Here is a 576,716-nt window from a genome sequence, read left to right on the forward strand (position 1 = left end):
TGGTTTGCCTTTACTGATGCATATCAACTCTTTTGTGTCAAAGGTCATGGCTGACGCTCAGAGGAGTGCTTATTCATGACGTTTATCCTTTTTACTGTCAGTTAGGATCATACGTGCACAATGCCATGATAGGTTCCCCATACTGTTAATGGAAGACACAGAGACGACAGACAACAAAGACGAGGCAGTCTGAATGGTGAGATTGCAATGTGTTTACGGAGAGGAGAAGGGGGGGGGATCATGAAATGACAGCAAGAGAATTGAAGCTCAGCGCTGGGATTTGTCTTACATTTCCCTGGCGCTGTCCCCAAGCGCTCCGCCTTATCATCCTCACAGGGAAGAATTTATTTTCTATTTATTTCACTTTTATTTGGGTCTCTGGCTGAATATTTATATCTTCATTTGTGCCGGCATTGGTGTCTGAGAGGGGAGCCGTGAAGTGCATCACATTAACTGTATTGACATAAACAGCTCGCCGGGCGTATTGCCTCAGCCTTTGATGAGGGTTTAAGTAGGAAGCCATTGAGAGACTTATGGAGAAATGTTCCCATGGGATCAATAGATTAGAGCTCCAACTAATCTTAGGGAGCTAGATAGCAGCTCTCATAAGGCAAAATGACAGTCATATCAGTAACATATGGTGCGCCATCACTCCTCTCTGCCCTGAAACTGTAATTATTCTTCCCTCTAATATGGGTCATGAACTAGTGAGTACAAGTAAGAGCGTCTTTTGTTTTCCGTGTGCTTTGTTAGCACACTGGGACAGCGTGATGATGTGGGTACTTTGCATGCGTACTTTTTTCTCATTGCCTTTTATACCTTTGTCCTAATTTTGACGTCTTGCTGGGTGTCTTTTTAAAATGTGTAGCTATAATAAACTTCACTAGTCAGGGTACAGTTTTTAGTTTTGGACACATTTTAATAAAAAAGACTATCAAAACAGTCATGCAATATATATCAGTGCAATATGAATGTAAGAGCAACATTTTTTTAAATACCTTATAACTAGTTACATTTTTTCCTTGTAAAAAAAAAGCCACCCTCACAGCAAGAAGATCCTGGGTCCAAACCCATCATGAGTCACAGTCTACAGACATGCTGTTACTGGGTTAGGTTACTTGGTGGTTTTAAATTGTCCATAGGTGTGGATGTGAGTCAGAATGGTTGTGTCTGTCTCTGTGTTAGGCCTGCAACAGAGTGGTGAATTGTCCAGGGTGTACCCCAGCTCTCACCTTATTGCAGCTGGGATAGGCTCCACCCCCCACGACCCTGAATTGGAAAAGTGAATGAAAATAAACAAAGCTGGGGCATAGAAGCAGAACCGAGTCGTATGTGTGGAGGGACAGTAACTGTGTGTGTATATGTAAGCATTTAAACACTGCAGAGAGTAAAATTAACAGTAACAGTATTGTAGAAATTCATTTCACCGAAACAATAACGTGGCGCACAGTGTGACATCAAAAAAGGCGCACACCTTTGACGCTGCGTTTTCTCCGTTTTTCTCGTCTACACGTAAATGCAAAAACTGAGTTTTAGAAAATATCCACCCTGGCCAGAGTTTTTAGAAATCTCCGTTTTCAGTGACCGAAAACGCCGTTTACGTGTGGACGAAAGGTGCAAACGCATAGAAAAATCTGTGTTTTCAAAAATACCCGGGTACGTGTGGACATAGCCCCAGTCTACATGTACTTTGTGGACAGAAGGCAATCAACTGTGTTCCTAGGAGTGTCCTGTGGGAGGTGCTTCAGGAGTATGTGGTGTCTGGCCCATTGCTACAGGCCATTCAATCTTTATACAGCCGTTGCAAAAGCTTGGTCGGCATAGCCAGCAATAAGTCAGACTCGTTTCCCATAGGTGATGGACTCCGCCAGGGCTGCCCTTTGTCACCAATTCTGTTTGTAATTTTTATGGACAGAATTTCTAGGTGTAGGCAAGTAGAGGAAGGCAGAATCTCATCTCTCCTTTCGCAGATGATGGGGCTCTGTTGGCTTCATCAGGTGACGGCCTTCAGGTTGCACAGGAATGTTTCACAGCCGAGTGCGGTGGTAATGAGAATCAGCACCTCCAAATCTGAGGCCGTAGTCCTCAGCCGAAAAAGGGTGGAGTCCAATCAGACCCATGACGTTCTCGATTTACTGATTAGTCTACGTCCCTACCCTCAATAATGGACACAAGCTTTGGTAGTGATCGAAAGATTGCGGATACAAGCCTCCTGGGTGCCTACTGGGAAAGGTTTCCCAGGCATGTCCGACCAGGAGGAGGCCCTGGGGCAGACCCAGGACACGCTGGAGAGATTACCAGGAATGACAATGATATTCTTCTCTCCTTCTGGGAGAAAAGAGAAGATATTTCGGTTGTGTCATGAAGGAAATCCAATTTAGAAATCTACAACTTGTGAAAAAGGAAGGAACACCTAGATGTTTCCCCAGACAAGCTAGAGGAAGTGGAAGAAGATGGATAGATGGATGGATGGATGGATGGATATCTGCAGACGATTCTTTGCCAGACATTTATGTAATTTCAGTATATGTGGTATGAAAGACTACATATATCTGTCCTTGCAGCATCTGAGCTGAATCAGTCTGTTAAAGATGGTGCTCCGCTGCCTGTCTAATAAGTGGTGCAGAAGAGAGTCAAGATTAGCATGATGGATGCTGTTACCTCAGTAGACCACACTCAGACTAGTACACACTGCAAAGTTTACACTATGTATACACTATGCTTGTGTTTTTGGTTACAATTAGGAAAGAAAAGGCTGTGAAGTCAGTTTAATTTTAAAAAGATAAACGGTGACAACAGCTTTGCTAAATATTGCAAAATACACTGTACCTGATTGGACAATCACTCCCTAACTTTGTCTTCTCAAGAGAGAAACATTCATTCTAGCACAAGTTATGTCTAACATTAATTACATAGACCTCTGAAAGGCCAACTGGCAGAAAGCAAATATGCATTTATGTAATGTCATGATCCACACGAATGCAACAACATGCATCCAAAGTATCCAACTAAGTGAAGGTTCCTCTTGCTTTTCTTAGGGTAAGTCAAAAAGTAATAGCAAAACCCGTTTGCTCTGCAGCGGCCACATATTACACTACCTGCTTCCTGAGAGAGAGGTGGCCAGCATGTGACAGATCCAAGGTGGGGTGCTGAGGACAGAGTCACAATTAGACCTCTCTGTAGGGAGTGAACCTCAGCGCCATTCATCACATCATTTCAATTAAAGCCATCTAAAAAATGATTAAATAATCAGCTGCAGGCTAATGGAGCCATATATCCTTGTTACGGGAGGACATTGGTCATTGACTTGGGAATGTCTGGCCAGCGCCAGATGTCACACAGCAATGGTAAAGGAGTAAGACGGATGACAGAAAGGAGGGTAATTAGAAACAAAGAAAAAGAAATGCTCATTAGTCTGATGGGGGAGGAGTGCTGGGGATGTAAACATGAATCACAGGGGAAAAAAAAGAAAAACAAAGTTCTCGACATGTGAGTTTGGTCACATCATGGAACGCTCGCGTTTTAATGTCTCTCACATGTGCAGTCGGGGTTGGTGCTGCAGACTGAGGCAAAATGATGAGGGCAAAAGCAGAACATGCATCAGTGGTTTAGCAAGCGACACAGAAAATGTCATGATTGTTCCCTGACAGCGTGCTAGCTGCAGAACACAGCTTCAGTCGTTGAGCAATGAAGAGCTGCAAGAAATAGCCTGTTGTGGGTGACGGCGAACAGATTAACATTATTTACTTCTTTCCTCACATGCAGTCATTTTAAAATATCACAAAAGCGTATCAAATATCAGCACGTCAAATATAAAAAAAGTATATTTAATATAATACACTATGATTTAAATGTAGTATAATTCATATAAAGCTGCATTAGTCTCTCTTTAGTCTCTCCCTCACACACATATATTAAGGCCAGTTAGGTTAAATAGCTGTCATTATCAGGCCGCGTGGCTTTAGAATGGAGGTGACCCTGGACAGCTCTCCATCATCCAGCTCTGGGGCTGCACATTAATAGTTAATTGATGTCACAGGGGACTGCTGATCAAAAGCTTTCTAAGCAGCCCCCCCAACACCCCTTTTTCAAGCATGCACCACTGCCGTTCTATTAGCAAGGCAGGCATGTCAAACTGAGGCGCGTTGCGTGCGGGGCGGCGATGGTGGGACATCGGTTTGTTGTCCCAGTCCTTCCCTTCTCACTCAGATACTTGAAAAACAGATACCTCCCCCCACACACCCACGCCCCACCCTGGCCTCTGTTCCTTTTTTGTAATAATTAGTCACTGCCACGCACAAACCGAAGCATGTGAGTACACCACACAAATAAATGACACACACCCAGAGGTTGCTGCCGTATCCGCAGCTTAAAGCGTCAGTTGCTCTGACAGCCATCAGCAGAAACGGGGTTTTCAATTTTTTCCCACTTTATTTTCACCCCCCTGCCCCCCAACTTCCATATTCATGCCACTTTTTATGATTTCTTTCCGAAATGATTGTGTCTTCACTCAGATGGCTTTATGCTGTAGTAAGGGAGTGGGGGCAATCGGGATTTCTCACCATTTGTCATCAATCAAAAGCAGCAAAGTCTTTATAATTGTGTCAAATATTAAGTTGATGTCATGTGCTAAACATCAAAATTGAGTCACATTTTAGGTTTCAATATTTTGGCTCATGTGTTTTGGAATTCTGTTCCATCCAACTTTTAGTTTTACAAGACAGAAGGCAGCTGGTCTGAACGTACATCTCGGAGTAATCTTTGTGCTCACGTGGACATTGTCCCATGCAGACTGAGCAAGAAAAATATCTAAAAAAAATTGCAAGAAAAACAAAAAAACTAGCACAAAAAATGCATCCGAACATCTGTATTTGTACACCTGGAACTCGGGGCGGACTTTCCTATTGGACATTTGAGCCTGAAAACAGATTGTGTGCCACACCATCTAATAGAGAGAACACATGCACTAAGATGGCTTTGTGAAGCTGTAATATTGTAAATTTGGCGGGCAGCCTGGAATAATTAGTGTTGCCCTGGGTCTGAGTTACTGTTTGCTGGGCTCACAGAACATTCCCTCTCAGGCTCTTTGGCTGCCAATTAACTCACACACGCACAAATGGTCTTGCAATGCGCCCTGAGCTGTAATCTCATTACAGATTGCAATGTACGAGCCTCATTTCTGCACATCTTCTAATGGTCCGCCCTCTCATTTCCACAGCATTTCACAAACACAGATCTGACTGTGATTGTAGGGAGCTGTCACATCACACCTGAGGCGGCTTATGCTGACAGCATTCATTAAGTGAGGGGGAAGCTTGTAACACATGTGCAAAGAAATATATTCGTCCTGAAGATGAATAAAGAAAAGAGTCAAAGTCGTTTGCTTAAACTAAACATAAAAAAAAAAACTCCTGCAGCATGTCAAGTGAATAAAGTATCTAATGTTTGGTGTTGTTGAGCTTCTGGTTTGAAAGCATACGGTGCGCTGCGAGAGTGAGGCCAGCAGAGTCAGTTATGCATCACAAAGGAAGCTAGATAAACGCATCATCCTCATCGCTCTCGCGCAGCGATTTCCCAGTAGTAGGTCTACTTGATGAAGTGCCAGATCCCCTCCCTGTTATTCTCTGCGCGCCAGCCAAGTGTCCACATGCATGAGCGTATTCATCAGTCAGGTGGCACTAGCTGGGCTCTTTTTCTGCCTCCTATTCTTCTTTCTCGCTGTGCCCAGGTGTGAATGAGATTGGGCTGATTTGTCTCTTATGTGCAGCTTATCAGTGAATTGTAGTGATAACAAAATGAAGTCAGGTAACACAGAAAACACACACACACACTGATTAATATGTTGTTAGCATACAATTATGTTCTGCATTAAACAAATATAATACTCAGTCTGCAAATACTTACATGATTAAGTCACCCAGGAAATCTTGGCCTGTAATCGACTAATGTGATAACCAAGTGTGTGTGTGTGTGTGTGTGTGTTGGGGGGGGGCACACATGGTAAATTACAAGAGGATAAAAAATAATTGCAGTAATCAAAACAAAGCCCGAAGCCACTGACACATTAGCTTGACATTTCTCTCTCTAACACATGCATAAACCTTGTTGTTGCTTTGTTTCCTTTGTTTGAGGGCCAAATGGCAACAGAGTCAGGTCTTTGCATGCTCATGCCACGGTGAAGTTTGTGTTCGCTCTTTTGGTTTTTATCTGTCACATCTAAATTGGTGCAACACACCTGTAATTACACTAAATCCCCCAAATGTGCAGGCTTAGACACGGAGGAGCAAGGTTAGAAAACATCTGATCTGGCCTCCGCCCTGCCATTACAGCAAACTAAACCTTGCGTAACCTCAGATCAGCAACAGGTAGACTAATTTCGCTGTCCACATCAAATGTGAAGTCAAAACAAGTTCTCACAAATATTTTTTACATAGTGCACTCCGCCACCCCTACCCCCATCCCTACCCTCTGTTTTTCCCTCCGGGGGTTCGGCCATCAAGAGCTGAGCTAATTAAAAGGCCTTGGCTCTCTGATGAGCAACCTTGGAGTTTCACTCAGAGTACTTCAAAGAAGGATTTAACAGAATTAGGTGGTCCATCTGACATTTGTAGCTGAGCATCCTTTGGAGTAACATTCACTGACACAGTGAATCGTTGAGTAACTTTGGGGCTTTTTAAAAAAAGAAATGAATCGTGCATGCTAAACGTGAAATACTGTATAAGGAACACATTACACTGTAGAGAGCAGACAGGGCAGCACAGGGTTTGGATATGACATTAAGCGAAGCAGTCTGGCCAAATGAATTCTCCCACTCTCACGAAATCACGATGCAGTGAGACTGGTGCAAAAACTCTGGGTCATGAAGTTGGTTTGTGGCAAAATGGATGTACACAGAAACACTTTAATGTGATGCTGCTGTCAGATTGTTACAGTTCAATCACTCTTGGGGTGGCTGTAGCTCAGGAGGTAGAGCAGGTCACCTACTGATCGGAAGGTTGGTGGTTCGATCCTTGGCTCCTCCAGTTTGCATGTCAAATATCCTTGGGCAAGATACTAATCCCAAGTTGCTCTCCGATGTGTCTATCGGAGTATGAATGTGTGTGAATGTAGTTAGATAGCACTAAGTATAGATAAAGTGCTTGTGAGAATGGGTGTGATTGGGTGAATGTGGCATGTTGTATAGAGTGCATTGTGTACTCCGGGAGAGTAGAAAAGCGCTATATAAGAATCAGTCCATTTACCACTCTTGAATGTGCAACTTTTAATATGGGTGCAGTAGGCCTGTTGTTTTTTGTTTGTTGCCCAGTAAATCAAAATTATCTGGCAAGCCCTTCTCCTGTTTAAAACTTGCTGGTAATCACTCTTAGTTCCTATGGAAGCAGTAAGGATGTAAGCCTACTTTCATTTCCACCCAGTTTAGTTTTTGTTGAATATGTCCTGTTTTGTTGTTCATATGAGATGTTTAACTGCTAAGGACCAGATGATTTTTATTACGTCTTGATATATATGTATGTGTGTTCTATCTTCAGGCAACACGTTTCTCATCCTCCCTATGCCAGAGTACTGGACAGGAGAATGCATCTATTATTTGAACCTCAGATCCCGGAGGAACAATGCAGTTTTTGTCATGATTGCGGAGCACTGGACTAACTCTTCATCCTCTCAAAGATACTAAAGGGTGAGCAGGAGTTTGCCCAACTAACCTATGTACATGTGCTTTGTGGATCTGACAAAGCCATTCAAATGAGTTCTTCAAGACATCCTGTTGTCCTGAAGGGGTGCTTCGGGAGTACAAGGTATTAGGATTTTTGTTGCGATTCTTCTGGTCCCTGAACAGTCATTGCCAGAGCTCAATAATAAGTCAAACACGTTCTCAGTGAGCACTGGACTCAGTGAGGGCTGCTCTCTGTCATCGATTTGGTTGATAATTTTTATAGACAGAATTTCTAGGTGCAGTGAAGGTGTGGTTGCATGGTTCAGTGGCATCGGGATTTCGTCTCTACTTTTTGCAAATGGTGTCATTCAGTTGGCTTTAAACTAAAAAAGATTGCACTTTCTTTTAACCATCACTGCAAGGTTCTTATAAAGATTTATTTCATGGATAGCTTAGAATCAAAAGGCATATTTTTGAAAGATTACTTTTTTGGGGATCTTTAGACATTTAGTAAAACAGGAAATATGAAGACCAGGGAATAGGAATCGTGAAATATTCTCTAACCCCTTGGCATTAGAGTACAAATTTAATTTAAGAGTTTATTTTTTATAATTCATGATAAAACCTCGCCTGTCTGTTTTTTCTTCTTTCATACCACAAGAAAAACACACCAGTGTACACTTGGAATCTGTCCCACGGCTCTTTTTAAGACGTCTTGGTCCAGTTGTTTAGTCCAGAAAGGAGATTGCTTAATATCTTCCAAATGTATTTAAAAAATAAAAAAATGCACCACATTTCCTTAGAATCTATCCAAAAAGTTTAGTTGAAAAAAGAAAAAAAAAGTAGTTAAGAAATTGCTGTGAGCAGCTGTTTCTCAGTAAAAGAAATGACTTTGGGCAGTTCCACAACTGCATGTTTTGTTTTGGTCTGTTGGTTTCTTTCCATTCCTTTAAAGGTCAGCATTGTCCGGATGATTTGTAATTGGTCATGGGATAAAGTCTTATATCAATGTATCAATGTGACTGTTGAATCACAACCCACCCCTAAAAAGAAGGCCGCATTGTTGCTGAAATTAACTGGAAGCCAAATGCGTTGACTTTCAGCTTGTATATTTCAGTATCATTCATCTTCATCGAGCATTTGGCTCAAGGTACACTTTCCTCACAACAGAGCTACACAAAGAAAAACAGGCCGACTCAACAGGAACTTGGAGCCTTTGAGTCTCATCTTCAGATTTCTGCATTCCATCATGATCATCTGTAACCTTGCACTCCCCATTAGTGTTCAGGGTCTGTTGATCTGTTGCATCACTTATGTACATTAAGTCAAGAGTAGCTCGTTTAGAGAATGAATAAATCATGGAGTGGGTACAGTGTGAATACGAAGAAGAAGAATATTAGAGGAGAGAATGTACATTAAGCAGTATGGAGCCATACTGCCAACCCTTGTACTGTTACATCTGCCTTTTGAGAGGTTTAATTAGACATGATATCTTAATTTGCACACAGATGTACCACAAAGTAATTATACAGTATTTTCCAAAGACTAAGCAGAACACAGTGAAATCCCCCAACTGCCTGTTGACTAGTAGAGTAAAAATAGCTCATTTAAAGACAGTAGAAGGCTGTCTTCTTTGAGTAAGACTTCTAGTCTGGCCTCTTGGGATGAGACTCGCTGCAGTTTATCACAGCCACTAATTATTCGTGTTATAAGCCACACTCCCTTGCAAAGAGAAGAAGGGGGGAAAAAAGACACATGCAACAATGAAATCAGCGATCGCATGACTGCTGACACAAGAGCAGAGCAATGAAAGCCCCATATGTCTGGATTGTGTTCTGGTTGCTGATTATAAGGCATGTGTTTCCTCCAGAGGGAAGTGAGGACTTGTGCTATTTCAGTGGAGTGTCTGCTTCCAAGTCTTGTTTATTCAGAAAAGGAAATATATCTCACTGTGTGATCAATGACATCTTGTTGCCAACACCATACAAATACGTTTCCATTATAACTTTGTTTCAACGACCTATTGAGTGTGATTATTAAACTCTTGAATGTGGACCAACAGAGAAAGAAAGAAAATTATATCAAATAAAAACACGATGTTATCTTTTTTCTCTCTTTCTGCTATATGCAAAGAAAAAAAGCAAAAACATCCTACTTTAAATTCACTGCGTTGGAAGTCTTTGAATGTGTTTTTCAGCTTCATTATGTTGCAGCAGATTCCCATTATTCTAGGTCAATGGCTCCATTGAAGACCTATCTTGCAGAGAGATCAACACACGAGCTAATTACGCTAATAGGCTGTGGCAAAATGTTTGATGCCAAACTGCTAGCTATAATCTAAAAGCTGATAGGAGACAACAAGCAGCCATTCACATACTTCTTTCATTCACTTTCATCTCTAAAAAACAGTTCTTTTTCTTCATCTAAACATAAAAAACATACTGCGCCACAGACTGAGAGACCCTTAATTTTAAGCATGGGTAGCACTTTGGAGGGATACTTTTAAGAAAAAGGAAGCAACACTGACACATGACCTTACTACAGGGTCAGGTGGTGTGCAAATGCTGAAACTTAATTAATGAAATCTATGACAAATTATTTTCAGTGCAGCATCTTCCTGCTGTCACATCACAGCAACAGCAAAGCTTTGAAAATCTGAATCCCAGTCAAATGTGTTTTTTTAACGTCACAGTTTATCTACTACAGTAATAGCATTTTGAACACTGACAATTTCAAAAACAGTCTATCTTTTATAACTTGGCTCACAGAGAGAAGAAACAGGTTCAATTTCAGTGGCGTTATGTCAAAGTGAATCACATTATGGTTAATAGGAGCTGGAAGAAAAGACTTCTGGACTCAATCGACCTCAAAACCAGAATTGAATAAGCTGTGGTAATGATTTTGCATCAGAAACATGGCGGTTAGCACTGTTGCCCCACAGCAAGAAGGTTATGGGTTTGAAACCACCATCTAGGTTGGCGCCATCCTGTGTGGAGACTTGCATGTCCTCTTGGTGGTTCTCCCACACAAGGTTATTATCGTTAATGAAAACTAACAAAATAACGAAAACTAGAAGTGAAAAAACATTTTCGTTAACGGAAATAAAAATAAAAACAAAAAAAGGAAAACTAACTAAAACTGGAATGAGTGTTCACAAAACTAAGTAAAATTAACTGAATTTATAGCAAAAATGTGTTTAGTTTTCATTGATGTGTGCGTGTCATACAATAGTCAAGGGTGAAAATGGAGTTTAGTTTCCAGATTTTTTTCTTGCTGTCTCATTATGCCAGCAGGTGGCAAGTTGCTGCTCCGTCCACGCGCAGAATCATGTCAGGAAAAGTCGGAAGAAAGCGCCAGAGTCCAATTTGGGATTACTTTGAATATGACTGTGTTTTGGATAAAGCAAGTGTCTTGTAGTGGAAAGAGACAAATTATGAGGGACGTTTCTAAAGGGAAAAAAATCCCACAAACCTTTAAGTGAACTTGAAAAGCTCACACAAGAAGGCTAACCTAGCTTACCTTGAGAAGGTAAGGGAGCACACTCAAACCTCATCCCCAGAAAACAGAAGCTAACCCCAGGCAAGGCAGCGTGATGCATCCTGAGACAACAGGACGGGGATATCTACACAACTGTGTGAGTCAATTACCTTCAAAAGGTTTATCAATTCACTTGAACCAAAATTACGAACACCCGGTGCTGCGAGAGTTAATAGTCTCATTGGGGCCAAGATATACATTTTATAGTTGCCTGGTATCAATGGTTGTTCATCTGCCCTAATTTATTTATTTAAAGAACCCATAGGTGGGAATGTGAGTTGTCTGTCTCTGCGTGTTAGCCCTGCGACAGACAGGCGACCTGTCCAGGGTGCAGTATGGTAGCTGGAATAGCAACATACCCAAGGATGAGCAGAAGAGAATGACTGATATGATGAAACTGGCATTTTGTTACACTTCATTATTGCAAACACAACTAAAACTATAACTGAAACTAATCAAAACTAAACTGAAACTAAGGATTTTCAAAAAAAATAAAAACTAAACTAAACTAGCAAACAATTGGTAAAAACTAATTAAAACTGATATAAAATTGAAAATCTGAAGTCAAAACTAAATAAAAATAAAAACGAATGAAAATTGCAAAACTATTAAAACCGTGCTCCCACAGTCCAAAGACATGCAGTTAGTGGGTTTAGGTTAACTGGTGATTCTTACTATAGATGGTAATGTAAAGGAAAATTGTTGTCTCTTCCTCTGTGTTAACCACGCAACCTGTGCCAGCTGGGATGGGCTCCAGACCCACCTGTGTTGGATAAGCAGAGGAAAATGGATAAATAGGATGAATTTACAAACTTTGAGAATATGTAGGTAGCACTGAACATTTGTGCTTGTCAAGCATTTACAAAGGTTGCCAGTGTGCCAGCATTGTTAGTGTAAGTCTGAGTTAGTGTCAGTGTCATATTGCTCCTAACAGGAATAGGGGAAACAAACAAAGTGTTTTACCCAGTGGATTGGACTGCAGTGAACAGGTTCATCCTCTGAGCGAAAACATTATTACTTTAGGTTTTACTGTGTGCATATGTTGTTAATCACCATAAAATAAGAGCCTTAGGTTTTGTGAGCATTATGAATGTATAAAAACAATGCCTTAAGTTATCACTATATATGTTTTTTTAATATTATGATTAAGGTGAGGAATAGAATTCTTGTACCTTTCTGTCAAACACCTTAAAGTGTGAAATCTATCTCTTTGTAAATTCAGCTTCTTTTAAACAGATTATGTCCATTTGTTATTATAAGAAAAAGATTGCCTCTCTCTACACAGCACACTGCAAGAGCTCACAGTCCTAACATTAAATGAGATGTATTCCAATAATAGCACCTAATGCATGTGAATTTTCTCAAGAGATCTATACAGAGTGGTATAAAGTGGCACAGTGGTTAAAGGTTGCTTACTCTATCCATTGAAATGCCTACCTGGAGGGGAACTACATTTAGCAAGATGCCTTTCACGCTGTGATATCATATCACCTGTAAAAGCACAGCTGTGAAAGGAACCTTCACTCACTGGAGCAGGTACTGAAATGGCAAGAAGATGTTACCCATTACTTTTACCATTTCAGACTTGAGCAGGCCAAAATGCATTGCTCTTTCACTTCCACTTTTCCAGGTGTGAGTGAAAGCAATAAAGTCTTTTATTTACAAAACATATTAATAAAAGTGATAAAAATCTAAAAGCTGAGTGGCTGTCGGCCTTTGGTTTTTAGTGCTCTTACTAATAAGACATTCTATATAGAAAGAGATAAGTGAATGTGGGAAAATAACACTCGTGCTTTGAATAAACAGAGCGAGGAGGATAAAGGTTTCAGAGCATACCACAGAAACAGCTGCAGTGTTGCACACGGACATGAATTAAATGAGTTTGTTACTGAAGAACGTGAGGCGAGCACCACTTTTTCTCACAAGCGTGAATGTGATCTGTGAATGTGATGCAGACTAAACAATGACACAGCTTGTTAGCATGGGTACTAATGATGTTTCACACACTGTAGCTATCAGAGGTTCTGCTGGGGACAATACTGCACATATGAACACGGGTTGTTGTAAGATCATTACCTGACAACATACAGCAACTGGTTGTTACTGAATTGAACATAGGATGAGTTTTATGAACATACTGACACAGATTAGTGTATTAACTTTTACTACACGATGATTCATTTTGTTTGGGAAGCAGCATGGAGCTGGAGAGCTGGCAGGAGTCGGGGTATACTTTAAAAGAAAAAGTCAATTTTACAAAGAAAAATGTAACAAATTAACAATAAACTGATTATTTGGTGGATTTTAAATTAAAATGTTTTTTTAAAATGAGAATTATGAACTTGATATAATTAATTATTATTCATGTATTGCATGCAGCTGTACATTTATAATCTGATTATGATTACAAAGAAAATATACAGCCAAAAATGACACAGTTAACATAATACTTAGGCTACGTCCACACGTACCCGGGTATTTTTGAAAACGCAGATTTTTCTATGCGTTTGCACCTTTCGTCCACACGTAAACGGCGTTTTCGGTCACTGAAAATGGAGAGGGTGGCCAGGGTGGATATTTTCTAAAACTCCGTTTTTGCATTTACGTGTGGACGAGAAAAACGGAGAAAACGCAGCGTCAAAGGTGTGCGCCTTTTTTGACGTCACACTGTGCACCACGTTATTGTTTCGGTGAAATGAATTTCTACAATACTGTTACTGTTAATTGTTCTCTCTGCAGTGTTTAAATGCTTACACACACACACAGTTACTGTCCCTCCACACTCGGTTCTGCTTCTATGCCCCAGCTTTGTTTACTTTTTCCCGCCGAGGCTTCTAGACTTCTGATTGGCCAACATTTCTACACGGTTAGGAATATATCGCCACCTGCTGCTTTGGCATGTTCCTAGCAGTGTTTTCCTTCATTTCTGCCTTTACGTGTGGACGGGATTATTTTTTAAAACGAAAACGGAAAATCTCCGTTTTCAAAAATACCCGTGTACGTGTGGACGTAGCCTTAACCATGTTCTATAACACATTAAATAATTTCCCCTAGGGATCAATAAAGTATTCTGATTCTTATTCTGATTTAAAACAATACGCAGAGTTATTGCATGTTTGTACAAAGCACTTCCTGTCTGCCCAACAGTCAATAAATGACTGCCACAGCACGTAGAGAAATGCTTTATCTATCCCCTCTGTGCTTCATATGTGCCTGTCCATCTGTTCTAGGGTTGCCAACTCCCTGAGAAATAAATAAGGGACACCTCGTGGCCAGGGCCGGGCGACCCAGTTGTCTTCACCCTTCCCAGTGTGGTGAATTTTTTAGCTCTTTTTTTGTGTGTGAAATTATTTTTTTAACCATTTGACTTGAATTTGATTTAAGTAGATGCGTATTCTTTGTGATATCAACACATGGGAAACAAAAATCATTTAGCCATTTATTTTTAGCTCGAAATGACAACATTAACACAATAAAACAGGTCTCTTTCTTAAACAGAAGCCTGTCATGCTTAACTTAAAATTATATAAATTAATAGAAAACAATAGAAAGAAAAATATTCTTGTAACAGTGCACATTTAGTGCATTTAGTGCAATTGGCTTCAGTAGAGGCATTATTTCAGCTTTTGCTCCCGTTTGTAAACCCACTTGTTCCCATGATTAGGCATCATAACTCATCATCATTATTCATCTATGTATTACTTTTATGTATTACTCATCTATTTGATGTAATCATCTATCCTTGCAGTTGTTTATTACACAAAATAAATTATATTATCACACTTCTGGCCACATAGCGCTGATATTCACTGCACGTGCCCATTTTAACCTTATAACCAGAGGGTTTAAAAACAAACAAACCAGTGTTTACATACCATATCTGCTTCTGCCGTGGCCTGGTGGACAAAAATTGGTTAAGGGTTCCCCGAGCATGTTCTTCATGTGCCCACCATTAGAAGCATGCCTATGGAAAAAGTGCGTCGGCACACAGTGCAGTACGTGCGCTTTATAGGTGTTATTGTGCACTTTTCCAGCCAGGTGTTTTCCTTTTCCCATTCTTCCCTGTACTTTTGAAGCCTTTTTTCCCTTTCTCTGAGAGGAACAAACATTGCTGGTCTAATGCTGGGCTACACTGTGCGATTTTGGGCCCATTTTGAGCCGATTTTTGAGTCGTGCAACCAATTTGGTGATCGGCCCGATTTTGGCCTTCATCGTGCATCGTGTAGTATACGTGGGGTAACGAGAAGCGATTAACACCTCATGACCAGCTCCCGATCATCAATCGCTCGTGAGGGTGTCACCGCGGCCGCTCACACTGCCCACGCGCAAACACGTAAACGTCGGTGAAAAAGACGGAGCAGCACGGCTGTGCAGCGTGTGATCTGGACACAAGCGACGGAGGCACAACTTGTAGAACTTTGGAAAGCTCATCCGAGCCTTTTCGATGTGGCATCACCAAATTATCACGACCACAACAACCGTGAAAATAGTTGGGTTTACATTGCTGCTCAATCACAGCTGCCTGATCAGTGTTTTTCATTAGCAATTTAGCAAAGTTGATGGCGGTGTGTGTCTGTGTGAGTGAAAGACAGAGAGGGAGAGCGAGCGACAGATTTTCTGTTATAACCTTCATTTTATGGAGGCACAGTGTAACTCAGGTCGCATCAGAGCATCGGGCGGTATAGTGTGAGACCTGCATCGTGACCTACGAACTTACAACCCATGCGAGCCAATCGTGCAGTTTGAAAATCGCACAGTGTTTGCCCAGCTTCAGGTGTACTGTCGTGTGAGACTTGCACCGCAGTGTCGGCGTTTGTTTCCCTCTTGGCCATGCTTTTTGTTGTGGTCATCTGTTGTCTTCCGATATTTTCTCCGCAAGCGACCTTTCCTCAACCAATGAGATGAGCGGTAATCTGAATCGTCATACTCGAATTGTCATAAGTGTGCTGTCAGCTCATTGGTCACAAAGCAGGAGCGGGGCTGGGAATTATGTTTTCAAACAAAGCGTTAATTCCATTAAAACTTATAGACTACTTTTGATTCTCACTGTATTACGGGACAAAGTGCGTCCCTTTTCAGCTCAATACGGGACGTGTACTTTTGTTTCTAAATACGGGACGATTCCGTTTTTTAAGGGACGGTTGGCAACCCTAATCTGTTCACTTCAATAGCAGACATGATCGATGCAGCGCTCAGATTATTGTACACAGTGGCAGAGGAACTGGGTTTCCAGCTTATCTCCCCGTTAGCCATTCACGTCGCCTACTATCCTGCCTCACACCCAAGGAAATGATTAACCAGGAGAGGCCCAGTGATTACCACTAAGCTTCGAGCCAAACTTTAAAACTCACAAACCTGTGTCCGTTTTCATTTTCTCCACAAGCTATGTGTGATCGCGGCCCCGAATTAAAATTCAGCAGTATCAACAATATTTATTCACTGAGCTTCACAATAAGCAAACAATGAGAAAGTGGGATGAATGCGCTTGATATTGCAGATATTCAATTATGATGGACTGAATGACGGCTTAGTGCGCATAATGCGCTCACTCTTCCCTTTTGGGTTGTTTATTTTTGGCTTATTGTTTGCTGCCAAGCCAGTAAATTGTTAAAGTGGTCTAATAAGCAAGAAGCCATTCTTCTCCGAGCTTCAAAAACAGTCCCACAGTATGTCTTCATACAGCTGAAGTAATTCCAAGTGAGCCAATGGATTATGGACTAAATCCCTTTACACACACCCAGTATTAATCACCTCCCTTTTTCTTTGCAATGGACCACTTGACCTGAAAAACAAACAGCTCAAAGCTCTCCACACCTGGGATCCTCCATGTCTTTAGCCTCCATGTACTGGTATGCAAAATGTGGATTTAGAAGTTAAAAAAAAACAGTCCATCAAGAAAGCATGAAGGGTAGAAAGATGCTGGCTAAATGGAAGAAAGACGTGAGGGATCGCAGAATGAAATTGCCTGGTAATGACCTCTCTCTCCCAGCTGTGAGGGCTGCAGATGTCTGGGGTTGCTGAGACAAATAGAGGTGGCTCACATGGGGAACACGGCATCTAGACAACAGCTCACATTTTTCCCTTCAACACTATTTGTCCACAACAAATTAATTTCGGACCGCTTGGGAAGGAGCGGGATCCAGCTGGGCGTTGGCTAACAAACATGCGATGTATTTCCAGTGTGCCGAGGTTGCTCCATCACGCAGCTGCGTGATTGAAAAGTTGGGGTGAGGTGAAGATATATTTACTCCAGTTATAAGTGATTCACCAGAATGTGACCTAGATATTATATATCTGGAAGGAGGAACGGAGGAAGCGTGTGGATGACGGGAATGAAAATGAAAACGATATATTTGTGTTGAATGAAGAAGTAATCTGCAACCATCATTAACAGAATCACAGCAATGAAAAAAGCCTGGATTGGCTTGACACTGGCATTCGGTGATCTACAGTGAAAGACCACAGCAGAGGATCATGATAAAACCCACTTGGCACAGTGACAGCAGAGAATTAAAGCATCTGCTTTGTCTTACTGCTATGCAGCAAGAAACAGTTCTTATTTGGTCTTATTTGGTTTGCATCAGTAAAGAGCAACATATTACTTGCAGTCGTCCTCATTGCCTCCAACCACCAAACTGCTACGGGAATAAATTGAATCACCAAATCACGGTGAGTATCTGAAGATCATCCTGAACCACTCCTCATCGTCACAGATGTAGTACAGATGTAACACCCCACTTCATCATTCTCACTGTATACATTCTATTCTATAATTATGCACAAACTAATTCATCTCTTTCTCTTATTCCTCCTATTTCTCCTTAATCCAATTATTATTTATATTGGTGGTATTATTATTAGGATTGTTACTGTCATCTGTCTGTCTGTGTATTTATCTATATCTCCTCTCAATAAGACCACTTTCTGTACTAAATAAAGCCTTACACATCAACGCTTTTAATGTGATGAAATATGCTAATGTGTGTGTTTTTTGTTGTTTTGTTGTTTTTTAACTTTTCAGTTTCTGTCATTGCTTTGTCTCCATGTTTCATCCTGTTGTATGTTTGGTGTCATGTTAATATTCTACAAAAAAAAGAGGATGGAGAAGAAGAAAGAAAGAAAGAAAGAAGGGAAGAAAGAAGGAAGGAAGGAAAGAAAGAAAGAAGGGAAGAAAGAAGGAAAGAAAGAAAGAAGGAAGGAAAGAAAGAAAGAAAGAAGGAAAGAAAGAAAGAAAGAAGGAAAGAGAGAAAGAAAGAAGGAACAATTGAGTACGAGCAGATGATCTTGACTCAAAAGAGGAGAAACAAAATTGAGTCGTAATACATGTGTGGGTTCTCAGTCATCCAGGTCATGATAGTCTGGACTTAAACAAGTTCAGCTGCCTTCTTTTTCAAAGCTCCTATGACTACTGAGTCACATCCTTTTTCTTATTGTTTTTGCCTTTTCATCACCTGCCCAAACAAATCTAATTATGCCCACACCACAGAAACTATGTGTATGTGTATGCTGTACGCAAAAACAATCATGAATGTACAGATTCCCCACGGAGGTCATAAATATTTTGCTATTGAGTTGCCACTGCATGCTGACTCCCATCTGAACTTAGTCTCAATTACATTGTTTTCTGTTTGTTTCCAGGCGTCAAAAATATCTTTTTTTTTTCACTGTCCATGACCTAAATAAATCATGGTTCCTCTCGTTTGGAAGCAGTCACTGGTTTATGACGGCCTTTGAACTATTCCTCCCAGACCGAAGAACTGGTTATTAATTCATCCATTCTTTTGAAAAGAGCGCCTCATTATCATCCCAATATCAACCCGTCCCGTGAGAAGTTGCAAAGCCAGGCAGTCAAGATTTTGCACTCCAGCTTCACAGGCTTGTCAAATTAAAAGGGTCTGCCAGTGACACTTTGAGGATGGCTCTCCCGAAACAGAGGAGAAAAAAGATGAATTATGTAAGATCTCTTTGAATATTGCATTGCAGAGGAGTACATCCCATATGCCCGCCTTTTCCAGTCGCCGACAAAGCATGAACTGGAATGATCTCACAGCGGCTAAATGCAGCACCCCTTAAATTCACCTAGTCTCTTTCGATCCCCTGTTATCACTGCGAGCGGTGCAGAATGGGCTCCTGTGGGCTTTCTAAGAGAAAAGCTTTGGGAGATAAAGAGGAAGGAGACGATCGCAGGGTGATTGAATGAGATCTGCATTTGGAGAGTGATAACATCAGAGGTTCTTAGAAGACGACCTGGGTTCTGGGAAGTGTAAAGAAAAAAAGAAAAAAAAAACAACTTCTACTCTTCATCCAGCTTCCTTCTGACATGGCAGAAAATGTGAGGTTTGCAGTGTTGGGAAGGTTACTTTTAAAATGTATTCCATTACAGAATACAGAATACATGCCCCGAAATGTATTCTGTAACGTATTCCGTTACGTTAGTCAATGAGAGTAACGTATTCTGAATACTTTGGATTATTTATCATGCTGTTTACAACTACGTGAATGTACTATTGCTGTGATTTATTACTGTTACTGAAGGTCCGCGGCTCCGAACCGTAGTAAAGGGACCTCTGACTAATACGGCGGGTTCTGTGTCGGGCTCGTAGCTGAAAACTAGCTTTACTTTGTTGTCTGGGTCAACTTTGCTAGCGAGAGACAGAGAGAGGCGTTGAAAGGCTGCTCCAACGGAACTTATTGTTTTTGGAGGAAAACACGAACACGGTGTACAGTCGATTCTTAATAGCTTACTTACAACTGGGCTCGTCAGGCTCTCTTCTTGGCTGCAGTGGTTATTATTATATTTACATGCTTCCAGCTCCCGTTTTTGCTCGATGACAGCTCGTACTTTTCCTTTTTCTCCCTCCCTCGCTCACAGACACATAACGGGTATGGCAGTCCATTCTCCCTGCAGCACGGACTACACTGCCTATGATGCTACATTCTTTAGAGCTATACCTGTAGCATTCTGCCTATTAGCTTAGCACAACAACAACAAAAAGGCCTCTCTCACCCAGGAAACACGCAGAGAGAGAGCGTCGCCCTGTAACCATGGCAACCGTGACGCTGCCACCTGGAACAACAGAACGTAGCTGTCAAACAAAACCCAAACAGTCCTGACAATATAAAACAGGGAAGTACCGCCGTGTAATCCATTTATTTCAACAAAGTAACTGTATTCTAAATACCACCTTTTTAAACGGTAACTGTAACGGAATACAGTTACTCATATTTTGTATTTTAAATATGTAACGGCGGTACATGTATTCCGTTACTCCCCAACACTGGAGGCTTGTTCCCATTATGGAAAAGAAGCAACACAGGCAATGCAATTTGAGGATAAATTTTCAATGCAGAACTCAAAGAAAGAAGGGGATACGTACAGTGCAGGCATGTGATGTGGAACATCGCAGCAGGGAAATCGCACTTCCGCATTAAGAAATTGATACATTTGTTTCTAAAAGACACTCGTAAAGAAATACCCTAAAAACTCCCATTTCAAACTCAAACAAAACAACTAAAATGCCTCCCTTAGTACAATTTTCCACAATCTATTAGTTTTACTGCTAATCACTTTTCTCTTTCACGCTGTTGCTTTTATTGACCTTTTATCTGTACCAGCAGTCTCCTGCTATTTCACTGTGTGTTGCATTTCCATCTACTCCCCTCATTCCCTGCAGCAAAACAAAGAGATAATTGAATTGCACCCAACAGCCCACCTGATAAGTCAATCTAATATTCAGAATTTTGGATGAATTCTCCCCGTATGGCCCGCATCCTTATTTTCTGTACACTTTCTGTACACTAAGCCCAAGCCAGTATCACAATTACCCGTATAGTAGCGATTGTTTTGCAGAGGACTGCGAGGAATGGAGGGTATCTGGTTTAAGACCACTGAATTTAACTTTCAAACAACTCAGTGGTAAATAGGCTTACTAATAGAGCCTTTATCTCCAGAGTGGAACTGATTACGAACTGTGAAGTCTAGTGTTTAAATTCACTTGATTTCCTAATTATTGCCACCAGTTATACAAAAAAGTGTCTAAAAGTAATGTTCATAATCACAATAAAGTCATGAAAAAGTGACACACAGGCAGTTGCAAGTTAAAAACAACCCAAAAGCAGCAGGTAAATACAGATAAAGGAAAGTCATATGGGGATTCTTGGACATTTGAATAAATGTGGCAAAGATGTTATGTTAGTTATTCATCTCTGGCTCTCTTCCGCATGGTGTCTTTTATCTTGTTTTCCTCCCCTCACCTCCACTCAGTCGTAGGAGATGGCTGCGCCTCCTTGAGCCTGGTTCTGCCACAGTTCTCTTCCTGTTCAAAGGGAGCTTTTTCTTCCCGCTGTCGCCAAGTTCTTGCTCATCAGGGGGTCATCTAATTGAAAAACCTGACCTATTACTGTCGGGTTTTTTCCTTACAATATAAATTGCCTTGAGTCGACTGTTGTTGTGATTTGGCAGTACATCAGTTGAAGTGAATTCCTAGCACCCTTTGCCAAGAATTCAAGGGTTAGAAAACACTCATCTTCATGCCTGTCCTGGACTGTCTCTTTTATGATTGTACACGACAAAATTTTTACAAAATGCTCCATTTTAATTTTGTTGTTTTCACACTCAAGGTCAACAATCATCGAGATGTGCACCATGAATTTGTACCCTGGTGTGAGGCTGTTAACGCGGAGCTCTGTTGTAGCATCCAGAGGCAGCTGAATAAGAACGTTGAATGGAAACGTCCTGAGTTGTGCATGCTGGCACACATGGCATTGAAAATGAGTTTTTTGGCTACATGGACTCAGCCACTGATTGCCAGTTGGCTGCAAAATTTTACACTTTTGCAAAATGATAAAAGCATCTAAAAATAGCAGTTGCATAGAAAGCGAACATGATGTGTACAAGAAGAGGGAAAAAAGTCAAGTCTCATCAGAAATACACACAGTATATAGATCAGACTTTGGAGTCTTAAACCTCTTGATCACTCCTGTCCAAATATGGAAAAACACACACAGACAGACACACACACAGGCACACACTTCCAGGCTCATTGTTGGGGCTGGTAACAGGAGGTGTCGGTGTGAAGGGGGGATTAGATTAAACATATCCTGACTGACTGTTTACTGTTCAAATATATGGGGCTATAATCCTATAAGGGGTATGAAGTCTTATAAAAGATAAAAGCAAACTGATTGATTTGGAAATATGGCGAAGACAACGGCCAGTTATTTAGAGTCACGCCTCTTCTTGAGTAAAGAGCTTAAGTTAAGCTTTTGTGGTGATAAAAAAAAAAAATGCAAACTTAAATCTGAAAACAGGCTTTGTAGACAGGGAGTCACCAAGAAGGCGGCTGGCCTGATCCCTCTGAAGAAGAAGAAGATGGTCATTTTATTTTTTCCTCTTAATTAGATGAGTCTCGCCTATGTTTTACACAATGGGAGTTACAGCCCTCTTTCATTTAATAACCGCTGAACTCATGACAACAGGGAGTCATCACTTCTAAAAAGCGATTTGTGCATTTGTGCAAGCGTTGTTGTTCTGCAAACCAGAGCATATTCTGAGCCACACTTGTCCCACATGTCCACCATCTGTTGGATCCCTATAAGGCTCATTTAGATAGCACATGACAGTTCCAGATACATGCATGGCAGCGAGCCTCTGCTGAGTGGTCATCGGCTCCTATTGAGCCCCTGTGGAAGCGCTCGTGCTCTGGCGTTTTCGTAATTTCTCATCGTCCCTTCTGCGTCAGCGGCATGCTGGCCCATCTTAAATGCAGCTCTGACGAGGCGAGGCGAGGAGGCAGGAGGAGCGCTCTCTGAAGCAGACTGCGTGGCACACTGTGGATGTAGGGATGCACTCCTTATCAATAACAACAAACGCTGCAAATGATTCGCAGTGTGGAAACTGACCCAATACTGTTGCTGACAAATTGAAACTGTATTTCAAGTCCTGCTAGTAACTGCTTTGCACTGTTGAGATTTGTGCATGTGCCAACACGACTACAATGATACAGCAACACTTCACACTGGCATGCAAACATTAAAAATTTACCGTGCACTGGGAACGCCTAGATTAGCCTCAGTGAGCAATTTAAACCAGTGTCTCTTAATTAGATTATTAGAGTTATGGCTTAGCTATGGCTTAGTTACAGTCACAGGGAGGAGAATGGATACAAATGTCCAATCTCAGAATTTTGAAACACGAGTGTTGATCTTCTGTGTTAGAGTCTGAGAACAGAACTAATGATGTCCATGAAGCTGGATAAAGCCTGTAAGATGATAGCAGTGTCTTAAGGTCTTCTTTTTCTTTGGAGCAGCGCCACAGGCAGACACTTTTGTTGGAAAGGCTAATCATAACTCCTGTTTTTGTGCAAATTGACCTTCAGGAAGATTTGCAGACTATAAAGTAGTGCTCCACTGCTCTACAGTACAGTGACATCTGGACAAATCTGACCCTCACAGAACTGTCAACAGAATTTTTCTGATCCAGCTTCGGATGTTTTCTAATAGGAGTACAGTAGCCTGACACCCAGCATTGGTGAAAAGCTGAGGAAGAAAAAAGAGACTACTGCTACTACACCATCCAGACTATGATTCTACAAACACCTCAAAATCACAGTATTGTTCCTCACAGGGCAAAAATTGAAGGTTTCGATTTGGCCCTTAGAGTCTGAATCTAAACTGATGGGGGGAAAAAATCAGTGAATAAATCTCACAGCAGCGCAAGCAGGAGGGCCCCAAACTCTGAAATAACTTTTGTTGAAAGAGGAAGGGAAAAGAAAAACAATAGTTTGCTGGTTGAAGTATCAGTAAGCTGTGACACTTACATTACTTCAGGCCCTTTTCCTTAAAAAAAAAAACTTTACATGCTGTAAAACATTCAAAGTTTATATATTTTGTCTAAAATAAACTAATAAGTAAATAACTGAGTGTAATGTGTGTAAAAATAAGCTATCAGTTTAAAATTGTTGGTTTTGGTTTTGACCTTCTTTATGCCGTACTCCCCAGATGCTGCAAACCAGAGATTCACGCAACATGACTCACATTTTCCAGAATTTTTCTATATCATGGGAAACTTTTGTAAATTATAAATTCAGGGTGTTTTGTGTTAAAACTAGAGATGGACCGATCCGATATTACGTATCGGTATCGGTCCGATACTGACCCAAAATACTGGATCGGATATCGGAGAGAAATAAAAAATGTAATCCGATCCATTAAATATTAAAAAAGCACCTCACAAAACTTGCGACACAGCGTAACCAGTGTTGCCAACTTAGCGACTTTGTTGCTATATTTAGCGAGTTTTCAGACCCCCTTAGCGACTTTTTTTCTAAAAAGCGACTAGCGACAAATCTGGCGACTTTTTCTGGTGTTATTGGAGACTTATTTATGACGTCTTTTTGACGTGAAGCGCGTATCGCTTTTACTCTCAACAAGCAGCGGGTGCTGCCGTGGGCACCTCGCCCGTGCCAAAGCGCTCACAGGCGGAGGATAGTCGTCCCCCAGCTGCTATCAGGGCAGGAAACGTTCACACCTGTGCGTCCAAACTGCAAATGAATCGCGCATGAGCGAAGCCGCTGCTCCCGCACTGGCTGTAACGCAGTCAGTACTTCTTTTACTGTTATGCTGTTTTGTGGATCAGGTTTAAAACTACTTATAAACACACACACAGAGTAACTCCACCAGAGTGCCTATTTCGGGTCACTTTTTCCGGTCCAAGCCCGGATAAATGAGCAGGGTTGGAATTGTGACATTACAAAAAACAATAATTGCTAAAATAAATTTAATTCGTAGTTCTAAATAAACTCTAAATGCATTTAGGACGTTTTTTACTCACTTTATGTCTCGTCCACGATATTATTTCTCTCTCCAACAAGTAGGTTACAATTACATTAGCATGATCAATTATGCAAATTTGGCGATGACGTCATTTAGCGACTTTTAGGACAGCCAATAGCGATTTTCCTTACTGAGGAGTTGGCAACACTGGGCGTAACTCGGCTCATAACCGTAGCACGTCGGAGCAGTGTGGTCACGTGGTAGCGCAGTGTGTATTTGTAGCCTGCTAGCAAACACTTCATCTCCGAGGAAGTTATCTCAGAGAGAAGTAAAGCAAGTGTGTAAGTTCATCTCTGAATGTTTGTAAAGCATTCCCGCGTTAAGCTTAACAACCGATATATGGAGCGACTGCCTCTCTCTCTCCCTCTCCTGCTCCTACTTCAATCATGAAACTGCTTAAAGATCAGCTGATCGGTTTTTCTGTTGCGAGTCCGTCTCTCTTCTTGGTTTTTGGCCCACTTTGCACCAGAAAGAGGAAACAACAGCAGCACTATTAAGCTTGATAAGCTGTTGTTAGAATTTATTTAATATTACTTTCTACACCAGGATCTTTTTCTACGCAGCTGACGGCTGGTAACTGTGCAGGGGCGGATCTAGCAAAGTTTAGCCAGGGGGGCCGATGGGGCATGAACAGGGAAAAGGGGGCACAAAGACATACTTTTCTTTCTTATTCTCATTTAAAATATCTAGCTTTTAATTATTTAATAATTATCTGAATCTTACACCCAAAGTTTTAATCTGATGTAAAATGTATAGAAGTCCATTACTGTATATAGTAACTGTTAAGTCTAATATACCCTAGTAAGCTATAGTACTTTTTCCTTTGGGAAAGTACCATCTGTGAATTCTGCAATTCTGTTGAAGAAAGATGTTGAATCTATTTAATTATTCTTGAAAAATAATTTATTTCTGTGAATTTTTTTCACCCTGCATCAAATTAAAGTTGATTACATTGATTAAGCATCATGAGGAAGAGGGTGGTTCCCTATTTTCTTTTGCTGGGAGTTTGCAACCCTATTAGTTAGGTTGCTTAATATTTCTGCTAAGTACTCTTTAAAATACCAGAATAGGGAGGATGGAGCAGGTTTAACTTTATTAGATTGATCAGTGTTGCTGATCTATGAAATATTTTGGGTGCAGTGTGTTTTTTTTACATACAGGTATAACAGAATAGCTTTAGTGTTGTTGTTGTTTTTTAACTTGAGTATGAACTTATACAAAAAGCAGCAAGATATTAAAAAAACTGTTTTATTGATTAAAAAACACACTATATCGGATTCATATTGGTATCGGCAAGATATCCAAATTTATGATATCGGTATCGGACATAAAAAAGTGGTATCGTGCCATCTCTAGTTAAAACGTGCTTGAAAGTTTGTGTACAGTGACTGTACATAAAAGATGGACTTAAGCCACCATTACATTCATTTATGGACTACAAGTCTCAAGTTTTGCATCTTGATTTATTTTTAAAACAGAAGTAGTCATGTTTAGATCATAAAGTAGTCCTGGGGACTTAAATAAGCTAATTCACTGTGTAAATGAGATGGTAAGTTCGATTAGCTAAAATTGGGGCTAAAATCAAAAAATATTTGCATAAGGGGTTACATCCATATTGCATGTGTAGATGGTATAACATTCAGGCTATGGCTTTTTACCAGTAGGCTTTTTACTTGTTTGCTAGGGTTCCAAACAATACCACTGAAAGGTTTTGGAGTACTGCATCAAAGAACAATTTCCCCACGAGTAATTTGAGTTGAATTATTGTTTATTTAGTGAATTTTAGAATTACTGATCATAAAACGACAGAAGGGGAACATTAGTAAAAGATTGGGCAGAGAGTTTCAGTAATACATTTTTTTTCTCCCCTGATGTAACCACGCAATCTTACTTTGACTTTGAATTATAAATTAATTCTGGTTGATCCGACTGTTTCATGTTTCCACTGGGCTTGGATCACACTGTCAAGGATCTTAGTTCACAATGGTTTCATCTGATGCCACAGAAACTGTAGCCTACGCTAAGAAAAGTGTAATTTAAAGATGCTGTAGATCAAAACATTGCGACTAATTAAAAAAAACTCGTACCTTGACTTGCATGTCATCTCTGTAAGCCAATATTGACTAACAGAATTTGCATATACATAATCAGGGCAGTGTCTTATTAGGATTATATGCCAAACTGTCACACTGTTGCATACTGAGTCATGGCTTTGGCTGTGTTGTATTTAATAGGGATCTAGACCTCTTTCGTATTTTGTCAGTAGCCTTGCCCACAAGGAAATCAGCGGCGTAGCAAATCAGAGCTTACAGCATTAACACATTAAAGTCACAGTCAAAAAATTAAAGGTTTCAAAACAGATGGTCTCATTTTATGCAAATGTTATTATGCAAAACTAAGCCTGGAGGCTTGGCTATTTTTTTTTTCAGCCTTTTAATTGGCAGAGAAGAGAGAGAGGTGCCAGACGTTGCAGGTGGCAAGGTAGCCCCACTTTCTTTTGTCACATCCTAAGAGAGAATTTTCAGAGAATGTTATTTAGTGTTATTTCCACCAGGGCCCCGTCACAGCCATCTGTACACTGAGAGGGGAGCCCATTGAGCTCTGTGTGATGCTGCAGCTTCTCAAAGCCTGGTGAACTGATAATGCTGCGCGCTTTTGCTCGCAGCACGGGTCCTGCTCACCAAGGCAACGACGGCTGAGAATAAACCTTTGGTTAAGGAGGTGAGCATTATCCAGCATGCTTCTTTTCCCTCCTCTTTCATGCCCCCGAACACTCTCGACTTCTGATTAGCACCAAGTAGTCTGAAGTATGTCAGGATAATTAGGAAATATGATCTGAATAGACCTTGCCTGGAAAGGTCTGTTCAACTCCTCATTGTACAAATCGAGTAATAAACATTTAGCTTCCGACATTGACAGGCCTCTGAAACGAAACATTTCAAGTCAATTTGATTCAAAATTTATTTTCCCGTAAAGAAAATGCCTCACAGACATGGTTTACAATAAAAACGCAATAAAAAAAAAAAACACATGACATTAAAAGGACTTTTTCCACAACACATAACCAGCATCAAGACGATACATCTTGTCAAGGAGCAAATGAAGTTATCTAATTTAAGAAACCAGCTTCAGTTGTGGCTTCACTTGTTTTCATTTTCAAGCCTGCAAAAGAATGCAGAGACAATCAGCACCGACTCCACTGATGAGGGAAGCTATTGAGAAGGGCTGAACCAAGCAGCTCTGGCAAAATGATCTCTGATCAAATCCAGTTTTTTGGATGCTGATCAGATAGACACAGTTAGAAGACATATATATACATATATATATATATATCCCCTCCTTCCTAATATATCATGAAAGCCTTTTGATCTTGACTGCTCTTCCTAAGATCAATCTTTCTGAAAATGTGCTCTTCATCAGTGAGGCTGAGGATATTTGCATTGTTTTCCTTCTTTTTATTCTCTGCTGTTTGGGCATCAGTCATGTGCACATCAGGGGACTGGAGTTACAGGAAATGGGCGGATTAACTGCGGGCACGCACTGTACACATAAAGAGCATATGTGAACCGGCTGTATCACTAAATGTGATAGCACTATACTTGGCAACACAAATATGGTTTGAGCTCATGTAGATCCATTTTAGAATCTGTCTCCCCAACCAATGGTTATAATTATGACTTTCCACTGTCATTGCCCAAACCAACCCCCTTAACTAATTTAAATGTTATCCATGCGCATGCTGATAGTACCTTTTTTTGTATGATTAAAACAACAAGCTGCTAATATGGTTCTGCTTCTCAGCACTTGTACAGAGTAACAAAGCACACACACAAGGTGACGCAAGATGCAGTGATGTTACTGTAACCTGACCTCTGGGGCAGCGCAAACAGCTCGGCAACACCTCTGACTCTATAAATATGTAAAATCCCTGGCATGTTCCACAGCTCTTGTTCAGCTCTTGGTCTCTGAATCATTCAGCCACCCCTCCTTCCTGCAGTGGTGCCCCTCTGGCCTCTTTGGGGAACAGCCAGAGTAAACAATGTAAATAAGTCATGATGACTAGGACTTGTTGGCACACACTAACACAACTTGCAACAGTGCTCTCTTCTCCTTTAGTGAATGTTAGCATTTTAGAGTTGCCTGATAACAAATGCTGCGATTTAGACATTTCTTGCCAACACAACAGTTACTTTAATGACCTTATTTTGTTTGTTTAAGAATATAAAGGACACCGAAAGGGACTGCCAACCTGTCCAGTTTGTATCCTGCCTCTTGGTCTGTCAGCTGGGATAGCCTCCGGAGAATTAATGGCTCTATCATTGTGTATGTGTCTGTGGACCGACAAGTCAGTTCAATTCAAGTAAGTTTTATTTATCGATCTTCAAATCACAACAACAGTTTCCTCAAAGCGCTTTTAATTGTAAAGTAAATACACTACAATAATAGAGAGAGCCCCCTATAAGAGCAAGCACTTGGTGAAAGTGGGAAGGAAAAACTCCCTTTTAACAGGATGAAACAGAATCAGGATCAGACCGGGATGGCAGCTATCTGATGGAGGTGATGGGAGGGAGACAGGACAGAAGACACACTGTGGAAGAGAGCCAGAGATTAATAATAAGCAATAATTAAATCACAGTGGTGTAAAATCATGTGAAGTTCAAGAAGCCTAGACCGATCGCAGTGTAACTAAAGGAGGACTCAGGGTCTCCTTGTCCGGGCCAGGTCAAAAAAACTTCTCATTCTACTTTTACATATCCTAGGAACCACAAGTGATCCAACAGTCTGAGAGCGAAGTGCTCTATTGGGGTGATATGGTTTTATGAGGTCTTTAAGATAAGATGGGGCCTTGTGTGTGAGGAGAAGAATTTTAAATTTGATTGTGGATTTAACAGGGAGCCAGTGAAGAGAAGCAAAAAATGCAGCTTTTTGGATCAGCATACAGACAGACTGTCTTACTTTTTACAGAGCTTAACACTTTAAAGCCAATTTCAGCTCAAAATATTTGGACATTTATCACCGAAGCTTTTCCAAACAAGTTGAAAATGTGCAAATATTAACCAGAGCCCATGTTCAACATGACTGTAGTGCTCATGGAAGTAATTTCTCGTGCTGGATATGTGTATCCAATATGTTTCATTTTCCAATCACATTCCAGAGAACGAGTTGATATATTTCCTCTGGGTTAGTTTATACAGCAAGGCTGGATGCTTGCCAATTATGAAGCTGCCACTCAAGTGCCGCCAGATTGTGCTTTGCTAAATAACACAGATTAATAAGAAACGTATCTGATTAAATATCTTGCATTTAACGGCTTAAACCAACCCATTCTCTCACACTTTTGCAAACGCACTGACCATTTTCCAATGGCGCGGTTTTGTTTTTATGTTCAGCACATACTCTAGTCATCCGTATCCAGTGTTGGGGAGTAACGGAATACATGTACCGCCGTTACGTATTTAAAATACAAAATATGAGTAACTGTATTCCGTTACAGTTACCGTTTAAAAAGGTGGTATTTAGAATACAGTTACTTTGTTGAAATAAATGGATTACACGGCGGTACTTTCCTGTTTCATATTGTGGCGGGTCAGGACTGTTTGGTTTTGTTTGACAGCTACGTTCTGTTGTTCCAGGCGGCAGCGTTACGGTTGCCATGGTTACAGGGTTACGCTCTCTCTGCGTGTTTCCTGGGTGAGGGAGCGCTTTTTGTTGTTGTTGTGCTAAGCTAATAGGCAGAATGCTACCGGTATAGCTCTAAAGAATGTAGCATCATGGGCAGTGTAGTCCGTGCTGCAGGGAGAATGGACTGCCATACACGTTATGTGTCTGTGAGCGAGGGAGGGAGAAAAAGGAAAAGTACGAGCTGTCATCGAGCAAAAACGGGAGCTGGAAGCATGTAAATATAATAATAACCACTGCAGCCAAGAAGAGTGCCTGACCAGCCCAGTTGTAAGACTCGACTGTACACCGTGTTCGTGTTTTCCTCCAAAAACAATAAGTTCAGTTGGAGCAGCTTTTCAACGCCTCTCTCTGTCTCTCGCTAGCAAAGTTGACCCAGACAACAAAGTAAAGCTAGTTTTCGGCTAAGAGCCTGACACGGAACCCGACATATTAGCCAGAGGTCCCTTTACTACAGTTCGGAGCCGCAGACCTTCAGTAACAGTAATAAATCGCAGCAATAGTACATTCACGTAGTTGTAAACAGCATGATAATATATTAAGTAATCCAAAGTATTCAGAATACGTTACTCTCATTGAGTAATGTAACAGAATACGTTACAGAATACATTTTGGGACATGTATTCTGTAATCTGTAATGGAATACATTTTAAAAGTAACCTTCCCAACACTGTCCTTATCACTGCTACATCTGCGCGTGCTGACTGTGGTTGGTTTCGGGGTTAAGGAAACTGTGGGTTCTTGTCTAATAGGACATCATTCGTAGAGGCACTGGGCGGTTGGGATCTGATGTCATGTCTGATCTATAGATCTGCCTCGACACATTATGATTGCTCACATCTACAATGCCAGTCTAAATTTGATTAGACTGGATGCACAGTAAATCAGTACATTTAATCCCGATGACTCCACATGTTCACATTTGGAAGAAGGCACAAATAGCTCTAGCTAAAACCTCTTTAACCAATTAGGCAGTGTCATTATTAGTGTGTCTCAGTCTCCCCTCCTTTTTTATGTAAATGTTTTAGTGATTTGTGTAAAGCCCGACTTCACATTCACCGCTAATTCTTCTGGTTTGCTTTAAAGCGCACGGTGTAATAACATGCCTATGAAGATGTATATAATTGGACTCAGTGAAACAAGCTGATTCAGTGCCAACATTTGGCCAGACCATTGATTTCTCCCATTTTCATGAAAAACCCTCATCCAAATCTAATTGCGTCTGTTCTTCAAAATGAAATAATTATATCAAGGCGAGCATCAGAGCTTGGCCACAGAGCCATTTTGTGCCATGTTGGTGCTTAATTGATGATGGACTCGGTGTATTCAAGGCATTCACCGTCAGGGCAAAGATACATTTGCCAATAATCCCTTATTACGAGGATGGAGGAAGGAGAATTACTAGAATGGTAGTAGCGGCGGGTTGGGGTTCTTTTTTTTTTTCTGGTTGAGACGAACGGCGCCTCACTGAAATAGAAAGGAGACACAGTGGACATGTGAGAGAGATGATTAATAGTGAACTCCATTATTGAAAGGCCTCACTCATAAGATGTTCTCATCTCCCTGGGGTGCCCGCACAAGACTGCAGGCTAGGTTCACACTGCGGTTGTTGTTGTTGTTTTTTTTCATTACTAGAATTTTCCTCATAACACCGTTGCAGAGAAAACAACCCTCCTGGGGGCTCAGACACCCGAGAACGGATGTTTTAAAACAACTAGGAGGCCTTCGAATTAATCCTGAGAGCGTGCTACTGACTCAGTTCTCGGTCTCGCTATAAAAGGTTGTTCGTGCTAAAAGTGCGTCGCTGTGAAAGACAATGGAAGCTGGATTTACAGCCACGCTCTTTTAGTTATTACACATCAGATCAGGCATAACAATGTGCTACACGTCTAGAAGCATTTTTTTTTGCTTTTGAGGTGAGCACATTGATACTATTGTTCAAGATTTCAGCACAGAAGCCCTTGTGAATTAACATGCCGTTATTGTTTTTTCTTATATAATTTAATCTGAATTCACAATTTAAATGGCTCCTTTTTTGAGAGGGACCATTGGCATGCTCATGAATAAGCTATTGGTTAAGTAGAATGAGTGCTCAAAAGACATTTTAAAAGCTTTTTGGAGCCAATAATGGACTGGGATGAATGTGGAGTGGACCTGAACGTAGCTCATTAAACACTGGGGTGAAAAACTCTCGGCAGGCTCTCGAACGCATGGCTGAGCAATGCCAATCACCTCTGGTGAACCGCTGGGTAGAAGCCGTGGTTAAGGGAACTACTCAAGTCAAAGGTGCTTTGTTTTGTTATTGTATGGAAGCTCTGTGGAACAGCTGTGGACATGTCTAGTGGCAAATCACTCTTTTGACGGATTGAAGAATGGGATTTTTGTCTTGATGTGAATGCAGCAGACTGGTTTTCTTTTCCTTTGTTTTGCTGTGGCACAGTGAGGTAGAGCAGGTCATCTACTGACAGAAAGGTTGGTGGTTCAATCTCTGTCTGCTCCACTCCGATAATAAACCTGATTTTTTTTCCCCAATATGCTCCTAATATGTTTCCCAATGTTTATCAGAGTGTGAATTCTGATGAACTTCTGTGGAACCAGCTTCCAGTTTGGATTCGGGAGACAGACACTATCTCTACTTTTAGGATTAGGCTTAAAACTTGCTGCAATAGACGTAGGCTGCCGGGGGGATTCCCATGATGCATTGAGTTTTTCCTTTCCAGTCACCTTTTTCACTCACTATGTGTTAATAGACCTCTCTGTATTGAATCATATCTGTTATTAATCTCTGTCTCTCTTCCACAGCATGTCTTTATCCTGTCTTCCTTCTCTCACCCCAACCGGTCGCAGCAGATGGCCGCCCCTCCCTGAGCCTGGTTCTGCCGAAGGTTTCTTCCTGTTAAAAGGGAGTTTTTCCTTCCCACTGTCGCCAAAGTGCTTGCTCATAGGGGGTCATATGATTGTTGGGTTTTTCTCTGTATCTATGAAGCGCCTTGAGGCGACTTTTGTTGTGATTTGGCGCTATATAAATAAAATTGAATTGAATTGAAATTGAATGCTAGATGGAAACCATTTAGATAGAAAATGAATATGTGTATGAATGGGTGGATCAGATATTTTGTAAAGCTGGGCAGATCGATCCAAATATCGATAGTATCGATACTGATGCTGGTACTGATATTAAATTGATACCAGCATGATATGATCAATACTTAGTTTCTATCATCTAAGTTCAGTATGTAGTCCAAATAACTGTATTCAATTAAATATTGTTTTCTGGAAATTACAAGATTTATCTCAAACATGGACTGTGAAGAAGGTCTGAAGCTTTTTGTGTTGACTGTCACGTCTATTTTATTCATAGCCTATAGCAGAGTTTAACAACAGACCCAAAGTCATAAAATGTGTTCATATTGATACAAACTGATGATGATACTGCTCTTCCCTACATAAGCTGCCTTTAGAGTTTAAAAGTATCAGTAATGCTATCACTGCGTTTACTTGGTATCAGACTGATACCAGGATTTGCAGAATGTCACAGCACAAACATGCTGTATAAACTGCTTTGACTGCTCAAGAGTAGAAAAGCACTTTTTAAGAATCAGTCCATTTACCATCGTTTTCACACCTGGAGACTTGATCATAGCCACATCTTATACATGTTAAATACCTGAAAATATACAATCTAGCTGCCCCAAAGGAGCGATTATTTTGTTCTTTATTGCTAGAATAACAGCCTTAGCTCTAGGTAGTTCCTGTGTGTGTGAGCTCCAGTACCAAGACAAAAAGACAGCTGGTTTTTATTTCAGTAACCTTTATGCCTCCCAGTTGGTCTTATTAACCACATACTTTACTGGTTCCCACATGACTTGTTATCAGGGTTTACATTAAAAATGAATTTGCAGGTTATACTTGCTGATAATTCGTCATTAGGCTGTTGTAAGCCCTGCTTTATCGCCTGTTTAATTCCTTATGCAGATTGCAAGGTCAGTGACCTTACAGGATGTGTCTGGCTGTGGTGAGCAAAAGTGACAGTGTTAGTTATTATGCTGTAAAGGGGCCAAGGTCAATTAGAGAGGAAATGCTCTCAGCGCAATTAAATTAATGTTAATACATATTCGTTGCTACCTCAATTAAGTGCCTCAGCTGTCAGATTATTCTGTTAGGAAGGGTTGAGAGTGGCCACAGACAAGCTGTTTTCACCTTTACGGAGCTAATGAACACCGCAGCACATTCAGTCACTTAGCATTTCCTCTTAATTGCTCAAAAGAAAAACACTTTATTTCTAACATCAACTAGCATTGTCTTTTTCTGCTCTGTTTCCATTTTTGTTAACAGAAAGAGAAAGAAAGAAAAAAGATCAAATTTGACCTAGATTGAGAGCCAATAAGTGATATGTCCTAATGGGAAGCAGGAAACCGGGAGAACTAAAGAAGACCATCAGTCAGCCACAGACAGATAAGTAAGGAGCAGGTAATGGGAGGAAGCCAGCAGTGGCTGGCGTTGGTGGTGATATCTCTATGGAGCAGACGTGATGCTTGAGAGGATTTGGGAGACGGTGCTAGCTGGAAGGAAGCCTCCACACTGCAGGGCACATACTGTAGCTGCCTCAGCTGCTAACAGATGTCTACTGTAAGCAATTTTTAAGTGTTTGTAAGTGAAGCGGCTTCGGTATTTTGGGGAATTTCTTTTGATTTTTGTATTCTCAGAATCTGCTCTTCTACCTAGCAACTGCTGCTCAAGTTGCTTTTTTTAGCAGTATTTAATGTCTAAATTTTAAAAAGCCAAAACAAGTAAGCTGCCTTCCTTTAACAGTGACTGCAATTGCCCTTTGCCTTACAGTGTGTCACACAAAAGTCATTCCAAGACCCAGACAGAAGGAGGAAGAGCCGTCAGTGTATCCCTTATCATCCGCTGCAGCATTGTGGGTGTCAGGACTCCCGCTCTTTTCATTTCTTCCACCCCTTTCTTCCTCTCTCTTCCCTCCCACCTTTGCCGCTATCCCCCGGTATTCAAGCGGTTTGAGCAACGCATATAATCTTCAACCACCCAGCCAGCCCTAAGCCTCAAAGAGTCACCCAGATATGGGCAGATGGAGGTGAGCTATCAGCTAACCTGTAACCATGGGCCTAAGGCGATAATCATTTCAAAACTGCGGGGGGAAATGGTTTTAATAGCCCTGTAAAGGTAACGTTTGTCAGCCTTATCACACCTGGCAGATGCATCGCAGAGAGGGAGGAGGTAAAGGAAAACGGGGGCAGGAGGGGGGAAAGAATCAGCTGATAACAGTCCCTCCCCAGGGAAAGATGAGTCGGGAATTAAAAAAGTGCTTCCTTCAGGAAAAAGTTTAACGGATTAAAGGTTAGTTGGTTTTTTCCTCTGCTCCACCAGCGCCTCACCCCCACCTTACTTCATCGTTGCTCCGTCTCCAGCCACATGTTGACCTCTGGAATGAGCTTTTATGGACTCTGCAATAGATTTTATTGACGCCTTGTATTTTTGGCCTTCAGTTAGAACTCCAGCTTTCTTTGTCATTATGACTACCATGGTGTTGTTCTTCCGTTACTTCTCGACCTTCGTGTTACACTGAATATTGGCAACGCTTCAGAACGTGACAGCCTGTCGACCTTTTCCATCCAAAACCCCTTTCCCTGATTTAAAGCTTCAGTTTGAAACACCAGCCCCACGGTTTCAAAGGCCCATCTCTGCTAGTTTATATTTGACCTATTGGGTAAGCCTTGGGTGATTCGGAAAGCTTCAACTTATGTTTTACGAGAAGCAAGGCCCTTGCGTGCAGTTACAGTACAGCAAACCTGTACTGTTTCACTGTAGAGAGGCCAGGACTTCATCTCCTGGCATTTGAAGGTATTTCTCTTGGGTAACGTTTCACTCGCTTACCTCAGCCTCATGCACAAATCCTTCATTTGTTCTCCAATGCAAAAGTTTTATGGAGTGATTATGGAAAAGTTTACTGGTTTGTTTATTATTCCCACAACAAGAGTGGACAAGCACAGGATTGAATGCAGATTTGATGTCGATACAGGAATTTAGTATTTGATCTTACTTGAGGTGTTCAATGTGATCGGGTGACATTTTTACATAAATTTTTATGTCCTCGTTGCAGTTAAGAATCCCAACGGGGTTAGCTGTAATGATGGCTATCGAAACGTTGGTGGACAAAGTGACAAAACCTTTACGACATAAATTGATCCAAATTTTAGTTTCCATCCGTCTCTGACCTCAACAAATAAAGAAAAATCAACAACTTCTGCTGATCTTGTTACAGGGAGGAAGCATAAGAAACCACTGATGAGGAAGGAAGAAAGGAAGTAGCACACTGAATACTTAGATTTAAAAACTATTAAAAAAAATATAAAGAACAAACCAATCAATATTATTTAAATAATAGCCATGCTGTTCATGTTAACAAGACACTAAGCTAAATTTTAAATGTATGACTTTCACTTTAAATGCTTTTTGTGTGTGTGTGTGTGTGGGGGGGGGGGGGGGGGGGGTTGTTTGTTATCTAAAATTGTGGCACATTAAACTTTTTAGGTTAAATGATGTAAATAATTAAATTGTACCTCGTCGTGTTTTCTAAGTCAAATGCAGAAGAAAAACCACGTTTATCAGAATATTACTTGTTTAAATGTTATTAAAGTTTTCATATTTCTTCACGCTTACTTTCCTGGGGTACAATTGTTTAATAACCCAAATATCTCATCAGCCAATCACACGGCATCACTTCAGTATATTTAGGCATGTGGGCGTGGTCAGAACAACCCGCTGACGTTCAAAGAGGATCAAACGTGCAAGAAAAGTGACTGGTTTTTGGAGCCAGACAAGCAGAAACTGCTGATCTACTGGGATTTTTCCCCCACACGACCATCTCTGCAGTTAACAGAGAATGATCGAAAAATAGAAACTATCCGATTAGCGGTGATTCCCTGGGTGAAAATGCCTTGTTGATGCCAGAGGTCAACTGCTCCAAAATGATAGGAAGATTCTAACTGTAGATTATTAAAGGAAACAGGGGGATCATATTTAAAACCTTTTTTTTCCCCTTATTCTGTTCACGCTCTGTCGACAGACATATATTGCGCGAGCAAACACTGTGTCACGTACTGGCACTGATACCCTAAACTGCTCTGTATAAGCCTTTATAGCATACTTATGTGAAGAGAGTGAAGGCTGTCACACGCCAGACCTTGGCACTGGTCCGAATGATTGGCTAATATCCTTTATTTAATGAACAGAAAACTCATATGTTGGTCTAACCTCAAACCATAAACTTTCTTTGGAATCACCTTGAGTCCATTCGGGCCCTATGAGCGCCGTCCCCGTGATGACTGATTGTCAGCGGCCATGTACGGCTGACAGTGATTACTCTTTAATGGCTGATTGAGCATGTCACCAGTCGCAGTATAACCTGCAGTTTGATATGCTGCAGGCTGAGCCGTTTGACAGCCGTGACAGCTACTGTCACCCTCAGTCAAAGCAATAACGTCCCAGCAATCAGCTGGAGATGAAAGAGCGATGGCTTCCTGTTTACTTGCGCGTCAGTCTGGGAAAAAGGGGGGAAAAAATAATTCAAACTCTGCAACAGTCACTAAGTTGGAACTAAAAGAAATAAAGACGGGGAGAGAGCACAGGTGATCTGTAACCCTGCTCACATCCAGACTTAAAGTAGAGGTCGTTCCACTGAGCGCCTCTCCCTGTACCGAATCGCACTTTGAAGTGTTTAGCTGTGTTTAACACTCCCATTATGCTGCAGGGTAGAGATAACTTTCAACACACCGATCTCTCTTTTTTTCCCTCTTTCTTCTTCTCTGCCTGTTTTTCCCCTCTCTCTCACTCTCATAGGCATTGAAACCGTTGCTATCTGCACCTTTAATGCTGTAATTAATTCCCTGACACCCTTTTCATCTCACTAGTGTAAATTATTCTACTGCATGCCTCTAGGTATTAGCTAACACTCTTGATTTAGTGAAGAGGCGAGGTGAAAATTAAAGTTCTTTTAGCAAGACAAGCTAGTTTGCGTGAAAAGAATGTTGCGTGTGACAGCTCAAGTCGGTTGCTAACCTTTGATATTCAAATGTCTTCAGATTTCCTGAACTTTCTGACAGACAACACGCGCGCTGCATTCAGAGCTCGCTCGCAAGGAGTGCCTCAAACGTAACCGGGACGAGAGGAGATGTTCGCTAGACGGGCTGCAGCTGAGGAAGCAGTCTTTGTAGCTTTGTTTGGACTTTGAAAAATTATCCACTTTCTAGGGCAGGTATTGTGGTGATTCCCAAACAAACAACAACAAAAAAAAAACATGGTCATGGATCATTTGTTAGCTGCACTTGGTTGAATTATGGAAAACATTTGTTTTGACAGCAGCCACTGAGGAAGCAGGGCATGTGCTTAATATTAAAATGAATCAAATCCTGCATGTTTGAAGAGCCCTCATCGCCATTTGCTATGCCAGACGAAAGAATGGGTCAGTGTTCCGCATCGTGCTGCCCTGACACTAATACCCAAAGGTTGACAGCTGTGTCTGGGAAATAGGCAAATCTTTTGTTAAGTCCAAGAGGGCTGTGAGTTTGGAACGAGATGTAAAGATAAAAGTGTACCAGTTTTGTTTAGTTTCTGGGGTTTTTTTGTTCGCTTTTTGTATAAGCTCAAAAACATATTCCCTTAATTCTGGTTTGTTTATATGAGAAATCAACCCAGAATGTGCTCAGTAAGCAGATATGATGATACAATCACAGGTTCAATTATTTTCTCTTTGCAGTAATCATAAACGCTCCACATGAGATGGAGCTCAAATGAATGAGAGCTGCATGCTCTTGATGCAGACTTTAATAGAATCACAAATGAAACTGAAAGACACTGAAGTCTCTTTGCAAGACATTAATTCAGAAGATATCAGCAGTTTTTTTTTTCAAGTACATTTAAAGTCTAAGGAAATAACACGCCTCCTCTGGCTTAGTGATTTTAATAGTGATTTAAACCAGGAGCATAGGAGAAAAGGGGACATGACACTAAAATTAATGGTAATTTTAGTTATATTGCATGCTGTTATTGTAGTAAAACTGCAGGGAATGACACTAATTGCTTTTTTCTTTTTGTACCTATGACATGGATTAGCATGCCATTGGTTAGAGTGCACTGTCGGACTGAGCAGAGACTGATTGTGTCAGTACTCAGTTGCCCCCATGACCCGAACCAAGCAGCTGAAAATGGATGAACAGATGATCGATGATGATATACCTGCAGTGTTGGGAAGGTTACTTTTAAAATGTATTCCATTACAGATTACAGAATACATGCCCCAAAATGTATTCTGTAACGTATTCCGTTACGTTACTCAATGAGAGTAACGTATTCTGAATCCTTTGGATTACTTAATATATTATCATGCTGTTTACAACTACATGAATGTACTATTGCTGTGATTTATTACTGTTACTGAAGGTCCGCGGCTCCGAACCGTAGTAAAGGGACCTCTGGCTAATACGGTGGGTTCTGTGTCGGCTCGTAGCCGAAAAATAGCTTTACTTTGTTGTCTGGGTCAACTTTGCTAGCGAGAGACAGAGAGAGGCGTTGAAAGGCTGCTCCAACGGAACTTATTGTTTTTGGAGGAAAACACGAACACGGTGTACAGTCGAGTCTTAATAGCTTACTTACAACTGGGCTCGTCAGGCACTCTTCTTGGCTGCAGTGGTTATTATTATATTTACATGCTTCCAGCTCCCGTTTTTGCTCAATGACAGCTCGTACTTTTCCTTTTTCTCCCTCCCTCGCTCACAGACACATAACGTGTATGGCAGTCCATTCTCCCTGCAGCACGGACTACACTGCCTATGATGCTACATTCTTTAGAGCTATACCGGTAGCATTCTGCCTATTAGCTTAGCACAACAACAACAAAAAGGCGCTCTCTCACCCAGGAAACACGCAGAGAGAGAGCGTCACCCTGTAACCATGGTAACCATAACGCTGCCACCTGGAACAACAGAACGTAGCTGTCAAACAAAACACAAACAGTCCTGACCCGCCACAAAATGAAACAGGGAAGTACCACCGTGTAATCCATTTATTTCAACAAAGTAACTGTATTCTAAATACCACCTTTTTAAACGGTAACTGTAACGGAATACAGTTACTCATATTTTGTATTTTAAATACGTAACGGCGGTACATGTATTCCGTTACTCCCCAACACTGTCTACCTGCAATCTCTATGTCCAGGTGGTCACGGAAATTAGAGTTTTGGCCCTCTACTCATTTATTTGAATAGGGCTTCGACATAACTGCCCAAATTAATGTTGTAGAGGAACTTGGGGTAAAGTAAGTAAGCGCAGTATTGTCAACTTTACAATACATGTGCATTATTCAGCATCTTTTCAAATACTTATTAAAATAACAATGACATATCTTCTATTGCTAATTTAATAAGTAGAGGCTTTGACATGATTTAAAAATATTAAGGCATATTGTGCATAGTGGGAGATTACTTCTGGATCTTTCTCACTGAGGCATACTGGGCATCAGCTGGAGCAGCACTCGGGTTTTGCTGCCCACTATCCAGTGGAAGACAGCTTTCAGGCATTGCTAAATCTCGGTTGCCTCGATAAGCCTTACTGCTCACTGTTTTCCCTTAATTTTCACCATTTGGCTACTCTCAGCCAGCATCCAAATCCATCCTCCTAATCCTGCCTCGCTCCCCATTGCTGCCACCTCTCTGTCTCCCACTCCACTCTCTTTTTTTTCTGTGCAGCTGTCTTTTTGCTCTTACACAGTTCAACAGCGGTGGAAGCTTAGCAACAGCAGCAACTAGCCTTAAGCTCTCCACATGACTCCTAGTCTGGACGAAGTGGTGTGCAGCATCACTTGTGGAGGAGTTTCATCAGCTCTGGTGTCTCCCACGATCAGCCTCAGCCAGTCTCATGCTCACGGGATTATAAGTATGATGGACTGAGCTGCATTCTTGCTTTAATTTACATTTTCTGCAGAAATAGCTGAAACTAAACATCAGTAAAGACACCTCTGTTACTTTCCCTATTGCTTGAGTAGGATTTCCAAACTATGTAACCCAGTATCTGCTAGCCCACAGATGTCTTCTTAACTAATAAAACCTTGTTTTAGGGTTATTTCATTCCATTGGCAACTACACAACAGACCTATTTGACATTTAACCAGTGCTGATGCACTTATTGGCTGCCATAAGAGTGTCACCTGTGCATACAAACTCAAGTGGAGGAGTTAAAGTTTGACAGTTAAACTGCCCCAGACACATAGTTATACACTTCCTGGAAATTCTCCTTTCCCTTCTATCTGTCCCACCAGCTGGTATTCCATCACTGACCTGTAATAGAGTCGACACAGCCAACCGAACTGTGTCCAAAGGCGTAAGTATATCCAGTTATGCCAGCTCCTTCCTGCTGTCTCCCATAATTTCCTGAGTGTGATGTCACTGTTTTTTTGCTCGAGGTGCTACACATTCAATAGCTGTCCTGGCAAGCTAATGGGCCAACTAAAATTATTTTTAGTGACTAAACTGATAAATGTATATTAGCCTTTTTAGTAGGTAAAACTATTGCCAGCTCTTCCTTGGAATAAGCATAAGTATGTTTTATTAGCCACACTAGCACACCAAGCATGGGAATAACAATGTCTACCTGACAATCATTTCCAGACTAAAATATCTCAGAAACTATTGCTGTGAAATTGTGAGGCAGAAAGTTAGAGTCATGAATTGATTCATCTTTTTGAATAGCTTGCATTAAAAACATTTCGTTTTTTTTCTTCCTGCATGCTTACACTACTATTAGCTTTCAGTTTGTGTGCAGAAGGTGAAAAATGGTGGCACGGTGCACAGCAGAGATAAGGACATTACTTTTATTGTTATTGCATCAAAGGACAAGGGTGCAATGGTGAAATGAAAGCTACCTCCAGGACAGAAAAAACTGTATTATACAGCTAGCACAACTTCAGCTCTTTGCAAACATCTGTACGACATGCTAACACATCTTTGCTTTGGGTTGTCGGCTTTATGTACATAAACTCTAAAAAAAAAAAGATTGTAGATCATGAGTCCTTTTGAGGAGAGCCTCAGGTTTATATTGTTAAATGGTAATTGTGAGCAGTGTTGGGGAGTAACGGAATACATGTACCGCCGTTACGTATTTAAAATACAAAATATGAGTAACTGTATTCCGTTACAGTTACCGTTTAAAAAGGTGGTATTTAGAATACAGTTACTTTGTTGAAATAAATGGATTACACGGCGGTACTTCCCTGTTTCATATTGTGGCGGGTCAGGCCTGTTTGGGTTTTGTTTGACAGCTACGTTCTGTTGTTCCAGGTGGCAGCGTTACGGTTGCCATGGTTACAGGGTGACGCTCTCTCTCTGCATGTTTCCTGGGTGAGAGAGGCCTTTTTGTTGTTGTTGTGCTAAGCTAATAGGCAGAATGCTACAGGTATAGCTCTAAAGAATGTAGCATCATGGGCAGTGTAGTCGGTGCTGCAGGGAGAATGGACTGCCATACACGTTATGTGTCTGTGAGCGAGGGAGGGAGAAAAAGGAAAAGTACGAGCTGTCATCGAGCAAAAACGGGAGCTGGAAGCATGTAAATATAATAATAACCACTGCAGCCAAGAAGAGTGCCTGACGAGCCCAGCTGTAAGTAAGCTATTAAGACTCGACTGTACACCGTGTTCGTGTTTTCCTCCAAAAACAATAAGTTCCGTTGGAGCAGCCTTTCAACGCCTCTCTCTGTCTCTCGCTAGCAAAGTTGACCCAGACAACAAAGTAAAGCTAGTTTTCGGCTACGAGCCCGACACAGAACCCACCGTATTAGCCAGAGGTCCCTTTACTACGGTTCGGAGCCGCGGACCTTCAGTAACAGTAATAAATCACAGCAATAGTACATTCATGTAGTTGTAAACAGCATGATAATATGTTAAGTAATCCAAAGTATTCAGAATACGTTACTCTCATTGAGTAACGTAACGGAATGCGTTACAGAATACATTTTGGGGCATGTATTCTGTAATCTGTAATGGAATACATTTTAAAAGTAACCTTCCCATCACTGATTGTGAGACAATGTGTTCTAGGTCATTTACAGAGCAACAGGATAGTAATGTAATAATTAAGTTACCGACAGCATTACTTTTAAGAAAAGTAGTGAGTAATGTGTAATACATTACTTTCTTTGAGTAACAACCCCAGCATTGGTCACTTGGACCTCTTTCTGTTAAGGCAAAACAATATGTTAGTGAGTTTCTGTTCAGTGTTTGGATCATTGTTTAGTGGACGCTGGTAGTCTGACATAAGCATTGCATCACTACACGGCTTCACGCTAACTAGCTGACTAGCATGTCTATTTCTCTTGTTATTCTAAGTGTGCCTTCTCCTAACATTCTTGATCTAGAAGTTATATAACAATTACATGGAAACTGTTTTTCTCATTATAGCTTTATTAAGGCTCGAGGTTTAAAGTCTTACATTTGTGGGATTTCTGTCTTGGCTCACTCATGAACATTACAAGATTAGGCAGTTGCCACATACTTATCCTGTTTTAGCTCCTGCAGGTTACACCCCGCTGTCAAAACCTGGATTGTGTGACTTGAGAAGCTAAAAAAAATCTGACAGCACACAGTAAATCAGCTGTAATAGGGATATCTTGCAGTTGATTCTATAGGCCTCTTATTTAATTAATACTGTATATAGCATACATATTAAACACCCATTGGCTACTCTGTGTCCTTACCGGTTCTCTGACATAAACTGTGCCCCTGACACAAATATTTGTTTACTCACCCAAAACTCTAACCTTGTGTTGATGTGTGCGTTTGTTTTTTCCTAGTATAATCTCATTATCTGGAGCAGGAATCACAATTCAGGCGCAGTTTATCTGTGCTTGGATAAAAACGTAAAATATGGCCAGCACGCTGGCTGTGATAAATAGTGACAGCGATATCACAATGAGTTCTGGAGACTTTACATTTTTTTTTGCTTGGATATGTTTTTCTGCGACGTAGCATCTGTTTGACAGCAGATGGAAATATGGCTGTGCTGTGTCTTATCTGTGTCACTGTCACATTGTGTTTCTCTCCCACCTTCTTTCTCTCTGCTCTTATACCGCAGTAAATCTCGCAGTCATGACAGCCTGAGGAGTCTGCGGTATCTTCAGGGAAAACAATTACTTCCCGTCCTTTCTATCGCTGTATGCTAAACTCAAAATCCTAGAGCGAAATGAAAGCAGCCTCCCACCTGTTTCCATACAAATCCTCGCCTTCATATGTCTATGCAAATGTTTCTGTATACAGTACACACACTTGCTTGTCTGTGTCTGTCCATCTTTCTCTCTCTGATGCGTTCAGCAGACTGTAATGGAGAATAGCAGGTGGATTTGCGGCCCACGCTTCTCGCTCTATGTTTAACCTGCGAGATTCGACACCCCCTGAGGTGGTGTGACACGTCTCTCCCAATGGGTGCCTGCGTGAGTATAATTAAACTTTGGTGGAAAAAAAAAATAAACTTGTGTCAGTAACTGCCGCCATCAGCGATGTGACTGAAGTCAGCTCTTCTGTTCTTTTGTTACTCTCTTAACATTGGGGCATAACATTTACTTAGATTTTGTTGTCTTTTGTTTTGTTTTTACTTGGCTACAAAACTTATAAACTATAGCAGGGGCCTATAGTGCTTTTCATAAAAACATAAAAGGAATTTCATAATGCTGCATAAAAAGTATCAGAATTCATTTTAAGTGGATAAAAAGATATTTGCGTCACTGATGAGAGAAATGTTGCAATTGAAATGAATTTGATTTTGCACAAAATTGAGTGCACATGAACTCAATATTATTGTTAGTGGGTCAACAGTTGTTTGTCTGACATGGAATAAAAACTATTTAAATTTGAATCTGTCCAGCTATAGACACAGGTAAAAAATAATTTGCCTTTAGCGATACCTGTTGAGTATGTGTGTGTGTTTGCATGAGCATTTTTAAGTGTGATTTACCAATGTTTTATGCATATAACTACAGGGATTGTGTACAGGCCCTGAGGGTTTGTAAACTTACAACTTTTCAGCTTCTACACTGTGCCTGAGCACTACCCGAGCAGGCCCAGACGGAGAGCTGAAGGTGTGATTGCAGCTCTTAACGCGCTGCTCAAGCTGCACTTTCTCTGCACACAAAGCTTCTTTTTAATAATGTGCAGAATGAACAATTTTTTTTAGACTTTTTCAGTAACTGTAATCAAATTTCTGTTAACTTTTTTAAAATTCTTATGTCTGTTATTTCTGATGCAACACATCGCTTTCACTTTTCGCCTATGCTTGCGAGACCAATTAACTGTTACGTGTGTTATTCATAGAAAAGATTAAGCTAATTTATTCAGTTCGATTCAATTTTATTTAAATGGCAGTTGTCTCAGTGTGCTTTTTTATTGTAAGCATAAGACCCTACAATAATACAGAGAAGGCCCCACCAATCACATGACCCCTTATGAGCAAGCACTTGGCGACAGTGGGAAGGAAAAACTCCCTTTTAACAGGAAGAAACCTCTGGTAGAACCAGGCTTGGGGAGGGACAGCCATATGCTGTGACTGGCTGGGTGAGGGGAGGAACAGAAAGACACCGGATCATTCTGACTTCCAGATAGAGAAAAAACACTCAGATCAAAGCAATGCGAGACACAGAGCATGCATGCAGCCATTTCCTTCCACCTCAGTGCGGTTCCTTATGTCTGCTTGAGTTATGTCATTGGAGAGATTCCAAGGATGTCATCTGCATTCTCTTCACAAGACACAATTCAAAACACTCTGCAGGCTCTGTTGCGCCTACATTCACTGCTGCGCTTATGCAGCAGCCCAGCCAGGCTGGATCTTGAGCAACATGTCTGGGAATCTGTGTCTACAGATGCATAAACATTCTCAGAGGATTTATTTTAACTATAAGTCCTGTGTGAAAACAGCAAACCAGAAAGATCTGGCCGAGCCTCTCGTAGTATGACAGTTCTAATCTTCTAAATTAATATTCCTTTGGTTATCAATTATAAAACCCTCCCTTCCTTAAAAGCAAGTATGCAGTAATGTCTGAAGACTCTGTATTCCAAACACTGATCTCATTTAATTTGCTGGAGCGACATAGTGTGTGGCCACGCAGCTGTGAAAACAGAGAGATTCAGCTGCTGAAATTAAAGGCAGCTATTCTCATAAAATAACCTTGACATGTAGGTTTCATGGAATATTGCTATACTTAAAACTAAATTATCACATGTAAGGCGGTAAATGTCTTATTCATCTGGGGCTACAAAACTTGGATTGGCCTCATTACTCTTGGCTTTCAAGTGATATGACAACTACCCAGAAAGTCATTTCAAATATGTCTGTGAAGGTTCTCAGTCATCCAGGTCATTGTAGTCAAAGGAGCTTGCAAAGAAAAGCGTCTGGACTTCTTTAAGTTGCTTGAAGACGTTTCACCTCTCATCCGAGAAGCTTCTTCAGTTTTAAGGTCAAATGGTGGAGAGTCCCAGATATAAACCTAGTGGGACCCAGACCCAGCAACATGCTCAGACAAAAACTGGTTCACCCAAAAGACAAAACTCCAAAACACAGACTTAACAATGTGGAGTATGCCGTACAGTGCAGCGAGGAATGCCCAGACCTCTACATCGGAGAGACCAAACAGCCACTTCACAAGCGCATGGCACAACACAGAAGAGCCACCTCCACAGGACAAGACTCAGCTGTCCATCTGCATCTTAAGGATAAAGGACACTCTTTCGAGGATGCCAATGTTCACATTTTGGACAGAGAGGACAGATGATTTGAAAGAGGAGTGAAAGAAGCCATCTATGTCCACTGTGAGCGACCATCTTTGAACAGAGGCGGTGGTTTACGACACCAACTCTCTGCCATCTATAATCCAGTTTTGAGTTCCCTCCCCAGACGCCTTAACGCCCACTCACATCCTGGGCCATCTGACCTCAGGAGTTCGCATGATAAAGTGGGGCCAGGTTTCACAATGAACTCACCCGAAACTCTGGCTGATTGGGACCCACACCCAGTTTCACACCTTGGCTTAGGCGATTAGAGGATCATCAGGGGGTCATTTTGTCCCTCTTTGGGGGGAAACTCCCACTAGGTTTATATCTGGGACTCTCCACCATTTGACCTTAGAACTGAAGAAGCTTCTCGGATGAGAGGTGAAACGTCTTCAAGTAACTTAAAGAAGTCCAGACGCTTTTCTTTGCAAGCTCCTTTGACTCATTTCAAATATCTTTCTTTTTCTAAACACTGCTCAGAACCAACCGAAGAAAATAAAAGATAAAATAAAAAGACGAGCAATTAAAAAAGCTCTCTTTCATAAGCTGTACCCTCTAAACCACATTTCCACAGCAAGCACTCATCCTCATTGCTTCTGTTTCTATTTCACTATCCATCTCATCTCCATTTCCTCTGGTCATTCCTAATGTTCCAGTCCGTGTCCTCGCTGAATAATTACGAGAGGCCCATCTTCACCTGTAAGAACGGTCAGGACCTTTGCTGAAAGCATGACAGTCATCTTTCCCCCTCACTCCTCTGCTTCCATTAGCATTACCGGTCGTTGTGACTGCAGGGCCATTCCAGGGTCAGGGCCCTTCACTATGGGCTGTAATTGCAGTGGTTTGTGCACTTGAGCGCTGCTGCACCCACTTAATGAATTGTCACCCAGTTTAATATGAAATTACATCAGGGTGAATCATAATAGATTAACAGGGTCTGCAGGGTTGCTCCCAAAGGATAATCCATTGCGAATGGCTGATTACCTGTTTAAAATTATTACAAGGAACATATGAAGTGGATTACTCTGCCAAAAGTGATACAATCTGATCTCCCTTCCATGTGACTGGATTACTCTGAGAAAAGATGGGGACAGATGCCCATCCTCATCTCGCTTTAATGGCTCAGAGCTCGCACTGAAAGCAGCAGCAGGACACTGGAACTTTTTAATCACTGTACTGCAAATGTATAATTATTCTAATAATTCTAGCCTTAAGATAACTTGTACATTTAATTTATTTAAGTATCTCATCAGGAGTGACTAACTTACTAATGCCTTGCCCACAGCCATGATTAGGGTCTGCCTTTATTTTAAGATCATTCACTAATGAAACCTTCCGACTTTCAATTAAAGGATAATTCTGGTTTATTCCATCTTGGGTCCTTTTGGTAGCATAAGGCACGTTGATTGTGATGAACAATAGGAGGAGATAGTCAGTGTACAGATACAGAAGGAGAAAAACGCTAATTGTCCTCATTCTTTAAAGGGTTTTAGCCATTATGGCTAGCCTTGGTCTTGAAGTGGCTAGAGAGGACAATTGAGCTTTTAATCATGTTGACATTGGTTAAAACATTTCTCCTGCTATAAATTATGTAAGTATTTCATTAAAAACTGACTCACTACTGTCTGCCCACAGCCATAAGGACAATCTGCTTATATTTTCAGATGCTAGTCAAGTAAGACAACCTTCCCTCTTTCAGTAGTTTATTTGAGCGTGTACCACAGTACACACCGAAGCAGAGAGGCCAGGTTATATAAGCATTTTTAGATATACAGTCAGATTGTTGTTTAACATTGATTTTAGTGAGTTGTTTGCCTCCCTCCAGCGTTTGGATGCGTGTGTCAAAGGTTAACCAAACAGTTACTAAAGTGTAAGAACAGTGGTTAGCTCAGTCAGGCAGGTCATCTAAACAAGATATGATGCAGGACTATGTTTCATTTAGTAGATATACATTTGACTTGAAGGTATGTTTTGGAGGAACTAGATATGAAAGGTTGTGTAGGCAACAAAGAAAATCAGTGTGATACAAAAAACAGGCAAGTATAGCATTGAAGATACAAGAGGTAGAAGTACTGAAGACGGATGAAATACGTTGGATCAACCATCCAAAGTGTCATGGTCTCCGTGCGTGCTCGGCCGGCCCAAAAGGTTACAGGTGTTATTTGGTTTTCTCTCTCTCTCCCTCTCTGCCTGGGCGGAGCTCACTGTGGGCTCCCGCCCTTGGCCCACATACCTGACAACAATCAGCTGTCATCACCTAGGAGCACTATTTGAGGCTGGAACACAGATCCTCTCATCTCTGGATGATTGTACTACAGACGTTAGTGATTCTCCCAGCTCCTGTGAAGCTGTGATTTGTGATTTGTGAGTGACTTCCCTTTCTTTTTTTTTTTGCCTGTCCTATTTGGTTCTTTAGCCGTCAGAATTGTTGTCTGAAGACCAACAAGGATACCCAATGGATTTATTTTGCCAAATGGATCATCATGGCATTGCCGTATTGGTCCATTTGATCGACCTTTGTTTGGATTATTTATTTTATTTTATTTTCAGTTGTTTCAGTTGGACAGACATGAATGAGGGATAGGAAATGGAGAAAGAAAGAGGAAGGAAAAGAAAAACAGAAGGGGAGAGGGACAGTGAGAAAGGGGGGAAAGAATATCTCCTGGATCACCTGTTGAGAGAAAAAGAATAGAAAACAAGCAAAAAAAAAAACAAAAGCAACATACTAAACACAACACCATCGCATTAATCTAGCTAAGTGTAAACTGCAGTAAATACTAAATATTGAATGTTGTTGTGCAGCACGCAGGACAGACAGCGCACAATGTGCTTTGAAGTAGCAGCCAAGAAAGGTGTGATTTAAGTCTACGAACAGTGAACACCCGTGTGCACACCTGTGTGGATCGGCGCGCTTGTATTCAAATGGTTTCCCCATGTAATGGTCTGCAAGAGGATGTAGAGAGCCATAGCCCCGTCCCCCAGGGCATGAAGCAGGCATGGAGGAGATCCAGGCCCCAGACATCCAGAGGCCCCAGAGTGCAAGAGCCCAAGGAGGACCACCGGAGGGGCATCCGTGCCTTCCCTTTCTTCTGCTACAGAGACTTTCCTCCCCGGACCTGTGACCTCCCTGCCGTGTGAACGTGTGTGAGTTTGGGCAAGAAGACGTGAGCGAGTGTGAGAGAGCTTCCCCGTGATTCCCCGGAGTTTGGATTTCCCTTCACTGTATATATCGTGCACTAGTGCTGTAAATAAACTGTTTTTGGAGACGTCTAACCGCTCTGCGCTTGAGTTCCTACTACCAGATTGTGACACAAAGCAATGGACTTTCTACAAGAAAGCGTGTGGAAATGAGTATCAGGAGTGATTTGCGACAGAAGGATAGCAGGAAGAGAGCAAGGGAAGGTTTACAAAATGATAGCGAGATCTGCTGTTGATGTGTGGTTAGGAGATGGTGCCACTAACAAAAACAGGAGGCAGAGCTGGAGGTGTGAAGGTTGGGAGTGAGCAGGATGGGCGGGATTAGAAACGAGCTCAGGTTCAGCAGCTTGGAGATAAAGTTAAAGAGTTAAGGTTGAGATAGTTTGGACACATAAGGAGGAGGGATAGCGGATATGCTGGATGAAAGATGTTGAAGATGCAGATGCCAGGCAGGAGGAAAACAGGTCGACTGCAGGTAAGATTAATGGATGTAGTGAAGGAGGATGTGCAGAGGGTCGGTGTGACTCTAAGGGAAATACCTGAAAGAAGAAGATTGGCATTAAGTTGAGTATTCTAGAAGCTGCCTAGAATACAAAGAATGCCTTGCCTACCTTTCTGCTATTAGGGAGGGGGATGACTTAGTCCCCTGCCAGTTGCTACGCAGAATCTGACCCCTACAGATGCAAAATGGTTTCAGTAAGTTGTAACTTTGATTCTACCTGAAGTGAGGTAGACCTAACTTACCCTCCTCCCAGAGAAGAAATGTCAGATCGGTCTCAGTGTTTTCCGTTGGGGTGCTAACCCTCCTAGGAATATTTTCAACCATATCTACATTTTTTTTCCACATTGCCATAACTGAAGTGATCGCTCGTATGTGGAGCAATTAGCTGAGTTACCGGTCATTAGAATTGAGGAGTCACATTTCTCTGTCACACAGCTGACACGAATCATTTAAAATGCAAAAAAATGAGTTACAATGGCCGATTCGCTCCCGCCATAAATAATTCTGAGGCTTGTGTTTTGCCCCCTCACATCTGAATCAGTTGATGCATTTTTTATTGACCGGGACCTCCATTAGACATGCTGATAGATGTCCCTGACACTTGAGGAGCAAATTTTCATACATCCACACGGGGATGATTATTAACAGAGATAAGCAGAGTGAAAAGACACACAATTACGTCCTCCCCCGAAACCCCTCCTCTCGCGTCGCTTCTTTGATGGCAATCATCTAGCATTTCACACCTCGAAAACCAAGCAGACAAGCCAGCGCTGTCAGGAGAGCTGACCTAAAATCAGAGATACATTTCCGATATGAATAATAGCAGTCTTAGTCAGGCAACGTAACCCTTAATCATTATTTGTACCCTCGCCCAGTAAATATAAGAAGGGAGCGGCACTTGTAATTGTGGCAGCAGCTCAGTTTGTTTACTTCTAATTCATCAAACAGTGGGCTCTAAAAGGCAGTCACTATCGACTACCTTAGAGCAAAAAAAATTGTCTTTTGGGAGGCAACGAAAACAACTAACAGAAGGAAAATTACAGATGTTATTGAGTTTTCAGTTATCTCTATCATTCTTCGTGATTCTCTGCCATTCGGTAAACACAGGATGTGAAAGCTCAGAGTTTCTGCGCTTTGTTGTTCTCAGAGGAACCTATTCACCCTCAAGTGTCATCAATCAGTCAGTCTGAAGCATTACGGTGGAAAACTGCAAGATGCCTGTATTTTTTTTATTATTATTATCATTGCGTTCACACCCTTGTGCTTTTGAGAAATACTTAAAATAATTCAAGGTAACTTTTAATAGATTTATCGGTGCTCTCATTCGGAAGTTTAATTCACATCTATTCAGACGACAGTTTGAAATCTTTCAGACTTACGTGCATCTGCAACGCACCCAGTCTGCTTGAATAACGGCCCTGTTCAATAAGTGCAGAAGGAATAGACTGAGAGTTCATCATCATTACGGTTCGCACAAAGCAACAATCATCACATCTTCCACCTTGCTCTCTGTCCTCTGATGTTTACAGAAATGCATGAATGAACTCCACTTTAAAAGCTATTCCGAATAAATGCTTTCATTGATCTGTTGTTTTGCCACATAATTATCTGAGAGGGTGAATCTGTTTCAATAGTTTTAATGGACCTTGGCCAAGTGGGCAGGCTCGTATGTACACATGACAACACGGCCGTGTAATTATTCCAGTAAAATAAATTGGACGCAAAACCCGGCTCGTGCGGTTGCCAAGGTGCGACATTCTCAAACGCATTTCCAGTCGCTCGTCTGTTTTATCTACAGTGTAACATTGTTTAAAAGTCCTGAATTGGGCTTTTTCTCAGTTGCTCAGAACAACACGGTGTAGATGCCAATCAAACGGTCCCTACTGGCTTTCAATCTCCCAGCCTTCCTGCCCCAGGCTCTGGAGATGGAGAAAGGCCATCCTGGGGTCACGGCACTCCATGTTCTCATTCAGAGAAGCCCCACTGCCGTTCCGTTCTCATTACCCACGAGCCCCATGTCTGCGCAAAGCCCCTTTACAACAGCATGCCTCAGCTCCGGGTCAGAGGTCAGGAATTATTGAAGTTGTTTTTATTTATTTATCAATCCTCAACACTTGCTGTCTCTGTGACCATGAAAAATGCAGTTCGGAGGGGCGAGTTGAAATAGGGTTTAGTTGGGGGCGCAGTGGGGAGATGCTCCGGGAAAAACCTTCAGGAGATCATGCATTTTGGATTTGATGGAACATCTTGTATGAAACTGGAGACTGTTAACCAAACAGTTACTGCCTGTGTGACTGCCTGAAACAAAAGTATTATTTATTCAGGAAGCTGAAATTTGTGCAGTAGGAGGGATTAATAGCAACAAGCACAGAGAGGGAATGAATAGCCTTTTGTCAGGCCCTCAGTCCTCCTTAACATCTGCAGGAAAGTTAAATAGTTCCTCCCATATTCCAGTGATGGAAATAAAAGCTTGTATTTATGAAGAACGAGGCTTTTTCCTTGATCCTTTTTTCTTTTCTTTCACATTAGAAATCTGTGGCAAAATTATGACATTTATGCAACACTTTACAGTCAGTGTTTGCATCGCTGTTTATACGTGTGCTACTGATAAGGAAGAGTCTCCTAAGGAGATGAATCTGATGTGCTGTATTTGGTTAATTTAGTAGTACAGTCTTGTTTATGCATATACTATTTCATCCTGGCACATCAGCACTTTACGATTTCTTTCTGTACACCTATGCATCACTTTTTGTTGTGGCTGCTATTTATGTATTAATCCCTGTGCCAAAATGGTCATCCTTAAATTTGAGTGTCATTTTAGAGAAGTGGATGAAGCTGTAGGAAGGTAAATCTGGCAAACAGGGCAGGCGGTAAATGATAACTGTGTTTGTGTGGTTGAAAGCTTATGAAGCTGATGAATTTTTAGCATATTATGTGCCAGGATGCAATAGCACAGCAGCATGTGTTACAATTCAGTCATCTCCTCTGGAAGTGCTGAGTAGTCTTCCTCAGCATTCTAACTTCAGCGCAGTAGCTCATGGTGTACAACCCATGATGTAAATGATGAAAAGAAAGAGGATGGCAATTCTCCTTCGCAGTATTCATCTGCCACGCAGGATTCTGGTCAGTGACAATGATTGAAAAACTGTGTATTGTGGTGGCAAACCCAGAGTGACACTGGAGAGAGGCAAAATAAACAAGAACAATTCTTTTATGGCAGAAACAAGTACTAAGAAGAATATCAAAAAGTCCAAATAGGGCCAAACAAAACAAGCATTAAAAAGATTAGAGGAAAAACTACATAGAGCTCTAACAAAGGGAAAGTCGGGACTGTCTGCACTGATCAGGTGTACGATTATGAGCACTGACAGCCAAAGTGAATAACACTGATTATCTCTTCATCATGAGTTAGAAGCAGGAAAAATGGTAACGCATAAGGACTTGAGTTCTTTTGACAAAGATCAAAATGTCGTTGCTAGACAACTGGGTCAGAGCATCTCTAAACCTAAGGTTCTCTGTTCCCAATCTGCATTGGTCAGTATCTATCAAAAGTGGTCAAGTTTGTAATAGTTTGTTGCATGTGGGGCATCATACCTGTGACCAGTCAGGCTGTCCATGATGACCCCACCCCTGTCCACTGCCTATGGGCAGGTTAGCATCAAAACTGGACCACAGATGGAAGAAGGTGTCCTGGTCTGATGAATCATGTTTTCTTTTACATCATGTGGATTACCTGGTGGATGTTCGTCACTGGCAACTGGATGCACTATGGGAAGAAATCAAGAGAGCAGAGAGCAATGTGATGCTTTGGGCAATGGGAAACCTTGGGCCCTGCATTCAATGTGGATGTTACTTTGAGACATACAACCTATTACTATTATTATTACTGCAGGATAATGCGCCCTGTTTCAAATCAAAAATGGTTCATGAATGGTTTATGAGCACAACAACAAGTTTGAGGTGTTGACTTGGCCTCCAAATTCCCAATATCTCAATCCAGTCAAGCATGTGTGGGATGTGCAAAGATACAGAATTCAACCACGATCATGACACCTGCACTTGCTACTAACATTCAAAGGATCAGGAAACTTGGCGAGGTTCACAGCAATCCACTGAACTTTTTCACAAGTAGAAACTTGATAGCTCAGTGCTGGCGGTGCAGGTTTGCCACATGTAAATAATCAACATTTCGATAATGTTACATTGATTTTACAATTACTCAGGTCTAAAGGGACCAGTAAGAACTGGGTGAACAATTAGCCAACAGTATGCGTTCTGCTGGAAAACCTTTTGTCCAGGCATCTCTGGGGATATGTCTTTGAGATGTACTTAAATATTTTTCCAGAATATACAGCCCCCTCCCCTTCGCCATAAGCCCTTAGCAGGATATTGTGCCCTGCAAGGAGGTGGACTCAAGGACAAAGAACTCATGAGGTTGACCCGGATTTTGAAGTCAAGATGCCCAAAGAAAAGCAGGATAACAAGGAAGAGGTGAAATCAACTGAGTAATCACAAAGGTGGGAAGAGAACAAGGACAGGAAGTAAATAATAAAGCTGCACAATGAAAGGTAATAACCAGAATAAAGCAGGAAGTAACCAATCTGAACACAAACAAGACTCAACCAGCATCTAATAGGTTGTTTTAATATCGCGACTCAACTTTGATTATAGTTCAAGTTCTTTTACTATTTGCATGTCTGCAGAGGTGAGGTTAACAAAGTGTGGTCCCAAAACGCCAAATGCAGTACATTTATGTAAAAGAAGGAAGTCAGATTTAACCTGTACCTGTGAAACAAACTGACATCCCTGAAATTAAGGTTGGTCCGCACTGTGAGGCAACAAAGCTAAAGTAGTATTGTGCAGTATTATTGTTTGATGGACAATAAGGAATATCTATTGGTTTGCATTCCACGCTCATCCTACTATTCTCCAGTGAATACACAATGATTTAATAGGGGAAGTGTGAGGTGGACCAGCCTCGGGCGACAGGCCCCCCTCGCAGCAGCTGTTGGCGCAGATGTAAGGTGACAGTAATCAATACTGATTATTAAAGTGGGAACACCATCTCTAGTGTGTGATTAATCTTCATTCCCCCATGTTTACAGAGCCTCTTCTGGCCCGTTCACCTCAGAGGGGGGTGCCCCCCCCCCCCCCCCCCCCCCCATTATCTCTCCCCAGAGACAGGAAAAACAAAACACCGTCACCATTAAAGATACTCACTGTCAGTGCAGAAGAAAGCAGGCACAGGTCGGCACTGCGATGGAGTCCACATGCGCTGTAGAAATGCACAGGGCAGTGCACGCCGGCCGCATCTGAAGGATATATGTTCTAAACGGCAATGTCTGAAGGCATTTACCCCTGCTAGGCTAGAAATTATGTTTACATCTACAACTCGTAATAAACAAACCCATAAACTATGGCAATAAAACCATCTGACAAACCAATCCCCTCATCCGGTCATAGACGTAGACCCTGAGGTTGTGATCTCTGCCATCAGGATGTTGGCAGTGGATCCTATGGGTCCTTCAGGGCAAGGTTTGGGCTCTTTGCCTTGTTCATGGAGCTGTTCCTGGCCCTTTAAGCGTACACATAAAGGGCAGGACCTATGATTTTTCTCAGCAGAACATGTATTGGTGTGATATGAACAGCAGTGGTTCATATCATGTGGTTTATTGGTGTATGACAAAAAAAACCCATTTTATTAGGAGTCTCCTTTGTGAGCTGCGAACACCAATGATTTGCCCCCATCACCACTCGCACAGAGCACAGGCTTTTCCACATGAACATGGAGCAATGGTGCCCTTGGCTAAATACTGAAAAGTATTAGGAGATGAAATGGTTGCTTCCACTATTACAAACAACTGCCTTCCTCCAGCCATCAGTGATGCCATCAAAGTTCTGCTCTAAGAGCTTAAACATCTATTTTTTATCCATATTAGAGGATACAAAATTGCAGGTACGATATATTTATTTCCCCCCTCCTGCTTCTATTAATCATTACTTTATAATTATCTCCATATGAGCAATGCTTTTAATGCTTTGATTTTTTTTCCATTGCACAAACCCTACTCCTAACTAACAACATGTCTCTGTACAGCATGCGGGACTAGCTTGTTCTCTTCAAAAGTTAAGTTCTGTAACCTTGTCGTATGGCAGTTATTATGAAACAAACAATTCATCATCCTCGCTCCGATGCATCCACAATCAAATTCAGATTAATGTTTAAAACAGAAACAAAACAAAAATCAAATTAGAGTCACTTAGAGTATAGATTGTTTGGTTTGGGGGCATTCATGCTACCGGGTCAATTAAAGGTAGGATCAATAATACAATAATGAAACAACAATGAAGCTTTGGCATTACATGGAGGGGAGACCGAAACTGCCTTGAGTGATGATGCTAATCAGTGAAGTACAGCAAACATCCGGCCATGTATGTGCAGTCAGAAGGCGAATGCAGCGTCTCGTGCAGATGTGCGTTTGATATGCATACACGGCGCGCCCATTAACATTTTTGGACCGGGTTGAAGGCTCTCCGTGCCTCCCGTCTCCATCGCCTGTGACTGCAACAGATGGTCACCTTCTTTCTTGCAGGGCTCCCCTCCCTAAATACTCCCCCACAGGTGTCAGGCTCCCACCACCACCCCCTTTCCTCCATCATTAAATAATCTGTGGCCCCACCTCTCCTCTCCCTCCTGCTGCCTGTCAAAAAAGAGGGAAGCTTTCCTCTGTTTAATCCACCATTCTTTCTTTCCTCGCCTCTCACTTCCTCTCGAGGACCCCCACCTTCCCATGGTCCCATCACTCAGCACCTGTGAGGATCCCACCGAGAGGAGAGAGGAGATAAGGCCTTCGTTCACCTCCCTCTCGCTTTCTCTCTGCGAGAGGGGTTGGGAGATGGGAGGGGGTCAGGTAGAACAAAGGGAGAGAAAGCGCACTGAGACATTGGGAATTCTTGACAGCTGTTTCATTTGGAAGGCAATCTCCTCTCCCGGGTGCCATATTTGAAAAAGATAGGGGAGAAGAAGGAAAAAAAAACACAGACTGCCTGCATTCTTAGAAGAAAAACGGAAATAGACGAAGATCTTTAGGAAAGTTCAGAGGATTAATTTGACACAAGGCCGAGAGGATGATAGAAGGCGAGGAGGAGAAAGAAGAAAAAGAAGAAGAAGGGGGAAAAAATGTTTTCTTTGTCGGAGTAATTGCTCTCAGCCAGTCTAGTGTGCAAACTGGGGAGAGATTATAGGATTTATTCCCATGTAGATTTTCAACTGAGACGCTTTGCTGGTGCCACCTCACCTCCTCCATCCACCCAGCAGAACATGCAGCCTGGGATGCTCTGTATAAATCCATAAATCCATAAATATTGAGCAATACCGGAGCGTCGTGTCTTTTATTACCCAGGATAGTGAAGGCAGAGCGAGTACACATAGATCAAGTGCGCGTGTGTCAAAAATGACAACGCGGCGTAGGTTCGCTGTACGGGACGCACAACAGCTCACTCGATGTTTTGCAGCTGGAAAGCAAACCTTTTGTTCGGTGTCAGAGGGCACACGCCGCTTCGCAGAACTGTAATCACCGCCGCAGTTAAAGGTGGGGCGAAGCAGAAGGCAGCAGGAGGGATGGAAACGCTAATTATAAATGCTATTGCACAAGTAGATGCTCCGTAGAATAATTCACTTATTTGATGTTGAAAAGACTGAAACAACCCGAATTTGGGAGGAGAGATTATTATCAAACCCGGCGACTACATATTTGCATATGTTGTGCTGCTTTGTTTACCAGAAGACTTCAAACAATGCATTACCATTTCAAAGCCGGTCAAGTACGTGTAATTCCTTGTCCACGCATGAAAACAAGATGAAATTACATTTGTCGATTTTATTCATTCTCACATTTGTTTTCCCAGCTTAGCTCGCCGTTGAACTCCCGCTGACTCTCTCACGGCTTCCATAAAGCAATCTGGGGTAAACGGTGTTGCTGCATGAGAAGATGCCTCACGAAGGACAGATGCCTCAAAGACACTTTGTGAAGAATCAAAGGCTCCCCATGCTAGGAAAAAGAAACTTGTGCCATTCCCAACACATGTCGCCAATCAAACAGCCTCACAGAACACCTTCTGTTTCCAATCCAGCTTGAAAAGCAAAGGGTCCTGAATGTTCTGTTCAGTGTGTGTGTGAGAGTGAGTGAGTGAAATATGGCAGGCCCATTACCTTCCACGGAGCCCATCAGGGAATAGCCCACAGTTACCCAGGAGCTCCTGACAGCCTGTCTGTCTCTTCGCGGCAAACCAACAGTGTGTCATACAAGCAGGAACAAACAGCAGCAGCAGTTTTACAGGCCAAAGTCACACCGGAGTGAAGCAGCTATCACGTGAGCAGTTCTGAGGCTTCAGAAGAGTTGCAGTTAAATAAAACATTAGTCTGTGTAATCAAGTCGGATCGTAAGCTAAACCAAAGAGTGTTTCGTGTACTTGCAGGTTCCACGGTGACCTCAGATCCCACAACAGCGCAAATAAAAACCTTCAAGCAAAACATCAAGCTCGAGCTTTCGCAGGGTGCTGACTCACGCGCATGTGTAGACTTGTTATTTTTGATTGTTTCTCCTTTTGTGGGGAAGTCCTCTTCTCCCATCGCCTGTAGGGCTGTAGCTGTTTACAGGCAGCGTGTTACGCTCAGTGGGTGGTATGGGATTCGAAAGGGCCTCAGGTTAAATTGGCAAAGAAAAAGGGGGAACTGTCAGGGGACTGCTGTTGTCTGGTTGGGCCCTGTTTTGGCCCAGGGAGACCTAATTTTATGGAGTGCACAGGGATAATTGATAGTGTGTTGGTTAAGCTATGACCTTCCATTTGTTGATGAATATGTGCTGGCCAATGATGTTTTCTCTTGGGTGGGCTGTTAATCTGCAGAATTGCTGGTGTTAAAACTAAAATTAAAGACAGGGTACACAAAAAAATATGATAACTACTTAAAACCTCATCTGAAAATCAAAAAACAACAAACAAACATAAAAAATCAAGAACAAATTTCTATAATCACTCTGAATTTATTCGAAATAAGAAATTACAATATTCAATATTCACACCATTACATCACAGAAGGTAATAGTAATAGGTAATAGACCTTCTGTGATGTAATGGTGTATCACTGCACAGGCCGCTTGGGTTTTCTCTTACAGTCCAATAGAAATTTAAGAAAAAAAATACTTAATTTTTTTTTTTTTTAGTTAAGTGTAACTGTCCAAATTAACAGAGATGTATTAAACGTTTTGTATTTTACAAGATGAGGTATACATAATTTACAGGCTTTGCTGTGGGTTCCTGAAAACAAACCAATTTAGCTTAATTACTTGGCAACTTTTAGCTTGTGTATATATATTGATTTTTTTTTTAAAGAGCAAAAAAAAACAACAAAAAAAAAACAACAGCAAAATCATAATGGGCCAATTTTTTTTATGATCAGTCAGTTGTTGTTGCATTTGTGATCATTTAATATCAACATCAGAAAACATTACATAAGAGGTATAAGGAACATTTCCTGTACTGAAGCAATTTTCTTGAAAAAAGAAAGAAAAACTTTCTTGATTATACTTAAACATAACCTTTAATAACACTTTAAATGTATCACACTTTCTGAACATTCAGTGCATATGGCTGGTGTATTAGTGTCATTTCTAGTTTATAATACAATGATGTAGCATCAGTTTAATATTATAAATTCACCTATCTGTACTGTACATATTCATATAACCCATTAAACTAAAACTATCTTTTAAAAATCCCAAAGACACAAATGTCTGTAGAGTTGCTTCTGTTTTACAATTAGTCTCATTTTTTAAATGAACAACACAAGCCAAGACATGTTTCTCTGTAACATAACTGTGGATCTAATTTGAAAAATAAGAAGTAATTCTGACATAATTGTTCTTAATACATGAGTTAATCCTCTAAAGTAGTCTGATGACTGTCTATTAAGAAATAAGTATTATTAAAATGTGTGAAAGATTGGTAGAAGGACAACCGCATCTTGCTTAAAGCCTTTCAGATCTATGTTAGGAGTTCAATAGCATCCGTGTTAGCTGCTTTTAAAATTCTACAAGTTGAGCCTGCAGGCCTCAAAGATTCTCCACCAGTTTCACATAATATCTGGCAGCACAAATGGATGCATGGATTCCGGTTGAGACCATAATTTCTCCCACCAAGCGGGAGGCAAGGCCTGTTCTGGTAAACACGATATCTGTTCTGTTTCTCTGTTATTCATTTGGTCATCTTTTCAGTAAGCTTGCTCTTAGGTTGAGTCTTCCTCTGTCTCGGCCCCACACACAAACGTTAGCATTCCCCCCTCCTCTGCCTCCATTACAGACACTATCCGCTCATCAGAAACATGCAATCGCCAGATGTTGCCCAAACCTTTAGGGAAGAACCTCTTGGTACATGTGTGCATGTGTGCATTTGTGTCAACCCCCCACAACTGCTTTTTCTTGCGCATCTGCTGAGATTTATGGCCGTGGGTTTTCCTGCTACAGAGTGGGCTTCCGCTTTTGAAATCCCAGCGGTGCAGCAGATCGTGGCTCGAATGGAGAAGCAGGTTCTTCAACCCAAAACAGGTGACTCTGCCTCCACTATCACCAGGCTGAAAAGACACCTACCCTTCCAGTCGCTTGACACAAGCATTTTTATCTACTGGCAGTTCACACGAACCCCATCTGCTTCTCATATCAACACGCTCGCACTTGCCAGCACAGGGGTCTACTGGTCTGGCCTGCAGGGGTCACGAGGACAAAGTGGAGTAATGAAATCAAACTGGCCGAATGACAGCGTCTGTTGTTGATCACTGGAAATCGCTGAAGGTTTTCATTATGGGGTAATCTGATGGGGGAGATGCAAAAGGGGTGATATTAAAGACTCAGCCGAGCTTTTTCAGCGTGAGTAATGATCAGGCAGACGAGAGCCAAGGACAGCTTTACTGTTCCCCCAGGCTTCAAAGTGTTAAGAGTGCAAGCTGATACAGCAAAGTAGGTTATATGCTGCGTTTTGTATCACACTGGGATGAAACAGATTGTCTTTTGATGGCTTTAGATTACCTTTATGGATGTGTCAACTGGATTTATATCTGGAATGTTGTAGCGATGAAATTTTTGTCTGCCATACTGTCCTCAAGTGCTTGCACACACAGAAACATTTGATTGTTGGACAAAAATAGAGCACGTATATGATTTTTTAGGAATATTTCTTCAGGCATCTTGAAGAACATCCAAAGCTCTTCTTTGGCGATTTCTGCCTTTTGCTTCATTCTCAAAATTCTTCAAAATGATCGCACACTGCTTTAATAATGTTCATGTCCAGGCTCTGGGGAGGCCAATGCATGACCAATAGTTTTCCAATGCATGTTTTTTTCTTTTATCTGGGTCTGCTTTTACTTCATTGGCAGTGTTTGGTAATATTGTCATGCTAAAAACAAAGCTTTTGGCAATCAGATGCTTTCCAGATGGTATTTCACGGTGAATCAAAATCTGTTGGTACTTTTCAGCGTTCATAATTCCATCAATTTTGACAAGATCCCCAACAGCACTGGCTGAAATGCAGCTCTAAATCACGACAGAGCTTCCATTGTGTTTTACAGATGGCTTTAGACACGCACTTCTTTCATGGTCTTCTCTGCGCATGTTAAACCAAAAATCCAAAAGATCTCATAAGACTGTTGCCACTGAGTTTTAGACCAGGTCTTGTGTAATTTGCCTTTTCTCCCCGTTTCCCTTTCTTAAGAATGACTTCTTAACAACTCCCATTAAGACCATTTCTGATGCTGCTTAGGCTCATTTGTTCAGTAGATCAGCGGTCCCCAACCTTTTTTGCGCCACGGACCGGTTTATGCCCGACAATATTTTCACGGACCGGCCTTTAAGGTGTCGCGGATAAATACAACAAAATAAAACTAGTACCGGTACCGAAAAAAAGAAAATTTATTCATAACACACATGAAAAGACCCAGGAAAACCGAGTAAACGATAAAAACGATAACAAAATAACGCTGACCAAACGACTCACGGACCGGTCCGAGACCCGGGGGTTGGGGACCGCTGCAGTAGATGGATCAACTGAATGAAGTCATCTCTCAGGTCCTGTTTCAGATCTTTCCTCATATTTAAAAAGAATAAATTAATTAAAAACAAATGAATGATGAATGAACAGATAATGTTCACCTGCTGTAGATACTTTTTAGTCCTGCCACTCCTTCACTTGTTGAGTTTCCTCAGATTTTTTAAAGCGTGTGGCTCAAACAAAACAGTCTGAAAATGGTCAAGTAAAAGGTCAGGACTGAAAATGAGTGAAAAAAAAACCTAATGTCTAAAGAAAAAGGCTCCTTGGACATGAAATATTTTAAAAAAATTAGATGTGGCTCAAGATTTAGGATAGCACTGTAAACACATCACTACTAAATACAACTGAATATCAACAAAGTTAGACTTTACATGATCTTAAACTAGACTTACTCAGCTGTACTCAGATATGAAGGAAATGTTTTAGACTGGCCCCAAAATTGTTAAAGAAAAAAAGCGTGTCTTGTGATACTCTACAAAAGCATTGATATGTATTTCTATTAAAGCTCTTTGAATTGTGGGCAAGGTGAAAGCTGAAACAGTGCTGGAACATGACCAAATGCAGGCTCTTTCCTCCCCATTTGCTCTATTGACCCTCAATCAAAGGCAATATAAAAAGCAACGGACTGTGGCTCAGCAGGGATGTTCAGAGAAGAGTTACTTCAGAGGTGCTTTTAAATTTCCCCTCGAGGTATTATTCAGGGTTAAAGTCCCCCTCTCTCACAGGCTGGACAAATTTACTCCACTCACTCTTCACCTTAATTTTACCGCTGCACCCCAAGGCGCTATACGGACTAGTGGATGTCTCTACCCCTGGTTCATGTGCTTTCTACTATGTTTCCTCTCTGAGCAGACGGATTCTATCAAAAGCCTTTCCCTTCCTCAGGATGAGGCAGATTTGGCAGGAGTTCTGTAATGCAGGGCCAGAACCTGCACTTTCTAAAACCTTCCTTTTCCCCGGAGTTCAACATCATAAACTTAACTATTGTCTTTATCACCATCAGCGTCATCACAGGATGTTGTTAGAAGGAAAGCCAGCTCTAGGCTGGAGTGTAAAGAGCTGAAAAACAAAGAGAATGTGCGAGTGTGGTGTTTTTTTGTACCTTTGGATTTGTTGCCACTTTAACAAATGTGGGAACCACATTTTCAGCTAGCGCCAGTTTATAGCTGCAGTTAGACCATAAACGTTACACTTGTTTCAGCATTCAAAAAGCGATAAGAGCAACTGTTTAGACAGTTCAGCCTTTACTCAGGTCTCTCTTGCCTTCATGTCGAAAGAGTGAGAAATGATATGGCAACCAGATGACGAGTAAAGTGAACGTTCCTAGTTCAAATGCACGTGCGTACCTCTGAAAGAGAACAGCCAATTTTACATTCATAACCGATAATTATCATAAGTTCAACAATGTTTCATTTTGAATTCTTGAATCGTGAATACATATCCGGTATGGCAGCAGCAAGAATAAGTTATTCATTACTTCCCTTAGCTGGCGTTATCAAGAAGAGGAACAATTTGTGAATGTTAAAGCAAAGCAATCAAGGGAAATTACTGTTACAAGGACTGAAACTACCCTCAATTTATTCGCTGAAAAAATGGTTCATATTGTATGTACAGAGAACAGCAGAAACATTTCTTAATGACACACTGTTGTATAAAGGAAAATTGCACAGTGCTTACATATTAATAATTTTTTTTCCTTTTTTCTTTCACTACCATAGTACCATGTTGTGGATAATAAAACACAATAAAGGAAGGCTGTAAAAACACAATGAAAATATGGCAATATCTTTCTCATTTATCCCGGGACTTAAAGAAAAATCTCCCGAAATAATAGCTTTATGGGGAAAAAAATATCCATATGTCACAGAGATGGAGAACAAACATTAATTACACAACACAAATAATAAATGTGCATTATGGGATATCATCTAATTTGCATAGGAGGGGGAATAAAATCATTAGATATCACGGGCGCCTCTACAGTTCATGAGACACGAAACATGGACACGTTGGTTAAAACAGCTGCTGTGTCAAAGTTCCTTTACATAAACACATGCACGCCCATGCAAACACACACACGCCACCACCACCACCAACAACAGCAACCACCACTTTCATCTACACAACCAGATCCAACAATTCTGCCCAGGCAAAAAAAAAAGATGCAAACTGACAGACAGAAGGAGGAGATAAATGTGGAGAAGAAGAAGAAGAGACAGCAAAAGTGAGCGCCGCCTCGTCAGTAACCTCTCGTTTGTAGTGCGGACTCAGAGGAATAGTTGTGATTACTCCATTGACTGAATCATCTGTAAGGTCAGGCCTCCCATCTTCTCTCCCTCCTACTCCTCTGCTCTTCTCCCACTCGGCAGCAGAGTGGTTCATATGGCTGCCAAGACATATTCAGAGACATATTGGAGCATCTATTTACTGGCAGCATTCACAGACACTTAACCACATGGCCACCTACGTACGAGCACGATGCAAAAATTGGTAGCGAAACAAGCTTACTCATGCTCTCCTTTCAATATCCTTGCGTGTGTGAGGATTTTTTTTTTTTTTTTTTTTGCTGCTTGTGAGGACCGTAATCTATAATCTCACCAGCGACTGCAAAACTGTAGCCTGGAGTTTTATTGTAATCCTAATTCTAGTCTTATGCTGTTATATTTTCAGCGTACTTAAGTAGGCCAGGGTGGAGAGATCTGCTGTATGTGCTGCCAGCGCACTGCAGTGTCCTCAGAGGGAACTCTGTACGGACCAGAAAGCAGCGTTATAGGAAGAACAAGGCCTCGGTGGTGGCCGCAGCTGTCCGTGTGTGTGTTCCCAAAGAAGTATAATCCCAGACTCGGCGCTTAACCCGGGGCTCAGGAAATAACAGAGGTTTAGCGAAGCAAATTCATTTGAATGATCACAAAGGGGACAAAAGAGAAAAGTGCAATTCATTCTGTGAGAACTCCAGTCAGTGTATTATATCGAATGCTTTTTTTTTTTAAGCACCTAAGCAACAAAGCTTTGGTCTGCTGTCTGTGGTAGGCTGATTTGTCTATGGCTGGAACATGGAATTAGAGAGACCTGATTTGTCAAGCTAGCTTTTAACAGACTTCTTGGTCATGCAGATGTCTCGCTGGGTTTCTTATTACATGTGCCTGACCTCAGAGTTGAGAATCAGGGAGTTCGCTTGTTAGATACATCCTTGGTGTTCAAAATAAATCCACCCAAGCGTGACTGAAGTTGACACAAAGAAACCACCAGAGATCTACATGTGTCATATGACAATGCTGGAGATCTGCTTGTTGAGCACATTCACCATGAAATAGCATATTGTAATACCACAACAGTTACAAAAGACCGTTGTGTAACGTAGCAAAGGAGAAGTCTGATCACCAGCCTGATCACATTTACACCTCAGTTTCAGGTTGAAAGCATAACCTGTTTTTTTAGTGCATATAAACATATATGCAAGTCATTGTTCCGAACCTGATCTAAATCTAAACTGTAACTCAAATGTAATCTGCACTTTTCTCCTTAAGAAAAAGAAATTGCAACATAGCAAATCAGGTCCTCTACTCCAGAAGAGTGAATTCTTGTTTGGAAATAATGGAAATAATCATGAAGATAAACAAAATCAGCTCCATTGTATCTGCCCCGTGGATAAGCAGCACTACACCAAGGCCACCCACAGCAGAGCTGATGCAGTTTCCCATGTAACTGGCCTGATGAAATATTCAGCGAAGAACAGCTCAGACACCTAAAGGCCAGCGGGCTTCGGTTACGGCCAAATCAGTCCAGGCGAGGCCAGGGGCCAAGCGGCACGCCGCCAAGGTTGCCGTTTTTTATCTCCTCGCCGTACGTGAGAACAAACACAAACGAAGGTGTGCATTTATTTTTAATGACGTACATTAATTAATAACCCAGACCTGACCCCATTTGTACTGCTGGATTCCCTGAGTGGGTGGAGCGGAGCAGAAATAAAGAAGATCTAAAGCCGTTTTCCTCCACTGAGAGTGCTGTATATTGATGGCGACAATGTGAGAGAGAGGGGGAGGGGGGCTGATAAAGCAGCCAGCAGAAGGGAAGAGAGAATTTAGGATTATCATACTGAATACAAGAGGGGGTTGGAAAGAGGATACAGACTTTGAGTAAGTCCTGTATCTGAAACCGAAAGGGACATTTCCCTGAAGTGAGGGGGATGGGTGCTCATGCCCAAAACCCAAGCTCTGACTCCACAGTTCACACAAGCTTTTTAACCTCCACACTCTCCCACTACATGTCAGCTCCTGCCAGCACTCTGTCACCCTCTCTCTCTCAAACACACACACACAGTTAAAGTCGCCATGAACATCAAAAAAAGCCTCATTCACACAAGCGTGGTATCGACTGAGGTCCCTGCTAGCAGATGCGTGGTAGAAAAAGCATGTCTGGACTGAGACTTGCCCATTAGGTTACAACTGTTTAGGTGCAGCGCTGCCGAGATCCCCTCAAACAGTCCTCTGTTGTGATGGCAGTTTTTTCCAGGTGTGTTAGATGGGTCAAAACAGCAGATGACGAGTCAAAAACACCAAACAATCAAATGACTTTAAAGGCACTTAAAGGATAAACATACAAGGTATGAATGATCACAATGCTGGACTATAAAACAGCTTAAAAAGGATCACGGTTCTTAATTAAAAAAAATCTTTCTTTAAATATAAACATTTTTTACAGCAGTCCTATAAAAATCTTTATATCTCATATTTTTATTTTTAAAAAATCCCACAAATTTTGTTTTTGTTTTTTTTCCCTGTAAATGCTTGTTAGGATCAGTCCTCATCTCCTCAAAGACATCCATATTCTTCCTTTTCACCCTCTCAGGAATAAAACAGCCTTCCCTTCACTGAACTCTGATGCCTGCTGAGCTTGGCGATTTGGGACGGTGACGGGGGCACGTCCTGTCTGTAGGGCCCCTTGGGTTTTGAGAGGGCCCGAGCTATGGCAGAGCCAGTGGCTTGAGTGCTGTCTCTGTTCTGGTCAAAGGTGATGCCGCTGGGGATTTCCTGTGCAGGAGGCGGCCTGGTTTTGCTGGCCTCCTGCTCTCGACGCCTTTCCTCCTGCCTCAGCAACTCCTGGGTCTCGAGGAAGACGCGGGCGTTAATACTGGGTGTTCCCAGGTAGCCGTTACGTGACCCCTGGCCCCCGGAGTAGCGAGGATTTTCCTTGGATGGCTGAAATCCCTCTGCTGGCACGTACATCTTGTCCCACGAGTCCTGGGACGCCGCACTGTTGTTCTTGCGAGGTTGTCTAAACACACAGAAATAGGTAGGAGGGTCAATTGCACTGTTTTCTCAGTCACCTTAAGCAGCAATTAAATCTAAAGCGAACAGAGGTGGATTTTATTTGATTCTGTTTTAAAAAAAAGCCCCCTGGGTGAGCAGTATTCAAGGGGAATTCAAAAGGAACTGCACTTCAGCGGAGAACGGGATCATTTTCACATTTGTGTGAGAGTTAAAAGCAGGATGTGGCATTCACTTAAAATACTGAAAGCAACATCAATGGTGCAGAGGGGTCTGTTTTAGGCTCCTGCGTGATTAGACTGAATCCTGTAACATGAAAGAAAAAGAAACGAGACGTGAAAGAGGCAGGAAATAAATATCGGAAGCATGAAACGCGTGCAGGACTATTATTTCCACATTGTAAACAAACATAAATGTTAAAACCTCGCTGAGAAAATGCCGGCTTTCATCCATTTAACTTGGTATTGGGGATGCAGATTGGTGCACTTACAGACCAGACAGAATAATGGTAGGCCTCAGAGAGTTATCTGGCTCCTACTCATCTTCGACTTGCCTGTCAGCCCATGCGCTGACAGGCCGGCCAAAGATTTATGGACGTATCTTTTGTTAGAAACACAAAATTTAAACAAAAGAGCTATCATCCATGCATGCTTCCCACCACACGTGCTCCACTTTCACCTGGACAGCTGTCATTGAAATCTGCAGGGTCTTTGGCTAAAGTGTTAAATCTTCTCCTCCATTATTAGAATCCATTAGAGCAGACATGGGATGGAATATCTGTGACAGTGTCTTTTGCATCAGGGGTGCTAAGAGAGATCCCATTCACACCTCACTGACCCGTTGTGTGCTTTAAAAGGCTTTTGAGTACAAAGCACAAGACTGCAGAGGGAGGCAGGGGCCCGGTATGCTTTTAGGCCAGAACACCTGCATTCCAGGGAGGCTGTGAGGAACAGGCAGAAGACACAACTGTGTGGTTTTACAATTGAGGGAAGTGGGACTCATTCCTCAATTTGTACAAACTGAAAAAACAAAACAAAACCCATCAACCATGGTTTTTAATTGCACAATCAACTAGATGAAACGGATAAATTTTACTCCATTCAAAAATATACCCATTTAAAGTTTTTGATGGAAGTGGTGACACATGTCCAGCCAAGTCAGTCCAGCATTTGGTAAGAAAGCACTTTTGAATATAAGCATGGTAAATATATATAGGCAGATATATTGGCAGTGCAATATGTACGATGGCCCTGAGTGTTCAAACACAGTGGAACTGAGGCTACGTCCACACTAGCCCGGATAGATTTGAAAATGGCGTCCACACTAGCGTTTTCAGTCATTTTCACAGAGTTGCGCGTCCACATTGAAACAGCCCAAAACGCTTACGTTACAGTCCGGCGCATGCGCAAAAGCGAGTGAGAATTAAAGAATTTGAAGAAAAGCTATCTGGAGCATGTACAAACTGATATTAATCATTTTTAGGGCTGTCAAAATTGAGAGCAATCAAAACAACTGCTGTATAATGCCCTCCGCTATCATGTGTTTAATTGGTCATGACTGCATCACATGACTAATAGGGGTGGGGGAAAAAATCGATACTGTGTAGTATGGTGATATTTTGTTTGCTAATAATGTATCGATACAGGGACAGCAAAAATTGATATTTTGTTACAAAAAGGTTTTTGTGCTCTGACTTCAGAGCATGTTGATCCTTTTTCTGAGCAAGAATCCTGACATTCCTTCACTGTCCAAATGTGTTTCACTTTTTTTTTGGCAGCAATAAACATGACAGTTTACTTATTTTAATTTAAGACATGTTTTATTTTAATTAAGTTTAAAACTTTTTTATTTAATGTAAAATTATATTTTGTTTTAATTTACTTTCAAATTCTTCAGTTGCTGAAGGGGCTGCATAGTTTTCATAAACTGCATAGTTCAGAATAGCTATAATTGTACCAGATGGTTGATTCAGTTAAGTTGGACTAGACTGTAATACAAACCGTTCAGTTTGTCAACAATAAAACTGAAATGAGAGAAAGACTGAGTGTGAGACTTTGTTATTAGATAAAATGAATATTGATAAAGTTTACCTTTATGTACAGAATCTGAATATCGCAAAATATTTTAAAAAATTGCAATAATATCGTATCGTGCGTTGTATGGTGATTCCCACCTCTAATGACTAACATGCGTCATCGTTTTAGAAAGTCTGCGTTTTCGAGTGTCCACACTGCGACGGGGCAGCTCTGTTTTGAAATGTCTGCGTTTTCGAGAGCGTTTTCAAAATGCTGCGTTTTTCCTCGAGGAAAACGCCGTCTCAGTGTGGGCGGGAGGCCAAAACGGAGAGAAAACGATGCAAACGAAAACACATTAGTGTGGACGTAGCCTTAGAAAAACACCAGCAATTAGAAAAATGCTGAGAAAGAAAAGTTTACCTCCAACAAGGTCATCAAGATTCAAAATTGTCAGAGAGGTTTAGTCGATGTACCTATGGTATCAATTTGATCGTAGGTGACTTCCTTCTTGGGTTAATGCATTCACCAGCTTGGGTGCCCTGCATGCCCGACTCAAGGAGTGACAGCAATAAAAAAAACTACAAAGGAAGTAAAATAAAATACAAAGGAAAACTTCAGCAAAAACTCCCCAAAAAAACAAACCAAAACACACACACACAGAAAACACAACTAAAGTGTTTTTGGTGAGCTATTAACGTGATAGAACAGCTACAGAACTGACAAGCTAACAGTAAACGTATTACATGAATCATGTGATATTTTTCTCTCTCATAGCACTGCTGAATCCTTTTAAGCATGTCTCGGTGCAATCCTTCACATGTTTTTGTCACTTGTGCATTAATGTCTCACCAGAAACACTACAGTTGTGTTTGTGAGAGTTGGTTTTTTTTTTCTACTTCTGTTCTATTTTATTCAACTTCCTTTGTGGGTTTTTTGACCTTCTGTTGTGCTTTTTTTCTTTTTCTTCTTTCTTTTATTGAAATACCATTCTGTTTCATTCAACTTCAATGATGTTATTATGTTTCTATTTCCATTCTGTTTTATTCAACTTCTACTGTGTGCTTTTGCAGAGTTTTTCCAATTTTCGGATGTTTTCTTGCAGTGCATTTGATCTCTCAGAGCCACTGTAGAAATACGTAATAAACATTTTAAAAATAAGTGTTGAAGTGGGGATTTCAATAAGGGAATTCCACTGCAAGTAGAAACACTATTCAGTTTGTTCCTATACCAGGGCTGCCAGCATGGGCACACAGATTTAAAGCAAATGCTACAAAACACACCGCCTCTTTCTTAATAACTTTCCATTGCTAGAAATATTTTCTTTCTATCATCATCACAGTGAGACTGTTATGAGAATCCCAAAATTTCAGCATGTCTAATGAAAGCCCTTGCGGTTCACAATGACTAAAGGGAGGGGAAGGGCTAAAGCACACGGCCCTGTAAACGTGGGGTATGTGGGCTCTTGTGAGCTTGTGTGTTTTTTTGTGCATGCATTTCTGTTACGAACATGTGCAACACAAACACATCCTCTTGTTCCGCCATTTGGTTGCTTGTGTGCACAAGTACAGGGGCAGATGTAGGGACAGACTGCAGAGAGCCTCACCACATGCTCCATACATGGACTTCACTGTCTGGGCGAGCCGCCACGCACTTACACCCCGGCTTGGCTCACAGAGCAGCCAGCACCGCTCATGAGGGAGTCGCTTGTTTAGAAGCGCAGGAACGCCTGTTGCACGAGGAAGCAACCTGCGCTTCCAGAATGACCTTTTAGGTTTTAAAAGCACACAAATTTGGGGGAAGTCAGAGGCGGAGAGATGAGAGCAGAGCGATTGCGTTGCGCCACAGGAATGTAATAGTGATTGATGCGTCGAGGGATCTACTTCTCTTATCACCTCTACTCCTTTGCCAAAATATGTCACAAAGTAGATTAGTTACATGTACAGCGGGAGGCGATGGGAAAATACATCATGCCAAAGAGTGGGGTAAATTTAGAATGACAGAAAATAACAAACAAACCCAGGAAGTTGGCTCGCAGGAACATTTGCGGCCGCTGTGTGTTTCTTTAAAACAGCTGGGAAGAATCAGAGTTTATGAGAAGTAGGAGAAAGCTTCCACACATGCACGCACGCACACCCAAAAGCATCTAATGTGTAATGCAACAATCGTTTTCTATATTGTATAAATAAATTGTCTACAAACCTGGAATAATGTTTTCTTTCTAACTTGGAACAATATTCTTTTGGCTGGGAATGCAATAGTTGCACGGCGAGATGAAAGAGCTACTGGCAGTTCACTCAGCCCGCAGTTAAGAACTTTATCTCGACATTCACTGCATTCATGCGTGTGCTTGTGTGTGTGTGTACATCTCTTTCGGGCTAATCAGTGGTCTCTCCTTCCTACTAAAACACTCGTTCCTCTCCCAGTCACTCTCGACCTCCGCTGCCTGTCACTGCTAATCCTGCTCCAACAACAAGCCTTCATTAGTGCTCTTCCAATCCTCACATCCCAGACAGCGAGCTAAGCCTGGCCGTCATCAGATAACCAGCTACCATGGTTTCCTCTGGAAGCTTCTGGGGTGTTTTTTGGTGAGGGAATGTTCCCTTTTCTGCTGAATGGCTGACTACTCAGACTTCCTGCTTTGGAAGAGGAAAAGATGAAGAGGTTCCACTAAGAGAGGTGGCTGACATTAGAAGGCATTGTGATTATTAATCTGGGGATGTAAGATTAGCTCTTTAATGAGAAGCCACGCCGACACACCAAGCCCCGAAAAGCCTCAGCCAGGGTCAAGCATCAAGCCTGAGCTCATGTGGCTCTTAGCCCGAAGCCACTATGAGATTATGAAAGGAATGCATATCAAAGGCCATCCTCGCTCGGCTGCTTGGCCGGAGACATGAACTTTCCCAAGAGAAGCAACTCACTGGGAGAGAAGGTCCCAGCTCAACTGTCACACCACATGAGATGCAAGCAGATAACACATATGAGGGGAATGCATAGATCAGTCTGCCTTATATAGACCAAATTGATTATGTGTCCGTGTGGACCGCAAATCCATATCCACAGACACGAACACGTTTTCATCGACCCAACTGTGTTTTGAGGCAAGATAACACAAAAGGGGATGAATATGAAGAAGTGATTGGTGCTTACAGCACAGACGACAACTGTGGCAAAGAAAATGAAAAGACCAAGCGCACACACACACACACACACACACACATATTAAGGGCTCTGTCTTTGTTTAAATCTGCAAGCTGCAAAAGTGAAATAAATCTCGACTTTGCTCTTAGCAGTTTTGAACATATAATACATTTCACAATGCAAAAAAACCCTCACAATGGATTGTTTTCAGTGTGGAAATATTCAACAATAATGTGTCAGTCAGTCAAATGACAGAATTATTGCCTTGGGGAGCTTTTCTTCCAGGATATTAAGCTTCATATGCGACTTTCTTTCCCCTAGCAGCAGTGGTTAACTTTGTAATTTGCACCTGGCAGACAAAAAGCGCTGGCAGAAATGGCAAATATTGATATTAAACCACCCCCTCCCACAAAAAAGGCTTAAGATGTAAGATATGGTAAGCTTTATTGGCATCTCTTTGACAAATATGCAGAAAAGAATCGAAACAAGGAGATGGAGAAGATGAAGAGCAGTGCTTGTAGTTTCTAATGGCAAACTGTGCGAGGCAAGAGATTGCAGAGGGAAAAAATACCCTTTTAAAGAAAATAATGTGATATTGGAGCTGTTATTGGAGAGGGGGGCTTGGGACAAAGTCACCGCTTTCTTGGGGTCAGCGTTGACTTAATGAAGTTGAATATCAGTCGAATAATTCTAAGCGATCACATTAAATGATTTCATTCAAAGAGTTTGCTAAGAATCGTTCAAATGTCTGGAGATTAGTTGAAAGTGGCTTTGTGGTGATTGACTTTGAGGGAAGCCAAAGAGATAAGTGAGGGAGGGGGAGGTGGGGGGGAGGCAAAAATGTGAGGAAAAGAAATTGATGGAAATCAAAAAAAAAGTCAAATGAAGGGGTTGAGAAAGGGCGGGGAGGACGTGATAAGTCAAAGGGGTGGACGCAGCCGCATGGATGCACGGACAGTTTGAAGAAAGAAAGAAAAGGAAGGAAGGATGTCTCACCGTGGCAGGGAATTGTACTGTCTCTGTGCTTGTGGGAAATCATCTCTGCCCTCTTGCTGCTGTTTCTGGACCTGAGTCTCAACCGTTACAGAATGGCGTCCACTTGATGTCTCCGTCCTATTGCTGGCCTGTTAAACCCACAAATACAGTCAGCACAGATGCAGTGAATACACAGTAACAAAGAGAGGACCAAAGGCAAGCATTTAAGCTAGGGATGCAACGATACCAATTTTTTCAAACCGATACGATACCGATACTTGGATCTGAGTACTTGCCGATACTTCTACCACACACACACACACTGCCCGTGGATTTTCTCTTGACATTTTTCATCGCTTTTCCAAAACCTGAGTTAAAGTTGGCTGTTCCGGTCCACACTGCTGACATTTTGTTTAGCCTAGCTACAGCAGCCTCCAGTTTCTCTTTTTCATCTGGAGCTGCCAGTCTCACTCGCCTAACCCTGTGCCTGTTTAGCGTGGGATGTCCCCCTAGTGGCCAATCTAAAAACTACAACAGAAATGACATGCCACCCTCTGATTAATGAAATAAGTTTGTATCGGTTCATGGTATCGGTTAACTTTTACGAGTATGAGTACACACACATTTTACAGTATCGGCCCCGATACCCGATACCAGTATCGGTATCGGTGCATCCCTAATTTAAGCCTTTCAGTGCATGTTGTACTAACCCCATGTTGCTCTCCAATGCATCCATCTGACTATAGCATGTATATAGTGTGTGGATGTTAGTTAGCACTCAGAAACAGTAGAAAAAAAGTGTTGTGTAAAGCACTTTGAGTGCTCAGGATAGAGTAAAAAGCACATTATAAGAACCAGTCCATATAAGAGAAAAGAAAATGATTGTTCACACGAGTTCTTATTCATGGGAAAGTGGCACATGCTGGTTGTTTGCAGCTTCAGCGATTCTTGGCTAGTGATTTATTTTATATTGTAGTCTTAAAAGGTAGTAGAGCCCTAAGTGTGTTTAGCTAGTCCATTTAACCCTAGGTACCTTTTGAATGGCTTGTTTAAGGTATCTGTGTTGCCTGGTACACCGATAATAAAGTACTAAATGAACCGTGGTCCATATCAACCACAAATTAAGAAAGGAGAACTGCTTTTAAAGAATGCTGTGATTAAAACAAACAAACAAACACTGCACTGGCCACATGGTTGATCTGACTTTTCTCTTTAGTATGCATTAAACATTTGTGTCAGCTGTAGGTCTTGATAGCTACAGTTTGGATCAGTTTAGCCCACCACTAGTGTGCTGAAGAGATAAATTATAGACGAGCATTTCCAGCTATGGCTTCATTCCGCTCATATGCATATGACAACACACTGCTAACCTGTACCAGTGTGCATGTGTGTTTGCCGTCTGATCATCTGTGAGGTTGACATGGAGATATCATCTCCCTCGGCACCAGCATGCTGCTAACGAGCTGGCTTATGAAAGAACGAGACAAGCCAATTAAACAGAAGCAAGCTGAGGAGGTGTTGCAGGCGTGGCTTGACCACTTGTCAGCCTTCATAAGGCTCAGGCTTTATTGTGGAAGGCAGGTAGTGGTGGATGGCTTGTGTGAATAAATTAACCAGTTAATAACTCACAATTTACCCAAATTTAATTTCTAAACCTGAGCAGCTTCTTCACAGTCTTTGGATTTGTATTCATGGAGCTGGCAGAATGTAGCTAAACTCACAGTTTAATGCACTTTGTCCTCTGATTTGCAGTAAACACAGGATGTCAAATACTGCCATTCAATCAGATGGTGGTGTTGCAAAGGTACATGCAATACAAGGTGCCTTTTGGTGTCCATGCTTCTGACACACCAGCTACAGTAATGTGCATTTAATGTGAAATCTGCATTTAATGGTTGAAAGGGTGTCTGTGGATGCAGACAGCCAGATGTGGATGTAAATGGTAAATGGACTGGTTCTTATATAGCGCTTTTCTACTCTTCTGAGCACTCAAAGCGCTTTATACAACTTGTGCATTCACCCATTCACACCCATTTGCACAAGCACATTGTTCTAAGTGCTTTCTAAGTAACATTCACACACATTCATACTCCGATGGATGCATCGGAGAGCAATTTGGGGTTAATATCTTGCCCAAGGATATTTGGCATGCAGACTAGGGGAAGCCAGGAACTGAACCACCAACCTTCCGATCAGTAGATGACCTGAGCTACAGCCACCCCTAAAATGTGACATTTGTCAGCCAGAACACTGCGGTAAGGCTCCCATTTGGGATTTTTCATTATTAAAACTATTCACTGAATAATTTTGTTTGCACTTGCGTTTTACGTACTTTTCGCTGTGTGGTTAGGCTGAAGAAAAGATTGTGGGTTTGAGTTTAAAATTCCCCAATTTACAACATTAACCCTATTTGCCACAAAATGATACCTTCCCATTGTTATCTCCACCAAGGAGGTTATGCTTTTGGTAGCATTTACGTGCATGCTTGCAATTCTGCCACAAAAAGTCTCAAATGAATTCTGATCAAACTTGGTCAGGGTGTAGAGTGCGGTCATGTTAACAATCCATTAACATTTGGCTTACATTAACCAAGGTCTTCCAGGTGAACTGAAGGATTTACTGATCAAAAGATCACCAAAACCTTGAAACTATCAAACATAATATCAACATATATTAAGTACTGTATAAAGGTTTAAAATATCATATCACATATAACCTTTGACCTCTATTTCAAGTTCGAGGTATCTGAAGGTTAAACTGTTAATAGTAGTATAATCAGCTCTTCTTACTGCCTTTGTTTGTATTGACAGCATGTAGACATATAGAGAATGATATATGGGTATTATAAATATGTACATTACAGTAACAAGCAAGTGTCTAAACATGCTAAATAGGGGGTATTAAGGTGCCCTTTGCCAAACACTTCTGATAATACAGCAATATCTGACCGACGAGAACAATTCTGGAATTAATCGATGGGGTAAAGGTGCGCTGGTGGAATGAAAAGCTGTCAGCGAAAACGTCTTCTTGGAAACGTCTTCTGTTCCTGAAATGACTGCTTTTCTCCTCACTTGGACAGCTGCAATAACAGTGCAATTACATTTCACTCAGCGTCAACAGCAAGTCTTTTTCTCAAGCCCTCCGAGTCTTAAAAACATAATAGTATTCCACGTGGGCGAAGTGAATTGGACTCATATGTTTCAGGTTTCGCTGCAACAACATGTTTCCCGGGCTCGGAAACTGTAGAGCACATAAACCAATATCAGATGAACTGAGAGGTGGAAAAGAAAAATAATTTTACTGGAGTCGAATGTGGTAGTGAGAAAATAATTAGTCACGCACTCTGAAAGTTATTAATGTGATTTGAAAGGAAGTGAGGAGGAATCCTACGGTGCTACACTCTTCAGTCTCAAACCGAAGGGTTGACGTGGATGACGCCATGCCAAGAGAAATGCATGAGAAATAGCCAGGAGAGAAAATCAGTCAGCCTAATGCCATTATCCAGGGAGGGAGAATCAGATTATTTCATGTTAGACCTGGAATATAATGCCATATAAAACATGACATTTGTTGAAATCAAATCAAAGAGATGTCCATGTTTGTTTTTATCCAATAATGTGAAAAATGATGTCAATACGGCACGTTTTTATCTTTCCCCTGCTTCCTTGGTGGTGTCACAGACAAAGCAGGAGGAAACAAAAATTCTCCACCTGTTAAAACATGAGAGCCGTCGGGATGTAATTATGAAAATTATTTGCAGCTATCAAAAAAAAAAAAAAACTAGGACAAGGAAAGCAGCTGGGTGGGAGTCGAGCGAGACAGCCGAGGTGTAATATTTCTTGGTTCAGAGCTGGTCACAAACCTTTGAGATATCAAAGTAGGTTGCGATGATGGGTCAGCACTAACATATGGCTTTACCGCCCATGCTTCTCTTGATAGTATGCTTGGAGGCCACCACATAGGGAACCGTTTTAAGAGAACAGTCGAGCTGTACACAAACAGACATGTGGAAGACATTAAGGTTGCTAATGGGCAAATACAACAAGAAGAAAGTGAGAGAATGGTAGTGAAACACCACATCCTGACAAAAGCCCAGTTGGATAATGAGTCTCTCTTAAAGTCACTGCACCGACCCAATTCCGCCAATTTATTATAAGCAAGCTCAGTCCATTTGCGGTTACCAGGGTGTGTAGCTCCGGGCGGCGTAACCATCTGGATCAAGCAGTGTGGTCTGCCATTTCCCGGCCTCTGGTCCAAGGAACCACAGTGAACAGGAGGTTGGTGTGGCTATCGCTATATCATTTAGGGACTTTGTAGCATGCACATAAGGCAGCACAAAAGTCTTTTTTTTTCTGTATCTTTAAGTGAAACTGACCAATCACGTTGTTTTGCAATGTGGGGAAAAAAGAAAAACATGCCTTTATTTATATCAAACTCTTCTGCAACCGGTAGCAGCTTTCAAGTGTTTTCTTTATTAATTCATGGAATATAATAAAAAATATTGTCAATTTAGGTTTGCAGTTAGCTAAATTTATGCTACTAATGTATTAGTATTAGCTAGCTTCTTGGCTAATGCTAACTGAATGCTCAGATAACATCTTTGGTAGGTGCGACGTTGATCTTGGACTTTACTGTGATATGGGAACAACACCAACGTGACAATATCAGATCACGCATCAATCTATTCCACATTAACAACCAAGCCACATAACTTTAAGGTTGGTATTGTTCAAATTAGAGCTGGGCGATATAAGATTTTTTTCATATCACGATATGTTTTTTTCATTTCAGGCGATAACGATATATATCACGATATAAGCCAAATAACTATATTTGTAAGATTTAAATGTGCCGTTGCTCACAAGTAAATGTGAAATAATCAGCAGCTTGTTTTTATTTTATATATTTATTTCCCATAATAAGTTCAACAGGGTAAATGTACTTAAGGAACATGAGACTTTTTCCGATAAATAAAGGGTATTCGCAATACATATCGTTATCGTTCTATCGCCCAGCTCTAGTTCAAATACAATGGCAAATCCCATTGCTTATGGTATTTACTTTAACCATGTTGCCACTAAACCTTGCTTCACTACTTGCACAACATTACACAGCACTAATCCCTTCAAAGTCATGCAGTAGCATGACTAAGAAGCCCTAAAAGGCTACAATCAATCAATGTCAGAGATCTGGTTGAAAGAAACACATCTCAGCACGGGTTTGCAATGCTGGTTTTAGGCTTTTCCTTATTTTTTCACAGCATGATATGGCCTTCCTGTAACGTGTTAACTCCTCGCTGGGTGTGAGATTGTTCTGGGCTATCTTAAATTCTAAATAGGGGGGTTGTGTAGGGCCAGAGAGATACCAAGGGTGTTAGTGTGCCAACTGCCGAGTCTCGGACACACAAACACGACTGCCAGAGCTCGGGTGAAACGTTAGACCGCAAACCTGCTTGACAATATCCAGGAAGCTTGTTTTCTGGGTTACTCATCTGTTAATCAGAAGGCTGGTGGTTCAATCCCTGGCTGTTTAGCTCTGAGGAAGTCAAGTGACTAGTTAAACAGGACTTACTCTTCAAGTAATCACATAGTAATAGAGTTAACTGTGCGGCACACAACACTAATCAACATGAAAGTACAACATTTAAGGAAACTAGTAGTTGCATAAGCAGAGCTAATATGTGCACACACATGAACCCTGGTAGCAGAATTCAAAGTAATAATAAAATCAAAAGAATTCACATAAATGTGGGCTTTAAAAGTTGCTGTTGATGTGTGTGATCCAAGTTACCAGCGTGGTGCTCATACTCCTCTGTGTGGTCATGCTTACTGGTGCTCTAGCCTAACAGCACAAATTGTTTTTATTGAGAAAGAGTGTGTGTATTTGAGGCTGGAGGGGGGTGGGCTCTAGGAAAAACATTGCTTAACAGTTCTTTATGATGAACATCTGGAAATTCCCTCTTATAGACAAGCAGGGCGGGCAGGAGAAAAAACATACCAGCTCTAATTACGTGTGCTGGGCTAAGTGGATTGACTGATTTTTTTTTTTTTTGTATCTTGATCATTATTCCATTATGTTGGAGCTTAGGTTCAGCGATGGACCTGATCATTACAGCTGTTAGCAGCAGGCAGACCTGAGTGAAAAGCTGAGGTTAAACCCATGGAGACCAAGCCCCACACCTAATACTGATGCATGTACCCTTATCTTACCCGAACCCTATTATTATCATTTTACACATTTTTCTAAAGTTCCGAAAGCAAAACATTTACATTGGCTTTAGTTTTAGCAGAGAATATTTTGTGTTTTGTAGTGCAGATTATAGTCACAGTTTGAATGGATTACAGTTCAAATGTAGTCATGCAGAGTACATCTGCTAATGACGATCAGGCTATAAAATTGAAAGCAGCTACTTAACAGGCCTTAACGTGAGAATGTTTCATAAACAGCTTTTTCCAAATTAAAAATGAATTTTAAAGCTAAACCATTAAGCCAACATGGAAGAGCAGGGTCTTAAGTCCTCACGGCTCTGTTTATCCATCACATGTGGTGAAACCACTGATGAAGATCATGTGTTGTGACCCAGAACAGCCACTAACTGCACCCTAAAATAACCTAAAAGCCTTATATCTGGATAAATGATTGCAGAAATCTGAACTGCTGCTGTTCTTGAGTAACACTTTGAGATGCTAGCAGTTCCTGTTTGTACAGTATATTTGCGTGGAGGCTATCACAAAGGAGCCTCGCATGCTCAGGGGAAACGGGCATCAAAGTGCAGTTCTGCAGACTTTGATGTGGTAGGCATTTAACTGCCTGCCGGAGCATCTTGCTTTTCATGGTTACATTCCCTGAACGATTTGATTTATAAAAGTAGAGGTCAGAAAGGTTTCACTTTCATCATTGTGAACAATCTTCAGCAATGAAACTGAGTGAAACATGCTGTTAAAAAAGGACATATCAGTTTCAGTGCAGAAAAAAATAGCTCCGATAGCTTTGAACAGAACTCAGCTATGACTTTACATTTTTCAGTGTGGGTCAAAACACTGAAAATAAATAAATAAATGTTTTTGTCATCACTACCTCCACCCACAGTTTTTAAACCCACACCAGAAGTTCACTTTCTGAAAGTTGTGACAAATCTTCCTCCGCTGAGGCAGCTCGCTCTGAGCAGTATTTGCTTTTATATTTTGTATGTAACATTACGTAGGAGCAGGTAGTGGATAATAGCTACTGATTTGTAAATAACAGGGCATGAATAGCCTCACCTAACACATTTTGGGGTTGGCTTCAAAGAAAGGCAGATGTGAAATTTAAAAGTGAGGTCAGAGGTCCGATGTGGGATAATATTTCAATTCCCCATACAAAAGTATCATTCCCTAAATGTTTTCAATATAAACAAACACAGTAGAATTTTAGATTTTACGAAGGTTTAACCTTATTTGACCTTGAAGAAGAGGTCAGAGGTCCAAAGTACAGATGGACCGATCCGATATTACGTATCGGTATCGGTCTGATACTGACCTAAATTACTGGATCGGATAGTGGAGAGAAATAAAAAATGTAATCCGATCCAATAAATATTAAAAAAGCACCTCACAAAACTTGCGACATGGCGTAACTCGGCTCATAACCGTAGCACGTCGGAGCAGTATGCGTCACGTGATAGAGCAGCTGTGGCGTGGGAGACCTGTCGGCGGTCTAGTTGAGTATTTGTAGCCTCGCTACCAAACCGGCATTTCATCTCCGAGAAAGTTATCCCAGAGAGAAGTAAAGCAAGTGTGTAAGTTCATCTCTGAATGTTTGTAAAGCATTCCAGCGTTAAGCTTAACAACCGATATATGGAGCGACTGCCTCTCTCCCTCCCTCTCCTGCTGCTACTTCAATCGTGAAACTGATCAATGATCAGCTGATCGGCTTTTCTGTTGCGAGTCCGTCTCTCTTGTTTGTTTTTGCCCCACTTTGCACCAGAAAGAGGAAACCAGCGGCTGAACAACAGCAGCACGTTTAAGCTTGATAAGCTGTTGTTAGAATTTATTTAATATTACTTTCTAGACCAGGATCCTTTTCTACGCAGCTGACGGCTGTAATTGTGCAGGGGCGGATCTAGCAAAGTTTAGCCAGGGGGGCCGATAAGGCATGAACAGTGAAAAGGGGGCACAAAGACATACTTTTCTTTCTTATTCTCATTTAAAATGTCGAGCTTTTAATAAATAATTATCTGAATCTTACACCCAAAGTTTTAATCTGATGTAAAATGTATAGAAGTCCATTACTGTATATAGTAACTATTAAGTCTAATATACCCTAGTAAGCTATAGTACTTTTTCCTTTGGGAAGATACCATCTGTGCAGTCTGAAATTCTGTTGAAGAAAGATGTTGAATCTATTTAATTATTCTTGAAAAATAATTGATTTCTGTGCATTTTTTTCACACTGCATCAAATTAAAGTTGATTACGTCGACTAAGCATCATAAGGTGGGGGGTGGTTCCCTAGTTTGTTTGTTTTTTTGCTGGGAGTTTGGAACCTAATTATTTAGGTTGCTTACTCTTTAAAATACCAGAATAGGGAGGATGGAGTAGGTTTAAGTTTATTAGATTGATCAGTATTGCTGAACTATGAAATATTTTGGGTGCAGTGTGTTTTTTGCATACAGGTATAACAGAATAGCTTTAGTGTTTTATTTATTTTTTTTAATTTGAGTTTGAACTTGTACAAAATGCAGCAAGATATTAAAAAACAGTTTTATTTATTTAGAAAACACACTATATCGGATTCATATCTGTATCGGCCGATATCCAAATTTATGATATTGGTATCGGACATAAAAAAGTGGTATCGTGCCATCTCAAGTCCAAAGCAACGTTATATCTAGAATTCCCATATATCATTCCCTATACATAGTTTTCTAAGTTACAAGGCTTTTTGTCAATTTTTTACCTGTAAGTCACTAAGTTGACCATGAAGATCTTGGGGGATGTAAGGAAATTTTTAACGGACTGTTAACCCTATAATGCCCTGTATCATATTTGATACATAAGTATCAAAATGTTATGGACAAAACAATTTTTTTTGTCTAATATTAACATTGTTGTTAACAAAAAGTTGCCAAAAATGTCCAATGTATCAAATGCGATACAAAAAATATATAATAAATATATAATAAAAAATATATCATACACAACTTGATATAGCAAAAAAATGTGGATTTTGTTATAAGGATTAATAAACATCTCAGTTCCCCCCATAAATCTGAATTTTCTGGCTATTTTTTTGATGGATTTGGTCTTACAAGGTTGACATATTGAACCTCTACACCCCGACCAATTTGATCAAAATTAATCCAAATTTTTTGAGGTATTGTGTTTACAGAAAGAAAGAATGTCACGGACGCACACTATGCCAAAACCTAACCTCCTTGCAGAGGTAAATATACAGTAAAGATGCTAACACAGCATGTCTTTATCCTGTCTTCCTTCTCTCACCCCAACCGGTCGCAGCAGATGGCCCCGCCCCTCCCTGAGCCTGGTTCTGCCGGAGGTTTCTTCCTGTTAAAAGGGAGTTTTTCTTTCCCACTGTCGCCAAAGTGCTTGCTCATAGGGGGTCATATGATTGTTGGGTTTTTCTCTGTATCTATGAAGCGCCTTGAGGCGACTTTTGTTGTGATTTGGCGCTATATAAATAAAATTGAATTGAATTGAATTGAATTAACTATCCATTCCTGTCAGCATAGTCAATGTAGGTATGTCACTTCACATTTTTGTACTCGTCTCATCTTTCTGGAATATCTTTGGTTTTCAAAGCAAAATCCTTACCCTGTTCACTTTAAATAGAGCCATATCAATCCTGCTTCTAGACGACGCTAAGACGGGATTTCCCTCGAGTTCTGCTAATCAGTGTCAGCGCATAACACGGGTGCACGTCTGCCTTTCCTAATAAGCTCTGCCATCGTGAATTCTTGTTCACATGACTAAAATAACATGAAAGAGGACTAATAAAACAGACTTCAATACTCAAGGGCTGGCCCTATATCTTATTACCAGTGGAGCAGCAGTGGTGTGCCCAACAGTGTCGACAATCAGACGCAATTAAGAGCTCAGCGGCTCAGAGAGAAAGACTGAGACCTCTTGGTGGTGAGCAAACAGTTCACATCTAATGGCGGATGGGAAAAGAGAGATTAAGAAAACAGAGATAGACGTCCACTCTGTGTTTTTTTTTTTTTTTCAAACATCAGTTTGACAAATACCGAAGAAAATCCAGAGCAAATACAGCCTGCCTTCATCTGTGTAGGAACACGGTGGGAATGCTGCAGCATGCTGCTGTGTTTTACCCAAACTCAATTGGACAGCGGAAATAACAGCAGATGATCCTGGCCACTCCAAACCAATTTAACTGACAAACCAACACTGATAATTCTCCAGAAAATTGCATGCAAAATGTTTTAACTTTCAAGGTCTGACTTTCTGGCCCATCATTTTCTAAATAGCTCTGCTAGGAGCAACAATTAGCCGCATTCTTTTCTCCGAGGTCAAAAACTTACAGAGTAAAAAAAGAAACCAAAAAAACTGAAGTCACTGTAAGTTATTTTTGATAAATAACATGGAGGTATTTGACATCCCACATGTCCCGCGACTTGGTTATCTGTGGGGGTTTTTTTGTTATGGTTTTTAACACCAGTTAAGTAAAAAGCGGGACAACAGTTTAGATTATTGTTGACCTGACAGAGAGTTTGGAAAAAGGATATGATTCCTTACTTAAAGTTCCTGAACTTTTAATGCACAGCAGGGATGGATATGAGATCAAGTGTGAATGAATTAACAAAAGAATTAACTTGATTACATTTTTCCAATTATGAAGAATAAATCCCATTGTTGTTACAGATCAATCGGTGGAGAGTAGAACGGCTTAAAGCAACTATTCTCAAATTTTAATTTAAATTTGTTTTAATTTAAAAATCCCTTTAATCAAGTCTAATGAAAATTAGAATGAACAGTGCGGGTAGGTGTCTTTAGTTTCTCTTCCCTAACATCGCCTTCCTTCCATAAGTGTGTCATATTTCCAAGAGTGAAAAGGCACATGCAGTGACTGCAGATAAGCAATTATGTCTAGGTCAAAGGTTGGATCCAGAAATTAAGAATTAGTCTACGAAATGTAGCTTTGGGTAATAGAGAAAACTAATGTTTTTGCAGTTTGGCAGTTTCGCTGTCTAAAAGGTTGATGGCATCACACGACAGCACCAGTGACAGTTTCATGCTGTGTTATAACAAACTAGTAATATTGTTGTTTTTGCTCTTTGCTTCATGCCACATCATTTGGAATTAATAAAAATTACTTTAATATTTTTAATCTACTTTAATTAAATGACCATCTTTTCCTTAACATGTGGGCCAATCATTACACATTCAGCAATTATTAACATCTATGTGTCTTTTTAAAAAAGAAAAAAAGATTATAAAACCCACTTTTTTGGATTTTCCTATATAATAATATGTTCATTTCATCATCCCCACATGAACCCGATGCTACATTCTCCAGTTGTGTTTGTTTCACGTGTCGTGTTCAATGCACGTTGCCTCAGCAACGATATATCGATAATGATATTTTGCCCGACTCACCACTAAATACAGAATAAATACAGACTGGTGATTAAGGCACAAAAAGTATGAAAAAATGAGGTTGTTTGTAAAAATGACTGAAAAACAAAGATTTATTAGTGAGTGGCAGAAACAAATTACAACAATGCGTTCAAGACCTCATTTTTGCTTTCCACGTGTTTAAAGCACTGTAGGTTTTAATCATTAGAAATTCATTTTAAACTCTGGCTCCTGGTTTCTTTTGTCCTGCCTCCCTCCTCTCACGCCCAATCAGTCCCTGCAGATGGCCGCCCCTCCCTGAACCTGGTTCTGTCAGAGGTTTCTACCTGTTAAAAGGGAGTTTACCTTATATATAAAGTGCCTTAATTTGACGCTATATAAATACATTCAAGTTAACTGAATAGAAGTGTTAGTAAGCAATAAAAAATACGTGTAGGCCTAAGAAACCATTCAGCTAGTAACTCTGGATAGATCCCGAAGAATTTTTTGGGTATGTACACTCTCCTGGAATACAGCTCCGACTCGATACTCACCCAGGACTGGTTGAAGCTGTAGGTGTGCTGATGGTCCTCTACGTCGTCCTCCTGCTTGGCCTGCTGGAACTCATTCCTCAGTCTCTGTATCCGGTCGTGGTTACTAGGCGCCATCTGACTGCTAGGAAAGAAAAAAAAGAATGGAAATTAGATATTTAGACTCATTAACGCTTTGGTACGCATTGGTTTTGCTAGCATGCTGTTACAGGTAATTCTGCGTTGCAGCAATTTACCTGACTGCATGAATGGTGCCAAGGATTTTTAAATCCAACAGTTGCAATTAGGGATGCACCGATACCGATACTGGTATCGGGGCCGATACTGTAAAATGTGTGTGTACTCATACTCGTAAAAGTTAACCGATACCATGAACCGATACTAACTTATTTCATTAATCAGAGGGTGGCTTGTCATTTCTGTTGTAGTTTTTATATTGGCCACTAGGGGGACATCCCGCGCTAAACAGGCACAGGGTTAGGCAAGTCAGACTGGCGGCTCAAACTGGAGGCTGCTGTAGCTAGGCTAAACAAAATGTCAGCAGTGTGGACCAGAACAGCCAACTTTAACTCAGGTTTTGGAAAAGCGATGAAAAATGTCAAAAGAAAATCCACTGGCAGTTAAAATAACAGAGGCTCTGACTCATTTTATTTCTCTGGATGACCAGCCAATGCCGGCCGTGGAAAACATAGGATTGCACCGTCTTCTCAGCATACTCGAGTTGCGATATGAAATTCCCAACTGCCCACACATCAGGGAGATTATGGTGCCAAAACTTTCTGAAGAGGTAAAGACAAGCAGTGTGTGCGCGATGTCAGTCCCTGATTTAACGGCACAGTGGACTGATGATCCATGGGCAGATGAGGAGTTCGTCAATGCCAAACACTTTCGTTATTTTGTTTGTTTTTTTACAATATAGACACTCTGCAATAATTTAAAAGTTTATTTTATACTCAAACCTAATTTGTATTTATTTCATTCCAAACAGAAGTGTTTATTTATTATTCTGAAAGCTCGAGACAGTGCCAATAGTTCAGTGATATTTTGTTAAATTATAATGTGGAGACTCTGCAATAATTTAACAGAAGTGCTTATTTTTCACTTCAAAATTTTTTGTGGTCATTTTTATTAAGATTTTATTTTTTATCGGCAGCGAATAAAATAAAACCTGTCCTCCAATTCATTGCATTTGTGTGTGTGTGTGTGTGGTAGAAGTATCGGTTTTTGTACTCTGTATCAGCAAGTACTCAGATCCAAGTATCGGTATCATATCGGTTTGAAAAAATTGCTATCGTTGCATCCCTAGTTGCAATTTCTGTTCCAACACTCTCGTGTTTTTCTCTCACCCTTTTATCGCCTGTGAACATCACTATAACTGAAAGTGTCCCTCGTGCACCATTGTCAGTGATGCATGTCTCTTTCAGACTGCAGAAGAATGTTGGCCTTTTATGGTACGCAGTCATTAAACGCTGTGGAAAACCCTCATTTACATCTCCTTCATTAAAGGCCTTTGAGGAGCCTGTCAATAGGAATCAATAGCTTTCCTTCAGCTTAATCAGGCTCTCCTTTTATCACCAGCTACAGAGGCAGCACATGACAAAATGCATAATTATGATGCGACAACCGGCTTGATAATAGGCCTGCATTTATGCATACCGCGGGGATGAAAGTGACCGAAGGTTAGGAATTTGAGCTGGGAGGGGATGCGAGAGGAGTGGGACGGATGGGGTGAGGAAAGGAGAGGGAGATAAAGGAAGGAGGACGAGTGTGGGGATGGCACCGTGTGGGAAAAAAGGGAAAGGTTAATCAAGAGCATGTGAGAAAAGGAAAAGAAACAAAGTCAACCCCAGACAAAATTTCCAGTGAAACTTAAAGCAGGGAAGCACGGCGCGAGAAATAAGGAGCAGAGGGAGACAAAAAGCCAAAGACAAAAAAAAAAGGACCCTTGATATGAAGACCTGTCAGCCTGTCAGGGTGTCCTCCTGAGCAGCACTTACAGGTGGCACAGCAGCAGTGGAAGTGATTGCTTATTTGGACCCAGAGGATTCTGAGCACAATTATGGTGATAATTGCAGATTAGAATGAGCACATCCTTCTGATGATAATGGGCACTAGGACATGCTGCCAATCAAGCTTCATTAAAAGCACAATAAATAGCGGCTCATAAAGGATGCACGGCTCTCGGAGCGTGCCCCTTAGTAGCACTTGGCAAGACACAGTTATCGTGTTATTCGTACTTCCCGATCAAAATCAATTGTATTAGTTATACTCCATTTGATTCCTATAGCTTTATATGTGTGGGAGCGCAGGGAGCGTGCATTAGGCCTTTTTATGTGGATGTGGGCAATTAAGTGGCTCACTGGGGTGTGAGGTAGCTTATGCTTTTAGGGTGTGGAGTAATGGCGAAGTCCCTTTATTACTGTTCATTACAAAATCAATGTTCCCTCTCTATTTACTTGAGGTTGCTTAAATAGCAAATGCAATTTTAAATAAATTAAATTACTTAATTCTAGTCAATAGAACCACACATGTGCACTCCTCTAAATGTTCTTCCTGTTATACAAGTTTTCATTACTTTAACTACAGAAGCATTGAGGCTTCAACTTCAGAATTGTGTGATTACCAGTGCAATCGTTTGACTACATTTGCAGAGATTTTATTGAAGATATTTTGAGCAAAAAAAAAAAACACATCTGCAACTGTGGGTTTATGTTCTTCATCATCCCTGCTTGTTGAGAAAAAAAAGGTTTCACAACAGTGTAATAGATCTGTGAACTCCAAATGAGCTTAACTGCCGCTCAAAGAGAAGAGTGAGCTAAGTCCAAATAAAAGGCTCCGAATTTTTTTTCTGTGTGACCTTCCACGGAGGGTCAGCGCTACCATGAGTATCTTGAACATGTACCACTGGGCGAGAGGAACCAACTGGTGATCCAGAAAGCACAGGTTATAAACAAGACGACTTGAGTCCATGTACACTCACTGCATAAAAAGCCCCTCTGCCCTTCTCTCACTCACGAAAGTATCAATGTGACAGTGAAGATCTGCTCCACAGTGTGCTAGACGATGCTGTGGGGTGTGGAGTAGGAAAACATGAGCGAAGACAAGGTCTCCGGCAATTTAAAGAACTAGCAGTTCTTTAGTACACTTTTTTTAAAGCACTACAATAAATAGAAATTGCATCGAGTGTGACGGCTTGATTTACCAAGGGGTAAATTTGTCGTAGGTGTTCAAAGGAGGCCTTTGCCATATCTAGATTAGATCTGGAGGGCCTTATATTTTTTTGTCTTTCACCGTGATGGGATTCTTGGGAGTACTCTCAGGGTCTGTAAATATATTCATATGTTAATAAACGGAGCTCAAAATCGGGGAAGAGCACGAATCAAGCCCAAACAGCCAGCCGAAACTGTCCCCTGTCAGCGTAACAGCCAGCAGCAGGCCTGTCTGCATGCATAAAGAAGATGGATTCAGTTGCCTTTGCTAAGAGCCCCACATCGCTCAGGCACCTTGGTGGGTAATTAGTCAGCATGATTGTTGCCGCTGCATCAGGTCACCACTTATAAATGCACCTCCAAATACATCAATGTCTGTAATTGGCCTGTAGAACATGCGCCACAAGGAAAGACCAGGCCAACGGAATATGGTACGAATGAGCGCTGCTCATCAGTTTGCTGTAAGCAGTGTGTTTGTGCATAAAAAGGAAAAGGTCACAGGTGGCATAAGTGTCCTCAGGGGTGCAGGCGAGCTGTCTGCATCACCGCCGCGCAGGATTGCAGCTAAAATATGCATCAGTGGGAAACGAGATAGTGTGTGTAAAGTTATTAAAAAACATGGGGGGAGATAAAGTGTCCATATGCCACAGCATTTTCACAGGCAGCATCTTTATTCTGTCCGGTATAATGAGATTTGCTCCAAATTCATCTGTGACTTTGCGGGCTGAAATGTCAGCACTTGGCCTCCTGGGTTGGCTGTGTCTCTCCCAGGCGCATGCAAACATCACCGCGCGACACAGTCGGCAACACAAAGATGGAGGAAGAGACAAAAGAGCCAACATGTCTCGACTATTATGGACGCCTGTATCCAATAAAGACACACCGATGCTGAATTTACTGAGTAAAAGCTTTTTTCTGAGGACTTATCAAGAGTAGTGAACCTACGAATTCCTGGCCTGCAAAGTCGGATCACAACAACAATTCAGAAAGAACCTAGAGCTTCTCGAACTTGTGAAGAACTAGCAATGAGCCAACATCAGCCTATACAGAAACAGCTTTTCCACTCTTTAGCAGCAAACTGTGAGGCACCGGTAGTGTGCATGTGTCTGTGTGTACCCCCACACCCATCCACACCTGTGCTTTCACATGGACATGTTGACAGGGGTCATGAACACTCTAAAGCTGCATTTGGGGGTATGTGGATGTCTGTCTGTGTAATAGTCATCCTTTGATCCGGGAGGATTTAGCAGATGCCTCGCACACCACAAGGCTTAGGCCCAGGATGTAAACTATGCAGCAGCCCTCATATTTGCTTCTGTTGGTGGATCAAAGCTGCGCTGAGTCTCTACATGCCCCGTAAACACCGCCACCGGCCAATAAATGAGTAATCCAATCACCAAGAGTGTAATACGGGTCATATGAGCATACCTAAGTTCAGGGGTATTCGAATGAGAGCAGCAGAGTGTTATAATCCTCGGAATAAGATTTCAGAGATGAAGTTTGACTGGAGTTCAGGCTGTTGCTACAGAAATGTTCATTTCCAACTAAAAGCGGAAAAGGGTTGAACTGCCGGAGCTTCCGTGCGACTTTAAAATCATACATTTTGTTATTTCTTATCTGATCGCTGTTGATTGAAATTCTATCAGATTATCTGGTTTCTTACTGGCCGTAGTATCTCTGTGCAGCAGATGAGGGGGGGCAGACTTCTTAAGTTTGGGCCCTTTGGCAATCTCGCATCAAGTCAAAGGCTTAGCTCATCTTTATTCCACCGCCCTGTGGACTTTCATTTATTTCAAAGACAGAAAGATGAGGCATTTGGGGGGAAATGGACAGCCTTTGGGACCTACCACGATGATAGAAAGAGATTAGATCTGCATTACTGCTGGTCATTTTTGAAGGGGAGAGGGACAAAGATAAAACATTTTTTTTAGCGTCTTCAGAAGGAAATCAGCATATATCGGCTCTTCTGCTATGATTTTTGCCAGCAATCAAATGGAAGCATTTGAAGCGTACATCACTTTCCACTTTCTTTTCCATGTTCATAAAAAAGTTCTTCCAGTTTTCTCTCGCCTCATCTCTTCTTCATTTCTTTCTTCTTCTTCTTCCCATATGTTTTATTTCTGAATGCCTCAGTGCTCCTCTGTGGCTAGAGGGATAGGTCATGAATTCCCTTCTGTCCCCCTCGTCCTCTCCCCACTAGCCTGGTAAGTGACAGCTGCAGGCTGGACAAAGGCCTGATAATACCCTGGATTTGTCAGGCTCTGACTTCACCCATGTCCTCTTGTGACTGATGCACCGACAGTGGCGCCTTGCCAGCTAAAATCCCCACCCTAATGTGGTGCTGTGACTGTGTGCGCATGAATCTGTATCCATGGTTCCTTTCAGACTCAAAAGCACCACATATAGGGTCCTTAGGGGTCCTAAGGAGGCCATCGTGTGGGATCCCTGCCTGGGATGTGGTAGTGGCGTGACTCGGGAGCACGGAGCTCTGATTAACCCTCCAACAGGCTGTCCGGTACGAAAGGAGCGGCAGAAGGCTCTCCTCTACGAAAAGCATGACTCCAAAGAAATGAAGAAAAGGCAATGATCTCTGGCTTTATCTTTGTTCCTTTTAAATACCTGTAGTCATGTGTACTTTAAAAACACCCTTTTTTTTATTGTAAAGACATCAACTCTTCTAGTCATTACCATTTTTCTGTCTTCTCTGTTCAGTTTGCAGGATTTCTAAACACAGATCAAAGAGGAATTTCCCCTTTCTCTTTTCTATCCTATCTTTCTACTAGCAACTTTTAAACCTTTGGTTGCTTAAACATTATAATGGAACTAGTCAAAGAAACCTTTATTTCTGCATGATGTGCTGTATATTATGAAGGTACAGGGACTAAGCTAAGATTTGTGTAGATGATAGGCTCCCTGAAAGCTTTACTTGTCCTCATTTCTGGCAGCTTCTCTTTAAATTGTTTTCTAGGAAGAACAAAGCACGGCTGCATTCTCCAAAGAGATTAACTTTGAAGTTAAGACCCATAATCCAAATCTATTGATTCAGAGAAGGGTGCTCACTCAGAGAGAGAGGGAGCATGGTCAAGACTGCACAATCTAATAAATACACTCTTATGTGCATACATGAACGTGCCATTGTGTAATGAGACAAAGATGTGTTGCATGCTAATGATTTAAAACTCATCACATGATCGAAACTTGTTACTGCACAAGAAATGACTTGGCTGCATCGTGCTACACGCAGTAAATCTTTTATTTTCAAAGCAGCATATATATAGAGTTGAAACATATGCACAGTGCTGCAGCTGTTTATGTTGCACACAGGGTAAGAAGAATGAAGTGTCAGCCTCATTAGCCTTAAATAAGGTGTGAAGGCCATGGGCTACAGTATCCATCTAAACAGGTTTAGTCGGCTTTTACGAGCCTATCGGATCTTTACAGACAACTTTTATGAGATATGAGCTTGCTTGACACTAAGAGGCCAGTGGAGAAGCTATATGACTTTGGCTTCCAGTATCCCGACTATGGCGCTAAAATATTTTGTCTAAGTATAGGTTGGCGCCATGGAATATGAAATGTGTTGCTGTATTTTGCATTAGGGGACCTCAAATATAAATTCCCAGGGAGACTGGTGCATTGCAGCAACAAGTCACCTTTGCAGGTTTCTCTGTGGAGGGACACTCTGAGTGGGAGCTGCAGAGCTTGGCAGAAGCACTGACTAGACGATCGTCAGCACTTAGACAAGAAGGAGCCGAGTTGATCTTGAGACAAATTTGGTCAGCCAGAAGTTCTTTGTATAAAATAACATCTGATGTTGAACAAGCTGCAAAATTAAAGTTATTTCATGAAAATTTTAAACAACAAGTTTTGGAACAGTGGACCAGGAAAAACAAAAAAGGGGAGGGGCATGCTTTTGTTCTCCATTGTTTTGACACAGCTATACTCCCCGGAAACTAGGGCTGCGCGATTAATCGTTAGAAAATCGCGATCTCATCTCATTTCCAAATGACAACGATTAAAAAAAAAAAAAAAAAGACAACAACGATTGTACCGCATTTTGATCCAGGACGTAATCTGCATGAAAACAAGCGCTCACTCTTCCTGCTCAACAAATGACAAGGGCGGAGCCTTATACCACGTGATACAGAAGCTGTGCCGTGTGATGCTAAAATTAGCAGGGAAAAAACAACGGAGAGCACGTCAGGGATGACGAGAAAGTGACTGGAGAAAATCCGTCCCGGTCAACCACCCAAACATCAATAACGGGAACCTTATACAGCGCTTCCCTATACCCGTCGAACTCCCGCAGGCACAAAGAATTACGGAGGCTATTACTTATCACCTGACCAAAGATATGGCTCCATCAACACTGTGCAAAACGGGGGATTTAGGAAAATGATCAACACCCTAGACAAACGCTACACAGTGCCATCCCGCAACTATTTTTCTATTGTTGCACTACTTGCTCTATACACGCAGTGTCGAGCAACGGTGGAGACGGAATTTCAAGCAGTACAACATTTTGCGGCAACGACAAAATCTGAGACATTTGTTGTTTTTATGTTTATTTATTGTTTTTATGTTCAGTCTCAACTGTTACGAAGTTGATTTGCAGTTAATAAGCGCAATAAATATTCATATTGGAAAAGAAAATCGTGAGAGAATCGTGATCTCAATTCTAAGCAAAAAAATCGTGATTCTCATTTTATGCAAAATCGTGCAGCCCTACCGGAAACATTCTTACAAAGATTGCTGACCTGCTAGGGCAGGTCCAACTGCGCTCTTCACAGAGCTGTGTGAACCCAAAACCCAGTGCCAAGCTTTGCCTTTCCCACTTGCATTCTCAAACTGCCTCATCCTTCAGATGCTATCGTATGCTGGAATGCACACGGGCAGCTTATTAGAGAGGCCCAAGTTTTCCAATCCACTGTATGAAAACAGACAGCGGAGGGAGGCAATTAAAAAAAAACAGATTTCAGTGAGTTTTAAAAAGAGAAGGCGAATGAAGAATAATCAAATGAGATATTTGGGAATGTCACTTCAAATATTGAATGCCATTCAGTGTACCTTTTTTTTAAAATGTCTCAAATTTCCTTTGATGTTAAATTGATTTTCAGTGAGCTTTTACTTCAGATAGATTCATGTCCCTTCCTGAGATTAGCCAAAACTTTAACACAATAACGTTTTGCATTTTGTAACTTGGGAAACTTTGGTGTTCACTTATTGTGAAATTGCTTGGAGACACTTTAAATTACAGAGAAATCATTAAGGACTTTTTTTATCCACACCAACACCTTTAAAATCAAGCGCATTTTTACCACAAGGTCTCTGTAAACATGACAGCAGCAACATCGCTGCGTACTTTGAAATATAGTCGCTTGTGTGCCGAAAAGAATCAGTTGGATTAAAAGACAGCCACGGTCCTTTAATACAAATATATGCAAACCTATCCCCATGTGAAGGAGCAGATGATTCCACTCCAGAAGCAGATATTCACATGCAGCTGAACCCCTCTAACTCGTTTGCTATTCTAGCACGTTGCCAAAGTGACACGCTCTCACTGGCTACCTATAATGAAAGGCTAATATTAGATTTCAAATGGGCCCAAGCAGCAGCAGTGGTGCACCAGCCATACATTACACATGCATTCAGAAGTGTATCATTTGACATCTGGTGCATCATTTTCACAGGGACCTGGTTGGTTTGGAGGGTTTACTTCACCACTGTTGCATTTCTCTTTACATGTACACCCACTTTTAAAATCCCCTTTTTTTTAAACTGACTAACAAGCAGAGCAGATATCCTGTCTTTTATTAGGTCTCCCGGGTTAATTCGAGAAGCCTTACACCTGTAAAGAATCTCATTTACTTCAGCAAGACGCCACACTGTGCTGAATGCAGACAATCGCTCCCTTTGCAAATGTCAGTGCCTGACGCTCAGCAGGTGAACCACGAGCCAGTGGTAAATAATTCACAGCAGACCGGTGTAGCTTTCCTCGCCATCCCATACACAACCAGCATCCCCCCCACCACCACCTAAGTCTTTTCTGCTACGACCCCCTGTGCCGCCACTACTTCCTCTATACATAATTAACGAGAGAGGCACGGTGGGATGCCCGTCAGTCAGAGCCAGGGCCACTTTAAACAATAACAATATTGATAGTGGGTGTAATAAAGCGGAATTAAAAAGATGGATTCTAAAGATTTTTTTTGTGCTCCTGGCGCAGCTGCTCCCAGCTTTAAGTGGTGAGGAGAGGGAAAGGGGTTTGCAGGGGGGCTTCATGGGAATGGATAGAAGTGCAAACTAAAAAAGGAGGAGGGAGGCACATGTGCCCTTTTACCCTCCCCCTCCTTGTCAGCCCCTGGTGTCCTGTACTAACTCCTTTGCTGCTGCGTCCATTACTGGATTAAGTCTCGGAGTCTCGGAAAGAGGGAAGACGGAGGAGGTCAGGGGTCTTAACCTTTAGTAATGGTTAGGCAGACAGATGAGCAAAGAAAGAAAGAGAAAAACAAGACTGGCAGGATAATTTCAATTTAGGCTATCAATATTGTGTAATGATCAATGTGAAGGTCAAGAGGTTGGCAGATAATGACAGATGGGCAGATGAGGAAAAAGAAGAAAGAAGGAAAATGAACTGAAGATAAAAGAAAAAAAAGGCCAATCGGTGTTGGAATATCAAACATTTGCTGATGATTTTGTCACCTGCCAGAGGGTCAAAAATAGAAGAAACTTGACAAAACTGAAATGCGCTAGAAAGGTATTTGTAGGACTCCAAAAAACTAAAAAACACACTCAAAGCAGTGAAGAAATCCTGCCATTACTGCTATCTCCCATCAACCTGCGGGAGCCTTACATATGTTAATGCCCCTTCAACCTGTGACCCTCACATTCATGGCATCATTATCAACCCAGCCAGACATAATGTTGGCCTGTCACCGCCATGATCTATGGCCACAGTGGCTCTCTGCCTTAATGAAGCTGTAACGCTGCCTTAAACCACCGAAGCCGCGACGAACCTGGGTACGACCGTCTATCGGCTTAATGCGAGTGTGCATCCATCATCATGCATCAGCCATCCATCAATCAAAGCCCGTGTGACAGCTGGGACCCCCGAACCTAACCCCCACCACACCACACACACACACACGTATGCGCAAACACACACAAACTCATTGGTTGCGATTACGATCTCAATTATCGTCATGACCGCGGGCCGCCGCTTCTCCTGTGACCGACATGCTAATAAGAAGCACTGGCAGTCAATAATCAAGCCATGGAAAAGGGCACCGGGTGAAGATTTGGTCAAGTTTAACTGTATCACTTAAAGTTCATTGGTTTAAATTAATAATCTTGGAACCCTATTACAAAATGACATGGTTTGGAGAAAGGCAAAGTCAACTCAGAGCAATAAACAGGAAGTGACTTCATGTCTCTTTTAAGGACCAACCAGGTATTCCACACGCGCACCTGCTCACACCATGAGAAACTCAAAGGTGACCTTAAGGTGTGTTAACCCTTTAAGACCTACCATAGAACCAAGTTATATTATATTATATTATATTATATTATATTATATTTTTACATGTTGTAGAGCCATTTTTGGGAGCATTTCAAGTTGCTATACATCAATACAACCATTACAGCCTAAATTTTAATAATATGTATGCATTAAGTGCATAGTAATTACATAAATTGTAAAAAAGTGCAATAAACTACAGAAAAATTGAAAATCGTTTTTGTTTTTTAACATATATTTCTACTTAGAGAAATTTAAGAAGCTTATCCCCCAAAACTGTAAATACAAAAAAGTTGCACAAAATAGTTTCCCACCACAGGAAATTTATTTTGAGTGTCTTCATAGTTTTATTTTTGAAATACACCAATTTTTATATAGTGCAGGAAAAAATGAAAATAAATATTATAGTGCAAATTTGCAAAAAAAAAAACAGCATATGCATCAAAATAAACTATTTCCAGCAGTGCAATATGAGTCCTAAGCATCCCAGAAACGACACAGAAAGTCATAAAGTCAAACATAACTTTTAAAAACACCAGTATAGGCTCATGAGGCCTTGATGGTAAAAAACTACATTTCTGCGAAAATGACGTCACTTCCGGTTTCGGGCAGGTCATGGCGGACATGTGATAGTTCGTGCTGATGGATGTAGGAAGTGTTATGAACAGCTGATCGGATCGGCAAAGCGTGTTTCTGGAATATTATGTTTTTGTTGCTGCAAGTGCTTTTTATGCAGTTTTTGCAAAGCTATATGTGGAAGGAAACTGTGACCTGGAACAAGCTGATGGCATAAGATGTAAGTACAACTCCTCCGGTTTCATATGCAAAAAAAATTATTGCACTAGCTCACGTGGTTGCAGTGCTACTGGGATTTAAAAATAGTTACGCAAAACAGAGCGTGCCCGCTCTGACCGGTTTTAAAGGGTTAAAGGGTCCGTGTTCCATGCAAGAGAGAATCTTGAATTAGCTGTTACGAGTCTACAAGACAGCAGTTGTGGCATCGTCGCAAGACTGCAAACATTCCTGTGCATGAAAGCTTTTCACCTGCTGAGTGGGACTGAGCGTACCTGAAGCAGGTCTCACAGGTTATTTCTTTAAGCTAACATCGCTGCCGCCCTGTTGTTTCTTCTCAGCCACGGGGCTTTCAACCAGTGTAACTTAAGACGGGCTTTAGACTTCAGTGAGCACACAGATATCTGATAATGTTTGTCCAAGCCTTTCAACAGATAGCTAATAAGGATCACATTCTGTCACGTGGCGCGAGTGTTAGCATTTCACACAAATGTGTTGGGAGTTTTGTCTGTTTCCGTTTCTTTTTCTCCGCAGGTGTATTCGCAGAGTAATCTTTGCTTTCTAATCCCCACACTAACACACTTCTGAGTCAGAAAAGGAAAAAAAAAACAAATACAGAGCTGTGATGAGATTTCATGAGAGTTTGTGTCCTCAATAATAGAAATGTATCTATTTAACTTCTTCCACTGAGCGAGTCCCTGTCTGCCAATACAACAGTCATGATAGGAAACCGCAGCTTGTTGAGAAAACTTCTCCTAACAGTGTTCCTATTTTTGGCAAGGCTGTGTTCAGGGACAAAAAAAACCCTCTATAAGTGGCCACATTTTAAATGTGACACAGCAAAGTACTCAGCCAAACTCCGAAAGTGGTGTCCGAAAGAATTATTCAGGCCTGGTTAGGAGGGGTGAGAGCTCACTTCGGTGGCAAGGATTTAGACTGCATTTTAAGAGGGAGCCAGGAGACACTGATGACAAAACACTGTCACCTTCAGGTGGTTAAAGGAATGGGTGTCAGGGAACACACAGGAGATGGTAGTCCCACATTTCAGGACAAGCCACGGGGGATTTAGCCCAAGTGCTGACAGAAAAGACCAAGCGGTCACTGGCTCGCCCACAGATGGCAAATGTGGTAGCTGATGTGTGAATGGATGCACCAGTGAATCAAAACTAAATTAAGATACTGTCACTACATCTGCCTGTTCACACACACACACAAGCATGCACACATATGTGCATCCACATCCACATAAAATGCTCATTATCCTCAACCCCCAGTGTGGGGGTGGAGGGTGAGGGGGCATGGGAACAAAAAAGCATTAAGCAGGAGTGAGCCCTTTAATTACAGGCCAGTGTTTAGAGAACTCTCAATGGTGCTGAGAACAATGGAGGGCTCTGGTAATACTCAACCTGCTGAGTTAACACATATCCTCAAGGTATGACATCACACACACACACACACACAGGCAGAAAGTCAGCGGTCATGTCACGGACATGAGGCAATAAGTGCAGAGCTGTTTGCCGAGAACAGCTCGACTGGTGGAAGGAGATTTAAAGCACACTTAATTAGATTTCTCCTCCACACAAAGCAAAAGCTAATTTCTCATTATTTGGTATTATTTCCTGTTTAAAGCTGCACCTTGCCAACTTATTTTTGTTATTTTCGATGAGAAAATAAAACAAGATCAACAGTTCGTTGATTGTGCGTCTTTTTGTCTCTTCCATGTGTCTCCGAGTGAGTTTCTATAAGTTGTTTAAGATCAAAACCACCTCACAAAAAGAAGCTCTGCTAAAGCAGAATTGCAACCAGCTGTATGCTCTGTAGTAAAATGCAGTTAGAGGGCTGAAGGATGATAAAGATGAAATACTTTAAATAAACTGGCTCACATATGATTCCCTCAGTGGGTTGAGGTGTCTCATTATATCTGGGTGCTTATAGTAGTGAATGTGTGACGTATGAGACCTATAAATAACTCGAGCGGTGATTGTGACCATATGACCGTAAGAAAAGTGACAGCTTTCCCAGTCGGTGCATTTGACAGGCTTAAGGATAACTCCACATGCCTGGCAAATTGGATTGGCGCTCTGTTGCCTCTGCAAAGGAAGGAAAACAGACAAATCCTTGGCCGTCTCCCTCCTAATAATTTCCTTTTCATGTTTTAAAGTCCGCGATAAGCGAAGGGAGGCCAGGAAGGGACAGATAAATCATCATCGGTGCACATTAAAGACCATTATCGTTTTTAAATAGTCCCACGCACTCCCCGTTTTCCAACAAAGCAATGGCAAGGTGATCTCCTGACAAAGACGGGGAAAAGAACAAGACAGCTTTTGAAAGTTCTGACAGCACGACAGGTTCTGAAGGACGTGAATGGGTCAAATGGGAAAGACAACTTTTAAATCCAACATCCTCAAAAAGAAAAGAGACAAAGCCCGACCCTGCCCATGTTTCACCAACACCACCCAACATCCCCAGGAACTGTCAGCCATCTCCACACCCAAATTCAGCTTCACCAACCATCGCTAGGACTTAAAAAAAAATGGAATTAACTCAACAAGTGCTATCTGTGCTTTTGTGAGGTTGATTAAAACCAAGGCATTCCCAAAAATAGCTTTAACAGGCCTCAAAGGCCAGCTAATATAGCAAAGCTTAACTTGTGCCATAACTCTGGGATCTTGCAAAGATTAATGAGAGGGGAGAAAAAGGAGAGCGAGATATTGGTGTGTAAACGGGAGGCAGAAACTTCAATGAGCAAAAGCAGCTGGTTGCAGTAAATAGTGGCTGCCAATTGGCTGCTGTTCACAGAACGCCAATCTCCAAAACAGGGAGTGGTGGTAGTGCCAAAAATGGAACAAGAGAGGGAATAAAAATAAAAAAAACATTGATTAAGCTCTCAACAGTTGCCTTAACTTTGGTAACAAGGTGGACTGGGCAATGTTTTCTACTTTCAGATCTCAAATTAGAAGATTTTACAGGAACAGAAAGAACTGGCAGCTCCACGTCTAGGAATCCACTGGCTTTACCTTTGAGTATAAAAAGAAAGCCCAATTAAATAAAACCACAGGCACACGTCACTGGAAGATGTGTGCTGTGAAATGGTCAAAAGTCAAGGAATCAACTGGAAAATCCTTCAAAATCCAATCACATCCAATAAAAAGAAACCATAAAAACCGCTGCATGGATTTGCTTCGTTCCTCTTTTGCAGGTTCAGTATGTGCATGTTGATGTACTTATCGGTGTGTGTGGCCCACCATGAATTTGTCTTATGAGAGACTGATGAAGTTTTTCCATACTTCTATGACTGCTATGCTTATTTTATTTTTCTTCAGGCTGTTTAAGAACTCAAACCTTGTGCTTTCACTAGTGGTGTCTTATGGTAGCTTTCCCTGCATAAATCCACATTTTCACAAGGCCATTACAATATTCCCCAAATGGGCGATTTCCAAACTTATGTAGCATGAATTGGCCGTTGCTCCAGTAAGTCCAATATTCTCCGTCACCCGAGTTATTTCAGTAATGGCAGCTTTGCACGACAAGTGTTAATGGCTTGAAATGGTGATTTCTCTACAGGCACTTTTGGATTAATTTCCTGTGTTGAAAGGGAATAGATACACACGGCAAGGCCCACTCTAGACAAGTCAGGTCCCTGCGTCTGTGATGTAAGTGGGCAAAGATTATGCGACGGCGGTGAGAGTAATGAGAGATCGACATGTTCTTTGGTCGCTGTGCCCCTTCAAGAGGAAAATCTCTGATAATGAACTCTAGACCTTTACGTTGCTCCTCAGCAGCCCAGACAGGGCGAAAGAGGGAGGGAGGGAGAGAGCGGCAAGCCCATCAACAGAATTATCATTACATATAGTCACGCTGGCTCTCATATCTCATGTCACCGTAACACGCTCACTTCACATCTGCAAAGATTTAATTAAAAACAAACAAAAAAGCATTTTTGACAAGCCCACAAAACCACAGTCTCCAAATAAGGACACTTGAAACCACGTAAACCTCCAGTGAGTCATCTGAATATTTAACATTAACAATGTTAATGACATTGTGCACAACAGTGTTCACAACAACACTCTAGCTGGCTCCTTGAAACTATTATCTATGCTACTTTGAAACCCTGAGAAATGCTCACCCACCGCAGAACAAAAACACACGTTTTACACTCCAAGGCAGACTCACAGCTACCCGAGAGCTACCAGCATCTGATTTCACATGGTCACCTCATTGATCACGGCCTATAATAGCTGAGATGGACAGCAGCTGTCCCTGCTATTACAATGTCATCTCATCCATTTACTTAGAGATCAATGGGACAGTTGCTGAAATAGGCCTGCCATGCACTCCTCTCTTGCTTACCTGAGCTTTGTCATAGCAGAGGCTTAGCTGTTTGTTTGTGAGACGGGTGAGACCGCGGCCTGTACCAGAGAGCCAGAAACAAAGTTGCTTTATAAAAAAGTAATGAATCTTTCTGCGAAGCTTCCATTTTAATTCAATTAAGTCACTTTCTTCTTTTACAGAGTGTTGAAAAAAAAGAAAAAAGAAAGACCCCACCTTCCTCAGTGAGACATAAAAGTGAGCTACAATTGCACTCCAGTAGGGGATTAACAGCTCAACATTAAAAATGACGATTCTCACTCAGGCTCCATCTTAAAGTCACCACACAGGGGAAGGGGATACTTGGGAACTCAAAGTGAAAGAAAAGCACGCGGGAGGGGTTGTTCAAAGGAGCCTCGGAGGACATTGCTTTTCTATAGCCCTTTTCTCATGCCTGTGCACATGCATACAGACCCATGCACGCAAACCAATACACACACACACACAGAGGCATTCTTTTCAGGATGGACTGACCACTGAAAGCCCTCCAAAGAGGAGGAATCAAATAAAGCCGTCAGTGGATGGAGATTAAAAGGAGTGCTACACAGTAAAAATCTGATTTATGAAGCTCAGGCTGAGTTGCTACAGGGTCTTTGGTGCCATGGTAACCCAATGAACAGTAAGGTCGAAGGGGCGGTTGAATAAAGAGCAGCAGAATGGCGAGGAAAGAAAAGGAAACTTTTAACCTCTCAATGTTCACATCTTTTCTTATAACCCTGAACCTTTACCAGACTAACGCATGAAGCTTGAGTTTCAATAGAGGGGGTCAAAGTCCTCTTCATAAATTACAAAAAGCCTTTCTCACAGTTTCCAGGACAGGGGCACAACTGTTTGCGCCCTGAATAGGACACGGATTTAATGATGACAAGTTCATGATTTTAACTTAGCTGAAATGGTTCTTTTCTAACTCGAGCTTTATTATTTCTTGGTGGTTGTTCTCTCTTCTCCTTCTTCTTTCCTCTACCATCGGTGCAGTGAGACGTTCAGCCCACCCAGCCTTGCATGGCACTTCCGAGAGCCGCCGTAGCTGCTGCTGCATCAGTGTGTTGTTGTGTTTTGTCTGTGGGAGCTGTCCTGTGCCATGCTGCTGTGTCCAGGGCCAAGGCCCTTTTCCTATTGTCTGCTGCCATATGGAAGCCAGCACCAACACTGAGATAAGCCTGTCCTCATGCTGTTCCCTGACCTTCTCAGGCACCCAGCTGGCACTAAATGCAGAAATAATTATTATCCAAATTACCCAGGCCAACTCTGTCTCCTCTTTGTGCAGTGAGGGCGAATTGAGAGGGGGTGGGAGGGTCCTATGAAGTGCTAGGGGAGATGCTGCGGTGGGAGATCTCACACAAAAGAAGAGCCGTCAGTGGTCGGCCTCACGCTGCCTCAAATACTGTATATTAGCTTGTCTGTTTCCCTAAGGAGCTGATAGATGTCTCATTAATCATTTGTGATGATTCCATATTTTGTTACTGACTTACAAGAGCGTGGTGCTTAATGCCATGTCGGAACACAAACGTAAAGCACATTTATTCAGACGATGTGGCTTCAAACATTAAACATTTCAAACCCATCATTACATAATTCTGCTTGAATTACGCTGTACTTTTTAAGAAGTTGATCATAACACATTTTAAAGATGGATACACACCCCAAAAAACCCCACTTGATAATGATGACTCAATAAATTTGCATTTAAATGACATAATTAAATATTTTAAAAGGTATAAAATCTTCAATCGGGTAATTCTACTCCATTATTCAGTCTTAAATGACTCACTAAAGAATGATTAAACACATTTTTCAATAAAGTGCTCAGATGGTTTACAATGGGATTATGAGCACATTATTAAAATACAGTAAAAGTACAAATTTGAGCACTTTTGAGAACAAAATCACAAATTTAGTCTGTAGGACCTGCGCAGCACACAGCACATCTCAGACTACGGATCTGGATAAGAAGAAACGACTTCCTAGTCTCGCATGGCTTTCTTGTGACATCACATTATTATAGGAATGTCTAACCGGAGGGCAAAAGCAGGCTTTGCTCTCAGAGTTGTTGAAGTGGATGCAATAAAGAGCCACTGCTAGCGAAACATGGACATGGAGAACAGAATCCCATGTTTTTTTTTTCTGTCTCATACAGTTATCCCAATCCGTTTCTTCACATTGAACAAGGTTTTAAATGGTGCGTCAAATAAACTGGCGCTCATTACAACCCCAACTCCAAAACAGTTGCTGTGTAAGATGTACATAAAAACACATTGCAATGTTTGGCAATATTTACAAACTCATATTTTATTCACAATAGAACTTAATGTGTTTAAACTTGTTGTTTAGACAGTTTTTCATGTCATGAAAAATACTAGGTCACGTTGATGGCATCTGATGACAGCAGCACATCTCAAAAACTGTTGGGATGAGGTCAACAAAAGGCTGTAATACTAAAAACTATTTGCCCCAAGTCTGGTTCATTGGCAACAGCTCAGTGACATGACAGGGTGTTAAAAGAGCAGCTTAGAGAAAAAGACTTTCTCAAAAATCAAGATAATGTTCATTCATCTGAAAAAAAAAACTGTCACTGTCTGCAAACTCTGAAACATTTTCACCATAATGCTTCCCGGTGTAAAAATTGTGAAGAACAGCACATAACATCAAAGTTCAGAGAATCTGGAGAAATCTCTGTACGCAATCTGTACGCAAGGGACCGGGATAAAAATCGATATTGGATTTATGTGATCTTCAGGCCTTCAGCCAACACTGCATTAAAAACAGGCGCGGGAGTCTGTCATGGAAATCACTGCGCGGGCTCAGGAATGCTTCAGGGAGCACAGCTCAGCAGACCAAAGTGCATTTAAAATGGACCGAGGCGGTGTTTCACATCACTTAGTTCTTTCTAATTTTGCAACAGGAAACCTTAACCTAAAATGACATAATTAAACATTGTGTCCAATTTTATGCCAAAGAGTTTACTTGTGAATAATCAGCGCTAACAGATACCGAGTCTGATTACAAATAAAACAAAGAATCTGCTCATAACTGCTCATTTGCACCTGGAGCACCGAAGATGAGGACGTTAGGCTCAAAGGTTACTGAAGTTCCATGTGTTTTGCTTTATTTTCCACTCCTTTACATAATAATTCATTTTTAGTTGCACAACATTTGAGTGAACCAGGTGAAACTGTGAAAGAAAGGGGATGTCCATAAATTAAATTAAAAAAAAAAAAAAAAAACACTGTTCAAAGGAAAATCCCAAAATTGCTATGGTGACACAGGTTTCATAAAGTTAGCGCCAGCCGTTAAGAGCTGAAACTTTCACCTTTCCACCTTCCTCTAATTAGTTCCTGATGTGCAGTGGAGCTTGGGACAGCTGGATTTGAACAGGAACGTCCCACAGATGTTTCATGACACAGTGAAAGATGGATGGCGAGACAACACAACAAAAAACTTCAAGTGGGAAGAAAAGGAGTTAATGGATGTCTTTACTGCATGTGGAAAAAGCCCCATCAGAGAGACGTGTTTGCACTCAAGTCGTCCCCTTACACAAGTGGAAGCTCCTCCAAGACGGAGAGTAAGGCGGAAAAGTCTTCATCATCAAAGCAGTATCTTTTTCATTCGTGAAGACGAATCATCATCTGTGCTCAATGCATGTTGGAAAAATATAAATCATATTTGCAAAAAAAACCCAAAACGTCATAAACAGAGTGAATGTATTACTTACTAATGATCACATATAAGTAAATAATGAAGAAAACCTCTGTGATTGCAGGAAAAGTGAGGGCAGATTATTGTATCGCTCAGAACCGGTGAACACACCGCGTCTTTATCGACTTTGTCCCGGCAGAGGAAGCCTTGTGTTTGAAGCATAAAGGAAAGTCACATTCCATAAAACGGCAGCCTTTCATGAAGAAAAGAGAAAAACACTTTTTGACTTGTTACATAAACAGAATGACCTGAACGAAAAGAAAACAACGCGCACCTTAATAAAAGCGGCGGAGGGTGGAATTGAAGAGATTAGCCCGCTCACATTTAAATGCCTCTATCTGGCCTTGCTTTACTCCATCGCATAGAAAATGTGGAGAGACAAAGAAGGGAACAGTGGGGTTGATTAGAGTGGAGTTGGGGATTAGGTCTGAGCGAAGGAGCTTTGAGTTATTTAAATCTGGCCCCTTCGTCAAGGTACAAAGGCACCGCTGGGAAGGCGCATCATCACTTATTCCAATAGAGTGAATAAAAAGGTAGAGAGAAAGAAAAGGAGCAGATAAATGAAGTGCCTCCCCGCTACTCGGCAGTGTTCATTAGCTTAACGTTGCTCGGGTAATGGCATAGGAACAAGCGGCGATGAACAGGATTGTCCTGTGTTGGCAGATGAGGAGTTGAAGCGGGTGATCCTTTCCAGCTGGGAAAGCTGACAGGGTCCACTTTTAATTAATGACATGTCTGTACGAGGTCACTCTAATGAAGCGGTGCAAGGTGGAGAGGATTTGTGATAACTATGGTTCAAGGTCAGACTGAACAAAAGAAGTTAAATTGAACTACTATACCGCGTTCAAATTTTAGAGGAATAACTAGACGCACACAAAGTGCGTATTTGCTATTTCCTACGACGCCTGTTGATATCCGTGTACTTCCACCCTTGGTTAGTGTTCACTGGGGTTTTCTTACATCTCTCTTGCTTAGCCAGGACTGTCATTGTTTCCCTGTCTGTGTGTGTCTGCATGTTTGTGTTGGTGCCAGTGAAAGACAGACTAGCAATGGTGCAGGAGATGATGGGAACACTGACCTTCCCTTTGCCATTACAACCCCCACAAAAGATTGAAAATGTCTCCTGCGTTCAAAGATAGCCACATGTGCAATTGCACTGCATCACTATATCTGGGAAGAATAGACAGCAAAAGAAGATGACTTGGTGTCTCAGCAGGGGAGGCAGAGCCATCAAAGAGAATCCCAAAACCACTCATCTCCCTTTGCTGACGAGACGGCGCGCTCACGTGCGCTAACACTCGGTGTGTGGATATACGTGTAGACGTGGGTCTGCACAGGACGCCTTCATTCTAAAAGCCGTGGCACAAAAATTACTTTCCAAGATTCCGACCTCCATCTGTCGGGAGTTGCTGCTGCCATATTTGTTTTCGTTTCAACTGCTAAGAATCAAATACTGTTATTTTTGCCCGAAATAGGCGTCGTCGCACGCCATCTTGCAAGAGGAAATGTGCAAAGATGAATTTCTGTCTGTGTGAGAGAGAGTGGGTGTGTTTTTGACACAAGAAGAACATCCATGACCTGACTTGAACCCGCCAGCTGGCTGTCCTACTTTCTGTCTGCTCATACACAAGAATATTAAGTCATTCTTGTCTTTGTATCTCTGATAGAATTCTCCACAGACAGTGCCCCAGTCTGTCTACAGTACATGAATACTCTGCTCTGAGTGTATCCCCAGTATCTGTATGCCAGGGATCTGCCTTTAGGGCACGTATATAGTTGAGATGGAGCTCGTATGGCCCTATCTTCCTGATTGTGTCTACCAGATTGTCTACCCCGGAGAGGCAGCGCGCATCAACACTCGCCAACAGCACATTTTGATCTCACCACAAAAACCTTCAAAGACAATGGCTGAACAGCTATGAAGTAGAGACAGAAGTGGTGTTTGTAGAGTTATAGCAGATACAGACAACATAGTATGATCGTGACAATGACTCAAGCCAGTGCATGTGAATATCAGGAATAAAAGTCTGATTTTAAGTGGTAATATAGCCAATCCCATGGCACAGCTGCTGTTATTAACCTCTATTTTTATCAGAAAAATAATAAAGATATGTGAATGTGAACTATACTGAGATTTTAGCTACATTAACAGAGCGCTTATGCAATAACAAAGAGCTCAGCGATCACCTCACCCCCTCATATCAAATAAATAAAGAAATAAAGAAAAATAAAGAAAATAAATAAGAGCTAATTTCAATCATAAAACTGAGAGTTTAGCATCAAGTCAGTCAAACTTCTGGAATATTGATCTGGTCAGTTAAGTAGCAGAAGGAGTTGCTAATCAGTTTCAGCTGCTTTGGTGTTGCAATGAAATTAAGAACAGATGCACTAGAACGGCAACAATCGGAAGGTTTGCTGTGTCTCCCAGCACAATCTCAAAAGCAGGGAGGAGAGTCCAGGAGACAGTTACTCTAGGAGAGCTGGTTGGGGCTGTAGAAGGTCCTTAGCAGGAATGTGGAGAGGAACAGGATGAGCTCTGCCAGAGCTACAAAATGACCCGGCAATCAGAAACAGACTTCATGAGGGTGGCCTGAGGGTCCGATGTCCTCTAGTGAGTCCTGGGCTGTATCCCAATTCAGGGTCTGCAGCCTTAAAGTACGCAGCCTCAACGATCCTCAAGGGCCGCGTACTCAAAGACCGCTAAGGCCGGAAGTGCGAGGCTTGTGAAATGGGACGGTCTAGCCTCCGTTGCGCTGCCCAGGTTGCCTAGCAACCATGATACTAACAGATGGAAACGTTTCATACAGCTTTGTTTGACAGAAATGAAGGAGAAAATCTTTTGTTCATTTGTTTGTTTGTTTGTTTCTACATGAGCTCTGATCATTCTCTGTAAGATTAAGCTCAGCTATTGAACGGCGTATATTTTAAAGTAAAGGCTGTAAAACCAAGTTAGTACAAACGTCACTAATGTCACATAACTTTGCCGACATGTGGCCAACAGTAGTGTTTTAATGTTGTTCGTTATTAAACATTTGCACATAAATAAGTGACATGATATTCAGTACTTACTTAAAGTTTACTCTTCGGGTGCCCCTCATCCGCCGTTTTTTTCGGCAAAATTATCCACACCCACCGCTGCGCTATGCATTCTGGGATATGTTGGGCCACGAATTCTACACCGCCACGTCCTTAAAATTCAGGTAAATGAAGGACGCATTTGAGGGATGCATTTCGAGCAGCCTTCAAATTGGGACAGCCTTCGTCGCGTCGCGGTGACGTAATCGGCCTTAAAATGCGGCCTTTAAGGCTGCAGACCCTGAATTGGGATACAGCCCTGTTCTCACTCCCGGGCACTGTGGAGCCTGATTGGCTTTTGCCATAGAATAAAAGAATTAGCAGCTCCACCAATGGCGCCCTGTGCTTCTCACAGATGGGAGCAGGTTCGCCCTGAGCACATGTGACAGATGTGACATGTCTGGAGGAGCTGTAGAGAGGTAGGTTTGGTGGTGGGTCTGGGGAGGCATATCCATGGAGGGATGCACAGACCTCTACACGCTAGGCAACGGCACCCTGACTGCCATTAGGTATCAGGATCAAGTTTTTGGACCCACTGTCAGATGCTACGCTGGTGCAGTGAGCACAGATGTCCTCCTGGGGTATGACAATCTCTGGCCTCATGGGGCGAGAGTATGCAGCTTGGAGGATGAAGGAATTGATACATTGACCGGCCGCCACACTCTGGTCCCCCATTATGTTTCTGTCTATCTAATGCCACCAGGTTGCACAGTGAGATCCCCAAGACACCTTCTGTCATCTCATTAGAAGCATGCCCGAATCAAGACTTTCAGTTGCTGCAATGAAATTTCAGCACAATGGACAAACCTGCGACATCATTTTTTTTCACTTTGACTTTCAAGGTGTCTTTGAATTGAGCCCTGTACAACCTGATCATTTTTATTTCCACCCTTTAGTTCCTAACAGATTTCCCACTCTATCTCAGTGTAGATATCCAGCATGAGTTTACATATAAATATCTCAATTATCAATCAAAAGGCTTTAGATAGCATTTGTGTGTGGTGCTACTCAAACCACTCACTAATCATTCGAATCATTTTGGGTCATTTATACCAAGACCTATAGGCTGCTGAGAGCAGAGGCATGGTTTATGTGACCTTTTCCACTTCTGTGTGACAGTTATGGCAGTGGATGAGCTAGAATTTGAAGGGCTCGGTTAGGTGGAATACTTGAACTACGATTCAAAGCAATCTGGCTCTGCCGTCTGCCAAAAATGTCAAATGACAAGCCCTAACACACAAATGCATACACACACATCATCAGAGCACAAACACTGCATGACATTTCACCGGTCTTGACAGGGCTGGAGAGCGAAGAGATTAGTGTGCTAGCCTTAAAGCACCAAGCCTGGGCAAACAGATGATTCTGATATGATTTCCTTGCCAAGTCATATTTAGAATGTTAGCTTGATGGCTTAAGAGAGCAACATTAGACCTTACTGCAGCTGTTTGAGGGTCTGCAGAGCCAACATTGAAGTGTGCAGTCATATCAAGTTTGGATGGCTTCGCATGAGTCAAGGGCATATTTCAACATAATTAAAAAAAGCCAATTTCTATGTGTTCACCAAGACAAAACACCAAAACTAAATCCACCTGTCATTCCATACATGGATACCCACATTAGGTGACAAGAATGAAAGAAAAAGCACTTCTTCTTTCATGCACCAGTTCTGTTTGAGAATATTTAGCTGATTGCTTTGATTGATCTCACAGGGGGGTTAGGGATTTGGTCGCAGTACAGCCCGCCATTGACTCCTACACATGGGAAGGACTGCGCGGCATTAGCGGGAATAAATCATGTGTTAAAATGATATTCTGATGCGGGGCCTTGAGTGCATATTGATTCGTAATTATTTGTACTAACAGTGGCGAGGGAGGGACAATGCCATCCATTACTGTGTGAAAATAGGCAGGGGGGATCAATGCGAGTGGAATAAGGATTGCGGTGAAAAGCACGGCGGCCGTTCCTCTGTCAAAGGCGATCATTAGCCCAGAGCAGAAGAGAGAGCTCCCTCCACCATGACCAAGACTTGCCTTTACAAAGCTGACGGTAAATTACATTCCATTCACAGAGGAAAAATTGACCTCACTGCTCTTGTGGTGGCACAGACTGCTATGTAATAACAGTGTCTCTGGGCTGAGGGCAATCATCCATCGCTTTCTGCCCTTTTCTCTTTTGTCTGCTTTTTCTGTGCCACTGATATCTTGTCACTCACGGTGTGATGTCAACTAAAAGGGAAGGCCTTGAAGATGCCACAAAATTAAGCGCTAACTACGAGCACACATAAGAATGAGGTGACGTAAAGCGAGTGGGCATCAAGGTTGCAATGTCAAGGCAAGAATTAGAGAGAAGTCAGGAAACAGAGCCACAGCAGCCAGATACAAAGGATACTGTTAATGGTCTGCACCGTGTGATGTCATAAGAAATATATTCACTTTAAATATCCGCTCAGGCTTCTTTGCAGGCAAAAATGATGATCTCACCCCTGTTTGATATGTGTCTTACATTTCCCATTACACGGACCAGACAAATGGACTGCACAACAACTAGACAGACAAAAAATGTCCAGGTATCAGTCTGAGAACATACCAGTGTGAGCAAAATCTGAGGATGCAGTACAAGCAGTGTTGGGGAGTAACGGAATACATGTACCGCCGTTACGTATTTAAAATACAAAATATGAGTAACTGTATTCCGTTACAGTTACCGTTTAAAAAGGTGGTATTTAGAATACAGTTACTTTGTTGAAATAAATGGATTACACGGCGGTACTTCCCTGTTTCATATTGTGGCGGGTCAGGACTGTTTGGGTTTTGTTTGACAGCTACGTTCTGTTGTTCCAGGCAGCAGCGTTACGGTTGCCATGGTTACAGGGTGACGCTCTCTCTCTGCGTGTTTCCTGGGTGAGAGAGGCCTTTTTGTTGTTGTTGTGCTAAGCTAATAGGCAGAATGCTACAGGTATAGCTCTAAAGAATGTAGCATCATAGGCAGTGTAGTCCGTGCTGCAGGGAGAATGGACTGCCATACACATTATGTGTCTGTGAGCGAGGGAGGGAGAAAAAGGAAAAGTAGGAGTTATCATCGAGCAAAAACGGGAGCTGGAAGCATGTAAATATAATAATAACCACTGCAGCCAAGAAGAGTGCCTGACGAGCCCAGTTGTAAGTAAGCTATTAAGACTCGACTGTACACCGTGTTCGTGTTTTCCTCCAAAAACAATAAGTTCCGTTGGAGCAGCCTTTCAACGCCTCTCTCTGTCTCTTGCTAGCAAAGTTGACCCAGACAACAAAGTAAAGCTAGTTTTCGGCTACGAGCCCGACACAGAACCCACCGTATTAGCCAGAGGTCCCTTTACTACGGTTCGGAGCCGCGGACCTTCAGTAACAGTAATAAATCACAGCAATAGTACATTCATGTAGTTGTAAACAGCATAATAATATATTAAGTAATCCAAAGTATTCAGAATACGTTACTCTCATTGAGTAACGTAACAGAATACGTTACAGAATACATTTCGGGGCATGTATTCTGTATTCTGTAATGGAATACATTTTAAAAGTAACCTTCCCAACACTGAGTACAAGACAATTACAGACAAAACCTAACCTAGAGATGCATTCAGAGAAAAACCAACAGCTAACTATTGAGCCGTTTCTCACTTTTAATAATTAAAACAAAGAGCTCTGAAATAAATTCTCAGTAAGATAATAGGAGAACAAATATGAGCTATAACAACACTTTAACCCAAGGCTACAGCCCCGGAGAATACAAACCTGCTTAGCTACTCACCGTGTACACATTCAAGCACACATACACACACTCGTGCACCAAGGAAAGAAAGGCAATCTCATCCTCCCATTATGATTTGATAGCTCAAATTGTAGCAATGATTCAAGTGTAGTCCTGTGGGTTTTGTGGATGAGCCCAGAGCCTGTTATTTTACCAGTGGGCACCAAGGGATGGGGAAGGATGCTATTGCGGCCGACAAAATGACCATTAAATCACAGGCTATGAAGCCACTCCGGACGGTGAAAGAGCGCGCGCCTACTGCTTGATGTGTCAGGTGTGTGAATGCGTGTTTATCTAGTGCATCCCTGGCAAATGTGCATTGTTGCTTGTGTGCAAAGAAGTGGAAATTTGTCCAGATAAAAACCGTATAGATGCCCGCCTACGTCGCAGAGGCGAGGGTTGTGCAATTTGTGTGGCAATATATAACCCAGTGAAGCGCAAATTGTATGTGTACAAACATGTCAAACAGATGTGCGTGACGCATAAATGCAAGTTTTTGTTTATCTCCTCGCCGGATGGTAGAGGTAATGACAGTAAGCACAACACACCTGCCTCTAATACTTCCATCAAATATAGTGTGTATACATGCTGTGTAATATGCTTCCAGTCAGGTCAATGGATGTATGATGAAATGCTTATGCTTGCAGTGTAGCGGCAGCAATCAGTTATACAATGTATGCACCCTACTGGGCACCAAAATGCAGAAGTCTCTGCAAATTCAACAGTTTGCATCTACTGAAATTACTTTTACTTGGATGTGCAACTGCAAAACATGACAAATCTTATGGTTTTGTTTTGTTTTTTTGAAAATTAGAGCTAAATTAGGGATTAGTTTTACTGATGTGGAGTATCTCCTTTTGAACATGCATACTCTCTACATCCTCTTGCAGACCATTACATGGGGAAACCATTTGAATACAAGCGCGCCGATCCACACAGGTGTGCACACAGGTGTTCACTGTTTGTAGACTTAAATCACACCTTTCTTGGCTGCTACTTCAAAGCACATTGTGCGCTGTCTGTCCTGCGTGCTGCACAACAACATTCAATATTTAGTATTTACTGCTGTTTACACTTAGGTAGATTAATGCGATGGTGTTGTGTATAGTATGTTGCTTTGTTTTGTTTTGGTTTTTTTGCTTGTTTTCTATTCTTTTTCTCTCAATAGGTGATCCCGGAGATATTTTTTTTTTCCCCCCTTTCTCACTGTCCCTCTCCCCTTCTGTTTTTCTTTTCCTTCCTCTTTCTTTCTCCCTTTCCTATCCCTCACTCATGTCTGTCCCGTCTGTAACAACTGAAAATAAAATAAAATAAATAATAAAAAAAAAAGAAAAAAAAAAAAGAAAAAAAAAAAAGAACATGCATACTACAGGTGAACAGTGAGCACATTTAGCAAACGTTTGAAAAACTCCTAAAATGTTACAGATATTTTACAAGGCAACGCCACCATTCCCTTAGTATTCCATGTTGTTGAGAACAACCCTGGTGAAAGTCGATGTAGCTCCTACGATGATCTGCTAAGTATTCCACAGCAGGGAGATGCTCCTGTGCAAAGGCCATCCCTCCTGCTACTTCACCCCCAGTCAGGAGCCTGACACCCTGGTGGTAAGCTGGAGGGAAGCTTTTAGGGGTTGGAGCATGCTGGTTGGTTGCCTTCCCACTATTATGCTTAGCGGGTTCAGCTGAACAGAACTACCAGAGGACATTCTCCATGTGTAATGCAAACTTTTAATTCTACTTGATTTATTTGGTGCCAGAATGAGACAACCACTTATGAGGAAGCAGTTGGCGACAGTAGGAAGGAAAAACTCCTTTTTAACAAGAAGAAACCCCCAACAGAAGCAGGATCAGAGGCAATCATTTGTTGCAAACTGTCAGTTGGGTATGAGAGGAGGGGGATGTGTAGGACAAAACTCTTATGAAATGAAAGCTAATGACCTAATAAAGAACAAACAGACATTTAGAAACCAGTTGTACTTAACTTCAGCAAACGCAAAAAAATAGTTTTTAGGAACCAATTTAACATCCAACAAACAACCAACTTGAGAAGTAGCTGATGGATGCAATATAACCATCACTTGTCCCTACCAGAGGCCATTACTTCACTTAGAAGACAAAAATACCTCGATCAGTTAGCAAGCACTAGGTTTCCGTTGAAACAACGTGTTAGAGGTGAATACAACAGCTTGCATTTTTGAAGTACACATGTTTTTTTCCCTCTCATTCTGTGAGATATTTGGGTGGGTGGCTGTAGCTCAGGTGGCAGAGCAGGTCAGCCACTAATCCAGTGGTTCTTAACCTTGTTGGAGGTACCAAACCCCACCAGTTTCATATGCGCATTCACTGAACCCCTCTTTAGTGAAAAATAAAATGTGATTTTTTTCAAATTCAAGACATAGATATGTTTTTTACTGGTGCACAAAATGAGCCATGCATGTCGGAGGCTCTGCTGAACCCCTAAAATCCAACTCACTGAACCCCTAGGGTTCGATCGAACCCAGGTTAAGAACCACTGCACTAATCAGAAGATCGGTGGTTCGATCCCACGCTGCCTCCTGGCTGCATGCCAAATATCCTTGGGCAAGATACTAACCCCATGTTTGCCTACTGGTGGTAATCAGAGGGCCCGGTGGCGCCAGTGTCTGGCAGCCTCGCCTCTGTCAGTGCGCCCCAGGGCAGCTGTGGCTACAACGTACAGTGGGGCAAAAAAGTATTTAGTCAGCCACCGATTGTGCAAGTTCCCCCACTTAAAATGATGACAGAGGTCAGTAATTTGCACCAGAGGTACACTTCAACTGTGAGAGACAGAATGTGAAAAAAAAATCCATGAATTCACATGGTAGGATTTGTAAAGAATTTATTCGTAAATCAGGGTGGAAAATAAGTATTTGGTCACCTCAAACAAGGAAAATCCCTGGCTCTCACAGACCTGTAACGTCTTCTGTAAGAAGCTTTTCTGTCCCCCACTCGTTACCTGTATGAATGGCACCTGTTTGACCTCATCATCTGTATAAAAGACACCTGTCCACAGCCTCAACCAGTCAGACTCCAAACTCCGCCATGGCCAAGACCAAAGAGCTTTCGAAGGACACCAGGAAAAGAATTGTAGACCTGCACCAGACTGGGAAGAGTGAATCTACAATAGGCAAGCAGCTTGGTGTGAAAAAATCAACTGTGGGAGCAATCATCAGAAAATGGAAGACATACAAGACCACTGATAATCTCCCTCGATCTGGGGCTCCACGCAAGATCTCATCCTCTCATGGGGTCAAAATGATCATGAGAACGGTGAGCAAAGATCCCAGAACCACACGGGGGGACCTGGTGAATGACCTGCAGAGAGCTGGGACCAAAGTAACAAAGGTCACCATCAGTAACACACTACAACGGCAGGGAATCAAATCCCGCAGTGCCAGACGTGTTCCGCTGCTGAAGCCAGTGCATGTCCAGGCCCGTCTGAAGTTTGCCAGAGAGCACATGGATGATACAGCAGAGGATTGGGAGAATGTCATGTGGTCAGATGAAACCAAAGTAGAACTTTTTGGTATAAACTCAACTCGTCGTGTTTGGAGGAAGAAGAATACTGAGTTGCATCCCAAGAACACCATACCTACTGTGAAGCATGGGGGTGGAAACATCATGCTATGGGGCTGTTTTTCTGCCAAGGGGACAGGACGACTGATCCGTGTTAAGGACAGAATGAATGGGGCCAAGTATCGTGAGATTTTGAGCCAAAACCTCCTTCCATCAGTGAGAACTTTGAAGATAAAACGAGGCTGGGTCTTCCAACATGACAATGATCCAAAACACACCGCCCGGGCAACAAAGGAGTGGCTCCGTAAGAAGCATTTAAAAGTCCTGCAGTGGCCTAGCCAGTCTCCAGACCTCAACCCCATAGAAAATCTGTGGCGGGAGTTGAAAGTCCGTGTTGCTCGGCGACAGCCCCAAAACATCACTGCTCTTGAGAAGATCTGCATGGAGGAATGGGCCAAAATACCAGCTACTGTGTGTGCAAACCTGGTAAAGACCTACAGTAAACGTTTGACCTCTGTTATTGCCAACAAAGGTTATGTTACAAAGTATTGAGTTGTATTTTTGTTATTGACCAAATACTTATTTTCCACCCTGATTTACGAATAAATTCTTTACAAATCCTACCATGTGAATTCATGGATTTTTTTTTTCACATTCTGTCTCTCACAGTTGAAGTGTACCTCTGGTGCAAATTACTGACCTCTGTCATCATTTTAAGTGGGGGAACTTGCACAATCAGTGGCTGACTAAATACTTTTTTGCCCCACTGTAGCTTGCCATTGCCAGTGTGTGAATGTGTGTGTGAATGGGTGAATGACTGAATGTAGTGTGAAGCGCTTTGGGGTCCTTAGGGACTGAGTAAAGCGCTATACAAACACAGGCCATTACCATATTTCTGTCTATTTCTGCCTAACAGTGATTGAATCTTTATAACATGTTAAAACATTTATGGAGTATTATAAGATACTGTCATTAAACCATTCAGAACAGGTTCAATAGTCACAGCTATCTTCTACAATTCTATAAGACCCATAACTGCTTCAAGGTTATTAGAGCCACATCACATTGTGCTGTGACTGATAGATCACCCTACTCTTTCTTTATGAGGTGACACAACGTGGACTTACAATAGGACATCTGAACTGTGGATATCGCAACACCTTCCATGCCTCGGCTTGCTGTAAAGGAAAATGTGGAGAGAATAAATCGAGAAAAAGGGAGAGAGAGGGAGAGAGAGAAAAAAGAAAGGTGTGGGCTTAGCCTTATCTCCTCCATGCCTGCCTACCTCCAGAGGTATGAGCTTGGAAGGTTTTAAAGTGACAGGGTTTGGCTCTTGATGCTACATCACTGTGCTTTGAATAGACCTGTAAGGCAAGGCCATGGCACAGGGTTTGTCTGAACCTAGATGTGTCAGAGACTTTAAAGCAAGTCTGTAAAAGGGTTCATTTGTTTATCGGACAGAAAAATGTGCATGTGCAGCATTGTAGTCGAGAGTCCAAGAGTGGTCCCATTTCATTTAAATCTGAGGGCTAAAATCACAGCAAAAGGACACGCTTGATGCACGACAAACTGAAATCCTGACGTTTGACAACTCCTAACCTGTATCGCACAATTCTTCAACAATTTTCCAAATAAAAGGAGAAAAGCAGATCCTCAAACCATTCATTGCAAGTGCAGAAATGTAAACATTCAGTCACAGACAGGAACTAAAAAAAATCACGAACACACTGAGAGACGCGTTGATTAAATGTAGAGCAACCCAGACAGTCGCATGGATACAAACCAGAGCTGCCATAACCTTTCCCTTCACTTCCCTCCCCTTGAGTCGCTGGAGAGGTTTCAGTTCTCCCTCAATCTCTTAAACCCCTGAGTGTTTGCTCAGGAGAAAGAGGGTCTGTCTTTTAAAGTCCAGCTTTAAATGGCATGTGTGTAAACAAAAAGATTTCTGTCTTTTCTCCAACATGAGACGTGATGCCATAATTTCTCCTGACAAGCTGGGCTCCCAATTGGTATTTATCGTGAACAGGCAGAGGAAAAGTGCAGCAGTGAAAGTGACACATGTTAAAACTCAGCATAACAAAAGGCAGCAGAGCTTCGGGGGTGGGTGACAAGTCAAAGGTCTCCCCCTCTGAGAGTTGTCATGGTGAGGATTAAAAAAAAGAAGAAGAAAATTGCATTTATTAAGTCATTATAGGGTGTTTGGTGTGTGACTTTTGACTTTTATAAAGGGAGGGGGTGAATTAGGGGCCCATATTTGGAAATGTCCATGTGTGAGATTCTCAGGAGAGAAGTATGCTACAGGTGGGAGTCATTCAGCTCGTTCAAATGGTTTTTGTCATTTTCTGGGATCAAATGCAGAATGAAAGGGAGTCATTTTTCCAGGAAGGATTGAAGCCAAACCCAAGCTTACAACAAAATGCAACTTGGATCGAGAAGTCAAGGCAAACAGAAACAAACATAAATTCAAGAAACTTTCTCTCCTGTCGTTCTCCTCGAATAAAGTAAGGCACCTGATTCGCAATCGCCCCTCATCCGTCCGTGCGAAATACATAACTCAGATGTCAGCTAGTGTTTCCGTCACAGTCACCCGTGCACATGCGAATTAATTCCCATAAATACGAGCAGCCCTCCTCTAGTTGAAATAAATTTTCATTACACAGATGAGGTGGGAAATAATAATCTTTGACTCCCAGTTAGAGCAAATGAAAGATGGTATCTCCCGGTGCCTGTGTTTTTCTTCACAGTTATTAAAATGAAAATTAAAGCCCGAGTGCTTGTGAATATAAAAACAGAAGTATTTACTGCAGAGTGCGTTTGTGCTGCTAAAAAGCATTTGCCTTCAAAGAGGCCCCATTAGACACAACAATACGGAAAAAATAGCAACTGGAATCTCTTTCTGACATGAGTGAGCTGATCGCAGATTGTTCTTTGCTGGAAGTCTGCTTCGTTTTAACTTTCTGATGTAGTGAACTACTACAGAGTATATATGTGTGTGTGTGTATGAGCATGCATCCATGTCTTTGTGGGGACCAAAAATTGGAAGTTTACTATATTTGTCGGGACCAACAGTCCTTATAGGGACCAAAATACTGGTCCTCACAAGTCAATTAGATGTCCCCACAAGTTATGAATACGTGCGTGTGTGTGTGTGTGTGTGTGTGTGTGTGTGTGTGTGTGTGTGTGTGAATGCCCCCGGGGTGCTTGCTTCTCCTGCGTTCCCCAGGGATCCAACCACAGCTGCATAAACCTGTCGGCTTTCATGATCGGCAAAGAGACGCACAGACACGCTTGGTGACAAGGCCCACCTAAATTTATTAGAGCTCCTCAGGACCAGCTCCACTGCAGGCTGGTGTCACTGCTGGTTACTCTGACACATGCATAAACACCCGCACATGCGCACAGACGCATGCACGCACAGACGCATGCACGCACAGACGCATGCACGCACAGACGCATGCACGCACACAATAACTGCAGCAAAGCAAATTCTCCAGGTTGGGGGAAAACATGGAAGAAGACCTAAATCGATCTTGATGCACGGCGAGTTCACCGAGCAGTCAATACCAGACAGTCCATGTCGAACAGATATTGTGTTTGGCTTCTGCAAGTTGGCTGCAGTTGATGCGGTGAGGACTGCTGCAGTTCAACAAAACAACATTCTAAAGCACCAGCGAATAAAAAGCTGAAACTAGTTTCTTTGGGCAAAATTCATTCAATCCAAAATTTTGAAAATGTTGGCCGATAGAATGACTGATGCGAGCTGTGTGCGATGGTAGGGTGATGCTAAAAGTGTGAAGACAGAAAAGAAAAAAGGATCTCTTCGCAGATGAGTGTGGGTTTGTGTGTCTCTGTGTGCATCCTGGTGCCAGGGCTGAGGCAGTAAGGACCCCAGAGCTGGCAGACATGCTAACCCCCCACCGCCCCTCCCGACTCTGTCTGCTCTGATTAGATGGGGCTTCTTACTACGATGTGCCAGGAGCTCTGCCAGAGATAAAGACAGACTAACAGATGTTCCCCTTATCTCAGGACCAACCTCAAGCCCATCAACCCCTTAACACACACGCACACACACACACAAACACATGCACAATCCCTGAAACAAAAACACTTATATTGTGAGACTGTCCGTCTTTGTTAGAGTCTCATTCTGGATTGCAACTCAGACAGAAGTACTTTTTACTTTTATTAACAAACCCTAACTCATGGGAAATGCATGCACACGCGTCCATGACAACGGAGCTGAATAACACGAACATTTACAGGTCCTGGCAGCTTCCTTCGGCACTGAGAGAGAGGAAACCTTTTCAGCCGCCCCACGCCTTTGCCTTCCTCCAGCCGCATGCAGTTAGGGCTGAAGTGGAATGTTAAGGTGGCTTTGAAGAGGCGTCTGCTTCTTGTCAGCGCAGACACGACACACTTATTGTTCTCACCGTGCACAGCTGATTATATTATCTCTTTCTTCCACATACCACACAAGTAGACAGAGTTTGAGAGATGGAGGTGAGATGTGGGTGGAAAAGAGGGGCAGCGTGAGGGGGGGGGGGAGAAAAATGGAGACAGAAAAAGCAACGAAGGGAAGAAAGAGGAAAAAAAGAGTAGAGGATGTGCTAAATCAGGAGACAGAGAGATCATGGCACAAAGACGAAAAACAGAACTCCGGGGCCCCCGGGGGTTTGGGGGTCTATGTGTAGGCATAATGAGCGGAGCCAAACATATCCAGCCTCATTAATTTCAACTATCAAAGCCACTTTTCTGGGTGCACCACGCTGCCTGCTTCTTCTCCTGTCTGCAAAAGCCCTCACTTGTCACCTAAGATCAAAAACAAGCAAGAAGGAGCGCCAGGCAAGAGGAACTGGGAGCTGGAAAAGATACTTTTTTTTCCCTTTATAGGAGCAGAGAGGGAACATCTTGCTATCTGCAGCATAACCAGCCAGTCTGGATTTAGATCCTTGTGTGTTGAGTGTTCTCCAAAAGGTGACGATGCGTTTTAATGCACATCAATATTTATGAAGGGCATTTCCTTGGAATGTTAACAAGGAGACTGTGGTAAAAAAAAAAAAGAGACTGAAGGTCTTAAAAGAAAAGCTACAACCATTTACAATAAAACGCCAGCGTCTTCCATGAAGGGAAGAGATAATGCGCTCCGTAATGAAAGCAAAACCATTCAAACTGTCAGCGATGCAATATACGGCGAGGAAGAATCAGATGCCGAATGAATGTGAATTCGCTGACAATTAAACTGGAAACAATAATAAAAAAAAAGCGCTTTGGCTTTGAAACCAGCCCCATCAGCACGAGGCAGTTGCTAAGGGTTTCGTAGCTCCTTTCACCCGTTTGCGTCAGTGTTTTTTCCTCCTCTTTTCTACAAGTAAACACGTCTCATTACGAAACATTTCTCCGCCGAACATGAACATCAGCTGCATCTAGTTCTATAAAGCACCAGCATCTCATAAACTAGTTTGCTCCGCAGCGTTTTTTAGCTCCTATTTGTGGCTTTTTGTAAAAACAAGCCTCGGGGCATCTGGAGCTCAAACCACTGGCTACACTTCCCACAGTGTCCAGACAAGGTGGTCATTGTGAGATTATCTTCACTGTGTGCTGAGGACAGGCCCGAGGAGATATATAACCACCAAAACCAGACCTTGGCATTTGATGGTCTTCCTTCTTTGTGTCGGCCTAACAAAGCTACCCTTGATTAGAAAAAGAGTAAAAAAAACAGGATGGCATACGCTGATGTTTCACATGTCGGGCACAGTCAGATGTTTAGTAAGGTCTCGAGCACAGAGGCAGCTTTTGTGGTTCGCAATTAAACAAATATAATAAAGAGAATTTTCCAAAGCATGGCTAAGACAGCTAATCTTTGTGTAGCAGTCAGCTGTGAAACACTGCGGATTCTGTTCGTCTGACTACATAAAGTGCATCGCGCACACAGTAACCTCGCCCATTAGGAGATAACGCTGGAACATCATTTGTTCATGTATGGAAAAGAGAAGGTGTTACGTGAGAAGCGGGAGCACTATCAGGGAGTCTTACATTCCTGATCTTATCACTTGGTCTTGATTCAGGTTCTGCTGTTGCAAAAAAAAAAGCCTCAGTGGAGAACGGAGCGTATCTCCAAAAGAAAAAACAAAAACACATTCACACAGCGCGGGGGTGAAAAGTGGAAAGGCTGTCAAGGGGCGGCCAACTTTGTGTCATGTCCTATCTCGCTCGGCATGGCATTTTATCAACGTATCACCTCCCTCTCTGCCTCTCAGACTGAGGAAAGTGTGTGGTAAACAACACTCTTCTTTCAGTCTAAGAAATGGCCACAATCTCACCATCTCAAGTTTACAGAATCTTTTCCTACATCTGGATGCTCACCTGCAATTTTCTTTTCAAATGCCCATGCATGTCCCGCTTTTGAGCACACAAAGTCACAGAGATGTTGAATGAATAAGAAATAATGCACCCAAACACACGCATTTTTTTTTTCATGTGTAATATATATACATATCTATGTAAAAAACTTTCCTACTGCAAAAGTTGTCGACCGTCAACTGACTGATGAATTTTCAAGTAAGGCAAAGAGAGAAAAGAAAAAAGCAATATATAAAAATGTAGGTCAAAGCTAAAAGTGATTTTGCCTGTAATCTGACACTACTGATGGCAATACAGGTATGAATATAAAAATCAAAAAGAAACAAAGAGGCCTCATTCTCTTTGGTCTCAGTCTGGCAGACTTTTGCTTTTATAAAAGGCAGAGCGCAGCGTTCTGCAGACGTAAAGTTTTTCAAACACTGGAGGCATGAAACGCGGAATTCGCGATGGGGGCTGCCAGATATGAGAATGCCTCTGAGTGGGCGGTGAGGTAACTGGGGAAACTTGCTGTACTGCACTTTTATCAGGGTTTTATAATCAATCAAATGTGACAGGACCCTACAAAGACAATAAACCAGCTTTCCTTTTTTTTCTTGCTGGGGCTATACAAAGGGACCTGGGGTGACAGAGGGGGGCATTTTGGCTCTTTTTCTAAATAACAGTTAGTTATTTTAACATAACAAGCAAAGCAGTACCTACAGCAGTGTCAATTTTCTCTGAATTGTTTTCTAAGCGCATTAATATTTTACTAACCACCAAGTAAATGTGTGTATACTGGTTTAAAATTGAAGGAACCTGAGAGGTAATAAACTGCTTTGAAGCCGTAGGACCCGGTGACCTTGCAGCCATTAAGTTGACTATGAACTCCTCTGTATATCAAAGTATTCTAGAGTCAAATGTTTGGCCATTTGTAAAGCTTGGCCGAATTAATGTCACCCAACAGGACAATGATCCTGTACTACACTCAGTGTTGGGGAGTAACGGAATACATGTACCACCGTTACGTATTTAAAATACAAAATATGAGTAACTGTATTCCGTTACAGTTACCGTTTAAAAAGGTGGTATTTAGAATACAGTTACTTTGTTGAAATAAATGGATTACACGGCGGTACTTTCCTGTTTCATATTGTCGCGGGTCAGGCCTGTTTGGGTTTTGTTTGACAGCTACGTTCTGTTGTTCCAGGCGGCAGCGTTACGGTTGTCATGGTTACAGGGTGACGCTCTCTCTCTGCGTGTTTCCTGGGTGAGAGAGGCCTTTTTGTTGTTGTTGTGCTAAGCTAATAGGCAGAATGCTACAGGTATAGCTCTAAAGAATGTAGCATCATAGGCAGTGTAGTCCGTGCTGCAGGGAGAATGGACTGCCATACACGTTATGTGTCTGTGAGCGAGGGAGGGAGAAAAAGGAAAAGTACGAGCTGTCATCGAGCAAAAACGGGAGCTGTTGGAGTCTGTTGGAGCAGCCTTTCAACGCCCCTCTCTGTCTCTCGCTAGCAAAGTTGACCCAGACAACAAAGTAAAGCTATTTTTCGGCTACGAGCCTGACACAGAACCCACCATATTAGCCAGAGGTCCCTTTACTACGGTTCAGAGCCGCGGACCTTCAGTAACAGTAATAAATCACAGCAATAGTACATTCATGTAGTTGTAAACAGCATGATAATATATTAAGTAATGCAAAGTATTCAGAATACGTTACTCTCATTGAGTAACGTAACGGAATACGTTACAGAATACATTTTGGGGCATGTATTCTGTAATCTGTAATGGATTACATTTTAAAAGTAACCTTCCCAACACTGACTACACTATACCACGCTATGCTCAACTCACCTTCATTTATATAGCATTAAATCACAACAGCAGTCACCTCAAAGAACTATATTGCAAGGTAAAGACCCTACAACAATAGAGAAAATCCCCCTATGAGCAAGCCTTCAGTGAAAGTGGGAAGGAAAAACTCCCTTTTACCAGGAAGAAACCAGGCTCAGGGAGGGGCAGTCATCTCTTGCAACCAGTTGGGTGTGAGAGGTCTAAGTTGTGCTTTAAATAATTTGAGTAGCACATTGTAATAACTTATGCCTCTAGCTAGCATGTTAGCAAGCTAACTAGCAAGATAGTGATGCAGAAGCAGGTTTGTAAACTGGTGTTTAAAATCACTGATGTAAAGGTGGTTAGGCTAGTGAAGATGTGTTCATATCCCAGTAAGTGAAAATAAAAAGCAAAATGTATTCACATTAAGGAATTTGTCCCTTTATGTCCCCGTAAAACTACAACTGACTAATTGTATCCTTATCAGTGAAGCACTGTGTGTGCACTATCTAAGTGTTTTCAGCAGCCCAAAGGGTCAATCCAGTAGCTCTCACAAACATATCAGTCATCAAGGCTTTAAGCTGAGGGGGCCATCTCATCACGTTCACTTTCATTGAGCTGTGGCCCCTCAAAGCAGCCGTCACAGTGTGGCTACTGACAGAAAACATCAGCAAGCCACTAATCTCTGCTTGGGCCTGCAAAAACAAAGACCTCTCACTCCCTCCCATTCACTCTTGTTATCCTTCTCTATGCCAGTCCCTCTCCCCCTACACCCACTGAGCCAGTCACTCAGCCTGCCCGCCTCTCTGCTGCTTAGCAGCTTTCACACGCACTCACACTTAGGACCATATGGGGAGACCTAGTCGTTGCTATTGTCTCCCAAGTTATCTCCTCTCTCAGCACCTGGTAGGGGAGGAAGGATTATCCTACCTCCTAACCGGTTTAAGAATGCTCTCTACTTTTCCGAGTCTCTCCTGCCACACTTCCTGTTTTGTTCTCCTCCCATCGTGGTCAAGCACCACATGCCAGACTGAATGAGGCTTATCCACGAGGGGCAGACTTTACATGCAGCGCTGTTTAGCTCGATGCTGGCATGAACTGAGGAGGGGGCAAAGATGAATGAGACTTTGGTTAAGCCACTTGACATTCTCACACACGGCAGGCCAAATGGTACACAGTCAATCTAACCCCACTGCTTGCAACGGTGCCAACAGTGGCATGCTCAGCCATAGTGTGGCCAAATAAGCCTACTTTTCATGCAAGGAAATAACATCATGACTTGTATGCTTATTTCTGACATTTTCTAATGTCATAAAATAGCTATACACAGGAGATCACTATATATTATATTTATAAACACTTTTGATAGCTCAGATAAGTTAGAACATACATTATTATCGCTTTGTGTTACAATTACTGTCTTTGTGCAATTAGCACAAAAGCTGGCTTGCTTGTCTGGTACGTAAATGTGAAGCAAGTCAGTGCTTTTTCTGTATTAAGCAGGAAAAAATCTGTGTTTGCTACAGGTTATGTATATTTTGCGAGTAGACCTGCACCAAGGATGATATTTAATACATGCACAGATGCTGTTTGTGATTCATTGACTTTCTGATAAGATCGACTGGTAAACAAACACAGAAGCCTTTGTGTTAGTGAGGTGAAGCCATCAAGGTCTGCAGATAACCTTGTTTACTGCTCTGTATGTATGTCCCATATAATAGGAAACTGCTGCCTTTATAGTCGTGTGGAGCTCAGAACTGAAAATAAACAGTACTCTAAAGTTACCGACGTCCTTCAGTAAACGCTTTTACTCATTCGCTCATTCTGGTTACTCATCTAATCTATCCAGAAATCAGGGCCCTTTTCCATTTTACACAGTGCTATCTGGGCCGTGAATAGCGTGGAGGTGAAACAAAAATCAATAATTAGTTTAATTGTGTTAGGCTAATGCACAGGAAAGCCCATCTCTGCTCACATCAGCCAGCCTGACCAGCATGCAGGCGGCGAGACAGATAACAGAAGATGGCTCTGTTACACCTACGGGCTAATTACATGCGATTCATCAGACAGATGCTGCAATGACAGTTAATTGATTTGTGAATTAATAACCAGGAGTGAAATAATTTCGCTGCCAATGCGACTCCGCTGTCGCGGTAGCTTGCCAACGATGAGACACTCCACACGCTTCGGGGTGGTTCTACTGATCAGATTGATCCCCTCAAAAACAAACCCGTTCAAAAGATGAGACGCTTTATCTTACAATTTAATATATTATCACTTTGTCAAGTTTGCTCGCTTACGGAGATGGTGTTATGTGGGTCTTACTCAGCATTTCTCTTGACTTGATCTCAAAGAGCTCAATTTTGGTTTCAGCTGACCACAACGCTTTCTTCCAAGTCTTCACTGAATCATTTAGATATTCACTGGCAAGCTTAAGGCGGATCTGTACGTGTGCCTTCTTTAGCAGGGGGTACGTGCAGGTGCTGTAAGGTTTCTGCGTTACCAATGGTAAACACGGTGACTGTGGTCCCAGGTGCCTTTAGATCATTAGCAAGCTCCTTCTGTGCAGTCTTTGGCTGATCTACCATCTTTCTCATGACTATCCTCACCCCAAGTGAGCATAAAGATAAAGTTTCCCAATTGGCATCCGTTGGAAGAAAGAATGCCGAGTTGCTTATTGGCTGAGCTTTTGATATCTAAAAAGCATCAAGTCAGTCTCTTTTCTTTAATCTGACAATTAAAGGGAGGAAGCAGTGGGCACAATTTGGAGTGCATTATGGGAAAACACATCTCCAAGGCCACTTGTGAAACACTTTTCTTGTGCCTAGCCCTTCAGGGATCTTCTGAGGGGGAACTGAATGTTTTAATCCAGGGAATAAAACAAGCAAAGAAAGAAAGGTGCTAGAAGCATGCCACTAAGAAAAAGGGCTGCAACAAGTAAACATGGTTATAACAGTATGGGTTGTTTGAGTATTGTTACAGCCAGAAATGGGTGGGTGGGTTGGGGACTGGGGGGTTGAAGTTTTTAGTTGTAGAGAGTGCAAGAAGGTTAGGAGGTCACGAGGGACTGAAAATAATGAAGAGGAAAGCCTCATTCACTTCCTTGGTTTAGCCTTTGGCCCATAATGAGGGCTCTTGACACCGGGGAGCACACTGATACGACACATTTGGCAGTCAGGCAAATTGACCTGGGAGCCTGACGGGTGATTGACAGCTACTCCTCAGGGCGCCTAAGCTGCCCGGCATGTGCGCGTGTTCGCATGTGAAGGAGGAGTCCGCCTTACGGAGAAGGAAAGAGACAGCGAGGTGGAGCGAAAGAGAGAGAGAGTGGATGATGTGGCAAGGGGGCTGACAGCGATGAAGAGGGAAAAAGTACTAAAGCAGCCCTGAAAAGGTAATTGTGGGTAATTTAATGCAGAACCAAATTAGAATTTTAGGTTCAAACGACAAAGTGGTCTGGAAAGAAAGTGTTTACCAGACAGGATAATTCGATATTGGTGCGGGCGCTGAGGCATATGTGCGTGTGTTCATGTGTGCACACTTGTGTTGCTGTTCATGTGTCGAGCTGTCTCGCTACATTATTGGACATTAAATATGCTCTGCCTGCTTGTTGATAGCCGTCCTCTGAAAATGCTCGAGTGCATTTGTGTCCTCAGAAATTTCTAGTGGTTGTGTTCCCAGAAGGAGGGGTGCAGGTTATTAAGAAATGAACAAGTAAAAATGATTTTTAATTTTACATGTATACATTTAAATCTGTGTTCCATCTATTCAGTACTTTTAAACACTTTTTACTTTGTTTTTTTTTTTAACTTTAGATTAAGGTCAGTCACAGAATTTCACACCCTTGAAGTCAAGCGAATGATATAATTTAGTATCCTTCTTCTTCCAGCTGCTCCCTTTAGGGTCATATTTGCGGGTTATCTCCGTTTCCCTATCCCTAGCAACCTCCTCTATATACCAGCCCTCTGCATGTCGTCTGTCAAACATCCCCCTTGACACCCATATCCCCCCACTCCACCCTGTCTCCACTCTCTTCTTCACCTCTCATGCCCGTTACTTTGGATGGTTGACCACAGATATTTAAATCTGTCCACCTTCACTATCTCTACTCACTGCTACACCTATCGCCTTCTTATTCACACACATATTCAGTCTTGCTTCGACTGACTTTCATTCCTCTTCTCTCCAGGGCATACCTCCACCTCTCCAGATTCTCTTCCACCTGCATCATAGTCTATGGAGACTCCTACCTGACCTCTTCTGTTAGCCTGTCCATCACCATCGCAAAGAACAAGCGGTTCACAGCCAATGCCCAAAGTAATTCTAAACCCACCTTGAACCCATCACCTGCCACACCTAATGCACACTTCACCACCCTGACAAACGTCTCTGTTACTGCTGACTCCCTCATGCGGTACAACGGCTCCTCTTCTGGCACTCTGTCATATGTTTTCTCTAGATCCACAATGACGCAGTGCAACTCCAACTTCCAACCTTCTCTATACTTCTCCATGAACACTCTCCTCCCATCTGTAGTGTTCTTTCTCAGCACCAAGCCAACTTCTTCTATCTTAAACAACTCTTTCCCATAAAGCTTCATGGCACGGTTCATCAGCTTTGTGCTTTTGTAGTTATTACAGCTCTGCACATTCCCCTTGTTCTCGATCATTTATTTGTTATATTGTATCAAAAACTCTTCAGTTTACATATAGACATGACTCCCCAGCACGTTCTCATTCCCAGGACACAGAGCTGGTTCAGTGTCTCGCAGATATATACATATGGATGCTTGTAATGGGCTGCTCAGCGTGACATTTGAAAGGAATAGGTACATTTTTCACTGTGCAGGGTTAATGCAGTCCCTAAACCTAACCATTTATTTTAGTGCTTAAAGCCAACCAAGCAGGCAAGTGGAAGCAAAATTAAAAAGGAAGCGACTGAAAATGAAGCAAAACAAAGTTTAAAGCACACCTTAACGCAAAAAACCTCTGATTTGTCCTGCCACCACCCCCTCAATCTTCTAAATATGGACTTCATCGCTTTTGCTATGCTTCCTTTGTGCGATGCACCAAAGCGCCAGTGCTAAAGGGCACCTTTGCATATCCCAGCGACGCCATCAGCATCTGACAAAACAGCAGCATTTGAAGATGCAGCTGACTCCCCCCCCTAATTTATGGAAGAGCTATCATTTAATGAAGTTAAGGTGGAATGGGCTTCCTATTCCCCCTTAAGAGCTAATAAAAAAGTTACAAAACTTTGCTGTTTTCCACCAGGAAAAAATAGATTATGGGATTTAATTGTTTTTCAGTTCTTTTTTTTTTTGCACATGACATAAGGTGATTTCTATCTATTTGACTTTAGTATATTGTTTTACCTTTATATTCTGGTCTTTTCAGGACGACAAACCTGTGACTAATGACTTTTTTCAGATATGTGTTATTAGCAAAGCCTTTAGGTATCGTCTCAATGCATTTGGCTTCATTATGTTACAGTGTGCTCTAAGAACTTCAGCTTTACTCGTCTCGTTGAAACACGATGCATATGAGCCAAGTTTATTTTATGCAGTCAGTTTAAGCTACAGCCTTAAGTTAGCCTGCCAATAAATCGTCTCTCTTCTTGTGCACACTGTACCGATCAGACCTGCAGCCCATAACTCTCATCATGTCTGTGGTCTGTTGGGCTGTGGCGTTTGACTGCCAGACAAAGATAGGGGAATGAGATTTTTATGTCTGTCTTAAACAGGAGGAGATATATCACTCCGACCCAGGTGTAAACACTGACTAACAGTCTATTTATCTCACAATCCAGAGAGACCCTGACCTCGCTGCTTCCCAGCTCATAAAACAGACTCCCAAACCCAGAGGGGGGGGGACGTGTACCTGATGTGTAGGGCTTAGATACTGTCACGACACAGGACACTGAATAGAACAAGAACAACTCTGAGCTAAAATAAATAATCCTGTCTGGTACAAAGACTGGCACTGCAACAGAAGAAAGAACTGCTGACAGCTCAGACACCTGCACATCCAACTTATTTATTGACTGACTTTAAAATTTTCATAATTGGTGTCTTTTCTCTTTTGCTCTCTTGACTTTCTAAAAAAGGAATTTCCTTGGATAATTGGTAATTCTAAAGACAGACTCTCAGCCTTGATTCTGAAGTCCTAACCAAAATTCCCGTTGATAGGAATCAAAAGCGACAGAATTATAACTGCACTGCAATGTCGTCAGCATTGTTACAATTATCCAGAAGAGTCACAATACAAAACCCGTCATCATCAAGCAAACATTTTCACACAAGTGAAGGCAACATTAGCATTAATTGTTTAAGGCGCAGTATCTGAGCTGATATTTTACCGAAGTGAGAACTGTGCTCCGTGTGTAAATGGGAGCAATTAAGTGCTGTGTTACTTTTGTTCAATCAAGAAGAATGGCCCTCATTTACCTACAGTGTGTTAATCTGTGTGCAAATTGCACATATTCAAGGTAGCTACATATTTGTTGTATAAGAGAACAGAATCAACAGTGTCACTGTTTTATGAATGTGTATTTACAGATTTACATGACAATGACTGTTTAGCAAAATGTATGAACAAACAAGAATGTAAAGGTAATGTACAGGATACAACAACATACATGTTGTATGATGTAGCGTAGATGCAATGTTGCCATTATTTTTGAGATCAGCTAACAAACTTAGTAGAATCTGGATTTTTCCTGGGGCTGAAAGATCAGCTGTTCTCGTAGCCTGCTAGTCTTTATCAACTTTGACTCAAAAAGCTTTTTTTAAAAAAAACAACAAAAAAAACTCAAGAATCTCAGGGGAATCGATATTCAACATCCCCCTTATTTTAGCCTGTGTGCCATTTAGATGTGTTTCTCTCTTTCTCTTAGATAAATAAATTCCTTTGTCGCCCCAGAGGTCTTTATCCTTCGAGCTCGGGTCCTCTACCAGAGCCGTGGGAGCCTGAAGGACCTGCGCTGTCTTTGCTGTGTTCTAGGACTGCGCTCTTCTGGACAGAGATCTCAGATGTTGTTCCTGGGTTTTCCTGGAGCCACTCCCATAACTTTGGGGTCACCGCACTGAGTTCTCCAGTTACAACTGGGACCACTGTTACATTCACATCTTCTCAAGCTCTTCTCCGAGTCCTCGGTGCTTGAAGCTTCATATGGTCCTTCTTTCTGATGTTGCTATCACTATGGCCATCTTCTCTTCAAGAGTTTCTGCTGCCTGAGGCACTAACCACATGGTCACTTGTGGCCAGGTTATTAGACGGCAGTTGGATGGGATTCTGGGAATCCTTGGAATCAGGACTGTCCAGCCTTAAGTTAGCCTCTCATCGAGCAGCTGGTTCATTTGTGCTGCAAAATGCTCATGGAGTGTTGTCATCTTCTTCAGCCAGTAGGTGTGAAACATGGAAGCACGTGGAAAACACTATGGAAAGATGCCCCTTTTACTGTCTTCCCCCTCGACACTACTATTTAAATTTCCACACGGGCATTTGTAAATGAGGACAAATGTTTCTACTCTTGTAATTTTGCACCTGTATCTCTGTCAGGTAAATGTCCTAAACCCGTAATGTGGCAAATATAGGAAGAGTCAAACTGTATTCTTCCTGACTCGTCAGCCAATTAAAATTCAATTGAGAGCCCCTTTAAAAAAAGTCGTATCTGTTATTACATCATTTCCTCTGTTTCTGTTAGTTCTTTTTGTGTTGTTTAAGAATCACCAGCAAGCCAAATAAACAAGCAAGTGTGGCATTTTCTCTCTTCTCAGTAAAGATATTGGGAAAAAAAAGAAACAATTCTATTAAAAATATATGTTTTGAATGTTTTAAAAATGTCATTTGGAATCTAACAAAGGTAAATTCATTAACCTTCACTCCTCAGGCGTGTTAACAGGTATAATAAGATGCTTATCTATTAAAACTAATAACACAAACGCTAATTATCTGTTTATCAGTCAGTGATGTAACGCTGGAAACGCTGTTCCAGTAAACCTCCAGAAAACAACGTTGACACATGAAGGCTTTGCCATTGTGTTTACTTGCTGTCAACACACTGCAGGCGCACAGCCACCTAATTAACATCTATGTCCTGTAACTGTGCCAATGTGTGCGTGTTTTATTCTCATTCCGATAGTGGGGGAAACAAAGCAAACTAACAACAAAAGGAAAGTATTTTGGCCAGAGGCATCAATCGTTCTGCCATGATACAAAAAAGACAAAAAAGGAAGTATTCTCAGCATCTGAGGCCAAAGCTGGTTAAAAACAAATAAGTAAACAAAAAAAGAGGGATGGTCTCACATGAATGTGAGCAATAATGACACACTGACAGCTCCAATTTATATGGCTAATAACCGTGTCACAGCATCATGGAGCCTGCCTGGTGAATTATAGCCCCTGTAGACTCTATCGCTGCCATTTTTCCTAAAGCCTCCCCGAGGAGCATCCTCGTCGGCTGCATTCTTCTCCCCAAGGCCAGCGCGGAAGACGAGGAGGAGGAGGAGGCTCGCAGATATGTGGAGAGTTACAGCAGAGGGTTGCGGACTGCTTGCCTTTTATGTCTGTAACGGTTGTTTTAAAGACAGACCGATGGGTGCGATGAGAGCTGGGGAGGAGGAGACGTGGAGGGAGGCGGTGTTTAGCGAACACCTCTCTGGAGAAAAGCGGTTGAGTTATGGAGCGTGGTGGGGACTGGATACAGCTTGCACCTCTCCACGATGGCCGGATGAATGATGGGATGGAAATACAACTGCGGCCTCGACGGCGAGGCGTGGGAGGTCAAAACGCTCTTCTATACCACGATCTTTTTCTCTCTCCAGGAGCTGGGACTCATTGGTGATCTATCTGTCTTTGAATTTTGTCTTCTACCTCTCTTTGTCTTTGCTTTTTTTCCACCACCCGGTGATGTAACCACTTACTCATCCTCCAACAAAGGTTAAAATTTGATTTCAAGAAACAGCAGAAATCAAATCATAACGGATCATTAGTTACTTTCCACTTCAGCATCCCGTGCTCACAATTTAACCGCTCTCACTCTTTCTTTCCACACTTCGCCTTCTTTCTAGCCACCTCTGCCTGTGTTTTGGGAGCAACGATGACGCAGCACGCCATTCTGATTACAAGGTTAAAAGACACAGGCGGGGGAGTCGAGCAAACAGTTGCGCCACTGAAATCATCCTCGCTAAAATAGAAATGGCATCTGTCAGACGTCGGCTGTAATCGTGTTAATGTTTGAATGTGCACCCTGACAAAGAAACTGCACACACACACACAGGAAAAGATGAGAAAGACGTGCTGTAAAGCGCCCCATTAAAGATGAAATTGTGCCGGCTGTCTGCATTGGTCAAAAAGATTAAAAAACAATAAACAAAACAAGACATGGGTGGTTGTTTAGACAGGGGTTTCATTCTGTCACTCTGCACCCCCTGATAACATGGTCCACCCTGTCTGTGTGTGTGTGGGCTGCTTGCTTTCACCAACGGCCCACCTACCCAATCAAGCCACAAAAAAACATTACTTTCTCTTCTCCTGTCATCCTCTTTTTTCATCATCTCCTTCCTTTTAACTAAGCTGATTAAAAGGCAACTCCCTCTCTCTATTTACTCAAACACCGCCCCCCCACCCCTCCACACACTCACCCACCCAGCTGCCACCTAACCCACAGCCCAACGGCAGCGTGGGACGGCAAGGAGCCCTAACCACTTTCTGCATGAATATTAAGTGCGGGATTTGTGTCGCGGGTTTGAAATTGGAAATCACAAGTTTGACTAATCAGCTTTGGAGGTTCCACATTGTGGGGTTTGTGTGTGAGTGAGTGTGCGTGCGTGCGTATGCGTCTCTTCTCTCGTCTCCAGTGGAAACAGAGAGCCCCTACACACACAAACACACACACAACCCAACCACCGCTACCACTGATCCTGCTGCGAGTCAGAGTGCTTATTCAGTGCCTCAGCAGGGCCAAGCACCCCCTCCCCACACACACACACTTGCACAAATGCTCCCCTCCACCCTTGGTTCACTGTATTCACTCCCACCCACCTCCCATTTAAAAAGGGGACCAGAAATAGCCCAAGAGGCTATTAGGAAAAATAGAGCCAGAGGAGGAGGAGGAAGCAGTAGGGGTTTACAGTCCAAAGCCATTCAAGGATACACTCCAGAGTCTCTCTCTCCCCCTTGTCATCCATCCTCCTCCTTCGCTCTCTCTGCCTCTCTTTGTTCTGATGAATCAGTGCTTTAGTGAACATGCTCATTACAGCTTGATAGCTGGGGCTTGTGCACTATCCCTGGCATTGGTTTAAAATGGGGGCGAAAGACAGATAAAGACAGACGGAGTGTGTGTGTGGGGAGGGGGGGGAGACTGTAGTGTAGGGAGTGGAAGCGTGCATCAGGAAAGTGGGAGAAAAAGAATAAGAATGAATGAAGGTTGGAAAAAAGGAACATTAACGAAGCAGAAAGGACTCCGCAATGATGGAGCGCAGGTGAAATGAAGGGGAAGGAAAATTTGTTATAATTCAAATTTTCTGCCCTTTTCCCTTTCGCCACACTTAAAAAATAAAATAAAAATCACGATCATATTTAGAACATCTTTGTCTTGCTCCGTGTACGAAATGTTATTTTCAAGAGACAAGAGACATTCGCTCGCTTTAAATCACTTAAATAAACCACTTTAGCTTCAGGGTTGGACATTTCGCTATCAATTTATGTTGCTCCATCTCCTTGTGGAAATGCATCAAGTCTTCTACAAAATGAAAATTACAGATAACATTCAAAGTTATTGCTGATAATAGCAACACTATACATTCTTGTTCGTTCTGAAAATGTCATGTAGAAAGATTTTTCTTATTCTTTACGAAGAAAACTTGCAAAAGAGATGAAAAAACTCCTGACTAACCTGAATCTGTCTCCTGATAGTAATGTAAAAGAGCTAGAAATACGCGACCATGACCGATGACACACGTCTAACCTCTTTGTCTCACAGTTTATGATCTCAGTGGATGCCAGGATGATTCCATGGTTCAGATGACAGGTTAACACGATTCTGCTGTGAAACAGATGTCAGCTGAGATATAATGTGATTATGTAGATACACAGTGAGACAAATAACATAACCATAGTGTAAATGTGATCCTACAACAGATGCATGTTTTTTAAATTGTGGATCAAACTGGTCTGTTTGTGCACCTCTGAATAGCATAATTTAGGAACTGTTTTTTATTCATCGCATGAATGTAAAATTTCCCTCAAAATAGCAAAACTGTGAAATTATTGCGATAAAGACTTTTAAAACCCTGTATGCAAACGCATTTTACACTGTGGGCCGCAAACAACTAGCTTTGATCCAAAGTGGGCCGGATCAGAGGATCTTTTTGTTGGTGTAAAGAAGTTTAACTGCACGTCTAATACAGGAGATATTTTAACATAAAGGAAACAACTGAAATTTCAGCAACACGTCTCAGTTTTTCAGTATTTTCAACATGAAGAAATGCTACAAGAAATAAATGTGTAAAATGACAGAAAAGGTTCTGTTAGCTCGTTGAGCAGACAGTCCAATCTATAGTAGACAGTGAAAAAATAGCAACCTTCTCTAATTTTATTGTCTATCTATTACTTACTCATGGCGTAGGACTGAAAATACAGAAACAAGGTTAAAATTTGTGCCTTCCTTCACATTTGCCATAGCCAACCAGTGGCGGGCCAATTCTGGCCCCTGTGCCTTATGTTTGACACCCGTAGTGTGTCCCGTAGAGGCTGAATATCCATCCATTCACTTCCGCTTCTCCTTTTCAGGGTCGCGGGGGGCGCTGGAGCCTATCCCAGCTGTCATAGGGCGAGAGGCGGGGTACACCCTGGACAGGTCGCCAGTCTGTCGCAGGGCCAACACACAGGGACAGACAACCATTCGCACTCACATTCACTCGCACATTCACACCTAGTGGCAATTTGGATTTTCCAATTAACCTATCCCCACAAGCTGCATGTCTTTGGACGGTGGGAGGAAGCCAGAGTACCCGGAGAGAACCCACGCAAACACGGGGAGAACATGCAAACGCCATACAGAAAGACCCCGGCCTGATGGTGGAATTGAACTCAGGACCTTCTTGCTGTGCGGCAACAGTGCTAACCACCGTGCCACTAGGGGTGGGGGAAAAATCAATACTGTGTAGTATCGTGATATTTTGTTTGCTAATAATGTATCGATACAGGGACAGCAGAAATCGATATTTTGTTACAAACAATTTTTTCGTGGACTAGAACATGCTCTGACTTCAGAGCATGTTGATCCTTTTTCTGAGCAAGAATCCTGACATTCCTTCACTGTCCAAATGTGTTTAACTTTTTTTTTTTTGGCAGCAATAAACATGACAGTTTACTTATTTTAATTTAAGACATGTTTTATTTTAATTAAGTTTAAAACTTTTTTATTTAATGTAAAATTATATTTTGTTTTAATTTACTTTCAAATTCTTCAGTTGCTGAAGGGGCTGCATAGTTTTCATAAACTGCATAGTTCAGAATAGCTATAATTGTACCAGATGGTTGATTCAGTTAAGTTGGACTAGACTGTAATACAAACCGTTCAGTTTGTCAACAATAAAACTGAAATGAGAGAAAGACTGAGTGTGAGACTTTGATATTAGATAAAATGAATATTGATAAAGTTTACCTTTATGTACAGAATCTGAATATCGCAAAATATTTTTAAAAAATTGCAATAATATCGTATCGTGCGTTAAGTATTGTGATAATATCGTATCGTGAGTTGTATGGTGATTCCCACCTCTACTTGCCACCGTGCTGCCCCTGCATGTCTTTGGACGGTGGGAGGAAGCCGGAGTACCCAGAGAGATCCCACGCAAATTAGTTCCTTTCAAAACAAGTCCCTCCTTCTTACATGTGATGTGTCAGCTTGCCCTTCCACTAGAATCAAGGATTGTTTGTCTGCTCAAGCATTATTGGTTTGGACTTCTCGCACTACAAGCAATCTACAAATGAAAAAGGAAAGTCCTGGTACAGAGCAGACAGAAATAATAAATCTAAATATTAATACACAGACATCTGTTTATAGCAATGATTATGAGAGTAACATTATACAGAAACATTACAGAAAACTATAAAGTAGTTAGGTAGTCAACCTTCGCTGAGATGCAAGAGATAAATCACAACTTCCTACAAAAGGTCATAAAAAAAAGCTGTGGATTTTAATCGACGTCCCTGACTACCACTAAAACACGGCCATTATCCGTGGTGAAACTAACTGCAGGTCGGCCTGGCGGTGAGCCTTTAATGATAGCCATATAACTGCAGGATGGGGATTATTCTTTATGTTTAACCATGGCAGAGAAGACAAGTGTTTCTAGGATGACATCTCACTGGGACGCTTACAGACCATCAGCCATAAAAGCTGTAAAGCTAAAAGATAGTGGAGCGATGAGAGGCCACAGTTGCACATGTTTTTAAGTGGTAATGGGCAACAATAACACCACGATATCAAACTCTAAGACAGAGACGGGAGAGCGAAAATGCCCATTGTGACAGAATTGAAATTTTAAAGCAAAAATATTTGTCTGTTTCCTAAAAAAGCTAGATGTTAGTGGTACTCAATGAGTGAAATCAAAGTCTCCTTGTATTTTTACTCTTACTTTGACTGTGTAGTTCCAGACAAGAGGACAATGGAGAGGAATAACAGAGCTTATTGCTTGGGACCGACATGGCATTTGGTTCAATCAGTGAACCAATTCAATAAGTCTGACTAGGTTAAAATGCCTTTGCTTATTAACTTCCCAAGTAATCTCTTTTGGCACAAACAAACCCCACCCCACCACAGTTGCTACAGTGGAAACGGAGGGATGCTAATGCGATTCCCTTGAAACAGCCCGCTTTTCTTTGAAAACAAGCCAGGCTCTAAGACCTTTAGGTCTGCGATGATCCGCAATGACATCATGAGCCCATTACCGCGGTCCGACAAGGCTGTGTGCTGCCATTACTCTGTTGAATGGGACTAAGAGCATTTTTACAGGCACGCTGATGGCATTAGAAATGTGTGGTGGCCTCCACGGGGCTTTATCGGGTCCCACGGTGAGCTCAAACATGTCCAGCTCAGGTAATGAAGCACTTGTCCCTTTTTGCTAAAGGGGTCCTAAAGTCCAGTCCGGGCCCTATCACTGCCCTGTAACATATACAGAGAAGCCTCTGGGCTTTCCCTAGTAAATTCTTCCTTTTTTTATTTATTTTTTTCTCAAATTCTGCACATATGGGACCACAGAGTAACAGTCAGGAAATGAGTCCCATGTTCACTCGATAACCACAAGATATACACTCTGCTAACACACGAAAACCTGATACCTACGTTAGAAAAGATGGTGTAAGCTATCCAACAAGTGTTATCAAAACAAAGCAAATAATTGATTTTATAAGACAACATTTAAGTTGTCTGTCCAACATTTTCATATTATTACTTAAACACACAAACGCTCTTAATTAAAATGATGCACCATTCACAATTAGTTACAAAGACTGAATGTGAAGGCCCACACTGTGTCCAAAACGTTCACAGAACTTAACCGAATGTTCATACAGACATTAAAAAGAAGAAGAAGAATGGTCCTGTGCACTATTTCAGTACCTCCTCATGAGTCAATCTCAAATATTGGAAGAAGGCTTAAGACAGATGGAATGTGTCGCTGGCTGGTCTTGTGGATTTGGGACGTACTCACCCATTCAGCTCCCTGTAATTACAAAGGGTTTTGCTGAGATCCGATTTGCCACTGGAAGCTTGTTCAAGGCACGGGGATTGGAATGACAATGCCGTAGTATGATAAAGGAATATGGATACCGCTCTTAAAATAGAGGGAACTTATGCTGCTCTGTGCTGAGAGCACTTGCTCCCTGCCTCAGATGTGTTAAGGTAAATTTAATTACGTGCCCCTGTACACACTGACCGGCTTTTGATTAGAACGGACTGACTTCTTGGCACAGCTGCAACACCGGAACCACTTGGAAAACAGCATGTAGGTCACAGTCTGGCTTTTGATGTAGGAGACAACTAAACGTATGTTTTTTCTCATGTTCATGTAGTCGTCTCTTTATAATGTCACGCATTACAAAGAGACGACGAGGTAAAGGTAAGCTTCGACATTAAGATTTTACAGAGGACACAGTGTTGGGACTATGGATTTAATCTCATAGATTACCAACATGGTAACAATACACACCACACTTATTAGTCAGTATTTAAGTTGCAGCTGTTATTCGAATGGATTTTGATGAACACACAGCAGCAAAAGAAAGCTATTAACTACCGTATTTCCCGGACTACAAAGCGCACCTGAATATTCGCCGCACAAGCTAAAATCAGGGGAAAATCCAGTTTTGTACATACATTAGCCGCACCTGACTAAAAGCCGCAGGTGTTTCAATGTTGACTTATCATATGTAAGAGAATATGCACAAAGGGAATTGTCAGTAAAGAGACGGCTGTTTGGAGACACACCCCTTTTATTAATATTTTGAAAAACAAGTTAGGGGTACATATTTGCATAACTTTTTAGGTATATGTACAAGTAGCGGTAATTACAAGTACAAAACATGTACTGTGCTTCATAAACGAGTAACAAATGTAGTACATAACAATAACCTACAGCACACCAGAAAAATAGATTCGGACTACCTTTTAGGCTCAGGCGCAGTGACACAGTTTTAACAAGAAGAAAAGTCAGTCATTCACCACCATCTTTCTCTTCTTCCTGCGCACTAAAACCTAAACTAAAGTCCTCTTCTCCGGTGTCAGATACGAACAGGCTCAGGATGGCTTCGTCATCCACTCTCCGCTTCTCTCCTTCGTTGTCACTTTCAAAACCAAACAAATCCTCGTTGTCAGTGTCAGAGTCGAACACCCTCTGAAGGGCCGTGGCGGTGTCCTCCTCTCCTCCATCATGCAGCAGTCCAGCCCTTCGAAATCCGTTGGTGATCATGGATGTTTTCACACTTTTCCACGCTGTCAGATTCCACCGGTGGAGTTGAGCATATCTTGCTTTTCGCAAGTTTATTGCCGCTCATCATCCACACCTCCCGCTGAACGCGTAGGCTACTTTGAAGTTTGTTTTTCGCGCTACTTGTACGGCACTACGTTGCCTGGCGGATGGACATGTGACCAACTTACCACTCTTGAACCCCGATACTTTGTGTCTGATCACATACCCTTCCGCCAGGCAACGTAGTGCCGTACAACAGCGGAACAAATAAAACAAATCCTCTTACGATATGACAAAAATCATGGACAATCCATAGAAAAGCCGCACCTGACTAAAAGCCGCAGGGTTCAAAGCTTGTGCAAAAAGTAGCGGCTTATAGCCCGACAATTACGGTACTTGTTTCCACAACCGGGCAGTTTTGCTTCCCTTTCTTTCACGAGTTATATTTACAGTAAGAGTTCAAGCCTTAAGCAACCTGGAACAACTTCAATGTCTTGCCTTGGCTGACACTGTGGTCACTTCTGTGTGCATCTATTTGAATGCAATTCTTGTAGTGACAGGCAGAGATGGAAATAAGGCTGAAGGAGGATGAAGAGCCACCTGCTTGCTGACACGGTCCACAGTGCAAACCCGCGCTCGGCAGTCACCTGCCTCTCCGTCACATTCCTCACCTGATCTATTTCTGGAGTGCATGTTAGTGGAGAGGACCCACGATCAGTTTGCAAAATTGTGTTATCTATCACATGAAAAGCAGAATTTCTCACGGAGATCTCCATAACAGGCACACACAGCGATGCGTGTTATTTAATCAACATGGATTTCTAAGTGATTGAATTCCAGGAGAAATATATTCCACGTTTGCTAACAGCGTGTTCTCTCGGAGCTTTCTCCCAATTAGTCGCTGTGACATTTTCAAAACAAATCATCACCTTCATACCAAACTGTAGAGGGAAACTTGCCAGGCCTGACAAATGCCCGTCTAGTTTGTGAATATCTCCTCTGTGCCGTACAGTCGGTTGCGGTGTCGGGAATTAGATGTCTTCAAGGGAGTTTGGAGCGATGGATTAAATCTCTATTTAGAGCTGGTGATTGCCAGAAATGGAAGGTCCTCTAGAACTGATCAACAAACAAGGCTTCAGCATCCTCCGGCCATATACAAGCCCCCCCTCTAAGCCTTTCCCTTCCATATTCTCTGCTGTCTGCCCTGTATGCCTCACACTCCCCTCTTTTCCTTTCATCTTCTTGTGAAAATTCATTAGGTACTGTACGCATGTCTTCCAGGCTTCGAAGGACGTTGATAAAACACTGCATGCGCAACCTTAATCAGCTTGATCCACTTGATGTAGAGCTGAAGTGAGGTGGGTCTATATCTCTCTCACGCTCGCGTCTTCCTTCTTTCTCTCTCTCTCGATATGCTTTCAGGCTGTTTGCTTTCTTAAATGAATGTAATGGTACAAACGGAGGATAAATTGCCTTTCTGTGCGCTCCATCTCATCACATCCATCCCACAGGGCCCTTTCCAAAGTGGTAGGTTAAAAACAAAAGAGAGAAAAAAAAAAGAAGAAGAAGAAGAAAAAAAAAAAGAATGAAAACAGACCAGGAAAATAATTCACTTGCCTTGCCTGGGAGATACTCATTGCTATCTGTGTGGAAACCCCTGCGATAAGGCTGATGTGCATTTGGTGCATTAGGCCTCCTGCACTATCGCCGCTGCACAGAGCGGGCTGGGAGAAAAGGGCAAAAGTCTGTGCGCAAATGTGTGTCTTTGTGTTGGAGCTGTCCCCTCATTTTGTAACCTATCTACAGATATTACGTGGGGCTTTTCCGAAGCCGTACAGGGACTGAAACGTCTAAAAAGCTGTGTGCACAGATTGTCCTGTGGGTACAGCTAGCTGAGCGCCTTGAGGATTCACCCGAGGACTCATCCATTTCACCCTCAGTGCTCTTAACAATACCTAACATTCCAGATTAAGGAACAGGGAATACGCCTTACAATTACTGAGGCACTAATATCAAAGCTACACACAGACACTCAGGGAAAAGAATGGAAAACTCACAAGGATTTTTTCTCAGAGACTAAATGCTTCCAAGGCTCTGAGACTCAAACTGGACTGACAAAAAGAAACCAAACACCGTTATGTGACTAACTGCTTTAACAGCAAGTCAGTAAAGCGTAATTCGTCACAGCTAATGTATGTGTCTCATTAAAGCAAAACTGTTCCTTGATGCTAGACATATCAATCCGACTCCCTCGGGGACACGAAGAAAATGTTATTAGCGGCTCACGAGACGTTATTAAAGCCTTAACGCCGTTACAAGGGTCGTAAAAGATTCATTTGTTTACCAGTGAATTATTGAGAGGTAGGATTTAATCAAAGCTACAGATGTTGCAGTCAGAAAGTGTTGTTAATCTCGCTTTGATTGCGTCTAAATGAAAATATAGACTATAAAAATCACAGAGACTGATTGCAGATTGTAGAGTTAATTACAGTCGCCAAAATAAGAGAGCAAACAATAAAAAAGTGATTACTTCAGACTGATTCAGCGATCATCGTGGGGTGGGGGGGCTTTGCCGTTCAATAAGAACTTACTCTTCATCTGCGTTACTCTAATAGAGTCATCCAGCGGTCCATTCAGACACTACAGCACGTAACACAACTGAAGATGGTGCATCTGTGTTGGATTGTGACTCATCTGAAGACAATGACATAACAGCTTCACTGCCCTGTGGTTATGAACCAACTTGGCGCTGGGGTCTCAACGTTTCCCACATTAAAAGTCAACATCTTTGAGCAGAATCACGAGGCAATGATGGGAGGGGATGCTCAGAAAATGTTCCTTTGAGATGAAAAGCCTGACCTTTTTATCAGCAGCAGAAAATGCATTAGCAGCCTCATAATTCAATTTCGCGACCACGCAAAGTGGAGGATTTGACTGAGTTTCAGTGCGGCGAGAGCGAGGAGGAAAACACGGCGCTGAGTGTTTCTTTGGGTTGTTTTCCTCTCTTTGCTGCTTGCTTGCCAAACTCTTCAGAGCTGCTGAGTTGCAGAGGACTTCAAGGGCTTTGCACAGCTAAGCGCTGTATCGTTTCTCCACCCGCCGTCGCCGCCACCGCCACCACCTCTTCTTCTGTGTCTCCCTGACTCTATCTTGCCCGTGCTCTAAGAGGCTTTAGAAAGTCAACTGGGTAATGGGAGCAGCAGTCAATCAAATTGCACTCTCAAAGGTGATGCTTTGTTTCACGCCCGCTTCCCAAAAACCCCGTGGAGCCTGGCACCTGTCAGGTTGTCGTTCTGAAACGCAGCATCCAGTTCCAGTCACCCAAACCACCCGGTCCCTTGGCAGATGGAAGGGTTGACTTGTCAACCGCCTGTCGAGAAATGAGGTCATTCCATTTTGCTAGGTCTTACCTTTTTTTTTTTTTTTTTTTAATAAGGTGAAACGAAACAAACTTAAAAGGAAACGCTGTTCGGGTGTTTACGTCTGCCTCACTCTCACGTAAGCTGAGCAATTTACTCTGTGTGCAGTGTGACAAATGATATTTACCTTTACTTTATATAAGGCGTTAACAAAACTGAACATAAATAAATCCCAGCTGTCTATTGGTGCCCTTCAGTTTTACTAAGTCTGACAGCATTGTCAAAACAGCACTGGAGCTGCCAGGTCTAATAACATGGAGGTAAGTAATAAATTGTCAAATGAGCTCTTGTTGTACCGTGATCTCACGGAGGAACAGTAAAACTTGATACGACAGCACGGGCGGGATCTCTGGACGCCCACACCGACCAGGGGTCCTCGTATCTCTAAGGGTTTTATAGGCTCAGGTCTGACTCATTCCAGCTTTACAGTCACAGTGACCTTCCTATTAGAGCTCCATTACCAAAGGTCTATTAGAGAGAGGGGAGCATACCCAGGCTATTTTTCCAGCTGTGGCCTCGTCTTATGAACTGTAGTAGATAAACAAGTATGCAGCTTTGTTAGCTGCGCAGAGTCACGGGTGAATTAAGGCATTAAATGAAAGCACTTGTATGTAAAAACAAGAAGTAAAAGTGAGTCATAGACGCAAAACCAAAATCTACAGAAAACAGGATCTGCAAGCAGCTGGACACCAACTCCTCTGAAAAGGACCACCACCCAAAACCAAACCAAAGGGCCACTAAGCAGCTCTGCTTAGTTTACTGAAGCTAAAGAAAGATTTTCCATCTAATTAAACCTATTTTGCTGTAATGAGTGTTTCTTCTAGATTCAACTCTTTTGAATCTTCGTGTATTTATACACCCCTTTTCCTCGTCTCCCTCCGCTCACCTCCAACAGATTGCAGTGGATAGCCGCCCCTCCCTGAACCTGGTTCTGCTGAAGGTTTCTTTCTGTTAAAAGGGAGTTCTTCGTTCCCTTTGTCACCGAGTGCTTGCTCTTGGGCATGTGCTCTCAGATTGTTGGGGTTTTCTCTGTATTACTGTAGGGTCTTTACATTGCAGCCTTGAGGCCTGCTGTTTCGATTGTGTGCTATATGAATAAAACTGAATGGAACTGAATTTGATTAAAGTTCTGAGACGATGTTAAACAGACAAGTGGGAACTTAGACTCCTGGACGCATGAGGATTGTTTCAAAGCTACGCAAATGAGTGAAGGAAGAAAGAAAACTAATCGGCTAAGTGTCTGTGAAGGTTCTCAGTCATCCAGGTCATCGTAGTCAAAGGAGCTTGCAAAGAAAAGCGTCTGGACTTCTTTAAGTTACTTGAAGACGTTTCACCTCTCATCCGAGAGGCTTCTTCAGTTCTAAGGTCAAATGGTGGAGAGTCCCAGATATAAACCTAGTGGGAGTATCCCCCCACAGAGGGACAAAAGGACCCCCTGATGATCCTCTAATCGCCTGAGCCAAGGTGTGGAACTGGGTGTGGGTCCCAATCAGCCAGAGTTTCGGGTGAGTTCATTGTGAAACCTGGCCCCACCTTATCATGCGAATTCCTGAGGTCAGATGGCCCAGGGTGTGACTCTCCACCATTTGACCTTAGAACTGAAGAAGCTTCTCGGATGAGAGGTGAAATGTCTTCAAGTAACTTAAAGAAGTCCAGACGCTTTTCTTTGCAAGCTCCTTTGACTAATCGGCTAAGGCAGGTTCATATATAAGTTCTGTCTCTGTTGAGTATTTAATATGTTTTGTTTTGTAGGCTTTATTTTGATTGGTACATATGGTCTTAGCTAATAATAACCAAATTCTCTTTTCTTGGTTCCTGACAAGATTTATGCAACCGTGCCTTGCTTCTAGTGATCATATGAAAATCAGGAGTTCTGACATCGTATTAATCACATATAGTATTATTTACTTGCCGGTATTTATTTGCTGGTCACAAATAAACTGCTTGTTTTAAAATGTTCTTATGCAACATGCCTTTTGGCATGACATGCAATAAATGTGTTTATCTTTTTAGACAGTGTATACTGTTCCACACTACAGATGCTTTTTGTTATGAAGTGCACAGGGTCATGTGGTAGAAATTGATCAGGTTAAAAGGCAATGATGCGTTTTTTTTATATAGCAGTTCTAACCGCAGACCTCAACTCTGTCAGAGTATCACTCAAACAACCGCGTAAAACAGGATCCTTAATCTGCCGCTTTGATCACAGTGTGTTTCTCCTGGGCCTCCTCAGAAGGAAGTAACAGTATCCAGGTCAGGGTTAAATGCTGCTCATTCTTCTCTTTCATACTGAAAACTGACATCCACGAATGAGCCGAGCTCAATGAACAATATTCAACTTTTCTTTCCTTTTTTTTTTCTTCGCCTCATACACGAACTTCATGTCATCGCTGCCGATGCTCCAAAATAAGAGGTGTGTCAGAAGTGTCAGGATTAAAAAGTGAAGAAAGAAAGTGTAAGTCATATAACTGCAAGGTAAATCAAAAGTTCTCACTCCAATCTCGCTGCCTCGATACATGGATTAGTCAGAAATGATTGTAAATTATGTTGTGCCTGCGCCCTATTCTTGACAATGAAAGTTCCATTAAGTTTAATTTAGAAATGCAAATTACTGTTTATGTTTGTTATGATAGACAAGTGACAGGAGTCTTGAAATGCAGATGTGTTGCTAGCTCTCTTTTTTTTCTTTCAAATTGCAAATAGAAAGCGTCTGAGCGAAATAAGAACCAGAGAATATTATTATTCTCAAAGGCAGAAAGGCAAATATTACATGCATTCAAGCTTTGGCTGGAATACACAAGATATGCAAAGCAGCAAGAGGTGCAAAACACAAATGCACTGTTGAACATGGAGTGCACATTTCCAATCAATTCACAACATTTGCGACGCCTAATCCCATCCCTACATAGAAGAAAATCCATACTGTGCTATCAGTACTCAAGGCTCAGACCCCAAACTTACTGTAAGCTTGGATTTATGATTAACATGCACCTGTCAGGGTCCCTGTGCCTACCCGGTCGGCTCAGTATGGCTACATATGTTTTTATATTCTTTTTTGTTCCTGCTCTCTCCCTTCCCCTCTTTCCCTCCTCCCTCTGCCTGGGCGGAGCTCACCTGTGGGCTCCTGCCCTTGGCCCACGCACCTGGTCGCAATCACGCACCTGTGGCTCATCACGAGTGTTCCAGCTCCTTTATAAGATGGCAGCTCTGTGTTTCTCGTCGCTGGACCGTTGCCGACCCTCGTCAGTGTAACCCCAGCTCAGTTAACTCTAGAGTGTTTTCACAGCGATCTTCCTTTGGAATCCCTTCGTGTCTCTGTGTACAGATTCCCTGGACCAACCCCTGTGTTACCTGAGTGATTGGAGTGTGAAGAGGAGCGTGAGGAGTAGACGGAGTGTGTGTGTGTGTGACTTTCGGCGTCTTTCCCGTTCGTGTGTGGACCCCCGGAGCCCGGCTTTCCCCTCACTTTTGTAAATAATCCCCTGGTGTATCATAATAAAGACTCTTGTGCTTTCACGACCTAGAGCCTGCGCGTGAGTCCGTTCAGTGCCGTTGTGACAGCACCACTATGAAGGCATTAGATGCTGAGATAAACATGTAAAGATGTGTCCAAAACACCGCTATAACAAGAGAAAGGAGGAAGAAAAGACAGAAGAGTTGACAATCAGACCCATCATACAGGGAAACAGTTGCTTTCTCAGAGATGATCAATAAGCAGATTGATGGTTAAATGTCCTTTTCTGGCAGTTAAGTCGTTCACATGGTTGTCTCACACTGAGGCTTTCACACTGTATCCCTGCACGGAGCGTCTCGAGTGCATCACTGACCAGCATGTTGTGATCTGACTACACACAGCTGCTGAAAACCAATCAAACATTCTTTATTCACCATCAGTTCCTCCATAAGAAGTTTGCAGTTGCTATGACTACAAAAACACTACCTGTAGAAACGTGCAGACATAACCTTGACTTTAAAAATATGAATCAGTGGCTTTTATCCATACCTATGGATGTTTTGGTAAATGGATTAAATCAGCGATCACAGGAAACAGACAACTTCCTCATCTCTACTGACAGAGATTCCTCCTCCTTAAACAAATAGACACACACAGGGAGTATGTCTGTAAAGGTTCTCGGTCATCCAGGTCATCGTAGTCAAAGGAGCTTGCAAAGAAAAGCGTCTGGACTTCTTTAAGTTACTTGAAGACGTTTCGCCTCTCATCCGAGAAGCTTCTTCAGTTCTACGGTCAAATGGTGGAGAGTCCCAGATATAACCCTAGTGGGAGTTTCCCCCCACAGAGGGACAAAAGGACCCCCTGATGATCCTCTAATCACCTGAGCCAAGGTATGAAACTGGGTGTGGGTCCCAATCAGCCAGAGTTTCGGGTGAGTTCATTGTGAAACCTGAGTGAAAGGAGTGAAAGAAGCCATCTATGTCCACTGTGAACGACCATCTTTGAACAGAGGCGGTGGTTTACGACACCAACTCTCTGCCATCTATAATCCAGTTTTGAGTTCCCTCCCCAGACGCCTTAACGCCCACTCACATCCTGGGCCATCTGACCTCAGGAATTCGCATGATAAGGTGGGGCCAGGTTTCACAACGAACTCACCCGAAACTCTGGCTGATTGGGACCCACACCCAGTTTCACACCTTGGCTCAGGTGATTAGAGGATCATCAGGGGGTCCTTTTGTCCCTCTGTGGGGGGGATACTCCCACTAGGTTTATATCTGGGACTCCCCACCATTTGCCCTTAGAACTGAAGAAGCTTTTCAGATGAGAGGTGAAACGTCTTCAAGCAACTTAAAGAAGTCCAGACGCTTTTCTTTGCAAGCTCCTTTGACACACACAGGGAGTTGGTTCAGCCTCCTCCGACACTAAAAGCCGATTTAGCTGATCTACAGCGACACTTGGTTGAGCCTATGACGTAACCTAGGCGAGCAACGATGCTTGTGCTTTGTGCTTTCTTGTTAACTACCTTGTGGTCGTGTCCCAGTGTTTTATATGCAGTGCTAGCCACGAGAGGATCAAATAAAATGCTGGGATTTCTGTTTTTTTTCCCCCTCCTGAGTTGCCACCCTTTGTTGCAGTCAGACTTTCTTCAGTTTTTTTTTTTACTTCTGTGTACATTCCTTCACATCTATTCTGAAACTATCCACTTGTGAGCTACGACAATTCTCTCTAATAATTGATCCCATTGATCCATTCAAAAAAAACGCAGTGCAAAAGTAGCCTGAAACACACAGGAGGAATGTAACATACTCACAGTAGTTGCAGGATGTGTTAAGGCTACGTGTAGTTACATTTCCATGATATGCCATAGTGATTTGTGATTACGTTGGATCCCCTGTTAACACATACGTGCCTAGAAGTGAAAGGTCACGTGCCCCCAAGTGACAGCTGCCAATCACAGGATGTGGGAATTATCCAGCGCCCTAAGGTTACGGGAGACCATGAGAATAGCAGGCTCCTAATGTGACCGCACTGACTGGTGAGAACTCTCGATTGCTAAACACACAATACAACTGAGCTGAAAAACTAGCATTTTTTTGAGCTGGCAAACAATATTTAACCACTTTTATTTACAATGATTTTCACAGGGGGATTTACTGCGTGCTTTGTCCCACAAGGCCTTCTCTTCTTTAAATTTAAAAAATAAACAGAAAAGAAAGAAAGAAAAGAACTCTACTTTTGAATCACAGCAACAAATTAAAACACACACACACGATGGCTTCACACTGGATTTTTGGCACCTATTAAAAGAGTAATATCAAACATGGCATTGTCTTCACATCAAATATTTATATTAAAGCAGACTTCCCTCCTTTGTCTAGAAAGCCGGTATAATGTGCATGTCTGGAAAGGGATGTGAGAAGTCATGGAGTATTACCTGTGATCCCAGAGTAATGGAAAGAAAAAAAAGTGCAACTGCTTGATGTGGAATTGTAACACATGGAGAATTACTGATAATCTGCTGTTGTTCCTTCACCTCGGTGCTTGCACGGAGGAATGTCTTGTGGGACGGAGCGTGCAGTGAAACCTCGTGTGAAATCCATTGTTTTTCTGCAAAGTACGAGTCACCCACGACAAGTACAAGCGAACAAATACAATCACATTACTGTGTGTAAATTATAGATGAGGTGTAAAGCAACTACACTGATGCAAAGGCGCAATGCTAGTTAGTGTCGTTTGAATGAACAAGAAAGATATGGAGTTTAAAAAAAAAGCACTGCTTTTTGGGGCATCCTTTACCTGTCTGGAGCTGTGGGGCGTCCATTGCGAGGCTTGTTGACCTGGGCGTACAGCGCCTCCAGGGGAGGACCGTTGTCTTGAAGGTTCAGGGAAGGAGGATGCGGGCTCAGAGGACTCTGGGGGAGATGGTAGGGGTGGCTGTAGGGGTCTATGGTGCTGCTGTCTATTGACGAGCACAGCGATCCGATGCCGGCGTACGTGTGGTCCTCGTCTGAGCTGAACGTGCGGCTGACGACATCTTGGATCTCTGCGTACTCTCTCTCTTTTGCCTGCTTCTCACGGAGTTCCCGCGTCTTGGCCTGTATTCTGTCGGGAACACAATGAAGGGAAAATTTCAGGCAGGAGTTCTGAATTAGTGTGCAAAAACGCAACAAAATATTTTAAGGATTTAGTAGTTTTGAGTTATAAAGGTTATTTCAAGATATGCAAATAATGATTCATTCTGCTTCTGAAGCTGAAATGTATCATACATATATAATAAGGAAGTAATGAGATAAAGCAACGCAGCTTACAGCAAACTTTCACATATTGATGATATATAAGGAGGAGATTCTCAGAGGTAATCCTCTAAAGTGGCTTTCTTCTCTCGGCCCTCTAACAAAATAAGGTAGGAGGGAAACAGTTAGGCCTCATCTACGTCCTTCCTGCCCCTTCCTTCCTCTCCATGCGGCTGCTCTCCGCAGGATCACTTCCACAGAGCAGCCCCTTTCACGGGGCTTTCCTGTGTCAGAGAGGGGTTCCATGTGAATGCCCGTCTGTCTGCAACTAACAAGGCTCGGTCAGGGTGCTGCACGGGAGGGAGGAGAGCTTGCTTTGTGGGAGAAGAGGGTTGTACAGTGAGGCGAAGAGAGGAAAAGGGGTGAGGACAGCAGGAGGAGGAGGAAGGAGGGAGGGCACCTCCCACTGTGGTGACCCTGGCAGCAGCCACTGCACTGCTCACTGGTTCCAGATGTTGTATGTGCTGCGGGGTAACTCGCTCATCCACACACGCACAAGCACGCTGCCTCCCACCCGTGCTACGTCTCCCTCTTACCTCAGGTCATAACCGACCTCTGATCCCCAACTGCGGCTCCTCGCAGATGATTGGCAGGTTTCGAAAGGAACTAGAACCCCCACACCCCCCACAGAAGTCTCCATCTCATGTGTGTGTATTTTAATAACAGTAATCACATTTCAAACAATCACCATTTTTCAGTGCTGGATTAACCCAATTCCCTCTTCCAACCCGTAGAACGCCTTGTTTATTTTTAGCTGTCCAAAATCCCATTTTCTCAGCATTATCTGCAGAATGAGATTTTGATGGAGTCCTGATGCAATGTTGCATGATGTGCAGTCATCTATAAAGCCCCGAAGCTAGTTTGGTGTATTTTTGCATGGCTCTGTACGAGGTAAAAAATGGAAATGATCGGCTTAGCTGTGTGTAGTTGTCAGAAAGTCCAACAAGGGAGGGAAGAAAAAAAAGACACTAAATCCCAGAAGCCTTTTCACCTGCCATCTGGCTAAAGTGATGTCAGATCTCTGCCAGGAAGGACCAGACAATGATGTTACCACAGGTTCACGGAAGTCCACTGGGATCTCAAGACCCTCTGGCATTTTATGGACTAATCAGATTCATAAAAACGGCAATATTGACATTTGGGATGAGATAATGGCCGGGGCTAGACTGGCGACATCAAGCTAAAAGAGAGAGACTTCTCCTCCAGGCCTCAGGAGTCCAGCATGGATAAGGCTAATAGGTGCATTTCAATAAGACGATCTTAACAAGCAAAACCAGCAAAATTATGAGTCATGCTGCTGCTGCCACTGGCTTTATTACATCTGCATCCCTTCTGTGTTGTAACTTTGTTGCTTTTATGTAATAAAAATGTGTTCCAAAAAAAAAAAAGGCTTTCATTTCAGCATATCTAATGCTTAATTTTTCATGGGCAAAGCCACGGCTCGTCTGGTTGTAGGAAAGATTTGTTTGCGTGTTTTAGGAGAAAACATATCAGCAATCCAAACCTGTTGCTCTGCTGTCAAAGCAAGACTAATCTTTTGGATGTCGGACAGAAAAAGGCTGGGTTGTGACGCGGCGTTGAGTTTTCATCTGTGGCCAGGTGGCAGCGGCTTTTCTCTGTGCCAAGCTGAGATTTGAAACGTGACTACTGGAAATGTAGCAGATGTAAAGTGTGCGTTAATGTACATTTTGCATTATGAACTTTAAACACACTGATGTGTCTCCAGTTTCTGCTACTGCGGTGTCGTCCGGCACTGCAAAAACACTCAAATACCTCAACAACTACTTGATGGAATAACATCAAAATATGTTGGGAAATATTTGCAAAACCAGGAGAATGAACTGGAACAAGACACTGACAGGCGTGTGTGTGTGTTTGAAATTTGAAGCTTCGAGTGAAATGTCTTACACGAACCTCTTTTACCATAGAGACATCCCACAACACAATATTATCACAATACTTCACCCACGATGTGACGTTACAGCGACATTTTGTGATATGCTGAGTATTGTGCTAACATATATTGTGATTTATTGCTTTTTTTTCCAACAGCAAATTATGTCCTCGAGATTAAACTTTGTCAGTATGTGTTTGATCTAATAAAAGAAAATTATCTCACTGCAGTTTTATTTTTTTGCTAAAAAATGAGATTGTCAAGCACATTTACAGTTCTATAGGAATATCACTAAAAACAACGAGCTGACAGCCGGTGCTCGTATATATGTCGGGATGTATGTATGCATGTGTGGAAGAGCATGTCCTCTTTTAGGATTTTCTGATTTGGATGTTTGTCAGCGAACATTTTCTCAGGGTGGTGGATGAGATGAGCCCTTTTGTTTGTAACATTCCCAGATATTATTATTTTAATGTATTTAGTAAAGTATCCATATATATGGCGTCTGTATCAATAGATGCATGGCCCAATCCTGGTCTTTGTCTCCTTAATGATACCTCTGAAATCTCCTTGAAACAAATACAATGCAAGACTAAGACGTAAGACTATTACGAAGCAATGGTTCAGTCCTGACATTTGTATGGAATCATTCTGGAGACGATGTCTTGTCCGTGTTATTGGTTTTGAACATACCGCAGCAAAATTAAATAAAGCTCGACCCACGACTGTTGAAGCTCGGGAAATCTTCTCATCCAGAGTTATCTCCTGGAAGAGGCAATCATTGGTTTTAACTTCGTGTTTTTGTGTTTTTTCTTTGCTGTCCCTATGCTTTGTGACCAATGTTTGCTTTGCTACTGAAGTTTACAGTTGTGCTGTATACGTCTGTACCCCCCCAACCCCGTTTTAAATCAATAAAATGTTGATCACAAAAAAAATAGATGCATGGCGATATTTTATCGATATCCTTGTATCGATAAAATATCGCAAAATACAATATTTTCCCCCAACGCTATTCCAGCGGAGCGATTTTGACATGATATATTAGATCTACACAGCTGTTACTAATCACACTAATTGAGGCTCTGTACTAAACAAAACAGAACCTCCTGCAATGAGGAACACCTGTGTTTATTTATATTTCATGCAAAATGGCTGAAAACACAATTCCCAATCTACAGTCGCAAAAACCTTTAACTTTCCAGGCAAAACCATCACAGACGCATCAGAGCACTTCCATTGGTACTCAAAACCGAACAAGTCTCAAATAATTCGACCCATTGGTACAAAAATAAGCATTCGTCACACAGTAGGTGAAAAAGTTGAATTTCTACAAAAACTCCGAAATATGGAGTAGAAACAAGAACGAAGAACACAACTCCTGTGCTGTAGTTGTTATCTGTAAACTCTTCTTGTAAATTATCATTCCATGTACAAGAACGTGGTGTACAATGCTGCAGCTGCTCAAATGTCATCTATAAATACTCTTCTAGATTGTTCTCTTCTCTCCTGTGTTTCTCAAATTGCTTCCATTTATTGTTGGTATCAAACCTGAACAAGTGTGAACAACTCTGAGCTGCTGTGTTCATGAAATTGCGCTAATCTACGCTTAGTTGCGTTAAACGTCTGCCGACTGCAGAAGCGCAAAAACTGCCTTTTTGTAACTCGTGACATAGAGAATATTTGCTCAGAGTATAGCTGGTAGTACTTCAGCAATTCAAAAAATAACTGCAATAACAGAGTTCACATAAAGGTCAGGGAGCCATCGTGGTGCAAGTCGAACGCTGAACAAGTCTCGATATAACCACAACCACAGGAAACTGTGAAGCCGTTTTTCTGCTCTCTAATATGCTCATTAGCCCCGAAACCTCACACACCTGCTAACTGCATTCTTTGTGGGCAACCTGTGACTGCTGCTCCGCTTCCAGGTCCTCTCATTCCCCCTGCCTTCTCCTCAGAGGCCACCCCTGCACTGCACCGTATATACTCCATTAGCCAATTAATGGCCCGGCATGTTAACACTGAGGAAAGTGCTGCCCACACTAAACACATTATTACTATCACATTATTACAGCCCCAATTACCAGGCCTTCTCCTCTCCTCTTTCCACATACTCCATTTTTATAGTTGGCGCGCCAAGGACACGATTCAAGCTCTACTTCTCCGGCTGGATTTTTATTCCAAGCGTACTGTTGAAACTAAAGAAGAAGCGACAATTTGCCCATCCCAGGAGGGCCTCTGTATTTTTGTACCTCTTAAATAAAACGCGATGCCTGCTTACTTCATAACGGTGGAGTGGAAAGGCATTTCCTGCTGGTGAACAGACAGTCTAGACAGTCTAATGCGGGGAGGCTTTCAGGGCAGTTAAAGTTCAGCCCCTAATCCACTGACTGACCGTGTCTTCAGCAAAATTATGTGTCAGCCAGATGACGCCGCTCTCCCTTTAACATTTCAGCTTTCTCTCTGTTATTCTCCTTGTCAGACCGCGTGCTCGCGCCAACTAAAGCTGGATTTGTAATGACGCCGTTACTATTAGCTGAACAGCGAGAAAAGAGGGCCGCGTGAAGCAATTACTTGAACTCTTCGTGTCGCTGGAGGAGAGTCCTGGTGTGAACTGGTGGCAACATGTCAGCTCGAGTCCTTTCTCTCCCGAGCTGAGTGAATCTCATTGTTAATCCAGCGCTTGCTGTTGTTTGGACCAACAAAGCGAGCAGACTCCTTCTCCATATGTTTGTCAATCTTTAATCTACCCCAAAGGACACAAGGAGGAGATGGGAAGAGGCGGCGGCGGCGTTGGTGCTGGCGGTGGGGGGGCGTCTTTACTCTCCTACATTCATTTTGAAGTCAGCACGCTTGGAAGTTTCGAAACCATGCCTCTTCAATATGCATTGTTACCACGGCGGATGAAACAGAATGTATTTGCTATCTTACTTTCTCATCCAGCCGCCTTGAATGGATTTTTTTTTCAATACTCCCTCATCAAAAACGTGTTCTATTATTCTGAAGTGCAGACGGAGTGCAGCATACATCTGAATCTAATCAAAGCGCGGTAAGTGACTCTGCTCGCAGCTGCCTGCGAGAAGCGCGAAGCTCTGATAGCGCAGCTTTTCTGTTGACACTTGGCCCGCGACATAGTAGCGCAATCACAGAGATAATTGTTCGAGTTCCGCGGTCCTGATTCGCAGCGCTAATAATCGGATTAACTTGCTGTAGGTATCAATATAATTACAAAAGTAATCACCCATCCCAATCAACCCGGTTGGAGCTTCCTTTGAACTCGCTATGCAAATGAGACTCGAATAGGATACTGAAATAATTAGGTGGTTCGACAAAATGGAACGATATCGCTGGTACTGTGATCACCGGGAAGGAAAAGAAGAACTTTAAAGTCTCGGATCTTCATTTAGTGGGACAAAGTATCTTTAAGCTGAGCAAAATTATAAAAAAGACTTTTCATTTGTTAAATAAAAGACTTGGATTTGCCGTTTGCTGTCAGAAGTGAATTGTGCTGACTACTTCAGAAGCGCGGGTCAGGTTTTTGTTTGGTGAGACTCAGCAGGAAGTGTAACAACAAACAACAGGAAGCAGGTCATTGTCCAGGAAAGAAAAAAAAGAAGAAGAGGAAAGAAAAAAGTGAGATAGTCTCTGCTGTGTTGTGGGGAGCGGGAACAAGGAGAGTGGCGCTGGAGTGCTGGCTGCTGATTAGAAGCCATGCGGAGCCAAGCAGATAAGAGAGAATGGACATCATAATCAGCAGCTGCAGAGAAAGACAGACGACAATGGAGTTGAGTCCAAGAGAAAAATGAAGGAAGACCATTGTCAGGTTGGCTTTGTGCACTTCCCACACTTTGGCCAGGGAAACATCGTTTCGGGGCGAACACGTGCCGCGATAACACAGAGACTGATAGAAGCTCCATCAGCGCCACCGCAACCATGCTTCTTTCTCTGTCACGCCTCGCTCCCCCACAGCTGTCTCCATGAATGAGAACCACAGACGCCCGGGATCCAATCAGAGTGCTGGGTATTTTCACGGTCCTCTCCATAGGAGCCAATCAGATAGAGCTGTCTTAGGCGCTGTCCAGTGGCTCAAAAAAACAAAGCAAAAAAGAATAATGGCCGCCTCTGCTGAGCTGAACATGGATTTATATCAGCCGGACCACAGGTTATAATGATGGGACATGAAGCAGCCAATCGCACGAGCTGCATCCAATCTGCCAGATTTTTTTTTGCAAAACAAATCCCGCTCTTCATCAAGTGGGTCCGGCGCACTGTGCTCTAGTAATGGAGTCTAAATTTTATGTACTCTCTTCTCCATCATTTTCAGTCTATAAGTGGCTGACAAGATATCAATGGAGGAGAACGGCTTTATGCAAAGTAAATGGATTGTATCAGCGAGGAAGCACGGGCCAAGAATACACTGCATGAATCACATCAAGGTCAGAGTTTTAAATATATGACCATGGCTACCTTATTGCAGGGTAAAAAGGGGACAGGCTTTATGAATTAATCTGTTTCACCTCTCCGATGACTCCTATTTTGAATCGCTAAAAGCCCCTGTCACAACTGTCTGCTCCAATTAATGACAGCGAATGTCAGCTGAGCTGGGAGTCTGGCCGCGGCCCATCCCGGGTCGCGGTGACGTGCTGTGCCGGTTGACGATTGCCAGCTTGGGAAGCCCGGTGAGTTTTGATCCATAATTTCATAAAAGCCCTTTGGAACGCCGCGTCTCGGTGTCAGCGGAGCAATCAATCACAGCACGAGCTGTGCACGTTAGAGCTACGACAATCAAATGTAGCACCTCAGGAGTGTAATACAGTAGCGCTACCAGAAAATACAAGAAGTAATGGATTTCTGAGCCGTCGCCCTGCTGAACCCCGGTGCTTTGAATATTGACTTGGCTCCGTGGCAGGTTGGTTTATTATTGCCCACCACAATTTCCCTCAGGATCCCCTTTCCATTAACTGAGGGACAATCCTGGTCTGGCTGAGTGATGGGATTTGGGAACAGGTACAAAAGGAAAGAATTAGGCTGCTCTCCTGCAGAGGAAGCAGGGCTGGGAGCGCGCACATGCAGAACGGACACAAACAAGATGGGGAATGAGGATGTACGGCGAGACAAAGCGGCGGAGAAAGAACGTCAGCTGTGAAAGACGAGATTTAAATAACGTGGACGCGTTTGGATGGAGGTGCGGGAGGGCATGTGCTCCACATATCTCGTGCCCGCCGTGTCTGTGTCGATTCTGCTGCTTAGCATGACAGCTCTCTGGGAGCTGCTCAAAGAAGAAAGATCTGGATGGACCACCAGAGCCATGGAAATGTGTTGGGCCACCAGCCAGAGGGGGGTCATACCCTCAATGGAGAGAGGACCTTCGTTGCAACTTATAGGTGAATACCAGCAAGAAATGCATTACAGCCTTTTGAGCAAGGCCTCCAGATGTTCCTTTCAGCTGAGAAGAGGGCCCTTTGTGACATTTGTATGTGTTTGTGTGTGTGTGTGTGTGCGCTTGCAGTTGTTTGTGTTTTCGACAGCCATCCGTCCTTCTCTTCCTTCGCTGCTACAGCGAGCGCTATCAAGTCCTATTGTTTCTATTCAATTAGCTGCCATTACCAACGGCAGTTTGATTACTGAGTTCATTTGGCTGGCGGGGAACAATGGAGGCAGCAAGCTGTCTTTTTCTTCACCAATACTGTCTAGCCCCAGAAGAGAATGAAACGGGGCTCGTCTGTGAGGGATGAGGCGCAAAACCGACGGCTCGCCTCGGTTCGTTTGGACGTCCCGGCGTCCACGGTGCCAGAGGACAAGAGGACAGAGGGCCAAAAGAGGAGGATGAAAAGGAACCGTGTATTCTTGAGCGATTAACAACCTGGGCGTGCTGCAGGGGAAGACAAATGGTGCGCTACATCGATTTCGCTATTACAATGAGCACTATTCAATCATGCTAAATCCACAGGGGCCTAAGAGCACCATTAGGAGGTCAGCGCCTCCGAATGGCACAGGCAACAACAATCTATAAATGATCTATTTAATGTACTGATATAAAAGAAAGGAGGGCATTTCACAAATTGACATCAGAGTGCTTTCCCAGAATTTCCCAACTGTGCCTCTGCCATTTTGTTAATTAGGTAGTTTGCTAATTTTCCAGTAATCACAGTGGGGTTTTTTTTTTTTTCTTCCCCACTTTGTTCAGTTTAGACTGAAATCATTACAGTGCTGAAACTCTCTTTGAGTACTCACCTCTCTTGTTCCAGTCTCATCTGCTGGGTCTCCTCTTCTGATGCCTGCATGTCCTCTGCTTTGGATTTAGTGGAGCTCCTCCTCTCCATCTTGTCATCCAGCCGCTCGTCCTTCCGGTTCTTTCCAAACCTGGAAAAGAGAAAAGCGTGGTGTAGATTTTCCTTTGTCTAAGACGCTCAGGTAAAACACTCAGTAGGAAATTTAAGTGTCAAATTGTGAGGTTTGGATTTATAATAATAATAATGAATTGGATTTATATAGCGCTTTTCAAGGCACCCAAAGCGCTTTACAATGCCACTATTCATTCACTCTCACATTCACACACTGGTGGAGGCAGCTACGGTTGTAGCCACAGCTGCCCTGGGGCAGACTGACAGAAGCGAGGCTGCCATATCACGCCATCGGCCCCTCTGGCCAACACCAGTAGGCGGTAGGTAAAGTGTCTTGCCCAAGGACACAACGACCAGGACAGAGAGCCCGGGAATCGAACCGGCGACCTTCCGGTTACAGATACGCTTCCCAACCCCCTGAGCCATGGTCGCCCCCATTTATATTTGGGAAGCAGCTCAAAGGGAGTGTCCTTGGGAAGCCATCCATTATTGGAAGAATAACTTTAATATGAATGTAATCAGAGTGCAATAAGACATATCAAATGATAAGACGACACAGTGAATTCCCACCCTACCAACTGTCCACACAACACAGCAGAAAAGATTCAGCTATGGTATAAAAAGTAACTCTGCTCCCACTTTCTTCCTCTGTAGTTGATTACATTGTGGACCACGTATGGCCCACTGTGATCAAAAGTGTGCCAGACCAGTGAAAGCTCCCGTTTCACTCAGTGTAAAGAACTTCAACTACACATTTAGAGCCTTCTGTTTGACACCTGTGGTTTAGATGTTTGAAAGCTGTGCAACCAGGACAACTGGAAAGCTGGCTGATATTTCTAACACTCTGGCCAATGCAAACTTTTCCAATTTAATGACAGGAGTGAGACACTGGTCTGGACATATATGAGGCAAGGTGAGGGACAAGCTGAGAGCATGATTCTCGTCAGACATGCTATGCACTTGGCAAGTAAAATGAGCGGAGAGCGTCTGAAGACGGAGCGTGAGAAAATGATGAGGAGAGGATACAGATCGCAGGCTTACAGCTGACGGGGGAGTACGGGGACATCTACAGGACCACACGGTCTCAAACAGCTTCGCTATCTGATTCCATCGTCTGACTTCATCACTGCGCAGGATTACAAGATAAAAGAGCAACTTCACGATGAGACTGGAACAGCGAATGCAGTTTTTATGGGAGCACGATGTCATATCCTGCTCCGTGGTGCAGCAAGCCGTGGAGGAAGTGAAAAACATATACACAATGGAAGGATGAAAGGTACCAAGGAAGTGCACATCTGTACACCACACAGCAGCTCTGTGCATGCCACACTGTCTGCTCTGGCATGACATCATGTTGCTGTGATGGTGATTTGGACAGTTTTTTTGTCATTTCTCAGTACAGACTTTTGCAATAGCTACAAAACAAATGAATCCAATCGTCAGTCAATCATCTTTCACAAAGCTCAGTGGAGTTTAAAAGTGTGACGTGAGAAGAAATGTAACAAAAAAAGGACTGGAATTTATTGATCCATCGGAACAAAACTCGGCGTTCTTGCATTACAAACACCAACATCGCTTCTGATGTCCCCTCTGGGCTTTTGTTTTTTTGACCACTCCCCTCTAACTTCAGACAGAGAAGACATCAAGCTCTGTGTGCTCCAAGCCCCACGATGGTGGGGATGGTATGGTGCCAAGTTCATTATACTTTTTTTTTTTTCCATTGCTGTTCTTTATTTGACAGTTTGAGAACTTTCTCTAAAAGCTGAAAAAAGATTACATCAGACGTGGTTCACTTAGGGCCAGTAAAAGGAAATATATTCATGAAATGGGAGACTGGTTCCCTCAAGGATGTTTATTATTCTACTTTACATTAAAAGCAACCTGGACCTTTGTGCAAATGGCTTCTCTTTTGGTAGCACCTGTTTTGGAATTGTAATCTTTCGAATGTGCTACAGGAGACCCGAGTTTGTGGCTTCGTAAAGAGCCCAGAGGCAAAGGGAGTGATATGTGGGCTCTTTTGTAGCACAGATAGCATACATTACCTGATTAATTAATCAACAAATGGCTCTAGTGAAGGCATAAAACTCTGTGCTAGAGCTGGGAATGATAATAATAATGAACCTGCTATCTATCATCAGGGCAGGTGACAGCTTCCCTGGCTTCCCTTCAAGGACTTTCATTAACTTCCTGAAAGAAGTTGACCTTTCTGTTTTCAACACATAAATATGCTAAAAAGCACGATCACTGGAAAAAGCTTGTGTTGTCTGTGAACAGTGACCCAAATGTATTTGTCTGCAACTAAAAGAAGGTGATTTGTGTGCAGGAGTTCCCAAACTTTCCATTGGGGCTACAAAGTTTTAGAGGTCAATCTCTGATCCACCATCAATCTTTATTAGTTTATAAGTGGATACCGGGGTGCGCAGCTGGAGAGAACAAGTCACGCTGCAGGTGTGTCCACATCTGTTTCAGATCACATCGACAAATTTTCTGCAGCATCAGTAAAGTGCAAAGTTATTTGCATGATTAGTGGGCTTCTCAACACTGTGGTGGAGCTGTGTGCCAACCAAAGTTAACCTCGTGTCTCGTCAAGCTGGTTGATTGGTTGGTTGGACGCCCAGAGCTCAAACTTTTCCTGAGCTTCAGCCTATGCACCAGGTAACTGGTAGGGGTGGGGGAAAAAATTGATACTGTGTAGTATCGTGATATTTTGTTGGCTAAATAATGTATCGATACAGGGACAGCAGAAATCGATATTTTGTTACAAAAAGGTTTTTGTGCGCTGACTTCAGAGCATGTTGATCCTTTTTCTGAGCAAGAATCCTGACATTCCTTCACTGTCCAAATGTGTTTAACTTTTTTTTTGGCAGCAATAAACATGACAGTTTACTTATTTTAATTTAAGACATGTTTTATTTTAATTAAGTTTAAAACTTTTTTATTTAATGTAAAATTATATTTTGTTTTAATTTACTTTCAAATTCTTCAGTTGCTGAAGGGGCTGCATAGTTTTCATAAACTGCATAGTTCAGAATAGCTATAATTGTACCAGATGGTTGATTCAGTTAAGTTGGACTAGACTGTAATACAAACCGTTCAGTTTGTCAACAATAAAACTGAAATGAGAGAAAGACTGAGTGTGAGACTTTGATATTAGATAAAATGAATATTGATAAAGTTTACCTTTATGTACAGAATCTGAATATCGCAAAATATTTTTAAAAAATTGCAATAATATCGTATTGTGCGTTAAGTATTGTGATAATATCGTATTGTGGGATGTATGGTGATTCCCACCTCTAGTAACTGGGATGGTTACTACACTCTATTCTGACTTGGCTAAAGTTAAGAGTCATGTAGACATTTGCGTCAGTAATATGCTGGTGATTTTTTTTCCTGTTGCTCACGTATAATTTAAAGCGGCACAGTAAGGTGATACTTGTGTGGAAAACTGTGCTCGGCTGACTCTGACTTAGCTTTCCTGGGGAGTAAGAAGCAGCTTAGTCGTCTTCAATTATTTGTTTGTTCACTTCTGGTAAAGAAGAGCATGCTTCACTTATTAGCTACTTTTCAGAATCCAGTAATAGACTGTGCTCACACTACGGTCACATGAGCTGTAGTTTTAAAATGCTGAATGCTGCCATCAATGACTCAGACAGCAGCAGTGAAATATCCAAAATTATTCACAAGAGAGCTACTGACTGAATCCTTTTTTCTCCATTTTATCTTTGTAGTTGGATCTGTTCAGAAAGGTCTCAGTAACCCGTGTGTAGAGTGCAATTGTTACGTTGTTATTCCCACTATGAACATTGACAAATAAACCTGTGCACTACTTAAGCTGTAGTAAAATACTATTGCCCCATAGTGTATATAAAAAATACCTCTTTTAATTCTAAAATGTGACCTATGAAAGTGAACTAGTTTGAGTCAACTTGTAGCGTTTATGAAGAGTGAAGTGTTTATCTCTCTCTCCTTTTGTTCTTGCTCAATCTCTTCCACTCATCCACTAAAAACATAAAGTAACCTTAAGGGACACAAACCTCGGCCCTCAACTTTTTTCCCCTTCATCTGGATCGACATCTGTACAGTGAGCAGAGTCTTACAGTAAAACATACTGCAGATTAAGGCGAGCAGGACTCTGAACACGCAGCAACTCCCACATGAGAAACTATTTTCCCATCGCTGGTGGCCAGAGGAGGAAGGATGCAGAGGTGAAGCACAGGTGAAGTAAAGGTTCTGCACTGCCTGAGCTATTAGAAGGCTACTGGGACACTTGCTGGCTTACAGCGTGGCTCTGTCCTTTATATGAACAGTCTGGGTCCCTCCAGTGGGAACCGCAGGAGAGCAGAGGACTACACTAATGCCGGTATTATATTTAACACTAGCTATTTTCCCCAAAGGAAAATATGAAGCTCCTTGGCATCAGCAGTTGTGTGTACTGTGTAATGGCAAAACATATTGACTTTCATACCTGTCTCTGAAAGATAAGTGTCACATTTGAGACCTGAAAGGAATCTAACAAAAAACTGTAACGATTTGGAGTTAATCAGCATCAGCTGGCACGGGGAAACTCGAGAATTTCTCCGTAAAACTCTCAAACTGGTATTGGCACCTTGGCATTAATCGGCACAGGCAGCAGAGCAGTCATATTGACAGCGAGGCCGATGAGGCTTGATAATAAGATATTGACTGGCAGCTGCAAGTCGGGAGTAGAATGACGATGGTGTAACTGTAGCATACATAGAACTGATTTCACCCTAAAGGTCTGGCCAGCTTCCTAAAGTCTGGACTGCACTACGGTGTATTCGGAATCTGGAAATTGCCATAAGATTTTAAGAGCAGAAACTTTTGAACTGGAGGATAGGAATTCTTGACCTTCGGAACAACTTGATACTTACAGATCCAACTTCTGATTCCTTTACGGATAGGGATGGGTATCGTTTAGGTTTTATCCGATACCGGTGCCAAACTGGTACTTTTGAAACGGTGCCGGTGCTTAAACGGTGCTCAAACCGGTGCTTAAAGAATGGAGAACACAAAATTGGTCCAAAAACCTCTCATGTTCAGCTGTTTTTTTGTAAAAAGATAACAATGTTAGCCTTTTCTGCAGCTATGGGGCATATATGGCATCACTCTTGGCTGGAAGCAGTGCTTAAACAATGGGAAAAAAATCAAACTTTGTCCAAAAACCTCTCATGTTTAACTGTTTTCCTTTTGCTGTGAAGTACAGCCAGAGTTTTGACCGCTTTGCCTTGGACATTTTTAATCTGTTGCTCTGCTCTAAAAGAACGTACGTACCTGGACCCGCCTACTATCCTCGGAAACGTAAAATGATCGGCTAGAATCCAAAGTGTATCACAGCTCAGGAAAAAAAAGCATCGAAATGTGCGCTGCTTTTCGGTCTGGTTACTACCGTTTATGTCAGAACCGATACCGGTACCCATCCCTATTTACGGATTCTGGATCAGTTCTCTGTGTTGCCTGAACAGTGCAGATTAGGAAAAGGCTATGCTGTCATGAGCCTAACATCACTATGCTGCAGTGCACAGAAGAGAACAACTATTGATCAAAGAGAACTGTAATATTTGTAGGGGTATGATGCCAGCGTATCCTTCAACATCAACGCCAACCTTCATTTTATTACCTCTGCCGAGAAGGTTATGTTTGTGGCAGCACTGGCACATGTTTCTGATAAAACCTTGTAGGGGTGTAGAGTGGAGTCATGTTAACAATCCATTAAAATTTTTCTCACACACACCAAGACCTTCAAGGTCGACTTAATGATTTATTGGTCGAAAATTGACAAAAAGGCCTAGAACTTAAAAACTATGATTCTAAAAAGGAAATGTTGCAACTTACATCATCATAAAGCGCCGATGTGTTTTTTTTCTACCCAGTATCAGTCCACCAGACCGAAGCAGTGTTTAATGATTCACTGTCAGCCACCTACCTCACTGTGGCGAGCAGCAGGTAAGAGTGATGAATACACAAATACACACAGAGGAAGACGCAGATTGCACAACTATCATGTGTGCAGAGACGTCCCGTAGATGCGATCAGCACTGTAGTCACATGCAAACAGAATCTGGACAAATTCAGAGAATATTCACGACTCATGGGACGCATTCATTCAAAGCCTGAGCTACTCTGGTCCTGATAATGACTGATTGGCTATCAAAGCTCATTTGGATGACACGTAATCTAACATGCATCAGTCAAATATGCTTTATTAATGTTATAATGGCCGCAGATTTGATCAAACATAGAAAGCAAAATTGAAGCATTCAATCCACGTGTCCTGACTTTGACATCTGCAGACAGCGACTGATCAAATAAAATGTTTTCAAAATGCTGTCACACATTAGGCGTATTACTGAGCAGCAGCCTTCCCTGGATTTGTCTGCTTCCATTAGAAAAGGAGTCAGTAAATAGGTACTCCATTCAGCGTGATACATCATCATACATCACAGAAAGCAGAAGGGTTTATACCACTGGCTGTGGATGCCTCATACATCATCTTCATCGATTTACAGGGTGATAATTCTTCAAGGCTGCGATGCAACAGAGGAGTAAAAAGTCAAAGACAGAATTTCAAAAGATATGAGGGAGGAGAGAGTAAATTATGCAAAGCCTTGAAGCCAGTTTGATTGTTACAATCATTTAATCTGGGGAGTGGATTAGAAGGCAGCTAATCTGTTTTGACATCTTCTGTGGGGAATTTCGCAGTTTGTTGCTGACTTAGGAAGAAAAGACAGGGGGAAAAAATGGCTGTCTATTCCTCCTTTGAAAATTTGTGGGATTTTTAAAAGTGAACCCGAGGGTATGACGGACCACGCGGCTTACCCCGGAGACGATGCGCTCATCATATGAGGTGTTACATCTTCTGGCATTATTCAAACCTGCAAATGGAACTAGGTGAGCGAGAAAGGAGGGGAGAAAAATAAAAATGACTGCATCTATCAATTTGAGTAAGTGATGAGAAGATAATTTCAAGGGCAGACAGAGAGAATCATTATGGTTTCTGCTCAGCCAACCTGAAAGTTAATCCAAATCTCCCAGGGCGAAGTCCCCGGCAGATATCTGATGTGGTGTCTGAGCCCCCCCCCCATCCCCTCCGACTGTATTTGTGGCAGTCAGGAAGAAAATAAATTTTTATGCCTCCACCCCTGCATTTCATGGTGATAATCTATAAAGCACCATTAAAAATACTCCTTTCTCTCAGAGAAAAATCAAGACTTGTGATTATCGTCATATTGACCAAAGGGGGGGGAGTAAGGAGGACAAAGTTAAGACAAGTACACACACACATATACACACAAGCAGAGATATAGTATGCTCTCTCTAACTTCAGTTATTCCTCTCCAATGCAACCAAATAAGGAGCAGTACACGATTTCCAAACACGGCACCCGGGGCAAGATACTGACAGTGGCATGTCATTTTAATAGCGCCTTGTTAGGAAGGCCAGACTTTTATACATTTGTCTTCGCTGGATAAGTGTTGTTACAGCTTTGGTGAGTAAACACTCTCCACCTGAGGTGAGACACATAGTTGTCTCATAAAAACAATAAGATAGAAAAAATCTCTTCCCTGGGAATCACACTGTGACCCAGCGATGGTTAACGGGCATTAAAGGCGCATTCGTTATCGTAGAGTGGCCTCAGAGTAACGCTGCCACCGCTGGTTTCCTGGGACACCAACCCCACAGTGGTATGGGATGATGCCTCCAACAGCCGCTGGCTGATTATCTCCCTCCCCGTGGAACTCATTATCTGCAACCTGTAATGTCAGTCAGTTCCTTCCCTGCTCAAACAGACCTCTTGAACTAGAATGTGTAGAATGTGGAATTCCTTAGGAAAGCTTTTTCCTTAATATCTTAAGGAGCAAGACTGCAACCCTCCGTGTGTCAGATCTTTGAGTTCATAGTGTCTTGGGGTTGGTGGTGGTATAGCATGCACCTTCAGAATATCACAGCCTTTAATACTTCTGCACATCCCCTTGCCTTTTATAGAGACTGCTTCCTACAGGTCACAGCTTTCGCCTCATTGGATAAGCCCATGTGTACACTAAACCAATCAATTTCCTTCAGAGAAGCTGTGGACAGCTGTTGTTGATTGGCTGCAGCTCTGGAGGGAAGTCGGGCCTAATTCTTCCAGTGATGGTGTGAAAAAAGCAAGAGCGGGGGCGTAGGAGGAGGGAGGATGGGAGTCAGAATGGTTCATCCCAAGCGAGACAGTGATGGGTTCTGCACCGTGGAGGCATGACATGCATTTATTCATGACATCAGTGCACCACACCCCAGTAGGGGGACAATGCCACAGGAAAAATAATATTTTCTCCGGAAAGTTTTACACCTCTTAGGTCTTTCAGCTGAACAGCAAAGACAGCTGTCACGTCGGGGATCGATCAGTTTCAGTAATGCTTTGTGTGTTTTTAGCTGTTTTTTTTCTCCCCACACTAAAATAATGACAAAGAAAAACATTTTACAACCATACGCAATCTGGGATCATTTTGCTTAAACGTTCTTTTTCTCAACCAATATCACTGTCTCGACACATTTACCATAAAGAGCTTATTGAATGGAAATGAATTCCCTGACAGGTGCATTGAAATCGGTGCCATAACACCCTGTAGAAAATTGGTTTGGCCTTAAAATGCACCCCTTTTCCTGCCATCTCAGACTGTTCTCTGTCAGTCAAGCTTCCTGTTTATTCCCCCCTCTCTTCACTATTGTTTTACAGACTTTATCCAACATCCTTAACTCAGTTTTTCTTTTAGATTTTCAAATTCCAGCATGTGAGAATCTGATTTTAACTGAAAAATGTTCTTTTTGGTCGGAGAGACCATAGAAAACACACGGATACGATGCTCCCTCGTCTGTTTAGTCCGGGAGATGAGGCGTTCATGTTTCCCAATAAGAATTTCAAATTTAAATCCATCTGATCGCAGAGCCGTTTCCACTTGCCTCGGCCCATTTTAAATGAAAGAGCTTGGATCTGCATTTGTGGATGGTACAGTGATCTGAATCCCGTGCAGCGATTTCCATCACAGAATCGTTTTTAATACATTGAAGCCAAAAGATTGACTATCAAAGACCATTCTCTGACCCTTTTGATATTATGATCTATGATATTCTATGTTGTAGATTACACATTAAAAGTCTTGCACGGTATATTATCATTCTCAAACTGCTCCATAATTTGTAGATGCAGTTCTTTTGCAGATTGGTGAACCTCTGCCTCTCTAAGATGCTCTTTGTATACCCAGTCATGTTAGTGATGTGCTGCCAATGAACCTAATTAGTCGTAAAATATTCCTCCAGCTGCTCCCTTTTAGCAGCACTTACTTTTTTTTAGCCTCTTATTGACCCAATGTTGCCATCATCAAATCCAAAATGAGCTAATATTCTTCACGGAACAGTAAAATGTCTCCGTTTACAACACTTGATGTTTTTTGTGTTTTATTGTGAATAAAATCTGGGTTATGAGATTTTTTTGGGATTGTTGCGTTTGGTTTTTATTTAAATATTTTTTATACATGTTTTTATTGAGGCTGTACATCTCAGTGAATGGCTGAGGCTTGTTTCTCTGCCTCCAAACTACCAACTATGAGATTTAAAGCAACTGCTGAACTAAAAACACGCGCATGTCTGTGTGGGAGAGTCTGCATATCTATATACAATCAAAAGGTTTCCCTGTGTGGGTTGTATGTTTACAAGAAAGAAAAAAAGAAAAGAAAACCCACAATCCATTTATTAATTCTGCACTAATTCTTCATATTTAAGAAGAACAGGATACACACAAACACCCGTGCATGTGTGTGTGTTTATGGTCTTTATGTTTATGCGTGTGCCTGTATATCAGGGAACAGCTTGGCTTTTCCATATTTCAAGCAGCCTGTGCAATACAAAGGACAAGGCCCAGCCCAACATGATTGCCTTTAATGTTTCGCATAAATCACTGAGTTGTGCGTGCGTGTATGTTCGGAGGGGAGGGGAGTTTCCGTGCACACTCGGAGGAACAATTCAAACCCATGACACCCCTGATTAAAGCCTCTCATTACAACACAAATAAACAGTCTAAACACATTCATACACCCATTTGTTAAAGTGTATGAGCGCAGCGAGGAGGGAGTTTCTGAAGGACAATTTACACAGAGGCACTTGAGCAGCTTGGAGGGAAGTTCAGGTATTGAATTGAGGCTTTGAATGCGTGTAGTTGTGTGTAGCTTCTGATCATATTTCCCTGTGATGATGTTTTGTTTTGATTTATTATTTTCATTGCTCATCTTGTTTCTTTCTCTTGTGGTGCACAAAAAAAGAAACATATAATTACTAAGAGCCTTAAATTGTAGATGAGAGACAAAAAGTTCACATGCAATCACATTTGATTTTCAATGTGTAGCCCACCTGACCCCTGAGGGTGTGCTGTGAGCGGTGAGGTGGGGCCTCCTTTCATCAGACTTGTTTGTCCAGCATGTCGGACGGATGCGTGATTGGATTGAGATCTGGGGAATTTGGAGGCAGAGCCAACACCTCAAACTCTTTGTTGTGCTCCTCAAACCATTCCTGAACCACTTTTGCTTTGAAGCAGGTTGGTATGTGGCAAAGTAACATCTACATGGATGGTAGGACCCAGGTTTTCCCAGCAGGACCTTAACCAAAACATCACACTGTCTCCATCGACTTGCTTTCTTCCCGTAGTGCATCCTGACGCCAGGTGCTCCCCAGGTAAGCGACACACATGCACCCTGACCCAAACCTCTAGCCATCACAGTGTAAATTGCAAATGGTTCTTATATAGCACTTTTCTACTCTATCTGAGCACTCAAAGCACTTTATACAACTAATTCATTCACCCAGTCACGCCCATTCACACAAGCACGTTTTTTCTAAGTTGTTAAGTGCTTACTAACTAACATTCATACACATTCACACTCCGATGGGGTTAGTATCTTGCCCATGCAGACTGGAGGAGCCTGGGATCGAACCACCAACCTTCCAGTTAGTAGCTGATGTGCTCTACCACCTGTAGCTACAGCCACCCCTGTAGCTCAGGTGGCTTTGAGGAAAAAAATGTTCACTTGCTCCCTAAAATATCCCACCCACTAACAGGTGCCCTGATGAACAGATAATCTGTGTTATTTGCTTCCCCTCACAGTGCTCATGATGCTGTGCCTGACCGCAGTATGCTGTCCACACACCCTCACCCAGGGATGCAGTGATAGAGGAGGAGAGGGTTTTATCAGCAGAGGAGCTACAGTAGGTGGCTCAGGCTGTGACCTAGATACAGTACAGCCTGCTGCATTCCTAATGGGCCATTTTGATCACTGCCACTGTCTGCGTCCTCAGCCAGGCTTGTGCTGCACGCCTCCAACACAAACCCTCGACATTAGGCAAACACAACACCCAAAGTCTGCTCAGCTCTTTAAATGACAGAAACTTCAACCGCAGATGTCAGGACTGAATTTTTTGGAATAGCGCTGCAAACTAGCGCAGATGTGCACAAACTAATGAGAACCGGAGATTTCTGCTGATTGTTGGTTTGGCGACTGGAGTTACAGCTGCTTTCACCTCCTATGACTTACACCGATTAGAACGTGTAGGTGACGGGGGAAAAACAGCTTACGATTATTGTCATGATAGAAGATTATCTCAAATTAATTGTATTCATCAGGCCTTTTGTCTTCCCTGCTTCGATTATCCCCGCTTCTCGCAATTGTTTGCCAACTCATTTACATGCCGACGAGTCTGCAGACAGATGTATTCGGTGACGCTCAAATGTCTGATTTGCGAGACCCTCGCCTGAAGGACGGGCAAAGGAGAGAAGCGAGACAGGTTGTCTGCCTTGTAAACGTTAGACTTTGAAATGCATGCACGGCGGCTCAAGCGCTGCATTTTCAGCCAGTTGGGGGAAGGAGACAGCAAAAACCGCTGATCCGTGATATACATCGCTCCCAGCATTCAGAGGGAGACGGGAGAGGTCTTTCTGTCAATGCCACAATGAATCTCCAGGGCAGGTTGAAGGAGGAGGGAAGAAGGGAGGGATGTGTGAGGATACACAGAATTTATTTTTAAAAAAGAGTGAGGGAGTGACAGTAATGGTAAATAAAGTGAGGATAAGCAAGCGAGGAATCCTGAGGAATCTCAGGGATAGTGACTGCACATCACGAGCAAGGTTAGACAAATAACCCTGGACGCTCCTCTTCTACAGCTGAATGAGGCTGACGGTAAAAACACTGCAAAGGACAGAACCGTGACCCTTACAAAAAAGCTGCATGTCGCATTTTTGAAGTGAGAAATCGTTATGAAAACAAATAAATTAGACATGCTTAATAGGATCAGATATGCCTGTACTGCCCACGTACTGTGTGTGTTTTAAGTTGTCAAAGTTTGCCAAAACTCTAATCCAGTTTTCAAACTACATTCACAAAACTTCAGTGTAGTTTTACCTGTGCTCACAACCAGTTTATAAAATGCTACTGAACATTCATTACACAGTACATCAAGAAAAGGCCAGTGCACATTGTTCAGAACATGTAGTTTTCATGAGTAAACAGTATGACAAATGCACTCTCAGACTCTTTGTTTTTTCTACGTTTCATATGGTCTGCGGTTACATGGAATAACACAGGACTCTATGCAGGTCTCCTCCGCTGCCTCTCACATTACATCTGTTTATTGCTGCCCCATTCCTGACTGGCTGTGCACTCTGGTTTTATAATGGTTAATTACATCACTGGCAACAAGTAGAGCAGGGCGATATGACCAAAAATATTTATCACAATATACATTTGAAAATTTGTGATAACGATATAATTGACACTCAACAAAATGCTTTACAACTCCACAACTTAAACAAGCAGCTGTTTTTTATGTGCATTAAAGTTATATAAAAATGTAACAGTGCAAATTCCTTGCTGACAGTTTAACCAAAAGGCATTTCCAGAGGAAACTGGCCGACATATCCTCAGCATAACCATGTAGAATATCCACAAAACTTAAAAGAGGTTATACACACACAACACGGTAATATTATGTTGAAGCACAGTACGTATCACTCCGCGAGGCTCCTGCCTACGATAGCCGTAATGCTCTGACAATCCATCAAGCGATGCGGGTTCGTAGCTTAGCAAAGTCGTACTGAAACATTTGACAGATTTTCGAGCGCCGTGTACCACAGAAAATCGTTTCGAGGTCAGTAAACACAACCAGAATTCATACATAAGGCACACGGGATTATAAGGGGCACTGTCGATTTTCAGAAAAATCAAAGGATTGATTTGTATTTGTATTTTACAAAAAACACTGTAATAACGACGTCCTGCTAGCATGCTCTACCAAAAATAGTGTTTCTTTGTGTATCTGATGGACGAAAGCTAAACCAGTTCCACACCACTGCAGTTGCAGCATTTTTACAAACCAATTCTGGTTCATCCGTTTCATTCAACGATCCGCTTTCGCTCTTCTCATTCTGCGTCACCGCCATGTGCGTATGTAAACATAGGCACTGCATTTTACCCATATTCTATCGTGATATTTCATTTTCCTATCGTTGCCCAAAATTACACCGGTATTACCGTGAACGGTATGATATAGCCCAGCCCTAGCAACAAGTATGACCAATTAAAAGCTTTAGAAATGACATTGTTGGGATTAAATAATTTGCAGTGCCTCAATAATGCTATGCTTTTTATTAATAATAAGTGTTATTAAGTTGAGTGGACACAGCCCTAAAAAAATAAAGGCATGAGACCATGTGTCCTTGGGGAGTAGAAAGCTGTAGACTCTTGCTCACGCTTGGCTGGGAAAATGTAGATGTAGCTGAACTTTAGACTTTGGAAAAACGTCTTATTCAGCCACAGATATAACGTTGCTTGTCCTCAATTAGCTCTGAAGGGCCTTGAACCTGACACGATGTGGATCTGCAGGTGGAAATATTACCTGGCCTTTATCTGCTGCTGTGGATCGTTTCATCCATCATCACATACTCTCCACATCCTCCCTCTCTCTCTCCAACTCACATACATCGCTTTGCTCTCTCCACCTCCCCCACTCACAAAGCAATGGTTGGCGTGTGGGGCGGGTTGATGGGGCGCTCACATATGTTTATATGGCAGTGAGAGTCCAATTAAGATTCCTTCATGAAAAACACAGGGAGGAATGAAATCCATCAATCCAGCTATGAAAGGAATCTGCATCTCCCCGACATGCTTGCTGAAGAATTTAAGAAAAAAATGATCAGAGAAAAAGAGAAAAAAATAACAGACAATTTCACTCTACATGCTGAACGCATGTAGAGACGCTGCCAGAACAAGAGGAATATGGTTCCTGGCTTTAACTGGCTGCCTTTGATGGAAATCAGAAGTGTAATCCAGCATCGATTGATTTTACCTTTGTAATTCAAAAGCTATTTTCCCAGCTCTTCTATTTTTTTCTCCGTTGTCTTCACTGTGATCGTCCTGTCCCCACTACCCATCTTCTCACTCACATGTTAAGGTGTGAGCGCAAATCAGCAGGTGGAAACTCAGTGAATGGGAAAGGTCATTTCAGCCGAAGGCCTCAGTTTCATTACATGCTAAGCCTGGTGGATGGGTGAGGAGACTAGCAATGAATGCAACTGTAGCAGGCAGCCCACTTAATTTGCATAGGACACGGGAGGGGAGACCTCTGTCTCCATAATATCAAGCATGCCTTGCATTTCTAATTCAACGTATGCTTTATCTTTTTCCCTTCTCCTATAGACCAGAGACATATATTAATATGGTTTATTAAAGGAGACATTAGCGATTCATTTGTACTATTTAGAAAAACACAAAATGGGATTGTGCCTTTCTCAGATCCACATTCATGTTCTTAACGCTTTCTCATTATTTTTAAATCTGCCTGTCCTCTGAGATTCCAGTTGCATTGAACAGCCTTTCTCTGATTGATCAAAGGAGGAGAAAAAAAATAACATCAAAGTGTCTCAAAGTGTGAAAAACAAGAAAATCAAGAGTGAGACGCAGAGAGAGAGAGAGGGAGGAAGTTAAGAAACATGAAGCAGGTTCTTTGAGAACATCAGAGAGCTGAGCGGTAGGGAGGAGAGGAGGGGAGGGGAGGGGAGGGGAGGGGAGGGGAGAGGAGAGGAGAGGAGAGAAGAGAAGAGGAGTCTCGCATGTCCATTGGTGCATCTGGTTGAGATTCCGCTGGGGTTGGATCATTAGTAGTCATAGGCCTGGTAGAATATGGAGGGGTGCGCTGCTACACTTAATTTGAGCTCTTTAATAACACACTTTATGAATTCAGTCATGTTTGCAGCCCTCTGCAGGAGACACAGTGTGAGAGACATCGGTGGATCTCATTTCAGGCCGACAAGATTTCAGATTCAATTAACTCCATCATGCAACACCACCTCCCACACACACACAGACACACACACAGACGAGCCTCACCACTACTCCCCATTCTTCAAGGTCTATCTTGCAGCACTGCATGATCATTCTAAACCTAATTACTTCAGGGCTGTCTGATGGAGGTCTAGCGCTGCCCGATCACATTTGCATCGAGTGGCCAATAGCAGAGGAAGTGCAACCGGACAACCGCTGTCCCCCCCACCACTCCCACCCCCGCTGGTTATTAAAGTTCACCACTCCTCCCTCCATCCTTATTCCCATCCTCCACATTTCTAAATGTTTCAACCCTCCAGAAAAAAAACAGAGGCATTCAGGGTTTGATACAAGATGCAAAGCAACGTTCACCCTTAACCCCTGTGTTGTCCTCGGGTCAGAAATGACCCCTAGGTGTATGGGAAACAAGTGTATGGGAATCTCGAGGACAACACGAGGGTTTTAAACTGTCAGGCACAAGAGTTTTGTTTTTTCACCCTTTCCTTCTCTTGTCAGTGCAGTGTGTGACAGTGGTGCTAATGTTCAGTGGGAGACTGTTTGGTCTCCTGCTGGGCCTCTTTGGTAACATGACTGGCAGGAGAGTAATGGGATGTCACACTCAGAGTGCATATTATATCTATCTATCTATCTATCTATATATATATATATATACATAGATGTATATTTAAATATATATATATATATACACCTTTAAAGTTAGGGCATCACGTACTGACTCGTGAAGGGAGGGAGTTTTGTAAAAAGGTGTTCTCCCCCTGAGAAGTTGAAAAGGCCGACCTGCTCTCTCTGTAGCGCCCTCAGTGACATGATATTTCTTTTAGCCGAGCAACCATTTGAAGGTGATATTGAGGCATGACTTTGCACTTGGCAAAGCTGACAAGTTCAGCATTAAGTCCCCTCTGAAATATTTATCCATGACAGGAGAAATTTGTAGTTCCTTCCCTATCCTTCCCTTCCACTCCGAGGTAATATCCGGAAAGAAAAACACCCCCAAAAAGACAAAACACTGGCCACTCATCACTATTCGCAATCCAAGATAAGTTGCTTTTAACACAATTAGTTTTTCCCGCGTTAATATTTGTCACGTGGCTTCAGGTGTCGCCGTTCTCGTGCTTAACGCTGCACCCCATCCTTCCCTTTAGCGGCTCAGCGTCGACATTATGATGAGTTAGGCAGAGCAAAAGAAGAACAATTATCATTTTCTCTCAGATTACATTCAGCAGATGTCAAGGCCCACATGTGGAGGCGGCTAATTGCTGTCTCCAAATCAACTGTGGCATAATACTACAAGCATATGCGAGCGTGTGTGTGTGTCTGTGTGGGGAAAGCGAAGGTGCTGAGGGGTGTGTTAGCTTGAGAAAGTGTGTGTTCTTGTCTGTGTTGCTCCATTAGCTCTGTGTGTGTGTGTGTAAAAAAGAAGAAAAAAAAAAAAGTTAATGTGTATATCATGTCAGCGTACTAATGATCAAACTGGCTCACCCGCCATCAGCCATTCACACCCACATGAGCTGAAAGGATCACACGGCATAAAGACACGAAGCTGCATGGCAACACAGACTACCCACTCTCATGCTTCACAGAAGGCAATCATGGTCATACAGCATGGCATCCATATTCTCGGCATATTCACAAATGCAAACACACGGGCACCGCCCCCACGCGCCGAGAGTGTGCTCCCGTGCGCTCCCATGTTACCTAAGAATAATAAAGATTGAGGGATGGAAAGCAACCCTCCGTTCCAGCTCCCAGTTCTCCCTCATCTCTGTCTGTGTCGCCTCGAGTTGGATTGCATTTATGGGGCGGAGCAGGCAGATGAGCTCCCTGGGGTGAGAACGGAAAGGGGTGGAGGGTGCATGGCTGTCATACGGAGCTCCAGTGTGGGATGGCTTAGCGAGACGCATGCCACTGATCAGATTGGTGGATGGGTGTGGAGGATGGGTGGAGGGAAAAGAAAGAAGAAAAAAAAGAGTAAGTGTGCATGGCTGAGGGAGCTCTGGGGAGGAAGGGTGAGCGGCGATGCCACATCCCATTAACAGAGTCTTTTCATCTAACGTGCACAAGGCAAACGCACATTACACACATGCAAACGTGCAAATCTTACATGCACCTTGAAGAAGCTTGAGCATGCACGCGTGCGCACGTGCACGAGCGCAGGCACGCATCGCCAAAGATCCCCAGTCTCCCCCCCCCAGGCGGACAGTAGCATGATGCCGTGACTGTCGCTCTGAAGTGCTCCCTTCTTCCCTCATTCTGCCTCTCCCGTTTCCTTTTCATCCGTCTTTCCCACTCTTCTTTGGTGCCCCAGTTCACTCCAGTGCACACGCTCCTTCTCTCGTTCCACACTAACCCACCCCCACCTTTCTCTGCTCCCCCATTTCCCTTTTTTTTGCAACCCTCACCCCAGTGATAATGCTAGCCTACTTTTTTAAAGAGTCTGTTGCATTTCAAAACAACAAAAAACTGTTAACTGAATTGCAATAAGAGAGGGTTGAATACACAGAAATACATTTTCACAGGCACACCCACACGCTAATAATGCCTACTGTCTAAATTAATATATATACATATACAATGTAAAAAAATATTATTTATTTTTCCTCCTTTCCACCACAGTAATGGAGATGGGGCTTTGATGGAGGCGGTGAGTCAGTCACACGGCAGATAAACAGCACCTCATTAGGTACATCGAGGGGAATCTCCCAGGCTGGCCCAGACATCATTGTCTGCTAGCATGCTAACAGAGCCCTGGGCAACGCTTCCAACATCTAAACAAAACTGATAGGAGTGGAAAGTAATGATCACATGTTATCCACTAGAAAGGACATGAATAATCACATACAATGGTTTTGGGGGGTGGATGATGCGTTCCCCTGTGCTCTTCCCTATATGATGCATCAGTGGACAAGCTATGCATGCGTCCAGCAGACATTCAAGAAATAACAGCGATGTCAAACTGCCTGGGGCTTGTTTTTTGTTCTGTGGAAGCATGCATAGATGCGCACTGCTATCCATTCATGAGATCATGGGCTATCCATTACTGGATGTTACAAGACTGTATACCAGGAAGCCTCCCAGCCTACAGTCTGTACAGTATGAAGGGCTTGGAAGCCAAGGCTGTGCACTGCAGTGTTTTTTTTTTCCTGCTTTGAGCTTTAGGCAGTCAATTTTCTTTCCATCACCCTCTTGCACACGTTCAGCCATTCTTGCACTCGCTGTATTTATCTCCCACTCTTCCCCCTCCCCTCCCACCCTATATTAGGCCATCTTCCTTCCCCCTGGCTCCGATGTTAATGCACTACCAATCAGGCTGTCCATTAAGTGGACGTGCGCTACACGTTCATCAGGCCGTCCAAAGTCCTGCATGCAAATGAGCTCAAATTGCATCGCACTGCAAACTCCTTGAAATCTCCTTAGAGGGGGTGTTATAGCATGCATCTGTGAGAAATGCAGGAAAAAGTGGCAGCCTGGCTATCCATTTTATGCAGATGAAAACCGCCGAGACAAGCAGCACAAAGGATTAACCCAACGAGGATGTCTCCACGATGCAGCGATTTAATGGCGAGACACTCGCACGTGAAGCTCGCTAATATAAATTCTATCTGTGGCATGCAAGCCCGGGTGTTCGAGTAACTGTCAGCCAAACCTTTTGTCATGCAAAGTTAAACTTTTCACTCGGAAATCAGGGAAAACTTTTGGAACTGCTAAAAGTGAGACACACAACAGTTAGATCTTTTTCGCTTTCTTTCCCTCTCCTCCCTTTTGACTGCTAGGCATTTCACATCGCTCCAGACTGTTCTTTATAGAAAGAGTTTGCTGTTGTATCCAGTGGGACTCGTTCATTCTCACCTCAACTGTTTGCCATTTCTAACTTTCTGAAACGACGATGTTTTCGAACGAGGAAGAACAGGGAGGGGATAGAGGAGGACATTGTTGATGTGCAGGTCTGAGAGCTTTAAATAGAAAATGCAGGTTCGAGGTAGAGAAGTAGCAAATAGACGACGAGGTTTCCGAGTCATGGAGTCGCGGTTTTAATATTCAGGAGGCACGGGGGCTGGCGTTAAATGCACAGAGCATGGGGGGAGTGTCAGCGAGGCCTGCCACGTGCCAACTCTTAAGTGGCTGTGGCACTCAAAGATAATGAAGAACGATGATGAGGGCATGCCAAGGGCCCACATGCACTTCAAAAAAAAAAATCACCCAGAAGACACCTATCAAGCCAAGCACACAGCCACTCATAAAGGTTTGCCAACGGTGCTGATTGCATGTCATGGTGTCAAACCCGAGGCTCAAATTTCACCTGTCAATTTGGATTGCAGTTCGCTTTTTTCTCTGTCCTCCCACGAACACTTACACGTCCACGACACTGGGACGCACGAGCTTTTGTGCGTTTCACACCACATTACACAATAAGAGGCGGGTAAGTAAATAAATCAGAAAAGTAAAAATAATGGGAGATAAGACAGCTTCCTACATTCCTCAATCATGACCTCAACGCACACTTGTCATCTTTATTGTTCATTACCGAGGCGTGCGCCGTGATATGCTAACTAATCCCATTAAAGCAATCCACGTGAAAACGACTCACGGCCCGCACCGCCTCCGCCGTTAATTTATGCCATATTTAAATGTGCGTGGAGTTGAAATAATTAACGTGACTCCTAATTTTGCTTGTGGCAGACAGACGTGCTTGGTAGAAACCACCCCGGGATGTTTATTTTCCATCAACTTCCCTTTGCGTGTTTCTCCTCACACTGCCCAACTGCATTGTCCACAGTTCAAAGTGACTGTCTTCTCAGGATGAAGAACTGGGAGAGGAACCTCACAGCCCACAACATCTCCCAGCATCTAAGTTATTAGGCAGCCTGATGTGGTAATGACAACACTGAAGGACCTACAGGAGTTGTGATGAGTGCTAATTAAATTACTTTTGCTTCAAATAGTTTTGGTTTTTTTTACACCGATGAATATCTGTAGATGTTAAGAACAAAATCAAGCCACCAGCTATCGGTCACCCCAGACAGCCTGCTCCTGAAATCTCGCTCCCGCATGATGAGGCGGCCGCTGAGAACACCAGCCACGGGCAACAACTAACTCCGACCTGCAGTCGATTTTATCGTCTTTTATTCTCAAAGCCAAATCCCCCCCGTTAGCCCCGGCATGAGCACAGAACATTTTCTTCTGGTTCACAAATGAGTGTGTTTGGATAGGAGGCACACGTGCACGGGATTATGAATAAAACATGGCGCCCTTATTAAAAATAATCTGGCTCAAAAGTGCCAGAGGCCCTTGAGGTCGATAACTCTCCTCCCCTTGCAGGGTTCAAGGAGAGGGGTCCCTGATTAGCGCCGGCAACATCCACAGAATGCATTCAAATTCCGTATGATCCAGTGGCGGATGTGGTGAGTGGAATTAAATAAAGCAGGTAGTGATTAATGCTCGTGGCGGTGGACGGTGGAGCTGTTTAGGGGTTGTGCTGAGCGTCTGGTTCCTACCTGAACAAGCCCTTCAGCACGCCTTTCTTGGATTTATTCTTGTCCTTGTCTTTGTCTTTCTCCCTTTCTGGCTTCTTCTTCTCCTTCACCCCAGACTTCTCCTGATCTTTCTGTCTGTCGTCTCTGCCGTTCAGCCCGGGGCCCAAAGTGAGGTCACCGCTGGTGGACATGGACTCTTGACCCGATCGGGAGCTTGTGTCATCATCCACTGGAGTGAAAAGATAAAAGCAACAAGGAGCGGGAGTTAAATGCCGGAAACATTCATGCAAACACAGAAAGAGAAAGACAAATAAAAAGTTATTAAACTTTGATTTGATTCCCCACAGATCACCGGCGTCATAATTGAAATAAGTACTCAACAACACTGCTTTTTCTTTTATTGTGAAAAAGCATCACTTTGGGTTTTTTTTCCTCTTAGTAACATCAGAGGAACTATAAAAAAACTAAAACTGTGTCCCATAAGGTATAACAGCTTTGAATAAAACACACTGAATACATTTGCCTCATTAGAGCAGAATATATTTACATTGTAGACTAGTTGGGACTAGTGTTGGGGCTGAACACATTTTTACTTTAGCTGAAAGCCTCGAGTTATTTCGTCTGTGTACATTTCTCAAAGATCACAAGAGAACTTCATTTTGCCAACCCCCACACACAAAAAAAACACTTCTGAAAACAGAGCGCGCTGCGATGTCTCATGAATCTGCTTCTTAATTACATTTGAACTCATTTCAGCCCAGACATCAAACTGAAACCACACTCCTTAGGTGATGCAAGGTTGATTAAACTCAAAGTTTCCATCACACCTAATCAGAGCCGATGTGCAAAAATGTAATTAATCTGTCAGTAATTATACATTTAAATCATCTCGAAAAAGGCTCCCGGGGATCTTAATTGCAAATACGGTGTGCTCCGCGGTCGGCGTCGCTCCTGTCAGCGCTCCATCTCTGGCTCGGAGACATGAGGTAGATGTCCTTCAGATTACAACTTATTACAGTCTTGCGCGTCGTTGTCCAACTTCTTCCTTTGATGGAGGAGCGAAAAGCGCTTATCGCAGGGAGAGAAGGGGAAGGGGGTGGAGGAGGGGGTGCGTGATGGATTTTTGGAATACGGGATGAGGCACACTGAGGAGAAGGAGGAGCGGCTGGATTCACATTTCAAGGATGAACAGTGGGGTTTGTTTTCTCTTGCGATCTGAGGAGCTATCAGCTATTTCTTTCAGCTGTCATCTCGGAGGAAATTACTGAAATGGAATCTGAGCGCGAGCCACTGTGTATAGCCGAAACAAGAGAACGAAGCGGGGCAGATTAAACCTGCACACTCTTACAATTCATCTCTGCACGGAGCCCCTCCCCTCCCCAAATTCGGTCGCGGGCTCTGGATGGGCGCCGATTCAATCTGGTGGCCCGCTTATCATCCACTTAAGAGTGAATAGCAGCTGTGAGCTGTATCTGGCTATTTAAATGACAGAGATTAGCAGTGGTGCTAATGCTGCTACTGCTTAGTGATGCCAAGCTGCAGATAACACCCAAAACAATGTAATCCAGAGCCTCCCAGAGAGCAGTTACAGCCATGAGTGCTTACGCATGTGTGCAAAGGCATCCATGTGTGAATGTAGATATATCTGCATGCTTTTGCACCAAGGTTAATTTGTCTTATTGACTTAGCAGAAAGACTCATTTAAAGGGAAAGTGAAGGCTGATTTAAAAAGAAAAGAAGGCAATCAATTTTAAATATTACAAAGTTGAGAGAAAGAAGCGAAAAAATACACAAAAGCCTTTAATACCGGTTATCAAAAGGTGAGGCCGTCTGCAGCAATTTAATAGAGCTCAGAAGCAAAAGGCTGACGTCAGAGGTTCTGATGAAAGCGTCGGGACAGCGAAAGATCATTTCACAGAGACAGACGAGCAAGAAACATTTCGTCACCTTCATGAAAGTCTACAAGTGAACTTTCTCGCTTTAATAATCAAGGACGTCTAAGCCGGTCTGTCAGCAAAGGTTATGACAGACGTAAGTAAAATTGCCAGTCTTATTCTGAAAAAAAAAAATGAAAGAAGGGATTTTTGCACAGCACAGATGATTTTTTTTTTCCGTTTTCTCTTTTTTTTTTTCTTTGCTCGAACCACGTAACACAAAGTAGCACAAGGGAAAGTGCATTTTTGCCCAGCGGGATATCTTGTGGGGACACATTTTCTTTAGGTGATGCCACATTCTTATTTTATGTAAATAAAAGTCTGGGAGCAGGGGAAGGCAGAGGCTTATCTGTCAACTTTGACTATTAACCTCGGTGACGAGCACAGACTGGCTGCTTTTATCTAAATTGAAAAACAGAGTTATTTGAATATCATGGGGAGAATGCAATATACAGCGGCAGGGGAAATCGGTTGCTTTCCCCATTTTTCTTTGCCGAGATAAGACTGTATTTAGTGGCTTGCCGACAGAGCTTATGAGAACAAAGCATTTCAGGCAAATAATTCCTTCTTTTTTCAAATGTCCCCCCAGCTCATTTAATGGAATCCTTTAATGGTGAATGGAAATTTATATCGAGTGATTACTCTTGTGGTGTTGTGGTGTTATTACCTGTCGGAAAACGTAAGACGGCTGTCTCTCCGTATGCGCTGCATGTCTTTTTGTTATCAAACACTAAGTAGTGAAGGATACATGCCTTGAAAGAGAAGGTAGGGCGTCTTTCTAGTTCTTCTTTTTCTCTCTTCATATTTGAAATGAATTAAAGTAATTGTGGTTTTTAGGCCCTGTCAGGTACACAAGTAAACAAACACATGGAAGTAATACCGGACAAAGTTCTGTCGTATATGTGCCATAACCAAGAGGAGCAGACACATACATATAACCAGGGGTGAACATAAGGGGTCCACAGGTGCGCATTCGCTGTCAAAATAAAAGACGTGCACCAGATAAGAAGTTACAACGTTTGCGTGCATAAGATTTTCTGGAGGAGGACAGACATTTGTTTAGAACTCTTGAAGATTTCGAAGAAGCTCCTTTAAGCAATGACTTTGCTGTTCCTCCACCTCCAAAGAAATGTCAGGCGGAGTCCGAACCGCAAAAGAAGCGCGTATTCTCAGAAAACTGGTTGCAGGAGGTGAGCTGGCTTCAAACAAATGATGAACGCACAGATGTGGTGCAGAATATGCCGTGAAAATCCCACTCTTGCAGACAAAAACAGTGCCTTTTATATGTACGCAAACGTGCATTGCAACTTCTTATCTGGTGCGCGTCTTATTTTGACAGCGAATGCACACATGCGGACCACTTATGTGCACCCCTGCATATAACATTATGACCACCTGCCTAATATTGTTGTTGGTCCCCCTTTTGCTGTTAATACAGCCATGACCCATCGAGGCATAGACTCCACTAGACCCCTAAAGGTGTGCTGTGGTGTCTGCACCAAGCTGTGAGTTGTGAGGTGGGGCCTCTGTGGTTTGGACTTGTTTGTCCAGCACATCCCACAGATGCTTGATTGGATTGAGATCTGGAGAATTTGGAGGCCAAGTCAACACCTCAAACTCATTGTTGTGCTCCTCAAACCATTCCTGAATCTTTTATGCTTTGAGGCAGAGTGCATTATCCTGTATTTCCAAACTGTATTTCCATGAAAGGGTTACATGTTTAGGTAGGCGGCACGTGTCAAAGTAACACCCACATAGATGGCAGGATCCAAGGTTTCCCAGCAGAACATTGCCCAAAGTATCATACTGTTTCTTCGCACAGTGCATGATAAGCGATGCACACACACGGCTATCTGATGTAAAAGAAAATTTGACTCATCAGACCAGGGCATCCTCTTCTATTTCTATGTGGTCCAGATCTGATATGCATATGTCCCTGTTGTTGGCGCTTTCTTTGGCAGACAGGTATCAGCATGGGCACCCTCACTGGTCTGCACCTATGCAGCCCCATACGCAATAAACTGTGATGCACTGTCTATCCTGACACCTTTCTATCAGAACCAACATGTTGGAACAGTCCAAAGCAATTCCACACTGTGTGAATAATCATAAATCCATAACCTAGACACCTATTGCTGATGTTGTCATGGTCCCCGTGCCTGCCCGACTGGCCTTGTGTGGCTACATGTGTGTTGCTTTTGTCTCTCTCCTCTCTCTCTCCTCTTGCTGCCTGGGCGGAGCTCATTGTGGGCTCCTGGCCTTTACCATCAAGCAATCACCTGTGGCTCCTCACCTTGTTTGCTCTCGCTACTTAAGGCAGTGACTGAGAGCACCTCGCCGCTGGACTATTGAGTAACGCTCGTCAGTGCTGCTTTAGCCTAAGCCAGTTTTGAGCTCTCATCGTGAAAGTTTTCCGTGTTAATTCCTGATCTCTGTATACAGATTCTTCATGCTCGGTTTGGCAGTTTGGACACCGAAGCCTGTGCGTGAGTGCCGCAGTGAGAGTGGCGTGTGTGAGGAAAGGACCTTTCCAAGTGCATTCTTCTGTTCGTGTGGAGCGGAGCAAGACAGGACACTTTTCCTGATTCTTCCCTGTACCCCTGGGAACCTTGGCCCCCTTCTCCTTCACCTGTATATAGTGCACCGGGAGTGTGTAAATAAAATTCAGTTTTCTGTGATTTCTGTCTGCGCCGAGTCCTCCCTGTTCCCTCGTGACAGATGTGCTTTGTGCAGTGGATCTGTGAAAGTATCACTAAACTGGCCTACATTTATGTGTGAATCTGAACTGCTTTGTAATAACCTACTGATATCTTATCAGTGTTGGGGAGTAACGGAATACATGTACCGCCGTTACGTATTTAAAATACAAAATATGAGTAACTGTATTCCGTTACAGTTACCGTTTAAAAAGGTGGTATTTAGAATACAGTTACTTTGTTGAAATAAATGGATTACACGGCGGTACTTCCCTGTTTCATATTGTGGCGGGTCAGGACTGTTTGGGTTTTGTTTGACAGCTACGTTCTGTTGTTCCAGGTGGCAGCGTTACAGTTGCCATGGTTACAGGGTGACGCTCTCTCTCTGCGTGTTTCCTGGGTGAGAGAGCGCCTGTTGTTATTGTGCTAAGCTAATAGGCAGAATGCTACAGGCATAGCTCTAAAGAATGTAGCATCATAGGCAGTGTAGTCCGTGCTGCAGGGAGAATGGACTGCCATACACGTTATGTGTCTGTGAGCAAGGGAGGGAGAAAAAGGAAAAGTACGAGCTGTCATCGAGCAAAAACGGGAGCTGGAAGCATGTAAATATAATAATAACCACTGCAGCCAAGAAGAGTGCCTGACGAGCCCAGTTGTAAGTAAGCTATTAAGACTCGACTGTACACCGTGTTCGTGTTTTACTCCAAAAACAATAAGTTCTGTTGGAGCAGCCTTTCAATGCCTCTCTCTGTCTCTCGCTAGCAAACTTGACCCAGACAACAAAGTAAAGCTAGTTTTCGGCTACGAGCCCGACACAGAACCCACCGTATTAGCCAGAGGTCCCTTTACTACGGTTCAGAGCCGCGGACCTTCAGTAACAGTAATAAATCACAGCAATAGTACATTCATGTAGTTGTAAACAGCATGATAATATATTAAGTAATCCAAAGTATTCAGAATACGTTACTCTCATTGAGTAACGTAACGGAATACGTTACAGAATACATTTTGGGGCATGTATTCTGTATTCTGTAATGGAATACATTTTAAAAGTAACCTTCCCAACACTGTATCTTATATAGTTCATTATTTTAGCACCACAAACTTGGGCACAGAATTCTGCATCAACACGTAAACTCTACCTAAACGGCGTTTCAAACACTCACATGTGTCCACGCTGTTCTCGTCTTCTGGCGCAGTAACAGCAGTCTTCTCGTACGATTTGTCAATCGCAGCGCGGAAACTCTCATTGCAGCCTCGGCTCCTGACGATCCTCGAGCGCGACCTGCGAACATTGATCTCGCCATTCTGCACTGTCCCAGCAACGGCTGTCTGGAGGCTTTCCAAGGAGCTGGATTTCTTCAGGCCCAGTGAAGGCCCGACCTGCTGTTCTGCAGAACCTATGAAAAGATTAAATAAAGTCACTTAGACATCGCATATGATTAGAACTCCTCTGAAACAGAAAAAAAAGCTAAAAGCTGTCATTATGGTGAGTTACGAGAAGGTGCGAGTCTAGCAATTAACATGAAAAACAAATGATGCCATTGCTCGGCCAATGAAGTGTGTGAAATGAGAACAGAGTATTATATCTCCAGCGAGACATTTTCCTGTTGGGAATTATAATTCACCCTTTGTCTTTGTGTCTGCACAGTTAAATTAAGAGGCTGGAACATAATGCATATAAATGGGCCCGCTATCAAAGACACAAATGTAGCACAGCAGCGGAGTGATTATAGAGTAATGTTAAAATATAAGAAATTTCTAATACAGCATATTCACAAATTGCTGAGATGAACTGTATCTCTGAAAAAAAAGAAAAGATTTTCCATCAGCGGTTCTCACTTAATTTTCTTTTTTAACTCAATTTCTCCAAGAGAGATTAGATAAAACAAGGTGGGGGAGAAAAGACGAGGACATGTAGGCTGAACAGATTTTACATCCATTAATCTTCAGTGCAGGTCGTATTGCAGTGTTCAGAAGCCCAAACAACATCGCACAACTGTAGCACTTGGCTTCATTTCTAAGGCTTTCTGTGCAGTGACGGAGAGTAATATCATAAAGGGTACATAAGTTTAACAAGAGACACTCAGAGAGCGCAGACCTCCGCCAAGGGAGCTCACTCTCTGGGCGGTTATTTACTTTTAAAAGGATAGTACTGGATTTTCTATACATTCATTTTCTCTTCTTCTCTTGAAGTTTTATTTTAAGAAGTTTATAGCGCAGTTCACAAGTGCCTTAAGCCCAACTGGTGACAATGGAAAGACTGTCACTGTAGGTATGGGAAGTAGCTGCTAGGGGTGGGTTTTTATAATCGATTTATCGATTAAAATCGATTCTGGCTTGGATAACGTAAAATCGATTCATTAAAATCCTGAATCGATTTTTTAATATAAATTTATTTTGCCCGAAATGCCAGAATCTCTGGTGAAATCTCAAAAAATTTCAACAACCACCAAACAGCTAAGACAGTAAATGAGAGCAGGTACACGGATTCTGCACAAAGACTTAAACACACAGCGCGACCCGCGGATCAGAATCAGTGAGATGTTGCCTTTCTCACAGTCGGGCCTGAAAGCCGACAGCTCGCTGATTCTGATCTGTCGGCGGGTCCGCGCTTTGTGTTCACGCCCTTTATGCGCTGATTCTAAAGCTGTTAGTTTGATGTCTCTCCAAACAAGATTGACTGAGTGCTGTCGGCCGACGTTTTTTTTTTCCGTTTTACATACTTCCGAAAAGAAAACCTAATTTCTGCCGTTCAATTCTGAACAAATTTAAACTTTTTAAAATTATGCAAAATGCAAAACGCTTAGCCGTGTCTCTAATAAAACCGCTATAGCGTCAGAGGTAATGTTCATAAGTTGATTAACGGTTTTCTTTCGTTTTTGATGTACTGCAGAATATTTTTATAAAATCCCAGGCCAGGGAAATCACCTTCATGTTTTTCTGTGTTTTACCTTCAGCTACTTTGACACAAAGGCATCTGCTGTGATGCTCACACCTTTGATAAAGTCTTGCGTGTGTCAGCTTCCTTTTTATAGATACAAAAATATGTAAATGTACTGATCTGAATTATAATTTTTCTGAGTGTCAAAATTTCCCAGATACAAATCGAATTGAATCGAATCGAATTAAATCGAATCGTGGATCGAATCCATTCGAGACCTTGTGAATCGGAATTGAATCGATTCTAGAAATCAGTGACGATACCCAGCCCTAGTAGCTGCCCAAGCACTTAAATACCTTTAACTATACGGTAATGTCTAACTGTGACATCATCAACAAAATCAGATAAGAGAAGTATGATGGATGTTTGGTTTGATCAGACAAACACTATGCAGCAGGAGGTCATGTATAATTTGTAAATAACTTGACATGAATAACAGTATATTTCTAAATAACCAGGCACGTATCTCCACGATACTCTCTGGAGCTGATTGATCCTGCGTGGTAAGCAGAGCAAATGTTAAACAGCCACCCTCTCTGATATTTGAGCCAGGCCCACACATCTGTAATTATTTTTCCAATGCTTGCCGGGGGTTTGTTTAGGGTATGTAAGTGGAGCGCGACTCAGGTATTGGTATTTCATTTTGCTGGGGAGCGTCCGTCAGGTCCCTGGAGCTCTTACCTCACCCACCAGTTGGTAAACAAGCAACCCGGTTGACTTTTCCCGTCCCCTTTGTTGTGCTTTGATTCAGTAAACAGCAAGACGCTGTCAAACTTAACAAGATGGATTTCTGACTATGTGCCAGTGAAGCCTTGTTGTGAGGCTATGCAGAGGAAGCGATCAGTAATAAGGATTAAGCTGTTAATTCAATTATTTTATTAGCCCCAAAGGCTCTCTGAGGGTGTAGCAAATGTCTGTGGACTCGGGGACAGAGTGGCTTTGTGTCTTTATGACTCCCCGTAGACCACACATGTCACAAATAGTGTTTCCTCTGTGGCTTCAAGTGGTGTAAATAAATGTCAGCTCTTCCTGTTGGTTTTCAACAGCACATGTTGTTCTGTCGTCTGCCCCACTGAACAGAACACCCTGAGTTTATTTGCATGTGTGGGCACCATGCAGGGACTCCCTAACAAGCACAGAAACAAAATTCACCAACTCGCACGTCTATACAATCAAGGACTTTCGACGTGTTTAAAGTGGCCTAAATGAGGCATATCCCACTGCTGCTGGGTGATCCCAGTGGATCTTTAGGCAAAGAAAATAAATCCCTCTAACACTTCCCCCCATGCAACCTCCAGACAGGATGAGTGTGTTAATGCACAAAAGTTGCAGAAGAACAAATAAGAGCTTAGGAAAAAGGGAACACTTTCCCTGCAGTGCAAAAATGCACACCCTGCAGCTACTTACAATCATTGTACCAATCATATTACAAACCTACAATAACTATCAACTACTATTACTAGCAGTGTTGGTCAAGTTACTTGAAAAAAGTAATCAGTAACTAATTACTGATTACTTTCCCCAAAAAGTAATCCTGTCACTTTACTGATTACTTATTTTCAAAAGTAATTAATTACTTAGTTACTTAGTTACTTTTTAAAAACACGATTTACAACCTGAATAGGTGATAAAGCGATAGATCTTTCAGCCCAATTCTACTTTTTCTACATAATCCATCATACAAAATGTAATCAAATGGAAAGGTCCCTTTTTAAAACTTGTTTTATTAGTTTTAATCTTTTAACTTTATGCATCAAGCAAAAATTTAATTATATGCACCATTCTCTGACTGGAAGAAATTTGTTTAATATTTAAACCTATTTTCTGCACATTCCAGCACATCAAATATTTTTTGTGTGTGTTTACACTCACTCTTTCAAACAGATGCAAGTACAACACAGCAGAAAATAAAGTCAAAGACTAGCGGTCCTGTTGCTCTATTTTCACCTGTAAAGCAGGAGCGGCGTAGGCGGAGGATTACCCTGGTGCAGGTGTGCCGCAGCGGTCAGTGGAAGAATCCGTGAGTTTCTTTGTGAATTTCCCATTACGTCGTAGCGCACTCGGTGTTTGCTTGGAAGTTTAGGGTTTTTTTTCGCTGTATAAAGAAGTTTTCTTCCCACGCACAACGGACACTAATGTTTTTGTCACTTTTTATGGAATCAAACTCAAAGTAAGGTCAGTACTTCCACGCTTTAAACGCTGCACGCTCATACTCTCTCCCGCATTCGATGGATAATATCATTATCCATTGTTGCTCTGTACACAGCTGTTTTCACCAACGTCACACTCGCTTACGTCACTGTCATGAGACATTCTCACAAAAAAAATCACGGTTTTAGTAACGCAGTAACGCAGCGTTCCTACGGGAAAGTAACAGTAATCTAATTACCGTTTTTGCAATAGTAATCCCTTACTATACTCGTTACTTGAAAAAAGTAATCGGATTACAGTAACGCATTACTGCCCATCTCTGATTACTAGTACATACCATTTAAGCTAAACAACTAAAGAAGATATTGCCAAAAGAATTCACTCACCCATCCAAATCATTGAATTCAGGTGTTCCAGTCACTTCCACTGGCACAGGTATATAAAAACAAGCACCTACGCATGCAGACTGCTTCTACAAACATTCGGGAAATAATAAGGTGTGTTCAGTGAATTCCAGTACTGTGATAGGATGTGATAGGTACTGTGAAGTCCAGTTGTGAAATTTCCTCACTACTAAATATTCTGTTAGTGGTATCATAACAAAGTGGAAGCAACTGGGAATGACAACAACTCAGCTTTGCTCAAGACAGACAACAGTGTGTAGAGAGTTTCATGGAATGGGTTTCCATGGCCATGCAGCTGCATCCGAGCCTTATATCACCAAGTGCAATGCAAAGTGTTGGATGCAGGACTCCAGTGGGGAAGAGTGGAGACGTATTCTCTGCAGTGAAGAATCACGCTTCCCTGCCTGGCAATCCGATGGATGAGTCCGGCTTTGGAGGTTGCCATGAGAAAAGTGTGAAGTTAAGTGTGGGGTTGTTTAAAGATGAAAGGAACTATTAATGCTTCAGCATACCAAGACATTTTAGACAATTTCATGGTCACAATTTTGGGGGAACAGTTTGGGGATGGCCCCTTCATGTTCCAGCATGACTGTGCACCAGTGCACAAAGAAAGTTCCATAAAGACATGGATGAGCGAGCCTGGTGTGGAAGAACTTGACTGGGCTGGACAGACTCCTGATCTCAACAAGGTAGAACACCTTTGAGAAGCATTTGAGCGGAGACTCTGAGCCGGGCCTTTGAATCCAACATTATTACAGACCTCAAAAATGTCCTTCTGGAAGAGTGGTCAAAAATTCCCATAAACACTCCAAAACCTTTTGGAGGTTGTTCCCAGAAGACTTGAGGCTGTTATAGCTGTAAAGGGTGGGTCAACATTACATTAAACCCTATGGATTAATAATGGGAGGTCACTGAAGTTCATATCCATGCGAAGGCAGACAAGTGAATACTTTTGTTAGTATAGCGTACTAGTTGCATGGGACTTGTTTTAAAAGGAGTAAGTTATGTTACATGTAGTATCTTTCGAGTCAAAGGGTCATCCCTGTTTCTGCTGCATTTGCTACCAATGAACCCTTAGTGAGAGCATGAGTGCTTCCCCCTCATCCGTAGCAGCTATAGATCTAAAGTCAGACAAGACACACAGGCTAAAAGCTCATCTGTTTGCCAATGGTGGGTTCCAAACCAGTGACCATACCATTTCTCCTCTCTCCTTGCCAAATTTAATGAAAGTGCTCAGTCCCATGAGAGCCTACACTCACTCAAGCATCAATCATATCATTTTGCATCCTACTTAGTGAGGAGATCTCATATGCCTGTCTTTTATGCTGCATAGGACAGTAAAATGAAACTTTACTGCGCGCTACAAATGTCTAGGAGGTCAAAAGTTCTCTGGTAGCAGCAGCCAAAGATTCATTTTACTTTTGAGTTTCTCAGTGGAGGTGGGTCCATTTTATTAGCATGACAAATATCAATGCCAGGAAAGCATAAACAGACTTACAAGACCAACTGAATGCAAGTAAAAAAAAAAAAAATCATCTAATTCGTTTGAAGAAGCAATTTCATCCTGCAAAGGACAAGAGAGGACGGCCTGAAGTAAAAAATTCATTATAAGAAAGCATAGGCACAGAAACAGCATGACAGAAAAATGATGGAGTGTTTCATCCTTTGAGGATAAAACTCAATCAATCCGGTACAAATGCCATGTAAAGTTGGATTTTTTTCTTTTTTTGAGGCTTAAGCATTAAAGCCTGCCAACGACGGACACACAGATGCCAGGGTGCATGGCTGACACAATGGGATTGCAAGTTAGACCTGCACGGGATGCAACAGTTCAAGGGAACAAAAATGACATCTGCTGTACTCGGAAACAGGGAATTATCCTCCTGCTTGGTATTCCGCGCCGCAGTCCTGCTCGCCATTGTTTCTCGTCGGCGCGGCGGTTAACTGAGAAAAGCGCGGAGACAAAGAGAACGGGAGAGCGAGGCAAAGAGACGGTTTTTGCCCACCGACCCAACTGCCTCAAACCTGCCTTTGTTTTCATCAGAAGCAGCCCCGGCTCTCTCCTGGGAGGGTTTGACGGACAGCTCTCTGTGTGCCAATCTATTATGTGATTCCTATCACACAACAGAAACCTCGGTGCTCTGCTCCTCATCTCCTTCTTATTCAGAGGAATGAAAATACATATTTCCCCAACTGCATACAGACACGAGTTTGCCACTCCCTGCACGTCTGGAGGAGAAATGAAAATCATCAAAATGAAATACACAAAGAGAAAGACAATCAGACTAAATGGGGTGAAAGTGCACCTGGTTGCAAACAAACCTGGCCCGCGTGCTGCGTACTTTAGCCAGATTAAGGGCAAGGACAGTTAATTGGAGAAGATCCATTGCCATTAAACGTTAAAGGGGCATTGTGGCAAACTTCATGAATAAATCAGTGGTGGTTATTACAGGGACACAAGCCCATGCTATAATTAGAGCAGCTAAAAACTATGCTTTGCAGCAATTATTCACCACGGACCCTTGCATGTAAAGATCTGTGTACAGACAGGGGCTCCATTACACATAATTTATTCAAAGTGTCGGGGCTTTAAGGAGGGTGGTAAAAGGGTAATTATGTTGAAAATAACCTCCAAGATGGTTGGAGGAAGGCCACATCCAGGTATCCCAGTGGAAGTGAGGCGTCGCTGGGTCAGCTGCGCTATTATGTCTCTGCCAGTTGTGGACCATTAGCCCGACAGAGGACGTCCTCCACACGCTCAGCATATGTCACAGGAAATCATTATAAGCCGGACTTGGTTAACATCTCAATTAAGGATGCTGGATATATTGCTGCACACTTTTCAGGCTTCAAAGAAATCCAGTGAATTTTGTTTTGGGTTTGTTTATCATCGTTCAGTGTAGAGTACTTTTCCTACATGAAAAGAAGCTGACAACTCTATTGGCAAGAGTGGAAATTCACTGGATTAGTGGTAGACTTGGCTGGAACAGACATTCACAATTACAGTAAGCATAAAAACATCTGCCAGGTTCTCATTTACTACCACTGGCCTATCTGTGACTGGATCGTCTGCCAGCTTTCTACAAGGAAAGTCTCCACTCATGTGTTTGGTAGTCTATGAGATGTGGCTTATCGAGAGCGCTTTGCTCTCAGACTGCTGGTTTAATTGTGGTTGCTCTGGTATTTAAAAGTAGAATGGGAGGCTGAGACCTTCAGCTTTCAGGCTCCTCTACGGAAGCAGCTCCAAATTAGGATTCAGGAGACAGACAGACACCTTCTCTCCTTTAAAGATTCGATTTAAAGTGTTTCCTTTCTGATAAAGTTTATAGTTAGGGCTGGATCAGGTGAGCCTGAATCCTCCCTTAGTTCCACCCGCTGCTCGGGGATTCCCATGTTTCTCCTTCACTCAATGTTTTTTAGTCTCTGTATGTTTATACACAACTCTGCATTTAATAATCAATTATGATTAATCTCTGGCTCTCTTCCACAGTGTGTCTTCTGTCATGTCTCCCTCCCCTCACCTCCAACAACTCACAGCAGATGGCTGCCCCTCCATAAGCCTGGTTCTGCTAGATGTTTCTTTCTATTAAAAGGGAGTTTTTCCTTCCCACTGTCACCAAAATGCTTCCTCAAGGGTGGTTCTCTGATTGTTGGGGTTTTCTCTGTATTATTGTAGGGTCTTTACCTTACAACATAAAGCACACTGAAGTAACTATTGTTGTAATTTGTGCTAATGCATAAAAATAAAACTGAATTACTGAATTTAATTTGAAATACACTGAAATACCCAGTTTAGGCACACATTAGATTCTTGTTTTGTTCAAAAACTCCCTAAAAACAACAGCTATGCTAATTAGTGGTCAAGATTCAGTCATCATTTCATCCTGTGTCAGTTTAACGGAGTGATTGCACTCTGTTTTATTCAGCCTCATTCAAACCAACCTGGCTGTGATGGATCAATTGCAGAAGCTGAAGAGGCCAACCTGCCAATGAACATCTTTCTATTGCAAATGCTACTGCATTGCCAGGCTCCATGCAGCCCTTCACATCTCATGGAGTAATGAGTGTTTTCTTCAGTCATTTGCACTGCAGAACGAGCACAATGGCACAGGTTCCCAAATTAGTTACCAAGCCTCTATTCACTGCCATTCAACTGCCTTTCAGCACCAAAAAAAACCCTCTTTTGATCACACTGAAATTAGCTCAAACAGCACTCTCGGTTATATGCATCTGAAGGGGGCTGAGATCACAAATCCAATAATGGCTGGTTATGAGCTAGTTATGGAATAAGAGTGGGACTGCTCTTCCGATCTCTATTACTGACCCGTGGATGGAACCGAACATCATATCGGTTGCCCTCATTAGCGGCGGCAGGGCACAGAGCTTATTTCTGCTCAAGTTCTTGTCGCACTGTGCTACTCTTAAAAGGACCAAACAAACATTAGTGCAGTCTACACGACGTCATGAAACGCACACAAAGAAATAAGAAAGTGAAGCGCAGACACAAAGCAAGAGGAGCAGGTCTTACACTTCATGAAGGAGCCGTCCATCACGAGGTAAAGTGTCCGGCATGTGCTAACGTCTCACTGCCAGCGCCGACACCTCACGTCGCTTTCTTCCCTTTTCTTCTCTCACTCAATTTTATTCCCCATTTAAATGGGATTGAACTGCAGGGTGTCCGACCCGTTTAGCATATTTCAACAATGATGGGTTTCAAAGTCATGAAATCCATCTGCTGATGAGATTTGGGAGCAGCTGGAACATGATTAAAAGGAGGGACAAAATACCTAGTGACCGAATAAAATGTAAGTCAGTAGGGAATAGCTTTCTTGAGCGTGTTAACTACTTTTTCTTTTATTCCTCTGAGTAATTTGAAAGCAGAGAGCAGCTTTATTAGCGCGCTATTGGGAAAGCAGAGCGGTATTCTTACACCTGCTAGCTGAGCTAACTTCTAATGTCCAGCTGTGTGGCGAAGGCACGGCTTAAGGGAGAGCGCTGGCACTACTTTCTTTGGCTCACTTCATTTTCAGATCTACTCGCACAATACCCAGAGGTCGTTTTTGCATTGGGCGGCTTTCATGTAATTATTTCAGAAAAAGAATAAGCATGATAGCATAGCAGTGAATAAGCATGATAGCATAGCAGCGTCTTCCACTGAGATAAATGGAAGTGCGGTGACTGGGCACATGCCAAATCACAAACCATGTGTATTTCATTTCGAACGTTAAGTCTAGCGCTTGTGTTTCATCTATTGACTGAAATAGGACTGAATTTTTCTTGTGGGGAAACCATGTCAGCTACAAGAGTTATTATGACTGGAATAAGTTTGTTATTTCCCTGAACCATCTGAACACTGTGATATTCTCATTGATGGATTATGATTTTGTGTTGGCGAGGATTTCTGTCAGCTGGATATTTCACAAACTCAATTGGGCCCAGTGAAAGGGGAAGGGGATGATTTTTTTTTTGGGTGGAGGGGTTGTTTTTTTGAATTTTATGTAATAAAAACCACAGGCACGCCCGCGCACAGACACAGAGGGATCTTGATAAAGAAATAATACAGCAGTAACAGAGATTTGTAAAAGATCAATTACACTGGTTATCTCGAATGTGTGAGGCGCCGTCTTATGAGTACATTAATCAGGATCTTTGTTAAAAAAAAGAAAGAAAGAAAGAAAAGCTGTAGTTTACAGCTAATCCAATGCACAAACAAACACGCAAAGACTCCACTTCGAAACAATTAAGAAGCTTTTTTGATTAAACGCATTGATAACATGTGCATTTGCAATGATGAGAACACCATCAAAGCCTTATCTCAGCATCCCTTCCGTTCTACTCACTTCCTGTCCTCAGTAATATCCAATTATATTTTAAACACTGAGAACTTAATGGAAACCATTTCAGGCCAACTAATAGGGGTGGGGGAAAAATCGATACTGTGTAGTATCGTGATATTTTGTTTGCTAATAATGTATCGATACAGGGACAGCAGAAATCGATATTTTGTTACAAAAAAAGTTTTTGTGGACTGGAACATTCCTTCACTGTCCAAATGTGTTTAACTTTTTTTTGGCAGCAATAAACATGACAGTTTACTTATTTTAATTTAAGACATGTTTTATTTTAATTAAGTTTAAAACTTTTTTTTATTTAATGTAAAATTATATTTTGTTTCAATTTACTTTCAAATTCTTCAGTTGCTGAAGGGGCTGCATAGTTTTCATAAACTGCATAGTTCAGAATAGCTATAATTGTACCAGATGGTTGCGTTCAGTTAAGTTGGACTAGACTGTAATACAAACCGTTCAGTTTGTCAACAATCAAACTGAAATGAGAGAAAGACTGAGTGTGAGACTTTGATATTAGATAAAATGAATATTGATAAAGTTTACCTTTATGTACAGAATCTGAATATTGCAAAATATTTTTAAAAAATTGCAATAATATCGTATCGTGGGATGTATGGTGATTCCCACCTCTACCAACTAACTGCTGAAAAAAACCCATCCGATGGCTGACGGTTTTCTTCTCCCAAACTTTGCGTTTGTAGAAAAGTTTCAATGGTGGACAGAAGGTATTACAAAGGATCTAGACCCCACAGAGCTCGGTGCAGTGGCCCAGACCTGCACCAGTCTGTGGGCGAGTCAAAGATTTCTACAGGTCTCTGGGCTCCATGTGGAAAAGAGTTGGCTGTTATCTGTTGTGATTAGTCAGTGATCCGAGAGAAGGCAGCGTCTGCTTCAGTCTCAGCGGGAGAAGCTTGGAGTTCACACCATCTTCTTCCCTGGATACAGTTTGTCTGTTTGAGAGTGTGCTTGCCCAGTGCACGTTTGTGTAGGCCTGCATCTGACTGGCTCTCCCATCACTAAGCATTGTGCACTTGCACTTGTGTTTTTATCCTTGGTCCACTGGACAAAGGGCCATGGGGAATGGAGGCCAAAAGAGGAGAGGTGGTGGCTGGACAGGACTGAAGTGACTGTGTGTGTGTGTATTACTGCTTTTGAAAGTGCATTTACTGAGGTAAGCAGGATTAGGTGAGCAGCAAGTGTTTGAGGTGTCCAGCAGGTGAAAGGAGCACTGAGTGACAATGAACAATCTGGAGGTTTGTTTACTGCAAACAAACCTCCAGATTAGCCGCGCTGAGTGGAAAAAAAATTGAAAGGAGACACGCAGTCATCACAAGGTAGAGGATTGTTTTCTTTGTACGGCCAAGCTTAGGATGCCAAACCAGAAAAACACTTCTTGCTCAAAAGAAAAAAGTAGTACATGAGGTGAATTTACTTTTGTGTAATATCAGTAATCTGCCTGAAATTAGGCTTAGAAAAAAATCCATTAACTTGTTGCAGAGACAAGATTGAACGTATGATCATATCTGCACACTAACTATTAAGCTACCAGTATTTTCTGGCATATACTGACATTAGTGATGCACCGATACCGATACTGGTATCGGGTATCGGCCTCAATACCACATTTTCTAAAGTACTCGTACTCGTTAAAAGTCCCCGATACCGGGGACCGATACCACGGTCTGAGACCTGTCTATGTTTGAGCAGCATGTAAGGGATTAATCACAGGCGCCGAGTGCCCGCCCCCAGGCCCCGGCTGCAGCTCAGAGCTGAGTAAAGGTGAGGTGAGACAAGTCAGCCGTGTGGAACTATTTCAAAGTGAACGAAGATGCGAAAACAAAGGCGGACTGCAAATTGTGGTCAGCGAAATTGTCCAGAGGAGGCTCAAAAGGTAGCGCATTTAACACAAGTAATTTAATCAAGCACCAAAATCCCAACACGACAACGAGTACAAAGAGTTTACCCACGCTTATTTACCCATGGTTATTAGCACAGAGGAGCATAGCTGATGCTATAGCAGTGGGACGGAAAATAGTTGGGCATTTTAAACATTCCGCCTTAGCCTACTCCCGCCTCGAGGACATTCAGGGACAGCTCAACCAGCCAATAAAGAGACTGCAGCAGGACGTACAGACGCGCTGGAACAGCACGTATTACATGCTCCAGTCCCTCAATGAGCAAAAGCGAGGGCTGGGCGTATATGTGTCCGAGCACGAACTCCCTGACTATCTCACCGCTCACCAATGGGCTCTTATGGAGACGACTGTTGCCATCCTCGCCCCCTTTGAGGAACTAACTAAAAAAGTGAGCAGCTGCGACGCACTAGCCTCTGATGTCATCCCAGCTGTGACTGTGCTTGTGAGACTTCTAAACAGAGAAACAGACGAACAAATTTAAAATTAAATTTTGTTTTTTTATAATTATTTATTCTGTAATATGTTGCATACAACATGCTTTTCATTTTAAATAAATGTTCTTAATTCCAAACTAGTCCCTTGTTTGTTTGTTTTTTGTTAAATTATAGGACTAAAGCTGTTACCTGCAAATTTAAATCATGTTTTTATTAAGTAATCGGTATCGGCGAGTACTGAAATGCAAGTACTCGTACTCGTTTCCAAAAAAGTGGTATTGGTGCATCCCTAACTGATATCCATGCTGTTGGACTAATTCATGCAAAAGAAAGGGAAATAATATTTTGTCATTTAGCAGGACACTGACAGGTAACCGCCACAGGCTCAGGAAAATACAGGTTTCTGGTGATGGACAAATCGGCCCTCTGTACATGAACACAGCAGTCCTGCTTTCTCCTGTCCTTTTGCCAAAGAGTCCATGGGCAAGACAATAAATTTGAAACATGATCCAAGTCAGCTCTGCTGGCCCTGGTGTGTGTGTGAGAGAGAGAAGATGTGCAAAAAGGGAAACTGCTAATACAGTAAGTGTAGTCCATTCCCCAAGTTGTCAAACTTTTCCCTGTAGATGTGTGTTTGTGTGATGGTTCGGGCTTAGCACTTGCCTAAATCCATGCTCTTGGACTTGCGAGACTTGATGATCTCCAGCTGTGCAGGATTCTCGTACTGCTTCGTGCGCTTTTCCGACATACTCTGGCGACCATACCCCTCCCTCTGGAATGAAGTGCCAGGGTCTGCGTCCGGACTGAGCGAACTACAGTTTGATAGGAAAAAAAGACAGAGGGACAAAAAGAGGTAGAAGTATTAGATACTGGCAAGTGTAGAGTCACTCTTTTCATTCATATTGAAGACATATTTTTTCAGTCATCTACAGAGTGCATTAAGTTGCACTGACATGGCCAGGAGACATCCTGATGATAACACTGAGAAATAAAATCGCCCTATTAATATTCACACAACCCCAGACCTCAGCCTAAAATACCCCTTTGCTATCAGATAATGACCATCGACATTCAATATGCACACACACACACACACACACACACACACCTTTCATTTCAAAGCCTTTCCTCATCAAGGACACCTACACATATGCTTAGTGGGTTCAGGACAAACCACAAGTGGGAGGCAGGGCCTTGGCCTAGATGCGTATAATACCCCAGGTAAGGTGAGGGTTCTCTGGGGTCACGGCCACTCAAATAACGCCCTCCTCCAGTACGTCTGGAGCAGCAGCAAGGCCCATCCCACTGCAGCACACTCCGTTTGAGATCCTCTATCTTTGTCTGGATCTTAATTGAAAATCGGATGGGAGCAGGGAAAGGAGGTCGAGAGAGGCGGACACTGGCATTTGCATGCGGGGACGTGCATTTACAATTAGGTGAGAAGCGCTTTGCAATTTCAGGGCAGATGGAAGGTAGGGATGCAGCATCAGTGAAATCGAATAAATGCTACATGCAGCCATTTCTTTTCTTCACATGGTGCTCGTACGCGAACGTTTAAATAACAGCAGAATTTTCATCAAATAATCACATTTCTTTGGATTTGTGGAGCTTTTATGCAAAGTTGAAAGCCGTAACTGCAACTATGTAACTTCAGGAGTAGTGAGGAAGTGGATATTTGTAAACGTATCGTCTTGGAGCAGATGCTACTTTAAGCAGTCCTCGGTATTTGGAATATCAGCTAACCGCAGGCGTGCCGGCACTCGTTTCCATGTAAACAATTCTTATTTAGGTCGTCAACCCCACTTAACAAGAGAGCTGCATCAATGTGTCGCAGAGGGGGCTGGCGTCAATGTGTTGCTTTACCATCAACCGTACCTGACAATCCCAACTAAGATCAGACTGTCTCGCAGGACCATCTCCAGATGACACAGGAAGAGAGGGAGGTGGAGCAGGAACAGAAGAATGACAGCACAGATGTATTATTCATTTATACATCATCCCTCGCTTTTTCCTCCTCTCATCATTCTGAGCCCCGCAAAAAAAAAAAAAAAGAAAAAAAAAAGGGCGAGCATGGCCTGTATTTTTCTGTCTCTGCAAATGTCATGTGTCGGAGCGTGACTGAAGCTGCGCAGACGGGAAAGGATGCATTTTCAGCCTGAATTTAGATTTCATTTACTCTCACTGGTGTTGTGTTATGGAGCTGAGTTGCAAATGTAGGCAACATAGGTGAAAGTGAGAAACCAGCAGGTGGGAATCACACAGGGGTCGTCGCTCGGGTACAGAGAGCTGACGACCACACTAAGATTTGTGAGAGTAATTAAAGAAACTAGCAGCTGGGACAAAAAGGGCACGCAGCTTTTTTGGAGCAAAAATAGTGAGAAATCTGCGCAAAGAAAGAGCGAAGTTGAGAGGGAGCAGCTGAGCGGGTGGTGTAAATTCACTTAGCTGGAGGCCAGAGCTGTTGGTTTAAGCTGCTGCCCATTTTAGCACCATCTCTGATTTACTTTGGCACATACGGAGCAGTGACTAAATGCCTAGCATGTGGATCTAGGGTAACCTGAAGAGAAGTGGCAACTGTGCTGCTCTGAACTGCTTTTTAAGCTAAGGGTACCTGCTGTTGGAACCTGCACCTCAGGTCTCAGAAGCCATAACTATTTAAAGAGGTGGCGATGACCAGCAGCTAAGCAGTTCCTGAGTTTGAATCTTCATCACAGGTTTAAACTATCTTGGCCTGAAGGCGCGTGTAGACTTCACATCTTTTTATATATACTCTATTCAGAGCCAATTAAAGCATCTAAAACCTCACGCGTCATTCTCGCCAGAACATGTTTTTTTTTTTCACTGTAAACTAACACAAAGGTTTACAGCTGCTAATGAAAGTATAAAGATGGGGACAAAATTATTAGCTGCCCCTTATGAAATTTTATTTTTTCAAAATGATCCCAAATGGGGTTTTTGTTTAAACAGAGCACGGATTTTCAACATAGCATTTCAAGATTCAAGATCCTTTATTTGTCACGTGCGTAGTTATACGAGTACAACACGCAGTGAAATGTGTCCTAATACACTCCTCGACTGTGCAAAAAGAGAGAGAACATTATATACAGTAGCTGAATATATACAAAGAGGACATTATGTGCAGTAGGTGAGTGAATTATATATATATGAAAACATTGTTTTCTTTAGAAAGCCTAAATTATTTATCTTTGCACATAATAACAGAACTATTTCAGAAAAAAAAAAACAAAAATGACAAGTGTCAATATTATTATCAACCCGGAAAAACTGGCCTGACATCGTCCCCATAGCGAAACATGGCGGTGGGAGGATTATGCTGGGGGAACGCTTCAGTGTGTCTGGAACTGGGAATTTCGTCGAGGCAGAAGGAATTATGATGAAAGACGGATATGTGAAGATTTTGAAAGAAATCAAAGTAGTCAGCAGTAAAACCGGGTCTGGGTCATCGTTTTGTCTTCCAACCCGATAACGATCTAAGACATACGGCCCACCTGGTGAAGAACCAAAGCTGTGTTTCAGACTCCTTGTTTTGGTGAAGAGCAGTTTGGAAATGGTTTTAAGAATAAGGTTTTCATAGGGAGGCTAATCAGTCCTCATCTGTACATGTATGAATTCCAGAGTGGTCATCAATGAGATGTGGCTTTCAAAAACTATGTCCTTGTTTAAGATGCTTCTTAAGCTCAAAACTCTAGTTTAGTCAGCTCTGACTGGTTGAGCCTGTGAAGCTGAGACCCATACAGCATTCCCACTGGAAAAGCTACCTTAGATATTCAATATTAAGATTCAAGATTTTATTTTCAAAATAAGTTGTGTTTCTCTTTTAATACAAAGAAGCGGCTTGTTGCTGCAACATTCTTGCCTGTGCTGGATTATGGTGATATTCTATATATGAATGCTTCTGCTTAATGTCTTCGAATGGTTGATCTGTGTATCATGCTTCTCTGAGGTTCATCACTAACCGTAAATTTCAGACTCACCACTTGAGTTATACTCTCAGGTAGGATGGCCTGCTTTGGTAAGTCAGAGGAACTCTCATTTATACAGTTTTATATATAAGGCGATACTTGGGTTGCTGCCTTCTTATATATGTTCCCTGCTTGTAATGAAACATGCTGGTCGGTATTCTCTTCGTCCGCGTGGTTACTTGTTGCTTTCTGTTCCATTTGCCCGAACTGAACTTGGTAAAAGAGCTTTTGTCCATTTAGCACCCTCGGCTTGGAACAAACTGCAGAAGGAAAATGACTGAATTCATTTCATTAAGTGCTTTTAAATCTAAACTACGAATCCTTGAGGCCAAGTCCATAACATGCAACTGTTTCAATTAGATTGATTGTCATTTTAACTGACTTTTTTATTTTTATTTGAATTTTATTTTATTTTATTTGTATTCTTTCACTTATTGTTGCATGTGTGTTGTTGCTGCCTGTGTTTGAGTAATTTCTGTAACTGTGAGACACCTGCTGCTGCCTATCTTGGCCAGGTCTCCCTTGAAAAAGAGGTTTTTAATCTCAATGGGATCTTCCTGGTTAAATAAAGGTTAATAAATAAATTAAATTAAATTAAACAGGATTTGAAAGTGGAAAATACAGCGTGGCCAATTAGAAAATGAATTCGGTCATCTAAAGAATGGGACACTTCCTTCTTCAGACCATCGCCAGTCTACGTCTCTGGAATGTATTTAGACAGATGTTACATGATACATTAGTGGTTTTTCAGATTCTTTATTTTGTATTTAGCAGTGACTCAAACAAGTCACAGAATTCAAAAAAATTATAATGGGATCCATAATGAATGTTTTTTTGCCTGTCGATATTTTCATTTGGTCCATCCGTTAATGGGGGCAATAGGGTACATGCAGAATTATATGCATACACATGCTATGATCACTATAGTAAGAACATTACTTACTGCCTTCCTCACATTCAAAGTGCTCCCATCATCTAAAATTAAACAGCGCTGAGGATTGCTCACAGGCAAATCCACAGCTTTAACTTACATTTTACATCACTCCTTACTTCCTCGCAGGAAGTTGAACGTGTCAAACTGCACATTGGCCTCGTTGCTAAGCGGCGTGTGTTAAAAGCCCTCTGCGCTCACAATTACCCCGGTGACACTGTTTCTTTTCAAACTTCCTCTCTTTCTTTTACTCAAACCTTTTTCACTTGTGTTTTAAACTGACCGCAAAGAGTTAAGTCTCTACTACTTCGTAGTGCAGCTAAGTCTGACCGGGTGGGGTTCTTTGTATTAGTTTCAGCGCCTTGGAGAGGGGGCAAGAGGTGGAGAGCAAAGCCCAGCAAGGTGCTTCTGAAATGGTTATTCTGAGGTTTGAGGAGGGCGATTCAGTTGACTGCTTGGATGCATAGCTGAGTCGGGGAGCTTGGAGCTGCCTTCAATCACTGTATGAAGTCCTGCATGAGAAGTTGGTGCAGTGGTTTGTTTTCCTAGCATGTGCACCAGTGGACACCAGACAGTCCAAATACTGGCTAGTAGAAAAGAAAGGTGAAATACGAGATTACTTTGATTTTGTTTATTTCTTAAACGCAAGTGGATTTTAACAAGGGATGTCTCATATAGCTGCTTTTGCTTCACTCGCTTAATTGCACACATAAATCATCAGACTTTAAACGCGGATATAAAAACTGTAAGACAGCGCGGTTCGATCAGTGCCACACAGCGGAGCAGCTGCACCTGCGATTTGCCGTAATTCCCTTTTAATTGTGATAAAGTTGCTGAGAGAGGCAGAGAGAGAGAGAACAAGATCAATTAAGACCTCTTTGTCCGTCTGCTCCCTCCTGTGCCGACCCTCTCATTCTTTCCATGCCTGGTTTACGAAGCTTTTAATTGAGTTTGGCTAGATGGACTGCTCCGGTCTGCTCGTACGCGACGACGACAGACGAGGACCGGGCAAAGATATATTTTGGTGTGCGCGCAGGCTAGGTTAGCTGCACTCCTGTCACAGTGACACAGAGCAGGTCGCACGCAGACACAGAGTGTGCGATGCAGGAAGTCGGTGAAGGGAGGGCACAGAAATGAGACATATTCACCGTATTCATAAATCTAGAAGGGAATGATAGCATTTAAGGAAAAAAAGGTCCAAATATGCTGTGAAGCTGTGTGAGTGTGTGAGCCGTCTGGCCTTTAAGTCACTACCAACTTAAATGGAAATTTGAGATTAGTGAAATTGTGTGTGAATGCATCCACGCCTGTGCTGCAGGGCTGTTTGCATTTATATGTAGTTATGCTGATAGTTTGATGGGAAAAACATGTGCTTAACAGAGCACTTGTGATCCTTAGTTACACTGCTGATGACAGAGACTATTAGGGAGTCAACCGAAGTAGGCAGTCCGCCTGCAAAGTTTGTTTGTTCGTGTCCGCGCGAACCGTTTCCACTTTATATGTTAATTTGCGAAATTGTTTACCAGCCAATGTGTATCTAAACACTCGTGAGACTGAGAGCACCGGCACGGCTGTGTGTATTTGCGGGTGTGAAAAATGGATGTGTGGGTACGCTTGTCTGGAGTCCTTCTCCATCCTTGCTGCTTGACAGAGTGTTTCGGAGCTGCCTGGGAAATGATGTTTCCACCTGTGACATCTCACAAAGACAGAGAAGGACACAGTCTAGTTGTCTCTCTCTCTCTCTCATGCTTCCTCTCCGTCGCTCTTGCTGTCCGTTTCTCTTCTCTCTCCGCTTAATGAGAATTGACACCCATCTTCCACTCTGTCAGCCTTACCCAGGCTGAGGTCCAAAGCAGGACGAGGGCAGACACGGTAGTCTTGTGTGGATTAGTGTTGTGACAGTGCCCCTAACGGTCCAAGTGAGAAAATGACGGGTAATTTTGAATAAGTCTGCATCTTTGATACTAGTTATTATTATTTTAAAATAACTTGTAGTGGCAGGTAACCCCACAAATTGGTGTTCCATGAAACCCAGGGTTTAATATATATATATATATATATATATATATATATATATATATATATATATATATATATATATATATATATATATATATATATATATATTAATATTTATTTAATAATATTTAATTCCAAGTTGTATATAGAAAACGGACGTAGGCACTGTAACATCAGTCATTAGTTTTTGAACTCCAGTAGCTTTATTTTGAATCTTTACTGGCATCTGGGCACAGAAATGAGACAAAATTATGTTATTTAGATAAGAAGGTTTAATGGGGGCAATGAAGAGACAGAGATATCAGATTATTAGTAACACACAAATTTAAATGCTAAGATTTCAATTGCAAAAAACTGTTGGCTGCCAGTGCCACCACTTAGTAGCTCTTAGTAAGTACACCTATAAATTTGAAAATCCTACGTGACTTTTGCTGGTGTTCGCAAGATGTTCAGAAAATTTGACCTTTGACCTTATAATGTGTAATATCACCGGTATTCAAATAAAAAAGATGCAAGGAGATGCAATTGTGGTGTCACTTTGAAAATCATACATCACTTAGGTTCTCGAGTTATCATATTCATGAATTTTGGCGTCCACATCGCCCACCTAGCCACCCACCTGCCGGGGTGATGACAACACCCCAAGCCTTTGAGGTCGAGTGGTAAAAACTGCTGAATGAACTTCTTGGACAAACTATAGCAAACAGTTGGTCATATTTTTTCCCAGGTAATTATAATATTATAACAGCTCTTAAACTGTAAACACTGTCAAGGGTTACAGTTCAACAGTTTAAAGTAGCAGAACTGAACCCAGTTACAGGGTATCCAAGAGGAACTAGCCACAGAGACCAAAACACCGTATTACCGTGTAAAAATGGTTGTCTTTCAAAGTTGGGCATTTAACACACAACGGCCTTTATGGGGAAAATTTCTGCTTATATTATATCATGAACATAAAATGCAGTATATACTATATTATCTTGTAATTAAAGGCAAAAGTGTTGATAAGCTGTTACAAGCATTACTTTTGCCACCTGTTACATTTCATCTCATGATAAGTTGAATACTTGTCATGAATACTTTATAATACTTTGATTTATTATTAGAGTCAGTTACATTTAGTGTGAGAAGTAGAGGTGGGTTAATGAGGAGCTAAATAACTAAAAACCAAATCACTGTGGAAACAGGAAGCTTTTATTGTTAGGAGGAGAGAAATTTGCATTCTCTCACAGAGACACGTCTTCAAGAAGATGATTTGAGCACTTGTCTTCTCCCAAGCACAGTCTTTTATTTTGATTTCTTCCCATGCTACACTGCAATATGAACATGTGAGTACTTTTAAGAACTGGTACTTTTGCTTCTGAAGGACGCAGCTGAATGCATCCTCAGTGAGGATTTCACGAAGGACCGAAGGGAAGGATTACTGTGAAGGAGCAGTATTTATACAGATTTACACAGATGTAGCCCATGGTGCTGAGCAGACAGAATCAAAGGTAGAAGTAAAACTTTGTGATTGTCTCTAAGCTACGGTGGCCCTAAGAGGTCAAATACAATGCAACATAAGAAAACACCAGCAACAAAGAAAAACACTGCAAAAGCACATAAAACACAACAGAAACTGAATGAAACACAAAGGAAGTAACAAAAAAATCTTGCAGTGTTTTTAGGGAACAGCTTCCGAAAAGATAGAAACCAAAACATGCGAAGGATTGCACTAAGACTTAAAAGAAGCAGAGGATTCATCTGTGCTGTGAGGGAGAAAAAGATGCAGGCAATGTGTGTTTTAATCACATGGGTCATGTAATACTGTAGATGCATGTTGCTATTAGCCGTTTAGCTGTTAGCTTGTCCCCTACTGTTAGCTGTTCCGTCACATTATTGTCTCTCCGGAAGGTTTTTCACTTTTGGGGGTTTTTGTGAGCTTTTGCAGCATTTCTTCTATTTGCTAGGGCTTTGCTGCAGTGACCTTTGACCTTTCAGGGCCACTTTAGAAAGCAGTTAGTTTTGAAACTGACTGAAAAGTGTCTTCAGTAAGAAAACATCTTAAAATCTGCAAATTTGGATGCCTTATTTCAGAGTTCTTGAGATTATACAACAACAAGCTCATTATTTGGAGTATAAAGGCGCCCTTAAAAACAACTAGAAGTGGACCGTTTTTTACAGACACACCCTGCAACTGCACTTTGTCAACTTGTGGGATGAAAACCAGGTGGAAACTAGAAACATTCATTTGCATCTTTAAAAGAGCCTGATGTTAAAATACATTTTCTTTTTTTAAATTCCTCTGACACTGTTCCATGTTTAGAAGAAAAAAAACCTTTCATCTTTGCACTGATCCAAATAATTGTGCAAAGCTGTAATATCAAACCTCTCTTTGTATCTGTTGTGCTGTAAATCATTTGGACATGGCCTTTCCTGTTTGGCTTTGGATTCAAACTAATGAAGGAAGGAGGAGGCACAGCTTAGGGAGTTATTGCTTCAGGTCAGGACCACAGATATTCAAAGTAATAATTTACAACCGCTTGTTTACCCAGTGGAACCTGACAGACGTGCTGGCTTCCATCAGCTCTTTGAATCATGCTCACACACTCTTTAACCCTGCTCACTGACATCTTGGACTTAAACAATGCAAACACCGATCTCTACAGCTGGCTGCAGCTTCAGTCAAGTGCATCTCTAAGGACCTTTTACAGTAGATTATCTAGACTTTGGGGCAGACTTTATCTAGTGACTGACTTCAAGTCCCAATCTAGTTTGACTAAGCGCAACACGTCACTGCCAGTAGTAACAATCATAGCAATAAAACGGTCTGTAATACAGCAACAACACATAAAAGCTTGGCTCTTTGTGCATTACCATTTTAAGATCTACAAACGCAGAGTTGTAATATTTACAACTCATTTTATGTTCATTTCAGGCCTGTAAAAGTGATGAAATGCTGAGGGAGCACTAAGTATGAAGGGAGGGAAACACAGGCTTACGTTTTCACTCAGTAAAATATGAACAAAGACAAGCACACATACTCAAAACATGCACCATGGGGATATAGTAGCAAGTGATTTTAAGAATAAAAAAAATAACAGGTTGTTCTAATATTTCATCACAATATATATGAGATGGGGTATCTGTCATGGTCCCTGTGCCCCGCTGGTCGACCCTCTATTAGGCAATATGTTTGTGGTTGTTTGCTCTCTCTCTCTCTCTCTCGCCGCGGCGACGCTCATTGCGGGCTCCCGCTGCTGGCCCACACACCTGCTCTCATCACCGCACCGGCCGCTGATCCCAGCTGATTACTGCACTACTTAAGATGGCGAGTCTGCACTAGTCTTCGCTGGATCGTTGAGCTATCAGCGTCAGTCCAACTTGTGTATCTGCCAACCTGTATCTTGAAAGCCCTTTGTTATTATCCCGCTAACCCGACCTTTTGTGTTTAGATCGTTTTTGGAACCGGATTCTGAGAGGAGTGACTGAGGAGGAGCTGTTGTACAGAAAGTGTGGAGCACCTTTTCCCCTAACCCTGTTTCCCACGGACCCTGGCGACCCGGACCCGTTTCCCCTGCACGTTGTATATAGCCACTTGGTGATTGTGTTCACTGTGAATAAACGCACTGTTCTTCGCTTAAAGGAATACCCTGGCCTGCGCCTGACTCTCTTTCGGAAACCCTATCAGAATCTTCCTTAATGACCAACCATTTATCTGGAGGGCCACAGCCCTGCCTCTGGTTACGCCGGAGGTTTCTTCCTCTTAAAAGGGTTCTGCCTTCCCATGGTCGCCAAATGCTTGTTTATAAGGGGGCCGTCTGATTGTCGGGGTGCTATGTAGACAACATGTATACAACTGAATTGAACTGAAAGCTGAAAATGTACTTTTATAAAATCCTAGAGGCTGAAATCAGCAACAGAAACGACTGATAGATAAACTAAGCTTGAATGAATCTCACAAAGCAGCTGGTATGTATTAGTGTGTGTGAACAGAGTCGCATAGAGTGAAAGTGATTAAAAACAACAACAACAAATGAATAAAGGGAGTTAAATAGCAGAAAACACCAAATGTGAATTTGTTCAATTCCAGTAAGTGAAAAAAGTGAAGACCAATAACAGAAAGGTCGTGAATTACAATGATTTTATCAGCCAACCAGCCTTTTTTGCACTTTGTGCATTCACTGTAGGTGTATGGCCTTGGCAAGGCATCTCCCATGACGATGGAAGGCTGAATAATACTGGAAGCCAAAGGTGAGACTTTCACAGCTCTCTACAATACATATTCAGTGCATATAGACCCCTGGCAGCACTGGTGCAGAGCTTAATTAAAAAGTAACAGTTCCGGTACATTGGAGTCTGGCTGACCCACATCCCCTGCTGGCTCAATACGCCTGTTAACTCTGTGTATAAGTGTGTGCGTGTGTGTTTGGTGGGATATTGGGGGCACTTGAAAAGGGAAATGAGAAAGGGTGTAAGTCAGTCAGAATGATGATACACACTTGATGCGTTTAAGCAGCTGTAAGCATTTGCATAAAAAAAATGTGTGCATGATGTGTGTTTGTGTGTGTGTGTGTGAGAGAGAGACATGAATTATTCAGAATAACCCTAGGCAGTGCTATATAGCGCACTCCTGCCTTTTGGGCTTACATCATGGATGTGCGTGTGCGTGCGTGCGGTTGTGCATTTGTGTGAGTTTATAGACGGGGAGCGTGTGAGGAAACCTGAGTGCATTTCAGCCATGCGCTGTGGACCTAATCCACTATGACAAACCTCTGACATCACGTGCACGGCAGGCATGCTGAGCAAATCCAGTCATTTATAATGAATGAGACAGAGAGAGAGAAAAAGAAGAGTGAGAGGGTAGAGAGTCTCCAGGGAAAACGATATAAAAATAATAATAATAAAAAAGGAGAGAAACAGACAGAGCATCTCTATCTGTGGCAGCCAAAAACATCATCTTCAAGCCACTTGCTGCATCCATCCATGTGACCTCAAACAGCCAATCATCACAAAAAAACAACACCACACCAACAACAACAAAGAAAGAACGCAAGAATTAGAAACAATGAGTGGTGAGTGGAAATGCAGTTGCTGATTTCTTTTGTCTCTGTCATTCAGACAAGAATTACAAGATGATTGGATGTCTTGGAAATACATTTCCGGTAGCTGAACAATGCAATCAATTCAGGAAATGTCAGGAAATTTTAGAGTAACTATCAGCTATTTTAAAGCAGATATAAGGGTTGAAATGCCTTTCCTTTTTCCACACCCTCACCCCTTTTCTTTCCTTTGTGTCTACTGGTTCCTCTTCTTATCTAGCTAAACTCTTTAAGAGCTTGTTGTTCTGAAAATGTTGAAGAATCCAAGTCTCATTTACATGCCGAAATATGTCAGGAGGGTGGCACCAGTCGGGCTGCAGACTGAGCGGGGTGCCAAAATCCCACAGGTGGTGAGGGTTGGAGTGCTGGAAGAAGAATATGGGTCCCCAAGAGTGTTGCTGTGTGACTACTGCTGCTGATTCCATTACAGTCTCTCTCTCTCTCTCTCTCTCTCTCTCTCACACACACACACACACACACACACACACACACACACACCTATACCCAGACTCATATTTTAGGATTCCAAGCAGAGCCCTAAAGCAGAATGTCATTACTGTCCCACAGTGAACTTGGTGTACGATATGAAAACTTTATTTCCTGGTTCGTTACGGCAGTAAGACTGTCCCGTTTACCAATTTCTACTAAGGAAAACCCATTACAATATCTAATAAATGTGGGAAATAGTTTGCAATAGCTGAAAATGCATGCACATTCGGTCAAAAAATAAATAAATAATCATAATTAACTGGTATGACATTCTGCAAAATCTTCAATCCAAAAACTGTGATGCTCTTCTTTCCTGGACCAGTTCTGGGTAAACATAATCTCCCACCTCAGCGGTGGAGACTTTGGCTGTGCTAACAAACTAGCCAGCCTACACCTCATATAAACTCTGTCCTACTCTCTCCCACACATGGAGCCGTCTGAAGTCCATCAAGCCATAAATAATTCAGCCGACTCTCCCACAAAGTGAGAACAACCTGCAGCTTACCATTCATTCTGTCCGGGCAGCTCATGAATCCAGGGAACTGGGTTTTCTCCCACAAAACCCATGTCATCATGGGAGCTGGACGACGACTGGTCGGACAGGTGGGAAGGGAGCAGGGGTGGCCTGTCGTCTTCGATCATTACTATGTCGTCCTGTGGCATGTTCACAGTCGGAGAGAGCTGGAAGCGACCTGAGAAAAACCAGGACGAGGAGAGACTGATTAGCAAATGGAGTGTGACCGCGTACATTTGAGCTTCATTTCAATTATAAAATACAAAACTGCGTCAAAACCCATTTATTAAACTTTTTTTTTTAAAAAAATGCACACACCCCATGTGCAGACATATTTGTGTAAATATAATTTTATCTTGCGTTCCTAATTAACAGCATGACATTGCAAACAGATCATGCTGAGGACGTTATTTTGCAAAACTAGTGGATTTCTGCTCTTATCTGGAGTAGCAGTACTGAATGGAAATAACAAACATCTTCTAAATGATAGCACAGTTCACTCATGGAAAGTCTAAGTGGCCATGAGGACTCATAAGACAAGTGCTCTAATGTCTATCCAGTCTCTTAATGTCACAGGCAAAAGTTCTGGACCCGGGTAGTTTTAGCTATTCTCCTTCACTCTCCTCCAAGGACAAATACGAGCAGAAAAAGGCCTCTCCCTGATCTGTATTCTGTCCCGCCTGACCCTCCCCGCTGAGGACTTCTTTGAATCGCTCTTTTGCTGCTCCTCAGGAGTCAAAGTCAATGGGGAATGTGCTGGCACTCAGCGCCAAGGGCAACAGAAGGGTTGTTCAACAGCATGAGAAGTGGCATTACAATGAAGAGGCGGCAGCTTCATTCTGAAAGCCGATCTGCGCACGACTTCTTCGTGGCCGATCCGAACGCGAGACAAGTGATGAGATGTGAATTCAGCCACACACCTGCTTGCCATTAGACAAAGTCTTTCAGAGATTCTGGACTTCCTGTGGTCGTTGCTTTTGTTTCCATTATCGCGGAGCTATTTTGCAAATTTAATAGCTTAGGAACAATTGTGTGTAATCACTAGCAGCAGACAACAATATTTACTCTGGCAGGATCCCAATGTGAATCTGAGAGTCATTTAATTTCACTGGGGCCCGACGAATGATGAATGCACGTCGTGGAAGTAAATCTCAGCACCAATCAATGCAGCAGCGAGCGGTATAGTTTAGTTTCGGTACTTGGAGATTAAAAAAAGAAGGGAAGAAAAAAAAAACAAAGAAACAAAACAGAGCTGCGTGGGAGAGGACAGAAATAAAGGCACGCTTATACAGCACTCGCAGCGCCAATGAAAGTCCAACAAAAATCAATGTGGAAAGGTGCGTTTTTTTAGGTGATTTGCCATGTTGACGTGTGACAGAGGAGATTTGTCCAATCCCAACCAGTGAAGCACAAAACAACACCAAAAAACGTTTCCGTCGTACAGTTCTTATAACTGGGAAATTATCTACGGAGGCCAAAGAGTTTTTGTAGTACCACCATATTGCTGTGAAGGCTGACATTTTACTTTGAAAGTCTATGGGGACTGACTTGCTTGTGTAGCAAGGCTCAAGTGGTGATTAAAAGAAACTGTCAGGTTTGGTAACTGCAGCTTTAACAGCTTTAACTTGAAGTAATTGTTTTCTGTACAGCTTTCAGTGTCTTGTGTCGTTGCGGAGGAATCATGGAGTGCTCTTTAAAAAAGTGTTGTTTCATTTCATGGGGTTTGTGGGAAATCTTAAATGGGCTCTTTTAAGGTCTGGCCACAGCATTTCAGTCAGTTTCAGGTCAGGACTCTGGCTTGTTGCAACTTTGATTCGTCTTTAGCTATTCTGATGTGGATTTGCTGCTGTGTTTGTTCTGTTGCATGAACTATTTTCAGCCAAACTTTAGCCAACAGCTGGCCTAACATTTGTCTCAGAGGACTTCACGGTCAACTTGAAGACAGCAAGATGGCCAGGTCCTGTAGCTCCAAGACAATCCCAAGTCATGACCATCACTGTCCTTCAGAGGTGGTATGAAGTGTTTGCACTGTGCTGTGTTGTAACACTACATAACAAACAACTCTGCTGCTGCTGTTCTTAAAAGATAAGGGGGAACACTTCCAAACGAGCCACACTTGTTCAGTCATTTTCTAATCTACCAACTTAAACTTTAATATTTAACATTCTAACTGAGACCTGCAGAGTCACAGTCAAACCTTGGGGGGGGATTTACATGGATGTACACTCCTGGGAAGATTGTGGCATTGTGTTAAGACGCATCTGAGTGCTCCATACCAGCAAACTGAATGCTCCTTACAAAGGCTGCTTTTATAGAGCTACATAGTTTTTTACTAACTACACCCTTGACTGCAAAGTCATGTGAAACCTTCTTTTTCACATGACCATACTTTTGTATCTGTTAGCCGATTCTACTGTCCTTTTGTCTTTAGATTACTAATCTAAAGCAGTTAAGATGGCTACCAACACTGTACAGGTGAAATGAAGGCCATTTCTCACTCAGACAGCTTGACAGAGAACCGCAGGTGATTGAATTCCCCCTGTACTGTAAATCAGGAGTATTGGAGTAATGGCAGTGATAAGTCTAGGAAGTCAATTAGGCTAAATGTATCATTCTCACAGTAGACAGACCGAGAAAATGCCAGTTATTTTATAGTTGAATTTTGATTATTAATCAAAGTGGTTGAAGTAATTTCTCAAGTTATTATGATAGTTTCTTTCAGTAATGTCTAGGTTTAAGGGAAAGTAAGGTAAGTAAAATCTGCACAGTCTATTAAATGTAGCTACTGTAAATCTGTATAAGTAATATACGTGTAGAATTCTAAGGACATATCTGACCTTATTTTCTGAGCCTTTTCTGTCATGACAACACTACTTAGTCATTTTCCCTTCAAAATTTCAAATGTCATGCTTTACAGTCAGTTTAGCAAAAGTGCGACAGTGTCAATAAAAGATGCCCTGCGGTTGTGTTTCCACAGGGGCTTTTCTTATGCCCGCCTTTACATTCCCTTAGTAAGTAGACGGAATTGCTTCTCGGTTGCATCAGCAACCGAGACTTTGACTGCAGCAGCAACCCTGAACAGACTCAGAGTATTAACTATGTCTTTCTATAAAAAAAAAAATAAAAAAAACCTAAAAAAACCCCACCCAAAATAAAACTTTAAAACTTTTAGTGCATGTTCACTTACACCACACACGGACGGAACATTTGCTCAAACTTACAATATGCTCTCTTTAAGACGACACACCATCTAGAATCACCTTACATACACTTGTGTCACGGTCCACTTTGCCAGAGGACACTGCTTTAATTAGAAAGTCTGCAGGCTTTTCTCCCAGCTTCATGAAATATTTCCAGTCAGGACCCCTTGACACAAGTGACCACCACTGCAGATGAAAAGTCGTTACAGTTATTCCACTTCCGTGCCTATGTGCACATGTGAAGAGTGCGCAGGAAAAACCGGGGCCGTGCCGATGCTTTCAAAGGTGAAAAAATAATTAGAAACTGCAGCGAATGCTTTTCTGCAGCTGTCAGCATAATCAGCATAGAGGGAAATCACAGCCCGCCTACTCATGATACTTGACTCCGAACATGACTAAGCGGGACAATGAAACAGACGAGACTAAGGTTGGCTGGAGAAGACAAAGAGAAAATGGCTCACAGGGAACAATATGTTGATACGAGTTAAATCACACTGTGGTTCATAAAACTTGGCTGTGCAAAGGGCGGAGTGGGAATAGAGGCAGACGCTTTTCAGCAACTTGGAACAGCGAGGCTCAGATGGAGCTGCTCACTCACTGCTTTAACACCATTGTCTTTTATCAGCTCCTCACAGTAGCTGACGAGACAGCCAGATCGACACAGTGAACAGTCATGTGTGTTGGAACTCGGACTAACTAGTGATGGAGGCATTTTGAAAGTCACTTCTGTTTGTTATGGAGAAGTGATTCTAAATGCAAACAAGTGCTGATGAAATAATGAGCAAGAATATTCTTAAGGCCTTCTTTTGTAATTGTTGAGCGTCGTTTTACTCCCATCACACCCAACCAGTCGCAGCACAAGGCTGCCCCTCTTCTGAAATGTTGTTCTACTGGACGTTTCTTCCTGTTAAAAGGGAGTTTTTCCTTCCTACTGTCGCCAAGTGCTTGCTCACAAGGGGTTGTTTGATTGTTGGGGTTTTCTCTGCATTATTGTATAGTCTCTACCTTACATTATAAAGCACTAGGGCTGCACGATTTTGCATAAAATGAGAATCACGATTTTTTTGCTTAGAATTGAGATCACGATTCTCTCACGATTTTCTTTTCCAGTATAAATATTTATTGCGCTTATTAACTGCACATCAACTTCGTAACAGTTGAGACTGAACATAAAAACAATAAATAAACATAAAAACAACAAATGTCTCACATTTTGTCGTTGCCGCAAAATGTTGTACTGCTTGAAATTGAAAGTCTCCACCGTTGCTCGACACTGCGTGTATAGAGCAGGTAGTGCAACAATAGAAAAATAGTTGCGGGACGGCACTGCGTAGCGTTTGTCTAGGGTGTTGATCATTTTCCTAAATCTCTCGTTTTGCACAGTGTTGATGGGAGCCATATCTTTGGTCAGGTGATAAGTAATAGCCTCCGTAATTTCTTTGTGTCTGCGGGAGTTCGACGGGTATAGGGAAGCGCTGTATAAGGTTCCCATTATTGACCCATATGGAAAAGAAATAGTAAAAACTTATATGACTTAACTCATGAAAGTGGCCACTTTCTCATTACTTTCATATATTGTTTTAGTAAGTATACAAAACATACAAGTTTCATTATATAATTTTTCAAGGGATCTTATATCTGTTTTTACTCTTGTATGCTTTTCATACAAATTTCACACAAGACAGATGCAAACTTTATAAGATTTATATATATCTTTTCCATATGGGGATGTTTGGGTGGTTGACCGGGACGGATTTTCTCCAGTCACTTTCTCGTCATCCCTGACGTGCTCTCCGTTGTTTTTTCCCTGCTAATTTTAGCATCACAGCTTCTGTATCACGTGGTAAAAGGCTCCGCCCTTGTCATTTGTTGAGCAGGAAGAGTGAGCGCTTGTTTTCATGCAGATTACGTCCCGGATCAAAATGCGGTACAATCGTCGTCGTCTTTTTTTTTTTTTTAAATCGTTGTCGTTTGGAAATGAGATCGCGATTTCCTAACGATTAATTGTGCAGCCCTATAAAGCTCCCTGAGGTGATGACGTAAAAAAGAAAAAAACGACTGAAACTCTGGAATTTTTCATGCAGTTATCTGGACTTCAACACACTTATCTGAGAAATACATATGCTGAGTCGTGAAGGGACTATTTTTACTCTGATAATGAGTAATTGTTCACAGCAGGATAATGTTTTACAAAGGGGCTATTAGGTAATTGTTACATAGATGCTTACCATCTTTGGGGTTAAGGAAAGAGACCTGTGGCAATACGATGATGTCACCATGACCTTTCTCACACTGTGATTAAAGATCATGTGAGTCACACTGACAGAAGCAGGTTCACAGAGGACGACAACACCCTGGGACCCCTCTCATTACATCTTCTGTTCTGCTAAAAATGAATCAGCTCGTTTGGTGTGGTTTGCCATCTAGCAAGAATAGTGCATTGTGAAGGATTAACAGGATCGCTGAAACCTATTGAAGTCCAACATGCTCACCCTGGCTGTTAATTGTAATGTTAGAAAATGACTTTTCAGTGTTGCCTCAGCCAAGGCAGCTCACATTCTGGTATTTTTTTAGGGAACAGTGTTGTATTTTGTATTAATTCAATTTTAAATGTACTTTAAGAAATTTGTCATGCAGAAAAATCAGAAAAGGGCAGCATGACAGATGTTTACTTTTATTATGCAACATTATGTAGGAGTAGGTCATGGATAATAGCCACTGATTTGGAAATAATTGGATATGAATAACTTGAGTTCATTGTTTATTATTATGACTGTAGATTTCTAATGAACTAGGCAGCTCATTCTCATTCTTTTTATAAAGATATAACACATTTTGGGGTCAACCGGAAAGAAAGGCAGAGAAACGTAAAGGTTAGGTCAGAGGTCAGATGTCAGATGTGGTCAGTATCCAGTATCATTTACTAAATGCTAGTAGTTTTAAAGATAAAATACATTTTATGAGAGTTTGACCTTATTTAACCTTGAAGAAAATGTCAGAGGTCTGAAGTAATGTGACATTTAAAATCCTGATGTATCGTTCCCTATATGTTGTCAAAACAAACATTAGCAGTAAACAGCTCTATATAACATTATTATCACTTTTTAAGTCTTTGTACACTACCTTCTGCGTGCTCACAATATACACCACACTTGCAAAAATCATAGTTTTAAGGATTTTTGTCAATTTCTGACCAATAAATAATTAAGTTGACCTTGCAGGCCTTGGTGGATGTAAGCCAAAATTTAAAGCATTATTAAACATGACCCCACTCTACACCCCCGCCGAGCTATCTTGTTTACAGACAGAACGTTGAGATGCATGCACACGCTACCAGAAACATAACCTCCAAAGTGAAAGGTAATTAAACAGTTTGCATATTCACTTTTACATTGCTAAAGCCACGACCAATCTCTCTGCACATGTTTCTGAAATTCCTATGAGTTGATACCGATGCCATAATACTGAAGCAAAGACGTTCTTGCTCCCTCTAGCAGAGCGTGCGGACGAAGACGGATGAGCTCTCTGGCTCCAGAGGCCACCTGGCTGCATCCATCCGAATAGATCAGAGTATCGCTCTTCTCTTCTTTCTGCCCTCTGACCAAGCATTACCTGTTGAAACATTGAGCTGTGAGGTGAGAGGTCACACTAATAGCCTCACTCCATCTTCCCTCTCCTGCTCGATTTCCTCCATCTCTGTCCCATCGCGCACTCTCACGCTTTCTTTTCCTCTATGTTCTCCCTCCTCCTTTTCCTCCTTCTATGACACTTTGGCCTATTGATGTGGATGCAGGAGAGGTCATTAGTTGATCCATGCTGTCACAGCTATCAGACCCATACACGGATAGCAGCAGGTAATCACCATAAGTACATACCAGCAGAAGCCGAAAGCCTTTATGTACACCAAGGGACATCGGTGCCGTTTTTCAGCAGTGTTCCACCATGTTCCACAAGGGATTCCTTCATTAATGCTATTGATCAGCGCATTTAGTAGATTGCCTTTATGACAATCTCTTCCCTGTAGGGAAACACGGCATCAAGACGTCTGGTATATGAAGAGCAGCTACTAAAGTGTGAGACTTATAGAGACACATGGAGATGATCAATGCTTCCCATGGACACAAGAACAGAACCTTTAACATCCAGTCAATTCTGGCTGAAGGTCCCTATTACCACATACTGGAAAAAGTGTGTCTATTATACACGTATGCTTGGAAAACTAAGGTGATGACAGCTTAATGCTAAAACATCAATTTATGGAAGTCATTGCTACGTGCAAAGACTGTCTTCAATACATCGTCTGACCACCACTCTGCGACGTATTACCACGAAGCAACTAAAAGGTTTTTCCTTTCTAGAGGTCAAGCCATCGATGGTGTTGAATGAAGAACAGCACTCACATCCAAGGCTTTTATTTAGCCTGCAGATGGCATTTCAGGGAACAGCATCATAATCACATCGATATTTTTTCACACAAACAGCAGCCAGAGTAGCTCAATATCCAGAAGCAGCATGTTAAAGAGAAAAAAAAAGTACTTTCACTTGATTCATTTGTAACGGGTTGGTTTATAACATTAGTTTGTACTTTATACACAAATTAGAGTTACTGTGTGGTACTTTGTATGATTAGAGTCTCCCTTTCCCACAATATCACACAAATTATACTTTAAATGCAACACTGCTGATATGCACAAGTGTTTCTAAAAGTAAAACTTCCTTCACCCTCATAATTGTCGCCACTTACCACGCTCATGCTTTTACATAACTTAAAGGTGATATGCCACGCAAAACTTTCTTTGGAAAAAACATCTTGAAAGTGCATCTTGCAAATAGTGCTGCCTTTTATTTATTTATCTTATTTTTTACAGAATACATTAAAAAGATTGCTGCTAAACTTGCGCTCATCCCACTTCAAAAGAATAAGCAGAGTAAAGGGTCAAATTTCAGGGTAACACTATATACACACACTGATTTTAAAAAGAGCTCGCTGTTCTATATAAAGAAAGGATGACTTTTTTATAGGATTTTTAATCACTAAAGGGTAAAATAAACTTCTACAAGTTCCTTTTTTTGTTTGTTTTTTTAAATTTGGGTCAATGTGCCTGCAGGATTTGACACCCTTGCCTGCATCGCACACATTACATCCTGCAAACACCTTCTTTCCTGTGTGACAACAGCAGGACTCTGCTCGCCTGGTTCCCACCTCCAGTCTAACTCCACTACCTGTCCCTCGCTGCTAGGCATGCACTCAGCTTGGGTCAAAAAGCCACATGCACAGAAAGCATTTGTGCACGAGCCTTAATTTTCACCCCAGCGTGTGGATCCCACACCCGGTGGCACTTTTCAATTAGACAGAACGGAAAGGCAAAAGCTGGGTGTGATGCTAACGACCTTTGCGGCAAAACCCTGACTGTCACTGTCACAGTGTGCACATGCAGGAGATTTTACTTGGCTCCATATTTCCTTCTTGCATATTTCCTCTTTCCTTCTTTCTTTCCTACTTTTTTGTTTAAATGAGACGGCTTCTTTGACAGTTCTCTATTCCTTTACTTGGTAGATCTCTATCCCTTCACCTTTAGAGAGCAAAACATGGGCATGGATGGAAGGATAGCATGAAAAGAAAGCAAAAAGTAGAGTGAAGAACTCATCTACTTTGAGCATGGAGTCAAGCAGAGTGCTTTATGTTCACCACCCGCTGACTGCAGATACAGCTTTTTGGCCATGATGTGTTCATGCATGTGTGAAGCTAACGCTGACAGCATCACAGAGCTGCACGGCTTACTGAAACAATCCAAGAATGGGACTACCTGGAACTATTGATCAGCTGAATTGCACACCAAGCAGACAGTCCTGGATGACAGCCCAAAATACTACAGGCAAGATCACAGCAAAAGTGTCCACATGATCAATGTAATGGCACTATACTAGCTTAATAGCACCTGTGTGAGCATGTCTCTGCTGTTGCCATGATTATGATTCCTATAATTTCATTCAATTGCACCAATTACCCCAGAGACTCAAGGCCTTTTCCTCGTGTTTCAGAAAAAAGGCAGCCTGTGAATATTGGGTGTAGACTAGAGAGCCAGGTTTCTGATCAATACTTAAGGTAAGGTGAGATAAGGCATCTGAGGAGCATTGCAGCTATTTGCTCTTTTTTTTAACAGTACACAGAGAGCACGACAACAACAATCATGGCTTGGCAGAAATATGGAGTTTACAATTCCACTGAATTGACTTGCTGCCATCTGCAATAACTCGCAATCACAGTCAGGTCTTAATTCTTGAGCAGCAGAACCATTCCATCCCATTTACCTCTGTGTCTCGATTCATTTATAGAGGCGCAGGCAGCGTAATGCAGTGGAGCATCAGAGGAGAGTGCTTGATTTGGTTAGAGAGTTCCTTTGTTTGTCTTTTAAGAGATGGAATGCCTCAGAGTATTGTCTGTAATCACTGTTCGCTCCAAAGGGGAATGCACAGCTCACATCAGTGGGTAGAAGCAGCTGCAGAGGTTCTGCGGGAGTGTGTAGTTCATTTTAGTTTGTAAGTAATGCACTAAGTGCGTCGCACCATATCCCAAACTCCACACCTCTGGCCTTCATGATTCAGAAATTTAGCAGGTTAGACGCACTCAAAATCAAGTTGTCAGTCAAGCCCTGGCGGCTGTATGCTTGCTGACCTTGCTGAGCCAATCTCGATATCTGTCCCCTAACCACAACTGTCACATCTCGCGCACCAGGCAATATGTCTGAGCCCCATATGAAATAACAAGCAGAAGAAGATGGAGCAAAAGCAGCTATTCTCTGTCTAACCCACAGACATTTACCATCAACACCGATAAATGCACTTCACTGTGACAGCTTCACACGTGTTTTCACAACACTAGGCGTTGCCTTCATTTAAATTAAAGTAGGTAGCTGTTGTCTGCATGGCAGATGAATTTACGTGCAAGATTATGTCAGGAATATTTATGCTATTTGCCTCCAAAGTAAACAACGACACTGCTGACATTAAATCATTTCCAAGGTCATGAAGGGCCGTGAATAACAGTAAGCCATCGTCACTGATTTATGGAGAAATCAGAGAGGACAGTGAAGCAGCACTTCTTTTTACAGAATTAAAATGACATGAAATCTCTACCGGAGTGGCTGTACCGTGCTACCGGCAGCACGGTGACACGGTGGTTAGCACTGTTGCCGCACAGCAAGAAGGTCCGGAGTTCAATTCCAACATCAGGCCGGGTCTTTCTGTGTGGAGTTTGCATGTTCTCCCCGTGTTTGCGTGGGTTCCCTCCGGGTACTCCGGCTTCCTCCCACCGTCCAAAGACACGCAGCTTGTGGGGATAGGTTAATTGGATAATCCCAATTGCCACTAGGTGTGAATGTGCGAGTGAATGTGAGTGCGAATGGTTGTCTGTCCCTGTGTGTTGGCCCTGCGACAGACTGGCGACCTGTCCAGGGTGTACCCCGCCTCTCGCCCTATGACAGCTGGGATAGGCTGCGACCCCGAAAAGGATAAGCGGAAGTGGATGGATGGATGAAATCTCTACCCTGGCTTTTTGTATTCTTACAGATGCTCACGCATTATTATGGATTGTGATTAGAGTATGACGTCAGTCTTATCCTGTTTTTTTGCCATCCAGGATCTGACTACCTCACTACACCCTCCACAAAATCAGCATGTACAAGGGAGAAAACTAGACACGCTTTTGCACTGGGATCCCATCAGCTGTGATGACTGTTAACAAGTTGATCTTCTAAGTCATCAGTACAGAGTAGTCATTTCTACATGAGCACTCAACACTATAGTTCACAGTTCTGACGTTAGTGTTTTGACAAAAGTGGTCACAGACTGACAGACGTTTAAACATGAACCACTGCGCTCAGTTCCTCAGCGACAGAGTGAGCAATCAGGAACAGTTTCCAATTACGACGCCCACTCACAACTCTAAAATACTTTCATGGTGCTGTCGGGGCAAATGAAAAAAAAGAAGAAGATAAATGCATCATCTATCAACATGTCTTCAACATAACAACAAGTTTCAAAGTCAAGAGGGAATTGGGAATTCCCAAGTGTAAAGACAGGAGACTTGTCCAAGAAGAAATGCTCAGAAAAAAACCCCAAATTATTTCAGCTTGCGTATGAAAGGATTTTGGCTGGACGGATATTTTCCACTTGTATTGTATTTTTTTTTATTATTAATATTAATAAAATAAATAATCTAAGAAGATGCACTATATGGACAAAAGCACATTACACCTACAGAAGCTGCTCTACCATGGAAACACATACCTCGCACACTTTTGTGCTGATGATAAGGCCAAAGAAGAACTGGCAACTTTTATGCACTATGAACTTAAGCACTCAGTGACCCCGCTCTCTAACATTACCAGGTCTGGAAATTTGTGGCAGTTACAGGGTGATTGGGGAATATCTGATTTTATAAAGCTGTAGCAATGGAACAGAAAACAGCTGAATTCAAAGAGGCGTGGCCTAATACTTTTGTTCATATGGTGTATGCTGTAGGTTTTAAGTATCCAATATGGTTCAACATACAATATGAGGTGTCATTCTAGGACAATGTGTGACTGTGATTCGTTATTATAAGGATGTCCAAAAAACTCGCTGAAAAGCCTTCAATTAATCCAAAATGCTGCAGCAAGAGTCCTGACAGGGACTAGAAAGAGAGAGCATGTTTCTCCTGTATTAGTTTCTCTTCATTGGCTTCCTGTTAAATCCAGAATTGAATTCAAAATCCTGCTCCTCACATACAAGGTCTTAAATAATCAGGCCCCATCTTATCTTAATGACCTTGTAGTACCATATCACCCTATTAGAGCACTTCGCTCTCGCTCTGCAGGCCTACTTGTTGTTCCTAGAGTATTTAAAAGTAGAATGGGAGGGAGAGCCTTCAGTTTTCAGGCCCCTCTTCTGTGGAATCAGCTTCCAGTTTGGATTCGGGAGACAGACACTATCTCTACTTTTAAGATTAGGCTTAAAACTTTCCTTTTTGCTAAAGCATATAGTTAGGGCTGGACCAGGTGACCCTGAATCCTCCCTTAGTTATGCTGCAATAGATGTAGGCTGCCGGGGATTCCCCTGATGCATTGAGTTTTTCCTTTTCAGTCACCTTTCTCACTCACTATGTGTTAATAGACCTCTCTGCCTTCAATCACACTTGTTATTAACCTCTGTCTCTCTTCCACAGCAGGTCTTTTATCCTGTCTTCCTTCTCTCACCCCATCCGGTCGCAGCAGATGGCCGCCCCTCCCTGAGCCTGGTTCTGCCGGAGGTTTCTTCCTGTTAAAAGGGAGTTTTTCCTTCCCACTGTCACCAAAGTGCTTGCTCATAGGGGGTCATATGATTGTTGGGTTTTTCTCTGTATCTATGAAGCGCCTTGAGGCGACTTTTGTTGTGATTTGGCGCTATATAAATAAAATTGAATTGAATTGAATTGAACTCTATGATGGAGTACCATATTTATTGTAGAACTTCTTCGGAGCTACATGTCTTTTCACAGCAGCTGCGTTGTGTTGCAAAAATAAATAGGAATAAATGTTACTGCGCAGTAGACTTAAATAACAGAATTTTGTCAGTTTAAAAGATGAAGACATGTCAGAGAAAGCAGACATGGGTTAACGAGAACGTGACTCAGAGGCAGCCTGAAGACACAGAAGAAAAGGAAATGGCATATTCTTGCAGCGAGAGAAGCCGAGTCAAAGATCTGAGACTCAGCTGAGCTTTGGCTGTGATAACTTACTGCTTTAGCACCTACTCCGCCCCCACCTCGAAAACTTTTCCACTTGGCTCATTTGACTCCCACTCTTCAGAATGAGATGAGAGCTACACACCCTTGAGGTTTCAATCGCCCAAAAAAAAAAAAAAATACCCAAAACATTTCCATCAGTGCCCCCACAGTTTTGCTTCTCGTGATCAGAGCAGTGTTCTGAAAAACCTGCACTGGAAAAGCCAGTGGAATAAATAAGTCAAAGTAAGAGAAAAACCCAACCAATTTGAAAACATCTGATTGGGGCTGGAGGAGAAAAGCAGGATGAAAGAGTGGAAAAAAAGAGAGAAGAGGAGACAGAGGGAGAGAGAGTGTCAGGGGCAAGCCCTATTGATCTGAAAGCTTAATTAACCATCAGATGCTTCTGACACAGTCTCTGATCTTCTATGATCAGTGGCAGTGTGGCACCACTCTTGGGGTGGGGATGGTGGGGAGGTTATAGAAAAGAAACAGGAGAATGACTGAGAGAAGGGCAGAAAGGAAGAAAGAGTAGATCAGTGATAGATTACAAATTCACTTTGCAGAGTGTACAGAAGGATGACGGGGTGGGAGGTGACAAAGGAGAAAGACTAAAGACAAAGAGATCATGAGGAGACAGTTGATTGGGGAAGGAGGAGACAAAAGGGCAAGAAGCATAATATGGATAAAGAAGATAATGTGAGGGGAAAGCGAGTTAAGGAAGGTGAGAGTGAAAAAGAGGTGTAAAAAGGAATGAAGGATGAAAAATGCTGTAGATACATTTGCCTAAACGTCATCATTTCCCAGAATAACGCCCTCCCCACACTGATGCAGTCACCTTCAGCTTCTGCATGCACGCATATGAGAAAGGTCTGCTGATACTGAGATGACAGCAGTGATTACTCGAGGATTGAATTGCCAATTCTAATACATCTGAAGAGCCGAGATCTCAGCCTGATGATGTCATCTGGGCAGAATGGAAATTGACCCAAGTGAAACCAGTCAGGAGCGAAGTGAAGGTGGGGAGGATTGAGTCTGACATTAATCCCCGGGAGGTTTAAAGAGTGAAACAGCACACCTTGGAATGTGACGTGGGGGGGTGAGGGTGTGAAGGCGATGCATTTCAGAGGTGCTTTGGCTAATGTTAAAATTGATCTGGGCATGTCAGAAAATACATTCAGTGTACATGAGGTTAACAACTCAACCCGAGTTCCCATCAGGGTAAATCAGGAGAGCTTGGCCAAAAAATAAATCCAATTTGTGGAGTAATTTCTATCTAGCAGAAGGTGAAAGAGACATAAAGGTGAAGAAAGGGAAAATGAAATAAAAGTCTTGACATGTTACACTCACCAATGCGTCCGATCGTATTAGCTCGTGGAGTGGAGACGCTGTCTGGGCCCTCTGTGGTTTCATAGAGAGAGTTGGAGATCCGTCGTTCATTGCTCTCCAGAATAGAGTTAAGAGGATGCTCCAAAAATGAAGGGCTGCCAGGGACTTCCTACATGGACCGAGGAGAAAAGACTTGCTTACAACTTGTCAGACAGACAAACAATCACACTGCCTAATCTAAACTAGTAACGTGCAGATTTAGGTTTCAAATACATTCCAAATCTGTGACTTTTTTGGATCATGTATTGTATTTACAGTATTCGTAAACTGAAAAAAGAAACTGAGTCAAATTTGTATTTTTTTTTGTTGCTTTTTCTCATCAAATACAGGACAACATGCTAACAAGCGTGAACAATCAAATGCTGCAATGCTAAGATGTGATAAAGAAGGAGCTACCAATCACCATCTTAGTTTTAACCAGTTTTGGGTGTAACACATTCAAAGTAACACTTGACTGTAATGTAACATGTTACTGTACTAAACTGAGTAATTATCATCATAGTAGTTACAATTATGTCATTACTTGAGTTACAAAGGTTCTTCGGTTATCTGTACACCACTAATAGAAAGAAAAAAAAACTCCTCCTGTGCACTTATGCTACAATCAGCTAGCACAACTTCAGCACTTTGCGATCATCTGCACAGACAGCATGCTAACGCTAAGCTAGCCCAGAATTCTAGCATATGGTTTATGTTACATGACAACGTGTTTCAAGTCGTTTTACAGAGTAACGCCAAAGTAATGTAACAAGTGATTTAACAAAGTCCTTTTCCCATCAAGTAAATAAATACTCTACTGAATAACTTTTAAGAAAAGCAACAGATAATGTGTAAAATATTACTTTTGAGCAATGACCCCAACATTGGTTTTAGCATATCAGTGTTTGCTAACTAGCTAACTAGGATTAGCACGAAACACAAAGTGCTATGTAGCTATGTAATACTTCTGCAGGTATTTTGTCATTAGCAAACTCTGATAAGCACTAAATTTTTTTTACTTGATATTGATGCTAAGATCTCCGCTCACATTTATCATAGAAAGATATTTCATTACATAAAAACAGTCAGAAGGAACAACTTGTACTTTTAAACAATACATTTCAATAAAGCTATAGGTCATTTTTTTTAACTATAGTGTAAAGTGTAAGTGTTATTCCTTCTATTTCAGTTTGTGAATATAGGATTACAAGGTGATACACACATGGTGTTCACATAAAAATGGGTCAGTAGAATGGATCCCAGTGCTGTGCCACCAATACACCAAAAACATAGAACCGGTGCTTCAGTATCAATCTCAGCTTACATCTCGGTATTTTCTGCTTCAGCAGTGTGAAACGGGTCGTGCAGTAGTCAGAGCTGGATAAAGCTCAATGGATTTCCCATAGGCCAATAGATAGCTCTCTCTAACAATGAGCCCTAGTAAATGGACCAGTGACATTTGCCACATGGTCAATGTGCTGCACTGGTGGTTATTGAGCCCACTCACAGTCAGTGTATGTCAGTCTTGACAGCTGAACATGGTTAGTGGCTCGTCTGGGACCAGTGTACACAGATAGTCTTGAGTATTCAAGAGCCAACAGCCTGTCAAACATGGTATTTTGGATAGAAACAACCAAACCAAGAGTTTGGGAGTAGATAGGGGAAAATAAAAAGCAGATAGAAGAAAATAAAACCTGGGTATTGTCCTAATTTCTCACAGTTCTTTATAGCAGCTTGTGGGCAGCCAGGGGAATCCACTGGAAAAGAACTCCCTGTACAGGACCTATTACAGATAGCTCCCTTGCAGCTAGACAGTCCAGTGTGGCTCAACTCTATACTCTAAAGCACGCTTTAAACCAAGAAGCCCCGGCTAATATTGATGTCTCACAACACTCTGCTGGCTCCCGGCCAAGAAAAAGGGGAGTAAAAATGTAACAACAAGAGCAGCAGGGAGACAGAGGAGCAGGATGGAGACGAGGGGGAGAGAAAAGAAGAGGATGTGCTGCTGAGGCTTTTGTGAACAAATGACAGGTTTTACAAAAAAAAGAAAAAGGGAGAATTATTGGGTGTGGGAGCTGCGGCCCTGCTGAATTGTGGGTGCAGTAAAAATCACATCCTTGCGGGAGCTGTGCGTCCTGGGAGATGCATACCGGGGTAGAAGGACTTATCGGCTGTTTAATATAAATGAGAGGTTTAATGAGGTTGAAAGCACAAGACTTTATCGGGACAGCGTGTTGATAAGAGAAGATGTCGGAGTGAAGCGTGCACGAGTGCGCGCGAAACGGGGGCGGGGGTGCTGGGTCAACGCAATTACAATCAGAGCCGCGGCCACTGCCAGCCTTTTAATAAAAAGCATGTCCCTAGATGATTCAGACTCAATAAGGTTCAAATTGTTGAAATGAAGATTTATTTAACTCGCTTTTCTCTCCTTTATTCAGCCACTCTGCACTTTTTAATCTGTCTCAGATCCGCCAGAGACCTGTCATGAGCTTGACAGAATTAAGATGGAAGGTTTTGGGTAAGAGGTAGGTGGAAATATGTGGAAAGATTGGAACAGAGAGAGCAGCTTAGGACCAAAGTGATATGAAAACTATGTACAGAAAGCACTGAGTGGAATAGATCTCAGAAGGAATACCAAGTCCCCTCTATCTCTAAGAGCCGGACAGGTTTATGTGAAATGTATTTATTGGTTTCTATGGCAAACAGACATTGGAATAAACATAACACAAAGTCAAAATTGCAGCAATTTAATCTTTGTGTATTCAGTATTAATTAAATCCGCTTCTGTGCATGCTAATGCTTTAGCCCCGGCTGCCTCTGCTAACACACTTGTGAATATTTAGTGGTGCAGCTTTCTACGAAAAGCTGTGACACGTTCCTGCACAATTTGCCACCAACTAATATTCAGTTGTCAAGATATCCTGTTGTGATGGGCAATTCTGGAAACATTCTGTTAATGAAATGGAGAAAGAAAACTGCTTTGTGATATCACAGCAAGCCCATTTATTCTAACATCAATTGGGCAAATTGGCGAAGACGCCGATTTCTTTATTTTAATTTTTGGGGGGGTTTTGTTTTTTCTAAAGGTGTGCTTGCTCCTTTAAGTCTTTCAGTGATGTTTAGCCCTTTCTTACCACCGGGTCTCATCATATTATCACATTTTTAATGTGTTTTAATCTAGTCATTTTCAGAGTGGATTATCGTGTTGACAGAGGGAGAGGGCAGAGCTCTGCGACTTACACTGAGATCGGGAGCTGCTCCCCTCCCGCTGGACTCGCTAAACATGCACGTGCGTTTGTGTGTTCAAGGCAATGCTTTAATGTGCAGTGCACTTGCATATCTGCGTGTGTGTGTGTGTCTGTGTGTTCTAAATACATCTGTGGGAAGTGCAGACTTGTGCACAAATGTTGTTTTTTTTGCCTGCACATCAGCATCTCCCTGACCTTGAGTACTCAGTAAGGGAGAAGAAGCAGTGTGTTGACAGGCATGGTCTTAAGCTGTCAACCAAGGCTAATAATGTCTAGTCCATGGCCATTTCCTGGCCTTCTATCCTGGTCTCAGCCTGTTGCCGGGGCCCTAATCCAGTCAACCTCCACCATAATGCTGTAATTACAATTCTTAAGCTGCTGCATCCTGCCCCAGGCACAACTCACCTCTCTGCTGGCTAGATATACCCCACTTTCATTAGCTTCTCACATCCACCTAGAGCCTTAACCTAATGCCTGTGCCTCCCAAAGTGGACTCGCAAGTCTTTTAGGACTTCTTAGCAAAACTTCAATTTCACCAAAGTATGACACAGATTGAAAACCAGCACAGCAGTGAGAAATGTGAGAATAACACCTGCTCGGGTTTAACTGTTAAGCCACTGCTCTGTCTCCAACTGCAACATAATAAAGGTCTTGTCTTGTTGCCTAGCGAACCATCTATCACCATAAACTCCACCTACAGGCTGCACTCAAATACTGTGAGACTTTAAAGCTCTTTCCTCTCACACTGGATGCAGCAAGAATACAGGAGAATACACACATTATGCTTTCTGTGTATTCAGATGTAATGCAAGCATCGAGATCGCAAGCGCCAATCGTACTTGTTTTACATGTTGTGGTTTTCTGTTACGTATATTTCAAGCATGTATGGAAGTTGTGCAGTGCCTGCGAGTGCTGTCCACTCGAATGCTGTATGAAAGCAGTTACAGCAAAAGTTTCATAGTAAAACAAAGTAGTTTTGTACTTGAAAAACAAATAGGCCCTTTTCACATTAGCACACATTGTTTTGTCATGCAGTCATTGGAGGGTAAACACAGGTGTAATTATTAACATTAATTAGATCGGCAGAGGCCAAGGCCCTGGTGCTGTGATGGCTGACTGGAATGGTTAGGAAACAATAAATAAAACAGCGGTAATTAACTGGATTGTTTACATTAATGTTTACCGTGTTAGGACGTGTCAGAATGGTCCTTCAGTGAACCAGCAAATTAGCAATAAAATAAATAAAATTGTGTCATAATAAGCTGCCAGTGTGTCTGATGATGAAAATATAAATTGCAGGTTCAGCATATTATATATGTTTATCAGATGCAAAGACTGCCTACTACTTGTCAGCAAGTAAATGCAGCAGTGTAGAAGTGTACAGCTACACTGTTGGTACATGGAGGTTTTTAGCATTGTGTTTATACTACTTAAAGTACAGGCAACAAGTGTTCAGAGACTTAAATTTAACAATTAGCCTGAACACAATCTTTCTGATTGAAAGGTGTCAGAATACACAATGCATTGCAATTTGTTCCGTATGGGTGCCCATGCTGGGCCCTGTCTACCGCTGAAAGTGCCAACAATGGTCACAAGATCTGGATCATGGAGCAATCCGGTCGTTAAGTGATGACGTGACGAATCCTACTTCCGGGCCTAAAGTAGTCTGCGTTTAATATGGCTTTTGTGTTGTTAACATGTTTAATGTTTTGTATTTTCTTCTATTTAATCTCAAAAAGCTCCTAAAACAGTCAGTGATCACTGTTGACCTCCCTCGGCTTTTATTACCGCTAATCATTTATTTAAGCTCAGTTTTTAAAACCTTAGGATGTAACTACAGCCCAGCCCATGCAGCAGTATATGAATGACTAACCTCGTATTGTGGATGGATTATCTCAGTTGTTCTCCTGGCTGAAGTTTGGTCCTTTTACAGCATCCTGCCATGCGATTACATTTGTTCCTGACCACCGAGAACACTCACGTTAACTTTTATCGAGTGGAAAAAAAGTTAGCTTGTTTATATTATGCTAACATAGCTGTGTCGCTAGCGGTCACGTAGCACATCATTATATACCAGCCAGCCAAACTTCAGTAACCCTACAAACGTCACTGCTGTTTAGTTTTCTGTCTTCATTTATGTTGGAAGTGATAACAGAGCTGTACGTTTTAATTTGTTTCCAAACCGCCGCAGTCAGGACATGCTATATTGTATTTAGATAGAAGCTAGCGAGCTAACTTCCTGCTAACTTCTAACTCCGTTAAATGTCATAAATTCCGTTTTCATGGAGGCCTGGATGTTAAACTTAATTGTTACACCTGGTAGAGCAGAACACTGATCATTTTATTAAAGATGAAAGACTTTAGACAGTTTTTCAACTCTCAGTAATGCCACAGTGATCATTTGATATATGGACCTGCAGCGGAGTTTAGGCCCAGACACGGCTAGTGACGTCAGACTTTACGACCGGATAGAAATTGGGGGCCTGATATGATAAATCATGCTTTCTTTTATATCACGTGCAAACTCAGGTGTGTGTGATGCTTACTTGGAAAGCCAGTGGAGGCAATGTGATGTTCTGTGATGTTTTGGGCAATATTCTTCTGGGAAACCTTAGGTCCTACTATTCATTTGGATGTTACTTTGACACGTACCACTTACCTATGCAGACTGTGTACACCTTTTCATGCAAACAATATTCTCTAACGGCTGTGGCGTCTTTCAGCAGGATATTGCACGCCGTCACAAAACAAAAAGTGTTTGACAACGAGTTTAAGGTGTTGACGTGGCCTATAAATTCGCCAATTCTCCATGACAAACTAGTCTATGGAGGGCCCACCCCACAACTTAAATCATCTGCTGCTAACATCTTGGTGAAGAAACCAGTCCATGCCTCGATGGGCCAGGGCTGTTTCGACAGCAAAAGGGGAATATTAGGCAGGTGGGCATAATGCTATGCTAACCCTAACCCTGTATGAGTGAAGGTAATAGATGGACTGATAAAATAACTTAGGTGCTGTCAACTCATCTGTCACAAGAAAAAGGTAGGCTTAGATGAAACTAAAGATCTCTAGCTCACTAGCAGTCCAACAGAAATGACAAAACATTTGTTGTTTTTTTTAAATGATCAAAGCTTTTACATACTGTATTTAGACTTAACATTCTCCCCACACACATTAATAACTTTTTTGTAGCTCTACACTGAAAACCACATGATTACTCATACCAAGCAAATAGACTTCCATTGACTTTTCTTTTATTCAACAGGATTTATAATTGCGGGTCACAACCGTTCTGTATAGGATGAGGTTCTGTTCACATTTGTCAAGGTTAATAACAGTTCAAGAATCTCATACATAACTCATACCCGAGCACTATGCTGTGAAGTGAAAGGCGTACATCTGTGTATTTGTATTTGCATACAGTTACATATGTTGCTCAACAATACTTGAGTTTTCAGAAACTAAGCACACACTTCACCTCCACAGTCCTCAGCCATGCCCAAGCAGCCCACTCAACCGCTAGATTCAATATATTATTCTCTCAATTGGTCCTATTGAGTTTCCCCTGCCGCTCCTAAATGAGTTAGTCCTTAGAGAGCAGGCCGGGAATGAGGGCCCGGCAGCGCTGGAATTGCATTTCTGCTGCTCTGTGATCCGCTTTTCTCAATTTAGTCACTGTGTCATTGCAAACTCCATCTCCCAGAGTGCACTGCTCTGTGCCTTCACTTTATCCCTTCCCATGAATCACTCCTATTTGCTATGACAACAGGTGAGCTCTAGTTCCTACATGTCACTATCTAACTTGAATTCAATCAGTCCATACGAGTGGCCAGAGGGTTGGTCAACACAAATTTCCCTCCCTTACCTTCCCTCCCTTACCCCTTGCCTCTTTTGCGGGGCCAGCATCTCATTGTCTTAAGGTCTCTCCCAGCAGTGGTCAGCTCAATACTAATAAAACCATAATTTACTAGGCTGGGGCTCTGATTGATAGCTCTCTCAAGGCTCTATCGATCAGCCCTTCTCTCATCCGACTGAGCGTCTTTTGTTAGGACCAGCCACTTCCTTCCCCCTTGTCTCTTTGCATAAACCGTCTCTTAGTGACTAACAGCAATACTATTGGAATGGATTACAAACAGGCCTATTGGCATGCTGAGGACATCGCTTTGGTGCTCTTTCACTTACAGAATCAGCTGTTATATGTAGTCTCTTCACAGAGTTAATTGAGTTACTATGGCTATGAGTCCTTATGACGCAACAATGTTAAGGTGAAAGCAGTAAAGTCTGCGCCACATTCATCTCTCTTCTGTGCCGTCTTCCATCTCTTATCAATAATAAAACAGTGTTTTTAGCTAGCCCATTACTGTCTCTGACCACATTCTCCAAATAAAGACAAGAGTCATAGCAAACAAACCAATTTATGAAGAGGTGAGGTCATTCATGCTGTTTCATGAGAAAATTGCATTAATTGGATTCAAACCAATGTGCGTAAAACAGACAATGGCTGAATATACTGCCTCTTTTGTGTATTTGCCATGCGTGCTTCCCTTCTTTGGATACAACTGAATAAAAGAAGTTGTGAAAAGATCCAAGTTCGTGCAAATAATAAAGATCTTTCACAAGAATACAAGCAGCCTAATAACGTGCCCTTAAACTACCAACATTATTAGCATGTTTGAGGTCAAAGAATCTAAGCGACCTCTGTAGGTGTAGCTGCAAGACTAAAGCTGGGCCCTATTTGAACAGAAGTGCTGATCAATAGAGCATAAACACAATCTGACTTCCAAGATTAGTATGCAATGGTTGCATAATATGCAAGTATGCCAACAGAGGACAACTCATGATGAGCACTCATGATGTAAAAAAGAAACATAAAGAAAAAACCCAAGTGGAGTTTGTCTAAATGAATGTTGACAAGTCACAGCGCACCCGGGAGAATGTTGTTTGGGACTGACGAAGCCAAATTTGAGCGTTTTAGTCACACCTCAGCTCCGTTTCTACAACAACGTTCCCATTTCACCCATGCCATTTCCATTTTATTACATTTCTAAACATAATAGAATATCTGAAAAAACAACCCACATGCCTGCTCTGTTTAATATAGCACGTTTAATATGGTGGTTGCCAGTTTTGTATTAATCACGTCTGGTGGAAAAAATGTGTTTTTACCCCCACCCACCCTCCCACCCCTCCCCACACTCCCACCCCTCCCCACACTCCTCCTGCCCTTTCATCATTACGCATCATTCTGCTATAAAGCCTGCCACATTTCTTCCATTTAAGCGCTGATGTTGATTAGCTGTCATGCATGTCAGGATGTCAGTGTAGTAAATGTTGGGATTACTCATGGTTCATTTGTCGAGGAACAGCAAAAAACAGAGCGTTGCTGTATACGAGGTAAAATGTTAATGGCTCAAGAAACGGGGAACACGGGAAACCAGAAAAGCATTTCTCAGGTACCTAAATGACACTGCAGCGATTGTCCCACATACGCAACCGGAGGTGCAAGACCGTAAAGTGTATCAAAAGGTCAAAATATAGGGAATGCTTTACATAAACCTTTATATTTATATCTATGCAGTGTTGACAGAAAGGCACTAAAGACAGCTAGAAATATTTTTATTATGTCTCCTGAATTCTGTGCTCGAGCTCCACAATGTAAAAATAGCACATTCGGATTTTCAACTCAGCCTGTAGATGCAAAGAATGAGCAAAGTCTTACCCGACAAACATAGAAAACAAAGGCACAAATGATTTTGTGGTGAAGTATCTTGTAGAAGAATGTTTTTGTTGCCCTGATTAATGCAGCGCTTTACCGGCAAATTGTCATAGACCTGTCACGAAGGATTGGTGGAAAAAAACAAAACAACGCGACTGCCAGTCTGTCAAAAAAAGAGAAGAAGCCTATGACTGCAGGAGATCTCAGTCATAAATAACATCACAAATGCACAGAGAGGCATAATATGTCATGTGATGAATTACAAATCAGTGAAACTAAACCAAACCGCATGCATGCTTATCATCAGCCTGTCAGCTTTTAGACACCTGTGTGATAAATATCTTAGAAATATCATGATGTGCAAACGCTGTTGCAACACACAGAAACAGACATTTACCACCAAGTTAACTTTCTTAAACACAATATTTGCGTTTGTGCACGTTAGACATAGCAAGTCCAGCTTAATTTAGTTCAATTCAGTTCAATCTTATTTATATAGCACTAAACTACAACAACGGTCACCTCAAGGCATTTATTTTGTAAAGTAAAAAAACAACATATACATAGAAAACCCCAACCATCAGACAAGAACCTATGAGCAACCACCTTGGGGACAGTGGGAAGGAAAAAAACCCTTTTAACAGGAATAAGCCTCTGGCAGAACCAGGCTCAGTCAGGGAGAAAGGACAGAAGACACACTATGGAAGAGAGCAAGAGGTTAACAATAACTAATGATTAAATGCAGAGTGGCCTATAACTCGCGTTATAGGCCAGTGTAAGGTAAGTGTACTGTCAGGACATAAGTGAAGAAGAAACATTCATTGCATCATGGGAAGTCCCCAGCACCTTAGATCTTTTGCGGCGTAACTAAGGGAGGATTCCTGATCCAGCCCTAACTCTAAGCTTTATTAAAAATAAAAGTCTAATCTTTAGGGATGGGTATTGATAAGATTTTCACGATTCCGATTCCATTTTCGATTCTTTTTAGCAATTCGATTCTTTATCGATTCTCTTATCGATTCTTTTAAAAAAGGAGAACACTAAGGTCGATTAGCTTAGAACTTTGTTTTATATCTTCTCTTTGAACAAGATAGAAATTTAGGAGTGACATGGCCTTACAAACCCAGCAGTGTAATCTTAAGAGATCCACAGCCTACGGCTCTTCAATGGGGTGTCACAGGGTCCCCGGGGAAAAAAATTGTAAATGTAAAATAATAAAATAAATATTCTTCTGTAGCAATAACAAAGTATAACATCAATTATTCTGTAGCAATTACACAAGAATATCCAGTAATGTCCCTGCCTGCAATTAAACACATTCACTTACCGAAAATCAGGGGCATCTGCTGTGGCAAATGGGTGCAAACCTTTGACCACAAACTTAGTCACTGCTCGGTGACATTCATCTATCCTGGCCTGAAAGGAGACGCTACCGGTAGACTGCAGCGAGAACTGCCAGCGTCTGAGCCAGACTCTGTCTGTCTGTCTCATCATGGTCACCTAAATGCACAGTAACAGCAGGTTTTGTTAGTTGACTATTTACCTGCCGCATTAACGGGAGAGGACGTGCAAACGTTACCGTTGCTGCTGGGTTAAGATTCACGAGTCCGGAGGTTATCACGTGTTTTGTGAGCAAATGCTTTTGCATATTCGTAGTGTTCCCTTAAATGAAATATCTACTTTGCAAGTATTGCAAGTTACCCTGTTGTCTTCCGTTCTCGTAAAGTATAATCAAACTTTTTAGTGTTTGAGCCGCTTAAGCGCCGTGTTTCCTGCCAGGTAAATGACGCTCCGCAACGTGGTGACATCATTCGGGGCGACTGGAATCGATAAGGGAATCATTTGCAAAAATGGCAAACAATTCCAAGGAATTGAAACAGTGGGAACCGGTTCTCAACAAGAACCAGTTTTCGATATCCATCCCTACTAATCTTACAAGCAGAGAGGGTGTCTGTCTCCTGAATTCAATATGGGAGCTGGTTCCACAGAAGAGGAGCCTGAAAGCTGAAGGCTCTGCCTCCCATTCTACTTTTAATACCATAGCAACCCCAAGTAAACCAGCAGTCTGAGGGATAAGAGCTCTACTGCGCTGATATGGTACTATGAGGTCTTTAAGATAAGGTGGGGCCTGATTGATTCACTGGCATTACATGAAGTCTCCACACATTAGTTAAGATTGGACTTTTCTAATAAACCTTTTTATGTAAAGGAGTTCTGACTGCGTTTAATAACAAACAGAGGTCTTTTTTGTCTGCTCCCATATTAATCAGTTTCTTTCGAGAGGAGGGCAGCTGATAAACTGAGGAACTTAACATGACATTCAATATCACATTCAAACAAATTATGGTAGGTCTGTATGTTAGCTGTGATAGCTACATATGGGGCTTTTCATACTCCATTTATTTCTATTTCCATTTGTTCTATGTATGAGGCACACTTCTCAACTAAGTCTACTCCAAATTTCTACATTCGTGCTGAACAACGCTCAGCTTTCCTCATTTCGGTCAGGGAAATAACCTCCATGCAAATAGAAAACTGTAATTGCAGGTTTCTCCTATCTACTGTATAATTGCGATATCATTAACGTTTCTACGGCGAACGACTAATTTAAAAAGCGCACGCTTGATTGTGCGTCAGACAAACGTGGCGATGGCGGGTCGTAATGAGACAACGGGACAGGGTTTGAATCAGACTGACAGAGAGTTGAAATCGCTCAGTCAAAGAAAGAGAGCAAACAGTGATCGCGGGAAAAGAAATTAGCGCACGAGACTGAGGTTCGCCACTCGGGCATCAGTCTGCAGCGCTTAAAGACAGAGAACACTCGGCAAGAGTGGCTGAATAAAAATAATGGAACTGAAATGACTTTTCGAAAATTTAATTGCTTAAACACATGTGACGATATATTAACAGAACTCAGATATAGAAAGAGAAATTAAACAGTCTGAAGCAGAGATGCAATTACAATGTTTCAAACATATTGGCTGTGACCAATCTTACTGCTTGACTATCTGGGGCAGAATGGTGGTTTTTCAAACAGAGGCTATCTGTGAAGCCAGAACAGAAGGATTAATTGTTCTGGTTCAGAGTGGCGGTGCATAGTGTGTGCGTGTATGTGTGTTTTGAGGCGCTTGTGTTTGTATGTGTACTGCAGTGAATATATTATAAATAACACACTTTCTTCCTACCTGTCTCTGTCTGGTCGCTTGTTAAATTCATTATCTGCTGGCATTAGGATTCACTTCCAAGACATGCCACTCTTCTGAAAACTTTCATCAACTCTTCTAACGTCGACCTTTTTACGTCCGACTTCCTGCTTTGTCGAGTCTCTGCTGTTCTGTGACCTGGCTGACTGAGTGTTCCCGGGCCAATTGAGATTGGTGCTTTAAAACTTGGGTGATTGCAGTAAAGTGTCGACACTTGTCATATTTTGAATCAGGCAAATGGAGACCTTCCGGGTTTGTGCTACATTAAAAATAGCCCCAGCACAGAGCAGCCCACTGCTTTGTTAGACATGAATATGACCTTAATCATGCTGAAGGTTTTTTTTCCTCTATTCCAAGGTTGGGGGCGGGGGGGAATCTAATTTAACCCAAGGCACAGGCTACTCATCGCTGCTGCTTTAATGGCGGTAAGAATAGACCAGGTTCTCCTCAGACATGGGATTAATCATGAGCCATCAGCAGCATGAACCCGCCTGCTGAAACACTCGTCTTTGTCTTTGAAAGAATCTTTTTCTAGATGGAACAAGCTCCAAGCCCTGCCGCAAGAAAAAAAGGATTTCAGGAAGACCTTGGGCAATTTAATTGTGCGCATGTTTTAGATCTGCAACTGCAACACTGTGTTTCATATTTCCATTAAGGTGCTTCATGTTTGGGTCCTCATCAGTTAAAAGATTTTTGGCTACATTACATGAAGGAAAATGTATCTTGTGTAGTTTTTTTGGCCCCCCAAGCAGCAATCCAAACAAGCTTAAGCCACTGCTGTGTTTTACCAAAAAACTTCCCTCACTTCAGGCCAGTGGACAAAGCAAGGTGGTGATGAAATCAATGCAATTTTCACAGACTGGGGTGGCCTGGATATAGTGCACCCACTGAAGCCCGCCGCCGCCTCAACCACCACTCTGATGCATTAGGCTGCGCTGTTCAGCTCCTCTCCCCTGCAGACAGTGATGGATCTGATTCATTTCAACGGTGGCCTCCAGTGCTCACTCCCATTCGGGCTGGGTGACAGTGGCAAACTGGCGCGGGCTCCCCGCATATCTGCTGGGCCGATACGGCTGAGCATGGGGGAGGGACCGGGCTGCAGCTGGGAGCCTGAGTCAACATTTAACTTGCGCTTCTCTCACTTGAGGTTGAAATTCTTACACTTTACAAGCTTATCTTTTCTCCACTCAGAGTACATTAAAATAACCCTCCAGTGGCTTTAAGGCATCTATTCAAACCATGAAGCTCCCAGAAAACACTGCAGCGTATGGTTGCCAGTAATGGGACTTTGATAGATGGAATCTAAAATGTACCATTATATCTCCTTCTGGTTTAGTTTTCAGACACTCTTTGCTTCTTTGCATTGCTGTCACCGTGTTGTCTCATAGCAACTAATGTTTGAAATAAATACCAAGTGATATACAAACGTAACTTCTCTCTAAATAGATTAATGTACAAATAGCATTTTTCATCTTTCTGCCTACAGAGTGCTAGTTTAATAATAAAAAGTGTAAACACATACACACACATATATAGCCATTTCTAATGACAGTAGCCCAGCTGTCTGCTTACTGTCAGTCTATCTACCTGTCTGCCTGCCGGTGAGAGATTAAAGACGACAGGAGAGTGACTGGACCGAAGCGATAGAACTCACTGAACCTTGGGGCTGAGGTTTCCCAGGAGGGACATGTGTCCTCTCTCTCAGTCTCGGTCAGGAGGCAGGGTGGAGAAAGAGCGGGGAGAAGGAGGGGCGGCAGATGGGGGGTGTGGTGGTGAGGAGAAATAAAGCCAGGCAAAGAGCAGGTTGTGTATATTGGACGGTGGCGTGAACTGTAACAAATGCAGTGTCAATTAGATAAATTCAGCTGCAGTTTTCCCTGAAATGTCTAAAAATTTCCACCTGTTAAGACTATCGAGAACCACAGGCTGGAGCAAGGGAGGCGAAAACTGAACATGGAAACGAAAGGAAAACAACTGCACGAGGTAGCAGGGGCTGCTAGAGAATGCTTAGCGGATGAGGGGTTACCAGAGAGGGTGAAGGACAGGGGAAGGGGAGGGGGGCCTCAGCGTGAAACTCCAAACTGACACACAGCCACAGGACAGAGGCTCCAATTAGAGTCACAACAACACTAATCAAACCTGATCTACAACCTCTGGCTGCAGGGCGAGTGAGCGTGCACGAGGCTGCGAATGCATTCACACATCATTCCACTACGCTGGGATACAGTCACACCATGCATTGCATTCCCCCCCCCCCCCCCCCCCCTTCACCACACTATGTGAATGACAGTTTTGTTGATGGGAAAAAAAAAAAAAAAGGTAGGCCAGGTTAAGTTTTGCATCACAATGGACGTTTCACGAAGGTGAAATCCCAGCACTTTAATATTCTTGACTGTTGCTTCGTGACAAATATCCATATTCCTTTATCTCCCGATCCTACAGTGTTATTCTGCAGAGCTGTCAATCACAACTCGGTGAAGTACTTCTTAGATATCATATCAAGGCCCACCGTGAGCAAAGAAAAAAAATCACGCAGAGAATGGGGAAAATGGGAGACGCTATCACTATATCTCACACAGGAAATGGGAATGTTTGAAGATTTGCATGGTGGTGTGGTCGCTTCATAAAGGTCCTTCTCTAGCTATCTCAGATTTCCCAAAACCTACGGGCCTTAGATTAGCAGCACTGGAAAGGTAGAGGAAAATCAATATCATCTATCAGCCAAGTTGATATGTATCTTCATTCCAGTGTCTTATTCCACCTTACCGACTCAAAACAGGGATATGACTAGGGATGGGTACCGTTATCCGGTTCTGACATAAACGGTAGTAACCAGACCGAAAAGCAGCACACATTTCGGTGCTTTTTTTCCTGAGATGTCATACACTTTGGATTCCAGCCAATCATTTTACCTTTGCAAGCGTAGTAGGCGGGCCCAGGTACGTACGTTCTTTTAGAGCAGAGCTACAGATTAAAAATGCCCAAGGCGAAGCGGTCAAAGTCTGGATGTACTTCACAGCAAAATATGCAAACTCAGCAGCCTGCAACAAGTGCTTTAAGCTGATACTGTGCAAAGGAGGTAACACCTCGAATCTGATGAAACACCTGGTGACATATAGCATTTTGTTAAAAGCCGAGAAATGCACTGTATTTGATAGCTTGCTGCGAGACCTCACACCGAGCACATCTACTGCGGGTGTGGTGCCTGTTATCGGACCCGGAGTTAGCAACATCCCCCAAAAACCCGAAGAGTAGAGTCCTGGCCCCTAGCCCTGCCAGTGTAGCAGAAATGATGACGGATGATGATGGCAGCAGCAGCTGTTCTTCTCTGCGTGAGTAGCTTAATGTTGTTCGTGTGTAATTTACGTTGAGTACGCTAACCACGTTATTACATTAATGCATGTAAGGTGAACTAGCAAACACCGTCATAGTTACATGCGGCTGTCTTCTTGTTTGATGGCAGATATTCCCTTCACCCTGGCCAAAAAGGCTTAAATGACCAAAGAAAAAGTGGGAAACAGCTAAACATGAGAGGTTTTTGGACAAAATTGGTGTTTTTTCCCATTGTTTAAGCACTGCTTCCAGCCAAGAGTGATACCATATATGCCCTATAGCTGCAGAAAAGGCTAACGTTGTTATCTTTTTACAAAAAACAGCTAAACATGAGAAGTTTTTGGACAAAGTTTGTGTTCTCCATTCTTTAAGCACCAGTTTAAGCTCCATTTAAGCACTGGCACCGTTTCAAAAGTACCAGTTTGGTACTGGTATCGGATAAAACCTAATCGATACCCATCCCTAGATATGATTGTAGAAAAAATTACATCGTGTTATACAGTCCATCTTAATGTTATGGTAGGTCATGATTAGAGCACTAATAATGATACCTGATTTAAAAAAACATAACAAAGGGAGACCAATTAAATCAGACTCCTTGTGGTGCCAATTAGTCACCTCAGCGTGACTCTTCCCTGACTGCTGGGTTACCTCACTGCTCTTGGCCACCCGCCGGGCCACGATGAGCTGGATCATCCCGCGCTTGTTACCCTCTACAGACATTGATTTGCGCAGTGTTTCCATGGCCTCCTGATTTGTCTTCTCAAGCAGCGACTCCCCATTGACTGCAATAAGCTGGTCGTTAACATGCAGACGGCCATCCTGCAGACAAGAACCATCATAAAAAAGTGCAATGCGGTTCATAAAATAAAACAGAAGCTGCTCCTGAGGCGGCGTTTCCATGGTTAGCATGTACACTTTTCACATATCCCCCCAAAAATACAAGTGTAAGTCATATTTTGATTTGTAAATGATGCAAATTCCAATTCACTTTTATTTACAACAAAATACAGTACAATACAAATACAGGGAAAACCGCGGGAATTATATGACTTTCATATGAGCACCTGGCGACGGGGGAAAGGAAAAACTCCCTTTTAACAGGAAGAAACCTCCAGCAAAAACCAGGCTCAGGGAGGGAGACAGGGAAAACATTGTTCGATGTAAAACCACTGCATGGTACGGAGCCCCGCAGGGGACATGGGAGAAAAAAAAAATTAAGACGGACTTTTGCGAGATCTCGCAAAACAAACTCGGGATCTCGCAAAAGTTGAATTCCAACAATGGCGGCAGCTACTTAGTTGTAATATTACTCTTTCTGGGTCACAAAATACACTTTTAAGATATTTTGAGGCGTGAATGTAGTTGTGTAAACGTCAGATACCTGCTCGGTTTACAAGACATCACATATTTGCAAAAGTGCTCCGACGTTTTCGGAGATCTGACACCCAATAGCTTGAAGCTAACGGGAGGTCGAGACCTACTACAGCCCGGAGGAACACCGCTTTCCCGGCACATCGTGCCTTGACCTCCCATTCGGCTTCGAGCTGGCGGCCTCCGAAGAATGTGGCTAAAACTTTTCCCGAGTTTGTTTTGCGAGATCTCGCAAAAGTTTTTGCGAGATCTCGCAAAAGTCCGTCTTAATTTTTTTTTCTCCCATGTCCTCTGCGGGGCTCCGTAGCATGGCACTAGTGCTAATAAACACTAATTAATTTCTCATTTTTCAAACAAATAACAAAATATTGCCAAGTATCTCTCCCCCGAGAAAAGCATTTCATGCCACTCGCACTTTCTGCTACAACTTGAAGGTCACACTGTTGTGTCCTACACTGTCTTTGCACACACCTGTATGTTGCAATGAAACCATGAATGAAAATCCATCAAGGAAATGCCCGAGTGAAGGAGTCGTTACTTGCCTTGCTAGCAGCACCTCCATTAATAATGGATTTGACGAAGATGCCCAAGTCTTCGTGGTTCTCCTTGGACCGGTTTCCTTTGACGCTGACCCCCAAGCCTGCTGAACCCGAGTCATTCAGAGGGATCTCAAAGGTCATGAACTCTTGTGTACCGTCAGGGGTTAACACGATGTCATCTTTCTCTTGCTGATGTTAAAAAAAGAAAAGATTGAAGACAGAGGGTGAGATTTCTCTGACTTCTGTCATCATTCAGCAGGAAAGAATATAAAAAACTGAATATTTGTCGTGTCTCTGTCACTGGCACAGTAAGCAATAAATCTCTTTGGGTTGTGATGACTCAACTTATTTTCTAAAGTTGGTAAACTGTTGTTGCGACTCACTGCAGTGTCACTATCAGCTATCCACATAGGGTTTTTTTTTTGTTTTTTTTTTAAAAAGGATAAAAGGGAATAGCAAAAGAAAAAAAAGAACCAGGTTCATGAATGACAGGAAAATGGAAAGCAGGGACTAGACAAGATAAAGGGGGTAAGATGAGCGGAGCAGAAGAAAGTGAATGGATGGTAAGCATGTCACATATCTCAGTGCCGTCATCGTCAATTGGCTGTACTGTCTAGATGAGTGCTGCCAATGCCTTTCCGCCGCCATGAGCTCCGTGTAGGGGACAGCGGAGAACTTTGAAAGCGCCAGGTAGCAATTTGATGCTCAAACAACAGCGGCTTCCTTTGAACAACATCTCTTTGAAAGATAATTTGTCACACGTTAAGGATCTGATCCTCCTGGGCCCTTTTTTTTCTTCTTTTTTTTCAAAATGACAGAAGCAAGAGTTTTATTGCAGGTCCAGTACTGCAATACTCTTCATGCATGGTTAACGAGAAATGGTTCATTTCAACTGCAGGAAAGGTGTGAGAGGGTAGCGATGAGTTTCTATCAGCCAGCAAAATCAATTCAGCCGGAAAATAGTCCATCAACCTTCAACCAGCCACTCCGGTCGATTTTCTGACAGCTTTCTGGCATCATTGATATCTAACAAAGAGCATCTGTAAAAGAAATAAATAATAATGAAAGGGATAGCATTTGTGTATTTTATTTTTCACTTTCAGGGAAACTAATTGGGGGAAAAGGGTGCGAGAGAAAGCTAATTGCGTGGAGAAAACAAAGGCATCAAGAAGCTGAAAGATTCTCGCTTTTAACTCGTGGAAAATCTGATAAAGATTTAAGGACAGCTTAAAATAATGTCCATTTAGTTGCTCAGGCCCTGCCACTTATTCTATAGCTGTAGCCAGCATCCTGTAGCTAACCTCGCATGCTGACGCCTGAGGTTTCGGTCCATAGTCGCTCGCAAGCGTTAGACTCTTGTCGCCTGGTTACATTAACAGCAGTTCACCTTCTCCTCACATTACTGTGAACACAGCAGATTAAGCGTTAGCAATAATCAAGCATGATGAAACTGTTCCACGAGAAACTCGAGAGCACACTGTGATACTGCCATTGCTCAGATTCAACTGTGCATGGGCCGTTATTGCCACAGCACCCAAATCTACATTAACAAGTCTGGAGCAATCAACCCCGAAGACCAACCGCAAGACCTCTCTTTGCATAGGCTCACATCAACCGTGCACACAAACAGCCAGATGGATAGCAGCCAGGTGCCCTTCACAGCTGCTCGGATAAAAGAGTGAAACAGAGGAAAGAGGGGAAAGGTAGAGCACAAGGTGTTTTTTTTTTTCCAGCGGCTGAAGAGTTATTAGGATGCAGCGGTGCGTTCAGGTGAAAGCTCTTTTCAACACAATCTGACGGAGCCCCTATTCTCCAGACGGCCCTCCTATCTGCCTCCTTTTCTTTCTCTGAGCTTTTGTTTTCTCTCTCTCTCTTTTCCAACTTTTAAAACGGCAGTACACCTGTCTGTACAATTCACCAACTGGGCTTTGTCTCTGACTGGACCCTTGGTAAATTCAGACCACTGGAATCCGTTTAATCGCGCCACGTTTCAACACCTGGTTTTCAAATGCAGGTTCTATTACAGAAATCACCGGTTGCTGCCAGGAAATGACCTTTTGGTTTCCCTCAGACTGCTGAATGAAGCGGATAGGGGAAAGGAAAAGAAAAAGTGTGCCGTTGAAAAACAATTTGTTATCCAGGGCAGGGGTAAATATAAGCCATCGACGCTGTTTAAACAACCATTCTTGGATAGAGCTTGCAACGACATCATTTTGGAATTTCTATAAACTTTGACAGCTGCTGTAGTGGAGTTGCTTTACCTCAGTGTGTGAGCTGAGATCAGTTGGTTTGCAAAATACGGCACAGACATACAACAATAATAATAATGTATACTTTATTGATCCCCGTGGGGAAATTCTTCTCTGTATTTAACCCATTCACTCAGTGAGGGAGTGGGCAGCCACTGGGCCCGGGGAGCAGTGTGGAGGGACGGTATCTTGCTCAGGGTAACCGTTCAGTGGATTTGAACCCCCAACCTTCCGATCATGGGGCCACCACTCTACCTACTGAGCTATCCCTGCCCCATTCTGAAGACACTCTGAAAAGAGCATTTGTGAATGTGTGGTCTTGTGCGTCACTGCCGTGGTCTAACTTTTACTCTAATCACGATGTTTTATCAAAATAAATTGATAAAACATCTTGTGGCTTTGAGTTATATCCTCTCTGAGGCTTTTAAGCCCAGCGACTGACGATGGCAATATACTGGTTGAAAAAATTACTTTGGATGGACAGTCTCCGAGTCTTTGTACGTGAGTGTGCGCGCGCGCGTGTGTGCACGCCCGTCTTCCAAAATGATGACAGAATAACCACCCACTCAGAGCTGTGTTCCGGGAATAGAGGGCCGAGGCAGAGAATGAGAGAGCAGTGTAACATTTTCATCAGACAGGAACAAGCGCCGCTAGCCAAGAATGAGTTTGTCAGGCTGCTTGACAGGCCTTGTTGCACCGATTCAACTCAGGCAGAGCTGGATTCAGCGATCTCCGAACAAGAGAAAAAAGAAAGTCAGCTCATTGTTCCAAGCACAGCCCCGTGGATGCACCTGGGACAGAGAGCACAAAGGTACTGACAATCAGTGAAATGATGTAAAGACAGGGAAAAGGTTACGTGCTTAACTAAACTTAAAAAAGCACCAGGAAAAAAGTTATATGCATAACACATCTGTTTTCTCCCATCGTTGCTTTTTTTTCCTCTATAAAAGGTAAAAAATTATGTTGATGTAGACAAACAGAGTCAAGCTCTCTTCTGAACAACAAAAAGAAAATAAATTACAAGCAACAAACTATTCTCCAGTGTAAAGATGTATGGCCTTGAGCATGCCACAACCAACACCACCTTTTTTGGGTTACTGTTGTTTCCTGTTAGTTTTCTGTTCTTTGAACAATAAGATCACCTTCATATTTGTTCAATCTGAAAAGTAAAACCCAAACAAATGTGCTACAGTGTACTCTTAACTCTGTGGGGAAGTTGCGCCTCAACAGTCAAGATTCTGGGTTACTGAGCAAAAGATGGGGAATTGTGGCACTGTCAAGCTGAGCCCTTAATCCTGTCCACTCCAGCATATCTGCTCCATGGCTGACCCCAATCCTCTGACCCCAGCCCCCTAACATGCAGGAATATGTGGAAACAGTTTCACTGTGCTTAATATACAGTACATGTGACAAATAAAGGTTCGTTTAAGATATTACTGATATTTTAGCAACTACAGACACACCGTGGCTCTCCCAGGAGTCCGGTGTGGTTGGACCACTGATTGGGCTTAAATGACTGAACTTGAAGATTTACTGTTAACTGTATACATGTGATGTAATTTAGCACAGCCTGGAGTGTATAGTATATGTGCCAGCGCATTTAATCAGAACAATGTTACATACATAAAAGTGATGAATCTGTCATATGTCATGCATTAATCTTTGCCTTTCACATGTGTTTGATCAGTTGCCTAGAGATGGATATAGTCTCTTAGGTGCAGAGGCGGCTGTTACTGTGTTGCTCTCATCTCTTCAGTTTCTAAATAGCAAACTCTCGGCATCAGCTCAGGAGCTGCCTAATTTTTGTGGAAAAAGTGGCTCTCGCTGAGAGGCACATGCAACCAAATAAGGTGAATATGCAGCTTTACATGATAAATATGTTTTGTATCATCAGTTTATTAAAAATTTATCTCAGCCTTCTGAAACAAATTAGAGTTTAAATCAGTCTGGGCCTGTTTATTCCCATTCCATTATTTTCACGACCTTTTTAAAATAGAAAATAGGCAGAAAATAGGACGGCGCACAAATTTTTATCTCTAACTCGATTTTTGGCTTCCACAATTAAACGAGGATAATCAAATGAAAACTCAAGCTCCAGTATTTAAAGGTGCAGCGTGGAAAATCTCACCACTAGATGTCACTATGTTCCAGACTGAATTTACTGGGTGGTTTTTTTTACTGCTTCCAATTCAAGTGCGTGAGTATAGACAGTGTTGGGGAGTAACGGAATACATGTACCGCCGTTACGTATTTAAAATACAAAATATGAGTAACTGTATTCCGTTACAGTTACCGTTTAAAAAGGTGGTATTTAGAATACAGTTACTTTGTTGAAATAAATGGATTACACGGAGGTACTTCCCTGTTTCATATTGTGGCGGGTCAGGCCTGTTTGGGTTTTGTTTGACAGCTACGTTCTGTTGTTCCAGGTGGCAGCGTTACGGTTGCCATGGTTACAGGGTGACGCTCTCTCTCTGCGTGTTTCCTGGGTGAGAGAGGCCTTTTTGTTGTTGTTGTGCTAAGCTAATAGGCAGAATGCTACAGGTATAGCTCTAAAGAATGTAGCATCATAGGCAGTGTAGTCCGTGCTGCAGGGAGAATGGACTGCCATACACGTTATGTGTCTGTGAGCGAGGGAGGGAGAAAAAGGAAAAGTACGAGCTGTCATGGAGCAAAAACGGGAGCTGGAAGCATGTAAATATAATAATAACCACTGCAGCCAAGAAGAGTGCCTGACGAGCCCAGTTGTAAGTAAGCTATTAAGACTCGACTGTACACCGTGTTCGTGTTTTCCTCCAAAAACAATAAGTTCCGTTGGAGCAGCCTTTCAACGCCTCTCTCTGTCTCTCGCTAGCAAAGTTGACCCAGACAACAAAGTAAAGCTATTTTTCGGCTACGAGCCCGACACGAACCCGACGTATTAGCCTAACCCTTTACTACGGTTCGGAGCCGCGGACCTTCAGTAACAGTAATAAATCACAGCAATAGTACATTCATGTAGTTGTAAAAAGCATGATAATATATTAAGTAATACAAAGTATTCAGAATACGTTACTCTCATTGAGTAACTTAACGGAATACGTTACAGAATACATTTTGGGGCATGTATTCTGTAATCTGTAATGGAATACATTATAAAAGTAACCTTCCCAACACTGAGTATAGCCTGTCACTTGGCTGTTTATCTACCTTTACACCTCAAAGCAAAAGTAACTCGAGTGCTCCCTAATTCAGAACCTGTATGTGCCAATCACAGCTGTTTCCTGCACTGCACAGCTTGACGTTTCCTGGATTAGTCTGAACAAGTAACAGCTGATTTAGCTTCTGCAATGAATCTATGCAACAGGTGCTCACTGAACCAATCACCAACCAATCACATTCCATTTGACCGCTTAAAACTGTTTAGCAAATAGTCCAGGAAAATGTTCAGCTTACTGAACAAATATTATATTTTAGTAAACTGGCAGTAACTGCACTGTATGCAAAACACAACAGGGGAAGCAGAGATGGATCTCAGAGCTGTCAGGTACTCTGCTATGAATTTTATTAACATCCATCATGCAGGGAGAATGAATAGAGTGAGAGACGTTATATTATTAGTCTGCAAAGATTCATTTATAAAGATTAATTAGCTTTAGATTAATTAATCCAGGAAGGTAAAAGTGAAAGTAGTGCAAAGTTGATTTAGTTTTGCTACAATACTTCCTATTCCCTTCTAAGAGATGGACTAAATTTAAGTGAATAAGCACTACCAATTTTATTTTGATGCAAAGATTTGCAGTGTCGTGTTCATAAGAAAGTGCACTTGAAATGTTTTCATCACTGAATACCCAGGAAAAATAATTGTGACCTCAGTACGGAACCAATTAATTCCAGTGATAATCATTTTGGCCGTAATCATGCAAGCCTAGCAGAAAATATGCAAAGAGGAGTGGCTGTAATAAAATGGTTATCATTATCCCCTTAGCTCAACAGCTCAAGTGACCAGCCACTTGACCAATTCATCACAAAAGGAGCCCATGCAGATTTTTTTGTGTTTTTTGTAAGGTCCCCTCTGACTCAGCCATGGAGCGACAGCCTATTATACCATTAAATCCTTTATTAATTAACACTTTGATGAGCTAGCAGCAGTTCATTACCAGCAGGGAAGTGCTTTAGAGGCAGCTTTTCACCAAGTTCACAAATAGGTGAATAAAAGTGGGCGCAGAAAGGAAAGCATTTGCTAGCAAAGGAGCTCCAGCCTGCCTATTAGGCCTTTTTGTTTTGTTTCTACCTTGCTTAACTTGTCACATGCTAACAAGGAGCATTTGTCGGTTGCGTGCAAGTGCGTGGCAGAGAAACCGGAGAGAGATGCAAAAGGCAGAGAGCAAATGAATTACAATCACTTCTGTTCACACATAACTCTGAGTTCTCTGCACATCACTGCCTAAAACAATTAACACTCCTGGAAACTTCTTTCCACACTTGGCCCAATTTGGTGACATAAAGGTCAATGGAAATGAATTTAAAAGGGCTAAAAGAAATCAGCCATGGGTGTAATTGCAAAAGTGGTGCACGAGTGATAAGTATTGTAACACAAATTTCTTCTGGCGCTGTTTCTCCTTGCAACATTTACAGACAAAGAGGCTGAATATTAAATATCTCAAAGTCGAGGAAACAAATTCAGGTACAATGAGGAGGCTGGGCGAAGGGGCGGAGAGGCGAGCTATTACACAACACCAAAAGGCACGATGCTGCACAGCCGACAGTGACAGGTTGTAAGCGTCTGCGAACTGATGTTATATGTTCTTCACTCAGCGATCCAGCACATTTTGACCCAGAGCTGACGCACTGGGACTGTTCCCCTTTAGGGAGTTTTCTAATGAGAAAGCTCATTAACAGACTTAACAAAGTCTGTTTCCATGAGGGCATCTGAGGCCAGATCTATCTACATCACGGCGAATGCATTACGGCAACTGACTCTCACTGTTAGCGACCCAAAGACAAGGGGGAGAAAAAACAGACTCATATGCAGGGCCTGACTTGACGGGAGGTGTTTCTGCAGGCGATTCGGGAAGCGATTTTATCTCATCAGATGGAACATTAAAAATAAAAAGCTACTTTCTAAGTGTAGCTGGCAGCCGGGAATGTTTGCAAAGGCGTTTCGGTTGAACCAAAGCGCAGACGCACATCACGAAGCAGATGTCTCTCATTTTAAGCTAATGGTGGATAAAAAGCGCTTCGCTATGTCCAACTGCACACACACACTTCAGTTCATTATGCGTTCTGGAAACAGACGCTGAATCCCCTTCGGGAGAGTAACTGTGTCGCCATAAGTGGCCTTTAACTACCTTGTTTATCGGCGTAGCACAATGCTGTGGTGCACCCTCCCTCTTCTCTGCACTGACAGCAAGCATAATTATGGGAACAGCTGCTCAAAAGTGTTAAACGAAAACAGGTGGCTTCGACGAGACTCGACTCAGAGACTGTTAACCGGGCTGGCATTGTCTTCAACCATGCTTGGCATTATTAGCCTTACTTATGACAGCGCATGCTTCCAAAACTGTGCACTTTGATCGGAAAGCGTTTCTATAGGAGGCAAATTAATACAGCAAAGGACTACACCGGGAGACGGTGTTGGTGATTAATGAGAGAAACACAAGGGAAGAGGAGGAGAAGAAGAAGAAGAAGGAAGAGGAGGAAAGTGTGATGTGATAAACATCAGAGAGTGAGGGAAAAGTCGGAGAAAGTGTCCTGATGAGGTTTGTAGTGCCATGGACATGGTACACACGCTGGAGACCTTATCCACCAAAATCACTGTGGTCTGTCATGTCAGAGACATTTTTATGCATAAAGTGAAAGCCAAAGCAACCTCCGAGACGCAACTGATGCTGCCAAACTGTTCTGAAGAACTCTGACTGCACACTGCCAAACCGTGGCGTTCCAAATGCTCCATCCAAAGGTCTTTTGAGCAGTTCCTGTAATCGGATTTCACCCGAGATCCACACATTTGGTATTATTAGAGCAATCTGCAGGATTGCGTCCATTTACCTTCTAGCAGCTGGGACTGTTTTGAAGTCATATCATAAAGGGAGACTGGGAATTCATTACAAAATTGTGAATACTGGCAAAAAAGGTTGCAACACCTTAAATTACAAAGTCCACTAAGAAATGATTAATGATCTCGAGTCCTTGGCCAAGTTTCACTTAGGTAAAATAGCTCTTGCTCTGTCACCCGCTGTGATATAAATAAGCTGCTGAAGAGACGCGCAAGAACGATTTTGTCTCTGGCACTTTATTATCAAAAGTTTCAGTGAATTACTTCACCCTTACAGTCACTCGAAATGTAAAAAAAACAAAAAAACACATTACTTTAAGAGACATCTAATTATATTAGCTCCAAAGATGTTTGTCATGTTTTGGCATGGCTGTGGGAAGCACATAGCTTAAGATAAGCACATAGCTGTTTATCACTGCTTCAGTGGAATGTGCCAAACGGTTTATCTAAAAGCTGCTCTGTTAAAGTGCTGAAAGACACGAGCCAGAGATGAAGGTTGAAACATTTTTCATTTAATATCAAAACAATTTCATCCTGACCATCTCTGCCAAATGCAAGCAGCTGATTCGCCATTACATTTTAGATGCATCCGTGGCCAAAGACAGAAGGATTCCTGTTCCGTTCTCGCACTTTAACCTCCCGTGTAACCTGTTCAAAATGACAAAGGTTCGTTCTGTGTTGAGGAGTGTATGAATAAATGAGGAGGGATTGAGCTTGGCTCTGACAGAGCAGATCTGTGTATAATTTAGTTGCCTCCAAAGACAGGGGGTTGTGTTTTGTTTGCCTGATATCAATTCATTTCTCCCTCTACCGACTCGGTAAATGGATCTCTGCAGCAGGGAAATCAATACAGCTTCATACGTCTGTTCTTGCCTTCCAACTTTAACACGGGCAAATCATGAGTGGTAACCTTACTGTACTGCAGGCACTGCAACAAAAGCCAACTGTGAACGAGTATCGATGATGACCGCTTGATTTTTAGAGAAAAACAACAATTCGGAACCTGGTATCCATCTATTTTAATGCAACCGTGCTTTTGTCACTTCATGTATGCGATCGTTTTCAGAGACCTGTGTTTAATATAACACAATGTTTAAATGGAGTAGTTCTGACTGCCTCGATTACAGCGCAGTGGTCAAAAACGTAGCAGGCAGAATTTGAAATCAGGCCACCGGGGTGGGCCATTAGTCTGCTATAAATGTAAGCAGCAATGTCACGCATTTGTCTGCGAGTCCTCAGTATTCACATGAGCCATAAATTCGGCTGTCACATCAATCTGAGGCCAGAATTAATCGTGCAATTAAGATTCTCATTGCTTGGCAGATATAGCCACTAATGGATTAGTGACAAGTGCGATATGATCATAAAGAGGGGTTTTTAATGCACTGTTTAATTGCTCTTATGTGGTCGGCAGTGTTACTACACAAGCCCATTTGTTCTCCGCAGTCCGCGCTGCTATCTTGGAAGGAAAAATGTGCTGCTGTTGAAGGGTCACGCAACGATGTAAGAGCAGGAACGGGCACCGTTATTATGGTGCTTGAACGCACTGTGTGTGACTCAGAAGTTTGTGGCATTGTTTAACACTTTACCCCTTGAAAGCGTACTAGGAGTTACCTTTGAAGCTCTTTTCTGAACTGAGAGGTTTCTGTCATATATTTCAGGCTTATAGGACAAAATGAGCGGGTTTGCATCAGAAGTCGGTAGGGATGGGTATCGAAAACTGGTTCTTGTTGAGAACCGGTTCCCACTATTTCAATTCCTTGGAATTGTTTGTCATTTTTGCAAATGATTCCCTTATTGATTCCAGTCGCCCCGAATGACGTCACCACGTTGCGGAGCGTCATTTACCTGGCAGGAAACATGGCGGCTCAAACGCTCAAAAGTTGGATTATACTTTATGAGAACGGATGACAACAGGGCAACTTGAAATACTTGCAAAGTAGATATTTCATTTAAGGGAAGAAACACTACGAATATGCAAAAGCATTTGGTCACAAAACATGCGATGACCTTAAATGAATGTCGTGTTTTTAATTCCGCTCCGGACTCGTGAATCTCAACCCAGCAGCAGTGGTAACGTTTGCACGTCCTCTCCCGTTAATGCGGCAGGTAAATAATCAACTAACAGTGCATATTATGTTAGCGCGATCTGCCTTATTACAAAACCTGCCATTACTGTGCATTTAGGTGACCATGATGAGAGAGACAGACAGAGTCTGGCTCAGACGCTGGCAGTTGTCGCTGCAGTCTACCGGTAGCGTCTCCTTTCAGGCCAGGATAGACGAATGTCACCGAGCAGTGACTAAGTTTGTGGTCAAAGGCTTGCACCCGTTTGCCACAGCAGATGGTAAGTGAATGTGTTTAATTGTAGGCAGGGACATTACTGGCAGCACGGTGGCACGGTAGTTAGCACTGTTGCTGCACAGCAAGAAGGTCCTGAGTTCAATTCCACCATCAGGCCGGGTCTTTCTGTGTGGAGTTTGCATGTTCTCCCCGTGTTTGCGTGGGTTCCCTCCAGGTACTCCGGCTTCCTCCCACCGTCCAAAGACATGCAGCTTGTGGGGATAGGTTAATTGGATAATCCAAATTGTCACTAGGTATGAATGTGAGTGCGAATGGTTGTCTGTCCCTGTGTGTTGGCCCTGCGACAGACTGGCGACCTGTCCAGGGTGTACCCCGCCTCTCGCCCTATGACAGCTGGGATAGGCTCCAGCGCCCCCCGCAACCCTGGAAAGGATAAGCGGAAGCGAATGGATGGGATGGATGGACATTACTGGATATTCTTGTGTAATTGCTACAGAATCATTTATGTTATACTTTGTTATTGCTACAGAAGAATATTTATTTTATTATTTTACATTTACAATTTGTTTTCCTGGGGACCCTGTGACACCCCATGGAAGAACCGTAGGCTGTGGATCTCTTAAGATCTCACTGCTGGGTTTGTAAGGCCATGTTACTCCTAAATTTCTATCTTGTTCAAAGAGAAGATATAAAACAAAGTTCTAAGCTAATCGACCTTAGTGTTCTCCTTTTTTAAAAGAATCGATAAAGAATCGAATCGTTAAACAGAATCGAAAATGGAATCGGAATCGTGAAATCTTATCAATACCCATCCCCAGAAGTGAGTTCGGAAACTTTTGGAAAAGCCCAGGAACTATTCTACTGGTCTTTGTGTTTTTATTGATATACTTGTCATCAAGGGCACAAAAAAGGTTGTCAAATGTCTTTATGCAGGAACGAGTTAACATATATTTAGTGCATGGATCACTTTCCGGCAGCAATAGCAGCAGGCTAATTCACTTAACTAGAGGCAGGCTGGTTTCAAACGAGTGATTTGTCACTAAACACAGACGCCCTGTGCTAAATGTCCTCCCAACTCCTTATGTAATAATAAAATGTTGCAGATTATACTCCTCTGCTTTTACTTTGCCGTGTCTGCTCGAAACGACACACAGGCAACACACGAACGAGCGCCGCCACAGGTGACAGGGCGTGGACGGACGTCTTTAGGCAGCGCCTCGTTTTTTGACTGCCGCCGTTGCTTGTTGCACAACGAAGTGTGACATTTAGCTCGTTGTTATAGGACGAAATAAATACAAAGCAGAAGCCAGGATTACAATATCCACTATGAAGGCAAAGCACTGCTCGCAGCTATAAGCACAAACGGGGCCGCACGCCGGGAGATAAATGGCCACAATAAATAACATCTACTGTGCTATGTGTGGGCTGCGCGTAGTGTAGATGTGTCTTCAAAATGCATTTAACTCTGCTGCTTTGGGTTTTTTAAAATGTGTGTGTGTCTGTTTGAGGGGCGGGGTTACAATCGACCTCTTAACCTTTAAACTCTTCTTCGCATTTCATTCTCTTACTCCATTTCTTAGTTTCTTTATCGAAGACAAACTTTCTCCACTTCTTTTCACCTCTAATACGAAACAATCGGAAAAAGTTGTGAAGACACAAGCGCTCACAAATAATTCATAAAGCCTTTCTACCTCCAAACGCATAGGGGGCACTAATTCATCTGACTTCCAGCCTTTAATCTCTTGCCTTGAAATCACTGACTCAAACTCCCAGAGCTGTCAAGGCTTTTTTTTTCCTTCTACCTGCACCTAGTCACTGATCAGAGCCTGCTACTGCGTCTGGAGTTTGTGGTGAACTTTTCTCTCTGTTTCAGCATTTCTTTCCTCCTTAAAGGCCACGAGGTTCAAAAGCAAAGAGGTAAAAAAACATGACAACAAAACAAAATGCGAACAGATCCACTATCTTCTAAGACAAGCTTAAGGATGAAGGAGGCTTTGTAGAGAAGAACTTGGTGTCTACAAACAAACTTGTTATCGATGAGCCCAGAGTTTAGTCAAGGTTGAAGCACCTTCTTTGATAAAATATATTGTCTCTGTCTGAATATATTTATTGACATCCCTGGAGAGGAGGAGGGGCAGGAGGAGATGGGTGGAAATAAGCAGCAGTCGTAGCCGCGTTGCCCCATTTTTCCTCTATTACCATTTAACCTTTTCTCCTTCCTGCAATTACATATTTATTGAAAGCTATTGAGAGCTCCCGCTACTGCTACTGAAAGCATGTCAAAACACACCCTGACCGTGGTAATTAAAGATGCAATGCGAACATGCTGGGAGAGTAAATTAATTCCTCTGGGGGCGCAGGCAGCACGGGTAGCACACGAGCAAACATCTAAACAAAAGGAGGCACGAAGGGATTTCCGATGCTGACATTAAACGTCAGCAGGCAAATGTCAACTTGACAAAAAGGTCTGGTTTTTTTTTTGTTGTTTTGTTTCGTTTCGATCTATATGGCTGTGTGTGTGTGTGTGTGTGTGTGTGTGTGTGTGTGTGTGTCACTCATGCTGAAATTTAAAAAAAATCAGTCAAAGAAAGACAGGAATGACAGCCCACAAACGCTCGTCTATAGGTGCGCCGTTATGTGTGCCCTACCAGTGGAGTGTGTAGCAGAAATATATGCACGCACCCATCACCCACCTATCCACAGTGTGTGACAGAAGAGGCAATTACCAGCCACAATTTTCTACCATGCTTTATTTGCAATAACTGTCACCGGCAGAGCCTTGGCCTCCTTATCTGATTTTTATGAACATACTTGTAGGGATTATTGAGATTTGTGAAAGCACTGCTGGGAAATGTGAAACTGTGTGTGTGTGTGAGAGAGAGAGAATTTTTTAAAAAAAAGGAAAAGTAAGCGAGAGAGTTAATCTGCTATGGAAAGTGATGAAATATTAACCAGCGGTCGCGCACAGCGTGTTGGTCAAGAGATGGAGAAATCAAAAACAAAAAAGAAAAAGGAGATTATTAGACAGGTTTCGCACGATGGGTTTTTTTTTTTCTAATCACATCACGCCTGAGGAGCTGAGAGCGCGTAGCCGTCAACCTCTCATTCCACAACACGAGCCACGGGCAGGCGTGCATTTTTTAAAAAGCCCCCACAGCGTCACTCAGCTGCTGTCAAGGCTGCGTGGATCAGTTTGGCGTCTACCTCCAGTTGGTTTTAAGTATTTAGTTTATTTTGTGTGTGTGTGTGTGTGTGTGTGTGTTTGTGTGTGTGTGTGTGTGTGTCTTTTTAAAGAGTCCAATTGAATAGCATCAAGGTTACAGGTTTGATGCTAGCAGTGGCTCCTAGGTGATCCAGAGAGGTGAAACGCGCTGCAACTTTAAAAAATACACCAGCAACTAGAAAAACAAACAAAACACAACAGAAAGGGAAAAAATGCTGCAGAAGCTCACAAAAAAAGAACCCTGAGAAAACAACAGGAGTGTGACGGAACAACAGTAATGAGCTAACAGTAAGCGGCTAACAGCAAACACGTATCTACAGTATTACGTCAATCACGAAAACACAATTTTTTTCAAAAAATGGCGGAAACCACACGACATCGATCAATCCTCCAGTTCTTTAAGCATCTTGTCATTGTCACATTATTGAGTTATTGAGTTTGACCTCTCAGGGCCACCGTACCTGAGCCAAAAGGCAGCATCAAAAGTGTAGCATACTTTATAAACATGTGCGAGGCATTTCAAGTTGGTACATGACTTTTTAGGGACTTCCTTAATAGCAAGAGAACTTTAACACGTGCTCTTGTGCCAACTTCCTAAATCTGAAAATTACAGTGAGAAAAGTAATGAAAGTATAGCTGGTGCGTGGACGGAGAAATAGCATATTAAAAGAGCAGGCTAACTGCTTCAAAGGGCCATTATTCCACAGGTTGAACAGCTCCTATTGCGGGGTTAACAGCCAGGGTGCCGGGCTGAGTGCTGTGGTAAGGAGTGAGGCTGGCATCAGCAGCCCCTGGCCTGCCAAGGTGCTGTGACGACTAAGCCCGCTGTCACAGACACAGAGCGCAGGCTGGACGGGGGCAGTAGCCTCGCCATCTGTTGCGCGACAGCCAAAGTCACCCTGTATGTAGACTGCGTGGCTCACTGGGAGGGTGTGTGTTTGAATATGTCCAAAGCTGTATTTGTGTGCACTTAGACACACTTAGGCACATCATTTCAGAGTGCCTGTGTGTGCATATAATGGGTCTGTGTGTCTGCATGTCTGTATGTGCTAAAAAGACCATCTGTGTGTGGAGAGAAAAAAAAAAGCGTGAGCCACAATTAAAGGAGGGATCTGTACATGGAAAGTCGAATATTTGTCCTAAACCGGCGACTCGGAGTCAACTCAGAGCTCAGAGGCTCATATTTTAGAGGGAAGAAATCCTTAAGTGGACAGCAGCCATCCACTAGCATTAATAATGAGAGCACTGACAGAATGACACGATAAACAAATGTTAAATTAAAATCAGTGCAGACAACATCATTTTAAAAAAATGACAGAAAGATGGAGAAGCTGATGGATTGGAGGAGCAGTTAAGGGAATATTAGTGCAGGCCCCATGACAAATCCATACACTGTACAGGATGTTAGACATTTAGTGACATTTGCCAGATTCCTTGAGAGACTTCATTGAATCAAGTAGGATATGCTTTATCAAACTGACAATGGGAGTTTGGCTAATATCCACTGAGAAGTAATAATAGCAACGAGTAAGAGAAATCCTACACTGTCTCAACTAGTTTCTTGTCCTCCCATTCATGTGTCAAATTCGTATTTTTTATTACAGCTATAAAACTATAATTGCAAATAGGCTGAGAAAATCACAGCTTTTCCTGTGCAAGTCCTCTCAAACTCTCTATAAATATCAACATTTACCAAACAGCTGAAATCTAGTAAACGTTTATGAGGTGCTGGCTGGGCACTGACCACTTCTCGGGGCAGCAGGGAGTCCTCTGGGCGAATCACCAACAGGTTCACGGTTCCACCCATGGGTGTAGCTCGGAGCAGGGCTACCACCTCTTCCTGGCTTTTACCATTTAGGTCCACCCCACTAACCTGCACGTACATACACACATACACGGAGTCACGAAGCGTGAAAGAAACGCAGACTTGCAAAAATAAATGTACAACAGATACACAGTCGGAGGCGAAACTAAACTCACTTTTAAGAGGTGGGACTATGGCCTCCACGTAACCTTTTATGCAGATTACCCTGTGAGCCAGTTGGAACTGGAATTAAATATGGGTTATTTCCCCCTAAAGGGAGCACTCGCTGATTTCCATGTCAGTCTGACTGAAGTATAATCAAAATATTGTTCCATTTAACCACATTTTCTTAGAAATTCAAAACTGCAGCTGAATTGTTGTAGCCGAAGGGAACGCAGCTTATTCGACTCGCTCCAACAAAGGCTCAGTAAGACTGAATTTAGGAACAAAGTCACATCAGGGAAACGAGTAATTTGTCTCTAAAATAACACGCAATCTCACAGAACACACTCGCTGAACACTGTGTCATGGTTAGAGGATGTTTGACAGTGCTGCCTCACCTCCAGCAGCCGGTCTCCAGCTTTAAGTCGACCGTCTTGGATGGCGGCGCCTTGAGGAAGGATGTTTTTAACGTAAATTGGAGCGCTGCCGCCAATCGGGACATCTCTGGATGTGATGCTGAATCCGAGACCCTCTGGACCTAGTTAACAATTGAAGACACTTAGAAAGGTATTGTGACATTTTACAAAGCACAGCTCATCACTTGTTCTTTTCTTTCCTGCTGCAAACATGCCATGCTGTGATGTTGTCATTTGGTAAGCTTGCCAGCAGTGTGCTCATGATCGGCAGTAAACTGAAAAACAGTTCGTCTGTCTGTTGTCATTTTCTATTATCCTTAAAACAGACTGCTCAATAAAATTTAAAGGAACCCTTTCTAATCAGAGCAAAGCACCAAGTCAGTTAAACTTGAGGGATATTGATTTGATCAGTTAAGTAGCAGAGGCGGTTGTTATTCGGCAATGAGACATCCCCCAAAACAAGAATGGTTTGCAGGTGGAGGCCACTCACGTTTCCCTCCTCATTAGTTTTGCATTTGGCTAAACTCAGAGTCAGTGTCACTACTGGCGGCATGACGTGATAGCTGGACCCTGTGGAGGTTGCACAGGTAGTCCAACTTCTCCAGGATGGCACATCAATGTGTGCCATTGCCAGAATTTTTGGCCACGTCAACATTGTCAGGCATATATGTAAGAACACGGGGGCCACACAAACTACTGAGTACCTTCTTGAATTGCTACGATCAAATTTCAGTAAAGTGGTCAAGACCAGCGGTCCCCAACCTTTTGTGCGCCACGGATCAATTTATGTCTGACAATATTTTCACGAACCGGCCTTTAAGGTGTCGCGGATAAATACAACAAAATAAAACCAGTACAGGTACGAAACAATAGATTTATTCATAACACACGGGAAAAGACCCAGGAAAACCAAGTTAACGATAAAAACGATTAAAAAAATAACAACAAAAACCCTGAAAACCATAAATTTCACACCCGAGCCTCAACTGCGGCCCGGTACCGTTTTTTTAAACTTTGATTTTAATTTTATTTCCATCAAGCAATGCGGCATCCAATCGTTCCTAACACATTACCCTGTCCAAATCAGCATGGACATCAAGCATGATTTTTTTTCTTTCTCTTTGAGTTCTGATGTGTTTTAAACATTTAATTTTTTCGAGCTGTGAATAACACTGATATTAAAGATCTGAAGCACAAATAATGCAAATGTTTGTGTTTAGTGAAGAATCCCAGAAACTCTGAACAAGCTTTAAATGTCACTAAGGAGCAATTTATTTATGACAGCGACATTTTCAATTTCTGGGTTTCATTTTATGGTAAATGGACTGATTCTTATATAGCGCTTTTCTACTCTCCCGGAGTACTCAAAGCGCTCTATACAACACGCCACATTCACCCAGTCACACAAGCACTACCTCTTTACTGAGTGCTTTCTAACTACACTCACAAACATTCAAACTCCGATGGATGCATCGGAGAGCAACTTGGGGTTAGTATCTTGCCCAAGGATACTTGGCATGCAGACTGGAGGCGCCTGGGATCGACCCTCCAACCTTCCGATCAGTAGGTGACCTGCTCTACCTCCTGAGCTACAGCCACCCCAAGTACAGAAACATACAAAGTGTATTCTGTGTATAAATACTGCTAAGGGCATATAACTTTTCCCCCCATCATTAAAAAAAGTTACTTTTAATCCACTAAGCAGGAATCAAATGATGGCCTTCCACCATGTCCTGAACCTCCACGAGGTAATACAGACATTCCTGCTTCCATGCTGGCATTTTTTCATATTTCCATGATTGGGTGTGTCTTGAACTCTAAACATAGCATCAGTGCTATGAACCAAAATTGAGTGTTTTAAATGAATGTGAATGGACTTTAAAGCCAATCGTGGAAGTCGCGGTCAGATTAAAGACCAGTTAAGAATAAGCAGAGACAAATGAATGATTATGGATTGGGAAATGCATTAAAACTCTGTTCAATATCCTCTTAAACTTAAGTGCAGGACACCTAAATAGTTGCTTGCAATAAGTGCTTATTTCTGAATCTTCCCACACTGCACCGTGTGCCAGATTTTAACCCAAAAAAACCCCTCCAGAGTTTTGGTGCAAAGGCAGGCCACAAAGGCTGTGTAAAAATCATGTCTGGGTCAAAGCAGTCTTGGATGATATATAGGGAGCTTGAGGTTAGCCTAATGGAGAAAGCAGTGATCACTGTGTGTGCACTCAAATTTGTTTCTTAGCTGTATATTTAAAGGAAAATCCTCTGTCTCTTCCAAGTGCAGTGAAATTCAACAACCACATGTGATAAAAACACTTCGGGCATCAGCTATGCAAAGCCATTTGCTTTAAGTTTAAGGGTTGACCTTTGAGGTTGCTCAAACGAATATGAATTGATAGTCTAAGAGGAATCAGGCAAATACAATAACAGGTAAATAAGAAGATCTCTCCGCTCTAACCTTTTCTGCTGACCAGAGCCGTATTTTTCAGATAAAAGCATGACGTAGTTCAAATGTCGGCTACATGTGGTAAACCGTGCAAATGCTGCTTGTCAGATTAAACTAGATGAGTCATTAAGAACGTCTTTCAGAGCGGCGGTTAAGATTCCACCATGCATAACCTAGCTGTAGGCATTTCCAAGTTGGAAAGTAGCGTTCTGCGGTTTTAGCTTTTCTGACGCTAACAGCGGTGATTAGTATTCGTGTCAAAGTAGCTGCTCATTTCACAGAGCTGTCAGCACCTCCGATGGTTCATCGTGACCTACTTTTCCCTGTATGTCTATTTAGCAGTCTGTCGTCTCCCTGACAGTGATGCGGCTGATGAACAAGGGGCATTAAGAGCGAGGAGCGCGGCTGGCAACTTTCTCCGGCTTCCACGCACAAATAAACTTGCAGAAAGGTGATGAAGAGATCACTTTGAAGCCAGAAAGTTGAGCTGCTGAGGATAACGACGTTCTATGATCTGTCCATCACTGCTGAGCGAGAAGTGAGCAGACAAAAATAGCTGCCATCGTTTATGTTGAATATTAAATGCGCAGTTTGACTGCCAAACTTTTAAATACCAGATCCCACAGTTGCCGTGGGAGGTTCTCCACTTAGTGCAGATGCTAGTCTGTCCTCAAACGACTGGAAATAAGAGGGGTAAACAAATGCAGATGGCATTTAACACAGATGTATCACAGCTTTTTGATTATATCCTGCCCCTTTTTCAAATCCTCGCCATGGCGGTTGGGATTCCCCTTCCCCTCTGACCCTTTTCACAAACTGCCGCCCAACACGCATCCCAAACCCAACTCCGGCCCATTATAAGATCCCGCTGTTCAAAGTCTACAATCAGCCAATTAGGAGAATACAATCTCTAAATATTTCTGCGCTAATTAACCACTGATGTATTTATTTTAGGTACCAGACCAGGCCGGGGTAAAAGTAATTGTGTCCCTTTCTGGATTAGCTGAAATCCTGGCTCCAATAAGCCAATTAAGCAGCAAACATGAAGAGAGGCTGAGGCACATTAGAATGACTTAATGGGGTGCGTATGTCCTTTTCGACAGCAGTATTTGATTAAGGCACTCTTGTTAATTTGCCATTCAGGATCTGCTCCTGCCACTTGGAACTCTGAGCCACTTAGGCTGAATCACAACAATTACAACGAGCAGACAACAAAACCGCCGAAGCCCTTCTAGAAGTGCATTAGCGCGATGGCAATCAAACGGAACCGTCAAAATGGATTTCAGAGGCGCGTTTCCCTCGACTCAGCCTTTTCCTAATGCTCCGTTAAATTCCCAGTTTAACAACATTTGGACATCTCCATCTGGAGTTCACAAACGGCTTCGAAGTTATGTGCCGGTAAACTCCCGCTGAAATCACAAGCAGTGATCTTTGAAACCATTTCTGTTACTGAAATATTTCATAGTGACCATGAAGCCACGCAGCTGGTGGATATAAGCTAAGCTGAAGGCATCAGCCTGGTGCTGGATTTCTACCAACATCTTTCCGGAAATGAGAGTCGTGTGGGGAAACTTTAGAACTTTTAAGAACTCTGCCGGCAGCGCTGGGAAACTTTGCCAAACATGTTAGAGCAGCTTGTGACTGCACGTCCCCAGAGTGGGTCACGTTTACCCCGTGCCGCAGCCCTCACTTTTTCCCGCACCCTTCCCTGAAGCTAAGGCCTCGGTGCCAGCTTTCAAGTAAACATCTGCTCCGGCAACCGGGAAAAAAAGGAGCAAAAAAGAAATCGACGGAGTCAGGACATCGCCTTAGAGCTACTTCACTCTGCTTCCTACTGTTCGCTAATTCACATGAAGATGGCTAACTGGTGGAAATGACACGGCTTGGCAGCGAAGCCACCACAAAGAAATACAACTGCTCCGGTATCAAAGGTCTGTCCAAGTCCACAAATAAACCCAGCTCAGCTGGAAGCAGATGGATTGCCGAAGCTTAACCACAAGACCGCGGTGATGTACTGTAGCATGAACGGATGAAACACAAACTGTTTTCAAGACGGGGCTGATCTGTGTTTGGTTTCGGCCTTCTCGGTTAAACAAAGCGCAAAGGCGAGAGGAGATTTTTTTATTATTCCCAGAAGGATTTCGGTTGCATTAAGAGCCCTTTGACCTTTTGTTTACTCTGGAAATTTTAAATGCTAGAAGGTGACAAGATATCACCTTTATCGCACTTAGTGACGGGGTTGATAGACATAGAAGCAAACAAAGAGATTATTGGTCAAATGAATGAAACACTTTAACGCTGTCACATGAGCTGCTTTAGGATCAGCATCTTTCGTGTCTAACTGCAAACTTTCAGTGCATTTAAATGTTTAAATGCAGAAGCCTGTCTTGTGAAGTATATACTCTTTGATGCTGGAGTTTTATCAGATATACAAGGCTCTTCCCCGGCTTTCTGCTGATAAAGAGCGGAGACCGATGTAATCTGCCAGTGGACAAGCTGACAGAAATTTTGGCAGAAGCAATTCTGAACTCTAAGAGGAAACAAAAAAGCCACTTTTTAAAATTTTTAAGCCTTTCCCAAGAATTTCCAAGAATTTACTTGCTTTGAAACATACGATTATCACACATATCTCACGTAATAACACAAAAATGTCTAAGAAGCAGATCAAACACGGCGTGCTCGTGTCACCATATGATGTCAGATAAATTGCAAACATGATTCTGCTGGTTTTCACTCCTACAGCACTGACCTCACTTCGCTACCATCTCTCTTACCTTTCTTCAGTTGGACGTTGAACGTGCGACCTTTGTTCTTCAGGTCGATGGTTCTGGGGGCGTTTGTGCTTATCCTGCGCTGCAGGGAGGGCGAAGGGGCCGACGGGGTCCTGGAGATCAAAATGTGAGGTGGAGTGGCAAAGCGTCTACTCGAGTCTGGGGTGCTCCCTGCCAGTGAGCCATGGTGGCTACAGAGACAAGGGTTCAGAGTCGTTACATGAAATATATATTCATCGTCAGGCTCCTGTAATGTGATGTATAACGCACGGTAAAACTTTTCACCATTAAATAATAACAGTATTTGTAGCAAGAACCTTTTCACCGGCACAGACGGAGGATTGATCGTTCTGTATAACTGACATTATGACCACAAACCCACATCTTTGTCTTTCTGGAACTAGGCCAGAGTTTTTACAACAATTAACAGAAACCACAGGCAGATAAAACAGGCTTTTGACAAGATGATCACCGACGCAGACTCAGAGGTCTAAGGTACAAATTACAATTAGGCTGCTCTCTTGTCTTTTTTTTTTTTGCGTAGCTTTTAAACTCCAGTGAAAGTCTTTGACTGCTGCAATTACAACAGCACTCCCTTTCACAGACATCAAATCTGTGGCAGCTTTTTAATTTTTCTTTGATTTATTGATTTTTCTTTGTTTCATGTATGAGAACAGCGTGAATGTATCTTGGGTAGAAAAAAGACTATTCAGTAACCATTCAATAAGAGAAAAGGGAGGTGAAACCCACTTGTGATTGAGGCCCGGTGGTTGTCCTGATCTGGGCGTCGGCGTCCCGGTCAGACTGGACCTGTCTGCTGGCTGTTGAGACGCCTGGCTGAAACGAACCCTGTTCAGCTGAGGTGGGCTGCTCAGCTCATTCTGCGCTGACAGCAGCTCGTATTGCTTCTTCATGGCTGCAGGGACCACGTGGAAAAGGATAACCTGGGAACGCATCGCCTGCTTGAAAATGTTCTGCGCTCTGAAGGTGAAACAACACAGAGCGAGGGAGAGAGCGGTAAGGTCACACAGACAGAAATGAATTAGCTCTAAACATGATAAGAGATACATGTACAATGATGTAGCACCAAAGCTCGGCAGATACAGAAGGATAAGGAAAGCCATGATGCGCTGTATGTTGAAAGGAGATACAGAGAGTTGAGGCCTGCGCGGCTAATCGCAGGACTACTTCCTGCAATGCATTATGGGGCAGAAATTACATTATCTATAATTACAAGCATCAAGACGGGTAAGAGATAAGGACAGTAAGTGGTGCATCAGTCATAAAATATTACTGCGTGTGATATAGGTTAAGTCTCTATGCAATGCGGCCATTTGTGTGTTTGTGTGAGTCTGTTCATGGTTGGAGATAAATGGTTATGAGTTGACTCAACAATCAGAACAGAGGTGATGAATCATGCACCGGGGAAGCTTTACAGACGATGAATTCCCAAGTAAGCAGACACACACGCAGAATTCACTCCTTAAACACAAAATGGGGCGGGAACACACAAACACAGAGTCTCGTATGAGTTTGGGGGAGGCCAAGAGCTCGCCATCATTCCCAGACACAAGAATTGTTTAGTCTGGTTTGCCAGCAGCACTTAGCATATAGATAGGCTGGCCAGGAGTGAGGCACACTGCAGCATAAGGGGGCCAGAGGCACCGTGGATGTCTGGATTCCAGCAATCCCATGTTCTTTTTCCAGCCCCCTCCCCATTACCAGCAATACCATGCTGATTCTGTCCCGATGACAGCCGCTAAGCTGCTTCCGCCGCAAACAGACAGCAATCCGCGCGAGCCGCGTCGCAGAGGCGAACGCGCGCTGAGCTACTTCTGCGAGATTTGCCCTCTCCTGTTTTCATTCTTATGGTAATTTGCGACAATCACTCGCATATGCGCGCTGCAGGGTGATGACAGGCGGGGGCGAAGTTTGTGTGCGTGCATGCGTGCTTTGTACGCAAATGTTCCCGTGCACGTACGCGCCGCCATCACTCCAGCAATCAGCCTCTGCGCGAGCCGTGATTGAATAATAAATTACCCCCATCAATGCATCATTACATTCAGTTAGATTAAGCGCTTCAAAATATTTACCCATGCAAAACAATCCGAGAAGATTAGACTATCACTTTAAATTGTCACTCTCTGTGGCACACAATCAACGATGGGTGGGGGTGGGGTTAAAGTTTTGCTCCTTCGCCTCATTTTTATGCAAACCCCCCCCCCGAAAAACCAGCACAAACATCATAAGCGTGCAGATGCCGGTGAGGAGGGTGTGTTTGGAAGGAGAGGGTAAGCGTGGAACGCTACAAAACATCACTCCCTTGTGGATTTGGTGGGTAAGCTTCTTTCACAGCAGAAAAGGGGAAAAAAAAGCTGTGAAAGAAACTGCGATGTTTACTAATGACAATAGCTTCGTTTTAAAGGATTCTGAAACCTTAGTGGGTTTGTGTGCAGGGTGATAAACAGATTAGCACAGTGTCTCCAACTGCTTCCATTTAACAAGATGCTGGAGAGCTTTTGCTATCACGCCTTTCTTAAGAAACATTCCTACAGTGATACAGTTGTTCAGAGATAATTCATAGCTACTGACTTCACTTTTGAAGGCTTAACTTTCTGTCATTTCTGCAGCATTGTGGTTCAAAGCCCACTGTTTTTAGATGTGCAGGCCCAGTGCGATTGTTGTCTGGGCCTTTGGTAGCAAAAATCTGGGCTATTTCTTTCTGTGGAGAGCCGAACAGACCACTTTATACAGTGCCTCGATTCTTCAGCCTCGAGGAGAAGCGATCCATTTAATACTGGTGCACGCACACATACACAAGTGCAGAAATGCCTTTGTATGTCAGCATCACCGCATATATGTGTCCGCGTCCGTGCTGCGTGAGATGCCACACATTCACGCTTATGTTCACGAGTGTTTGAAGAGACAAAGGTTACGACGCGTTGGCAGAAATGAATGGAGAGAAGAGTGCGGATAGTTTGGGATCAGAAAGCAGCACAGCTGTGAAGGACTGCAGGTCACTGAGACCTGTTACAGGAAGGCCAACAAGTCGGTCGTATTTCTGTTTTATTGTGCGGCTGCGTGGGTGTCACGTCTCCCCGCAGTTTGGATTCCGCTTATCTACAGCAACACTATTTACTGTCGCTGCGCTTAATGTCCAACACAGCGCTTTCGGTGTGAACTGCATCACTCGGCAGACAGCGCTTCCCTACTATCGGAGGAAAAGGAAAGTAAATTAAAATCAGCATGGCATCCAGCGACAAGAAGAGAGGTTACCAGAAGGAGAAAATGTCAGCTGACAAAAATAGCCGCGTTCAGAATAATACTGCGTGCAAAAAGAAAATGTTCCGAGCGTCACTATGGAAAGCTTACTGTTCAAAGCGCAGGTTGCGAATGTCTCCCTGATTAATTCTGACGATGCAGTCGTTCTCCTGGAAGAGACGCTCCTGCTCCGCTTTGCCGCCGGGCTCCAAACGCTTCACTAGCAAGCCCTGTGTCCTGCAAAGGTTCATGCAACAGGTGAGTGATAACACACGACTTAGGCAACGTCTGTCACAATGAAATTGCACGTGTACTTTTAAAAGTTAATGAAACAGTAGAGAAGCCTAATCAGAATGGATGGAGTGGAGACAAGAAGAGAGTGTAGAAGAAGGTAGAGACAAAGACACATTTAGGGTTTGAGGTATCATGCTAAAAACAAATGTTGTTATTGCTATGTTTAGAAAAAGAAATGAAAGGTGTAGAACCCAAAGAACATCATCCACACAGTGAAGCTTGGTGGTGGGAGTATTATGCTGTGGAGATGCTTCAGTGTGAATCTTGTCACGATGAACAAAGTCATGAAGAAAGAAGGACATGAAGACCTTGAAAGAAAACCTCAAGCAGTCAGCATCAAAACTCTTTAAACGGTAAATGGACTGATTCTTATATAGCACTTTTCTACTCTCCCCGAGTACTCAAAGTTCTGTATATAACATGCCAATCACACCCATTCTCACAAGCACGGCCTCTTTACTGAATGCTTTTCTAACAACATTCACACACGTTCACACTCCGATGGATGCATCGGAGAGCAACTTGGGGTTAGTATCTTGCATAAAACCCTGACTTGAATCCTATTGAAAATCTGTGGGGTGAACTGAAGACCTATGTACGTGCCAGAAGATCATCAAATCTGGCCAATTTTTCCAAAGAAGAATGGACTAGGATTGCTTGGGAGACGTGTGAGACTTCCTAAAGACTACAACAAATGACTGCAGGCTGTTATCCATCAAACCGGATACAAAATTGACCATTTCCATTATCCTAAAACTAGGATGTTTCAGAAAAGCTGTGCTAAAATCTCTTGCTCTGTTTTGAAGCACTTGAGAAAATAGATTTTCAAAGAGGAGTCTGTCCTCATCTGTATGAAGTGAAGCTTTTTGTAGTACACCATTGACATTGGTTGTCATTTTATGGCCTGGAGATTTATAACTTTTGCATCAACAGAGTGCCTAAAATATTCAAGTCTCCAACAGAGTTGGGGAAGTAAATAAGATTACAAAATGAGTTGAGCCCATTGTAATGCACTCAATCAACAAAAGTTAACTTTGCAGACTAGGCTTGGATAGAGTCCTGAATTTCCCTGCATTCATTTTAAGCCTCCGTCTGTCCTTCTGTCCTTTCCTCTTTTTCTTCCTGTGGGCAGGTCTGAAAGAATGACAGGGTGGGTTGAAATAATCCAGACCAACAGCTAAGAGATCATCTTATGGCTTCCAGGGAAGTGCTACAGTCGCCTTCATTGGAGCTTAAAGCTAGAGCTGGCTGCGGTGTTTGAGAAAGAAAAAAAAAACCCCAAGGAGTTCCACGGCTGTGCCATCTCAGTAATCCTTAAAAAAAACGCCAACCTTTACCTTCAAATATCCCTCCGCCCTCCTTCCCCCTCTAAATAACTACATCAGTGAGCTCCTTGAGGGCTTTAGTTAGGCCTCGAGGATAACCACATGCAACGATATCTGATGGATGCTCACACAGCAGAGCTACAAACTCTGGCTACAAGGTGCAAGATGCCTCTGAGATAGCAGGTAAACTGACTTTAAATGTTTGGTGTCCTTGCATAAACTGACAAAAAAGTTTGGAGGCTTATTTTGAAGAAATTATGAAATCTACCGGAGCAAAAACCATCAACAAGCTAAACGAAGATGTACCAGACAGGGCTTATAAATTAGACCCTAAGCTACACCTTATTGGTGTCAAGGACACAAGTGTCATGCTTCTCATAATCCTCCCTTCCTGTCTCTTTTCCTGGACGCATAAACAGCAGCGCATTCAAAACTGTTGTGACCCTGTTTACTGCAGACGTCAAGGGCAGGCTCGCGCAGCTCTTTAGCATTTCAGCCAAACAGGGCCACTCTCAGAACATTGCTTTAATTGGCTGCATAATGTGGACATTCACGCTCGCGCCGAAGACTCATCTCAGCCACTCGGCGGGGGTAAATGGGTCGGCATTAAGTTGAAATTAAAGATCACAAAAGGCCCTTCCCTCTTTCTTGGTGTCTGAGTTGCCAGGTCAGGTTAAGTGTGTTGAGCAGAGAGTAATTGCGGCCGGCGTGGAAGCAGACATGATTGTGCTTTATCTCCATAAGTGTTGGCAGCTTGAAAACAAAGTATTGCGCGCGGAGATTACATCACGGACACACGCTAATGACTTCTGATTTGCTAGCAGACTGGAGACGGTACAGTAGATAAAGGAGTTTTTGGTTGATCCCTGATCAGTATTCAAGCAGCGGCAGAGCGGACTGGGGATAAAGCGGCGTCGTTTAGAGATTTAAAGAAGATGATGATTTCGTGAAAAGCACTATTATTGTGTTGGCTATAATCCCATCCTCTCAAACTGATGGAAGTTCGCTTCTTCTTCTTTTTTTTTTTTTACTTGTCAGTTACTCGTAAAGAACTAAAGCAAAATCTAAAAGTCATTCTCAAAGGCTGCAATTCATTAGGTGGCAGATGTAAGCAAAAAGGGATTTGTAGTGTGGATTCTCTGCAGCCTCTGGGGGGGGGGAAAAGAAAGACTCTTTAAGTCTCGCTTCTCCTCGAAAAAAGGAATCAGCATCTTACCGCACCATATGGCTTTACTCCATCTTGTGGCTGGGTAGCAGTGCTGATTTGGAGGAGGCCACCTGCTCTCATCTACTGCCTTTAATCAAATAATAATCCAATCAGGATCCATTTATGCATGGCAATTACGTCCGCAGTTTGTTTACAATTGAAGATGGTCATGGAATGAGAAGTTCATTAAACTAGGAACGCATCTGGAAGGGGGCGTGCGCGCGTGCGTAGATGTACGGGATATTTATGTGTGCACGTTGCTCTCAAGGTAGGTAAGTGATGATGCACCGACTGTTTTTGCTTGTAAAATTAGACGGCCTGAGTCTGAGAGGGAACATACTTCTCAAGGTCGGTCCGAACTGCTCACAAACTGCATTAGTGTGAGCTCATTTTCAGGTAAGTATCTGTGCATTTCAGTGTGTGTGTGTGGCAGGGAAAGATTCTTCCTGCTAGAGTGACAGTATCTAAGCTCTCTCCTACAGTTGTCTCCCCCTCCTGCTTGGATCTGACTTGATGTCAGTGCAGTGGAGCAGAATACGGGGGCAGCCCGATGCTGGAGTGCCTGCAGTTCCTTGTTTGCTGTCTGGTTCTGCTGGCAGTCTGACCCCTCTGGCCCTGGTCTAGACACTAATGACAGCCCGCTGAGCCTAATGCCTCCTGTCCCAGTGCACGACGCGCAGAAAGAGCTCGGACAGGCCATTAGCATCATCCCACTGACCAGACAATAAGTTTTATCATGGCTGAAGTTAATTGAAGGCTGTGATAGCTATTAGTGCCGACCTTAGCTGATGGGGAAGAAATTTACTGCCGGCGCAGCGTTAATGCTGTTTGCTCCAAGATGCTGTCTGATTTAGGGGCAATACAGGGGAGCTTAAGGACAGCAGCGCATCTAATGAGAGCTGAACTGCTTTAGTTCCTTTAGAAATCGTTCCCTCCGTTAGGGCTCACCTCATCCTGAATCACTATTTTGCAGCTCTGACTCAAGGTGTCAGGATGGAGTTAGTGCGAGGTCAGAGCTAAATATAGTTCCCTGACACTTGCTTATAAACAGCAATGAGATTAGTGTCTGAGCCACCTTCAATGACACCACTCCCCTTTCTCCTCCGCTCCCCCTTCAAATGTCATTCCGTTTGATCTCCTCATTCCGTCTTTCCACCTCATCCCTGATTTTCCTTCTCCAGTGCTGAGTAGTCACATTCACCTTGGTGGCGAGCCAGTTCCTTCTGGCATGCAGCAGGGATCTGTGTTATACACAAGCTTTTAGTTTGATTACATCTAACCGCTTCCTCTGTCCCCCCTTTTTTTCTTACTTTTTTTTAAAACTCAGAAGCCTCTCGTTCCCTTGTCATCGACACTCCTATCAGTTAAAAAGACAGAAAAAAAAAGGAAGGAGGAAGTAGTCCAAAGCAAGTTTCAAAACGATGACCGACAACCCAGTTAGAAAAAGTATTTGCAAGACCTGGAGAAAACTGTGCAGTCGAGAGCAAAAACTACTTTCATCCATTCGCCTCACCACTGGGAGCTTCAAAGCTGTGGGATGTGAGCGGTGCTGAGTTTGGGTGTGGTGTTTCAACAGCGAGGCTCACAATAATAAAAAAAGATGACTGCAAGAATCAGAGGCAGTTAAAAAAAGAAGAAGAAGAAGAAGAGCCTTGAGCAACACATAAAACGAGATATGTAAGACAGAACAAAGGACAGAGAAAGTAAGAAAAAACGAGTGAAATAATGAGTGAGAACAAAAAGAAAGCAACACTGGATGGTGAAACTGAGATGCGCTGAATTTCAGCTTGTGTCTGTTTTGTTTTTTTTACCTGATATCATGTGAACTGAAAGGCACTACGTGGATCCCCAGGGGCCCACCTTCATTGGACACCTCGACGGGCTTGAGCATGCTTCTGCGGGATGGTGATGGATGAAGCCAGAAAGAAGAGAAGAAGGGAGTGGGAGAGAGGTGTATGAATAATAATGATAATTAAAAAACAACAGAAGTGAAAACAACGTGTAGAAATGCAGAATGTAAACAGACGGCACAGTCAAACACGACATGAAGTCAGTGGGATGCGCAGGAGTGGGGGCGTGGGGTCCTTATTGGTGGGAGGCCTCGCTGAGTTGCCTGTGCTAAGTCATCCATTACAAAGCACGACTGGTGGACCTCAGGGTCGATTAAGGATCCAAATGGAGGCTCCAATTAAGTGATTAAGATCAGACTGCTGTTGTGCTAAAAGAACAAATTAATTGAAAACATATAAGAGAACGGGGGCGGGGGAGGGAGGGGAAGGGAGGAAGGTTCATTTGTTCCGATAAGGACGTGAAGACAAGTCAACACGACCCAGATACGCGTGACGACGTTTACAGACTGAGGCCTTGGTCTCGATGTTTGGGTTGTTACTGGCACATGGTCGAAACAAGAAATTGGTACGCAGCCATTACAATAATCGTGATTTCACTCTTAACATGGCGTATGGGTGGGGTTGTGGTGTTTGCGGTACGCCACTCACTCTATATGAAACACCGGCGAATGTTCCAGTGAGGAATCGGCCCTTCCTACTGGCTCCGTCCGCTCGATTCTCCTCTCGTGTCTCCTTTGCTCCTCTTCCTCGTCCTCCTCCTAATAGAAAGAGAGACAAAGAAAAAAAAAGACAGGATGAATGGGATGAGTGCTTCAACAGCAAAAAAGAAAAACCCCTCAAATTCTGTCATTATTGCTTTAGCTGTGCTTGCATCTCGCCCTCTCTTGCTTATATCTCTCATCTCCAGCTTTTAATTTAATTACCTGAAAAAAAAAATGTATCAGCTTGTTTTAAATCAAAGACTCTCGAGCACAGGAGGGACGGTGCCCCTGATGCTGCTGCAGAAACCATCCCTCTCCAGCCAAAACAATGTTCAGTGGTGTCGTGATTAAATGCAGCGACTCCATCGGTTTGCCTGACCCGGGGCGTGGCGCTGCTGCTGGGCCCGTGAGGTGATGGGATCAAGGTTTAGAGCTAAAGAAACAGGGATGCTCCTGCCTGAGCGCCATCTGCGTCTTTCGCTCTCCTCGTTTCATTTGCTCATCTTCCTTCAGTGCTGTTAGGAGAGGCAGTGCCTTTAACGGGAAAGCAGACATCCGAGGACTTAACTAAGCTCTGGGAAAGAGGCAGCAGCTTCATGCTCTCCTTAATGGAGGATAAAATCTTCATTTGGGCTCTCTTTATGTGGATGGTACAAATTCAGCGGGCCACTTACACACAGTGATTACATCCCACATGTAGAACAGGAGGGAGAAATATCTGATGACGCAGTGTTGATTTTCATGTAATAATCAACCCAAGATTAGTTGGAGGGCTCGTCATCAAGTGTCGAGCACAGTGAAGTCTTTTGTTTGGTTGTTTTAAATAACGGGACTTTCTTTTTCAGTCCTGTTATTAACGGCTGGTCCTCGTGCGTGTGCGCGTGCGTGAGCTCGTCAGCATCGAGACAGCGCATCGGCTCCTTGGGAGGATCTGCCGAAATGCTTTGTTAGCCACTGCTATTTCCCCGCCCTCACCCTTCACCTTCCTCTTTCTCTCTTTTTTACTAAAATGTCAAGCACATCCAAATAGGTCTTGCGCCTTCTTGGTTTCTTTATGGAAATTGATTCAACCCTTTTCAGGGGCAGGGATATCTTTGGCGGCACTCACTCTGCTATACAGAGGCCCCGTCGCCTATTTATTTGTTAGACTCTGGGGGAGGGTTAAGGTGGGATAGGGGCATGAAAATTTCATCAGCAGCCCACCTTTAAAGACCTTGTCGCACCCTACCTGTCTATTTCCCCCCTTTTCTATGAAAATGAATCAGTCACCCCCCTCCACCACCACCCTCCACACCTTTAATTACACGTCAGCCGAGGTGCCGGGTGTCTCACGGGGCCTTTTATTCATAAAGCTTTTTTATGAACTCAAGCCCACCCCCCACCCGTCCTTCCCCAGGTGGACGGCTAGATTTTTTTCTCTCTCTTTGACGTATACTCTGCACAAAGGACCTGGCCACCTGTGGCAAACTATAAATAAAGATGGGAGGCCATGGGGTAGAGCGGGCGGCTGGAATTGGACAAGAATAAATACAGGTTTAGATCTCTGCTACAAGGCAAGACTGATGGAGAGGCAAAGAAACGCGTGGCCTTTCAGAAAAAGACAGTTTTCACACTCGGTGAGCAGATGACTGTGAACGGTGACCGTGCTCAACAAGTTTGCGTTGTTAACCTAAGTCGCAAGTGTATCATGGCTAACACGTAATTAATTTGCATTTTAAAAAGCTGTTAGCTTATACGTTGCAAACCCTTATGGTGAGACTACGTAAGAGTATGTAAAGGAAAGACTAGAGAGATCTTTTGAATTAAGGGAGCGAACAAAGAAAGAGAAAGACGACACTGTATCTGTGATCGTTCCCTTCAGGGGAGAAAGGCAAAGGGCTTCTTCACTTCCACCTGGCCAAAAAATCGCAGTGCAATCAAGTGCGGTGTGCGAATGCGACAAGTCAAAATTACCATAAAATGGCACAAGTAGATATGAGAGCAGCGCCAGAGCAAGGTGATATGTCTATTCAGGTGTGAAGCTGTGAAATTGACACTAAAAAAGGAACTCGGTGATAAAAAAATGTACAAGAATCACAAGATTGAGCAAAGCCCTAAGTGAGGGATGTAGGAGCGAAAAAGGTAAGACAAAGAAAGAGGTTAACCCTTTATCACCCAAGTATCATACAGGCTGCTTGGACTTCTTACAGTAATATGAAGCACACATGGTTAAAAAAAAAAGTCTGTGTTCAAACACCAGTAACCTTTCCTCTACTGTGATAATACAGAATATCTCTGTGAAGCTCGTCTTCTCTTCTTTCCAAAACTATTTGAATTTTGTCCATCCATCCTCTGCTTATCCTTGTCAGGGTCACAGGGGGGCTGGAGGCTATCCCAGCTACTATAGGGCAAGAGGCCGGGTACACATAGCCTGACACAGGGCTAACACAGAGAGAAAGACAACCACATCCACACCTATGGGCCTATCAGAATCACCAACTAACCTAACCCCACTAACTGCATAAGATAAGATAAGATAAGATAAGATAACTCTTTATTGTCATTGCACAGTCATACATAGTACAGTAGTACAATGAAATTGGAAAACTGTCCTACGTCGGTACTACATATAACACAACACGACACGATATGACACATCACAACGCAACACAAACAACACAACACAGTATAATAACTTAGTAATAAAAAAGAAGAAGAAGAAGTGTATTTGTATTGCACACTGTTATTACTGCACATTAATTATTATTGCACCTTGTTATAAATATAAATATTATTATTGTTATTGTTGTTTTAAACATTGTTACCTCCCCCCTAAAAAAGTCCAGGGAGGTAGCCAATCAGGTCAGCTATTTGCATTGATCAGGGCTATTGCCCTTGAGTCCTTGCCGGACGGCAGCAGCTTAAACACCCGGTGTCCTGGGTGTGTGCAGTCCCGTAGAATGCTGCGTGCCCTCTTGAGACAGCGAGTGCTGCACAGGTCCTTCAGGGAGGGAAGAGGATGTCCAATGAGTTTTTGGGCCATATTGATGACCCTCTGGAGTGCCTTTCTGTGTGCTGTGGTGCAGCTGGAGAACCACACACCGATGCAATATGTCAGCACACTTTCAATGGAGCAGCGGTAGAAGACGGTCAGCAGCTCCTTCTTCACGTCCATTTTTCTGAGGATTCTCAGAAAGTGGAGACGCTGTTGGGCCTTCTTTAAGACCGCAGAGGTGTTAGAGCTCCATTGGAGGTCTGTGTCTATGTGCACACCCAGAAACTTGAAACTGGAGACCCTTTCCACGCACTCCCCGTTGATGCTGACCGGCTGCAGCTCGGACTTCCTCCTTCTGAAGTCAACTACCAGTTCTTTTGTCTTGGTGGTATTAAGGTCCAGGTTGTTATCTACACACCAATCTGACAGCCTCTGAACTTCAGCTCTGTACGCCATGTCTTTGGACTGTGGACATCCTAACTCCACAAAGAAAGGCCTTGACAAGACGGTGGATGTGAACCAAAGACCTTCTTGCGGTGCTAACCAGTGTGCGACCATGCTGTGGGCGTTTCACATTGGTTAGTAATCAAAGAGGACATGTTTGTGGTATAATCTGGTCGTAATGAGAGTTTCCTATACACATGTATAGTAAATCCCCACACAGCTCTGACTATCCTGCACACTAGATGTTGCATTCATCAGCACCAAATAACCACAAACCACAGCAACAGCCGGCACTAGTGTTTTTAAGTGATAAAAAATGTTTCCCGTGCATTTGAAGATACCACATGTTTCAAAGGTAAGTCGGTTTTTTTAGCCAACAACAGCAAAGCCTCTTCATTATCTTCCCAGACAAAATCTAAGTTTTAGAAAGACCGATTTCTGAGACTGAACATCACAACTAACGGCTTGTTAAAAGTGACATTTATGCAGTCAAGTGCTCAAGTATAGCTCCACACTTTCCAACGGAGCGCGTGGTTAAGCCGGCATCACAGGGGCCAGTTTCCTAGTGACCGGAGGCAGATGCAGAAGCCATTTCTCTTTATATTCGCTGCCAGCTCGTTCATTGTCTGTCCTTGTGTCAGCTGTAAAGATGAGCACTGAGTGACAGCAGAAGAGAGACACAGCCTAAATATACATCCGCAGCTTCCTGACCTCACCATTCTCCATCTCTATTCTTTTTCTCTCTCCTTTTCCCCTTTCTCTGAAAAACATCAATTTCTTCCCCCCCTGAGTGCTTTTAGCACCCTGTTGATCCCTTGGTAACCAGTAGAGTGGGGATGCAACAAGGCTTTTCAACTCTCTGGCTTGCCCTCTCTCCTTTTTTTCTCCCTCCTTCCCCCATTTCTCTCTCTTCCTCACATGTAATAGGGATGGCTAAGAGCCCTGATGTGTGGCCAAAAAAGTCTGCCAGCCTCTGACAATAAAGGGAGCAAAAACTAAGGTTACAGGCTTGGCCATCGGACAGCTGCAGCATTAGATTATTGAAAATCGTATAAGAGGAGGAGAAAGAAGAAGACAGCAAGGTGGAAGGGACACGCATGCAAAGTGCAAAGCCTTGTTACCATCAAATAGACGTGCTGCTTGGACAGTGGTTGGAGGTCCGAAGGGAGAGCAGACTGGGAAGGATGGAGGTAGCAGCTGTTTGATCAGGAGGGGGAAGTCTACCCACATGCAAACACACAAACATGCACACTCACACACATTACTTCTCGAGGGTTAGGGCAAAAGGCGGCATGTTGAGGAGCTGTCACCCTCCATCAACTGGTGTGCTAAAGCAGACCTACTGTAAGTGTGTGTGTGTGTGTCATGCTGTTAGCCATGGGGAAGTACAAGATGTAGCTGTTACAAAAAAGGGTGGGGGGGCTCCCTCCTGAGTCCATCTCTGGCATCGAGGGTTTAACAAGGACAGGTTCAAAGGTCACAGCAAATGGTGTGTTTCTGGCCACCGCCCCTCCTTTAGGGGGCTGAGCTTCACATCTGTGTGACAGCTTCATGTGTGGAACAAGCCCCCCCCCCCTTCCCAGACATTGTCACACATCCCCCCTTACAATGGGCCGTCTGTGCTCAGGAGAACAATGGTGCCAGGGAACAGGATATAAAAGCAGTTTCCAAATGAAGGATGTCTTGTGTTCAGTGTATTAAGAGAAAAGGAAACAAGCAATTTAGCTGGAGTGTTTAGAAAAAAGAAAAATAAAGGCCTGTTGAAATATTTACAAAGGCTGATCCTCCCTCCTGATTTTGACCAGCTAAAAATATGAAACGGTAATTGCGCAAGGTGACATATGCCCCTTATGGAAACATTAAGCCAGCCAAAGGTAACATACCATGGCAACATGTGAAAAGACCTAGCTCTCAGCGAGTCGATGTATGGCAGGGGCAGCGAGGGCGGAGGCTTTTCCTTTTCCTTGCAAAAAGGTTAAGGAGCCATAATTGTACCCTCATTACCTCCAGCTAATGCGGTTCAGCTAAACACTGTACAACACACAAGACCAAACAGGACTTCACAGTACCGCTGCATCGCACAATGGCACTGACACAGAAAGACAGGCTGCTGTTAATAACTCCTAATAGTGCTATTAAAGGTTCTATGACCTTGAGAAGCAATTACCAATACTTTTCCATAATAACTCGAAGAATCTTGCTGTTTTCAACCAGCACTTAAAAAGAAACTTGATGGTGCTGGATACAGTGATTGCTCACCTCAATCTGAACATGAGATAATCGCAACGGTTGTACGTTTATAAACAGAGTAATAGCGTGTAGCAGCTACTAGCGTGTAGCAGCTACTAGCGTGGGACGACCTGGTCGCTGCTGTGTGAGGATTTACTGTCTACATAAATAAAAAAAACATTAACAAATCCTTTATTACCAAAAAATGTTCTGCTCTCTTAATCCTTTGGACATAATGATCCAGCCCTAGTCTTCCCTCCACCCTTAACCATTTATTCCCCATCGGTCCATCAGGCGCAGTCACCATTAAAACAACCAATTCATCACACTGACTGAGGTTGCAAGTGCAAGACACTTATTTATATTTATGTTGAGGATACAGGAGCATTATAAAAGGCTGGGTGAGGAGTTAAACTGGTTAGGGGGATGATGAAAGGGTCATAATGACCCACCCTCCCAATCATCTTACCCACAAGCTCCGCAAATAGCACTTAGTGTCAGCAGAGAGGAAAGATTTCTGCATATTTTCTTAGATTATTTCTATGATTGTGACCTTAAGAAAGATGATGGAAGCTAATAGTGATTTCAGTGTTCAGAAATAAAGTATAAAAAGAATTTAAACCCACACCACTGTGTAGATTCTTTTTTATTTCTCTGACTGTTTCCTTTGTTTAGAAAACTATTAGCTTCCCTGCAGGACTGGAAAGTTCAGATCTGGAAGAAAATCAAAGCAGTGTGATCCTCATGTCTGCCATCTCTCGCTTTTTATGTGACTGTTAGAGAAGAAATATAGAGGAAGGTTATGATTCTTCAGTCCTGTGTTTGCGTGCCAAGGGTAGAAGCCAAGGCGGCGCCCGTCCTCTGATGAGGACATGTGTTTTCTTTCATATTTCACGCCCTGCACCCATGAGCACAGCCTTGTTCAAAGCAGAGGACTCGCATTCCAGATTAGATGTACTATTCCTTTTGATAATGAAGACGGAGAGTTGTGTTGTTGTTGTGCTAGGAAAATACAGTGGGGAGTGGGCTAGGGAACCTGCCCCACACTGTCATTATTCATGCGGCGAAAAACACAGGAGGAAATAAAAACACAGTTTCTCAGTTTATGAATACATTTTAGTATCTTCAAAACCAATAAGACCTCATTAAAGTATTTTAGTACTTTACTGTATAGATCAGTAAAAAAAAAATCTTTTAGATGTCAAGACAAAAATAAAATGTTTTTTTTCACCTTACCTTAAAAAGAGGACAAAATATTGTATAATATGTAAGACATGCTTTTTTTATGCTTTCAAAACAGTTTTCCTTAAAGGTACAAAGTATAAAACTCACCACTAGGTGTCAGTAAGTTGCAGATTGTTTTCTTACCCCTCCAAATTCAAGTGCATAATCGTAGCTATGATGGCCGCTGTACGACAGACTCTGGCCATTTTTCATTCACAATTTATCTGCCAGTCCTCTGTTATTTACTCTGGGGGGATACTATAAAACTTTGTGAAAGGAGTTCAACACAAGATGGTCAAAGAAGCTGACTGCTGACTAATGAGGAGAGCCTAAACTTTTCTGTCAGTAAGTGCTGCTGTTTTTGCCCGTTAGCCTCTGTTAGCTGGCATTAGCTTCCGTTAGCTGGCATTAGCTTCCGTTAGCTGGCATTAGTGAAACTCTCATTGAAGTGGCTCTAACATTGTTGAACTCGGACACTTAACGAATATACTTTCATATGACTGTAATTAAACTGCTTATCACAGTGAAAGTTTGATTATTACGCCACAAACCTAAAATTAGCTGGCATAATGTTAGCTCATAACCAGCTATTGTTGTTAACTCTGCTCTTGTCAGCGGTGTGGAAAAAGGAGGGTCGCATGTCTAATGCGGTGACAATGAGTAATTTCAACAACATCAAGAATAAATTAGCATGTTTATGCACATGTCTGTGTGTTAGAGCCCTGACTTCAGTTTAGGAGAAGAAGCTGGGGATGAGGAGGAAGAGGTTTAGGTGGAAATGAGGTGAGAGGAGAGAGAAAACAGAAAGAGATCAGAAAGAAATGATGAAAACATACATGTGCAAATGTTAAATGGTCAAATATAGTCTGAAAGACTTTTTTCATTAAAAGTGATAATGCATACTATATATGTGGACAGTCTCTAGTCATTGGCGATGGCCATCAATGTTCAAAACAATGGTGGCTTCCACAAACCTGCTCCTATTAATTTTTAATTGATTTATGAGTTTATGAGTATCTATCAATTTGTCAGAGGACATAATTACACTCTAATCAACCTACATTTATGAGTACAACATTCTTTTGTACTGTACCTTTAAACATGGGATATGACAAGCGCTGAAAATTAGAATATGAATTGAAATTTTCCTCATTATATATTTTCTTGGCAATTAAATGGGCAGTACGTTTTATCCCCAGCTGGCCAAGTTTAATATAACTTACGAAAAAGCCTGCACTTCTTTTTAATTAACAAAATCTGTCTCTTTTAGTTTTGCTTTAGAAAGACATGGCTTCTAGCTCATAAAAGGGCTCTGATGTCAATTTACTTGAAGCAAATGAAAGGGACAGACAGTTTCCTAATGCTGTTTAGCAAATTAGATCAGAGATGTGAGTGTGCATCTGTCCATATCAGAATGGAGCGGCGAGATGCGGAGGGGAAGAGGTGAGGCAGTGCAGTTTGTAGGCTGACATTTGAAAAACAAAGGCCTGTCTATCTTTTTACTCTTCTTATTCTCCCTCTTTGTCTCTTCGCTTACGCCTTCTTCTGTCACTGGGAACCCTGCTGGGTGGAATACATCATTTAGCCAGGCCCAGTTTGATATTAGGCCTGAGCTGATCTATCAATGACACAGACTGCCTTTGCCTACTGTATCGTTAAATTGCACTTTAATTAAATTAGGCCTGCTAATTATGAGGACCTAAATCAATCACCAGGTCAATAACCAAGGCCCAAAGCGGACGGAGAGGACCAAGACTTTTTCCAAGCCTCATCAATAACAGCTGCAACTGGAGTAGATCTGTCCTGTGCCGGAGAGCCGGAGGTTCAAACCGGGTAGGAATTACTGCAAATTAAGTTATCGTCATCGGTTATTGTCCAGAGCGCTTCTTACTCTTAAGCTCGGCAAAAAAAAAAGGAAAAAAGTTTTTGTATACAGAATGAGGATTTCAAAGAGCTGGAATGCACAACATTTTACACCAAACTTCAAAGACGTGGTTAAAGCATATCTGGGATTTCCGATGCATTAAAAACAACGGTTCAAAAAGTATATGATGACTTGCTAGACACCTGGCTTAGGTGAAAGGAGGTGATTCTGAACAGATAATCCTCGGGGCTGAGTGCGCAGCCCTGCTGAGCGGACGGTCCCAGCTGGATCCCGGGCCTTTATACATGCATTAAAAGGGGAACTGTGGTGCTTTTCACAGATTAATCATCGTTTTGAGCTTATTAAGTGGGAGGGCAGTCTGCTTTCCACTGCTCAGAACACTTAATCCATCTCTCAAACTGTGAAGGTCAGTGACTGAATGTTGCCCTCATTGAAATAATATCGGCTGCTTGAATTTCAATGGGAGCACCCATAGTTTGGACTGTAATGTTTTTGTTCTGTTTTTAAATTACACTTAGTTGGTGTTCCTGCAATTAAGTCAGAACTACACTTAGTTATTGAGTTGCACAGTAGCTGCCAATAAACTACACTTGCTGCTCCGCTAAACTGCCATCACAACCAATTAATCCAGCAGTTACAGCGGCACCAATGTTTATTCACTGAAGAAATAATATACATCTATATATCTCTATATCGAGAGATAGAGAGTGAGAGACTCATATCCATTGTCCACGCTATTTATATAACCTAGAGTGACCTCAAATCTTAAATATACCAAATATGAAGTAGGAAATAAGGATGAAAGCTGTTGAACAATGAATAATTTAGTAGAGAGCAAAGCTTTGGTACACACAGCAGCGAATTATTACAGGGGATGAACGGTCCATTCTACAGATCAGCCATTGTTTGCTGCCGTATTTGAGCAGGTGGAGTGGGGCCTCATCTGTAGCGTCATGGGAACAGCGCGGGGTGAGGCGGAGGCAGTGGTGGAGGGGGGAGCTTTCCATTTAGTTTTAATTGGAAGCTGAAATTCTTGGATAAGAGGGAGACAGAAAGCCATTTGGTTTAGTCCTTGCTCTCAGCCAGGGCTAAATGAAGAGGGGCCGTGTGGAGATGAGGGGCCTGTGGAGGGCCAGTAATGAAGAGAGGTCCCAAAAGACTTCAGCACAGCCACAGTAATCTGGGGGGGGGGGCTTGGTTGGATATGGGTGGAGAAGAAGGAAGAAGAAATACACAAAGCGAGAGGAAAGATGAAGGAAAGGGAAGAAAAGCAAAGAAAATAACCTGTACGGAGTGCCGAATACTACAAAAATGCCAATTTTTGTGTGTGTATTTATTCTCTGAATGCAATGAGCACAAGATTAGACAAGGTATCGATTTATCAAAGGAGTGTTCTAGTTAGACTGGATGATAATTAACTTGCTAAACACAACAAGTGATTGCAATCGCTGATGAGATAAGAGCACGGGGAAATCATCAGTGTCTCAACAAACAAGACCGATCATAGCCTGGATAGTCAATTTGCCGCATGTAAACATTGTACACGTGTAGATACGCATCTGCAACACACGGACTGAGCGGCACCGAGGGTGGCCACCATCATTCTTACATATTGTATGAAGATATCTGCGGCAGCCAATCACAGAGCGACTTCAGCAGGACTCTCACCTTCCAAATCAACAGACACAGGGAGACCCCGGCGAGAAACGCGACACACATTTCTCCACTCTACCGTTTTCTAAATGGAAAACAGCATCGGCATGCTTCTAGTTGAAATCGCAAATTCATGTGGGAATATCAGAGAATGCTGTGATGGAGCTCGGCAGGGGTGCTATTCTTCACAACAGCTCCCATGGCCTGTATATCAAAAACATAAAGAGGAAAAATTCCGGGGGAAAACTGCTCTGCAGGGAAAACCGTATCCCATTACAGAGGTACTCTTGTTACACTGACACTATTTATGGTATGCGGGCTATTTCAAATTCAATCCTAGGCATCCAACCTTAAGAAAGTCATAGAATATTGCCAGCAGTTTTGCATGTTTCACTGGTGTTGTGGCTGCTATGATGCCATCACTGTTTCGCACAATTTCCTGGTTGTCTTCTCTTTCCATTAGCCTGTTCCCGTTTTCCATTTCTCACTGTTATTGCTGGTTCTTCATTGCGTTCACCTGTTATTTGGTCGTCTCAGTTCTCATAAGCTTCACCCTTTTCATCATAGGACTCTTTTACCTACCTTACCATCTCTGACAATATAACAATGTTGGATTGTTGGCTGAAAATCCATCCAACAGCACAATCTGAATCAAGTTCGACATAGTTCATAGGTCGCCATCAAAGTTTTACTAGGTAACGCATCATAAGCAGTAAGCAACCCATGATGTCCATCATCAAGTTCAGGTTCTCTAATGAACGTTCACGTAATGCTGGATAAAAATATGCACAATCAACAGCACAGTAATACCTACATCTGTATCTAAGAAACAGAAATGCCCCCAGACTGCCTCCTCCCTCTTCACACTCTTGTTTCAGTGTGTCCATCTCCTGAGTCCTAAAATGAAACCTTCCCATTTCTCTCCGTTTTTATCCAAGTGTGACTACTTTGTTCTCAGCCTGATGCAAATAAAACAAGTCACTTAGGGTAAGATGGGGAAGAAGCTCCATCTCATGTTTCTCTGTGGACCCGAGATGTGGATGTTTACTGTTGGCTGGGCGTTATTGCATTCCTTCAGCAACTTAAAAGCCTCGGTCCCCCTAATGGGACCTATAAAACAGTGAGAAAAGCCTATTGTGACAATGGACCTCGTTGTGCCAGAGTGGATACATTTGGCACTGTGTGCAGAGTGGAAATGTGTGGCATATAAAAAAAAAGATGGTGTGAAGGAGGGAAAGGTTGAGGAAGGAGAGAGAAATCAAATAAAGTGAAGTAAGTGACTTTGCACTGTGGGAAAATGGGCGATGTCAGTCACCAAAGTTCACCTTGAGCCCCAGTGTCAAGGACTACAAAAAGCTTTGCATTTTACTTAAGCTGTTCCACATCTTGCGATCTTTTGCCCGGGCCACAGTCAGCATTGGTATAATGCCACCTTGCCAAAATATGGGCAACATGACACTTTGCTCCAAAGCCTTGAACTCATACCCCCCAGGAAAAAAAATAAATCCGGACTCTACTGAATATGTAGGCAGATCAGCAAAAAAAATGACTTCCCCTTAAGAAACGGTGTACATCTTCCTCGCCTAGCTTTGTTCTCTGCTGCCCACGGTGGATTGGCTCCACGCTGGCGGCCCTCGTTTTATTCCCCAAAGTCATTATTGTCTTCAGTTAAGGTGCCCCTGCTCCCTGTGATTTGTGGGTAATGAGCTGGCACCCCCCTGCCCGTGTTCAATTATTCTCATTGAGAAAGTGATTTCTCACTCCACGGAGCAAATTGTAGAAAGTGAATGCATGAACTCTAATCAAGAATTAACACGTTCACAGCCAGTAGTGCAGAGAGGGATAGCCACCTTGATGCAGCTGAGGTACAGTGGACAGAAATGAGAGGGACCCAGAGAAGAGGAGGGGAGAAGGATGGAATAGTGACTAAGGTAAACAGACTTCTCGCCTGTCCCTGAATAATGCTGTTATGGTACATCCACTGAATCAAACCAGGCATCCCCATTGAAGGTTGTGCAAGAGAATAACATCCGAGTAGCTCAGAGAGGCCTGTGCACACAAAAAAATCGAATCCTAAAAAAATGTTTTTGACAAAAATGAAGTTGGCAGCAAGTGAAGAATGGTGTGGAATGGTCACGTTAGGAATAAGTGATTACAAAACATTTTCAACACAAGAAATATGCGCATGAATTTTTTGCATTTCAAGCTTGAATGAGTGAAACTCTAATCTCAGCTGTCCAGTAGCACACGTCTTCACACACGTGTCGCAGTGAGACAGGTTAAACATTTACAGTACAGCTGACAGAGAAGAGCGCTGGCAACGTCCAGCATTCAAAACAACGGCCAGTCTTGTATCCTGTTCAAACAAGATAAGAGAAGACGATTGCACAAATATTTAAAAAGTTAAATAATAAATAATAATGAAGAACAAGATGAATAAACTTTTTTTTGCTGCATATAGAAACGGCACAAAGAAAGTAACATAGCTTCGGGACAAAAAGCTGGTTACCTGTAGTTAAGTGTTGTACACACACACACGCGTAAATAAACCAACATTGAGAGTCATTGTGATTTTTTAATGAGATGTTAGGTAGCATTATTTCCATAATTGCTCAGCTATTTCCCTACTGACGGCATTTCACCTGCTCCCGTACTCCAGTTTGAAGGTGAGCTCACTCGTACACTGACTTGATGACAGAATATACAGAGTCTGTATGCATTTCATTGCTGCAGGCTGTCTGCAGGATTCTGTGCACAAGGCTGGAGGCTGAAACACAATGGGGTGTACGTTTTTTGAGCAGTGAAGTTATCCAATTTAGACTTTATTATTGATTAGACATTTTTCCCCAAGTGTGTTTAGTCCTAAAACTTTCACAAAGTTTTTTGCGATTAGATAACTATGAATTTTAAAAGCGACAGAACTGATATTGAGACAAAGGCAAGACAGGAAAGATTTTTCTTGTTTGCTCAGGAACATCCACCCTTCGTTTGTTACATCCGATTTCAAAACACCAAGATGGAAATGGCCACAATGCTCAGGTTGACACTTCAATATGAGACCTCATTGGCCAGTGGGTGACATCATAAGGTCTCGCTTTTTAATCTCCATTTGTTCGTTAGAAACCTCAGGACCAGCTCATCATCACTTTATGTGCAAGAATTTTTCCCAAGATTGCAACGCTTTCAGTCTGTATGTATGTTACACGATAAATTTGCATGTGAAATTTGTTTAACTTTGTGCAGTTTTTTAGAAGTAAAGACTTCTATTAAGGACCTTTAAAAGTTTTGGACCCATATTAAAACTATTGATATTTATTATTATTATTTAAAACCAATAAGCAAGAGATTCAACCGACAGAAGGACTTCGTAAAGAAGGGTACAAGACAAATACATCTAACAAAAAGCCCCAGTCAGTGCAAAGCAGAAGTCACAAACCCGTCAGGGGTTTGTGACGTTCTAACAGTGGTTCAGCGGCAATAGCTAATTAAGAGTGGAGAGGCATTTGTAAGGCTCTGCATTGTTCTCACTCAGGTCCTCAGTTGGACTGCCATTTACACAGGACTCCCAAAGGAGAGAAGAAAAATTAGCCCGCCATGTAAATAATGTGAATTTTAAGTAATCAGTGGCAGAATTAAGTCTTTTCTTAAAATCATTCTTTCATTTAGGTGACATAATTACACTAACAGCCAAAATGACTTATTAAAAAAAATCATACAGGAGAAAATTAAACAAAACATTGTAGAGAACGAGCGCAGGAAGAAGTAGGAAGCCACAAAAATGTCTTTTTTCCCGAGGATTCAATGAGCTAGGAGCCAAAGCTGGACAAACAGCTGCACCTACTGGTCAGACCCACCGGTCAGCAACTAGTTCAAAACATCCTGAGTTCATGTTGCATGTGTGCATACACCAAAGTGCATGTCTACGGACTTCACACAAACCATGGTTCATCCCGTCTACATCTTCCTTGGTCTTTCAAGAGGCAAATCCAGGAACACACTCTTCCAGGATTCCTGCACTGTTCTGGAATGTGGCTTCATTTTTTTATTTGTTCAGAGTTTTACATTGAAAACATGCCCTGCTGCATCTCAAACATCATTGCAGTATTAACTGAACATAATGAACACAGCACGAATGCATGTTACAGCCACCAGATAGAAGTGGAGGTAGACGGTGGCACAGGCAGCAAGACTGTGTTAGGCCGGCTGGGTTTGAGGGTTATTGCTGTGTTTTCTTTCCATGCTCAGCTGCTCTAACATTGCCTGTGGCTTGCCTCGGGGTCTGCAGACTGTGTGGGCTTTACCAAGAAGCTAGTCAGGAGAACTTACCAAGTTCACTCACCAACAGCAGTCCCTAAAAATTAAATGCTAACTTCCATACTGACGTGTCCAAGGGTTTTTCCTGAATTTTAGACCTGCCACTTCAGAACCTTCACTGCTGTGTTTATTGTATTTTTAATGGAATAAATGAAATATCCTTTGATTAAATAAATCAGTGATTCATTATGGATCTTATATAAAGGTGTATCGTTCCAGTATGATTAAAAAAAATCAACAAGCTAAACAAATAATTAGTATTTAGAGGGAAATATCAGTTTTGTCTCTTACAATGGCGTGTTAACTGCCATCATGGCATCATGCGGAGTGGGGCAAGAACAATAATCCTACCGCAGCTTTGTAAAGCACTTGACTCTAACAGAGATCAACTCAAACACTTTAAATCTAAAACAGAAAGCAGACCTCTGACAATCTCTTTTAAGCTACTCAGGAGACTCGTTCAAATACGAGCATTCGCTGAGCCTTATTTTCAGCGGCCAACAACTACTAGTGACAGAGCTGGGAAAGAAGAGCAAAAACAACAATAGAGTCGGTCGGTCGCAAATGCCAATCTGTGTTTGTTCAGAGAGAGATCTTTGATGTGACAACATTAAAGGGAAAAAAGGCAGGATTCGCGCTGCTGCTTGCTCTCTTCTTCCACCTTGAAGTTAAACAGACTCATCTCCTTTCAGCGTGCTGGCTTGAGGATTTAGCTGGCCGCCTCGCCACTTTGCGTTTCCTTTAAAACTCGCCAAACAAGGTGCCTCATTTAGACAACAGAGAGAGAGAGAGGGAGCCTGACTGTTGGAGGCTTGATCAAAGATGTGTGATCAGAACTGTTTTCACCCAAACATGCTTTGGAAGCTGTTATGTAATGTTTTAGGGGTTTTGTGTTGCCTTTCTCCGAGTCTGTCTTTCTGACTTCAATATGTTATGGACTTAACGGTATTTTTAGAGCCTGCACACAAATAATAAATCAAAATATGCTTTTCAAATAACACTGGACAGGCATAACATTATGATCGATGACAGGTGAAGTGAATAACACTGATTATCTCTTTATCATGGCACCTGTTACTGGGTGGGATATATTAGGGAGCAAGTGAACATTTTGTCGTCAGTGTTGATGTTAGTAGCAGGTAAAATGGGCAAGTGTGGATTATGAATCACATTGTGATGGCTGAGTTGGGTCAGGGTATCTCCAAAACATCAGCTCTTGTGGGGTGTTCCCAGTCTGCAGTAGTCAGTATCTCTTAAAAGTTGTTTAAGGAAGGAACAGCGGTGAACCAGAGGTTGTGGTTGGCCAAAGCTCAGTGATGCATGTGGGGACCGAAGACTGGTCTGTGTGGTCCGATCCAACAGACTATACAGCTAATGTAGCTCAGATTAGAGAAAGGTTTAATGCTGGTTCTCATAGAAAAGTGTCAGAATACACAGAGCATCTCAGTTAGGTGTGTATGGAGCTGCATAGCTGCAGACCAGTCAGGGTGTCTATGCTGACCCCTGTACACTGGAGAAATTGCCAGCAATGCACATGAGAATCAGAACTGGAAGACAGCACATTGAAAGAAGGTGGCCTGGTCTGATGGATCATGTTTTCTTTTACATCAGTTGGATGGTAAATGGTAAATGGCCTGTATTTGTATAGCGCTTTACTTAGTCCCTAAGGACCCCAAAACGCTTTACACATCCAGTCATCCACCCATTCACACACTGGTGATGGTAAGCTACATTGTAGCCACAGCCACCCTGGGGCGCACTGACAGAGGCGAGGCTGCCGGACACTGGCGCCACCAGGCCCTCTGGCCACCACCAGTAGGCAACGGGTGAAGTGTCTTGCCCAAGGACACAACGAGCGAATCTGTCCAAGTCGGGGCTCGAACCAGCAACCTTCCAATTACAAGGCGAACTCCCAACTCTTGAGCCACAATCGCCCCTGGTGAGGTATGTCTGGGTCCCTTACCTGGGGAACACCTGGCACCAGGATGCACTATGGGAAGAAAGCAACTGACGGAATGGACGAAGCCAGGGTTATGCTTTGGGCAATGTTGTGCTGGGAAACCTTGGGTCCTGCCATCCATTTGGATGTTACTTTGACACGTGCTAGCTATCTAGCATTTGTGCAGACAATGTACACCCTTTCATGGAAACGGTACTGCTGCGGCCTCTTTCAGCAGGATAATGCACCCTGTTGACTTGGCCTCCAAGTTCCCCAAATCTCAATCCAATTAAGAATGTGTGGGTTCTACCGGACAAACAAGTCCAATCCATGGAGGCCCCACCTCTCAACTTGCAGGACTGTTGCTAACATCTTGGTGCAGATACCCCAGCACACCTTTAGGGATCTAGTGGAGTCCATGCCTCGATGGGTCAGGGCTTTTTTATGGTAAATGGTAAATAGCCTGTATTTGTATAGCGCTTTACTTCGTCCCTATGGACCCCAAAGTGCTTTACACTACATTCAGTCATCCACCCGTTCACACACACATTCACACACTGGTGATGGCAGCTACATTGTAGCCACAGCTGCCCTGGGGCGCACTGACAGAGGCGGCAAAAGGGTTATAGCGGCAAAAGGGGAACCAACACAAAATTATGCAGGTGGTCCTAATGTTGTGCCTGATCTGTGTATAAGGCTTATTGTTTTGCTGTTTGTGTTTTTATATGTAGATTAAATAACACTACATTTAGCATTTATACATTAGAATGTTTCTGTCTAATACTATCTCTGAAATCCCAAATTGTGAGCTTTGCCAATATAGCTCAAACACATCTGCTTCTCCTCATGTTAGCCTTGATTGGGTTAAATCCTTCAGTGATCGACAGCTGATGTCAGTCCTGCCTCTGCTACAGCTCATGATAATGGCCCCTGGTCCATCATCAAGGCCGCAAAATAATACAGTGGAGAACCACTCAACCAGATCAAAATGTGTATGTGGGGGAGCGTGTGCGATGCTAAGCAGGAAAGCCCATTAACATTCATCAGTGGGATAATAGGCCAGCATTAATGTCAGCTGTTTATATGAAGAATAACTCATAAGGCCTTGGTGTATATGGGCTGATAAAGCATGCTTTTCTCCACGCCGCATTTGGCAGAGTGTGTGTGTGTGTGTGTGTGGGTGGTGAGAGATTTAGGGGTAGACGCTACTGATGTTTTAGATTGAACCGCTTGATACTGACGTGAATTTATTGACTCGTTAGATAAACATAGGACAATTGCCTGATGTAACTATGGGCCAGCCGTCCTTGTCTTACTACGTAGGCTGAAAGTCTGCACAAAAGAAGCACGAAAGCACCAAAACGAGCACAAATCAATACATTTTACCAAAGCACCTGGGAGAAGTGATGTAAAATAAAATCTTAAGAGAAATCAACCCTGAATCCATTGTTGATCCCCTGCGGCTAAACTTCAAACTCATCCAGCCTGAGAATACCAGAGTCACAGATTGTCTAGTTAACTCCCCCATGCACCTCCTTGGCATTTTAAGCACAGGAGTCAATGTGTTATTTTATTCAGCCTGACTTTACATTTTTAATTTATAGCATGAGCTGGGAAGGTTTGCTTAAATATGAATGGTGAAGCGAACGCACTATCCAGAGCATGCCAAGTTAAGAGCTGCTTCACACACATCGACCACGCAACTAAAAGATAAGTACTTCAAATTGAAGCTATTGTATGAAGTTAAGAAATGACGCTGCTAAGACACCTATGCGCATATAAATACACAAAGTAGTTGCGTTTGTGTATTTTGTTCCAGTGAAAAGAAAGAAATGAGGATGACGCCCGCTCTTCGGTTTCTTTGTTTTACTTTTATCTTAACTCATAAAGTAGAACGATAAAAACACAGCAGATAAATAATCCACGATAAACAACAGCTAATTGGTGTGTTTTTACCAAAAAACCTTGGCATATCTGTACGTGTTTGTGTGTTTTTATGTGCGTGTGTACACTCATTATCGCTGCCGACGCTTTAGCACTGATCACAGTTCTTCTTAATTAACCCACGCTGTGTATTTTTATCTCGCGATCCAATGCTGCTGTTTTGCTCGCCCGTCGCACAAAGAAGACAAAATATTGAACCGTCATGTGTGGGAGGGAAGCCAGCGATCGAGACTGCGATACAGCGAGTGCAGGGAAGGAACAACCGGGCGACAAGGTGCGACTTTGAAACTTATACTGTGTCACCCCTAATGAGAGGATTTGCGCTTTGTGACTCAACTTAGTCGCACGGCTGTCAGATTATAAACACTCAGGTGGCACCGAGGATTAGCCACGGTGAGGGTGTCGTGGCGCTCCTGCCGTTAATCATGAAATATTTACACGACTCCACCGCTATATGTCATGTTCTTAAATAATAATCTCTTTTTTTATATTTACACTATACTTGGTTGATAACTATTAACTTGAAAGCTTTATCTTGGATTTAGGAGGCTTCATATTTTGAACAAAATCCTGTTCTTGAGCTGTTTGCATGTATACGTGCCCTCTTGGTAAACAGTATGTTTTCAACTCCAGCTATTTTTACAATAGCTTGATTGTAGCATCCCTGCTTTCAATAGGTGCTCATAATGTTTAGTAAGAGAAAGAATTCCAAACACAACCATAATGAGACTACAGAGAAAGAAGGAAGACTTTATCGTCATTCGAGCATCTCACTCTTTTTTTCCTCACCCTTTCTCGGCTCTTTTTTTTATTCTTTAATGGGCCGATTAAACACCATCTGCATGAATCAAAGCAGGTAGTTGAGGTACAGACCGGCAGACAAACTGAGAGAAATCCTCTTCACATCAAGCTCAGCGTGTTCGACACTTTCCAAGGTCATTTCCACCCTCCCTGCAGAGAGCCTCTGTCACTTTTAATAACTTTTAAAGGGAGAATATTTTTTCGCCTCTGACAGACTGAGGAGTTGAGGGACCAGTCACAGGGTGAGTCGATCGCAAAGTGCCGACAGAGCGAAGAGGGTGTGAGGCGAGGAGACAAGCCTGCAAGGACTAACATTGTACGCTGTTACTTCGTGAAAAAGTATTGGACAGAAGTCTGATGTCAATCATTGACCTGGTTCTAAATTGGATTGGGCAGCGAGCAGTCGCTGTCACTGTAAGAACTCTGTTATCAGTCGCAGCTGTGACTGATGGTCAGATATAACGAATCATGCATACTGTGAAAACACAGGGGTAAACTATGATCAAGAAACGCTGTGTAGTTGATGCCAAATCATGCATCAGTAAAATAGTATTATTAAATAATACTCCTACTTAATAGGATATATAACTAGTGTATAATCTGCTGTATAATTAGAGCAACGGGATTTCAATGTGGACATGAAAACTAGAGTACCGCTACCTTTTTACAGAGATACACAGCCTCAATTTCTCCTCTCCACAAAACAAATCCCCACGTTACTGTAATCACATTACACTTTTCTGTAACACAGTAATGTAACACATTACGATACAAAATTCAGTAATTATGTCACAGCTACTTTGTTACTGGCATTACAAAGGTTTGTCAGTTATCTACATCAGCGGTCCCCAACCCCTGGGCCTCGGACCGGTTCCGTGAGTGGTTTGGTACCGGGCCGCGAGAGTTGAGGCTCAGGTGTGAAATGTGTGGTTTTCAGGGTTTTTATCGGTTTTCAGCGTTATTTTGTTATCACTTTTATCGTTTACTCGGTTTTCCTGAGTCTTTTCACGTGTGTTATGAATAAATCTTCTTTTTTTCGGTACCGGTACTAGTTTTATTTTGTTGTATTTATCCGCGACACCTTAAAGGCCGGTCCGTGAAAATATTGTCAGGCATTAACCGGTCCGTGGTGCAAAAAAGGTTGGGGACCGCTGATCTACATGATGGGCAGTTAGCCGAAAGCTAGCCAACAACCCAGTGACGTTAAAGCTGGGCGTATGCTGACCCCAGGCCATCAGCCAGATCCAGCACTTCAAACAAGTGCAGCCTCAAAGAAATTGGTGAGGAGTTTCCATTTCTATCTGCATACGTTTCTACAGTAGAATTTTGTTCATACGCAAGAACTAAAAGAAAGATAGTATGACTCTGGTGAGTCAAGACAGAGATAAAACATAAGTGAAAATGAGATTGTCTGCTATCAGTTTGTGACTAAATCGGGGCAATTTCATGCAATCTGTTGGTGATAATACAGTCATTAGTTGTGATAAATCCGTGAAAATTACAAATTTGTTGCTCTCTGTTGGAGAGATAATGCAGTCTAGTTCCACAAAACTCACAGATTTAAGCAGAAATTCAGAATCTTTTCTGACACACACTTGCTTCTAAATAGAAATATAGTCAGAATAGCTAGCAACCGATTGAGTCAAGTCTTCTATTGCAAATGGATCATGGTCATCAGCACAGACTCACTCAGAGTTTGATTGCAATACATTGCCAACCTGTTTGGGTCTATACGTAAGATGGCATTTATTTGTAAATCTTTGTGTCACGGTTCTGGGTCAGGCTCGACCCAGCATTTTGAGTTCTTATGTTTTGGTTTATTTTTGAATGATTGTTTTGTTTCTCTGATGCTATGATGATGATTATTATTAGAGTTCCATGTTTCTGTTCATCCGTGTTTAAGGATTTGTTGTTTCATGTATTGTTTGAGTTGCATGTGTTATATTCTGTCTGCTTCTCTGTCTGCGTCTTTGTTTAGTGGGTTCTTGTTTCCTGTTTTATTGTGAAGGTCTGTGTCTCATGTGAGTGTGTTCAGTTCTACTGCTCCCCTGCCTCGTTAGTCCAATTCTCCCAGCTGTGTCTCCCTCCTGTTGCCCATTCCCTGATTACCACCCTCCGTCGTACCATCAGATGATGCCTGTGTGTTTCTGTTCTCAGTATTCAGTGTTCATTTCATGTTTTGTCTTCATGCCAGCAATAAAACTGAGGTTTTGAGTTGTATTCAGTGTCCGAGTCTCGCATTTGGATCTTCCTCTCCATCCGCCTGCACACAGAGCCCTGACACTTTGACAATTTGTATGAGGGTGATTGCAGTCAGACTGAGCTGGACCGTGGCTCCTTGGAGACCGGTTGCCTCCCAACAGGTATATTTATATGAAAAAATTAATTGCAATCACAGGGCAAACACTGTTTTTTCCTGAGTTGCAAGGAGGTCCCGGTCTTATTTTTACTGGAGTGTAACTGAACCTTAATAAATTCCATTTTGAAAAACCCAGAGGCTTGTACTATATAGAACAAGTGTATGCCCGCTTAATTTCTAGACCAACGCATTTTGTATCCATTGATCAATTTACAGCAAGAGAGCCCACTATCCAGGACCAATCAAAGTTCAAAAACCCTTCCAAGTCATTGCCTCTAAGCAATATTCAAGTAGAGATATTGAAATTTTAGCTCAACACCACTGATTGCTAAGCACATACACCAAATATCTGAATCTGCAGATCCTCTTGTACCAAGCCAGGTTACTTTTGTATCAACACATCACCAAGTGAACCAACGTGTTTTGTTTTATTTTAGACCAACCAGTGGTGGCTGTAGTGAAAAATACAAGCTGCTATGAACTGGTCAAGCAATAAAGTTGTTTATCTGCAAACCACAAATAAACCATAGAGTCTCCAATTTCCTTAATTGTCCACCAACAAACCTGTTCTTGTTGATCGAGCCATCGATCTACCATTGGATGGTTGGCACTAAGGGAAGATCGAGTCATCTCTCTTTGGAACTGAGTGGACCAGCCACTCGCATCACGAGGAAGACTACGGTAGGCATGAGCTCCTCTGCCCTGCAAAGAAACAGGAAAAGGCAGAGACATTAAAAATTGTACACCACTGTGGTCCTGCTATCAGAAGAAGTCTTTAATGCACTCGTATAAATACTCTTTCTAAAATAAAGAAGAAGAAGAAGAAGAAATTTGGTACATAGTTATCTAAAATCCAGGACGAACCTGATTTTTGAAGACTGAACCATCTTTGTGGTTCAGTTAACTCTCACTCAACCCTTACTCCTGATATTTCATTACAGCCACACCTGAGCTGCTTTAGGACCTTTTTAATAACAAGACAGCTCCAACTAGGATTTATCATTACAAAAAACCCCAAAACAACTTCACAAAGCTCCTGCCAAGGTAATGTCATACATCAGCGTACTTGAGCATAAAATATTACACTGGCCACAAGCAAAAAAAACACACCCAGGCACAAAAGATAATATTCCACACTTGCTAGCCTTGGCTTAGGAATCTCAGCAGCTGAAGGTCAAGAGTGAAGTTTTTTTTTAATAGAAGAGAAAGCAAATCAATAATTAAAATCAAAGCCAAGTGATTCACCAAGACAAACAAGTAGAAAAGCAACCATATGTGGTCTGATTAGTCACAAAAACAGCATCTAAAGAGTAAGAGCGAAAAAAAAAAACATTTTGGGGATTTTTAACGAGACATCACGATTGAAAGAGAACACAGAGACTAACGATAGCAGGAAAAAAGAGTTGTTTCAGAACAAGAGAAGGAATGAAAGTCAGTCAAAATGAAGAACAGAGCTCAAAAACCCCGAATAGTTGCTTAGCAAATCACAAAATAGCAAATATATCAAAACAATGGAAAAATAAAGGAGCTTAAAAGAATGGGAGGGGGAGCCACAGTGTTTGGCTACAGTTGAATGTGACATGCAAGGGGCCTGATGAAGGCGTAACAATATTATAAAACTGAGCTGCACAACTGGCCTGTGTATAGAGACAGCCCTGATAGCCATCGCAGCCTCAGACACGGCACGACAGAGGACCCCCCTCCACAGAGTTTTACGACACATCAGATCATAAAATGTAGAGAAAGCCAGATACCAGAGAGGCTCATATGACTGTCTAATCCCTATGGATGACTTTGCTAAGTGCAGATAACCCTAAATACCAAGTATTGTAAAGTCATTGGCAGAAGTGATGAGTTTACAGTGCTAGCCGATGACTGTGTACTCTCACTGACTTGTATTGTTGAGATTTAGCAGAAAAATAGTCTGACTCAGCCGTATTCAGACTAGTTGGGGAATTGAACACGTGGCTGGCTTTAGTCTGTAAAAGGAAACGATCCTAGACAGTGAAGAGACTGTTATGAGTAGGTTGCTTTTGGCAATGCTGAAGGATGTTCCTTTTCAAAAATATGGTGCCAAGAACAAAAACTACACATGCTGACTAACACATTCTTACAACATATGCTGTTAATTTCATAAAAACACACTTGAAATGAATATATGGCAGTTGGTGCAAGAAAGAGATTAAGGGTTACGAGGACTAAGACTCCCCTTGTAGTTGAAAAAAGTCTGGTTCTGTCAGCTGAATAAAAATGACAGCATCCTGCTGTTAGCGTGTCACTTTTCACACCATGCCATTTCAAGTGTCTGTGGCAGGATGGTGTCTTAAAATGCACTACATTCACTACAACTGCTGCAGATGGGACTCAAGAACTAAATGGGACACTTGAACATTACAAGTTGGGCAGTTAAACATTATTAAGGGAATTATTGATTTAAAGTGGCTTGGTCATAATAACTTTGAACTCGCCATGTAAAATGTTGCTTTGCCAGGAGAGATTTTTACAGAAATCGTCTTAACCTTTTATTGGACAAGGAGCCATATTTGGTGACTTCAATGGACAAAACAATTGTCCTCCCCACAACTAACTATGAGGAGTTTCTCCCAGCCAATCACAAAAGATCAGGTCATGTGACAGATAGTGATATTATTGTATCTGACCAGTCAGTAACAACCTGTTGCATTTCAAGCTTTTCATTTTTTTTTACCCCTACATTACACTCATACTTGTGGTCATAACATCAAAACTGAGTGTGTAGTTCGGTTTGTTTCATGACCTTATTGCAGTTTTCTATTATATCAGTTTTGATTTGATTTGATTTGATTGAATCTTTATTTTGAACATGTTGAAAAAGTACAACAACATAGAATTAAAAGAGACAAATGAACAAAGCAAAACAAAAGGAAAACGAGCAACCACAACTACAAATAACTTTCATGTTCAAAAAGGAGCAGGAAGAAGCATAAGCTTATTTAATCCCACCCCTTTTACACTATCTAGTAATCAATAGACTACAGAAATACCTCCTTGCAATTACATTATATGTCATGTGTATTTTTTTTTTATTATTCTTTTTTTATATATATATACATATATGTTTCTATCTATCCATACATACGTATATACACATACGCACATATACACATTTTCAATAACCCCAGTAACACCTCAAAGGATACACAACCTACAGATATATATATACCCATACCAACATACCCGTGCACCCGCACACACATGAAAATATTGGACAAGAACACCCTATCAAATCTCTACCTCCTCCCTGTACCCTGTAAAAACCATATCCTTAAACTGCTTTTTAAACTGTGCCATGCTCGGACATTGCTTCATATCTTTACTTAGTCTGTTAATGGTACATAACTGGTGATTATTTTTACAGTACATCTTATTACTTATTACTAAAATTTATTCAGTAATTATTCGATATGTGTGTTATATTTACGAAAATTGCCAGTGTGAAAAACAATGTTCATAAAAAACATGGCTTTATAAACATATTCTTATATACAGTTTTTTTTTTTCTTTTTTGGTAAATACCATAAACAGGAAAGGAATCTTGATTTGCACTGTAAAATTAACTTTTTTAAAAATCACACATGTGAAAAAGTCCTGAAATATCCCCCAATAACACGCCAGGGTTGAAAATTTTAATGTCTACGTGTTTTAATGAGAGCCCTATAAAGGGTTAAACCATTGTTTTATGTCTGACTAAAGTAAACTAATAGAAACTTCTGTTTTGTAAACTACCGTATCCGTCTGTTTAGTGTGTGGCGGTGTACATAATCTGGAATCCTCTTATTACATCAACATAATAATATTTATCCACGATCCACAACATACAAACATGGTTGTGGATGTGGAATCCTCTATGCATGGTAGGACGTAACAGAAGGGCTAAAGACATGCAATCCATATACAGTCAATGAAATTCAAAGTCATATTTCAACACTCCTGGTCCTCTGCTTTCCCATTTTTATATTCAGTACAAGCACACAAACATACATAGTTGCTCAGTTCAGTAGTTCAGAACAGAATCCCCACTAACAAAATGAGAGCTCTGATTTCAGCCCACACTCTTGCTTTTACATTCTGTGGGCCATGACAACTAAAGCGTCTCTATCAGCCCCTTCTCCCAGACACGCTAATCACACGCAGAGCTGATGTTTCACATTTCGAACATTCAATAATTTCCCCATTTTCAACATCCCCGTTTGATGGGAACATACCTCTCCCTCAGTGAGAAGTAAAGGGCTGTCAGCATGGCAGCCATTGTGAGAATTTAATTGGCTTTCTTTTACTTTCAGAAGCAGCAGGGAGGATGCACCGGAGTACCTGAGGTGTGTTTTATTTCATTGTATTTTTTTCTGACTAATAATCAGAGGCTTAAAAGCACCAAGAAGGTGAATTTGTAATAAAGGGATTGTGTTTAAGAATCTCCGCTAATCTTTTTGGATGACAAGAAGGGGTGTTATCAGATGGAACTAGTTTCAGATAAACACTATCTATGCCACTGCTGGATATCTGCAAGCAGGGCAGCACAACTTTCATATCTAACACTTATTTCTTTGATTTGGGGTGCAGAGGAGACAAGGAATGAAAATGAGGGAAGAAAGGAGTAAGTTGAAAACAGAGACTGGAGGTTGGGAAGATTTCAGAGCACATATCTCAGGCATTATAATTGATGCAGCACCCGTACATCAGCAGCCCTATCTTCAGGGGAAGGTGCTGCTGGAATAAGTATGTAATAGTTCACAGTGGTTTAAAAAAATAGACTTTGTTGATCTATTGCATTTTGACACCATTTAGATTCCAATAAATGATCTTAACGACTTAATGGTGCATCCTACCAGGTATCATTGAGGCATTCGTGCACAGTTTATCGGCTACATTACCGCAGGAGGTGTAGTTACCTTTTGTTCAAGGCTCCCTGTTTCATTGCTGGGGTTTCGTTTATGGCTGGGCTTCTGGAAACCAGGGGTTGTGGACCAGCGAGCTGGATTTTTTCTGGACGGTTCTTCTGGAGCAACCGGGGCCTCGCCTGGAGGACAGCCAACCAGTGCGGGATCACTACTGCGACGGACATTGAGAGACATGTCTGTGGAGGGGATTACAAAAGAAAAGGAAAAGGAATTATAGCAAAATCAAACCACTTGCCGCTTTATCGATTTATTAAGCGGCTCGCTTTTCACCTTGGTCGTCAAAAAGTTGCTCATGTTTGGGGGGTGCTGCTACATCCCCTGCTATACCTCCTTAACAGCACTCCATGAAATGTCAGCTGAGACATGGGAAGTGGTGATTACAAGTACTCGTGTTTTTATAAAAGGTCTGTTAAGCCCAAAACAACACTGCGCAACTCGATGGAAAGTTTACCTTGGCTTGATTCCATCTGTGCTGAAATACATTACTGTAGATATATTATACACAGAGTTTTGGCTGGGGAAATTACCCAGACAGAGATAAAAAAAATATATATATAAAAGTACATGTGAGAAAAAAAATCAGATGTGATTATGTAACCCCTTGCTTGGTCGAACCACTCTAAAAATAACAAGTACAATAATAATTGCAGGAAACTTGCTCATATATCATGATCTGACTATTGCGATAAAGGTCATTCTTGCACACTGTGCTACCCAACTCAAGTTGATTCTAGGAAGTTTCCAGGGGACTGAAATTGAGTCTCAGAGCCAACATTTATTCTTTCCATCAAACGTCTAACAGAAAACTACACAGGAAACACTGGCCCATGTTTCAGCTGCCACATTAACCGATCTGTCATGAAAACTTGGTATAAAGTTCCCACATTTGATTAGAGCTGCCAAAACAAGTAGAGGGGATGAAGTTACTCCATATTTCACACTCCGGTTAAAACATTCAGCGAGAAATCCCACCGATGTCTGCTACAAAGTCAAGACGGTGAGTATATCCGTTAGCTGCGGTGTAAATCATCTGGATTTTCCCAAAAGGCCATATGGATTTGTTTATGACGTCCTAGCAGCCTGTGTGTTACACCCATAATTATGCAAATAGTTGGGTAACCACCTGTCATCCATAGACAGATCATTGCACTGAGCATATGCCAGTGTTAAGCTTCCATCTGATACAACCGAGAGACGTCTTAGCGGTGGGAGCGACGCATTCTAATCATGGATTACGCTGTGCGCCAACTCGTCTGTATTTAACACCGTGACAAGACTAAGGAGATTCAAGAACAACTGTAAGTGTTTCTTGTGACCACCTGTGTCGAGGCAGAAAGAGTGACTGAATCCTGCAAATAACAGTGAAATAAGCATGTGTTTCTGCACCTACTACACTAACTAAACACCTCTGCTTTATTAAGGCATCCCAGTTCATCTTCATTCACTCACATCCTTTGTACTATCTCACTTACTTGAACTTGTGCTAATATCCTGATAAAGCATCCCCTCTACTTAGTGTTTACTTGGCGCCAACTGCTTTCATTTAATCCTCCCCTACCTGATAAATCCGTGGTCTCAATATTATAATCAGGCCTCAGAGGCCCCGAACTGTTGTTCTCTCTCTAAGTCTTTTCTAGAGATGATGTGGTCTAAGAAGTGGTTAGTCTGGTGTTATTCTCGTCGTGAGTGCTGCCATTAGGTGCTAAAAAGACAAGCTTGTCCTTTTTAGTGTTCTGGGGATTACATCAATATTAGATCTCTTAGCACCTTATAATTTATGACCATTTCATAAAGTCAAATTTGTCATCGCTGTTAGTAACCACTGACATTGAAGACAAAAGCACACATCACATCTTTAGCTGTCGCCCAATAAGGCATCGATCCAAAGATCGGTCTTGTTTTTCCCACACTTGGTGAAATGAATGATTATGACATAGACACAGATTCCCAATCCATAGTCAGGACTTACTGACATTGCAGCAGTGTATTGTCAATTCAGGGTGATGTAAACGTAAAGTGCTGCAAAAAAATTACATTTTTGTGTTACAAAAAACTCTTATTGTTGCCAAGTTTTCGGTGAGATTTCATTACAAAAGTTCTCTCCCTCCTCCTTTGTCTCTGAGTGCGGTAACTCCGGTAGAAAGGCTTCGTATGCAAATAAATTTATGATGACATCCTGGAAACTTCCAGGAACTTTCTCAGCAGCAAGAAAGTAGAGATGATGACAGGGTTTTCAAACTGCATTTTTTTTTTTTTTGGGTGAGTAACTCAACTTTATAAAGCGCCATTTCTCATGAGGAAATCATCGGTGCAACTCGAGTTCTTCTGCAGAAACAGGTAACTTATAAAACCTACTTTCTCACTCACTGCTAAACCACAACTCTGATACAAAAACCTCCACCCCAAATAAGAGGGAAAAAATCCCTCACCGGCAGCTTATACTATTATTCCTTTGTTTCGAATGCGTTTCATTTTTTTTTGCCCACTGCCCGAGGCTACGTCAGAGCAGCCTGGAAATCACATCTAGCAGCCAGCCAGTCATTGTGTGTTCGCTTTTAAATTAGGTTGAAGACCTACTAATGGCATTTAATAAACTTTTGCCCCTTTCAGTAATGACTGGTTCATGTCCAGTTCAAGCTCTAATGATATTCACTTGAGACAGCAGGGGTAATTAACATCCAGTATTATTCCACACGATGACTTTGAGATAGCACGCAAGCTGCACACAACAGAACTATAAAAAAGAAAGAAAGACAGAGAAAGGGCACAGGAATGGGTTAGAAAGCGTATTAAAATTCTCAAAGTATTCATATTAAATATTTGTATTTCTTTTAAAGGGAACCTTTTCTATGTTTTCATAGATTTGTGTGTAGTTGGGGCTTGCACAAGACCCTTGGTATGGATTAAAAGCCTTGTTATATTTCCCATAATACCTCAAGGCTCAGTTGATAGATGGATGTTTGCAGGCCCTTAGAAACCATGACAACTTCAACATTCAAGCATTAAGGGTATAAAAATCACAACACATGGCTCTCTTTTAGATCGATTCTTACACACTAAGTAATAATACTCTGGCTCTTTTACAGTTTCAGTCGAATTCAGTCGAACTTTAGTTTCAGTTTAGCGACAGCTTGCTAAAGTGTTGATCCACCGTGGGTCGAAATCCTTACGGATCAGCTTCTAACAAATAAAGGAGTTTGTGCTCGCTTGTGTTACGAAGGTCACAATATGAAGATTCTCTCCGGTCCCGTTTCTCCCTGACCAATTTCCCTCTACTTAATTTGTGATGGGATTATCCCAGCAGTCCGAAGGGTTTGGTTATCCCACGTTTAATAACTAGCACTGCCACTTCAGACCGAGCCAGCAATCGATCCACACCGAAGCGGGAACAAAACCACTCGGGAGGGGGGGGTGATGGTGAGCCTGGCTAATAAAACGAGGCCCTAATCCAGCCCCTGCAGTGAGGGATTATGGTCAGGGCACAGGGTCATAGTGATGTACACACACCACAGTTTACCATAGAGACGTGGGGCTCTCCAGGGGCAATTATCTCATCTCCTTTATTTACCTTTCACCTTGTTTGGAGGAGAAATATATTCATTTATATAAACTATGTGGATAGAAATACTAACTCTAATGGAAAACAGCAAAATAGTCTTGAGGTTAGTAGTACATTTGAGAATGTTTATTGTAGAAATAAGATAAGATAAGATAAGATAAGATAGGAAAGGAAATTTGTTTTGTCACAGCAAGAAGTGGACAGTGCAAACGTTATGAAGCAAAAATTAGAATACAATAAGAATAAATACAGTACACAACTGTACAGTATATAAAGTATACAATAAGAAAAAAATAGAATACAAATGCTATATACAACTGAGTAAAAATACAACGATGCCAGAAAAGATTATTGCACATTAGTGTTATTGCACATTTGTGGATGTGTTTGATCAGTTAAAGTCTTTATTGTGGAGTCTGACAGCAGTGGGGAGGAAAGACCTGCGAAATCTCTACGTCCCACACCGTGGGTGCCGCAGTCTCCCACTGAAGGAGCTGCTCAGTGCTGTCAGAGTCTCCTGCATGGGGTGGGAGATGTTGTCCAACAGGGATGACAGCTTAGCCGCCATTCTCCTGTCACTCACCACCTCCACTGGGTCCAGAGGGCATCTTAGAACAGAGCTATAATAAATAAAATAATATAACTGCATAATGGCCACAGGTTAGTATAAAGCAGGGATTTCTAACTTTCTTTACATCATTTTATATCCTAATATTAGAAAAGAAGTGTAATTTATAGCCTGGTTCTTATATAGTGGTTTTCTACTTCACATGAGCACTCAAAGTGCTTAATACAACTTCCCTCATTCACCCATTTACACCCATTCTCACTTTTCTGTGCTTCTTTGAGATAAGTGCTGTCTATCTAACATTCATGCTCATTCATACTCCGAGGGAGGCATCTGAGAGCAACTTGGGGTTAATCTCGTGCCCAAAGATGTTTGGCACACAGACTGGAGGAGCCAGTCTGTAGATCAGGAGTGTTTTAACAGTACATGTCAGTTTTGTTACAGGATGAAGAAGTGCTGCTGTAGTTTCCCAAAAGTTGATTCTGTTCATCTCGACGCAGCGTTTTCAGACAAGTGACTCATCCAAGTGACTTCTTGAGTCTCAGCTGACTGCAGGTTTCCATAGTGACTGACACTAGCACCACTGAAGGAACAATGTGCTGGGAGTTCACTGATCATTAATATGCAAATTCTCATGACCATTGACCAACAACCACTGATCAAAGCCCACTGACTGAGCATGCATCAAGCTGCTGTAGTTCATGAAAGAAATCTGTCAGCACGACCCTTTGAGCTAAAACTGTAAGAAATAAACAGCAATTTCTTCTGCACATAATGAAAAAAATATTTATGTCATTTATTGATATTACATCAGAGTGGTATGAATAGCTATAATCTTTGTCAGTATGACAAGTTGTAAAACGTATAAATACATTTAAAAGTTCAAAATCCACACCCTCCTCCTCATTTTTCAAAGCCATCCAGTGATCCGTGTATCTGTATCTGTTTTGTCATTGCTGTTTCGTTGTGCTTTTAGTTTCTTCTGTTATCTTTGACCCCACGTCTCTGTCATCAAGTTTAGTGTTCGTTTTCATGTCTCTCTTTTTATTTAACGCCCTATTTTACTTTGTCAGTAAAGTTCTTTCTTTGTCTTTTGTTTTTACTTCCTGGTTGTCATTCATTTCCTTCCTTTCGTGACTACCTGCTTTATCAACATTGGCAATATTAGCTTTACCTGTTTCCCTCCCACCTGTGCCCAGTCACCCATCAACCCCTCTGTGTGTGGGCGTTGTCCTGTCTTCCCCTTTGTCCTTGAGTTTTGACTTCCAAACCATAGAATGACAGTTTCTATGTTTTTGTAAGAGATGACCTCTTTAAAACGTCCCTAAAATCATCAGCTCAGTTCACTACATCGCTACACACGTTTCTACTTAGTCACCAGTCACGCTGGACATAAACAACATAAACCAGCAGCAGCACTTTTTCTTTGTAATAACACAGCAAAGAAATGTACTTCCAGCTTAGTTTCAAAAGAAATGGGGTCAGCTCTAATGTATTAGCTGTGGAAGTTCGCAATCACCGAAATGGCATGAAGTAAAGAGTCCTCACAATACCTGGGAAGCAGGAAGAAGCCCTTCCCTCTTGACTGGCTGCCAATTCAAGGTAATGGAGCTAGAGGTTCAGCATACTGATAAGGTTACAGAAAGGACACGGTGAGGAGGATAGGCTGTTTCTGCGCTTGTATTCTTCTGTTACTCATAATCACCATTTACCCAACACAAAAAACAGAATCAAATTCTTCTAAATAAATTACTTTTATACTCTTTATACCCACAAAAGACGAGTAAGTTACAGTATATTCCTCCTTTAAACACCAAAGCCCTAAAGAGTCAATATTCGGAAGTGCTGAGAGTCTAGACTGTTTAATCTAATATTAGTGATTTCATTGCCACCTGAAAGCATCAAGCTGAAGTGTGTTCTCCTGTTGCTGTGCCACTGCAGGGAACGGTCACAAGGCTCAAAACTGCAAGTGTTCAGAGCTGAAACTCACAAGTTTTCAAGTGTTGACCAGTGTGACAGCAATTTGCTTTGAAGCAGATTCATCCTTTAACCTGAATATTTGAGGTGGTTTTAGGAAAAGCAGGTGCACTTTAAAAAAAGTATTTTTAAATGACATCATAAACTCTGCAGCGTAGCACACATTACAGAAGATGAAATGCGAAAATGCACATTTTCCTTTACAGTAAGATGTGGGCTAGAGGTTACGGAATAAATGAAGTCAGGCCCTATTATTTAAATCGAAATGTGTGCCCACTGTAAGCATGCAGACACTTCTGGCAAACCAGGGATGAAGACTGTGTGCGGGGTGAATTTGGTATTTTCTCCCGTGGACCTGTAGCTGCGCCGTACTCTTGACTCTTTGCTTTTACTTCAGGCTGATTTAAATATAAATGCCAAGCGACCACGGCTTCATGAAATGTCTAAAAGCTTCTTTTTTTTTTTTTTTTCGTAGGCTACTTTGAATACTTCAAGCCTGGGCCAGTTCAATGTCTGAATAAATTATGGCACTGAGCCATTTTCACCCTCTCTTTGCAACCACCAACTACATATTGATGTCCCCTGTGTGCAGTGAGGGGAGATTTCCACTGAAAACACCCTGACCTGAATCATGCGCAGACGGACAAAAGGTTTCTTTTTTTGGGAGGGGAGGAGAAAGACAGTTCTGAGTGGTGGGAACCACGACTGTGGCAGAGGGGATGAAGTATACATTAGACTTAAATAGGACGCTGGACGACCCAAGGCCAAACAAGGTCGAGAGTACCACTCAAGTGCGCGTCTGTGAAATGTTTGGCAAACTAATCTGATGTAACGCCAGAGAGTGAGACGAGACAAACTCTGAATAAACATCAACTGCTGACCTTTACAAAGAGCAGAAGATGTAATCCACTAGATGGATGGGCGGAAAAATACTTAGATGCTAAATGGCATTTATGAAAACAAACCCCCTTTTTTGGCTTTAATGCTAATTGCTCTGTTGACTGCACACTGCGTTTTAAGTCGGTTTTAAGCACAAGTATGTTTATGCTCCGAGGCAGGGTGCAAGATGCTAGCAGGCAGGGTAGGAGCGCCATAACTAAGTGGCCGGCATAGAATACAGAAATATCTGTGCCGAGTATGGCCTGGAAGGTCCCGAGGTCAAAATGGGAGACGCCCCCCTAGGGTGGTCAAGAATGACCAAAATGGTGACGGCTAACGAGTCAGACATAGTAATGGTGGACAAGCAGAGGAAGACGTCCATAGTGACAGCAAAATCAGAAGAAGGAACAGGAGAAGCTTGAGAAGTATGAAGGGCTCACAGAAGAACTCGAGATGTGTAGGGTGAAGGTAACAGTGATCCCAGTGGTAACCAGAGCACTCGGTGCAGTGACTCCCAAGCTAGGCGAGTGGCTCCAGCAGATCCCAGGAACAACATCTGAGATCTCTGTCCAGAAGACAGAGATCTCAGCATAAAGCCTATAGTTAGGGCTGGACCAGGTGACCCTGAATCCTCCCTTAGTTATGCTGCAATAGATGTAGGCTGCCGGGGGATTCTCATGATGCATTGAGTTTTTCCTTTCCAGTCACCTTTCTCACTCACTATGTATTAACAGACCTCTCTGTGTTGAATCATATCTGTTATTAATCTCTGTCTCTCTTCCACAGCATGTCTTTTATCCTGTCTTCCTTCTCTCACCCCAACCGGTCGCAGCAGATGGCCCCGCCCCTCCCTGAGCCTGGTTCTACCGGAGGTTTCTTCCTGTTAAAAGGGAGTTTTTCCTTCCCACTGTCACCAAAGTGCTTGCTCATAGGGGGTCATATGATTGTTGGGTTTTTCTCTGTATCTATGAAGCGCGAAGGCGACTTTTGTTGTGATTTGGCGCTATATAAATAAAATTGAATTGAATTGAATTGAATAGAAGAGCGCAGTCCTAGGAACAGCTAAGATGCTGCACAGGACCCTCAAACTCCGAGGCCTCTGGTAGAGGACAGGCACTTGGGATAAAGATCAAATATGACATGATAGTTGGATGTAGACTATAATGTGATATTTAGAATCCCCATATAACATTGCCACTGTTTGTACTGCATAAGCATATAGGGAATCTTTTATACAGCTCTATAAAGCATTATTACCAGTTAGACCTTCAAAGTTGATCAGCTTATTGACCTTAAAGGTCAGAGGTCAAATGTGAGCTTTCTACCATTCATCATCTACCTAATGTTTAGGGCACAAAAGGTCATCTTTGCAGAGCATTATAACGCCGTCCTTCTTTTTCTACTTCTAAAGCTCTTTGAATGGCACATTCCTCCAACTAGCCTAAAACACCATTTCACTTGACTGAGTTGCTTTTACAGGAAAAATATTCCACTGTTCTAGCCGTGCCATTTCTGTGTATTCATGTTATCTTAAGTTAAGAGTTCAAGCGTGTGCCCGATTACTCTACAGTGATCATTTCCATCTTTTTTTTATCTGCGCTGGCACTGAGCGCAGGCCATGATTTGATCAAGTCGATTACTTTGCTGTTTAATAAGGATGTTATCACGTACCCAGAAAGTTCAGAATGCCTCTTGCGCTCGGTGAAAAACTTCATATGTCAATCATATTAGTTTTAGAGTTTGGCATGATGTCTAATCACCCTGCCTGAGCACGAATACTGAGGCAGGGGAGAGCCGTATTCCCTACAGGGCTGCAGAGTCAACCATCCAGTTTTTCCATTCTGAACAAGAAATACAGAGAGACTGAGACTGATTCTTCTCTCCTGACAGAAAGACAATACAGACAATTTACTAGAGAGAATGAGAAGAGGATGCCAGCCTTCCTCGAGCCCTCAGAGATGGGGCCTCCAGTAGCAGACACCTAGACACTTCAACAACAATAACACCAAAGACTCTGTGTGCGTGTGTGTGTGTGTGTGTTAGAGAGAAAGAGAGAGAGTGCGGCGTTTCCCTAGACAATAAAGATCTCAGAGACGAGGGGAGGGGTGGAGTTCACTCCCCAAATCAAACCTGACTCATTTAGGTCGACTCCACTCACACATGGGACCCCTCGACAGCAACAAAACAACTGCATATGCCTGTTTTCCAGAAGGGTAAGCATGCGCAAAATGACACACTTACAGGTCGTGTTTATGATGACGCCATGTTGATTTTATTCAGGGTCAGGTGATCAAGCTCGAGCTTGATGCCAAACAAGAGTTAGTTTGCCAGCTTTGCTACAGATTTTTATGACGAAACTAAATCTGAAAACAAGATTATTAATTTCATGAGGTCGGATTTGTTTCCCCAAAATAAAAAAAGTGCAAAAGCCATAAAAAAAAAAGTGGAATCGGGGATTCATCTCTATCCCAGTGTAGACTAGACTCACAGAGACCCCTCCACACTGAGGCTTCTGGGGAGCTGCTAATCAACAAAGCAAACAGCCCTCAGACAGCCCAGAAACAGGACCACGGCAGCACCTTCCGTGTAAACACCATTTTGTGTGTTTCTCTATTATGGCTGGTCCACAAGAACAGGCTCCTGAAGAGAAGGGGCCATAAATCTCACTCAGGCTGATATGTGGCTAAGTCACTCATGATTAAAAACACTGCTCTGAAAATGTCACGAGCCAGGAGTAGCAAAATGACCAAAGCTATCAACCCTGCGTGAGATTCTAGGATTCAGAATGGTCGGTCAAACGAATTTGGACGTTGACAGGAAGTCCAGGAAATATTAAAGAAGCAGCTGCTGCTGAAATAAACAAAGACTTCTTGCTAATCAAAGCTGCTTCTTTATGAGATGTCAATTCAGTGTTGGCGATTACCTGATTCACTCGCTTTAAAAAGCTACACAGCTAAACAGTCTTATTTATCTGCTCCTCGATATAGGGTGCGTGCACTTCAAGAGGCTTTTGGCTAGTACAGTGCATTCACCATGAGTAGCTGCAAAGAAAACTTGGCTGGCTTTGAGCTTTAATGTGTCTGTGTTCATATCACAAACACATACCAGCAAGATTTCTAATCTAACATTTTCTCCCTGTAAGCGCAAGAAATAGCAGTAATATATTAGGCTAATCTTAAACATTTGCAAACATGCACTCTTTGCTAATTCCAAAGCAAGTTGTTATGGTACTCTGTTTACTGTCATCTATAAAACAACAAAATTCAGTAATTACAGTTACAGTTATGTCATTACTTGCATTACAAAGGTTCTTTAGTTATCTGCACGCCGAGCAGCTGTAAAGAGAAAAAAAATCCCTTCCTTCACATTAGCGCTACAGTTAGCGAATTAGCAAATATTAGCTAATTAGCTAAAATTAGCAAATGTCCTTTTATTGCATGAAAGGACAAGCTTGGATAATGAAATGCAAACTGTGTTCAGGACAGAAACAAAGCTATGCTGCTAACTCAACATCTGAAAACATCTAGACAGACAGCATGCTAACAGAGAGCTAGCCAAGAACCCAGAATGATGATAAACCTATGGGTACACTGAACCATGTCGCGTTGTCGGTTTTGTGTTGATATTGTAAAAACTAAAAGAAACATTGCAAGCACGTCTTCATTTGGATACAGATTTATGTTGGTGAGTGGAACTATAGGATTACGATTAATATTAACTGGTAATTATGTTACATTGCATTTTAGGACTATTTATGGAGTAAGGAAAAAGTAAAGTAACAAGTAGTGCCACGAGTCACTTTCTTCAGCAAATAATTAAGCAATGTACTACATTACTTTTAAGAAAAGTAACCATTAATGTGTAATACTTTACTATTTTGGCCCCATCACTGGTGAGAATAGCATGCTTATGCTGGCTTCAATGGAAAATTGTTATTGCATCTCAGTGCTGTGTGCAGAATCACGGAGCATCTCATCATGAATATTAGCTAACTTCTGGGACATTTTTCAACAGCAGAGACAAGACCATTACTGATAGCACATCAGACTCTACACCTTATTTCCACAGTGAGCAACTGTGTCTCTTCAGTGTCATGTTAACGGCACAAAGGATTTTCTTTTCATATCTCTAAGCAAGCTTAAATTGTCACAAATTTAATTGTCACAGCCACTGTGTGAGCCAAAATTGGAGGCTGATGAGTGAGTGAATGAATTTCAGTTTCTGGCAGGTCAGACAGCCTTTAAAGCATGGAGCTCATTCCACCGCAGTTTCCAGACAGCACGTACACAAAATCCATATCGCAAACATTTCAGCAGTGAGAATATCTTCTTCCTCTGCTCTGAACAAAAAAAAACACCCTCACTCCAGCTGCTCTCTGCAGAACAGATGACAAACTTCCACCAGACTCACCAACTATTTCTGGATCCTTTAACAATCATTTCCTTTTATTGGGAATACAAAAAAGTTATCTGCTGTGGGAGATGAGACGAGAAGGTATGGGGGCTGAGTAAATATGAGGTCCAATGGATAGACTGCCTAATTGGAGCTGCCACCGAGCACATGTGCTAATCTTAATGAAGCACACATATAACAACATATATGAAGTCAGTGAAGTCAAAATGCAGAGCAGAGCACAACAAGACAAAAAACAAGCTTCTTACAAACTCAGCAGTGCTCTGCAGTACAGGAAGAACTTCTAATGAACATGAGATGCTTGGAAACAGATGGTATTGTGATGTGCAGAGTCTATGTTTCAGCAAAGCATCGCTCTGATCAGTCACACGGGTTTATAAAAGCACATGAGGATTTCATAGAAATTCGAGGCAGGCGGTTGTTTAGAAAAAAATAAGTCTTCTGGGTAGATACTGTTTTACCCTCAGTACAAATAACACATCTAATTGAGCAACCGGGTGGCATAGTCATTACACAGGCTTTCCTTTAGTTTCACTGCTAACGCAAATAAAGGTATTATCGCACAAAAATATCAAGTTTTTTGTAAGAATTGCACGCAAGTAACAGTGTGGCTATAACATTAAGGTAGAGTTGTGCTGAAATGTCAATAAATCTTTACTTTAGTCACTCTATACAGCTTGTTACATCATAAACCGCTGGGATGGATTTCACAGGGAATTAGCCCAAATTTGATACGGAGCAAAAATAAGATTGCTTTACATCTCAGGAAAGGGGTATCATTATAGGTCCAAAGTTTAAAGTGCTCGCAGCAGTGGGACATTTTGACCCCTCAGTAAGGTGTTCAGAATGATGAAATATGCAGGTAACGTTGGAGCAATTGCAACAGCACTTGAAGTTCTAAAGTCGTGATCATGCGCTGAGAAGCGTGAACTTTTTCGCCAGAGTGTCTTTTTTCACAGTTGTCCGGGCAGACGGATTTCCATTTGAGAAACTTTTGAAGAAAGTAGAGGGCACACTCCGTGACTGAGACATCGGGCCAAGATGAAAGTTTGCTTACTTTTTTTCATTTCTTGACAAATTTAGATTCTGTCCTTTGAACTTGAACCGCCAACAAGAGGACCGTGGTCCACTATGATCTCAGCGCCACATCTAAAGTGAACTCTCATCATTGTGCAATTTAAGTGTTCCTAGTACTTTTTCAGCTCATCAAACACTTTTTTTCCTCGTGTTTCCTTATTAGGAGCTGCACAAAGCTGGCGAGGCCGGGGGTATAAGGGAAGAAAACAAATCAGCAGAGGCACGGAAGATACCTTAATTACCATTTTCTCATTAAGTTAATAGAAAACCGAATCAAAACAACATTACATTTCTCCGAAATGCAAATGAAAAAAAGATTGAAAATATGTAAAGTGAAACAAAACGCACAAGCTTCATGTCTGCAACATTTACAGCAAACGTGAATCTTCGGACAGATCAATTCTTTTGAAATAAGATCCCAAACTTAGGTGCAAACCACAGACTGACCCTGTTGCATTTATATTTCTGGGAGTTCTTTTGTCCAAACACAAAATATATTTTTGCACAGAATTTAAATCGAGTGTTCAAATTGATTTACTATCATTTCCACATGCAATATTAATAATAGCCCTGATATTTAATGCCAAAAAAGCATGTCTTAGATTTTATGCTTGATATTGAAATGAACCAGCTGTGCCTGCAACTACTGTAAATCACATGTAAAACTAGCCACACCTATGAGTGTTTTGTGGGGATTGCGCTCATCCTTCATGTATCTCATTTTTTTAAAACATGTGAAACGGTGACAAGACAAGGAGGCGCTTCTATTAGTCGCAAGGAAAAGGTTATTTATCTGAACTGCTGAAGAAGGTACAAGCTTGCCCACATGGCAGCTGTAACTCTGTTGACATTTGAAGTGTGACTCATGTCACCACCCTGTCCCGAAAAGAGAGGGTGCCCAGATTGAAACTAGGGAACCTCTTGATCTGCAGTCAACTGCTTTGCCCCTGAGCTATACCCCCTGAGATTAACCCAAGGTTGTACTACAGAGATGCTGTGAGTCAGCTAGTTGTGGGTTTCATCTCTGCTACTTGACTAAATAGCTCACGACAAAAACAATTTGGGCCGGCAGGCTTTAGGAAGTGGGCAGGAAATTCAAGCCCTTCATGTCAACCTGCAAATATGCTCTGCTGGAACAAGACACTAAAAACCAAATGAGTTCCAGGATTTTTTTTTCCTGCTCAACATGTGTAGATGTTTCAAAGGAGACAGGATGTTTCCTACACAGTTATAACTATCTGCTGTCTCCTGTGCAAAAATGAAGAGACTTTAAAGGTTACTTAGTTTATTTAATAGAAAAAAAAGAATGTTGTACTCATGAACATACATTGATTAGTTTGTAATTATAAACAAATTGATACATTATAAACATAATCCATTAAAAATACATGGGTATAGCCATCAATTCAATATTATTATTAGTCACAATTACTTAAAGTCAGCAGATTGAACACATGATTCTTCCATCTACAGCTGATGAGTTGGCTGAATAGCAAAAACTGGTTATACGCTAATATTATGTCATCTAGTGCAGTGTTTCCCAACCACTGTGAAATGATCAGGTGTGCCGTGGAAGATTATCTGGTTCCACCTGATTAGTACTCCAAGCGATCGCCGTGGGTAACGGGCAGAACAATTACATTCTCTTCCCCTAGAGGGCAGTGCAACTAACTGCTCTAAGTAAATGGGTAAAACAGAAGAAGAAATTACATAATAGTCATGCTGTGAGACGACACAGCACATAATAGCAATAGATAAATATTTGAAAAGAAAAAAATAGTATTCAATCTGACCTGGGTCCTGGAGAAAGTTCTGACCCAGATGAAGGTCCTAGCAAGAGTAGTGGACAGAAGAAAGCAAAAAAGGCATACTGGGGACAAACCGAGTCAATTCCACTATACCTGGTGCCGTTGAAAAATGATCAATATGCTTCCTGGGAGATTTTTGTTGGTGGTGTGCCGTGTGACTTTTCTAATGTGAAATATGTACCATGGCTTCAAAAGGTTGGGAAACACTCATCTAATGTTGGCTTGAGTGTCCTAAAAATCCCACTTTCCCCCCTAAATAGGTTCATATGATGTGAGAATGTCATCAGAGTCTATTCACCAAGTATCTGAGTCCAAAAGTGTTCCACTTCAAAGAAAATTCCAATAACGCTGGCTAACAGCAGCTAATAAAAATAGCCCCGCTTACCAATGCAAAAGTTCAGCATATCCTCAAAAACTCACCTCAGAATTTCATCTCAATGGACAGAAGTGATCTTCACTAACTCATCACCTCATTTAAGCCTCCTTTCATAAAGTTTTACAGCCCAGCTGTAGCCTGTCAGGTAACAATCACTACAGATGAACAGCCATCGCAGCTAGAATCATGTACTTGAATTGGGCGGAGTAAGAAAACAGAATTCAGTTGACTGAATCTGCAATGTACTGACACTTAGTTGTGCGATTTTACACACTGTACCTTTAATAATTCACCGTTCAAGTTTATAGCATAAGAGAGGAAGCAGCTGTATTCTTGTATGCAAACATTCCCGACCGTGAATTCATTCGGAAATATCAGCATGTGGTTTCTTAACAGCTGAATGGACACGCAGGGAGTCTGCGCCATGGGTAGCTGCTGCACATTCTCAAATGAACTTGACCGGAATATTTAAATGGCTTCAAAATGAAACCACAGGTATGCACAAATGTTCTGCTTTGATCAGAGTCGTGAACGTGAGCCAAGGAGATGAGAAGGTGGCAGAGGAGTATTCTGGGAAACGGGAGGACAGCGAGCATTGAGCGGCTGAACTCTGGATCCCTGTCCCACAAGCAGGCTAGGACCAGGAAAACTTCACACAACATCTTTCTATCGTGCCACACTCTAGCTGGAGTGAGTTTTACTGCATTGTGTGTTATTTAGCCTCTATTTCTGTGAGACGGGGTATGCGGCAAAAAAAAAGAAGAAAAAAAATTCTGCACTTTCAATTTATCCAGCACAGCCTCATGGTGAGATCATTTCAGCTGCTATCAGCTGAAATTAACTTGCCCTATTTTCCAAGAGTGATACATTCTCTGTATTTGAAAAAAGATTTGTCCGTGACAGACGTGCTCTTAAAAACAAAGTGACTCGTTAGAATCAAAGTTTAATATCTGTGGGTGTGCGTCTGCTCATTTGTCATGGCGTTAACCTGCAAAACAATTATTCCGTCCCGCCCTGAAGCACACATCCATGATTTCGTGTCACACATTAGCATGTGTTCATGAATGTCTGTCTGTATGAGATGTGTGTAAACATGTATGTTTTCTTTCCACCCACATGTGGCGACACATGCATGTAAATGCTTCCCTGGTGTGCGATTTGAAGCGGACACATTTCACAGGTGACCTCCCTGCGGAAGACAATGAAACAGAAAAGGATGGGAGGCTCTTAGAAAAGGACTAATGAGCTGGGTGGAGGAGCTGTGGGGAGGTCCGCTGGGACGAAGAGCCGGGAGACAAAGGGATGCTAAACACCCCATAACCCTTTAGTGACTTAGTGAGTCAGAGGAGCAGGAGGTATTGCTCTTGGCCAGCTGTGACCCTTTTTTTAACATACAGCACAGACACAATGTAAATGAAGCCCACAGGTTCTCACTACCTAACGAACAAAACAGTTTTTTTTTCCTGTGTGTCATTTTGTATTTGTAGCAATTCTTTGAAATGTTTTGAATATGAAAAGAAATGAAAGCTCAAGTAATTATGCTAATTATTCTCAAGTATAATCATTATAATTACCATGCAGTGATGTTCTTGGATTAGGACTAAAAATATATTTTTTTCTTTTTAATTTGTTTTCTTTGTTTAAATGTTCCATCCATTTATATTCTTCACACGTCACAGGGGGCTGGAGCCTATTCCAGCTGCCATCGGGCGAGAGGTGGGGTACACCCTGGCCAATCTACTGCAGGGCTAACAATGAGAAACAGCCTTATCTGCAATTTAAAATCATCCATTAACCTAACCCTACCAACTGCATGTATTTAGATGATAGATAGATATAATTTTATTTCGAACATGTAAATATAATTGAAATAACAACAGAAAAAAACAAAAAAGTTTTCATGTAAATATCTTTGTCTACAGAATGCGTGTGCTCGAAAAGGAGTAGGATGAAGTTTACACTTTTCTTCTTCCTACACCCTTATTTCAAATTTCATTGCTTACAAATCCATATCCAGGATTCAACATTATTTGATCATATATGGTTAACTATGTACAAGTCTAACACATTGAACATACACAAATAAAACCATTTTCAGCACGTAAACCAGAACAACAACAAACTACATTTTTTACATAAACTAATCACCCTGTCTATAACAGCTGCTTAATCTCTGAGCTTGTTTTCTATCTATGTGACAAACACCTTAATAAACACACAATGAGACAACTCAGTCACTGAGAGGAAGATTTCCTATATTCATGCAATTTATTTTTACAATCGTGTGAATTTTTGTATTGATGTACTTGTCTTGATTTCATCTGTACAGGTGTTCCACACACTAACTCCTCTGACTGTAATGCTCTGATATATTTACATTTGTCCTTACTACTGGCTTGCTGAACATAAGGATTCCTCTCAGGTCAGGAGTATTTGGTCTTATTTGGAACAAGTTCTGAACGTTGTGGGGCAAAGCAAGAACAATAGAGAGTATATAATGATGTCTGATTTATGAGATCCTTGACCTTATAGAGAATTGCCAGAGACTTCGATATTTTGCCTTTAATATGAGTAATTTGAACCGTGGGAGGAAGCCAGAGTACCCACAGAGAACCCACGCACACCCGGCAAGACACTGGATTCAAACCCAGGATCTTCTTGCTACTCATCGCTCCACCGCATTTAAAGGCTCCACATTTTTGTACTGATAAAAAGAAACATTGCGAGTTTACCACCACATATAAGAAGAGGATGTGTAATAATGAGCTCCATGTTTTGTTGTGTTTCAATGGAATCTGAAAGACGTTAGAAAATCTGTTACTCATATACAGCTGAGCCAGGAAACTGAAGTAAGATGCTCGCGGTTATTCTCCTTAGAGTAAGAATGAGAACTGAGCTGAAGAATCTGGAAGCAAAAAGAAGAAGTCTGTTTTAATTAATGGCACAGAGGCTAACTACTGAAGACCTAAACCTCTGGTTTGGCTTATTAAATTATTTTGATCATTTAAAAAGTGGGATTGTAACTTGGCAACAGAAGCCATCCCAGTGGTCAATAAGTAAGGAGGAAAAACAGATGTTCCGAACACAGTTCCTTTGTCTTGGGTGAAATCAATCACAGGTTTTTCTTAAAACTCCATAAATATGTCCGCGTTCAAAAACCAGAAAAAAACAAACTGCATATTGAGCCTGCACGAAGATGCCGTATTTCAGCTACAACAGGCAGAAACGAGACTGCTGAATGTCCTTCTGGTGCTGAGATGACACCGAGGTCAGCGCAAACAAACAAACAAACTCCCTCCTCTTGCTGTCTGTCACGAGGTTACGGCCGTTTACTGTTTTATCCATTTTTGCATGTCACAAAGTGTAAATGACTCTGTTGCTCGGTGACGACCTCTGCGTGTCTCTGTTGCTTTAAGTGTGACACAAGTGACCTGCGGGACATCTCTCAGCCCAGCTCAGGAAGCAATAAAGCAGTCAACAAACTCACACACGTGTACACACACAGACACGTCTCCACATGATTCAGCTGTCTAGCTAAGGCTTTACTGGGATCTTAGCACAAGTAATAATAGGAACCAAACTGGTAGCGCCTTCCCAGCAGTGCTGAGTGGAGACTTTTACCACTCCGAGCACTTCACACTTCATTACCAAAACACTGTCTTCCCCATTTAGCGTTGCAATAATTGTTGTAATAATTAGCCATAATAAGCTCTGGATGATATTAGAAACATATGAGCATTTTTATGGCTATATTCTCAGCGACTGTGAAACAGAACGCCCACTCCTCAGCGGTTTAAAGACCCACCTTGGGCGCTCCATCGCTCTCCCTCTCCGCACTGCGAGCGTGAGTATGATTAAGAGTTGACATAACTAATAGCCTCTCCACTAACGCAGGTAGGGAGAGGCAGTTCAGAGTCTCCTAAGGACCAACGGGCTTAAAAGTGCTTTCAGCTTGCTAATGATGAGCTTGCTATCCCAACATCCTCTCCGCTGAGTGTGTACTCAGCTCGAAATCCACGCTGAGAGGTGTTATGCACAGCTGGAGTGGACCGCTGCCAAAGCAAGGTTGAGTAGATCTATGATAGGCGATGCAGACACAAACATACATTTGCATGCAAAGCCTGGAAGTCGGGGAAAAAAATAGAAAAATATTTGCTTATTTTTGTACTTAATTAAAAAAAACGTGTCATTCTTATTTAGGGTGCTCAGACTTGCTATCAAGTGTTTTTGTCAGTGCTGGTCTTCATAGATCTACTTAGAAAAATGATTATATTACCACATCTTACATCCCATCAATAAATGCTTTTCCTTTGCAGGAATTTGGGGAATTAATACAGATAACTCGATTGTAACACTGGTAATTTCCTCAAACAGACATTTGTAAAGCAGGGGCTGGACAGCATAGAATATAGCTCTGGCTGTATTAATGTTTTGTTGAATCAGAGCTGAATAAATGTTGTTCTTGTTCAGTGTTAGCGGAGAGGATAAGCCTGTCATGACAAATGTCATGATGATGGATCATGTTATAGCGCTGCAGAGGATGAGAGAGAAACAGAGAGCCTTAAAAAAAAGGCTATTTCACCACCTCTTCCAGGAGTAATATATAAAAGAGAGAAAAAAAGAAACAAACAGAAAATTCGAGCTCTCCGGATGAGAAATTATGGGTTGTTTCTTAACAATTTCATTGCCTGTAATGATAAAATTCAGTGAGGGATTGACTGTGTTTCTTACATTTATTATTCCCCACAGTTTCCTTTGAGCAGAAACCAGCTACAGAACTAAGTGCTGGAGAGGGATATAAGCACTTTCTTTTGTTGCTATAACACCTTGTAGCCCATTTTCTTGTAGCCCTCATCTAATTACATTACCCAGATATCCAGCTCATACATCATTAGCTACTCATTTTTTTCTCCAAAAACAGTCTGTGCACAAAACATCTTTCTCTGCAACGCCCACAGGATCAGAAGTTTTCATCTCGCTGCCCTGTCTAACTCCATCTTTGTTATTCAGTAGTTATATGCTTGATGAATAAGAAATGACTATATACAGGTTCTGTTTATAACCAGAAACGTGGCACAAGCCCTGAGAAGCACTGGTAATATGACACGCAGCCTGAGGTTGGAAGGTGCCTCTCATCATGAGTCACCAAAGCTCGACTGAAACGACAAAGAAGATGATTGCATAATCTGAGTTTGCAATGAAAACCGTGCTTATGGATGCCATATGAGCTGCAACTTCAACACAGCTCAAATAATGAATTTAACATTACAGCCACGGGAAAGTATGAAAAATGCAAGGAGGTATTTCGGTAGTCTATAAATTACTAGATAGTGGAAAAGGGGTGGGATTAAATAAGCTCATGCTTCTCCCTGCTCCTTTTTGAACATAAAAGATATTTGTAGTTGTGGTTGCTCGTTTTCTTTTTGTTTTGCTTTGTTTATTTGTCTCTTTTAATTCTATGTTGTTGTACTTTTTTAACATGTTCAAAATAAAGATTCAATCAATCAATCAAAAAATTATGTTTTCCATGTATTTGCAACCTGTATGAACTCTTCTCCCAAAAGCTTCCAAGTATTTCTAATATGCCTTAGGGAAAATATACAGTGAAACTATCTTAAATGATCTAAAAAGTCCTGCTATTATTATCATCGTCATCATGTAGCATGCTATACTTTATTTAGCAAAATCAGTGGCATTATGTTTTTTTTAAATGCAGGATCAAATGACTTCTATAGACGACAGAACACAGACTTTTGGTTTGGAAGTGTAAACTAGTTGTTATATACACATCCTTCATGTCTCTGTGATGTTGAGTACAATTTAAACCCATTACAGTGAAAAACAAAACAAAAGGGATTTACAAAGGCACATACTGTCATGGTCTGGGTGTGTGGCTGTAAAATTCCATTGAAGGTCTGGACCTCCCTGGTATCCACCCATGGGCAGGGCCTACAGCCCCCCTCACCTGAAGCTGATTGAGGCAATCAGGTTGGAGATTTAAGCTGCTCGCTGACACTGCTTCCTCGCCAGTTCGTCAACTACCCTATGTTGGTAACCTGGCCTCACGCTTCATGTTCATGAATCTCAAGTGCTTTACTAACTTTGTAATCTCGTGTTCTAGTTACTCCAGGAAAACTCCATCACACTGAACCACTCATCTTGGAAATCTGGTTAACCCGCCAGCTCTCGGAATCATCTCCTTGCCTCACCTGCCTGCCCTCCTGCCCTTACACCACCTCGGGACCTTCACCACTCAGGACAGCTGCCACACACCACCTAACCCACCTGGACCGCACCACCTCTCCCTCAACGCTTCCATCTCCCACCTGCACAGTAAGACGAAGATTTTCACAGCTTCCACTCTCTCCAGAACTCCTCATTGGCTACCGCTCTAACACTGCTCTCCTCTCTTCCAGTATTTACCTAATCACCAGCAGCTGCCGTTGCTTTCTTGGACCTGTCCCCTTGCTTGTCCCTTTCCCCTGGCCAAGACCCTCACGCCCCATATATCAAGCCTTAAATCAAGTACCAACGTGAACTTCATTTTGGTGTTAGTTAATAAACCTCTGTTAAACCCTTTACTCTGCCTCCGCCTTGGGTTTCCTGCACGTGGGTTTGATTTTTGGTGCTCAGCCTCCGGCCGTTTTGTGACTCATACAAAGAAGCAGAAATCAATCATTCATACAAATATAGTATGAATGGGTGAGGTTTAATATTTTTCAAGGGACTCTGATTTAAAAGTTAAAGGAAAATAAACGTGACCTGAGTTGGGAGGCGTAGGTGAGCTAGCATGTCGTACTACTGTCCTTGAAGACCTTTTCCCTTTTTTTTTTTTTTTTTTTAACCCGTACCTCAAAATACATTCAATGAAACTAAAATATTTTAAAGTTGTCATCAGTCACTACTAAACCACAATTTAGACCCTGCTTTTGCTCAAACGATGAATGAACTCAAATTCCATTTTCTTCTGCAGGATTGAAATCAGCAGACGAAAATGACGTGAGCTGGGTTCACCACCTGACAGGAGCAGTCAGCTGACGCACACTGCGATTCTTCTGATATCAAAGTCCCAAGATCGCACTGCGTCACCCGCTCACCACTGAGGTGAGAGATTGAAGGTGGCTGTGGTGCGGAGAGAGTTGGAGAGAAAGAAGGCAGATAACAGAGATAAGTATCTGTTCCTCGTATCACACCGAGCTGCACAGGGTCCCAAACTTAAACCTGGTAGTTTATCTATAATGGGCAATCACAGCCTTTGGAATTCACCCAAACCCACTGGGAGGGCCCCCGTGACAGAGGGCGCAGGCCACTTCTTAAGCCTTAAATCTAAGATGGAGATCCAGTGTTTTGTGTCACGGAGTGTCCCCCTCGCTGCTGTGACTTTTACATGGCCTTGGCTGGTGGCAGGGAGCCTCCTCGATGGCAGGCCACTAAGCCAAATTGATTAGATGAAAGCACTCCTCTTTGAAGGTGTCAACCCCCCACCTCCACCCACGAGCAATTTCTCTAATGGCATCCAGGCAACCCTGTCGCCGCAGAGGCTCCAGGACCAAGACGGGCAGAGATTCAAAAGATTCAGCAGAGGAGCGGGTCGGTCGAGGAACGGACAATTTGTCATTACACTGCAAGTCTGACTTGGCAGGGGGGTTGAAAGTTGTAAAGTGGTCACAGTGGAAATGGAAAAGAAAAAGTTCTCCATAGATTTTTCACTTTGAGCTGAACAAAAAAATAATGCCAGTTTTGTAATGGATCAGTGCAATCGCTGTGATCTTTTTGTTAGCCTTTTAAAGCCACTCCACATCAATGTCAGTGTACTTTTAACCACTGTCAATAACACTTGAGCTTCTCCCATTTCCTGATTGTGTGTCCTAAACAAGTGCTGTGGACTTTCTATAAAAACTTTAAAAAAAAAACCACAGTAAAGTCAAGTTCAAGTCAAGGAAGAAACACGAACTGGATGTCCGTGTTTGTGTGAGTTTAGACTTCACAGACAGTTATCTTAATCTAATTGCAATGATCCAAAACAAAACATGCAGACACATGTGGTGTTGAAAGTGATCCATCCTTGTTGCTCAAGCCCAAACAGCAAAACTGACTGTTCAGGTAAAAATTCAGTTGCTGTCAGATTAATGCAAAGGAACGCTTCAGTCACACTTAAGTTTTCCTTGAGTTCCTTAAAGCTGTAGATACACAGCTCATAAAACATCTGCTCTCAATGGGGAAAAACACTAGGGGTGGGGGAAAAATCGATACTGTGTAGTATCGTGATATTTTGTTTGCTAATGTATCGATACAGGGACAGCAGAAATCGATATTTTGTTACAAAAAAAGTTTTTGTGGACTGGAACATGCTCTGACTTCAGAGCATGTTGATCCTTTTTCTGAGCAACAATCCTGACATTCCTTCACTGTCCAAATGTGTTTAACTTTTTTTTGGCAGCAATAAACATGACAGTTTACTTATTTTAATTTAAGACATGTTTTATTTTAATTAAGTTTAAAACTTTTTTTTATTTAATGTAAAATTATATTTTGTTTTAATTTACTTTCAAATTCTTCAGTTGCTGAAGGGGCTGCATAGTTTTCATAAACTGCATAGTTCAGAATAGCTATAATTGTACCAGATGGTTGCGTTCAGTTAAGTTGGACTAGACTGTAATACAAACTGTTCAGTTTGTCAACAATAAAACTGAAATGAGAGAAAGACTGAGTGTGAGACTTTGATATTAGATAAAATTAATATTGATAAAGTTTAACTTTATGTACAGAATCTGAATATCGCAAAATATTTTAAAAAATTGCAATAATATCGTATCGTGTGTTAAGTATTGTGATAATATTGTATCGTGGGATGTATGGTGATTCCCACCTCTAAAAAACACCATGGTGGACATCTATACTGATGTGGACAGGGTAATGTGTTAGGGACAAATTAATGCCACAAAAAGGCACAAAAGGCTGAATTTAGACACCCAAATAATCAAAGGGAAAAACTGACTGCAACAACTAAAAATGATACGGAGTAGTTTGAATGACCCCTACGTGCTTGCATGCAACATCGAGGCATGCTCCTAATGAGATGGTTTGACCTGCAACCTCGTGAGACGAGCAGAAATGTTTCAGAGGTTTTCTATTGGATTTAGGTCAGGCGAGCTCATGACCAGTAAATGGTATCAATTCTTCCATCCTCCACGAACTGGCTTCAAACCAAGACCCGTCTGCTAGTAAAATGGCTCACTTTTATTATCTTTGGCCTTAAAGAGCTATTAAAACACTAGCTTCCAATTTGTAGCAACACTAGCATCACTGAGGAATGTGCGTTTATTCATATGAAACTTTCAAAAATAATTTTAAACATATGTTTAAAACTAAAGCCGACAAACTTCCAGCAACGCAAAGTCAGCTCCTGGTTCAAATCACTGAACTGTGGAGTGAAATTCTTTGAGTAACAGAGAACAGAGCATTCAATTTCGAAGCAAGCGCCATTAAGATCCGGTGTTAATTTAAAGTTTCAGACAGTTTCTTACTTCTGAAAGATTAGAATTTAGTGCGAAGTAGAGGCAGAGGCAGCTCCGGCATCCGTATAATTACGGGAAAATTACATTCATTATTGTAATTTACATCTCATCTCCAATCCAATTATTAACAGTTTGACCTGCATGGCACATGTTAGCATGGAAATCTAAAATGGGCTCCCGAGGCGGTGGCAAGAGGAGGGGTGGAGAACGGAAAGTGAAGCGAGAGGTAGAGTTTTGGGACTGCGAGAGATGGAGGAGGGAAAAAAACAATCAATATGGCTCTAAAAGATGATGATTTTAAGTAGCCATAATTCTCTGCCTCAGAGCACAGCTGCCAAGGGTGCTGCTGCTACACTTTGATGCCTGATTTGCAATAACGCTGCCAGTAATTCACTCATCTGCATCTCTGGAGGGACCATCAGCTGTCTGTTTATCTCACTGACCATGTACATGCGATGCCAGTCAGCCTGACGCTTAAAACAAGTTTTGAGACAGCAACATGTAAAAAGAGTTGATGTGCATTACATACAATCTCCCAGGAACTAATACGCTGTGTAATACAACCCTGTTTGCAGTTTCTTGGTGAAGCGTCCCCTCACCGCTGCAACAAACAATACATGTCATTTGCTTCACCAACCTGATGACCTCTTTCTTCTTCCTTCTTCATCATCTTGTCATGTTCTCCAAACACTGCTCTTCATAGAAGTAAGGCTCATTACAGGAGACGTTATGTGCAGGAATCAGTTTTTCTGCTTAACCACAATCTAAGATTAGCTATTTATGCAATATTTATGCAAAAAAAACATGCTTTAGAGCATGTTTGCCTTCAGTTAATCCAAAATGCTGCAGCAAGAGTACTGACAGGGACTAGAAAGAGAGAGCAGATTTCTCCTGTTTTGGCTTCCCTTCATTGGCTTCCTGTTAAATCCAGAATTGAATTCAAAATCCTGCTCCTCACATACAAGGTCTTAAATAATCAGGCCCCATCTTATCTTAATGATCTTGTAGTACCATATCACCCTATTAGAGCACTTCGCTCCCGCTCTGCAGGCCTACTTGTTGTTCCTAGAGTATTTAAAAGTAGAATGGGAGGGAGAGCCTTCAGTTTTCAGGCCCCTCTTCTGTGGAACCAGCTTCCAGTTTGGATTCGGGAGACAGACACTATCTCTACTTTTAAGATTAGGCTTAAAACTTTCCTTTTTGGTAAAGCATATAGTTAGGGCTGGACCAGGTGACCCTGAATCCTCCCTTAGTTATGCTGCAATAGATGTAGGCTGCCGGGGGATTCCCATGATGCATTGAGTTTTTCCTTTCCAGTCACCTTTCTCACTCACTATGTATTAACAGACCTCTCTGTATTGAATCATATCTGTTATTAACCTCTGTCTCTCTTCCACAGCATGTCTTTTATCCTGTCTTCCTTCTCTCACCCCAACCGGTCGCCGCAGATGGCCCCGCCCCTCCCTGAGCCTGGTTCTGCCGGAGGTTTCTTCCTGTTAAAAGGGAGTTTTTCCTTCCCACTGTCACCAAAGTGCTTGCTCATAGGGGGTCATATGGGGTTTTTTGGGGTTTTTCTCTGTATCTATGAAGCGCCTTGAGGCGACTGTTGTTGTGATTTGGCGCAATATAAATAAAATTGAATTGAAATAAATTGAATTTAATTGAAGTTTGCGTAGGCGAAGAAAGCTTTCACAAACTCATCACCGTGACATCCAAATAAGAAAAAGTGTGGCTCTATGAAAAAAATCAGCAGAAGGTCAAACAGGTCTTCACAGTTTAATTAATTACTTTATGATTCTGTTCAACAATAATATCTAAAAGGTTTTTCCATTAGATAAAGAAGAAAAGAGCTATCAGATATAGAACAACACTGAGAAAACACTGTCTTCTGTGTAATTCACATGCAAGGCTTTGGAGGGCAGAAATAAGGTCCACACCCCACCATCCACCATGAACACTCAATACAATTACACTGCATAATGACTGCACGTTATAGTATAGTTACAGTCAAATTCTATAGTTTGTATCGACTGTAAAGAAACAGAGCAATCTACAACCACTCTGCAACACTGAGAGGGTTTAAATAAAGTTCTAAAATGTATTTTCTCTTAAAAAAAATGTTCAGGAGATAATACTTTTTCAAATGCAGGAACTTCGATGGCTAGGCTACCAACTGTAAGTGCCTCGATGCGTGTTCAATCATCCTGAACGCTGCATATTCAATCATTATTTGAGATATTAGATGACCTAAAATTACATACAGGTGGCCTGAAATTTTGTCCATTTCTTTTCATATAGCGTTTCCACTAAAAGATTGATATATTACACTGATACTCAAGGTTAATTAAATAAAAATAATCTCTAACTATCTCAGTCAGACATAAAACACGATTAGGCAGAACAGCGATGTCCATCTCAGTCGCTGTATTTAAGATAGCGGTGCAACGTGAGGCTTCCACAAACAGACATCTGGTCCCATTAATTTTTAATGGATTCATTTTAAGTTTGTGGGAATGATTTAGTTTGTTTAAAGATGTAATTACACACTAATCAATGTATATGAATGAGGACAGTAGTCTTTTAGTCTTTTTTTCATTAAATAAAATGTAATACGTTTCACTTTAGTTTTCTTGCCATGGATTCACGTGATTTAAATTACACTTAATTCAAGGTTCTTTATTTGTCACATGCATAGTTATACAAGTATAACACACAGTGAAATGTAACCTGACACTCTCCTTGACATGTGCAAAAAATGGGGGGGGGGGGGGGTAGAGGAAGAACATTATATATATATCAACACGTTCTCACTCCCAAAGTGTAACATTTTAGGCTAGGTGACAAATCGTCAACATATTACGTTTTCGGCTACCCACCACGTTCCTAAATGACGACCTCGGAAAAATGAGGAAATATGAGAACCGTCTGGACTCAATCTACACATGTGCGCTCTTTTTCTTCAAATCGCTTAGAAACACGCTATTTAATGTCATTAAAGTCCTGGTTAAGATCACGAATAAGGTTATGGTTAGGCCTAGGGATAAGGTTAGGTTTAGGGCTGGAATACAGGGCTGGAACGTCTATTACTGCGGGAGCGTCATTGCACTGGATTTCAGCCATAACCCGCCGCGTACCATAAGAACGCCGAAGGTCATCTGACAATTTTACAGAATAGACAATATAAACATATTTAAAATTAAAGGAATTTGAAATATACATTGTGCCTGGGTTTAGAGTGTCTGGAACAGAGTCCTGTCTCAGTCAATTATAGATGATGTGAGAGGGCAGGTGTGTGTGTTTAGGGCCCGGATGGCTTGGGGATAGAAGCTCCTCTTGAGTCTCTCTGTCCTCTTCCGGATGATGCGGAACCTTCTACCGGATTGCAGAAGTTGGAACAGTTTGTTGCCAGGATGGGACGGGTTCTTCAGTATCTGCGCTGCTCTAGTCCAGCATCTCCTGGTGTAGGTGTCCTGAAGCGGGGGGAGAGCAATCCTGCAGCAGCGTTCTGCTGTACGGATCACTCTCTGGAGAGCTTTTTGGTCCTTCACACAGCTGTTCCCAAACCACGATGTCATGTTCTGTGTGAGGATGCTCTCCACAGCGCCTGTATAGAAAATCCTGAGGATCTTTGGAGAGACCCTGAACTTCCTCAGTTGTCGTAGGTGGTACAGACGCTGCCTAGCCTTTTTGGTCTGGACCTGAATGTGGGCAGACCATGTCAGGTCTGAGGAGATGTGGACACCAAGGTACTTGAAGGACTGCACCCTCTCCACTGGAGCTCCATTGATTATAATGGGCTTGTAGTCTCTGTGCTGACTCCTTCTGAAGTCCACCACCAGCTCCTTGGTCTTGCCGACGTTCAGCGCTGGAGGTGGTTGTCCTGGCACCATGATGCCAGATTCTTCACTTTGTCCATGTAGGCCACCTCATCGTTGTTGGAGATGGCACCCAACACCACTGTGTCGTCAGCCATGGGTGGCCACACAGTCTGAAGTGTAGAGGGAGTAGAGCAGTGGCGAGAGGACACATCCCTGAGGTGCTCCTGTGTTGATGGTGATGCTGTTAGAGACGCATCTACCCACCCTCACCACCCGAGTTTGATCTGAATGTGCTAATTTTAAGTCGCTCTTCCAACACACAAACAGTGTTCAAAGCTATAAATGAGTTAGGGTGGTTTGTGTGAAGCTTTTTGACAGCAGGTCAGACAGCATCTACACGCACCTGCTTTTTCCACACAGTGCCTCTGGTTCACTTTCAGACTGCCACCATTCTCACGTCATTTCCATAAATCTTCACATTCTATCAGGTTTTGTGTCAGAGCAGAAGAGTAAAGTCAACTGTTCATTCATGTGCACGAGTGTGTCAGCCGGCGCCTATATGTGCGCTTTGGCTTTGAACGTCTTAGATGTCCTTTGAAGTTTAAGACAGCTCCGCATCAAGCTCACTGGTTCCACTTCACAAGATGTGAATATGTGGACACAAGCAACATCTGACTCACCAACTTGAGCGTTGCCATTTCCTGATTGTGCGTGCCACGTGTGAGTGCGTGCACGTCCATCTTGCTCTGGCATGTGTGCTTTTGCTCATGCGTGACCGAGTAACCCACTGCGTCTCAATTCCTTCCGTTGTCTCGGTTTCTACCTGTCTGTCTAACTTCCCAGGACACCTTTCGACGTCTCGACAGACACTCAACTCTGAATAATACACCTGAAGCATGTCTCTGGTCAGATTGGTGTCAGTTAGAAAAAGTTTACTTTTTTCACGTCTGTTTGAGTCAGGATCTCACAGCCCTGTTACAAACAAATTAATAACATCGCTCACATTACTCCAATCCAGAACTGAATGGATGTGTTTTGACAACCTGTGGTCACCTTTATCAACACTGTGTCAGCCGAGGTGATTCAGAACAACAAAGCATAGCATTACCTAAGCAACACAGATTTTGGTGGGCTATAATTTAGTAGCTGAATTTCACACCACAAAATAAGCAGATACCCAAGGAGCTGAATGTAAGCATCAGTGCAGACCACGGTCTGAAATTATTACCTTTTGTTATGCTTGGCTTCCCAAGTAACTTTTAGCTTTCAGACGTCGGCTTTCATGTGCCTGACCTTTAAGGCTTTGCATTTTGAATGTCTGCTAGTGGCATATATTTCCTGCTCGTTCTTACAAAAGCACAGCACAGGCCTCAAGGTACTAGTCACACTGATGATAATTTTTCTCTTCTTTGCATCAGAAGGCTACTTTCTCTTTTTTATACTGTACCACTCAACAATGCCAACTACCCTTTGCTTCAAGGCAGAGAATTGACTTCACGCTTCCAAATATTCCAGTCTAAAGCTCAGGAACATTTGACTGGACGTGTGATTGGGTCAAGTAGACCTGAGAACTGTGCATTTTTTTAAACAGTTATGAATGAATCAAGAATAACAATAGTAGTGATGTAAATGTTGATGCTAGACTCACTGGATAGCAGAGCAGATGGGGTGACTTCAATCTCACTACTGGCCTGGTAGGGCTGGAAGGCTGATGCTGAATTCATCTCACTGGCGAAGGGTTCTGGGCTTTGTGTACCTGTGGAGCTGGCACTGGTACCGTCGCCTCCATTGTGAGGATCCTGCTCTTCATATATTGCAACCAGCTAGACGGAGAGGAGAAGGAAGTATTTGTGTGTTAGCATGTGCTTTGAAGAAAAAAACCAACAAATAGATGGTGCCGATGGCTTGGTAGATGTGTAGACAGACAGACAGATAGATTGATAGATGTGGAGATAGATGTATGTCCAGATAGATGTCTAAAATGATGTCTAGATGGCTAGATAGATTGACAGAGGTCTAGATGTTTAGATAGATCGATAGATAGATGCATGTCCATCTAGATATCAATGTCTAGATAAATAGATGTCTAGATGTTAAAAGAGTAAATAAAACTGCCACCATGTGAGCACACTTTTTATTCAGCTAATCTACTACTTTTGTCCCCATTCACAGATATGCATACACTCACTTTCTCTACAGTTTAATCTTGCAACATCTGCAGTCATGGAGCATGAGGTGCTCAGGGTTGCCAAGTTAGGCTCCCACAGCGAGCAGCTGCTCCATTCTAACATAGGTGATACGTTGCCACATTTCCCAGGCCAGATAGGAAGAAGTCCTCATAGCATCCCATAATTATCTGAGTCTAACACACACCACTGATTACTAAGAAAAAGACCTAATTTAGGTTAAAGTAAAAAAGACAATCAGCTGGAGAAAAAAATCAGACTGGCCATTGCCAACTCACCACATGTGTCAAAGCTTTACTTAATACTCGTGGACTGAGAAGGATGCACAAGGAGAGAGAGATGAAAGAGATGAAAGATCCCCAAAATGCTGCACAAACTGTAGTCGTGGAGCGAAGGTACCAATGCCAAGTTGCTTTCATTGCCAGCACAACCTGCTAATAGACCTCTCCGAAGGAGATTAACCTCTCAATCCATCGAGACAGAGCAATCAGGCAGCGGCAGAGCGATAGAGATCGTGCGATACAGGAACAATAGCATGTATATTACAGACATAAGATGACTCCCTTTTATGTCTTGTGCTTCCTCCAGGTCTGTGTAATGGAAAGCTGTGAACGTGAAGGGAGCAAACAGCTATTGTGTATCCCATATCGTATTTGTCTGAAGGTAAAAATAGCACAAGCGTTTTTCTGTGTATTTGCTGTTTTTCATCACCTCAAGTGCAGCAAAATCTGCATATAAACAAGTTTAGAAGCCCCTGCTCTTCTTTTTGATTTAATCCATTCATATGCAGAGGATGATGCTCAAGCGTGCATGTGTTTGTGTCTGAATTTATGGCTCTCGGTGAGTATGCCCATGTGGTTTACTGTTGCTGTAATTCACCACACAATTAAAGCAAACTGTTTTGTTTTGGGTGTTTTCTTCCCCTTCCCCTCTCTCTAAAACGTTTCCTTGCATCCCAATGCCATTCCTGAGACACACTCCATCACCAAAGGATTTCTCCCATTTCGCTCTAATCGTGTTCCATTCCGATGCTGAAATTACATTTCTCAGGTTGTAAGGGTTTATCACAAATTTACTTAGTGCAAAAGAGAAGCAATCAGAAAGGGGGGGAAAAAGAAAGAAAAAAGGCCTCAATATTACAAATCAGGCAGTTTGAGGAGGTAATATCGTGCAGGTTTGCTCACTGGGAAGTGTGATTATTAAGAAGGCAAGAAAAGCTGCTTTGCTTTGTGTTGAACTGCAAACACAGTTAATAGGCAAAAACGAGGATAAATATTGATCAGTGTGCCGTTCCTGCAATCTGAGACTATTTTTAGGGGGGGCTTCTTTGAATGAATTGTTTAAAATTCTGCTCCGCCGGCTCATGTTTTGAAGTGTTAATGATGAGCGGGCCAGCTATGCGAAGGACCAGAGGCAGCTGTGAACACAAACAAAAGTAGAAGGGCCGTCTCCAGCGGCATTTGCGCCGCCCCAGCGTACAGTATGCGCGACTGCACGACTCATTAGCGACAAAGCAATCAAGCCTCCCATTCATATGTTTCTGGGAGCATTTAGCGATCCAGCAAGCCATCTCCCTGCCAGCTGCCCATTTGAGAGAAGTGGTGAATACTGTTGTCGGTGTTGTGGAGAAGTATGATTCATTTTTAAATACACCCCAAATCCCTCTAATTAGGTCCACTTTGCAGTGACGCACAGTCTTTCACCAGACACTCTAGAGCACTCTGCTGGTATCAGACACGTACAACTAAACTCATTCACACACTCTCCGTTTCATAATCAAATGGGTCCGCATTTATCCCGCATTCAATATTTATGGGCTCTTGAAAGTGCTCGTTCCTCCCTTCTACCCAAGAAGACATGTAAAGTACACAAGCTGAGGGCAGAAGCATCAAACTACTGTAGGTCGTCCAACTTATAAAGCCAAGAAGAAGAAAAAAAGAAAATGCAGTAACTGGCTGATTCCCAAACTAGCAGACACATCTTTTGCTTTTGCAAAAATATATTTTTGAAGAATTAACCACACATTTACATGGTAATGGCCCTTTTCTGCCTTGCGCATAGAGCATTTGATTGGCCTCTGGCCCTTTAAACTCCGAGGGGCTGTAACTTTGGTTTCTTTTGGTCAATTTGCATGATTGACACCTCTTTTTAATCGTTTGAGCCAATAGATTCATAGTAATGATGTCACGTTCATGTCACTTCAACCAATCAGACGTTGTGATGCCAACACCCACGTGGGCCCAAATTTACTGCATGTGGCGTCTGTTCAGTCACGTGTCTGTAGGTGGGTCTAAAATGGAGGTTGTTGACGGAAAACTGCTCTGATGCGGCTAGGTAGGCATGGCAACTACTGTTAGTCACGTGGCTACCGGCTACCGGCGAAAATACCAGAGGAAATCGGGACGGTAAGCCAATTTCTGTCTTAGCGCATTTGCGCCGCTGTGTGTTTTTGTGGTCTTCTTTTGCGGCTCATTCAGTGAATTTTGGTCTGATCGTGGTGAAACTTGGTGTGTGGAGTCAGTGATAGCTCTGGAAGCTAACCAGCCTATCTTTAGCCGGTTACATGAAGTCTGAAGAATTTCTGGTTCGGTTTTGTTTGTTTAGCGGACTTCTGCGCATATACGTAACTGCTCGTTTAATCACGGCTTGTTTTCGGTGTGTTTGGTGGTTGTAGAAATGGTTTATATGACATTTTAGCTGAGATTCTGAGGTTTCTGTGGATACCACACACGTCTGGATTTATATTTCTCAACCTGCGTTATAACCGATTAAACGTGATCTCCTCCTTTTTGCCCCCGGTACCGGGGGCGTGGGGCTTAAGTGGTTAAAAACGGCTTTTTCAACTATCTGACCTCAGACGGATGCAGCTGGCACAGCTATCTGTGTTTAATTTAAGTCTTTAGCAGCGATGGTCATAATATCACAATAAGACAATTGTGTTTTTAAAATGTACTTTCTGCATTGTGTTTACCTGCAAGGCTGCAACTCTCATTTCTTTTCCAGAAAGGTCGAAAATTGCTTGTAGTCAGCTGTTTGAGCTGTGACCAAAAAAAACCCCACTACAATTGAAAGGTAGAAAAAGGAGCTGGCAAACGGCCTAACCTGAGCTTTTGTTTGACTTACACGGTTATCATCAGTACAAAGTGTCTTTGGAGTACCCAATAAAGAGTCGTCGCCTTCCTCCCGCTGCGCGAGGCCTTTCCAGCGCCACCGTGTCCTCTGTCTGTGCTGTGGAGAATGGGACACACTTGGCCAGAGGGAAAGCTGACGCAATTCTTGCTGTTGACGGGACAGAGCTCAAGCGGCAACGCACTGAAAGCCATCACAAAAACGCTTTCCCTCCATCTGGGAATTGGTCACAGCCACTTTAGAACTGAGACGATTTCACTTTTCACTTTTCTTTTTTTTTTCATTCTCACACTTTTCCCCCTGTGGCTGCCGTACAGCGGCCATGGAGTTACATTCAGAAGTTGAAAAAAAAATAAGAGGAAAAAGTTTTTTAGCGATGAAGCACAGACGGGAACGGCATGGCTAATTGTCAAGTGGCGTGACAGCTGAGGCTGAGGATTCAGAACAGATAGGAGGGAAGAAGGAGGGAGGCTGGAGAAGAATTTTAAAAAAGCCCCTGAAAAACAAGATGCTATAACCTATCATAAAACAGACTTTTATATGATAACCAAAAGGGTAGGGAGAGAGGAACGAGAGGAGGCGAGCACATTACAGGATGTGAGTTGAAGAAATGTTCCAGTTTCCAGTCTCAGGATAAACTCTGGAGCGATTTGAAAAACCTATTTAGCTCCTACCTGCTTCAGTTGACAGAAGCGAGGGAAAGAAAAGAACTGAACTGAGTCTTATTTCATGGGCCTCTCTCTCTCTCCAGTAGGGAGCTACAACACTGCCGCTACCTTAAGCCCCCGGAGCAAGGCTGACACTCATCCACTCTCAGCTGGTTCCACTGACTGTCACAGCAGCTGCCAATCAACCGCTATCTACCTGGATGCCTGAGGGCTGCTGGAGAGAGGCAAGAGCAGGGGATGGCGAGAGATGATGATGAAGGGGGCGAGACGAGGCAGAGGATAGGAGAAGGGAAAGAAAAGAGAGGAGTCGGATGAAGCCGGGCATTTTCTGCAGTCTGGGTAGAAGATGTATTTGGAATTTAGAATTTCCATATCTATAACACAGAGAGCACTGAGACAGGGCACCAAGAAAAGGAAAAAAACAGAATCTCAGGGAAGCCTTTCATGTTGGCCTCCTTTGATCTCTATCCAGCTTTTGGCAGCAAGGTGGAGAAGAAGAAGAAGAAGAGATGGAAAGGAAGCGGCTGAGGAGGGAACGAGGAGCTGTTTTGACAACCAAACCCCCCCCTCCCTCCCAAAACTCCCAGATACATCCTTCTACCTACCCACACACCCCAGCACCTCTGATCTGCCATGAAGCCCGGGCATTAGGAGTGGCACTGGTACAAAACAGCCGTCCCAAGCGCTCACAAAGTGGTGCTCCGAAGACACAAGACAACAGAGGTTATTAGAAGTCACGGGGCAGCACTCGCAGCGCCAGTGAAAACGTGTAATACCTGCACTGCAATGCTCTGACGCTAATCCATATCTGCCACGGCAGCTTTTTTACAGCCCAGTGGAAGGGACGCCTGACACGAGTCAACCGGCGGCAGCCCCCCATCCGCTCAATCCACACCTTCAATTAAAGAGCACATCCGAAGTCGTGCCAGCCTGCAACCTGCTGTGAATATTTATTGCTGTAGCTAAAAAGTCTCCACTTGGAGGAGAGATTATTTATTCATTTGTCTTACTTCCTCCTCCCCCTTCCATTCACATCACATCCAAACGGTAAAATTCAATGTGAATTTAACAAGTACTGCTTACAGCTTAAAGAATAGGCCCATTTGCCTCCTGCAGTTGGATGTGTGCGTGTGGATGTCGCTCCGTGAAAACGTCTCATATTTGTTATGAGATGAACGAGGGAAAGATTAACACTTTGCCCAGTGCATTATTCAAAATGATAAATGAACGGATGCCGCGTTGTTATGCAATGTCTGCGCTAAGTCATATATACTGCCTCTGATAGCACAACACCACACACCCCCACACCCACACAAACAGACCAGGTTTCATCTCCCCTCCCTATCATTTATCATCATTTTATTGCAAGGGCACCAGGGGCGCAAAGTTATTACGGGTACAGTAGTGGTGGAAACTGTGAAAGCCACTTACTCCACCAGAAACTCCAAGGACTCGAAACTTGTTGAGTAATAGCCGCGAGGCACCATCCCTCATCCACGCGCCAACCATCGATCCATCCACCTGTCCATCTGCCGTTCACCTCACTTGACGTGCTCATTCAGTCATGAATCCCGCATGCATCCATCACAGTGTACACTTTTTGATCATGTATTGGCATGCACACAGATCTTAATACACCAATGACGCATCTTTCGCTGCTGAATCGGTGTGTCTTCGTTTTCTCATTTGCCTTAATGCACTCATCTAAGAGAACATGTGTCATGGTTTTGGGCTTGGATCTGAGCAAACCCGTTCAAAGTCCAAAGACACGCAATAAAACAAATTAGCTGATAGCATTAGATGAACAACTCCCATGTTTTGTTAAGCAAAATTATTAATGGAGTCTGGCGGAGGGTAATGGCTTCATTTTCTTGTTGTAAAGAGCATACACTTAAAACGCTATTGATTTCTAGTGGCTAAAATCCGTTTTACTGTCTGCTGCTGCCAGTGTCCACAGCAGCATAATACTTTTGTTTCTGTGCTTTCTGCTTGTGGGGCTGGGGGTGGGGGGTGGGGTGCTCACCACCAATCTACTGTAGGTTACACACTGACACAGAAACAAAACACAGAAACAAAACTCTCCCAAAATAAATGAAAACAGGCTACCTAGTTATTATATCGTTATAAAATACAGTTATTACTAATTAAAATGTTTTCTGACTGGTAAATGAACTGGTTTCTAATTGGCGCTTTTCCACTCTACCTGACCACTCACAAGAAATTTTACTTCTATGCTTCCTAGCTAACATTCGCACACATTCATACTCCAGTCGATGCATCGGAAAGCAACAGGCTGGCAGGCGAGGGATCGAACCGTCAACCTTCCAATTAGTAGTATCTCCTGAGCTACAGCCACTGAAAACTGCACTGGTGCCAAACTCCCAAAAATGACGCAACCCGCAAAACAGAAATTGTATTATAACTGGATGCCACAGACATTTTTTCCCTCCTCATGTCTTCTGACTGTTTTTCTACTAGGTTTGCATTCGGCTGCAGTCAGTGTCACTACTAGTAGCATGAGGTGACACCTATTTTGTGTGTGGAGAAAGAGGATGAGCACTGCCAGAGTTACAAAATGACCTCCAGCTGGAGGCAGATGTCTGTGACTAAACACGGAAACACACTTCATCAGGTTGTCCTGAGGGTCCGATATCCTCTATTGGGCCAAGTGCTCACTGTTTGGCACTATGGAGCCTGATTGGCATTTGCAATAAAATAGCAGAATTAGCAGGTCCACCACTGGAGCCCTGTGCTTTTCAGGGTGACAGACATGAAAGGATCTGGAGAAGCTGTGGAGAACATTATGCTGCCTGCAACATCATTCAGCATGACTCAGTGATGGTCTGGGGATACATGTCCATGGAAGGACATGCAAACCTCCATAAGCTAGGTAGAATGAAATCCTTGGACCCATTTTCAGACCCAATTTCACTGCAGGTTGATAAAATTTCCATCAAATGATATGGCCTCCTTTTATTCCTAAAACATTACCCAGTCCATAATAGTGAAGATATCCAACATGACTTTTCCCCATTGAGATCTGATGTGTTTTAAAGTGTTAACTTTTTTGAGCAGTGTGTTTTGTTTACAGTCTTCTCACCAACCTTGTTTGCCATCTTGGGCGTTTGCTTTGAGGTTTGCTGGTCTTCTTTTGCGTCATTTGCGTCTTTTAATCTGGACCCCTTCATAATGTGACCTTTACTTGTAACTTCTTTTTAATGATTGACTGAAGGCAGCATTGTACTTGCACAAACCTTCCTCCTCGTATGCCAGAGTTCTCACACAGCTTTCAATATTTAATCTTTTCCCCCCGTCCATTATTTCTCACACACACCATGTGTAGAGCAAACCAACAAAGTGCTTAGTCCTGTAGTTTTCCTGCTTATTAAGACCATCAAATATTCAGGGAATAAGTCTCCAGCACTCTGGCCTGCCATCACTAGCACTCCAAGTAACCCTCAAATGGCACCCTGCAGCGCTTTAGAAACATATGCATATTTCAGGTGCTGCCACATGGGGTCGATACAAAGGAAAGAAGCTCCCCAGAGGCTGACTACAGCAAGACCTGAAATGATGACACACACCTCAAAGCGAATGTAACGTGTAAAGACGGTGCAGCACAAGGATGAATCGCCTTCAGTTTAATGTTTTGCACCCTCAATTGAAATTTGAATAAAAAATATGAACTTCAAATACTTGTTAGGCTTAAGATTATTCGGTTGCAGTAAACATTAAAGCGTCACCGAGACTCACTACAATAGGCATTAAGTTACATGTTACGACACAAGATTATCAGCTTTCGGGAAAAGAACAGTCAATTTTGCTCCAGTAGCAGACCTGCACAACACAAACATCCTTTCTCGCTTAACGCAGCGGTGACGCGTGAGGGCAGAGGAGGGGGGTGGTGGGAACGAAAGGCGAGGGCAAGTTTGTATGCCAGTGTGCAGGAAGATGACAGGCTTAAAGAAAAATAATCCCTAAACAAGCAGACGTAAGCCCCGAGATTGGTTTACGCCGCCGTACTGGCTAAAAACATTAAGTCATCATTTCTTTCACTTTTTAAAGGAAAGTAGCTCGACAGGTATTCATGACTTGAAGGGGGGAAAAAAATACCCACTAGGTGGGAGGGGTGTGGAAGTGGACGAAAAGGCAGAGAGAAAATATACAGAGCAAGCAAAGTTTAACCAGATTAGAGACTCATCCCTTTTCAAATCCACACGGCTAAATTCCCGTCCCTGCCTTTGAAGTTTTCCTCCGCGTTGGGGAAAATGAATTCACACATATCGGGCCGCCGTGAGTGTGAGAACTACCTACGCAGTGCTGACTGAAGGGAAAAATTCCTACGACACCCCCGATACGTTCTTCCGTGTATATTAATACCTCATAACCCTCTGGTCGCATGTTTCAATTCAACACCATTCAAGTCTGGGAAATAAATTTCACTTGTCTGAGGGCACACACACACACACACACACACACGCACAAAAAGGTCTTTGCTGCACATCTCTGGGAGTGGAAAAAAGAGAAGCAGCGAGGAGGGAGCAATACAGAAGGAAAAGTGATGACATATTCATGAAAGCAATTAGGGTGGGTGTCCATAAGAAAGCAAGAAACACGATAAGCATCTTATGGGTTGAATTGCCATCAATCACCTGACAGTAATTAACACTGTGCAGACACATGAAATAATGCTGAACTAATCTCGTTCCACCAGCCAGATACACTCTTAAATGTTATCATATTAATTATCCTATTCCAGTCTAGGTAAGTGGAAATCTTTGCATTTTAGAGACGTTTTTTTTCTTCTTTATTTTACCAAAACTTCATAAATGCAAAACTATTCTTGTTCTGTTGCTTGGGCTCCCATTTGTTCCTTTATACGAGATACTCAGGCGGGCTGCACTGAGAGCACACGCTGTACCCAAAATAGTTTGTGGAGTCTAATCATTTGTTTATTGTATCCTCTATCGATTTTCTTGCCTTACTGTATTCATTTTGCTGTCTAAACAGAGCGGCTGAGGGCACCTTCAGGTGTTACGCCCTCGAACTGGTCTTAAAGAAATCAAATCAATGCAATGAACCTAGCTGCTCTCACGGTCTTCATGCAGCCCACCCCCACCACTCCGTGCACATTCCCAATCTAATAATGCCTTTCCTCCCCAGCCTTGATTCACATGCAAAACAACAGCCAGACACTCTGTCTAGGGGGTGCACTCACACACACACACACACAGATAGAGTTATGTGAGCACACATACCTGCCAAGGCACAAACAAACTGCAGATACACAAAAGCACAAAAGTCTCAGTTTATATATTAGTATTCTTCTCCCAAAGCATTAGAAAAACCCATAGTCTAACAGTGCCTTTCAGAGGGAAGTGCCCTTCAATCTTTCATTGGTTATGCACAAAGCTAGGAGGGAGTAATTAAAAACTCTACATCCAGGGACCTCGGCACAGAGAGAGAGGGAGAGGACCAAGAGAAAAAAGGGAAAGCTTCAAACATTTCAGGCCTCCCTGGTGAAAAGAGATGGAAGGAATCAGTAGTAGAAAGTGGAGTGGAGCAGACAGAGAGGGAGGGCCTTATCCTTGACAAGGCCATACATCCTCTTTTGTCAAGGCGGATGGAAATCAGGTAGTCATACCTTTAGCGAGTCCAGAACCAATTAATCAGAAAGATTTCACTTTAGGTTTGTCATATCGTATACGCTTGTCCTAAGTGCTTAAGGTATTATATGTCGCAGCGAATTAATGAAAACATCTAAAATCTCTGGCTCTCAGAGCACGACATCAATAGTTCCTCATGTGCTTTCGCTGTAACTGCACAGGAGATATTGTGATTGGACAGGGTGCTTCTGACACACATTTCCAAACATGCTAGTTGACTTTTGGAAGCATACAATATTTCTATTTGTGCACAATAACATATTAATTTAAGAAAAATCAAACTGTACAACCGACCTTCTTATTGCACAGTGCTATAACTTTGTAATGCTCAAAGCTTTCAAAATCAAGCTAAATCAGAAGGTTAACTTTCTGTTTACACGCAGTATAATAACTTCAATCAGGGTTTGAGCTGTCATCGGAAAAAGCATCATGCCGAAAACAAAAGAAATCAGTTTAGACTTGAGAAAAAGAATTGTTGATGCTCACAAAGGAGGAGATACAAAGTTATCAAAGCGTCTCCAAGTGTCAAGAACTGGAATGAGAAGTATCATTAGGAAATTCAAAAAGAGTCACGCAGTACAGAGCAAGTCTGGCAGAAGTAGGAAGCAAGATTTCAAAGACTCTGGAAAGAAAACTAGTGAGAGATGTGTCTAAAGACAGCAGAAAAACTTCCAAGACACGAGCGAATGAGTTAGCCAAGTCAGGAATTATAGTCTCAAAGAAGACAACGACTAGAACCCTGCACGGGAATGGACTGCGAGGCTGCAGACCAAGAAAACCTCCACTTCTGCAGAAGAGACAGCTTCAAGGAAGACTGAAGTATACTAAGGATGACCTATAGAAAGATTCTGCATACGGGAAGTGCTTCCGTTGGTTAGATGAGATGAAACTAGAGCTCTTTGTAAAGAAAGACGCTACTTAAGTTTGGGGAGAGAGGGGAGAAGTGTACCACCAATAGAAGATGGTTCCCACAGTGAAACACAGTGGTGGGGAATTTCATCATGGTGAAAGGAATCATTAAAAAAAAAAAGAGTCTTGGTAGTTCCTCTGTCTTCTACAATGGCAACAACTCAAAATGTTCTTGGTGAAGAGGTGCCTTCAGAAAACCAAAGTGAATGTTATTCACTTGTAGCCTGCACAAAACCCTGATTAAATCCCATTGAAAATCTGTGGGGTGAACTGAAGACCAAGGCCTAGAACACCTGAGGAGCTTGAGAGATTCACCAAAGAAGAATAGGCTGGGCTTGCTCAGGAGACATGTGTGAGACTTCCTGAAAACTACAACAAATGACTGCAGGCTGTTATCAGGCAAACAGAACAAACAAGTGACTATTATCATCGGGGGGGAGGGGGTAATAATTTTGACCCTGGCAGCTTTTGTTTCTGTGTGCAAAGTAAAATATGTATCCAAAATAAAAACTAGGATGTTTGGAAAAGCTGTATAATAAAATATTTGCAGTTTATCAGAACTTGAGAAATCCTTAAAAAAACTGAATTTTCATAGAGAACGTTAACAATCCTGTCGTCATCCGAACATACATATGTATAGCAGCTATGTGAGCCAGCATTCAACGTGACACGAAAGCTGAGATTTATATACAGTTTTCAAATTAGGGTTTTTGCATCGCTCTCGGGTGGTCTTCACCCAGTCACCGGGGATGACCTCAGGTGAGTTGCCTATTACCCTGAGGCCATGGACCAAAAACAGAGGCTGTACGTGTGCACAGACTATTTTGCATGCAAAGGTAAGCACTTTGAACCCACATAAAGTAGACTTCAAACCAAATGCCTCAATGTGCTTAACTGCTGAGAGCAAAAATTACGTGGAATACATTATATAGACAAAAAATAATTTCATGTGCTCTGTTTCTTTAAGCTGTTCTTTCAACTCACATTTAATAATAATGACATTTAAGGAAAAAGGCAAGACACTGGTTAGTAAAAAACGAAATAAATACATAACGTAAATTTAATTTCTAAAGCACCCAATCACAACGGTCACCTCAAGGCACTTTATACTGCAAGAAACTGACCCACCGGAGACAAAAGCCCAAGAATCAGAAAATGCCCTATATGCAAGTACTTGGTGACGTTGGGTAGGAATATCTCCCCTTCAACAGGAAGAGAACCATGCTGAGGGAGGGCCAGTTGACCAGTGAAAGGGAAGATATAAAAGAGGAACACAGAGAGAAAAACACAAAATTATTAACACACCAAATTGCTAACTAGATATAAATTTGATACTTTGAAGTTTAAATGTGCAACAAACTGTGTAAAACTGCATTATTTGTAGAAAAGCAAAACTGAAACGTTCTCATTAAATCTTATATATCCAGGGTGCTACGTTAAAATATACTGTTACTTACAACTCAAGTGTAAATATCCACACAAGGCTAATCAATCAACTTGAAATATCTTCTGTGCTTCTGAAGAGAGCCTTTTAAAGCCTGAGAAAGTAACTCAGTGATGCCATCAGGGTTTAATTGAGTTGCCTTGGGTACTAATATAGTGAGGCTACATTCCTAACTTGGTGCGTGTGTTCACCAGCCCAGGAAGATCTAACAAGTTGTGCTGTCCATTATGAAAATGTAGGGCCTCAGTTTTTTCCAAGCGTGACCCAATGTACAGGCTAAACTCTAAGATATGATGAAGGTTTTAACTTCAGAAAACCTCAGCTATCACCTTCTAACCAACAGCAAAACACTCGTAATATCATAGGTGTAGGGCTGCTCAATTAATCAAATTTTAATCTCGATTACGATCTGGGCTTTCAACGATCATTAAGCTAAGCTCGGAAAGCTAAGCAGAAGTTATTTGGAGAGGAGAGTGACTGCCGTTGGTTGAAAAGAGAGGTAAAAAAAACTTCAGTGGTGTGGAAACATTATGGGTTCGCGGAGTCAGACGTGGATCAAGTAGACATAGTGTGTAAACTTTGCTACAATGTCGTAGCTGCACCACTGTAAAGTTTACTAAACATAGATGTTTATATTTTTCATTTATTTTTTATATTGCAAACATTTGCACTGTTATCAATATTTGCACACTATTTTATATTATTTTTTAAAAATCTTTAAAGCCATTATTCAATACATTGTTATTGGGGCGATCGTGGCTCAAGAGTTGGGAGTTCGTCTTGTAATCGGAAGGTTGCCGGTTCGAGCCCCGGCTTGGACAGTCTCGGTCGTTGTGTCCTTGGGCAAGACACTTCACCCGTTTCCTACTGGTGGTGGTCAGAGGGCCCGGTGGCGCCTCTGTCAGTGCGCCCCAGGGTGGCTGTGGCTACAATGTAGCTGCCATCACCAGTGTGTGGATGACTGGATGTGTAAAGCACTTTGGGGTCCTTAGGGACTAGTAAAAGCGCTATACAAATACAGGCCATTTACCATTTTACCATTGTTAAATAAATATCGATTTCAGTGAAAATAATCGTGATTATCATTTTTGCCATAATCGAGCAGCCCTAAATAGGTGTCTCTCAAATGTGAGGCTAGCCACATGCACATTTTACAAAGCACAGCAAAGGAATCCAGACAGTCCCTAGTGGAGACTCATATTTATTTCCTTATCAAAACAACAAATACAAGCCAGGACTGGCAGACAAGAAGAGACACTGGAACGCCGCCGGACCTTATACCGCACACACTTACCATCTCCCTCACAATAGTTACCATATCCCTACCTAGCTGAGAATCTGCCAGTGTCCTGACACTATGCTAGTCAGCTTGTCAGTCAGTATGGCAGATGCTCAGCCCATAAATACATCAGCCACTCAGCAGTTTAGTAAGCCAACAAAACCCAACTATTCTCTAAGTAGGTAAACCAAACAGTCGATGTGTTATCTAGTAAATCAGCAACAAATATACCAGTGAACTGTGAGCCTGCCAGTCAGTAAGCCAACCAGTGACCCAATCGCCCAGGCAGCCAGCAAGGAGGTATCCAAGTGCAGCTTTACAACCCACTATTGGCAATGAACTGAACAGACATTGAACACACACCCGCACACGCATACACTTAGACACACAACTAGCCAGTGGGGACAGCACTGTCATTATCTGCCATCTGCAGGCCTGAGTGGCCTTAGCCTGGAGGGGAGAGGAAGCAAAGAGTAGGGAGATGAAGCAGGGAGAGAGGATGCTTGTCCGTGCATGTGTGTGTCTGTTTGGTGGCGGAGGGGCTAAGTACACAATGTGAGAAGAGACACGCTCTCAATAACACACCGAGACAAACAGGAAGACAACAAAGGAATGGCTCTGTGCCCACCAGCGAACATACAAGTCTTCTTTTTGTGTACAACCACTGCATCTGACAAAACACCACCGCGAGTGTGTTTGCATGTGTGTGTGTGAAGCTTACAAGGCTGGTTACCACGTGTGTCTGTCTCACCAAAAATGGCCTTAACGTAATGCAATTCTGAAGCATTTATGCATTTATTAATATTGTACTTGTTTGTGTGAATAGCTGTGCATTAATAATCGAGAGTTCTGCAAAGGTAGAATCCCTCTACAGGAAATGCAGAATGTAAGAGGGTGCTATCTGAAGATTTCAAGACCAGCGAGAAAACTCAGTGCAGAAGCTTCAGACTGAATAACAAGGACACAGGCTGCTGAGATTTTGAGATTGTTTTTCTGCTGCTTCTACCTCTCCCTGCTGTTTCCGTGGCTCTGGCCAAGCGCATCGCCTTTACAGAGCTCTGCACCTTCACGGAAGGTTGTGGAAAAAGCGAGCCTGTATATTATGGCACGATGCAGTCAATTTTATTTAGAAGTCTGAAAGAGAAATCTTGAAGGCAGAGACGATGAGAGGGACTGGAAGATTGAAGAGAAAGAAAATACATGTAGAAAAGCAGCCTACCAGATGCACTGCCAAAGATGTATGTGTGTCTAATCTGCTTCCTCTCGAAAGACAGGTCAGCACACTATTTGTCAAAAATAAACTAACACTGACAGCTTTTGGCCGTTTCATAAACACTGCCACATAAAAACCCTGACAGCTAAGAATAAAATCAACTCACTGCATCAATGTTTGCTTGGAAAAAACCCATGCACCATGCAACCCGAGCTGACAATCCAGCTGTCTCGCAAATGCCAAATCTATTCGCTCAAGCTTCAAGAGAAACCCTCGAGTCAAACATATGAAAGAGTAAAACCATTTCATTTTGTAGCCCGTCATCACAAAGGTGAAAGTTTTCCGCAGGTCCCCCCAATTCACACTGTTTTGTCTCCTAATAACCTTTTTGAGCAGACTTCTGGATCTAAGCTCATCCCCTCTGTTCTTCCCAACTGCAGGTTAGAGTCTTTGCAAGGCAGCTTGTGCCCTCTAGTGAATGCCACACTCCGAACCTTACAAGTTATTATGCTCTCTTTCCTCTGCTCACTTTTTCAGCACACACGGGCAATGGAAGGCAAATGCTGTTATGAAATATGCTGTGACTTAAAAGTTGATGACAAGGTTTAACAGCTGGAAATCAGGTAAGTTATATACCTCACTCCCCCCAAGATGGGACATAAATCTGGTCATTGGTCGGAGTTACTCGGTGTTTCAAGCCCCACTAAACCTTCTCGCTAAGGAACAATCGGCCCATAACCGGAGCGCTTCTAGTGATCTCTGAGAGCACTTTAGTGTTAAAACGGTCAGTAAGTCAAACAAATGAACACTCTGTGTAAGAGAAGGGACGAGAGGGCATGGTGCGCCCCTCCCTGTGCATAATGGGAGGTTACGCGACGGGGTGTGGGGGTGCATGTCTGGGGAGTGCTGCTGAACTCCCGTAACCTCAATTATTCAGCATTAGGCCCCAATATTGATTTCCTGTTGGATCGACTTACTGAGTCCCCGAGCGCTGGGACGGTGACATGCTATAGCCCCTTCCCTTGGAGGGATCTTTAAGAATGGATGGATGGACGGGAGTCTGTTAGGGGGAAGAGGGAAAAGAGATCCACGGGAGGAGAGGAGGGGTGTAATTAAAGATTCCCCTTATCAAGGATGTGATAAATGAAGATGCCACAGCTCATGGAATAGTTAGTTTGCGAGAAGCCGGGGGAGTGATTAGTTCAGCTTGATGACCTTGGGAAGAGGGTGACACTGCTTAGAGGTCAGAGGGTTCCCATGACTGGGCCTCCTACTAAAGAAGGAACAATATTTATTTTGGCTATATTTACGTAAGTGGCTGTCAGACATGGAAGGGATAACAGGCCTTTTGAGATTACGGTATTAATACTGGTGTTGAGGGTCTCAGGGTGTTAAGAGTCACTTTCTCAATCTGTCATCAGTGCCCAAGTTTTTCTTCCCCCCCACACCACACACACACACTTACCAGCACAATCAGCTGGGAAAACCAGTCATGTGCTGACAATGCAGGAATGTGTCATCACATTAATAAAAGAAGGAAAAATGTCTCCTTCACAGCCACTGCAAACCTTGTCAAATGTAGGTCTGTCTTCTTCTGTACCTGGCTGCATGGTCGGACATGGGTCAGGTTCCAAATAAAACAGATGGCAAGAGTTCCTTTCTGCAGTTTCTCCTTGCCCCAACCTTGAGAAGCTGTGCTGGGCTAAGCACAGCTCTGATCTGGGCTGAGCGCGGTTTGGAAGGTTGAAAACCAGAGGGGGGCCAAATCTGAGGCCCGGAGCCTGACGGAGCATACGCTAATTGAAGGAGGCTGAGGTGGATGAGGGGCTTCGAGGATTGAGTGGAGGTGACAGTGCGCTGCAGTTGATCACTTCACACTTGAATCTGGTTAAGCCTGAACTATGCAATAAATGTTTGGGAAACTGGGGTGTTTATTGAATCCTTGAAAATTATTTTAAAAATTCATGCAGATGGTGTAGATGTGTCAAAAAGCCTTGGTGCTATCATGATGGTATAATCCCATTTGCAGAAAGGATCTCTTGTTCCAAGCATCTCTTAAAAGACGCCACTGTACTAATGTTGAACCGGACTTTTTTGTTTTTGAATTCTAGAAATATCTAATTGACACATTATGAGAGGGTCTGCTCAAGAGTTTGCTTGAATATGAAGTAAATAAACATCCTCTTTCCACTTGATCACATTTCTCCGATCAAGTAGAAAGCATGTTTTATTCTGCCAGGTCAATGAAACGGTTGATCACAAATGTTGCTCTACTTCTGAGTGGTTTTAGGATGTATGTATCACTTACTTTTACAAAATGAGAATAATCCCCACACAAACGATCTTTTACTTAAATGATTACAGCTACTGCAACAAGAAGCGATGATGTGTCTTTCAACATTAAGTAAAATCTGTCAAAACTGCTTGAATTTGCTGATTAAAAAAAGAAAACGTGATCTCGCTGCACTGGGATGTTGCGGCAATTGACACAAGCTCCCCGGCAATCTGTGGGTGTGCTGAGGGTGGGTAAAGGGTGCAGGGGGTGAGATTGGGGTCTTGGCAGTGTGTATTTAGCCGTCTGGAATTCAGCTCCACCTGCTAATCAACCCTTAATTGGCAGTGTTGTTGACAAGTTCGAGCCGTAGGGCCGGCCACAGTGCCTGTTTACTGCTGTCTCCTCTTTTTTTTAAACTGCAAACTCAAAGCAGTGTGCTCGACACACACAGATGACTACACGTCTGCCTGAGCAGAGTGAGTTTCCCGTCTGCGTTATGTGTTGTGTCGATGTTTCTGTATTTGTATGTGTCAGGTAGAGCCATCTTTTGAGCCGCGCTCATATCTGATGTAGTAACTGGCAGTAGAAGTCTGTCATGACAAATGATGCTGCTTTGCTGCACTTCTTAGTCAACAGTATAGTTTAGAAAAAAGCATAACAACAAGAAATTACACAAATCATTTGAGTATCAACAGTAAAGGTCACTGTAGATACCACCTGTCAACATTTGGCCTTGGAGTTTGAGACTTAGCAAAAAGTTGTGAGTGTTGCAGTTCACAGGTATATTCATACAAGTACACAACACTTTACTTTGGCAGAACTGCATAACAGAGGAGCTGAGTTCTCCAAGTTCAGGCCCCCCTGGCACTCAGAGGGTTTTAGGAAACACCAAAGAGATGTTCAGCCACGGGATAAAGAGGGAGATAAGGAGAGGTAGATTGAGAGGTAAAATAGAGATCTGCACTTCACAAGATGGCAGAACTCGTTGCGGGCCCGCACATGAATGTAAATGAGCCGGTGGATCACACTGTCAGACACTGGCTCTCAGGGGTGGAGAGGAAAGGCTCCCCACCTCTTTCCTGTCCATAAATTGTGCATCAGCACTCAAAGTCTGTCAGAACTCTATGACATTCATGCTTTCTTCATTTAAATATTGCCTCTCGTTCACTTTTACTGCCTATCATCTTTACCTTTGTTTTTCTGTTTATTCTCTTTTTCTTAGTAAAAACTTGTCTCTAACCACTTCCTCTGCACTCTACTACTGACTTCATCATCTTGAAATCTCTCTTTGTAACTGATGTACATCAGTTGGCCAATCTTTTTTTTTTTTTTTTTACCTGCAAGTCTTTGCAAACTTCATAGTATGAATACCGAGCGATAAATGAGCTTCTCCACTGAAGCCTTACAGTTCATTTGAAATGCTATTAGACTGACATTGCCAGGCAGCCAGTGCCTGACACGGTGTAAAGGACCACAGCTAGAGGTGTGAGAAAGTGATTATAGCCATTTGAAAGTCTATGTTTGTGTATGTGTGTGTGTTATTTTGTACTTTAAACTTTGAGAAAAAGTTTTGTGATTCTTCTCTTCATTTAATCCTTTCATTTAATTAAAAAGAAAGGATGCAGGATCAGCGGAATCAGCGGAAGACCAGAAATATTACCTCTCCATTGTCTCCATTATAATAGTAGTTATTATACACTGATCAGGCATAACATTATGACCACCTGCCTAATATTTTGTCGGTCCCCCTTTTGCAGCCAAAACAGACCTGACCGCTCGAGGCATGGACTCCACTAGATCCCCGAAGCTGTGCTGTGGTATCTGCACCAAGATGTTAGCAACAGATCCTTCCGTTGTGAGGAGTGCCTCCATCGACTGGACTTGTTTATCCAATACATCCCACAGATGCTTGACTGGATTGAGATCTGGGAATTTGGAAGCCAAGTCAAGAACCTGTCCCTTCTTTGGGCCACTTTTCATAGATGATGGCAACTGCAGAAAACCCCACAAGAGCTGAAGTTTTGGAGATCTTCTCACCAAGTCCTCTAACAATGTAGTCCTTGTCAAACTAGCTCAAATCTCTAAACTTGTCCATTTTCCTGCTTCCAACACATCAACTCTGAGGACAAAGGGTTCACTTGCTCCATAATGTATCCCACCCACTAACAGGTGCCATGATGAAGAGATAATCAGTGTTCCTCACTTCACCCGTCAGTGGTCATAATGTTACTTCAGCAGTGTGTATGATGCCACACTCGAACTGTAACATTTCCAATCTCTCCTCTTATAGCTGATTCCAATTTCATGCAAATAACCTCCCATGAATTCTGGCTTGGTGCAAAAGTAGCTCAAGGAAGAAAAAGAAATAAAGACAGAAAAAGCTTCAGGCAAAAAGAAAACTGTTGACTCATACTCCATCATACTCCATACTCCTAAGGTAAATGTTTCTGGCCTGCTCAGTTCCACCACCATGCCAACACCAGCTGGAGATCCATCTCCCCCTCTGCTGCCCACAGCTGTAACCCCCCCCCCCCCCCCACACACACACACACACACACACAGCCCTGCTCCAAGCCTCCTTAGTAAAGTGAAGCATACAGCAGCAGGAGCTAAAATGTAAGTTCTTCTAGCAGGTGGACAGCTGATCTGCAGAGAAAACAGGCCTTGGCAGCTGGTATGGCAGCAGTGTCTTGAGACGCAACAAAAAACCCTCCACAGCCTAAGCCGCTCCTTCAGAAGATGTGTAAGCTGCGGATTTCAAGTCAGAGTATCAGCAGGTTTCTCAGCAGGGAAACAGCACCCTGTGACACCCCCATGACACCTGCTACAACAAGTACATGTAAACCTGTCCATACTTTGCTATAGCCACATAAAATAAGGCTTTTAGGGGAAAAAAATAGAAGTAAGCTGTTAACCAAATAAGCTTTCATGTTGTTGTTTTTCCTGTGCAGCTATTTCAAGCTCTTAGTTCCTTGACCTTCCTTAGTTCCTTTGCTTGAGGAGTCACTGAGGATGCACTGAATTGGGCCGATCCTCTACTATGCTTCACTTCTGTTTTGACTCTAAAATCTTTTATTTTGACCTCAGTTGCAGAGTAAGCACTCCAAGATTTGTTATTTAGAAGTTTCAACAGCTACTTCTGCTCAAACATTTTCTAAAACAGCACCTTCTAATGACATCTCCATAAAGTCACAGCAATTATACATTTATGTAGCAAAATGTGATGTCCTTATCAATTGTGTGATAATGTTTCCACCAGTAGGTGTTAAGTAAGTTTTATAAAAGACTTGAGGAATAAATTCTGCACATGTGGATGAGGGTTACTGTCAACTAGTTTCCTTTCATTAAGAATGAGCTCTATGTGTTTAATTTTAACTGTCCTTGGAAAATCTGACAAACAGTAAAGCTTTATATCTGCACTAGCCTTCAACAACGGCTTATGAGCTTAGTTCAGGTAGTAGTTAAAATCCGTCTTTAATAACCCAAGTGAATCATTTTAAAAAGGTACAGAAAAAGAACAAGAAAATGTGTGTTTGCATGCTACACTTTTCTCTAGGGCCACCTTGGGGACAACATAAGCCAGAACACCTTTAAACAAGCCGTGACAACACCCAGGCCACACCTCGTTATTTATGCACCACATGTAACGTCCTAATTCACCTTTCTCATGTCTGTCTCCTGTTAGCAGTCCTTCAAACCAATTAACACCTAGACAACCATTCAGCTCTGATTCCAAATGTCTGGATGCAATTAGAAGAAGGAAACATGGACATTTAAGGCAGGAAGGGGATTTAAGACGCTGAGGAGGGAATTGAGACTACTGTTGGTTACCCCAATAATTGGGAGGTAGAAGTCATTGTTGGTAATTGCGAGTGAAAATCAAGGATAAGGCGAATAATAATTTTGTCTCCGTTTTCAAGCCTCGGAAAGTCTTCATCCTAAACCTTGAGATGAAGGAATTAATATTACAGTAACCAAAAAAAAAAAGAAAAAGAAAAAAGAAATTGAGGCATAATGGTCATCCATGCTGTTTTGAAGTTGTCTTTAAGACTCCCATGGGAAAGGATGGCGAAAGCAGCACTGCACTGTGATCTCCGAAGGCTCCGCCTCATCCAGATTATCGCTATGTGGGGCTGGCGCCAGTGGTTTCAACATGGCTCGGATTCCGAGCAATGCCCCCTTTGGCGAGGTTTTGTTAGGCACATGGAGCAGTACTCATTAGCATGAAAACAAACAGTAACCACTACTGGTCTATAACGCGACCGCCGACCAAGATCTGAAAACCCGCCTTGGAAATATAGAAGTCAACGCAGCACGACTCCGCTGCGTTGACTTTCACCTCGACTTTGAAGTCGAGGTGAAATCCTGTGCGTCTCGGAAGTTTGTTTTTTTTGTACTTCCAATATATTCCAATCTGTAAGGTAATGTTGCCTTAATGGGTGGGATTTTCCACACCCAGAAACAGTTTGGCGAGAGCGATCACAAAAAAGATGCAATTTTGGTGCAATTCCCCTAAGTGCAGCTTTGTAACCCATCAAAGATGTTTTAATTATATCAAACACCAAACAAAGGGGTTTACAATCATCCCATCTGCCAGTTCTCCAACTTAACAATCCTGTAGGTTGTTTTTTGTGTGTGTCATGTTTAAAACAGCCCAGTTAATGCAGGAGTGGACTCTTCAAACTGTGAAAAAGTCCAAGTTAGAACCCAACCCAACTTTTGAAGAGACCAAGGGTCGAGTTTCATATTAGACCATTCCTCGTATTTTGTTTTTGGGTAATGTTTGATAGGTTTCAGTGCAGCTAATTGGGAAGAGTTACGGCAAGATCAAAGTTTATGTTGGAAAAAAACTATTTCAACTATATTAAACATGCTAGAAATGTATAGGTTACAAGTGTTCACAGTTTAGCCTCATGAAAAGGTGGCAACAACTATATATATTTTTACATGCACTTGCACACGTGCTACAGGCCACAAAACTTTTAAAATCTAACTGCTGGTCACACCATCTCTTTCAAGTGAACTCTCATTTTCAAAGACTGTGCAACAGCCTAGTAAAATGTTGATAAACAGAAACAAAGTGACAAAGTGGTAACAATAACAGATGTTGCAATAAACTTAGAAGTTATGGTTTGTCCTTAACCTACAGTTCTGCCGGAGGTTTCTTCCTGTTAAAAAGGAGTTTTTCCTCCCCACTGTCACCAAGTGCTTGTTCACAGGAAGTGACGAGGTTTTCTCTGTATTATTGTAAGTTCTTACAATAAAAAGCCCATTGAGGCAAACCGCTGTGGTGATTTGGCATTATATACAAAAACTGAACTGAACTGAAATTAATTTTGTTTGTTGAATGTTGTGTATGTGTGGGTACGTTTGATATGTTAGTACTTCTGCCCTTAATCCTACATACATGTCTGTATTTCATCTAACTGCCTCATCAGACATGTGGCAACACTGTCCCACTTCCCTTTGCAGGCTTTAAATTATTTATTCCAAACAGAGGCCCAAATATACAGCTTAACTATATGATGGCCTAATGAGGGCTATTGATCAACTAATTGATTGCTTTATGCATGCCCTAACTGACTGTCCAATGATCCATTTGGGCAGCTCATTACTTAACATGCATTACTCAGTGCTAACCACTAAACAGTGAAGACTGATATGATATTCTGGTTGACATTCATTCTTTAGCTGATATTGCAAAGTCGGGGCCACGTCAAAGCCCCGGTGACCATTTCAGTTCAGTGAATAAACAAAGTGTGGCAGAGAGGTGAGGTAATTCAACTGCCAGGTTTGATCTGTCAATGAATGACACGGGACCAGTAAAGAATTGAATTTATGCAAGCTGTTACTTACCCTGTTTGCAAACCAAAGCCCCAACTGTAGCTTCTCATATTGCCTATTCCACTTTTATTTTCAAGCTGTTAGAGCCAATTGTGTTATCCATCTTTATACTGTGCCCTTTTAGGCTCATAAAATTGACAGCACTAGTCACATAGACCCTTGGCCTTCAAAGCTTTGGCTTTCCAATAAGTAGCTACAGTGTACATGCCTTGCATCTTAGGGAGGTATTGAATAATCTACTCTGAGATTTTCCCACAGATTTAGAGGGGAACCAAAACACCAGCGTCTCCTCTCTTCTTGTGGTAAAAGAAACCCTGAAGAGCATCTCTAGAGAGCTCTTTACATGAAGCAATTTACTAAACACCCACATATTGACTTTGGCCCGACTGGCTTTCTGGATTGACTTTGAGGTCTTGGGTTGCAACACAGCTGGCTGACCGACAACAAAGCTTGGACTGTTGCACTCACATTGCATTCTCCTGCAAGCAAAGATTAAAAAAAAAAATTAAGGAGCCAATCTGTGAAAATGTTGCTTTTTCACTTTAAATATGTGATTAGAGCACAATAGAACTTGCCGTCTACATTAATAACAAGCAGGGGTTATGAACTAGCTGCCTGGCCTACTTTTTTTAACCTTTTTTTCTATTTTTCTGTGGTGCAGACACGCTTCCTTTCCAGAGTAAACCACGTGCACTCACCATTTGACAGAGATGACAGTAGTGTGATGCCCTTTTTGCATTCCCTTTCAATAAAACAGTGCTTGGAGTCTTTGAGATTGTTTTCTAAGAAAGGGAAACCAACTACAGCGATGAACCCCCTGCTAACTTTGAATTGGTTCAACAGAGGCTACATAGTCAGGTTCATCTGGAGGTCACAGTGTGGGGAGTTCAACTTTTACAGCTTAGTTTGACATTCTTTTTCTTTAAAAGTAACCTGACTTATCTGACACTGACACTCACTGTACATGCTGGTTCTTTCTCCCCTCACATTTCATTGCACACTGTGCAGAAAATTGTGGCAACTTCAAATGTGACTGTAAATATAACTAATATGAAATATAGAGTTATGGGGTGCAGGTTTTGTTGTATATGACACAAAACAATTCAATTTTATTTATATAGCGCCAAATCACAACAACGGTTCACTCAAGGCTTTGAATACTGCAAAAAGCAAAGACACTACAATAATACCCCCTATGAGCAAGCACTTGGTGACAGTGGGAAAGAAAAACTCCCTTTCAACAGGAAGAAACCTGCGCCCGGTTGGGAATGAGGGGAGGGAGACAGGACACATAACAAACTGTGGAAGAGAAAGACTAATAACTAATAATCAAATGCAATGCATAGAACACCCTAATGCTGTCTTCAGTAGCACACACTACAAGCATGCTACAATACACCAATTTAGCTATTCATAGCCTAACTAGCATGGAGGTTTTCCGACCATCATCATTATCTTAATTTTAAATATTAAGTTATTCCTATAAATAAAACTAATGTGTTAAAGACAAAAACATGCATACAAATAAGGGCGATGCCATTGTGCAGCTTCGGGTTTTTTCTCCCTATCACTGTGTGGGGTTTTTTGGTTTTTTGTGAGTAGTTAATTGAAATTCATTCCCCTTTCTGGGATGGCACCATTTAACTGGAACCCTGAAATTTCTCCATACAGGGCCAAACTCACACAGCACTGCAGGGGTCAGGGGAAAGTGAGTGTTTGGCCTTTAGGTGATTCCACTGAGATGGAGTAAAATGTCCTCTTTCATTGGCAATTCACATTCTTTTCTTCTAATTAGAGTGAAACAGAAAGCAGTCCAGGTTTATGATCCATTTACAATTCTAATGCGGTCCACATGCTTCAAACAAATATTTTGGCAGCTGATAATAGAATAGTAATTGTCCGGCAAAATGGCAACAGAAGAATGGCAAATGGCAGCACAAGACACATAGCTGAACCAAGCTCCTGCTATTCTCGGCCCCTTGTCTACTGTCAAACACTCAGTGGAGGTTTCCCGCCAGTCCCTTGACATTTCAGCCGACAGACATAGCAACGGAGACACACAGGATACTCACGACAAGCACCTGGAACCATTCCCCAGTAGCAGCGCCATTTAGGAGCCAGGTTCTCCACAGTCCTCTGGGGTCAGCTGGGACGCCAGGTCAGAGTTTGTCACTAATGGGCCTCTGTGAGTGCCAGTGTACCAGACCTGTGAATCCCCCTGAGAGGCATCAGTATGAAGGGCCCATATCTCTAATTGGGGGAACCCATGTACATAAGTGACAGATTATGACCTATAAATGAGAATTTATGTGACCATTAGACGTGCTGGGTGATCCCAGCAGAGATGGAGAAGGCGCTCATTAGCTATGCATTCCGAATGTCTGGCTCTGCCTAATTAGCCAGATAATATGCAGGCTACAGAGATTTTCTTGTTTTTCACCCTTAAACATTTCGGACCTTGTTATTTTGGTGCACTTTAAGGGCACAATTAGAAGGTGCTCTGAATTCTTGGTGTTTTAATGCCATTTGCATGTGAAAAGGCCAAAGCAACATTGAGGGAAAGCAGGAATCCATAAAACGCTCTGAAGCGAACAGAAAACGCTGCTAGTTATTGTTTTGTGATAGAAATCCAATTTCCACAGCTTTATGAGACAAGCCTTCCTTGTCACGCCGAGCTTGGATGAAGAGAATATTTACAAAATATTTGAAAAAAGCTTTGATTTGATATATCCGTGGGGAAGGAAAGCGTCGAGGAAAATGGCAAAAAATCAATGCAGTTGTCCAAAGGCCTTCAGTTGTAGGGTAATATCTGGGAGATTGATCGGTGTGATTAGGGATTTGACGGCAGACTCAAATATTTGCACATGAAGTGGCAGTATTAGTGCTGTAATATTGAGTGGTGGTGGGGGCTGGTAGTGTCAGAGAGGGGGGCATGGGAATAGTAGATAAAGACAGAGAGAGGGTAATAAAGAGAAAGATGTTGGGAGGAGTGCTGCACCTTTCTTTTTTTTAATTAATTGGTAGATATTTGTCCATATATTGGGATTTAAGAATGTGAGTCAAAGCCAAACAGTCTATTATTTCAGCATAAAGAGTGTTAACTGGAAATGTGGTTACATAGATTTTTAGTTGTGAATGAATTGCCTTGGTAATGCGGTTTCTGATTGGCCATTGTGCCAATAAAGATAATGAAAGGAGCACAGCTGAATGGGAAACTATAACGTCTGATCATTAAGTCATGACTGCAAGAAAGACCGAGACAGAGATACCCCCTCGTCTTTCCTCCCCACCTGAAGCTCTTCATCTCTATTGGCTCTGCCTCTTTTGATCAGCTCAGCGAAGGGCTCTGGCTTCTCCAAACAAAGCGCATCCCACACTCTACACAATTAACTGGTGGTGACAGACAAAGCGCAGCTAACAGTGTTGGTATAAAAAAAGAAAAAAAGCTTCCATCACTCCTTCTGTTCTTCCTTTGTGCTGTGCTTTGACCTTGTTTCCTTTGTAGTGTGCTACCTAAGTAGTGTTAAAAAAGTAGTTTTCCACACTGGTAAAATGACTTCAAACCAAGCAGTACTAAGAAGCAGTTCATATAATAGCTACAGACAGGAATACGCTTTCACGTTTGAGTCGACTAGGCAAAAACAAACTGAAATTAATAACAAAAGAACAAATAGGAAGAAAAACTTTGATCCAAACGTATTATTATTAATATTAATAATATTATCCCAACATGTGTGTAGGGATTCTTCCTTCATATCTACTGCTGCTGCCTCTTGTTTCTCTCTTTTTGCAGCTAATGTTGTCCGAGTGTTATTTTCTTTAAGGAGGCTTTTTGAACCCCCATTGGGTACGAGGGCGGCAAGGAGGAGATGGAAGCGGGGGCCGAATAAAACGACGACACCAGGCCGGGCGAGCCTATTAGCACACTTCACAGTTGGTCATCTCTCGCTCTTCTTCTCTCAAATAGACACACATAGAACAGTCTTCAAGAGACCCATTGAAGGCTGCTAGTTTGAAGGAGGAGAAAGGGGAAGAAAGATGGCGCTGGTTGCCCTCTGAGCTCCTATTAAAAGCTTCTTAAAAGCTGCCAGAGAGGCTGGATGAGTAGCATCCATCAATTAGAGGAAAATGAGTTGGAGGATGAGAGGTGCACAAAGAGGCTATATGTGTGTACTAGAGAAAAAGGTGAACACAAGCAGTGTAACCTTAAACTAGTTGATTCGAACTACATAAATTTAATACAAATGTATTGTTACTGGATCTCACTTTCCAACAATTGGTAGTGTTGGACATAATCAGGATAAAAATTAATTAATTGAAATAATAAAATTTGTAATAAAAAAAAAAAAGATTGCTCACTATCACATGACAGTATGGATGCCACAAAGGCATGTGAGGCAAGTAGCGCTTGAGATTGCAGCTACCAGCACACCTGCTGACACCACTCCATATGAACCAATAATTATAGATTCTAAGGGCCAACTGAACGTCTTGCTCCATGGTATCACAAACTCCTTACACACCCAAGTTTTTCCCAAAGCCACACCCACTTGGTCTGCCATCTGTTTGCCTGATCTAAGAAGCCAACCAAGCTCAATACGACTCAATAGGACGACACCATCTGGGTCGGGGGTTACCACCACAGCTCTGCAAAGCCGTTTCAACAATGTAGGTGTGGAACATGGTCCATGGTACATGGAACATGCTGTCCAATTTCTGCAGGAAATGGGAGTGGAAGATCGCATGGACCAGGGCCCCAACCAAGACATTCCCGGCACAACATTATTAGACATTTGGGAACTCCAGGTCTGTCCAGCATTCTTTACCTGATCTAACTCCCCACCAGGTGATGATCAGTTGACACCTTTGCTCTAGGTCAGGCTCCTTCCCCATCAGAGAGGTGACATTCCACGTACCTAAAGCTAGATTATTAGGCAAGGATAGGACTGCCAAGGCCGCTGACCTGACCGCTACCCGATTCACAGAGCACCTACAGCCCCTCCTGTGAGTGATGGGTCCACAGGAGGGCAGGCCTACATAGTTTTTTTGGATTGTACCCAGCCAGACCCAATAGCCTAAGACCCAGCCACTAGGTGCTCTCCAGCAAGCACCCTTCAGGTCCGGCTCCATGGTTGGGCCCCAGAAATCCTAAGCCGTGTGCCTTGGCTGCCTTTTCATTATTTCAAAAGAACTAGTTTGAATTTTTCCTCTCCTTTATGACTTACGCAGTATTACAAATAGCATGCTCACATTGTTATTTCTAGTGGTGCTTTTAAAGATGATCTTGGTAGTATAAAGTGCATTAATTCATTTAGAAAGTGGCCATGATTGGGGCTAAATGGTAGGAAGAGACTTTCCTCGTAAGGAATTGCTCACAGCAGGTACTTTTTAAAGCCCCCAAAATAAACCAACAGTTCATTTCGAGGCCTTTTTTGGACATTTCTGGAATGTTTTTGAGATCCTCTTGGCCTACAATTGTGAACTACAATTCTGGGACAGTCTGCAAAAAGTAAACTTGCACATGTGATAAAAAGGGTTAAAAAAATTAAATAGATGCCGAGCATTAAAACAGTGTTTGTTATATAGCAGCTGACAAGCCGGGGAAAGGGAATAAGCAAGGGCGAAACAGCTGCATAATAGAAAGATGAAAACAGGGACTGCGACATAAACCAAGATGAAACAAAGACACTGATGCTTTCATAAAGTATGTTAAGAAAAAAGAAGAAGAAAGAATCTTTGTTTACTGAACTCTCTCTGTTCTAACCTGATGACACGTACCTGATGTGCTGATGATATTTTCAAAACACGACAATAATTTTGCTTCTTTCTATTCACTGGTTTTATCCTGTTCTTCATATAATTACAGCACAGAGATTACAAAAGGAACACCATTGTAAAACGAGATGTTGATCTGGGCTGAAAGTAAGAATTTCTACACTAGTTTAGCCTCCTTTAACCTTCTTCTTAAATACTTTTTCTCATTTTTTCCTCATGTGAAATAATTAATTAATAATGAATTAATAATAAGTGCACTATATTCACTAGAAAAAGAAACGTATTTAGATGTTAATTGACTGCCAGACTAAACACCAAATTCACTGAAGGACCAGCAGCTAACGTTAGGATGGCTTTCCAAAACCAACAAGAAGTTAAACCTGTCGAAGGTGATGATGATGATGAAACTTTTAGCTTCATTGTCATCTTCTTCAGGTAATTAAGAAGTCATAAACTAGGCTTTTTCCACTGTGGGTGGTAGGTACACAGAAAGTCCCTATCATCATGCATCTTAGCCTATATAACCGTGTTATGTGAGATATTATGTGCAAAACCTTATACTGTAATTCTAACTAATAATACTCCAGAGTTGTAGTTTGCAAATACAGCAGCAGCAACCGAGGCAGCTATTTAAGAGAATATTTTAACTTATATTGTTGTTTGAAAATGAGTAAATGTTCTTTGATAAATTGCAGTCAAATTGACTCTTTAGCTTCAAAGACATATGGAATAATATGTCTGTTCATGAAGCTAAAATGTCCATGTATTCCATGATTGTTTCCCATATTTATAATTTTATTACTACATGGTCCCAGTCTGGTTTCAGTGCTTTAAAATCATCACAGTCTTTACACAACAGAAGCATAGCTTACTTAGTTTTGAAAATCATATTAAATACACGAATATATATGGTTTCTCCACCATTTAGTGAGTTTATTAAGATTAGGCTAAACACAAGCCAAATTCAACTGAGAACAATCTTTGTGTATTTAATCACAAAAACATATAAAAGCTGTAATAGATACTAAAAAAAACAAAGAAAAGAGCCTTTCTGTTGTGCACAAGTTAACAAATATTGTAAAAGTATTTCCTATACTATACTTTATACTTTACAAGTTGAACTGTCATTCAGCAAAGCAGTTGATAAGCTGTAACACTAAACTGCTGTGATTATAATCAACAAACCGTGGAAAGGCTGATCTGAACAGGTGGGGGAAAGTGCAGGTGTAAAAATAACATTAATCATGGGGAAATAAACACATTCATGTGGTATGTTAGTACCAGTCTTTATATGAAACACTTAACTGCGATAAAGACAACTTAATATTAGCAACATCTGTGATTTTTCCCAGAATGACAGTTCAGATATTAACAAAATATATCCGGAGATGTTTCTGTATGTGCTTTGTTGCTTCACACAGTACCACACTGCATCAGTCTGCTTCTGCCTACTCCAAAGATCAGTCATTTTTAATCACTGTATTATCAAACTGCTACTAAGTCACATCTACTTTACATTTACATTTATTGCACATCACATCAGTGGGCTTTCTTCACTGAGCCCACCTTACTTTGGAAGGCTACTTTTCCGATCACCCTACTGGGATCTCTGTCTTTGTGGAATGCTATTAGACAAGCCCTGCCTTCATCTGGATCTAGCACTGACATCCCATTCATCAAACCCACCGTCTAACACCACACAGGGCTCTTCATTGTGAAAAGGAGGTGTGGGGGGGGTGATGAACAAACACCCCATAATAATAAAAGACACCCACCAGGAGAAAAGGTACGAAACGCTATCAGTAGGGTGAGAATCGGCGAGAAGAGAAGAAGATGGAGAACAAAATAGGGGATGAAACTGATCAAGGTGAGTGCAGTGTGTGTGTGTGTGTGTGTGTGTGTGTGTGCGTGTGTGTGCGCGTGTGGGAGGGGGGGGGGGGGGGTGTCATTCGTGGCCAGCTGGTTTGAACATGGTGATGAGAGCAGTTTGTGAGACCGAGGAGCATGAAATAACTTACCTGGTGGATCAGAAACACACAGGCATGGCAGGCGGCAGCAGCGGCACGGCACAGGAGAAACAGAGAGAGACAAAGACAGGTTAATACAAGGTTTGAGTGTGTAGTGCACACAATACAACTAGCCAAAAGACAAAACAAACAAAAAACAAGAAAAAAGCTCCAGCTCATGTGAAACAGGATTCCCCCGTTGAGCTTGTGGTAAATAAAACAGTGACTTCACTCCCCAACCCCACCAAATACACCACAACTATCAGATAAAAAGAAAAAATGTCATTAAGCCAGCTCTGATACAAGTTAAGTCACTGCAAAGTGCTAAGCTGTATATCTGCCTAGAAAGTTTTAATGAGTTTATACATCCCTGGATGCACCTGCGTGTGGAGCAAACCTCGAAACAGCACATCAGAAATCAATTTTCCATCTTGACTGACTCTTGATCTTCAATAGCTCACATACAGTACTGCAGTACTTATCAGGCACACACACACAAACACACACAAATCATCAGCAATACTATTGGCAGCAAAGCCATGAGAGGCTGATGGAGTGGTTGTCTTGGAAACAGAGGCTGGCATGGGTTATTATGGAGGAAGAAATGAAGGGTGGAGGGGTGGCGGGTGAGGCAGGGCCACAATGCAAAGATCTGCAGCGAGACAGGTGTGTGTGTGTGTGTGTGGTGACTGTAGATTCACCTGTGGATAAACTTCTATTCCCTTAATAATGAGAGAAAGGAATCAATAATTCGAACAAACACAGAGATGATATTATCTATTTACTACTAAATATACAGTTTGGAGAGAAAACATCCATTTCCTTTCTTTCCTGGGTTAAATATGGCGGCACTAAAACAAACCAAACACAAACGAAAAAAAAAAATGGAGTGACAGCCACCATCCTGCTCCGTTTCCTTTTTCTCCCCATTTCTCCTACAGCCGTCTCCCTTCAGTGCCCCTGTGGTGATTGTTGCTGGCCTCCTCCTTCGCTTCCAGTCTCCATCCATCCCCCTCTCCATTGCTCCCTTCCCCCCCACCCCTCCAGCCCACCCTACTCCTGGAGAGGAGAAAATAAGTATCCAGGCAACCCAGCATCTCTTACTGGGAGGGGTGAAGAGAGGAGACAAGAGAGAGAAGAGGAGACAGGAGAAGTGGAGAGGAAAGGAGAAGAGTAAAAACCGCAATGTGATGGAACTACGAATACAGATGAGACCCAGAGAAACAGGGACCCAAACCAGAGGAAAAGCAGGAGAGATACTGATGGAGGGGGAGACTTCGAGTTCAGCAGTGAAGACAGCAGAGAAAACCAAGCAGCCCACGTGTCTAATGAAGGCTTTAGCTAAACATGCCAAGTAACGTACAGTATTAAAAGATAGATAGGAGTAGAAAACTAAAAAAAAGAGACAGACGGATTGAAATTGGAAATAGAGTAGAAGTAGAAGATGAAAAGTTGAAAAAAATATGCATAGAAAATTGGAAATTATGCTAATTTCGTCGTGTCTCGGGGCATTTGTGGGGTGTTTCTGCATGACGGCAAGCTGCACGATAGATAAGGTTCCAGAAAAGAGGGTTTTCCCCGGCTCTCCAAACCCCTCAAGACACACAGCTAGATGGCAGAGAAGGAGCAGGAGGAGATTTTGGGGGTGGGGGGAGCAACCATGAAGCATTGTACCGGGCTGCCTTTTTTAATTCAGTCAGTAAAATGAAGTTTAACTTTTATTTCCCCTTCATTCATTCTCCAATGATCGCAAATACAGTTAGGCGATAAAGTGGGCCCATCGCCACATCATCACATGTAAACATACGGTAACGGCTCGATAGAAATGGGCACGTTATAAGTGAGGCACTAAGTACAGTGCTGCTGTCAATCTGATTTGCAAAACTGTTCACATTTACCACTTTCAAATCCTTTTAGACGCGTACTGAAGGACAAAACATGGCTCTTCCGACTGGGCGATGAGCTGGATGATGACATTTGACAAGGCTACGGTAGCTCATCTTCAAAACACCACAGTCAATGACATGAGAGACCCCTGTGAAAGGGGGATGAATGAGGTGCTCTGGCACGCTGTATCATTCAGGATAATGGGTTTGATATTTATTATGATGCGAGTAGGAGAGACGGATGACCTGCTTGAAGCCCGGATCTATAACGCTGACAGTGCTTTCCAAACAAAGGTGGTTTCTGAGTTCGGCAGGCCGTCGCTTTTTTTATTTTTTGGAGCGCCGCTTGACAAGATGACACAAAGTCACGTGCATGTCCGGATTCAGTCTGCAATCACACCGAGCAATCAGCAGAGAGCTGTGTTAAAACCCTGTGGGGAGCAATCTGAGCTATTTCCAAGCAGCATCTCCCACAGCCACGTAAAGGGGGGGGGATGCTTTCCGCAGAGGAGCTGAGCTCATTTTGAACACATAATTGTTCTCTTCTTCCCCCTGCAGCCTCATTACAGGACAATCTGATTACAGGGTGGAAACAAAGGAAGACGATGAAAAATATCATCCTCCGTCGATGAGGTGGACGCAGGTCCGCGAGCTGGGCTCCTCCCCCTTTCCTGCTTAACACGGGTTTGACTTTAAGGGTGCTCGGGAAAAGTACAACTCTATAAAAACACAGTTTGCGTTCATTCCAGGTGAAATTGCATGTCACATACATTCGGGCATCGCGGCGGAGAGGCATAAATTCTCATCCATGATGTCAAAGGCGCCACAGCTGGAGCAGAGAAGTGGCAGCCACCTCGCGAGGCCTAACTGTGACTGTAGTCAGCCCATTTTCTGTGTATGACAGCAGCAGAATGAGACTGTTTCGGCTCAGTTACCGCGTCGACAATCGGGTCCCTTGCTCCCTATGAGCAGATTTCATTGGCCTCTATTATTGGTCAGGCTGCGTGTGGCAGCGACTGTGTGTGTTTGACTAGGCAATAAGCCCAGTGTCACTGTCACTTTCATCAAACCACACAAAAAAAGCCCCAACAACTTTGAATTTTGTCTCTGTCCCCGTCTCCCTGTAATACATATGAACAAAATAATGCATTTCAGAGTTGTTTCTGAAATACAGCGTGAGCGCTCCAGCTACATTTCTTCAGTTCTTCTTGGCTGCTTGCTCGTGTGGACGCACACAAGTCCAAAACCAACCCAGCAATACTCCAAATCTGTTCATGGGCAGCAAGAATAACTGTCATCCTGCAGTTTGAGAGCGTATGTCTGCCATGTGAAACATTAAAAGACAAAAAGACTCTCACAGTCCATTTGAATGCATACGGATCCACACTGCAATATGTATGACAGCCAAGTTTAGGGATGGAAAAATGAAGCACCTATTAGGAATCTGTGTGTAATCAACTCAGTTTAAAAGTACAATGCATATGACGAGGACAAACTGAGCCCTTGGTTACAGCGATCATACCCAGCAGCTTTCATTTACATGCAGTAGACATAGTCTGCTTTGAACAGTTGTCACAAACCAGGCCACATGTGGCCTGACAAAACAGATGTACACACAAAATCCCAATTAAGAGGAATTGTTTATTTTAAATGAGAAAAAAAGAATTTAAAGCAGCCATGTCATGTGTAGTCAGTAGAATCAGTGGTGTAGGTGAGTGCGTGAGCGAAAAAAAGAAAAAGTGTACATAATATTGTTTGACACAGACACCAATGCAAGAATGGCGTCTTAGATAGGAGAGCACCCCCCAACTGAGGTCTGAGGTCTTATATAGAGCACACTGAGCCCAGGTGTTGCCAGTGTCACCGATTGAAAAACGAGACACGCCAGTCTTTCAATGCCTGCAAGGTGGAGCGGGTGGTCACGCACTGCAAACGCTGCTCATCCAGTCGGTAAAGGGAGCACGACTTTGGTGCTTCTCCAGATTTTTCTGGAGATTTCAGTTCAGTTCAGTTCATTTTTATTTATATAGCACCACATCACAAAAACAGCTGCATACATTGTAAGGTAAAGATGCTACTAGGGATGCACCGATACCGATACTGGTATCGGGTATCGGGGCCGATACTGTAAAATGTGTGTGTACTCATACTCGTAAAAGTTAACCGGTACCATGAACCGATACTAACTTATTTCATTAATCAGAGGGTGGCTTGTCATTTCTGTTGTTGTTTTTTAGATTGGTCACTAGGGGGACATCCCGCGCTAAACAGGCACAGGGTTAGACGAGTGAGACTGGCGGCTCCAGATAAAAAAGAGAAACTGGAGGCTGCTGTAGCTAGGCTAAACAAAATGTCAGCAGTGTGGACCGGAACAGCCAACTTTAACTCAGGTTTTGGAAAAGCGATGAAAAATGTCAAGAGAAAATCCACTGGCAGTTAAAATAACAGAGGCTCTGACTCATTTTATCGCTCTGGATGACCAGCCAATGCCGGTCGTGGAAAACATAGGATTGAACCGTCTTCTCAGCATACTCGAACCGCGATATGAACTTGGACACTCTGCAATAATTTAAAAGTTTATCTTATTCTCAAACCTAATTTGTATTTATTTTATTCCAAACAGAAGTGTTTATTTATTATTCTGAAAGCTCGAGACAGTGCCAATAGTTCAGTGATATTTTGTTAAATTACAATGTGGATACTCTGCAATAATTTAACAGAAGTGCTTATTTTTCACTTGAAATTTTTTTTGTGGTCATTTTTATTACGATTTTATTTTTTATCGGCAGAGAATAAAATAAAACCTGTCTTCTAATTCATTGCATTTGTGTGTGTGTGTGTGTGTGTGTGTGTGTGGTAAAAGTATCGGTTTTTGTACTCAGTATCGGCAAGTACTCAGATCCAAGTATCGGTATCGTATCGGTTTGAAAAAATTGGTATCGTTGCATCCCTAGATGCTACAATATTACAGAGAAAACCCCGAAAATGAGACACCCCCTATGAGCAAACACTTGGTGACACCAGGAAGAAAGAACCTTTTAACAGGAAGAAACCTGTGTTAGTTCCAGACTGAGGGAGGGGCGGTCATCTGCCTTAACCTGAGGAGAGGAAGACAGGACAGGCAGTCTAAACAGGTATGGGGTATTACTGTCTAAAGAAGAAAAACTCATTGCTCTTTAAATCACACACAGAACTTGAATAACAAAGTTTAGCAAACTGTTTTAAACTGTTTTCCCAGCTGCCAGGTCAGTGTCTGCAAAACTGTCTGGTGCAGCTTTAACATTTACTTCATAGTCTCACCAAACTGCCATCAGCAATAAGAATGCACCCAGGCAGACTGTCAGTCTAATAACCCCAGTTATTGCTTTCCTGCTCCCTAAATATGATGAGCAACACTAAGAAGTTCAACCTTTCCATTGTGCAGAGTGCGCCTCTTAAATAAACGAGTCGCTGTAATATTTCGAGCGCTTTTCTTATTCCATTCCATCCCCTCTGATCATCAGTCCTTGTCCAGCTCCATTAGAGCCGTTTCATACCGGAGAATAACAATATCTCAGTTACTCCGCGGCTCACCGCGCTGCCATAGAGCTAATCAATCTAGAGCTCATCTCTCCATAGGTGGACTGATCGTCTGGCATTACTCTCCAGTCAATTACCTCTACTGAGAGAGTCGGAAGAAAGAATGACAATGGATGCTGATGAATGCCACTCAGGGCTCGATTTTCTTAGCCAGGGTGCCATCGCGAAGCTGGCAGTAAGACAACTGGGTCATCTAATTGGTATTTATATGAGCTCTCCTCCAGCTACCAGCTATTTGTTAGAGACGGAAAGGTTACAGCTGGAATGGACCGTTCGCCTGTGATGTGGTATTTTGCATTAGGACATAGTGAAAGGCCACGGTGTTTACGAGGAATGCTTCCGTGTGCCTGTATCTAAGTGAAACTGTATCATTCCTCATTTTATAAATACCAATTCATCTTCTGCCTTCAAGCAATATCGGGAGCTTATTGTGGCAATCAAATAACCAACAATAGCCATGGCTCAAATCTCAAAGGCCTCATTTAACCTCTTTGTACACACAGCAGCAGGATGTAATAGTTCAGCAGCTGGTGAATGTATTTAACACATCATAATGTCCCGTGCACGTGTGCAAAAAAAAGAAAAAGTATCCAGAAGCAGCCAAAAATGGTAGTTGGCCCTGCAAACGTAAGGGTTTATGGAATAGCAGACCACAGACATGTTCTTCTGTCCTACAGCATGATGATGAGAAAACCACTGTAGGACTTATGCAAGATGAAAAGAGAAACGATGGAAAGAAAACACAAATGAGACGAGAGAGGGGAAGGAGAGAGGAGGGAAAGCAGAGTTCACAGTTTCTTGCCCAGAACAACAAATTTTAGAGGATGATGGAAAACGGGGGTCTGACTGGAAGGAAGGAGACTGACTGAGGAAAGGAAAAGGAAGGCATGAAAACAAAAACAACTTAAACCCAAGCACCATAAAGTAGTGAGGCTCTTGCCAAATATTTTTGAAAAATAGGCTATATTAAAACAAAATGCTATGCATTTGTTTGTATGTGACAGAAACATTATATCCTGATTTCTTTGATTTATTGCAGCTTGATCAGGACTTGGGCAGCAGTCAAAGGAGCTTGCAAAGAAAAGCGTCTGGACTTCTTTAAGTTGCTTGAAGACGTTTCACCTCTCATCTGAGAAGCTTCTTCAGTTCTAAGGTCAAATGGTGGGAAGTCCCAGATATAAACCTAGTGGGAGTATCCCCCCACAGAGGGACAAAAGGACCCCCTGATGATCCTCTAATCGCCTGAGCCAAGGTGTGAAACTGGGTGTGGGTCCCAATCAGCCAGGGTTTTAGGTGAGTTCATTGTGAAACCTGGCCCCACCTTATCATGCGAATTCCTGAGGTCAGATGGCCCAGGATGTGAGTGGGCGTTAAGGCGTCTGGGGAGGGAACTCAAAAACCTCCTTTGACTACAATGACCTGGATGACTGAGAACCTTCACAGACGACTTGGGCAGCACTCGGGGGCTAGTGGTTAGCCTTGTTGCCTCACAGCAAGATAATTCCAGATTCTCCCAATCCCCAACTCGTTTTCCTTCATGCACTCAATCCATTTTCTCATCATTAGTTTAGAAGATGAATGACCTGGTGAAATTAGGGTTTGTGCGGTTAAGTGGGGTGTTTCTTTGGAGTTAGTTACGCTGCAATAGCCCTAGGCTGCTGTGGACTTCCCATGACGCACTGAGCATTTCATCTTCACTCGCATCTCTTCACTTTCTACGTGTTTATACAGGTATTAATCAGCTCTGTCTCTCTTCCACAGTGCCCCGTCTCCCTCCCCTCATCCCCTACCAGTCGTGGCAGATGGATGCCCCTCCCTGAGCCTGGTCCTCATGGAGGTTTCTTCCTGTTGAAAAGGGAATTTTTCCTTCCCACTGTTGCCAAGTGCTTGCCTACAAGAGATCGCCTGATTGTTGGGTTTTTCTCTGTATTACTATCGAGTTTTTTACCTTACAATATAAAGCACATTGAGTTCACACCTTCACACCAGTTCTTAACTAAACATGCAGAAAGAGGACAACACCTGGCAGTCAGGCAACTGACTGTTAACTGTGCTATACTGGTAAAATCAGACATCACACAGACTTTGTCCCAGGTAGCTGACGCATTTAAGACTGTTTAATTAAGTTGTTTGCATTCTCACTTTCACTTCTCTCTTCCTTAAAAGCGTCACCACAGCAGGTAACGCTGCATGTTTGATTTGGCAGGGGTTTGTTTTGCCCTTTCTTTGTGTCTCCAGCTGGAATCAACCCAGCGACCTTTAGTTTGCCAAGCGAATGTGTTAACCACCACACCTGATACCTAGTAAAGTTCAGGGCTACACTGTGAAAACAGACATTTTTTTTAGCTATGGTGAAGAGAACGGCTTATTTTCAATTTATGGTTTTACATAAAGTGTTTTTACAATATTTCTTTCTGTGTTCATCATGGACTCTAGCACTGTGCCCAAGGCATATTTCCTTCAAGGCCAATAACATTTATTTCACTTGATTATATAATTTTATGACTTTTTTTATGTATTTGCAAAAAAATATAACTGAAAGTTTCAATGTTTCGGCTGGCGTTTCTTTAAAAATATTGAGTTTCACCACAAATAACGTTTTCAGCTGATAAAGCACATATTAAGACTTTTTTTTAATTGCATGAAAAGCTTAACCGGCCCTCTGACATTCCCATGTAGACCCGCAACCTCTGTTTTTTTGTCATGCAAACAATGCTGAGCGGTTTTCAGTTAAAATTCTTGTCCTTGTGATGTAAGGCGAGTGTGTCCCCCTCCGGAAAAGAAGGCTACGTTTTCAAATCGCGTCAAGGCCGGCTCTTTTCACAGCACCGACTTCTTTTGTAAAAAATAGTTTTCAACGACTGCCCACCACAAATGAAACTCTTACCAAACAACTGAAACTCAGACTGAGACATCAAAAGTTAAGAAAATATTAAAACCCACTGAGGAAAAAATGTTTCCACTGAAGACGTATGAGAAGCCTCACGTTGGGAAGTTGAAATCCACCCGTAAATTTAACATCTATCCATCCAGAGTATAATACCACAACAGCATCGCGGCTCACTGAAATTATTTCCTATGAAAGAACAGATGTCTGCCTTTTTTTTCTGACCATCTCTGCTGTTTTCTGTCTGTGGCACAAGGCTCTTTTGTGAGTGATAATCATTTTCACAGTCGTACCTACCAGGCACTGAAGTGTCTGCTGTCCTGTAATCCTAATAACAGATGGCTACAACTGTCCAAGTCCATCATCTAAATTACTGCTTTAGGCAAATGTCCTACACATCGACGGGTTACTCAGTTACAACACCTTTACCTCTAAGATCTTTAGTATGCACGTGTCTTCTGCTGAACCCTTCAGAGGCCGCTTTCACAGCCCTGAGCTCCATTCACATTCCTGCAAATTAATTAGACCTGACTACATGCATGCGCCTTTGGACATGCCTTGTTATCCTCGACTTATGTTCATCCCTTTCACTTACCATAAAATAATTCTTTTCCGAATGGAAAAATTGGATACTAAACAAACTGATATCTAGAACTAATGGAAACCGGAAAGTCCTTTTCTTTCTCAGTCCTCGTTTTCTGTTAGTCTTGCATTTCCTCAGCACCCAGATCCCAGACAAGACCCTCTCCAACCCGACCCCGCAGTGATCGTATCAAGCGTGTTAACCATTTGACCCTCTGACCCACAAAAGCACTTCCTGTGGTCCGCTCAAAGTAAATCTGGTTAAAACACATGTAAGGAAATACGAAGAAATTAGCTCGACAGAAGGTTCATTTTCTATCTGTCTTCTAAGGTTTCAGCTTGCTGCACAGGACTCTGTGTGGGTGTGTGTGTGTGTGTAACTGGCAGTAAAAACCATTACCAGAGTGTGGATAGAGCTCATTCACACACCTGGGCCCCATTTACCACTGCCCTGTCAAAGAAGCGTGACGAGCCCCGAACAGAGCGCCATCGCTGGGAAGTCTAAATTAAGCACACGGCTGTGACACGGTCAGGTCTCGTTGCCGAACACTGTGCGTTTATGAGGAGCGAGAGACAGAAGCAGGCAGAATACACAGATGGGCAAGTGTGCTCAGCAATAAATCCATCAGGATTCGAATGAATAAAAATATCAAAGCACTGTAATTAAACCTAAGTAATTAAACTTCTGCAACATTGCCCCTTGATTGACTTGCACGCTCTTAGCTAAATCTAATGTTGGTCTGTATGTACAACTAAAGTTGTGCGATTATAAAACAATGAATACGTGTTGCAGTTTTACACAGCCAGGCCCGAACGCCCCGTTCAAAATGTTACACTGCTAAAAATAAATTGAATAAATCACAGCAAACTAACAACAGAGAAAAGAAAAGCATATTTCATGACATGTCCAAATAGTCTGTCTGTGGAATTACAGAACGTAGAAGGGAAAGCCATTCCCAGAACTCCCTCAAGCTGGAATACTGGGCGTTGATATTTTTTGTAAGTAGGCCTCGGGGACTGCTTTTGAAACCATGCTTGATGTAGGACTGTATTTGGTTTGGAATAAAAATCCTCCCCAGAGTTATTCTCCTCCCATAGGCTAGTTAACCCTACCTGACACGCACACCCACTTAAACACACACACACTAAACACTAAGTAGGTTATGATTCATTTTCTTTTTCATCTTCTGCTCATAAAACACAGTCGACTGGGGTAAATGGGGGCTTTCCTCCACTCCTTTTAGGCTGCACACTAAATCATTCATGGTTATTAAGCACTACATGTCTGTATTTAAAATGTAGCACTTTAATTTGAACACACGCACACACAGACGTAGACGCAGACTCTGTGCTTTCACATAATGTCATTCCAGCTATAACCTGACATTTCCTCTGTATTGTTGCTTTTTAAATGTCCTGTAAATAACTGGGAGCACAATGAACGGCCAGTGGCCGGCCGGCTAATGAATTCAATTAGTCAATGTCAGGCCGATTAAGAGGTCTGAAAAGAATCATTGTCACATCATAGATAGACAGTGAGCGTGTGTGTGTGTGTGTGTGTGTGTGTGTGTGTGTGTGCACGAAAAACAGTGAGAGAGAGCGAATCAATGGGTCTATCAGCCATCCAGGCCAGGCGTCACACTCTGGGCCTCATCACCAAGGACCAATGGAACGCCAACCAGGGAATATATGTGGTGTGTGTATGTGTTTCACTTTGTTAGCGTCTGTCTGCATTGTTGTGTGTGCAGTTTAAACCCTTTTTTTTTGTTTGGTACTGTGCGCCTGTGTGTTTGCATAACAGCAGCTAATTATACCCCTTTCTACCAACTGAGTGCGTATCTCAAAACAGCTTCCACAGCCTCTTATCTCAACAGAAGACTGCTTTGAAGCTGTCAGAGGGCTCATAGATGCTTTCTCAATTAAGAGTAACCTTTATGCTGAAGGATTCACACCCCACAAAAGCATCTTGTCTGCTTTTACACTATGTGCAACAATAAGAATTGGAGCCACGGCACTTGTAGCTGTCAGACGCGCAGTTCAAACGGCGAGGGTTATTTTTTCACAGCGGGCCCGGCGGGGAATCGACCTTTTCACTAAGATGTCCGAGTAAACAAAAAAAGCTAACAAAATAAAATGCCAAGCAAAGCTGACGGTAACGGCGCAGCGACTGTCTGACGAGCGGCTACCAAAAGACCACAAACAATAGAGCTCCTCAGCAGCCCGCTGAAGCTGGTGAAGCCTCTTTACAAAGGGACGCACTAAAGTAGATGTTTTAAGTAATGTTGCTCTGCATGTATGGTGAATAATCCTCAGCTGATATACAAACACGCTGGTCTAAAAGAGCATTACAATGTTTATTAGACTCAGACAACACTGAGCTGAGTGGCGATGCGAGTCAGCAGTAGGCTGATGTCTGTCCTTTTATGATTCCTGATGATTTTTAAACACTTGAGGAATGCATTAAGAATTCAAAAAGCACCTCCCACCGGATGAGAACAGGCGGATAAACGTGCTGCTTCATAAGCCTGAAGAAAGTACTTAAGCTTCACACAATATTCAGTTTCAGGCAGAGACATTAGAAACAAAAACAAATAAAAAGCACGATTTAAAATTGATTAAAACAAGCAAACAAACAAACAAAACAGTATATAAAATCAAAACAGATAAAATCAGAACAGTAGATAAAATCAGTAGTTAAAATGTAAGTTTTGAAATTTAAGCTTAAGTGCGGATTTGGTGCTTTATTTAAATGCAGCTGAGAACAGGTGAGTCTTCAACCTGGATTTAAATAAACTGAGTGTTTCAGCTGATCTGAGGGTTTCTGGGAGTTTGTTCCAGATATAAGGAGCATAAAAGCTGAACGCAGCTTCTCCGTGTCTGGTTCTGACTCTGGGAACTGATAAAAGACCGGATCCAGATGACCTGAGGGATCTGGAAGGTTCATACTGGGTCAGGAGGTCACTGATGTATTTTGGTCCTAAACCATTCAGAGCTTTATAGACCAGCATCAGAACTTTAAAGTCTATCCTCTGACGGACAGGCAGCCAGTGTAAAGACCTCAGAGCTGGACTGATGTGGTCCACTTTTTTGGTCTTAGTGAGGACTCGAGCAGCAGAGTTCTGAATGAGCTGTAGATGTCTGACTGATTTTTTAGGTAGACCTGTAAAGATGCTGTTACAGTAGTCAAGCCTACTAAAGATGAATGCATGGACTAGTTTTTCGTTCCAGGCCCTTTTACTACATATAGCATCGAGGTGTTTTATATTCTAAGCTAAAGACCCAAAACAATAGAGAGAAATCAGCAGCAATCAGGCAAACCCCTACGAGCAAGCACTTTGCTGACAGTGGGAAGGAAAAACACCATTTTAACAGGAAGAAACCTCCAGCAGAACCAGGTTCATGGAGGGGTAAGTATCTGCTGTGACGTGAGGACAGGAAGACGGGACAAAAAATATGGAGGCGAGCTAGAGATGAATAATAACTGATGATTAAATGATAAAATACAGAGAGAGTGAGAAGAGGTGAGTGAAGAAGAAACACTCTGTAGTGTAACTAAGGGAGGGTTCTGGGTCAAATGGTCCAGCTCTACCTATAAACTTTATCAAAAAGGAAAGTTTTACTACTTTACTTGATCGGATTTAAAAACATGTGATTACCCTGTAATGGGTTAGTGTTTCTAAAGCTTTGAAACAGTCAACAGACGTTGTAGGAGTGCAGTTCCCTCTCTAAAGAAAAAGAAAATAACTGCAATACATATAAATTATACTTTAATAAATTCAAATCAGTCACAAGACATTTTTTAGAGTTTGTTTTTCAGGCAAAATTTGTAGATCTATCTCATCTTTCCTTCCCTCTTTGATTCAACTCCACAGCCGACTTTTTTTTCCGAGACTAAAAATCGCAGCTTTGCAGATCTCCAGCTAATGTCTTAAAACTGTTTGTTTCATCTCAAAAAACAACATTACAAGCAAACATTAATTCATGAGAAAAATAAACACATATTCACATCACAGTTTATTGTTGGTAAATCACACCGCGTTTTATACTTTTACTTCCGTGCTTCCACGACTTTAAACCTTGCAGTTTTGGAGCTCAGAGGCTGCTGAGGGAGGCCTGTCAGTTGTGACTTGAGAGCATTCACTGTGCGTTCGCTGAGCGAATGCTTTGGCTTTCATCATCTGCCCATCCACTCCTTTGTCAGCTGCTGCAGTTTACACTGAGTCAGGAAACTACACTGCTACATGCTTGCGTTGATGGGTCGGCTTGCACAGGAGAGATGAATCAATTCTAAGACAGCAGACAGGAAGTGTGCGCTCGGCCTGAGGGCCTCAAGGCTGCTACACTGTGTTTATCTCTGTGATATGCTTCTATCGCCCCCCACCCCTCTTCCTTACACAGGCCTGCTCAAAACCTGGCCCAGTCCCTGATTGCATCTGGCTTGTCATCATCAGCAGCCAGCTCGGCTCTTCAGGGGCCCCTGCTGCTCTGATGAAGCAAAGCAGGCTGGCCTCCCTCCATCTAACATCCACCCACCCGCCCCCCGCTAGTCTCCCCCTCTCAGAACAAATTTAATTTGGAGGTGCCGAGGACTGATAAAACCAGGAGCCAGCATAAGGGGCAAAGGGGGAGGGGGGTAACTCGATACCTCCTCTCGACCCTTTTCACCTCCTACACACATACACACATCCTCTTTTTCTCCACTCCGACCCACCCACCCCGCACACGCCTTAGCTATCCCCAGACAAAGACATCCCACCATCTCTTCTGCCTTCAGAAAGATGACAGAATTAATACAGGAAGCAAGATGATGAGCAACGCCATGCTTTGGGTACACTTCCTGTGGAGCTCTGTGTAAAAACTGAATGTTTACGAGCCCTTTTAAGGGTCACAATCATTTAAATTTTAATATTTCCCCTTTATCCCCCCCTCAAATAGATATTTTAAGAAGTACCACTGATTTTTTATGACAGATGAATCATTTCGCTCGCCGCGTTTCTCTGTTTTATTTGATTTGAAATCGAGGAGTTTTGTGTTCTGAACCGTTGGGGAGAACAAACATTTTGAAGACATCACACTGGGCCCTCACAGCTTTTAACTTTTCATCAGAGAGGTAACTGACAGATTTATGAAAAAAAAATAAAATAAAACTCCTTTTTGAAGTTCTAACAATGACAAATTGTGAACAGAAGAAAGAGGGAATACTGCAGCGCTCGGTTAAAGCTAACCCCTAAATGAAACGTCTCTCAGCGGCACCGCAGGTCACTAAGTGGCCGCCTGTCCTGGCCCAAAACTTAAGTGAAGCGGTAACTGAGCGTAAATCGTGGCCCCGGTGACTCCCGAGTGAGGCCGCCATGATGCGTGAGAGCACACAGATGTTGCTAGACTCTGTCTCAATGGCCTTTATTGAATTAGCCCTAGACTTGAGTGAGCAGTCTAAAGCTGAGGGTTTTCACAGGTCAGTGCTCCCCTCCAGCCCTGCAGCCATGAGACCTCTGAGCCACCTGCAGCTCAACCTGAGACTGAGTGTGTTTGTGTGTGTGCATGTGTGAGTGCATAAAAGAGGGAGGGGAAAGAAGGGGAGAAGGAAAAAGCTGACCAACTAGTCGACAGATGGATTTTCTTGGGGGAAAAAAAAGAAGAGCATACCAACTAGACACATCTAGAGCTACACAACCGAATGCACACACAGACACACAACATAGATGAACAGACATGAGGTCAGACAGGTGAATGCGTCTGTGTGTGTGTGTGCATGTGTGCTGCTTTCTTTATATGGACAGGTGAAAGCTGTAATTACCATCTCTTGAGCACACACACATCTGAAAAGCTCAAGGCTCTCAGGACATGCTTGTCTCTGCACTTCTACACACACACAGACACACACACACACACACACACACACACACACACACACACACACACACACACACACAGACACACACAGAGTCCCCATTCTCTTTATAAAACCGAGGTGAAAAGCACCTTTTCCCCTCTAACATCATCTGGATCGTGTTACCATGCCAGCCCTCCTCGCCAAATTGGTGAATGGGCACCAACAACCCCCCCTATACCCCCACCCGCCACCCCCAACTCATCTATTATTGAAGGTGACATAATTGCAAGGGGGCATTATCCACCAATATCAAGACGCCCGATATAAAAGGGCCTTAAATAATTCAGGAAGGAGGTGCCCACCCCACGCGGGGGAAGTGGGGGATTTCTCACATGATGAGATCATGCTCCCTCAGAAGCCGGAGGGGGGTGGGGGCACGTCTGTGTGTTTATGCGAGTAGTGTGGGAATATGTATGCTCATAATCATTTGAGTAAATAAAAAGAAGTCACCCCAGTTCATCACAGGATGTGACAGCGGTGTAAGTGACAGGGCTGCAACCTCGTCGCCTTCCAATTTCAACACCGCCACAACCTGAAACCGCTTCCATTAATCACATGGAGAAAAAAAAAAGGAGGGGAGAGACTCATATGTATTCAAGTAAACTTCAGGAATCAGCATATATGTGATTACTGGTTAGGCAAATTGCTAAGCATGATTGATTGAGTGTCATTGTTGGGGTAATGTGTGATCTGTGACCGGATGATTGTGTCGCACAGCGTGGACCGGCTCATTTGAATATTAACTACCAACCACTTGTGTCACTATGAAATGACATTAAATTGTTCCTAATTTTGTGACAGGTAAATTCTACCTCATCAGCTCTGCATAATAAGCGCAGCTTTGAGCATGACACGGTTACAGAATTTACATCTCTCAACTTACAGTTTTACCCTTGTACACGCTCTACAGACAGCACAACAGGCTAGTTTTGTCCAGAGGAATCTCGAGTTTGCAGAGTTTCAGCACAGATTATGATATCAGAGCTCATTTTGCAATCTTTAGAGGAAGCCAATAATTCCCATTCATTTTTCTGCTGTATGAAAAACTACTTGTACAGTGCAAGTCAATCCATCACCAACAAATATGTCTGCATTTGGCTTGTTTTGTCATTACCTCGCTGTGCTGAGTTCAGCATTTTTATATCATTGTACACATTATGTTAAAGCCTAGTGCTGTCGGTCACTTCACACAGATGGAAAAGGGCATATCATTGCGTCATACAGTTATTATCCCATTAATCCAACATTTTCTTAAAGTCACAGCGTCTAAAGTTTTTTCACTGCTAGATGTCAGTAAATTTCAGATTCCAGTCGTCTGAGCTGTTTTTTTACCCCCTCCCAGTATAAGTGCATATTCCTAGCTATGGTGGCTGCTGTATGACAATGTTTTAGTCAGCCAAGAGAGATCAAAAACACTCCCTTTAGACTGAACCTGCAGTCTCCATCCAGAGTGGAAGCCTCAGTCAACTGCGTGAGAAGCGTTTACCTTTCTTTACTCTCAAAGAGGATGTGAAACTTTGTGTCTGATATTGGTCGGTGAGTCAGAGAAGCTCACTACTGACCGACCAACACTGAAGTGAGTCGTTAAACATATGGTAAACTGTTGGTAAGCACTGCTTTTTGGCTGCTGTTAGCTTCCGTAGATGTGCTAGCTGCTGTTAGCCTCCGTAGATGTGCTAGCTGCTGTTAGCCTCCGTAGATGTGCTAGCTGCTGTTAGCCTGTGTTTTCACCAGTGCTGCTTCTTTGTCATTGTTGGACTCTGAATAAACTAATGAGTAACTTGCATACAATATGATAATGTAATCAAACTGGTCTTTGGAGGGAACGTGATTTTTTAGGATACTTGAGCCTAAAATTGGCATAATGTTAGCTTATAGCTAGCTGTATAACTAGTGTGCAGGTGGTGCGGTCACAAATTTAAAAAATTCCTCCACAGCAGGTGAATAACTTGTCTTCTTCTCTGCCTTTGGTGTACTACATGTGTGGCAAACATATTCATCAGAACGTAGATATCCTTCCTGGCCACTATATTCAAATATGGTGGGGGAACGTGGCAGGTTCTACAAACCGCAAACCTACTCGTGTGCGTTTTTAATACATTAATTATATGTTTATGGGAATGGATCAATTTGTTTGAAGACACAAATAACCTAAAAAGATTACGGACTGCACCTTTAAGGAAACATCTTGTTGGCACCTACCAGTTTCTACAAATTTGGCACACTGATGTTTGCATTGCCAAAGAAACTCTTTAAACAAATATCCAACTAAAAAAGCAAAGACTCCACAGCCAGTATCAAATGAGAGCGCGTTCTCAGCAGCTTGTGAAATCACTTGTGCTTTAAGTGAGAATAAAACCCCAATATGAATAAAACTCAACTGATGTGTAAACTCAGCTGTGTGACCAAACAGTCAAACTTTAACGCACTCCTACAGGGACCATCAAGGGAAATCAGCCTCCCTTAGCTAATAAACAGTAATGACCTGCTTCCAGACACATCTTGGAGCCTCCCTTCATGTTGGGAGCAGTGATGAGGACAAAACAGCGGAGCCAGCAGAACGAAGCTGCGCTTGGGGTGGCCTGGTAATTACTGTTAATTGGTTTAACATGGGGATGGATGGAAAAGAAGGATGAGGGAGTGAGGAGTAGAAGGAAGGATGGAGTTCTCCCTCCAAGCCCTCTTCTCTGCTTGTTTGATGTGATAGGGTGTGTTATCACAGCTCTCTATCAGAATAGCATGAGCTAATGCAGGGGAGAGTGGGTAAGGGGGGATGGGGGGGAGGTTAGATATGCAGGGCCGCAAGTACATAATCTGTCTGGTAAACAAGCGTTTGTTTGTGCGTGCACAAACATGCGTAAATACAAAAAATGTATGAATTATGCTGGCAAGCAAGCAAACAAACTGTGGCCACGGTGCTCAGGTACAATGACAACATGAAGAACAAAATAATAATGATAATCAAGGTATGAAAGACACAAACAAGAGTGCATACATTGAGCACATATACTACTACTGTAAACACACGCGCGCACACACTCAGATTACACAGAGCCTGAGGGAAGCTGCTCATCCAGATAAGACGGGCAGTCTGAGGGCCATTTACGACCATTTGATGCATAATGAGCCTCCTATCAGTGGCTGTGTGGGCAGAGAGATGAGGTGTGGAGTATTCCCCATTCTGCTCCATGCTAATACACTGACCATAACCTCATCAACGACCTCTGGACATCTACACACTGCTGCACATAATCTGCCTGAGAGACACAAAGAAACTGATTTTATGGGAAGATGAAACAGACACTTTGTACCAGAGGCTCCAGTGTGGGTGTGCAGATGAAAACAAAAGAGAGAATGAATAGAAAGAGGGAGGACTGTGACCCGTAAGTTACCCACAGGACTTTCTCTTCACATGTCTTGCATACTTTCCCATTGATGCAGAGTTGAAATGCAGAACAGCTGAGAATTAAAGACTGCCAAATACAAGTCCTGCAGGTATACTTGTCTGTGCCACCATATTTCTAATTCGTCATGGAAACCCCCAGAAAAAGACACTCTATGTTAGCCATTGCACAACAAAACTGAAAAAAGGATGGTCATAACACAAAAATCCACTGAACACACAACCTTCTGATCCGAATTCAGACACAGTCATTGAGCTGAAAGTTCCTCATAAGCCGACAGCAATCCACGGCTAGTGAGAAAACCATCGGGTGTGATCTTCCAAGGCTGAGTAACATCAGAGTGCACATTTGAGGCCAGTATCTCTTAACTAGCGCTTAATACAAACAGTCAATGCTTCCTAACAAACATTCTTAAAGGGCAAGAAGCTTTTTTTTCTCCCCGCATTAAAATATCTGCAAAGATTTTTCATTAGATATTGTGCTCTCGTTGCACATTATCATCAGCACGGTAAGAAAGACACTGGGGCATCATGAGCACATTTACTGTAAAAGCTACTTTATTCAGCACACCGCTGACATTTTGACTTGTCAGCAGGAACATCTCGAGTAAATCATACTGGTGATAATGAGTGCATTCCATTTAGATGAGACTATATCTGGCTGATGAAGTAGCTCACCAACGACCTGATGATATGATTTCATCAGTCGCAACATCTCCTGATTTTATTATTTTTTGACGGCCCTGTGCGGTCATCCCCTCCATCCTCTTGCATGTATGCTTATGCATGGACTGCATGCATAAAACTCCAAAGTATTTAGGAAGTTATTACCATTCACCTCCAGTCTCCTTCCTGTATGCTGTCAGTAACAAATATTCACAAACTAAAGTGAATGGTAATGGCCTGGCCTGTATTTATATGGTGCTTTTCTAGTCCTTAAGGACCCCAAAGCACTTTACATATCCAGTCATTCACACACTGGTTATGGCAAGCTACATTCTAGCCCCAGCCACCCTGGGGTGCACTGACAGAGGCGAGGCTGCCGGACACTGGCGCCACCGGGCCCTCTGACCACCACCAGTAGGCAACGGGTGAAGTGTCTTGCCCAAGGACACAACGACCGAGACTGTCCAAGCCGGGGCTCGAACCGGCAACCTTCCGATTACAAGGCGAACTCCCAACTCTTGAGCCACGATCACCCCTGTCTGGTTTGTGTTCTGACACACGGGTGAGCGCAATGGTCTTTATGGTTGTGGTGATGTACAATTAACAGGCCACTCAAACACCACATTGCAGCGAGACAAAAACAAACCCCGCAGCTCCATGTTTTATTCAACAGGCTCACCGAATAGTCCCTTCCAGAGGAGGCTTGCTCTATTACCTCACACCACAGAGCTGTAACTGGTTTCTGCGCGTACCAGTCACACGCAGCAATCCTATTTCAGGGGTAAACCAGGCCACCGCTGACACCATAAAAGACAGGTCTCCTCTACTTAGTTTTACGATTACGCCGATACACGCAGTCCGCTGTAAAATTCACCCTCATACAAAAGAGCCCTCCAATAAGCCCTTCACACAGAGGGCAATAAAAACCCAGCCGCCGTGGGCAAAATACCGCTGCTTCTCTTCAAGAATATGTAGGTCCTGGCTTCTTTCGGTTGGGCGACAAAAAAAACCCCTTATTTTGGACAAAAGAGTCATCTAGAGAACTGAGCGTCTTTATCATGTGAAGTACTAAAAGCAGCTGTTAGAAAGATGACAGCAGGATGATTGGTGATAAAGGCCTTCCTGTTATCTGGACTTAAAGAGGGACTACCATGAGTACACGGCCTTCCTTGGATGCACTTATTATAGACTAGTATATGCTATAAAGTCCAATTTTCCTACTGGAAACCAACTGTCAATACCACTGATTTCTGCACATACGGATGCTCACATTGAAGTATGGCTACACACACATGAGTCGATGGGTTACTACATAGACTACAACCATTACATCACCAGGATAATTTTAAGCCCCATTGGGTTTAACGGTCACAGATAAGTCACAAAACATGTCCCCATCACCGATATAGATTAAGTACAACGTCATCTTTATGGCTGAACAGCTTTCACACTTGGCATCAGACTAAAGTAGATGTCCGTGCAGCATGACTAGAGCTGTACTTTGAGTCAAGTTGGATTTATATGACTGCCCTTAATCGGGACAGCTTTAAAAAATAAATAAATCTTGCTTTCATGTCAGCACAGAGATGTTCTACAAATGTTTTACATCTAGATGCCACTCAGTCTCAGTCACCCTGAGTGGCATTAAGATGCTAAGGTGCATGACTCAGCCTCTGTTGAGGTTAAATGACTACACGTAACCCTGACTGACACCGTGAAGGTGCCTTACAGGGTAAATCCGTTGCCTCTGAAATCTGCTGTGTGTCCATGTGCCTTTTTCCTCCAAAGTTCATTATTCCAGAGTTTCTAGCGTAAATTCAAAGAGCTACTAACAGGTTTCTCCCAAGTCCAACTTCTCTCACTCTCGCGCCCTTTATCTATTGACAACGTGCTCTCCTCATCTCTAAACCTCGCAAGCACGATGCAGGTTTTAGCTGGCATGAGAGACAGCGGTGATGGCTGCTCGAGTTCATCAACAGGAGCATAAGCCTGAACGTTAACCAGCGCCGGCCCATTAGGCTTTCATTGCGTAAGCTCTCGCAGCTGTGTAGTACTGCCAATGAGCAATGCTTCAAAGATGTGTATGGTGGGAGTGGAGAGACGGAAGGCTTAGGGCTTTAAAGTACTGTAGTTGTGGGGAAAGTTTTCTAAAGTACGCTGTGTAGAGATTTCCTCGCAGAGGGAGGGAGAAACCGGTCTTACAGTAGAAGGGATGAGTTGAAGAACTGATGTGCAAAGCATCCGTGCGACTGATAAAAGTGATTTGTGCTCCCATCCATGTCTTCTAAAAGTCAATGAACAAGATTTACACATTAGAAGAAAAGTAGTCTGCAGAGGCCTTTCTGATCAGCCAGGCTCCCGGCTATCTTTTTAAGATAGAAATATGACAGTTCAACCAATATATGAACACACACAAACATACATATGCTTCCTAGACCATAGGATGGATTTTTCTGGATGAAAAGCGACATATGTGCACACACACTGCAGCTAAAATCAAGCTTGAGTGCATGTGTCCTCCTGCTGTTAAGATACTTCACAGAGTGAGTGCTAGAAAGCAGGATGACTCACATTCTTTATAACTTCTATGAGCCCTAGAGGCCGGGCCTAATGTAAAGCATAACAGCAGCACTGCCAATAGACAAAGGCAAACCATTTGGAGCCATTTCACGGATGGTGTATGGCAACCGTCTGAGTTTGAGGAGGAGGACAGAGGATAATAAATGGGGTTCTCCTTCCCCATCTGCCTCAGAAGAGAGACAGTCTTCCCTCTCTTTCCACATCAACGTGATGGCAGGAGAGAGGAAGCGTGGCCGGGTTCTACTTCATGCCTGTTAAGCTATTCGTGAGGACTACACATGTAACTCCGTGGCTTTAGTAACAGTGAGTGCAGAGTTTGCTCTCGGCATCCCAGACAAGCTTAGTCAAGTTTGTAGGATTGCAGATGTTCTTAACTTTGCAACTTCAGTCGTATGTATGTTTGTAGGACAAACTTTCTAACAAGGGGTAGAGCGCTACGACTACTTTGATAAGAGGTCAGCTCCAAAAGGAATCTGTGGACATCTACAGATGCAGACTGTTGAAAACCTCGTGTCTTCAACGTGTGTCTGAATAGGCAGGCGTGCTTCAACACCAGCGTAATGTGATATTCCTAGTGTCCTTGACTGAATCCTAATTTAACTCCCTTTTAGGATAACAGCCTGAGCTAACAGGCACTTGGAACAGTGATGGAAAAACCGATGAAAGAAGCTGCGTGCGATCTAAATATTTCCACAGCCAAATGGATACAACCCATTATAATCAGACGAAGCCCCTTTTAAAAGTGCAGGATTTTTAAAGTTAATGCTGAATGACTTGGCGGTGTATAGTACGAGGGTTCCAGCTTGCAGCGGAATCTGACCCTGTTCTGTAATAACCCTCAACAAGCTCCAACGGTGACATCACAGTGCCCCCTGCTGCAGCTGGAAAAAGGTGCAATCAAAGGGGAGCTACTCAAATCATTAATGCAACAGTAGTTCTCATTTCAGCCAGTGGATCACTCTGATACCCTGGAGAGCTGAAGATACGTCTCATGCATGCAATCGCTGACATGATCCTACCACAGTTGAAAGAGTCAGCGAGGAATAAGGAGATATTTGGTATAGCTCAAGAATTCCCCGGTGTCCCTTCAGAGTAATGAGAGCTCATGAGGGAGCATAAAGACAGCTCGCAAATGCACCGCTCACGCCAAGAAAATATGTTCTCCGAGACAAATATGACACTTACTTATATTAACTGTGTCAGAGTTTTTAATATGATTCGATCGTACGAGTAAGGGTATGTGTCACCGAAAGTTTGGTGAGACAGAAACTTGGCAAAGATAATGTGAGAATGACTCAGTAAATGGTTGAGAAGCTTACATAGGGCTTATCATAGGTATGTCTAAAAGCTACGGTGGCCCTGAGAGATCAAATGCACTGCAACTTAAGAAAACATCAGCAAATAGAGAAATGTTACACAAAACACTAAGGAACTCCAACAACACACAATGGAAGTTGAATAGAAAAAATAACTAAATCACACAACACACAGCAGAAGTGTTTTAGGGGACGCAATAATGCGACGGAACAGCTGCGCAAGTGACAGAAACCAAAACATGCAAACTTAAAATGAGCACAGGATGCAAAAGATGCAGGTACTCTGTGTTTTAATTGCGCGATTCATGCAATGCCACAGATACAGATATGCTATCAGCCACTCACTGTTAGCTTGTCACTTCCATAGCTGGTCTGTCACATTATTGTTCCCTGTAAACACTTCCACTTTGTGTTTTTTCCCTATTTCTGATGCGCTTTTATTCAAAGGTTCGACAGTAAAATTCATCCAAGCCTCCTCTGTCTCTATCCTGCCTTTAGTCTTCCCACTTGAAGTCAAGAATAGTAAAAACTGTATGGCTTCATTATGGAGGGTATCTGAAGGTCAGTGGGCCAATTTGGGAGAATAAGTCTCAGTGTGTCTTTGTGTGCAGCCGTGGCTTTATCCAGAAGGGATTCTTAGTTAAAATTGCCATAAGACCCATCACTTCACCACTCAACAATCCTTCTTCCTTTGTATTTATTTTTTTAAAAAGCTCATTCATCACACAAGCATGCCTGGGTGTGTATAACATGTGAGTGTGTGCACATTGTGGTGGTGTTGTGTGGAGAATCTTGAGAGTCCCTGCATGAAAGCCTTATGTCTTCTCCTACAACAGATGTGCCACAGCCTTAGGCCCCACAATTGTAGCTCGTTATAGGATTGTGTGTCTATGTGTGTGTGTGTGTGTGTGTGTGTGCGTGTGAAGTAAGACTGCATGCTACTTCCATTCGGAAGTCAGCGGGGAGTTTTCCTATAAAAGGCACAAATAATAGGGACACATTTATCTCTGAAGACACTCATCCATCAGCGTACACGCAGGCACGAGCACACACACGTCTGATGGTTTTGTGATATTATTGCTCTGTTATGCCAGAAGCACTGTCCTGTACACATGCATTAAAGTAAATGTCGGTCTTCACACAAGGAAGGGAGTCATGTGACACTCTGTATTGTTCCATGTCAGTAAGTCTGTCTGGCTTTCTTGTTTCAAGGCCATTACACTGTAAAAAAGGCCTGATTCACTCACTGACACTGTGTGTGGCCTACCAATGACACTCCTCTAAGGACACACAAACAGCCCGCTCTATAGCCGTGTGTACAGTCCACTGTATGTCCTTCCTGTGTAACTGAGAGCTGAAAAAAAGAGCAATTTGCGCACTGATGCTTTGTTATGACAGCTGGAATTAAATTCAAACCTGTTGAAGTGAATAAGATAAACTTTTCGCACATGAACAAATGTGATCAAGCAAAATGTGCAGAAAAACATGTCACGAACAATTACTAAACACAAACAGGAAATGATTTTTGAAAAGATACCTAATAAGCCAGGGAACATCCAAAGCTGAACACATGAAATGGCATTTTCTCGTACATCTTCTCATCCTAATGCATTTGTTCTCCGAGTGTCTTTGTAATGACCCAATTCTGATAGCTCCTGTTAAAACTCTTCCCCTTAATCTTCAAATCATCGTCACACCGCTTATTCTCCAACAAGTAGGAAAAACTCTCCAATCCCGTATTGATCATCGGACAGCAAAATGAACTAAGTGTGGTCCGGCCAACCAACTCCAACTCATTCATTTATCTCATTTACCAGAAGTCAGAGTATAACTCACCACTGTGAGTTATACTCTCAGGTAGGATGGCCTGCTTTGGTAAGTCGGAGGAACTCTCATTTATACAGTTTTATATATAAGGCGATACTTGGGTTGCTGCCTTCTTATATATGTTCCCTGCTTGTAATGAAACATGCTGGTCGGTATTCTCTTCGTCCGCATGGTTACTTGTTGCTTTCTGTTCCATTTGCCCGAACTGAACTTGGTAAAAGAGCTTTTGTCCATTTAGCACCCTCGGCTTGGAACAAACTGCAGAAGGAATGGAAAATGACTGAATTCATTTCATTAAGTGCTTTTAAATCTAAACTACGAATCCTTGAGGCCAAGTCCATAACACGCAACTGTTTCAATTAGATTGATTGTCATTTTAACTGATTTTTTTATTTATTTTTATTTGAATTTTATTGAATTTTATTTGTATTCTTTCACTTATTGTTGCATGTGTGTTGTTGCTGCCTGTGTTTGAGTAATTTCTGTAACTGTGAGACACCTCCTGCTGCCTATCTTGGCCAGGTCTCCCTTGAAAAAGAGGTTTTTAATCTCAATGGGATTTTCCTGGTTAAATAAAGGTTAATAATAAAAAGAACTGCCCAACGCCAGCTTGTTACTGTGCCGAAATTGACAGTTATATTAAGTGTGAAGTGGTGAGGTGGTACGAAACCCCGCTAAAGTAAAAGTGAGTGAGTTCAAGCATCGCATTAGAGAAATGAATTCTCAGCGGCCCACACAGATCAGACTGCTTGTGGTTTATTTTCCTGTGCACTAAACATTAAACCGGTCCACATGCAGACGCTATCAGAGCGAGAGATGGAAATCATCATACACCCCACGATACGATATAATCACAATACTTCACTCACAATACAATATTATTGTGATTTGCAATATACTGAGCAATCCACGTATCTTGCGATTTATTAAATTTTTCATGCAAATGATGTCCTCAAAGTTAAACTTTATCTTATTTGAACAAACAGAGTTCTCTCACTTCACTCTGCACACCAACACGCTCACTAAAACCTGCCACGAGTGCTCTCATAAGACAAAGTCAGTTTGCAACTGAATTGGTTCAAGTTGAAAATTACAAGCAATCTGTTTTTGATCAAAATGCAACCAGCTGGCAGCCTGTTGAGTCGAACCTCTCAAGTTGTGCTTATTGACACAAACCCATTCAGACTGATGGGAACATGTTAGCAAAGCCTCGACAAACTCTGAAAGAGCCAATCCAGTCGGTCTGAGTCAAACTGCAACTGTTTGCAGAAAGGTTGCCTCCCACCAGTGCAATTGTCTTATAACTGTACAACATCCTCAAGTTCTGGTCAACCGTTCACCACGAGTTGCAATCAGTCCCACAATGTGAAAAAACATTCAATACAATCGCCAGGCAGCCACCGAGTTTTTGTAGATAGAAGGAAGTTGCTTTCCTATTTTTACTCGTGTGACTGAGAGCTTGTTCTGAATGAAGGGGTAGTTTTGTCAAGCTAACGTTATCTCAGGATGGCGATCGATCCAATATCGCCACTTAAGTATATGATCATACAAAGTGGTTTTTAGTTGCATTTATGACTTTTTAAATGTTTTTTTCAATTCAGCATTTTGTGTGTCATGACCGAGCTCACTACTCTTTAAGGAGGAGGCCAAGTTCAGGACTGAGCAACATTTCATAGCTCACCTCCTGTGCATCACTGATTGAAGTTTATTCTAATGTAGACATGTAGGGAAAAAAAAATCAAGCGTGCTTTGTTTAATGTTTCCACTTCGGTTCTTTAAGACCTCCAAGATTCAACACCACAAACAGTGCGTGGGCACAACCGGTAGACAGAAGACACAGTTCTGGCGCATTACTTTTATTCATAAGTGAAACAATGATGACTGGTGCTGCCAACAGTGACGGGATGCTAATAATTCATGATGTGTGGGGAAAGCATCGTCGGCAAACGTGTTACCTGCTCGTATTCAAACATGGCCCATGGAACAACAGGAGTGTAACACATCTCCTTCAACAACAACCAAAAGAAAATAGCTTTGTGATATTTTGATTCGCCGCTGTACCTTTACAGCGGGAGCGTGCAAATAGGACGCACGTTTTTCAGGCACGACTCACAACTCTGTAACAGAATAGCTTTGGAAAGTCTGTGTGGGCGCCGGTATTTGGCAGGATCGGGTTTACTTCTCACATCAAAAACCAGGTTGCTCCATCAATAACAGTTCTAATGTTAATATTTTATTCAGCATGTCACCTGCATGCTTCTTACGAGGAAGAAAAGGAGTGGAATAAAAGGATGAGGAGTGACTGAGAGGAAAAGAAACGCAAGCCTTCACACTCCTGTCAAGCCAAACTAGTCCTGTTGAGCGTCCTTGCTGTGGCCTTTGTTTGCATTTCAGACTTTAAAAAGCTTTACAGTGAAAACACTTGTTCCACACATGCACGCTTCCCCAGTCCTCTAGGGAAGGGGGATGTCTGGCTTGGCTTAGCCTTATTGTACATGTGTGTACATGTGTGTGTGCTCTAATGGTGCAGCGCTCCAATTAGCAGTCCTGTTAGCAGCGAGAGGTGCGGCACCTGAGGCCAGGCAAGCTGCACTGGGAGTTCCCCGCTTAACGGAGCATCAGGAGAACCAGCCCCTTTTTTTTTTCGGTTTGACAAAGCACTCACAGTGACATTTCATTGTGAAGACGATGTTAATATTTTGTCATGTGGCTGCGGAAATGAGTTTTACTGCAGAGTGGGAATACAGAGCAACAATTCAGCCACACGCTACTCGGGAGACAGAATAAATTGCAAAGTGAATAGTAAAGCGTTTACCTTGCGTTTCATATCAGGAGAAGGATTTAAAGCAGAGACACACAAAGTGCAATAAAGTACAATATTGTAGCGCTCTGAAAGCTACACTATATCTGTGTTAAAGGCTGGGACAAAGCAGGGGGAAGAGTGGCTCGCCAAGACACATTTTGATTGATGCATCTTTATCGCTGACGCATATGAGATCATTTCACTTTTCCCCACGTTGTGATGTGTGTTTTTGTTGCTTTTTCAATAATCTGTTACTGTCTTGCTACAATTCCTTGCAGTGGAGACACGTGTAGCGTGCAGAGCTCTTAATCTGAGGCTAAGACGCAGCTTTTTTTCCCTTTAAAATCGTGTTAACATGGTCTTTTGCATTTTAAGCATATCCATTCATTCTAGTGTGTCTGCATTTTTACTTCTTTTTTAGTTTTCTTCTCCGATTTGTCAACCCCATCGGTGCAATTCCAGTTTCACCAGCTGGGTTCTGCTTTCTTTCTAATTGTGATGTTGATGAGGATCATGAGAGTGTTCTGCCCTCGCCCGCCTGGGGTGCAGTTTGGCAGGACAGTCGCTGGCCTATCGCCCTCCCCGGAGCCTGGCACCGTGTTCCTTCTATGGCCTCTCACATCTCTGTGTGTGTTTGCATGTGTGGTACAATATAGTTTTAACATGGTCCATGTCCATGAAATCACACCTCCACCCCCCTCCACAGTTAGCAATTTGCTCAGCTCCAGAAAAAACTGTGTTTTCTTTAGCGCAAACACTTCTCCTGATGCTGCGTTTCAGCGCGCCACTTTTATGTTGTGTGATTATTATTTCGGGCAGAGAGAGACAGAAAGAGATAGAAAAAGCAAAGTAAGAGGTATTTGATTGTGCACGGAGCTGGAGGTTGATATGAATATCAAAGAGTTTTATTCCTGCGAGCAGGTGATGCTGCCTGTGGCGTTCAGCTCACACTGACAGGTGGTCTCTTTTGGTGTGTGTGTGTGCGTGTGCGTGTCTGGATGTATGCTTGCCTTCCCATGGCTATAGGTTTGGGTGTGAACAGCACTCATCGGGTGTGCATTGGCTTGTTTGTAATATACAGCCTACACTGTGTCTGTATATGTGTTTCAGCAGATTAACCCCACCATATCAGACTGTGGCAGTGTGCCTCTGTTATTTAACACTCATGACGTCTCATCCATTTAAACAAGGCTTGGGAGGCGGTGTGTGTGCCGCGTTTATGCCGACTGGAACAGCACACTCGCCGTCTGCATTTCACGGCTGATTTGGTAGAGGAGACACAGAAGATGAAATATTGAAATGTGCAATCTACGCTTTCCCCAGAAGGTTTTATTGAACAAAAGTTGCTCCGTCAACCCACAGCGTTTCTGTGTTCCTGTCGTGTTTAAGTTCAGGGGTTTCTTCTTTTTCTTTCGCCTCTGTGACTTCCCTAAATCCCCATAAAAGGGCCTTGGTGGAATAAGGAACGGCAGAGAAAGGATGATGTAACACAGGAAAAATAAAATGATAGAACACAGAGTAAAGTAGCATAAGACAGATCATCAAATAAAGATCATTGAACACACACAACAGCAGCCTGTTGGATATCAAGAAAAAGCAATAACCAGTTCCCAACATGCTTTGTAATGTTGTTTAATGTGTTGTTTTCACTATAAACGGATACAAGTAGAAAAGATGGCCATAGACTGGATCGCCCCCTCAATCAATCAGTCCAAGCCGAACATCATTAACTCCGAGAGTCTGTATCAATGCTTGTGTATCAATTCAGTTGTGTATAGTTGTATAATTGCATACATAATAGGTATGCAATCGTATAACTATTCAATAGTTTTCTTGTTAGATTACATTTTGTAGAGCTTGAAGAAAAATTAATAAATCTAGCCTGCAAATATTTGATATTTTTAGCCGATAAGTGTTACTGAAGTAAAATTTAGTTATATCCATACAGCTAAAAAAACAAACAAAAATGCATCGATACGATAGAAACATTCTTGGAAGCAAGAGGGTTCAAAAGAAACTCATGCCTTACTTAAATATGTTTCTCTCAGAGTTTTATTCAAGGCATAATTAGGTATCGAGCTATGAAAAAAGAAATAAAAGACTTAGCTGCAGCACCTGCATGTTTTTGTTGGTATATTTTGAGCCAAATGAACAGAAATGTAAAAAAAAAAATGTAAAAACATGAGAGTTTACAACTAAACACCCCATTGCACTGACTACACAAGTTGCATAGGACCTTCAAATTATGCAGGGACCCCGAACCCCCTTCGTTTTAAAACAAGTGCTCATGTTTACAACTTCAGTGACGAATGAAGCAAACTGCCCTGCTGCTCATGAGAAGAGGAAATTAAAAAAGACTGCCGTGTGAGAAAGCTTTCACGTTAATCCAAGTTTAAGGTCTGCAAGCTAACATCAATGTTAGGGAGCAGTGCATACGTCTCTAGTCTGTCCCTCTGGTTAACCAGTTTGGGCAGTGCATTTCTTTGTCTGCGTCGTGCTCACTTGCCAACTTCATCCACGGCTTTGCTTACCAATGCTGTGCCTGACAAAAAGTAAGAATGAAATACTTCTATTAGTTAGGCTACAGCATTTATTTAAAAAAAGCAGCTCAGAAGGGGAGACTAGAGGAGCCAATATGACTGGCTTTATCTCGTGAGCCACAACCAGCCCCGTGGCAAATGGTTTTCATGGCTCGCGGGCTTGCTTTGGGGGCCCCAGGGAGGTGGGAACTGGCTCCGGGTCTAACAAGTTTTGGTGACATGAAAAGACTTTTAAATAGAAGTGTTGCCAGCTTCCTTTTCACAAATATGGTGACGATGATGGTCATGAATAAAACAATAACCACCTCCAATCCCCCGAAACCCAGACAGAGTCCTTTGAGTTGTTAATTGAAGCTGGAGACACAGAATTTTAAAGGAGATTCAATTATGTCAGAACTGAAGGTTATTTACTCGTTTCCCCGTAACGATATAAAAACACTTCTGTACAAACTATATTTGAACATATTTTAATAATACCAACACTTAGCAATAAATCAAGAATAAAACATTGATGTGTGACAATTACTTTGTTATATTTTTAATTTTTACCTCCGAATCACCTCAAATGATCTGGCCGGCGTCATCTCCTGTTTTGAGCTCTAGATCACCGTGTGGAATGTCCACAACTAAGTCTACATCCACACTAGCCCGGATAAATTTAAAAAACGGCGTTTTCGTCTGAAAACTCTATCGTTTTCAGTCGTTTTCACAGAGTTGTGTGTCCACATTGAAACGGCCGAAAACGCTTACGTTCCAGTACATGCATGAAACGCAAGATGACTGGACCTGCCTCATTTCTGTCTGCTGCTTATTTGCTTTCCGGCTCTTTGAAACGTCGCTGCAAAATGTTGAGGACAAGCACCGAGTTTTTTAAATGGACTGACAATGAGGTGGAGTTGTTGCTGCGAGTAACACAAAAGTACAAAGTTGTAAAAGTGATCGAGAATTAAAGAATTTGAAGAAAAGCTATCGGGAGCATGTACAGACTGAAATCTTTAATTGGGCTGTCAAAATTGAGAGCAAACAAAGCAACTGCTGTATGATGCCCTCCGCTATCTTTGTTTAATTGGTCACATGACTGCATCACATGACTAAAATGTGTCATCGTTTACGAAAAGGCTCCAGGTTCGCTGTCCACACTGCGACGCGAAAACTGCGTTTTCAAATGTATCTGCTTTGGAGAGCGTTTTCAAAACACTGCGTTTTCCTTGACCAAAAACGCCGTCTCAGTGTGGACTGGAGGCCAAAACGGAGAGAAAACGAACACGCTGCTATTTTTGCCGCTGTTAGCTAGGGCTGCCACGATTAGTCGACTAGTCACGATTATGTCGACTATTAAAATCGTCGACGACTAATTTAATAGTCGACGCTTCGTTTGAAACTTTGTAAGATCCCAAAAGACGCAGGAATAAGTAGTAGGATTTAAGAGTGTAATAACGGACTGAAACAGAAGATGGCAGCACTGCATGTACAAGGATGTCAGCTGCCGTTAAACCCCAAAGAAGAAGAAGCAGCTCTATCCCAGAATTCATAGCGCAACCCAGCTCAGTTGCCAACAATGGCGGCAGCTAGTTAGTTTTAATATTACTCTTATTATTCTTTCTGGGTCACAAAATAAACGTTTAACATATTTTCAGGCGAGAATGTAACTTTGTAAACCTCAAATATCTGCTCAGTTTATCAAGACACCACATATTTGCAAAAGTGCTCTGACGTTTTCGGAGACTTCTGTTACCCACTAGCTCGATAGCTAGCCGGGGGCTAGGCTCACTAGAGCCGTGAGAACACCGGACTCCCAGCAAATCGTTTTCAAACCCACCGCCGTCTTTCGCTACTCAGGTTAAACATGATATATAAGTCACTTAGATAACTTAAAAATGTTATTGTTTGGCTTTTTTTTTGTATTTTATTTGTTCCTGAGTAAATCGGTTAGGCTGAGATTAAAGTTATAGTTTTTACACAGCTGAATAAATGTCAAGCAGACAACTGATTATCAGAAGTGTGAGATGCTCGAGAATATACTCCGGTGTCCCGTTATATTTTAGATAGCAAGGAGTTTATTAAACTTCACCGAAACAATCTGCAAATTTCATTAAAATTTAATAAACTAACATCTTGTCTTTATTTTTAGTTAGCACATACCTTAAACACTTAAAGCTGTAAGCTAATGATAGTTATATAAGAGCAGATGCTGGTGCAATAAGCTGTACGTTTTACGTCCAATGGATTTGATTAGTCGACTATCAAAATAATCGTTTGTGGCAGCCCTACTGTTAGCTAGCATTATTGAAGCTTGAGGTGCATCCAAAGTTGTTGTTGTTTAGCAAACTCATTTTCAGCTGTTCGGATACAGTAGGGTTGATCTGCTGAAAAATATAATTGCAACAACATCAGGGATAAATAAGAATCTTTGTGTATGTTTTCCTGTGTTAGACCCATGACTTTGTTACAGGAGATGAAGATCTAGGTGAGGAGGAAGGAGGATGGGTGGAAAGAGATGATGACAAACAGATGATAAAATGTTCAAATGTACGAATTTACATGGTCCTGTATAGCTTAAAAGAGCTAAATGTGAACGTTCCAGATAAGACGGATTTGGAATTTCCAGATTAGTTTGAGGTGACTTATTGTCCTCCTGTTCACAGCTCTTGCTGACTAAATTTGATCATTATGCTTTACCAAAGAACATAAACTTATTTTAGCTTTCTTTTATATTGGTAGAAAGATTCAAGATTCTTTATTGTCATTATACAAGTTTAACAAAATTAAGGCAATACATCTGTTAAAGAAACCAAAGATTAGGCTAATATCACAAATTTAATCAATGCAGTTGCTGTTTGAATGGACTTTTATTAACTAATGATATTAAAAGCTCTATGACAACGGGGACAGCAAAGAGACAAATCCCCCTGACCGGCGGCTGTGGAGGCGACGACCACGTAGCGTTTCAGCATGTCTGTAAGCCTTCAGTATTTTAGCAGAACGGGACATAATCTGAAGAGGTCTTTAGCCTTTTCTCATGAGAAGACAAGGCAATGAGAGCACACAACCATGGTGTTAGAGGGGATTCAGTCTTCTGTCTGCTACAATATGCCTGTCTAAAGCTCTCCAAACCAGGCTTAGCTTCCCGGCCCTGGCATCGCCTCCCTCCGTCTCCGTGCCAGTGTCAACTTCAGCTCGGTGCGGTGCCAACCGCCAGCGCCAGACTCGGCTTAGCTTGTGGCGATGCCTGCTCCACACTTTTTAGCATCTTTTCCTCTGGATGCTTTTCTTGTCTCTCGTCCCATTTTTTCATTATTTTTTTTTATCTCTACTTCTTTATACTTTGTCCATATTTTCTTTACTTATTCAGATACGTCAACCATGCTCATACAAGTTTCTGTATCCGGTGGTTCGGGGTAAAAGCTGCTGTGTTTGCACATATGCTTTACCAATTCTTCCTTCTTCCATTAGCCTCCAGACCACATGCACATTTATACTAATTACTATAATATTTAAATCCACACAGCGCTCAAAATCCCAAGTAGCTTGGTATATGTCATATACCCTGTAATAAATTAATGCAGTCTAAGAAACAGCACTTTGCCTTTCTGAGTCTATTTGAAAGCCAATTTTCAGACACAACCTTGGAGTGACTTTGGATCTGTGGGGGTAATTATATATGGTTCTGAAGAGAAGTAGTCAAGTGTTGAAAACAGCCACTCACGGTCTGGAGACTCTTGAGACAAAAGCTACAGAGGCTTACTTGTCATGCAGAGGAGACACGCGCTTGGTTTAACAAGGACTTGAGAAGCAGCGGGGTGAGAGGGAAATAGGTCTATATTCAAAATAAGCAATTGATGGTAGATTAAACTTTTCTGTTTAAGATTGTGGTTTCTGTTGAACTCGTTCTGACTTTGTGTAAGTCGTTTTCAAGCTGGCAATCATAGCCTATAGAGCCGCACGAAGAATGCACCATTGCCCCCATGAGGTGAGGTGGAAATGGCTCGCGTGGGGAGACGAAGCTTTTCTCTGAAATGGTACCGAACTCACAACAGCCACATAATGAGGCAATAAAGATAAAAAGCAAAGAAACCAAACCCATACCTCACACTGGCTCATGCCAGTGGGCCTTGCGGGTGCAGCGCTCGCCACATAACAGAGAAAATCGACTCCTTTGTTATGTTACTGCTCCTAGGAACATCTCTCCAGGGGGTTTTGAGAGGCCTGCAGGATCCCAGTAGGGGGGTTGCCTGTATCTGTCACCTCTGTTTAGGGCCTGTCTCATGGCGCCTGACCCAAATCAGCCCCCTGGGGCAATGCCAGGGCCCCTCCACAAGACTTTGCCGCTGCAGATAATGGGCTTGTTTGGCAAAGTGTCCAGACACTGAAAGCAAAGCAGCCCTGACAGCTGTCAACCAGAACCAACATCTTCCTGCGTGACACACGACCATACACAGCTCAAGGATGAGAGTGTGCGCGTGTATGTGTGTGTGTTCAGGATCATTTTCTACACAGGCGTGTTCGAGAGCAGAGGTTGCTTTGGCACAGCCTATCCAGAGTTTTGGTTAAACGGCCTGGCATTTCCAGACAGCATTCGGGCTTGCAGACGCAACGTCAGGAGCGATTTGGCGCATCGGCAAAAGTCTCTTCCTGTAGGGGAGCTGTCACTCTGGAGAAATCAAAGACACCTACATGACTAGCTGGATTTCCTCTGAGCTAAGAAACAGACTCGGTGACATGACCCACTTTTACCAGTTTTAAAGAAACCCACTGTGGGAGATGGAGGAGTTGCCTGCTGCTTTGCAATATGGAGCAATAACATTCTTACCCCAGGGCTGTGTATGTCACGCTGCATACGCCGTACAGCTGAAGCTGTGTTTTTGTCAACAAGAACGGACTAACGCCATCCATACTGGTGGCTCAGCATGTCTAAAATAGCAGCTTCAGCAGATTCGCTGGGCTTTCATGCACTTGTATTACCTTACCTCAGCTTCATAACCACAACATGACCTTTGTTCCACATCAATACATGAAAATGATTCGTCAGACAGAGAGACTTCATCTCATCTGGCACACACTGGACTCGGTACAGCAGACGCAACCTTGGAATGACATTCTGTCTGCAACTTAGAAAGCTACTAAAAACACTGATGACAAATTAAAGGAAAAACCTGAGCCATTGAATCCTGTAGGGGATTCAATGATTTTGGCTCCTTTTGGGCCCTCAGAGAGAGAGGTCACTGCAAATCAATTCCCAAAACTTGGAGAATCCAATCCATAAAGGAAAAACCCTATTTTATTATATGCATTACCATTTCAAAATGCATTGCACTTTATAGGACAACCTGGGCCGGGCAATACTGTGATTTTGCACAGATGTGAGACCAATTTCCAGCTTAAAGCATTACTTTACAGAAAACAATCTGCACGCTTTAGATACTTAGCCCACATGGGCTCACAAGATGCCAAAATACACAGCAGTGATGGCACTTGCAGTATTATAAAAACATAAGAACAACGCTTCTTCCATTACTCTGCAAACAAAGAACTGCTCTGGATTGTCTCCTATGCCGCGCTGAACAAATAACAATCAGCCAGACAAAAGCTGCCCTTCCAAAAACAACCGCCCAAAAGCTCAAGTTTCTTATGATCATTCATCTAGAGGAGCTTGTCAGAAAATAAGGACACGGCGTAGCCCTTTAATCAGCACAAAATGAGCAATGAAAACATAAAAGGCCTCATGTAGTAAACAGTCTTCTTGCTGCAGAAGAGATGAGTAAACCTGCTGGTTTCTGTAACTAATGTATGTACCTGAGTGTAACAGCGCACACGGAGAGTTTCCTCACTTTGGATGTCTTTTTGCACGCGATAAGCACAAAGACTGCGGCTGCAATGGGCATCTCATCACAGCGAGGGAATACGACCGCATAACTGAGAGGGAGGGCGTTTCTGAAAAATTACAACGGCGCTCGACAAATCTTTCCCGAGTAAGTGAAGTTTAAAAAACTAGGAAGCAAATAAACAAGCACGAGCACACAATGAATCCAAAGCCCCAGAGGAAAATGAAATGAAAAACTGCTTGCTGCCGCCCACAAGCCTCCGAGCGGAGCAGCGGAGGTGAGGATAAAAATCCGCCAGCGCGCTGAGCCTTTTAAGACGCAGAGCTGACTTGGGTCCTTACAGGCTAATTACAGCTGACTGCGGCAGGACGTGTGTCTGTGGAGATGTATGTGTGTGGGTATGTGTGACTATTTCTGGGTGTGAGTTCTTGTGTGAGCACAATGTCTCACTTGGTATTGAATGCTCCTTTATGGTCTTTATGATTAAGAAGACATTTGGACTTTACTCTAGCCAGGAGACGTATCTGTGATGCTAGTTTCATTAGCAGCAGTAACATAGATAAAACAAAAGTATATAACTACTAGTTGCCTCGATCTTGACATCACTGTGGAGTTATGCATCAGCTTAAGGGATTCTGTTTCTTTTTTTCCTAAGCAGAAACAGGTCCTGGTGGTTCACAGAGAACCAGAGAAACTGTAAAGAAAGATGATAGTCTGTCAAGCCACAAGAGGGCAGCATCTGGGCTCCAACTCACTGATGACACATAACTACGTCTGAAATGAGTCAGGTTTCAGCGCAGATCACAAACCTTAGTGTAGCCACAGGAAACTCATAAATACAGCACACATTGTGACTAAATCTCAGATTGATCATTGCATGAGTTTGGTTTCTGTGGAGTCACCCCAACCGGTCGCAGCAGATGGCCCCGCCCCTCCCTGAGCCTGGTTCTGCTGGAGGTTTCTTCCTGTTAAAAGGGAGTTTTTCCTTCCCACTGTTGCCAAAGTGCTTGCTCATAGGGGGTCATATGATTGTTGGGTTTTTCTCTGTATCTATGAAGCGCTCACAGTAAAAGATGGACTTGTACTTACATAGCTGTATTTTTCTGTTACTGAGCACTCAAAGCAAGTTTTACTACAAGCCTCCATCACCCAGCTACCTCTAACATTCACACGCACACACTCCAAGGATGGGGCAACTTCAGTTTCAGCATCTTGGACCTGAGGACACTTTGACATGGAGTAGCTGGGGATCGAACCACCAAACCAAACTAGAAATTGGGAGACGACCTGCTCTGCAAACTGAGCCAAAGCCACGTGCACGTTTGGACATTTAACCTCTACTCTTAAAGCAAAGACAGAGGAAACTTTATCATGCTCCACTGCAAAAATCAAACTGGTCTCAGTGGATTCTTAAATCTTTCATGAAGTACTGCACAAGTCAAATTAACCACAACATCAGCTAAACTCAAGGTGTCCAGAAAAAGAGAAGAATAAATGCAGCCTAGTGCAAGTCTGGAATCTCAGAGACAGTCCAACCATACAGTCTTCAACGTATGCCAACAAACAGGCCTTGTTCACACACTCGTGCACACACACACACACACACACACAGACAAACAGAGTAATTAGTCTTTGATTTCCCCTGGCAGCGCTCTGCTACCAGGGGAAGCTGCTGGGACCCTGCTTTAGCCTTGGCTAATTTCACTCACGGCTTGATCTCGACCCAGCACAGGTGCCCACTTGGCACTCGACTGGCGTTGCCATGGCAATGCCAACTTCAGGGGCCAAGAAAATGCCAATTGTCCAAGGGGCTCAACCACAGAGACCATGGATGTGATACTCATTATAAACAGGACACATCAGCAACAAAAGAAGAGAGCAGTCAAGTCTGGACAGTCAGGCTACATCTCTTTTTCTTTTAGGAAATGCCATGTGCCTGTCACTCTGAGGCCGCCACCCATTCCTGGGAACAAACAAAAACAAAAAACGTGTGCAGCAGGCAGGATACAGACAATAGGGGGAACCACCATAACCTAGGCTTGAGCGCCTCTTTGTGGTTCACAAGTGTCACTGCAATACCTGCAGCTCTGCGTCTGCATGCACCTGCTGTAAAACACAAAACACCACACTGCTGATTCAGGTACCTCAGCTATAATGACTTTTTCCTGTTAATGGCTTAAGGAATCACCCTTCACCCCTGCACTCATTAAGCCCAGGGACAGGCTCACTTTGTCTCACCTCTGTTAACAAGGAAGCGCCAGCCTTTAAGCAACAAGGGGAACAACGTCGTTTGAATTATCTTCATTTATCGAGTCTAAAGGTATAATGCTGGAGAACTGAAGCGCTGAAAGGTAATAAGGAGGAATGTAGGAACAGACATGAGAGAGCTCATTCTGTACTTGAGTATCTCAGGTAAGCATCTTTCTTTCATGCCACAGTTGCAGCTTCATGTCTCCCATGAGATGTGAACTATTAAACTGGATTTGCCTCTCAGCATAACCATTGCACATACAGGCCCATGTTTTGCATGTTCCCTGATCTGCAATTCATTTGATTCACCATTTAAATCAAAGAACTCTGTAGTCGGTAATCAGACAATACGTTTGTCTAGTGCCACAACAATTTTGACAGACCATAGATTGTAATCGCTAATGTAGTAGACTCATTTCCCTGTAATGAGCATTTAAGTTGAATCTAATTTCATTTAATTGGCCATATCACAGACATTTCCTGCTTTTATGAACTCATTTCATCAGGCACATATTGTGAATTTCTTACTTAAGGCCATCTTCCAACCAGAAGCCTTTCTAATTGCCGCACTGGCATCTGGTGTATGCATAAAGTGCCTACATCGCAGTCATTTCTAGCTGTGAAGCAGCAATTCGATGGCTACCAGAATTAATTTTTCACAGTTTACCCTAAGGCAGAGCTACATCAGAGTTTACCCACTGACTTTTCTTGTGTTTGTATCTTAGTACTTATTGCCAAGAGCCTAATTCCGCGAAGAAACCAGTTTGATTTGAGCTTTGTGACATGCCAGGAGCAGCTATCAGAGGTTGGTACAGAGTGGTCATAAAGGGATGGACGCTGTTAGCAACATTACTCAGGTAGGCTGTGTTTACACAATGCTCAACCCCAAATGTGTGGCAAGAAAATCTGCACCGCACCATTACATCACCACCAGCATGAACCATTGATATGAATCAATGCTTTCATGTCGGCTGAGCCAAGTTCTGATCCTACCATCTGAATGTCACAGCACAAATCAAGACTCAAGACAAGGTATCGTTTTTGTAATCGTCTATTCTCCAGTGTAAATGTCCTGTTCGTGGCTGACACAAGAAGAGATAATGTGGTCTTGTAGCCCATCATGTTGTAGACATGTTGCTTGGTCATGTTCTTCTGCATACATTGGTTGTAACAAATGGTTATTCCAGTTACTGTTGCTTTCCTGTCACCTCAAAGCAATCTGCCAATTCTCAATTCAATTCAATTTTATTTATATAGCGCCAAATCACAACAAAAGTCGCCTCAAGGCGCTTCATAGATACAGAGAAAAGCCCAACAATCATATGACCCCCTATGAGCAAGCACTTTGGCGACAGTGGGAAGGAAAAACTCCCTTTTAACAGGAAGAAACATCCGGCAGAACCAGGCTCAGGGAGGGGCGGCCATCTGCTGCGACCGGTTGGGGTGAGAAAAGGAAGACAGGATAAAAGACATGCTGTGGAAGAGAGACAGAGGTTAATAACAGATATGATTCAATGCAGAGAGGTCTGTTAATACATAGTGAGTGAGAAAGGTGACTGGAAAGAAAAAACTCAATGCATCATGGGAATCCCCGGCAGCCTACGTCTATTGCAGCATAACTAAGGGAGGATTCAGGGTCACCTGGTCCAGCCCTAAATATATGCTTTAGGCTTAAAACTTTCATTTTCGGTAATCTTAAAAGTAGAGATAGTGTCTGTCTCCCGAATCCAAACTGGAAGCTGGTTCCACAGAAAAGGGGCCTGAAAACTGAAGGCTCTCCCTCCCATTCTACTTTTAAATACTCTAGGAACAACAAGTAGGCCTGCAAAGCGAGAGCGAAGTGCTCTAATAGGGTGATATGGTACTACAAGGTCATTAAGATAAGATGGGGCCTGATTATTTAAGACCTTGTATGTGAGGAGCAGGATTTTGAATTCAATTCTGGATTTAACAGGAAGCCAATGAAGGGAAGCCAAAACAGGAGAAATATGCTCTCTCTTTCTAGTCCCTGTCAGGACTCTTGCTGCAGCATTTTGGATTAGCTGAAGGCTTTTCAGCGAGTTTTTTGGACATCCTGATAATAATGAATTGCAGTAGTCCAGCCTGGAAGTAATAAATGCATGAACTAGTTTTTCAGCATCACTCTGAGACAGGATATTTCTAATTTTAGAGATGTTGCGCAAATGGAAGAACGCAGTCTTACATATTTGTTTAATATGTGCGTTGAAGGACATATCCTGGTCAAAAATGACTCCAAGGTTCCTCACAGCGTTACTGGAGGCCAAGGTAATGCCATCCAGAGTAAGAATCTGGTTAGATACCAGATCTCCTTTGATCTCTGATATAAACAAGACATTTTCATCCAGAGAGCTGTTGCTCACTGCATATTTTCTTTTCTCCAGACGTTTCTCTGCAAGTCATACAGATGGCTGTGTGGGAAAATCCCAGTAGATTAGCAGTTTCTAAAATACTCCCACTCAACTGGCACCAACAACCACACCACAAAGTCACTTAAAATCACCTTTCTTCCCCATTGCGATGCTAGTGCTGAACTTCAGCAGTTTAACTTGACCATGTCTAAATCTCCAAATGCTATGGCTGCCAAATAATTGGCTCATTAGATATTTTAACTTATGAGCAGTCAAACAGTGTACCAAATGAAGTGGTCTGTGAGTGCACATAAACAGCACAACTAAGGCCCTATTTACACATTTCATTCACGTGTTTCATATTCAGATAAAATCTAAATGAGAAACTTTGATTTGACATATTTGCACTTTTTGTTTTATCCTTCAGCATCCCAACGAGGGTAAACCTGCTAATGAGATAAGTTACTAAGATGAGTTATGGCAATAACATTTTAGCTAGCAACATTTTAGCTAGCAACAGTTTAGCTAGCATTAGCTAACAATCCATAAAATAACAAACAAGCTGTGAATAAATACTAGATAAATAAATACTAATACTAAAGGGGTAACCTAATTTTTTGTTGTTCTGAATAGATGCTATTTTTCCATTATATTTCAATCATATGTTCATCATCTGAAAACATTAATAGGTTTTTATTGGGTGTTACAGAGATCCCATACCATCATGGTATCAGAAAAGTTGATACTTTACTTATTTTTGCTAAGAATAGAAACTTACTTGGCAAAATTATCTTTATTATTCTTATTATTTTGCTATTCATAGTACTGGAGTAGCTAGTTTTTATTATATTTTTTTCCCTTTCTGGGGAAGGGAAAAAAGCCCTAATCACACAGGGAGCCAATAAATGCGCAGACAGACAAATGCATTTCTTGTGCTTTTTTGCACCTGCAAATGAACAGTTTGGATGTGATTTCAAGAGACAGTCTTCTGATCCTAATTTGTTTCAGTGGAAATATCAAAATGAGGTTTGTAGCTGCTAACCTACTGCTCATAATACACTTCGGTCAGGTGGTGGCAGTGTGCACCAAAAAGCCAGTGTGGAAGCTGCTATTAATTTTAAATGAGCCACTAAATGTGTTAGCTTTACTGCAATATACTAGATAATAGTACAATAGCAGAGATTATTAGTAATAGACAAAAATACAAGTGATATTGTTAGTAGATTACTGATCTGACTACTGACTTCAGCCTAAATTTCAGTCATAGAGTAATCAGAATGATTTTTAAAGGAAGAATTGAAGACATGAAGTTCAGCTTCACACTTGAAACAAACCGAGATCAGCAACAGGGTCATGTGTGCAACACAAAACCAAAAACACCCCAGCTGTACAAAAACACTCGTACACCTCATGCATGTGAAGTGGAAGCTGTTGATCAGTATGAAGATCTATGGAGCGGACACGGGCAGGCTGCAGCATGCAGCTCTATGACTGCACATGAATCACAGCATGATAATCTGAGTGCTGAACCTGAGCCAGATATCACTCACTCACTCACAGACACACACACACACACACACAAAGCACTGTTGGGAGGACATGACGTGCTCCTAACAGTAGAGCCACCGAAACTTGAAAGGAGTGAGATCATTCATGCTTTAGTCACACATTCACATTGAAATTCCAGTCGCGTAGATGCATGCACATACGCAGTTCTATGTTTTGCAGATGAAGACAACGGAATAATATCTATGATACAACCTGTCTAATTGATTGTTTCCTTAAAAAGCACCAAAAAATGAGCCTTAATGAGAAAACCAAGGAAAAAAGGCATCAAACATGATGAAGAAGTAAAGCTTAGAAGTCTGAACATCCAACACATTCAAAAGACAAACTGTGTCAGCCCTTCATATCCTTCCACTGCTCAAAAATCTGACTCCATACTCTATACTCCATCAAACAGATCAACCCTCACACCAACTTCATGAATAACTCTTTCATAGCTTTCCAAATGCACTTAATACCTATATCCGTTAGCAGGAAAAGGCCTGGATTTATTTAAGATAAGCAGGAACATAATCTCTGCTGTTGTGACATCTTAATATTGTCCACTCTACATAAAGAGACATTATCGTGCTTTTTCTGATCAGAAATGTTCCAAAACATGTTACTCAAGAAATGGGTGGACATCACCATCATGGGTAATCTGCAACATATTTCCCATTTTTCCTGTTATATACACAACAGGGATTTTTTTTTTCTTCCAGAATATTCTACAGGTTGCTTTCCCAACATTTATTTTAAGACATTTAAAAAAGGCCATCCACCTTTGTCAGCAGTGCATTTCCAAATCATGTATTTTATTTCTGACAATCTATTTTTATTTCCCGTGTCAAGATAACGTCTTTAAAATTCAGTTTTTGCCTTTACATGTCACAGAAATCGAACATCAGCAAATTATAAACAGCAAACATGGAGAAAACTAGCAGCATCAGTCCTCTTGAGAGAAAAACAAACAGCGGTAACCAATCAAGAGTCTACAGGTGTGGTTGGTTTATAGTGTTCAATATTCTTATACATATTTCAGAATGATTCGAGACTTGAACTTAACAAAAGGGTTTGGTTTACAGTTAAATTATGTCATTTAAACTCAGTTTTAAACACTGAACTTTGACTTTGCAGTTCATCTGCAATGATACAGCACTATAGACACGCTACCTGGGCTATTAACCAGAATATGCACAGACTGAAATGGACAGGACCATGTTTATCAAGGGCGCAGGTTATTTGTGATATCTCCTAAATTCCTGACTAATAGTCCTGTTTGAACTGCACCAATGTGACAGCTGGAAAATTTCTGCTGAAGCTTATAACATCGGCAGCATTCACATATATCAGGAGAAAACCTAACGTTTGTACAGCACAAGCGTTTTCCTGCCCTGGAAGTATTCACACATACAAGAATGTGTTGTCATTACCAGGTTAAAATGGGCTTGTTAGGAGGTTAGACAGTAAAAGAAGGAGGGTTAGTAGATTAGGGAAAGAACTGGACAGACTGGATTTACCTCTACAGCTGCAACCACACACAGACACACAAAGGAGCAAACACCCACGCACCGAGATAAAGTCATTCAAACAAAGCTGTTCCACCAGTTTGAAGTTGGCAGTTCCAGTCGACTGCCAGCTGACTTTCTGACACTGCACTCTGTCATTTGGTAACTATCAACACAGTATTACTACAGCATGCTGGTCTTGTGACCAGAGAGTCACTGTTTACTTTTTAGGCTGAATGTCTACCACAGGTGTAGAGCAGGCTAAGCTGTTAGAACTAACTACTGACAGTTACATGAAAATAAATAAAAAAAAATTATCAGCAAGGCAACTAAAAATGTCAGCAAATTTCTTTTTTTCTTTTTTTTGTAACTTTTCTCTATTCTGCCATCAATGAGAAGGTACTTATGCCGTATGACCACCAGGGGGAGCAGGAATCACAGCATCAGAACAAACTGAGGCTCTTGAAAAGTCAAAAATATATACAGAACTGCCACATTTGTTTCTTCTTTCTTTGCATTTTTCCAGCCAAATACCACAGATGTTGTAAAATAAGAGAAGAATTAAAAAAATTAAATAAATTAGAAATCAGTGTTTCAGGCAGCAGGTGCAAAACAGCTGCTCTCCCCAATGATCCCACCTGATGTGTAACCATGGCACCCACCACATAGTCATTGTCAGGTGTATAGAGGTGTATAGCTGCCTGAAACACACCATGTCTCATCCTCGCACAAATGTCCACACGAGATCAAAAAGAGTGCGCACATCAAAGAGAAAGAAACAACTATGTCACCTAGCTTTGCAGAGTTGCTCAACATCACAGTATCTGCTGTGGGAAGCGATCCGTTTACCATAAAACAGGGGGACAAAACACAGTGTTGCTGAGAAAGATATAGTATCAGATTTCAGTTCGCTGGCTCCAGGGCATCAGACAGAGCAAGAAAACAGAGCAGATAGGAATTAAAGATTACATGTTCAATTGAAACCTGGATGATTCATTGCCTTTTTAATGTGTGGTGGCCCTGTTGGCTTTGGTGGAAGACATCTCTGAAAAGGTGTGAACACCGGATCAATCATCCACATGATGCCAACACCAGGATAAACTGCAGTGACTAACAGTAGGTGACTAATGCCCTTGCGATGATTTGGAATATATTTTCAATGATTTTAAATTACTAACCATCTGCAACTGCTTGCAATATGATTTCATTTAATAACTGAAATGACCTGAAAAGTAGTGATTTTTATGGCACACATTAAAGCCAAAGAGCTAGTGACTCAGGTGTAGCCAGCACTGTTCCCATGGGAAGGAGGCAGTGGGGCTGTGGGTAATCGTTTACACTTGTCTAGTGGGTGGGGAGGGGTGGGTAGTGTGATGTCATAAAGCCTCATAAATTTTGCCCACACAATCTCCCAGTGCATCCGGTAAGAATTCACAGGGCTTCACTTGTTCCACTGTGCTTGAAATTCTAGTAAATATATTAAAACTGAAACAGTAAAATAAGAAGTACATAAGCATTTACAGCCTTTGCTCAATACTTTCTTGAAGCACCTTTGAACATGATGCTACAAGCTTGGCACACCTGTTTTTGGGTAGTTTCTTCCATTCTCCTTTGCAGACCCTCCCGAGTTTCGGTGCATCAAATCTCTCCAGAGATGTTCAACAGGGTTCAACGTTCAGAGTGGTCCCAAAGCCACTCCTTTGTTATCTTGGCTGTGTGCTTTGGGTCATTGTCCTGTTGTAAGATAAACCTTCACCCAGTCTGAGGTCTAGAGCACTCTGGAGCACATTATCATCACGGCAGCATTGATCTCTCCCTTGACACTGACGAGTCTTCCAGATCCTGCTGCTGCATAACATCCCCACAGCATGACGCTGCCACCACTATGCTTCACTGTAGAGATGGCATCAAGCAGGTTCCCTTTCTAAACATTACATTTGGCATTCATGCAAAAAAAAGTTCAATTTGTTTAATCAGGCCAGAGGCTGTAGTTTCTCTACTCTGGCCTGGAGTCCTTCTGGTGGCCTATAGACAATTCCTTGGACTTCATGGCTTGGTTTGTGCTCTCACATGCACTCTTAACTATGAGACTTTACACATTAGGTTCCATAGCTAACACTGCCAAATCATGTCCAATCAACTGAATTTACCAAAGGTGGCCTCTGAACAAGCTGTAGAAACATCTGATAGGTGATCAGTGCACACAGGATGCACCTGAGCTCAAATGTGAGTGTTATGGAAAAGGCTGTTAATACTTCTGTGCATGTTTCCTGTTTTGGTTTTTAAATAAATTTGCAAGAATTCCATGCAATTTGTTTTCACTTTGTCAGTATGGGGTATTGTGTAAATAAGGCTGTAACAGAACAAAATGTGGAAGAAGTGAATGCTTCCTGGATGCACTGAATATCAGTAAACACAAAAATACAGTGCCTCCTTGCACACAAAGTGGAGCCTTGAATGTAAAACAGTCTGCAAATATGAAATCTGCAGAGTACTTCCAACAGGCTGAACTGATTAAACAGAGAACATGGTGGTGCAGCAGTTTACTGCACTGCAAGGTTTAAGCAACGATGACAGCAAAAGCAGGCAGGTGTAATCATAAGCACATGTCAGTGAAACTTTTGTGGTACGGCCAAGGCTTTATGCACAAACATTTTAGAGTTCAGATAATACTTTTTTCTGCCTACAAGGAAAGGCTGAATGAAAATGAGAAGAGATAGAATAACAGGACAGTGTGGCAAATAAACAAATACAATGTGCAATCAGCTATGCAAACATATTCTTTCTCGCAATCTAACACCGACTTCGACTCACCCTATCTTTGTCATCCACCACATCGCACAGCATATCATCCTGGTCCAAAATACCACCATCGCCATGTTCCAACCTGTTCACCTGAACCCAGTAGCTGGGGTCCTAGGAGAGGAGAAAAAAAAAGGAGTTAAAGTATAATCTGTGTAAAGAGATCACCTCGATTTGTACCATATACAATCAGGATTTGTAGCATTATGTACGTAAAGCCATATATATTATAATAGGATTCCCAAACCAAATGAATTAGGAGCTTGCGACTGTAGCAATCAGCTGATCTGATCACCATGTGGTTCATATCATGATCCAGTCAGCTGGCACACAGGAGCTCTGACATAGTTATGGATTGACATCATGATAGCGGTTATGAAATATTATAATCCCCTGCTGGATGGCCTGCAAACTAAGCATATGGCTCACATAATTTTTCATGTCGATGTAGAAAAGGGAATGCATGTGATTGACAAGGATCATCCACCCTCTTCCCAGTCAATGAATAAATAAAAAACATTGCCCTTGTTTGCATATTTTAAAATATTTTTGCAGGATATCAGTATGCAAACAAAGAACCCGATAAAACAGCACGGTTTATATCTATAATCCTGCTTTTTTGTTTTTGTTGTTTTTCCTTTTCTTCCCTTTGTCCTGTCTGAGAGTATGAGTCAGAATTGTTGTCTGAAAGCCCCAAAAGTGGAGCATTACAGCCTTCACTATAACTGTGCACTTGACAGTCAGATAGCATTCATTAGCATTTTTATTTTGGGTTATTACAACCTAACGGACAACACCGGGAGATGGGAAGGAAGGAAGAAAGAAAGAAAGGAAGGAAGGAAGGAAGGAAGGAAGGAAGAAAGAAAGAAAGAAAGGAAGGAAGGAAGGAACGAAAGAACGAAAGAAAGAAAGAGTTTAAAAAAAAGTAACCAATAATACAAGATATTTTTAGATCCAGCAGCAGCACAAGATAGTGTACCTGTGGGTACACAGGTGTGTGAGCGTTCCTAAGGTCTCTCCAGTGTCTATCAGTGGGTGTGTGGAGCCACAACCCCGCACCCCAGGACCTGAAGCAGGCATGGAGGAGACTCAGGGCCCAGTCCTCCAGAGGCCCTCCAGGGCATGAGAGCCGCAAGCAGACCACGGCAGGGACAACCGCGGCCCCCACTCAAAGAAAAGTAATACTAACCTCAGATTATTCCTAACTATTAATATTATTATGCCTTTTTCAAATGCAGACCACTTCTCCTGCACTATTCACTGCATCAGAAGAATTATAGAAGCAGTTAAGTCGAGAACATGGACTAAATTTCAAGCTGGATGAAAAATTGTATATTTATAATGTTTCTATTTTAAGTTTTTTTCAGTCCAAAGTAAAACTAATACCTAAAAGAGAAGGAACACATGTTCTTTCAGCTTTCTTTTCAACTAGTAAAAAACTGCTGTTTCATTATGCTCCATAATTTAATGAAATACAACATCTGTGCAGACAGCATTGATAGAAATACAGAAGATTTGGTGTTTGGCAGCTCCACCATCCTCTAAAACTACAATCATCAAAACATGAAATGAGGGAAAATGTTTTGGAAGAATGGTGAAACGTGCATTTGCTCTGAGAGACTTCCAGACGCGTGGAGAAACAACGCCAGGGTGCACTGAAGCCGTTTTGGTGCCACGTGTTGGGCAGGCACCTTAGATTTATGTTAGCTTTAGCTTTAACTGCCAAGCTTTTGCTAGCTAGGCAGATGTCTCAAGAAGAACTCAGTTACTGCACTACTTGATTTTGACCTTGATTCAGCAGTTTTAATAATTATTATGCATTCCTATGGTTTTTGGCAATTTAAAACTTGGCAAATGTAGTTACCTCATTTTGTCTGTACAGCACTGTGTAGGCTGACATGGAAACAAGCTATGTAAAACAGCTTCACTTGACATGACTGTGGGTTTGTGTACAAACAACCTCATGGAAGATTTCATGTTTATCTGTACTGGTTTAGCTTACTTTGAAATCAAAAGCTTTGTCTTCTTCGATCCGTGTCACCCTCCCACATTTTGGCTTTGCCCAGTTCATAGCCTCCAAGCACTGGAGCATGATAGCTCAGCCAGTCAGGAGGGTAAGGAGAAACCACAGAGCTCAGTGATCGTTCTTCCTCCTTCGCTACGTTATGAAAGAATCTTCTAACTCTTTTGTCTGGATTTTGTTCTCACCATTTCCTTCTCTCCGCTTCCCCACTTATGCATTCCCTCCAAACTGAGCTGTCTTAAGGACTGTGGTTAAATGCCTTCATGCACATCCTTGTTGTACTGAGCTCTAGTGCGGTACACCAGGGAAAATGGTCCAAATCGTGAGGGGAATGACTGTGTGGTATTTTTCCTTCCTTTTGAGGTTATTAAAAGGGAAAAGATGGCGAGTTCATCGAGTTGCTTCCAGATGACAAGACAAAAATATGTGAAGGCTTCAGAAGATAGTTGCTATTTTATTAATGGCCAACACAATAAAATCAGTTAGCCATTACAGAAAGCAAATATAAATGTATATATGGACTGTGTTTAAAATTAACAATAAAAGCAATTACAAAACACAAACTTACTGCCAGCATTACAGAGCAATAAAGAAAAAATGTTGAAATGTTGTCATGCTGCTCCAGACTTGTTGCTCAGATGAGATTATGGGGAACAAACATAATTCTGAGAGAAGCTCAGCCGCACAACTTAATTCCAGAAATACTCTGAAGTGATGAGGAAAAAACTGAGTCAGACAAACAATTCAGATTTTCCTTACAGTTACACTCCAGCCTTGCATCACTGTTCTTTGGTTCATCAGAGCCACATCTCTTAATCTGTGTTTTAAAAACTGTTTGGTGTAAATACTTCGATCTCAGCTAAACTCCAGCTATGACATGGCCTCACTGCTTACCTACATGTAAGCAGTGAGCAGCTCTTAAGAAGACACGGCTGGTCATGTTAACCGTTCAGCTCACGAAAAACACAACTAAATGGTGAAATCCCCTGTTTAACCTACTTCTTAGTATTACTTCTCTTCTTTCGTTCTGCAGCCCTGCGCCACAGCTGAGAATATACAGCACCGCATTAGCAACTTGAGCGTGGTACTGACATATTTGGATTTAAACACCCTGTTATTTTTCCTTTAATGATGTCTGACAGTGTCAACGATCTGTCATGCCACTGAGCTTTTCGTGAGCCTTCCCTTAAACGCCATCACTTATACTTAAGATTTTCTGTGTTCTCTTTTTACCTCAAAGGGAAAAACAAACAGTTACTTAAAGTGTAAAGACTGGTATGCAGTAAACTGGTATGCCATCATGGGCCTTCTGTAAGCAAACCACTAGCAATCCACTATGTACTTGAGCAAAGCAGTTTTATTATGTATATCCCATTTAAAAACATATGGGCTCGATCAGATTTTGAACTAGAGACCAGTACTTTTGGACTGCGGACAATCAGAAGGAGCAGGACCTTCTACAAAGAAAGCATTGTGAGCAAAGTAACAACAGTAACAACAGCTAAGGAGGATATCCACGCTCAGCAGTCGGCATCAGCTCATTTTGTTACCATGCTCGCTGCAGCTTAATCAGCATGTCATCTCAGACTCGCTCTAGCATTATGTGATAACATTGTTATTCTGTTTCATTATATATTTTTCAGTACACATTTTTGTGTACTTAGGCAAAGGTGAGAGTTAGAGGACCTAATCCATTTGCCAAATAGGTTCAGGAACTCCTTCCATCCAGAAGCAGACAGAATCTTTGTATCTCGAACTATGCAAAGCAACGTTGTTCACATATTCATTTGACTTTAGAGAAATTTAATGGGTCAAAAGAACAAAATCCATACCTGCAAAAGCACAACCACAATATGAAAACGTTGGGAAGCAGTGAAAAAAAAAACAGAATGCAGTACGCATCACTGCGAAGAAACAACTACTACTGCTACTAATTAGGTTCACTGGCAACAAATCAGTAACATGATATGATAGAAAAAAGGAGGCAGAGATTTTCAGAAATTTAAAATAAGTGTCCACAAATTGGCAAACAATTATCATATGATGTTCATTAACGTAAAATTGTGAAAACTTTGAATATCTCATCAGATACAGTTCATAACATCAACATCTGAAAATATGGAGGTGCATTACTGCCTATGGTTGCTTATCTTGAAAGGCACCATCAATCCTAAAAGGTATAAGCAGTTTTAGGAGAACATATCCTCCTGCTCAGATGTCTTTATCTGAGAAGGCCTGCATATTTCTGCAAGACAATCCAAATCCCTTTATTGCATCTAGTACAACAGCATGCCTTCATAGTAGATGAGTGCCAGTCCTAGAGTGGCCTATCTGCAGCCCAGACCTTCAACCCAATGAAAATATTTGGCACGTCATAAAATAAAGAATACAACAGAGAAAGACTCGGGCCTGTTAAGCAGCTAAATTCTCTATACAATCAGAATCTCTCCCAAAAGGTAACTGGTCTTCCCGGTTCCCAAACATTTACATACTGTTGTTAAAGGCGGTAAGCTTTCTATAACTTTCAGTCACAGGGTGATTGCACAGTTCATCTGGTGAGAAACAAACTCTTTCCAAATAATGATGGTCCGGGTTAGACTGACTGTAATCACTCTCAGATAGATTGGCAAAGGTTTGCCACCCAATTCAGAAACACAGACGGGCTGCCAAGAGTACCAACATGTTGCAATCAACCCAAGTCAGTCTGCACCAATTAGCAAAGTTCTTCTGCAACAAATCTCTTTGCAATAGGTGATCTGACTCAACTGGTTGTATTCGAGTTATGTTTGCATATCAGTACAAGGCTGGTGAGCACCTACGTCATCAGTTAAATTGCCATCCTGCAGTTTTTTTGTGGATGACTTTCTGAATTCCTGTTTCACATCCATGAGGTTCTGGGCGGATTCTGAACCTAAGTAGTCAATGTGAATCTCGGTTTTGCAACAGACAGCAGCATGTTTGTTATTTCCACCAATTTATCACAGTTAATCACCATATTATCTCCAACAGATTGGATGTAATTACCAACTTGACCTCATTCAATCACAAACTGATAGCAGACTAGATTGCAAGTTCATTGCCCAGTCGCAGTAACTTCACTTTTGCCTCTGTGTCCAACCTCTGTTCTCCTTTTGAAATCTGAGGCATGTATGTCAACAAAAAGCACCGTGAAAAATGCAAACAGGTAAGGTTATTATTAACTTGTAGAAACCTGTGTATCATGTGTTGAATGGTTGCAAGTTACATCACTGTCTTGGGAAGTGTGACGTCTTTTTTCCAGTGTTGCACAGTCTGAGGTTGAAGACAAAAGGCTTCAAGGGTACACGTAAGTCATGAACAAACGAACCTGAAGCCCTTCACTGTGCTTCATCATTTTATAACAGAACTAGGATTATGATGCACATAATTTGATAGTCTGTGGGATCACCAGGTCACACTGAAACCACAAGATGCCAGATGAGACTCATAAATATGACACCTGACAGGTATTTCAACATACTGCAAACACTTGGGAACACCAGGCATTGCTGGCATTATTGTATTACAGTAATACTATCGCCTAATGTTTAAATGTTTCCTCAGTAAGTCTCTAAATTACTGTCACTAGAGTCAAGAACCCGTGAAAAGGAAGTTACACTACAGAATGAGAAGAACCATGAACTTTCTTTAGGTAGCACTGCCAAAACCAACATTTGGGGAAAGCACAGGGTATTCAGTTTCACTTTAATGATACAATGTAGCAAAGTAAGTATAACGAAAAATAGGCCCGACCTGCTAATCAACTTTCATAAGAACAACAGGATTTAAACATGATCCCTGTTTTGTCGAAGAGGAGACTCCAAGGTTTAAAATACTTTTTTTATACTTAGGTAAAAAAAAAACAACAAGTTACAAATAGTAAGAAAATTTATTTTGATCGATTTCTTGTAACAAGGCTTCTTGGCAATAAAACTCGTTACTGACCAAGATTTATAGGCCCATTATACTTATTTTGTAATTGTGGGTTATTTTGTAATTCTCATCTTTCAAAAACCACCTGAATTTGTCAAAATGGTAAAATCCAGGCAAAGTTGATTTTTTTCCTGTTTTGAATGCCTTAAGCTACCATGATACACCAAATATTCCTGTTTGAAGTTTGTCTCTAGCCAAAACGGAAGTCTGATCACTCCTGATGCTGGTCACTAGCTTGGTCATACACTGCTGTGGGATGGCACCCCATTCTGTAACCAGCATTTGCTCGAGTAAGCCAGTGTGGTTGTGTTGGTCACTCTGGCACGAACGGCACGCTCAAGCTGATCTGTGTTCACTGAGATTGAGGTCAAGACAGGCAACTCCATCTTCTCCACTCGAAATTCTGGAGGTAGCATTGATGAACCTTGCTCTGTGGGTAGGGATGGGTACCGGTATCCGGTGCCATCATGGCACCGGTTCTGACATAAACGGTAGTAACCAGACTGAAAAGCAGCGCACATTTCGGTGCTTTATTTCGGTGCTTTTTTTCCCGAGCTGTGATACACTTTAGATTCTAGCCAATCATTTTACGTTTCCGAGGATAGTAGGCGGGTCCAGGTACATACTTTCTTTTAGAACAGAGCTACAGATTAAAATGCTCAAGGCAAAGCGGTCAAAAGTCTGGCTGTACTTCACAGCAAAAGATGCAAACTCAGCAGCCTGCAACAAGTGCTTTAAGGTGATACTGTGACACTGTCAAAGGAGGTAACACCTCAAATCCAATGAAACACCTGGCGACGCATAGCATTTTTTTAAAGCCGAGAAATGCGCTGTATTTGATAGCTTGCTGCGAGACCTCACACCATGCACATCTACTGCGGGTGTGGTGCCTGTTATCGGACCCGGAGTTTGCAACATCCCCCACAAACCCGAAGAGTAGAGTCCTGGCCCCTAGCCCTGCCAGTGTAGCAGAAATGATGACGGATGATGATGCAGCAGCAGCCGTTCTTCTCTGGGCGAGTAGCTTAATGTTGTTCGTGTGTAATTTACGTTCAGTAGGCTAACCACGTTATTAAATTAATGCATGTAAGGTGAACTAGCAAACATCATCATAGCTACATGCGGCTGTCTTCTTGTTTGATGGCAGATACTCCCTTCACCCTGGCCAAAAAGGCTAAAATGACCAAAGAAAAAGTGGAAAACAGCTAAACATGAGAGGTTTTTAGACAAAATTGGTGTTTTTTCCATTGTTTAAGCACTGCTTCCAGCCAAGAATGATACCATATATGCCCTATAGCTGCAGAAAAGGCTAACATTGTTATCTTTTTACAAAAAAACAGTTAAACATGAGAGGTTTTTGGACAATGTGTGTGTTCTCCATTCTTTAAGCACCGGTTTGAGCACCGTTTAAGCACCGGCACAGTTTCAAAAGTACCGGTTTGGCACCGGTATCGGATAAAACCTAAACGATGCCCATCCCTATCTGTGGGTGTAAGCCGTGTCATCTTGGAGGATAGCGTTCACTCCCAGATTGCAGAAATATGGGATTGCCACTGATTGCGGAATCTCATCAGGATAACTTTCTGCATTGAAATCGCCTCCAGTGATGACAAGCCTTCCCATGAAGGAAATACCGCCACACACCACCACACTGCCTCCATCAAAAGCTGTTACCCTATTAGTGCACCAATCAGCAAAGCGTTCTCTGTGCATTCTCATGGGCAGAATTGAGAATAAGTGATAATCAGGGCCCAATCTGGCACCTGATTATCAGCACCTGGGGTATCAGAAGCTCAAAACAAATCAAAAGAAGAAAAAGCAGTTTGGCAACCCACACACTCAACTTTGCTGCTCAGCTAACGTAGCCAAATTTAAGGGGAAATAAACAGACTTTCAAATTGTTAAAACAAAGAAATAATCAACCAAACACAATTTTGCTTAATTTTTGTGCTTTAATCAGATGTCAACACATGAATATTGCATTGGGCGCCTGTCCCAGTGCCCTGATTAACCACTTTTGAACTTTATTCACCCACATTCTGAATGGGTGACATGCCGCCACCCTACTCCGATCAGATATCTCCTTCTGAGATTCAGCCTAAAAAGGTGAGAGACAGAAAACACAGAGGCTGTTTGTTGTCTGTGTCACAAGCACACACACCCCCACACACTTGTGACATAAGTCCAGACAATAGCTTTCTTCACCCCTCTATCTGTGTCTTTGTGCTGAAGTGAATTGCCTGTTCCTGTCAAAGACCACACAAAGACTTGTGCCCTGGAGGAAGCTCGTGGTGAAGGAGGGTGGGAAAGAAGGAGCATGTGCCTGTGTGTGTTTTATGAGTGCTACATTAGCTCCTGGAAGTGTTCCTATTCCCACAGGGGGAAATGTCACCGTCTAAATGGGCTTCTCAAATATCCTGGCCAACAGTAGGACCTTGTAGCGCAACAATAGCACATCTGACTCCAGCCCAGAAGGTTGAGTGCTCAAATCACATTGTGGTAAGAGGTTTTTGAAGTCAGCCACCATCAGTTCACGTTAGCCACACAAAATAAGCTTAGAAAGTAGGATAGCTCTGTACGCCACAACTCCAGAAATGCAAACAACACTTTAATTACTTTGCATTGGGGAATGTGGAGCATTTGGGGAAGATCCCTCACAGGCGGCAGAAGTATGATGTTGCTTTTTCACAAACCACAAACAGCCAGAGTTTACGGGACAAATGAAATGTGACCGTGCGTCTTATCTGCTAAAGATGGCATCTGCTGTGTAAACTGAGAAAGTGAGTGAGATGTGATGAAAGTATGCAAGCAGCTGCCAAAAAGAGGAGTCACAGAAAAGAACAACAGTGCGTTCATTATCTTATCACAGTTCTGCAGGTGCCGTTCAAACACAAATCGCTCTGCAGCAACATTATTCACTCTGATCTTTGTCTTTATATTAAGTCCATGATTCAACTACGGTTGTAGTGAAGGCTTTGACGAAGCTGTGCAGAAGGGCTGGCCATAAGAGATCTGCTCTATGAATCATGATTCTCCAAACAGATACAGTAAGGGAAACGTCACAAATGCTGAATTTGTAAAGTTAGCTCATTTCCAAAGAAATGAACACCAGGTTTGTGCACATCTCAGGAGGGCTTCTGGCTGACTCTTCTCTAAATCCTTTAGGTTAGCTTCAGAAGGTCTGGAGACTGACAAGGCTACTCAGTGACCTTAATGTGCTTCTTTTTCAGCCAATCCTTTGTTGCCTTGGCAGTATGTTTCGTGTCTTCAGTGTTTTGGCTGATGGAAAGAGAGAAGGAGGTTCTCATTCAAGGTTTTACAGCAGCGGTCCCCAACCTTTTTTGCGCCACGGACCGGTTTATGCCCGACAATATTTTCACGGACCGGCCTTTAAGGTGTCGCGGATAAATACAACAAAATAAAACTAGTACCGGTACCGAAAAAAATTAAATTTATTCATAACACACGTGAAAAGACCAAGGAAAACCGAGTAAACGATAAAAACGATAACAAAATAACGCTGAAAACCGATAAAAACCCTGAAAACTATACATTTCACACCTGAGCCTCAACTCTCGCGGCCCGGTACCAAACGACTCACGGACCGGTTCGTGGTGGACAAGCTCACTGCTTGTCCACCACGCTGTCTTCTGATGTCGACGTGTATCCAAGTTTGATGCTAAGTTGTGTCATAGTCAGTCATGTCTGTTTGTGGAGTAGGAAACTTTCATTTCAATATAGCGCCTGCATGACTCCTTCAACAAAACAGACCACATGCCAAATTCTGATTCTTCACAAATTGAGCAGGGATACAACATTTGACTAATAAGACTTCAGCTAATGAAGTGTGCTCGTGCAAATCTGTTTGTCTGCCATGCTGAGCCATTAATTTGTGCTTGGCATTAGACTAGTCCAGAAGAAAGAGCCTATAGCTTAAAAAAATCCTCAAATCTTACTACACCTTTGGAATTTGTGTGTAATATATTTTATGGTTGTTTTTGACCTAGTTTTTGACGATAAAAACGATATCTAAAGAAGAGAATAATAATCATAAAATATGCAGGCCAAATATGACCCTGAGGCAGATGAACACTTCGGTGAAAAGAAAACTGTAAACATGAAGCAGTCTTTGTACGAGTAAAGGAAGGAAGGCAGGTCGAGTTTCCATTTGGTTGGTTTATCTGGGAAGGTTACCGTAAGCACTCCGTGGGGTCAATTTGGAGATAAAAACATCTTTAGCTGTATTCAGGCTTATTTTAGCCACAACGGCCCCTTGGCTATTACATCATAGGAAGTGGTTACACATTTCAGGCACACATTAACCTGACTCTGTCATGCTGCAAGTCATTTATGAACAATGGAGTTAACAGCACTTTGTTTTTGTTTTGTTTTTTAAAGGGATGAGCATCGTATAAAAACATATTTCTCACCAAAAAACTCAGGAATTCATTAAAAGATAATGACACATTCCCCACCCTTTCACTCTCTGACCAAAGGGCTTATAGTCTATAAGCGTTAGGCAGTGACCTCTGACCTCTGGGGTACAGACCTCCCTTTGAATCACTAAATGAGCCTAATGGTTCAACCTCTCAACCTCTAGCTCTTACAGTTTGGGCTCTGTAGCACAATAACTGCTGTGATTTAGAGTTAGCATGCTTTCCCGAGTGACTAAGAAACATTACTGTCACACTTTCTGCTTCTCTTGCACACACACAGACACACAGACACACACATCTCCTCAGCTGCTTATCTTTCCCTGACCTTTAACTGTTTCTGTCACGATAAAGTAAAGCAAATGCAGAATAAAAGATACAGAACAGTAATGGGATACTGTCATGACTTAGTCGCATGTAGTGCATGGGTGTGTATTTGGGGGGGAATCAAAGGTATTTCCAGAGGTGCTTAGTATCTTCGTTTCTGTGCATTTCCCTTTATTCTATAGCCTGGAATGCCTTTTTATCATTAACATGTCCTTGTCTGTAATGAAGGCTGAGAAGTGGGTGTGTCGATGCTGAAACACGCCTCAAAGGACGCCGTTGAAGAATGTGCTCAAATGAAAAGCTAACACAATCCTTACATAAGGTTCATCAACACCAAACATGCTAAGATTACTGATACAGGGAATAAATGTGGATTCCTGTCACTTCTATTAAGGTGTGTAATCATCCTCATGTGCAAACTAACAGATATTTTTGGCAGCTCTGCAGTCCATGTTGTCCAGTCAGAATTTCCCTGTGGAGCTGACACTGTTAAATCACACAGGGCTTAAATACTGGGTGTTTACGAAAGCATTCTTCAACTCGAATCGACTCGCTGGTTAATTTGGCTGGCTGTCATTATACTTGAGGGGGGAGGGGGGTTGGTTTTCCAGTTTAGTTCAGCAGGTTTGTTTCGGTTTACTAAAATAGACCGAACAGGGCATAACAATTGCCTCCAAGAGGAAAATTGCAGCGTTAAAACTGTAGCTACCTACAGCCTGTCTGTGCGGAAGAAGACTCCAGTCGGATAAATAACTAGCGCTCTGATGGAAGTCTTACTCTGGTATTCCTCTGAGACAAAGTCACCTACAAGGTCTGTGCATTATTGATGTCGGCTTCCAGAGTACAATGCAGAGAGAAATATGATAACCCAATGTCCACGTGCAAGGAGACCTGAACAGTCTGGAGTCCTGCTGCAAAGTATTATTCAAACCACCGTATCCAGCATGACTCAGAGAACTCAAAATGAACGAAATGACTTGAAGTACTTTCATTGTATAATTAAGGTTTAAGGGATATTCACGTATACATTTTAGGGAGTTCCAGACATGATAATTCCAAAACGTTCATAAAAGTTTCTTTTATGTAACATTGTTTCCTAAAGTATTTATTGCACTCCACCCAGATGCAGCAAGAAGAAGGAGAGGGTTGGCTATCCACAGAGACACAAACAAACAGGAGGGGTGAGCTTTTGTTTGAATGCCTGTTTAAGTAACACTTAGAGTTGTGCATTGGTTAAAGTCAAACATCAGGAGAACAAAAAGAAAGAGAGAAGAAGATGATGCTCAGTAGTTACGCATGTCTGACAATTTTCTAAATACAACTTTACACTAAAAAACAAAAAGACCACATTAAGCTTAAATGAAACTACATAGCAGGTTACACACAGAGTACAAGTGCATTTAAGAAGTGTAACGCCTAGTTGCTCAAGCAACTTTCATTTAAACTGAACAAATTTCATTTTAAAATATTCTCTTCAACATGAGTTCTTTGACCGGATCTGCTGAAAAGCATAAACAGCATGATTGATGTCTTTGACTAAACAGTTTTTCTGCTCTGCACTGAAAGATTGTCGGCACTAATGTTATATTGAGGCAAACTCTGCAGCCTAGTGACACAGAAAGCCTCCATGTACATGTGTGCACGTGTACTACTATCATCAGTTCTCTAGTCTCATATTGTAGTTGTGGAGAAGAAAGGAACCAGAAAAAAATATCCTACTGCACCTTTAAGTCAAAAGCCTGGCCATTATTTAGTCAAATGACACCTGCTCTTTCTGATTAGTCTGTTTGGATAAACCTCTGCAGCCTCCCTCTCTGTGTGATTTGCTTGAGTAGGGGGTTTGTGATCCCTAAGCCTTGTTTCTCCAGGACTACAACTGCATCCCATCACCCCTTTTAAGTGCAACGTGGAAAGCTGAGCATCTGGTCTGCATAAAAAAGCAGGTCGGGGTGTGTGTGTGTGTGTGTCTGTGCAGATCAGACATGCTGCCTCATGGCTCAGCATGAGCTGAAACTGCCGCTGTGAAGGTTTCACCAACAAATAAAAAAAGGCAAATGTGAAGATCCGATTGTGCAGCTTAATAATTGTACCCAATTATCATCAATAATAAAAGTCCATTTTCAGACGGGCTGTGGCAGTGTTTGAGAAGCAGGACGGTGGTTTAATGACAGAACATCGATTCATTTGAGGGACTTTTTTTAAACCAGTCCTATGACTGTAAAAAAGTAGCTTAGGAAGGTTAGGGCTTCATTAGTGAACAGGAAGCAATTTGAATGTAATATCTGATGAATAAGAAAAGCTCAACTGTCATAAACACCAACCTTTTATTCGTTGAGAAAGACAATACATGAGTGTGCGCTTAAAAGCTAACATGTCGGCTCGCATCAGCACGTCACATTTTTACTGGCATGTTTATTAGCGGTCTGTCTGGCAGGTAGCGTGATAGGGCAGCTAGCAAGTTTCAGCCCATCTGAGAGAGGGCTTATTAGCAACGCACGTGGACATACCTTACACACGACATACCTTACCCATGACTTGGCAAGAGACAAAATCTGTCTAACATCTATCATAACACAAACATGAACATTTTATCTTTTGACTTTTAAAACATTTGATTGCATATAAACTGTTATACAGAATATGGTTAAATAATACCTGCTGGTTTTAAACCTAAAGTAGGGATTTAGCATTACCACCTACTTTTAAAGTGAATGGTAATGCCACTACCCAGCAAACATGCCCATTTGGGTCCACAGTGGGTAGTTGTGGATGAACTGTCAGGCTTTGTGGTCAGGGCAAACCCACACTTACCCCATGTGATCCCCAAGAGCATGTACCCACACAGGGCCCACAGCAGGTTTATTCTTTGGGGCCCCTATATGAGTTTTCACAGTGAGCTATTCCAATGCACATTGGACCTAGCAGTTTTGTGGGTAACCCACTGTGGGTTGCCCATAGAAAATCCATGTGGAGCTCATGTAGTATAGCCAATGAAGAGCCCATAACAAATTTGGCCTTTTGGGTCCCATTGAGCAGTAGTCCCCAACCCCCGGGGCCACAGACCGGTAGCGGTGCGTGAGTCGTTTGGTACCAGGCCGCAAGAGTTTAGGCTCAGGTGTGAAATTGATGGTTTTCAGGGATTTTTTTGGTTTTTTGTGTTATTTTTTTATTGTTTTTATTGTTAACACGGTTTCCCTGGGTCTTTTCCCACTGAGAAGATGACTGAATCAAAACATCAGTAAGATTAAAGTTAAACTGCATCTTATCTATATACTGCAAAACAACAATTTTCTGGTCCACATTTCATACCAGCTGGTGGGGGTAATGCACTATGGGCCACATGTGGACCCTGTAATATGGGCGCTGGGTGGGCACGTCACTGTGGGCCCTGGTACCAACGTGAAATATGGTGCACTTCCAGGTCCCAGTAGGGGACCAGAGCCCTGGGGGAGATGTGTCATGCAGGCCATCTGCTCAGTCTTGGATTGAGAGCAGTTCCAGTCACATTTGGTGCAGATGTGAAATACTAATTATTGATTATGCATCTTCAGAGTTTCATTTTCTTTACATACTCTACAAGGTTCAGACATCAACAGAAAAAGATGCTTCATACATGAAAGTTAATTGAAATAAAGCAATTCCATTTTCAACTAGCAAAGCAAAGACTAAAGCTGGCAAGTTTCTACTAAAACAATGTCAAATACTGGCCAAAGAAATCCCTCTGAAGGTACACGAGTCAGGGCATTCCCTGCAAATCCAGGTCTGCTGTTTTAGTACAATTCGTTGAACACTCTTCGTCTACTTATAGAAACAGCAGTCAGCATAATTTTGGCGCACTTTTGTTTATTATGTTCTAAGACCAGAGGTTTTGCTCACCAGATGGGACGTCTATACGCGCCAAGAGAAACACAGAGCACAGGGTGAATCACCGAGAACAGACAACCCGCAGCGGCGATGTCACGGCACACACAGCTCTTTCACAGCCGGCAGATGTGGAGCACAGAGAGTAGTGTTTTCAAAGATTTGTGTCTATGTGGCTAAAGAAGGAGGTGCCTTGTATCTAAATGTAGAACAAACATCATTATGTGCCACTTATTGCGTAGTATTTAAGAGTTCAGAACTCGTAGTGTCAAACTGCGGCTCACAGCTACCTACAGCAGTTGTGGAAACAAGAGTTTAACAGGGTGCAGGCAGCCCATACGGGGGAATAGTCATTGTATCCATGTATCAAGTTTCTGAATGCAAAATAAGACTGTAATCTGCATTTCATATGATTTTTAGAGAAGAAAATATGACTAGCAACCAGTCTGGCACACACACTTCACAATTCACCCCCCTCCCAAAAAAAGGATCGGTTTATTGAGTATGTCAAAATCTCAGTCGGTTCAAGAACAACATATGTAGATCAAACATTAAAATCCCTGGCATGTGAAGGCCAGCAGGAGGGAGAGGCAGCTCTTTGGTCTTACATATTGAAACAAGCCACACAAGCCACATCTGTACTGCAATTGCTGGGCACAAAATTAGCTAAATTAGGTAAAGACCCTGCAATAATAGACACAAAACCCCAACAACCCCCTACGAGCAAGCAGTTAGTGACAGTGGAAAGGAAGTTTTAACCCTAATAGTTAAAAGTAGAGAGAGTGTCTGTCTCTCAAATCCAAACTGGGAGCTGTTCCACAGTAGAGGGGCCCAAAAGCTGAAGGCTCTGCCTCCCATTCCACTTTTAAAAATACCCTAGGAACCACAAGCAACCTAAGAAGGATGTGCTCTGGTTGGGGTGAGGTGTTTAATAAAAGATGGATCCTGATTATTTAAGATGTATGTGCGGAGGGGGATTTTAAATTCACAGGGAGCCAACGAAGAGAAGTCAGTATGGGAGAAATATGCTCTCTGCTTGTAGTTCCTCTCAGTATCCTAACTGGAACATTTCAGATCAAACGAAGGCTTTTCAGGGAGTTTTTAGAACAAACTGATAATAATGACTTGCAACAGTCCAGCCTAGAAGTAAGAAGTACATTTCCTCAAGCATAATTTTCTGCTTCATGTTCATAAAAAATTTAAATAAACCAATATTTGAATATATCTGAGGTCGGCCAATATCATCTCAGAAAATAAAAGCTCTCCAACAGACAGCTCTGGCTCTAAGATGTTTAGGGACATGTTTTCCCCTAAACTAAAACGACTATTTATTCAGCATCTTCTATCAGTGCAATTGAAAATATATTATTTCGAATGAAGCATCTACCAAAGACGGTGTGGAAAATCCCCCAGATTTTAATACAAACATTTTAACCAGTTGAAGTTTCATTTATTCAAACACAAACTGCTTTTTTATTTTTTTTAATCGAATTGTCAGAAACAACAGGAAACTGCAGAGACATGCACACAGTAAAGACAGATCATTGTGCTTACATGTATAATCCCCCCCCCCCCCCCCCAAAAAAAAAAAAAACCCTTTCTGAGCATGAAAATTCCTGTTAATATAAACAAAGCCCAAGCTGCAGTATTTTAACACAATAAAATGCATTTATTCAACAGCAACACAGTAGCTTCAGACACAGGAAAAAGGGCAAAGACAGAGAAAGCTCATGAAAAGCACTTTCTAAAGGATCACTGTGGCAAACACCCAAAGTACACATCTGACAGTCTGAGCTATAGAGAGTACACAGTATAGCAAAACACCAAAATCCAGAAGAAGTTAACAAAGAACCAAAGAGCTGCCTAAAGAGAAAAAGGAAAAAGAAAATCCAGATGTGTTTATGGGTTTGTAAGGAGCAGGGCTTCAAGTATTCTTGTACATTCTATTAATGTCCTGCCAGTTGTCAAACAAAGCTCTTTAATAGTGTGCATTTGTGGTCGATAAAAAGTGACTGATTGGACCAAAACAAACAAAGAAAGGTGGAAGTTGTGTGTGTTTGTCATAGTTATAAGCCTGAAAGTAAGTAGTGTAAGTTTAAGAAAGACTAAAAGAAAAAAAACATGCCGGAAACTTTTAAAAGAAACCGATTTATAGTAGGAGCTAATGCAGGCGAGCAACGAAGAAAGAAAGAAGCTTATAGATTTTCTGAGGACATGAACTCATATCAGTTAATATAAGGCTACGTTCACACTGCAGGCAAAAGCGCATCAAATCCGATTTTTTTGACCCTATGCGACCCATACAGTGTGAACGGCACAAATCCGATATTTTCAAATCCGATCTGGGTCACTTTCGTATGTGGTACTGAATCCAATACATATGCGATGTTTCAGAAAGCGACTGCTGTGTGAACGGTCAAGTCGCATTAAATCCGTCTTTTACGTCACTGACACAAGACAGACGCCGATTATCAGCGCTGATAAGACATCGCGAACGCTTCCTGGCCATCCAGTGAAACTGCTGGGAAGACAACATTGGAGAAACATTAACATTTTATTTGTACTGTATAATCTGCAGATTCTGACAGAAATCTGCAACTATCCTTTGAAGCACCGCTCCTCTCTAACAGCAATAAGGATAATTATTAGGTTATTTACATTATTATGTAGATTAAAAAAAATAACTTAAAGCAAAAATTGGGAAACGTGAAGTCCGAAGTCTTTATATTAAGGGCCATCAGTCAAACAATACTGTTTGCTCTGGGTCTAAACAGAGCGCGTTGTGTGTGACGTCTTATTTTGCGCATGCGGGCCGCTTTGAGCGTTCACACTAGAGCGCGTTTGCTGTCGCATTTTATTTGTAGTGTGAACGAGCAGACAAAAAAATCGGATTTAATCAAAAAATCGGAATTGAGCATTAAGACCTGCAGTGTGAACGTAGCCTTAATGACAAAAACCATCGACTGTGACTGAGATATTGCTTTTACCTGAGCCTCATTTCTTTTCATACGGGCAGAACACATTATGTAAAGTCTACAGAGCAGTACATTATTAGGACAGTCATGACGTCTTGAACTGGACATATTTTGAAATCATTTTTCTAAATGAATGAAATCAAGCCAAAGCATCACAGACAAGCAGGGAAATTATCCAGAATTTCAGGATTTTGAAAGATTCAAACTCCAGTAAGTGATGGAAGATTTGTACTTTGCAGTTGGGGGACTCTCACTGACGGGGCACAGGAAGCAGGCAACACAAAGGAAAGGCACTCGAGGCTGAAAAGAGGTAACATCAGTCAGACATAGGAGAGAAAGTGAGAAGGCAGAAAGGAAACAGATCAAGGACAGAGGAAGCGTTCAATAGTTCAGATGGACAGAAAAGCACACGAGAGGTGGAAAAGAGGTTAAGTAGACTGCATGAACCTTGAAATAAAATGGGTTACATATCCGATGTGCAGGGTGTTATGTTGAAACATGGGAGCTTCATGCTTCTGCCGTAGTTTCAGACTGAAAGCTGTAGCTCTTTCATTAATCATGAGTTTTGCCTCTTTGGCTAGGAGCAACGGCTTGGCGTTTTTATGAAAACAAACACACCCATACAGTGTGAAACCCCACTCAAACTTCCCCTGCAGAGAAAATTGCACCAACTAGCTGATGCGATGTTCAATCCAAAGTCAAACTGACAGAGGTAAGAGGTTCTGAAAAATGTGCGGTGATGTGTTTGCAGCGGTAGCTTCAAAAGGCGGGATGATCATACTGTGGTGAGGTTAGTGCAAAGAAGCATCTGCAGAGATCAAAGCTGCACACCAGGGTTTTAACATGACTAAGCTCCTCTCTTTTATCCAATGCATTTAAAGGACGATGGACTTGCCTGACTAATACCGAACACTATCAGCACGTCCATTGATGTGATACAATACTTACTGTTTTCACTTTTTAAAGAATAAAAACCACGAAACACTCGTCTGCTACAGTGTTGGCCATTGTGGTGTGATAATGAATGCTTCTATTTCTGTTGTAAACATTAAGCAGTGTTTTGCTTGTTTTGCATCTTTCATTATTTGCATCCAAACAAAAGCTTACTTAGCACATGCACTCAGTGTTGGGAAGGTTACTTTTAAAATGTATTCCATTACAGAATACAAAATACATGCCCCAAAATGTATTCTGTAACGTATTCCGTTACGTTACTCAATGAGAGTAACGTATTCTGAATACTTTGGATTACTTAATATATTATCATGCTGTTTACAACTACATGAATGTACTATTGCTGTGATTTATTACTGTTACTGAACGTCCGCGGCTCCGAACCGTAGTAAAGGGACCTCTGGCTAATACGGTGGGTTCTGTGTCGGGCTCGTAGCCGAAAACTAGCTTTACTTTGTTGTCTGGGTCAACTTTGCTAGCGAGAGACAGAGAGAGGCGTTGAAAGGCTGCTCCAACGGAACTTATTGTTTTTGGAGGAAAACACGAACACGGTGTACAGTCGAGTCTTAATAGCTTACTTACAGCTGGGCTCGTCAGGCTCTCTTCTTGGCTGCAGTGGTTATTATTATATTTACATGCTTCCAGCTCCCGTTTTTGCTCGATGACAGCTCGTACTTTTCCTTTTTCTCCCTCCCTCGCTCACAGACACATAACGTGTATGGCAGTCCATTCTCCCTGCAGCACGGACTACACTGCCTATGATGCTACATTCTTTAGAGCTATACCTGTAGCATTCTGCCTATTAGCTTAGCACAACAACAACAAAAAGGCCTCTCTCACCCAGGAAACACGCAGAGAGCGAGCGTCACCCTGTAACCATGGCAACCGTAACGCTGCCGCCTGGAACAGCAGAACGTAGCTGTCAAACAAAACCCAAACATGCCTGACCCACGACAATATGAAACAGGGAAGTACCGCCGTGTAATCCATTTATTTCAACAAAGTAACTGTATTCTAAATACCACCTTTTTAAACGGTAACTGTAACGGAATACAGTTACTCATATTTTGTATTTTAAATACGTAACGGCGGTACATGTATTCCGTTACTCTCCAACACTGCATGCACTTTTGCATTGCATCTATGTCACTTTGATGATGCCTACCATACAGTCTTCACTGCTTTATACAGAAAGAGATAACTTTATACAGAACGTATTCACGTTTAAAGAGATATTGTTGTACTTTCCATATATTCGATTTTGTTTTCTTTGTTCTGTTTTTTAAACCTACTTTAAGATATTTGTAGTGCAGCAAAGTGTAAAATAAGTTTTGGATCACAAGTTTATTTTGTTTTTGAGAACAGTTACTAGATACTCATTCACACCGACACTAGGATATGTATTTAAAGTGTTATAAGCTGTTCCTGTAATGTGCATAACAAAAACATAATAAAATCCATGTTGCCAATACAAACAAAGGCAGAACATTTTAATCACTGTTTTAAAGTCAGAAGACATTTGATGAAAGTGATCTTATTTGGCCTTGAAGAAGAGGTCAGAGGTTCAAAATAACATGACATCCGGATTATCATTCCCTCTATAAAGAGCTCTATATAGCATTATTATCTATGGACCCTGAAGGAGAGGTCAGAAGTCAAATGTGACAAACTTTAAATCTTTATACTTTAAATCTATATGTTGACAATACACAGCACAGCATCATCGTTTCTAAGGCTTTTTGTCCGTTTTTAACCAATTAACCATTAAGTTGACCTTGAAGACCTTGGTGGACCTAAGACGAATTTTAATTGTTAACATGATCCCACTCGACAACTTTTATCAGAATTCATCTCAACCTTTTGAGCTGTTTGTGTTGACAGACTGTATTGCACGCACCCAAACGCTACCAAAAACATAGCCTGCTTGATGGAGGCAATTAAGTTCTAATCCTGACAAATCTGCAACAGAGCCAACATCTCACGAATTCCCAATCCAATCCGGTTTCACTTTCTTTCGGCGTGTGAACATACGACACCAGATGAACGCAGTCCACTTCTGTATTTTCATGTATCAAGGCTAAGAGGAAACAAACATGGCTGCTCAACCGTTTTTCTGTTCACTGTCTTCAAAGCTTGGCAGCGTGAGCAGCATTTAAAGCCGAAGGCTCACGGAGACACTTGGCTCACAGAAACTATCAGCACTCCCCTAGTGCTGTTGTGTAAAACTAGTTATCATGTTATCGATACTAAGTTAAGTTTCCTGTTTTGTTAGCAGTCAGGGTAATTGTACCTCAGCACTAGAATGCAGTCTGAAGGCTGCTCTTCAGATTCACGACATCCAACAAACGTCCAACATCCACAAAACACATTTTTGTGTAGGAGCAAGTATGCATGCATATGTTGTCAGCAAAGGTCCTGGCTTCCTACTCAAAAGCCAATAGCTGTCAACACAAAGAAATGAAATCTTTCCTCTGCCCAAACTCTGTGTAACAAAGTGTTTCAAAGAAGTAGTAGTAGAGGGAAATCCCTAACCTTAAAAACACAATGTGCCACCCTTTTTTCTCTACCTTATAATTTTCTGATTTTCCCATGTTACCATTCTCCTGGCAACAGACATCTTCCAGACATAAGCGTAACTACATTATGCTTAACTTTTAGGACACGCAACCACAACCAATGAAGTGCCTGTGGAGAGCGAAGCATAACGAGGGAGTGTGCATGGGAATCAGTACAGTGCAGAAATGGGTTCGATCGTGGTGCCACAGGAGCAGAAGCTGGAAAATAATAAGTACATTATATAAATAATAAATAAGCAGAAAGAAATGAAGCTCTGAACAATAGAGAGCGTGTCATGTCTCAACTATCACGCCACTGCTCCTCCTTCCTTTTTACTACCTAGTCTGTCTCTCTCGTCTAATTTCTTCAGTCTCCTAATAGACTAAATGTGCCCTCTTCAAACCCTGTTCTTGCACCACTTTATTATCATGTCTCAGCACGATCCACCATTATCTGTTTTGCTTTTATCTCTTCCAATGTCTGATGTGTTCTCAACTTAAAATCAGATAATGAGCATGAACTGGAACATTAACTGCATCGTGTAATTCATCATGATTACTTGGATGTTGTGCAAGTAGCCAACTCTTGAAAGGAAAACTTTTTGACTGTGAACCGCGACAAAAATGAAAGATGTGAGAAAGAAATGAGGAGAGAGAGAAAAAACCAAACAAAAAGGCAAAGCGTGGAGAAGGCAGCACACACAAGGAAAGGGAACAGGAAGAGTGTAAAAGGAGGACAAAGGAAAAGAGAAAGGTAGTGGTAAGAAAAGAAGACAAGAGGATGGAAAGGGAGGAGAAGCAGTTGAGAGGGAACAAAGGAGATGCTGAGAGAAAGCACTCCGGGCTTTGCCTTCAAGGTTAAATCTAATGAGCTACGTGTTTATCGATGAAAGACTTGAGGACACAATTACGTTGGGGAATGTAGAAATGTTCACACGCGTAGACACAAATGCAGAGCGCCCATCAACTCGAGGTAATCCGAAGACTTGCAGATACTTAAAACAAGACTGTACCTCAAATTAACCTCAACACATCTCATTCTCTTGGCGTTTCCATGACAACGGGGTGTCATTTAGCTAAAGATGACCCCAAACCAACTCAAAACTTCACACTCGAAGATCACCGATTTTTCCAAATAGGCCATGATTTTTTTTTCCTGTAGCTAGTTTCCCTTCATTTTATTCAACTGTCAGTTCATATTTTTCTCCTACCGTCGTATTGTCTCTGTGTGTAAGGATGGGCGCCAGCCAACCAGCCAACCAGCCAACTTTGAACCACATCATAGTTGGCACAGTCTGCGATGTGAAAGGTGATGCAAGTGGTGCTGCATCTCTGTCTGGGATTGACTGCAACTCCTTTGCTCCTCCTCCACCCAGTGCTTTCACTGAAGCTGCGCTCATTAATGTCCAGAGTGATGGAGGACACCGCCATCAATCTTGCTTAGGACCACCACAGTTGAAGGCTTGGTGTTAGAGAAGAGCCACTGGTGGGGGTGAAATTGCATTGTTTTGGCCTGACTGTAGAGCACATGTGCATCTCTGATTGGTGGCAGTAAAGGTGAAGGGCGCAGGGCTAAAACGATGGAACAATCAGTGCAGATACCATAAACAACACTGATCCACAAGGTGAGATCCAGGTAGCATTCAATAAAGCAAAGTATTTTTTACTGCCTTTTTCTCTCTGAGTGATTTCTGATCAGGACTTCAAATTTAAAATCTTAAAATAAGCTAGCAATAGCACAGGACTGATGCAGTGTAAAAAAGTCCATCGCTGTTATAAACATCAACATATAGGCAAAGCTTTTAAGCTCACATAGATTTTTCTTAGTTTTAGCCCAAAAAAAAAAACAAACCCAAAAAACAAAAAATAGACAAGTATCAACCAGAATATGCAGGTTGGAATTTTTCTTGGGAAAACTGCAGATGAGAGATCCTCGTTTACAAAGCGGTGGGTTGCTGGGAAATCTGTTTGGTTGACAGTGAGAAACTGGCTAAACCAGATCATTCACTTAACCCTCACAACACATACACAACAACACACGTACGCACACTCGACTCTCTCTAGGATGTCATCAACACATGCCGGAGTAAAAACAAACATTAATTTGTAAGAAAGAGTTTCACTGAGGTTATAGCCTTACTATAAAACAGCATTCAAATTCAGTAGCACACAAATGTGTTAGAAACACAAACAAGCCAGAGGCCTTGTTCTGTCAGTTATACACCACTTAGCAAACCCTCAGGTGTAACGTGATCTAAGATACCCAACACCTACTGCCAGTCAGCCTCCTCCTGGGGTTGTGTACAGTCGCTGCCTTTAATAGCAACGAGGAGGGAGAAACGCCAACGAGATCTCCAGGAAAGAGACGAAAGAAATCAATAAATGGAAACTAAAAGCATACTTGACAGTTTTTGATTGCATATTTAAGTCATGAATGTTGATTAAAGTGAAAAAATGTTACCACAGCACAACTAGATCACCATTTTAATAGAGACAAATTCAAAACCTTATTGACCTCATAGACGTTTTTAGAATTCAGAAGCAGCACTCCTACAACTCTCTGCAGTAGCCGTCCTCCCACTCGATTTCTCTTCAACTGTAGCGTTTTTGGAGAATGTGAGGATCTGTTTGCAGACAGCGGATGCTATTTGTAGGCTGTCTCCTTCCCTCAGATGATTACTGATCCCTAATCACAGGGTGTGAGTCCGTTGGCCTGTCAGTGGGAACATAGCATGCTCCTAGCCTGACAACCCGGACAAGCCGAAACTCATCTGTTATCAGTGTACGACAACACAATCAGGATCTTTAGTGTCTTTCCTACTCATTGTTGACATGAGTCAGCGTCCTACAGAAACATCCTTCAGTTATCATAAATAAGCTCAACACTAGATTTTCCCTGGGAAAAATCGGTCGCTGTTCCGTGAGCAAACGAAAGGTCAAGAAAAACACATGAAAACAGCAGGACTGACCCTGATTTCACTCTTAAATAGTTCCCATGTCTTTCAGCCGCACTTCCTCAGCCTGTACCGAATGACCCCATTTCACGGTCCAAGACTAATCATCCCACAACATGTTCTGTAACCAGAAAAAATGTCTGGGCAGGAAATTACTCTGCACAGATAAATCCGCAACTTTACATATTCATCAGCAACGTTCTCCGAGCAAAGACCCCATGCCGGCCATCAAAAGCAGACGAGCTGAATTTACAACTCATCTGCAGAAGCACAGTGTGAAAATGTGCATAACCATAACCAGGCTACTCATGACAGTGCAGCCTTTTGCTTTGGGATGATCTTGTAAACTACACCTTTGTTTCTGTCTGACTATTTACAGTACACGGAGCGTGAAAGTACTACCAGCAATTATAATTTTTTTAATATGATAAAAGGAATGCAGTTAATTGGATTGCATGCAGGAATTTACCTTGGGGATGAAAAAAAAGCCCAGAGGTATTCGTTTTTGTAGCCCCTCTGGCTGCAATCCTGCCGAAATAGATGAGTATAAAAGTAACAGCCAACAACATCAATCAAACCACTCAAAATCTCTTGTATCTATGATCTGTCAAAGCACGCTGCAGTCTTTGTTTGTGCCAGCAAAACATAGTGCCTATATAAAACTATAATCTGGCTTTCACTTGATGTCTGAGAACCAGCAACCAAGTTATTGCTTCTCTCTATCAATTAAAACCAACACATCGTATTCAACGTGATAAAAAGACTGACTCATCTCTGAATCATTTTTCTCATGAAGAATTTGGTCGCCTTGGGGCGCAGCCGCACAATTAAGGGCAAGTTCACCTTCTAAAAGGAGACGAATATTGAAGGCACAAGGTCACACACTGTATGGCATACAAGGTCGTACGTGCTCTGTGGTATTGTAATAAAACAGCTTATTAGAAGCAGAGGGTCAGCAGAGGATCCACTCAACATTCATCGTATATACACTTTAGATGTTCCAGAATGGGAACACACCAGAGAGAGGCTTCTTTTTGGGACTCTGTCTTCATCAGAGTTAAGCCACTCTAAACTCCCAACTACTATATTTCCCCAACAGAACCTCTTGAATCCCTGCATAACAGACAAGAGTGAATTCCCAACAAGAGAAGTGCTAATTTTATTATAAATGGTAAATGGTAAATGGCCTGTATTTATATAGCGCTTTACTAGTCCCTAAGGACCCCAAAGCACTTTTACACATTCACACACACATTCACACACTGGTGATGGCAAGCTACATTGTAGCCACAGCCACCCTGGGGCGCACTGACAGAGGCGAGTTATAAGACTTAAAGCACCAGCACACCAACCTGCCAAAACCTTTTTCCATTGCATTCATTAACTTCACAAAGAGAGAAACCCACTTTAGCAGAGCAGCCAACTTTTCCTATCGCCCATTTCATGAGGCAATTCTTGATTCAAAATAAGTCACTGCAAATGCATGCGATATTTCACAGTCCCGCCAGCATCTAATCCCTTCTAACATCTAGGATTTATTTTTCTCCCGTAGCCCTGAGCATGCCGATTTCATTTCACAGCTCTGCCTGGATGTTTGAGAGCGAATCTTGGTGAGTAGAAGCTTGGAAAACTTGACACAAACAGATAAAAAGCCAGTCGTTTTAATGTATAAGCAGTGACACGTGAGGTATTTCTCCCAGAATTTATATGAGGAGTAGTGCAAAACAAAATTTCACATAGGCATTCACAGGTGAATGATATGTGTTGTGTGAATTCCTTATCCTATTACCATCACCATTATATGCAATCGTTTGCAAGTGTTTTGGAATGATCCAGTTTAATGGAAAATAAAGATTGATATTGAATGAAGAAAAGATTATTCACTTATTTGGCAAAAGAAATGGAAGTGTCTGCACCGTTCAACACCATAAAAATAATAACATTGAGCAAACGAATTTAATTCCAGATCACTGGGAAAGAGTTCAAGTTCACATTCTGGTTATGGTTGATCAGTAAAGGTGTAGTTTGAAAGAGCTTTTTAGGTATCGCTACAGCAATCAGGTTAGGGGCCGATGATGTCAATAGCATGAAAAGTTAATACTTAAATACTTAAAAGTCCCAAACCCAACCCATAATATATAAATGATGTTGCTTCAGTCATTATGCTAATTTGTAGAACAGTACAACACAAATGTAGAATTAAGACCAAATAATAGCACACAGTCACTGCGTTACCAAGGCCCAGCCAGTTAAAATACAAGGATGTACTATTGGATTGTATTATTTCACTCTCAGCTCATGCAATAGTACGGTATAGGAGCACAAACCGTGAGGATTTCTCTTCAGTTTCAGCAACACAGATGGATTCAGTTGTTAAGAATATGTGAGCGTTATCCGGCTAAAAGTTTTAAAACCTATAAACCACGAATAGATCCATTATAAGTACAAACTAAAGGTATTTAATGTTTGCATTGAGCCAACACTCAATCATCAAAACTCTGAGTGTTCCCGGTATTGATTAAAGCTTAGTGCAGCTGCTAACGTTACATGACCATGTTTATTTGTGTTATCCACTAAAAGAGAAGACTTTGTGGAGTGTTTGAGGGTTGAAAGACCCGGAGTGCGTTAGTGGGATTAAAAGCCAATGACAGACAAAGCCACATGATAACTTTGATGCTGTATATGAATCACTTTCAAAATCTAACACAGCTCAGTCAAGTCAGTGTAAGCTTTAAAGAAAAATGAAACTATATAAATCAATTAGCAATTAAGTTTTGATTCTGTGTTTTCACACAAAGTGTGTATAAAGGCTGTCGTTCTGCCAGAAACTCTGCAATCATCCCCAGGGCTTAGTGTTATTAAATACGAACACGTTTACATAGGGAACCCACCTGGTACTCTTCATGATTTGTACATTTTTCAAGATTTTTCTATTGAAAAACTACCACTTTGTATATCCAGAGTAACAAACAGTTAATAAAGAACAAATTATGTTGATGGATTGTTTGCTTGGACCCTGAGATGGATCTTTTTGTGTAGAATTTGTTCTACATGCGCCTGCATTGGTTCTATAGGTTCAATAAAAACAAGGCCATAGTTTCAAGGTCAGAACATATATGCAGTCAACATGACAGTACCCATTTGTTTTTGGTTTTAGAAGTTGTAAAACCACAACCAACCGAGGGCATTGAAGTGAACGGCTAACATGGCTATTAGCTAACTTGGTTAGAAAGGTTCATCCGTGTTTTTAAATGGGAAATTTTGGCTAGCGGGGAAAAAAAAGATTGAACAGCCGACTTTTCAAGAGTGTCTCCTTGTATAACCAAAAATGTGGCAAGTATGTATCACTCAGGCTGCCCACTTTCGCTTTATATTTGTTTTTGAAAGGGAAACTTTTTGTATACCAAACTGTTTGGACATCAACTTTCGTAACATGTTAAAGGGTGTTTCTCTCGTCTATTCTTTATTTTCTTAACTTTCATTTATCGACATTAGCCAATATAAAGAGATTGGCAAACAGCTAATAAGTTTAAAAAAATGCTGATAATATTGAAAGACCCCCATGCTTTTGGTCTTTTCCCTCGACGAAGGGAAAGATTCTACATAATCACCACTTATGTCAAGCAAGGAAACACCTGTCGTTAAAAACTCAGAGACAAACGATATGAAGGCAACTTGAAAAGAGATATTATCAGGTAACCTTTGTGAATGAGGGACGAGCAACATGTTCGTTTGAACAGTGTTTTTGTTTATATGTACTGAGTTTGCATATTGTCCATGTGCCTGCATTGCTTCTATAGACAGTAAAACACAAGGATGTAGCTTCCAGGTTAGAAAAATAAAGCCGATGTGGGAATGAATTAAGCCTGTGTTTTACCTGAAGGTCTCCATGTGGCTGTAGCTGTGATTGCATGAAGTCTTCCAGTCCTGTAGAAGTCTACAGGGAAATGGGTTTCTGGACTTGACCTCTGTAAAGGCCTTCCTGGTTAGTTTGTGGCCTCAGTAACTTATTTCAGGCCATAATGAATAAATAATTAAGTCTCTTTGGTAAATACTGGTCACACTATATTTCAACATGCAAGATTATCTGTGGAATGCAGATTCACTAACTTAATAACAAGTCAGAAGCCAATGGGCAAGTAGTTTCCAAGTCAGACCGGCCTCATCTGGTTTTGAAGCTTCAAAGCAGGACTTGGGTGACACCACAGTAGCTAGGTCCATGTTTTTTGTACCGCCTGGCTGGTAGCATGGCTTCCTCCTCCAGTCCAAAGTCATGGATGTTAGGTTAACTAGTGACTCTAATTTGGCGATCTCCAGTAGACAAAGTTTCGTATCTAGAAAACAGCACTCTACTGAACGTAGGGTTACATACAGCTTGCAGTTTAAAGCATACTGACTTGACAGTAAGAACAGAAACGTTCTATAAATTCAAGTATTAGTTCATTCCAAAGGTAAATTAGCAAGCAAAAATGTTAATAAAATCCTTAAAATTGCCATGTGTAGTGGGACATTCATGTTCTTGCTCATCTTCTACAAACGAAATAAACATTGTTTGCTAGCATATTACAATTGCTAGCATGTTATACTACAATAATTCAATGATAAATCAGTTTAAGTGCTTTTTAAAATGTGCTTCATCGGAGTATTCTTGTGCAATTTAAATATGAGTCAGGTTTTAAATTTAATAAGGCTTCTAAACTTGAATGACTTTTTTTTAAAGGACTGAGAGTAAAGCCAGAGAAAGGTATTAAATCTCTCAATTTCATAGCTCTACACACTACATGTTACATTATAATTAGAATATGGTGTTTTTCAGGTTGTACGTTTATAAAAAAATCAAACTTCTCAAAACATCTATCAGCTGTCACACTTTCAGAGGTTAATTTCTCGACTGTGTGCTCCAACACAGCTCTGTAACTGCGATCATGGCCATAAGTTGTTGACAAAACAGTGGATCACACCCAAGAAGGGCGGGCATGGTCTGCATGTCGAAACACCACAAACTGCATATTTGGCCTTTGCAACAACTTGCTCATAGCTGAATCCAGCTTGAGGCAGGAATTGTCATCTCACGGAGACGTTTGATTAGAAAAACAAGATAGACATTCTTCAGATGGCTACTGTACCCAAAACAAAAGGAAATACCAAAATTCCAAAACTGTGAATGTAATAAATCCACAGATTTATTTTCTGCCCTGAAAATCATGCTTTGAATGTTTTTATGGATAAGCATGGTTCTCCGCACCAAAGCTGTTAATGAGCTGCTAATTGAGACCACTTGACTTAGTTGACCCTGCGGTCAGCTTTACATTACATCCCACCAGCCAGGGCAGGGTGAGCCACTCATTCAGTCAAGTAAATCACATCAACAACCAATCACTGCCCTGAACATCTGAAACTAGAGTCGACTGGAAACATTTTAACAGGCTGGTTGCTCCATTTGTTTCTTCTTTCCTCTAAGCAGACGTCTTTACCCAAACTGACCTCCTAAATCCGTTTTATATTCACATTTTTCAAACTGTTCCATTGTACCCGACTGCAGAGCTGTTTCCTTGGCTGCTCCCACTGAAGTTTAAGTCAACCAAAGAGATTATTTCTGCCTTCAGAGCAGCTCTGCCTCTAAGAAATCATTGTATAACTATAAGTGGAATCTTTAAAAGCTGCGAGAGCTTGATTTAGGAGCATCTCTTGACTCTGAAGCGGAGGCACGGCAGCCTATATGGAAACGTCATGCGTGTGTTTTAGAAGGGGGGAAAAAAGGAACCTCCGTGTCAAGACGTGCAAAGAGTAAACAATGGGAAGCTGTCAAAGCAGCCTTTAAGACTACTCTGTGAAAGCTGAAAGGATTTTTCCATCTGAGAAGGACTGGCAAACATAATATCTGGCCTTTCTGCCTAAAATACATTTAATTCAACAGCTTGTCACCTTGCTCGAGTTTTCCATTTAAAAATAGCTCAAACAGAGGTTAAGCAGTCCATCCTCCGACCAGAACGGCAGCTGAATCATGTGTTAATCTTTTCTGTTATATACCAGGCTCCTGCACGACATCAGAACTGCGTGATGGTGTTTTGACATTTCTGGAAAAGCTTGATTTGATTTTGTTGAACTCTACCAACATTCCTGCATTGACTTGCCTGACAAAACAGAGTAAAAGACTGAATATTTTCACGTACAGAACAAAAAAAAAGAAAAGAAAAGAGAAGACAAAGAAAAAAAAAACATAAAGTAAAGGGTAAAGGAAATAACTTAAATGAAAGAGGACGTCAGAGGATGGCTTTGCTAAAACCACAAGCTACAGGAGGGTTCTGGTTAACAAAAGACCGCTACTAATTCCACATGTTCTACTGTGTTTCAGCCATCTGCCACGAAGCTCATTCCTTTGACTCCCCAACATCGCCGTTTAGCTACCAGTTAGATCAGCAGAATTACAACATGAAAGGAGCTTAATGGTAAGCTTTCCCAGAGCAGCCCTATTATCTTCTGGTGACTAATCTGCGATAACAAATGGAAGTGTGTCAGGTGAATATGGAACTAGACGAAGAGAGGAGCGGCAGGACACGCAGAAGCGAGACAGAAAACATGTGATGCAATAGAACGACTGATTAAAGATCGCAAAGATCAAATTATGGCATCTAATCGCGCGTAAGCTATTGTCGGGGCATCATTAAGTACTGGATAAAATGCTCCATTTATGGAAGGGCAGAGAGAGGGAGAGAGACCGAGAGAGCAGGATCATGAAGGTTGGTTGGTCAGAGTGCGTTCAGGACCTCGTGGCGCAACGGTAGCGCGTCTGACTCCAGATCAGAAGGTTGCGTGTTCAAATCACGTCGGGGTCAGAGTTTTACGATGCGTCCTCTTTAATGTGTGCAAGACCCCTAGTGAGATAGATAAAACAACACCCATAAAAAATTTGAGTTTTTAATCCATTACTTAGAGCAGCTGTCAAACATCACCGACTTACACTATTCTGTCAGTTGACCACATAATCTGTGCCAGGACAGCTAAATATGTTGTAGCACAGGTTCTCTTTGAATAGACACAGAAATATATGAAAACCTCAGAGGTCCAGAACCACCAGATGTCCTCACTGTAGGGGTTGAAGGGTCCAGGGTTTTCTTTTGAGTCATGCAGTGGGATGGTTCTAGTTTCCTGCTTCTAACAGTTCAGGCTAATGTTTAACTGGATTATCTAAACTAGCAGGCTAAGATAACAAACAGTAACTCCCCACCATCATAAGCTAGCAGGGCCGTACCTAACAGTGAGAGCAGACTGGGCTCAAGTTTTAGGCTATTGTGCACACGCCGTCTGCTCTACCGGATGGAACAGTGGCACCGTGCGAGAGTAAGAATTGATTTCATATTGTGTAAGTTGTTGGTTGTTCTTCTATAGCGCTTCTCTACTTTATACAACATGCCTCATTCACTCACTCAGACAAGCATTTTGTTTTTCACCTAAAAACGTTCTATGTGACAATCATGGGAGCAACCAGGGATCGCACCACCAACCTTCCAGACGACCTGCCCCACCTGCTGACCTACAGCCAAGTATTTAGATCAACATTTAGATGCTTTCTGGGTTTGGGTTCCTTCTTCAGATGTGTTGGGGGGGTTGTAGTCCCATTGTGTTATATTCAACTTCAATTGTTTTTTCTGTGCTTTTAAAGCATTCTTCTGTTTGCTAGCATTTTTTTAAGATGCAGTGCATTTGAACACTCAGGCCACCGTACAAGACAGATAGGGCTGCCACGATTAGTCAACTAGTCACGATTACGTCGACTATCAAAATCGTCGACGACTGATTTAATAGTCGACACGTCATTTGAAGCTTTGTGAGATCACAAAAGATGCAGGAATAAGTCGTAGGATTTAAGAGTGTAATAACGGACTGAAACAGAAGATGGCAGCACTGCATGTACAAGGATGCCAGCTGCCGTTAAACCCCGAAGAAGAAGAAGATATAGTAGCTCTGTCCCAGAATTCATAGCGCAGCCCAGCTCAGTTTCCAACAATGGCGGCAGCTACTTAGTTTTAATATTACTCTTATTATTCTTTCTGGGTCACAAAATAAACGTTTAACATATTTTCAAGCGAGAATGTAGCTGTGTAAACCTCAAATATCTGCTCAGTTTATCAAGACACCGCATATTTTCAAAAGCGCTCCTACATTTTCGGAGACGTCTGTTACCCACTAGCTCGATAGCTAGCCGGGGGCAAGGCTCACTAGAGCCCGTGAGAGCACCGGACTACCACTGCCGTCTTTCGCTACTCAGGTTAAACATTACATAAGTCACTTAGATAACTTAAAAATGTTATTGTTTGGCTTCTTTTTTAGTATTTTATTTGTTCCTGAGTAAATCTGTTTGGCTGAGATTAAAGTTATAGTTTCTACACAGCTGAATAAACATCAAGCAGACAGCTGATTATCAGAAGTGTGAGATGCTCGAGAATATACTCCGGTGTCCCGTTATATTTTAGATAGCAAGGAGTTTATTAAACTTCACCGAAACAATCTGCAAATTTCATTAAAACTTAATAAACTAACATCTTGTCTTTGTTTTTAGTTAGCACATACCTTAAACACTTAAAGCTGTAAGCTAATGATAGTTATATAAGAGCAGATGCTGCTGGTGCAATAAGCTGTAGTTTTACGTCCAATGGATGATGATCTGATTAGTCGACTAATCGCAAAAATAATCGTTGACTAGTCGACTATGAAAATAATCGTTTTGTGGCAGCCCTAAAGACAGTGTAAAATAACTCAAATAACATGTACAAATGTTATATTGAAATCCTTCTTAAACAAAAATAGAACATTTTTATTAAAATGAAAGTGCCCAATATGCACAATTTCACAGTCACATACATGATTTTGTTAAGCTCACTAGACCATCAGTTATTTTTATTGTGCACAGTGTGTCACCTTCATGATGGATCTGAAGCCAGCTTTTCAATTAACAGAATAAACTGGGTTAATCTATGTTTTTGTATCACATTATATCTCTGTTTGAGATCTCATATTAATACTTTCACTGTGCAAAAAAGGTATCTATTTAGACAAGCCTCTGCAGGAGTGCGATTTAGCGTGTTTTTCACTGATGTCTGACCCTGTGGGCAAGAGTCTTCTCGTTTTTCTTCTCTTTGCTCTTTTTCCTTTTGATCATCCATTTTTTTGCCAGTTTGCATTAATGTTATCAGTAGAGATAAAGATGAATTTATTGGCTGCCTAGCTGAGAGTCGTACATAGGCCCATATGTGCATCTGTGCTGCTCACACGGCAGCGACCGGTTCAAACCCGATGCCTGGATTCTGACCGCGGTGTCAACTTATTTGTTTTTTTCTGGATAAGCTGACTCCTCGTGGCAGCCCAGAAACAACACTCGGGCCACTGTGCATGTCATTTTCCTCCTGTTGGGCAATTTTATTTTTAGCTACGGCTACGGGAAGGAAAACTAGTTGGTGTTTAATATTTTGGCTCCATCACACTGATGTAAATCTGAACAGAGGTGAGAAAAAATCCCAATAAACCAAAAAGAATTCATGTTGTTTAGCTCCAAGGACAATGAATAAACATAGCAAAAAAAAACCGTAAAAATACAACAGAAGCTGACCTTCACATTGAATGAGCTAACACAGGATATATGAAGCTGGAAAAGAAGTCATCCAATGGCTTGGCGTGGCTTGAAAACATAGCCCACTTTCATTGCTGCGTTACGCAGTTATTGCCAGGAATTCTGCCCGGCTTTGTCTGAAACACATAAGCTAATGGCTAAAATCAGCTTCCCAGGTTACAAATGTTTTGCTCTCTGTTGGCTTTGCATGCATGTACTCCACCTCCTTACCATGTGCATAACATATCAGCACCTGTGTGTACACCTGAGAGGCGTTCTCCTTAGCAGGAAAGCCCTAACGTCTGCTTGTCTTGACCCTGAACAGAGGCATTGTTTGGGTTAGATAAAATGTCCCGGAGTGTGGTGTCATTGTCCTTGATGCCGTCCACACAAGCAGGGAAACTTGCCAGACAGTCATTGAATCACTAGTCTCAAATTCTACTTAAAATCTAACCATATCCAAAGCTGCATATATGTGTAGAATATAGTGCTGCTCTTTGCATGGCACAGGGAACGTTTGTGTTGTGCTATGTTGGCTGTGTTACACTGGGCGCAGCTGGGGTGCCAAAATAATACCAGAAAATAACTTTCTCATAAAAATATTTTCACTAATGACAATACAGTTTGTTGCCCTAATTTTACATGGGATTTTGCCTTTTTCAAGTGCTTTTAAACATTACATTAGGAACATTTTAATGTGATTAAACAATGAAATTATATTATATACTATAAACAAGGTCAATGAATGCGGCAATATGAATAATAATACTTAAATGTACAGAAATATACAGTTAACAGTTGGTTTAAATAACAATAATGGATTGCATTTTTATAGCGCTTTTCGAGACCCTCAAAGCGCTTTACAATTCCACTACTCATTCACTCTCACAAGGCAAGCTACAGTTGGAGCCACAGCTGCCCTGGGACAGACTGACAGAGGCGAGGCTGCCATATTGTACCATCGGCCCCTCTGGCCCTCACCAGTAGGTGGTAGGTGAAGAGTCTTGCCCAAGGACACAACGACTGAGACTGTCCGAGCCGGGGCTCAAACCGGCAACCTTCCGGTTACAAGGCGAACTGTCAACTCATGAGCCACGATCGCCCTTCCTGCACTTTCTGGACAACTGGGCAAACCAACATTTGGATTGTGACTGTTTTCCTCAAAGACTGGTAGCTAATAGTGGCTGTCAAGACTGAGTATGGAAGCAGGGAAAGTCCTCAGTCAGCTGGAAAATGACACTGTGTTGACCAGCTTGAGAGAGAGAAAGAGACAAAAGAGAAACTGGGATCTGAGAAAAGATGAAAAACAAAAAGGAAACTCAAGAAAAGCCAGAAGAGAAAACAAAAAAAAGAGGATGAAAGGTTAGTGAGGCCACACTGACCACAGCTGAACCATAGAACTTCTTGTACTCAGTTACAAGCCATCACATTGCATCCCATCATCCTGGCCGACCTTCTCCACTCAACTCACGAGATGAAGCCCCCCCCTCCCAGCAGGTTTCAACTAACTTCCATAATCCTATTCACAGACTGCAGCTTGTCTCTATTACGTAATCACTGAATGAAGTGAGCTAACAGGCACTGACAACCCTTTCAAAGACACTTCCCACTTTCCCGCTGTGGCTTCTTCCTGCACAGCTGCCCCAGCGCAGGGTATTATTAGCCCCTTACCTGAGAGCAGATGAGGATTATAAAGCTATGTAGAACTTTTACTAACAGCAAACAATTCCCAGAAGAGCCAGGTGAATCTGACGTAGCAAACAAGATGTAGCTTTAACATTTGTTTGACAGACTCTGATAAACAAATGTGTCTTCTTACAACTACGATGACTGCTCTCACTGTCAAATATAAAGCCAGGAGCCCCGCGATAGACCGCCGACCTGTCTAGGGCGTGCCCGCCTCTCCCCCTATGACAGCTGCTCACGTAAAAGCCTGTGTAAGCAAAATGTCAAGCAGAATGTGTGACCTTTCACCACCGTTTTCTTCTGGCTGAACTTTCAGAACCTTGTTGAAAACAGATGATTTAACCGTGCCAAATTCTAGTGTTGTTCTCACAAAGCCTGTATTTTAGAGCAGCTCAAAGCACGGGGAGAACAGAGTCAGCACGAGAACCTGAATATTTCTTCCCTATCACGGCATGGGAAGGACTGTTATTTTGCATCCACATGGTAATCAAGACAGTCAGCAGCTCACAACAATTCTCTGAACAATGCAAGATCACTGATTTGAGTGCAAGTATGAGTTCCAAGGTTTCGACAGTAGATTCATACACAGTGTTATTATATGATGATATCATCTTATGCTGCAGATATAATGTATATTAAAGCTAAAAGCATAATATGAAAATCTGCAACGTTGTTTTGCCTGTAAGAACATTCCTACTTCTTCTTCTTCATCTTCTTCTTTGGTGTATTTAAACAATTTGGCTATGCTGCAACATGCCTCAAGTCTGCATTTGCGTAATTTGGGGAAAATCAAGTCATTATGAGCTTACGAGGCTTTACAACACATTTAGGGCAGGCATTACAGACAGGTAGGATTAAATAACTCAGTTCTTCAAAGATTTAGAGCCACGACCTATGGATCCAGTAGTTATTTATTTAAATGTACGATGCTGCAGCAGATACGGGTGAAACCAGAGTACAAGAGGAAGCATTGAGCGCCGAACCTCTCTGTCACATCCAAGCAGGGTTTTGTGTTCCAGTGGATAGTCCGCAAAATAAAACCCTCATTTTGCTCCTGCTTAGCTGACTAAAATTTTGGTGAATACACCAATATTACTAGTACTAAAAATAACAGCTTGAAAAGAGAAAAGCGGAAGGAGAAGCCCAAAATACCATTTAGCATGAACCCTTCAAGGCTGTGCATAATGTAGACCAGATTGACTCTAAAGTTAATGGTGCTTGAGTGGGAGTCTGCTCTTTCAGGTCCCACTGTGACAAAGCCTTCAAGAGTCTCTGGAGAAGATCAGGTATGCCAGTACAGCATGTGATGTTGTCTGACTGTCTTCCTGACTGAGCTTGGCGACTTTAATACAGCTAATGGCGAACCTCGAACACATAAATGTAAGAGCAAAGATGAAAAGAGCACAGCATTACCAAGGCAAGTGAAGCACTGCTTGCAAAAAAAGCCATTAGAATTGAAAATGGTTCACGTATAAAAGAGTTAAATAAGGACATTACGGTCAGGCAGAAGGTAAGTGGAGTCAGAGCAACTTTAAAATATAGGCTCATCGGATGGCAGCTGCCATAACTGACTGATCCACTGTGAACGACAAGATTAAATGGCAAAAAGTGCATAATTGTTTCCAAGGGTGAGAACCAAATGAATAAGTCACAGCAGTGAAAGTGACCTGTGGCTGAGATTCTACTCTGCTGTGGACATGAAGTCATTCATGTTCGAGTTCTTTCAAGTCCGCCTGAAGGGCACATGCATAACTGGTGCATTGTAGAGCCTCCGTGACGAGACTGTGCCGTAAACCAATAAATCTGCAGCCAAACAGAGCCTCACGCTCGCCATCTGATCAATCAGAACCAAGTGGACCCCAGCGTAAGAGTTGAATATTAATCTATAGCACACCATTAAGAAATCACACCAGAATGCCAAAACTTTTGGAACTTCTTTCAGTATGTGAAAGCATGGAAGAGTTTATGACAGTGAACGCCTCAAACTGGTACTAGGCGTCATTTATTAGGCAATCAAGATTTTCTTTATAGGCCCAAGTGTTGCTGGGTTTTTGACCTTTTCAGGCTTCCTCCTCTCCTCCATGTGTCCTGGAAGTAGGTGAAGTTGTCCGAGGAACCTCTACCCTGCTTTAGATCCTTTTTATGAGCCATCAGATTAAACACCTGCCATACTTTGTCGATATGTTTCCGTGAGAGCAGGCATTTGGCATCTGAAACATCAGGTTCTCGGCTCTCCCTGTTAAAGCTCAATCAAATTATCAAAAAGCTCAATTTTTCAAAAATGTATTTAATGTATAATAAACTAAGATTTTATGACTCGGATGTCGGCATGCCAAGAAACCTTAAGGGTAGCTACTAAAAACAAACAAGCCAAACAAACTTATGGTTCAAGGGTTGGGCATTCATGCATTGCTTTCAGCTGCTCTATGTGTCATTATGCCTTCCTGTAGTCCAAAGGTCTTCTGGCGCATGGCACAGTAGTTTTTGTTGAGCCGAGGCCAAGTGATCTCCACAGGGAATGCACACTTCTACGTTTACAGCACAGCTGCATGGATCAATGAAGCAGTCGCCTCCATTCTGCTGAACCATGGAAAACCATCAAGCACTGGTAAACAGAGGAGTGAACGCATGTGTGTGTGGGTATGTACGTGCGATTGCTGATGTGCGTCTAAGAAGGAAGTGATCTTCATGTGAGTAAATGTTGACCCATATCATCCACGTTTGCCTACAGCGGGAAAGTCTGCTGCTAAATTCTCGCAGCGAGGCTGAAAGTGTTTTATCTGTCACCAAGAAGGTGATCGGAGAGGCTGTAAACGAAGCACTGCGTGTCTGGGATTGTGCTGATTGTTCTAGCCAAGCCACCACTGTAAGCCTGGCTAAATCTTAGCTGTAATGTCTTCTCTCCAAGAACAGAAAACAGGAACACTGGAAGAAGGGGGGGGAAACAGCATGGTTTTGCCAAGGTATTCCATCCTGCTCAAGTGTTAACGTGACTCCAATTGTAATAGCACCCACTGGCAAAGAAGAGAAAGTGCTGTCACTGCCATGGCAACAGTACCAAACTCTAATTCATTCATTAGTCATTTAATGGGCTTTAAAGCTCGGCCCACAAAAACCCACAAAAGGGAAAAGCAATCAGTGTGCTCATTCCTGTTTGGCACAGGGGCTTCACACAGCCATGTGTTCCATCATTCAACACACGAAGGCTTTTCTTTAAACATGTAGTTGGACGAGCTCTCATAAAGCCAACAAGCTCTGCTCTTTATGTTGTATTATGAAGACATTATAGTAGATTAAGGATGATCCTATATTGTCTAGACTCTTACATTACAGTGAAGCAGCCTAATTGTGATATAAGAGAGTGTGTGTGTGTGTGTGTGTGTGTGTGTGTTCTTACACCAGCCTGCACACATGCATTTGACAGTTACCCTCCTTCACTGCTGGCTGATCCGGTTTGAACTCCGTGCACTTTTGCACCCTTTTCCGCCTCTACTGCACAAACCTGAACACTTTCAGTGTCCCAACTTTTTGGTGGAGACTAAAAAGCAGATACACACAAGCGACACACTTTTGATAACAATGAAAAGCCCCCCCTCCTCCCCCCTCGTTTGCGCACCCCTGGACTCCCATACCCCATGCGTCTGGGGCCCCTGGGGTTCTCCGCTGTCTCTTTCCCTCTTTCCCGAAAAAAAGCGCCATGTTGAGGCTTCAGTGTGGACTCGGCACGCTGCTCCGCGGAGCGTTTACAGAAATCACCCCGGGGCTGAGGTGTGTGTTGCCGGGGACTTACCTTTGCGATCGCCTTTTTGTACCTCATGGCCGCTTGTTCGATAAGACTCTGGACTTTTACATTCCCATCTCCACACGGAACGACCACCCGGGTCCTCCCGAAGCACACCGTCACTTTCATTTCTTTCCTTTTTCTTTCCTCCGCCGCGTTAATTCCAAAGAGGAAAAAGCCGCGTCAAAGCGACAATAACCATCCCCGGCGCTGCGTGGGAGCAGAAAACACCGAAACCCCCAGCCTGTCGACCCAAGCGGATTCGTCTTTGTGCCCTGCGTCCTCGAAGGAGAAGCCCAGCATAAGATCCAGCGCGCAGGGCTGGGTGGCGTCCTCCCTGTGCGGTGTTGACTCACTTACAGAAAGTTCCCAGCAGAAAAAGCCTCCCCAGCGAGAGCGCACAACTGGACAGCTGACAACCGACACTGCGTGTGCGCCCACATGTCAGAGCAGGCACGAAGAATGTTCCCAGCGCGGGCTGATCCATCTCAGTTCACTTTACATTTCCCTGCGTTCTTATCATATAATACATGAATTTGAAAAACTAAATAAAAACTTGTAAAAACTGGCAGGTGGTCATCAGCAGAGAGTGGTGAGGACTGATAGGGTAATGGAACATTTTATCCAACAAAACCCGCGTTTTTTCTGACCTGTTATCACAGTGGAGAGTAACCAGTATAACTAAAATATAACTTAAAGGGGTAACCCCCCCTCCCCCCATGTGATTAGCAGTTATAATGCTGTGGTCTTTGAAACGATGGGGGGCAGGGCTGGATTAAGTCACTAGAGGGTAACAGGGTAAAAAATGACCTGTGGGCTCCATACAAACTCTGAAGGGGGGGCGGGGGTCTGGAGGCCTTGGGTAGTTTTCCAGGCAAGTTTGTGTTGTTTAAGGCATGAGCCAAGGTTTATTTTGGATTCACTTTTCATGCTAGAAATATTTAAGTACAGATGTTCTGACTATCCTACAGGCCATTCCTGTGGGTAATATCGAACTGAGATCCACGAGTGTGGGAGTCACCGCAAGCCAGTGGCCTCCTGTGGGCTCAAGCTTGGAGGGCAGGCATATTGGAGTAAGCAGTGCTCGTGCATTACCGCGCTTTGATCTGATGAATGTGGTGATGGATGCTGAATTTCATTTTTAATAAATAATGCAAAATGAAAGGCAGAATGTTATCAGACAGAGTTGCATAGAACAAAGTCTCATTTGTATTTGACTATGCTGATTGCAAAGAATATATTAATGTAATAAATTATTGACCTGCAGTGCAGGATGAGAAAAATGAGCCCAAGGCTGGATAGAAAGTATGACCCAATTCACTGATAATAGCTGCAACCTTTCTGCGGCGCTCCTCTCTATCCCTGCAGCTCCTACTCTTTCTGGTCCAATGTGGTCCAAATGAGTGCACACGATGAACACGGCTGCACGAGATGCATCTGCCCCCCACCTCCTTTGTCCTAACACTGTATGATTCTGTGATTGGTGCAAGATCTAAAGTGAACTTGAGGGTTTGAAACCTGCTTTGATATGTTACTATAATAGTGTTTGTCCTTTGATGTCTCACCACACATGTCTAACCACACTTCTGCATGCATTTTTTTTTATATATCCATCACTCCAGGGTTAGACATGCACTATCCATGCAATACCAAACCCTTAACTGTTTCTATTCTGACTTTTTGGAGCAATGGAAACTTGTTTGACACCAGAACAGAAGCAATAACAGCTTCAACTTCCAGTGAAGTTCATACAGACTGCAAAACAGATGCAAAAAAAACTTAAAGCCAACATACTTTGACAAGCTGGGCTCTGCCGTGCGCTTCCGTTCTAACAAATGCTACAAATACTCCATCTAGTGGTGTAAAGTGGTGTAGGAAAAAAAATTCAAGTACATAAAACTGGGACCAGTTTGATGAAGCAAACGGAGTTCTTTATTCAAGTGTGCATTGATGAGACTCAGATTTGTGAGTTCAGTGGTGCTAGCAAGCTAGCAACAAAAATGGGAATTCACTTAACAGCATTGATACAAAATTGCAAAATAATTGTTCCTGCAGCCCCACATTGTTGTTGTTTAATCGATACGGCTTAATATCAACTGCATTTCTTTACATATAAAAGAAGATCAAGCTGTGCCCGTAAAATCCACTGTGACTGTCTGCATGAGAGATTGCTGCAGGGAACATCAGTGAGCATGTCAGTTCTCCCCCCCATTAATCAAGCTCATTTGCTTACCTCAACTGCCATAGTAAGATAAGTTCAGAGGCTGGTTTGCAGTTTGTCCACTGCACATCAGGAATGCAGGAGGAAGGGGGGCAGGACACTCAGGAAAACCCAGCGCTGTCCCTGGGTTTCATATTCCTTGCTGATAATCATCACATAGAAGCAGCTGTTCCCAGCTGCCTAACTGAAAACATGATTATATACAACAATTCAGAAAGAAATGTAACACAAGCATATGTATGGAGGGTAGCAGGGTTCATAAATATGTTTCTAGCACTAAAAATAGTGTGATTGACATGACTCATGCTGCTGCTTCAATGCTCTGTGGTGCAGCAAACGTTTGGAAGTCTAGTCATACTCAAAATCTACAGTCTGATGAATCCTGAGTCCATTTATCCCAAACGCACAAACCACCACCACCACACACTTCCATTGGTTGCTGAACCTAGGATAATCCACATTCTTCACTCACACATTTTCAGACTTGCCTTCTACAAAGGGGGCATCGTAAACAAAAGCAGGCACAAGGCGTGCTCTGACATGGTCACAGGAGCGGAGGTCATACCTGAGTCGTGACATATTCGCTCACCACCACAAGATGACATCAAACAGGCTCGCTCATGCATGTGGAATTTACTACATCCTTCCTCCACACTCACCAAAACATTCTAATATGACATCTCTATTAATGACATCGCTGTTATTGCTAAACTTGTAGAGTGGAGTAAAAGCTCAGAGGGGGAAATCACTCATCCCTGGATCTCACATGAACATTCATTTTAAATGTTCATGTGAGAACAGAGAAGGCCCAAGAGCAGTGAAGTGAGGGATCATGGCACTTGAGTTTCCATGTTTAAGGCAGATATTGTAGCTGGAGTGAAACAGGGCCTCGAAGACATGATGAAAGTATCAGCATGTCAGTAAACAATCGTGGTGGTAAGTAGGGAAGTACAAATAACTGTACTCAGGTTGAATTTTCAGGTATCAGCACTTTTTTTATTTTTTGGCAACTTTTTACTTTTACACCCTACAGTTTAACACAAACATCTTTACTTTCTACTCCTTACATTTTCAAAACAGGCTCCTTACTTTAAGGTTTAAAGCAAGGGATCTTTTTTATTTCCCAGAAAATAGGAGCCTAAATGAAGGAAACAATGATACATAAAAGACTGTGGACAAGCACATCGAGCTCACCAGGGAGGATATGAAAAGTGGCAGGTTAGCCTTCTTAGACGGTGAGATTTCCATCAGCATTTAAAAGTCGCTGTGTATCGTAAACCATCGCATCCGGATCTGTATTTAAGGTCTGACTCTAATTATCCACTGGAGCACAAACGGGGTGTCGTCAGAGTGAACACCATCCCCACAGGTACAGTGGCCAGGGAAGCAGAGGAACATCATATCAAGAAGAAGGCCCTGAGTAAATGTGGTTATCCCAGCTGGACATTTGTCAAAGCTGGTTTGACAACGTACTCATGGCCATTGATCAGTGGTTGTTGATAAATGGTCATGACAATTAGCATACTAAAGATCAAGAAACCGAACTTACAGCCCATTTTCATCAGTGGTGCTAGTTTCAGTCATTATGTAAATTTACTGTTTATAAGTTAGGGGAAAGCTTGGATGATTGAGTGTGCATCAATCCTATTGGTGTAACCATCAGCAGGACTTATCAAACTCAAAGGGCACACAGAGGCAAGACATATAGTAAATAACGCAATGTTCAAGGTTTAAAGTGGGCCAGAATTATCCAGAATGGCGTTTTTGTTGCAGATATCCGTAAGTTGCAGTCGCCGTACTTCACCATCAAGCTACTGCTGCAGAAGAGGAGTGAGTATAACGTTTTTTAAGTGGCAGGTAATTTTAAATGAAACCTTTCTATCAGCTTAACAAACATCAGCAACCATTGGCAGTCTGTTGCACAGTGTGTCTGCTAGCTAAAGGTCCAGCTGCTGTTTTGGAAAGAAGTTCACTCAGAGATGAAGAAAAAGTAAAAGACGTACGAAAGACAGGACAGGAGAAGAAAAAGAGAGGTTATATTTAAAGGTAAGGATGCTCAGTGACATCAACTGGAAAGCTAAACTTACATGTAAGTTATATGATGGGAAGTTTTTCATATTGTGAAACATTCTTCAAAACAAACTAAGGCGTATACTCGGTGTTGCTGAAAGGTTGCATGAAAATCCTTCGCAGTTGTGCAGGATAAACAGTTTAGTTTGCTGTACTGTGGTGACTTTACTGTAAAACACTATGTTAAATGGACTGGTTCTTATATAGCGCTTTTCTACTCTCCCGGAGTACTCAAAGCACTCTATACAACATGCCACATTCACCCAATCACACCCATTCTCACAAGCACTACCTCTATACTGAGTGCTTTCTAACTACACTCACACACATTCATACTCCGATGGATGCATCGGAGAGCAACTTGGGGTTAGTATCTTGCCCAAGGATACTTGGCATGCAGACTGGAGGAGCCTGGGATCAAACCTCCAACCTTCCGATCAGTAGGTGACCTGCTCTACCTCCTGAGCTACATGTTAGACTGGTGCATAGCAGCTGTGGTAATTGTGGTCAGAGTTGGGGTATATAAAATATTGTAGAGATGAATTTAAATTTAAGCTGATAATGCTTGTAATCATTCATTCAATTCCACCTTTGTACTAACTGTATACAGTCTAGTACAAAGGGAGCATAAACAATACTGTCAGTGTAGCGGATCGAAATCAGTGAAGTTAGCTTGTGAATGATCCACTTACATCTTGTTGAAATCAGTTGTGTAAACCCATAAACAGCAGTAAACCTCAGAGTAGCAGCACAGGGCAGCTGATCACAGCCTGCACACAAAGAAAATCTGCTGTGATTCTTTTTCTCACGCTGAGCCACTACAACAGATCTTAGGGTTCCCCTACCTGCCAAATCCCACTTTAACCCCTGACTGTAATATTTTTCTGCTTAGGTGTGGATGGGTGTGTATTTATGTATTTTTACCCAAGTATCTGTACTTCTACTTAAGTAAAGAATGTCTGTACTTAAAGTTCAGTGTAAAGCCTGGAGAACAGTGTTGTTCAAATCCCCTCAGGAACTTTTGGGTTATATGGGCATCTACTCAATGAAACTATGCAGTTAAATTTTCCTCTATACAGTTTTAAAGTTATTAGACATTGGCCTTTTGCCTCACGTGCATGTTGATGCAACTCTAATAAAAAAAAACAAAACTGCTGTTTTGATATTTAAATCACACTCAGTGTTGTCTAACATCACCTAATACAAGTCCCGTTAATGTTCAGAGTGTGTTGCATGCCGAGGCATGTGTTATTTCTCCAGTAGTGGGGTTAATTACACTTTCCTTTAGTTCATTAGTAGCTCAGGGCTACACTGAAACCCCATCTATGACTAATGCAGACAAACAAATTAACCTCAGACTAACCATGCACAGCCCTCTTGTCCTTTGTAAGATGAACACATATAAATAACATTTTTGCATGTTTTTTTTTCTTACAAAATTTGCCTTTCAGATTCGCAGTGAAATGCATTCTTTATCCTGCAGCTCTGCGTGTTTCTGAAAGCTGAAATAGCCCCATCTGCAGGCTCTTAGAAATATTACATCTTTTCCTGTCAAGCCTTGTTTGGATTAAGCCTCGAGCCTTTAATTGCTGTGTTTGTGGGGCGGGCCTACGAACACTGAGAAGGGTGTTAGCGTGGCCTTAGCAGTGTGATTTCATGGATTATAAATGCTGCCTTTCGCTGTGTTACACTTGCGGATTTTTTATTTTTGTTTTTGCGATTTTTCAGAGCCTGTCAGAGCACATTGTAACTTGATCTCTGAAATCAAATGTGTTTATTTGCACATGTTGCGCTGATCATTCAAAAGGGCCTAGTTTCTGACTGGAACATTTAAACAAGACCTACAAGTCAAACAAAAAGATGGAGGTAGCGAGGGGAAATGTTTTTTTGCTTTGTTTTGTAGGTAAAACACACCATTTTTTTCTTCAAAGATTTAGCGCTCTCTCATGAATAACAGTGTTAAGAGAGGCAATGCTTAGGCACCGAAGGACCTGCTCTGAGATAAACACAGATTATGGTAACGTCTGGGGCTGGGTGACTTGTCATATTCATTAAATCTGAATATGTCCCTCATAAGAACTGTTTTGACCCAGTTCTTCATCTTTTTTAAGTGCAGGGTGTTGTGCCAGATTGAACCCTCCTGCAGAGTAGCCCTGTACAGTAGACTCGCTGCTAAACCAGTCTTCAACAGACTGCTTCTTCACATCAAGAGCTAACAAAAATGATGCTATTGTTAAAAAAAAAAACTCCGTATTTGTTGTTCTTGACTGTTTTTAGCTGAAAAGCACTTTTATCTGTTTATAAACGCCTTGTGTCCATTTACATGTTCATCTCTGTTTGTTGTAAACTGTTTGCCTTGCTTGCTCTCTTATGCAGACCAACCTCAGAGAGTAGAGAGCTCTGAGATGAAGTTATTGTTAGACATGTAACGCCGACAAGCCAAACATCGATTTCCCTTTGACTTTCCGTGCTGCTGTTGTAGTTGAATTTTCTTAGCATTTATTCATGACGTGTGAGAGTCACGATTTTGAAAAAATTATGACCCCGACGTGATTTGAACACGCAACCTTCTGATCTGGAGTCAGACGCGCTACCGTTGCGCCACGAGGTCTTCTACACTGTCACCGCTATGAAAAGCCAACTACAAAGTCCTATATGTTCGTGTGGATTATACTAGCATTTATATTTAAAATATTATGAAATATAGGCGCAAACACCTGACTTGTGTGAACGCTTCACTCACAGCTGAATAACAGGCGCATTACAGGCGCCTCTACGGACACCGCTGCTGCTTTACTAACAAATTCCAATTTCTGTCATTAAAGCCTGCGTCAGCACCATGGACAGCTGTTACCACAGCGACCGCACCTCGCGTGCGGTAGTCGTTAAAAAAACATGGGCGTGATGAACGCGCATGCGCGAGTTACATTTAAACGATTTCGATCAACAAGACCGGTGAATTATTTTATCAACGTATATTTTTAAGTCATTCATTCATGTGTAAGCACCTGTACCTGTATCTTCAACATAAAATTATGCCCACTTTAAATAAAAACACATCCCAAGGAAACGTCGTCGGTACATTTTTCATTGATCTATTACTGCATTATATATTCCACAGGTGCGATTAATGAAAAGAATCTGTTTCAGGTTCCCAGCATTTTACATGCCAACACGTGGTTTTCTGGGCTATTGTTAATACTGCAAGTGATAACTTGCTTGTGTTCTTTTCTTTTTACCTTTATTTAGTTAGGAAGTGAAACTCTTGAGATTAAGAATCTCTTTTGCAACATAGACAAGGTCTGTTCCTGTCTGTACAAGCCACCTGTCTCATATGGGAAAGCTCTGTTTCCAGCTCCTATCCTCGTGATCCTATCCTCACTTTTCATCTGATTGCCACCTTTCAACCCTTATCAGTCCATCATATTAATGTCGAATCACTACTCACAGCTGCTTGACACACAGATAAGAAACATGGCAGGCTTCCTTTCCAGTGTTTTTGTGATATATTGATGATCTGCATATTTCTGGCAGCTGATCCGAACAGTGTGTACACAACTACAACAAGAAAACATTACCTGTAATGATTATATCTGTCTCCCTCACTGAAATGGAAACGCTACACAAACCTTTACATAAACCCATCTGTGTTTTTTATTCATTTATTTGACAAGCAGCAGGATCATGTTTGTCTTTATATTTGAAAGTAGATACAATAATCAGTATAACATTTTATTACAATGTTTTCCTAACTTTAATACATTTAACAAAGAAAAAAATAAACACACAACAACGGTAAATGTGAGAAAAGAAAGCATTTTCTTTTAAAAGTGTCTCCAATTTTTTCTTTTTTCCTTTATTTTCTGTTGTAGTTTATCAGCTCTCCGCTCTCAAACAGCTACAGGCATTCTCTTTGACGCACACGTGCGTGGCACTGGTGATGTTGTAAACAGCTTAAAAATCAGAAAGTGGGCAGGGTTCGGGAGGAGAGCCTTATGAGTGATGATGACGTGACACGATGACTTTTCTTCTTTTCAAAGATGGAGGCACCGGTTTCGCTTTATTTTGCTGCACGGGGATCGGAGCAGACAGTCCAAAACCTAAAATGAATGAAGGAGTCCGTTTCGTGTTTTAAATCTGTTATCAGTCAGTCAGTCAGTCACAGGGGCGGGTGTTTCTGTGGCTCGACTCTTCTGCTTATGCGACGTAGCTGTACTCGTCTGCCGAGGTCTGGCTTCGCTCGATGTACTGCTTGTCGATGAGCACCTCGATGCACTTCTTGATCATGCTGATACTGGGGTTGAACCTGGCTTTGGACTGATTAATGACCTGGACACATGAAGTTTCATATGTAAGCAGAAATATAGATGATCTCAAAACAGGTAGCCATTTAAAAACACTTATGCTCATGCTAAATTTACTCCTCGGGCTTCCAACAGCCCTTCATTGCAAGCATCAATTCATTCAATCCAAGTAAATCCCTCTGACATTCCCTCAAAGACTTGTTGGCACGTACGTTTCTTTCTATCAACCTATTTGAGACAAAAGCTTCTGCTCACCTCCTGGATGAGGGCATTGTGCCGGAGCACCTTGCGGGCTTTCATGATTCTCACTATAGCAGCTTGTAAATACATTTTGCGGTCCTCGTCGACAGCGCTCCTCGTCTGCTCCATCTCCTAAACATGAGACAATTCAGGGGGCACGTTTTTAAATGTCAAACACACATGTATATACACTGCTCAGTTATCTTATAACAAAGCACAGAGACAGATCAAAATCGATTTGCCTGACCTGTGGTGTGTCTTTCTGCATTGATGTTGTGATCTTGAACTTTGTCCTTTTACTAGTGAAACTCATATTTAGTGAAAACGTCGACTCGGTTTCAATCTCCTCCTGTGAGAAGAGGGAAAGGATTCGGAATTTAAAACACTCTTGGTGCTTAATGGAATATTAGCTTTGGGATCCACGTGATCCCACATGAAAGCTGACACCTTTTGTGAGTCGTGGTTGAGCATTTTGACGTCCAGCAGGGACTTTATTGTTTTCTGTAGCTCCTTCTCATTCATCTGCGTGCCATCCTGCAGCTCCTTATAGGTCACTGTTTGGCTGTTGTTGAAGGCCAGCAGCACAGCCATCTGGTAGGTGGTCACCATGGCAACGTAGGGCTTGGATAGATAGTTCATCTTTACTTCACCTGTGCAGGAAACAGATTACATTTGCATTTGTCAGTTAGCATGAGTCCAGCTCGCTGCTCGTTACTACCTTCATTCACCTCCGTGCATGCTTGTCCTGCATCCTCAACTGCTTATCTCACTAGAAGTTTGTTTCGAAGATGTCGCCAAACCATAATCATGCAACTTCTGGCACGAGACACCCATTTGCAGGTCCCATCTTAGTCTGCTCAAACTGATCTCATGGTGCCACAAATGATGAAAATAAAGTCTACATGTGTTAAACAGGCTTTTTAACTGCACACTGGACAAAACCGAAACACGTCCTCAGCACAAACACAGGTCCGTCGACCTTACGGCGAGCGCAGAACCACACTTACGGGATTCAACTTTAATCCCAAAATGCTAAGAGGAGCTAAAGTTTGATGTGTAAAGTTTAATATGTTCTTCAGAGATTATTACATACCACAAACATCTCTCAAGTGGAGAGTGATAACTTTAAAATGATTATCCATCATCTTGACCCATGATCTGAGAGCATATGGAACCTGTCTGAAGTGAACTCTTGTTGAATAACTGATAAATCTGTTTACTGATGTCTATATGGGTGTGTTCCTGTGACTATACAGCAATCAGGCATAACATTATGAGCACTAATAGGTGAGTAACACTGATTTTCTCTTCATCATGGCACCTGCTAGTGGGTGGGATATATTAGGAAACAAGTAAACATTTTGTCCTCAGAGTTGATGTTTTACAAGTGGTCCAAGGAATAAACAATAGTGAACCAGAGACAGGATCAAGGGTGGCCAAGGCTCATTGATGCAAGTGGTGAGCCAAGGCTGGTTGAGTGGTCCGATCCAATAGATGAGCTACTGTCGCTCAAATTATCGGTTCAAGAATGGTTTGTGGAGCACAACGAGTTTGAGGTGTTGGCTTGGCCCAGATCTCAATCCAATCGAGCATTCGTGGGATGTGCTGGACAAACAAGTCAGATTCAATGAGGCCCCACCTCACAACTTACAGGACTTAAAGGATCTGTTGCTAGCATCTTGGTGCAGGTACCACAGCACACCTTCAGGGATCTAGTAGAGTCTATGCCTCGATAGGTTAGAGCTGTTTTTACATCAAAAGGGGGACAGACACAATATTAGGCAGGTGAGCATAATGTTGTGCCTGATGAGCGTACACAGGACGTAACTTTACTTTATATTAACTGTCAAAATATAGGAGCCAATTCACTAAACTCTGGCTTCAAGGATTATTTGTCACCTAATGTACAATCAAATCACTGCTATGTGACAACTGTGGCTTGTTCTGCAAAGTTTAAAGGGATGTTTTCATGTAACAGTGACTCATGTTTGACGGAATCACTTTAATGGATTGAAAAAGAAAGTAAAGTTACAGATTCCGTGCACGATCCTAATGATGTATGCATCATTTTCACACATGTATGTCCCACTTCCAGGGAAACAAATCTCTAACATACAAAAACATATAGTTCGATCCTTCATAACAGTACTCCTGTTGCTGTTCCTGTTTGTGCTAAAAACGGTGCCTTGTTATACTCGCATCTTGCATAATTCTTGTGTATTTGTGTTACCTGTGCAGAGATAGTGCAGCCAGGTCAACTTTCTCCCACTGAAGTGCTGATTATAGAACAACTCAAACTGAAAAGGGAAGGTGAAAACAAGGTTAGTCCAGCAATGTGCTCCTTTGATCAGCATCACTCTTTGAGTATTATGCAGCGCTCCTCACCATCTGCACGCTCTTCTCTAGTTCTTGAGGGATGGCGAATGTGGAGGAGGGGACGTGTGTGAGAGGCCAGGCTCCAGCCTGCCAAGCGAGAGCATACGCCACAACATTACAGATTAAAATGTGGGAAACAGGCTGAAGTTTCATTGTGAAGCATTTGTGTTTACTGACCTGTAATACATAGATCTGGAAGCTGATTCCCAGGTCCACCACTGTCTCCTGTGTCTTGATGAAATTGTTGAACTTGTTGTTGAGGTCAGCACTCACGCTCATGTCTGTGTACATTCTGTGGAGTTTGCTGGTGAACTCATAGCCACAAGCTTGCTGCAGGGTAAGACGTAGTATGAGCAGAGGTGCAGAAAAGAAGGTAAATGAGAAGCAAAACAGAGAACCTTAGGTGTCTCATACATCACAAGTCCAGCTGTGGATTTACCTTAAGTTTGTTGATCATGGCTTCTTCTGAATCCATTGACAACGATAAACCATGTATTAACCGCTTTGCTAGCATTCTAGCGTAAAACTGTAGAAAAAAAAAAAAGAGACAAACAATGTATATTTTGGGACAATTGAAGATATTAAAAATGAACGCCACTATTTTCAGCTCAAAACCAAACTTCAGGGCTGAGTTGTCATGTCAAAATGTGACAACAGTTTTTTTTCTCCTTTTCTAATACGCCTTCTTGTTACCTTTTGAAAAATGTCCTTGTCATCTATGTACTTGAACACTGTGATGAAGCTGGTCAGCTTGTCCTCCACTTCATTTTCTGTCATTCCTTTAGCAGACTTTTTCAGTAGATTGTCACAGTATTTCGCCAGCTGGACAGAAACACAAGGAGGGACATGACCTGGTCAAGGCATGGGGTACAGCACTGCGTGATGCTCTGTTTGTGTGTGTGTCTGTGTGCGTACTCACGAGTTCAGGGGCTTTGCAGATGGACTTTGGCTCCCTGAAGTTAACCACAGACGTCAAAGCCTGAGAAAGAGACATCAAATAAACACTGGCTGTCAAATGACTAGAATTGTGAGAGAAATGAAAATAAACTCACACTTTTACATTCAATAAGACCGTGAGGAGTTTGATACCTTATCGAGGGCACTCATGAAGTGCTGATCTCCATTTAGAACTGTGTTAATGAGCTGAACAAATTTACTGTGAACTTCTAGCACTGACTCCACAAACAGGGTTGGCATCTAGGGAGGGGTAGCAGGAGAAAGACAAAGCAGTATAAGTAACAGACATTTTTAACCATAGAGAAAAAACAAACAAAAAATGCTAAAAACAATGGACAGCTAAAAATGTAAACGTAATTAAATTATTTGATGGAAAAAGTGGGATCATGTAATGCAACTTATCAAATTATCATCATTTGCAATAATATTGATACCAACAGTGCCATCTTAGCCTCTTCCAGCACAACTTCACACAGCACTGCTACAGTCAGGCACAGATCCTCCGCTCACTAACAGCTAAAGTAGTTAAAATTCAAAAAACACTGATCGACAGTTCCAAAGGTCCGTAAAGCTCCTGTTTCGACAACACTGAATTAGTTAGCAGTTAGTTAAATAGTTAACCTGGCCAGCTCACATGTTAAAATTAGCCATTTAACTATTACTAATTACTTGACAGTCACGTTAGCCACTTGTTATCATTAACGTGGAAACAAGACCATAGTTAGATAAAAGATAAATAATTATTGCAGGTTGAAGGGGTCAAAGATTGAATATTGAGCTGTGACAGAAAGGATTATGGACACATGAAGAACCAGGCGGGTTGCTGGCTGTGCAGAGCAGCGGGGCAACTGTAGCTGAACTGAGCAGAGAGCCCAGAGTGTGGAGAACTAATCCGAGCAAACAAAGAGAGAAACCGGAGCAGGGCAGCCAAATCGGATGGTTTCAGTGCTAAAGAGCAGAGCTGAGGATGTAAAGAGCTGTGGACTGAGGTGGAGCAGTGTGAGCGCTGGGTGGCAGAGAGCTTACAGTCAGATACTGACAAGATGACCAACTTGAACTTTTCTACTTTCACAGTAATTTATTAAAATGTGTTTCTTATGTATTTGTAGCCGGCTTTAAAATTCTTCGTTGTTTTATCATAACAAAGATCACACTTTATTCAAAGCTCACTTTTACAGAATGTTCAAACTGGTACTGGTATGGAGTTTGAAATCCTAGTATTGTAAAACACTTATGCCATCATACATATTAGTGACAATCTGGTTACTAACAAGTCAAATATACAATTTAATTGAACTTTAAGGCAACGAGCTTACTGTACTTTAAACCAAAGCATTTTTTAAGCATGCAGTTTCTCATTGGAACGTCTTAGCTAATTACAGCGCTTCAGCTTTCATTTGCATAACACGCTTCAACCTCAGCATGTGTAGTTTTCAGTTTGAGGGTTTTAGTTTTGTTTATATACTTGATTCTTTACCTCATAAATAAAGCAACAGTCCTTGGTGATCTGGTAATTTGCCTTTAGTTAAGGTAGCACAATTCCTAAAGAAACATCTAAAGGTACATCCACAGAGGAAGAGATGGTTGACCACTACCAGGTATGCCAGACTAGTTTTCCTCTGATGCACTTTCCAATTTTCTTTTATATGTCAATCAACTCCCTCTTTGCTGTCATTGGCTATTGCTTAGGTGGCTTGTACGTACAAGTAGAGACAGGCATACGAATGTAGACAGGTGTAATACTAACATTTTCCTGAGAGAGGTTACTGGTTCCTCGGATACCCTCATTGTGGATATGGACTTGCAACTCCTGGATCATATGCGGCAACCCATTAGCCACGGCCCGTAACAGGGTGTACATGTTGGCCATGTCTGGACAAAATGACACAACGTTTCACATTACACAGATTTTCACATTACAAGTGCGTACTTTGTGAGAGTGTATATAATTAATTTGGTGATAAACACTGTCTTCGAGCCATAAAACAAAACAAACAAACAAAAAAAACACAAGCGGACGAACCATCTTTCTTCTCCTGCCGAATGATGTTCTGGCACTCCCCGTGTAGGAACTGCAGATGATCTGCCACCATCCTCTGCTGGCATTCGTGGATGACTTTGGCGTAGGAGCTGGGGTGCAGGTACTTCCGACATCTCACTTCTTCATCTTTCAACCGTGCTAACACCTGCCACAAAAGAAAGATGTGATCAAAAGGGCAGGTAGCTTGGTTTCAAATCAAATACAGAAGAAACCATTTGTAGGTCCATGATTATCAGCACTTTATAAAAGGAGATAGGTTTTATACCTGTACACTGTTATATTTTACAGGAAAAAATAAACATACACCTATACACTTAATGCAAAACAAACATCTTAATCTGAAACACTGCGCCACTCCTTAGAAGACGTTATAAAGCTCTTTCAGGAAACGCGTAGCCGATAACAGAGAAGGACAAACAACACTTTTTCCTACACATAGTTGTAAACTGGGTCAGATAAGGAAGCATAAGGACACTCTATAGTACTATAGAGTCTGCTGCTGCTCTTTCGCAGTCATATCATATATTGATCTGTATCTTAAGGCTTGACCTTGATGATGACCCTGTTTACAGGCTCAAGGGACAAACGTACAGCATAAATGTTATTACTGCAGTGACTGAGTGACAGAGAAATGGTGTCATGGTAGCTGACATGGCCCAGGAAATCCTGCTATCAGCTTTAGCGATTTAATGATATAGCTAATATTCAGATTAAAACTCTTATGTCACCAGACTGACAGGAACTGATGAGTTGATATGAATAACCTGTGGATGGTGGTGCACACACATACATGCAATCATTCACAGAAAGATGCAGTGATAGTCATTAGAAATCCAAGAGTGACTAAAACCAAACCAACTGAGCTTCATTTTGACTTCTTAAACACAAGAAAGCTCAACAATATCAAGACGTTTAAAGCGACGCTCAACTACAGGAGCTTGTTCGCTCATGTTCATCCTGGAACACATCCAGCGTTCACATACTTTTACTATCTGTTGTCCATCTTAGCTTACCTTCTCCATATACTGTGAACAGTTGGATTCCTGCAGTAGATTGGAGGCTTCCTGTTTGTAATACTCTCCTGTTTTGGTCAGAAATGGCCCTTCAAAGATTTCCTGATAAAACTGCAGCATAGGAAGAGAACGTGGCATGCACAGGAGTTATCATTTAATATGTATACACTGGTCTACGTAAAAGGCTGCTTTGTACTCCATGGATAACACAAAACTAGTGGTATTCATGGCTGTGAAAGTTGGCTACATTGTTCGTATGGCACAGAAAACATATGAATCCTAAAAGAAAAAAAAAAAACAAAAACAAAAAAACCAACCAAACAAAAAACCCCAAAACAAAACTGCAGGAATTGGATGGCTGAGCTGTTATTTCTTGCCTCACCTTTAGTGGAAACTTCTTCTTGTACTGTTCAACATGAACAAAGGAGTTGATGACCCCATGGATTACTTTCTGGTTGGGATTCTCACCGCAACGATCACTGTGAGACAAGGGGAAGGTTTTTTCAAATGTTTAACTAAATTGTCTTGAACTGAAATTATTAGCAGGGTAGGATCTCATTTTTTTTCCTTAGTATATGGTGAATAGTTCATAAAGATCATGGATCCAGACTAAGGATGCCAATCCAGTTTTCTTTTCTTAGTTTACTTTCAGTTAGTGAGGTAGAGTTGCTCATTTCAGTTTAGTTTATGCTATTATTGAAATGTTTAGTGTCCATGTTAGCTTTAGTCATCTGTTTAATCGTTAAAACATTGAGGGTATTTTTAAGGGAAAAGACTTATGAAACACGGAACAACTATTACAACACTAACAAAACTATGTGAAAGCAACTGACTCATGCAGCTGTGGCCAGACGTTTACCAACACTCACCATGAGCATGAATGTCATGGCAATTTGGGACTTTTAATGATTTCTTCGAAGAGTTCATTTTCCAGGATGGAATGACTGTACATCTTTAATGACTTTCAAAACTAAGAGTTGCACAAGTTTGAATTTATTTGGAATTTTCTCTAATTCACACATGGTGGAATATATCCACACATTCACTTAAATCTTTCATTTAATGGTGCTAGTTAGCGATTGAGTGCAATTGACTAGAACGTGCAGTTTTTCCTTCTTTCTTTCTCAGACTGCTGGTTTATTTTTGGTTCCTCTGGTATTTAAAAGTAGAATGGGAGGCAGAGTCTTCCCTCTTCTGTGGAACCAGCTCCCAGTTTGAATTCAAGAGACAGACACTCTCTTTGCTTTTAAAATTAAACTTAAAACTTTCCGTTTTGATAATGCTTACAGTTAGGGCTGGATAAGGTGACCCTGAACCCTCCCTTAGATGCTTGAGGCTTCCCATGATGCACTGCATTTCTTCTTCACTCAACTCTTTTCATTTTCCATGTGTTTATGCACCACTCTGCCTGTCTTTTGTCCCATCTCCCTCCCTTTACCCCCAACTAGTCATGGCAGATGGCTGCCCCTCCCTGAGCCTGGTTCTGTCTTAGGTTTCTTCCAGTTAAAAGGGAGTTTCTCCATTTCCCACTGTTGAGGGTTTTCACTGTATTATTGTAGATCTTTACCTTACAACATAAAGAGCACTGAGGCACCAGAGGAATATAACTGAACTGATATGAAATAAAAAGCCGGGACCGTGTCAGGAAACAAACAAACTGAAATGAACTCTCTGAATTCTGCCAAAAAGAGTGATCAGAATCCAGCCAGAATCACGTCAGAAGCTTGGTAATGTTACTGACGGCTACCAAAAGCATCTGGCTGAGGTGCAACTTGCTGAGGGACATTTACCTAATATTAGTGCAGGTGTGTGTATTTCAGCCTGCAGGTATATTTTTGGAGAAAATCCTAAATAAAATCAAATGAGTGCACCCAGTTCTTATTGGTTTTATAAGTCAGTAAACATGTATGCCTTACAATGCTTCAATAAAAGACTGTCATTAAAGATCCGCACTAAAATCTTCTCAGGCATATTGTGCTGACACATTTTACAAACTTCCCCAAGACAGTTACTCTATATAGGGACTGGAAGACAGCCGCTACAGTAACTGAACTCAAGGCCAAATGATGGAATAGATGACAGCAAAAATATTTACAACAGACAGTTTTTTGGCAAAAAAAGAAAATAAAAGAAAATAAATTTTTAGAAAAGAAATTAGAATAAACATACTTTTTGATTTCATTTAGCAACATCCGGATGAGGACAGCCTGAAGAGGCTCGATCATTAGCTTCCTCCACATATCTAATGCCAACTGCAAAGAAAAACAAAAAGACAGCATATTAGTTCTGCTTCAGCACAGACAAATCCTACATCTAGAAGGGTAGTGAAAGGAGAAATGTAGGCCTATGCAACAGAACACTGATACTGAATCCTGCCAATCTGTCCATTATAAGCACTCCCCTTATCTCCATCTAATATAATCCCAGCGCCCATTGAAAAATGGATGTGCAGCAAAGCTTTTCATGCCAATGCTTAGTACCTCTCCGATCTCCATAAGCGGCTCATTCATGTCCACTCCCCCGTAGCCATACTGCAGGTCAGCTTCTGTTAGTTTGTTCTTCTTGATGAACTGAGTGTTGAGGTACCTGAACAATGTGGGGAGATATTCAAGATGTTCAAAGCATCGCAAAGATTGGAAGGAGGAATAAACACAGGCCTCGTGTTTTCTGAAGAAACACTAAAATGCTGCTGACAAATGCATCCTGTTTTCATTCACTCATAGACGCTGTGTGTTACTGGTATTGTTTGGTTAACCTCTTGGTTGCTCACTCTGTGGTTATTTATCTCAAGATTAATGAGTGAAACACAATATCCAAACAGTAATCAATGCTCCCATTATAGTTCGTAAAAGCTTTTTTAGTCTAGTTGCACTTTCATTATTTATTATTTACGAAAATAATGACAAGAAAATGATTTTAAAAAGGTTATCAACACTAGTCAAACACATTAATAATGCTTGGTGGTCTCACATAACAGGATATGCTCAGAAAGATTTGTTTATCTTTGGATCTGTTAACAAACATTCACAGTGATAAAGTTTAAGAAATCCAGATGCAGATCCTCTGGCAGTGTCCACTGCCCTTTACATTTCAGACACTGAAGCAATTTGCTCTGACTGAAAAACACAAAAAAACTGAAGAAAAGAACTGAAAAACTGTAGATTAAGTAATTAAACTACAATCAAAGCAGCAATAGTACTTTGTGTAGTCAAAAGTTTTTGAATTTTTCCACAATTTGTTCAAAATTGTTTTGGGAGAATGTTAAAATATTAACAAAGCGTTGGTGTTTTTAATGTGTCTATTCACATTTTCATTACCCAACTGTATCATCTACTCTTACTGGTAGCAGTTTATAACAGATACATTTGAGTACTGAGCAAAAATGAGTTTGCCCTTGTGTCCTGTAATGTCTATGAAAAGAACAAGATAACAGTAAATGAGTCAGTAATAGTCCAGAGTTAACACTTACATCAGTGGAAAAGTTTTATTTATTTATTTACCAAGTAGAACCAAACACTGCTACAAGGACGTCTCAGTTTGTAGTACAACTAATTTATATGACAGATAATCAAATTCTGAATGCATTTGCTATCAGAGAGAATTCATATGTATACGCTGCTTCAGGGAAATTACTCACCATATTGTTCATTTATTATTAATTTTGATGTAAATCGATAAGCTGGACAAGCAGCTACATCACTCTTTCATTACTCAAAATGATTTGACTAGCTGGCCACAAGCACTTGAAGTGCTGAACATTTCTTAACGTTTCAGCACTAGTGAAGCCACAAGTCAGTCAGGAAGCTGAATGGGAGGTAGGAGGATTGTAGCCTGAGTTGCGTACAAATGAATGAATCCTTAGTATTTGACAAACAAAGCAAAAACTGAGTTAGCACAGCAGGACAACTTTCAGACAAACTGACAACTGCTTTCAAGCTCTAATCCATGATGGCTAATTTAGTCCACCTTAAATAGCGCACAGCTATTATATTATATATTATATTTCACAGCTGAGCCTGTGACATTCAGCCTGGTTTCTCTCATTCACTCTGACTGTAAGTCAACCTGCCAATATACCAGCTAGTGTTGAGTACCACTAACTGCTGGAGAGCAGAACTGTAGAAATAAAATAGTCGTTATTGCTGTTGTTGTTCTTTTTTATATATATTTTGGGGCATTTTTTGTTCCTTTGATTATAACAGGATAGTTGAGAATTGCCAGGAAAGCTGAGAAAGAGAGAGAGGATGAGAAGACGCACAGCAAATGGCCCGAGGTGGATTTGAACCCAGAACTCTGCAGTAGTCTTACAGCTCATCAGTCGCCTGCTCAATCCAGCAAGCTAAACTAACAAGTTAACAAAGTCTGTTCTGATTCAGTCCAAACTGAACGCAACTACACATGCATTTCACAAATTGATGTGTTAAGAATAATAAGCATCTCTCTTTGATGCTAAAAACTGAAGAGATTCACTACTAAAGCCAAGCGCCTTACTTTCTTCTCTCTTGCTTGGACCGACATAAATTACAAAAGCATATGTATGCACAGGGAGTCTGGTGGGTAGCACGCATAAAAATAGATCTAAGAGCTCTACAAGGGAATATTGATTTAGAGTGAATAAAGACACACCGAAAGCCTCTTGGCACCTCACACAACGACATTCAAAGTAATATTTTAAGGGACAAACTAAAGGCAGGAATACTGAGCCTTGTAAAGGAACAGAATTAGTACACTTTGCATTAAGGAACGCTAAACAAACAAGTGGACTTGACAAACACAGAAGCCTGGGTGAACTCATGCCTTCAGTTAAAAACAGACACGTTTATGGTTTGAATCTGGCAACCTGAAACAACACAGGCTGTCCAATCATTTTGTTTATAGATAAAAAGAATAAAAGACTGGAGTAAATGGTGTAAATCAACTCTGTGACTCACTAATATCAAATTGAAACTGAAATTACAGACACACATAAAAAGCAGAAATGTTACCTGTACAAGCAGTCCATGTAGTCTGCTCCTTTACTGTACTCATCCCAGTATCTGTGGTACATCACTAAAACCTTCTCCTCTGATTCCAGAACTTTCTGAAATACACACATAAGCGTGGCAGCTTTAGAGGAAATGTGATGTGATAAGCAAAGAAAAAGCACAGAAGAACTTTTGCTTACCTTGTACAACTGACGAACATGGTTCTCAAGAAAGATTTTGGTCTCTGTGTATAACTTTTCACCTAAAGGCTCTGGGTATGCAACACACAGGGCATAGATGTCACTGGTGACAATGTTCAGGAAGAATGTGAGGGATGTAAATATCCACACATTTGCTATTAAAAATGAATAAACGCAAATGTATTTTACAATGACAACAATGCTTTGGCAAATCTGTATTTACACTCAAACCCAGTGCTGAAACGTAAAAAAAAAATCTAATGTTGCAGGCTAAATTAGTTAAACATGAAGCGAGCTGGTAAAGGATACGAGAACCTATCATTCCATGTAGCTCTTTCCACATAGTCGAGCATCACCACAGCCTTGATCGTTGTCAGTAACTTGTTCCATGTCTCGTCAAAATTTACCATCCGTGGCTTTAAGGACATTGTACAGTTTCTCTTTTAGCCTAAGAGAACGACAGAAAAATGCACATGAAAAGAGGAGTGTGCAAAGAGATTTTAAAAAGGAAGAAATAAGGGGCTTAGTTCCTGGCTTTCGTTTCTTCATTAATGATGGAACTGTGTAGTTTGCTTTATATATGACAGTAACAGTCAACTCAGCCTCAGTAGCAATGGCAACATAAAAGAAATCATGGCAAGGTGTATTCTCTCGACTGTTTATTTTTACTTTCACATGAACCATAATACAAATACGCAAACAGCATTACTCTTAGGGCAAAATTTATATGTAGACAAACAGAAATGAGTGTAACACCATCAGCCTGCTCACATCAGTTTGGCAGCAACAGATGAGATCAACAGAATAGACAAGTTCACTGTGTCATTATTAGCGGTCAAACTTGAACGCACTGGTGTCAGCATCACGTAGCAGACATCCTTAAGCACGTTACCTAGCAATATTAGTACCAGCTTCTAGGGTGTGCGCCGGTACCATCACAGATTACATGACCAGAAGGTGAAACTGGGCCCAGTGTTATTTCTTGTCATTCATATCACTTAATTTCACGTCACAGAAAACACTGCTACATCATCAGCCACTTCACATTTACAGATGTCCGACATACAAAACGAAGCGTTATTAATAAACATTCCTCTCGTAGTCGAGCTTAACGTAGCTAAGTTAAGGTTACTAGCTAGCGGAATGCCAATCCCAAAATAGGATGGCGAGCTAAAAGGCTAACTAGCTTCTAGCAAGCTAACTTCTTCCTGCTCAAGTCCGCACAGTTTTGGTGAATCAGCTAGCAGTCGGCTAGCAGCAAGCTAACAGTAGCTCAGCTACCGCTAGCAAAACTGTCATCTTCTTCACAATTTTCCCACATTTACACTGACAGCTCGGCAGAACACGGTAATGCTGTTAAACAAAACAGTTCACTAAGGTCGAGCGAGGACTCCTGGATAGTACTTACCCCTGTACAGTAATTACTTGTTATAAAACTCCGATTTCTCCGCTGTCACAGGCTTGATTTGTCTCACTTACAGGTCTTCCCTACCTCTTGGATTATACCATTTTGTTAGATGCCGATGTATTATCAAGATGGGTAATAGTCATAAAATATACTGTTGCCATTCCCTGTGGTTACTTGTATTGAATAATAGTTTAATATTTTAAATAATTTATTCCAAATCTGTTTGTAATAAAAATAAACCCCTTAAATCAACATCACGAGAACACCCATTTAAAATGGTATCGCCCAAACTACGGCGACTGCTTAGGGATTGACCATCAAAAATGTCATATTCTTCATATTCTCTGGGTTATCAACGGAAATGTTTTGATATTAGAAAACGTGTTTTTTTGTTTGTTTGTTTGTTTGTTTGTTTACCTTAGGTCTCACAAATATGCAGCAACTTTACCTGGCAGCTCAAGAGCCAAGCTCCAATTTCCCTCGAGATGAATAAAGTATGATCAATCAATCAATTCTCACAGTAAAAGCCGACACAAACCTGATAATTGTGGAAGAAAATTAATCAAATAAAACTTGTAAACTGTTTGAAAATGGCGTTCTCTTGCACTTGATATGTTTACCATACTAACAGCTCAGTATTCGAATAATAACAATTCCAGTTCGTACTGAGCCAATCAACCAATCAGAATGGGCAAGAGAAAAAAAACACTGCCTAACGGGCTCACTGATACACACGCCAAAAAAAAATAAAAATAAAAAAAATAACTGCGTCAGTTAATCATCATCATCTACTAAGGTAAGGGTTTCTTTTAAGACTCATTCACACAAATACAGCATTGTGTACATACAGGCCGTACAATGTCGGCACAATATATTTGTCTACTAACAAGTTCTAGTTCTAGCTAAATACTTTACATGTGCTAAAATATCAGTTAGTTGCCAGGACGCTTGACCAACATGATATTGTCTTTTACATGACCATTTAACATCTTTTTACATTGGTTACCAAATATGTGGCAGCTGATCGCAGCAAAAGGTTATTGATATGAAACAAAATCTCAACTGAGCCAGTGTCTGTCGTCCACTTTTTGTTCCATTTTTGTTAACCAAAATCTGAGGCATATATTACTTACAGGGCAGTGCAAAAGTCTTTAGGTACCCCTCTTTTCTTTATATTTTACTTCCAATAAGCTTAAAAGGGTCTTTCAAAGTGTTTCTTTGGTTGCTTTTTGAATTCATTTTCAATTTAGTCTGATAATTAACCTGATAATTTTCAGATGATTTTTTTAACCTATGAATGATGAAGAGGTGAAAACAGCAAAAAAAAAAAAAAGCAATTTGAAAATAGATATTTAGACACTTTTTTATTTGCACTCCAGTAATTTATAACACGTATAATAACATGTAAATTGGTCCCATTTATGAGAAAAAAAAAACAAAATACAAAATACAGATATAACACAGTTTGACAGGAATAAAATAGCATTTTTGAAAAAGAGCTAAAGAGCTATTAGCTGAAAATTTAGCATTGCTTAGCATAGCTCAGCATGGTGCTTGCAGTCTTTAAAAATGATACTGCAAAATAGAGAACAGAAGAAGAAGTGGAAGGGTGACTGTCAAAAAGCCATTCTTAAGATAAGAAAGGTTTGCCAAATTACATAATAACTGGACTGTGACAGTAAAAGCATACCTGGATAGAAAAACACAATGCAACACTAACAGTCATGGATTGGCCTCCCCACAGACTGGAACTGGACATTATGGATGAAGCATCTTGACAGGGAAGGGAACAAAAAGAGAGAAAAATAAAAAGACAAGCTTTGAATATCCTTTAAGAAGCCTGTTCGTGAGAATAACTTTTTTTCTTTTTCAATTTTCATGCATGTTTAGACACGTTTCAGTAAATCACTGCAGCCATTCCCTATTTTCCAAGAAAAATACAAAGAAATGAGGTGTGGCTCAAGACCTGATTTTCACAGTACTGTGTATCTTACTGCAAACCACACACTATACTTCAAACCCCTGATTTGCATAATGCAAAGCTGAACACTGAGGCTAAATAGAGAAGTGGTTCATAAACTCCAGGAACTGGTTGAGTCATCTCTTCTGGGGGCCTGACTAAACAGTCACAGTCATATTTTACTAAAGTGCAATATCTCTAGAATCTAAGTACATCTAAGAGGTGCTAATGTGGCAATGGTTTGCTCATAGATGCAACTCTCATTTCATTTTCTTAATGTGAGTAACGTTGCCTTCTTCTGTTTACCCCAGGAACTAGCACAAACACGTGATTTACGATTGAACCAGTGCCTCTCAGAATAAATCAAATGAAGACAGAGGAGAAATATCAGCTGCCCGTTGACCAGCAAAAGAGCTGCAAACAGAACAGTAAGCATGCCGTGATCACACAGTTTACAAATCACTACCACACTCCAGCTAAACAACATTACCATCACATGAGTTCAGTACAATTAGAGCAGATAATTTGAACCTGTGACATCTCAAACTGCTAATATGTAATGGGCCTTTTTACTATCCCAGATGGGCTTTTTCAAAGAGTTCCTGCCACGATAATGCCTAATAAGGTAGAGAACCTGCCATCTATGGCTATGACTAGGACACAAACACTCCAGTATCCATTAAGCACTTCTCTTCAGTGCTGTGGAGGGATCCAGAATTGGGCACAGCACCCCTATACTGCGTATTCCTTACCAGGTAACCCCTTATTTCCAGACTCATGTGTGTGTTTTTGTGTCAAAAGCAAAAGTAGTGACAGGATGGTGCCGCTTCCTCTGGATTCCTGCAGTTTTTTACATCTCTGTTATAACAAGAAACAGATAGGGAATGTTCCTGCTGCAACTGATAAACAAAGCAGCGATGCATTAAACCTCAATTTTTATTTTTTAACAGGCACTCCGGTCAACTTCCAAATCAGTACACAGATCCTCCATCCATCAATTGCCACGGCCAGCACACGCACACCAAGTCCTCCACCAGAAACCTGTGAGTACAGCAGAGATGCTCTCAATGATATGCTATCACTTCTAGGTAGCAGTTGATTGCCCTTGTGCTGCTGCTGAGTTGCCACACTGGGTGACTAAGAACTGTAGAAGCAAAAACAGGCATTTCCTACATGAACTGTATAAATGCCAGAGGACAATATTAAGCTCCAGGAAAACCACACACTGTTTGTTATAGTCAATATAAGGTCCTTGTATGTAGTTACCATCTATGAGACACATCAGAATTGACTATCTGATAATATTGTATGCTTGTCTGTTGGTAGATTTGCATACTCTATGCTCACTAGGGATTGGGAGCATAAACTCATCAGGAAAGTGTTTACTGGGGAAGCCAAATGAAGTTGTCCCATCACCTTTTTCACTCAATTTTATATCTTCCATCCATCTATGCACTTTCTGACACTTATCCAGGTCCAGGTAGGAAGAGCAACAGTCAGACATCCTTCTCCCCAGCCACCTCCTCCAGCTCTTCTGGGGAGATCAAGGCTTTCCTAAGCCAGCTGAGGAATGTAATCTCCCCAGCATGTTGTGGCTCTGCCCCCATGCCTCGTCCCACTATGATGGCTGGAAAACCTCACGTAGATTGTAGCTAGGAATCATCTCAGTAAGATGTTGAACCACCATAACTGCCTTCTTTCAGTGTGGACGAGTAGCAGCTCTACTCTGAGTTCCTCAAAAATGACCGAGCTGCTATTGCTAAGGCTGAGCCCGGCCACTCTCCTGAGGAAACTGGACTGTTTGTATCTGTGATCTCATTCTTTTGGTCACTAGCCACAACTCGTCACCATAGGCAAGGGTTGGAATGTAGACCAGCCTGTATATCGACAGCTTTGCTTTCATGCTTAGCTCTCTTTTCACCACAGGTAGAGCATCCACACTACTGCAGATGCCTCGCCAGTCCACCAACTGACCAATCAGGTTGTCTGAGTATTCAGTTAGCATAAGCCAAGAAGTTAGCTAATGCTATAAAAACTATCACAAGCAAACCAACATAATTGACCAAATTTGTTTCAGAAGAGAGTTTTATATAAGCAAAAGATTTTTTCCATTTTCCACCGCATTCCAAAGCTATCACACAGCAATGTGATTGGTCAGTTTCCATGTTGATACTGGACCAGCATTATTATGATGATGCAGGAACAACACCAATAAGAGAAAATCAGATAGATCGGTGTCTTTATATTTACATTTTTATCTTAAATCATCTGAAAGATAGATGAGATTCAAAGTCCAGCAGATAGGTTTCATTATTCATAGTCTATATTTGGCCTCCATACCAACAACTCTTTATTCTCCGCGCTACTGATGGCTTACCGCCCTGCAAAATTTGCGATGGTCTTGAAATATGATGCATTTCCAAAAGAGCATAAAAAGAAAGAACGAACTCCACCTCGACCCGAAGCATGTTTATGTACATCTCTCTGTGTGTTAATCACATAATGATCCAAAATTGGACAGTGTAAAAGTCCATTTGACTTCTTAACACTTTAGCTTTCACTTCTCTCACTGTGTGTTTTTACAGTGAGGTTGCAAATTCAACTTAAGTCAAGGATCTAAGTGCTTCCTCTACCAGTAACTCCCCGCCAACTCAAATGACTGAGAAAGTAACATAGACATTTGGGAGAAATGCACACGTACAGACGTCATCAAGCTTTTACATCATTCCAATTACTTAGATCATACCTCTGTGATGCCTGCAGGGGGAGCCAACTCCTTTAGCTTGGGGTATGGAAGGTGCTGTGGCAGAAGGACGAGAGCTATTTATATTTGTTCAATCGATAACTTTATCGATATCAGTAGCCTGTCTATTTACTGTATAGATCTAATTTGAATAAAAGTACAAATGTGAATATTTGACATAAAATAAGAGTTCCTATCACACACTGGTGACTTTTTGTTCTGCTCTGAGAAAGCAGGTTTTCAGTATTGCAGTCGTACTCTGTGCCTTCAGCTGCCTGTGGGCTTCGGAGCTGAAGAGGCGCTTCAGTCTAGCTGATAAAAAATTCCTCTCCAAAGACAAACAGCAGAGCCCCTGACTCATAGCGCTGTGTCGGGAGAGAGCAAACCATACTGTTGACATCAGGAGGCCAGTGATGTCATGGTGATGTCAATGCCTCTAATTGTAAATTGCACACACACAGCTCCACTGTTGGCCGTGGTAATGTTTCAGTGAGAGAGAAGACTCTGAAAGGGGCAGTTTCTCTTGGAAAAGCTGGGAGCGTATACAGTATGGCTGTGACTGGGGATGAGACAGAAACAGGTATGTCTCTTTTATTACCGGATCTTTGTGAGAGTGCGTTTTCAGGTTGTTGTTTTGTTGGACTGTCTCTTTAAGAGTTAGTGAGATTCGTGAGTTTATGGTGAGTGGTAAAATTCACAGTTAAAATAAGTTAGAAGCTTTTAGACTGGAAAAAAAGAGATTATTGTGATGCTTGATTTTTTCTTCTTTATATGTTTTCAGTCAGTTTTTCCCCAAACCAGCTCAGTTAAGATCAGTAACTTCCTCAAAATAACGTCACAAGTAGGGTCCTCTGAGAAAAGTACCGGATGATCCGAAAGAAATAGAGATTATTCTCGTTTTCCACGGTCGGCTGCATCAAGATTGCTCCGGAGGAAACATTTTCACAGGCTCTGCCTGTGTCTCTCTGTTTCTCTGCCTCTCTCTCTCTCTTTGTGAAATGCTTCAGCGCTCTGCCCACTCAGAGCACATAGCTGCACTGGCTGACGTCACTGCTTTTCCTGGAACAGGCCCCCCAGCAGCGACATGCACATGCACCCAATGAATAAGATGCACACTGACGTCAGCTGCTGGCCCCACTGTGATTACATACGGCTCTTTTCGCAGTTCCAACATGTCAGAGAATTAATGAGTCCTACTGGTGCTGACCAAACAATGAACAGAAGGAGAAGTGGACAGGAATGGCACCGACTCTCAGTGTCTGTTTCTCTCACAGCATCACACACTGGCTTGATTCGATAAGATTTTGTCAGAATACATACAACCGAGTCACTCATGCTCTAATTATTTCTGTTTCTTATTATAGCTTTAAGCATCATACTGGGTGAGCGTGTGATAAAACCATTTAAAATCTGAATTCTGTTTAATGGGAACTTGCAGTTCCAGGATTATTCACGCTGTGCTTTATTTTTGTCGATCTAAAATAAATAGATAACATGTTGATGTTGAATAAAAATGTGAAAATTAGATTATGATTTTGGGTTTGAAAGAGGCTGTTCCACAAAACACTTTTCACACTACCAGTTTTAACTCTTTACCCCTTTGAATGCCTGCTGGTCTTTATTGACATATACTGAGGTGTCAAAACTCATCACTAAGGGTCGTGAAATGCTGTCTTTATGGGGAAAAGAGTTAAAGATGTTGCTTGTTGCTGGATCTCTAACTCCAGTAGCTGTGATAGCAACTGTAGCTACTCAACCAACTGCAACAAAAGTCTTCCAGCTTTTGATTTAATAATTTAAGCAAGCGAAAAATTTACATGACATAACAGCTGATTCCTGCCATCAGTAAATGTCATCTTTCATGAGTACAGCCTTACTGCGTCGCCTTACTGTGTCCATAGGAATTAAGAGGGTAAGTAGCAGTAAGCCGCTGCTAATCAAATGATGTAACAGGCAGATAAAGTCAGGCAATGATTACTTAAAGTTCTTGCTGCTAAAAGTGGTTCTGCAAAGCTACTCAATCAAGTGTCATACTGAACTTTTATTTTACATGAAAAACTGCAAAATACAGTTTCATTAATAAACATTTTGTCTATTAAGGATGTAAACTATTAGCCTAAAACGTATGACCAAATCCCTGAGTCTGATGTGTTGTTTTGCGTCTCCCTAGGCGCCCCTGGTGACCTGACTGGCTGCCAGCTGCGTAACCCCACTTCCAGCCTCCCTCAGGGTGTCGCAGGGCCCGGTGCTCACAGCTCCCAGACACTTCTAGAGGATGCCTTACAGAAGAGGGAGCTGCGCTTGATGAAGAACAGGTATAGAGGAGTGCTTACATTCATTCTCTCGGACAATATAACCCAGATAATAAGGCATCCGTGCCAACACAGTAACAACAACAATTTAAATAATCCGGTGTCAGCTGGATAGATTCAAAGTATATCCTTGGGGAATATATCTTATCTCATTCCTGCTGTGTCTGTTGTATAATATACAGTCATCTGCATGATAATACACGACATGTCCATGTAATAATAAGTTTTATAGCACGTCATTAGTTCACCACATAATTCCCCTTCATCCACACTCTTTATCTTCTAATTCTTATTTGTCCTCACGTTACCTTCTCTGCGTCCTGTGTTTGGTGTGTGGAGTGAGTCGTCTCACACGGAGGTTAAAATGTCAAATTTTGTGCGCATATATACGTATACGCGTTTATGTGGATAATAGTGATTTGCCGGTGAGCAAACAGAGCACTCTACGTTGTGCGTTGACTATGTGCTTGCTGTAAACAGCTGTTTCCAATGCCAGCTTTTCTTGGTTGTCTTTTTTCCTGCATTTCTTCCCTACACTGTGATTTTACTATGATCGGCTATTTATCAGTGAATCGTTGTTTACTTTGTAAGATCCTCCTTTGGTTGGCTGTGATGTAATTTCGTGGTAGGCTTTTTGTATGTGTTGTTCTCAGATTAACAGCTTTAATGAGTCCTCTGTTGTCCACTGCTTCCAGGGAAGCTGCCCGTGAGTGTCGGCGGAAGAAGAAGGAATATGTCAGGTGCCTTGAGAATCGCGTGGCCGTGCTGGAAAATCAAAATAAGACTCTGATAGAAGAGCTTAGAGCCTTAAAAGACATCTATCGTCACAAAGTGGAGTGATGGGGAATCGGGATTGTGTGGACTGTGTCGGTTTGTTTCTGTGGCCCATCTTGAGGACTCTGTGTACATATACACGCACTCCAACGAACACACACCCTTTGTAGTTGCTGATTAAATGTGTTTACACGATGATGTCAGTGTGTCAGGCTCTGAATTATCCATGCACCAGCAGCAGCTGAAATATGCAGCTTGTTTCAGGAGATATCAGTGAGTATTTGTGAGCCAGGCTTCTAGAGGAAGTAGGCCCTGTGTGGATCAGAATGTCCAATAGCGGAGGTTAAACCTGAACGTGTCATCAAAGGCTTTGCGTTACCTTAGCCGCATTGCGTTTTACATTCCTTTACAATATTATGATGTGGGTCTGTTCAAATACTCCATTAATTGGTAGTCTTTATGATGGCTTTGTTTGGAGGACTGTTCAGGGAGAAAAATGCTGCCAGAAGCCAAATTTTCAAACATCAGGGTTCATGTGATCTTCAGGGCTTCACAAAGTTTGTGGTTTTATTTTTTAAATTTTGTTTGATTTTAGAAGGTCCGATGCCTCTAACCAGTGGCATTATTATTTATTTGGGCATTTTTTGCTGCACATTGTTCTATATTTTTGGGATATTGCAGCATAGTTGAGTGTATGTTTAGAAAAAATATGTTTTTGAAGCATTTGCATTAACTTGTCGTTTCCTTTTTTTGTTCCCTTTGCATCTGTATCTGTGATTAAATTTAACACTCTAGTCGTGAGACAGTTGCTCATTTGTTTTTAATGACATATTAGCTGCTGGATTCCCGGTGTATCATTTCTCCTCTGCAGCACGTTAAGAATCGTCAGAACCCATGTGAAGGCCTTTTGGAATGTTTTCACTTCAATAAAATTCTCGTTCAGCCTCTCTGTGTCTTTCTTCTCACATGCAGTAAATGTTAAAGACCTGCATATGACTTAAAACTAGTCAACGGGAGTTCATTTGTTATTAGTTTGGGCTTAGAGAGATAAGACGAAAGGCCTCACGGACCTTACAAGCTAAAGTTCCATTAAAGCAGACGCTGCCACTCTGAGTCTCAGCCTTGGGTTTCTGCTTGGAACATGACGTTCTGTTCTTCGCTGATGGTGACGGCTCACCTTAATACTGGGACTGTCACTAATAAAGCACAGTCCTTTCCCCTCTTTTGTTGCATTTTTGCAGGTGACAGACATTTTGTGGAAGAGCTGCACTTTTAATTGACGAATGGAAGATTAGAGAGTGCTCTTAAGCACATTTTCTGAAACCACAGCCAGTGGAACACAGATGTGCCAACGGAAAGGAAATATTTGCCTGCTCTCTTTAGTAACGCTATTCTCATGCTTAGCAAATTCAGAAATTGTTGCTCTAAAAAGGAAAATATTAAGATATTTATACCAGCTTACAGGATGGAAGGAGAAAAAAGGGACTCGTGGATAGCAATGAGGGATCTTGATTGTGCAGTGCTTGTGTCACTCCTATGTGTAATCTGCCTCAGAGACCTAGTAACAAAGCAACAAAGGAAAGAATCCAGTATCACTGAGACCAGCCTTGCACCTGGGCCTATTGTGAAACCATATTCCTGTCCAGTCTCTAAACACTTGAAAAGAATCCACTATTTGGGAACAGTATAATACAGCTGCTTTGAGTTTAAATACTGCATTTGCATACCTGACCTATGCTAACAGATCAAATGCTTTCTGCGGGTACATCTTACATCCTAATTAAAACATACCATGGGCTTTATTGAAGTGACTAATCATCCAAAATCCTGCCATGAATGCTTCCACACTGCATTCATAGAATAAAAAGCACAGCACAGTCTGTAATCTTGGTAAATGGTAGGGGGGAAAAGAAATGAAAAAGAAGATCAAATTACAAAATACATGTTTTTAAAAATTTAGATAGGCTTGTCATAAAATGCAGTGCATGTACAGTACCAGCAGGCTGCACTACAGCATCGTGCCTGGTCATCTCAGTCTATACAATCCTGCAAACAGGATTTTTTTTCTCATTTTTCCAGCCTCGGTTTACAAATACACATTGTCGTACATTTGAAGAAACGTCCTGATTGAACTGGCTATTATTCTTCAGGGCTTCACTTTGTTTGCATTCCCAAACCCCAACCAGAAAAAAAAAAATCCAGATAATACTACAAAAATCAAAGATATTTGATTAACCCGTATGGGTTTGCCAGTCATTAGTCAAGATCAAGTAATTTACTGTACACAAACACGGGTGTGGATAGGCGTCTGTGTTTGTGCCCATAACAAGTCATAACCAGGGAAACAGTACAGTTCATTCACCTTTTCAAGCAAAATGAACTGCTTTCTATTTTAAGTTTACAGATACACCAACAACTGCATAAAAATATCGGTTAAAAAATGGGGTAACGAAACGTAGCGTCATTACGTTGTATTACATTCCTTAGTTTCCTTGGTTGTATCCTGTAGACGGTATTATAATTGAGCATTTATTACACGGTTGTAACTACCCACTTGAACCGGAACCTTTTCCATCACAGCCACAGCGCAGTGTTTTTTTAAAAGATATGTTTATGAGCGGCAGGGAGCGTGGAATTTTTAATAAGAGTAATAGTCTTTGCAATGTATATGTTGAGCCACATTTTTTTTTAAAGCAACTTTAAATAAAAATCAAATCGCACTTTTACCTCGGGAGTTACTTTTATCCCTCGATTTCTTTATAATCACAAATGCTTTCTTTTCTGGCCATTAAAGGCCCCTAATTCGAAACTGCTTAAGCAACTTTGGTTGTTGAAAATATGACTGTACTTGTAGTACCTGAAAGCAACACGACAGCGGATGTAGCAGCAGCAGCAGTCTACAGTACTCTGGCAACCATGTAGCGCTGAGAGCAAAAACATCTTCCTCTCCGACCAGCTCAAGTGCCATGTTCTTATATCCGTATCGTTGTAGAGTAACAGTGCTCGGAAAATGTGTCTCAGAGAGTAAACGCAAGCTCGGAGAGGAATTACAGGGCGAGGGAGTCGACAGCGATACCGAAGCCTGCTATCCAGGGGCACTACCTCCCCTCGCCTGGAGGTTTGGAAGTGGACATTTAGCTGCTTTTCTTTTTCATTAGCCAACCTTGGCGGGTTTTTTTTCTTTTTCTGTTTTTTTCTAGTAGCTCTCAATGGCTCCATTTGTTTAACTAAGCGTGCCGTGGACGCGAGAGAAGGGCGTGTAACGCAAATTGTACCAGGGCAAAGCTCGTTTGCACCGGGGTCCCGTCTCCGCGTTACCGCCCCGTTTTTTCCTCTTGTAGTAAGGCTAGCAGCAACAGCAGGGAGAAAGCCTGCCGGGTGGAGTTGGGCTTGAGGAATACAACCGAAAGCTGCTTTCGCAAACATGGGCAATACAACCTCCTGCTGCGTGTCGTCGAGCCCCAAACACCGGAGAAGCAACCACTCCAGGCTGGAGCCCTACCGGCCCGAGCCGGAGCTGAGTCGCGAAGACACGGGTTGCAACCTCCAGCACATCAGCGACAGAGAAAATATAGATGGTAAGATGCAGACTGGCTTCTTTATGGCATTTAAATAAAATAAGAAACTACAAGTTTCTTATTTTATTTCTTATTTTCTAGTTTCCTCTAGATATTATTGATATTATCTTTATAATAGTGTTGCAAATCGTTTAGTATTTCATATATATTGTGGTTTATTACTCCAATATGCTCACGCTTCTGCAGAAATAGGCGATTAAACAGGTAATGCGACCTTGCAATGTCTGTGCGAAAGACCCACCCACCCATAATACCAATAACTGCGGTAACTGTGGGCTTCATCTTCATTGGACTCCACCTTGTAAATCTAACATATTTCATGTTTCCAAGCTTGGATGGGTGCAACATGAGGATATTTTTCCTCAAAAAAAGATAAAAAGATAAAAAAAAAAAAGAACAATTTCACTGATACCTTTCATTCCTATGACACTCTGCCATAGAAAAACAACAGTGGGCAGGATGAATGAGTCCGATGTCTTCAAGGTGGACCTCTGTCTTGTACGATTTCTGTTAAGCGTCTGCATGTGAAAGAAGGCATAAGGCAGGGCAGTTTGAGTGCGGGTCGCTGTTCTGGTGGGAGGTGATGGTGCTGGACAGGGTGTCCACTCACTTCCCTTTTAAGTAGGAGATGTGTAACCAGTTTAAACTCTCATTTACACCAGCACATTCACACTCTCACGCACACACACAGATAAAAGTCAAGTGACACTGCTTTTGGCCTCTAAACATTAACACAGCTGTTGGAGACAAGTAGCATTTGAGTAGCAGTAGTATTTCAGTCTGACTGAAACAAATTTATTTAGGATCAGTGACTTCATCCGATTCGAGCCAGGTCTTAAGTGTCCCTGTTTGTGTATCCTTGAAAATCAAAGAAACCCTGCAGAAACTCTAAGGAAATGCGAGGGAGAGGGAGTGAATGGGGGGAAAGGAAGTCATACCAGCATGCCATAGCAGTAAGGAAATTACCAGTAATGCTTGAAGAGATGTGCAGTAACTGTGAAACATTAGCAGGAACCAGCCCCAATGCTGGTTGCTGAAGCAGACTTATCACAGTTTCTCAACTGTGGCAGTGTTTTTTTTTGGTCCCCTCCAACCACCACCACAGTGTACCAAAGCTACAGTGTACTGCTCTCAGTCTAATGCCTTTTTCCAGGCAGGAGATGTGTACCATTGTGTACCTAATATTTCCTATGCACATGACATTGCGCAATACGAGTTTTCTTACTAAAACATGGTGGAAAGACCGAAATGTGTTCATTTTTGTTTCTCTTTCAGTGCTATTTATGACTTTCTCCAAAGTGGTTGCATTTTTTTATGAGCTGCACAACTCGCACTGTAATTAGGGACGTGCAGTCGTACCCCTGCCTGTCTGTTAACGTGTAAAGCAACACAAACTTTACAAGGTCTGGCCTGTTATGGTTGATGTCATGAGTGTTACAGACGAGACAAGTGACGAGGGTGCACATTTGAACATGAAGCCGACCCACTCAGATGCAAACGTGCATGTCTGAAAGAGGGGCTCACATGATGTGCTTTGAATACAAGCTCTGAACTGTTTCTTCAGCAGCTTTCTAAATAATGGATCAGTCGTGGAGTGGGTCATGTGAGTGTTGGCCTGCGTGGCTTTTAATAAGCATTTGGATGTTTATGCTGCAAAGGATTTCTTAGTTGGTAACCACAGATATTGATATTTCTGATGTGGGTTTGGATACCAACAGGCTAAGCAAAGTAGCACAGAAATCCTTTCTACCTAGTTCTTTCAGGTCCTCTTGGGAATTCAAAGGCATTCCAGGGAGGGGCCTGCCTGGGCCTCCCGTTGCCTCATCTGGACCCACAGATCTCCCGTGATATAGGCTGTGTCTGATGAGTTGTGAGATGGGCTTCACGGTTAAAAACACCCTTTAGTCACAGCCCGGCTCCTGATTACACAGCCCTGTGCCTCAGTCCTGCTCCAGCTTGTTTATTTTCCATGTGTTTACTGGGTTTTGAGGTAAACTCAGTTCAGTCCACTTTTAAACAGACACGTTTATTATTCAAATCTAGTAGATGCGTGATATATGTTAAGTGAGATCAGTAGTAGTAGTGATAATTGCTGTTATCAAGCAGTCACACCTCTCATGGTTATAACACTTTCACAAGAAGTTGTGAGAGGTCAGTCCTAATAAAGAGCAGATTTATTCACGCGCCCAGACAGCTTTCAAGGGAAACACATGTTTGGCAGCTTGTACCTGCAGTTTGATTTCATCAGTCAGTGACCACGGCATTCTAACAGGAGTACAAGTATAAGAAGTAAACATATATACCGTCAGATGCTACCATAAACCTTTACCTGGATAAATAAATGCTTTTGGTTGTTTAGACCTTCAGTAGATAGATTATTAAGTTCAGTAAACTGTTTTATTTCACAGAGTCACTGGACAAGAGCTCAAAGTAACCAACAAACCAACAAATCCAGAAACAAAGCTCATCATCGTGCCGTTTACAATAGATAGAAAGCAGGACACAAGAGCAGACTCCATGCTGGTTATTTGTGTTTGTCCCAGGCTATTTACACTAGTGATTAGGTAGTGACCCTTTCACCCTCTCACTGGAACTATAATAGCATTCCATAGGCACAAGACTCATCTGTGTATCCTGCACAGGATCACAGCTTTGTCCAGGGAAACAGGGACATATATATATAGATATATTCGATATAATATGACTTTAGCTGTACAAAGTGCATCTCTGCCCCTTTGTATTGTGTATTATTATTTACGTTACCCTGGCTACACAGAGCTTGTGATTTATTTAAAAAAAACTGCTGACAGTGGTGACAACACATGACCACACTCTTGTGTGTTTGTGTGTGCAAACAAACCACCTGAGTGCACATCTTACTTAGAAGTATGAAAGGCTCTGTTGCTGGGTTTTTGTAATCATACTGTATAGACTGTTTATGTTCAGTCTGCCTTGTTATGGCTGTTTTGCAGATTATGTATAGCAATGCCCATGCAGAGATTTGTCAGGGTCAAGTTCGTAATCTGTAATACAGATTTAAGCAGCTGGTTCCAAATGAGAGGATATTGCTGTTAAAATACTTGTGCTTTCTCTCCTGTGTTGTTAGACTGGTGGCCTGTGTGGTTACTGAGCAGATTACACAGTCGAGACGGTTTCTATTTTAAATGCATTTGATATAAAAAATTCACGACTAGTTATGTAAAGATGTGTTTCTAAAAATCTGTAAAAAGGTGGCTTTTTCAATGCAGCATTGGTGTGTGTGTATAAAGGCTTTATTAGCATGACTAAACACCATAAGTATATCTTTTTTTAAATACCTTGAGTTTGCCTGTCATCACACACATTTCCACAGGTAATATTTCTGATTATTTATTTATTTTTAATTAAGAAGGTGAACGTATGAGTTTCTCCTCTCTTCTGAATGGAAAGTCATGTTACTGATTGAGAGCTAGATTTTTAAAAATTATTCTTAACACTCCCTGTAGAAGAAAATGAGAGGGAAACAGAGGACATGATTTGAACAGAGATAATGATTAGACCTCTATGTGCTTCTTTACTTTCATTGCTGCACAGAATAGAGAGTGGGATCTCCAAATCAACAGCAGCTCTATTTTTAGCCTAATTTGATCAGAGACCTTTGTAATGTTGAACCGCAGCTCAGCAGCACCAAGTAACGGTAAAACTAAACCTCTTGCTCTCTCTTAGAATTCAAAGAAATGTGAAAGGTGATTAAACAGATGGATCCCTCGCCCTGTTTGGATTTTACTTACCACAGACATCTGTAAATGAGCAATGGCTTCAGGCCCAGCATTTGTCCATCTCATCAGTGTTAAAATTAGTTATTTCTGGAGCATGCACACACGCGCACACACACACACACACACTGATGAGTTTTGCTTGCAGGCTAATTGAAATCTGGACATGGATTATTCATGCCTGGTTGATGAGCCCGGGGAGTCTCCTAACTATGATTTCCAGACAAGTTGACCTACATCTATGGTGTATGATACTATTTTATTTTGAGTGTGTTTGAGGTGAAAATATTCCTAAAAACCTGATTTGTTAAATGTCTTTTGTAAGTATATAGATGTTAGATTTACTTTAAGTAGGGATTTTCTCCATACCCATGTGAACCATATCAAGTGCAGAATTGCAGAAATTCATATTTGAAAATTGACATAATTAAAAACTGCACGTCAAAGCTTTAAGATGTTGCAAATCAAATCTTGAGCCAACCTGTCGCAGAGCTTTGCTGGATGTTTTCATGTTTCTCGAGGATGTGACTTTAGATGCTGTTCATGTGCTGTAGATTTATACCTCTTAGCCATAATAGGCTGAGAGGTAATGTCATCACCCCGCTGGATGGGCACGTGGTTGGTGTGGACACCCAAGCTTGTGACAACGCAGCCACGTAGCTGCCACTTCTTCTTTTGTCCTCTTCTGTGCAGAATCCTTAAATTTTTTTAAGGACACACTGCACATCATGCTGAGATGGGCCACATTTTCGTCTCTATGGGAATCACCTATTGTGTTATCTTTGGCATTTTTCATACATTCAACTAGGGCTGCACGATTAATCGTTAGAAAATCGCGATCTCGATTCATGCTTATGTGCGATCTCATTTCCAAATGACAACAATTAAAAAAAAAAAAGACGACGACGATTGTACCGCATTTTGATCCGGGACGTAATCTGCATGAAAACAAGCGCTCACTCTTCCTGCTCAACAAATGACAAGGGCGGAGCCTTATACCACGTGATACAGAAGCTGTGCCGTGTGATGCTAAAATTAGCAGGGAAAAAACAACGGAGAGCACGTCAGGGATGACGAGAAAGTGACAGGAGAAAATCCGTCCAGGTCAACCACCCAAACATCAATAACGGGAACCTTATACAGCGCTTCCCTATACCCGTCGAACTCCCGCAGGCACAAAGAAATTACGGAGGCTATTACTTATCACCTGAGCAAAGGTCATCAACACTGTGCAAAACGAGGGGTTTAGGAAAATGATCAACACCCTAGACAAACGCTACACAGTGCCGTCCTGCAACTATTTTTCTATTGTTGCACTACCTGCTCTATACACACAGTGTCGAGCAACGGTGGAGACGGAATTTCAAGCAGTACAACATTTTGCGGCAACGACAAAATCTGAGACATTTGTTGTTTTTATGTTTATTTATTGTTTTTATGTTCAGTCTCAACTGTTACAAAGTTGATTTGCAGTTAATAAGCGCAATAAATATTTATATTGGAAAAGAAAATCGTGAGAGAATCGTGATCTCAATTCTAAGCAAAAAAATCGTGATTCTCATTTTATGCAAAATTGTGCAGCCCTACATTCAACTGAGAAATAGGGAAGACGTGATGTGTTTTTGTGACAGGCTGCTAAAAACAGAGTGCCTAAAGAAAAGAGACAGAATTTAAATTGTGTCTTTGTGAGGTTTTTGTAACACTGTCTCGTCCCTTGACCTAGATAGCTGTTGGATGATTGAATGATTCACAGGTCAGTTTTAAATGACTTAACAAACAGAAAAGGTACAAGAATGCACTGAAAATCAGCGAAAAAGCAGCTCATGTCCAAAGAAAGAATTTGAAAGCGTTTTAGAGTCTTTAGAGTAGCTGTAAAGTCTGGAGAACTATTGCTCAACATCAGGAGAATGTCCGGCACCTTGGAAGCAACATATAAGGAAACTAAGAGTTTAGAAAATATTAATTGATTTGATTCAAAGACAATTGGGACAGTCTTACATTATAGATGGTTTGTACAGGTGCTTGAAAACCTTGAAAATACTTGAATTGTAATATTGTCTTTTCAAGGTTTGAAAAGTGCTTACATTTCAGATGTGGTGCTTAAAAGTGCTTGAAACTGTATTTCATTCACCACAAATAACTATCTGACCGAATAGTTTTCTTATCAGGTAGAGAAATAACACAAGTCGCAAAGTCTAAAAGCAACATTTCTCCGCCTGGGTTGCCTACCCCTGCATGCCAGTCTGTTTCAATGTGTGACCCCGCCCCTCCCCCACACAGTCAGGGATGAATGCACTAAACTTGCTGTAGAAATGATTGATATGCGTGTGATGGAGTATGGCAGCGCTATTATAGCACTTAGTTATGGCATGGGGATTTATTGAATATGCTGTGAATTTAGCTAACATTACTTAGCAGTAGCAGTAATGTGAGTTACTTCACTCAAGTAAAAGCTTTAAATGTTAGTCTGACACTTAACTAGCCAACTTAAGGCTTAAAGAAATAATGGTAATAAGAGGGACTGATCCATATGGGCACAAAGAATAACCCCTTTTTTGTGCTACCGATGTCTCCTGGCTTTCATTCAAAATCTGTTTATTTTTATAAATTATAAATGGCTTCAACTCACATTGGGGCCTGTGGGGCACTATCAGCCACTGAGACAACAGACAAATTTAAGTGTTTTAATATTTCATACTTTAAAGTTGCCTGTTTATTTAAGGTACATTATTTTTAGGTACATTATAATTGTACCTAAAAATATCACAGATGATAGACTAAATAAATAGATTTTAGGTAGATGCTTGTGCATTCTTAAAGTCTTGTATGTTGAATTAAACTGAGTGTACTTACTGTACATGGTGTTATTAGCACAAACACTTTAAAGGTGATCATTTATGACTTTGACAATAATACAGACAGCAATGTAGTCAAACATCTCACAGTTGGTTTTATTGGGAATTAACTTTAACCTGTTAGGCCTCCAGGGGTTTTCTGAGCTTTCTGTGTCACAATCTGAAAGCAGGGACTCAAGCGCAGAACAGGTTGACGTCTCAGAGCACAGTTTATTTACACACCAGTGCGATAATATATACAGTGACGGGGAAAAATCCAGGGTTCCAAGGGATTAGGGGAAGGTTCTCTCTCTCACGCTCGCTCACGTCCTCACATCCAACTCACACACGTTCGTACAGGTGGGAGGTCACAGGTCCGGGAAGGTAAACTGGAACAAGAAAGGGAAAAATCACTCACAAGTCACGAAGGTAGGGCGTAAAGGTACAAGACCACGGGATCTGGGAAGAGAGACTAACGTTAGTAGCACAATCATCCAGCGATGAGAAGATCTGTGGCCCAGCCTCAAATAGTAGTTGGGAAATCAGCTGATCGCCAACAGGTGTGTGAGCCAAGGGCGGGAGCCAGCAGTGAGCTCCGCCCAGGCAGAGAGGTAGGGGAGAGAGAGAGAGAAAGCAAAAACACAAGTGTAGCCTTGTGAGGCTGGCTGGGCAGGCACGGGCACCATGACATTCTGCTTGAAAATGAAATGACCAAAATAAATTTTCTCTGCAATTAAAAACTCTGTGTAAACAGTTTTGGTGTCAAATAAAGCTAACACTTGTGAGATGTCATCAGACGTATACTGCAGATGTTACTATGTCAAAGTTGCTGTGACTCAAACATAAAAAATTAGATTTTTTTTTATAACCCTCGCCTAATCTTTAAAAGTATTTTACAGCATATAACACCTTTGAAAATATGCTTCGGTTCACATTTAACTCCAGAAAATCATAAATCAAAATATGGATATTACCTGTCCTCATGGTGATGTATTTGCTCTTTAAACTTTTTGGTGTCTTTGCTTTGTTTGGTGTCTGTAGAAATGGTTTATATGAGATTTTAGGTGCAATTCAGAGGTTTCTGTGGACACTACTCATGTCGGCACTTACATTTCTGACTTCGTGTTATAACCGATTAAACGTGATCTCCTCCCTTTTGCCCCCATTTTTGGGTGCGTGGGTGCTTAACTAGTTAAAAAAATAAATAAAATCTGTCTCCTATTTTTTGTGTCACATAGGAAAGAAGCATCAATACCTCATGCGAAGACTTATTTGGCCTTGGAGATGAATATCTCTAACAGGCTGATTTGTTCACATTTGCAAATCTTAATTTTTAAGAGAAATGTGTTTTCTGAGTTGGTGCAATATGCGTATAGTGTACAATTTCCTTTTCCAGTAGTTGTCTGTGGTGCATTTTTCTATGTTTTAACAAAAAGGGGAACAAAGGACATTTAAGTCAACCTAAAATGATTTGTTTTCATTTTTACATGGCCTTACTGAGGTGATGCTAAGTGAAACATGCATTCTTTGTTTTTGGGTAATGTGCTGGAAAAGCTTGATAATGGGCCTTCAAAGTGCTTAAAAAGTGCTTGAATGTGACCCTGAAAAATGTGTATGAACCCTGATTATAAAACAACCTCTGAATCCTTTGCTGTAGGAAGCTACAAAATTTTGTATTTTGGCTTAAAAACTAAAAAAAAAGCCAGATTTGCAGTCCCTGAAAGTAGGTTAATCTTCTTCTTAATTAAAGAAAAACATTGTGTCTTTTTCTTTTTTATAACTCACAAAGCACATTGACCTGTCTGACCATTCAGCTAAAGAGGACATAATGGTGGATGGTGTAGCAGCTTTTTGACATCTCTCCCACTCCCTTGTTATTAAACAGAAAAAACAAATTTACCTGATGAAAGAACTAACATAATAGCTAGCATAATAGCTACGCAGTCTTTTAGTTAACTAAAAAAAGAACAAACGATGGCCGATAGGCTGTATGTGACTTTCACTTTGTCTTGTTTTGTTAAGCAAATTTAAATTCTGTAGCATCAGTGCTGTCACTGTTACCCTCTCCACCCATATTGAAAGTGGTTTCTCATGCAAACTGGGTGGGTTGTTAAAATGCACTTTAGTAAATGTAGGACATTAACAAAAGTTTAAGTGGAGAAAGCAGGTTCAGCAGTGATTTTAGGAGTAGGATGCATAATAAAGAGTGTGAAAGAGGCTGCGGCTGAGCATGAGTTTGAAACAGCTAAGGGGCATTGTTGTCCACGATGCAGAGCGGTCGGATGTAATGCGGTCACAGGTGTGAGGGTTTTACAGCTACTTTGAATGGGGATTAGTCTGTCAGTCCATTTCCATCGTGGTAGCTGGAAAATCAGTGTTCAAGTTGAACCTTTGATTTTCCATGTGTCTAAATTATATGTCTGTGTGAGGTCTTAGTCATCCAGGTCATGGTAGTCTAAGGAGCTTGGAAAGAAAGCGACTGGACTTGTTTGTTTATGTTCAGTATATTTGGATCATGTAAATAATATACAGAAGTTCATTTGGCAAAGAAAAGGAAAAAAATGCTACACAAAATAAAGCAAAATATATTTCAGTGTCACGTCATCTGTTCTGATTCAGTTACGTATCGAAAAGGAGTGCTGATTTAATCTGACCCCTTCACCGTAAGTTAATATTTATCAGTTAATATTTATTTAGCTTCCTTACTGATATTAACTGCAGATCCACTATATTTTTGATGGCCTGCCGGAGGAAATACTTTAGCTTCCTCCAGCGATCTGTTTAGTTTACAGTTTGTCATTTATTGCCTCTTTCATGCTGGAGTATTGTTCCAGGTCTGCAACCTTACTCTTACTCTCTGGGTGTGCAATCTGTTTTTCTTTCTCTGCATTTTGGATGCAGAGGAGCTTTACCTCCTCCACAATATCAAGGATGCTTTTCTCCTACAACCTGATAGTAGAAATTTCCTCCATTAGGAAGTCAAGAGACTTTATAGTCATCTTTGGCTCCATGTTAGCCACACAACAACTCTCAAACAGGAAGCCTTTAAAGAGTTCAGTGTCCAAAATCTTCTTGATCTTCACATATAGCTCAGAAAAAACACACAAACTGACTTAAGAAGTGCAACATTCATGCCAGCACCACAATGACTTACTAACTTCCCTTTGACTTGACAGGTTTGCATTTTCCTTACTTTTAAACACCACGTCCTGTCTCCATCTTTGAACAGAGGGCGTGGTTACGACACCAACTGTCTGCCCCCTAAAATGCAGTTTTGAGATCCCTTCCCAGGCGCCTCAACCTCCACTCACATCTACAGGTGACCTTAATAGGTCACATGATATGGTGAGGCAAGGTGTTATAATGGTTTCACTTGGAAGTCTCTGGTGATAATGACCCACTCCTTTTCACAGGTTGACTGTGATGAGGTGTGACCCTCTGTGGTTTAAATACCTGGAACTCTCAGATGAGGTGAAACATCTTCATGAAACTTAAAGTCCAGTCGCTTTTTTTTCCAAGCACCTTAGCCTGTGTCTAAAAGAGTTCAACTAGATGGAGAGTTAGGTATTAGTTAGGCTTGTTTTGAAATGTACAGTGAGACCAAAGCCAGTGAAACTTGAAAATGTGTTAAACTATGTTGTCTTGATCAATATTACCCACTCCTTACCGAACTGATTCCTTACAGCAAGCATCAATATTGTGTAATTCTCATCTTCTCTGATGAGTAGCTCTAACGTTTAATCACATTCTTATTGTACAATTCAACATTTTAAGTAATTAGGCCCAACAGAAATCTCTGGACGAACTGATCCCATGCTCCGAACTTGAGAAAAAACAACCAGTGATGTTTAATTATTAATAGCAGCTAAAAGCCAAAGTTGATTAAAATAATTATCCCAATAATGGGCGACCGTGGCTCAGGGGGTTGGGAAGCGCATCTGTAACCGGAAGGTCGCCGGTTTGATCCCTGGGCTCTCTGTCCTGGTCGTTGTGTCCTTGGGCAAGACACTTTACCCTACTGCCTACTGGTGTTGGCCAGAGGGGCCGGTGGCGCGATATGGCAGCCTCGCTTCTGTCAGTCTGCCCCAGGGCAGCTGTGGCTACAACTGTAGCTGCCTCCACCAGTGTGGGAATGTGAGAGTGAATGAATAGTGGCATTGCGTGCCTTGAAAACCGCTATATAAATCCAATCCATTATTAATTGGACACTGTATTATAGCACTCTGTTTTAATTTAGAATAATCACAACTGTTAGAATCCAGTTTTAGCAATTATCCATTTTTATTTCTGAAATTAAGTTGTCATATGACATTTTGTCATGAAATATATGCCACAGTGGGTCAGTAATTGGCAGTGTAAATAATATTTTGCTACCTATTAAAGTCGTTTTCTGCCAGTTGTTTAATGTCAGTATTGATTTCTCTGTAACTCCAATAAAATATTGCAATATTTGCAATTCCCCTAATCACCAGTCAGCACAGTTACAAAAGGAAACTGGTTTAGTCAAATGCAACATGCAGCACGCAGCTACATTTGGTCATTCTCGCTGTTTTGTTTAGGTGATGGTGCTGTTTGGGCAGACTGTGCATTAGGCAGCACACAGAACGAACGCTCGCTAGCTGTGATTTCATCTCTCTGTTACCTGGGGTTTTCTCACATTGGTGCAAATTGTCACAGTCAGACTTCACACAGCTTTGTACTTGGGAACCGGCATGTTAAAGGCCGTGTTTATCGGTGTTGTAGTGTCTGTTTTTGGACCATATCTCGGGAGGAATTCTGTATTGTTGTTAGTTACTTGTGTTTAGGCACACTGCTGCACTAACAGGACAGCCTCAGCTTTTTAGATAGGAGCCAGACGTGAAATGTGTTTTTGATGAAGCAAAGAAGCTGCATCAGCTGTTGAGTGGCTATTGTTGGTGGGGATGGTTTGAATCACGTCTGCTTAAGACACTGACAATTACAGCCTGCAAGAAACTCTTCATTTGCTGGACAACTTCTTGTTTTTGCGGGCACAAGCCAGTGATTTCCCTAAAGGAATAACAAATCATTTCAGAGGGACTTAATTTCCATTTTAGAAACAAATTAACTGATTCACAGATTGTCACAGACAATTGGATTTTCATTAACAATCTCATTCTGGTGTCCCGGTTGGCTTGATTTGGCTTTCTAGTGGGAAGACACGTTTACTGTCCACAAATGAACTAGTCACTGCAGTCTCCAGAGAGATTCACATCGTAATGGCTTTCTGCCAGTTCTGATGAAGCCTCTGGATCTCTGATAAGGAGCACTCATTAAAATACGAGAACGTGTCTCTGCATGGATCTCGCTGGACTTTCGGTGCTGCTGTACATGTACTGTCATATGTCTTATGAAATAATTTGAGGTATTTCTTTAGTCGGTTAAATACTGTTAGATTCAAAGGTCATATTACTTAACTCTGGTTTTCTCTGGACTTTCCTTCTTTACCAGATATAGAAAAAAGAAAAAAAAGTGCTTTGCTTAAGTTCACAAGTGCACTTTTTATAACAAAAATAAGGAATTTCTTTAAATTTACAGCAACATTTTGTAAATGTAAAAATTATTCGTAGTTTGTTTGATGTTAGTGAAATTGTTTATAACTAATGGAAAGAGAAAAAAAAGCGACAAAGGAAATGCCAGATGTGTATATGAAATCATCATTTATAAAGGCCAGTGGGCAGAAGACCTGTTAAAATTGCACTCATGGTTCAACCATGTGCGTGCAGAGTTTTAAATAGGTCTGCTCGAAGGCAGCCCTGATGCTCCACTGGGCCTGAATATTTTGATCTGACCAACTTGGTGTTGATTGAGAGAAAAATAAACTCAACAGTTAAGCTGCAATTTTGGCCTAAATGCTGTTTTTTGTTTCTCTTTCCGTCTTTGTTGTCAAAATGTTAAGCAGGGGCTTTTGGAAGAGGGCTGGGTAGTGAGGCGTGGGAATGCCAGTAACCTTTGTGATCCAGGTCCTCATTCTGTACTCTGGAGTGTATTCCACACATCCAGCTTGTCAAGAGTGTGTGGCTCTTGCAAGCAGGATGACCAAACAAAATGAACTGCCTGTGGCCGGTGTCTCTGTAGATCCCTACCAGTTATTTTGAATGTTAGAATCAGGAATCAGCTTGAATAATGCTGTGTGTCTGCTTGCTTGGTGTAACTGCTGCTTTTACCACACAGCGACATTAGATGTGGTGTTTCGGAGGCTTAAGAGATCTTTTAGGGATAGCTGTCAACAGGCCACTTGAATTATTAGAAAAGCTTTGAAGACAAAACAGTGTCTGTTTGTGTTGATTTAAAGAAAGAGCGCATCAACAGCAAGTTTCTTTACATCATTCTTTATATTCTATAATAAAAAAGACCTAAAATTAACCTCAAGCCTTTTTTTAATCTTCCTCTTTATTTGTTTTAAATGTCCTTGAGCAAGGCACTTAACCCCCCAAAGTGCTTCTGTAGCACGAAAAGTGATAACAGGCATGTGTACATGGTTTAACACAGGTGTGTCAAAGTCGTTTTACTTCGTGGGCCACATATAGCTCGCTTTGATTTTAAGGTTTCCTGTAAAAGAAACTGTAAAACCTAAAATGCACTCCCTCAGATTTTCCATCTTTCCCAGGCCAATTGTAGCCCCCAGGCCTTATGTTTGACACCCGTGGTTAAACGTTTTTAGAAAGAAAATCAGCCTGTTTTTTTTCCAGTTTTAACCAGCTGCATGACTGAAAGGGAATCCAAGCAGGACAAAATACACAAATTCAAATGTTTGTTCATAACACATTAGATTAGCCTTCCAGCTGTGTTGTGTATAAATGTGCTGTATAAATAAATTGACTTTGCCTGACTTCAACACCTGCTGCTGCTGTTTGATGTTCTTTATGAGGCATTAAAAGAAAAGTGACTCCCTTGGTTCATTTCACAAGTTAAATTGGTCGACCTCCTCTGCAGGTTAGTACAGTATTACATATTTTAAATTAATCTCAAAATAAATACCCATCTTTCTAAATATAGTGAGAACTTGAACAAACTAGAAGTTGCAAGTGAAAACACATTTGCTAAATTATTCACAGAGGCAAGGCTCGAATTGAGAAACAGGAAGAGCTGTCATTATCAGCAGATTTTTCTCTTGCATCATCTGTCTGTTCACATCAGTGTAGTCAGTGTAGCATATTATTTTCAGATACCTTCTTGAGAATGAAAAGTAGGTGTTCATGGGACTTGACAGTGAGAGTAATTGCAGTCAGATGATGCTGCCCTATGAAGGAAATGTGACGTGGGATCATTCTGAGGGTAGAGTAGTGAATGAAGCTGTTGTTGATTGTGGTGACCCTCGTGGCATCAGGGCTGATTTGCCCAGATAAGCTGCGCTCGCAGCCATCACATCATCAGATGGGACCAGTGGAGTTGTTGGTGTCGGGTGAGCAGGTGTGGAGGTAATTACATGCTGCTGATTGGCTTTTGGAAACCGAGCTTGGCTGCCAACATGTCGCCAACACCTGACAGACAACACAGTCGACAATAAACGACTCAGACGCGAGTTATGGGTCATTGCAGTGGGGTGGTTCAGCTAATTTGATGTCGGCTCATTTTCATTTTTGCCTATCATTTATTTCATCACCCATTTTCTAAACTGCTTCTTCAGTTCACGATTCCCCGTCACGGTACACATGCGAGTGTTTACCACTAACTTTGTGCATCACTGGAAAGCCATAGTTACTCTGCTGTGTTTGTTTTGGTTGCATGCTTGTGTACAAATGTCGTACGTGGGTATGTGTGGATTTTGATTCCAACATGTTCCAGCGTGCATGCGCGTTGTGGAAATGTCAGCACGGGCAGAGTGTGATGGAGCTTGGCACAGATGGCTTTCCTGTCATCCCCGGCTCCTTCCACAGCTTGACACTAGATAAAGCTCACAGAGAGAGGGAGAGAGAGACAGTGGCTTGGATTAGTTGAGGAGCATAGGGCGGCAGGGCTAATGCATCACACTTGAGCAGCTCTCACAGTTCCAGCAAACACAGGCCAAAAGCATATCCGCACTATTGTTACATCTCAAATCAGCGTCATTGTGCTTTTAGAATAAAAGAGCAAGATAAGTACTAGCTGCTCAGTAGTTTCCTTCCACTGTTTTAATTCCTTATATATCTTAAATTGACATATATACTTAGAACCCCACTAACATTACAGTGCAGTATCATATTTACCGGATTGTCCATTCAGATAGTTTTTCCTAGTTTGTCTATACTGAGAGAGAAACTTGAGCTTGGATTGCTTTCTCAAATCTGCATTATGTCCCCCCAGACTGCTGTTTATTTAGACTGCTTCAGTCCTGTTACCACTAATTGGCCATATCTGTCCTATGTGTCAGCAGAGATGGTGCTTCAGTGCAGCCACACCTCTGATCTGTGTGTGTGCGTTTATGTGTGCTTATAAAGATTATTTTAATCCTCAACTATTGTTTCTATTTCCTTATTTGTCAGTTCTTTGCTGTCAGCCCTGTGCGCATGATTTTCTTTCCTACTGTTTTATCAACTGCTGCTTTCAACCCAGACACTGTCTTCAGACCAGTGACTTCCCCAAAACACCTAGTTAAACTGAACTTCTGAGATGAGATCCAATTGCTGTTTTTCTGTGGATGCAGCAGGCATATGAAGGTTTGCATTGCACTCAAAGGCGATGCTGTGGATCTCATACTGCGGATTTCATCCTGTGTTGCACTGTATTACCGCATCAGCAAGCAGTGTAATGCTCTGCAGCAATTAGTACAGTATAAGCAGGTGGTAAAGGCAAAGAGAAAGACAGGAAGGGAAGAAAAAGGCAGCAAGCCCGCCTGTCTGTCTTTGCCTTTGATGGGCCTGCCTCTACCATCCGACTCGTTTCAAGCTAGTGTTGCCTAGTTACAGCGAGCAGAGGATGCAAAGGTTGGGAGGGGAAAGAAAGAGGGAGGGTGGGTTTATAGTGCTCAGCTGGGTGCAGAGTAAATGAGTCCCCTCCCTGCCCATTGTTCCCTTCAGCCCCTAATATCCCTCATGTGCTTGTATATCTCAGTCGCACTTGTTATTCCTTTTACATACACACAGAACAAACACACTGAAAAATAAAAATGAAACTCCCACTTTCCACACAGTCTTTGAGGTTGGGTGGAAAAATGCCAGGTCATCTTAGAAAATGTGAAGCTTGTGGTTGTAAATTCTGTATTAGATGTGTAATATGACAGCATGCCCTTAAATAACTACATTTCTCTGATTATTGAACAACAACGCAGGAAAGTGATCGACATGGGGATTGCATCTCTGTGATTACATTTTTAACTAAAGTGCAGAGCATGTGAGTTTGAGTCACACCTGGCAGCATTTCATGCAATTTTAGCAGCTTTAGCAGCTTGGGTTGCTCAAAAACTGCTTTTATTTATCACGTAGGCAGCAGTGTTTTAACAGAGTGTTGATGTAATCAAAGATTCTCCAGCTTTTATTCCTGTTCTTAATTAACACATAGGCAGAAAACAGCTGATGTTGCTTTACCATTGCATTAAATGTGATTGTTAGATTTTGAGTGTCTGGGAAAATGTGAGTCACTTGCCGTCTTAAATGCAATGTCGATAACAATTTGGAGTGTAGCCACCCGCTCTTTGCCTCTCTTTGCAATATTTGTTTCAATCTCCATCTGTCTGTCTCTGCAGTCCTTGGTATATTTAAAATGCTTTCTAGCGTCTATTGAGTGATTTTCAAAGAAACTGGGACTTTTGCTGCAGAGTTTGCAGTGCTGTTGTCTTTCTTTGGGAACACTTTTTCAATTTCTTTGTTCTTCCCTGGGTTGTTTCATTTAAGCTTTTACTAATTACAACCATTCTTCAACGGCAGCGCTCTACATCTGTATGTCGGTACACTTTCAGCCTTAATGGAGTCGTCAAACTTGGAGCTCCAAGGCTCTGTTTCTTTGTAATTCCTTAAAAGGTCTTTTAACTCCTGTTAGTCAGTCCAGGATGTATTAACGCCACAAGGCAGGATGTAGATCTGTAGACAGACATGAGGTATGGGGTTTTTTGTTCGTAAAGCTGGCACTGTATTCATACCCATATTTAGAAATCCAGTGCCATAAATTAGGCATTACCTGCCTGAGCCGTATGTGAGAACAACCCCAACATTAAATGCTGTTAAATGATCTTTAACCTGCCAGTAGGGCTGCCACAAACTATTATTTTGATAGTCGACTAGTCACCGATTATTTATGCGATTTGTTGACTAATCAGATCATCATCCATTGGACGTACAGCGTACAGCTTACTGCACCAGCAGCATCTGCTCTTATATAACTATCATTAGCTTACAGCTTTAAGTGTTTAAGGTATGTGCTAACTAAAAATAAAAACAAGATGATAGTTTAATTAATTTTAATGAAATTTGCAGATTGTTTCGGTGAAGTTTAATAAACTCATTGTTATCTAAAATATAACGGGACACCGGAGTATATTCTCGAGCATCTCACACTTCTGATAATCAGCTGTCTGCTTGACGTTTATTCAGCTGTGTAAAAACTATAACTTTAATCTCAGCCAAACCGATTTACTCAGGAACAAATAAAACACTAAAAAAAAGCCAAACAATAACATTTTTAAGTTATCTAAGTGACTTATATATCATGTTTAACCTGAGTAGCGAAAGACGGCGGTGGGTTTGAAAAACGATTGGCCGGGAGTCTGGTGTTCTCACGGCTCTAGTGAGCCTTGCCCCCGGCTAGCTATCGAGCTAGTGGGTAACAGACGTCTCCGAAAACGTCGGAGCGCTTTTGAAAATATGTGGTGTCTTGATAAACTGAGCAGATATTTGAGGTTTACACAGCTACATTCTCGCCTGAAAATATGCTAAACGTTTATTTTGTGACCCAGAAAGAATAATAAGAGTAATATTAAAACTAAGTAGCTGCCGCCATTGTTGGAAACTGAGCTGGGCTGCGCTATGAATTCTGGGACAGAGCTACTTCTTCTTCTTCGGGGTTTAACGGCAGCTGGCATCCTTGTACATGCAGTGCTGCCATCTTCTGTTTCAGTCCGTTATTACACTCTTAAATCCTACTACTTATTCCTGCTGCTTTTGTCATCTTACAAAGCTTCAAACGACGCGTCGACTATTAAATCAGTCGTCAACGATTTTGATAGTCGACGTAATTGTGACTAATCGACTAATCGTGGCAGCCCTATCTGCCAGCTCCTCAGTATAAAGTCCTTGTGACATGGCGGTTATTGTTGCTTTAACTTCAATTTCTTGTTGACAATTGCCAATATTGACTGTGATGGTATTTGGTGACATTCTTGACCGCTCCTCCACAGCCTGTAACATTTTGCTAATCTATTCACTATGAACCCAATGGTACATTACATATCATTTTAACCAATGCTTCATAAACAAGTTCCTATTAAACGAATGACAATCCTATCAGCCTCATCGGCCCCTGCGTTGAGTTCTAATCTGCATCTTCCAGCATGCTAACAAGCTCAACTCGGATGATGCGCTTGGTAAAACTGCATCTGCATGATAGCATTAGCATGTAGCTCAAAGTACATCTGTGTCTATGTTTCACAAAGCAGTTTGCTGGTTAGCGATGGGCTCTTAATCCAATAGAGATATGCACTGAACTAATTAAATGTGAAAACTCGTCAAATTCATCATTTTAACAACTTTCTTGGCACTTCTCTTGTCTCAGTTTATTTTTATTCTGCTTAGCAATACTTTTCACTGCTTCTTGACTGGCTTGACACACTGTTCTCTCACACTTTCACACAGTCATGCAAGAGAAATAAGAAGCCTGTTTCTTGGCATTTATTTTCCACAAAGTAATTCACTCATGTGGCTGGGCAACACTTCCTACATTTGTCATCAGGCCACTGCAGCTTTGACTTACTGCTGACTGCTTGTAACATTGTTACAACATATGTCTCATCTTGGAGTAGATGCGTGTTTACAAGCCTTTTTTAATTGATTTTCTTTCTGTAATCATGCAAATGAGAGAGTTTTCTGGTGTGTTCTGGTGCAATTTTCCCAACTCTTCCTGCTTCATCTTCCTGTCCCTGTTGGCTTTTCTTTGATAAAAGCTCAGCTCTTTTTACTTTGATGAGTCTGCATCACTGCACAGAGTTTGGTAGCTGTCGGGGATCGATGATACAAGCTGAGGGGTGATTTAAGCTGCTAGAAAGAGCTGCGATGGCACTGCTGAGGGTTTGTGTGTGTGTGTGTGTGCGTGTGTGTGTGTGTGAGTGTGGGGTAAAATGTAAAATATGGGTTCATCATTAGTTATTCATTTACTTGGATTTTCAGCCATTTAGTCACCCTGATGACCTTTAACCTCAAATTCTTAATATTAGAGTTGGCCAATTTGATGCCCAGAAATGTAACTGCATATTAAACCAAACAATTTTCAGTGTGTGTCGAGAGTTTAAATAGTAAATTGTAGTTTGTTTGGAGGAATTCCTGATGGTAACCATGATAGACACTGAACTGTGTCCAGATGGGATAACACTAATTAGATAGTTCCCTTAAAAAGAAAAAGAAAAAGAAAACAAAATAAAGCAGCTGTAACTCTGGCCTGTTCAGCTTATCTCCAATTGCCGTATCATAGGCTGATAGGGTTCCAAATGTTACAAAACAGATAACATGCTTTCTCAAAGGTGCAGATTAAAACCACAACGGAGCTCATGACAACGTACAGTCCATGTCTTCTCTGCAGTCTGCAGTGTTTTCTTATCAAAATAGGAGCGTGTCAACTGTTAAGATGTGCCATCAAAGCCTTTATTCACTAACTGCATCCAGTGAATGTGTGAGTAAGTGTGTCCTTCTCATGGATTTTTCCATCTCTCTGTTATCAGGGCAAAGTCACAGTATCATGTGGTGCTGCGGTTAAAGTTGTAGGCCTGGTAGCTCGCGGATGCCTTTGCAAACATCGCTTAAAAGGCTGTTTTATGTAAAATTGCAGATTGACGTAAATTAAGGTTAAACGGGAGTCAAGTGGTTTCCTTCAATTCACAAACTTTTATTTATGCTGCAGTCATCATCATTCAATTCATCATTTGGATTCTTTTTGACACTGGTCTGTACCACGCTGCACCATCTGGAGCTGGGCAACCAAAAACCAGCAAAGGGGATGGAGCCTTCCTCGTGACCACTCTGGGGAGCATGTAGTGAGAATAGTGTACTAGTGTACAGTATATACAGATCATCTTGCTCACAGCATAAAACCATTCTGAATATCCTACAAAACAATAAATTGGTTCCAAATTATTAGCACAGCCTTGAATTAGTGAGTATTTATTTTATTATTAAAAGAAAACGCATGTGTTATGGTCTTTAAATTAACCCCTTCCCAAGTCAACAAAATATAAAATTTACGTTTGGTAGTTTGTTTAAGCTAGACTGGTAACACTTACTTTTGCTTTAACAATGAACAATTTCTTGTTCTTCACCTCCCACAGCAGCGTTATTTACGCATCAAGATTAAATGATGATTAAAGTAGTCTTTGCTCAAGACAGGGAGGAAAACCAAGCAAACAAAAAAATCCCACTTTTTCCTGAAGTACTAAAGACTATGCACTACTAGCCGCTTTGACAGACTAATGTTTTGCTGAGTGGCAGTGAATGGTCACAGGATTGAAAACTATAAATATCAGTTAGACAGCATAAGTCAACTGTAATCACAAAAGTAGCCTATGCAGTGTTTTCCCTAAGTAATAACTAAAGTAACTTATCTTGGAACTCTGCTCTTTCTTGGGTCAGGCTTCTGATTTTCCACCATGTAACCAAATCAGTAATTCCAAATTATCCATCATTTGTTCTTCCTGTCATGTCGAGTGTAACTAGTGAGTCCTCCAGTGATGCTTGGTTGAGTCATTTGTTTCTCCACCGTCCATCTCCACCTCACGTATGCTAATACCTTGGTTATACTCAAAGCTGTGTTTTTTAGCTCAAGTGAACAAGTTTGTTGTTTCTGACTTTAGCAGAACAGTTTTCTTGCATATTTTGCAAAGATTTGTGCTTTTATAGAAGTTATTGAAATAGTTAAATTGTCTTTGGAGGCTGACATGTGGCTCTCACTGTCAGCATGTTTAGACAGTTTTGATTGTTGTGCATGATATCATTGATATCATTATATGATGCTTTTATAACAATTCATACAGGTATTAATATATGATAGACAATATAATAAGACAGCTTTAATTTGCCGTACATGCTAGACTATAGAAACTTTATTTCTCAGAGTCAATACTATATCCAGTAGGATGTAGCATAAAATCAGCCAGTCATATACTAATATGACCACACTTTAACTTGTAGAAGTGTATTTAGTTATCAAATGGGAAATGGGAGGGGCAGTAGGCGCGACTTTGTTGGTGCCCTTTTTCTTCTTGTGTTTATCTTTCCATGTTAGTTGTGTTCCGTCAGTATTCTGTACAATGTAAGTGATATAGCTTCATACATGCATGGCTTAAATCCACACGCTGACCTTCTCACCATTCTTTGTTCAGCTGCATTGCTAACAATGAGTAACTGCCACCCCTTGCTTCATTTCCTCTGAACTTCCTGAAATGCAGGAAGCCAGGTTGCTTTTGTCTCCCCCAGGTTGGAGAAATGGGGGGAGAGAACTTAAATAGGGTGGACTCACGCCAGAGGTCAATGACCACACATTGAGGGGGACACACCCTGGCTCTGATTTTTTTTTCTTCTTTTTTAAAAAAAACAAAAACAACACCTCTTACTGCAGCAAGCATAACTTCAGTAACTGAGGTGTTTTAGATGATCAAAGTGTGTGATATCATATTGCTTCCACTGTGATTCATCCTTAGAAAAATTGGTGCCAAATGTTCATACACTAACTGGACCTATGAGATTCCCTCCTTCGTGACTCCTGGTAATGAGGCTTAGCAAGTGAATGAGGGCAAAGGAAACAGCTGCAGAATACAAACAAAAACAGAAACAACAGAAAATGTCATATACCCTAAATAACAACAGCTAATTAGAGAGGAAAGGCTTGAACTGACACATTATTAAAACAGAGACAACTTAAATAAGTGCTGGCAACACAAAGTGGGTGGATTCCAACTAAACTTTTTTTTAAATTTGAGGCCATAATTTATTTATATAGCACTTATTAAACAACACATGCCTGACCAAAGTTCTATACAGCAGAAATATAAAAAGTGCAAGTACAAAGTACAAGTAATTGTTGCATGCCTAGCAGGAGTACAAATGATGCATCACAGGTTAATAAATCTGCAATCTACATAGACACCTGCAGAATAGCAAACAACTGTCGGCTGCACAGGCCTAAAGACAGGGTCGTGACTCCCTATCATCTGTCGTTCACCAAAGGAAATAATAGTGATGGGTTTCATTGGGTAAACCTTGTGTCTTACATCTAAAGCCAACACCATGCAATAGTCACACCTTTTGTTTTAAAGGTGAATGGTCTCTGTTTCCAGTTTGTGTTGCACTCTTATTTTGAATGTTCAACCACTGCTGACCAGCTAGCTCCACGCCTTCCTGTATGTTTTCCCTTCCAGGGCATGCTCACTGGAGTACTTGATAGTGCTGCTTTGAGTTTATCTGCAGTATGAGGCAGCTGAATATATTGCATGGTTATTCATCACAAAGTAGATGGCAAATAAAATGTTTCCAGGGGAGAAATTTATAAATTGCATTATGTAATAATTTATAAAAGAAATGGTGTATGACCCTCGCCACAAATTAAATCTAAATCTACAGAAAACATGGGCATTTTGTCACGATCATACTGTGTCAGCTGTGATTTCCATGCTTACTTTCTCCATCACTATCGTTCAGACACTGTGCGTCATCATTAACCTACCTTAAGTTCTCCTCCAGTGCTGCTTCTTCCCACACACCCATCTTTTATTCAGCATCGCTTGTCACTACCTCCTACATCATGGTGGTGTGTGTGTGTATATACGCATATATGTATGAATGTGTATATATATATATAAGTGTGTGTGTGTGTGTCCTTTGAGGCTCTTTAAGTGGCTCTCCAACACAAAGTTCAAAAGAGTTTGTAGACAATAGCAGCGGCTTGCATGTGTGAGCTGCTGTGCAGAGAGCCTCTGTGATCTCAGCTGTACTTATCACTGCATGGTGTGTTTAATGGCACATGTAAACCAAAGCTTTACACCAACAAGACTCAGCGAGATCTGGTTGCAAGCCGCTAATGCCTCCCCTGTCATCACCTTCACTCGTTATATTTTCTCTACTACTGTTTCTCTCTCACTCTCTGTCAATCATGTTTCAAATCTGTCATCTTCATCCCTTTATTTTTCTGCTCTCTTGCCCTCTTTGCCCTTTTCTCTCTCATTATCAGCTTCTCACTCTTTGCCTGTCTCTTGACATCAGTTTCTCTTTCTCTGCGTTTGTCTGTCTGGGTGTTGGTTCTTTGTGACCCTTCCTGTTGCGCTGACATCATCCAGGAGGCCAGGAAGCCGCTCGTTGGCTAACCACCCCACGCTGCTAGTTTGCATTGAATTTTAGTTTTGTTTCTTTTCTGGTTCAGAGTTTAATGCGTGGTAGTGTCGATGTAATGTTAGTGTGACATTATCATTAATTTTTCCTCAGGCTATTGTAACATTTGAGAGTAAATGTTTAACCTGGACCAGAGCACAATAAAGATTCTGAAGTCATGTCAACAAATGGTTTCATCTAAGCTAGTGCAGGATATTACAGGTCACCAGAAAATTCCACCATTAAATCAACCAAATAAAAGTCTGCTGTTCAAACAACAGTGGCTCTCTGTTGCACTAACCACAGAAACTATTATGTCTGCAGGCTCTGAATTCTACATTTCCTGTTTATAATTCAGCAGTAAAATGTCACGTTCCAGGATGTCTGGGACTATGGGATGTAATTGGGACAAGGAACTAGGACACTAAATTGATACTGATATATTCATTCAGTAGCTGTGCATAACAGCCATATGCTAGGCTCTGTAGCTGCTACTGGATTTAAACAGACACATCTGGCAAGGGAAGGCAGTATATTTACAGCAACACATAAAAGCAAATCAAGTACAAATACATAAAAAATTAGAAATGAAATCAGGTTGTATTCTAAATGCCAACTTTACTCATCTGTTTATTGGTGTCTTTTGGGTTTTGTTTTGTTTTTTTTTTACATTTCCCAGTAGCCTGAGATTATTTTCCATCATGTCCTCTATTAAAACACATTATTTGTAATGGGTTGCCAGAAATAAATACCTGGGCTACTTTCCATTGAAACAAATGTAACATGTGAGCATATTTCAGAGTTAGGACTGTTTCTTTTGATCCTTGTATAAAAAAGCCTAATTGAAACATTCAGACACCCTCTGGTGGATAAGTGTACAAAGCACTTAGCGTCATACCCAAAGGATGAATGTTGTACAAAGCAGGTTTCAGCAGCTGATTTTTATCAGCTGTACAGTGCTAAATGATATTGTGCTCGTCATTTATTGCAGTTTTTCTTGCCAGCTCCTCTCAGATCTTTGGGTTCTAGGTGGTGTGTGTGTGTGCGCAGAAGATGATTCAATACAAATCTATAGCCTTCTGCTGTGTTTGCTTAGTGCATTGATTTACAAACCACCGTTTACACAGCGCTGGTGCAGCAAACTGTCAGCTGACAGATATGTTTTTCATTTAGCTCAGACCATTAGACGAGAGGTGGTTAGCTCGTGAAGCCAGTCCCACATTTATAACCTCAAAATTAAAGGTTGTATCCGGCAGCGTGTTTAAGTTATACCCGTCATCCTGATGATTATATGATATTGAATATAGTTTTATCAAAATAACATCATAAGTTCTCTAACAGCTTTAACAATTTGTTTTTCCTGACAGCATTTATTTTTCAGCTGCATTTGGGATTAAATCATTTGAATCAGTTTAAATGCTGCTTTTCTTTGAGGCTTATGTTTTCCTTCCTCTGTATTTAGATCTTCCCATGGAGTACAATCCCTCAGATCATCCCCGCGCCAGCACCATTTTCCTCAGCAAGTCACAAACTGATGGTGAGTTGTGCTCTCTTCTTTTGTCCCATTTTAATAATCTCAGATCTCTCTGAAATTTCTTCACTGACTTTTAAATGAGGGAAAAGAGTATTTGGAGTGTCATGATTGTTATTAATCTAGAATGAAGAAGAGCTAAATTTAATAAATGTGTTTTCGTAATCAAACCATTAGGTGTAGACCTGATTTACTTGGATGAAGCCAGGATAGCATAATGCAGGGTTACATTTGTGGGTAAAGGATAATGTCTTCCGGTTTGTTTGAAAATGAGGAAGCAGCTTGTGGACATGCTTGAAGTTTCTGTGCAAAGTCGGTGAGCTGTGCACTGGTAGGTGCAAAGCCACTGCAGGTGGATCATGGACAACCAAGCAAAGAGGTGAAGCAAAGACAGTAGCATATGCCCACTTTTTGAGATAGCAAGCTGTTTTTATTGAAGGTGGAACTTCAGATATCAGCACAAGTACCACTGACCAACAAGCTTTTATCCAACATAAAAGCTCTAGATGGAGCCCTGTCCCGTCTGCTTTCATGTCAGATTTTTCAAGACGCACTGGGGTGTTTTGATCTTCCTTAGCAGGCACAAAGATTGATCTTGTAGCAGTCGGGTGCCTCTAGAATGACAGGAATGTCTTATTATCAACTGAAATGTGAAGCTTTCTAGATTATTTCCCAGTTTAGACATAATCTCTTTGCTTTGAAGCTTTTGATTCAGCTGAGCAGTCTGTAGCCTGAAGGCTGTTATATAGATCCGGTGTTAGGTGCTGATAGTGTTGTATTAGCATCGTCAGGCTCTTATGTGAAAGTCTGCTGGCCTTTGTTCTCATACTGTTAATAAATGTCAATACACAGCATTGTGGTCCTAACATATGTGACAGCTGCTGTGTTCATCACTCCCAGCAGCTATAAATGAATTACTGACGCACTTAATAACGAAGCCTGTTGTGTGTCATAAACATGGAGACAACTTGGACATTTGTTTTTCAGTTGCTGTGCCCAACAAAAGAGGTAAGCATGTATACGTCTGTGCTTGGTAGGCAGGTAACACTATGCTTACTGTGTGTTCGGGCTGGACCCTTTAAGGGAACAGTCCCTCTGTGTGGTCTCAAACTGCATCGTATTCTCGTACTCTGTTAGCAGGTGACTTGTCTCTGCTGCTTAGCTGCTGATATCGTCTGTGTGCGTGCGTGCGTGCGTTTCTTCCATTGCACATGTCCGTCCATGAGATGTAGGAACAGGACTGCACAGCCTTGGCCAAAGAAATTGCAATTTAGTTACTAAAATGACACGCCTCTAATTACTGGATATTTCAATTTTCATATGTAAATGGTTGATAAAGTTAGAAATCAGCCTCAAGTATAAAGCTGTGATTTGTGTCACAAGTGATGCCATGTTTCATGACTATTCAGAAATCACTGTGGTTAGGTTTGTGGGTTTTTTGTTACTGTTTTTTTTGACTAAGCTGTGCAGCTGTTTGATGGTGTCAAAGACTGCTGTTCTTTGCTAAATACACACACACACTCACATTTGCTCAGTGGAAAAAGCTCAGCGTGCTTTGCAGTGTGAGTGTGTGCACCTTTGTGCCAGAGAGGTAAGACACAGACAGTATGGGATGAGACGTACAAGGTGTCTCTGTGTGCTCTGCGCTCTCCATCTGCTCCAGTTTGCTTTGCTAGCAGCCCTTTTCCCTTTGCGTGCTCTGTTAAAACAGAGTGAGCACATATACTGATGCACACAGACACGCACGCAGCGCTGCTGCACTGTTGCACTGTTGCACTGTTGCACTGTTGCGTGTGCCGTAACTGCGATGAAGCTCTGCTTTATAGAACCAACAAATCATCACATCCGTTAAACAGAAGTAAGGTAGCAAAATAACAGATTTGTATGAACAGAAAGAGCTCAGATGATTGGCTGCACTTGAATAAACCAGTCACTATGCCTGATTTAATTTGGACTCATGTATGTCCAATCACAGGAAGTTAATTCTGTTCATGAGGACGTAGTGTGGGAGAAACGTTTCATCACTCATCCAGGTGAATTCTTCAGTGTCTGAAGATTTCTTTACCTGGATGACTGAGCATGAATTAAGACTTGTATGTCTAAATGATGAGCGGATTAATTGATAAGGTCACACTCATTCCCACATATTAACACACATTTGCCAGTGCAATCGCAGGGGAGAAAATACTCACAGGCTTTGAAATTTCTCAGTTTTTCAATGTAAAAACTGCTTTTTGCTGAAGCTGCTTTGCTTTGTTGTATGTGGTTTATAATAATTATACACAGGGGGAAAGTCTACATTAATAGGGCAGCTCTGAAGCCTGGTTATATGCTGCTCCCTGTCTGTGAGGGTTGTGTACTACACTCAACACAAAGATTCTTGAAGCGCTCTCTCGTCTTCTTTTTCAGTTCGAGAAAAACGGAAGAGCCTTTACATCAACCACGTAAGTAACTGAATCATTAGCCACTGTGTGTAAAACGTTTGCTGTTATGATTGCTGTGCTGTGCAGTTAGTAATTTTAATGTCTTGTATTTTTTGCAAGTTAACACACATTTCGGAGAACAAGGTAAAGTCACCCAAAGTAACCCAAACCCGTTTCCATTGTTCCTCCCGTTTTTTTTATCCCACACTCCAGACTCCAATTATAGTCTTAGTGTTTAAAAAGCTTTAGATGTAGTAGAAATGTAGAAGAAGCGTGGTGTTATGGTGCAGGTCATCTTTGTCCACACTCCCTGAGACCTGAAAGACAGGACTTGCTAAACGTGCAAATGTGCTTTTTTGTTTGAACAAAATTTGCATTACTCAGTTCCTGCAGGGCCAAATGAGAAAACAGCGTCTTGTTTAAGTCATAAACCTGTTTAGTATGCACCAGTTAAAAATAATTTTGAATGAAATGAATGGACGATGAATAGAAAGGTCATTACTCAAGGTGATGAACTTGCTATTCATCAAGTTTTTGATGTTTCTCTAAAGATGCACTCCACCATAAATACCATTCCTGCATGCAACAAAGTGAGACGCTGACAGACCCACAGATTAGCTCGTGGGCTCACAGGTGCCCTACTTTCCATCCTCATACCAGGCCTTTGGCTCGTCCAAGTATGACAGAAATAGAGATTGACGTGTGTGTCTCTGTTTTTTTGTATGGACGTGTTTGAACTCCAGCATTTTCCGGGCCCAGTGAGACGGAAATACAGCTCCTGTTCCACCATATTCCTCGATGACAGCACTGTCAGTCAACCCAACCTGAAATACACCATCAAATGGTAACCCCCATCTGAGCGATTCACAGCTTTATCTAATATTGAAAGATTTTTCCCTTATTGTCCTCTTACACTCATTTTTATTTACCTTTTTGTGCTTGCAGCGTAGCCCTTGCAATATATTATCATATAAAGAACAGGTAAGATTAGCGTTTTATTTCTTTTGCACCAAAATTCCACGAAATACAAAAACCCTGCAACATCCTGCTTCATTCTGACCCAGAAAGATTATATTAAATTCTTTACTCTTTAGATACTTTGATATCCAACTGAGCTTGACATCCTTCTGCAAAGGGATGTGTTCTTACTAAAGGCTGTGGCGACACTAAATAACGCTTGCATGGAGACATTTTTAAATAAACCACAAAGCAGAGAAGAACAGGCTGTTTTATGTAGCAGCTTAAGTGACTCACATTTCTGCTCGCAAAGATGCAGCCTGGAACACATTTTTGTGTTGTTAATAGAATTTGGTGAATTGACATGACTTGACAGATCTCATATTTTTAAAAAAACACGGAAGCTTTAGGATAAAACGTGTTTCTATAAACTGAAAGTGGTAAGAATTCCATATAGGGCAGCTGGTTGAAGTGCAGATTCATTCATATAAATGACTTATCAATGAAATCATGCATCTGTTTTTGATTTCTTTTCCTCTTTTTAATTCCAGAGACATCGACGGAAGAATGTTGTTAGATATTTTCGATGAGAAGCTTCACCCACTCTCAGTAAGGCCGCAGCCGAAGATAAATTTCCATTACACACAAACTAAGCTGTCAGGATTCATCAGGAAGACTAATTGCATGAGCTGATAAACGGCACATAAGCACACATGGATCACACAGTGGCGAGATGTGTAATCTCAGGAGCCATCTGGATCATTCTGACGTGTTTTAAAATGAATATTTGCTCAACAATTTCAGTCTCAGATTTTACATAACCCCTTTGTTTTACGCCCCATGTCCAACAACACTAAACCTCTGCATTCAGAAATAAGCTGATGTATCGAGCAGCAGTTTGTGATTCCACTTTGGGAAACGATCTGATTTCATTTCATTCTTATCTTTTCTGGTGTTTGTCGCAGAAGTCTGAGGTTCCTGCTGATTATGACAAACACGACCCCGAGCAGAAGCAGATCTACCGCTTCGTCAGGACGTTGTTCAGTGCCGCGCAGCTCACTGCCGAGTGTGCCATCGTCACTTTGGTGAGTAAACAGTTCAGCCGTGAAACCCAGTCCCTGCACACTTTTAGCCCTTTTCTATTCGCACTTGCTCAGATCGGCTGGACGCACGACTCGCTTCGACTCGTTTTCCATTACAACCACCTAATGTGGGTTGGGTCATTACAGCAACGCGACAGAACGTCCCGTGACATCATTTGGATGTGACACAAACGCCACAATAAAGGAGGACGTCGGGGCGATGTTACACCTGCTGCTCGGTCAGACTCGGGGACCGTGGTGTTGTTTTTGTGCAGTCATTTCCCTTGTTGCCAGGTTTCAAGAATGGCGGTTTTGATTTTTGTGAAGGAGACTGACTAGCCAGTTGGTGGCATGCATGTCACATTTTTGGATCGCTTGGAACTGTGGCCGAGTAGGTAATAAAAGAGCCCCTGGTACCAGGTACTACCACCTAACGGGAAAACGCTAAAAACTGCGTTGAGCCGTGCCGAGCCAACCTGAGCAGGTACTAATGGAAAAGGGCTTTTTGACTCCATTTACATGTTTGCTTGGAGGGACGATCACATTAAGAGCTTTTCCAATCCAGCTGGCCCTGAGTGGAAGTGGATTATAAAAGCCTTCCCACCACTGAGTACAGCCACACTCTGTGAATGTGATTATTTCTGCATTGATGCAGTTATAAACAAAATGAAATGCAAACTTTTTGTTTTCTTTTAACAAAAAACAACAGCAAGGAATGAAAAAAATACTTTCAAGTGATTAGAAGTTCCTGTTTGTATTGGAGGAAGACAAGGGTGTCCAGAGCTTGCGGTTACAACCTAATTAAGAGACCCTTCAGCAACTTGAAGCATGACTCCACACAGAGTTAACATCATCAAGGAGCGCGAGAGCGTGGGAGACAGATAGAATAGAATAGCCTTTATTGTCTGTCCCTGTGTGTTGGCCCTGCGACAGACTGGCGACCTGTCCAGGGTGTACCCCGCCTCTCGCCCTATGACAGCTGGGATAGGCTCCAGCACCCCCCACAACCCTGAAAAGGAGAAGTGGAAGCGGATGGATGGAGTCTAATTCAGTGCTGACACTAGGAGGGAGTATTGCTTCTGCTTGTCTTGTTTTCTGCTGCTTAGATTGTTGGCTCTCTTTATTTTTTACTCTTCTTCTTTGTATGATATGAAACAGCCTGTTTGTCCTTCTGGAGAATGTTGCACAAACGAAGCCACAAGACCAAGCTGAAAGTTCAGTAACAGATTTTTGGCAGTTTAATCCGTTTAGTCTCCACTCAGAATTACTTCAGTATGAGGTCTGCCTGCGCCTGTAGCAAGTGTATAATTAGAATATAATTGGTGCTTTGGCATACAGTGGGCTCTCTCCCCGTGACTTATGACATCCTGTGTGCTCACCTGTGCTTTTCGTTTCTTCTCTCTCCTCACATATCATATCACATCATCTCTTTTTCTCTCTCTGTACTAACGCCTTAAGCAGTTCAATAGTTTATCCTTATGTTTGATTTGATGGCACAGTTAGGTGGTGAAATAATCAGTTTAGCTCTAGTGTCTGTTTTTACTGACGTGTTCAGACTCAGTGCTTAATAGGGTTGATTTATTTGTCTGCTTGTGGGTATTTTCCAGCTCCGCAGTGTAGCAGTTTACACATTTGTGTAGCATATGAAAGGTCCTTGGTTTGACACCGGGAGGAGACACAAATCCTTCGGGGTTGCACCAGGAAGAGCACCCTGTGTAAAAATCTGCCAACTCAAATATGCGGCGCTGAAAGTAGCTGCTACTTGTATATGTTTTACTAGCTTGTGTAAGTCATGTGTGCTTGGACATGGACTCTCTCCCCTTCTCCACTCGTCTGCCCAGAAACATTTCTTTCTACACTTTGTCACTCTGGCTAACACGTGGGTCTCTAGAGGCCAGTAAAGTGCATTGTTAATGTGGCTAGCCCAGGGGCCTGGTATTAGGTTTCTCTGCTTCCTGACAGATGGACAAATGTGTTAACTGTGTGGGTGTTTCTGCTTTTCCAGAGAGTCACTGGAAAGCAGTCACTGTGACGTGCTGTGTCTGTGTCTGCGTCTCTGTCCATGTTCAGGTGGACGAGAGCGATAGTTGCACACAGAGCCTGGCACACGGCGTGCCTCCTGCAGCTCTCCAGTGTAAACTCGCCATGCTGTCAGTAATTGAATGGGGCTGTTGGCTGGTGGTTATTGGTGTAGCTTAGCTGACACAGCTAAATTTAGACAGGGGAGTTGAGATGAAAGCTGGGCGTTATTACATCACAGGTGAGGAGAGAGAGGATGGAAAAGAAAGAGACCCAGAGAGTGAGCATGTCATCCTCTGGGAAGACGAATCAGATTTCCTGTTGAGGGACAGAAAAAACAGACAAACTTATTGTAGTAGATGAAGTTACTGTGTTTTATTATCAGACAAGCCTCCTGAAATTGAAGCAGCTATGCCAGGATGTCGTCTTCTTTCATTTCTCGATGTTTGTCACCTGCTTCTAGTTTTGGGCCACAGCAGAAACAGGCTGGTATTGTCTTCAGGAAGGACGCCCCACTGAGCACGACTTGTCTAATTAAACACCTGAGCTGTGACAAACTGGGCTGCGAAGTGGCATAAAAGAACTTATTAATTTCCATTTCACAACCTGCCATCCTTGTTAGTCTGAAAACTGAAAAATTTATTACGATGTACCTCAGGGTATACATCCTGGAAATGGTATGGCTATTAAAATGCAAAGAAAGTAAGTAAGAAGTGACAAATCTAAGCTCGTGTACTTTTAAATCTTTCACTTTACATTATTTTTAGACGGAGCTGAATGTGGCTTTGTGCACTAACTGTTCGAGCTTTCACAGTTCAGTCCATGAATCTAACAGAAGACCTTCTCTCTTGTACTGTAACAAAATGATGATGAGTGGATCAGAAGATTTAACATCTGCACAAATGCTTTGGCTTGTGAGGATCAGGTGTCTGTGTGTTCTGTGCGCTTTCTGCCGTGGAGACTGTGGGAATTATTTCGAAGGAGAGAGAAGGAGACGGTGCAGGGGTTCGATTGGCATGAATATTTCACGAGGGAGCTCCGGGGAAGCTGGATTTCATCAGCCTCTGACATCATGGAGGAGGAGTAGGCAGGAGGCTGCAAAACTGTAAAGCAGCAAACTAACCCTTCAGATAAACAAAGGCAGGGAGAACAGAGGGTAATTAAACACAGGAAACCCCGAGGAAACAAAGGCTCGATATGATTATTAACGTGGCGTTTACTTGCTTATGTTTTGTACCTTATGTTAGCGTTACACCGTGGGTGAAGGAAAACACAGAGCAATAGCAGTTTAGCAATCTGACTCTTTTGACCCTGCGTGTAGGATATTTTAGTTGTGTGAAACTGACTTGATGCTGTTAATGCTAGTCGATGCCAGCTGTTAAACAGAGTTTTTCAGCTTTGTTTTTGTGCTAAAATAACTGTTTTATTTCAAGATGCTTACTTGTGACAAATCCTTTTGTCTAAGGTGTATTTGGAGAGGCTCCTGACCTACGCAGAGATCGACATTTGCCCGGCCAATTGGAAGCGGATCGTGTTGGGAGCCATCCTCCTGGCTTCCAAAGTCTGGGACGACCAGGCGGTTTGGAACGTCGACTACTGCCAAATTCTCAAGGATATCACTGTGGAGGACATGTGAGTCAGTTTATTGACATCAGCAGCGTAGAGCTATATCCCCATAGACTCAGGTCAGTTGCAGAAGACGTCTGCTGTTATTTCTGCACTAAAACAGCCGAGTTGGCGATAGAAGCTAAAGCCTGGCATTTTATTTTCATTACATGGTTGTTTAAGAGCATAGAAACAGTTTATTGTTTAACTATTTGCATGGAATAAATCAGCTAGAACACTTGATTTGTTACTAAGAGAAATAAAACATTATTAACTGATGGCAGCAGCTGAAATCAAAGATATTTATCCTTTTTGTTTTCCCCGGACGCTGTTCTTCTCTGTGATCTTATGACTGGGAAACGTCTGGACTATTTCCATGACAACAGCTTCTCTCAAAGGGAAACCAGTGTCCTTGTGTGGGAGGTGCAGAATCACATGACTGACTATACCATATGATGATTTCAATAACATTAGCATTTCAGAACATACTGTAGCATATTCCTCTGAATGCTCAGTGTGAAACATTTCCAGCAGGAGTCTGTACGTCAGGCGCATGTTTAGGTTTAGGTCACATCTTTGGAGCACAATGGCCCTGAAACGAGGACTACCAGTTATTTTTTATCACCGATAATGCTGCAGATTGTTTTACTGATTAATCAATGCAGCAATCAGCAGAAAAATAATCCAGAATTTGTCAAGAATTTACTAAAAGCAGCAGCTAAAAATTTAATATCGCAGCACTTTCTTCCCCCCGTCTTTCTTCCTCAGAGCCACAATTCTCAAAGGTTGGTGCCGTCAGCTGTTTGCTGGCTCCTAAAATGCCACACAGCCATAAAAACCCCTGGCAGAGTGTCAGCCATGTAAATAAATGCTTCCTCTTTGACTCATGGTTGCTGAGTGGGGTGATGGCAGATACAGCAGCACTTGTCTTTCTGTCCTGAGAATAGTCGGGCTTTGTGCGGTCAGCCTGTTTTCAAGAGCTGCTTGGCTCTGACCATTTCGTCTAATGCCTTTGATCTGAGCAGGGATAGCTCAGTAGGTAGAGTCGTCGCCCCATGATCGGAAGGTCAGGGGTTCGAATCCACTTAACGGCTACCCTGAGGTACCTCTGAGCAAGGTACCGTCCCCACACACTGCTCCCCAGGCGCCAGATTGGTGGCTGCCCACTGCTTCACTGAGTGAATGGGTTAAATGCAGAGAGGAATTTCTTGTGACGATGAAGTATATATTATTATTATTATTTTATTTTGTTCTTGAGCTTAGAGTGTCTGAGGGACTTCAGATTACATTAGTTCCTCTTGTCTCTTTCCCCATAAAATGGTAATAATGGTATCATGTCATTAAGCCTTAAAAACATTATAGTTTGTTAGTTTCTAACTAGTTGACAGTGAGAGATTCACAGTTTTCTGGGTTTGCAGGACAAAAATGTCAGTTTCATTTTAATGCTTAATCTTAGATTGTGGTGCATTTGGAGCAAAACGGGGAAGATGCCCGTTGTGTGGATTATTCTGAGGAGGGACTCTGTGCTGTAGACGCCACCTCTGACCCCTCCTGCTTTCACACTTTTCTGCATCAGTGGATGTCTATTCTTGTCCTTGAGCTCAGATTCAAAAGGCAATGAGCGTAATCCACCTGTTCAGGATTCTCTCCAGTGAGTGCAGCACAGTATGCACATCTGCTGTGCTCCCATATGGCAATTTACCGGACTGTGGCTCTTGATTTGACCAGAGATTTCCTCAGAAGGTCAATTTGAGTCTGTTCAAAGCCATGTTCTGGAACCAAGCCTGCTAAATTTCACGTTCCACCCACTGACTGAACAGTTGAAACGTCTTGGGAGAACACTGAGGAGCAGAGAAACACAAAAAGAAACAGATGAAAACAGGCTGAATGAGGAAAGATGAAGAAAAAGCAGCGCTATTAGGCAGAGTTTGGCTACAGCAGAGCCTAAATTTAGCCCGTCTGTTGCTGCGTGGCTATGAAAATGTGTGGGTGAGCAACAAAGGGTAGGAAGAAGAGATGGCTAGTGGTTACAGTGCAGAAAGATTTGGTCACAACTGAAGAGTAACAGATGAAAGCGTCTGTCATCACGCTGCACCGAGGATCACAGAGCTGCTGAGCACGAGGCACTGCATGACAATAGCACTTTCATGTGGGATTAATTCTTTCTTACACATAACGCTCAGTGTTCCTTGCTTAGATAGCATTCCCTTTTATCATAAAGAAGAGGCTTATGTTTGGTGGCGTAGGCTCAGTGCAGCCTACGCCACTCTGTGAGATGTTGGCTTCACCAATCAAACTAACCTTTATTTAACCCTTTAAAACCGGCCAGAGCGGGCACGCTCCGTTTTGCGTAACTATTTTTAAATCCCGGTAGCACTGCAACCACCTGAGCTAGCGCAATAATTTTTTTTGCATATGAAACCAGAGGAGTTGTACTTACATCTTATGCCATCAGCTTGTCCTCGGTCACAGTTTCCTTCCACATATAGCTTTGCAAAAACTGCATAAAAAGCACTTGCAGCAACAAAAACATAATATTCCAGAAACACGCTTTGCCAATCTGATCAGCTGTTCATAACACTTTCTACGTCCATCAGCACGAACTATCGCATGTCCGCCATGACCTGCCCGAAACCGGAAGTGACGTCATTTTGCGGAAATGTAGTTTTTTACCATCAAGGCCTCATGAGCCTATACTGGTGTTTTTAAAAGTTATGTTTGACTTTATGACTTTCTGTGTCATTTCTGGGATGCTTAGGACTCATATTGCACTGCTGGAAATAGTTTATTTTGATGCATATGCTGCTTTTTTGCAAATTTGCATTATAATATTTATTTTCGTTTTTCGTGCAGTATATAAAAATTGGTGTATTTCAAAAATAAAACTATGAAGACACTCAAAATAAATTTCCTGTGGTGGGAAACTATTTTGTGCAACTTTTTTGTATTTACAGTTTTGGGGGATAAGCCTCTTAAATTTCTCTAACTAGAAATATATGTTAAAAAACAAAAACGATTTTCAATTTTTTTGTAGTTCATTGCACTTTTTTGCAATTTATGTAATTACTATGCACTTAATGCATACATATTATTAAAATTTAGGCTTTAATGGTTGTATTGATGTATAGCAACTTGAAATGCTCCCAAAAATGGCTCCACAGCATGTAAAAATATAATATAAGCTCTGGCGGACTTGGTTCTATGGTAGGTCTTAAAGGGTTAAATAGCAGAAGACTAATTAACTAACTCACAAGTCTTCCCTTTCTTTTTTATGGCAAAAGGAATGAGCTGGAGCGTCAGTTCCTGGAATTGCTGCAGTTCAATATCAACGTGCCGTCCAGCGTCTACGCCAAGTATTACTTTGACCTGCGCTCGCTTGCTGAGGCCAATAACCTCAGCTTCCCCCTGGAGCCTCTCAGCAGGGACAAGGCGCAAAAACTAGAGGTGAGAAGCGCGCTGAAGTGCTAGAGATAGGTTTATGTTTTTGAAGCTCAGGTAAAACAAGAAAAAAAGAGAAAAATATCAATTTATTTCAGCCTGACAATGTGAAATAGAAAAACCAAGGTAATTTGGGTAGTTGGTATTTTGACAAGCTTCTGATCATTACAAAAACATAAATGTTGATCTCCTGCCGGGTGAAGGACAGGATGCAGGGACGTGCTGCTGTGCAGGTAGCTTCGCTCTCTTCCTTCCTGTCCTGCAGCCTTACTGCTGTTAGTGTTTCATTCATTGATGCCATTGCTTGATCTGTTGGAGCAAAACAAACTTTTTACAGCAGGTACACCAGTGTTAATAACGACTGCATTTCAGTTAGTTTTAGTTGGCACCAAGGCTGTGGAACTCTCTGCCGTTGTCTTTACGCTGTCTAGACTCTACTGACTCCTTTAAAAAGCAGCTGAAGACATTTTTATACAAACGGGCTTTTAATTAATTTTAACTTGTATGTCTGATCTTATTGTAAAGCACTTTGTGATTTTTATCTGTGAAATGTGCTATATAAATAAATTTTACTTACTTACTTTACTTAGAGTTTTAAACATCAAGCTGGCTGAAGGTGAGACGTCTCCATGTGACGAGTGGAATTGGTTGATTGATTTATTTGGAGATGAGACCATTCCTCAACATTAATTTAGTTATTTAATGTCCAAAAATAACCCCCAAAAGAAAAATCAGTTTACCTAAAACACTGCTAAAAGTGAACCTACGTGTCTTTGTGGTTTTGAAAAAATTCCCATTCCCACCTGAGTTGAGCCGGACAATAAGAGAGAAACTCTGATGTGATCCAGAGGTCATTGTTGTCACTTTCTCACCTGAACTGCACAAAGCACAGTTTGAATGAAATGTTTCTAAGCGTGTTTGGTGTGTGAGCCCATCTCAGACTTGTGGTGTCGTAACCACTACTTACACATAACACACTATGTGTTTAGTACACACACACAGGCAAAGATGTTCTGTAGTCACTCCAACTAAAACAAAGGAAGGCACCCCCGGCTCCATCTCATTTGCTCTTTTGTTTGACTTGCAGGCCATCTCACGGCTGTGTGATGACAAGTACAAAGACTTGAGGAAACTAGCCAAGAAGCGCTCGGTGAGCGCAGACAACCTAACAGTGGTGCGGTGGTGTCCGGCCATCATTTCCTAACACTGGCTGTCTGCAGAGGAATGCATCATAGACCTGTACTGTATTTCTGCCGAGTATGCAGGCAGACCAGGTGGGCAGCAGTCGTGTGGATCAGTGTCAGTCTGGAATCTCCTCACGCATACACACACCCCTTCAACAATCTGGCACTATTACAAATGCGATTGCATCCAGACTGGTTGTTGTACATAAAAGAAGTCCTGTTTCCTGCCTGCACCGAACCAAACGGAGCTAAGCTGAACCAAACTGAACGCTGTTGGAGTGAAGACCACCTAACTTCAGAAGATAAGCAGCCAGGTGGAAATACAGAAGTGGAGAGACTTGTGTGAAGTCCAGAAATGAAAATAGGAACACGCTTAAAAAGCAGAATACAGGACGTAACAGCGGCAGCGGCGCTCCATAATTCCCTCCGATGCTCAAGTGCTTGTACAGCTGCTGGAGGGGACGCCGTGTACATTCCTTTGATTTTAATCTTCTGGTTCAGTCAGTACGTTAGCTGAAGCATGAGATGATCGTTTGACAGCTTATAGACACATTTCAGACTTTACTTCAATTTCTCAGTTTGTGTTTTGTTGGGTGTTTTTGTTCTTTTGCATTCCCACACAGCAGCTCCCTCTGTTCGCAGAGACAAGCGCAAACAAAAGAAAGACATTTCACCGTTAGCTTAGCAGTACAGTTGATACGTCGACTATATATCCTCAGCCCTACTTGACAAACAGATAGGGACCATTTGACTGAAGTTTTCATCAGGATAACTGACATTTAACGAGACAAGTCCGTTTTTAGCTCAAGGGCACTCATTCAGCTCGTAGGCATCCAGTTGCAGAATAGTATCTCTGACAGTACGGCCACCCAGCAACCATTCAGATAAAGCAATATTCATGCATCGCTTTGTTGTTGTGATTAAATATAACAAAGCACGCACACATGGGAGGAGATTTACTGGAAGACAGAAACGAGACATACTGTAGAGCTTCTGTTGTACTTTATTCACTGCCATTGCCCTGACCTGTGGTGCCTGTAATAAGCTAGTTAAACACTTCTCCCCTCTCTGCTGGAGAAAAAAAAAAGAACAAATAAGTCTGAAGTATTTTTTTTTTCCTCTAACGTTTTGTACGGTTCTTCCAACTTACAAAGTAACAGCACAAGTGAAAACATTGACATTAAAATGCCAACTAAAAGCATGAACCTTCAGGGCCGTCACAGACTGAAACGAATGAAAAAGCTTCGCGCGATGATTGAAACACTGCTTACAAAATGATAGATTGTATACATTTTGCTAAATTGTCTTTGTACAGTGTAAATACAGCACCGTCGTGTGCAAAAATCTGTAAACTGAGGTCATAATGTTAAAAAAAATACAAAAAGAATAAGGTTAGAATATTTATATGGGTCAGTTTATACTGTAAATGGGGGGAGGGGCAAATATGTCTAAATATGTGTTTCTATGACAAATCAAGTAAAGAAGAGAGTCAAGTGTTACGATTTAAATGGGAAACACCACTTAAGATTTTTTGGTCTCTTGTCAACAATTTCACAATGCCGAAAATGCCATTTTTTTATGTGACATAATGTGTGTGGTATGGAGATAACACATCACAATTCAGTTTAATTTTATTATTATTATGATTTTTTTTGTGTTTGTAAGTCCTTTCTGTGAAACGTTACCCTACTCATGTGTCCTTGATAAAATAAGGATGCTTGTTTCCTCTGATGCTGTAAAATTGGCAAGATGCTGTAAAAGGTCATCAGGTGAGTCAAAAATATCACTCAGTATGTCGTTAAATAATAATAATGTCTGAACTGAGAATTCATATTTGGCTGACTTATTCTGTTAACACGCATCACTAACCCTCCTGTTGTCTTTGGCTCAAATTTAATTTGTATCAATTTCCACATGAATTTATTTATTTTTTTAAATTGGACTTAAAGATTTAAAAAAGTTAAACCCACAAAAAAAGATTTATTCAGACTGTATTTAAAAGATGGACCTGGTGCCTTAAACCTGCATTTTATCTCATAGCCAGCAGGGGGCATTTCGTCTCGTTGCAAAAAGGAGTCCAGTTGCACAGAAGTGTACGGGGAAAAGGAAGTTGGTGTCAGTCCAAATGCTCAGCTCCAAGTTGTAACACTTTTCATGTCTACACCAACAAAGTTCCCTCTTGACGACTTTTCCACTTCTCACTCTTAGCTGGTGAGTTAAAAAGTTCATTTTGGGTCCTGATTGGGCACGCTGTCCATCTAACGAATAAATGGAAGCACGTTTTTCTTTTACGACTGATCGACTGATTGGTGGTGTTAAGCACTGGCGTTCAAAATGTCTTTTTTATACAATATTATTCGCTTACATCAACAGTCATCTGATAACCTTTTGCAGCATTTTGCCAGCCTCACAGAAACATTAGTAAACAGTATTTTCATAAACGGCCCCCTTCCTGATTCCTCCTCCTCCTTTTTTCCCCCTTGAGCTTTAAAAACAGAAAAAAGGCCAGTCTACAGATGTATGAGGATAGGATAAAAATGAAACTTAATTGAACTTTGTGTGACCGGCTGTTTGCCTTACAATCAACCAGACTCTAAATCTAAATCAGTGAATAGACACAATCTTGATGTAATCTAAAAAAATCTAAGGACTTACTTTTATTTCTTTTTAATAAAATAAAAAGGTCAGGGGGGGAAACACATTCTGATGTGACATCGGTTTGTTCTTGTGCATTTCATCGGTAACCTCCAGGAGTGTGATTTATGTTACTTTGCTTTTCTAAGCTACCAGAAAATCAGTCTGGCCTGCAGGCGTGCAGAGGGGCAGAACTGTACCAAAGTCATGGAGGAAAAAATGAAGGAAGCTCTGATGTGGTGTCTGATCTTAGAGAAGTGCTTTTTTTGTGTGTGCATGTGGCGCTTTGAATGATTGGTAAATAAAAAGTGCAAAATGCATCTTTGGGGGAAGTTACGATGCTGGAGTAGCTGTTGTGAGATATTGAAAGATTGTATATCCTATTTATTGTATGTGTGTGTACATACCGCCCAGTGTGGTTTTCTCTGCACGCAGAAAGAAGCCGCGTGGATGACAGTGGTGAATCCTGATGTGGAGAACATGCCCCCTCCCTCTGATAGCAAAGACCGGTGTGTGTGTTTGTGTGCGTGCGTGCGTGTGTGTGTGTGTGTCATAGCCTTGTGCACTGAGCTCTACCTCTGCATAGAGTTTTACTTTTTTCTCTAATGTTTTTTCTTCCTCTCCAATATGACATTTTTCAAATTTGACAAATACAGCTTTGATCATGATGGCAGTAAACTGCTGCAGCTGTGACACTTTTTTCCTTCTTGTTGATAATTTCAACAACTTGTACTGTATTCTGTTGTAAATGTCGGTATTATTTCCTCTTCATTGAGTCACTCATTTGTTCCTGTTCTGAGTTGCCAAACTTTTCTCTGTATGTTTTCAACTATGATTTAAAACAAAAAACAAAAAAACAAACCTGCTCCCATTTTAGGAAAAAAACTTTGCAAGAATTAAAATTTCCAACCTTGCAGTTCATGGTGTGTCTTTTCTTTGTCTCGCTTCATCATAATCGATTTAATAATCAGTGAAAGAAACACACTCCAAGATCTTAGACCTCCTTCTCTTTCACCTTGTTAACTCAAGTGTTTTTCACAATAAGACAATATTTTGATATGTACTATACTGTACAAGTGATGTGTGTTGCGCTCACACAGTGTACCATTTAAATGGCTTACAGCAAGTGCTAATACAAAGATTACATTCTGCCATTCAGTCACTTAGGGACACATTCAGTCCTTCATACTGGCCTCGATTTAGTCCTTTATTTATCCAGGTAAAAATCTCATTGAGATTAAAAATCTCATTTCCAAGAGATACCTGGCATCATGGCAACAAAAGTCAAAAGATTTGTGTTTCAATTGCTGCTGTGGTAACTGCTATCCAGGTCATTTCAATGAAGAAGTGCTGTTAGTTTTTATTAAAAGCACTGTTCGAACCGCTGTAGTGAACACCATCAAGCTGAAGTAATAAGTGAATAGGAACAACATCACTTTACAAGTTGAGAAAGTTGTATAAAAAACGGGAGTCTGTGAAAAACCCAAGTACACAAGCAGACGTTTTGGCAGTTTGCTGGTCTGAAACGTCGAGCTGGGTGTCAACACAATGCCTCAACCGTCCCATGAGCGGCGTTCCAACAAAATCACCCCAAGGCCAGACCATGTGATGCACAGAGAAACTGCAAAAAACCCAAAGGGATACATGTTGAACTCTAGTGCACTTGTACAACTAGAGAAAGAAAAAGTACGTTTTGTATGGAAGGAGAAAACATCTCCCTGAAAAGACCGTGGCAACACAGGTTTGAGTTGCAAAGTTACATCTGAACAAACCTAGAACTGGAGATGTTTTTCTCTTAATAGAGAGCTCAACTTTTGGTGAAAACTAAGCATGGCATATCAAGACAAATGCCTAATAACGGTCAAACACCGTGGTGGTGTGATGATTTTGGCTTATTTTGGACCTGGGTACTTCATTGAGTCGACCACAAACTCCTCTGTGTACCAAAGTATTCTAGAGTCAAATGTGAGCCTCTTATCTGACAGGTAAAGCTTGGCCCAAATCGGGTCCTGGAACAGGACAACGATCCCATGCACAGCACTAAATCGAAACAGAACAGCTGAAAAAGAAGATTCAAAGTCGTCAACCTGACTGAAACAGGAATCACACACAAGAGAGCGGTGGATAAATTAATGCCAGAAAACGTCAATGAACTGAAGCAACTGTAAAATTTGGGGATAGATTAGTCCTGTTACAGTGTTACCAATAGTTGTAATGTTCCCCAAGCCAGTTAGATCTCTAATTATCTGTTAGATAATTAGAGAAATCTCTGTACGTCCATCTGTTTGCCTTGTCCTCTGCTATCTCGACTCCTGTTCATCTGATCCACCTCAAACCTAGCAGGGGTGTTCCTGGAGCTCGCAGTGTTCCTCCTGGTGTCTCTGCTGCCTTTTTGCAAACTGCTCAAACATTTCAGATCATTTGGATTAAAGTTTGGTCAAATACTTTGAATGAAGAGTTAGAAAAGCTACACTTTGTCCGGAATAGAGACGTAAAATTTGCTCTGATCTGCAATGAGGACGAGTGACGTCATTAGACAATATCATTAAAGGTGCTGAAAGAATTCTCAGCAGGGTTCATCGCTACTTAAACGTTTCACAGTGGCATTTGATCTTTTGTCGATATAAAAACAGCTTTAAGATGAAGAAACTGATCCCGCAGGACAAGCATTACGTGTTTTATCTAATTAGAAATTTCTCGCCCTGTACGTTCATATTCAATGCTATATCCTGCACTGCTTTCCAAGCCTTTTTCTAGTTTGTCACTCGTGTTCATTGGAAGCAAACGCAAACGTCTCATGCATCATTTCCTAGGAGATGGGAGACGGCTGTGGATCAGGTGGATGTTCAGGTAATTATTTAGGTGGGAACTTTTCCAAGTAATTGGATAAGTGAGGAGTAGCCAAGTTTGAAACGAAAACGATTGCTGGCTTGAATGGAAAATGCATCTACCAAAGCCACAGTCTAATGGGGAGGATGGAAAGCTTTCCTGGGGATATATTGCCATTATGCCATTATAGCCTCATATTTTAATGTAGTGAGTTTGAGAGTTTGATGTGAAAAGCGTTAGCTTTTTTTTTTGTTTTCTTTTGTTTTTTAATCAAACTATGAAATGACTTTAAAGATGAGTTTTGCTTGTCATTCTTTCTTCTAAAGCAGGGTAGGCAACTCAGGCCTCGAGTGCCGGTGTCCTGCAGGTTTTAGATATCACCGTGAGTGAGGATGCCGGCACTTGAGGCCTGGAGTTGCCAACCCCTGTTCTAAAGGGTTACCCCTTTTACAGAAACCAATCAGAGTTGATGCCACATTCTACTTCAAATCAGATACAGATGGTGGTCCACGCCACTCCTCTGGGAGCGAGAGAAGGTAGCAGTTGAGGCTCTTTTACTGCTAAAACTGTGCCGTTAGCTGTTGCTTTGAACTCAACCGGAGCAGCTGCACAAATTTCTTATGCTGTCTTGTGAAAAGGTCATCACGGGCAAAAAAAAATCAGTCATAACAGACTTCTGAGTGGGATTTTTTGTGTGTGTGGGCAAGCATGGACGTGCTAATGATCACTGATCTGTAGTAATTATGAGCCAAGCCAACTGTCTTTACCCATGTGTGCCCTCAGCAAACTAACGTCATGGGAAATCTGTGCTCTGTACAGGAGAGAGTCAGTCTCTCTCTCTCATGGTCTATATACATATATACATATATATATAGCATACATACACCTGTGCTGTATTTAAGACAAATGATTAAAGATGGCTGTATTTCCTAGCCATATTAAGCGAGCTTCCAGTAAATCCTTAACAGCCATAAACTGCTATCAGCTGTGGGAAAATGCAGCTTACAACCTCCTTGTGTTTCACGAGAGCAAATCCACTGTCTGCATATCTGCACGTTATCTTTATTTGTCATTGTAAAATGCCTCAGTAGCTTCTTATATTTTTATGGAGCGGCCTGTTCGAGCATGCCTACCATTGTGGTGAAGAACCTAATACAGTAGTTTAGCATGAGTAAGCCGGGAGGCTTGTTCTTCTCCTGTAAAGACAACCAGCAGCACCAAAATATCTTTGCAATGCCAGGACAGCGGTGAGCTTTTGCGAGTGGGTTAAGAATAGATCGACAATGGGGCTCACGCCTGTCTTCTGTTGTCTGAGGACAGACGGTTGTCTGCAGGGGACGGAGGAAGAGGTAAGGTGGTGTGCTAACTTCACTCGGCCTTTCAGAAGCTTGGGTGATTCAGATGAATCTGATACAGTTTTACCCGCAGGGACTGGGTGAGAGAATTGGAGTGTCATGCTGCCCACCTGGGAGCCAACGTGATCCTTTGTGGAAAGGCTAGAGGAGAGACAAGAAGTGGATAGGAAGTGGAGTGCTGGCTTAATGATTTTAGCCTTTGGTCCGAAACTGGAGGACCTGACGATTTTGGAGGCCCTTGAGCATAACAGACATGGCGGGTTCAAGTGCCTCAGAGGTGCTTTTTATCTCTGTCAATCACAGCATCACTTTAATGGGTGAGTCGCCTCTTAAATTGTTATTTATGGCTTTAGATATTGGTGTTAAACTAAAGATCATGAGGGGTAATCTCAGTTTTTTTAGGCTGATCGTATAATCACATTCATTTGTTTTCCTTTTCTTCCCCGCAGGAAAGGTGTGGCTCGTCGTGATGATCTTCCTCCGTGTCCTGATCCTCCTCTTCGCCGGTTATCCTCTCTACCTGGATGAGCAGGAGAGATTTGTGTGCAACACCATCCAGCCCGGCTGCGCCAACGTGTGCTACGATCTGTTTTCTCCTGTTTCACTCTTCCGCTTCTGGCTGGTGCAGCTCGTCACCGCGTGCATCCCTTACATCCTCTTTGTCATCTACGTGGTCCATAAGGTGTCCAACGCCCTCACGGTGGAGCTGAACTCCCAGAAACAAACCAAAGCCTTTCAGCTGCTCAGAATCCGGCAGGAGCCGTTCAACAAGTTGCCTCTCGCGGTAGAGCAGCGAGGGTGGGCCCGGTCCTTCAGTGGAGCCTACATCCTCCATCTGATGTTCAGGACTCTGCTGGAAGCAGGCTTTGGAGCAGCTCACTACTATCTGTTTGGTTTCTACATCCCCAGGAGGTTTCTTTGCCAGCATGCTCCGTGCACTACCCAGGTGGACTGCTACATCTCCAGGCCCACTGAGAAGACTGTGATGCTCAACTTTATGCTCGGTGTGGCCGCTCTGTCCTTTTTCCTGAATGTGCTGGATTTTATCTGCACCGTCAAGCGCTTGGTGAGACAGAAGAGCAAGAGGAAGGTGATGGTTGAGAAAATACTAGAAGAGGAGCAATGCTTCCTTTCAGCGGGAGGAGCGTCCAGGTGCAATGACCAAGAGCAGGAAGCACAAGAGGGGCAAGAAGGGGGTTTCCGGAAGAGGAGAGGCAGCAAGGGGTCTTGTGGAGTAGGGAAACGCGATTTAGCTCAGGAACCTCCCTCCATGGAGCGCTACTCTCTTCCTCGTTCTCTTGGACCGATGGGCTGCACCACCAACGGTAACAATGCCGACTCGGTCTCCCAGGAGGAGGCTCCAGAAAGGGCCGGCAGCGAGGTGGCGCTCTGTCCCTTGGAGTCCATGGGGACGCCCAGATCTATTCGTGTTAGCAAACGGGGCCGACTCAAACCTCCACCCCCACCCAGACGTGACCTTGGTTTTCCCTCTGTGGGGCCATGTGCCCCAGTGGGAGATATTTCCACAGCAACAGCAATCTGTACCAGGAAGGTGGGCCAGTATACACTGGTTGAGGTTGGCTGCAGCGCAGAGCTGCAGACGGGCGACGATGGGCAGGAGAAAAGATCCGAGTGGGTCTGACTTTAATACTGTTAAACCATATGAAGCAACAACAATTTTACCACGTGACTGCCCTGTCACCCTGAGAAGAATCTATAATGGCATTACATTCACCGGACACTTTAGATTCTTATTTGTAGGGGTGCAACAATACTCGTATTGATATTGAACCGTTCATACAGTGCTTTCGGTTCGGTACGCATGTGTATCGAACAATACAAAATTTTTAATTTAGTTTATCAACTTTCCTTCTGTCTGTGTCTGTGTTGAGCGCTCAGTAGATCTGCGCTCGACAGTGCAGCCTAGGCGGAGTAGTCGAACGCAGATTCACTGAGCGCAGGGCAAGCTAGCTAGACAGAAGTTAAGCTCCTTGCAACATGGCAAATTGAACCTCCCCCACCCTCATTCAGATCTGGTGTTTGGAACTATTTTGGTTTTCATGTGACGTATGACCCTGAAGGTAAGTGCGTCATGGACAAAAGTAAAACAGTATGTCGGATGTGCCGCAATGCTCAATTACATTGGTGGGAACTACTGCGTTAGCCAGTTAGCTCGTTAACGTGTTGGCCGTCCAGCCCCACGCACGGGGCGATCCGCGGTAGCTCGTTAACGTCCTTTCAACGAGATTAACGCTGACAGCACTAGTGGGAACACAACGAATATGACTGCACATTTACTCCGACAGCATCCTAGTGCAAAGACAAGTGGAAGCAGACAAAAACAACAAGCACGCATGCTACAAACTTTACCCGAGTCATTTAGACAGCCGTTAGCACATGATTCTCCTTATGGGGACCTGATATGTTTAATATGCTGCTGAGAATATAGCCCAGAAGAAGCGTATAGTATAGCTTTTATTTTGGAAAGAGACATTTCTCTGTAATAAACTCTCTTTTCCAAAGATGAGTAATTTTTCGATCAGATAGATTTATTTATTTTTTATTACTTTGTTGTTTCAGCAACATTAAATTTAAAAACTGTACTTTTGAGTTAAAATATATATTTATAATTTTAATAAATGACAAATTAAAAAGGCATGAACATTTTTTAAAAAAATTTTGAAAAAATATCAAACCGTGACACCAAATTATTGAACTGAACCGAACCGTGAATTTTGTGTATCGTTGCACCCCTACGTATTTGCCATGATTTTTTTAATCATACCATCAAGCCGCATCTCCTTTTTGCAGCACTGGTCCGGTGATGCAAACTGACAAGAATTCAGCAAATCTCTGAATTTAACAAGTCAGGAATGACAGTGAACTCAAGCCCTAACTCTCTTTGAGCAAACTCAATCCCTGAAACAATCTAAAAGAGGGCAGCCCACCTGTTGTTTGTTTTTTTCTTTCTCCCCATGATGCTTTTACCCCTTTTATAAACAAGGGCAGGCCCCACCCCACCTGACAGACTTTATTTACTGCGTCAGGGTCCCCGGGGTCAAAGCAGACACGAGCAGCCTCTGGGCGACCTTTTGGAACGAGAGAGTCGGGCCTAAATGAAAGGCAGTAGTCTCACTAAGTTGCTGTTACCACACGTAGACGACAGAAAAGGATTCCTCCACAGCAGTGAAGGACGCCGTGAAGGCTGATATAAGATCCCAAAGCAATTATGTTCTCCCATAGGGGCTCTGTATTTATGGAGACAGCTTGTCACTCTATTTCAGGGCCTCGCGGAGCTTAGAAGGAATACAAACCTTAACATGGGCTGACACTAGAAATAGAGCACAGCGGAGCCCTGCAAAGGAGGACTGTGTGCTGCCCTTCAGGTTATCTGCGCTCTGCTTTGGTTTCCCTTTGATCAAAGCTCAGGTTAACGTGTGCCAGAAACTAGCAAACTGCTGCGACACGTATCAGTCACAGAAATTATGATAACATGAAATGTGACCCCTTTTTTTTTTTCAACTCCCCAGGTGAATTCACGCGGAGGCCAAGAGTCTCCCACAGTAAATCAGCTGCGTTGCTCTTGATTATGTGTCGCTGTCGCTGAGGGGCCAGCCTTTGTGGAAATGGATAGCTCTTGATCTTTGTCCCCTTGTGGTTTTTTTGATGATGACGACAAGAGCTCCGAGCCCCATATCTCACCCAGCTACAGGGTACCGCACCCTGACTGCGACCACGGGGAGGGTTCATCAGACCAACATCAAAGGGATTCTTAACTCTTAATGTAAAATGATGCATTCTGAATCCTACAGTTCAAATATTTCACATTATAATGTTGTGTTTACATCGTGTGTCTGGAAAGTATTCACTTTTTCCGTATTTGTTCCAACATCTAAGTGATTGGGAAAAAAGGGCCTTAGTCAGGGAGGTGTCCAAAAACCAGATGGTGACTCGAGCATTGCTCTGGACAAGCATTTCTGCGGCACTCCACCAGTCAGGCTTGTATGGCGCATGACAGCCTGCCTGCAGTTTGCCAAAAGACATCTGAAGGATGGTGCGATGAAACAAAGACTGAACCAAGAGCTGGACATCAGTCGATCAATGCCACCCCACAGTGAAGCATGGTGGTGGCAGCATCATGCTGTGAGGAGGTTTTTTGACAGCAGGAACTGGGAGACTAATCAGGTAAAGATGAATGCTGTCTTGAGGATAACCTGCTCCTGAGCGCTCTGGACCTCAGACTGGGGCGAAGGTTAATCTTCAAACAGGACAGCAACTGCAAGCACACAGCCAAGACAACACAGGAGTGGCTTCGGGACCAGTCTGCCCAGCCAGAGCCCAAACTCTCATCTCTGGAGAGTTATGAGAACAGCTGTGCACCGCTCCCCATCCAACCTAAGGGAGCTGTGATTGCTTCCAAAGATGCTTCAACAAAGTATCGAGCAAAGGCTGCCAAACCTTCTATACATGTCATGTTTTTCTCTTTTAGTTTTGATAAATATGCAAGAATTTCAAGCAAACCTTTCTTTTACTTTGTCATTATGGGGAATTGTGTGTAGACCTTTTAGGTGACATGACAAAATGTGGAAGAAGTGAAGCTCTGTGAACACTTTCCAGATGCACGGTAACATAAAAATTGATTGCAATTACTGCCTTTTTTTTTTTTACCTTTATAATATCAAATGAATTAATATCCAGTCGGTGTGGATTTTTTCTTCAAGTGAGAATTCATGTTTGTGCTTTAAGCTTTTCTTAGATTTTTATGCACTCGTTCATTAGCAGTTCTGATTTTCTATTAAAATGGTGATGACACTGAAAGCAAACTTTTCTCAGCACTGTATTGTTCCTCCTTCTCGCTGTGCTGTATTCTCTGCACCAGCACTCTACTCTGAAGTCTTGCTGCCCTCCAGTGACGCTGAATGTGAAGTGCTGCCTTCAACTGAATCAGCTGCTCTCTGGAAACGTGAAATGTGCACATGTTTTTCCCCCGAATTCCCAGAGCTGTAGGCATGCTGTTCATTTTAAGTTATAAAACCACGTTATTGTACTGAAAGAAAAGTAAAAAACTAATTACTTCTGTTTTCACTGATTATCTCAAAATAGCTTGTTTTACAGATATATTTATTTTGAAAGACAAAAAACTAGTAGCCACTAAAACTACTCCCTAGCTGAATATACCGTACACCACACTGGACCATTAGACTTGCTGTGAAACGTGTGTATTATCATAATGTCCCCTTTTGTGCCTTTTTGTGCTACTGTGAGCATTTAGTAACATCCGCTGCAATGAAACATTGAAATGTGAAAGTGGCTTTTTCTTCTTTTCGTTTGCTACTGCTGTTGTCTCGAAAAATAAAAAGCTAATCAAAGGAATCACCTAAAAATATTTCTTGATTTCAAACATTTCACCAGCGTGTAAATAATAAGCCTTTAGCCATGTAAAGTGGCAGATACTGGTGCTGGCTGGAAAGACTGTCTGATGACCTCTTAAGGAATTTTAGGTTGGGGGAAGCAGTCCCTGCAGAGGATTCTGGGAGAAATAAAGTGCACAATGGAAACACTGGGAAAGTGCATTGGCATGCTATCTGTGGGTGCATGTACTGCAGCTCCTCCTTACAGTAGGCGCTGCTAGCAGACTGTTTATTAGGAAATGTTCTGTTCCACAGCAGCACATCTGCCGCAGGTACAGCCGAGAGTCTGTGGGTTATGTTTCACAGTGAGGCCTTCGATGGGTTTCATTTGGTACTCATGATGACTCTATTAATCATTTCGTCAATGTGGTTATTTGGAGTTTAAAAGAAAACTTTAGGACTGCAAATGGACCTTTTTCCTTTTCCACTGGTAATCTGAACTCTGAGCTTGAGAAAAAGTTAGCTTGGAAACCTCCCACTGTTCTTCATTTAGGTCTTTAAGAACATTCGATCGGGCGTGTCCACCGTAGCACTTCCAAAGAGTTGTTATTATAAAGGATCTCCGACTTACAAAAGCCTTACGCCTGTTGTGAGTACAGAACACAAAGAGACCAGTCCCCAGGCAGCCGTGAGATTTTACACAATCAGAACAATCTGCTCCTCTGTCTCCAGCGAGACAATGATGGCTCCTGTTTTTGGGAGGTCAGCTCATCTTCACTTTGTGCGCTGAGACTACACCCAACACCTTACTCACTGCCCTCCTGTTCCCTGTGAGACACAAACACAAAGTCAAAGCAGCTTCACTGTCCGACACACATTCAGCTGTTGGAAAAGAGGGATCAAGACACTTACAATGACAGAAAACAGCATGGCTTACATGCACTGTAGTAAACAGAAACTGAAAAAAAAATTGATGAAAAACAAATGTGTATGTTCTATCATTTTCCCATCATGATGACGCATAAAACCCAACTATTTGTTTAAAACTGGAGTGTTTATTGAACCTTTGGACAATTTTTTTTTTAATTAAATAACAGTTTGATCAATTTGTAGCATTTGTTTTTTTGCTACATCCTTTGCTACATTTGTAGCAAATGTAGCATCCTTTGCTACATTTGTACTTCAATTTATTGCGAAAAATTTAACATGCAACTTATTCATGTTTTTTGGGATAAATTAAGGTAAAACTTTATAATACAGCCACTGACCAAGAACATAATTAACCTGTAATTAAATGGAATTATAACAAATTTCATTTGAAATTACAATATAATTACATTTACCTACAAATACTTAAAGCTGGGCACACTTGACTAATAAAGTGTAATAATGCGTAATAAGAAATATTTATACTTTAAGTAAATTTAAATAATGAAGTAATTTCAAGTAGTTTGCAGTTTTGTGGTAGTTTTGCAGTGAACATGAGCGATATTTCCCCATCTTACATCACAAATGATGCGGCCAAGTTTAACTTTAACAATGACTGTTCAACACAACTATCAAAAAAAGTGCACAAAGTTTCACATTTTCTGTAAAGTCACCTGGCAGTAAGATAGGTTAATCCTCTTCATAATATGGCCTGTGCCTTGAAAAGTACAGCAGAATAGTAGAATTTAGGCACCACTTCAAATGACGTATGCACTGATTAAATATACATACAATGTATTTATTTATTTCCTGCACAATACATGAAGTTATGCAGTATTTAAGATTACTTACAAACTATTTAAATGTACTTACAATATAATGAATTCTTTGTTTCCGTTATAACTTCCAGTGTACCTACCTGTAAGTATTTGCAGGTAAATATAATTACAATGTCATTTTAAGTAGAAAAATTCAGAGGAATTACAGCCTTAGTCACAGGCTAATGTATCGTATGTGATACACTTGGCTTTACAGGGTGCATAAAAACCTAAACTCAGTGTGGAGTCAGTCTGTCAACGAGGAACAACCTCAGGGTCGTACAGTGGACAATCCACAGTTACACAAAAGAAACAACTATGACTCTATTATAATACAGGAAATACAATGTAAACAAAAGCACATAGTGTGTGTATTTTAGATCTATTCTTTTATGGTTACTCAGACTAATGCATCAATAAATATAAAAGGATTAACACGAACTTTATCTGAACAGAGGCTGACGTGGAGCAGCGATGAAGTAGGATAAAAATGCATCGTTTTATAATTTATCGTTGTTTTCAGTTTGACCTGCTCAAGACACTTCTTGAGTGTTAGTTTGTGTCTTTTGTGTTAAATGTCTCACAGTAAAAAAAACAAAGCAAGAGAAATCTGCACTGTATCAGCAGCAGGACAAAAGAGTGCTGATGGCTCCCTCAAGTGTACACAGATGGGTATTACATTAAAAAGTAACAAAATTGAAGCATATGGAACATAATGACTAGGATTTCTGCTGATCACAGCATATATACTGACAGATACTGTGTCCCCTAAACTCACGATACATGTGACTTTCACCATGCTTAAAAAACAAAACCTGAACTGTGCTGATTCAACAATAAGGAACAGAGCCTGGACGATCTTTGTTACATTTATCACTGGTGCTGAGCGCCTTTGGCTGGGCTGAAGGTTCGCCCCTGCTGAGCCCGTACCCAGAATGTATCTGGAAAAACCCGTCGGTCCTTGGGATGAAAGATGTGAAGCACTGAGTTCTGCTCCTGCTGTGTGTTTGAGAGACAAGGACAGGGTGGAGGGTCAGCAGCTTTAACATTAATCTTAACAGGTCCCAGAAACCTGAGGTCACTGTTATTCTTTATGCATAGAAGGATACACCCACGGAAACTCTGGAGTTTAATTGCTATTGTTCAACATTCACTGGCAAATATAACCAGGATTTTTTTTAAGGAAAAACAATAGTTACTGGCTTTATATTTACAAAATCCAAGTGGGATCAGACATTTTTAATGTAAATCTAACAATAGATAATACTGGGCTGATTTGTCTGTCGAAAACAGCCAATACAGATCACAAGGTGCTGCCCACAGCTGCGGCGTGTCCTCTCACTGCGCTGAGATTAAACATAAAATCTTTACCCAAGTGTACCGGCAGGATCGATGGTATTAAAAAGCATGACCTGCCCAGCACCCCTGCGCTCTCCTCTGTCTGCCTTTCATCAAATGCTGCCATTAATATTTGATAAGCAGCAAGTCAGAATGTTCCTCCTGGCTGCAGAGAGTGATCAGGAAACAAGACAATTCAATCAGAGGGAGCGAGAGTGAATGATTGGATTTCCGCACCGTTTGAGGGATTTGATTCTTATCAGATTTAAGTTTGCTACCATTCTGCTCCAGTGGAGCTCAGGGATGCACTGAGAATAAAGAGCCAAGAAAAGAACAAATAGGTAGCCTCGAACAGCTGAAAATACACATTTAACTCAGACTGTATCCTCCTCCATACCTTACCATACGCTGAATGCACCTAAAAGACATTCTGTGCAGGAAACAGGCTGCAACATGATAATAACAATGTGTATATAACAGCCAAGCCAAAACCTGCTTCCTTAAGCACCTGGATGGGTGGATTGTGAAGGCAAATATGTGTGGATGTTGTTTAATGGTGTATGGTACCAGGTTTGAGAGGAGAGGTATAAATAAAAATGGTCTAACATTAACTTGTATCTTAGACGTTTCAGGTAAAAGAGATAGAGCGAAGTGCTAGTGAGTGATTAGGACTACAATTCAATTTATCTTGTTCTCAGTTTAACCACATGTGGTTAACTAACTCTGGAAATCTTTCAACCTGTGAATCCCAGCCAAGGAGTACAGAAGCTGAGGTGTGTGTGGAAAAATATGCGCAGCTATTACAGTTATTAAAGTTAGAGCTATGTGGTCCTGACGAAAACTCAAGAGAAAGGTTCATTAAAAGTAAAGTAAGTTCACCACTTGTGGAAAAAAATTTAAACATGAAAATAATTAAATCGTCATAACTTGCTAAATATCTTTGAAATCCTAAACTGGACAAATTAAACTTAGCTAAACATGATGTATCAACTGCTGAAATACTATAGTTTGTTAAAATTATGAATAACAAATTGTGACCAGTTTGCAAAATGTATGGCTAGTAGTTAAAATTGCTGAAGTTAGAAATTATTAACCGTTGAAATGGATAAGCTAACACTCTGAATGAAGCCAAATTCTTAGATTGTTTGGTAAAAGTCCAGTTAAAGCTGCTAAGTTATGATGAATAAACAGTTAAAATGCAGTGGCTCGCAAAAACTATGTATAAATAGATAATAATTTGGCAGTGCGTAATTTACATGAGTATTAGGATAAACCTTGTCTGGTTCTCGGATTAATAATGTTGATTAGCTCTGAAAACATTTAAGCAGTGACTCCCAACCAGCTATCAGGGGTATGTGGAAAGATTAACACAACTATTAGTTATCAAATATGAAAAAGACTCAGCAGACCCTAACCCTAAGCTAATTAAAAGTAAATGAAAAATAGACCACTAGCGAAAAAAGTCGCAAAAAGATAGTAAAAAAAAGAAGTTATAACTGGCTAAATGTGGCTAACAGTTGACATGATTAGCTTACAGTGGGGACAAATTCAACTGTTAGCTAAACATGATGTATCAACACATGAAATACCATAATTTGCTAAAATTAAGAATAAAAACTTTACATTAAAAAACTATGTGTAAATGGTTGTAAATAATGCTAAAAGTGTGGCTAGCCTAGCAGTCAAACTGTTAAGTAACATTACTGGCTAACAGCTGAAATAGCAAGATAATGTTTGAATAACTGGAACTGTTGAAAATGATGAACTACAAGTAAAAATGAAGATGTTAGCCAGACAAAACAGATCAACATGTGAAACTGGATGACATGTAATGACATGAAAAGCTGTGAAATGGAATAAGCTATTAATTTAACTGAGAAATGATGATATTTATGGAACCCAGATCTATGTTCAAATGTGTCACTGATGATGAAGATGAACCTCTTTCATCTGACTGTGAGCACTAATTGTTGAAACATCTAATCTTTATTCCAAAATGAGTAGCAAACGATGACGCCACAAATACAGATACTGTATGTAGAACTGCACAGTGCTCAAGGTATAAATAAACAACACGTAAGTCAAGTGAAATTATACATTTGACACAGCTCTAGTGTTTAATGTATAATTTCACTTGACTTAGGTGTTGTTTATTTATACCTTGAGAACTTCCCTTTTTCTTTTTTTTTGAGTTATTTTGTTTATCTGTTTTCTTCTAAAGTATACCTTTTTGTTTACGTACTTGTATACGTAACTTGTTCAAGACACTGCAAGCTGTGGAATTTTTCATACCCTTTCTATATTCTACATTACTATGTATGTTTGTTGTTCAATTGTCTAAATAAATGATGGGAGAAAAAAAAACAAAAAAAAAACAAAAAAAAACAAAACAAAACTGCGCAGTGCTGTTTTAACCACTAGATGGGGCTGCAGAGCAGGTCCATTGCTGAGATGCTGGCAGGCTGAGAGAGCTGCAGCTCAGCACTGTTTGGATAAGATAAACACCCGACAACCAGACTGAAAGCAACCGTGATTATTCATGAAAATAAAACAGCAAACGATTTGGAGCATTAAACTGAAATGTGAGATGGAGGGACGCTGTGTTTACATTTGAAATAAACTTTTTCAAACTTAACTATACCACCAAATGTGACAGTTAATGCCTCCACACAAACATTAACACTACTCAGAGCTATGCCAGTTTTGTAGAAAATGACCACAATGTAAAGCGACCACTGCCCATCTTGAAAAAAGTTACTTTCAACTTCAAACTTTATTATCTTGTTCTTCGCTGAGAGCAGGGATCATTAGGCTGGCAGTGATGCAGGATTTATAAAGCTGACTTACACTGCCAGCAGATGCATGTCCATCATGCTGCATTTACAGTGTGAGTGTAGAGGAATAAAGCAGGAACAAAGCAGTCACTACAAAGCCTACTGTCACCATTGACCAGCAAATCAAAGGCATGTCTATGCTGGGTTACAGTGTATCATCTTATGCCAGCGCATTGGGTTAATTGGGACCAAACCAGATAGATACATTTGTAGCAAAAAAAAAGAAGAAGAAGAAGAAAAAAAAAGCCTCGATTAAGGGGCTTTAAGATGTGAGATCATGTGAACAGACCACCTGTGGGGCTTTCATTGAGATTTCAATATCATTCATGTCAAGGCCCCTGCACTCACTGACACAGCTTGAGCTGAGGGAGAAGATGTTTCAATTGAAACCTCTGCAAAAAAAAAAAAAGCCAAACACAAGACGCAGGGGCTCTGGCAGGTTTCAGCTCTGACAACCCCTCCCAAAAAAGCAAGGGGGTCCCAAAATGCTCTTTCAATTGTAGGCCGTCCATCAAAGCATCCAAATGGGGACGTTTAGGGGGAACCTTGGCACATCAGACAGACACTCGTAATACACACCACCTTTATTCTAGGCTGTTAAAAAAAAAGAAAGAAAGATCAAAGTTTCTCCAGATGAAAAGGGTCCGTTCCCTGCATTTATACCCCCCCATTCACCCACTCCCTCTTTTACCAAATTAAGAAAGCAGGCTTCGGCAAGCATGTGAAGAGGACTTTAACAATTATGGAGATGCTCCAACTCAACCCCTGCCTCTAATTACCGGTCTCTGATGGTTAAAAGGGCTTCCTTTTTACCCGGGACTCTCAAAAGCTGCCATCATCAACATGGTGACCATAAGGAACCACGAAAAACAAAAAAAATAAAAATAAAATAAAGGCTGCACAGACTGGCACACAGAAATCCTCAAAAGCACTGCACAGATATTGAGATTTATCAAATGGTTTTATTGTCAAAATAAAGGTCATATTTGCTTTCTTCACAAAAGAAACATCTACACTTTATACAAATTTACAATATCTTATAAACTTTTCTTTTATACACATATGTACACGTTTTCTCTCCGTTGTTGTTTTTACAGAACTTTTATATAAATACATTTGTAATTACAAAATCAACGACCCATTAAAAAAAACAACAACAACAAAACTATCGGGCACTGTTAAGGCTTAATTTAAACCATCTTTGACGAGATTGGAGATTATACAACGTTATCTGGCACTGTGTAGAGAAAATAGCAATAAAAATCCCCCCCCAAAAAATGCTCTTTGTGTGAAGCTGGTTAGAAACTAAAACCTCTGCCCCCAGCAGGTAATGGCCACATTGTGTAAAAAGCCTCATTCTGTACCTCTAATACATATAAACAGGAAAGGGGGCGTGTGTGGGGCTTAACCTGCGTGAATGCCAGGTACATTGTTTCAACCAATTCTCAGTTCATTACGATGCAAATGCTCGACACCTGGAGTGATGGGTTATCTCCCAAAACAATTAGCAGTTCCCATTAGCTGCTTTTAGTGACCCCACCACCCCCCACCCACCCACTCCAATTCAAACCTGGGACAGTGGCATCTGCTTGGGGCAAGACACAGAGCTGGCTGTGCCCGACCTCCACGTCAGTCCGGTGCTCACGTCGCTGTACATGGAGCCGCTGGTGCCTTTGCTGCCCCAGCAGCACCTGGTGCAGAAAGTTCTCCAAGAGTCCAAAGTTTTTCCAGACCAGATCCACACCCCGGACGTGATGCCCACTAGAAGGCACATAAAGTATTTCAGCATAAAAACGGCATAGTCCGGAGTCCTGCGGTCCCGCTCTAATAAACAGTTAAAGCAGTTGTGCGTGACCTCCCAGCTCTGTCTGTTGTGCTGCTCATAAAAGTAACAGGCCACTATGATAGTGGCGGGCACCGTGTAGAGCACCGTGAAGATGCCTATTCTGATCATCAGCTTCTCGAGTTTGTCAGTTTTGGTGCCGCCCTGCTTGATGACGCTGCGGATCCTGAACAGCGACACAAATCCAGCCAGCAGGAACATCGTCCCTATGAATAAATAAATCACCAAAGGCGCGAGGACGAAGCCCCGCAGGTTGTCCAGGTTCTGGTTCCCCACGTAACAGATGCCAGCCACCGAGTCTCCATCCACGGAGCTCAGCGCCAGGACCGCGATGGACTTCATGCTGGGGATGAGCCAAGCGGCCAGGTGGAAGTACTGAGAGTAGCTGGCGATCGCCTCGTTGCCCCACTTCATCCCGGCCGCCAGGAACCAGGTCAGGGAGAGGATGACCCACCAAATGGAGCTGGCCATGCCGAAAAAGTAAATAAGGAGGAAGACCACGGTGCAGAGCGCGGGGCCGGTCGTCTCGTAGTGGATGTGCTCCACGTCGAACTCCCGGTTGCACGCCACTTTCTCGTGCCCGGCGATTAGCCTGACGATGTAGCCGACCGACACGAACATGTAACACGCCGAGAGGAAGATGATGGGTCTCTCCGGGTACTTGAAGCGCTCCATGTCGATGAGGAAAGTAGCCACGGTGGCGAAGGTGGACACAAAGCACAGCACTGACCAAAGTCCGATCCAAAAAGCGGTGAACGCTCTTTCGTCGTGCGTAAAATAGGGATTGTGGCACGGCATGGCGCAGTTGGTGATCTGCCCCGTCTTGACCCGGTTGTACAGCGGGTGGCGTTCCGTGTTCACCGGCACCATGGGCTCCAAACATGTGCATCCCGGCTCGCACGGAGCGGCGGGCGGCTTGTATTTCCCCGGCGTGCCGGGTCTGCCGGGCTTATTTTTCGGCGGATTGTAACCCTTACCTGGGTGGTTGGTGGGTTTGGAGAGTACCGGGGACGCTGTAGTTGAATCGGTTCTGTTGTAGTCCATGCACAGCGTGTCTGGGTTGCCCTGCACCGGCAGCAGGTCGCACCTCATCCTGTCTGGCCAGGGAAATCCGTACTGCCTCATGAGAGGCGCACAGCCGGCCCGAGCTCTCTCACACACGCTCCGGCACGGGGGGAGAGGTTTTTTGTAGTCCTCCAGGCAGATCGGCGTGTACATGCTGCAGAGGAAGAACTTCAGGTCCGGCGAGCACTGGATCTCAACCAGAGGCCAGAACTGGTGCACCTCCAGTCCCGCCTCGTCCTGCGTGTCGTGGTTAAACTGGTTGGGCATGTACGTGTAGTTGTAGCCGATTCCCTTGCACAGAGGCACGGCTATCTCCTGGCAGGTGATTTCCTTGGCTGTAGTGCAGCTGGATCGCGGAAAGAGAACGAGCGAGAGGAGCAGATAAATCCCAAACAGGTCCATCTCTCCGGCGCGTCGCGTCCTTCTCTTTCTGCTCTGGCGCAAACGGCGATAAATCCTCTCAGGCGTCTGCTTTCGCCTCCAGCCCGGTTAGATGCCGCGCGGCGATCCCATCTCGCTTCTCTCGGGATCTTGCACGGAGTTGCGAGCAATGTGCAAGCCTTGTTTACTTTAGGCTGAGGAGGAGCAGGAGGAGGAGAGAAAGGAGCCTACAGGGCGGAGAGCGGAGCTCAAGATGGCTGAGAGGAGAATCCAGCTTCTTCTTCTGGAAGCTGCTGTCAGTATCCAAAGAGGGAAAAAGAAAAGAAAAAACCCAAGTAATGTCCGATCGTTGCACGCGGGGGGAACGTGGGCCTCCTTTCTTTCTCCAATACACAGCGACCACATTCAGTCGGCTTGTCCCACCTCTCTCCTGGTTCCCATACAAAACATCAGCTTGTGGACGAAGCGGTGCCGATATATACGAGAGCCCGGCTGAACACACCCCCGGAGCCCCTGCTCCTATCACAGAGAGACAGGGGCGGGGCTTCCCAGCTATCACTCAAGCTTCCTTACCTAAAGTCTTATATAGCTCATAATCAGAGAAGTGTCGACAGTTGTTTTGTGACTCCGGGTTCAGGTCAGTGATGCTCGAAGTTACCGAGAGCCGCGGAGTTTCGGACACTGAGACCAAACAGACATATTTTAAAAATGAATGAAGCCACCTGCGTGACACAGTTGTGCACCTTGTGTCCTTTATCATTTTTATGAACTTCCCAGAGCTGCTAGCGCTCTCCAAACAAACTCTGTCTACGCAGTAAAGTCAAAAGAATTCCACAACAAGCACAAAACAAGAGCGTTAACACACATTTCAAAAATCACTCCAGCGTTCACTGTCGTGTAACTTTCCTTCAACACACCACCTTTGATAGCGTCACAACAACAGTTAACACGCACACCAGGCGCGGGGAGGATGCCTCTGGCTGCAGATGATTGTGTCTGCCAGAGAGGGGCCGGTTTGGTAAATTGGCTAATTTGCGCATGATAAGACTACCCAGGGAGCTGTCTGTCCTTGTGAAAAGCTGTTTTATTTTTTAAATGAGGTGCTAATGTTTCGTTTAACGGCTCGCACAGAGCTCCGCGGGAGGCGTAATTGCGCGAGGCAAAGAGCGGGCGGCATGAGCACGCTGAGACAGTGGCAGAGCCCTCATATCAGTGTTAACATGGTTGTCGAGCCTGTCTGGAGAAGGGGGGGTGGGATGGGGGGTGTCTCTGTAGTAATGTGACGCTAATCTCATTGTAGTGAATCTTTTTTTTTTCTTCTTTTTTCTCTCTCTCCGCACACAGTTTCTGTTACTTCTCTAAAGACATGCTCCACATCAAATCAAATGCACTGCACAGAGGAGAGTGCTCAACTGTATACAAGGTAGGCAAACTTAACGCTCCCTCACACATCAGTGCATGGATGGAAGAAGCTCCTTCATGTCAGAGCACAACCTCCTGCAAGCGCTGAAATTGTGTCCAAATAAATACCAAATATATTTGCAAAATATGAACAAAAATCGACATTTAACATGACAGCATCACGATTAAATGTTAGATATGTTGGATTTAAAGCTAGCTAGGGCAGGCTCCAGATGTTCTTGCGGGAGATAAACATTGGAATCCCCCATCTGATGACACTTTACTCTCAAATGCACCACAAGGCGAAGACCTCTGTAACATTTAGGAAGCTGCTTTTTACATTCCTGCGACTTCCGCTGATGTGCAGTTTAATTTAACCGTCGCATCATTCTAACCGACTGTCTAGAAGATGGAAAACCGCACAGCTTCTGTTAAAAAAGAAAAAGAAAACCCAAAGAGGCAGGCAAGGCAGGACATGTGATCGGCACATCTGCTCGAAACTTGATCTCCATCTCACAAACAAGGGAGATGTGCTTCTGAGTTTGCATTTTTGTCACACACACACACTTCCAGCAAGAGTTTGAGTGTTAAAAAGCGAATGTGTGGTCTCACTCTTTTTTTTTTTCAAAGCATCATCTTCCCAGTTTCCCATCCCGGTATAATGTAGCGTTGTGTGTGTGTGCTGGGACTGGTGTGTGGTGGTCATGGTGTTGGAGTTTATTGTGTTTGGAGTGGAGCCAGGTCTTTATCATTTGAGGCAACTTTTAAAAAAATATACACACACACACATGGACTGGACTCACTGAAAGGATAACACAAGCCTGGGTGAGCTGAGCATCAGGAGAACACAGACTGATTAAGTGAGTCGCCGGTGTGAGATAACAAGGAAGGAGCTCTGTTAATGGCTGTTTGCTTTTGATTAGGAAACAAGAGTTGAGCTGGCAGCTCTGCAGAGGTATGCAAGTGTACGTTTGTGCGCACGATGGACGGCGTGGTATTTTCCCAATAATAAACTTTGGAGAAAGAAAAAAAGAAGGGCACGTAATAAAAAGAGGGAGTGAGGGTAAGGTGCTGGTCACAGTGTGGGAGAATGATGGAGGGAGCAGAGGGAGGATAGATGAGGGTGAGAGAGGGCGTTGTGGACAGAGATAATGATTTACTCTGAAGGAAGTGCACTTGTGTCCTGTTTGCGACGCACGCTGTGAGAAAATCTCCCTGCCGCCACACCGAAGCCTTGAAAAAACACTCTGTGACCAATGAATAAAATCCACAATCATGTCAAGATCCAGAGTTAATGCGTGCAGTTTAAAGCCTCGCTCTGTCTGTCAGTGTCAAGTGCTGCCGCTGAAGAAAGGGAGCCCATCGAGTGTGACTGCTTGCCAAATCCTGGACTTACCTCAGAGATGGTGAGACGGAGATATGCTAATGCAACTTTATCTTGTAAAGGAAAGCTTCGAGCAGATTTAGCCAATCTGCTGGACACAATTCCAAGAGCCTCGGTGGCATTTAGCGGGCTCGCGCTAACCCCGGGCTGCTTGTTAAGACTTCATTAGCTGTGTTTGCTCAGGCCTCTTCTTTCCAAAGAGGTGGAGGAGGGCTCCCCAGGCTCCAGCCCCGGCCCCACTCTAGCCCCTCCATATGGGGCTTGTTTGCTCATGGCTGGCCTGGTAATCACTTTCAGGTGGAGCTGGAGGAGACGGAGCTAGGCTGAGTGAGGGATTTTGGAGAGAGCTGGACACCATGCTCCTAGCCCCTGCCACTGAACCCCCCCCAGTTTCCACCGGGGCACTCCTGAGGTGACAGAGTGTGCAACGTGTACCCTGTGAATTAACTCACCTAGGGCCCATTATCTTAACAAACACAGCCGGCCCCTCTAATCAACCTACTGCTGGGAGGACAGAAGGCCCCTGTAAATCCTTCCCTATGGCCCCTCTCTGCTGGTGAAGGGTGAAAACTATCAAATAAGTGAGAAAATCACAACTTGTACTAACAAGACACCACAAGGAAACTTTGAAACTTCATTTCCTGCTATAGTTCAATTATATTTATACGCCCCGACATCCTGCGATGTGATTTTGGTGAAAGACAAGAGGCAACCGACGCAAAAGAGCCAAAGGATGTCCGCACTTTAAAGGCAAGAGTCGCACTCTGCAGGGACAAATAGTTCCAGTGAAAGCTTGTGGTAGAGTGGAAAGAAATCCTCCTGTATATATGCACATGTTTAAAGCTTTTAACCCCATCTTGATGCATTCTCAATCATCCAAGAAAATAAATCTCCAAAAGTTGATTCTGTTCATCTGGACGTAGCGTTTTGTGGGAGAAACGTTTCGTCACTCATCCAAGTGACTTCTTCAGTCTCAGCTGACTGCAGGTTTCCCCAATCGTAATGATTAAGGTTCCTAAGGTCCAGATGAACAGAATCAACTTTTGGAGACTTTTAACCTCATAAACAAAACTCATTTCCTAACAAGAAGCACTCAGAGAGAGGAAATCTCCACCAAGGCAGCTCAGTTTAGAATAGAATAGAATAATCAATGGTTACCAAAAACAGAGTAGTGTACCGTTATTAAATTAAATAATATTAAATTAAGTTAAGAGGCAAACCCTGGTTATAGTTTGAATCGGTTGATAAAATAGTGCAAGTTACGGTGCTGATGTAAACCTCTATGTTTGCTGGGAGCAGTTTTGATTGTACAGTCTGACAGCTTGTGCAGCAAACTTCAGGTTTGTACTGCAGTAAAAACAAGTGCAGGCTTTTGTTATGTAGAAACCCATGTTATTATACTTAACATACTTGAGAGGCCAAATGCAACATATTTAAATCTTTATATAGTACTTTCTATATGTTGACAACACACAGCACACTTGCAGACTTCAAGACCTTTTTGAATGTGAGGCAAATTTGAATGGATCCCACTCTACACCCCTAAAAATGTTTTATCAGAATTTATACAAAACCTTTTGAGCTGTTGTGTTTACAGACAGAACGATGACACACACACACACACACACACACACACACACACACACACACACACACACACACACACACACACACACACACACAGTCGGGACAGTTGATAAAAGAGAATAAATGATAATTACTGCATTATAAATGATTTATAATAAATAACGACAGCTTTTTGGGTTGCCAGACTGTGTAGTAACATTTTTAACATGTACAACAGCAGACTGGACAAATAACACCCCCCCCACTCTTTTTTTTTTCTTGAAATGATTGAAGACATTAACATTTACATCTGCAGACACGATGGCCTATTAGAAAACATTAGCGTTTATTTTTAGCCTAACCACATTTGGTTGATGTCCAAAGCAAAACGCATCTTAAAACTTGCATTAGCATTCCCCTACCTCCATCCTTCATGAGAAAGTCTTTGATGTCTTTGATGTGTGACATCAGGACAGCGACATTATAATCACACACAGCAACCTAAGGGATTTTTCTCATCTCGGAAGATTAAAATTAGTAAATACTATTTGGTTAAAATATCTCTATGATTTTAAAAAAGTGGAAAGTATTTTATTAGCTAATAACAGTTGAATTTATTGCACCTTCTATAATATTTAAAAATAGTACACAAACCTGCTGTAGTATAAATGTCAGTGATGGGTAAATGGTTATGTGCTTTGGGCATCTGTAACCATCCTAAACTATAGTCTGATCCAACACGGTTGCTATTCTTTGACCCAAAAAGTGAAATTGAGTACAAGGTTGTAAATCTTGTTGCGTAGATCGGTAAAACTGTAAAATTCGGAGGTAAAGCAGATTTCTCCCCTTCCTCAGCTAATTAAAAGTCCAGCGTTGTCTCTGTGAGATGGCTCTGCACCATTCTCCTGCAGCCAAAGAACTTGTTTGGCTTCTGTCCCTCAGCCAAGTGAGTGTGTGTGAGTTATTGTTTGGTGTTCTAAGCCATCCCATGCAATGAGAGTCTGGCCAACCAGCAGAGGTCTGCTGCTGGCTGCTGTCACACCTGATACTTGACACTCCTGTTAGATTTATCTCCCCTCTTGTAAAACAGCCTGTGACTTGCTCTTTCCATCCAGAAAGGTAAGTGAGCCCACAGAGAATTCTCCTACTCTGACACACACACACACACACACACACACACACACACACACACACACACACACACACACACACACACGCCTATATAATAGTGGGAGGGGATGTTTTTTTTAAACCCTGGGTGTAACCAGAGACGAGGCCTGCGCGCCGGGGACGACACATGGGTGACACTTAAGCAGGTAGACTTGCCATCTGGTTCCAGCACGCGGGGTGGAACACTTGTATGTGGTTCCTGGAGGTGATAATTTAATTTTTTTGTGCTCGGTGTCCTGTTGCTGTTGTTGTTCTAGTAGTAACACGCAGCAGACCAGCGGCCCGGTTGCTTCGGGGGCCGATTCTGACCGCGCTGCAGGGGGGGTCGCAGGGGTCACAGTGTGTCTGCCTTCAATTCTACGGGGAGGGAAGACGAAGCGCTTCCTGCTAGTTAATTTGTCTCATTAATATTCATGCAGTCTTTGAGTACGTCCTGGTATACCTCTACCTGCGGCCCTTTAACCTCAGCTCAAAGTTTGAGTGTGTCTTCATGTCAGCTGCTATAAGCCAATAAAGCATTGTCTGTGGACAATCTCAGGATGTCATGTTGAGCTCTATCACCAGGCACAGGAAACCTGACATAACTGAACAGAGCTAATTTTGCCTGATTCTTGCACAAGCGCACGATGCCATAATTCAAATATCAGAGGTGAATTTTGCAAATTCAATTCAGTTTTATTTGTATAGCACTAAATCACAACAGCAGAAACCTCAAGGTATTTGCTTTGTAATGTAAAGACCCTACAGTAATACAGAGAATACCCCAACAATCAGATATCCCCCTATGAGCAAGCATTTGGCGACAGTGGGAAGGAAAAACTCCTTTTTAACAGGAAGAAACCTGCAGCAGAGCCAGGCAGCCATGTGCTGTGAGCGGTTTGGGGTGAGGGGAGGGAGACAGGAAAAAAACACATGCTGTGGAAGAGAGCCAGAGTTTAATAATTAGTAATGATTAAATACAGTAGTGGGGTATAAACACACAAGGAGAGAAAAGAGCTGAATGAAGAAGAAACACGTGACTCATCTGTGCATTATGGGAAGTACCCAGCAGGCTAAGCCTATGCAACACGTTCTCACTCCCAAAGCGTAACATTTTACGCTAGGTGACAAATCGTCAACATATTACGTTTTCGGCTACCCACCACGTTCCTAAATGACGACCTCGGAAAAATGAGGAAATACGAGAACCGTGTGGACTCAATCTACACATGTTTGCTCTTTTTCTTCAAATCGCTTAGAAACACACTATTTGACATCATTAAAGTCCTGGTTAAGCTCAGGAAAAAGGTTTTGGTTAGGGCTGGAATACAGGGCTGGAACGTCTATTACCGCGGGAGCGTCATTGCACTGGATTTCGGCCATAACCCGCCGCGTACCATAAGAACGCCAAAGGTCTCCTTTTGCGTTCCTCAGGAACACCGCGGGATGTGACAAAACGTTGCCATGTTACGCCTCGGGAGTGAGAACGGGCTGGCCTATTGCAGCATAACTAAGGGAGGATTCAGGGTTACCTGATCCAGCCCTAACCAAAAACTTTAACAAAAAGGACAATTTTAAGCCTAATTTTAAAAGTAGAGTTTGAATCCAAATTGGGAGCTGGTTCCACTGAAGACGGGCCTCCCATTCTACTTTAAAATACCCCTAGGATCCACAAATAAGCCTGCAGTCTGAGAGTGAAGTGCTCTGGTAAGGTGACATGGTACTATGAGATCTTTCAGATAAGATGGGCCCTTGTATGTGAAAAGAAGGATTTTAGATTAGATTCTGGGAGCCAGTAAGGAGAGGCCAATGTGGGAGAAATATGCTCTCTCTTTCTAGTCCCTGTCAGTACTCTTATTGCAGCATTTTGGATCAATTGAAGGGTTTTTAACATGTGCACAGCTGAAAGTAAAATGCACAGGACTGATTTGTGTTCCTTGTTACCTCCTGAAGAGCTGCTGGTGTCCCATTAGGGCAGAAAGTGTGCATGGGTTCTTGAAAATCCATCAAAGAACATCCAGCCTGGACAAAAGTAATAATCTTTAAACTTAGCATATTTATATATTATATATTTATCTATTTAGCATGTGCAGATAAGCTTTTGCCTAGATAGCTATCACCTGAAGTGGCTGGTATGAGCAAACTGTCATACTTACATGTTAGTTTGGAATAATTTAATATTTCCAGCTTAGACTTCAATATGCAGTTTTCTGTGAAAGCAGTCCCAGAGCATAGCTCCAAAGGCTCTTCAAATATCCATGGACGCTCGCACGGCATTTTCCTTCCTCACTTTTCGTCTCTGTAGCACCACGTCCCCACCTCCCTCCGTCTCCGTGTGTGGCGTACCAAGAAACAGATGGCGAGGGCAAGGATGACCGCCAGACAGAAGGAGGGAGAGAGTGAGAGGCAGGAAAACGACAAGGTAGGGAAGCGGGAAACCGTATCCAGAAGGTGAGAGACGGAGAAGCAGCGAGGTAGCAGATGTGTAAAACACAAATGACCTTGCAGAGTTTTGCGACTCGGTCCTGGCGAGCGCAAATCAAACCCCCCTGATCTCTCTCGCTGTGCACATCAGAGGCCGAACGGTGCCCCTTAGCGAGCTATCCTGGGCATCCCATACTGCTCATTAGCAGTCTGATTAAGACGTGTTTATTTATGTAGACGTGGGCTTTATTTACAGTAGTAATCTAACCTTTGTGCTGGGCTTACATTGGATACTGCGAGACAGATTTTATTTGGGAGACAGTTCCTGGCAGAACGAATATTACTATTTGAAGCTCTCTGGCAAACATCCGCGACAAGCTGGGGGCACGACCGACTCTCGGGTGGGTGGTGTTTGTGCAAATGTGTGTCGGTGAGAGAAAACTCAGACTCCCCAAGGCCAGACAGTAGGACACTGATGACCTTATCTGCTACAAGCTCCCCGCCTCCCCATCTCTCTGTGGAGAGGATCGCCCCCTCATCCCGACAAGCTTTACCCACCCCCATGATATAAGCACTGACAGGCATATAATTTCTGGCTAAATAATTAATATGAATTAATAATGAAAACAGTTTTGTGCTCAAACAGTCACAGACACTGGCTTTGTTTCACCGTGGGTGTAAAGTACACCAGCAGGAACGCGTATACAAACGCGGTATCTGCTGACTGACTACATTTCATCCAGGGAAGAGCATCCACGCTGCTCTAAGGGTCGCGCTCCTCATCTCCACTGTGCAACATGCAACAGCAGCAACAGATTAAAGCGCCCTCCTGACACTCTCTTTCACCTCTAACATTACGAGGGCCGCCGCTCCAGCAACGAGTAATTGGATCAATTGAAATGATGTTGTTGCTGAAATTAGGTTACTGGAGTGAATCGAGTTCCTGGTTAAGGGCACTTTTGTTTTATTTGCACAGATTGCATCAGACAGGTAAGGCGCAGCGTAATAATTGCTTCGACTCTCCAGTCGGTTGATGTTATCTCACCTTGTGCTGGCTGAGGACGTATTTATCAGCCTATGACACCATTGAGATTGGCATCTTCAGACGATGTGAGTGTGCTTACTGGGTTGTTTAACTAATTACGCTATCAGGCTGGATAAACATGAGGGCTGAGACCACATTCTTACCAGGCTTTTAGCGCATATTACAGTGTGGCCCTGCAGCTTATTTTGTGTAACCTGCTAGCTATTCAAACTAATTAGTGGTGATTTTTTTTAAACACATTTGGAAAGATACTACACTGTCAGTTATTGTGGTATATTTGACATGCAGATATTGCCAAAGTTAATTGTCACAGACTGCAAACACGTGGAGAATGTCTGATATACGACTTGAGTCATACTCAGCAGTACTTCTGGACCGCGTAGCCCACCTGGCTAGACAATAACAGCTGTAACATCTGCCAACCCCAATAGAAATGTTAACAAGCAAAACTCTGGATGAATCTGAATCATTCTAACGTATCGTGAGAGACACGAAGGTGAAGCGAGCACCAAAGGTTGAGGAGAGAGCAGCGGAGTGGAAGGGAGAACCTCCCTCGAGATATACCGTGTGATGTCTGATTGACAGCCTACACGCTAAGCTCACCTGAGCCTCTGACCTCTCTCTTTACACTTCTCCGTCGCTCTTCTCCTTTCTCTTTTTTTCCCTCTATCATCTGAGAGAGGGGTAACCTGAGGAGGGCCAGGCTGAAATGGCTTCAGGCTGCGACCTGCTCTAAGGGGAGGGGGGGTCACGGGGAGACAAAGGCCATTCAGGTAATCTACTCTGAGCTGGCCCGAGACAGCCAGGCTCCCAGTCCAGATAACACTGAGAGCACATCCAACCTGATGTGTTTTCATTTTAAAGCATGCAACTCTGACTACATTTAGCTAGCAAGTCCCAACTAAATGACAATGTATGTAATTTCTTCCCATTGTCTAAAACACGCATATGAATAACCCAGCGGAGGCGGTGTCTGTGTCATTGTTTCCTAAAGCCCCCCTTTCTGTCTGTTCAGTGTTAATATATAAAAATGCACGAGCAGTGTTTCCAAAAATCTCTTAAAAGTTACAGATTTTCTACCAAGGTGGGTATTAGAGTGGATGAGCTCTCAGCCTCAGTGAGCACTTAGGAAGGGTTGTTTTAAGTGTGTTTGTGTGTGTGTGTGTGTGTTGAAAGGGTAAAACAGACTGACAGGTGAGTAAACACAATACTGTGAAAGCCCGACTGAACATTCCTGAAATTACTATGCTGGTGCTGAAAATATTCCATAGAAAAGTACTAATCCTCTTCATGGAAGCTAATCTTGGGCAAATTCAGAACTTACAAACCACATAAGAGGACTTGGAAAGCACTCCTTACATCCGCTCACTCCTAACAGCACCGTTTCACTGAATCAATACGCTTTGTGTTTGATTAGTTCTTCAGCAAAGTGCTCTAGACAGAAAGCTGATTAGTGGCTCTGATGCACATGTTCATTGCAGCAGGAATATTTCAACCCTTATCTACCTGACTAGCCCGCTCATGTTCGAGGACTCATGGCTACAGCAGACACAGCTGATAGTTACACTGATACAGCAGATGACTCTAAAAGCGGAGACACTTAGCAATGCTGTCTTACAACAAGAAAAGCTCTTGGGTTACAAAGCAATCATGGAAAAAAGAAGCCTTTGTGTCTTCACTTAGTGTGCTCGCCCTGAATTTGTGTGTTTTACTAGACTTTCTGGTTTCTTTCCATCCTAATAGACACAAATGTCAGGTTTTGATTATATGCATGTATGCTAGTCGCGTATGCTAGTCAGTGTTGCCAACTTAGCGACTTTGTCGCTATATTTAGCGAGTTTTCAGACCCCTTAGCGACTTTCTTTCTAAAAAGCGACTAGCGACAAATCTGGTGACTTTTTCTGGTGTTACTGGAGACTTATTTATGACTTTTTGATGTGAAAACGCGTATCGCTCTTACTCTCAACAAGCAGCGGTGCTGCTGTGGGCGCCTCACCCGTGCCAAAGCGCTCACAAGCGGAGGATAGTCCTCCCCCAGCTGCTATCAGGGCAGGAGATGTTCACACCTGTGCGTCCAAACGGCAAATGAATCGCGCATGAGCGAAGCCGCTGCTCCCGCACTGACTGTAACGCAGTCAATTCTTCCTTTACTGTTATGCTGTTTTGTGGATCACAAGGTTTAAAACTACTTATAAACACACACTCTCACACATAAAGTAACTCCACCAGAGTGCCTATTTCGGGTCACTTTTGCCGGTCCAAGCCCGGATAAAGGAGCAGGGTTGGAATTGTAAAAAACAACAATTGCTAAAAGAAATTTAATTTGTGGTTCTAAATATAAATTCTAACTGCATTTAGGACGTTTATTACTCACTTTATGTCTCTTCCACGATGTTATTTCTCTCTCCAACAACGTAGGTTACAATTACATTAGCATGACAAATTATGCAAATTGGGTGATGACGTCTTTTGGCGACTTCTAGCGACTTTTAGGACAGCCAATAGCGATTTTCCTTACTAAGGAGTTGGCAACACTGATGCTAGTCGCGTATGCTAGTCGCGTATGCTAGTTGTGTTAAAAGGGACGATAACTTAGCTTAAGTCAAAATACACATGATGGATTTTTTTTGGCACTTCGTTGTTGACTTAATTTATCAATCTTAAGCAACTAAAGAATTTCCCAGCATGTTAAACTATTCCTTTTACAAAACTAAAGCAACTGGTTTGAAGTTTGAACACTTTGTAGCTATCGTTAGCTTAACATACATTTCTCTTATTTACTCAAACCTCAAAAAGTTTTGTTTTTATTTCATACTGCTGCCTGCTTGGAGTCACGCTTCATCCGCGTTCTCCTTATGCAAAGAAAATCAAATTCTCTCGAGCTCAGGTAGTAGAAACATGGATGGCATAAACCATCCACTGAGGACACTGCAAATGCTGATTCTACTGTATGCTGATTATTTTCACTAATCTTAACCCAAACTTCCCAAATAGCGAAAAAAAAGGAGAGGACTGCAGAAAGTTGTCTGTTTTGTTTGTGCCCACAGATCGTGTGCTGGCTCTGAGCAATAATATTCGGCTCCCGACTGAAAGGGAGCCCACTGTCCCATCCCATCTCAAAGGTTCTTTAAAGTGTCACCATGGACCATTAGCCTTGACTGAGCTGCTCACCCCAGGCTTCTTCCCACAAAGCCACAGTGATGAAACGCTATCTGCAGCTAAACTGTAGGTTTGAATCTGCGTTTGACTCCCCCCACCCTCTCGTCCATCTTTTCCATCTCCCTCCTCCTCCTCCTCGTTTCTCTGAGCAGGTTTCACTCTTGTGCCTGTCATTCTTCTGCCTTTTGTATCTGTGGGCCTTTTTGCTATTGAACGCTGCTTTCTCTCCCACCCCCACACCCTCTCTGCTCTCCTACTCCCATCTCCTCCCCTGCTCTCCCTCACTCACTCATTCACTCTAGGGCCTAATTATGAGATAGCTTCGAATAAATACATGTATCTCTTCTCCTGCGAGGGTGAAAAATCCTTGTGTTCCACATTTTTCCTTTTTTTTCCTTCTTTTTTGACAGTAGGTTGAATTCTCAGCTCAAGGAGGTTTTATTCAGCGAGGTTCCTCTGCAAATCGGAGTGGTCGCTGGGACGGGAGATTTCCTGGGTGCGGTAATTGTGTCTCATTAATTCTTACTGTAATGCTGGGTAGCTAAACAGGCTACGCAATTAGGGGGCTGAGCCCTGAATAGGTTGGCTAATCAGGGGACAAAAGCTGTGGCTCAGAGGCCATTAGGCCTGGAGGAAGTGTTTTCATTGTGAGGAGTGGTCTGTGATGCCTTCATCTCCCTCCAGTGCGGGTGGGGAAGAATCCTCAGTGGGGTTCTTCCACTTCTAAACCTTTGCTGGTCAGTTCATAAAAAAAAGTATACTACTGCCATCTTTGAGTACAAGAAAAACTTGCATCCTGCTTTGGATTATTTGGGATCAACAGTGTATTTGCTAATGTAACAAAACTTGTCGATATTTCCTCAAAATTTCATTGGGCCAACTGCTCCGCAGCCTGTTAGGATCCACATAAAGGGCTCAATTTTTTTTTATTGAGAATATGCCAATTTGACCGCTCTCACTGCTCTCCTCTTCCTCTTCAGTATGTGGCCCAGCAGCCCATCACGCGTTCCCCCAAACTGTCGACTCAGGAGTCTGCAAGACCTTCCTGCCATCCGGGAAGGGTCGAGGAAGGAAGAGAATAGCAGATCCCCAACATTATCTCCCTGCTCGCCTTTCTCCTCTCTCCTCTCTCCCCCCTCTGCGAGCTTTATCTTTCATCCCTATTAATCACATCGTCAGGCGGGCTAGACGGAGAATAAATGAACTATCCTGGTCATTAAAATTAAGCATTGAATTATTGACATGCAATTAGCCTGCCTTTTTTTTGTCAGGAGAGACTGAAAACTTTCCCCCCCCAGCAAAAGGGGAGAAATTATATGACTGCTGTAATCATCAGAACTAAAAAAAAAAAAAAAATACAATTAAAAAATTTTGTGTAGAAAAAGATATAACACGTGAAAATCCCATTTATCACATAATAAGAACACAAAGTGTGTTTCCATCTCATTTAGCTGAGTTTTATTCCCATAAGGAGCGGTGCCTCGTTACCGAGGGGGCCTGTGCCGCCGCCACCTCTGGATTATGTGGATTATGTTAATGTCGGGGAGGCACACGGACGCGCTAACGTTAGGTGATCTCTCGCAGCTGTACGTTCCCGTGTGGCACTCTTGCTCCTTTCACTTTAGCGTTGAGTAAATCACGTTTATATTAACCAACCAGTTTGGTCCCTGTTCGCTGTAATCCCCTATCACTCAAAACACAACCAGTTAAAGAAAGAAGAAAAAAAAGTAAACAATATTTTGGGGGCGATGCGCCTACTTGCTCTCCTTTGGCACTCGCTTCCAATTACAGTGACAATTGCCTTCTTAATTTCATGAATAGCAAGAAACACTTACTGTGCTTGTTAGTCAAATACACATTCTGCCGCCTTTTCATAGCAGCAGAGCAGGAGTTTGACAAGCTGTTTACGCTAAGCCTGAGTAAATCAAATTCACAGTTTGCCTTCCCTTCCTCGGTAATCTCATTTTGTTTACCGCTAACGCTAAGTACATTAGCATCTGCAAGGCCTGTCTGTATTTGCTCTATTTACCCCTACTGTAATGGCTCTAAGCCAAACGGGGACTAATGTTATGAAATGAGGGTAACCAGCTGTATATTCATGAACAACTCTCGACTAATCTGACACACCGAGGCAGGGATCCGGAGCAGGCAGAGCGGCAGACGGAGAGTAAACTGACAGAAGATGTGGTTTTTGCTTAAGTGAATGGCGATATTAGCCGCCTTCTAAGCTGCGATATTTTCTTTCCCTCCTTCTTGGGTGTTTATTTTGGGAAAGCGAGGCATGGCAGGAAGGGTAAGCCCTACTCTCAGGAAACCAAAAGATACACAGTAGGCTGTAATGGTTTGGGTCAGATCATTCTAGAGCAGAGGCTACTTAAGGTTTACATAGGAAGTAAGGGTAATTTGAACTTTTAAGCAGGGAGGAAGTGACATCAGGGTCAGACTTGGTCAGGTTTCTATGCCTCTGCAGCTTTTTCTCTCCTGGCCTTTCACGTGAAGCATGCAGCGACTATCAGATCTCACCTGTTGTATTTGTCTTCCTGTTTGTCCGTAGTTCCAGGGTGTGATCGCAGCCCCGGTTCCCATAACCTGTGGCCTCCATGCCTCATTAGGCAGCCTCATCCCACATGAACACTTGCCTGGGTGGCAGACAGGCGCTGCCTTTACACTGTGTCCTAATGAAAAACCAGACCGCAAGTCGTGAGGTCTCACTTTAAGTTTTCCAGCTGTGTCAAACAGTGAATATTTTTCCCCTGCAAAAGCAATAATTGGGAGCGACAAAGGTTTGGTGGCCTTGAAAGTGGACAGCATGAGGAAAGGAGACCCCTTAATCACTTTGTCTGGAGCAAACTAGAGCATGTTGAAAAGTGTTTTTATTTTTTTAAATTGAATATTACAGCCTCATTTGAATGAGTATGTATGGCTACATTACACGGATAGACGTACAGGTAATCAAAACCACAAAATAACACATAAAAACAAAACAGTGGGAATTAAGTTCCCAGTTTTTAATACTAAAATCAGATGCTATTTATACACTGTGAAATTGAAATGACACTGTCTAGTGGGAGTGAATGTAGGAGAACAAAAACAAATAAGATCAAAGTAAGCTGATTTTAAGATTTAAGACGGAAAGAGTCACACCCTCACCTTGTCACCCATCCCTCTTTGAATGCTTGTGCAAACAAGTGATTAGGAGGACTGTTAACGAAGTGATTTATTTCTAACTGCAGTCTTGACTGTCTTGCTAATGTCACTGCCCAGTACAAAGTGGCTACATGAAGAATTTAGCCCCTCCACAGAAAACAATCCAAAGCTTGTTTTAATGGAGCGGTTCCCAACCTTCTTTGCGCCACAGACTGGTTTATGTCCGAAAGTATTTTCATGGACCAGCCTCTAAGGTGTCGCGGATAAATACAACAAAAAATAACCAGTTTCGGTACAAAAAAAAGAAGATTTATTTTCATAACACTCGGGAAAAGACCCAGGAAAACCAAGTTAACAATAAAAACGATAAAAAAAAATAATGATAAAAACCATAAAGTTCACATCCGAGTCTCAACTTTCGTGGCCCGATACCAAATGTCTCACGGACCGGTACCAGTCTGTGGCCCAGATACATCGAATGCATTAAAACCACTGTTTTAATATATATACAGTGGGCCATAAATTTTCTAGAAATTACTTGAAGGTGGTGGATGTGAGAAACAAAGCAGCTAACCTGCTAGCTGCTTTGTTTTTTGTGACCATGTGAGAATAAGGAGGTAACCACCTGGTGAATTTGCAGCTAGCAGGTCCTCCCTGCATCTTCCACTGCACCCTTACTTAAACCATATGTCCATTAGAGTGAATGCACCTTATATCCTGGTGTGTGCTACATGTAAGGGTGTCTGTGGAAAATATTCTTGATTCTTAAAAACATGTGAAAAGTTGTTGTCTAACAGTGGGAGCCACAACGGCAGAACTCCTCCTACACCAGTCTATTCAGATATTTTTATGTTAGAAAAGACAGCTACAACAGATGAACAGTATCTGAAATCTTGTTCTGAAAATGGTCCGAGTGGATTTCTTTTTGATCAAATAAACCTTCAATATATAAAGAAGAGGTACGACAGAAATGTAAAACACTGTGGAAGCGCTGTCATTGTTTGGAGCTCCATTGCAGGCAGTGGTGTTTGGGATCCACCAAGCAATACCATCGATAGTGTGTGATAGGAAATGGCTTTATTTTCACTGTGATGATCATTGTAAACACACTGTTCAGTAAAAACATTCCCTGATAGAAAAAAATACAGTGAAACACTATCAGTAATGGATTGGCCTCCCGGAGCCTGGACCAATACTTTACCAATGTAATGTGAGATCGTCTTAACAGAGAACAGGACAATGGGCAACAAACATCCAAAGAAGAGGTTTAAAGGCCCTTTATACCACTGCATTGGTCACTTTGCGCCCTGCCAGTAACACCATTACAAAGCTAAATCTTGCCAAAGCTTGCTGTTAAGGTGCTGGTAGCTTCTCCAGTATTATCATAGTTATAAAAACATTAGTTTTTGCAACTCAGACGAGACTAAATCAGTACTGGTATCTGAGGAGAAGAACTCAAAACGAGAAGCAAAGTACGAGAGTTCAGGTTGTGTTGAGGAATGAAGGTGCCCATACTTAAATGTTGATTTTCAAACTAAAACTCTCATTTTACCTTACATACTGTATTGCAATGTATGTTTACACATTTTCCAATTAATTCCTGAACATATTTCTAATTTTTCTAGCAAAAAAAATAATTGGACCCCCTCCCCCTTAGTTTGAGTGGTTTTTACACTTTTCTTTTAATAAAATCAAAGCTGCTCCCACTAATGCACTACTATGTACACACGTTCATCCCTGCTCCTAAGCAATGAAATCTTGTAGGACTTCAGCACTTCATGCCTGTGCTTGATTTTCTCCCATTTTACAAGGATCAAACACGGTCGGACCGTAGCTGCATTGCTAGGCTCATCCAGTCTAGTGCAGCAGCGCTAAGAAGCTTTAGCAATGGGAGTATTTCATACCCTGTGGCAATGCAATCTCTATATCCCAGTGTAATTATCAGGATAAGACATTTTCCCTCCATGGTGAAGGCCAAAGTTTCCAGCTATGGCGCGTGGAGATTTGATTTGATTGAAAAGGCTGTGCTTGCATGGCACGTCCTGACAGGCTCCGGGGGGGCTTCTGCAGCTCGTACATTAAGCCTCTGTGTCCGTGCACAATAGTTGTTAAATGCATGACTATTTTTTCCTCTTTCTCTGAATTATTGCTGCATAGAATTGTGAGAAACTTTCGCACAATGGCTGCAGAAGTGCCCTGAAAAAGTCCAACAAAATTAAACATAGATTGAATTTTTGAAATGAGGAAAAAAAAGGTGAAGCTTCGTTGCTTTTTCGATGGCAGGCTGGTCCCTTTGTAGCTTATTGCGACATTTTACTCGTACACGTAACGAAACGTGAAAACAAACTGTCCAACTGGAGGGGACTGGAGGTCAGCAGGATAACATCTCGTTCGTTGGCCTCTCGGGGTTACACACACACACCCACCCACACTACAATATAATGGTTCCAGCATAACACACATGCATGTTGCATGTTGGTTGATTTCTACTTGCATGAATGATTAGTTTCTAAATTCCTTTCTTTCATGTCGGATCCTGATTCTATATGCAAAGGGGATTACACCGAGCACACCACTAAATTCTCTGCTCAGCTGGTTAAAAATTAATAGGAATGCCAGTGCCTGGGTATTGTGTTACTTTTTAACCACACTGTTAAATATTCAGTCTCCGGAAAACAAATGTAACATTCCTTTACCTTTAGTCGTAACTTAGTCTTCTTGCTTCCTCCCTCCCTCCCTTTCTTTCCTCCTCCTTCTTCTTTTTCCTCTCCTGTTGACTCCGATCCCCGGGCTTCCTCTTAATTGGTATTTCTGTTGAGCTTTTCCGAGTGTGAAACAACAGAGCGTCACACCTCAAATGCAGCGTTTATTCATTATTTTGCACACAGTTATCCGACAGCGGGAAACCTTATTAGGCAAGCTAATTTAAGGGGTGACTGGCAATCCAATTAGATCTAATTGGAGGCTGATAGAACAGCCTTCAGAGGTAACCTGCGCTGACTCCGGCCACCGCTGCATCCTCACGCCCCTGGATGTCTTTCTCCTCCCTGTGTGAACATCGCAGCCTCCTCGCCAAGATTTAGTTAGTGAGACAAACTCCTGCAATCAAGTAATAATGAGATTGTTGCGTTACACGGTGCAACAATGGAGATGTATTCATGGTGGTTTGACGGTGTGGAAGGGGCTGCGTGAGAGGGTAATTCTTACAAAAGAGGCCTTCTTAGAAAACTGCTAACAATGTCAGGGTTATTGAGGCGTTATCTTGGGGCTTAGCCCACCCTGAGCAAAGACTTCACTTACTCTCACACACTGGTAACCTCTCGGTCAACACATTACAAGACTACAAAATGTAAAAACATGATTTATAATATTGCTAATCACATGGCTTAAAATAGCACAAAAAACATCACAAAAAACGCTCAACATAAAGTCACTATTCTGTTAATTATAAAGGCCGGCCTATTACCATAACAACTTCACCAACACCACTGCCATAAACACACTTCCTGAATCTTAATGATGTGTGCTTTGCTTTTAGTATTTTATTGTTGCTCTGGGTGAATCTACTAGAGTGGCTTTGCATGATTCCAAGTTCAGATTCTCTGTTGGTGTGTGTGTGTGTGTCGTTTGTGTATATGTGTGTCTCATATACACAAATTTTGAAAGTAGGACTTATGTGCTCACAGGGTCCGTATGCCTGAGATGCCTAATTTATATCAGGGGTACTGCTTTCGCTAACTACCTAGTTGCTACTCTGACCTCATCATTGGAAACTTTAGTCTTCCTTTTTTTTCCCCCCATTTACATGAACACATTTAATGTAAATGCTCTGAAAGTTTCAAAGATTTCAGAGCATTTCCTTTAATGACTTTTCTTTTTTTAATTGACATTTTGGCATCACTATACAACACCATCAACTTCAGCTATCTGTCAGTACATATATTTTTTTCTTTTTTTTTTCTATATTTAAACAACTAAAATATCCATACAATAAGAATGAATAAAGAGAAAGAAGAAACTTTAGTCTTCCTCAATGTGTTCACCATTTAAAACAAGACTAACTGGAAATCGTGTACATCATTGTTCTTTGTATGCTGCTGCTAAATGTCCATCTTTGCATATTCGCAGACTCTCCCATTGGTTGATCTTTATCTATAAATCTCTCCTTGGGCTGGTTCCATCTTATTTATGTGTTTATATGTGTAAAAACCACAACCAATACAGCCTTCGTTCGCACAAAATCATACAATTGATTGTCCCAAAAATCAGAACAGAATTGGGGAAAAAGGCTTTTAAATACGCTGCCCCTGCTTCCTGGAATAATTCAATTCAATTCAATTCAATTTTATTTATATAGCGCCAAATCACAACAAAAGTCGCCTCAAGGCGCTTCATGGATACAGAGAAAAACCCAACAATCATATGACCCCCTATGAGCAAGCACTTTGGCGACAGTGGGAAGGAAAAACTCCCTTTTAACAGGAAGAAACCTCCGGCAGAACCAGGCTCAGGGAGGGGCGGCCATCTGCTGCGACCGGTTGGGGTGAGAGAAGGAAGACAGGATAAAAGACATGCTGTGGAAGAGAGACAGAGATTAATAACAGATATGATTCAATACAGAGAGGTCTGTTAATACATAGTGAGTGAGAAAGGTGACTGGAAAGGAAAAACTCAATGCATCATGGGAATCTCCCGGCAGCCTACGTCTATTGCAGCATAACTAAGGGAGGATTCAGGGTCACCTGGTCCAGCCCTAACTATATGCTTTAGCAAAAAGGAAAGTTTTAAGCCTAATCTTAAAAGTAGAGATAGTTTCTGTCTCCCGAATCCAAACTGGAAGCTGGCAGAATAATCTGCAGAAGAAACTGAAATGATCAGAATTGGTTACCTTGGGAGAGTTTAAGTCTGTCTTAAAGGAACGAGAGAACAGCTCTTTTACTCAGTGTGATTGTTTTTAATGTACTCTTAATTTGATCTGTTATTGTATATTTAACACATGTTGGTATGGGATATTGTATTTGTTTTGAATGTTATATACCTATGTGGTATGTGACTTTTGTTGCCGTGATGCCAGGTCTCTCTTGGAAATGAGATTTTTAATCTCAATGAGATTTTTTTTACCTGGATAAATAAAGGACTAATAACCAAACAAGCCACAACTGTTAAAATACAGCATAATTACAGTGATCCCCTGCTGATGTTCTAAGTTTGCTCACTTACAAAGAAATTATTTTTATGGTGGTTTCATTTTAATGGAGAGGCAGAATATCAAAAACCCCACATATTACATAAAAGATTTGATTTGCATGTCACTGACTGAAATGAGGATTCGATCCCTCACAATTAAGCCAGAGTTAGCTGTGTGTCCATGTGGCGCACAGATTACAATCAATATATCAATTAGAGATCCTCCTGATTTCAGCCTCTCCACCACCATGGACGGGAGCAAAGAGCTGTCAAAGGACGTCAGGGAGAAGACTGTAGATGTGCACAGGTTGGACTGAGCTGCGAGACCGTCAGTAAGACGTTTGGTGAGAAGGTGACAACTGCTGGTGTTGTTCATTCAGAAATGGAAGAACAATAAAATGCCCATCGATCACCCTCACTCTGGAGCTATGTGCAAGATCTTGTCTCATGCAGTCAGGAGGATTGTGAGAAAGGTGGTGGCTCAGCCCAAAACTACAGAGAGCTACAGGTGGAGCTTGTTAATGATCTGAAGGCCAGTCGGGACCACAGTCAGCAAGAACACCATTAATAACAACTCACTACAGTGTAATGGCCTGAAATCCTGCAGCGCCCGCAAGGTCCCCCTGCTCAAGGAGGCATGTGTACGGGCCCGTCTTAGGTTTGCCATTGAAATGATTCAGAGAAGGTTTGGGAGAAAGTGCCGTGATCAGAGGAAATCCAACTCTTTGGCATCAACCCGACCCGCTATGCTTGGAAGAAAAGAAACGCTGAGTATGACCCAGAGAACAACATCCACACAATCAGACACAGAAGGTGTAACAGTTATGCTCTGGGGCTGTTTTTCAAACAGAAAGAAAGACAGAAAAAAGAAAAACTAGACTTCAGTGTCTCCCTAGCGTCTCATTTCCTGCACTGTATGTCTAACACAACCGTAGTATAAAAAAAAGCCTTTAAAGTGAATGCAGCTAAATGACATCGAGTCCTGTCTGTCACTGTTCCATGCCAAAGACATAAACATCACATATGACTTACTGCTGTTGAATTAGACAGCATTCAGATCTACAGCTATTTTTACCATTTGTGTGTGTTTGTTTATTGTGTGTTTGTTTATGACCGTTACACGTACTGAAAGGGAAACTTGTTAAGCGTTTCCTTATTTTTCTGTCATGTACAGTTCATGACAAATTTATTAGATCACCTGTCATAAAAACAAGGAAACACAAATACTTTGGAAATGTGTCAAAATATTTTGTTGCTTAAAACTAAAATGAAAAAACAAACTCACATTTTCATACCCAAATTTTAGTGGACTTAATCAAGCATAAAATCCAACTAAAGCCTGTTTAGCAGTGCAAGTAATAGTTCTGTAATTTGGCATCTTAATTAAAACATAATGATGTGTTTCACTATTTTTTTTAATACTAATAGAAAATGACAATAATAATTTTTTAGCATCAAAAACATTTTGATTAAAGAGTTTACATTTTATATAATGAGCAATAATTTAATTTAGGGTGGATGTAAAGTGTTATATATGCTCTAACAGTGCTGGATGTGCATATTTAAATGTGTCCAAATTAAAATGATGAGGTCAGCAAATGCTCTGTCTGTTTGAAAGGAGCAGCCAATCAGAAAACTGCTGGCTTAGATAAATGAGGGGCGCTAAAACAGCTCGTCTGAGGACTTAGAATAAAACAAGATCCGTTCGAACTTGTTCGAATAATGGAAAGCTACTTTAGTAGAGTCCAAGAATAGAAAAATGGAGTTGGTCCTCTTTAAATATTTGTTCTGCCATTTAATATTAATCCAACCATGATGAGAACTTTTAATCTGCTCGGAAAAAAATTGAAATTTTCCAAATTTCATGGCAGCTAGATATAATCTGTTTGTCGAGGGAGGAGATAAGATCAAAAGCAGAATAGCTACTAAATAGGCCCTGAGATAAGATTATTTTGGCAGCTACTGTCACCAAGAATTAACTTACAGGCTAAGCCGATTGAATATTATTTCAAGTGGAAGCAAATTCAAAGAAAAAAAGAATAAATAATTTGAAGAAACTATTGTCAAAAAGATCTAAGCGGTCCGTTTTGCCCCAGCAGAGGTGACACGTTGACTCGTCATCGATCGTGAGGACACAGGGGGCTCCTAAACCGATTCATATGTACAGTAGAAGGCACAAAAATAGATAAAAGCTGTTTGTCTGCAGGCATGAGGCCAGCCTCTGGTACCCAGGGAATTATATTACTAATACTTCCTTCATTTTCTGGGGGGGTGGTGGGGTCGGTGGGTCCCTATCTGATTGGCCACTTGCTCGTTTTGGAACATGATGCAAGCAATCACAGGCTTCCTTTGAAATACCCAAAGCACCATTTGCATTTCTAAACATCCAGTTTACATTTGCTCACTGAAACCTGGATCAAGTGTGTGTGTGAGTATTTCCCGTACAGTAAAAGCCCTTAAAAATAAATCATGTTCTCTTTTAAAAGAGAACCCCCCCCCCCCAAAACAAAACAACGTTGTGTGAAATGAGAACAGCAGGCGCAGGGTGTTACGTCCCATGAAACATGAAAGCTAGGCGAAGAGGGTGGGGGAATGAAAAGAACACCAGGCAGAGGTATTTAACACAAAATATATCTTTATTATAATCAATTAACTCAATAATCATATAAATAGTAACAACAAAAAGAGACAGCACCGCTGCTTTAATGATAAATCAGACAGGTCAACCCAAAGAGATGGCGACCACTTCAACAAAGAAAACAACTATAAGGCTCCAACAGAAAAAGACAGCAACGCTGCTATTAACAATAACCAGGCAGGCCAAACAAAATAATGGAGGCCGCCGTCACTTAAGGGAAACCACCACTCAGTTAAGAACTACTCACAAAGAGCCACGCATGGTGGGGATGGTCACACACAGCAGGCCTTTTCCAGACCCAGTATCACACACTGACCAGCACAGAGGAAATCTAAGCCTCTCCCACATCCACACTGCTCTTCTCCAGCTTATATCACCTCTGAGGGTAATTGGTGGTAAACGAGGGCAGATGAGCAGCAGGTGTGCCCTAAAAGGAGCAGGCAGGGGCAGAGAGAGACAGGGGAGGGGCAATAAAGAAGGAGGAGGAGAGGGAGAAGACAACACCATGCCCACACACTCCCACAGCCTCTCAGGATGTAACACAGGGCCTTTGCTTTTTAAAGATCTGTCATCATAATTCATCTCCGAATTTTAGCTGACAGGAAGCAGCAAAGCTGTTGAGCACATTCTTGGAACCATGAATCATGTTGCAATGAGATCTTGCAGAATTTTACAACATAGAGGGTGGACACCTGTCATTCATGAGCAAGGCTTTACCTGTGACAAGCTCTCCATAATAATATAGGAAGGAAAAGGAATGTGAAGACTTTCTTTTTCTAATCTACTCTGACGACTGTTTTTACTTTTCAGTGTTTCGGGTAAAGTTATTATTACGTTTTTTTTAACTTCTCCTTCTATGATGCTTGAGTATAATGAAGCAGTGCCCAGCTAGTATTTCAGCTTGTCATGATTTGTGGAACAGGAATAGAGATTTTAGCTATTTAGATTCATTAAAATTGCTTCTGGGAATGCAATTACCGATGCAAACAGTCCGCCGACTGGGCTCATTGGAATTCCACGCCATATAGAGAGGAGCGCCTCCGCCTCGCTCCGGCAAAGGCACACAGCAGACAGACAAGCTGTCAGAATCGTTATCGTCGGGACTTCATCTCGTTAATTTGGTAGATGGGAGCGCGGGTATTTGCCCTGTGGAAAACTAAACACACTCGCAGGGTTTCTCTCACCCACCCCCTCCCACCTTCCCCAGTACACGTAGAAACCAGCTTGGCAGCCAGGGCCCACACATAGCCTGCGGTTATATCACACCCAACAGCCTGGCTGGAGTCAATATGACCGCGGGCGAAAAAGGGTGGTTAGAGCTGGTCCCCCTCAATCTGAGACCTGGCACGGGTGCTCATTCAATATGAGTGTGCTTCCCCACTCCCCCCTCTTGCCCTCACACAAACCGAATGCACACTTCAAAACTTGCTTGCAGTCAGCCCCCCTGTCACACCCTCCCCCCCCTTCCACCGCCCCCGCTACTTTCGTTCAGCTCTTCCCTTCCTCTCCACCAACTCCACTCTCTGGCTCATGCTCAACATCTCCTTGTTTTTGTTGCAAGTTGTACATAATTTTTTTATTTATTTATTTTTCTTGTGAAATTGAGCAGTGAAGGTGCGCGTGTGTGTGTGTGTGTGTGTGTGGGGTGGGGGGGGTGGGGCACAACATTTTGACAACCAGATTTGATTTGACAGCAGATGCACCCTCTGTTTCCCTTCTCTGCTGACCTTGCAGACCAGTGTATGGAAAAGGTTGGAAAAGAGGTGGAAAGTTTCCTTTTGTCGACTGGAGTTTGGTGGTTGTTATGTGCCTCTCTGTTCCCTCCGCCCCTCCTCTACGAAAAATTACACGGAGCAAGTGAGTCTGAAGTGACATCGGCGAAGCTAAACGACACTAAAACGTAGAATTAAACAGACCAAAACAAAAGAAGTGATTTTATTCCTTTCACTACCGGTGAGCCCTCCTCAATTATTAAAAAGCATCAGGCTTTATTTTGAAAGGGTCATCCTCTGAGTCACACAGAATCCCAGAATCCTGTTTTGTGTGCCTGCCACTATTATTATTATTCATTTTGTCAGCTGAATATTTATGACTAAAAACACACATTTCAAGCAAAGCGGTGCCGAAGCTCCCCACGTTGATCCCCGCCAAACACATCTCAAAGAGAATACGCGAACACAGACCGCTTTATTGCAGTGTGTGTGTGTTTGTGTGCGTGAGCGGCTCTGTCAAACGTCTGTTTACCATCTTGTGTTCCCAGAGCCACAAACCTCTCGACACAGGCTACATCTATTTTTCCTGCTGAAAGATGTCTTTAAAACAACAGCGCTGTGCTGTCGCTTTAAAGATGGGTATTATGTCAGTGTTACAACCTCAGAGGACAAATTACAGTCAGCGTAGCATGCGCTGTATGAGATTAAGCATGCACGTGTGTGTCTGTGTGTGTGTGTGTGCTTCAAAATAAAATTGTAGAAAACAGTTGCAGAGCTGGGTTTAAATGTTTAATGGCTGAAGATTTTGTAAGATTTTGTAAATGGACTGCATTTGTTAAGTTCTTGAGGCTTATTGAATAATAACCCATTACTCTTGAAGACATACTTATTTAGGACTTTTTATACTATATACGCTTTTCCTATCCTACCCACATGTATCACTGAAAACAATGATACACATGGGGTTAGTATTTTCCCCACTTTGATATACAGACACCAGATTAGAGGAAGCCCCAGTCTACCTCCTGAGCTGATGCTAGCCCAGGGGTGGGCAACTCCAGGCCTTGAGGGCCGGTGTTCCTGCAGGTTTTAGATGTGTCCTTGAACCAACACAGCTGATTTAAATGGCTAAATTAGCTCCTCAACGGTCGTGTCCAAATTCATGGGCTGCATCCTCCTGAGGACCCGGCCTTCGCGGTCTACGTGGGCCGGGTCCTCAGGAGGTCGGGTAGGCCGGAAGTAAACTGCTATGGAATTGGACGGTCTAGCCTTCTCGATCTACTCCCGCCCTTAATTCAGAGTATTTCCGGTTGTCAGCGCCACGGCACGAAAATCGAAAATGGACCCCGAAATCTTTCTCCGTTTTTTGTGTTCATTTTTAATTATCAACGAGCTAACCCACATTCTCGCCTGAAAATATGTTTAAAGTTTATTTTGTGGCCCAGAAAGATTAATAAGAGTAATTTTAAAACTTAGTAGCGGCCGCCATTGCCGGAAACTGGAGCTTGGCTGGACCGCGCTATGAATTCTGGGATATGGTAGGCCAAGAAGGACACACCCGACCCATCCTTCAAATTTGGGGAAAAGGAGGACGCATTTGTCGGCTGCATTCGGAGGAGTCTACGAATTTGGACAGCCTTCGGCGCGTCGCTGTGACGTAATCGGTCTACAAATGCGGCCTCAGGAGGATGCAGCCCATGAATTTGGACACGACCAACATGTCCTGAAGTTCTCCAGAGGCCTGGTGACGAACTAATCATGTGATTCAGGTGTGCTGACCCAAGGTGAGATCTAAAACCTGCAGGACACCGGCCCTCGAGGCCTGGAATTGCCCACCCCTGTGCTAGCCTGTGGGGCTGAATAGCCAAGTGTAAAACACTGCAGTTCCTTAAATGGCCACTCGAGGCTTCCACCAAAACTGAGCCAATCTTCATAGACTCCCATATCAAAAAGCCCAACTTTACAGCATAAATGAACAATTTTATTCAAACATATGTTTGATCTCTGCAAGTGGACACTAACAATACAGATGTGTAGCCACACATCTGTCTGCTTCCAAGGTACCGGTGCCTAATCGGCGTTACATCACTTCCATTTTCCCAAGATGTCAAGCCGACTGTGACATCACTGGTCAAGCCCAATCATCTTTCTGCTGGCCTACTTCAGGCCAATCAGCTTTCAAATCTCACTGATCATCTCTCATTCTTCCTTGCAGACGCCTTTGTGCAACCTACCTCCTCCCCATCATCACTCACGCCTCCATCTCCACCACCAGCGTCTAGACTCCGGGGGGGGGGGGGGGGGGGGGGGGGGGGGTCCTGCCTAATCCCTGTCACCGCTGGGATTACGTTCTGCTATGAATGGCCATCGGAGTCTAACCGCCAAATACCTCATATTGAATTCTGTACATCAATAAATCATGTTCAGTTCCTTCTAATGATCTCCCCTTATTGAACTGCTGTTAATTGCATTTTTAATACAAGTCTCTGAATGCTAAAACCCTGTAAAAGATGTCTCTGCTACAGGGAAATTCTAGTGTTTTGTAGGCTACTTATGACTGGACGCCCTGCATAAAAACAACACAAATTTGTGAATTTTACGGATCCCAACTTGCCGTGCAACCTACATACATACGGACAAATGAGAAAGAAACACAGATCATCCAGTTCTCACGAGAAGGCAGCAGCAGGGAGAATTTCATGGTGTGATCCAGGAGTGGAAGCTGTATCACAGCCGCTCTTGTACAGGTTTCAGGATGTCAGTGGGGCACTTTGAACTCTTGTTAGCAGAGTTGGAACCACAAGTGAGGAGGTAAGGAAATCGTTTCAGAGAGCCGGATTAGTGTTCAGCTGTGTGTCTGAGGTAAAACTGTATTTATTTTATGATTTCCATGTCATTGCATATTCAGGACAAGTGCCTGATTTGAGCTATGAGTGCAATTGTTGCCATATGCAATAATCTGATTGTTCAGATTTGTTTACTCTGAGCTGAAACATCAGAAACATCAAGCTTGGTTTGAAAAACTAAATGACTCAAATTCATCCTGAGTAATTATGCGTTGACTGGATTTTATGCAAAGGGCTGTTACTCACCGGGTCCTGTGTGAGTGATCGTGGGTCATAATGGCTACATCTGTCGCTCTACATTCAGCTGCTCCAAAAAGGTCAGAGTACAAGAAAAAGTAGACATTTTGAACTTAGTGGCTTTCCTGCCAAAGTTACTGTTGATATAGGTATTGTGTAGTCAAGCCAGTTTATTCATAAGTACATTTTAAAACATCAAAGGTTGACTAAAGTACATCTAAGAGGCATAAATCAAAGCAGAAAAATACAGAAAAAACAAGACCAACAAGAAACAAAACAATGCAAATTGAGTAAAAATACATAGCTTTAGTATGTAACGTTTAAACTTCAAATATATTTGGACACAAAAGAACCACGTCTGCTTTATTTGTATGTTAACGTCAGGTCCCGATGCAGTACTAGAGACCAGGTAACGTGAAACTGGTCAGTGAGAGCTTCACGGTGCTAAATCAAAAAAACTCCTTGCAATTGCTTTAGCAGCTAGCAGGTTGCCATCGGCTTTTATTTCGAAGGTGGATGTTTGCGATGGTCTTTTTCATCTTGAAAAAGTTTTAAAATATTAATAGAAAAGAATGTCTGCTACACACCAAAGGAATCACAAGGACAGTTCGTGTAGTACCTGTTTTTGCAACTGATTTCACCTGGTGACTTGAAGCAAATGCTGCCAATCACTCCAATTTCTTGCTAGCGACTGTAGGTTGTTAGGAGGTCATCGACTGGTCTCTAGGCCTGTGTGACTGAAGCCTAAGTAATCACTTTTGAGGCTGTCAGATGTGGTGTATATCTTCTTATCTATCTCTGGAAAAAGCAAATATATAATAATATATGTCTCAAATCTGCATTGTATTCATTTAGGCTCAAATTACACAGGAAGTGATGATTTTTCAGGTGACTGTGCGAGAACATTCCTGGCTCAGATGCCAGCTCATGTGTTGCTCCTGCTCTCAGTAAGCAGAGTAAATACACAGCAGATCACTGCTTCAGAGCAAAACATCCCAAATATAGATTTCACTGTCATCTATAAGTATGCAAACGAACTGAGTGTCTGCCCGTAGATGGACGGCTCATGGCTGCTTTCCAGGTTCTCTCATTTTAATACTCAAATTGACGCCTCGCTCCTTTTGTTACTGCATTGCACCGAGCCTCTCGTCAGCCAAGAAAAACAAAAAAGTCAGTTATACGGCGGCAATTGATGCGACAGGCATTTAGCGAGGCGATTTCTATGGTAACAATCCTCAGGAACATTTTCATTTCCAGCATCAAATGGGGGGAAAAAAAGCCAACAAAAAAAAAAAAACACGTAGCCGTGATAATTAGCGCTGTGTGAGCTGCTTAATTTGTGTGTGTATGAGTGTGGAACCTGCTTTAAAGGACTTCAAAAAAGCCTAAAGGAAAAAACACAGTTTGGTGTTATACGACATCTCACCACTCTCTCTGCTGTCAGTCAGCATTAGCGACTGTTTTTTGCCTGTTGTATTTTTCTTTTGTAATCTAAAGCACCCTCCTTTTTAAAAACGACTCTGCTAATTACTTTATTTAATCGGGCGCCGGCCGAGGAATTATTTTCGTAGCCCGGAGCTAATTTTGAACCTGTAACAATAGCTTTTGGAATATCAGTTTAAGATAAAAAGCTTTTATAGCTAATCCTGGAGGCTGTTCTATCTACACATTTCGAGTTGCACTTTCATGTGGACCCTTCAAGATCGCGAGCGCTCTGATGTATTTGTATTGCACCTGAGGATAATCTGAAAACCAATGCAATTAGTGTGATTGAGCACAAAGCGAGGATGAGTATGATATGCAAGAAAAAAAACATGTTAGCCACAATATCCCAGTAAACATCCTTGAAACCTCACTGTTCTCTCCTTTTCTGACAACACCTGTTCTTTCCCTAGCTCCCCTTATCCCACTTTTTTCTCCCCCTAGTTCTGAATTAGGGAATCCAAGCACAAGACAGCAAATGGTGTTTGAAAGACCCCCCCTACCCCTTCCCTTGAAAAAAAAAAAAAGACAGAGTTGGGGGGTTTTAGCGGTGGTGGAGGGAGGTAAGAAAAAAAAATCAAAGCGAAATCGGCAGAATGCGTACTTTCAGAGGCCGCGGCACAGTTGAACTGAGCAGGCCCAAGTCCTCTGAAAAGGAATGGAGACAGCCTGAATGCAAATTAAATCCCCCTCATTCCTGCAAATATTGTCTTAGCCATTAGTGCGGGCTTGACTAGAAAGGAGTGGTCCCACTCATTGTCGCTCGGCCAGAGAGAAGTCAGGAGAAGAATTCTTTTCAGTGGTCGTCTTGGGGGCTCGGTGCACTTGGGCGCTTGTTTGGTACCATTCAAACGCCACAGACCGTGGCAACAAAGAGAGCTTTCAGCGTACCTCACTGTAAAAGCATGTGAAAAAAGAAGAAAGGAGTCGGATAGGAGGAGGGAGGAAAGGGGCTTTGGTTGGGAGGCGGTGGACGGGTTGAAAAGGGTTGAGCAGCACTGGAAAAGTTTAGGTGTATACTGTGAGTGGAGCTGGGCCTGCGTGTTGTTTTTCAATCGTCTGGTTTATTTGGCTAGGTGCGATGTTGGAGCTCTTCATGCAGCTTGAACAGTTGGCTCTACTGGGCGAGGAGCTGTGGATATTTCACACACACACACACACATATATGCGCTTATGCACAGCCCTTCTCTTTTGGCCTGTCTTCTAGTCGCACCCTTGAGAAGACAAAAAGAGGCGTTTCAGCACAAAGCCATACCTGTCTCGTCTCCTTCTGAAGCTCTTTGTGTATATTTCTGAATTTTTACACATTTTTCCCAGCGAGCTCTGCTTTACGCGTCATCTCTTGTTGCCATTTTGTTCAAAAACTTCTTGACTGAGGAGGCGTACAGTGTGCTGTTGGCCCAAAGTGACTTTCATACACAGGGAAGACAGCGGCTTTTATAACACGGCGAACATATAGCTGAAAGGAGGGCAACCCTCCTGTCCAAGGTTCCTAAAATTCAGCTCTTAAACGCAAATATGACTGTTCACGTTTGTGTTTGAATCTGCACAAGAAAGCTCAACCTTTGGTTATAGTCTGCCACAGGCGTCATGTTAAAGAACGCAGAGAGGCTTATGGAGAGAGAACTCACCGAGCCGGCAAAGCGGGAGCGAAGAAATCAGCGAAGAAGCGCAGCACAGGTTTGTGTTTGTGTGTACAGGTGAGTCTGAGGCGTGTGTGCAGAAAGCAAAACAGCCCTTGGCATCCCAGATTTGTTTTGACTGGTGCATTCGCAGCTGTTGCATGGGACGGGCGAGGAAGGGCCCGGGCCGAAGTAAAACAACCAAATTCTTACATTTCGTCCTCTTTTCTTTCACTCTTCCTCCTCTCCTGTCTTGGGGGAGATGGCTCCCGGCCAGCCACCTGTATAATCAAGCCCTTCATTTCTACTTTATTGACAGATGCTACTTCAAGCCTCGGTTGGAGGAATACGGTTTGCTTTTTGAACCTCTGGGAAAGATTGAATTACACGGCAGGGTGATATATGCTAGGTTTTGTTAATGTTGGACTACAGCTGCATGGCAAGTAGAGGCGGAAGGCTTTCCTCCACTTTGTCAAGCAGGAGAACAAAAACTATACTGTTTTATATTTTATATATTTATGACATATTTTGTAAGTTTTGTATTTCTTTTAGATGTTTTTTAATTAACTGATATTTATTTTTCAATGTATTTCATTCCATTCCCTATTTTTATTATGACAAAAATTAAAATTTATGAAGTAAATAGAAATGTTAGGACATATATGTAATAAAGTAAATAAATAACGTGAAAAATAAATATCTTTTTTTATCTTTTATCAAACATTACTACCTATATTAGTTGTATTTAAATTATTATTTTTTTATTGGCATATAATTTCCCATCTTTGATCCTCCATACATGTGTCCCTTTCTCCTTAAGCAGCATCTTTGCTTCGCTCTCGTGTCACTGCGGGAGAGGCACGCCTAACAATTTGAAAACCCTTGATTTATGATGGGCTCATGCTGATCTTGACAATCGTGCGTAATCTTTGTAAATGAGCACAAACCTGCATGTAAACATGTAAAACTGATGCCAGAAGCTCAACCTGCATGTCTCGCGTCGCTTTGTATTTTCCCCCTCTTTGTAAAACAGCACCTCAGAGTTTCCTGAGTACCGCCTCTCACTACAAAAACAACCCAGAATACTCTGAATTACTTTATGTGCTCCTTAGTTTAAATTCAGCTAATGCATGTCAGCCAAAAAAAAAAAATCCTCACTCACATGAACAGAGGAAGGAAAAGGCTGCCAAGACAATCTGAGGCTGAGGAGACGGCAGGTTGGAGTCGGTGACAGATGGAGTGGAGAGGCCTGACTTTATTTTAAGGACAGTATCTTCTATCTCTTCCTCTTCCACTTCCCTCTTCTCTCAGTGGCTCTTTGTGCCACTGCTAGGAAGAGTGATATATGTTTATTGTGCACATATTGAAAGCAAGGCACTGATAGACAAAACCAGTGGATTATGTTCACGTTCCATGTGCTCAATAACTATCCAAAGCACAGGTTTGCAGGCTCATAGCGGTTTTGGAGATACCGGAGACGACGGTGGGTATATCCATTAGAGTTTTTAGAGAACGTTCTTTGACATAAACCCTTCTTAAGTTCATGCTAATGTTCATATATTGGACAAACTTATTTTGATGCACGAAGCAGAAGCACATGAAAAATGAACAGTAGCAACATAAAAACTGTTTTAGAACAACAAGAGTCTATAATGTAGGAAAAGGTGGAGAAATGAGTACCACAGATATGCTGAGGACAAAAACTGTCAACTGCTAATAAAATTGTAATGCTACCTTTGAACTGATGCTGATGCTGCCAGGAAACTGTTGTTACATGTAAAATAATGCTGGAGGTGCCAGTGCTACCATTGAATAAACACTAATCTATGCTAAATGCTACCAGTAAATCCAGTGCCAACTGTAAACATGCGTTCAACACAACTGTCGTTGTGGGACGCTCAGTTTCTTATATCTATCTTCATCATGTATACTTGCAAGAGGTGGCAGGTCTTCTCACATGGTTGATATCTGTTTTGTCAGTTTTCTGAAATCCACATTGCACTTCAATCCTCTCTGTGATTGGTCCCAGTGGGCAGGTGACATGGACAGATGGATTAAAGGTAGGGAAAGAGAAAGGTCAGACATGATACAGAGATGACCAGGTCAATTAAAACTCTGTCAGTGTCAGAGGGTTTTTTAAAAAATCAGTTCCAACTGATTCCTTCAGGAAAACAGGAATGGTTTCACAGGTGCAGACCACTGATATTTCTCCCTCCTCATCTTTTTTTAACTGTTTTTTGCACTAGTTTTGCATTTTTCTAGGGTCAGTGTCACGACTGGCAGCGTGAGTCGATACCAGGATCCTACAGAGGTTGCACAGGTAGTCCAGCTCCTCCAGGATGGTTTGCTCTGTCTCCCAGCACAGTCTCTAAAAACATGGAGCAGATTCCAGGAGACTGTTACTCTAGGAGAGCTGGACAGGGCTACAGAAAGTCCTTAACCCATCAGCAGGACCGGTATCTGCTCCTTTGTACAAGGAGGAACAGGATGATCTCTGCCAGAGTTACAAAATGACCTCCAACAGGACACCGGTGTGAATGTGTCTGTCCAAACACAGAAACAGACTTCATGAGTGTGGCCTGAGTACCGGGTGTCTTCTAGTGGCCCTGTGCTCACGGCACCGTGGAGCTCGATTGACACTTGCCATAGAACACCAGAATTAGCAGCACTGGTGCCCTGTGATTTTCACAGATGGCAGCAAGTTCACCCTGAGCACATGTGATAGACGTGAAAGGGTCTGAAGAAGCTGTGGAGGATGTTAAGCTGCCTGTAACATCTTTCAGCACGACGGGTTTGGTGGTGGGTCAGTGATGGTCTGGGGAGGCATGTCCATACAGGGACACACTGAAAGGCAACGGGACCCTGACTGCCATTAAGTATCAGGATGAAATCCTTGGGTTCCACACCCGGCTTCAAGTGGCGAGCGCATGCAGCCAGTTCCTGGAGGATGAAAGTATTACCGTATTTTTTGGACCATAAGGCGCACCGGATTATACGGCACACTAAGCGAAACAAAACAGATAAGTCAAACTTTACTCGACTTATTCTTCTTGCTTCCTCCACTTCCGTACCAACAATTCATTAATGTTTAATCCTCTCGCAGCTGCTCTGTGTTGTTGCAGTATATTAATGACTAACCTCGTATTGTGGCTGGATTATCTCAGTTGTTCTCCTGACTGAAGTTTGGTCCGTTTACAGAAACCTGCCATGCAATTGCATTTGTCCCTAACCATCGGGAACCTTCACGTTAACTTTTATTGAGTGGAAAAAAGTTAGCGTTCATCCTCCAGCTTCACTGTTTATGTTATGCTAACATAGCTGTGTTGCTAGCGGTCACGTAGCACATCATTATATTCCAGCTAGCCAAACTTCAGTAACCCTACAAACGCCACTGCTGTTTAGTTTTCTGTCCTCATTTATGTTGGAAGTGATAGCAGAGCTGCACACGCACAAACATCCTCCAACCACACACACCCATATTTTGCTCCATTGCGGTTTCTTTCACACCTCAAACATTTAGTAAACAATTAAGCAAATACAAGTAATCTGCAATAAATTACAGGTAGTAATAAAATAAACGACTAACTCTTTTATGCTACGTCCACACCTACACGAGTATTTCTGAAAACGCAGCTGTTTTGTCCACACGTAAACGGCGTTTCGAATCACCGAAAACTGAGATTTTTTAAAACTCCTTTTTTGCGTTTACGTGTGGACGAGAAATACAGAGTTCGTCACGCAACATCAAAGATATGTGCCTTTTTTCACGTCATGCTGTGCGCCACGTTATTGTTTACACGAGATGAATTGCAGAATGGCAGCTAGAGAAGAAGAAGTGTTTGTGAGCTAAAACTCAAGAATGTGGGATACTGTTTGTCCCTGATTTGAACAGCCCAGCGAAAACCAATTCTGCAGGGGAGACCTACCTCGGCACTTGTGCAGGTGAATCCAAAGGGAAGATATGCTTCACCATATTTTCTAGTCTTTGGCTTAGAATGAAGTTGGTTTGGAAACATATTCAGCGATGCTTCATCTCCGGCTTTGCGTTTCTGTGGGCGCCCCGTGCTAGCAGTGTCCAAGCGTTGGTTTTTTTGGTTTTTTTCCCCTCCTTTTCATACCGCCCACCCCTGCAAAGGGCGGGCCCCACATTTTGGGAAGGTCTGTGATATATCATGTTTAGGTGGAAACTACCGAGCTAACTTCCTGCTAACTTCTAACTCCATTATATTGAATAAATTCTGTTGTCATGGATGCCTGGATGTTAAACTTAATTGTTACACCTGGTAAAGCAGCAATGCTGATCATTGTATTGAAGATGGAAGAATTTAGGCAGTTTTTAACTCTCAGTGATGCCGCAGTGTTCGTTTGACTTTGGGACCTGAAGCGGACGGAGTTTTGGACCCAGATTACTCTGCGACGCTCCTGACTAGGGTAGCCATAATGCTCTGACAATCCATCAAGCTGTGCGCCTTCATAGCTTACCAAAGTTGTACTAAAACATTTTCTGACAGATTTTTGAGCGCCGTGTAGCACATAAAATCAGTTCAAGGTCAGTAAGCACAACCAGAATTCATACATAAGGTGCACTGTCAATTTTTGTGAAGATTTAAGGATTTTAAGTACCTCACAGTGAGGAAAATACGGTCATACCATTGACTAGCCCCACACTCGCCCCACCTAAACACCTTTGGGACACTATGTTTCTGTTCATCCATCAGGTTAGGAGCATGCTTTAACATTATCAGGCGTGTATTTAAGCACATAAGGGCCATACAAAATGCTGAGTAGCATTTTGAGTTGCTGGACTAGCACACCGCAGTATTTTTGTGACTTTGATTTACGGGCCGTCTTTGGATTCAGTCTTCTGTAGGTTTATTATTTTCATTTCCATTAAACAAGGTGGGATTCTTTTGTTCCTAACACATCATCCTGTCAACATCAGTATAGATATCCCGGATGGGTTTTTTCCCATTGAGATCTGATGTGTTTTCCAATTGTTTATTTGGAAAACAACAGCAGTTTAAACAATTTAAAAAGACCTAGTCATACTTCACATAAGCCGTTATGTTAATCTACTGTAGTTAAACAAGAGATTAGGACAATCTATTTACTCTGATTTCTTAGGTCATGTGCCCCCAAAGAAAACAGGAAGGTGGAGAAAAAGCATAAAGCTTCACGAGTCTTCACAATATGTTGCAATTAGTGTTCATGCATGACCTGTTTTAGTCACACGTCCACAGTAATTGCAAAGTATTGTAAGGACTCATTGTGCTTTGCAATGGCATAAACAGCTGTGATGCATATATGGCCGAGCCTGACCCTGAAGTTGTTACCAACGTGGCTGAGGAAACAGAGCAGGGTGTAGGTTTCCAGAGAGGACGTGTTGGCATTTGTGGGCTTTTTTCTTCTCTTAAAGCAAAATGCTGCAAAAAAAAGGAAAAAAAGAAGCTAAGAACACCTCAAACCCACAGCCACTACCCTCTGCTACTGTGGCTTTGTGTTCTCAAAAATACTCCTGTACGTGTGCCAAAAATGGTTGCAGACACAGAGATTGCAAAGGATAATTGAGCTTATTTCTAAATACAGCTTTGGTACAGGTGTGTGGCGTAAACAGCCACACCTGGGCACATAACCTGGACTATTTATCATCTTTCCGTCTACTCACTCGGCAGCTTGCTCGCACTGTTTCCCCTTCAGCGATGTCAGGATTAAGTCTGGCATGTTTAAGGAAGTGGCTTTGGCAGGCAGCGTGCAGAAGGCGGGCAGTGAGAAGCGCGCATACATGTAAACACACATGCAGGTGCATACACATTCCTGATGCCAGCTTTGGCTCAGTAACCCCGTATTGCAGGGCAGGTTTTGATGATGTGTCTGTCTGTCAAGCCCGAAGCTGAAATTAATCTGTGCGTGAAGAGAGCGAGGGATATGAGGCGGGGAGGCTTTAGCATTAACTAGGCTATCATTACAAATGTCAGGCAGAATGATGAGTGCGGGCTGATGCTATTGGTAAACCGATCGCCGCTGCTTGCTTGGAGTGGGGGGATTATTGCAGTTTAATGGAACAGGTTTCTTCACACCGCTGCTGCCCCCGATGACGATGATAGCTGTTTTGTATTGAGGACGCCTTCACTTGTCTCCTCTAGAGCTCTGTTTTTCTGCCAAGAACATGACAAATGACACTTTTGGAGAAAGAGGAGAGTTAATACACTCAGCTATGGCTTTGAGCGGCCCAATCAGACCGGCTCCGTATAGCGTTTCACCACTGGGGAGCCAAATTCCTGAAAAATGACTTAATTGTGGGGTGCCTTTCCAAATGATGATCTGCGGCAAAGTGAGAGAAAGAGAAGAAGAGGCCGCCGTTAGGGTGGGAGTCTCACATGGACACGCTCCCTTTTCTCAACAAGTGTAATCACGAGGAAATACAGTAAGCTCTAAGAAAGGTAAAGTCAGTGAAGCACAGGAAACAGAGGATTGGGAAGAAGACAAGATAACTTCATAGGTTCCTCCAGCAATTGCAAAAGTCTCCAAAACAAGGTGAGCTGTTTTCCTCCAGCATCCTGTGGTTTCAGCTCAGTTTTTTCTTACTCCAGGGGAACAAACAGCAGGAACTGGAGAGCCAGGATGTGCTGAGGGGCTTCTTATACCTGCTTTTAAGTTGACACGCACGAACATGTCACTCCTTCTGTTCCCCGGGAGGTTAGCTTTTTTTTCCCACCGTCAATGGAGACGGGAAACACTCAATCTCTCTGTGGCCACAACCTGCCTATTCATCAAATTTTGTATGAAGTCAATGGCTGTAAATCAATGTTATAAAAAGAAGAGATGGAGGGAAGAGGGAGTCGATTTGGCCTTTGAAAATTTTGCATCGTTGCATTTTTAAGGCTCAGAGTCACTGAGTTTAGTCATTGACAGAGGAAACTTAATGTTTTTGTTTCTTCACTACTATGAAGCTCAACAGATTTCTTCACTCTCAGACTGCAGGGTTACTTGTGGCTCCTAGGATATTTGAAAGTAGAATGGGAGGCAGAGGCTTCAGGTTTCAGGCTCCTCTTCCGCAGAAACAGCTCCCAGTTTGCAGTCTGAGAGCCTGGTTTTGTCTGAGGTTTCTTCCTGCTGACAAGGAGTTTTTCCTTCCCCCTTTCTCCAAGCACTTGCTCACGAGGGGTCATCTGATTGTTGAGGCTTTCTCTTTTCCTATCACCTTTACCTTACAATATAAAGCATCTTGAGACGACTGTAGTTGTCATTTGATACTATAAAAATGAATTGTAATTGAACTGAATTGAAGTTGGCCTAAATCTAAATCATTTAAGTCAGCGGTCCCCAGCCCTCAGGCCACGGACCGGCACCGGGCCGTGAGAGTTGAGGCTCGAGTGGGAAATTTATGGTTTTCGGGGTTTTTATCAGTTTTTATCGTTATTTTTTGAATCGTTTATATTGTTAACTCGGTTTCCCTGGGTCTTTTCCTGTGTGTTATGAATAAATCTTCTTTTTTTTAGTACTGGTACTGATTTTATTTTGTTGTATTTATACGTGACACCTATATATTGTTGGACATAAACCTGTCCGTGGCGCAAAAAAGGTTGGGGACCGCTGCTTTAGGTGTCTTGGCTGCCAGAAACTCAACTTCTGCATGAGACTAGTGAGGTCACTCCATGACCTTAATGTGTTGGCAGTGTGTTTTGAGTCAATGCAATACTGCAACACCCATATACGACCCATCTTCAGTGTTCTGGCTGAGGGAAAGAGGCTGTTGTCCAGGATTTTACGGTAAACTACCCCATCCACCGGCCCCTTTATGTGGTGAAATTGTCTTGTGCAAAACATAATGTTTACAGCTCTAACCACGGTGGGTCAAGTTGATGCCAAAGAGCTCAATTTTGGTTTCATCTGACCACACTTTGTCCCAAGCCTTCTCTGAATCATTTAGATGTTTTTTAAGTGAGCAAAGGATCAAATAATTATTTCCCACACACAGGTTGGAAATCCCACAGATACTTTAAGCTCTACTTTAAGTGATCTTAAAAATAAAAAAACATACACCAACAAAAATAA

The 576,716-nt window shown here is 42.1% G+C and overlaps 6 protein-coding genes and 2 non-coding genes across 15 annotated transcripts; 4 read left to right on the top strand and 4 right to left on the bottom strand.

The window, feature by feature from the left end:
- Window positions 1-64,889: 64,889 nt before the first annotated feature.
- Window positions 64,890-446,218, bottom strand: LOC102796224 (partitioning defective 3 homolog). Its single transcript, XM_087845929.1, has 24 exons — window positions 445,812-446,218; window positions 406,708-406,809; window positions 329,692-329,866; window positions 300,042-300,226; window positions 295,678-295,815; window positions 273,295-273,404; window positions 272,608-272,691; window positions 268,082-268,207; window positions 265,460-265,690; window positions 264,713-264,900; window positions 259,475-259,614; window positions 258,855-258,983; window positions 243,301-243,486; window positions 242,036-242,206; window positions 225,867-226,014; window positions 211,566-211,752; window positions 199,221-199,369; window positions 186,026-186,259; window positions 180,251-180,458; window positions 159,266-159,394; window positions 150,644-150,949; window positions 86,845-86,965; window positions 74,743-74,870; window positions 64,890-68,600 (listed from the first exon to the last, which is right to left on the bottom strand). The coding sequence occupies exons 1-24, from the start codon at window positions 445,929-445,931 to the stop codon at window positions 68,171-68,173; spliced, it is 4,125 nt and encodes a 1,374-aa protein (XP_087702055.1). The 5' UTR covers window positions 445,932-446,218; the 3' UTR covers window positions 64,890-68,170.
- trnaw-cca (transfer RNA tryptophan (anticodon CCA)) lies at window positions 437,493-437,564 on the top strand. The gene has a single exon. It is a non-coding gene; the product is annotated as a tRNA-Trp (tRNA).
- A 6,414-nt stretch (window positions 446,219-452,632) lies between the features above and the next one.
- trnaw-cca (transfer RNA tryptophan (anticodon CCA)) lies at window positions 452,633-452,704 on the bottom strand. The gene has a single exon. It is a non-coding gene; the product is annotated as a tRNA-Trp (tRNA).
- A 1,019-nt stretch (window positions 452,705-453,723) lies between these two features.
- Window positions 453,724-468,221, bottom strand: cul2 (cullin 2). Of its 3 annotated transcripts, none has more exons than XM_006806351.3 (21): window positions 468,045-468,221; window positions 466,498-466,636; window positions 466,189-466,291; window positions 466,010-466,104; window positions 463,505-463,610; window positions 463,194-463,276; window positions 461,407-461,503; window positions 461,025-461,135; window positions 459,994-460,156; window positions 459,718-459,842; window positions 458,103-458,210; window positions 457,933-457,992; window positions 457,707-457,835; window positions 457,453-457,539; window positions 457,191-457,343; window positions 457,023-457,100; window positions 456,868-456,934; window positions 455,085-455,287; window positions 454,885-454,986; window positions 454,653-454,769; window positions 453,724-454,422 (listed from the first exon to the last, which is right to left on the bottom strand). In XM_006806351.3, exons 2-21 carry the CDS (start codon window positions 466,614-466,616, stop codon window positions 454,291-454,293), a joined length of 2,238 nt encoding a protein of 745 aa, XP_006806414.1. In that variant the 5' UTR covers window positions 466,617-466,636; window positions 468,045-468,221; the 3' UTR covers window positions 453,724-454,290. The 3 variants fall into 3 exon arrangements, with proteins under 3 accessions (XP_006806414.1, XP_006806415.1, XP_006806413.1); XM_006806352.3 differs by having other exon boundaries at window positions 468,014-468,221; XM_006806350.3 differs by lacking the exon at window positions 468,045-468,221 and adding an exon at window positions 467,597-467,763.
- A 34-nt stretch (window positions 468,222-468,255) lies between these two features.
- On the top strand, window positions 468,256-476,330 carry LOC102788580 (cAMP-responsive element modulator-like). 3 transcript variants are annotated; one of them, XM_006806353.3, is made up of 6 exons: window positions 468,258-468,392; window positions 469,868-469,984; window positions 470,138-470,311; window positions 470,507-470,599; window positions 474,470-474,614; window positions 475,307-475,583. In XM_006806353.3, the coding sequence occupies exons 2-6, from the start codon at window positions 469,924-469,926 to the stop codon at window positions 475,449-475,451; spliced, it is 618 nt and encodes a 205-aa protein (XP_006806416.1). In that variant the 5' UTR covers window positions 468,258-468,392; window positions 469,868-469,923; the 3' UTR covers window positions 475,452-475,583. The 3 variants fall into 3 exon arrangements, with proteins under 3 accessions (XP_006806417.1, XP_006806416.1, XP_006806418.1); XM_006806354.3 differs by lacking the exon at window positions 470,138-470,311 and having other exon boundaries at window positions 468,256-468,392; window positions 475,307-476,330; XM_006806355.2 differs by lacking the exons at window positions 468,258-468,392; window positions 469,868-469,984; window positions 470,138-470,311; window positions 470,507-470,599 and adding an exon at window positions 472,771-472,879 and having other exon boundaries at window positions 475,307-476,330.
- Window positions 476,331-478,258: 1,928 nt separating this feature from the next.
- Window positions 478,259-519,842, top strand: ccny (cyclin Y). 4 transcript variants are annotated; one of them, XM_087845930.1, is made up of 12 exons: window positions 478,259-478,963; window positions 503,511-503,585; window positions 504,567-504,587; window positions 505,989-506,023; window positions 506,123-506,146; window positions 506,746-506,846; window positions 506,948-506,983; window positions 507,511-507,568; window positions 507,925-508,044; window positions 511,526-511,692; window positions 514,947-515,109; window positions 516,191-519,842. In XM_087845930.1, the coding sequence occupies exons 1-12, from the start codon at window positions 478,810-478,812 to the stop codon at window positions 516,305-516,307; spliced, it is 1,071 nt and encodes a 356-aa protein (XP_087702056.1). In that variant the 5' UTR covers window positions 478,259-478,809; the 3' UTR covers window positions 516,308-519,842. The 4 variants fall into 4 exon arrangements, with proteins under 4 accessions (XP_087702056.1, XP_087702058.1, XP_087702057.1 ...); XM_087845932.1 differs by lacking the exon at window positions 506,123-506,146; XM_087845931.1 differs by lacking the exon at window positions 504,567-504,587.
- A 3,236-nt stretch (window positions 519,843-523,078) lies between these two features.
- On the top strand, window positions 523,079-524,747 carry gjd4 (gap junction protein delta 4). The gene is made up of 3 exons (XM_006806356.3): window positions 523,079-523,099; window positions 523,179-523,422; window positions 523,555-524,747. Exons 2-3 carry the CDS (start codon window positions 523,359-523,361, stop codon window positions 524,745-524,747), a joined length of 1,257 nt encoding a protein of 418 aa, XP_006806419.2. The 5' UTR covers window positions 523,079-523,099; window positions 523,179-523,358.
- Window positions 524,748-535,925: 11,178 nt separating this feature from the next.
- Window positions 535,926-538,112, bottom strand: fzd8a (frizzled class receptor 8a). The gene has a single exon (XM_006806357.3). It carries the CDS (start codon window positions 537,681-537,683, stop codon window positions 535,938-535,940), a length of 1,746 nt encoding a protein of 581 aa, XP_006806420.2. The 5' UTR covers window positions 537,684-538,112; the 3' UTR covers window positions 535,926-535,937.
- Window positions 538,113-576,716: the final 38,604 nt, after the last annotated feature.

The sequence above is a fragment of the Neolamprologus brichardi genome, chromosome 9, assembly GCF_056152115.1.
Source record: "Neolamprologus brichardi isolate AB-2024 chromosome 9, ASM5615211v1, whole genome shotgun sequence".
Classification (NCBI taxonomy): Eukaryota; Metazoa; Chordata; class Actinopteri; order Cichliformes; family Cichlidae; genus Neolamprologus; species Neolamprologus brichardi.

What these genes read in the sequence shown, in the direction of transcription:
- ccny (XM_087845930.1), top strand. Translation starts at nt 478,810, where the DNA reads ATGGGCAATACAACCTCCTGCTGCGTGTCGTCGAGCCCCAAACACCGG. An exon ending in TATTATCATATAAAGAACAG is followed by an intron (nt 506,984 to 507,510) that starts GTAAGATTAGCG and finishes TTTTAATTCCAG; the next exon opens with AGACATCGACGGAAGAATGT. An exon ending in ACAAGGCGCAAAAACTAGAG is followed by an intron (nt 515,110 to 516,190) that starts GTGAGAAGCGCG and finishes TTTGACTTGCAG; the next exon opens with GCCATCTCACGGCTGTGTGA.
- gjd4 (XM_006806356.3), top strand. Translation starts at nt 523,359, where the DNA reads ATGGCGGGTTCAAGTGCCTCAGAGGTGCTTTTTATCTCTGTCAATCAC. An exon ending in TCACAGCATCACTTTAATGG is followed by an intron (nt 523,423 to 523,554) that starts GTGAGTCGCCTC and finishes TCTTCCCCGCAG; the next exon opens with GAAAGGTGTGGCTCGTCGTG.
- cul2 (XM_006806351.3), bottom strand. Translation starts at nt 466,616, where the DNA reads ATGTCCTTAAAGCCACGGATGGTAAATTTTGACGAGACATGGAACAAG. An exon ending in ACATGGAATGATAGGTTCTC is followed by an intron (nt 466,292 to 466,497) that starts GTATCCTTTACC and finishes CATTGTCACCAG; the next exon opens with TGACATCTATGCCCTGTGTG. An exon ending in ACAAGGACATTTTTCAAAAG is followed by an intron (nt 457,540 to 457,706) that starts GTAACAAGAAGG and finishes TTTTTTCTACAG; the next exon opens with TTTTACGCTAGAATGCTAGC.
- fzd8a (XM_006806357.3), bottom strand. Translation starts at nt 537,683, where the DNA reads ATGGACCTGTTTGGGATTTATCTGCTCCTCTCGCTCGTTCTCTTTCCG.
- LOC102788580 (XM_006806353.3), top strand. Translation starts at nt 469,924, where the DNA reads ATGAAGACAGAGGAGAAATATCAGCTGCCCGTTGACCAGCAAAAGAGC. An exon ending in TACTGCGTATTCCTTACCAG is followed by an intron (nt 470,312 to 470,506) that starts GTAACCCCTTAT and finishes ATTTTTTAACAG; the next exon opens with GCACTCCGGTCAACTTCCAA. An exon ending in CTGCGCTTGATGAAGAACAG is followed by an intron (nt 474,615 to 475,306) that starts GTATAGAGGAGT and finishes CACTGCTTCCAG; the next exon opens with GGAAGCTGCCCGTGAGTGTC.
- LOC102796224 (XM_087845929.1), bottom strand. Translation starts at nt 445,931, where the DNA reads ATGAAAGTGACGGTGTGCTTCGGGAGGACCCGGGTGGTCGTTCCGTGT. An exon ending in CGAGAACAGCGTGGACACAT is followed by an intron (nt 180,459 to 186,025) that starts GTGAGTGTTTGA and finishes TTTTCACTCCAG; the next exon opens with TGGATGATGACACAAGCTCC. An exon ending in ACAGCTTCAACCAGTCCTGG is followed by an intron (nt 74,871 to 86,844) that starts GTGAGTATCGAG and finishes TGGGTTTAACAG; the next exon opens with GCCAGCAATAGGACGGAGAC.